Source organism: Chroicocephalus ridibundus, chromosome 2 (assembly GCF_963924245.1).
Source record: "Chroicocephalus ridibundus chromosome 2, bChrRid1.1, whole genome shotgun sequence".
Classification (NCBI taxonomy): Eukaryota; Metazoa; Chordata; class Aves; order Charadriiformes; family Laridae; genus Chroicocephalus; species Chroicocephalus ridibundus.
The window spans coordinates 20,585,206-21,125,319 of record NC_086285.1 but is presented as its reverse complement, the minus strand read 5'-3'; the positions used below and the strand labels follow the sequence as shown (position 1 = coordinate 21,125,319).

Genomic DNA, 540,114 nt, shown 5'->3' with positions numbered 1-540,114 from the left:
TAGGAACTGGGATGGAGACCCAGCTAAATTAATCTCAGATAGAGGGCAGTGAATGTTACCTACATGGAAAAAAAATTTCTCTTAGCTGACTTAATTCTTTCTTTGCTTAGATTCAACCTGATGGTTTGTGAGTGAAAAGGCCCTGTAGCTCATTACACATAACTAGAGGCATACAGCTCCCCTAAACTGCTGATATGAAATCTTTGAGATAGAGGCTTCATTCCTGGAAGTTCCAGTTCATTAAAATCACATTCAGAGCCTTCTCCTCAGTGTGCAGACAAAAATCATTTGGATGTTAGTCTCAGTGCTACAGTGAAGTCTCCCGCCTTATTCTTGAAAGGAAAAATTCTATTAACCAAAATACCAACGCTAAAAATGGAACAGTAAAAACAATAGGAATACCTGCAGTTATATCCAAATGGAGTGGTTTGTCACTATAAAAGCATTCCAATATTTATCATTATTTCAGGACCCTTTTATGAACTTTTATTAGTTTTCTCCACAAGGGAGGAAAATAGTGTCTGAATCACAATCTTCATTTCCACAGCACAGAGCTCTTTGCTCATCAGTTACAACTTTTTTTCCTAGTGCTACTGTAATGAAAAGCAAGTTCTTTGTACAAACCGTCGGGAGATAAAAACCTCCTTCACCCGTGACTGTGAGAAAGCAGTGAAATGTTACTCATCAGTAGTCACTCTTTTTTCTGAGTAGTGATGCAATGGTGAAGTCCAGCAAAGCAAAATACAACAAAATAGCTAAGTCACAGACTAAGAGGGTGTAGACCAAAGACTATGAAGCACAGAAGGGCGAAGACCTTGTGCTCTGGCTAAAGAACAGTTGCCACAAGCATCGGGACTGTAGTAGGTGGTGGACCTCTAGATAGGATCCAGCATTGGTTCCCAACTGGTATGTACTGACAAGTTATAAGTTTTATCCCAAACTTTTAGGCTATTTTATTTACCTCATCCGGTGCATTTTAGGGCTGTTTATCTAGCCTAGACCATTGAAAAGTGGGTGTTTAGCTGAGCAACGCAAATCAGCTACACCTGCAACTAGATTTTTTCAGCATACCTAGAGTGGTCCAAGTGAGAAAGACCTTCCGGGGCAGCAGTGTTATAGCATTACAAGTATGACTGGGTAAAATAGTGATTACTAGAGTTCCGATTTATGTGGATCAATACCATCACCAATTGCATTCTGTTTATTTAAGAGGAAGGTTTTCAGTGCTCCTTTCAGTTCATTTGTATGATGAACGTGAAAATGTGTGCTGCAGGAAAAAAAACATTGATATGTGATATCACACACTGATAGTGAATTTTACCTGAGACAGAAAAGTTTCCAAACACTGTTAAACTAGAAAGTTACCCTTTGTTATTGAAAGTGACTTGAAGACATCTTGAAAGAGGTAACCCATACAGACTTGCTTCTACGGTCATAGGGATCTCTGTTTTACATCTACTTCTTCTAAAAGGTTTCTTGTGAACTTCCTCTGTTCTCTTTCCCATAAAATAGGCTCCTTAAACCCCATCTTATAACCATGTGAGACCTGTTGGAGCCATCAAGTGAACTTCTAAGCATCACAAGAAAGCAAAGGCTTCTGTCTTGCAGCTCACCATGCATTTCCTGGGCTGTACGTAAAAGCTCCAAGAAGGTGTTACTGCCTTCCGTGATCACATGAGGGTATTGTCTTTTCACACAAATTTCTACAAATGGAGTCTGCTCACAACGTTGTGGATGTATGGAGCCCTATTGGACAAAATGGGAGTTCATGTAAGCATTGTGATCTGTCTTTTTCACAGCAAATAATGTGGTTTTCTTTCATTCAGTTGTGGATTCATTTAATTACATTTTGTAAAAAAAAAATGCTGAATGTAGTATGCCTCGATTAGCAGCTGATGCCCCACTTGCAGTGTCATAATTCAGTCATTTTTCTGGAATAAATATGACGATATGTTCTTATACTCTAAAGGACTGTTGTAAAAATAATGCTTTTTATATTTCACTCATTTTTCATACCACATCTGCTCTTTATACAAGTATAAGTATAAAAGGTGGGATCACTAACAGGTTACAGTAAGGTACACAAAATACAATCTTACTGCTGTAACAAGCTCATAAGGTTTGTGTATAAGCTCCAGCAGATAGCAGGTATTACATTTAAGTGGAAGGATGATCTCGCGGTTAAGGCACTGCATTGAGAATTGCAGATGAAGCCTCTGAGCAGTACTGCAATACAGATAAATAATACTGAAAGAGGTTTTGTGAAACTCTGCGGCTGTCCTTAATTATGTAGGAAGGGAAAACATTAAACATATATTGGTTGGCACAGGAGTTGCCAGTCAATTTTTGACCCTTACTGTTTGAGCTTGCATTTAGCCACATAAAAGAAGAAACTGCATAGTTACATTTCAAATAGGAACAATGCAACTTTAATGTGACCTTGTTTAGAGCTACCCGGGGCGCTGTTAGAGAAATGTGCTTTTAAATTCTCTGCTGCAAAAGAGTAATTTATGCTCTTTGTATGCAAGGGTCAGTGGAAGTGTGTTTTCAACTTCAGCTTTAGAAAAGCTAAAACCAAAAGGGAATGTTTTCCTACCAAAACCCAAACAAAACCAGCAATGGTTAGACTTTATTATTTTCTGTAATATGATCCAAGCAACAATCTGCAGTGGAATCTCAATATGCGTTTCCAGAATTAGGCATTCTTTAGCTATTCAGATTAATCTAATAGAGCAAGGAAATACTAGAACAAAAGTGCTTAGTCAATCACCAGCAGTGGTTTCTGTTCTTAGGATCTCCTTTCTTCACTCAAAAAATATGCAAACCGAATACTGCATTCCACAAAGGCTATATGAAAAAGTAATAATGAAGAATCAGCGTGACTATGGAATTGTCTAGAAGAAGGGGCTTTTATTCTCTCAGTATTAAAGTTGCAATGGAATTTTCTATTGCTTTATGCATGGGGTCAGGATTTTCCTTTATTAATGGGTCTTCCAGTATACCTGGCTGATAATTTCTCTTTCAATTATGAAAAGAAAAAAAGGAAAAAAAAATTGCTTTTGTGTTTGACTGAAGGCAAAAGCTAGCTGTAATAAAGCTAAGTAAAAACGGGCTGGTTACTTGGATTATGTTTGGGTTTGTTTGAACCTAGAATAGCTGATTTATGAGCAAAAACCAGATTGAAAACTTCATTCTGGTGCAAATCTTATTACCTCTATGCATGTGTATATATTTCAGAAAAAGCAGCTGGCATCAGTGGAGCATATGCACTCTATAATTCAGGTGCATAAAGCAGGTAGAGTTCTGTGGGTAGCAATACACAGGGTGTTTTGAGAATTTGGCAGTGCATGCTTCAGTGTTAGCATTTTAGCTGGCGTATCCAGAGATGGAGGCAAATGAGCACAACTAGGAAGCTGTAACCATACAGCCAATATTTCATAAATTGTGTCTCCTGTGATTTGGGAGCGTAGAAACAGTCAAGCTGACTTACAGCTCAGTGGCATATTCTAACATCAGAGGTTGGGGTGCCTGTGCGCCCTTCACATTAAAGTTGCATGTGTCTCATTTGAGCGGAACGAGCAATGTAAACAGGTGCAGGCAGAGCACAGCAAGAACGCGTTCCTCACTGCCAGAGCTGCACTGGTCCCAGTGCCTCCCTTCAACCATTCAGTCTCTCATTTCGTTTGCAGACCAAGGTGAGGAATTTGCAGAACCCAAACCAGTGTTCCCACAGAAAGTAGTCTGAGTTCTGGAAGCTTTCAAATGAAATTTCCATATTCAGTGACAGTGCTTAGAAGAAATATACATGATTAGTACCATCTTTTATTCTCTTCTCTCTTACAGTCTCTGTAATTTTTCAATCCAGTTACAGCTCAGAGGATGTTCCAGCCACATAAATGGAGCGAAACGTTTTATTTTATGTATATTGCATTGAATGTGTTGGGAAGTTCTTTACCAGCTGTTTTTCCTCCCTTTCTAGTCAGAATTAGAGATGCCTACCATGTTTTGCAGAAATAGAAACAAATTAGATAGAAATAAGGATTGGTGGAGATAAAAAGTCTGTATACTTTATTTGATAAAGGAATTAATTTGCATGAAAAAGTAATTGATACAGGAATGAAAAGCCATCATCAGAGCTCTTGCGGAAGCTGAGGGAGAAGATTGTCCTCAGTCAACTCTACTACCCTGTGTCAAGAAGCAAAACTAGTTGCTTAATCCCAATCCAAAGAGATTTTCAAAAACTTTACTACCTCAGACAACCAATCCAACACAGTCCAGGCAAAAGGCACTATGCTGGACTGTCATCTGTGGAAGGACAAAATGTTAATTATTCATTCTGGTTTAATAGCTATCACTTTTTATTTGCTGTGTTGAGTAAAAATATAAAGCCACTTGGTTTTGCTTATGAAGATGAAATGGAAATAAAAGATTATTTGTTAATTGTGGGTATTGTTTACTGGCCTATGTTTAGTCTGAGAACAAAATAGGAATTTAGAGATAGAATTAGGGTTCTAAACTGGATTTTCAAATCTAATGAGAGGGTTCTGGTAGCTTTGAATAAAAGGACAACAATGGCATTATTCATACTCTTGTCTATGCAACTACTTTCCCATTATTTCCAGAAATAGTAGTCGAGTAGCTTCCTGCCTAAATAAACACGTAGTTGGAACTTGGTCTATAAAGCTTTTTAAAATAAGGTTTCCTTTTTAAAACTGAACGGCATGGTGAAATACAGGAAGGGTTGGGCTGTGATTGGACCGGATTCTTTAATTTAATGTTTTAAAAGGTTACGTGACCAGTTCAGAGTAACTAAATATGCTTACTCTGTAGATGGCCTGAAAGTATCATAGGGAGTACGCTCCCTCCATTGCCAAAAGAAACACCTTCTTGTAATAAAGATACAGAATCATTAGCGAGCCTGACTCTGGGCTTCAGAGGAAACTTTACTTCCAAGCCTCCTAGCAGGATTTTAAAATTATAGCCTTCACAGTGCAGACCTGTCAAATCTCACACATTGAGTGGGAGCCTCACACCTTTGGCTCCCAACCTACCTCCCCTGCAGCTCGACCTGTATCGCACTCATTTACGACACTGCGCCATGGCTCCTCTCCCGTCCTCTAACCCCAGGTGCCAGGCACAGCTGGATGGCCCCGTCTGCAACCTGCCAAACAGCTGCGGCTACCGTGGGTCATCTCGGAGCGAGAAAGGAGGAGGAGGAGGATATGCAGTCCAGCGTGGCTGTGTTGCTGGAAAGAAGGATGGATTACAGGGGAATTCCTGGAAATATTAGCAAAATCCCTTTCCAGAAAGTAAAAAGTAAAATCTCTTCGTAATTCAACGATACTAGCCTTTTTCCAATTTATGTTACTTTTTAAGTCTTCTGTTTTGGCCAGATACTATGAGCTCCAGTGCTATTAAATTAAATGTTTTAAGCTTTCAAAATTATAATCTATAAATAAACAAATGAAAAAAACCCAGTTCAGGTATGTTACAGGTTTAGGTTAGCAAGACAATGACTGGTGATAGTCTTCTCCCAGTGACAACAACATTGGCTTCTACAGCACCGTTCCTGGTCCCAGGCTTATGGAACATGCCAATAGAATAGGAGACAAGATTAAGGAATACTCACCTTTCTCAACATACTTGGAGATAAAGTGCTAAAATCAAAACAAACAGTAAATATAGCAAAGCCCATCTCACTTGAAGCTCAGCTCAGACACTTTAAGGATGTGGCTGTGAGCTCTGCCTTACACCTGAATTTTTAAGAGCAGAGCTCCAAAGGGTTGAAAGGTTGGGAACAAAAGGCCAAGGCAGAGACCCAGGCCTCACCCTCACCCCCCTATGGATCTCCGGTGACCTGAAGGGCACCATTTGTGCCCTGGTGCACTGCGGCTTTCATCGAAAAATCAGGGATAACAACTCAGAAGCAAAGTCTCCTCTCTCCAACATCTTCCCATGTGTTTTTCCATAGGCTTCTTTACGGGGCCCAGAACAAAGTCTAATTTGAACCGTCTCCCTAAACACAGAACTATTATATAGAGTTATATGAGCCTTGGATGGGGAAATACATAATTTAATCTTCTATTTGTTTAGTTTAAATGAAATATAACTGCATTAGAAAATTAATAATAAATCCATTGCAAGTTTTTTTAAATAGCGTGACTATTTTAACTGATAAAATTATGCTATGAATGCAAATTGTGTTGTACATACAGGGACTTTATAAAATCTGTCATCTCTTTAGTCTGAACATAGTATTTTTATTTATTTCCTCTCTGCAATAGACAACATAGGGAATAGCAGGCTCAATGCTACTGTCATGAAAAAGATACAATTTTCTCTCTTTTCATCAGATCTCTCCACTTGCTTATTAATAAAAAATTAGAAGAGAAGAAACAAAAACATAGTAATTATTCCGCCAAAAATTCATCTGAGTACTCTAGACCTTGAGTAAGATTCTCAGTAATGTTGATTTGGAGGATTTTCTTTTTAGGCACAGTGCAAAGGCATATACAAAACAAAGAGAAACTTTAAGAAGGGTCTACTTAACTTTTTTTCCTTCTAACTTTAGAATTACAGCTAGCACATTAGCTTTAGTCTCAAGAAGTAAATGGAGAGCAACATTTCACATAAATTAAATTTTCTAACATGTAATTGAGGATTTTCAGTGTGAAGTTCTCATTTTTCCCTGACAGCTATCTATGAATTATCTTAAAAGTTATCTTAGAAAAGGCAATTATTATGTGGAGCATTAAGTAGAGCACAAATATTGGTACACTGCAGAGATAACAGTTAATTTTCCTTTGACTACTGAACCATAAAGAAAGGAAAACAGCATTGTTAAATGGTTCTAAAGTTACATTGTGGCAAGCAGTGGTTGTGTTGCGGTGTGAAGGATACGGTTTTGGAATATGCCACAGATGAAATTATTATGAAGTTACATTATACAGAATGTTTCATTTATTTCATTCGCGTAATAAAAGCCCTAATGATTTAGCCATGTCCATGCCTTCCTCTGCTGTACGCTCTAGACCAAATCCTCTGACCATCCGTGTTGGCTTGGCAGCAGAGTACGTTTCACATTACCATGAGAGTGACCTACCTGGTCCATCACGGGGAGGAGGGGACGCTCCAGAGGATTTGGTTTTCAGAGTCCCTGGTGGTGTGACTCATCAGGCAGCAGAGCTACCCAGAGCAGCAGCAGCAATTACACGAGGCAGCGCGTCACAGCCAGCAGCATCCTCATCTCCTGCCACAGAGCAGAGAACTGTCTTATGAAGGATCAGCACTGCAGCCCTGAAATAACCACACCAATCTTTCTAAGAGAGCTTCCCAAATTAACCAGTGTGGCTACAGAACTTGATGTTCCCCAGTTTTCCAGCTCCCTCAAACCAGGCCCTTATTCTGACGCTATTAGCTAGCTACCAACCCACCAGTGGCCATCAACTTGCATCTGCCTCACAACGAGCTACACCCATCTGGCATGAGAGCACGGTGGCATGCCCTGCTGTGTCTGACCATGCACGTTCATCCACCTGATCCTATTTTTTCCTTGGAAGCTCCTGTCTGCTAGGTGGTACAGAGAAACACAGTTCAGAGCCAGCAGATTTTCCAGGATGGCATCGTCTGGGGCAAGCAGGAGGGAATCCTTTTAGCTCTCTTTTCTCCTACCACAACCCAATTTAAATACATTCACTCATCTAGCTTAATTACCCCCCCATCCCTACCACAGGCCCATGGGCACTTCTAACCTAAAAATGGAGCTAGGACAGGATGAGATCCTTGCAGCCACCTGAGCCAGGCTGAACCTGATTTTCTGCCTTCAGTCCCTCTGCTAAGAGACAGCAATAAATAATTACAAATATCAGCTACGACTGTCTCTCTTTTTATGGCAAATCACAAATGAGAAGTAAAGAAGCAAGGCAAGGGCTATAAGGGCCTTGTCTTCTGTTCTGCAAGGGCTCGCAGGATACCTGTTGTGCCAAGGGATGTAGACGTAGAGGCTCAGTGTATCTGGGGACACCAGCCCAAGATTCCCTCCAGAGCAAAGTCTTCAGACCAAAGAAATGTTGACGTAGTTTGCTAGTCTGATTGGGATGGATCCAACACATGTTGAAATCAACTGAAAGACTCAATGCTAACATCCGTGTGTGCTAGATTAGAGTTTAAATACAATAGACTATTTAATTTGCACTAAGGAGGAGGTTCAGCGTAAACAGAAAACAGAGTGGTTGGTTACGTGCTGGCACCACACACCAATTTTAAATATCATATGCTCTTCACAGCAGGGTTTGGTGCAAGCGCACAGGAAGCTACTGAGACATTGTTATGCATAGCTATTATTTTTCTCTTCATCATAGTTAACTCTTCAATGAAAGAGAGGAGGGATTTCTGGGAGCCATTTCAGACGCTATTATACTGAATTAAACTCTAAAACTGTTTATCCATAAAATCCTGATAAATAGGTGTTAACCACTCCAAGTCAGCTTTCAAAGAAGTTCTTGGTAAAAACAAATTTGTCATGCTCACAGAAAGCTTATTAAATAGAACATCACCCTGGAACTTGTAAACTTTTAAACCTGTAACCTGGGAAAACTTTTAAACAAAACATAGAAAAGTAGTAACTTTCCCCACTTTGGTGTTATCGAATTACTTCAAGATGAAAATGTCAACATGACATTTATCTGGTGTAGTAAATACATGCCCCTTCAGTTATCATTCAGAAATGGTGCCTCAGTCCACATACTTCAGACCATGACACGTGCTGTGCCCGGCTCTTCAGAAGCAAAAGAAAAGATTACCATCTTTTCTAGACGTTTTTTGGATCAGTGCTTGGCTGATCCTTTGCTCAGCCTGTATTCCAACTGGGATAAATATTGAGGTCAATGTATAAATATCATTCTGGATAACTGCTCTGTATAAATACAGTACACCTACTCTGCATAAATCCAGTTAAATAAGGCAGGATTGCACTGCAGATCAAATGTTATATTCTATCCGAAAACTTTCCTCATAAGCAAAACTGAAATTGCACTTGTGCCTATCTAAACTGGTGTAGATAGTATGGCCAGCTCGAAAATCAAGATCATCTTCCCACCAAATCAGTCACTTAGTCCATAAGGTATTTTTAACATGCCTTCGTGCTCCCCCTCGTAACTTTTGAGTTCCTTTGCAGTGGGAGAGTGACTGGTATGACGGATCCAGCACATCATTGCTTAATATTATGCAGTCCTACTCAGTAATTACTGAGATCACAGTCCTATTTTTAGAAGAAAAAATAAAATCGCAATTCAAAAGCAAGCATGAAGACAAGAAAAAAAGAAAGAAAAAAGAACAGGAAATCTGTACTCAAAAGTTTATTGCATTTAGTTTGTTTTCAACTCAAGTATGCTCCTCTTACTAGGTATAATTTTTCTAACACTTACAACATTGAAAAGTTCTTCATGATCCCGGGAAGGAAAAAAATATGAAAAATCATTAAGGAAAGAACTCAGTTGCATATGAGTTACAGTTGTAAAGTTAATCCGTTCAACTAATGATAGATCAGAAAACCCACAAGCTGTCAGGTTTTCAAATTATACCAAAATTTGTCAAGTGTATCCTCATAATTACATGTAATAACTGTCATGTGAAATTTCCCTTTATTCTTTTTTGCCATTCTTATGAACTAACCTACAACCTCTTCCAAATGTAAGTCAAGACCTTCTGCTAACCTACCAAACTGCCTGAAACACAAACCACACATTTCTTTTAGGTAACATAATACCCCCCAAAATAATAATAATCAAATGTAACTTATAGAGCTAAAATATACAGCGATATTGTTAATAAAGAATAACAGAAAGTTTGAGCACAAAAGTATGCCTGAAATTAAAACATACTTGTTACAAAATAATGAGAACTAATGCTAACGAGAACTCAGCTGATATCCAGCCCTCACGGCTACAGCAGATTAAGGAAGGTCTAAGCCTGGCAAGTTTTGGGCTGTGTTGCATGGAGCTGGCTGTTCTTATAGCACTGAAAACAGATTATTATTTTTTCCTCTCCTGTCAACAGGTTTTTCTTGGACCAGGACGGAAAAGACCATCAACTTTTTATTTTATTATTAATTAATTAAATCCACGTTAAATATTAACAAAAATTTGTAAGAGTGGGGACAGTAAAGAATTGGAATAAACTGCCTGAGGGGGAGGTGATATAGTCTCTATCTTTGCTGGGCATTAGAAATAGATTAGCCAGTGCTCACATTAGCCCACGTCAGGTGAGAGTCTGAATGAGGTGATCCCCTGAGGTCCCTCCCAACGTAAATTGTTGTATGGTTTTAAATTTCTGTCGAGAACAATACAGATAATGCTGATCCTGCCTTGAGACAAGAACTTTGGGACTGGTCAACCTTTTGAAGTACCCTTCAGCCCGATGATTTAATTAGGCGGTTCCTCCACATTAACTGTGCCTGAACATCCACCCAGCTTTACGTGGGAGGGAATTTCCTTTGCATTTCATGGGCCTTTCTGCTGGGAATGAGCTAGCCATGAGCCTAGACCACACCAGAGGAGAGCCAAGAGCCCCCCCAGTGGGACAAGAGTCTGAAGGGACAGGAAAGAGAAACTGGGCAGAAGCAGGATCCCGCCTTGCAAAATTTACAGTGGCCTTTAACGATTAGCAATTCTGACATTGGAAAAATTAATTTCTGAGGCAAAAAAAGGTCTAAATTGGAATGAAGACTGTGAGTGTCTCTTATCTAATGAACGAGAGAGTTATTTACACTAATATTGTCCTATCTTCAAAAGCTTTCATCTAATTATTTAAGAAGACATCAGTATTTGGCTCTACTAATATAAAGGCAAGTGAAATTCAATCTAAATATTAGAAGAGCCTAAAATACAACTGGTCTGTAAACAAGCCGTACAGAGGTTCAGCCAGATAGCTTCACAATTTTCCAGGTCACTGAAGCAGTGAAGATACCAGTTTTTTTGAAGAGAGAACTTACTGCTGACTTTTTTTTCAGTCCTATATTTTGTTTTATTTTATTTTTTTACTTGTAAGGAGGCAGTGAAAAAGTTACTTAGGTGATTTAAAATGTATATTTACATTTCTGGAAGCTTTGTTAAGTGTAAAGAGACTTTAAAAGTGCATGTCTTCCTGGAAAAGATGAAAACATTTTGTTCAGAGGAAAAAAATACTTTAAATGTTGGGTTTTTCCATTTTAACTATAATGGTTCGTGTTTACAGTACTCCAGCAGCTTCCAGGGTTCACTGAAGATAATGAATGACTGCTTATAATTAAGGGTTTCACAGGATTTTTTTCTATGCGCCATCCAACTTTGAAAATTGCAGGTTTACTACTGCCCAGCACTGCCGCTTCAGTGACAGATTGGAACACTATTACTTAACATCTCAAGGATGGTTAATATTTTTGATTGCTCTTTGACGGAAAACAGAAAGCATTTACCCAAAGGAAATGCTAATAGAAGAGGACATTCATTGAGTATCCTCTCTGGATAAGTAGAAACAGTAGTAATAGCGTTATTCTGCACAGAAGGTCCATAATGGAGCTTGAACGAATTTATTTACCTCCCCAAAATGATGAGTGCTCTCTGCATAAGGCATCCTGAATAACCTGAGAAGGACACATATATTTAAGTTTGCTAAATATTTGCTTAGTAGAAAATGTGTGGCCATTATATTTTACTTACTGATTGATTTTACTGTGATATTTAAAGATCTTTTCCTTAATAAATTAAAGCATTGGTGAAATTCAGGTGAAAGCGAGGGAGGAAATTTTTTTTTCTTTTCTTTTGTCTGCCTGGAAGAAGCATTAGCTTCATCAGTCAGTGCAGAGATCAGAGCAATTTATCTAATATGGAAATGCCTCTGTCTAAAATGCAGTAAACACTACAGACCAGTGTAGGCAAATTAGGGAAAAAAAAAAAAAGCTGACCCTATCCTTTTATTGAACTAGGTTAGTTCTTAAGAACATAACATAACAATACAAAATTTGGGAAAGGGCTTTTTCACAGAAAAATAATAATAAATAAAATGGGTGCAGAAGCAGTTGTTATTCCAAGAATTTGAATTGATCAGCCTGTTATTTGCAATCTAGCAAACACATTTCTCCAGGGATGCAAAATTGCCATGGTACATGCTCCAAACAGAATGCTGAATTGACTGCCCAAAGACAGACTCATAGTGTGATATATCGGTTTCCACTACCATGGTCTCTCATACTTATTGGAAGTCTTTGAAAAAATAATGAGATTTAAATGGCTGCCTTATAGAAACTGTCTTTTAATAATTGTTAAAAATCATTATCTTCTGAATAAATCTATAAGAAAAATTATTATCCTTTTCTTAGTATTTTTTGACACCAGGAAATCTATCTATGTGAGCCTGCAAACTCTGATTGATTTTATAAAAGCTCTGTATCACTGAATGTTTCCATGTAGACTGAATCAGCGATTTGCTAAGAGGAACTGTCACATACGGCACAGAAGCCGTGTTGCAGAATTATCGAGTCTTATAACTGTGAATAGGACTATCTTACTGATACAGTGAGTTGAAGTTGACTACAAGGGGCAGCTGAGCAGCGAGAATCACATTTTTGAGTCTACACGTCAAGGTGATGGTAAATCTGAATAATTCATTAGATCTCAATAATCCTGGGGGGAAGCTTTAAGGATGATGGAAAAGGCCTAGAAAGTTGTAACAGAATAAGATCTCTTCTGAGTATCTCTGTCTCAACAACCAGGACAGAAAAAGAATGGCCAAAGAATGGAAAGGAAGATGGCATCAAGGGTCTTCATACATTAAGAGGGCTGACAAAAACCTGGCAGGGCTTAGATAGCTGCAGACACTTGAATTTTCATGTGGATCTGCAAGTCTTCTGTATTTTCTCTGTAAGTGAAATATAGGTTAGAGGGAAGACAGCACATGCTTACATAACAGCACCTGTGCCGAATCTGCATGTTAATAACTTGCGCTATTGTACATTTTCTGAAGAGTGAAATATAAGCACGGATTTCCAGGGGAGGCTGGAAAGACCTTAGGCCCTGGCTTTGGCTCCATTTCGCCCACCCCACTGTGACACTGGTGGCTCCCATAGAGCACAACAGTATTGCAGCTTCTCCCTGGCTCTTACATGGCCAAAGGGAAGCTACACCGCTATGCTGCAGCCAGGTGAATGTGTGTGTTTGTGTCTTCTTTCCTCTCCTGACTGTTAGTGTCTCTTTCATGTGAGCCAATACGGATGCAGTGGCTCAACGCAGGGGCTCACATCACCCATTCAGGGCTGCATTTGCTCCTGAACGAAAGGGCACATGGTTTCACTAGGACTCTGGTGAGTGCTCAGCAAGGAGTGGGACTGGGAGGGTTAGTGCAAGTTTCAGAGTAATTGGACTAAAACTAATGCAAACGTTTCACTTTTGGTAGCAGCTGCGTGCTTTCAGAATGTCACTGCTAATGCTGGGAGAGCTCTTATGTCAGACACTCCTCCAAAAACCGTGTAACTACAGACACCCAGCCGGTGATACAGCAACTAAATCCTGTCTAGTCCTAACAAATCAGGAATATGTGCACTTAAGGGTCAGGAAGAAGCATTCGCAGTAGCTAACATGTGGAGAGGCAGGGAGGTATTCATCAAGGCTTGACGAGATACTGTTCTGGACAGTTAGTGTAGCTGGACAGCAAGTTATAAAGTGGCTATTAAAGAAGACTTTGTTGGAAAAAAAAAATCCTTTTTCCTAGACTTAAAGCTAAACATGTGTCTTATTCTGGTCTCAGAAATTGTGCAAAACAATCATGATGAATATGAAGAGCCCAAGAAAAGTCCAGTTTAGTAGCCAGCAAGGTTTGCTCATTGCTGATTGCAGACATTCAGGGCTCGTGGCTGTACCCAGGTGCTTGGGCAGGCTGGATCACCTGCCTCAAATACAGACCTTGAAGAGGTCCCAGTTCTCCTCCGGAGATGGCAGGGGCAAGGCGGGTGCTGTGCATGGGCCACTCAGCTTGGCTGAGGAATTTGGGAAGACAGGTGACTTGAAGACGGATATGAATACCGATATGAAAACCATGAAAACACAGAGGCAAAGCCTCTGCAGACACAGGTATTTGGTCAGGAAAGCTGCAGTTAGGGAACTCATCTCTCAGCAGGGATAGAGTTGCGTATATTGAACCCAGAAGGATTGTGGGTGCTTGTTAGTTCCCCATTTTATAGAAGAATTTCTCTGCCTTTGAGAAAAGATCTAAATGCTGCAGACAGTCTGCAAATTTTTTTGAGGGCCAAATAATCTTGAGAATTATAGTTAAAATAAGGATTAGGAAAGTTTGAATAAAAACAAGTCAACAAAACACTGTGGTTTAATTAAGACCGGCAAAGTTCAGAAAATGCACAATCACAAACACGGCACATCACAAGTGGACTACCTCCCCAGATGCTTACATTTGTTACTGTAGTATCTATTCATGCCATTTACTGATCCAGATTCTGTTTTATGAGTTCCTAGACAAATAACAAGTAGAGGACATTCAATTTCATAGACACCTGGCAAAGGACAAGAAGTAGATAAAGACATAAGAGACATAAAAAACTGGAACAAGATGGTGTTGGTAACTGATAATATACACACACACGCACAGAGTAACTTAAGTTCTTAGACATTGCTGTAAAGAACAGTTTAGAAAAGAAAAATTGACCCAGTGAATATGTGAGCTTCATTCCAGCAAGAGAGAAAGAACAAAGAAACTTCATTTGAAAACTTAACAAGTGGCCCCCAGAGACAGTAGATCGATCAGAAGTGCATATACAGTCTAGTAGAAAGGGTAGCATAGGAGTAGACTCTGAAGAACCTGGAGATCAAAGACAAGTTGCTCGTTATGTAGCTCACTAACCAACTACAAGGATTTGCCATTGATGCCTCTCCTCGGATCTTTCAGGGTGGCAGAAGCACTACCCTGCACCCCAGCAGTGCAAAGCTGTCCCAGATCCAGTAAACTACATGACTTGAGCACATTCTTTAAAGCATGAGATTGCCCCTGTTGTTCACTGGCCCATGTCTGAGAGACCTCCATCTAGAAGTGTTTAATAGAACTTGAAGAAAATGCTAATAAATTAATTAGAATTCTTTTAAAAGCATTTCTTTGTTGCCTGAGGTCTACTGATCTACTGAAATACCAGTAACCCATTGATCCAGCAGAGCCTATTACCTAATTCTAACAACTGGCTCCAAGTGAAACTAATTTATTTTTTTTTTAATTGGAGTTCCTAACAGAAATCCAAGATTGTCATTTTTTCTTTAAAGGCAAATGCAGAATATTTTGGAAAGGTGTTTCACCTGCCTTGTCAGGCTTCAGTCCTCTGAATCTCGGGGATCTGCAGGTCGTCACCCAGCTGTGCAGGTCTCTTCCCCAGCAGCAGGCAGAGGGCACGGGAGATTCAGGGCTGGGGAATTCTCACCAAGCCAGGGAAAGCCTCCAAAAGCATGGTAGCCTTCAGAAATTGCTTCAACAGTGTCTCCACAGAGTTGATTCACCATTTTGTGGGGGGAGTTCCCTCTGCTCCCACAGCATCAGCCTCTTTCATCTGATGAGTTCGGTCACCATTTAGCATCCCAGTGAAATTTGTCTGTGGGCTTTAACATTTTCAAGTAAGTGTACTTAAAAATCACATTTGAACAAGCATATGCATCTTTTTCCTACATGCTGAGATACAGGATCTGTATTTCACTTGCAAATGTTGGTAACATTACCATGCCCAGCAGAAGTGGCAGTTCATGATGATATAAAAGTCCAGAAAGAAACAAGATGTTTCTATGAAATATACTTAAACTACTTTTAAACTAAATCAATAGAAAATTAACTTAAGAATCTTAAGGATTTATTCCAAAATTGAATAGTTTCTGCCATAATAAATAATGCATCTAGTGAGGAAAAAAAAGATGTACGTAAGAGATTTCTTTTTTCATCAGTGTTCACTCTAAATTGTTCTGACTGTGAAAAATAGCTGTAAGTGGCAAAGTCGCCCCGACACATGCACATCACTGTGTAGTATGCTTTAAAAACACTAAGGACTATATGTCACTTTAGAATTTAAAGCAGGTGTCTGCACAGAGAAGCACAATATAGCAGAAAGCAGTGATCCACTTCCAAGCCAGCAGCCCTGCTTTCATATTCTTCTCACACATCCTACCCAAAACAGGGACACACGGGAACACCAGTGTGGGGCTACCACTGCAGCCAGGGGACTGTATTCTTCACAGGCTCCTTAAATGCCTCCTCTCCCTGTCCTTGTCTCAGTAAAGTTCTCTCCTTGTCCTGTGTCGGGAGCCAACAGCCCTCGCAAAGGGACTGGGAGTACTGCACATGCCACCTCCGGTCACTAGGCATTGGATTGGGTTGCAGCCATTTGTCACACAGGATAACTGAGATCAAACTAATGAGAAAGAACAGCACTTCCACAACACAAGGCAATTGCTTATAGATAGTTATCAGAAATAACTTATAGATATTTATGGAAAATACTTTAAAAAATCTGAAGTGAAAGGTAATGCTTTTATTCTTAGTAAGAAAGCATTTTTGGGAGTAACGTGCCATTTCACTGATAAGTCTCTTCTTTATTAAATCTCCAGACATTGCAATCCAGAGATTGTAAAACTGCAATAATTTCAATTTGATTTATTTTTAATTTTGTGATTAATTTCTTGTCGTCTAGATTGAATATTTGTATTTTTCAGATTTTATGGGTATCGAAAATAGAAGGTAAAAATAAGTAACTTTTATATTTCCCGTGTATTTCTTCATCTCTGATTCATGACTTCAGAATACTATGAATTCAGCAGTATGGGATAACATCTATATGAATATAATAAATATAACAGAAGGATTGGAATCGAGTATAGAGAAATCTTTTCTATTCTGAACTTATTTTAAATTAACTTTAATTCTAAGTGTTCTTATTGCCACAGAATATACTACTTTTCTACCATTTATGTTTTCATATATGTTTCAAGGCTACCCTTGAAGGCAGACAGTAACTGCAAAGGACATACACAGTACAGAATAAAGATCTGGGAAGCCATGCCGTCAGTTATACGCTGCATGGTATATTTTTTTTCTTTGAAGGCTTTGTAATTGATCATTCAAATAAAGGTGACAAAAGTTAGTGGTATGCTACCATTACCTAGAGGTTATAATAAAGCATGAGTTCAGCCTTGCACATTGTCCCAGTTTACCTTCAATATCAAATTTTGCAGCTTCAGGACCTCATTGATAACAAGATTAGCACATATTAATCCCTTAATCCTTTCTCTAATTGCTATGAAATCTAGAGTCATTAACAACTTCAGTCGTTCCTGACCAGCTTTTTTATCGGACATCAGTTTTTGTCATCTATGCCTAAATTTGCAGGCACAAACACTGCAAAGTGTGATAAAGCCCAGGTGAGAGGACACAGGCACTTCAGACAGACACCATGAGTATTACATGAGTGGAGTGTAGGGATCTGTATAAATACAATCTTTTTTTTCTGAAACAGTTTACTATGAAAAGAAATCACTTCATTCAAGAAGAATCAAGAAAGAAATATTCAAAATTTACTGTGCTTTATAACAAGGTTTTCCAGATACATCCATTTTTATGGGCTTCCTTTTCAAGCTCTTCCTGGTATTGTTTCAACATTCTTCTAAGGCTCTGAGCTTTATGTTGTAACTTTGTTTGGTTTACTACAGATTTTTTTAATTGTTAGATAAGCCAAAAGTAGTTTAACAGCTTTTTACCCTTGAATAAAATGTTTGCACTATTTAAATGCCTGACAAGAAAACTTAATCTAGATCTGAAGATTCTACAACTGGAAGTATAATATAAGTTTTTAAGGAGGAAAATAAATACTTTGAATTGTTGATGTTTCTTTTTCTTTGGAGCGTGGCAGCAGCCTGGAAAATTACTTGGATTCCTACACAAAAGAAAATTATTAAACTAAGCTAAAATTCTTAAATGTTACACAATGTTACACTGACATTTTAATGCATGCTACACAAAAGGCCCAGCATTGTCAACATGGCATGAGATCTGAAGATGCAGAAGATACACAGAAACCATCATTAGAATAGGTGCCTGATTTTTAGATTGTTTGCAGTGAAGAAACTGCCTCGACTCTCTACTGAACAGGGAATGCAAGATGACGTTGAGTAGTGGCGAGGGACGAGTAACCGATGTGCTCATCACAACATAAAGCAGTTTTACCTGGGTGAGCTCTTTCAGACAGGAAAAGCAAAGCTGCAAAGCACTCTGAGGGGGATGATTTAATATACTTAGTTTTGCTACCCCAGCAAGTTCAGTTCAAAGGCAGCTCTTACATCTCTGCATGGTATTGGCATGTACACCGCACTTAAATCATTAGGCCCTGCATCAGCTGATGAGTTCAGGCTCAGAAAAGAGACAGTGCGGTCTGTTTTCTGCTCTAGAGGGTCATAAACCAGCTGGGGGTAATGAGGGAGGCAGGAGGCTTGGAGGTCCAAACCTGTGGGATTAATACTTTTTTGGGACCTATCCAGTGTCTATAAAGCACCTTCAATAGCTGTCCCTAGCAGCATGGATAAATGGCACGTTGTCAAACACTAACTTTGGTTTTAATATACTGTTCAGCTTACTCCTCTTTCAAAATGGCATTTTGAATGACAAAATGCATTAGAATGCATTTTTTATCCAGGTCACAGTGGTTGAGTAAATTCCTACTTACTTATTCTTATTAAGGAAGAAGATTAACTTCATTATAGGGTATCATTGTATAAATGCTTGTAACACATGGAGCAGATAAGAAGCAACCAGGACTTACAAGAAATGAGTCAACCGGTATTGAGTAGATGGGAAGAGGTAAGATATGACCAGAAAGACAAAATCTTCTGCAACCTCCTAGATATTTCTGGACCTATTATGAAAGGCGCAATTAAATTATGTGAGAATCAGCTCTGGCTTTTTGGATACCATTTCATCTCATGATAAATAACAATGCCCATGGCCCGACCATATGAAAGAAAAGTCATTTTCCATTTCTGCAGTGGCTAATTGCTTTCAAGGAAAACGATGTGAAAATTCAAACACAAATGTGTTATCTAAACCAATTAAGTTACAAAAAATGTTAAGACAGTACCTACCCTACAAATATGGAGTATTAACAGAATACCCAATAGACAGTGGTTCCTGAGGTGGGTTTCTAGACTATTTCCTACACAAGTTGACCTGTGAATGGAAGTTTTGACTTGCTTCTAAGCACCAGTGCAGAATTCAATTTATATTTTTTAAAAAATCAGGTAGCAGGCTGTTTTTAAGGGATGTTTGTAAGATCGGTGACACACAGTGGCACATAATAAATGAATGCCATCAAAATTATTGTATGAGTTTCTGTTTGTCCAATATCATTTTCTTAAAAAAAAAGAGGAGGGAAAAAACACCTTTCTTACCAGTGGTCTTAACCAAGAGCACTACCTGTACAATCAATAGCTGTGGCCTGCCTACCACTCCTGGAGGTTTACTGCCAAGATTACTAAAGCTGTGATGTCTTCTACAACCATGGGAGTTCTACTCCAAGTTTGACTTTTAAAATCTTTTTCAGTTACTGTCAGATAATTTATTATATATATATATGTGTGTGTGTATATATATAATTTTTTTTTTTACTCTAAAGCCACATATATACCTGTCCCTGAAGTCAGTAGAAGCCTTTCTTTCATCTTCAATCTGGATAATATCAGACTGATAAAGGAATAATTTCACATATCTATAGATAGAACCAGATTTCCAAATTGTATGTGTTGTCACACAAGAACAAGCTTTTGACTGTGGTAGACGGGAGCAGTTTGAATCATCTCTCCACTGCAGTAGAGCGAGTGCAGGCTTAGCCCATGGAATCCGTCAATAGACATGAATCAGTCAGTAGATACGAATGCCAAAATACTTTGAAAAAAAAAAAATGTTGTCTTGGCAGTTTTTAATGCCAATAAAATCTTCTGCTAAATCTGTATTCTTTATATGATGTACCTCCTGACTGGAAATCAGTGAACAGTCCCAGATCTAGTGATGTCTGGTCTCCCAGAGACGTGTGTCCCGCCTCAGTAGATCCCACTAAAATAATGGTGACCTTTGTGCAGTGCTTCCAGTTCTCCTTCATGCTCTGTAAAACCCCATGTACATTACTTTCATCTTTTTCTCATGTCTGTAAAATACCTGCTAGCCGAGAGGCAGTACTTGTGGTGTCTAAGACACATCCGCAGTGACCGGCCAACCAGTGCATGTGCTGATGGGCTAGACAGCAAACGACACTGAAAAAGTAGCTCTTGAGTTCCCGCTGCAGCCTCTCCAAAGACAGGACAGTCATCAATACTCTATTTTTTTGCCCAGACACTGATTTTCATAACTTTGAGACTTCTTACTTTCCTGTCAGATTTAATTGAATTTAGCCAAGTTCAAAAATTACTGGGTGAAATGATAGAAAGATTGATGGATGGATGGACCGACGGCACACGCACATAAGTCTCTTTATGTTGGGAAACCAAGGTAAACAGGGACAGATTCATAACCTACGGTTATAGGCACTGTCAGCCTATATATGTGTATCATTACCATTTGCTGCCTCCCCTCATCTCTCTGACTGATGTTCATATAATGAGGAAGGCATTTGATATTTTTATCCTTCATCTTTTAATTAGTAAAGCATATTTCTTTCCAGTGATCCACCCAATGCCAGCAATTAATGCAGAGTTACTTGTTTCCTCAAGGCTTTTCTTACACAACTCGCATTTCTTTGTGCCTCGCAAATGTATAATCTCCATTCTGGGATAAGAACATTACAGTTTTGATAGCACAAATGGGTAAAAGGATCTAAATGTCTGTAGATACAGCCTGGTTTGGAGCTGGGGCTGGGATTTCAAGTGAGTACCTCCCGAATTGCAAACCAGTGTGTTGCTCTACAGCACATTGCCTATCTGCCAAAGCTACCACACAGTGACCACCCCCCCAGCACAGCCACGACTGCTCCATCCTGACACAGGCTTGGACACGCACACCTTACCTGGAGGGTGGATGGGTCCAAGGAGCTTGGCCTCACTCTCCCTCCCTGCTTCCCGAGAGGCCATCTGTTCTCGGTGCTGCTTTCCTTCGTGCTTGCACAGAATCGGTCTTAGACAAGATTTGTCATCTTTACCTATTGTTTTTGACACACTGCCATTGTTTTGTTGGCTATGCAACTAAAAAAATCATCATTTCCTTCCTGTCAGGCTTAATCTGTCAGTCAAATCTGAATGGAATTTCATAGGGCAAAGAAAATGCACTTCTCTAGTCACAGGATTTTCTCCCTCACAAATTTCTAAGGGTTTCCGCAAACCAAAACTGTTCATAAATATTCTTTAAACAGATAAAACAGGCAACCTAAATAGAGAGAGCACTGTTCTTAGGCCCATAATAATATTCACAGGAGATTTAATTTGATTCCTTGGAAAGCTTTCACCTGCAGCCACCATCTGGCTCACTGAGACAGAGCTGAAGAGCTTCCCCAGTAGATCCCATTAACCCTATTGACTACCATGGGATGCTTTTGAGGACCTCTTTCTCCTCCTCTCTGCAGTGTTCCTGAAGGCTGACTACATCACACTGAATTCACAATTTGATGTTGGATCTTCTAATGCTGGATCTGATACAGGGCACAGTAGCCTAGCTGTTAAAAATTATCACATTCTGACATCAAGGAGGTTTACTATTTCATAAATCTGATTTCTTCTTTCCCTCCACTGCATACTTGCATTTTGTAAACAGAAGGGGGGGAGGGGTGTGTGAAGAAAACAGAGACTTTAAAATTTTAGCTCTCATTCTAAAATTACAATATTTTTCCTTAAAATGCTCCTGAGGAAAACAGGTTTTGTCTCTTATTTTCACTTTTCTTTAAATAATCAACAGGCTTTAACACTTCTTTTGTATTATTCTTTTGTTATCTTAATAAAATTAATAAATCTTCTTTTACATTACTGAGAGTCCAAGGCTGCTAGGGAAAATGCTGCAGAGGTTAGCACTTACCCTCGTGTGGGTCGGGAGAGTCCTTCCACGACATGCCCGGTTTCCTCTGGCTCCACCTTAGCAGTACATTCGAGATTGCTTGTGAACTCCAGGGCCAGAGTCCAGCTGGACACACATCACATTTACTCCAATTTAATTTCTGTGGCTTCAGAGAGTCTGTTCTTTATTTTCTCTACTCTACAGGAGCAGAATCATACTTCTGGTCTCCTGGGAGTGCTGCTCCTTGTCTTTCCTCTGGCCAGATTCTATTAGGAACTCCTGTAATTGTTTGTTGCTTTATTTTTTGTGCATAAATGTCGGTGGCTCGAACAACTTTCCAGTGTCTTGCAGAAATAAATATATCAAACTAACATGAGAGACCTCAAAGTCTCTGCAAGAAACCTAAGAGAACTAATACCCAGTGTGACAAAATCCTTGTCAAATCTAGTTTTCCCTCTACTTCTTATTCTTCCCCCAAAGTGGAGAAAAATATGTGCAATGATCTATTATCTAAATTCCAGAAGCTGTCCTGTGAGGATACCTATCTGGTGGGGATATCTGTCTGTGGCTCGTACATAGCTCATACTAGTTTTTCCTAACTCTCTTCCAGTCTGCTATGAATGTATTTTGATTGCTACAAAGAATCAGCATTTTTTTAAATAACCGTGCCCCTGAAATTCCTCTTGTCAGTATGGAAATCTCCTTTTATTCACTTATTGCAGATATTTGTTTACCCCTTCCGCAGGCAAGCACGCTGGTAAGATGTGTGTATTGTGTGTGCATACATGAGTTTGTACCTGATTTTGTCATTCTCCTATTTTTAAAATAGTAGTAACTAGAAGAAAAGCAAATTCCTACTTCAACCTGGGATAAAAGGCGATCTACAAGGCACCACTCAAGTGAATTGCTTTTTCACATAATTCTGCATTTTAAATAAAGCAGCAGTCTAAAGGCCTTGCTGTAATGGAAGGTCTCCCTGGATTGCATAACAGTTCACTCAGACAGACAGCCCTTCAGAGGCTGCCGCTGCGATTCAGACAGAAACAGTCCCATCAAAAATACCATCCAGAATAATAAGCTAGCAGCCCCTGGATCTTGAATCCAAAGGAGGCCCACACACACGCTTTCTTTTTTCCCCCCGAGGATGCCCCCAACTGTAGAGCAAAATCAGGGCACCAAAGGGAAAGAAATAGGACTGACTTTGTCTTATTAACATGGCACGCATGCGGCTGGCATTTGCAGAAACCTGCTATGAGCAACTCTAAACTCTACAAATAAGTGTCACTATGGAAACTAATCAAATGAGCAGAAGTATGAGAGAGACGGCCCCAGGAAAATGTCTGTGAGGGATAAATATTACTATAAACAAATTCTTGAGCTTAAGGGGCGTCACTGAAAAGGTTGAAGAAGCTGGGCAGGTGTCTCGGGGCTCTGAAGCAGGTTCACGACTTTTCCTCAACAGGTCAGTGGCATCCGGGAGCATTGTGCGTCTGCGAAGGGAGAACAGAGCCTGCTTCATTCCTATGCGCCCGGGAGCTCTTGGCTCAGAGGAAAACCTTGCTTATATCCTCCAGGAGGATGGCTTCTTGGCAGAGTGGTTTGTCCCTGACAGCTCATGAGGATCAGGATAAATAGCTGGGGAAAGTGGCAACCCAAATACAAATCAGAATTAAATGCTTTGAACATGCTAAGCTTGTTAGACTGGAAGCCAGAAATATGTTTTATTTCAAATAAGTACAAAAGTTACAATACTTTTCTTTTGCAGAATATCTCAGCCACTTCTCTAAAGGAAACACCGCCTTCATTATATCTTTTCTGCAGTTAACATAAGGAACTGTGTGTGCACACCTCAGATTTAGTGGTTTGTGAAATAATGTGTAAGAAATAAATTACAGTTATTCAAAAGCAAATAGAAAAATTCATAGCTTCTATTGACCCAGGGTGTATGTCTTTATATTCAAATATATCCCGTGCCCTATTGTACTTTGTTACGACATTGTGCTGCATTATAAATAGTAAGCCTTTTGAAGCAAAGAAACCAAACCTGGAGTTTGTGTGGAAGCCAGTACATGCTCTTACCCAGACTCAGGGGTAAGAGAGAAAGGTAAACATGCAGTCTCCTGACTTTGATCAAGCAGCACCTTCAGGCAGCTATGACCTGCTACTCCTCAGATCACAGCAGTGGTCTTTAAAGCAGAGTATCCAGCAAATTTTGGAAGAGAACAGAAGGATAGTCAGCGTCTGAGTCTGATCAAAGTCAACATTAGTTGATTAAGACTAAAGAATTAAATAAAATATAATTATGCTGAACTCTACCAATAGCTACTTCTCAATTTTGCCCTTAGAATAATAATTGATTATACAAATATGTTCCAAAGTCATCCACATTTACTACTTATTTAAGATGGGTTTGGTTAGAAGTCACCCACAGGAGACCTGTGACTGGTTCTGAATATTTGGCTCTCGGAATAACTGTGATACGTCACAACATGCAGAAATAATCACTGGCGGCATTTTCTTGTCAATGATGGGTCGGCTCAGGGAAACTCACAGATTGCAGCTTTGAAAGGTTTGTAAATTCTTCGGTTTCCAGTAAAATGACGTGAAGGAAATTATATGTGAATTTTTAAAAGAGATTTAGTCAGTGAGGTGATTAAGATGATAGATTAATTGACAAACATTTTTTTTGTGAATTAGAAAACGTTAGCTCAGTGGGCATTGGTAGGTGGCAACTACCAATCATTCTTTTTAGCTGTGGTTCTCCCAGTCTTTTGGTAAATAGGGCACATGGCATAGAGAGCCCACGCAAGCTTTTTTATGCCACTTCCTTTACTCTCCAAAGCAAATCTCTCACTGACTACTTGTAGCAAGTATGAGTAATACAGACCTCCAGCTATTGGTGGAGAGAAACTGCGACAGCATTAAAGTTAAAAGAACTGGGGCTTGTTCACACATATATTTAACTATGATATTTATTCTCTTTTATGTTAAACAATTAGTTCTGTTTCTCTTTGTTCCACCCAATGTTTTGTGGCTCTAGTTCCACACAATGTGGAAGTAGAGGTCTGGCAGAAAACCTTCCTTTAAAATGCTCTAATCCAACCACTGGTCATAGAATCATAGTATCATTTAGGTTGGAAAAGACCTTTAAGATCATCAAGTGCAACTGTTAACCTAGCACTGCCAAGTCCATCACTAAAGTGTGGGAGTGTAGTGATAGGACATGGGGTAACAGCCTCAAACTGAAAGAGGGTAGGTTTAGATTGGATATCAGGAAGAAATTCTTTACTGTGAGGGTGCTGAGGCACTGGAACAGGTTGCCCCGGGAAGCTGTCAATGCCCCATCCCTGGAAGTGTTCAAGGCCAGGCTGGACGGGGCTTTGAGCAGCCTGGTCTAGTGGGAGGTGTCCCTGCCCACAGCAGGGGGTTGGAACTAGATGATCTTTAAGGTCCCTTCCAACCCGAACCATTCTGTGATTCTGTAAACCATGTCCCTAAGCATGACATCTACACATTTTTTAAATACTTCCAGGGATGGTGAGTCAATCATTTCCCTGGGCAGCCTGTTCCAATGCTTGATAACCCATTCAGTGAAGAAATTTTTCCTAATGTCCAACCTGAACCTCCTCTGGCACAACTTGAGGCTGTTTTCTCTTGTCCTATTGCTTGTTACTTGGGAGAAGAGGCCGACACACACCTCGCTACAACCTCCTTACAGGTATTTGTAGAAGGCGATAAGGTCTCCCCTCAGCCTCCTTTTCTCCAGACTGAACATACCCATTTTCCTCTGCTGCTCCCCATAAGACTTGTTCTCCAGCCCCTCCCCAGCTTTGTTTCCCTTCTCTGGACACACTCCAGCACCTCAATGTCTTTCTTGTAGTGAGGGGCCCAGAACTGAACACAGTATTCGAGGTGAGGCCTCACCAGTGCCGAGTACAGGGGGACAATCACTTCTCTAGTCCTGCTGGCCACACTGTTCCTGATACAAGCCAGGATGCTGTTGGCCTTCTTGGCCACCTGGGCATACTGCTGGCTCATGTTCAGCCAGCAGTCAACCAACACCCCCAGGTCCTTTTCTGCTAGGCAGTTTTCCAGCTACACTTCCCCAGGCCTGTAGCACTGCGTGGGGTTGTTGTGACCCAGGTGTGGGACCTGGCACTTGGCCTTGTTGGACCTCATACCGCTAGCCTCAGACCATCGATCCAGCCTGTCCAGGTCCCTCTGTAGAGCTTTCCTACTCTCAAGCAGGTCGACACTCCCGCCCAACTCTGTGTTGTCTGCAAACTTACTGAGGGTGCACTCGATTCCCTCAAACAGGTCATTGACAAAGATATTAAAGAGAACTGGCCCCAGTACCGAGCCCTGGGGAACACCACTTATGAGCAGCCACAAATTGGATTTAACTCCATTCACCACCGCTCTTTGGGTCTGGCCCTCCAGCCAGTTTTTTACCCAGCCAAGAGTGCGCCCATCCAAGCCATGAGCAGACAGTTTCTCCAGGAGAACACTGTGGGAAGCTGTCTCAAAGGCTTTACTAAAGTCCAGGCAGACAACATCCACAGCCTTTCCCTCATCCACTAAGCGGGTCACCTTGTCATAGAAGGAGATCAGGTTAGTCAAGCAGGACCTGCCTCTCATAAACCCATGCTGACTGGGCCTGATCACCTGATTGTCCTGCATGTGCCACAGGATGGCACTCAAGATGAACTGCTCCATAACTTTCCCCAGCACTGAGGTCAGACTGACAGGCTTGTAGTTCCCCGGATCCTCCTTCTGGCCTTTATTGCAGATAAGAATCACATTTGCTAACTTCCAGTCAAATGAGACTTCCGCGGTTAGCCAGGACTGCTGATGAATGATGGAGAGTAGCTTGGTGAGGACTTCTGCCAGCTCCCTCAGTACCCTTGGGTGGATCCCATCAGAACCAATAGACTTCTGTATGTCTAAGTGCTGTGGCAGCTCACTAACCATTTCTGCTTGGATTATGGTGGCTTCATTCTGCTCCCATTCCCCATCTTCCAGCTCAGGGGGCTGGCTACCTGGAGAACAACTGGTCCCACTACTGAAGACTGAGGCAAAGAAGACATTAAGTACCTCAACTTTTTCCTCATCCTTTGTCGCTATGTTTCCCCTCACATCCAATAAAGGATGGAAAGCTAGTTGACGTAAGTTGCCAGAATTTTGCTCTGAAGCTATTGTAGAGAGCTGTGGTTCGCTGTATGTTGAAGGGTGGTGGGTGGATGTACAAGTCCCAGGCACTGCTGTGCACTGAAGGATGGAGAACAGTGGGGCTGCTCCAGCCACAGTTTTTCCTGTAACTCAATCTCTTCTTTCTTGCCTTGGATGAACATTGTGGGAAGGGAGTAGACATAAGCTGGCTCACACAGGGTGTGAGGGACACAGGGCCTCTCTACAAGATCATCCTTGCAATGAAATGTCTTCCTTTGACTCACAACAGGGAGTTGTGCTGTCAGTGGCATACAAAGTAGCCACGCTGCACAGGAGAACTCAACAAACTTATAATGCCAAGACACAAAATTAAAAAAAAAAATAGAGTTTTAATAACTAGAAAAATTGACCATGTTCTTTGGGGTTTTAGCAGTTCCTTTCTCTTTTTTCTTAACACAGACAATGCAACTATCAGTTCATTACAATGGCCCACCCCCCCTCAGCCCTGTCTTCTTGGTGCTGAATATAACAGAGGAGTCTTCTGCACTTTATAAAAGTACTGAATACATTTGCATATCCATCAGTATGAATATTATTTTTAAAGTGGAAAATTATATCGGGGGTAAATGTAGGTGGAAAGTAGAATAAAGTATCAACTGCTTGATGGAGACGGCACTTAAGAAATGGACTTGTGTAACAGAGCTTCTTTGTGATTTTTTTTGAGGATCTTGCTCCCTTCAGTTTCCTTACAGCAGAACAATTAATTTAGGCCATTCAGGGGGGAAAAAAAAAGAAAAGAAAAAAAAAAGTGTAAAACCAAAAAAGCTTTGTAAATCGTCACACAAATAAGGCATGTCACGGACTAAAACGTGTATCTGAGAACCTGGACTCTGTTCTTAGGAAAAGAGAGAAAACTTTCCTTCTGCGAACTTGAGACATGCAGGCTCCCTCCAAGCAGAGATGATGGCTTCTGCTGAAGAGTGGCACCATCTGGTGGATGCAGCAAGTAGGACCTGCCCGCGGAAAGCCACCTCCGCTCCCACACTTGGGAGCCGCTACTCTTCCTTCAAGGATCGCCTTTATGCAGAAGTCTCCCAGTACCACCATAAGTAGGGCCTTCCGCTGGTGAACTTATCCCCATATTGTTACAGGAATAAGGAGAAATAATGTTAAATCATTCCTCCGGCACCTTTCTGCATCATTCTTAAGTTTATACGGGTGCTATGATGTATGATTTACATCAGTTTGCAAGACTGAGAGCTAAATAGTTTCAAGTTTGTTAAAAATACAGCTTTATGTTGTTAACCTATTTAATTAGAAGGTGATGTTTCTATAGGTGTCTCTCATTGGCATCTCTCTGTAGAACTGCAGAATTACAGGATACTAAATTAAAGGTAGATTATTATTAGCCATATTATAGTTCATGTAGTTCATGTTAACAAATAGGCTAACAAGGAGGGGGGGGAAAGCCTAAAGTAGGATAATTCTACTATTTTAAACTCTTTTTTGTTAATGTTCAGGTCTTATGCCCCTTTTTTTTTCTTTTAATAGTCACAAGCTTTTTTCCTCAATCATTATGTCATAAAACTTTAGACATAAAAAGCTGAGATTCTCACAAGTTATTTGATTCCAGGAAATTTGCATTTCTGAAAAATACCATCTATCCTGGCACCTCATAATAATGCTTCTAATCACATGGAAAACCATTATAGTCAAGAGAAAAAGCCTAAAGAGTTGTGGAGATCTGGCTATATGCATTCAATCCAAAGGAGGGAAATATAAATTCTCACTGTCAGAAAGAGCAATGCTCCTTCTTTTTCTTTTTTTTTTTTTTTCTTTTTCTGTCTGTGCTAGAGGCAACAAAGATTTCCGGACAACTCATCTATACCTAAACTTGTATTCTCTTTAGGCTTTGAGCCAACTGTTTGAAGATTTTAGATGAACGACCTTATGAGTTAAGATATCAGTGCATTTGCCATTTCACTCGTGCAGTCACATGTCTTTTACTTAGCTCTTTCCTCATGTTGATGTGGAAATCAATCCCAGGCCTAAATGAAAACTATAAGCTTCCTTGATGGTTTTATGCTTCAAATATATTTCATTAAAATTATTAAAAAGGCAATTTTAAAATTGCCTCTGGCTAGAGGCAATTTTAGAAGAGACTTTTAGGACTCAGTCTTAGGAAAGTTTTTACAGTCTTTTAGCTTGCATGCTAAGCCTGTCCTGTGCACATGTTTTTGCCTTATGTAAGAAAACAGCTTCTAGTCAACACTGAAACACAATGGTTCATTAAACACATTTGCTGTATGGTTCTCAGACAAGCCCCAAAGTTAATAAGGACAGCATTTATGTGCCACAGTAAAGCACAGTTCAATACTGAAACTGAAATCCAGATCAACCTGATGAAAGACACCTAAGGATAAAATAAAGAAGCAAATTTTCCCAATGTCACTGTAGAATAAACAAATTAAACCATCACTCCACTGTCCACCTGCAGAACAGAAGAGAGGTGGGAGTCACCACCTGCCTTCCTGAAGTTTCAGAGCCATACACTGAGACACTGAAACAGCTGTACATGTTTTCCAGGCCTTGCAAGATTCGGTCTTGCATGCTCTTATTTAAAATCAAAAATGTAGCTTGCCTGCTCCTTACAGCTTTGCTTCTCCCTTTGGCCGCTCTGTCCCACAGTGGCTGTCCCTCACTGCAGGGATGTCTGGCTCTCCAGGGCCCAGGCTGCCCCGAAGTTTGTTTCTTACCTGTCTTTTCCAAACACTAGGCTCAGCCACCTTCTGTCCAGCCACAAGACTCAGCTGAACACTTGACTCTCAGGCTTCCTCTCTGGAGCAGTAAAGAAAACAGTTAGCACTGGGACTGGTTTCCACAGCTGTACCCTGCAGGATCCCACCCATCCAATGGTTTGATTCACTCCAAATGATGAACTGGCTTCAATCGTGACCTTGGTTTCCCCTTACAAGTATTTGATTATGTCCATTATGTTGTGTCACATGTTAATAGTTATTACCTTTTATTGTATGCCTATCATACATTTCTCAACTGGTTAATTACTTTATCCAGACACTAAATGTATAATCAAATTCCAGACATTAGCATCACGCATTCAGTTCATGCCTAAGCCATGTTACTATGGGGGCTGTATTTGGATGTTTCCCAAGCCTCATGCACTCATCATATACGCTGTCCACAACTGGTATCTCACATCATGAGTAGTTCATGCAGAGCTGTCTACTTCTGCCATCCCTTCAAGAATGCCACGCGAGGAAAGAAACACTTGAAATCCAAATGTCAGCAGTTATGACATACATAAAACTATTTAGACACAGAATTTCTGGACATATTTTCCTTTTTTCTCATTGCTTTCACCTGAAGTGTAGTCACTTTTGTAATGTGGTATCTTCCAAGGAGGAGGAAGCCAGAGGGAGGTACAGGGAAACATGGAAAGGGCACTCAATTGCCTTCTCCACCTTGCAAGTGCTCCTGGAGAAGGCTGTAGATAACTAGTCATAGAAGTCCCCCTGACACTGAGGTCGTGGAATCCTGGACGATTCAGTCTGGAAGAGACCTTGGGAGGTCTCTAGTCCAACCCTCTGCTAAAGGCACAGACAGCCCCAATAGAACAGGATGCTCAGGGATTTGTCCAGTGGAGCCTGGGGAAGCTGCTCCGCTGCTTGGTTATCCTCACATGGAAAATATTTTCTATATATTCAGTTTATACAAGGTAGGTCTGCATGGGCAGACAAAAAGCTACACACAGTGTCTTCCTCAAATACAATCCACTGAGCCAGAAGCCATCTAGACAGGAGAGGGATATATTCATAACAATCACCTGCTCGGTCCTGCTGCAACTCTTGCATCCTTGCACACTAAGATAGATACACAAATCTGGCACTGGATCAGGCTTGTGTCCACCTACCGATGGAGACACGTCCAGAGTTGCACAGCAGAGCTGCTGGCTTGGGCGCTTGACAGCCCACCCATCACTGCAGTTGCCAGCGAGTGCTGCAGGGCTTTCTTCCCTCTAGGACAGCAGGGCTGTTAGCAGGATGAGTGAAATCAAAGCAATCTAAATCAACGGGCAGGAACTCTTGATTAAAATTTTGTATTTTAATTTATTTTGAATTTGTGTGGCTGAGTCATTTTCTTTAAGAATACCAACTTTCACTGTTTTGTGAAACACAGATTTGCAACAGATTATAGCTTTCCTACTACAATTGGTATTTCTGTACTTCAGGAGGATAAGCTATACCTTTCATATATTTACTGAAGAAATTGCCCGTTTGTTCATTTAAATATTTGTAGCAAGGGCACTCAATTCTCAGCATTGCTGCTTTTGATCTCTTAAGTGCTTTTTTTTTTTTGGTCTAAAAGAGGAATGATCAAGGGTACAGGAAACTCCTATATCAAGACAGGGAAAAAATTTCCAAAAAATTTTCCTCTGGAAGTATCTTACAAAGAGAATGAAAAAGAGGGAGCAGAAAAAGACGTAGGTTCTGAAGAGTAACACAGAGATGGGATTTCTGGTCTATCCATCATATATAATAGTAAAGGAACATTTGATTACAATTAGAATGGGATACTGCAAAGCAGTAAAATACGTTCCTGTTAAACTATTTGTATAATTAAACTGTGTAACTTGCTGCCACAGGAGGTTAATAAAGAAAGAGCATTATGAAATTCTGGAAGGACTGGATACATATAGGGGTTTGGAAAACCTCCTGAATTATTAGGAATAGAAAACACAGGACCTGAAGTGACCATGTGGATTCATCAGTCCAAACCTATGCTAATACAGGAGCCCGTAAATCCCACCCTTAAATTTATCAAGCTTCATTTTAGCAATAGCTGTCACCATTGCTTCTGGAATGTTGTTCCAAAAACTGATTCTTTTAGCTATTAAACACATTGGCATAACTTCTAGCCTAAGCACGTGTCCACTTGTTCTTACACCAGCAATGTCCTTCAGCTTAGGTACCTCTCCTTCTTTGTTTCCCAGCCATTTCTATAGAGATGATCGTACCCTCTCCCAGGGCATCCATCCACACTGCACATGGTAATGCCGAACAGGTACGCCACCCTCTCAGAGATAACCTAACCACAGCCGTGCAGCTGTGTGGCCACGTTAGCAAGCCTGCCTCTCTCACCAAGGCACTGCATGCACTGGAGCGCACTTGGTCTTTGCCAGCCTGGACGTCTCTGCTTGCAGTCCCAGATTGGTATAGACATACCCTTACAGTGAGTCTCAAAGGCACTTGCAGTGCAATTTGGGTGGAAGTCAAGTACTTCCTAAATGTCTATCCAAAAACTCTGCTGACATGAGGTAAGAAATGCGGTACCTAAGGTACCACAGGTGGTGGGTCATGGGTATGGACATGCGTAGGGAGACTACCCAAGATAGCTCAGCAGCCCAATGTTCGGGAATCCACCCAAGAGGGGGTGGGTGTGGATTTTGGTTGTGGGCAACATGTGCACTTTCTGTTCAGATTCAGACTTCTCTCATAAGAAAATGGGCTTACTGCCTACCAAGTGCTCTAACAACTGGGCTACAGAATAAAGATCCCCTTTTACCATCCCTGAGGACCTCTGATGTGTACTTGTGCCTGTGTTTCACTTACAGTGGTGGACAAGTAAGCAAACAAAGCGTGAGCACCTACAGATGTGGACAGAAAGAACTGGAAATAGCATTGTATGAATCAACACTTGCACTTGAACAGATGTCCTCTGGTCACCTTGCCTCAGAAAAGACACGAGAGCTGCAAAAGGGCTTTAGAGATAGATGGCAAAGGAACAGAAGCACGGGAAAAACTTTCAGAGATTGGGACTGTTTAATTGAGAGAGGGAACAGGAGAAAAATGAAAAATGTACAGAGGAAACAAGCATAATTCTTTTAGTACAAGAGCAAGGAGACAGCCAGTGACAGCAACAAACAGACCTGATGGAAGAAAACACTTCTTTACTCAGAAAAATATGTATTACTATTTTGCAGAATTAATTCACAAGAGCAAGTAAGGTGCTCAGGAGAACTGAAAAAAATGCTTAGGACTACTGCACGTGTTAAATAGGAATCACTCACAAATTAGGAAAGAAAAACTTTATTTAAAAAATGAGGCTATAAACCTTTGTTCTTCAGGGAATTCTACTGATTAGGTTCTACAGGGAACTGAAAGGTAATTGTGCAGCCTCTAATTCTTTCTGTGAAGCTGGCCTCTGCGTATGACATTAAATTGGGCCAGATGAACTTTTAATGTGGCTGCCACCGGCAGCAACTAAATATTTGGCACTTATTTACCTTGGGAAAAGGAAATGGAAGCAGAGAAGAGGAAAGTAAGCAAAATCAGACAGAATAAATGATAAAGTGTAAAGAAAAACAAATAATAAAACTAGAAAAGAAGAACAATAATAAAATTAAGTTCAACATTATACTGGTCAATGTGTCATTGGACTACTAAAGAATCCTCATGAGAGTCATGAGGATACATGTGGCAGGCTCAAATTTTTGTACTGTGATTCGCTGCTTCACAGAAATGTAGGAGGAATGGTCAGTTTTGGAAAATACCAAGACGTATTTCAGCACACTTAAAACCATTTGTAGAAAACGTGTGCACAAAAAAATATTGCCACCTTTTCCCACACCTCAGCTAGTCCCTTGTTTTGGTCTTGTAGCAATTCACAACAATGTGACAAAATAATGCAGCTTTTCTGTAAGGGGAAATCTCACCATTAAGCAGGAAAATTAAAGGAAAAATCTTACCCGGTCATGTTTATAAGTGGATAAACTGAGATTTTAATAAAGGAATCTGGATTCTGAACACTCACAGAGAACAGCATCTCACCATAAATACAAATTAAAGAACCAGGTGTCAAGATATAATAAACAAAGGGGAGGACAGAGTGAGCCATCTGCTTCATCAAAGAAAAATTTCATACCCTGCAAGACTACAAAACATAAACACTGAATGATAAGAGAAAAGTTTGGGATTTTCAAGGTCTTGAAGTTAGAAACTGCACCAGTAGTGGTGGGGTTTGTGCCAGCCAGATAATGAGAAGATCAGCCTAGCCAGAGCTGCTGGCTCTTCCCACCTTATGACCTTCAGATAGAGTATGTCACGCTGGGAACAAGAGTCAATCCATAACTGAGTAATCTGTGAGGTCCTCAATCCCAGCAGACCTTCCCCAGCCGTGCGGGGAGTGAGTACCCCTGCCAGGGCCTGTGGGAACGCTCCCTGCAGTGAGGTCTGCTCGTGCAATTTGGGCTGGGAAAGCCAGCGGGAATGGGAAAAGCAGGCCTGGAAACATCTAACAGCAGAGTCATAAAAGAGGAGAGGAGTGATGCTGAGGGACGAGGCCAGCTGCCCGCAGGTGGGCTGTGTCCAGCCCCGTCAGTGCAAGGTGGCTGGTGGTGAGGCACGACACCAGCACGGACAAGGACAGTTCAGATGGTGGCTGGTGGAGGGGACCAGAATAAGAAGAGAGGACAAACAACATGCGTATGTAAGGCTATACAGGTGAAGGTGGTCATAATTTAAGGAGGCACTTCACTTCAGAAATGAATTTGTAAAAACTGGGAAATCTGTATAACAACGTAACAATTGTTAGACTTCTTTGTCTCTCATTAATTCATCACCTGGCACTGTCTCGGCCAGGTCATACCTACAGTTAGGGTGTCTGTTTTCCAGCTCATTGAGCATGGTCAGCTACATGTCTGGAAACTGCCTGATATATTTGGGGTGTTACTGTGCTATAAATAGTATGAAATCCCAGAGGTAAGCATGGAAAATATCACTAACTGCATTAAAGGGAGAGGATGTCAGGTGTATTAGATTAATTCACTATAACTATACAAAGGATTAGAAAGAAGTTGGTCAGTGCAGTTCCTCGACAAGTGATTGAATGCAGGGCCAGACAAAGCTAACAGTGCTTATATTTAACTTACTAATGCTTACTTACTAATGCGATATTGGGTGCACCACAGGTGACCCCAAGCAATTTAATCAGAACTTAAGCTCTCTTTTAAGGATGAAAAGGAAAATCCAGCCCTCACAGTTGTGAAAATAGCTCCCTGAATGTGAACTACTGTAGTTATATGAATGACCTGCTTAATTCTACTGTCAGCTAGCAATAGAAAAATGCAAAGAAACAAAAAAAACCCTGAGCCTCTTGCTTGTGTCCTTAATTTTCCTTGCCGAATTTCCATGCTCTTTGTCCTTGCACAGTTGCTGGCTGGGCAGACACACGGCATTATACTGCGAGGATGTTCTATTGGCCGGGGATGTCAAAAGAAACAGGCAGTTCAAACATGCCATAAGGACAAGATCATGAACTCTCTTAATAGTCTTCAAGCAAACAGAGACCATATAAACACTGGGTAAAGAGTTGCTACGTAGTGATTAGCGGAAAGCTGGTTTTCACAGCTTCCCATTAAGAACAGTGAATAGCATCATAAGTATTTTCTTCAACTGTGCACCAAAGAGGGTAACAATTTGTCTAGGCATGAGTGGATTTCTGGGAGCAAAACAGCACCCAAAAAAGCAAGGAAGGGAACTTAGAAGTAAGTTAACCTACCCAAACACAGTGCCATTTGAATTGCTTTGTATTTCCAAGACTGCGTGCTTCTGGACTGCAACTGGATACCAGGGAAGATTTTCTACTGCATCTAAAATGACAGCAGCGCCTACGTTTAATTAACTGAATCTTGTCCTCCGTATAGGTTATGTGTGATTAGGTGTGGATAATTCAGTCCTGCCCATCTCTGAGTGCTTTAATTCTGGAACATCCTTTTGTAGCAAAGGTACTTGTTCTCCCAAGAGGGAGCTCACCCTCGTTTCTGTAAAGGTATTACAACATCGATCACTTTTCTGTGCATATCCAATCTAACGCCATAAGGCTGTTATAGTCAAGGGTCTTTCAAAGGAATAGAAAAATTCTATATTTTTCCAGCCATTGTATACTTATTTGCACTTGCCAACGCTGAAGTTAATTCACCATCTTTCTGCATGTTTCTCTAATTGGTTTAAATCTCAATCAGCTTCCTCACAGTTTTCTTTCATAGCAGTTAACCTACATAGCTAGCTTTGTGTTCAAATTCCTCTTTCTCCCTTTGCCTCTTTTCTTTCCAGTTTACAGACAAGTATCGGAAATGGCAGAGGGATTTTGCATGGCATCTTAAAGCATTCTCCTGTTAATTTTACCATGCTGGGAGTTGATTTTTCACTGCACTCCTTGGTTGTTGTCAACAGGCCAATATTAACTGTTGGATGTGTTATGAAATACAGGAAATCCTGATGTAAAAAAGCTCGCCAAAGTAACCAAATCATGCCACAGTACGGATTCTGAACGTTTGTTGGGCTCCCAGCCCAACCTTTACCCCAACTTGTCTGCCTTCTTGAAAAAGGACAGTGTGATCAGCTCAAATTTGCCTGTCCCCTGCCCTCCCTTAACTTTCAGCCAAATTGCAGCTATGCTCCACTCTGTGTGACTTCCCTCAAACCCTGGGATTATGGGCAGGAGTTAAAAGTTCCTTTTAGTCGTTGTCCTTTTGTTCCTGAGTTCATTGTTTTGCAGGGTGGCTCACCAGGAGGTGCCTGCAGGGACAGCAGGGAGCTTACTGCCGAGGTTCAAATGTCTTCAATTCCATTTCCATTCAATCACCACAGTTGACTAACCCAATACCAAAACTTTATATGCATATTTATTACTGCCGAAAGCATCAGAATGTTGCCCTGTCTGGGAACTATTTGTTGTATTTGTTTTTTATTCACTAGCAATTGGAAATTTGGCAGCAATCTCACCATGACTGGTTCCAAGGGACTATTTAAATACAGGAAAGTACTAAGGAAAATTACAGGCTAGAATTTCTCTTCTAAAACAACCACTTAAGAAAGATTCATAAAAATCTTCTATAGTCAGAAAATCTGAGGTAAAAAATTTAGTTTCAAAAAGCATATGAATCATCAAGTTAAAAATAATGCCAACTGAAACATTAGGTGATTGTATTTGTTGGTTTCTGTTATTCCAATATGTTCATCAAGTTAATTAATTCTGAAAGGGGTAAAAAAAAAAAGTTATGAAGTACTAAGATACATCATATCTTGGTATGATCAAGTTGTAATGAGTTTTTAAATGGCAGCAACTGAATTTTGAGATGTGAGTATATTACACTGCGTCACTTGAATTTGTTGTGTACCCCTGAACATGGGCTGCGCTGCTCTCCAGGCATGATCCAAGTACAAGGAGAGGGGGAAAAAAAGAAGTTTGTTCCATTTCAATTTCATTTAAATCGCTTTGCTACGTAACCTTACAGAAGGGATTTAGAATAGTTCTTTTCTGCAAACTTAAAGCCGAACATTTCATTTATAGTCTGGTACTACGTTAAGAACCGGAACAGGTGTAGAATCCTGCTCACATGTCTGGTTGTTTAATGTTTCACAGCGACTGGGCGACAGAGTTAACCCTTCTGCACTTTCAGACCACTAAGAAAAATGCGTGCAGTTTCACTGAATACTCAAACACTCTAAATGTCTGATTCAAAACAATGAACGGAAGGCAAATGAAAGCACAATGAAAGAAAACCCCCAAAAATGGCTGGTCCATAAAGAAGTATTACTCAGTGAGCAATGTGGCGTTGGACTGGCAGTAGGAATTTCTTAGGATGGCAAAAAATTTAGCTTTCTATCATATCAGCAATTTTAAGGAGTAGATAGTATGATCATGTGAATAAAAATGTTTGAGCTTGGTATGCACATATATGTTTACTTCAGTCTTAAAAATCACTGATGGGAGAAAGCTCCTGTAAACAAAGTGTTACAACACCAGAAATGAGCCTTTCATGTGTAAATTTAGGAGTTTCTGGATTATAAATCTGATAGTGTTATGAAGATTTTCCTGTCTAAAATAAGAGTCACACTGTTGCTACAGACAGTTGGCCAAATCCTGCTGACTCCAGCCCCTGCCACATCCATTGAACTCAGAGGTTTCAAATCAAAGAACAAATTTTAGCCCCGGACCTTTTAATCACCCACTCCGACAGTGTGACAAGCGGGAGTTTGTGGTTGCTGTTTTGTCCATCCTGCTTTACTCCGCTTTATGGGTTCAGAAGCCAAGTTGATATCACAAAAGGACTATAAGTCTCGTCTTAAAACCTGATTGAAGTTGTTGGGATGAGGAATTTATTCTGACTGGTGAGACATAATTGGGTATATTCCAGTAGTTTGCATTCAGATGCAAGGAAAAGAGGAGATTAAGTAGATTAACCTCCATCATCTGGAAGATGACATTTCTTGCTGTGTTTGAAGTATTTTGTGAAGGAAAGATGGCACTAATTTTGAAGTTTATATTAATCAAATCTCTTTGATTTTGTTTGATGCAGCAGCTGCAGTGACACACCCTCGCTCTTTGAAAGACTTGAGCTGCAAGGGCCAGGATTGAGAGGAGAGCAGCTATAGCTCAGAAGTGTCACCTTCAGCCTCCAGAGGGAAGGAAAGCACTTGTCTAATTTCTCCTCTTTTCTTCTTAAATTTGCGTCAGAATCAGAAACAAACATGGGTGATCACATCCTGATACAAAGCCCCGACTGGGGAGTGGATTTCTACACCAAAGTAAACTTGAAAATTAACAGAAGGAGGTTACACAACAAAAATGTTCTTTTTTTTTTTTCTAAATAATTATGGCAAGAAGTTTTTAATGCAATGCCCTATTAGCAAGCTCTTCCTGACCTGAGTTTGCCACACAGAAATGTTACTAGTAACGCAACTACAGTGACACAAATTCATTCTGTGATTTCAGTTCATCATATTGAAGTCATATTGGGCTGAAACCCTACAAATATTTTACACGTGTTTCATCTGCTTCAGTACAGCTGCTTTTGGCTTTGTTTCATTTTGTGTTTGTGAGTAGTCCTAAGGTGAAATGAGAGCTTTGAGGGTCTGAATTAAAGAGCATCAACTTCTGTCTGAGCATCACCAAAGGTGAACCATGACAATGGAACAGAACTGAAACATCCTAACACCACATCAAAGGCAAAGATTTGTCTTTAATCAGGTACAAGAATGGTTTTCGTTTGTATGAAAAACCCTTTTCAACAGCTGGATTCACTGGAAACGAATTCCGCGTACCCTGTTACGAGGTACAAGCTGATCTGACTACCAAAGCCTTACTTAGAGAGGCCTTTCTTGGCAGGAGGCAGAAGACACCTCTCCTCACCCCCCCCAGCTGTGGTCCCACCTGCTGGGAAGGGTACAGAGCGCTGCAGGTTTCACCCCACGGTGCCCAAAGGAGCTGCTGGTGCACGTCAGCTACCATCCATCCCAAAATGAGGGACCAGAGACCATTTCCAGATGGAGCCCTCTGCAAGCATAGTCCCACATGGCTCATCCCACCTGGACTCGAGGTGCTTCAGGCTGCTGTGTTTGCCTGGGGGAAAAGAAATCTTCTAAAGGGACGAGGCAGGTAGCACACTTTCCCAGCCACACTCCTGAAAGGAGTGGTGGCTCTCCATGTTCATTATGACTCATATGTTCATTACTGTTTATTACAAGAGGACCAGGGGTGTGAGCTGAGCAAACCTTGGAAAGCAGCCAGCCCTGGAGAGGTGACTCAGAGTGGATTTTGTGTTTTCATTTTATTTTCTTAAAGAAAATCAAAGCCCAGAAAAGGATAAGTTTTGACCTGTTGTTATTTGTTTTGGCAGTGACTGAAAGGGACAAGGCAACTACCTGCTGACAGACCTTGACTACATTTAATTACTGAAAATCAGATTGCAAGCAACTTGAATTGATGGGCAAGTACTTAATGAAACTATTCAGATCAGTAAATTTTCCAGTGAGAGCAAACCAAGGAGGGTAAGCAACCGTTTACTGAAGCTGAACCACTATTGAATCAACACTTAGCTATCAAAATATATTTAATCACAATTTTGGCTGTTCTACTCACAAAGAGTTACTTAGTATCTTAACGGTGCTGGGGTTTTTCTCTCTCTTCTGATCAGCCATCACCCCTAGGAAATCTTTTATTTCCATTTATTTCGCTCTTCGCTTACAAGTCAATCACAATATGCAGTACAAGCCATCAAATATTAACTGAAAGAAGCAATATTACTGTAAAATGGCTAGAAGACATTACTACAAATATCAAGTTTTATTTAACTAGTATAGGACAGTTAAATCTTGGGAGAAATACTGCATGTTTGAGACTCAAATTCAGCATTCATAAAGCTGCTCTCTGGCTGAAACAGTTTCACAGGAGAGATTCTGACTACAGACATGGGCACTGGACCTGCTTTTTACGTAAGGAGAAACAAATGCAAATATCACTGATTATTTTGTTTCAAAAACACATTGAGGTGTAGGCACTATATTTGAGCAATGATTAATACTCATTACCTCAGAATGTAGCTCAGTCTTGTTTATATGGTGTTACCAGAAGTCATTTTGACACAGGTATTATTTAATACAATTTTCAACAAGAATGAGATTGTCTAAAGCAGGAATGCCACATCAGCCACAGGTAAACACTGCCCAAATTTCTGTGAAATCTACTTGGGAATTCACAATTGCAGCTCAAGCCCAGCTCAGTCTTCAGTTTTAACATGACTCCACCAGTTTTCCAGCTAACTATAAAGAAAAATTATTTTTCCCAAAGCGCGGGAAATGTGGTCTTTAACTGAGCACTGGCTCCTTTACCTCCTCTAACTGAAATACTGCCAAAACCTTACTTCTCTCTATTCCTTCCATTTATACGATTCCTCTCCCTCGCAAATAAGGAAGCAGCAAAGGATCAAAAAACAGCTTCAGCAACACGAAAAAGCAGGCAGCAGTTCCCCTCATAAAAACCCAATCCGGAGGATGACACAGCATCTTTTTGACAAGTGATAAAGCTTTGGTAGTTGTACGTATCCAGGCTGTTTCTACTACATGCCTTGACATTTCAGCATATCTGGGACAAAACAGATGTACTTGCAAAGTCTCCAATATCACGTGCGGCCCCTGGGCAGCACCTGGGAGCCCAGCTCCCACCCCACAGCTCTGCCAGATGCGGCACGGTACAAGCAGCGTTCACAGCCTACTGCTAAGGTAAAGGACAAGCAGGAAATACTGAAGAAAATGGCGGTAGGGATGCAGGTCCACTAAAAAGTGACAGCTTTACTAACTTTCTGACAGCTAAGCTTTTAGCCTAAGCTCAAAAAAGAAGGCAAAAGAAGCAGCAGCAATAAGAAAAACAGCCACAGGAATGGCCGGAACAAGACCAGACTGGCCTGAGTGAACACAGGCTATGAAAAAGAAATCAGGCTAAGGGTTAGATCTAGCCTCGCCAAAAACAAGGTGATAGACTGAGTGTATCCACTTTCCATACTTCAATAACACAGCTTTATATTAGCAATTTAACAGCAAGAAGCCCAGCTCTGCCCCGCAGCTGGTTCCTCCAGCCCTGAGCTGCTGCTCAAGTGATGCCCTCTGCCCGCAGGTGCAATGAGGCCCCCCACCCCCACCCACCAGCTGGACACCCCCACACCTGGGAGAGGTCTAGCCCTAACTGGCTGTTTACTCTTACCTGTTAGTGTTTCTTACCACTTAACTTCTGCAAGTTTTCTTAAAAACTTTTAAGAACTTCTGTATTAAGACCATACTCTTTCTGTTATCTAGTATACTAATTATATATATCTTCCATGTGATAGTCATTTAAAATTAATTTATCTTATTTGCTGTATTCTCTCATTCATTCTCCTGGTAAAGTTCTCTCAAAATCAGTTATTTGGAATACTTTGTGGGCTGTTTTTTTCCTGGAACTCATTCGTCAAACTTTTTTGATTAGCAGATCTTAATGGGGAGAAATAGTAGGAAGGAATGGAAAAAATAAAGGAGAATTACAGGATAAGCTGATCGTTCTGCCTGAACTGAAGGTGGTCCTGGCACTTTCTGTTCCAAGACTGTTTTCACTTGAACTTCCAGGCTAAAATTTTCATGCAGAGGGTCTGCCTCTGTCTGACTTACATGTTTTCATGTGAAGGAAAAGAGTTCGGCCATATCCCAAGACAAAAGTGAAGGACAAAACTGGCCCAAAAATCTGGAACTGCTTCAGGAGAGTCCTTGTATTACTGGGTAGGGAACTAGGAACCTGTGAAGGTGGTGGTTATCTAAGTGTCCAGGCTTTGTCCCTTGCTATTCTGGGAAGGGGCAGAAGTGAGGAAACCAATAAAATTATGTTCCTCAAAATTATATTCCTTGGCTGAGCAAGACGCCTGGGTTGAGAAGCCCTAGAGAGGAGCTTCGGAAGGGAACAGGCAGCCTCGCACTGAAATGCGGGTTGGGAGGGGTGAAGTAGATGTGAGACAAGCTGAAGAAAACAAAGCCCAAGCAAAAGGCTCCAGAGCGGAGTGGGGTGCACCGGGCTGCTGCTCCGGCAGCTCTGGGACCCCCCACCACAGCACAGCATCCCCGGGGCAAGGAGGGTGAGAGCCTGCTGCAGCAACCAGTTATTCCGTTACGTCCAGCAGCAGCAATCTGGGCGGTAAATCTACAGGTTTCAGCCTCGCTGGTGACTTGCAAGAAGAGAGAATTGGCGCTGTGGTTAAGACAGTTGGGCGTTTGCCTTTCTGTTCTAGCCCTGCTTCTGCCGCAGACTTCTTCGAGAGCTCGCCTAAAGCAAAGAGTTCACACGCAGCCACTAACCGTAAGTTCCTCTTTTCTGATGAGCTGAACCCATGCCTTGGGGATGGAGAACTCACAGGGGTCCAAACTCTCCCACCCTCAGCCAAAATCCGTCCAGCTCGGCCTCTAATTATAAAAGTTGATCTGTTCTCTGGGTGCTATGAAAGAACGGGTCCCAGAATCTCAAAAAGGTCCCTTTAGTTTTTATGATAATGTTCCTGAGCCACAGCTCTCCAACATTGAGATATAAATAATAATAATAATAAAATCACACATTTGTGTGGTGTAAAGAGAAATCATTTTCATAAAGTGCTGACCCAGTGAGAGTGCCTCAGCAAAGACCTGGACATTTTTTTTGTATTTAGATGACTTTGCACTAAGTTATGTATGGCAAACAGTGAGTGATGAGGAATTAAAGTACAGATTAAGTCTTCCTGCCCTGAGTAAAAGCTCTTCTTTCTGATGGAAAAAATATTAGGTTTTTAGATTTAAAAAAAGGATGTCACAGAACAGGGGCACTGAATCAATGTCCTCTGCAATTCTGCTACATCTTCTCAGTTTAAATCTTTGCTGAATCAAAGAGCTCTGGTTTTCCAGGAAGGGTTACGCAGCTCTAAATCCTGGAGCAACTGCATGTAAAACTGACAAGCAAGTGTTACTAGTACACAATTAATTTCAAAGAGGTTACCACTGGTTACATTAAATAAATACATGCATGTCAAATACTGTAAACCAACATCAGACATATCTGGGATACTACAGATAATTTTAAAATAAAATTTATCTTGTATTCATAGACGCCCTCCCCTCCTCTCTCCTTTCCTTTCCTTTCCTTTCCTTTCCTTTCCTTTCCTTTCCTTTCCTTTCCTTTCCTTTCCTTTCCTTTCCTTTCCTTTCCTTTCCTTTCCTTTCCTTTCCTTTCCTTTCCTTTCCTTTCCTTTCCTTTCCTTTCCTTTCCTTTCCTTTCCTTTCCTTTCCTTTCCTTTCCCCTCTCCTCTCCTCTCCTCTCCTCTCCTCTCCTCTCCTCTCCTCTCCTCTCCTCTCCTCTCCTCTCCTCTCCTCTCCTCTCCTCTCCTCTCCTCTCCTCTCCTCCCTTAGATATCTACACTTAATTGCCGGAATTAAATGTATCATTTCCATTTCCACACTCTGCTGCTTAGAGAAGCACCTACAGAATACAGCAGCATTCACTCAAATACACAAGAATACAGTCTTTATTCTCAAATTTATATGCCTTACATGCTGGAGCATACAGCTAAGATGAAGAAATCCTCTAAAATAAAAAAAAAAAAAAAAAATCAGAACCCTGTCAGCAGACAACAAATTTGGACTTCTTGACACTTTGCAGGACTAGTCCTTGGATTAGCACCGACTCGTCCTCCGTTGCTGGAAAAAACAGATGTGGTTCAAAGAAGTCTTTCAAAGTGGCGGAGGCGCTGGCACCCGGCCAGGCCAGCCTCCAGCCAGCATCAATCAGCCGAGGGATGGGGTCTCCAGCGCCATCCTCCCCGCGTTCCCTGCTCCAAGCCGGGTGGGACCCGCCAGGCAGGCTGCCCACGGCGGGACGGCCGTGTGTCCGGCCTCTCGGCCACCCTGCCCCGACCGAGCCGCCTCTCCCTCGCCTTCTCCCTGCTCCCGGCCGCTTCTGGCCGTGGGAAAGCTGCGTGCTGAGCGAGGGGGTGTTAGTGCAAAACACGGGGCGGGGGGGGGGGGGGCTGTCAGAAGGTGGTTTCATGGAATTTCAAAACTTTAAATCTTAACAGCATTCGTTACACCTGGTGGGTTTTAAATGGGAAAAGAAAAAAGAACAAAAAAAAAAAAGAGAGAGATTTATAGCATTAATATGTTCTAGTATTGGGCTGTCCTTAAAAAAAAATCAGCGAAAGGGTCACCTATGGATAATTCACCGGGTTTAACCCCTGAGATCCAGCTTTAATGCTAGCTTTGCTAGAGGCACATGCTCTGCCAGTCGTACTAATGTTGGCCAGCACTGAGGACTCCACAGGTCATGTGTTGGGGTCAAGCGAGATTGTCAGGGAGTGGTATGCAGCTTTATGTCAAGCGTACATAAGTATATACGTAAATAATGCATATCTGGCCCAGGCTTTGCATGCATTTCCCATCATTCTACCCTGTTTTAAGAAATCTAATTCCTTCTAAGCAGAGTGGCTCTACCTCCCCGTTCAGAGGACCTGCAAGTCTTAATTAAAACACATATCAACCAGAGGGAGAGGGGTTTTCTCTGTACCATATCCCTACGAAGTACTCAATGTATATTGTCCTCGTTAAAAAAAAAAAAAAAAAAAAAAAAAAACACCAAAACCCACTTTGAATAGTGATCTTGGATAAAATTCTGCTTAATTAAAGTCACTGCAATTTTTCCCTTTTGATTTCAGTAAAATCAAGTTTTCATATGTTATCATTTCCCAATTTAAAATTCGGATAACAACAACAATATAAAGCGCCCCACTGGACTAGGATGTATGATTATTCAGTTTTTTCCATCTGTAAATACTAATAAACTTATTCCACAGCCTGGCGGTGGCAATTGCTCTGACTTTCTCTGGCCAAGACTTGCACAGAGTGAAAGTACTCCCAGGATTTTGCAAAAGAAACATCTGGTACAAATCCAGGTTATCACTGCGCAGAGAAATTCTGAAGGTTTTATTCAGTTCTTATGTGGTCCTTTGGTAAAACTTACATCACTAAGCATTCAATGGAAGCAATCAAAGTGGGAGGTTTATTCTTTTTTTTATGAAGTTAATATGCTTCCCTCTTACTGTTAGTACCCTTTCAGCAAGTCTCAAAGCAAAAATACCAGCGTATGAAATGATTCAATAGGAACAAACAGGGGTTTTGCTGCTCTTGCAACACAGTGGTTGTTAACAGTTTGGATCATTGCAGGCCAAATTTAACAAATTAGCAGTGCTTGAAAAATTAAGTATTGTATTTCCATTATTAGTCATTTTCTCTGATTAATCTTCTATTGGTGCAATAGAGCAGCTTCGTGTAGGAAGCAGAGCAGGCATTTGTCACTAGCTCAATCCCAGGGACGCTAAAGAAAACCTTACAGCAAAAAATTAATGTTAATTTTCGCATTTTTTTTAATAATAAGTTGTCATTTTCAAATAAGTTTCAAGTAGTGTCTGTTTTGAGAAAGCCTTCATATGAATTTGCCCCAGCAGAAAACAACCCTGTCTTTAGCAAAAAACATGTGAACTATTTCACCAGTCATACTCTGCTCATAGAAGTGTTAATTGGGCTTTGAAGTTGACGCTATTATAAAGCACAATAATATGAGAAACAAACACTCAGCTGAGGCAAGGCACATTTATTTTTTTTAAAATCCCTTCTTCCCACAAATATCCTTTTCAGGGTGGACTCTGTTCATTCATTCTCCCCAAACAAGATTTCCTGTCACACAGCTGTGTTCACTAGAGCCATCAAAGGAGTTAATAGATTATTAATAGCAGTTAAAGGTTATTACTTGCAATACCCTGTCCGAGAAAGAAATCCCAGAAGGAATCTGAATTCCCATTGGATGCATTTCATATAAATATCTTGAAGAATTGCAGCTATGCCTTGTTCTGCAAGACCAAGCAGACCACTCCTTTCCTAGAGAGACTTCTGCTAAAACAATAGCAAGCCTGCTTTTCTGGGCTTAGTGATAAATTGGGGAACTGAGGATGTACCGTGCATATTGAACAGATCCTTAAGGCATACAAAAGACTTTTATTTAGGTTATACAAAAGACTTATATTAAGGTCAACTCCTAAATATCCAAGAGTCTACTCTGGACTTTCAGGTCAACATGAGTGAAGAGTACAGATGGCAAGAAAATTCAGGTGTAACCCCTTCCAGAATGGTATTTTCCCCAAACTTCCTTGCTGCTTTACAAATTCTGCACATCTGCACCGCCACGGACTAGCAGTTCACAGGGCTCTGTGCTTGGGAAGAGCTGCATTCCTGCACAAGCCCTTGCAAAATCCATGCCAGTAGTCATTCATCATTTGCATCCATCACCTTAATTAAATACCTATTCAAGTGCACATTCTCTGATTCACATACTGCTACATTTTGGTGTGGAGCTGGGTCTTGGTATGGAAAAATCCTTCAGCAATGATTTTTTCTTTGGTCCAAATTTGTTTCAGGATAGGGCTCGACATGGAAGTTCAGAAATACAGATACAGTTTTTCTGAAGCCCTAATATTTCATCCCACTTTCTCACAGTGCACACATGTCTCTGGAATCCTGTGGTGGGCACTGACACCAAGCCACCATGTCCCCTGCTTCAGGTAAAACCAAAATCTCATTTCCAAAAAAAAACAGAGGACTAAGCAGCCAAAAATTGCGTAAAACTATACTCTTGGGTAAAACAGTTCATATGTCTCTATGAATCATTAGACATATTTATTTTTAACGTACAGAAATCCATTCCCCTCCAGAGATTCTATTCCTAAGGCTATTTTATTGTAAGAATTCAACTTACAATAAAGGTAAATGCATATCCTTTCTCACATAGTCGTTGAATTTTCCCCAAATGAGGCTTTTAAACATACAGTTCACAAAAGGCCTAGTTCTTAGACGTTTCCTTGTTTCTACATCAGATCGTTATGTGATCGAAATGTCAAAGTCCAGAAAACCTTCTGTTTTGTCTCTAAAGGTGCTTAACCTTCACTGGGTGCTGTTTTGTAGCACAAGGCATTGAATGAAGCTGGAAAATGGTGCATCCTTATACTACTCTTAACCTGAAGGAACAGGTTCAAATCAAAGGTGATCCTATTTTAAACCTGTTCAATGACCATATAGGTTGCCAAGGATAAGAGATCTTTACCTATTACGAACTGCAAAGTAATAAATAATGAGTTGATGAGGTAATTATTTTCATGCCATTGGGATAAAACTCTGAAGCACGGCTAAGTGCTAAGAGTCGACAAAATCTTCACTACCACAGGCTTTACTTAGGTCCTGAACCAGTTCTGAATTCAAACTCCTACCATTAACTTCCAGTTTTCCAGGGGATTTTGCCAATGAGCAATTCAGGTTTGTTAAATTACAATACTCATTTATACGCAAGTAAAATAAAGGTCACAGAAGCTTTAAGTTTGCTTTCCGCAGCGTCCTGCAGAAACCCAATGTGAACGGTGATAAGCAATGCAACTGATATTAATTCAGAGTTTTCCCTTTAAAAAAGGAAACGGGTCAAAGGATATACCCTCTAGGGTATGCGCTGGGATTACACACCTGTGATTAATCTAACAAACTGCTGGAGATGTGATTGTTTCTTCATAGAACTGCAGCTGAAACAACAGTTCTTTGGCAGTAAAATAAATGTAACCCCTTGTGGTGCCCCTAGACATACAAGATAATTACAACAAAGTACCTTCATAGGAAGTTAGGACACTCCTGCTGCATCATTAAAATAAACGGACCTGCGATAACTGATGCAGCCTTGGAAGTGCCACAGAGGAGCATGGCACTCAAGAGATGAAAGGGATCTGCTCTCCTCCTGGAACGTGCATGTGACTTCCATTAGCTTTAGTGGAAGCTGAGATTTCTAGTCCAAATCTAGCAAGAATAAGAGACAGGTTTTATCCCTGTGAAGTCAACTGCAGTTTTGCCGTGGAGTTCAGTGGGGCAAGACTTCTAAAGTAAAACTTAATTACCCCAGGGCCTTTCAAGGCCACTCCATGCCTCGCGGTGGAGCCTGGTGCAGGGAGATTTAAGCTCGCTCCAATCAAGCCAGCTGCGGGCGCTGAAGCAGCAGAGCCGCGTCTCCTGAGCGCCTTACCCGGGACAGCCATTTGCGTGCGAAGAGGCAGCCCCTTGCCACATTCACACAGTCACGCCGCGGCCAGGACTCCTGCTGAAACCTGCTCAGTGCTGCTGGGGGCCACGGCGCTGGACCAGCACCAGCCTGAGGACCACCACACTGAACCCACCCGTGCACTAGGGGCATTCCCCAGGGGTTTTCCCAACTTTAAATATAGTAAAAAAACACCCTCAAAGGGAAACAGCACTATCATTATACAGTTACATCAATTAAAGGATGTTAGCGTGTATTAATATTAAATAAAGACAAACTTGTCCAGTTTTCACAGGTTGGGTGATGACTTGCTGGACAAAGTAAATGAAAGGGAGAAAGGCAGAAAGGCCTCCCCATGATTTACCACGTCCAGCATCTGACCCGTTTTGATCTGCATGGAACAAACCCATTTTCATTATAAACATCTCAATAACAGTGCTTCAACAGCGTTCTTCAGCTGGTGGTTCCCAAGTTATCACACAATCAAACACATCTGTGAATCAGAACGCAATTCTTCTAGATATCCAGTTCTTATTTTTATTTCAGCAAATTGTCCTGGTTATACTTCATAACAATGCTTGAAGCGCTGCACTTCCTCAGTGCACATACCCAGTTACTCATACGCATATCATTCCGAAGAAGAGCTTTCTAAAGCCCTGCCCTGAAGATTTGCTTCTCACTTCCCAGGATATCGTAAGCGAATGTGTACACTGCTCTCCATCTATATCCAAAACGCTGTGAGGTTGCAAAGATTGCTAACAGACTGCGTTGCAATCATGTTGGAGTACCAGATACCCGCATACGACAGTACAGATAGGGTCATTAGGAGAGCTAATTTATGTTGTGTTTATCGTCATTTAGTGGGAAATAAAACATGTTGAGGCTGCTTTCCTTCATTATTTTTTTTCCTGGGCTGGCAAGCCCGGCAACATCCATTTGTTTGACTCTTGCCTCTTCATCCTTTTCAGTTGAGTAGGTGTGCAGATAATGCTGTAAATCTAAAGGAAAGGGTTAGCCTTCACAGTATACAATATTTTTTCTCTGGAAACAGGAAAAGGCAATGTAGTGGTATATATGTGAAAGTTGTCTTCACCACTTCAAGAATGAAAAATGTGATTTTTATTTTTTAAAAAAGCAGAAATGTACAGGCATAAATTCTGCATAGGTAAATGTTTATGTAGGAAAGTTTACCATGTTACAGATTCCTGTTCTAAAACAACTAGGGCAGTATGACGCTTTAATGTAACTTCTGGCACAGTAAATTCATCTGTATAAATGGGGCCCTGAGCTGGGCGAACACACCAAGTTGTCTGTCTCGTGCCAATGGAAAAAGAGTCTAAAAGCCAGGTTAGAAGGAAACAAGTTCCAGGTTCAAACTGATTTAGAAACACAATGAGAGCAGGCGGGATTAGGTTTTAGGGCAGAAGATCAGGAATATCACTCCATTTCATCCCTGCTAACTGATTGTGTACCTCTTGGCTAGGAGCAGATTCGATTCGCTGTGACGTGAATCGAATGTTGTGGATAAGAAGCAAAATGCAGATAAAAGAGGAGCTTTGTTCTTAGATGTTCTTCTACCCCACCACTAAAAAAATACATGGAATCTAAACACTCCCCTACTGCAAAATTGGCAAAAAGCAGAATTTGAGACTGGTTTAGGGGGCTAATAGCTGAAGAAAATCTTATAATGAGATTTAATTTCTTTCCAATGCATATCACGTATATAAACACTAAAAATTTAGAAGTCTCCTAAAAGAATAAAGTAACTGAAAGTAATAAAAAAAATCCTAATGTCATTAAAAACTGCTGCTTTATATAAGGTTTTAAATAATATAAATGAAAACAACATTTTTCCCTGATGAAGTGCAGTGCTGGGCTGAAAATTCCGAATTTTACGGATGAGCTTGCTTAAAGAAAAATAATTCTACATTTTTACAACAGTACTTCATTTCATATATTATTTTTTCTTTAAAATGTATAGTCACTCCTGTCACAACTTCAGTATTGATATTCGGTACAATCATTCCTGGCATAACCAGTACATTATTGTATTATCTCTGTGAATTCTTCTTTTGAAATAAAAGCCAATTAACCTAAGGTAACATGATGCATAAATGAAATAACTGCACCTTAATAATCTTCATAAAAGATTACTTCTCATGCAACATCATTTTTTAAATGGCTATTTCAGCAAATTCCCTATTTATAGTAATTATCTTTAAATATGAATCTTTTTTGACTTACTAATGTGCAAGAATGCATCCATATGAAAGTAGATGCTTTTCATTTTAATCATATTAACCACAGCTGCCTTCACCATCTCTGTCTAAATAAAGACTTGCTGCCCAATTGCTCAACTGTGTGAAATACCCTTCCTTACCAGGCTGTACAGGTTAAAAGCTGTACAGATTAATAGGATTCTACCAGCTCTATTTTGTAGCTACACTTTTGGCAAATACCTTGCAGATGTTTTCAGCTAGAGACTATCTTCTGTCTCTCTGAGTCTGCATCATTCCTTGGGATTTCTACGTGTCTGCATAATTCAAAGTTCCCATCAGACAAATGGGTTTCAGCTTCTCCGCAGCTCTCCAGGTCTTCAGCCCAGACCAAGTCACCAACTGAGCTGCCCTCCAGGAGTCCCTCCTTTCACAGATGTCTACTTCTGTTTTTATCAAAAAAGGAAGAGCTTTTTGGCCAGATCTTCGCTTCTGGTGCCTCATATCAGTTCTCAGAACTGGACTCTCTGATTGTGGCAAACACCACGTCACTGAAGCTGGGGCACAGGCATCCAGACAAGGCTCTCACCATCCCTGTCTGGAGAACCTCAGGTGACTTGTATTTATTTCCCTACCCAAACATTAAGAAAAATCTCTCCTTTGCATTTCTCTGCCTCATCAGGGAGAAGGATTTTGACCACTGTCACGTCCATTCCCAGGGATATTTTAGGCTTTTGTTTGGGGGTCTCTCTGGTTACTGTCCCTTAGTAAGGAGTGTTTGGGTTAACTTCATTGAACCCTGACTGAAACTATTAATTTCAGTCAATACGTTACTCCAATAATTTCATTGCACATTAAAAAGCTCAACATAATATTTATTTTTAAGTCATGCACAGAGCTTTAGGTATGGGATAGAAAATCTCCAGTAAACACTGTAGATTGCTTCATAAGGCATTTCCCTTAAAAGCTGGAGTCGCAATCTAGTTCAAGCCTCCAGCCAGAATAGATACACCGAAAACCAAAGCTAAGCAGAGGATGACAGGCTCAGCCCACAGTGCCTGCCCAGCCCAAGCAAATTCAGTTTCGCAGTGAGATTCTGTTACCAAAAAGTTGGTTTCACTTGTAATATTTCACCCACCAAGATAACTGATTGAACACACACAGAAAGAAAAGAGAAAATCAAATACTTGCTATGCCAAATTTTATACAATCTCTTTCTCTAGTTATAACATTTTTCTTCACTTGGCAGTCTCTCAAAGAGTATCAAATCTACCTTGTTGGTAAAAATATTTCAATGATAGCTCTCAGCTTTCATTGTAAAGAGTGTAAACGGTTAAAGACCATTTACATCCTTTTATTTTTAGGGTCAAACAAGATAAATAACAAGAAGAAAGGAGAAAAAATTACAAAAGATAGGAAACTGCAGTTCTGTCTTCAATACTCACAGGTCAGTTTATTGAAAACTGCAGACCTTCATTAGCAACATGGCAGATCTTTACCACATCTGGACTGCTCAGGCATCTCTTTTAGCTCAGCACTCTGGGCACAGCAAGAATTACCGAGGCAGATATGTCTCTGACAGCAGCAATGGATTCTTGGTAAATAGAAACACACGCGGGCACACACACAAATGCAGCTGATGGAGAGACACGGGAGGAAGAGCTGAAGTTTTAAGCTTGTCCTCTAAGAGAGGCTCAACACAGAGCAATGATGTCCCGTTTGTGCTCCCTGGCTACTCTGGGAAGAGATCAGGAGTAAGACCACCAAAGGGCGCAATGGCAAGCTCTTGTGAGTGTTGGCGTGTTAAGGCACGGTGTCAGCCTTCGGGGTCGTAATGCTGCTACTGAACGTGACAAGCTGATCTCTCTGAAGTGCTCCGCATCACCTGCCGGCTATCCTTCACAAAATAATTGCCCAGGCAGGACTGCGCTTGTCCCATCAAACTCTGTCCAGTTTGGGAATGGTACCACCATGCAAGGCTGCCCTAGGCACCCACCCTCTGAAGCTGGGCCTCACCATCACCCTTCTCTGCTGTCAGAAACACAGCTTCTAATCACGCACGTGAGCTACCAAGGGCTTGAGATGCTCTCCATGCATGAGATTTCTGGTTATAACTATAGACACTATAGTCTAGAGTATCTCTACAGGGCATCTGCACACAATGGCTTTGTTTTATAAACCACGTTTGACCAGGTTTTCAGTTTCAGAATAAGACAAAAATCCTGTTTTGAGACCCTTCCTCCCCACCCCCTTATCAAGAAGCCTGTTCCAAAGCAAGAAGCTCATATACCATTAAAAAAGGAGTTTTAACATGGCTAAAGCCATTTCCCCCTACCAGATGAACCATTCTGGCTCAAGTTTTCCAAACTAATACAGCACAACCCAGGTTCATGCTACGGGAAATTTCAGTCTAAGCAGATAACAGATGGCAGAGTTATAAACAATTGAGGACTGAGTCTTTTAGTAGAAACTAATAGGAGACCTCAATAAGAGGTCGTGCTAACATGTCTGCTCATAAAACTTAACTTTTACGTGGCATATTCTTATTTCAAAGCAGACGTATGAATAGTTATCATACAATTGTGTACTTTCCTAACTTTATGGTTTTCATCACCTATTTCAATAGCTCTGAGATAGTCCATGCTACGCTTTCATATGGTACGAGCTTATGAAAATAATGATAGAATCTCATACTATAAATCATTTGCAAAGGAAAGGAAGGTGATTTTTTTTTTTTTTGAAGAAAAGAGTCTATAGACCGTGCACGCTCATTTAGATTATTTAAGCATATATAAATGTTTACATTGGCCTTTAGTATTAAAATGCTTGAGCACTATTTAAAATGCAAAAATACAATGATGGGGGAATTCAAGAGAGTACCTTTCAAGGAAGCATGCTCCGATTGTGGGTGCAGGATAACTGCTAAGTGAGGGCTACAGTCCCAAGCAGATAAATTACACACGCAGAAGGCAACCCCACAACGACCTGTGAGTGTGAGCTGAAGCTGCCACTTACGTGCCTTGAAAATGCCAGAAAAGTCACCTCCCATGTGCTTCTGATCTGAGGCATCATTTTTGATCATATAATGCCTAGGACAAGTTGATAGGTCTCAGGATCCTCATGGCATGGATAAGCATGGGCCCATACTGGACAATAATCTAGGGCGCCACGGCCACCCCAAACTCAGGGTGCAAGGACCATTCTTCTGCTAATAACAAGGAGAGTATTTCTGACAAGTGTTTGAGATGCTACCATGCAAACAGTGAAGGACTGAGAAGGGAAAAGCTTCCAAAGCTCTGAAACATATTTTTATAAAAAAGACTGGATTTTGTTTAACATTTCTGAATTGTGGCTTATTGCCCACCAAACAAAATAATAACAAGATAAACTTGTAATTTAAATTACTAGTACTTCCAGGATACTTAGAAATGTATATTCTTTTCATCTAGCCTGATGATTAAAAATGCCTTTGGGATCATGCCTAGAATAATGTTTTACAGTATGGAGGCCAATAAAGAGTCTTTTGCTAAAAACTTGGATCAGATACACTGTTACTGTTCCCACCTCTTAATCAATTAAAAATATATATCTTAACAGCATATGCCTTGTAAGAAGGAAAACACAGAAGTTATTCTCCTCGCCGTGAACACGCGTAACTGTTACTCAGTTTAATGGGACATATATATGTACACCAAATGAAAAATATCTTCCAGAATATGAAGGATTTGTATGTATCTGTAAATTATTACATGGTTAGGTGCAGGTTGGCCTTTCGCCATGCTAGACTCAATGCACCCAGTTTTGCCTCGTCTTGGAAGCTGAACAGTCCCAGGCCTGGCTAGCATTTCAATGCAGAGACCATCTGGGAATTCAGTGTGCCATGGGCACAAGCCAAGGAGTCACAAGGTGGCGAATATTAGGCCATAGAAACTGAATGACTGGAAAGATTTCATTCAGCTCCATCAGCGTTGCCGAACCAATGAATGGGAATTGCCTCTCCCTGCCTTCCCCAGTAAGGAAATATTCAGATTAATTTTAATGGGAAGGATGCTGGAATGATCCGAAGTGAAGGATACAATCCAAAAAATATCTGTAAATGTAACACAAGGTTAGAAATATAGAGAAGAAAATATCGATACTACAAGTGGTGTTTGAACACTCCAAGTCAAGTGGGTGAAATCTGTTTGCAGAAATCTGCATAACTATTTTTTTTAATCGCTCACCTGAGTCTAATGGGAGGTATTTTCTTAAAGTAAACAAGAAGCCCCATGGCTGCACACATCAAACCTGCAGCACTTACACACACGGTGACTGGTACCAAACCAAACAGAAAGGTATTTTTGACTTGCAAGTATAGGTACATGTATGTTGGACCTCTCGGCCGTATTATAAATGACAGGGATGTTCTTGACAGTCAAAACACTTAACATTATGGTATGCTTCTGATTGAAAGATCTAACTAACACCTGATGCTATTGCAGAAAGCACTGGAGAAACCAAAAAAACATTTTGAGCTTTAGCAGGAAGACGGGATGAGGGAACTCCAGCAAGTCTCTTTCTTTGTCTGAGGTTTGACCATGAGGAAGAAGACATCCTCAAGGCATCAGGAGCCTTGGCAATAGCCAAGACATGGTCTTGGGAAATCAGATCTTTTGATCACCTGCGTTTCATTTTGCTTTTCTATATCTTCATCCCACCAAGAACTGCACAATATTTAAACCACAAGCTGTTATTGAAATACAATTAGAGAATGGTTATTGGTACTTACACAGAAAACATTTGATAGCTTAATGATTCTGAGAGTTAATTTTACTTATACCTGAGCAACTTTCTTGTCATTATTTTTTAAGAAAAAAAAATTGAGATTTTTTTTTAATGTCATGGGCATAAGCACAATGAAAAAGGGAAAGAAGAGAAGGACTTATGAAAAACAGATGCTTTGTAAATAAAACAAGCCATTGATGGCAATTTACTAGTCATCATCATGCCAATTATTCTTTCCTGGGCTGACAGCATCTATAAAAATATTCCAGTATGCACCTACTCAGCACTGGAAGGGGAAAAGCTGTCTGAACTACTGATATGGGCAACACTGCTGGAAGCAAGGGTCCCAATTCTGCTCCCAACATTATACTGTAACTATTCAGTTACAGCTATGCAAAATGAACACGTGGATTACTAAACCAGAATAGCGGCATTTGACAACAATTTTACAGGGGTGTAAAATTTCTGTGCTGTGTTCTAGGCAACAAAGAACCACAGGAACTATAATCCGTTATCTGAAACTTCGCTATCTGCAAATGCAGACAGATACAAGCAAATTCTTCATTGCAAACAGCAATGGGCTTGCTGTCATTAATCACTACAAGGAGGCTATTGAAGACAGACTCTGGGATGGATTTCAGCGGCAGCCTGCAACTTTATTAGCTTAACATATCCAAGGATTTAAGTGGATCCAGTGTGGGAGTTACAGGACTCCCACCATACAACTTATAATTCATGGTCGACTGTCCTCAGCCTACCTACAGAAACCAGTTTCAGGCATCTGACATCTTCTCACCTTAAAGAGAAAGAGAGGAGCGTGGAGCGGGGGCTCTCAACCTGCAGAGGCTCTGAGTCTCCTCTTTTATCAGTCTACCAGCAAAACCCCAGGTCTTCACTTCTGGGAGATCAGACTTCGACTCCTATCCATGCTGGATACCAGCTTCAAGTTTCAAAGTAATTATTACACTAAATATTACAAAGGTATAAAATGTACTTAATATTTATAACCACACCCTCTGCCAGATTTATTGTCATAATGACATATGAGTGGAAAACCAGACAAATAAGACATAAAAATACCTGCCCTTTCTCAGTTTTATCCTAATAGGAAAAAATGATATTCTGACATCAAAACAGGCAGCCTATTAAGTCTGCAAGCTCCTGAAAACATGGTTCCTAGATTATAACTACAAGTCAAGAATGAAGGTAAAGTTTAAATTAATCAGAGTTCCTGATTACAGCACACACCATGTCACATAACCTCAGGAAGCACCACCAAGCCTCCAAACCCATGCTCTTCTAATGGTGGGAAACCTCCTTCTAATTTCTACCCAAAACATATTCATTGGCAGCTTATACCACACTTGACCCAACGCTGCCTGTTAGCTTAAATAGCTCTGCTTCCTTCCTGACGTTTGCCTCCAACCCCTTCACCATGTTGATGAAAGGGGGAGAGCAAGGTCCTACCATCTCCTGGCCGGCCAGGGGGAGAAAAAGCCAACAGAAAAAGAAGGGGAAACCCTTTTTCTGTCGTCTCCTGCACTCACTGCCCTCCCTGCTCCTTCTGCAAGCTCTTCACCACCCAGCAGCTGACCAAGGCTCTGACCACATTTCTCATTTCTTCACAGGGCAAAACCACATGTTTATTAGGCATGAAACAAAGAAATCCCCCTCTAGGAATTAACAGGATTTGACAGTAAATAAATCATATTGAATAGACTTTAAGTGATAGTCGAGGCAAAGAGTTTTGGAAAGCTGAAGAAAAATGGGTAAAGGGAATACTAGTATTTTGGGAGCCCTGAGCTGCGAGGAAAATATTGGAAAGCTTTTGTGACCTGGGTGAGGACAAACGTCCCTTTGCCCTGCTATCGATCAGCAGATTGGGTGTGAGCGTTTCAACACGGTGATGTGAGCTGGAGTAACGTAGGCTCTCAAAACAGTCCCGCTCCAAACATATCCAGGAAAGTCAGCAGTGGATGGAGTGGCACAAAGCCATCCACTGATGCACAGAGTGAGTTTCATCTCACCCAGAAAAGACAATAAACATATTCCCTTAATCACAAGGAGGAAGAAACGTCAGCCAAACTGAAAAAGAAATAGAATTTTAAAGATAAGTTACATGATTTCAGACCGTTGGCCAAAGACTGTGTCTGAGGGCACAAATGCCTGTGCTGCCAGCATCCCCTCTTCAGAGACGGAAAACCTGGAGCTGAAGGGCTGGAAACACAAAACAGGGCTACAAACTCGCTGAAGGTTTGTCTTGGCAGTTGTTTTTACAGATTTACAGATGCAGCGAATATTCTGTTTAAAATACACACCCAGCTGCTTTTTATCAGCTTCAGACAATTTAGCACCCACCAGCGTCCCTCTGAGACAGCCGGCGACAAAGCCGGGGGTTGGTCCCTGCCCGATGACAAAGGATGGCAGATAGGCAGCAAGAAGCAGCACCCCGGGCTGTACCGGGGGGCAGAGAGGGGCCGGGAGGAGGGGGCTTGGCAGGAGACTCCGTGGAGGAGAGCCCGGTGTGCTGAGAGGTCTCCATCACCCTTGCTAGAGCAGGTCACAGCCAGCTCAGAGCTCAGCAGGAGGGAGGTGACAACTCCGGGAATGAGGGGCCCAGCTCAGCCGCACAAGAGGCTACTGGAAAGGGGCAGAGCTGCCCAGACCAGCCAGGAGAAGAGCCCAGAGCCGGGCTTGCTGCTGCCTCTGTACCCAGCAGACAGGAGTGGGGGGCAGCACAGCTTCTGCCCGGAGCTGCCGCCCCGCGCCGAGCTGAGCCCCTGTGCCTTTCCTCAGAGAGAGAAACCAGACTGGTCTTCCTGCGTCTTGGCGTAAGAAAGGCAGGTGGCAAATCCGTGACCATTTCACCAGTCTCCAGCAGTTTAATGACCCTGGCAACTGCCTGCTTTCTACAGCCACAGGTCCTGGTCCAGGCTGCTGCTGGAGAATTGGAAGTGTAAAAATAGAAATGCAGTTTCTTTAGAGGCATTGGCTGTTAATTCCCTGCCAGAGGAGGGCTCCTTTGTCAAACCTTTGTGCACTTGAAGAAATAGTGGCTAGTGGAGCAATTACCCATTAGAGAGGGCAGTGGGCCAGAAGCTCCAACCTACAGTGGATGGGTCTGGGGCCAGGTGATGCCCACAGGTCATGCGAGCACTAAGCACAGGCTGTCCAGAGGAAAACCATAGGCAAGGGAATAAAGCTGCTGGCAGACAAGAGCCGCTGCCAGCAACTGCTAGTTTGATCCATGCAAAGAGCTGTACAAACACCTTTGGGCTTGAGGGCATCAGTAGCCAGCACACCACAGTGATAGCTCCAAGATCTGAAATGACTCCAGCTCTTGGACAAATTGACATGCTGGAAGAAAAGCAAGTGTGGACTACACAAATTAAAATAATGGCTATTGCTGAGCACCTGCTGCAGGCAACAGTGGAAATCCCGCTCTTCCTGAACCTGGCGAGATCCATGTTCTTGTGCAAGAACAAGATTGCCGTTCAGCAGAAGTATGTTACAGGCTGAACCAAGGCATGAGCTGTGAACGGGAGCCATCGCTAAGGCTGAGCAGGAGGTGCAGCAAGTGAAAAATCAGACAGTGGAGACAGCATCTCAAAGCCTCTGACAGCAACAGAGGAGAAAAGTGGTGAGGCAGCCTGGCCGGTACAAGTTAGGGATTGACTTAACAGAAGCCTTGGTGGAAGGCAATGAAAGGAAGCAATTAGCACAGCTGCGGTAATGCTGCACCAGTGCATCCTCCAGGAATAAAGGGGAGCTTGTCAAGATATGACCAAGTGCAACATCGGATCACACTGAAACTAAGGAGTGTTCCTGGCAGGCAGTTCCCAGCTTGAATTCCCTGAATATCAGGTATCAGCAAAGCTAAGTGATGTTCTGGAGGTTAGCCTGACTGGACAACATGCCTAACCCTGGACATCCCCACCTGCACACCCTCAAAAGCCCAAAAGAGACACAAAAACATGCATTTGCTGCATGAGACATAATGCACAGGCAGGCCAAACAGATGGATAAAATATCAGGAGCAAGACATTTCAGCAGTTTTAATTTGGATAATCTCAGGTAATGATAGGAGCAAGGGACCAAGGAAATAAACTCCATATTTGGGCTGCTTCAGTCCTTCAGAGTGCCTTCTGAACCTGGAACGAATCAGGCACAATTTAGAGGTACTGGAGGATCTACGGAGTTTTTTAAATTAAAGAACTAAAGAGATTTTAGTTCAGTTCAAAATATCGTTTCTGAGAACTGAAGAAGCCTTCGCATATTTCATAAGACACATTAAGAGTGGCAACAATTTTTAAGCTTTTAAAGGCTTAAACCTCAAGAAACAATTAGCAGCCTGTAAGGCGCTGCATCCTGAGCATACAGTCGGCGAGGACAGGCTCAGAGTTTCAGACCACCACCAGAAAGCATACAAAACCAAAAATACTGGCAAAACCACAGGCTATGTGCACAGAAGACACCACACCTACAAAAGCTTTGAGCACATTATCAGAACTGACAACATCATCTCGTCATTTAAGAAACAAATTATCTAGACAAAGAAAGAAGAAAAGCTGATGAGTAAAACAAAAGAAGGGTTTCCGAGCCATGTTTTGCTCACATTTCCCGATCCACCCCTCAATCTGCAGGAGTTTGCAATGCCCCAAAATTTCCTGGTGAGATCTGAAACTGGTGAGGCTGGTAGGTGCTCTTTGGCGAGTTTCCCACAGATTAAGTGAGGGTTGCTACAGAACTGGAGAGTTCAGTTGTTGTGGAAGTCCTCAAATCCTCTCATTTACGTTTCCTCAATAAGGAATTCAGCATACACAGGCCCACGGCAGCCTGTAGCAACTCCTTATCAAGCACAGCCTAGCAAGACATCCATGGAGATGGATTCACAAACCAGCCAAATAAACATTTGCAGCTCAACAGAAAACAAAAGGAAAATGTGACTGCTGTTTGCAGGGCACAAGTGTGCACAGGCTCCCTCTGGTCTGCCTCCATCCGGCAAGACCGACCTGAGGATCCTGGTTACTTCTTGTGCACAAAAGTGTCTATCACAGGAGACCCCAGTTCAAACATAGCATCAGCAGAGTTCATACAGATTAATTTCAAGGACTGAAAAATACCATCTGGAAATCACCGCTTTCTGGCTGTGTAGGACACTTCTGAAAATACGTAACAGCAGAGCTGCTGGAGCATGAAAAGGAGCTTGAGACTGTTACAGACACGTTGATGAGGTCTGTAATGCTGTGGTTCAGCCCACGGGGCCACATCTATGGTGGTACAGAGAGGGAACCTGATTACCTGTGCCAAAAGCTTAAGGTAATCATATGATCACATACATAGTACAATAGAAGGTGAGCGTGTTACAAGGTGGTTTGTGAAAGGAGTTAAGAGTAATCACCCTACTGGCTTCATGCTCACAGTTCTCATCCAAGAACAACAGGACTATGCTAGGAAGATACTTTCAGCTAATTACAATTAATGAGTCAGAGCTCAGCTATCTGTCTGTCTTCCAGTGGAGCTGGTTTTAACCCCACAAACCCCAGCTGGATTTTCAGACGCGGTGTCCAGCCTCTCTCCTGGTGCGTGAGAGGAAAGGGACCTGTTTCAGTGACTCCAGGGCAACATGGAGCCAGGAGGTAGAAAAGAGCTTGAGGCAGGAGTGAAGGTGCCAGGACGGAGATGGGTGGTGAAAGCAGGTGCCCATCCTGCAGGGAGCAAGGGCAGTGGGTCTGAGCAACAGGAGAATTTGGGAGTGGAAAATCCCAGGCACACATTTCTTCAAAGGGAATGTTACTAATTGGAGAACTAAACAACCTGTGCCTACTGATACAAAAAGCTGATGCATAATACCTTGTAATATGTTAAGAAAAGGTATGCAGATTCAGTGAAAGACTGGAAAAATCAAATACTAAAAGAAAAAAAACAACCCCACAGCAACCCTTCCAGACAGATGCTAAAGGGAATTTGATAATATTCCAGAAGCATCTAATTTCTCCTGAGAGGAGAGAGGACTCATGGCACCCGCGGAGCTGCTCTGGCATATGTGTGGGCCCCTGTGGCCAGCCGGGGGGCAAGGGGCTGGGGGGATCCATGAGCCCTGCCTGCCCCCAGCCACCCCCCCTAGCAGAGCAGCGTCCCCTCCCTGCAGGGCTGGGCAGGCAGGCTGCCATCAGGGACGGGGGGATGGCTGCCCACGCCCCTGCAAGTCACACCAGAGATGTCATTTCTGCAATTTCTTCTAAATTTTGTTAACTTTCGGGGGAAGGCATAACACATTCAGGTTTTCTACCAAGAGTAGAAATCCAGACCCTTGTCTTCTGTGGCATTCAGCTGATCTCTGCTTTTATATTAGTCAATGAAGTTTTTGTCTATTATGCTCCCAAAAGCTCACTGCTTTCTGTGGACAGTTGTAAAAATTTGCTTTTTAAATGCTAGAAAACTAGTGTCAGATTTGAGTCAGTGTGAAAGGAGGAACTTCGCCACTGCTGTTACATCTTCCTTACTCAGACTTCTTTCTTTTTGGAAGTACAACTTGTATGTGGCACAATTAGAGTTTATTCTGCTTTGTTATGTTTAATTTATACATTTGCAGGCAATAATGGAGCAGGAATATACAGAACACCTATTTTTAATTTTAGACAAAACCTGCCAAGGGTTTACAATAAGAAGATCTGGGAAGCAATTTGTCTCTGTAAATTAATTTGTGCAAGCTTCAGCCAAGGACGTTTATCATTTTGCTTTCCACCTTCTCCAGGAAACAGGCAGGGGAAGGCAGAGCAATAAGTAATGCCTTGCAGAACACGCCGTCGGTTAGGCAGGAAGAGGCATCCTTCCTTCCTCTTTGGGCAACATGAACTGCTCCCTTTTAGCCAGCGGGGTTTTTTTTTGTTTTGCTGAATGCTGGCCTCCTTGCTACAGCATCAAGATAAGGATGGAGAATGGTCAAAAATGACAAGACAGCAACAAACATGAGACAAAGACGAGAGACAACAGCTCTGACAGAGCCAATTCCTTTACAGATGTCTATCTCCCTTTGGGTCACAGAACACTCGGTTTCAACGGCATCAAAATTTGACCAAAAAAACCCACTTTCCTCAAGAAAAAAAAAATCCATTTTTAGTCTCTGATACGCATAGGCTATTGTTGCTAAAAATTTGAAAAAAAAAAAAAATTTGTTATCACAAGAGAAGAAATGCCTTTAAAGAGAAAGCTGTAAAAACAGTTTGAGCTCTCAAAGGTTGCATCATAACGGCTACACAGACGGGGGACAAAGAGGGAAGACAGCACAGGAAACGTCACTCTGGCATTTCCTAATTCCTGAGCACTTGACTTCACAACCTCTGCTTATTTTTGTACATAATATCCGAATGGAAATTTCCTTCGTGGAAAGGATAGGCCGCACGCCACAGCCCTTCTCCCCGCAGCCCACCTGGCCCAAAAGCGGGGATGTTCTGAGGTGCTGCCCCGGCCCCTCCAGAGAGCTCAGCCCCATGGCAGCCTCCCAGGTTGGGAGAAACCAGGGCTCCACTCGGGTCAGATCCCTGGGAGACTTGAACAGAAGAGCCCAAACACTCTCAACTGCCCTGAGGATCATGGCTCAACCAAACTCCCACGTGTTTTCCTAGGAGCGGCTAGAAGTGTCTTTGCAAATACTGTTGTTACCCCAAATACTGAATCATAACACCGTTACAGAAAACACTACAGCTTTGCTGTAAGGTTTGGGACTTTTTTAAAATTTTATTCTGTTAACATGAGCCAAACAAAGCAATTTTCTCACTCTTGTTTTTTAGAGAAATCTGAACTCTTTTAGTTGAAACTTTCCATTGCAAGGTCTGCCTCAGGCTCAATATTTCTTTGGAAAGTTTCAGTCCCAGTAGTTAAAGTTTGGCTGAGTTATAAGCATGGCCACATAATGGAAAGAGTCAGAAAGCTTTAGTTATAGGCAGTATTACTAGCTCAACCACTAATACACATATAAATACTCATATATCTGGCTACCTTGCTCAAATTATGGGAAGATATGCAGCTAATTACTGAATTGCCAAATAAATACATGATGTCCAAGACTTACTTACGGGAATAGCCTCTTTAGGGTTATTCGTATCCATGGAGAGTCGGTATATCTAAGTCAAAAGAAATATTTTTTTCAAGCAAGGTTAACTCTCAGGAAAAAAAAAAAGTATTTTGCCTACTTATCTGATTAATATGGTTAGGTTTCTTGATATATGAGACTGCACAAAAGTGGTAGAACATCATAGCACGCTGTCATTTCCTTTTGAAAAGGGAGAGGATTTTTCTCATTTTTTCCACTTTTCAGCATATACAAATTATATAATTGATAGAATAGCAAGGTATAAATAAATATGTGATCTGCTGCTGGGTCTGTTTCGTTTAGCAATGCCAAAACTACACCAACGATAAGCCACGGCCTTCCAGGGCTCCCCCTGCCTCCTTCAGCAATAGGCTGAAGCTGAACCTCCAGCTCATGCCCTGCACCCACCAGCTTTCCAGTGACGGCTTGAGCCCCACCGGAGACCACCATTTTTTCTCCCAGGACATTGAGGCATATGCATGGATTATTATTTTTTTTCTATTCCCCTTTTCAACAGGAAACCTATTGAAACTTCCACTACATTCCTTCACATACCTTGATCCTCCGTCTTCAGCTGGGATAATCCCCAGGCAATACAGCATACGAAGTCAGGGCAAGTGGAAAGACAAATTATCCCAACGAATTGCATCTAATAACCTCTGGGATAAAATCATGTGGCTTTGCATGCAGCTCCACATTTACTTAACTCAGCCTTTTCTGCTATACTGGCAGTGGAACAGTCCTACTGTGAAACAACACTATTTCAGCTTTATGTGCTTATCATTCTTGTTGTTCTCAAATTGACCTAGACAGGTAAGTATTACAGCTCAACTTGTAGATGGATTTTCATGCAGATCCCACTGTGATCAAGTATAGTCAGTTTGATTTTCAACAACCCTGTCAGATGAAAACTTACAGCCCGCCTTGAAACACAGATGAATGGGATGATCTTTGATGTTACAAGCCCGGTAGGAGGGAAAGTAGATAAAAGGTGTTTATATGCCATCTTCTGCTGTTAAAATAATGCACAATGCAAAGTCAAAGTAAGCATTTCAGTTTTAGTAAAATCAGCAGTGGCCTACAGAAATCTGACAGGGATAAGTAGACCTCTTGCAAAGAAAGCATAGAAACAGTCTTCCCTATGTACTTTTCTAAAAAAAAAAATCCACCTAGTGGTAAATTTTCCCATGTAGACACAGACAACAACAATAACATCAGTCCTTTGTCATGACAGAAGTATTAACAACTTTAAAATGAGGATGGAGACCACAAGCAATGAACACCTTGTCAACAGGGCCTTTGAATTTACAAAATTGAATTAAAATATTGATAAACTAAGTGGTTACCCTAGTAATTTTTCTCCAAAACACTTTCCTTTATAAGATACATTTGTAACGTTTTAGGGAACTTACTTATAATACCTTCAACTTGCTTTCAAAAGACTTTTGAAATTTAGCAAGAGGAAAGACCCAGCACCAGCAAAGAGCCTTTTCTCTGTCCTGTGGCTTTGTGCTGTAATTTGGCCAAGGTATAGAGCTGCGAACATTCCTTTCAGTTGCATTCTCAACAAAAATGGTGGCGACACACCAAAAATAACTGAGCGTGTACATTTCAACCGAAGGCCAGGCCAAGGTGTGCCTATGGGAGCAGCTGTAGCACCCACTGCACGGGAGGCTGAGGGCAAGCAGTGAGGGTGAAAGAGGGGAGCAGAGGGGTGCGCGGCCCGCTGCCCGCTCCCAGCATGACCTCGGGAACCCATTCTCCACACCCTAAATAACGCTATTATCCTGGATGGGAGCAGCGCAGTTAATCCTGTAACTCAAGTTGTGGTGCCCGGCTTGAAGGTTCAGGTTTCAGGTCCTGCTAACGAGGAACGCTGCTGCCGTTGCTGGGAATTCCACATTGCAAGTGGGGAGAAGACAGATTATTTTCACCTTTAGAAAACCAAGCCTACAAAGAAAGGTACCGAAGAGTTAGGATGCTGGCGTATAGCTGCTTGTGTGGTTTTAATTTAGTCCCTTTGGTGCACACATTATAAGACAGCCTTTAATTGCACAATCATGTATTATTAGGATTTGTTGGGTTTGGTTTTTTTTTTCCACAAGGCTTGATTCAGTAGTCAATAAACAGCTACAGACATAAAGCATTAATCAAGTTTGTATAATGAATTAGGTTATTTTTAGGGAAATATTTATCTCATTGAGACTCAGTATTAAATACATTTCATTGTCTTTAACTCTGGAGGAGGATTTGGTTGTGGATAGTTAATTCCCAGTTTTTTACCATCCTTAGTTTCCCAAAAGGAGTTTTTTTGAACCCCTGGGGAATACCGGAGCCCAGGTATTACTGGTTCATGTGCTGCATTCACAGCACCGCAGGCGTGGGAGGGTGGGCTTGGGAGGGGCCGCATGTTACCGAACAGAGCAAGGGGGAGGGCGAGGACACCCATCCGCGGGGGGGGGGGCGGCTGGCGGCGGGGCAGGGGGACGGGTTTGACCTGCACCAGCTTCTGCGGGAGAGCCAAACAACTGCGCCCGGGCAGTCACTTCGGAAACCCCGCTGCTGGGCGCCGGACGGGGGATGGGACGGAAAGTCCTCGCTTGGGTATTTTTAAGCGCGTGGGTCAAACCGACGGCGTGGCCCCTCCCGAAGCAGAAGATGCTCTGCAGCTTCCCCGGCCTTTGAACCCGGCGGTTGCGTTTCCAGCCCGGTTTTCCGCAGGAAACGAGCAGAGCGCACCCGCGCTGCCCGCCCGGCTCCCACGCGTGGGCGGCTCCCGCACGGCAAAACGGCACCCGCGACCGTAAAGACACGAAGTTCCTGTAAAAGCCAGACAAAACCCGGGGCTGGGCTGCCCGGGGCAGGGGGAGGCGGTGCCCCCCCCCCCCCGCCCCCCTACACCGCCCCGCGGGGGGCTGAGCAGGGGTCGGGGCAGGGGGGTGGGAATGGAGCTGCCGCTGGACGGGCTCGTAAGGAGCCTGGGCTGGAGAGGGGAAACGTGCGAGGGGGGGGGTCCTGTTGGGACAACCTGTGCTCCCGAATGACGGCTACAGGACCGTGTCCCTGCCTGCTTTGTGCCCGCGTACCCCCGGGAGCCGGAGCGCGGGGATCTCAGCATCCCTCTGGAGCATCCCTCCGGAACGCCGGGCTCCCTCCCAGCCCGGGGGAGATCCCTGCCCGCCCGGGAAACTCCCAAATCTCTTGTAGGCCCTTCCCTTAAGGCATGGTTCATTAATACACAAAGTGACACCAAACAAAGCTTTTTCCCCTGAGCAAACAGCCGACACAGCCAGTGGGCTTTCCCTTCGCACCCCTCTCTCCTTAGAAAAAGGCCACGCTCCTTCCCCTGCCCTCACCCCCGCGGAAGGGGCTGGGGGGCAGGCGAGGCTGAGCTGCTTAACCCTTCCCTGCCTCCTCCGACCCCTGGAAACTTTATTAAAATACCAGGGCCTCTAATTGTCCGCCTGAGTTATATCTCTGAACGAGGAAAAGTCAATTACCTACTCATTGGGGAAGGTTTTCATACTGAGATGCAGAGGGTAAACTCTTGCTCTGAGTTTGTTGTGTTGGTCTGTGTTTATTTGTAACTTGACTGCTTAAATTCGACTATAGAAATGCACGTTGTTAATACCTAAGAGGTTGCATAATATAACAGCACTCATACCTTGCATGCTTCTGAAGAGCATTATTTACAGGATCCTACAAAAACATATTTGGAAAACCAACCACATTTTCCCAGTACTACTTACTTTTGTCCTGGGAACCAAGGGAAAAATTGAGTGACAGCTTCATTAGTTAAAACCAAAGAATAACTAGTTAAGTTATAGCTCCCCCTTTGCAGCTAATAGAGTTAGACATTCGTGTAAACAGCTGTGAATCTTATTGCAGGGATGTTTTCATGGGGCAAAAAAAGGGTTACAAGAAGGAAGCAAAAAGGCTACCTAATGTAAACCAGAAGAGATGCACTTTTTTTCCCCATAGTGCTCATTCAAACATCAGCATGTTTTATTTTGTTAAAAAAAAAAAAAAAAAAAAAAAAAAAGAAGAAGAATATGCCAGTTGCTGTGAGCCCAAGATGTGAGCTGTGAGCTCTAGGGTAGCATTTTGAAACAGAAGATGTCATCAAAATCTGTATATTTGCCTAACACTGGTGCTAAAATTTCACAAGGTGATTTCAGTATGAAGTGCATCAATATATTTCCCTCTCTGTAAAATACCTGCTTTTTAACTATTAACATTTTGAAACAGAAGATTGACCAAGCGCTGTCTGGAGATGTTTTCATTAACATTTTTGTTTGACTAGGCTGAAAAAGGGTTAAAAGTAACTATAGTCTCACAGTCAACAGAAAGCTATTGAAATGTTTGATTATCCCTGCAGCAAAGGAAAGAGGATAGTAATACAACAGCAACCTCTCTTGGGGTAAAGTCAAGATTTAATAACCCAGGACCAAAGCAATTGTTCAAATCAAGCAAAAGGAAGTTCAAAATATTTTCAAGTACAATCTATTTCCTTGTGTTTATTTTGATCAAGATGCCCTCAGATAAATAGCCCTCTTCCACGGAAGGCAATAGAAATGTCACCATTGACTCCAGGGAGATCAGGATTGATGCTTGGACATCATGTGGGAACATTAATTTAATATTCTGCAAAATAGTGCAGTTAAAGAGTCAATATTCGCTGTCCATTCTCTCCCTGTTTTGTCAGATTTTTTTATTATTACTGTTTAATCGAATCACTGCCCTAGAATTCAGTGATGGAAAAGATCTAGCGGATCAAGTGGTCCGTCTTCCTTGAATGCAATGTTTCTTCGTTTTGGTTTTTTTTCCTGATGCCTCATGGAGTGCAGTTTTTAAATGTCCCAGGTGATAAGGGCTCCTTAAAGAGCCTTGCTGCACGTTGTAATGGATCTCTGACTATGATCAAATCCTGCTGTTTCTTGCTATGCAGGAAGTCTTTCCAAATTAGTCTAACACCAGGGCCGAGCACTGTGACTAATAGGCATAACTGCACTGTTCATGCTATCTGTAAGGCAGGTTCAGCAGGGAAAACATCAACACCGAGAATGTGCTTGTTATTCCATGGAGTAAGGGACAAAATCTTAGAGAAAATAGACAAGGGAATGGATTTGAGAGTTTAAACCTAAAGCATAAATAATTATGCAAAGATGCTTTACTCCGGCTGTAATTTGTCAATAACAACTCTAGATAAACTGGAGGAAAATTAAAAACTGCAGGACAGCAGCCCCAGGGGAAGGTACCTGCGCTTCAGGATCTTCACGTGCTTCTTGACCAGTGTCACTGAGTTTGGACTAAGAAGAAGAAGAAGCTGTGACCACCAGTGTTAAATTCTATGAATCTACAAAAACCCCAAGTCCAGAGGAGCAGACACATTTTGTTTAACATCAGCCATGAGATCTCAGCCAATTCACCCAGTATTGTGTCCCATAACTTGTGTCTGACAAAAACATAATTTCCAGGAAGGCTTAAAAGCACCAAATGACAGTGAATTAGCCACTTCCCTGGGCAGTGTCCTACAAATTAGTGCTTTCCTTCACACATGAATTTTTCTGTCTCCAGTTTCCACCTATTTGCTCAGGCTATTCCTTTCCCCACTAGGTTAAAGAAACCTTCTATACATCACATTTCCATCTCTTGAGCATAATTCATGTGGTAATCCAGTCCCTTAAGAAAGGATACGCTCCAAGAACATCTTGTATGATGCTTTTGGATTTCAAAACGTAAGCATGGAAGGGGAAGATCTCTTCTCCATGCTCTTCAAAATTTCAATATCCCTTCAAAACAAAACTGAGACCGTGACAGAGCGTCGTTACCCTGCCTGGATATAAAGTTGAGAGAATGGCTTGTAAAGGAAAGAATGGGAGTAAAAGTATAAACTGAGCAGTTGTGAGAGAGATCCCAGAAGCCACATTTTGGTGTTGGCTGGAGATTAAATTTTATTTTCTTGGGTGCTCACACAGAATTTGCTGTTACCTGTTTGAATCAATATTGCTGCAAAGCTTTCACTTTTTCTTCCTAATACTGTCTGTTGGCCCTCAAGATATAAAGAAAAAAAAAAGTTTTCTTAAAGAACAGAGAAAACATCTGAAAATTCTCTGCAAAAAAAAGTCTGGATTGCTCTGTCCTTTAGTGCTACCCAAAGGAAACCTATTGCAGTCCCTTCTCGTGACGCCTTGTGGAGGGTGGGTGGGAGAGCCGTGGCCAAAGCTCTGCCCAGAGAAGTTCCAAGGGCCAGAGAGTTCCCCAGGGCTGGAGGGGTCCCAAGGGCCTCCAGGAGGTCCTCCATGTCCTGGTGACAGAAGCTGTGGGTTACCCCGCCCAGCAGCACCCAGGTGGTCGGAGCTGCATAGGTGGATCCTTGGAAGGGAAACTGCTCCTGAAAAATGAATGCAAACCTCCTTCCCAGTTTAAACCAGACACTGGTTGCCAACGTGGGGTTCTTATTCAGATTTCGCTGCTGGGAAACTATTAATCTCTACAGTCATGTTCATTTACTGTGACACTTGTTTTAGCCCCGGACAAAGAATGTGTTTGATAAAATGAGGGCAATATCTTTTTCGTTTATAGAGGCAATTAGCTACACACTCTCTGTTGTCAGAGCGACACAGCATCAATCACGGACAGAGATCGGTTTCTTTAAAAGTTAAATTCCCTGCTGTTGGCCCTGCCAGTGTTTTAGTCACATGCATTATGTTTACTTTGGGGAGGAAAATGTGTTTCTTTCTAGCAAGGGGCAAAATGCTTTGGATGAGGGCTCCTTTGTCAAGGGAAGACAGAATATTCTGATGCTTTTAGATAAAAAGGGGAGATAAGGTACCTGATTTGCTGCTGCTGCTTTAATCGCGGTTATTATGGCTTATTGTGACACGGTCCGCTGAAGTCTATGGGATTGCTGCTTTCTCATGGCACAGCTTGCCCCTTCAGGATTTTACAGCCTTCCCCTCAAACATTAGATTAATCAATAAATCGCCGTGTACTATTTGTATTTCTCTTCTGCATGAACCCCGGGGTGAAACGTCGCTTCCCCCCTCCAGCATTTGTGTTTCTTCTGTAATTGGGCAGGGTGCAGATTTTTGTCTACTTTTCTCAGCTTCCAGCTTTACCGCCTACGAAAGCCTGCCAGCAAGCTAAATACATAAATGACGAATTTCGGGGATCTTCTCTGGCCGGCAGAGTCCCGGCGCTAATTTCTTGGCTTCTCCGCAGAAAACTTCAAGCGGAAAACAAAAAACAAGGCGGCGATGCGCGGAGGACATGGCCCTTCCTTCCTCGCCTTGTTTCAGAGCTTCGCTGGGCTATTTCACTTAAAACAGACGGCGAAGGAGGTCGGGGTCCGCTCCGCGCAGCGCCGCGCAGAACCGCGCAGCGCCGCGCCAGCCGGCATAGCTCAGCTCTGTTGCGCGGGGAGGGGGGGCGCAAAAAATGGGGTTGATTTTGAAAACATTTCGCCGTTACTTCGGCCAGCTCGTTGGAGGCGCGGAGCTTGCAGCGAGCGTGAGAGCGCGGACGCTGCGCGGACGCTGCGCGGTGGGGCCGCTCCGCCGCTGCCACCGCCATACGCGGCGCTCGCAAATCACCGCTTAAAAACGCGAGAGGGAAACCTCGCCGTGCTTAATGGCCTGTGGGGAGTACCTCTAACGCAGATTTGTCTTCATTAGTTTCCAGCACCCCCGACCCCCAAAAAACCCCACCATCCCCCGGCTGGAAACATGAGAAATTCGGCCCTGAATTTTCAGAGCAACGATCGCGCTCTTGCGCAAAGGGAGAGGCCTCCCCAGCCCCCGTGTCTGCCTTCTCGGCTTCTTTTTTGAGGGTGAAAGAGGTGCAGATGCGGGTGTCCTTGCCGAGGTTCGCCGGCGTCCATTCGTCCCGCCGCCGCGGCCGCGGCCCCGGCGCTGGGAGCTGCGCGGCCCGGCCGCCCCCGCCGCCGGCACCGGCCCCCTCGGGGGCACAGCGTCGGCGCTTCTCCGGGAGGACCCTCCGTGCTGTCACCGCGACTCATCACTAACCCCAAGAGCCAGAATAAAATCATTACTCGGTGAGGCCGACGGGTGGGGAGCGGACCCACTGCCCCGGGGGGGGTGGGACGGGACGGGGCCGCACGGCCCTTTTCGGGCAGCTGCCAAATACTACGGAGGGGGAAGACTGTCCCCCCTCGCCTTTTTATTTTTTTCTTAATTAACTTTATTTGGTTTGCTCTAGGGACGAGTGGCGCAAGGCAGGGGGAGAATGCTCCACGGCAGTGGTTTGCCTGGGAACGCCTCCGCCGCGCCTCCCCCGAAACGGAGCTGCCACCGGCCCCGTGTGCGCGGCGGGGACACGGGGACGTGGGACACCATCTGCCCCCGCAGCCGGCCGGACCCGTCGCTAAAGCGGCCCGGGGCAGCTTTCCCCGCCACGAAGCTTTCCGCCGGAGCTCTCCCCGCCACGAAGCGAAGCGCGATGAGCCGGGGGTCCCGAGGGCCGAGGGGCGGGCCCCGTGAGCGGCGCCGCGGCCGTCGGAGGGGCCGGTTCGGCCCGGGCAGCCCCACCGGCACATCCCTCAGGGAAGCCCCCGCTGCAGCCGGGGGCAGGGCTGCCCCGGCACCGCCACCCCCGACTATTCCACCCGTGGAAAATCACGCCCGTGGGGAGCACTCCGCGCTTCGCTGACATGCACGGCACAACCAGCGATGCCGGCACCGGGGATCGGGGGTCGAGAACGGAGACGGCGGCAGCTTCGAGGGTATTTCAGGACGCGAAACGCGGCCGGGCCGCGACCGTCGGGAGAGACGCGGGGACTGCCTTGGCCGCCGCCGCTGCCCGCCCGTTCCACCTTAAGAGCTCCTGGCCCTTTAAGGGGCGGGGCCGCCGCCCAGGCGCTGCTGCGCCGCCGCCGCCCTGCAGGGGGCGCTGCCGGCCCGCGTTTGGCGGCGGCGGCGGGGGGGGTGGTGGATCCGGGGGTGGCGGGGCGGCCCCTCCGCCGCGGCCTCCCTGCGCCCGGCACCCGCCGCCGCGGCCGAGCCGGCGCCCCCCGCCCCGCCGCCTTTGTTCCCCCGGCGGCCGGGGGAACGCTGCCCTTCCCCTTTCCCCCCCCCTCCCCGGGGAGCTGCCTCCCCGCCGGGCCCCCGCGCAGGTGCGGGGCCGCCGCCTCCCGGTGGAGCGGAGTGTGCCCCGCCGCCTCCCGCTCCGGGCAGGTTGCCGGGAGGGAATGGGTGGGCTCTCCCCGCCGTGCCCGAGGATGGGCTGGCTGACGGGCGGGAGAGCCGCAGGTTTAACTTCTGCCGGCCGAGCGGCAGTGCCCGCCGGTGGCCGGGGCTCGGCCGGGGTCGGCGGGTGACCGGCGCGGTGCCGCCCGAGCATTTTGTCCCGTTCTTCCCTCCAGGCGGCACCTAAGGAGAACCCGGGGAAAAGCGGGGTCGCTCTTTCCCTGCCCCGGGCTCGGCATTGCGCGTTCCCGGGCGGCGTGTCTTTGTTCAAGCCTCCAATGAGCTAAACTGCCTCTCCCCCCCCCAATTCCTAATATAATTAGACTGATTTTTGCTTAAGAGCCTAAATAAATTAAAATAATCTTAATTTTTAACGTGACGTGACCCCTATTTTTCTGGACAATAATGAGAATAAAGCAGTCATTAATTAAAACCAAGATGTCTCCGTATAAAGATGATATCTAGATGCGCGGAGGCTTCGAGTCATTGGCCGTATTAGTAAATGTATAATTCAACGTTTAGATAATCATCGGGTTTGTTTGTGTGCCTGTGTTTTAACCTGAAAGCACTAAATTTATTTGGCAGGATTGCCGGGGTCCTAATTATTTGTATTTCTGGTCGCCGAATAAATAAACCCGTCCTTGTTTCTATTGTGCAAAGCAATGACTGCGAAGCAACCCTCAGCTTTGAGAACTGATCGAAAATTTGATAGCAGGGCCACCTTCTCTCGCAGCCACATTCATAATGTCACTGGGTCAGGCGCTTCATCCTGCATCAGGGATCCCGCGTGCTTTTATTTCCCTAAAGCTAGGAAAGAGCAATTACAACTATATTTAAAATACTCTGGCCCTGTGCTGGACTGGGGTGTTTCGCTTTCAGGTAGTTTTGAAGACGGGCAAATCGCTGACGGCGGCTGGGGCTGCTCTGCCGGGGGAGGACGAGCACCGGCTCTCGGGGGTTTTGCCCACCCTACTGTTTTATTTTATTTGCTCCCAATCTTGTGAGAAATGGACTTTGTTCAGAGCCAGCCGGTCTTCCAAACAGAATCCCATGGCACCCCTCGCGATTGCCTTTCCTGACTCTCCGGGCTGCTTTGCACACATTTTTTTTCCTCACCCTTTTATTTTCCCCTCCTTTTTTTTTTCCCCTCACGCTTACTTGTCCTTTTCCTGAGGACTTGGGATCTGAAACGCGTAGCAAAGGAAAATGGAATAATAACTAATTAGTTATTCATATCAATCTGTCAAATATCCTTCTTATTAAGTTATTCCCGCACCGTGTGCCTATTCCCATGTCAGCTCGGCGCAAGATCTGCAGGTCCCAGCAATATATATGTCCTCGTCTCCAGTGTTCTGTCGGCGGCAAGATTTTTTAGTTTGTAAAGTTAATTTTCTCCTCTTAAATGCTGCCTAAAATCTTAACGCTATTTCTTACTCTATTAGGGAGCTTTGAGCAATTAAAGGAGCATAAAGGAGTAATTTCTTCCCTCTCTCTTTCTTTTTTCTTAGAATTGGTATTTTCCCACTATAATTTAGAATGAAATAGGATTTTTAAAAGATCCAGAGTTCTAATCTCGGTTGATGTTTTGGTGTATTCACGGTAATGAGTCCTATTCCCTCGGGTCATGAAGCCCCCAAATGTCAATCAACCAAACTGATTCAGAAATGCCATTGTTCGACTCCCACGTCACTCGCCTTCCTCTCATTTTACTTAACAATACCGGAGTTCTCTGATCACTCATTCGGAATATGGGCATTATCTGTGGAAAATGCACAAAGTGTCTTGATCTTTGGCTGGCAGATACTGTTCGAGGGTTTCCGCCGAGCAGACGGTGCGTGTTTATACTTCTGCACCCTGGACTTTATTACAGCTCGGAGGAGCCAATGAATATCTTGAAAGCAAACCGTGCCATAAATCCGTCAAAAATTAATTTGTCTGGAGAGATGTTACATTTCTATTTCCGCGCCCAGAGCCGGCCCCGCCACGGGCTGCGGCTCCGCTCCGCGCTCCGCGCAGACCCCGCGGCAAGGGGCGGGGGGAGGCGCTCCGTCCCGCCGCCGCCGAGCTGCTGGGCGTCCCGCTGCGCCGGCCCGCGGACACGCGTGGGGGCTGCCCCCCCTCTCCCCCGCCTCCCCTCATGGGCATCGGGAAGGGGCTTCTGAGGTCGCGTGTCCCCGTGGGAAACGACACCCGCGGCTCAAGGGGGAGGCGAAACAACCTTCCGCGGGGCAGGTCGTGGAAATGCCCCGTTTGGGATGTTTCTCCCGGGAAGTGCGTGGGGACACTCCCCTCCACCCCCACCTCCCGCCAGCCCGGCCGGTCCCTTCTTTTGAATCGCCGGGTCGGATGAGGCGGGGGCGGCTCACCCTGGAAGCTCGGGGGGGGTGTTTTTGCGGGTCTCCCAGGTCTCGCCCCCGGGAGGATGCGGAGGGCGGACGCGGAGGGCGGCGAGCCCTGCCCGGAGCCTCGCAGCGAGCCCACGGAGGAGAATTAGTGCTATCCCTCACCCAGCCTGAGCACGGGCTCTCCACCGCTTGCAAGGCATGAACGTCGTCTTCATTTAAAATTAGTGGCATAAGCTCCCCAGCCCCCAACCTCACAACCTCAGCATTTAAAGTGCCTTTTGTCTCTTCATTTCACTTAAGCAAGGTTTTTGTTGCCGGTTGCCAAGTTCTATTAATGCAGAATTTAATCGGGAAGCGCTTTTCCCTGGTCCCAGCAAGACGGGAACAGCAGATTCTGAGGCCTGAGACGGTATAAAACAGATCCCTCGGTGATTATTGCTAATACCCTACAATTTAATGTCGTCTCTAGTAAAAACCACTTATGCGGCAGCAACTTTTTGCGCTCAAAGGAAAAACTGGTCTTTTTTTTTTTCTCTCGAGCACGCAGCAATCACGCCCGACGCTGGAATACGAAACCGAAAAGGTTTTTCTCTAAAGAGAAGGGCCTTAATTACTAGATTCCGTGTACAACTAATCCAAAGGCACACTTAAAAGGAAATTTAATAGCGCCAGTTTCTATTTCACTCTGACTCGCATGTGTCCTCCGGCTGGATGCTCCCAACCCGCCTCTCCCAGCGCAGAGCCCGAGGACTTCCCTCTCCATTTTGTTCGGGATCTGTTGGCTTTTCTCAATATCGCCTTCTCCCTGCAGTGGGAATAAATGGAAAGCCTTCCTCGGGATTAAACCCTTAGATTTTCCCCTTTGCTAACCAGTAAAGAGAGAGAGAGGGAAGAGAGGAAATGAAATTGTTATGGAGATTACAGTGTATGTCACCGGCTCTTTGGCCAGTCCTTGGGTTTTGTCGCCGAACGGTTAAGTGCAAACTTGTATTTCCCTTCACAAGAATGGACAATTTTTCTCGCTTGTTTGCAGTTTTCCAAAGTTCTACACACAAATCAGTGAACCTTAAGAGACCCTTTCACTCTTTTATTGTGAATATTTGTCAGTGCTCGGGGGCAGTGATTGCAGTGACAGGTGAATCCAGGGGCCCAGCGATGGCATCCCAACTTCATAGGTTTGGGAATGTAAAAGACTACCGGCCCTTTCACTCGGGATGTGGCAGTCAACAGGTTCGCATTTTCTGGGCTGTAATAATTCCTCTCCCCTGCAGCCGGGCGGGAGCGGAGCAAACCCCAGCCCCCGGCCGCTGCCCTCAGCCCCGGCTACCGCCAACAGCCTTGTGCGGGGCGCCCACCCCCGCACCCCCGGGAGGAGGAGGAGGAGGAAGGAGGAAGGAGTGAGATGGACGGGAGGGTGCGGGGGGGCCCCAGTCAAGCAGCCCCGGACGACGCCCAGCCACCTTCTCCCTCATCCCCAGCGCCCAGGCGGGCTCCCGCAGGGCTCGGAAACGCCTCGCCCCTCCTCTGCCCCCTCTTTAATTTTCATTCTGCCTTTTAATTATTAATTAAAGCCGAGAAGGGCCGTGGCTGGGGGATGGTGGTGCGGGGAAGGAAGGGAAGAGAGGGCTGGGGGCAGCGGTGGGAGCGGAGGGTGGCTGGGGCGCAGCTTTGTGTGCCGTTTTAATTGGCCTGGCTACAAAGGGGCTGCAGGAGGGGGGGCGGCCCGGTGTTTCTCCCCCCCACCCCCAGCGCCGGCACCGGGGCCCGCTCCCGCCGCCGCCGCCGTCCCGGGGCGAGAATCGGCCCCCGCCGCCCGGCCCGGGCCATCCCGGGCTCCCGGTTGCCCCCGGGCAGGAGCCACGGTGCGCAGCCTTGCCCGGAGGGGAGCAGGGGGGCTGCCCCTGTACCGCGCACCGGAGCCGGGCTTGATATTTAATCCGGCTCTCTTCGGACAAAGACCCATCTTTTTACCAGGGAGAAACGCCATTGAGATGCGGCTAACCTTTAGGGTTATATCCCAAACCGGGACCCGAGAGCTTGAAAGATGCTTGCCCGGCCCTCTTCTAACCTGAACAATAAGGAACTAAAAAAAAAAAAAAAAAAAAAAAAAAAAATCGCATTTTTTTCCCTCCCAACAAAGAATTCCTAATCATTTCATCTCGGGGGTGAATTTTTATTCCCGTGTCCACTCAGGGTATTGAAATCGATCGCTGCAATATTTAATATATTACTGACTTAGAGTCCTCTCTCTGTAAGGCTGGGTTTATTTCTTGTCTGATTACGTCCCCTCCTAGAATAGCTCATTCTGTACATTTGTCTGCGGTGTAAAATAACGATAGTCTTCATTAAATACACAGTCATTAAAGGCTGCGGTCAGTTTTCTAATTATCTGAAAAATCAAACGCCGGGTAAATAAAAGTATATTAACAGAATAAACTTCCAATAAATTCACAGGCACTCGATCAACAAACTCAACAAATATCTAAGGGTATAACTACCACATTGGAACTAACTATTTTTTAATTATGTAAGGTTTATGTAATGTACCCTTCATTTTTTGTTTAACTTTCTTATAGTGACCTGTCCCATAACCTTGTAATCCACTGTGGGATATTTCTTTCTGGTCTCTTTCCTTTTGTTATGCCCCCACAGGTTTCCAGCTTAGATGCCTCTTTTTTTTTTTTTTTTCCTCTTGGTAAATGCGTGTTTAAAAAATATTTGACCTGTTTGACTTAGAGACGTGCATAGACATCTGTGGATTGGGTTAGGCTTAGAGTTTCTACGTGATTTCATGACCTTCCTAAAGCAACACCTGAAAATTAAAAATAATGGCCCTTCAGTGTTTGGGAAAATTGCTGCATTAGCAGCGTTTGCAAATGTCGATGAGTCCCGCGTATGAGGTTTTGGTTAATATACATAAATACACAATTTTATGATCTATTTGGGAGCACATCCTCGCTTCTAGAGAACGTCCCGGCATAACCGAGTTTTTGCCACCCCGTCTTGCTACGACTGGAGGTCGTTGGACGTCCCTTGGGAAAACCAGGGAATACGCTGAAGGATCTGCGGCACCTCGATAGAAAGCGTGAGTTAGGGAGCAGGCTCCGTAGCTTTGCTTTTCCCGCTTTCCTGGGAGCGAGAGAGGCTCCTGGAAAACGCTGTCATCCCAGCCGGAGCGAGGGGGAATTAGGCTCCTGCCTTTTATCATAGACCAGCTCTGCTCGCCGGGGAGAAGCCGGTTGTTTTTTCAGGCATGAGCTTTGCAGGTACTGATGAGCAAAGGCATCGCAAAATAAAGATAAAAAAGGGAGCAAGGGTGCTGCTACTTTTTCATAGCCGTCAGCAGAGAGAGAGAGCGAGTCCTGCTGAACTCGGCGGTGCCTACGAGGAACCTCTAAGCACCTTTGCGGGCAGAGCCAGTTAATCTTCAATGGAAAACCCTTTTTTCTTTCAGCACCCAAGCATTTATCTTCAGGAACCTTGGGCTGGTAGAGATGCAGAAATGTTAATCGCTATCATGTCTATGCAAAGCTATTAACGCTATTGATTCTTAACTTTCTCAGCGAAGACAAATTTACCATATGTCGATGTGTAAACACTTTGGAATAAAATTAAAACCAGCTCTGCGCAATTGTCACTGTGCTTGATTCTAATACAAACTATCAGATGTTTATGTAGTTCGTCTTTCTAAATGATCAGACGCCATCGCCGTTGCTAAACCAAATACAAGCAGTAAATTTTGTCTGGAAGGCGGCTTGGGTTTGCAGGTTTTGTGAAGCCAGAGCAGCTCGCACGGAGCCGCGGCAAAACCATCTCGCCATTTGTGCCGGCGGTTGGGGCTGGGAGCCGATGAACCCTCCATTACGCTCCGGAGCTTTTTCCTAAACCCCGTGTCATCCGTGTCCCGCGGAAAACTGGAGGGACAAACGCGGCACCGCAGGCGCTGGCGGAGGACCCGGGCTCCGCGCCGGAGTTTTCACGGAAACCCCTCTCCGCATCTGTGCGCTGGTGTTTACAGAGAGAGAGAGGGAGGGAGGGAGGGAAAGAGGGAGGGAGAGAGAGAGGCCTCGGGAAAGGCAGGAGCCTCTTTTAAGTCCGCTGATGAGGAATTGCTGCCGGGTATCCTCCTTTTTTTTTGCCCCAGGAGCAATGCAAACACGTATTCAAGATTCCCAACTTTCAGGTGTGTTTTTATAGAAAGTTCACCTACTTTCAAGCCTCTTTAAAAAGCTCGCTCTTCCGGGACGGAACAAACACCACCGAGTGCTCTGCTTGGAGGACAGGAGATAGCAGCGATTATCTGGAGAGCCTTTCTATTTATCGGCCTCTACGCAGTTAGATAGGGAAATACAAACGTTCACCGACTTGATGAATGGCAGGGCTTGTGTAGAATTAATACATTTTACAGGCCCCTTTACGGGAGTGGGATACAGAAATCATAATAGAATTAATGAGATTTTACTAGCAAAATTTGTAAACCCCAGGTAACCATTTATAAACTTCCCTTAAAATGTAAGAGGGACTGCGAGATCACAGCCGGGGAGAACTGACATTATTTTATAGCGCGTATTAAACACCATTCTCTCTTTTCTTCTCCCACATCATTTAGCATGAACATCTTTTTCCCTCCGGCGAACTTAACCAGATTTTGACGGGGACGATTATGTCATAGCGGGAAACAACCTGAAAATCCTTCTTCTGGTTATAATGTGCTACTTCAAACATCCGCAGCGGACACTGTAAAGTTTTTCAAATGGTCTGGAAAACTGTACACGGAATAGCACGTTATCGCTATTTACCCTTACGCAAACTGTCATGTCCACGAAAATGGGAATGGTAATTTCCAAAAGCGAGGGATCCTCCTTTTTCTTTTCCCTTTTTTTTTTTTTTTAAATTTTTTTCTCTCTTTTTTTTTTCCATGCAGTTTACTAGATAATATTTCTGGGTTTGCTATTGTCTCGGGCATTTTACCCCTGAATCCCGTGAATACAAAAGCATCGCGGGTAAATATAAAACATATGTTCGCACAGGTTATGTGGCAGTTTTAACACTCGCAGCCCCCTTCACACGCATCTCCGCAAAAGCACAAAGACACTGGAAATCCCAGCAAACGCCGTGCTCGGCCGGGAGGTGCTTCCCGGGGAGCCGGCGGTTTGCTTCGGGAGCAACAACGAGCTAAACCGGGAGGCCGGGGCGGCTTCGCCATCAGCAACGGCTTTTCCAAGGCCCTGTTTGTTTGTTAGTTTATTTATTTTTGCCCGGGACGGTAGAGAAAGGGGAATGACAGGATGAAATATAATACAAAGATGTGAAGTGACCCGAGTGGCAGCTGAAGGCGAGGGTTTAGCCGGGACGTGTTTCCCAGCTAAACTCTCCGCTGCTCTTTGGGGAAAACCAAATGCAGGTTGATGGAAACATCCTGTTTTGAGGGAAATGGTCTGTACAGCCCTATCTAGCTGCTCCGACGCTACTAATCAGCCTGGAAAAGCCCTGCGAGCCCAAGTCCCGAGGAAGAGGGAGCCGTGCATCCGACCCGTTTGCAATTCAATCCCGACCCTGCCGAGGCAGTTTGGGAAACCGCTGGGCTCGGAGGGGCAGGGCCGGGGCTGCGGCGGCCTCTCGGCGGCTCGGCCCCGCCGGGAGACCCGCGGCGTCCCCCCGCCCGCAGCAGGGGCGAGCGGCAGAGGGGAAGCCAACAGATGTGGGCTGTGGAGAAATCCGTGGAACAAGTGCTTTAAACCCAGGGGGATTTCTCCTAATAGCGAAATCAGAGGGGGAGAGATTTCGGGAAAGAGAATAGCCCAATATAAGTTTCTAGAGTGGAATTTACATTTCATCGCGATTTGTATTTTATAATATGCAGGCACGTGCACGCGGGAGGCGTTTGGGTGAAACGGCGTTTAACGCTCCGGCGGCGGGGGAGCCCCCGGTTCCTCCGACCGCCCACAGCAGCGGCGGGTCCCGTGCCGTGTGTCCCCCCCCTCCGCGGCCGAGGGGCCGCCATGGGAGTTTGGGGAAGTTCATCGCGGCTCCCCAATCCCCCCGCCCCTCCGGGACAGGGGCTGGAGGTGCTGCCTCCTCTTTATTTGTCCAAGAGGGACGGCGGCGAGGGAGGCCGAAGGCCCCCGCCCTCTTCGCCGGGCAGAGGTGCCCCTCAGCGGGGCAGGAACACCCGGGGCTGCCGGCCGGGGCCTTGCGGGCAGCGGTGCCGCTAACAAAGGCGGAGAGCGGCCCGTCCACGTGTGCGCTGCCACGGCGGGACCGGCGGTCTCGGCCCGGCGCCGGGAGAGCCGGCGGGGCCGCTCCGCTGCGTGCCGGGAGGGGAGAGAGGGGGGACGGGTCACCCCCATGGCGGGGTCCCGGCGCTCCCCCGCTCCGAGGGGACGAAGCTGCAGCCGTGGCCGGCGCAGGGGGCTGCCTGCGGAGCGTCCATCTTAGCGCGGCCGCCGCACGCCCCGGCCCCCGCCCGGCCCCGCTGGACCGGCCCGGCCTCGCACCCCCGACCCGGCCCGGCCCCGCCGCCCAGAGGTCACCGCGGCTGGTGCCGGCCTTGCGCTACGGGGCCACATTAGCGGAGCGGCCATTTACTGCCCCGGGATTGCAGCGGAGACCGGGTTAGCCCCATAAAGCCATTCACACTCAACAATGGGGATTTTCTCAACAATTAACAAGAAACAACATAATAAAGCCATTTACAAAGCCCTCGCTATTTACTATAAATTAGCCACTCTTTAAGAGACCAGTGCGTAATTTCACACGCTTTACAGCCCCGACTGCATTTTAGCCGCAAGAGCAAACAGCCCCTGTTGCACTTTCGGCGCTGACCTCGCTCCCCGTCCTGGCTCCGCGGGGGCGGAGGGCGGACGGCCCCTGCCGAGCCCCCAGGCCTCCCCCGGAGCCCCAAAACCTCCCCCGGAGCCTCCCCGCGAGCTCCAAGGCCTCCGCCGGGCGCCGAGCCCCGGCGGCGGTTCCCCGGCCTCCTCCCGACCGCGGCCCCGGCCCCTCGCCCAGCAGCTGTCCCGCGGAACCACCGCGGCCTTCCTCCCGTGGCTTTCCCCCCCGCCCCGGCCGCGGTCCCCCGCGCACGGAGAGGGCAGGGAGGGCGGCGGCGAGGCCGGGGCCGCGCCACAGGAGAGGCCGGGAAGATGGACGCCCCAGCGGAGGAGCCGGAGGGGTGGAGCGGGGTGGGAGCCGCGGCCCCGCCGAGAGGCCGCTTTGAAGTGCGGGAGCCCCCGGGGGCCCCGCAGGCCGCTGCGCCGGCCCCGCCCGGCCGCGGAGAGCCGCTCCGGGAGCGGGGGAGCCGGGCCAGGGTGCCAGGGGGGAGGCTGTGTGGCGCCGGGCAAGATGGCGGCCCGAAGCGCGCTGTCCCCCGGGCCCGCCGCGCAGGGGCGGCCCCGCCACCGAGCAGGGCCGCCGCTCGAGGGCCGCCGCTTTTCCAGCGCCCCGGCCCCGATGCCTTCATTTTTTTTTTAATCTCCCTCTCCCTCTTTTTTTTTTTTTAATTTTTTTTTTAATTTAATTTCCAGGCAGTGGCTGGTGAGGCAGCGAAGCGGCGGCCAGCGGAGGCAGTGCGCCGAGCAGAGCAGAGCAGGGCCGGCGGCGGCGGGGCTCCCTCCCGGCCTCCCCCCTGTTTACAAACACAGCTGTTGCCGTATATTTGCAATGCTAAGGATAAAGCCACCAGCAGCGAGGAGCAAACGAGGGATGGTGCGGGAGAGGGGTCCTCGGCATCTGGAAAGGGACAGGGCGCCTTGTTTTTGAAACTGTCAATTCCCTCAACCCCTATTGTGAGCGCTTCATGCAAAACATCTCGGGCCTTTTAAAGCGGGGGCTTGTGAGGCCGCCTCGGAGTGAAAGGGAGAGGGGGAGCGAGAGGGGCCTAGGGCACGGCAAATAATTATATCAGCGCAGTGGAAAAATGCAACGTAGAAGGCCTAAAACCGGTTTATCTGTCCCTTCCCCGAGGGTTTTCGGGCCTCGGCCCCGGCCGCCCCACAGCCAGCGGCCCTGGTGCGGCCCAGCAGCGGGGAGACCCCGCTTTCTCTGGTTGTGGGGGCTAAACACCAGGGGAATGGGGAATGTCTGCAGGCATGACTTGAGCAAGGTAGAACCAGCCCAGTGCCTCCTTCCCTGTTTCTCTAACCAGCGCTTTTCATTTTTCAGGCACTCGCCCTCCTTTTGTACTTCCGAGCTGACCAAGTAGATCCCAGGATGAGCCGTTACATATTCTTTCCAGCAATCCTCTTAACCATAAAAACCACAATTAACAACGTTATCCATGTTTCATGTTCTCTAACATACTGCATATGTAGAATATTTTCCTGCAGATTACCGCCGTGTGTCAAAAATGCCACTTTTTTACCCCCCTCTCTCTCAATCACTCGCACGTGTGAACAGCGACAAACAAAAACGATAGCATTGCTCTCATTTCTGCAGAAAATTTAATTTATTGGCAACTAAATCTGTTAGAGGAAAAAGGATCAGAGACCATGTAAAAAAATCACCAAGTGAATTGATTGAACAGCAAACTTCATACAACAGCTACCACTATTTTGCATTATTGCTAATAGTGGCGTTTTAAATAAACAACCAGTAAAGAGATTATCGCACTGTAGTCAAGTAAGTGTAGGTTATAGAACAATCACTTCTGAAAGTAAATTGTTGTAAACGGCAAGTTACATCTTTTAAGGCAATACACCTCGTTGCTGAAGGCATTACACGTGTTCCCTTTTTAATGCTCTAGGGAATTAAACATAGTCCAAAACTTTCTTTTGTCTTCCATCTGGCAGCAGAAATCTTCCCAATAAATTTACCGATGAACTCTTACTAGTGGCAAATACCTATGGAGTATAGTCCATAAAGTACGCGTGCTTCCCTCGGTTGCTTTTTCCTCTAGAAAATTCTGTTGATTTTTGTGTACACCAGGAATTGGAAAATGGTGGCGATTCATTATTAATGCATTTTAAGTTTTATCCCCTGTAAACATTGCAACAAAATGGTAACCTGTCTCACTAGAAAAACCTTTATTTTTCCTTGTTATGAGAACTTACCTTTACGGGAGAAAATTGGTTATTTATATGTAACTCAATGATACGACTTTACATTGCTAAGGCTGGAATGATAATGAACTCTGTTCGCAATAATAATTACAATGCCATCAGAAACAGTTACCAAACTACCAGAATTGCAAAGAATATCTTTTTTTTCCCCCCCTCTTTTTTTTTTTTTTTCCCCAGTGAGTTATTGTACCTGGCTAATTTCTCCAGCGGTAGTAAAAACACGAACGTCCTTGTTAGTGGCTTTGCACTAAACTGAGGTGTACACGTGTGAAAGTTATTTGGCTGTTTAACTTCTTGCCTTTTGATGTTGCCTGCAGGGAGGGGAGCCCGGGGGTGCTGGGGGTGCCCGGTGGGTGCCAGGCCCGCTCCTGCTCCCAGGCCTGCAGCTCCCGGGCCCCTGGCAGGGCTGGGCGCCATATTTCACGTCCTCAGCTCTGCATAGCCTATTTGGTATAAATTTATGCTTATTCCTCCCCCTCCCCTCTGCCCACCCCCCCCCGGATTATTTCGGGAACCTGAAAAGGCACCTCTGTAATTTACAATTCCTGGCCAAATCAGCATATCTCTAATTGGAAGTAAACAGGGTCAGGGGGACAGAGTTACTTTGAAAGTGATAAGTTGTTTAATTTACAAGGCAAAATTTTAGGTTTCAAGTTTGCATATTGCACCTTTGTAACTTTTGGGTTTGGCTCTCTTTTTTTTTTTCCTTTTTTTCCTTTTTTTTTTTTTTTTTGGTCAAGGGAAGACCTTTGTCAAGCAGACGCGGCTTTCTAACAGAGCAGGGGGTTTTCCTGAGCAGTACATTTTATACGTATTTACAGTTCTCTGGAAATAAGGCTGTAATCTGTGCAGCTCTAAACACACGAATGTAAACATTCATCTCAGAAAAACTTCAGTAAGCAGATTTTTCATGACCATCGTAATTTCAGCAGAGCGGTTAAGTATGCAATGCACCTTTTGCAATTGGCAGTTTGAAGTGATGTGTGTGTGTGTGCGCGCGTGTGTGCATGCAGGGGGGAAGGGTAACTCCACTGAAAGGCAATTGTTTACTCTTTCTAAATATATTTGGCTGCAGGTATTCTTAGACTAGGCCTTTTACAATGAGATGAAAACTACGGTGTGGCTATAGTAAACAGAGCAGAAATCGGCCAGTGACTGCTTGGAATATTTAGAGGCACGAGGGGTTGGGAGAGGGCATCACAAAAGGCAGGAATTAAAAAAAAAAAAAGAAACCCAGGCAGTGGATTGCCATCAGAAATGTTGACTTTGAGTCACACAGTAAACATTACATTGTTGCTTTGTTTTCCTTTTTTTGATTTACGATAAATTATTCTCCCGGGATTGATCGATGAGTGGAATCCTTAAAATTTAATTTGGGAATGATCTAGTATAAATAAAATGCTAATCCAAAGAAAGAAACCAGCAATTATTCATCCTAAACTCTGCTGATTCAGCAACTCAATTATAACTGCCTTTCTCAAGCTGCAAACTTTTCAGGCTGTTTTCAGAGTTGCTGTACCCGTCCTCCCCCCGCCAGAGAGACCTTCCCCCGTCCTCAGCTCTGCCTCCACCTCGGCCTCCGGCCTTTCTCTTTTTTTTTTCTTTCTTTTTTTTTTCTTTCTTTTTTTTTCCCCCCCTTTCTTTTCGAGGGTTTGGGGAGGGGGGGTTGGGGGGGAGGGAGGGAAACAGTTAACGTCCTGAAGCGTATTTCCTCCAAATAAAAACAGTGAACTTACAAACGGAGAGGAAACCACGGATAACTCTGCAATAATTCAAAGTGTATGGAATCAGGAATTTTTTTTTAAACAGTGTTTTTAATTGAAAATAAAGCTAAAGCATGCTTTTCAACAGTGCAAATTTCCATAATTTTGATTTACTGCTTCCATCATCACAATATATTATACCAGCATGTCTTACCGAGGGCTAGACTCTAGAAGTCAGCCTGTTCAACTATTTCGATATTAAGTGCAAATATAGATAATTGCCTCTGATTGTCACGTGCAGTAGAAATGTTTCTGCTACATAAAGAGGATGGCATGGCAAAAAAAAAACAAAAAACAAAAAACAACAAACCCCACGACAACAAATTTCAAGAGATGAGGGTAGAATCGGGAAGTGTAACACGGTTGAAACGCCTGAGTTTTGGTGCCAAAAAAAGCTATGAATAACATGGTCTTCTCGTTTTGTGTATTCTTGCCACTTACGGCCTCTCGTTTCACTTTCTGTGTTGTATTTACTGCTTTGCTATTTCCTCCAGCCAGCGTGAGGGGCTGGACCATAAATTGTGCTGCTAGCCGGGCAAATATTTTAGTTGCTTTGCAAGTTTGTAAGGGGCATGTTCAGACCACAACTTAAGTATGACATTAGTGGGTAACAGTAACCTTATTTAAGACCTCTGGGTGAAACAAAAAGGCTTCCCAATTGCAAAGAGTGGCTGTACAAGTAAAAAGACACCCTTTTACCAAAAATAGAATTCCACATTTATTTACTGGTTTCAGATGAGGCAGCTTTTCCCAGCACTGGGGTCGCAGGCGGACCCCAGCCTTTCCAAACCAGAGAAAAAGGAGTAAGTGCAACTGCTCTTCGAAAAAGACACCCCTGCACCCGAAAACAAAGCTTCCGAAAAGTAGGCTGCTGCCACATTGAATTATAGTGAACCCTTACTGTGCAACCATGTAACTTAACAAACTTTAACTGAATTAACAGTTAGACTTCCATTTTCGAAATCTAGTGCATAAATTTAATGGCTCATTCTAATATTTATTATTCAACCTTTTGACATTTATTTGCAGCAGTTGAATTGAGGTACTGGTGCATTATTAGCATTTAAACAGTAAAGTGTTCCAGCTCTACCATAATAACTGAGTTTAACTTGAGTCTTTAGCCTGAAGTACTCTGTGGAATGTAACCAAAAAAAAAAACAAACCAAAAAACAAAACCCAAATGCAACAGAACCAAAAAAATAAAAAAACCCAAACCAAAACAAAAAACCACTGTCGTAATGGTAAAGAAAATAGTAATCCGGTTTCTGTCTTCACAATGTGATAAAACAGGATTCCAAAAGTGTGTATAGCATTAATGGGCTTGTACAAACCATCCTGCAGAGTTTAAAAAACGTAAGAAAGTTAAAGGTGGTTCAAGAAAATATTTTCCAAACTATTTTATTAATTAAATTTCCTGAATTTGTGGCTAGGTGGAAGAGGTATTGCAGAACCGCCCAGCTGCCATTTCCATACAGGATGGGCCTTGTGAGGTGGTTGGGAATCCTTAGTGGTGTTTAAGGAATAAGCTGGCAACAAATCCCCATCATTGCCAATAATTAGTGATGGTGGACAGGGAAAATTTGCCATGAAATTAAATGGCCTTTTCACTGCTGATGCTACATTGCTGGCTACCCTTTTGCGTCTATTGTTAACTGTAAAATCATCCAGTGTTCCTTCATGTGTCTCGATTTTACCTGTAGGACGTGGGCTTCGAGCTGATTTCAAATTTGGTTTGACTGGAGGAGTCTGCAGTACAGGTCGCTTTCCCAAAACCAGTGTCCTGTAATTTTTTCTCACCCTTGCTCCAAATTTATACTCCCCATCCTCAGGTTTTGGAGTACCTAAAGTGCATGAGAGGACCTGACTCTGAGTCAGCGGGTTTAAGGAAGTGGTTTCTTTCTCAGTGCATGCAGAATCTTCCTTGGCTGTTAATAAAGCGTCCTGGTTATTACTCTCAGTCACACCGTAAAACTCATCCTTAGTATCATTGCACTCACACTTTAGCTTATGTGTTGTAAGGTCAGGCTCATACTCGTCGTTCGCACTGCTGTCCTCTATTTTGATTTTAATGCTGTGCAGGAATGGCAATGTCTTATTGCCTGTATCAGTGCACTGGAGCTCAGCTGCTGCTGCTGCCCCTGGAGAAGCAGCATCCTCCTCAGGATCAGTTTGTAAAGAGGGCAAATCCGTGGCAAATTCAATACAATGAGGGATTTTGGAATCTTTCTCTGAATTTGCTGCCGCTGATGAAAAATCATTATTTAAGAACCTAGCAGCTATTGTATTGTTATCTGCACGGTGTGTAGTAGTTGCTTGAAGGCATTTCCTTGCCTCTCTGAGTATTCTTTGTTGTGGAAATGCATTGTTTGTCTTTGGGCTAGGTGAAGAGGCCCCCTTTGCAACACAGTTAATTGTTAGGTCAGTACTCTTGGCATTATTGGAAAATTCAGAGTGTGGGAATGTGATCTCGGATACCCTATCATCTCTTATCTCCGCGAAGCAGCTCCCCAGGCCGCCGGAGCAGCGCAGCGCCGGGGCGGCGGGAGCCCAGCCGGGGCGGCCCCACTCCTCCGGCAGCTCCGGCTTGACTCCGCCGGCAGCGCCGCGGAGGGCGGGCAGCCCGCCGGGCTCCGCCGGGGCCGGGGCCGGGGGCCGGGGGGCGGCGGCGGCCGCCAGATGGTACAAGAAGTTGGCGTGGACCACGCCGGGCGGGCTGCAGAAGCTGGTGCGCCTGAAGCGGATGCTCTGCACCGAGACCTGGCTGGAGACCGAGCTGGAGTCGGAGTCCGAGGTGCTGTCCTCCTCCTCCTCCTCCTCTTCCTCCTCCTCCTCCTCCTCCTCCTCCTCCGAGCTGCCCTCGCTGGAGTCCGAGGCGCCGCTGCCCTCCTCGTCCTCCTCCTCCTCCTCGTCCTCCTCCTCCGAGCTGCCCTCGCTGGAGCTGGAGAGGCTGGAGCCGCAGTCCGAGTCGTGGGCGGCGCGGCCGGAGCAGCAGCTGGACTCCGAGTCGCTGCTGCCGCTCTCGGGGAAGGCGGGCGGCGGCGGCGGCCCGAAGCCGCGGGGCAGCGGCAGCGGCAGCCGCGGGGCGCCGCGGGGCCGGCAGGGCCTCTGTGCGGCCAGGGGCCGGCGGGCGCCGCCGGGGGGGCCCAGCGGGCCGGCGGCGGCGGCCGCCCCGTGGCGGCGGTGGCGGCGGCGGCAGCGGGCGGGCAGGGGCGGGCGGCCTGCGGCCGGGAGCCGCGGCCGCGCCGCGGCGGCGGGCGGGGGGCGGGCGGCGGGCGGGCGGCGGGAGCGGAGGGGCGCGCAGCCGCCCGCCGCCGGCGCCGTTTCATAGTTTACGGGGGGTTTGCAAGGCGCCCGAGCGATTTCTGGGTAGCTGTGGCCAGTGTATTTACTAAAAATGTGAGGTAGATGAGAGGCCGGTAGCAAGGCTGTGTCCCCCGGACGCAAAGCTTTCCTCCGGATGGGCAGCAGGGGCCGGGGAGAGTCATTCAAACCCAGCCAAAGTTTGTTCTCCTTCCAGAAGCCGGAGAAGGGGTCGGTGGGCGCCAGCTCCGGCCGGAGGTCGGTGGTTGACAGCGCCCGGCTTATTTTCCTCCGTTTCGTCTTAAGGACCCGTTCGGTTTTGCAGGATGTGTAAAGGGCTTCCACGTCCTCTCTGGAGATCAGGGTGCATTTGGCGGCGTGGAAAGCGATGGAGTTGATGGCTTTGAGTTTCCTCAACTCCTCCAGGTCGCAGTGATGCTTTTTTACTTTTAAATGATCCATTCGCTTGTGCACGGTAGTTCGCGGGATGTTTTTGAGCAGGTCTGTAAAAACCTGGGAGAGTGCAAACATTTGCTTTCCTTTAATGATGAGGTAGCCGAGCCTCACGCCATCCACCTCTTCAAAACCCGACTTCAGGTCTCCCATTTCGTGAATTAAATTATTCCCAGCATTTGCAGAGAGAGAGAGAGAGATGAAAAAAAAAAAAAAGAAAAAAAAAAGAAAAAGCCACACACACACAATCCTCAGCCAGATGCTGTATTTGTCTCAAGGCATCCTGCTAATAAAATATAACAAAGGCTGTTATTCCTGGTGAATGAAGTGCCAAACTTTAGACAAAATTAAAAAAATAAATTAAAAAAATACCGTGAGGCTACAATCAATATATAATCTTAAAAATCAGGTTTGCCAAAGTGTTTCTCTAAGTTGCTGCTGAAGATCAGTACCTGTTCCCTTTCATTCCCTGCTTTTCCATTGGAAACTATGATAATGGAATGTGAAGGGAGGAAGAGAAAAGAAATGCAGCTGCTATTCCCGCCGCTGCTTTAGCTACAAATAAAATGACAGAGTGAAGTGAGCTCGTCCGGAGACACCTTCATCAATTAATTCCCCTAAAGCCAACGCTGATTGGACACTCCTGACAGGTGATGCAATAAAAATTGATATTCCACCCCTTCCCCCAAAAAATCTCCCACTAATTAGCATACCCTTATACTGCCACCTCCCCTCCCAAAGTAAATAATACAGTTAGTATATAAATCTTTCTATTAAACAATCCGAGCTCAAACACACTCAGACCTCTCAGACTTCCTCGTCGCTAGCTTCCGAGGGAGGATTTGCATGCTTTTTTCCCTATCGTTTCGTATATTTTTAGCCTGTTTCGGACAAACGTTGCTCTTTTGTGCATGCCGTGAATTTAAAGGACATAAGTCTGATCGTAGCGATGGAAAATCCTCCGGTAACGTAGCCGCTTTAAACTAGCATTTTATTCTGCATTGTGTGGAAAATGAAGCTTAGCGAAAACGTGCAGAACCGCCTGGTATTTCCCTTTCTGAGGCTCCAAAGTTAAACGCTCGGTTGTTAACGAGAGGGAATACTTACATTTTCGAGTTTCTCTTGATTTTCCTCTTCTGCTTAATTAGCTTTTTACAGCCGGGGACTAAGGTTATTTTGCTGCCTGAATATCACGGGTTCCCGCACCGTGATACTGTAACACTTTTTACCGAAATTCTGCCTGTAATATTGCAGGAGGGGGTAGGAGGACGTGGGCTCACGTCAGACCCATAACAAAGCATAGATAAGCCAGAAATGTATACACTTTTCACAATTAACCGTGCTGGATCACTAGCTGGAATGTCCTATAGTCCCAGAGCCCACGTCAGGATTCCTGCGTGCTGATTGCTTCCAGCAGAGAAAGGAGAATGTAAAATATCCAAGGTGCTTCCAAGAGGCTTTACGTAATAACAAAAAAGTGCTGGCACACACAATCTGCGATATTGCAACGGGCTAGGATGCTTCTGGCTCGCAGTTTGCATATTCCGCTCGGAGTAGCCCTGCCGCAGCTTTTGGATGTTCCATTTATAGCAGCCCCTTAAAATCAATTCGAAGAAGCAGCACGAAGGTTTAACCTCTTCTCAGGAACGTTAAATTGTTGGAGTGTCAGGAGCGAGGGTTTCGCAAATGTTGCGATAGCTGCATGCCTCTCCCTTGTCACGTTAAAGTGATGCTGCTTGCGGTTTGCACGTTAGGCGCCGCGAAAAAAAAAATCACCAATCTCTGCCGTGCATCCAGTGTTCCGCTGGATACAAACACGAGCACTTTTATGTATCACTGCACATCCAGAATTAGACATATCCGTGAGATTAATGAGACATCTCATATTTCTGGGACTTGGCAAAAAAAACCAAAAATCGACGGAGGGGCAAAAAAAAAAAAAAATTAAAAAAAATCTTCAATCCCAAACGTCAATATCCACTCCGCGTATTGGCAATATGGTGCGTGGAGTTCGTGTTACCCCGTCAGGTACAGCTAAAATAAAGCGCATAATCACGCTGTAAAAAACGCAGATTTGCACGCCAAGGCGAAATGCAGGCGAGCCCCCAATTTCGCAGGAATTCTAGAGAGAAGTGGGAATTTGGCGAAGTGCATCCGGGAATGGAGGAAGTCTATTCAAGGGAGCCTCTAACTCGGAGGGCTGAGATTTGAAAAGTCAGCCCTGGACTACTGTTGCTCTCAGCGCAGATGTAATCGCCGCTGTTCAACTTAATCCATGTGTGCGCGAACCGCGATGCCTAGTTCTTCCCTTTGAAACCCAGGGATAGTATTCCCATCCGAGCGAGCAGAGCTACGGCAAATTACATTTTGTCCCTCGAATTAAGAAGAGGGGGAAAAAAAAAAAAAAAAAAAGGATCATTGAGTGGATCTCGTGATATTTCAGCCTTTAAACGTAACCGAGAGGCAGCAGTGAACAATGCCTCGGCACAGCTCAGACCATCCGCGGAGTTCGCCTTCCCTCGCCTCGCATCTGGATCCCCCCCATCCTCGCCTTCCTCCCTCTCGCCCGTGCGAGGGGCAGCCTGGGCTGTGCTGAGGCTGGAAGCAAAGTTTCGAGAGAAAACAGCTGCTGGCGCTAAAAAAAAATCATCGCGGTCTTTCTAGAGCTAGAGACAATAAGGTCGTTTAAAAATTCCTCCTGATGTACTTATATGCTGCCAACACCCCCACCCCCTCCCTACTGCTCTCCTCCCCCTGCTTTAAGGTTAAGGCTATGGAGTCAACAGTAAAGGAACAGTAAACTCCGAGAAAGCTGCTCGGAAGATGTTACCAAAAACTGCGATGGGCAGAAAAGTCCTTTATTTGCCAGGTAGTTCAGCTGGGCTGGCTCCCCGTGTAAATCCACGCGTGCCTTCGCACGCAGGGAGCCACGGGCACCCGCGCCCACGTCCTGCCGGTGACAGCCTGGCAGTGGGGATTCGGCAACTTATTTTAAAAAAATGCGTTATTTCTCTTGGTTTGACGCCGCCGCGACCGAACGGTTGAAAGTCGTGGCGGCTTTTCGGCAAAACCTCGATTTCCCCCAAAGGTTGCGGCCATGAGCGCGGGGTCGAGGCAGAGCCAAACGTCGCCGGGGAGAAACCCACCAGGAGCCTCGGGAAATGTCAGACGCCCAAACCTACACATCCCCACCCGCTACTTACACACACTTTCGGCTGCACATCTTTCTCCGCACCTCACACGGAGACCTCTCTCTCTCTACTTCTCCATCGTTTGTTTGGGTTGGGTTGGGGTTTTTTTTTTTTTTTTGGTTGTTTTTGTGTGTGTGCGTGTGTGTGCTTTCCCTTGGCCATCAGCACACGTTGTGTATCCGGGGTCGTCTTCAAGCAGGCTGGGGGGGGAGGTGGGGGGTGGGAGATCCTGATAAAGAGCCGGCGGAGGCCCCTTGCACACGCACACGCACATTAAAGGCAGGGGACTTGAAAATGGATTTGCACGCACACAGGGGATTGCGATCAATAGCCACCAACACTTATGGCTTAGATTGTTAATGGGAAAGCTGGCCAAAAGAATGAAAATGAAAAATTAAAGGTGTCTGGTATCAATTACGTGAAAAGTTATGCAATAATTTACTTACTGGGAGCCGGGGGTGTGTGCCTGCGTGTTGGTGTGTCCGTGTGTATGTCGTGCGTGTGTGTGCAGCCCCAGATGTATATGTAGCCATCTCTCGAAAGCAAGGGAGTTTCTTTGTTAATTTTGTGGACTGTGTCACCCTCGCCGGTGATCAAAGATGAACATGATTAAAGGGATGGCTGTTTGTCTCACATTTCTTACGATAAGGACGCCCGGAGATGCCCGGTTTTGCCAAATACATCTACATGCAAGTAGAGAGAGTTGTGTGTATGGGCGCACACACACACATAGAGACTATCAATCAAACGCACTCCTTTTCACGTTGAGTAGCGTGCAATCTGCAATCTACACTCTATAGGCAGTAGTATTTCAGTCTTGAAGCTGCCTGGCCGAAGGATAAACCTCATTAGAAAAGAAAGAGCAAAATAATATTCATAATACCTCGCTGTAGACCTATTCCCATTTATTGTGAATCGTATACTTTCATTTTTGTAAACTTGCGTTAAAATATATACGCTCGCGGGGAAGTGCTTAACCGCGTCACTCCAGAAAGAAAATGTGTGTAACGTTTAAAATACTCCTTTTACGTGATGTTTTGATTTATTTTCATAGCATGATTATGTTTAAATACCAGTGCAATTCAGCCTGACCTCTTCCTTCTGCAATGAAGTAATGCACACACCATTTACAGTCTTTTAAACGTTTCGCTGGGAAATGCAACAGCGATGTCCACCAGCAGTTGTACTAATGGGGAGAATTCTTTTGAAAATCTTCGGGAAAACCTAAGAGGTCATGTGCATTTTCACACTAGGATTGCCACATTATTAGAGTATTATTATTATTTATTATTATTTGTTAAGTGCTGGACCATGTCTTCAGGTATTGACAAGCATTAAATAAACCTTTTCCTTTCATGATGCTGGGCAGAAATGTGTATTTCAAATGAGAACTTGTTTTCTAACCCTATACCCTGCTTTTAGATATTGCTGGGCATATTTTGCTCAAGGAGGACACAGAAAGAAGCTAGAAGCTATCACAAAGAGTCCAGTAACGTAAATATAATAGGGTCAAAAAACAGTATAATAGGATCCTTCTGCTATTTTAAAGTCAGCCAAATGTGACTGTAATACCTAAAACTTGCCGTAAATTCTAGTATGACAACAAATCACAACGTATAACTAAATCTACTAGGACAAAGAAATGCCAACCATCAGTCTGAAAAGAAAAAATAGTCATAATGTGGCTAACACTCTTATGCCTAGGAGTTTCAGGGTTGGTTTTTTTCTTGATTTTTTTCTTTCTTTTTCTTTTTTTTTCTTTTTTTTAAACAAAGCAGCAATGCAGAGTTCTGCTAAGTGCTTTTTAAGTTGTGGGGTTTTTTTAGTTGGGGGCTGGGGTGTCACTTGCACACTAGAATTTTGTGCAATTTATAATCACCATGGGCTAAGACTATTTCTTGAGTTTCATACTCCTGTTAGTTTTAAAATACTTTTTAGCAGGAGTTTCTGGACACATACTACATGCCATGTTGTTTACTGACCCATAATCAAAATGCAGTGACCTTCTACCCTTTTTTTGCCCCTTGACCCATGCTGAATTCAATGCAGCCTTTATAAATTTGCAAATCCTTGGACGTAAAGGGGATTTGGTGAGGCTTTGTTCTGAAAGGATCCTAAAAGTTTGCATTTTTAATTAGACAAAGGTAAAGCAACAAACATTGGGAAATAAGATCCTCTCCTGCACATAGGTGATTGCTCTTAATTTCTACACTGGGGAACTACATCTTAAAAAACATCCCCTGCAAACTGAAAAGCAGTTGCAAACATAGGAGATCAGGAGGTTATGAATTGCACCAAATTAGCAATGTGGTACAAATCACTTTCATGACGTAAGGGATGGCCAGGCCAGTCTTCCGGCGCTCCTCATCTCCAAGGACCGTGTGGATCCTGGTGACCCGGGGAGAGGGGAGAGCCAGCGATTTCATCTGGAGCTACAGGCGCATTCCCTTATCTCCTTTGCTATCAGTGAGTTTAAAGGACACCGTAATTATGATGGTGATAAAACAATGCCCGCTTATGTGTGCTGAATAAATAAAGAATGTTTACAGCCCCAGAATGTTTCAATTCCAATTAAACACGATCAAAGAAAAGCCCCTCTCTATCTCCTTCCCTCCTTCCCTCTTTCCCTCTCTCTTTCCCTCCCTCCCTCCCTCTCGCCCCACGATTTACCTTGTTGGTTGTAATATGGCCCTATGAAATAAACCCACTTTCCAGTTTGCTATTAAGGCCACATCGGGAGGAGGGGGAGGTGGAGGAGAGTGAGACAACACGAACTCCTGGTCCCACAATTACTTGGGTCGTCTGCATCCTCTTTTTTTTTAAAATGTATTTATTTATTTATTTGTTTGTTTTTCAATTGGCAAAGGTGTGATGATGCGGGGGGGGGAAAAGCACTTAAGGACCCCGCTCCAACCACCGGCCCGAGGGAGTTGGGCTGAATTAATCCATCACCCTTGGGCGCTGGAGGAAGTGGGGGCTGTCGTGTCCCCCCCCCCTCGCAACCCCGGGGAGTGGGGTCTTCCCACCGCTCCTCTCCCCTCTGCGGCGGGGAGCCCTGGAAACGGGAGCTTGAAAACGCATCCCGCACGCTAAGACACAAGGGTCATTTCAAATATTCATTGTATCAGCAAATCTCATCATAATCAGATTAAAGCAAGGTTTGGGGGGGAATTGCCTGTGCAGCTGGGTGCGAAACACCGACTGGACCACAAAGAGAGCAGAAAAAGGGTTCCTCTCTCCTGCCTCGGTCGCACGAGGGGAGAAAACGAAAAGCAGTAATTTTTTCGAGAAAGGGACACTTTAGAGAGCTGTGATTCTCCATTCCACCCTGGGTAGCACGTTCCTCTCAGAGGTTGTTTCCCGTTGAACTTTACGCTTAGTATTTCTATACGATGCTCTTATTTATTTGTTTGCTTTAAACTCCAGACAGAGACGATTCCCGCTGCAGGGCACACTGAGGTAGATTTTCTTCAGGCCGGTTTGCTTTCAGCTTATCTAAGCTGAGGGAACGGCTTTTCTACATTCAGGCTTTAAAATGTATATTTCATTGAGTTGTCCGGGGTGAGATGTTTACATCCACGTTGTGGAAGTGAGTGAGGAGCTGAGTGCGTTTTCAGGTCTGCTAGATAGACGCAGGCCCTTTTCCTTTTGAAAGTTTAGACCTCCAATACCCTCAATTCTACTGGCAGAATTAGGATGGACTTGGAGGGTCCTAAACGTGACCACTCACTAAGGCGGGGGGCTACAGCTTGCAACAACGTGCTCGGCAACTTAATCTTACGCTAAAAAGCGCAGAGAGAAAAAAAGAAGGGAATACAAACTCTCCCGACATTTGTAGTCACTTCCAAGGTGGACCGTGCATTCTACAGCTGATGGGAACGTGTGTGTTTTGGAGCAAAAAGGAGAGAAGGTAAGCGTTTGTCCTTGTCTCCGCCACTTCGGGTAGAAACAATGAAAGAACAAAGGGAACCACTTCTCCGTGTGAACACTTCGCGTTTTCCTCCCCCGTTTGAGTCTCGTTGCAGAGGGCTGGCGGGGGGGACGGGACGGGACGGGACGGGACGACGACTCGCTTAAACTTTACCTTTAGAGGCTGGGCGGCGGCGGCGGGGGTGCGAGGGACAGCGAGAAAGTTGCGGAGCGATTTAAATAACACCCCCCCCCCCCCCCGCCCCGTTCACCGCCGCAGCAGAGAGTCGCCGGTTCCATGGCTCTGAACTCACCGCAGAGCCCCCGCCAGGGCCAGCCGCGGCCAGCGGGAGCGGCAGCGGGGCCAGGGCCGTCCCCGGGCCGGGAGCTGGGTGTGCGGGGAGCCGCGGCGGGAAGGACGGATCTCCCTGGTAACCGGCGAGGCGGCGAGAGAGGAGAGCGGAGGTTAGGAGGCGGCGGCGGCGGAGGAGGTGTGTGGGGGGGAATAAAAGTCTGCAATTATTTGCAAATCAAATAAATTGCATCAAAGAGCAAAGAGCGGGCGGGGGAGGGGGTGTGTGCAAACAAACACCGGCGGCGCGCGCGCGGCCTCGCCACGGACCGTTACAAAGGGCGGCAGGGCCGGGCCAGGCCTTGTCCCGTCCCCCGGCCCCGCCGCCCGCCCGGGACGCACAGCCCCGGTGTTTACAGCCGGGACGGGCGGCAGCCCCGGATTGCTGTGAGGGAAGCGCGGGGCCAAGCCGGGCGCTGTGGCGGTGGGTCCCGCCCGTCCGCCGAGGCGCCGCCCGCCATTGGCGCGGGGGCTCTCGGCCGCTGACCTTTCACCCCGCGCCCCCCCCCCCGCCGCTTCCTTTGCCGCCCGACCACTCTCCTACCCACAATTCCCCGCGCCGGCCGCGCGCGAGCCTCCCCCCTCGTCCCCCTCCGCTTCCCTCCGCCATCCCGGGAAAAACCGGGAGCGGCGGCGCCGCGGGAGTGGGCCGCGTTTGGACGGGGCGGGAGGCGGCTGGAGCTGCGGGGGAATCCCCTCAGGGACCGTCACCTGCGCGGGGGGGGACACACCGAAACCCGCCGGGCACGCGTGGGAGCGGCGGGGAGGAGGGGAGGCGGAGGCCTGGTCGGCAGGGGCGGGGGTGAGGGCCCCACCTGCCCGGGACTGGGGGAAGGCAGGGCGCCGGGAAGGGGATTTGCCTGTTGAATATGGCTGGGGGACGTTAATCTCGTGCTTTAAAGTACCTTGTCAGTGGCTTTAAGGAAATGAAATGTGACATTAATCAAATCGCACAAATGTAAACATTTATAAGTTAAATCCTAATATTATGCAATTATTTAAATCAAGACGTGTTTTTTTTTCCTCGGTGTCGTGCTGTAGCTCCCGCTCTCTTCCTCACGCACTTTTGAGTTTCCCGCTGGATCCTGGCGTCCCCTTTCTCGCCGGATCCCAGTGTCCCTTTTCCTGCTGGATACCAGCGTCCCCTTTCCCGCTGTCTGGTGCTTTTAGTGTGGCAGCCAGGAATGCGCCGTCCTGCTGGACTTTGGCTCGCAGGGGCCAAAGTTGGCAGCACTACCGCTTACGTAGGGTTCAGTCTCCAAACCAAGCCCGTGGAGATTTAAAAAGCAGTATGCTTTGCATCAATTTGAGGACAAAATCCTCAAATAATGCCTGGGGTTGGGACTGTTTGGGTTTGGTGTTTTCTTTCCCCTTCGTGGGTGCGTGAAACATGTGATCCCGCATGGAAACTTGAGGAGGAGGATAAAGTGTGGAGAGATGCCTTCGCAGCCTCGGCGGGGTTTTTAGGCGAGGTGACATGTGGAAGAGCCACTAATGGCGAGTTGGGAGCGAGGGACACGGCCGGGCTAGCAGCAGGTCCAAGGAGCCCGGGCAGATGGGGCACAGCGAGCGGGGCAGGAGGGCTCGCATAGGCAGCCCCAAGCCAGCTCGGGAGGGCTGCAGGTAGCCTGCCAGAGTGGGCTGCCGCCTGGCCACGAGGGCGACTTTCGGGAAAGGCAGCAAAGGCGAGGAGACTCTGTGAGGCTGTTGTCCGCCCCCCCCGCCCCGTCTTCTTCCTCGTCCCTCCCGGTCCTCCCCGTTCGCCTCTCCCGGTGGGGAGAAGGGGGATCCGGGGGTCAGGGAGGAGAACAATGCTTCTATGCGCAGCACCGTCCCCTGAAGGGAAGGAGCGGGCACTGCAGCCCGCGGGTCGGGGCGCCTCTGTAGTGCTGCCTCCTCTCCTGCGGGTAGTGCTCATGGCCTGCGAGGGGACGGACGGACGGACGGACCGACGGACGGGCAGGCGGGCGGGCGGGAGGTCAGGGGCAGCCGGCGGAGGGGTGAGGGGCTACCGTAGGCCGGCCCTTGCCCGCACCGCCGACCCCGGGATAGGGTCGGGAGCGGGAGCTGGCGGCGGGCCAGCCGGGGCAGACCCACTCGCCCCTTCGGCAAAGGCTCTGGCGCCGGGGGCGGGAGAGTTTTGGGGGTGAGCGGCTGAGAGAGAGAGAGAGAGAGAGAGTAAATCCCTGGGTGCCCTCGTCAGCGCGGCGCGGAACGGGCGGGCTTGCCCGGGGGATTCCAAGGGTGAGCGAGGGTCTCCCGGCAGCGGGGGGAGGGGGCTCCGGGCAGGCTGCTGTAGGGAACACGGAGGGGGCCGCGCCGGCCGGGGTGGGAGCCCCCCCGCGGTCCCCGGCCGCAGGGAAGCGGGGCCGGGCGGCGGCGGCGGGGCCGGTGGAAGTTCGTCCGGGGCTCCCGCTCCTCCCGGCGCTCCCCATTGTTCCCTCGCCGCCTCCTTCGCGCCGCTTTCCGCCGGCGGAGCGAGGGAAGAAGGGACGAGCTCCCGCCGAGGGGCTGCGCTCGCCGGGGTGCGCTCGGGGGGCTTCTGCGAGAAAAGGGGCACATAAGTAGAGAGGAGACTTTAGAAGTGCCTTCCACTGAGGGAGCTGCTGGGAGGCTGTAGCTCACGTGTTACATGAAAGGTAAAAAAAAAACCCCAAACCAACCCAAACCCTCCCCCCACCCCCAACAACCCGCTACCGCGGTGGATTTATACATAAAGTAACATCTGTTTGTGGGTGGATTTTAGAACTGGGCTTCCTAAAGAAATCGGGAGAAACTGCTCCGAACCACTGGACTTGGAATAATAAATGTAGCCAAAGAGAATTTTGGAAGGAACTCGTCTTAATGGTCTGTTTATAAAAAATGAAGATTAATCTTATCCTGTTTTTCATATAAGCACCGTGTTGTCTGGATTTTATTTTTTTCCCCAAGTGATTGTTATGTGTTTGTTTGAGATATTTTTAAAGATTGGTTTTGTAGGAAAAGTGTTTGTGTCTCTTTCATTTTCCCCTGAAAATAATTAGAAATTAAATTTTTTTTGGTACGCTATTTCGGACCTGAACTTTCTCATGCATTTACATAGAGGAGAATTGACTAGCTTGATGTTCAAGAAAATTTCCAACAAGTGCCCTTGATCTTATAAGGGAAAAAATATGTCTTTGCACGTTGTGTCTGGAAGATTAAATCAAAACGGGTAGGGGCTCATATTTGTGATGAGGAAAGAATTTCTAGAGAACTAGTTATTTTAAGAAAATCCTTTCTAGGAGAACTGTGATTATTTTTAGCAAGTTATCTCCGAGTACGTGAGAATTTATTTTAAAAGATTAGAAGTGATGTCTAGCTTTATTTTTTATTATCTTATTAAATATATCGCCAAGAAATTACCGTTTTGCACAGATCGTGAGCAGCAAGTAAAAGAAGTTAAAGGACGGTGTTTATGGATATCACCTAGCTGAAAATAATTCTGAAGTGACTTTCCTCCCCCCACGCACACTTGGGAAGTTGCATGCTTGCAGTCATTGTTTAAGATAATACAGTTTGGGACTTTTCTTTCACTCTTTGTAAACTTGCGGGCTTTTGTGGGACTCCTCCAAATAAAAGCTCAATTCAGTTTAGATGGTAAAAAGCATCTATGTTATTCGAAAGCTGAAGATGCAAGTAATATTTAATAGGAAAACATCACCCTGGTAATATCTAAAGGCATTAACTTTAAGATCGAGGAAAGAAAGATTTTTTTTTGTTTTGTTTTGTTTTACTTCTCCTACTTGAGTATTCCGGAGATGGATTTACTCTTGATTGCTGCTTGGCAATTTTTAAAAGGTAACTACAAATTTAGAAAGCGTCATTCAAAAGGACATTTAATGCTCTCGTATTTACTAAAACAATATATTGCTATTTGAAAACTATCTTATTGAAAGGGAAGATTAAAAAAAATGGTCAGAGAGAGACCGTTTGTTGCCATTCTTCATTGCTCTTTATTTTGTATTTGTGCGGAATGTGTTGACGTATTTAATATATTAAGTTTTTTCACAAAGGAGCATTGTTGTTACTTTTAATTGGGAAGTACCACGATATAAAAATTACCCACATTCCCGGCTCTGAAGTACCATAGTAAGATTGACAAAAAGTGATCCGAGGCTTGCGCGCTTAATTCGCCAGGAATGTTAAGCTTCCCAGATACACCCTATGTGGTCAAGTTAGACTTGTGCTCTTAGACAGTTTTTAATGGTCAAAATCGTACCTAGAGGAAATGTATGTATGTATATATATGTGTAATTGAAATTAGATGGTAACTAGCAGTGGGAACGGAGCTCATTGATCGAAAGACTTTTTTTTTTTTATTGCATTTGGCAACCTCTTTCTTTCAGAGACACAATACAATTAATTAACATATTCTGGGGCGTGTTTTTGAGATTGGGAAGTGGTGGCCCCTTGTTGAGAAGAAAACACTTTAAATAAAAAAGTAACATTGTTTTGTCCAAATGGTACTGGGAAAAGCAGAGTAGTATTGCTTATACAGCCCACGGATGCGGTTGATTTACTTCAATTTGCTTTAGCATATAACAAACCAGCTTTTCCTTTCCCACGCCTATATTAGATATATGTGTTTTGTTTATACAAATCCATCTAAAATAGGTCTGTATTTAAGATATTTGATGGGAAATTCAGCATGTAATTTCTCGTATTTAATACGTAGCACAGATACCATTCCTAAATCGAAATCAAATAAATGTGACCTGTGACACAACACAGTATCACACTGCTGATCGCAACACAACGAACATGAAAAAGGGCTATTAATTTATATGGAATGTTAATTTAGCAAATCCTACATAGAGATATGCCCATAGAAGAAAAGTAATGTGAGGCTTGGTTTTGGAGTGATGCTATGTAAATGTATTTAATAAAAATCCAATTAATTAACACATACCTCACAAAAATCCAAACTTTGAAATGAAGTATTCTTCTTTAAAGAAAAGCCCCGTGTTACGTTTAAGTTGCATATAATCTAAATTCCAGAGTTTACTAACACAGCATTTCAGGGCTTAATACAACATTAATATCCAATATGGTTTGCTAGAAGTTTATTTCAGGTTCTTTTGTATTATACTGTAATTATCATTACTTAGACTTGACTCACATAAAAATGTGGTTAACATTTAAATACCTTTTTAATGTAGAGAGTTATAAATTAACTGTCACTTTTAAATCTTTACCTTCTATCACTTAGGGAATGTTAAATCTTTAAAAGGAAATAATCACGGTGCTCAAAAACACCCTGTGCTTGGATTCCTTTATTTAGAATTTTGGGTTGAGATTGTTCATTCAAAGAAAATCCCTTGTTTCATGTTTACTGTAAACCTCAGTCTGAAATTAACATTTAAATGCCAACATTAGTAACGAAAGCAGTACTTGAAAACCACCAATTTTATCCATTGCTGCTAGTTAAGTGGAATTTACCAAAGTCTCCAAAGGTGATAATACAATTAAAAGCAAGAAAATGAATACAATAGTTGGTGGAATTACTTCCCCCTTTCTTTGCAGTCTAAAGAATTACAAAATTTGTAATTACGTTTGCACAATAGAAAATAGCACAACGTATGAAGAGGCATGGTGTCCAGGAGATGCACTGACATGACCTTGGATGCTGCTACCTGTACTTGCATAACATGTAAATACAGAGCACGCAAACTCCTGCCTGAGCTGTGACTACATGTTAAATGTTGAAACTTTTTCATTATTCAATGCATTGCATTTGGATATGTGTTAAAACACAGATTTGAGCAGTATATTAAAGAGTAAGAGGAGAAAGAAAACTTCACTCTTTCCTCGCTATAATTTAAGAGTAAGCATGTAAAGATACATTACCATTTTTAATATGGGTTCTGTAGACATGCTGTATCCTTCATAATTGAACATGGATAGAAATAATTTGTTGGATCTAAGGCAGACTGCCATTTAAAACACACTGCGTGCAAAGGTCAACACACAAGAGTCGCATTTTATTTTGTGTAAAGTGACCATTTTGCTGCTGCCTTCCCACAAATGAAGCAAATACCCACGATTAGAATGTATTTCAGTGAAGACTGTTAATGATTTAAACCCACATAAACAAAAGGCAGACAAGCATCAATGTATTTTAAATGGATAATCAGGAGATGTATTATTCTGCCTATTGAGTATCACTAAGTTATTGTAATTTTCCTGTTTTCAGTTGCATCTGTTTAGCTGCAGCACATGTCCTTTTGCACATAGGTAAAGATCAAAGCTTTCTCAGCAAAGACTCAATCTGAAAATGGAGTAAAAATTGCTGTGAGAAATTTGCTTTCTGGAAAGAAGTGAGTTACCCCACTCTACAGCTCCAAGTTGCAATATCAATTCATGTTTTCTAATATAGTATGCATTTTATATAAAGTCTGTTTTTTCTGTTATTCCTGGAAGACTCTTCTGATGATTATATCCAACTGGTAATGCGGTTTTGTAAATGAAAGACTTTTTCTTGTTCAATGCTTTGTTTCATTCACTAAACGTACCATATGATTTTGCACGTTTTAAGAAAAAAATATAGTGAAATTTAAAGCAAGTACTCCAAAATCTTGGCATCATTGTTAGAACTGATTGATTGGTGGTAAAAATTTAAGGTGAATACCTCTTTATTTTTGTTAATGAAGCTAAAGTGCTATGTGCCAATGTATGTTAACGTTTTTTTGAGGAATTCCTTAAACTTTTAAAAACAATTTGCATTGGAGAGTGTAATTTTCTTTCACTTATGCATTCACTCTATTTGAAAAAGGATATAAAATCTAAAAAAATCTCAAAACATATGATGTCCTTGCATGTTTCTTACAATCTAACTTGTTTAGCTTCTAGGTTTTGTAGATTCCTTTTAAGAGAATTGGATTTTCTCCTTGCATTTATATAAACAATGAAATTATTCATTCTTACTCACTGGATTATATTCCTCTCTAATTATTTTAATCTCTTATATATCACTATAAGAAGGACAGGCTTTTTTTTTTTTTTCAAACAAGAAAATTGGCCTTCTGTGTCATGTCAGTGCTTATTAAATACTACAATCATAAGAACATATATGCTACAAGATTTTATGTTCTGATTCCATAGCTGTTATAGGCTTACTGTTTGCAGTATTTATTCAGTGGTAACGCATTTCTTTTCCTATTTTGCATTTCAAAGGTCTTCTCTAAATGATTGTTTTACAGAACTATCAAAAGGTTATCTAAATTTTTCCATCAAATATTACACAGTACCATAAGGCGGTAGTCACGGAGTTTCTTTCAGTCCACGTACATTCTTTCTGTAGAAAGAATTAAACAGAAATCCATAAAAAAATACAACAAATGTTTCATTAAATAACTGAACATATTGACTGAATTTTGACCAAAGCAAAATTTCAGACTGTTCACTACTGAGCTGGTGTGTTACATGGTGTGAGATTAAAATATTTTTATTTGAAAACTATACAGTAGGCTTTTCACGAATATACTCTTGTTGCTGTCATGCAGCTTTAATCAAGTTGTTGCAAAGTGATTCATTTTTTTGGGGTGATGTTTCTTTAAAAATTGAGCCTTAAAATAGCTAGCATTAAAAAAAAAAAAGACCCGGGAATTGTACTAGTTGCTTTTCAAAGCAGAAATTGCAGGAAGACCTTCTCAATGAATTAAAAAGAAAAAAAGCTCTGAGAAAAATTTACAATTGTTTGTTATAATACAAGTTTTTCTAAATGTATACATTCATCCAACAAATTAAAATATATTTAATATATTTCCATTTTTAAAGGATATTTATTTTAATTTACCTGTCAGGGAAATAAAGGACAGATTTGCTGCTGTACCATGATTTTTTTTTTTTTGTCAGGGTTAACAGAATCATTGAGAATGCTTTTTAAATTAGATGTCATTTTCTTGACAAGAATGAAGAAGGGCTGGGACACTGTATCTATCAGCTTCAAATAATTTGCTTTTTTTTTAAACACCGGGATATATTAATTGCTTTATTTCCTTACAAAGTAATTGCTTGCACCTGCAATTTTCAGGGTTATTTTTACAAGCTTTAAAAGTAATAAAAATAATGTTGTAAGTATGTTTTATAATGTAAATAGTTTTATGTTCAAATTTGTATTCAGTGTTGAGATAGGACATTTGGGTGTGGGGCGTTTTTGAGAGCAATCTCTGAGTGATTTTACACAAACTGAAACATACTACATTCCAGTCCCCCCACCCCCGCTTTTTTTACATGTGCCTTAAAAATTTCTAAACTCTCAAGGACACTGGAACATACATTTACAGATAAATGTTTAGAATGTGTCTCAAATGGCTGTGTTAATCGCGTGTTTGGCTGGGCCCTTCATCTAGGAAGCGACCTTCATCATTCCTTTTTTGCCTGCTCTCCATTCTTCCTCTATCTAAATAATTTTACTTAAAACTTTAAAGGAGAGAAAAGAGCTTGACCTAAGATATCCTGCATAAAACTGCAGGCTCAGATGTCTCTAGGGGGTAGAGAGTTGGGCACATCCCACTTCTCCCTTCCATGTAGCAGTTCGTCATTCTCCCATACACAAGTGCAGATGTTTTACTAGTTAACAATGTATAAAATATAACCTGCATATATATATAGGCCTAGGTAGCAATGTGTCCAGGAATGTACATAATTCAGTAGTGATTTGTACAGATACCATATCAACGAAGCTGCCCTTGCAAAATCATAATGACAAATATAGTCCATGCACAAATTCTGTTTCTCTGCCTTTTAGCATGATAATGAAGATAAATCAACGATACCTCCCTTGGCCAACACGAAATAAATAAATAAACAAATAAATGCTGGCCCTGGGGCAAGTGAGTGAGCAGAATTTTGCAAGGCTGCATTTAATTTCTCTGTGCTCCTAACAATCACCACAATTAGTTCCTTCTGCTACAGGCATACCTGCTTACAATGGAGGATTGAATAGCCTGAGATTTTCCTCTCTGCTGACCACCTCAGATCTCTCTCCCCCCAGGTTTTTTTTTTCTTTTTTTTTTCCCCGCCCTCAATTAAAAGAGACAACAGAACTGTTTTACTAACTACCCCACCCCCTCCAAATCGCCCAACTTCTAGAAAGGCATATCCACCTCTAAGTAAAAGTAGAGAACAGCTGTGTTGAAGAATATGTTTGTTTTTGTGTCTCTGTGGCCTCCCTGGTTTCTCTATTTGTCATATCTTCTCTTCAGCATCACTTTCACTGCTGGGGCGGCAACAGCCCCGCAGCGCTGCATCCGCACGGCGACTTTTGGGGGGAGAAGAAAGAGCGGGATTAATAATGCATTAGTTTCACAGCCCCATCGATGGGAAAATAAACAAAATAGGAAAAGTTGTGGCGAGGGCAGGGAAGTGGCGTAATCGCGAGAATGCATTAGTCCTGCAGGCACACCGAGGGGATATAAACAGGATAATAAAAGTTGGGAGCGGGAATGCATTAGTCCTGCAGTCACATCGGGGGAAAATAAACAAGATAGTAAAAATGATTTCTGCGGGGCGGGATGGGAGGGCGGGAATGGGGCGCGTCCTCCGGCCTTCCTGAAGGGGGCATGAGCGGTGACATCGCGGGTGGGAGCGGGGCGCATGTCTGCCGCCTCCCCCGCCCCCCCCACACACCCAGGGGAGGGGGGCAGCAATAAGCCCGGCTAACGCTCGCCCGGGCTGGGGAAGGCAGGCGGTTCCGCACGGGGCTGTCCCGCCAGGCGCGCCCGGCGGCCCGGCCGTTGGGGTTAGGCCGGCCGGGGGAGGTGGGGAAGGGCGAGCGCCATGGCTCGCCCAGGGGACGGAGAGTGGCAGCAGGCCGAGGTGGGTGCCGGGGCGCCGGGCGGGCCGGGTCGGGCCGGGCCATCAGGTGCCGGTAGCGGCGCTTCCGGGCGGGCGGAGGCGAGGCGAGGGGCGGGCGGGCCTGGCGGGGCCCCGCTGGCCTCGCGCACGCTCTCTCGTGCGCGGCGGTTGGAGCCGTTGCGGGCGCGAGGCGGGGAGGGGGGGGGGCGCGCGCGCTCTCAGCGGCGGCTCACGTTCCCTTGGGCGGCTCGTGAACCATCGCGAGGAGGCCCAGGCCGAGGCCTATCCACCCCCCCCCTCCGCTGGCGGGGCGCACTGCGCCTGCGCGCCGGCCCCGCTCCCTCGCCTGTCTGCCTGCCCTGCCGTGGGGTGTCCTCCTCAGCGCGCCGCCGCCGGGCCGCCCCTGCCTGCCGCCCTCCCTCCCTGACTGATATCAGCCTGGCCGGTTGGTCGGGCGGGGGCGAGAAGAGGCGCTCAGCCAGCGGTCATGGGCCCTAAATCATCGCCGTGGCGGCGGTGGCGGCGGCGGCGGCTGAGTGACTGAGGGGAGACACCGCCGGGGGAGGGAGCAGGCAGGGGGTGAAGCGTGTGTGTGTGTGCGTGTGTGTTGTTGACGACGGTGTTTTTAACCCTTAGATGGTCTCTAGCGAGCCGTTGCTGCTGCCTGTGTCACTGGAGGGCGAGTTCTCCAATAGCATGAAGGAGATGATCGGCGGCTGCTGCGTGTGCTCCGACGAGAGGGGCTGGGCCGAGAACCCGCTTGTCTACTGCGACGGGCACGGCTGCAATGTCGCAGTGCATCAAGGTGAGTAGGCAGGTGAGTGCCAGCTCACCCGTTCTGGCCTCCAGCCTTGCCACTTCCTTCTTGATGCTCCCTGTCCTCTTCCCTTAGGCCTGCTTCCCTCCCTGCCCCCACCTTGTCCGTTTTTTCTCCCCTTATTCTTTCCCTCCCAGCTCCTTCTTGTCACCCATGAAGCCTGTTTCCCTCTTTCTAGGGCCACGTGCTTTCTGGTCTGACCTGTCCTGTCATCTTCTGTCCTTCCAGTCTGTCTGTCTTTTCCCTCGTGTGAGACTTCCTGTATTGTATGACTTCCTATGTTATGGCTACGAGAAAGGAAGAACCCCCCTTCCAGGTTTTTTTTCCTTCCTCCTCGTCTTGTACCTCTTCTGTGTCTATACTTTCCAGTCCGTCTTTGCACCCTGTTAACAACGTCAGCTGCAGCAGTCCAAAGGCTACCTAAAACTCCTTTCCTTCTTTGTGGAACTTCTTACTAATCTCTTTTCTGGCAATTGTTGCTGTATCTCTGTCTTCTTATACGCGATCCCTGTTGTCCCTGCCTTTCCCAAATTAGAAAACATATTTGAGGAGCAGCCAGTAGACGAGGTGGGTTTAGGACTGGAAGAGAGCCGTGTGTAGGAAAGACTTAGCTGTCATGTGATTTCTTCCTCTGCTTGCCTTTCCTTGAATGTCATTTGGCTGATGTTTCCTGGTAGATGAAGAGACTTCCTGTTGTGGTTCTGCAGGGGGAGGATGTTAGTCGGAACGGCCGATGCTGGATTTATTTGGATTAGTGGAGGCTGGTTGGTTGGTTTCCAGCTCAGCTCAGGAGCTGGCATGTTCCCTCTATGTGTGATTGTTTTGTTTCTGTCAGTGGGTTGACCCTGCTTGTGAGAGCAGAGGGAGAGACTGGGTTCTGCTGCATATATTGTAAGAAAGGAAGTTATGATGACTTTTGCTTTACGTTCTGCTGCGTATATTGTAAGAAAGGAAGTTATGATGACTTTTGCTTTACGGTAGCTGAAGTAAGGAATAAGATGGTAGTTTCTCTCTGTCAACTCCCAGGCAGTCATATGAACTTTGACTCCTTCTAGATGGTGAACAAATTGGAGGAGACAAAATCTGAAATCCAGTTCATTAGTCTGAATGCCTAGGACATATGAAAATACTACTAATGTGTGTCTCATGCTTGGTCTTAAGTTGTGTTGAAGGTAATATAGCAACTGTTTGTTTCAGGTATATGCTCCTCTGTAAACTGACAAGAAATAATGAGAAATAGTAATAATTTAAAGAGATCTGCAAAAGACTTTCATTATTCTTGTTGATGTTAGAATGAACGCAGAGGGGCTGACAGGATCTGTGAAATTAGTCTGGTTTTGAATCAGTTTTTTGTTGGCTTAGGGGCCGAGTAATGTTAACCAGTAAGTTAACTGTGCTTTTGTGGAATCTTAGGATCATGAAAAAGAACACTAAAACATGAATACTTTTAGGAGTCATGCCTGAATCAGCTATTACTTCTGTATTATCTTGGGCCTCCTCCTTTGCATCTAGAACCTTGCTAATATTTTCAGTGAAACAATTTGATCATAGTGGCAGCTGGAGCTGAAATAGTGGAAACAAAAAAAGTCTGTTTTAGGAGGTATTCCTAATGTAGAGACATACTTCAGTAAATTTGGTACAAGAACACTGAACTTTTTTTTTTTTTTTTTAAGGTCAGATTGAAATCTGAATTTGAATTTGGTGCAAAGTGTGTAAAAGTACTGCTGCTTCTAAGTCCAGATGCTGTTGTAGAGGTTGTATGAATAGAAGAACTGTATGTTTTGATTTACTATATCATTGATGTTTTACACTTTGGATTTGGTGCATCATATGGAGGTGGTAGGAGAAGCGCATCTGCTCTTTTTGTAGTCCTTCTGTAGTAAAAGTAGTAGTTCTCATGATTAAAGTTGGTAGTCCTTATTTGAAGTTTGGACAGCAGTATTACCTGTGAGACTTTATTAACTGCATTTTTTGTTATGATAATTATTTTTAGTTCAGAGGAAACTGCTTTTCAAGTGTTAAGTCATTGGCAAGTTGTGGAGGACAAAAATCTTTTAATGTGTTTAAAGAACCTTTGAGTAGTCGTGGAAATACAAACCAAAGGAAGTCTTGGAACTCAATAAACAGTATCACAGTGTATCAGAACACAAACCTTTGGTGGTCTTTTTCAGGCTTTAGGTGTACTCTGTTACGTTTGCAGATACAAAAGTACTTCACTTCAACTTTGGTCTTTGCCTGACTGGTGTTGCCTTTGGATCTAATTGCCAGCCCCATCTCTGAGTTGCATTCTGTAATTTGTTTCTTACTCTGCACTGTCTCTTGCTAATTTAAATGTGTGATTGCACATTTAAAGTCTCCCTCTTAATTTCTAAAGAGGAATTCAAAGTCCCCCTCATCTGTGGTTAATATAGATGCAAGGAAAACAAGATGTTTTTTCTTTATTATACGGTAGAAAGGCCTTATTAAGATAGTTTGGTCTGTCAGTACTTGGATAATGTTTTTGAAAATCTGATAACTGATCTTAATATGACTACATGTGTGTATATAATAGGAAATTATTTCATTGACTTTCCTTCATAGATGGAAAGAAATATATATGATCATGAGATATATCTCATCTTTTCTCTTAACTATTAATTTATCATATATATTTCTTTTCTAGTTACACACTTAAACCAGGTTTTCTTATTTATGTAGCATATGATTGTCGGGAATTGAGATATTAAAAGTGTGATGTTGGATTCAAGACTACTTTTTTTGAGGAAGGCTTTTTGATTCTTTGTTAGTAGTTGTTAAACCCATAGAGATACTAGAATATACTCACAGCACTTGTGTTCTTGTATTTTCATTCCCTCAGCAGTTCTTAAGGCTTCTTGATCTGTGCGTTTTGAACGTGAACAGTATCACCAAATTGCTAATCTCTGTTTTCTGTGGGATTTCTTATCAAACTCCTGCGTTGTTTCTATACTATAAAAATACAGGTGACAATCTTGCAGAGAAATCTGCATGTCTCAAAATCTCTTTCCTAAGATTTTTTTTTTTTCTTTTTAACCTGGATATAGTTGCAACAGATCCAAGCCCTGATGCTCAGTTTAGTTTGTATTTGCTCCATATGAATTTTCAGGGGAAAAAATAAGCAAGCTTTGTATCTTTGTTCAGTTTGTTATGGATTTCTTACTTAAGTTATTTTACTTATGAAGTGTAAGAGAACCTGATCGCAATTAAGTGCATGCATGTTTTATGACAAACTTGGATTTGTTAGTTGCTTTTAGTTTTGTCTTAAAAATACTGTAAATGATGTGTTTGTTATTGTGAAGTGTTTTACCTGTTTTGCTAGTAAATAAATAGCAAAACAGATCACATGTGAAACACTGCTGCTTTTGAATGGTTATATTACTTTTCAAGATAGTCAGTATTTTTTTTTATGTAACAAATTTATTTAATGAATTTAGCATAATTTTTTAAGTGGAAGATTATTGTACTTCATTTCTAGTACCATTGTGATAGGATTTCATGTGCAATGTATAGATGTCAATTTGACTTATTAAAATGGTGGGATATCAACTAATACTAAGCTTTTTTTTTGTTTTAATAACAGTCATATTAGTAGTACTGCAGTGCTGCTTATGTTTGCTGAAATATTTTGTCTTGTTCAAAACAGCTTGCTATGGAATTGTTCAAGTACCCACTGGACCTTGGTTTTGCAGGAAGTGTGAATCTCAGGAAAGAGCAGCCAGAGTGGTATGTGCTTTGTTTATTCAGTAATGCTAGTTATAATGCTTGTGTGGATAATATTTACCCAAGTATCCCAGTAATAATAGAAAATAGCTTAGCTTTCTGTCATAATTCCATCTAGATGCCATTCAGAAAGACTTGTTTTCTTTTTTTTTTTCTTTTTTTTTTTTTTAACTATCTCTAAGTATTCTTACAATTTCTGTGTTTGGGGGTTTGTGTTGTTTGTGTGTGTCCTCAACTGTTTCAAAGATTATTTTCTTCTTATCTGTGGTGTGGGTTTTGTGTTATTTTGTCAGTTTAATACTTACATAGTTAGGTTCAGGGAGGAAATAGAATCTGTGTCCAATTTTCTTTTACAGCAACTTTAGACTCCCAGTTGAAAGCTTAACCAATAAGTAGTGTTCTTAATTTGGGAATCTAATGCTTACTTGGAATGTGACACTTCTAACTGAAGAAACATTTTCTTTCTCTGTCTTTTTAATTTTTTATGGTAAATATTGGGGATTCAGATACCACCCCAACACTCTTTTTTTTTTCTTGATTACATAAGTTTTTTTTTTTTTTGATCAGGCTTGTATGTTATTAGATCAAGCTGCATGATATCAGGCCTTTTTAGAAAAAGACAATCAAGTTTCTCGCTACTTGGTGCTTTTTAGTTTGTCTTCCAGCAAAAGATAAAATAAGAGTATTTAGACTCTCAGTAAGAGTGAGAACTCAATAAGACTAAGCTATTCATTTGCCGCTGAAAATGTTTTTCATATATAAATTGGAAGAGAAGGTGGTGCAGCATCTTAGGGCAACGCGTAAACTGTTTCTGACTTTCATATCTAAAGGCAAATGAAGAGCCTGAGACGGAATTTTTGGTTACTGTCAGTGACTGGCAAAGTGTTTACATGAGCTGTTTGCTGTGCCTATTTCCTTTTCTAATATAAAGTACTGTAGAAATAGTAGGATGACTTAATGTTGTGTGAATTTTTGGCACAGAACTGAAGAATCTTGTTCATCCACTTTTTCCCCAACTTGCTTCTAATGTTTTAATGCTCTAGTAGCTTAGACTTTGTTACTCTTTCCAAAGCAGACCTGTTGGTGGGAGCAAGAATGGATTTATTTCTATGTACTTTCCAAATATTTGTCAACAGAAGATCAAAATTGCCACACTTTCTAAAGAAAGGCTGTTTCTTTTCTTGGGAATACCATCAGCAATGTAAAGTTTTAAGAGTACCATTTTTTAATGTTGCTGAGTTTGATGTATACAGGTTCACAGCAAAGTTGAAAATATAGAGGGGGGAAAAGTGAGATGGTGGCCAGAAGGAGGATTTGTCTTGTGCGTGGTAGGGAATTCTCATCAGGATTTAGAATATGATTATTCCTGACTTCTGACATAGGGAATGAAGAAGAATGGTACTGAGTTCTAAAATAATGTTTCACTGTATTCTGATAATTTTGTGAATTTACCAAAGAGAATAGCTTTGATAGGCATTATACTGCTTTTCTTCACCGTTTGAAGTTAAGAAGGAATAGTGATGAACTTAACTGAATTCTCTGCCCGGTGTATTCTATTCTTGTTTCCACCTAACGGGGTCCGTTTATGATACAGTTCAACAAGTTAATTACTGATCTTGTTTTGAAAAAAAAAAAATTAAAAAAGTCTTTCTCATTTGTAATATAGCATAGGTTTAAATGGTTCTTAAGTGAAACTAATTGCGTGTGAGGTAGAACACATTGGCAACAGTTGAAGTTTTACCAACTACTTGTATGTTAGTGAGTTAGAAGCCTGGTGTCTGTCTCTGAGATGTCTTGGAGAAGCCCTTAAAATTCAAAAACTAAACTGAAGCTCTGACTTCAATATGAAAACAGGAACTTTATTGTAACCAGTTTATCAGACTTGGAAGTTGCATCATGCTTACTTGCAAAAGCAAACCTCCATATCATCACTGTAGGAGGCTGAAGCTTAGTTTTTCTGTTGGCCTTTTTGTCTAGAAACAAAACCAGAATTAAATTTACTGTATTACATTGAACATGCTTCTACTTACTTATTTTTAATCTTTAAAAAGACCTGAGTCTTGTACTCAAGACATATTTTTCCCTGCTGATGCTGTCTGCATTGTGTGTTTTTTGGAGTTCTAGTAGACAGCTGGGGTGAAATCATGACAGGGGTGTGTTGTGGATTTTTTCTTTTTTTTTTTTTTTTTTTTTCTTTAAGCTGCAGTAACTGGGCAAATAAATCCATTCTGGTAAGAGACCAGGGTTAATTGCTTGCACTAAAATTAGTCTTGCTTTAACAACTGAAAGAAACTAACTCAGGAGCATGTAACTCAAGTAGGTGGCTCACTAGAGAACTTCTTTTAACAGCAGGTTAGAGTGGTAGGCTTCCCGTATACTTTCAGCTGTTATACACTGGTATCTACTGTATTGCCTTTCTTCTGTGTGCTGCCGCTAAGCTGGTACATACTGCTTGTCAGTGAAAGTGGAGGCTGATTATTAATTTTTTTTTAGCTGCACAAACCACTTTATTTTTGATTGTGAGGTGGTAGCCAGTGTCTTGGGTTTTGAATGGTCAACTACTAGTTAGAAAGCACAGTTCCATACCTGGCAAGTAATACTGACTCTTGCCTCTAGCAGAGTCATGCTTTTGTGTATGTGAGAGAAACTGCGATTTTTGTAAATCCAAACTGTTCAGATAATGGACACATTGGGGTGTCTCGTAATTGTTTGACTTACCTTATAAACATGCATATGTAGTACGTAATAAATAGAAGGCTGTAATCTCAGTGTGTACTTTTTACAATCACTATGTAAGTTTTTAACTATTGCTCAAAAAGTCTTAATTTTTCCTAAATCAGCTAATTTATCTTAGCTGACCTATGGTGAGCTTGGAATGTGAAGCTCTTCACGATGGGTGGCGACTGCTCTCAGCTTTGTCTGTGTCAGCACCAGCTGTTATTACCCTGCATAGCAGGCCCTTTTGATGTCTTCAGATGTACCTGAACTTCTGAATCAAAAAGCAGGGCAGATGCACGTTGATGTAGGAAAAAGTAATATTGGGTTCCATGTGAGGATGTATGTACCTGGAGCAGTACATACTGTCTTGGGAAACTGGATGTTGTCCAGGGACTGATAGTACTGGTATCCAAAGAGAGACTAGAGAAGCTAAGTTTAGGAAATGTAGCACAACTGTTCAAAAAGGCTTTTTTCCCCTATCATCCTATTATGTGTCAAACATCTTTCTTGATGATCTTATTTTAAGAATGATTTAATTACAGTATATAGTGAGGTATAAATAGACAATGTGTTTATGGTTTACTACAAGCTACTACTATTCATGCTTGTCACGAAGAAGCTGGAATAATCCATGTAATAGAGATAACAGGCAGCACAGAGGCATCCAACATTTGTACAAACAGTTAGCTTGGTCAAGCTTATTGGCTACGTGTAGATGCTGGTCCTTGTGAATCCAGAGAATTCAGAGACCAGGAGATCTCAGTACTGAACTTCAGTGTTACGAATTCCAGGAAGTTTTACTGCCTCAAGCACAGCTCAGCTTGTACATGTGAAGTCAGATTGTTTGCAGCATCGCAAGTGAATTAATATGCTATTGATCTGTTTCACTGGAATATGTATATTACAAGCCTGTCACTGTGTCTGGAAGAGTGTTTGGATTTGGTACAGATTATTCTAACATCGTAAAGGTGGTGCTTTTTCCACTTGGCATTTCTCTGTTAGTTTTTCTTTTGATGGGGTGGCTTATGAAGTTGAATGCAGTACTGACCCAGAACATTTGCGTGACAATACAGCTGGTCTAATAAGCCACCTGGATTTTAGTCCTGGGGAATGTGTTGAGGGGGCTGTGACTCCCTGTGGAGCTAGCCACATAAGATTTGAGATAGTATTCATCTGGATCTCAGCTGAATCTAGTGTAACTGGAGTCTCTGCACTTGCACATGTGTTTCTTGGAACTCTGTGTGGAGACCAAAAGACTGTCATTGCAGAGTCAGTTTAGATCATACACTACTTAAAACGTAAGGATTCAGAGCTGTAGAAAAGCAGCTATACTGTTTATCTCCAAAGCCAGTTCAGGTATATTGTGCTCTCATAGTGATAGGTTCCTGCTAATAATCCTGCCAGACCCGAGCTATTCCTGCATCTGTTGCACAGATATCCACTGTCTGAACACTTGATTTTTTTTTATTTTCTTTTTTTTTAATCTTTAATATAACAACGGTTGTAGTTCTCCTCTCCAAGTTCTGTTTTTTTAAAAAATCTTTCATCACATGCATCTCCAAGTTTGTTATTGTGGAGTTGCTCATAAGAGTTGTATGATGTATCCATAGTTTAACACCCCAACCCCAGAATTTGTGTTGTATAAAGTAACTGTAGGTGGAGTATTATTTGCCTTTTGCCTAAGCAGAAGGAGGCAAAGAAAGAGGAAATAGGAATGTAGGCTTTCGATATGCAGATAGGTTTGTGATTGGAGGTCTGACAGCTCTGGCTCAACAGGCTGCCTCTAGGGGAATGGAATCTCTGTGCCTGTGCTTAGAAACAGTTTTGATGTGGTTATTACACCTGTACCTGTAAATTAGAATGCACACTGATAAATATGGTCACAATAGAGACGAACTAAACTTAGTTTTAGAAGAAGAAAACTTGCTGTTTTCTTTTTTTCTTTGATTTGAAATACTGTCCACAAAATCATTCATGACTAATATCCTATGCATTCTCTTTGAAGATATCTCTTGAAATAATTCTTAAGGAAATTTTGAAATGAATGTTTTTTTATTGTGCATCCATAATTTTTTTTTAAAGGACACTTTATATCAGAATATTACCACGATTACTTTAAGAATACTATAACAAGTAGTTTTTGCCACTTTATATTGCTTTAGTTTTGAGCATACAACACAAAAAATCACCTATGTACTTGTGTTATTTGTGTGACTTTTACACAGCAGTAGAATCATAAACTTCTAAATGTAAACTTCTAAATAAGAGAAGAAAAAAACGACTGTAAAATACAAATTGCTAGTAGAGTTTTTTTTATAAATATGAGAAACTGCTACTTATTAACAATATTCTCCTGCTTCCTCCTTCCCCCTCTTCCACAAAAAAAACCCCACACCGACAACACAGTCTGGGCTTTTATGAATGGCTATGGAGTCTGGAAGGCAGTGAATGCTTGTTTGTAGCTGGATAACTGGAATAAAGAGTCTGACTAAAGATACTTAGGCACAGCAAGTTGTTTTGGGTTTGCGTGGCAAGGTTTTTGTAGCGAAGGTGGTATAGGGGGGACTTTCCGTGAGAAGCTGCTAGAAGCTTCCACCATGTCCGATAGAGCCAATGCCAGCTGGCTCCAAGACTTGGCCGAGGCTGAGCCAATCAGCAATGGTGGTAGTGCCTCTGGGATAACATATTTAAGAAGGGGGGAAAAACCCAACTGTGCAATTGCAGCCAGAAGAGAGGAGCGAGAGTATATGAGAACAACTCCTCTGCAGACACTAAGGTCAGTGAAGATGGACGGGGAGGAGGTGCTCCAGGCACCAGAACAGAGATTCTGCTGCAGCCCGTAGTGAAGACCATGGTGAGGCAGGCTGTCCCCCTGCAGCCCACGTAGGTTAATGATGGAGCAGATGTCCACCTGCAGCCTGTAGAGGACCCCACATCGGAGCAGGTGGATGCCTGAAGGAGGCTGTGACCCAGTGGGAAGTCTGTGCTGGAGCAAGCTCCCGGCAGGACCTGTGGCCCTGTGCAGAAAGGAGCCCACACTGGAGCAAATTTGTGGGCAGGACTTGTGATCTCATGGGGGACCCATGCTGGAGCAGGGTGTTCCTGAAGGACTGCACCCTGTGGAAGGGACCCATGCTGGAGGATTTCACGCAGAATGTGGGAAGGACTCATGTTGGAGAAGTTTGTGGAGGACTGTCTCCCATGGGATGGACCTCACAATGGAGCAAGGGAAGTTGAGGAGTCCTCCCCCTGAGGAGGAAGGATTGGCAGAGACAATGTGTGATGAACTGACCGCAACCCCCATTCCCTGTACCCCTGTGCTGCTGGAGGGGGAGGAGTTAGAGAAATTGTGACTAAAGTTAAGCCTGGGAAGAAGGGATGGGTAGAGGGAGAAGGTGTTTTAAGATTTAGTTTTTATTTTCTCATTATCCTACTCTGGTTTGGTAATAAATTAAATTAATTTTCCCCAAGTCAAGTCTGTTTTGCCTGTGATGGTTATTGCTAAATGATCTCTTCCTGTCTTTATTTCGACCTATGAGTCTTTTTGTTATATTTTCTCTCCCCTGTCCAGCTGAGGAGGGGGAGTGAAAGAGCAGCTTTGGTGGGCTGGAGTCCAGCAAGGGTCAACCCCCCACAGTCCTTTTTGGTGCCCAAGAGCAGGGCATGAGAAATTTGAGATAAGGATAGTAATTGGGACAGGTAATGGGCAAAACATGGACTGTACAGAGCTAGAGTGGGAAGAGTGGAATGATCGTAGGGAATTTTTATTCTAATTGTGGTGAAGGTTAAACTACTTCTTTTGTTCTGAAATGGTATGGATTGAGTGATGTGTGTTTCTTGTTTGTTACATTGATGGGTGAGTGTTGTTTGCTTTGCATTTCATGAGTAGGAGAAAATATTTTTACCTGTTCAGATTTTTTTATTTTTGTATACATAGTGATTACAGACACGTAACCTTATTGCACTGCACCACAAAAGATGGCAGAATTGCTTAGGATTGCATAGAGTCTGATCATCAACGTTAGAAGTACAAATGGCAGAAGGTGCTGCAGAAGTGCAGTTATAGTTTCTGTGCATTTTTCACTCCAACTGGTGAATTAAACCTTGTGCACTGTATTGTGTGCTGTGCATATCAAAGTGGGAGTATTAGTGCTATTTCTGATTGTGTTGTATTCATGCCTTTTTTTTTTTTTGTGCACTGCATTTTTCCCTGCCTGTATGCATATTTGCAACTCGGTTTCTAAAGACACAGCTGAGTTCATAAACTTGTTTGAAGCATTTCATTATAGCAGAAAAGGTCTGCAGATTTTTTTTTCCAGCTTTGATTAGCTGCAGTTTATTTGTTTGTGCAGTAACTTATAATTACTTTATGCTAAATATGGATACATAGAGTATTCAGGCTTTAAAACATAGTGTTCCATCACTCAAGTACTACTTGATCAAAAATTTTTTAACACAGGTATCAATATAACAGGTACTCTAGTAAATGCTCTAAAGGTTATGTGGCAAAATTACTAACCAAAGTGAGACTAGAGTGGAACGTTTTCCTTTACAGAGATTGCTTAATTCTTATGCAGATATGTTTTCTGTTCGTTTTGTTGCTAGGCTGTTAAATCACTGGCGGAAGTCACTCTAAAGTAAGCAAGGAGCTCCTCAACTGCAAGGAGCCTTAATTAAAATGCATGCTAGCATTTTATACCTAGGAATTTTTAGGGTACATCTGTGGTATGTTGCAGGAGGACACTGAAGTGAACCATCGCGTACTGTGTTTTCTTCAGCTAGATTGAATCGTGTCAGTAGCATATTTTCAGTCTGATAACAATAGCTTGGGTGGAAATCCAGCCAAACATGACATAGCCTTCTGATGCTTTCCATTAAAGATCAATGTGTGAATCTTAAACTTTGTGTATGTTTATAATTTGGATTCTTGCAACATCTAGCAGGGCTTGCTAGTCTTAAATAGGTAGTGTGAGATTTATGGCTTTGGATTTCTGGAGTAGCCAGATCTTGATACATGCTGTGTGTTGTGACTATGTTACATTGTACTCTATGTTCTCTCTTGTTTAATTACCTTACATGTATTGAGTAAAAGTATGCCTGAATGTCACCTGTAGTACGTACTGACTGGATGGTCTTGGAAGAATGCTGATTTGCATGTTGAGTGCCTCTAATCTTCTTGTCATAGTCTGTAAATTTATTATCTGTAGTAGATGTTTTTGACAGAGCTAACTGAATCTGCATATATTTTTTCTGATGCCTTGATAGAGAGAACTAGGTTGTGTCTCTTTAATTTATCCAGGTGTAAAACCCGAAATGCTTCAGGTAGTCAGTCTGTTTTTTCTTTTACCTGTCAATTGTCTGCTTTAAAAAAAAGTTCTCTCCTCCTGGGACAGATGACTGAATAGAGATGGGGCAGAGATTTGGCAAATTTGTCAGGATCAAGAAATGATTATTTAAAGATGGAGATGACTTAATTTCTTAAGTTGTCAAGTTGCAGAACATAGCACTTTCAAAGAGAAGTACTGACAGTATGCGTTCGTTTGCTCTATTAGTGGTGTCAGCCAGTTGGGGATTCTTGAATGTGGCAGAAGATCTTTTGATTCCTGTTGGTTCTTCATTGTGGCTTATAAATGCTGGAGTCTGGTGTGAACCGTAGGTTGGAAACATTGGAACTTTAGTTTGCTTCTTTTCAGATACCTTGGCTGAAAAAGGGCGTATTTAGCTACTTGCTGACTTCTGCTTCAAATACTTGCAAGCTATCATTTATTAGAGCCATTTAGATCAAAGTAGTGAAAGGGGGGTATTTCGGAGGTTTATAAGTAAGGTCTTAAAATAGTGCAGGTTGAGACTGTTGATAAGGTGTATTACTATCCAGCTGTAGTTTAGAAACTGATAAATAAGAAAATGGGGATTTGGTTTTGTAGATAGCAGTCTCTTCGTTGGCTGGGCCATGTATTCCTATAGAAGCCTTTGGAAAAAGGGTTCAGCAATTCATCCTTTTTGCTGTACTGAACAAATGAAAAATGAACGTTTGACTCTGGCAAGTATTATAAAGCACAGGTGTAAAAGATCAGAAATAAACTCTTAACGAGAATTTTCAAAGTACCCAATGGGTTTTAAGGAAAAAAACACAAAATAAAAGTTTAGTAAAATACCAGAGTAAAAGGATTTGATAGGAACAGATAGCATAAGTTTGGCGTGAGTAGAGGTTCAGTAATTTTGATAGCATCTGGGAATGCTTGTGAATTTTATTGGGCTTTCTGGAGGCTTCAGGGGCTGAGAGGATGATATTTTCTGGTTAGTCTTGTACGTAGTCAGTATAGGTTTTGCTTCACAGAAGACAGCTTGAAGGGGTGAACAGAAAAATTATATGTCACTGGATTCTGAGGGCTGGGGTAAGTTATTGCCAGCAGATGTAGACATGGTCAGTCTGGTACGCATCCTGTTGCTGGGTCTGTTTTTGTACTAACTGCCTGTGAATTCTCATCTATTGATAGAATTTATGCCAAGATCTAAATTTCTAGTATATTGGTTTACACTGCTTTGCAAATATCTGTGGTTTTCCCTTCTTCTGGTTGTCTAATCTTGCAAAAACTGTTTCTTTGTAGGCTCTAAGGCATTTGTTCTTCTGTAGCTACCCTCTGATTAGCTGAATTTGAGTTAGGTTTTCTGTTAAGTACAATCTAGTTGTCTGTGGTGTAATTAGTACACTTCTATGTAAGTATCTTTAGAATATGGCCTCTCTTTATAGAGGGAGCTATGTTTAGTTTGTACATAAAACAAAATAATCACTAAAATGACCCCAGTTTTTTCCAGGTTTATTAGGGGGAAAACAGTGGTTTTTTCTTGTTTTCAGTACAGTGTATGTGTATTATTCTTTTTAAACTTTAACTCATAACTTAAACTTTCAAACTCATTATTGCAATAACTACCCGTATGGATGTCTTTACCCTTCTAAACCAGCTTTTTAACCCATATTAAGATACTTTGTATTATCTGAAGTAATAGTGTATAAGACTATCTAGCATATTCAAGGTCTATAGGATTGGGAAAGATCATCTTAAATATGATAAAGAGTATTAGAGGTGATTTTTATATTTTTCCTTCTGCTAACACCCAAGGGCGAGACAAAATGGGGTGGAATATTGGTGAAGGTGGGTGGAGCTGTACCACAGAACTTGGGACAAGAATACCTGGACGCATTCAGCTGTGCTTCTGCAACTACTGATGAATGGGAGACAAGGTTACTGAGAGCATCAGGGGCTGCCAGTTGGAAAGCCATTGATTAGAAACTAACCTTCTGATCAGCTGCTTTGCTTAAGTTTGTAAATCCACCTTACATTTGTAAACTCTCCCTCTGTGCTTTGGGGGAGTGTGTGAGTTAGTGCATTTTGGTATGTACAGTATGACATGCTGTAAAATAGATGTATTTAGAAGCAAATTCAGAAGTAAAGCAACAAAATGACTACTTCTTGACAACTGACTCCACCGAGGTTAATTTTAAGGAAGTCATAAGAATTTGATGGTGTGCAGGGTTTGTTTTCACTAAAATGTGAACAAAAACTTGCAACAAAACCAAATGGATTTAACCAGTCTGCTGCTTGGTTAACGATTAACAGGAGAAGCAGAATAAAATGTTTTGTATGTCAAGTTTTGACTCCTGTTGATGAAAGGATCGAAAGAGATGAGTATCAGGTTTCAAGCACTGTGATGCTGATTTTGTGTACTTTGCTGTTCTGTTAATTGTAACTCTAAGGGTCATGCATTGCAATATCTTAAAGTTGTTCCTTTCAGTTAAATACTGCTTGTTTGCTGTTGTCAAGCAATATGAAACAGTAATTCTGTGATCAAAATATACTTTGGATAAATTATTCTGGAAACATAGGTGTCATGCTGGATATAGTATAGCTTGGGAGGGAAAATAAGCTTGTATGCTAAACAGTTTGTGTATATGGCTGATGCCGGTTAAAAAACTTGGAATATATGAATGTCAGGGAAATATCAAAACAAAACTGTCCTAATAAATACGTCTGTGTCTGGGCCCAAGAAATATGTCTATATTACTACCGAAATTAAATTAGTCTGTTTCAGGTGTGGTGTGTGGTTTTTGGTTTTGGTTTTTTTTTTTTTTTGAAGGGGGGATGATGTGGGTGGGTGTGGTGATGTTCGTGTGTGTGTGTGGTTTTTTTTTTTTTTTTTCTCTTAAGATCCTTTGGAATTCCATATTCACTTATAGCGAGCATAGATGATGCCACCTCCTGAACAGGGTGGTTGTATCCTTGTCCTACTCCCTACCCATGTTCCTGTTGCATTTTTTAATCTGGCATTGTTGTTTATATGTCCTTATGGAAGGATGGCTCAAAGAAGTGATCTGGCTAAAAACAAAGCATTTTACTTTTAGCTTGCTGACTAGGATTTCCATGTGGTCAAATGAATGCTCTTGCCAGTGCAAGGGAAGCAGTAGAAAGTACACTGTGGGAGATGGCCAGCGATCTTTTGGCAGCAGTGTGCAATTATGTTAGCTTAAAGTGAGCCTGAACTAAAGTCAGCTGGAACTGCAGCCTGATTTCTCAGCTAACTTTTAGGAACTGTGGTCTATTTAATCTGCTGTAGGTCTTCTTGTGTTATTTAGGTTAACAGGTCATATTGAGACACACAGTTTATTGCTTCATTGCAATGCTGGGAATTCGGTCCTGCAAGACTTTACTTGGTTGACAGTCATTATTCAGGTGAATGGTTCCATTGGCCTACCTTGGACCAGACCTCAGTAAATTACTTGCACAAGAATCCTTTAACCTTTGTTTTCTTATAACAAGAGACAGCATATAATGGACGTCTGCAGATGATGCTTTATGAAACTTGCTCCAAATTTACAGAACCCCGAGGGAAGAACAATGCTATATTCCTACTATTATTTTTTTTTCTCCTCTCCCCTCCTACTTGTATAGTCTTGTTCCTATCTTTATGTTCCCTGTCTACTAGGTGTCTCTTGATCTTTCTCTGCATTTCAACATGAATAAGGTAGTCTTGTTAGATTAAATCAGGTTCTCTATGCCTTTCCTCTGTTTCCAACTGAAAAATCGGTAGGGTTAGTTTAACCAAAAAGACTCCAGTAATTAGATTTGTCTAATGTTATCTACTGCTGGTTAAGGTATCTGTTAGTCCTGGTTAAAATGGAAAGGCATATTTATCTAAAATAGGGGGGAAAACTTTATGTCACAATGCAGTGGAGCCAAATGGGACTGTAACTAATTCAGTATAGGAAGATGGGTTTATTTAGTTCTTTCTTTACCTCTCTTATTTTGATCTTCCTGTTATGGAACTTTTTTCTTCTGGATATCTGTAGTGGATACCTCCATTCTTTTTATTATTATTATTTCTTATTTTTATTTTACTGCTCTTTATTTCATCTAGGTTATTACTACTTTTTTAATAATGACAGAAAAAAACTGGTCCTTTCCCCTTCTGCATGGGCCTCCTGTGCTTTTGACCACTTTAGGTCTCTGCTGGGTAACTTTTTAAAGGCTGGGCCCCTCAGTACACCCAGTGGGTTTTTCATGAGACCCAGGCAGTCTCAATTTGTCTGTATGCTAAAATTACAGGATCAGTCGTCTTTCACTTAATTAACTTGCTGCTTATGTAGCTCAGAAGTGAGTTGTGACGGTTGCACTTCAGACTGTTCCAGCTGCACGACTGTGAGATTGGTTTCACTTTAGTTCTCTATAGGAGACCTCATAGTCCAAAGCAATTCCTGTTGAGGGTTCACCTGAATTCTGCTTGGACAGAAGCAGATCTGTGAACTTAGTCTGTTCTACCAAAGAGCTGCAAAAATTAGATGTCCATGTTAAGCTCTGTGTGGACAGGACGGGAAGGGACAATGTCACTTGCTACTTCAGTCTTCCTTCTGCCAGTATTTGTGTCTTTTTCACTCCTCTTCCTCAAATCTAATCTTCTGTACCTATAGCACCACATGCACTGGTGCCTTTCCCTGCTATAGGGCTGGTGCCCTTCCGCACCACCAAAGGATGTCGTTATTCTCTTGTCAGCCTCTTTGGTGTTCACATTTGCACTGTCTAGCCTGATGATGTTTATCTGGACTGTTGATCAGTCATAGGACCTTGCCCTACTTATGCTGTAGTATCTTGTGGGTGTTGTGTCTGCCCCTGCTATCCCTACTGTCCCCCCAGCTTGTCTAGTAGTTCCCCACGGTGTTTTTGAATGCTTAGACAATAAATCTGTGTCAGAAATCCTTTGCTAGAGCTAAGACTTAAAACACACAACTGGAGAAGGTAGCCCTGGCGTGGTCTGTGTGCTCATCTGACCATCCGTACAGAACTCTTTATTCCTTATACTGTGTTGCAGAGACCAAAGCCTTATTCCATCATACAAGTAGTATGTGATGTGCCATTTAGTAGAGAGATTCAGCGTTGCTGTGCACTTAAACTCAAAGCCCCATCCATAAGTAAACTGGAAGAAGGAAACAGTGCATGAACAAAAACATTTAAATAAGAAATTATAAGTAACTGGACTTCTGAGATACATACACACCCAACTGTCTCCTTTCTTTTCTCCTACATCATCCTTTGTAACAACATGCAATCAAGCATTTTGAAAGTACCTCAGTTTTTTTTTTTCCAGTCACTTTGCAAATTCTCAGCTGAAACTACAACTTTTAAACTTTTTTTTTTAAAATGTGATATTGGCGTAAGGTTTTAGAACTAGTAATAAAGTGTTAAAAAAAAAAATAATTCTCTACTAGTTACTTGTCTCAAGGGATGATGCACACTGTTACTACCTGGGAAAGCTACTGGTATTACTATATGGTGCATATTGAAACAAAGTTTCAATATGCAGAAATGGGTGACAGAGGCTGAGGGGGTGGAGGCTGTGAAGGCGTTCGGCTCATAACCTAGAGGGTGAAGTGGAAAGGGTCACTGTGTAGTGTGTTGGTTTACTGGGGTGCTACTTTATTGCAGATTGTAGCCAGAATTCAGGGCACCGGAAGTGCTCTGTGTCATCAGAGTGCAAGTATCTCTGCACAGTTATCCAGCCCCAGGAGAACCAAGTGCAGGTATACTGCTGCCTGCCAGCAAGAGGATACTCTGCAGAACTCCCTGCACTCAAGTTTTCTTCCGCTGTCAAAGCTCCCTTTTTCCACTTCAGTCTTCTGTCTTGTATTGTCTCTGACTTGTTACAGACAGGGCTGCAGAGGAGCAAGGAGGGAAGAGCTAATGGACCTGAGTCCTACTAGAAATACGAGAAAAAGAAATTAGTTGAAACCAGGCTCTGAAGAGACTGAATGTTGCACACTTAACTCTTATACGTAAAGGACTGGTTCAGTTCCTTGCTGCTCAGTGTCCTGTGATAATTTAAATTTTTTTTACTTTGTAGTTTGCTCAAGAAGTTTGTGAATTCTTTAATTATTAACGCTGCAGTGCTGTGGTTCTATGGTTCCCTGCCTTCAGTTTTGCTGATGCAACTGATTGCAGGATTATGCTTAAATCGCATCAGTGATATGACCGGAATTAAAAATGTTAAAAAGAAAAAGTTTATTTCACTCCATTTCACTGATCTGGTTCAAGGGGCAACCCTTCAGATAGTTGGGTCAGCAGCTGAGGGAGTGGTGGAGGGAGAGATTAATAAGGGAGAGGTGGAGATAAGAAGAGAACCTCCACCTCCAAAACTGGTTTTGCCACTAGTGAAAATCTATGTCAAACTTCCACAGGCTTGCAGAGGTAGGGCAGGGTAGACTATGTCAACAGCTTCCCTTTTCTCAGTGGTAGATATATCATGTCTGCTCACTTGCCTTTAAGCTGCCAGCTCACAGCTTTGGGGTGGGAACAAACTTTATGGCACTGTCACCATCAATATATACCAGGCTTCCAGCTTTGAGAATCTGGTTCAGTGTATGGGGAATTCACTGAAATGAACCTACTGCTACTGAGTGTCTCTCGGCACCTAGTCTTTACTGTTTGGAGAGCTGGGGTGTTAAGATACAGCTCGCATGCATTTCGCATATGTAGGATTTTGTTCACAATGAACTGACCAGTTCGTTTCAGTGATAAGGAAGTCTTTATAATCTTGACTTAAAAAATATGGTGTAATGCTCCCAATCTGCAGGCAGCTTATAGAATGTTCAGAAGTTTTCAACAACTTTTATCTCTAAATTTCACCATAGTCAGATCATTTTAGTAGGTGAATGTGAGGGAGGGATGAGTGAAGCAAAAGACAAAAAGCAGCAATCCTAAAGATTCTTCTTCCTGTGTGCAGCTATCTATAACTGAGGTACTGAGCAAAAATAAATTAAGAGCTTTTCTATTCTACCCCTTGTGAAAGTCTCTTTGCTGCTAATATAAATTTTCTTAGAGGTGAAGAGGAATAGACAGTCCTCAAGAATATACTTCAGCTGTGTGAATTTCAGGAATGGAATTTCTCATTCTTCAAATAAGTTTGGACAATCTGTTTCTGAGGCACTTCTAGCACTGTAGGTTCCTTTATCTGCTGACATGCTAGTTAACTGGTAACGGAGAGTAGTACTGTTCAGAGAACACAGAGAAGATCTGTACTAATGCCGGATGTCCCTCTCCATTTGAAGGATGTGGTGTTAAGTTTGCATCTGATGATCAGACTGTTCTTCCATTTCTTTAAGAGCTTGTTAGATTGGTGTACTTTAAGTTGTCCCTAATTAGGGAATATATAAAGGTTTTAATAAGGTGATTCCTAGGTATAGGATCTCCTATAATGGTGCTTCTTTGCATATCCTTTGGAGCAGTTGAAGTGAAATGTGTGTCAAACTTCTTCCATTTCTGTCATCTCTGAACTGATATGGAATTGGTTTACACTGCTCTAGGACACTTAGAGATAAGCTTGATATTAGGAACTCGATAGATGCAGTGATAGCAGAAAGATTGTATTGTTGTGATCCTGGTGTATGTCAGAAGAATGTGATGTCAAACTGCATGTTTCCAGGCATGCAGTCTTGGAGAATTTCAAGGATGAGTCAACTTCTGACCTCCTTTTTTTGAGACGGAAAGTGAGATTGTTTTTGGTCTCTTGGGGTAAGCGGGAATCAGCAGAGACTGTGAAGTCAGCCACAATATGTACACCTGTGCTGATTATATCCATGGCACATCTTTGACTGACCACCTCAGTGAATACAGAGATCCTAGGAGAAGGGAATACAGTAGGGAATCTTTGGATTGTGCTCAATTGTGCCCAAGTTTCTTATCAAGCGAGTCTACCCAGTGCTATAGTTCTTGGAGGCTTCTCTCCAGAATCCCAAGGTGTGGAATCCAGGAATAAAAACTTGGAGGTAGAACTGCGAGTAGCTTTGATATATATCATAGTTCCAAGATCTGGAGAAGAACGCTTTGTTTGTGACAAACTAACATTAATATTCAAGTAAAGGTTAAGGGAAAACACACTCATTCACTTTTAAAGAACGGTTGCTTCCTTAATGTCAGCTAACAGTTTTGATGTGTGTGGTTTCTTTTTCAATGCTCCTATGATCATTCCATTTTTTTATTTTATTTTTGCTTTTTTTCCCTAGAGATGTGAATTATGCCCTCATAAGGATGGTGCTTTAAAGAGAACAGATAATGGGGGTAAGTTTCATTCTTATTTTTTGTGAACTCTCTTGTTTTGTATGAGGGAAATAAGTCTTTGAAAAAAATACTATAGGGATCCTAAACATAAATGAAAACACTTGCTGGTTTGGAAAGAGAGAACTATTTTACAGTAACATTTATTTGTCCAATTGAGGCTGAATATAGTTTGAGAACATTAATCATTATTATTAGATTTATTTTTGGGAAAAAAGTTACAGTGAAGGAGAAACTGCATTTTAAAATTTATCCTTTACCCATTAAAATCATATATTATGTGTATTTAATTGGAATTTGAATGTTTACAGAAAGCGGTTGAAAGTGCCCTGTTCATGGAGGAAAGCGGAATTTTTACGTCTGTAGCCCAGACTGAATGCACCAGTGCATTTTCAAAGGATAGCTCATTCGTGCCTGATTTACTAAAAGGTTCTGTAACAAAGAAGTTAGAGCTGAAAAGTTGCAGTAGTGATTACCTGTCCCTTGCATCTTTCCGGTTTCATCATTCAGGTTATCATCAGTCATTTGAGGTAGAACAGAACCAATTTTCTTTTCAGTAATTTTACTTTTCAGTTAGTCTCTTCTAACTGACTGTACTCTCTGAAATTAATGGTATGTTTTTCATACAATGTCTGCTTCTAGCTGCGATAACGCATGATGTTTGTAGTTAATACTAAGGAATGGTATGCAGAGAGTCTCTTATACTTATTGCTGTAATCAAGGCCAGCTAACTTTGTTATGTACCAACTTGGAGGGCTGGAAGTGAAAGAGCATAAAGGGGTCACACCTGTGGGGAGGAGCAGATGGGACAGGTGACCCAAAACTGAGCAACTGGGTGTTCCATCCCATCTGCCTCATTCTCAGTATAAATGTGAGGGATCAAAGGGGTCAGCCCTCTCTTCCTCAATGGCCAGCGTCCGAGGAGGACTCTGTCCATTTTTCTGTCTTTGATTCCAATCCGTGCTTTCCTGAATGTAGTTCCCATCTGCTGCTGAGTCCAGTCTGGCATTTTCCAAGTGCCTGCCAGTGATGTGATTGTCATCCTGGAAGCTCAATATTGGGTTTCTATATATTTGTATATATTTCATTATTTTCTTACTAATATTATCTTTTATTTTTGTTGTTAATATTTCATTAAAGCTGTTTTAGGTGTTATTTTTTTTTAACCCTTAAGTCTCTTGGAAGAAAGAGGGTCTAATAGAGAATATCTTTCATTCGTTTAGTGGTCAGCCCAGTCTAAACTGTGACATCAGTTCTGCTCCTGCTGAATAGAACTGCTAGAGAAAGTCTCCATGGAATATCCTGTCTTGATTATGTTTATATTAATAGCTGGGTGATATCAGTGAAAAATTTCAATTAACTTTTCAATCACTTCTGTAATTCCTTCTTCTCTCTTTACTGGATGCTTCTAAATTCCTGTCCATCATTTACCTGTAAATAGCCTGGTCATTTTGATCCTGAGCCCTTTCTCTTGTGAGGGGAGAAAGTGTGATCAGGAGTTTGTATTTCATTTGGACAGTCTATGTAGATTGTATTCTGGAGATTTTGTGCTACATATGTAATATTCTAACTAATTTATATCTTAGCTTAGCGTAGTGTTGATGGAGCTTTCCTATTTCTGTTGCAGTTGAGTTGCAGGAATACAGAGCCTGCTTGTGTTTAGGCTGATCTACCCTTTCCCTTGTCTGCGCTTTGGCTGCAACTTACAGTATATGCTCTAGTGTTCACCATTCTAGTGTCTGCTTATCTCAAACATGTTAGTGAGCTTAGTGTTGTTTGTGAGTGTTGGGAGATTGTATTGAGTCTGTGTGTCAGTGAAACTACCATCCTAAAGTGCCAGTCCAGTACTTTAGCCTTAAAACTATTCTTCTCAGACAGGTTGATACACGTCAATGTTGAATTAATTTCTTCAGAAATGACAGGTGGCCACTTGCTTTTTTAGAAAATAAATAATAAGAAAGCCTCAAACTTACTGAAATATACACGAGAATTTGTGAAGTGTGAAGTAACTAGCGTTTTCTGTTCTTAAAGTAGTGTTTGGGAATGCCTTGTTGTTGTGGATGGTAATTTTGAAACTTTTTCATTGCATAAAGTTTCGAGAATATATTTTGACAGTGTGCATCAAACATCTGAGCATCCTATTAGTTATCTCTTATAGCTATTTTAATTGTAGTTATGAGTTCTTGTCTGAAAGTGACTTACTGTGTAATTATTTAAGTTTAAACAGCAGAGATCTTACACTGTACGAACAGTATTGTCCCTACTATAATTTTCATGACCAACTGTTTTCATCAGTGAAAGCTTCATAGTGAAAATTTCATAGCAGAGAAGTCTTAAGAATTTGTACTTCACTTTCTGGAACCATCCCTGCCTCACTAATAGAGCTTATCCATGGTGTTGAACACAGCAAATTCTACCTTATGGGCCAAATGTCCTTTAAATAACAGCTTTACAGAAGGATGTGAACCTTGGAAGAAATGAACTCTGACTGGTGTTGCACTTCAGAAATCTATATTCTTAACCTGAAGCTTTCCTTTCAAAGAGTTGCCTAACAAGGGATTGTACCAGAAGAGTTTCAGACTTAAGGAAATATTGTTGAAGGTCATGTAAGGGTCTTGCCAATTTAAAATTATATTTACAGTAAGTTAACGCTTTGATTTTTTTTTTTTTAATGCTGCTACACCATTTGTTGCAAAGGGATATGATAAAAAGATACAGGTATTCCTGAAGAATCTTTGAAACAAATACTTCTGATAAAACCTCGTAAGGATCCAGGTTTAGAAATTTGTGATTATGGAGTCTTTCTGTAAGTATAGAAATAATTAAATGGTCTTAGCTTTTCAGAACAAGTGAAGAAATTACTGATTTTATGTCAGTGATATAAAGTTATGCTTCTTTCTGCCTTCTGGCAACATGGCCAGCAAACAAATACAGCTTGTGTTTTGAATAGGCAGATAGCTTAGCTCATACATGGTCTGCTGCTCTTGTACATTTTTTTTTTTTTTCTGGCAATCTTCTGGATATTTGCTTTTTTGTAATGTGAAGAAATTTTTTTTGTTCGCATATTGAAGATACTGTATTTTCTTTTATGTCAGGAGTCTTAATGTTTTTTGGTCTAGTGAGCTTTTACTATAGGGTTCCGTGATTTTCTTAACCTGCAGTAAGATGCTGTTACTGCAGGGTGGGTCTTTGCTATGCATTACTTCCTCTTACTTTGTGATGGTACTAGCATTTAAAACTTTGACAGAATAGTCTGGGTATCAAACTTACATTGTTTTTAAGTATTACTGACTGACTAGAAAATAGTGATGGTGGTGGATAGTGTGGTTGTGTTGTGGGTTTTTTTTGGTAGTGTGTTGTGGGTTTTTTTTGTACCCTACCCCCAAGTGGCATGAGATTCCTTTCTGTGCATTTTTCCTCCTTCTGCCTCTCCTTTTACTGGCCTGGTACTGCTTATCTGACTTTCTGGAGATCAGCACTTCTTTAGATTTGCTTTTTAGGTTTCATATTTCTGGTTGGAGACATCTACTGTACCTTAGTCATGATTATCAGTACAGTTGCTGAGGAGTATTGTTGGGTTGTCCAGTGTTCATTTCTGGGCCCCTCTGTACAAGAGGGACATTGAAGTACTGGAGCGTGTCCAGAGGAGAGCTACCAAGCTGGTGAGGGGTCTGGAGACCAAGTCATATGAGGAGAGGCTGAAGGAGCTGGGCATGTTTAGCTTGGAGAAGAGGAGGCTGAGGGGAGACCTCATTGCCCTCTACAACTGCCTGAAAGGAGGTTGTTGAGAGGTGGGTGTTGGCCTCTTCTCCCAGGTGAATAATGACAGGACCAGAGGAAATGGTCTGAAGTTGCAGCAGGGGAGGTTTAGATTAGATATTAGGAAGAACTACTTTACTGAAAGGGTGGTCAGGCACTGGAACAGCCTGCCCAGGGAGGTGGTTGAGTCACCATCCCTAGAGGTATTTAAGAAACGTGTAGATTTGGCACTTCAGGGCATGGTCTAGTGGCAGATATTGTAGGTTGTTTTTTTTTTTGTTTTGTGTTTTTTTTTTTTTGTGTGTGTGTGTATCATTGGACTCAATGATCTCAAAGGTCCTTTCCAACTGTGAAGATCCTATGATTCTGTATCTATGGTAAATACGGAATTACAGTTTTCAGTGATACTATAAATACAGCATTCTTGGACCAGTACTGTCACGGATCTTATACACAACTTGAAAGTGCCAGTTTGAGATAGTAAGAGGAGAGGATCATGTTGTGGAGGCCAAACAACATTTGCCCTGCTCTCTTTATCAGTATGAACTAGATTATTGGGGAAGTTCTTGTACGCCTTCTCACAGTACTTTCCCAACCTATAAGTATTTACACTTTGGAACTTTTTGAACCAGAGATGGTATTTTTGTGTTTAATGGAAGAAGAGTCTATCACACTATTGATGTGTCCACCTCTGTATAAAGGTTTAGTGTCCATAATGTTGTGTGGCAAGGCATTTTGCAGTTGATCGATACAATGTGTTATGATGTGCCGCTGCTTTGTTTTGAACGTGTTACCTCACGATTTTATTTGATGGCACTTGCTAAGTGATAGCAAGTGACAAAGAGCAGGTATTAAATGTTCACCTTTTCAACACCTCTTCTGGCTTTGTAGACCTCTGTCATATTCTTCTTTTTCTCCTTTTCAGGGTGAAGGAGCCCAGACTGATTGGGCATTCCTTGTACAGAAAACTGACCATCCCCTTTCCCCTTCTCTATATGTCTTCCAAATGATACTTAATCCTTAATCTACTGTACATGATGCCATGGAATCTCGAGACTGAAAAACGATTACAGAGTGGTTTAGTGTTACCTAGCACAGACTACTAATGTAATTATTGGTAGCTATTTTTTTGGTAGAAATTTTTCTCATTAGTTGCAGAATATTTTCTATATTCATACTACCTCGAAACTAGGACAGATCCTGAAATTGTAATGAAAGTACTGAGTCTAGCGAGGCTTTTTCCTGGAGGTTGCTCTTAAAATTGAGTGCGCTGTTTTCTGCATGAAAACAGAAGATACGGATAATTTACGTTTTTGAGGCATTAACTATTTTTGCAGCCATAGTTAACTCTTCAGTATTTGGGTTATTGGAGGTGAAGTGGGCTAAGGGAAGTTCAGTTATCCTAGATAATAGCGATGGTACTAGCCCAGTGGTTTCTAGACAGTGTTGTGGAAACACTCCTCTCAGTGTTTGGAACTCATACAGATGGTTCTGTACCAAGCAGCTATTGTGTCTGGATCTGGAAGGACTAAAGAGTCTGTGTGAAGACCCAAGTGGAAATGGAAATGGCGTTTTTAGTTGCTCATAACCTTTTTTGGTACACTGGAGAGTACACAGATGCCTGCCTGTTGTTGGCTTGGTTATGGTGGCTGCTGTCACGGTAATCAGAACTTGTAGTGAGCCCAAAGAGATAATTGTGTCTGGATTTGAGTGAAATGGATTTGAGTCTGCTTCAGCACACCTCCTGTGCTTTCCATTGTTGGAGACCTGAACTGACCCTGAACAGAAGCAGCTAAGGTGTGGTTGCACATGTTTGTTCAGTCTTTTCACACTGTGTGAAAATGGTCATTCTGCTCCTGCACTTGCACAGATCTTGGAAACAATACAGTTGCATTTCGCAGAGTGTACTAATATCCATGGTGGGGCTTATCTGCCAGCGGGTTATCCGTGCTAAGGATTATTAAGAGTTGACTGTATTTAGTTGCACATTTGATTTAGTTAGTTTGTTAACGGTAGTGGGACATTGCATGGTTATGATCAGGGTGACTATCAGAAATTTTAGGAATAAGCTTTTAATACATTTTAATATTTTGGCTGCCTGATATCTGCCTGATATCTGCCTGTGACTGTCTTAAAGCTGTGGTTAAGTTTGTGAGCAAAATGTAGTCTTCCCTATATGTAGACTTTGCATAATTTGTTTTTGCATAAACATCGGAACTTCTTCAGTGTTCAGAGATGTCAGTTCTCTAAATTCAATTAGGTTATTTATTGGGGTTTTATTTAGTTAGTTATTGATTGATTGATACTAAAAGTAGAAAAGTAGGATTGAGACGAAAATGGAACTTTTTACTTTGACTATATTTATTGACAGAATTCCTTGTTAAATTTGATATTTGTGTTCATTTGGGGGCACCACTATGGTTTTAAACACATGACTGAATATAAGAGTTTTTTAAAATACAAAAAACTGATATGTGTGCGGGTTGCTTATTGATTTGCTGTCTTATGTGTAAGAAGGCTATTGAACAAGAAATTAACTTTTCTTTAGCTTTGTACTCTGTGTATTAGTAGTTGGAGAAAACATAAATACATTTTTTTAAAAAACAGAAAAGCAGTAAGTGAGCATTTGTTTGAAGATACTTGAGAACTGTAGGCTGTTTGTCAGTTTTGGGCCTTTTCAATTCAGTAGTGTTTCCTTAACTGTTGCAGTAATTTCCTTTGTGATTTTGACACTCAGTGAGGAGGAAATAAAATCATGACCATTTGAACTGATTATAGCTTTTTGAATCCCAATTCATAGAATCATAGAGTCATAGGGTTGGAAGGGACCTCTGGAAATCATCTAGTCCAACCCCCCTGCCAGAGCAGGGTCACCTAGAGCGGGTTGCACAGGAACGCGTCCAGGCGGGTTTTGAATGTCTCCAGAGTTAGATAATTCTTTTATATTGTCATAATACTGAATATGTGGTCTGTTTTTTAAACAAATTGTTCAGTTGTATCTAATATTGTGCGTCTCCTGTTTTAATAGTTTTCTTACAGTCATCTTTGTCCACAATTTTCTCTAAGCCTAAAGGGCTTGATTTTGCTGTACAAGTTGTTACTTTGAAATCTGATTCCACTGGATGATGATCAGGAATGCTGTGTAACAGCATTCTTTGTGTGACTTTTCACCAAGAATTCTTTCATGCAGCTGCTTGGGAAAAGGCCAGCTAACAATGCGGTGGTTTTATGTCATCGTCCAGTCCCTCTTCCCATCCCCTGGGTTAGATTCGGGATCTCCCAAGTCTATAAAAAAATTGTATACTAGGTTTTCGTATTGCTGTTGTTATTAGAGTCAGCAGCTCTCACCGTCAGGTTTACTATTCTGATGAGTTTTCTTGGTGTTAATGTCTAAGAATGTGGATGGCATAATGTCATATGTACACATTCAGGTGTATGCATTTTCCAAGAAGTGCTTACCTACAAATGTTCTGGTCCTTTTGTGCAGATTTGCAGGAGTTTATATGTATGTGGTGTGGGTTTTTTTTTTTTTTTTAACTGGTAAAGACAGTTAAATTGATAAACAATTTAAAATATTTTTTGAATATAAATGTACATATTTTACCCTATAATCTATATTGTATATTTATTATTTATATTGCTGGTAATCATAATGTATAAATAGGAAAAATTTTTTTAGAGCTTCAGATAAATATTAATGACATTTCCTCCTTTTGTTGTATGAAAAGATTTCTTGAGGGAAGGAGAAGAGACTCATTAATACCATAGCATGGCAGATAGAATTATTAAAGCTATTAGCTTACTTAGTGGACCAGTGGAATATAATCCGTATCCCTTTCAAAAACAAACTATTTGTTGTGCTGCTGAATAATGACCCAAAGTTAATTTTTCTTATGTACCAATTCTTTTAGTTTAGGAAAAAATTTTGATAAATGGAGAGTATGGTGAAATTCCATAGTGGGACTCCATAGAGTGAAGCCTTTTCTTCATAGGCAAGCAGTGTGTGTATATATATATATATATTTTTTTTTTTAATAGATAATCGTCCTTTCATTCTGTGTAACAGTGCTAAAGTTGACTACCAACCACAGTGGTGAGATCTCTAGCACTTAGTGCAAGCACCTTCTTTTTACCCAACTTTGACTAGAGTGGATCAAACAATATAGTGAACAATACTGTATTAACTATAGCAAACTCTAAAACTGTATTTACTAGGGTAAGGAAAACACAGTAACTTAAGCTGACAGATTTCTTTTCTGCAAGTTTTATTGTCTTTACAGGAAACAAAGATCAGGGTCAAAACAAAAGTGTATGGAATGCCTTAGCGAAGACACACTTAGCTAAAGATCTAAAATAGTACTTAATCTTACCCTCTTGCAAATAGTACATCTTTTCTGGATTCACCTTGCAGAGTGGGACAGCTGTGTCTTGAGGTCAGTCAGCAGATCTGATAGTTGTGGAAACTGGGGGTGCAGTGTCATGTAATCTAGGACAGCTGTTGACCTCTGCTGAAAGGAGTGGACTGTGGTTTACCCATGACCGGCTGTTTCTTCACTTGTGGTTTTGTGTCCGGCAATCATACGACCTCAGTACGGATTGCATCAACTTATTACTGATCTTATTGGAGGGTAAACTTTTGTTTTCTGCCAAGTTTAGTAGTTATGTGAATAAAATTTTATCTGCCCTGCTACATGGCAAGCTTATACTACAGGGAGAGAAGGCAGGGATGTACAGTTGAACGTGAAGAGTGAAAGCCCACAGTTGAAATGGATTGAGGAGTATCTTTAAATTACAACCTGGAGCAACCCTAATTAGAAACTAACATTTCAACACTGAAAAGTTCTTCCATGCTAGAAGAATACATGCACTTGATTTAGGAGTGAACTGCAGTTACAAATAAACCAAAAATTCCTTAGTGAGATATAATAGGCTCTTCAAGAATTTACACTGAATGCATAAACAGATTTTACCCTGGAATTGGTGCATGGTTGGGAATTTGTGATGACATCCTAGAGCTCTCTTGTGGCACCAGACTCGCGCTACGTTCTGGATCTCGATGTGACTTCGTGATTCAGGCCTCTACAGCCTGTTTCTGCTTTGCAGCACAGCTTTGACATTGATTGTGGGACTTAGCCCTAGTGTAGTGCCTACTCTGTTTCTGTTAGTTTACAAGTTATAGGTGAGCTTGTCTTAATTTGTATGGTGGCATGGGTTATAAGTCTTATGCTGTTATTTTATTGTGAAGTAAAAGATTATAAAAGCAAGGCTTCAAAATTTGCATTGGAAGATGATTTAAAAGTACTGTGGATTTATTTACAGTGAAAGTGCTTGTGAATCAAGTTTTGATCACTTAAACAGTAGTTGTAAAGGCAAAAATTTAGTTAGATGGATATCATACTGTGTATTATTTATTTTCCTGGATTTTCTTTGTTAATTTTAGATCACTTTGTTAGAATTTGCTTCTAGTTGTAGAGTTCTTTGTTGGCAACAGTCTTTTGCTGATGATGAAATTGTTCTTTGTTGCATTGGAATAACAGATCAACTGTTTCTTTTCAGTTAGTGTTCTGGAGCCTGAAATTTGTTACTCTAAATGTTAATGAATAATGTATATTCAAATTATGCCTGCTAAGTATGTACTGATAGGTTTTCACTGAGTTAAAAATTAGCTAGGCACCTGAAATAAAAATATCAGGAAAATATTGGTAAAATTTGGATAGATTCTGTGCTGGTAATTAAACATTTTGCATGCCAGAACAGGATATAAAATTTGTCAAAAATCGGTAACGTGTCTTTCTGAGGGATAAATCAAAATAAAAAAGAACTCAAGTGAAAAGCAGGAAGTTTCATAAGACTTATTTAAACTTTGAAGGCTTTTCAGCATGAATTTCCAATTTCTGATATTGAAGAAAACTGTTTTCATTATAATTGCTATCAAAGTAGATCTTGGAGTTGGTTTATTTGTGGTTTTGATGTTTTAATGTTGGTTGAAGAAGTTTCCTAAGATCTCTTCAAAGGAAAGTGTCTTAGCTATACTTGTGTGATGTTATCTTAGAAAGCACAGTCGTTTGTGTTTTTTTTTTTTTTTCTTTTCAAAGGTAAGCAGCATTTCCCAAAGTTTTTTGACTTGAAAGCACAGTCGAAGTAAATATTCTTAATTTTCGTTTGGCTGTCACCATTAAGTTGTTTCTAATAAGTAATAACCAAAAACTGACGACATTTTACAATTTCTGGATGGAGGCGTTGATTATTGTAGAATATTGGGTTGTTTAAAGCAAAAGAGGCAGTGAATCTGCCAGCCTATGGTAGCCTGCTGTGTATTTTTTTTCCAGTAGTTTCAGAGAAAGCAGTTCTTATAAGAATGTGCAGAAACACAAAAATCAGGCTGATTTAAATCCCTATATACGTGTATTTATTTTAAAATAAGCAAGCCAGGCATTATCATATAGTAAAAATACTATTATTGAGAAAGCACATATTTAAAATGTACACCTTCTCAAAGATTGAGAAACAGTAAGTCAAATAAGGGGGGTAGTGGGGGAGTGGGAAAGAAAATCCTGAGGATAAGGAAAATTTTAACAACGTTTTGCAAGATGCCAGTACCTGCATTTACAAAAACATTTGTGACTGCCACCCTCCCTGCCTCCAGTTAAAGTTGTCCTGAAAAGGAGATGAAAGTAAATTGAGTATAAGCAATTCAGTGGCAGTAGTAAGAGTTTGTTGGCAATTACTGTAAATTTTATAAGTAAAATTAAAATGAGTAATAAATCTGTGGCCGGTTGTTTGGATGCAAACCACGCACAATCAAAGTGACTGGAAGCTTATCATTCATTTAAATAGTAGAGGATGTGATCTATGCAAATGGTTTTAAAAAACTCATTTGGAACAAAAGTGATCTGAAAAATGGCATGAGTTCCTGGATGAGTTTGGACAACAATTAAGAAAAGTCAGAGTATCATGTTGTTATTTCTGTGTGATGTTTTGAATGAAGAGGAATGACGTTAAAATAATTTCAGTTCCAACAGAAACTAGTGAGTATGTTTTAAATGTTATTGAATGTGTGGAACAGTGCAGCTGGAGATTTTTTAAAAATTCTAGAACATGGGTATACAACATTATTTTTTCCACACATAAACATTAGAAAACCTCAAAAGGACTGGATTTAATGATGTTTTTTTTGGGGGTAAAAAGATAAAGATGAATATTTACTGATGAAGTAGATAGTTGATCAAGGATAATGTGATTTGAATAAGAAGTTTATGGTGCAGTCTTTATAGCTTAGATGGAGTTAATTAAAATATATATATTTTAATGTAGTCTTAAATATCATAAATCTTTTTAGTTGATAAGAGAAGCAAGCATTTGTGTGTACAGTTTGGATGGGTGTTGCTTTAGGATGTTGTATTCTACCTGCAGACAAAGTAGACAGTTGTCATCCAGTCAGAAGCAGCAGACAGAAGCACTCAACTCTGAACCTGGCAATAGGTACTTTATTCTGTTGGGATTCTGAGTGCTGGGCTCTGCCTGAGAGTAGTTCTCGAAAAGAGGAGGAAGTGGCAGCGGAGGATGAGGGAGGCATTTCTTCACTGTGTTGTATGGTCAAGAGCCCTCTCAATTGCAGAAAACATTAAAAGTAAAGTCTGCTTGTACGTTAGTAGCTTGTTCTTCTATCAGTGAGACAGCAGAGAGCTATCACACTTTGTTTGGCTGTAGGTGTCCTTACTTCCATGCTTACTCTTTGTAGCAACAGTGACTAGTCTTTTGACGCTTAGGAAAAAGGTGATGTTTGTTTGCTTCCTTTTCTCTTTTCTTCCGCTACTATATGGTCCTTATATGGTGAAACTGAATCTTCTTGACCTCCCATAAGTTGACAAGTTTGGTGGAGGAGTCTACAATCCTTGAGTTCTTCAAGTGTAGAGATTCCACAGCAAGTTTAGGCAACCAGTTCTTAACCACACTTGTTATGGAAAAATGTCTTCCTTACTCTTTCTTCAGGGAGAGCTGCTGAACCCCTGCCTCTTTTAGTTCTTCCAGATGAGCTAGGTGTTTCTCTCTGACAATTTTATATTTCTTCACAGCTCAAACTTTGGACAAAAGAACATTTAAGCATTTGTTCAGGGGCTCTGAGTCCTAGTGGGAGCTGGCACTGGGCTTAGGCTTCTTTTATGATGTAGGCATTTGAGGCTGGTAACAAAAGAGTTCTGCAACCTCCCCTGTGGTTAAATTATTATTGGACAGGTTGTGATTTTTCAGCAAGGTCAGATTATCTGGGATCTAAAGATGCCAGATGGAAACCAATGGAAGAGCTCCCTTGTCCTCAGTTCTCTGGGTGCTTATTGACCCCTTGTTCAAAAAGTGTATTAGTGCTTTGGTACTTCATTTGTTTCATTATGTAGATACTGGTTTTGTTTTCATGAAAGATGAAAGTGTGTATTGCCCATGGCTATCTTGGATGTGAGCTCTATATTTTGGAAATCAGAACTTATTAAGCTTGTAGGTTTCTGGATATAGTCTTTAATTCTTTTATTATGGTGATGGAGTAGTTTTCAGTTAAAGTTGTTTCTGAAACTGTTTTCTTGTAGTGAAAATTCTTTACTTACCTAAATTTCAGTTGGCTTAGTAAGTGATTTTTTTTTTTTAACATCTCTGGTACAGTTTGTGTATTTACAGAATAATTTTTCATTATAAGTAAATGTAACTGGAGTACAGGCTTAATTACATCTGAAGTAAAAGCTTTAGCCATCTGTTTATGTGTAACTAACTGAAGAAGGATTTTTTCAAAATTTCAGTGTAACTTTTCCACTGGTTTAATGGCTTTATCAGATGAATGGTGTTTCTATTTGAATTAATTTTTGAGAGGAATTTTAAAGATAAATATTCAGCATTAACATCATGTTAACGTTTATTTATCTGTCTTTAGTAAGGTGACTCTCGCTTAGGGTAGTTTGCAAGTCATAGGAAAGTCCTTATAAACACTTATTTCCTGAAGATACTTCAAGTAGAGGAGAGAACAAAAAAAGATTGTGTTTTTTATAGTTTTTTTCAGTCTGTTTGTTAACGATGATTTTAAAATGGTCTGTTGGAACTGTTTTTAAAAGCAGCTCAAGTTGGCAGTTTATACTTTCTTTTCCTTACTCTTTTATTAGCCTCATGCTTTTTCTGTGTGGAATAATACTACAAACTATTTGTGAATAAAATGATGAAGCAGCACAGATAGTGTATGTAGTTGCAGATTAAATACTAGAATGATACGTGTTATGTTGACTGTGAATGTTGACTATAACAGTTGTATAGAAAATGGAAAGCGCGCACAAATTATAACTATCAATTTAGCAAATCGGGAGGGGGGACACCAATTGGTTGGAAGCAACTGGAAAAGATTTGTACTTTAAGAAATGAATAAAAAGCATGTATGCAGTTCCAGATACTAAATGCTTACTACTGTAAGTAAGTACAACTTTATATTTAGCTCAGTTTAATAGTCAAAATATAGCTGAGTGAAGAAATTAAGAACCTTTAGATTCAGTAGAGTAGTTAAAAAGAGAAAATCCAAATGGAAACAAAACTCAAAAAGGTCTGCAGTGAGGCAGTATGGTGGGTTTTGTGTTTTTTGTTGGTTTGGTTTTTTTCCTCCATTATAGGAGGCATTTGCACAATGATAATTTACTTTGTTTACCTAATGTAATAATCTGCTAGGTTATCTAATTATGTAAAACTGTTATTTTGTGTCCTGAATTTTTACATACAAGTAAACCTAGGTAGGAGGAAAGCACAATCATTTTTAAGGTGTACTGAAGATCTTGTGACAAAAGAGTTCAGTTTGCCTGTTGGGGAAGAACAGAATTCATGCTAAATGATTCGCCACAGCAATTTCACTTTCAGATGAGGTAGCTCTGTACTATGTGATATTAATCTTGTAATCCTATTATTAGTGTCAGTATATTAATATGCTGTGTTAGGTATATAGCAGTTTCTGCTAAATTTACAGTTATGGCAAACTGTCCTCCACCGAAACAAACCGACATCTCTCAGGGTCTTAGTATTGAAAAAAGGCCCAAAATTAGTAGGTATCTTTCTGAATTGGTGTTTTCCCCTGCCCCCATCCAACCAAATGTCAGACGATTAGGAATGCTTACTTCTTGAAATGTTGTTAAAGCATAATATGGTAAGTTACTAAGCATTTATCAATGACCCCAAGTTAATGAGTTTGAACAGGACTGGATATAGGAATTGATATTCCTATGAAAAATAAGTTGGCTATACCTGTAAAGAAGTAAAAGAAGTGATTTGATAGAGAGGATGCGGGTGTGTTGGAATGTCTTTCTATAGAAAGAAAATAGGAGTCTAGTCAAATTAGAATGACTTTGCTTAAATAAAAAGTATACACAGAAGTCTTATGTGATGGGAATGCTTGCATGATTACTAGTTTGTTCAGATGGTATCTCCCTGTTGCAGGATTTTGCGTAGCTTTTACGTGATGACTATGTTAATCCAAGAAATTTAAAGAAAGAACCCATTTTTCCATTTGTGTGTCACCGTTTATGTATATCACTAGCATTTGGGTTTCATGGAATATTATTTGTCTGACTTCTCTACTGAATAAACTTAAAAATCTATTATAGCTCATCTAAACTGGATAATACAAAATGAAATGTAAACATGACTTAAGTAACATGTCTGTAATATTCTAAGCAGTTAAAATAGTCTATGGATAAAAGTGTTGTAAAAGGTTTTTTGTACTATAATTGAAATGTCCTTTGAGCTTCTAGAAAACATTAAAATTAAATGCAATTGTAACTTTTTGTAGGTTGGGCTCATGTGGTTTGTGCTCTGTACATTCCCGAGGTGCAGTTTGCAAATGTTTCTACAATGGAACCTATCGTGTTGCAGTCTGTTCCTCATGATCGTTATAATAAGGTATAATTATATGTCTTTTTATCTATATCTAATGTATTTATTTTAAAACTTGTGAGCTTTGCTAATCTAAAACTATACTTCTTAGAATGCACTGTATATAAAATTCATAAAAGTATGCAGTAATGCTGTATGTTTTCTGCTATGACTTTATGATAAATTCAAGAATTAAGAAAGCTATATTATTAAATTAAGCTGTAAGGTTATCTGCCATGTCTCATTATTCTTTTACAGATTAGGGACTGTTTTTTTAATTAAAAATATCATGATCTTTGAATAACAGTTTATTTTGAAAGGAATGTGAAATATTTCCCATAGGTTAAAATATTATTACAGCTTATTTGAAATGTTATTATTAATTACTGCTAAGTCCTACTGTTTTAAGTATTGATATGAACATAAACATGTTCATAAACATTTCTTTTAGGAAGAAAAGCTATGCTAATATATTAAGGCAAAAGCTTGCAGACTTTTGCCTTTGTAAACAGTATTCACTTTAGTGGGATTTTTTGCTTATAGAAGAACTGCTTCTAAATAAGTGTGAGATGGAATATTTTATAAAGTGTGGTGAGACTTTATTAAAAAAAAGGGCAAAAAAAATCAAAGCAATGTAATAGTAACTTATTAATGTTCTATATTGATAGTTACATTTTTCTGCATGTTTCACTTCTGCTACCTCTTTCTCACTAGGCTTAACTATATCATCCTTTGTATTTTTCCTTCTGTAGGCAGCAAACTGTCTGAATTTCTGATTAGTTTTACTGCATATTTTTCCTGTGTCTTTTTAGCTCTAATTTCTTTCTTTTACTTTATTAAAAGGACGGTTTGTGGACACTGGGGTAAAAGAGGAATAGACTGTGTTATAAGAGAAAGAAAAAACAGACATGCATCACCTCTTGTGTTCTTCCTACAGGGAAACCAGTCCTGTTCATGTTGTCTTTGTGACCTTTAATTTTTGTTTTTTCCCCTCAGTTTACATCTCTGATTTATGCGCTTCCCCCCTTGCTGTTTCACTGTCCTTTTTTCATACTTTGGTCTTTTACCTTGCCTATTTCAGATTCTTATGATTGCTGTCAGCATGTCTTGCCCATCTTATTTACCAGCGTATCCAAAGAGTCAGGAGTCAAACTCTAGATTCTTCTCATGCTTTCTCATTACATATTAACTCAGCTTCTCACTATTGGCTTCCTTCTGCTTTGGCAAGAACATGCAACAGTGAGGTTAAGTGCAGAACTAATAAAACTTTTGTGCTTGGACACAAAGCAGTACAGATTTGCTGTAGTGGATGAGTTTATTCTCTCTCTCCCCAACTCTGGGCCAAGACCACATCTGTTTTCTCATTTTTCCTTGAGTAGTAGTCATAATGGGGTTTTCTTGGTAGTGGTTCTTCCCTAATGTACTTCAAAAATATGTGGAACACTTTGGATTTTGTTTTATCTTGCACCGTTTCCATTGATGGTAATTGATATTGCGTGAGTAAATCCTTGTAACTTCAAAAAATGTATGCTGTGTCTTTTAATATTATGTGTTCACAAAGTCCATTGTTAGTTTCTGTCTTTAGTCTTGAATTCCTTTTTGCTACAACTAAAGTTGCTTCTTTCCTGAACTGTTTTTCTTCCAAATATATGATGTATAGTTGGTTTTTACAGCTAAAATTCAGATTTGAAATTTGTTGGTCTGTAGTTACCATGATTTTTTTTGCTTGCTAGATAATTACTAGAGCCATACAGATCATGAGATGGAGTTCCTGATGTTGTCTAGCTCTTAGTTTTCTTCTTTTTTGATGGGTGTTCTGATTTGGGCCTATTTTCCGTGTTAACATTCAGCCTAAAACTACTTTCATACAGGCTACTACAGTATATTGTAAAATATAATAAAAACTATATCAGAAATTTCAGTGTTTAGGGTCACACCCCTAGCCTGCAAATTGTTGGGGTTTTTTTTCTCTTTTTACAGAACTCTGCTTTTGCTGTCTTTATTTGGTCTATTTGGTTCAGGGAGATAGTGGTTGTGGATTTCAGGGGAATCAAAGAAACGCCTGTAGTGCCGTTGCTGCAGCAAATCTCCTGAAACCAATCTAACTTCATGCCAACAGCAGGCTAATTGTAACAGCACAGAATTTAAGAGGCAATCACTGACAGGAGACTCTCCCATCTTTTTTGATAAATCTGTAGCCAGTGCTGAGTTTGGTACTGCTGTGGCTGAACTGTCACCAGTTCCAGAGTAGGCTAGTTTTGAGCAATACCCCCAAAATCAATACAGCTGCTAATTCCTTTGTCAGGTAGCCTGCAATAATTTCACCCCCTGCCTCGCTTGCTATTCAATGTAAATTTGGTTTATTTAAATGATACATTTTTTTAGATCAGAAACTTTGTAAAGCATTTAACTCTGACTTTATCAATTTGGGAGGAAATGGGAAAGAAATGTTTTTTTGAGAAGTAGACTCAGCAAAGAGTTCTTAAAACATTTGTTGCACATTGTGAACAAATGTAAACATGTAATTAGAAAAAAAATTACTCTTTTTAGAGGGGTTTAGTGTTAATTTCGTTCTGTCTGTCAACTCATGTTGGAATAGGATGATTTTGAGAAAGGTTTTGTTTCCTATGAAGTCCTAAATAATTCTGTGTGTGCGGCTGGATACATATAGAATGATAACATATGGAATTGGGGGAAAATAATAGACCAATGAAAATTACCATAAGGGAAAACTTATTCTGTAGTCTTTCAAATGAAGACAAACATCATTAGAGTTTTGCCAGGAGTTAGTAGTTAATTTACACATTTTTTTTTAATGCACTTGTTTCTTTATTGAATACTGCAAAATACACAGTATTACAAAGTACAGTAATCTTAAACGCAAGAAGAAACACAGCAGACGCCAAAGCATGAGGCTTGTCAATGTAAAGACATTTGGCTGCTGTTGCCCTGAAGTTTACCTGCTTCTGGGATAAAAACCATCATGTTACAGAATTAATCCACTGAATGACTTGAATAGTGGGTTAACTAACAGGAAAGCTCTTCTTACACAGTTGCTTCCAAAAAGAAATGGACTAGTAGTTGCTCTCCTATTTAGTAGATGATTGTTATTCCTTGTATAGTTACGGATGGATAGTATCTATTTATTTTATGTTAGCTTTATTTGTCTCTTTCAGGTTCATTTGAAAGTATGTGGTAATTGAATATAATTACTGCTTTTAGGAATCTCTTTTAAGAGGTGATTAAAAAATAAGTGCATTTGGAGTTTCTTGATCTGCCTAGTAGTAAAGACAGCTGTTAGACTTTTATTTCAGTACTTGCTGCAGCAATGAAAAATTTCTTTGATTCTGCAAGCAGGGAATGCTGTTGCATAGTTGTTACAAGTAGAGTAAAGTATTTCTGAAATTACTTTCTGTTTTATAAGGTTTTTCTTGCCTCATCTTCCCTTCTGTCTTTGCTTTTGCAAAGAAAGTTTATGTTTTGAAGCTTTAAGGAAAAATATTGTCAGAAACATAAAGACAGTTTTGCAAAATGTATATTTTGCTATTAAAAAAACTAAGATATTTGTGTGTTTTGACTAAAATTTCCTTCCTGAGTCAAAAGCTTTGTGTAATGTTTTGCTTTTTTTCCAATGACTTTGAGAGAAGTCTAAGTACTCTCTTCTCTTGAAAGCTCTGAAGAGCAGCGCTGCTGTGGGTGATGAGACAGAGTTCTACACGTCCACATGCGAGAGGTTTCAGAGGAGGTGTAGCAATTGCATGGATTGGCAAATGTGTGAAAGCCTTTGGTTTTTCTGCTTTGTGAAAGAAAGAGAAAGGTTCTCAGGCTTCTGGAATCATATGTGTGTCTAAGAGAACGTGGAAGTATGAGAAGTTCAGCTTTAGAGAGAACTTACTGTCCGTGTTGGAACAGGAAGATGAAGATAGCCCCGTTTCATATGGAAGATTAGGAAACAGGTTTTATACTTCTCATGACTATTGTAGAAAGAATAAAAGTTCATTGAGCTTGTTAAAATGGGTAGGCAGTCTACCGTGTGGTGTTTAAACTTGTTCATAAAGTAGCTAGTCGTTTGTTATCATTTTTCAGTCATTTTACTGTAAATTGGTTTAAGTGGTCCTGAAACACAGACCCCAAATGTAGTATGTAGTGTTGGAAAACAGGGCCTACATCCTTACTAAAGGAATGCTTCTATTGCTTTTCTTCCTGAGCTGCAGTGAGGAAGAGTTACAGATCCTAAGGCAAAAGTCTGAAAAAACAGAACAGTAACTGGAGCTTAAGTTTTATGGGATCTGTTGAACTCTCTATTTATAGAGGTACCTTACTTTTGAAGTTACTTACACTTAATATAGTTACTTAGATGAGGTTGATAGATCATGACCTTGTTTTTTCCTAAAATGTAAATGTGTCAGATCATGGTATGGGAAGCTAAAACGCAGCCAGTCTCAGACCCTGTCAAACAACTGAATTATCTGTATGCACTACCTTGATGTACAAAGGGAGCAAGGCAAAGAATTAAGTAGGATTATCACCTTTCTAATCCTCAAACGTTAGGATATAGGGTATGATTTTAGGATATATTAGCTATTGGGTTTAATGCTTTTTAGAAGTCTTGTGGAAACAGTACAAGAATGACTCGCCTTCCCTAGAGTCTTGCATATTAACAAAAACGCTTTAGTTAGCTGAGGTCTCATGTTAAATGTTGTTCTGAACACTTCTGTAAACGGCTGTTCTGATCTGTGAATTTCACTCATTATTATGTCTTTCTAAGTAATACTGGTTTTGCGTTATATCCTTTTTATTTTTTTTATTTTGGTAGTATCTTGGTCCATTTTTCTTAAACTGTATTTTCTACTTCCCCTGGTTGGTGTTCTTTTTATTTTTTATTCTACTGATTCTCTGCCTTACTGAAGGGAGGTTGTGATACAATTGCAATAAGTCAGTTACAGTTTAAATGTAGACAGGTTTTTTTTTGGGGGGGGAAAAAAAGGTTTATCTTTTCTCATCTAAGATTTTGTAATGGGATTTCTACAGAGGTAGCAGTGTGTTGCTGATATTTGTTACCTCAATAAGGTTCTCTCTCATTTAAAAACAGACACTTCACTGCCTCAGTGCTGGAGGATACTTTCATTAAGAATCTATTCTTAAATTGTTAAATTTTACACATAATTGTGATACAATAGAATCTCTAAATGGTATTTCAGTAACTAGGACAGTAAAAAATTGAAGGAGATTTAGTTTTGCCTGATGTTTCTTCCTGGAATGCTGGTGAGAGATTGTAGCGATGTCTAGTATAGTAGTGAGATTCCATACAGCATGTATCTATGTTTATTTGCCACATGTTAAAAAAAAAAAAATCAAATAATGAGAAAGATTTTGGATTCTTTTTGTCTTAATTTTTTTTTCCATTTCACTGAGAATGTTTTTGAAAATATTACAAATTACAATTGAAAATATTGCAAATTACAAATCCCAGTAAAACAAATAAATTGACAGAAATGCTATGGAAAGATTTTCAGACAGATTGTTTTAATTTTAGCTTGTTTTTGAGGTTGAGATGGGTTTAATATACTAATTTAAGCTTTGTTTACAGAAGGTTCTTGCTTGATTAGTTTCTAAGATATTTGTGGGGCTGTCCAAGTCATGCTGAAATTAAAGCAGAGTTCTGTTAAACACCATATTTAATTAAAGGTAACTAAGCATCATATGAATATTGAAGCATGCTATGAGCCTTCTGAAAATTCTTTACACCAAATGTACAAATAAAATTTTAAGTTTGCAGTTCTTCTGTACGTAACGTTGTAGACATATACGTGTATATATCTTGTACCATTAGGCACTCAGTCTAATTTGATGTTTCTGAATGCCACCAATACAGGTAATGTTAAATGAACGTGAAAATGATTGGAACCTAAAAGGACATAAACACAAACTTAAAAGCAAGGAAAATGCTGAAGCCTAGTGCTATTGACCCTTGGCTGTTTAACCATTTGGCTAGTTGAATAGCGATACAGAATTTAAGTAAATTAGTATTTGTATTGCTTTAGTGTTGATGAAGTGTTACACAGATCCCAAGTGTCTACCAGGTGATCTCCTTTTGCAAACAAACATAATTAGACTTTTTATGAAGAAGTTCTTATATAAGCTTAGCTGCAAAATCCAGTAGTTCTCACCATAGAATCTCCTGTGAGTAACAGAATTCATTTGTATGCTTCTTATCATGTTAAGTATTTTCTCTTTGATAGACATGCTATATTTGTGATGAACAAGGCAGAGAAAGTAAAGCAGCCACTGGTGCTTGTATGACATGTAACAAACATGGATGTCGACAAGCTTTTCATGTAACATGGTAAGTATATTTTATTATTTAACATATCTGATGTTCCAAAAAGAATCAATGCACACAATGTAATGAATAAACTCTTTATTTAGTGTATTTCTGAGTAAAGAAGTGAAGTGGTTTTTGTGGAAGTACCTAACTTCATTATAATAGAGTTTACTAACAATATGACAGTGGTAGCATAGACATTGCTGTGAGCTGCAAAAGCTGTCTGAAAATACTCCCTTGGGTTGTATTAAATGCTGTGTGCTACAGTGAATAAGGTTTAGTGGTTTTTTTCTTAGTTTTTCTTAGATGATATTTTATAGGATATGAGAATGTGAAGACATTGTTTGTTTACCTTCTGCTAACTGATTTTATGCGTGCTTTTGGTAAAGCAGTGGGAAAAATTATTGAACTATACATAAAAATGCACTAGACTCACCCCTTCTGGTCCAGATTTCCAAACATTTGGGGGTAATTCACCTCACTGGTTTTATCTAAATGGTACACCTCTATCCTAAACTATTCATTTAGGTTTCATGTATAGCCATTGGAGAAAAACAGCTGTGTCCACCATCTAATTTATTCCACTTTAAGATATTTAGGTTTGCTTGCATTCAGGAGTTGCTTGTCTCACTTTATGGACTTCTAAAAGAGGCTGGATAATTAGATAAAACTACATGTCAACAGCTAGAAGGAGGCAAAAGGAGTTCCACCCCAAAATTTACAGGCACTATTTGTTTTTTCAAATTCAGCTGAAGCTAATTTGCAATAGATAGATAGCAGATTTACATAGATTGTCTAGCTACATAATCTGGATTTACCTGTCTGTTTTATGAGTGCCCCAGTATGCTGCTTCATGACTAACAGAGTCAGGTATTTGCACACCTACTTAAATTACTCAAATATATTTTCTTCAGCGTAATCAAGTGATACTTTGAATGTCTTGTGCAGATCTTAAAGGATATAGTTCTGTAGCTTAGGCGCTGATTTCTTGGCAGCTCTGCTTTTTTTTAATTTATTTTAATTACTTAACTATCTGGCAGGTTTTACTCTTTCATAAGCATCTTAATTTTTCATTGGATGTGATCAATGTCAAGTTTCTTTTTGTGGTGAAAATGGATTGTGTTCCCAAAGCATGCATAACATATAAAGAAGTTACTTACAGATGTGAAAAAATGTATACATCCAAGTGTTTGAATGAAAACGTCTCTCTTCTTTCGAACAATTGGATGCATACAAGAATCCTTTCAGTCTTTTCTTCTTTCTTCCAAAACTCTGTTTTCAGTGAATGCTGTAAAGAACGTGAGAATTAGATCCAAAATGAAAATACTTACCTTGTCATTTTTTAGTATTTTTTGATTCTAAAAAACGCTAGGTATGTACTATAAAATGATATCTAGTCAGAGAGTACTGTGACTGAGGATATTGAGAGAGTTCTGCAATATTTAAAAAATGGAAGAAAAATGTGAAAACTACAGAAGGCAGAGATCCAAGGTGAGGTGTATCAATATTGGCTTATAATGTCTAAGGAAGAATGAGCTTGGGTTCATCCATTTTTGTATGGCAAGCTTAGAACAATAGATTTTTGCTTAAAGAGATCCTGTTAAATGTTTTCTGTAGTTGACATCTGCTGTAGGTGTGCATGTATTTAGGAAGCAGTATTTCTAGATTGCCTAAGAACATAACGTATAAATGGAGGGGAAAGTGATTTTAAAAAGCAATGAAAATAAGCTGCCTTATGTATTGTTCTTTCATTTAAATACTCCCGTGCATCATTCTGACTGTAACATTACATTATTATGCTAATGAAAATGATATAGAAAATGAAGCTGAATATTTGTTTTTTCAATGTCTAAGTTGGTTTTGATAAAGAAAATAAATCAACATTACAAATGGGGAAAAGCAAATTTGATTTGAAAAAATGTAGTAGAATAAGGTAGTAATTAGCCCAGGCAAGGAAAATTGTAAGTCTTGTTCTTTTTAAAAGAAATTAACCTGCCACAGTCTTTTAAACCAATAAATATAGTTTGATTTATTATGTCATTGAAGTATTATTTTAAAAAAAAAAAAGTAATTTTCCTGGCAAAGCACAGAAAGATGTTTGGAACTTGAGAAAAATTTGCTCTTTGGATCTACAGTATGGTTTTGTTAAAAACTGTTCTTTCCATAGGTAATTTTTGGCTTGAATTTGAGCTAAGAATCATTGTAAATTGCTTGATTTGTTTATTTGTTGGAGTAGCTGCATAATAAATGTAGATTTTCAAGCTATAAGCTTGTGTGAATGGCTTAAAGACTATGAAAAAGGCATCAGGCCAAAGTATAAACATGTTTTTCACTGGGCTACAAAGGTTGGTTATGTGCTTGCATGCCACTAGAAGTCACTTGTTTGGAAATCGCTTCTGTTAAATGCAGATGTAAGTATCCATACATTATCTGCTGTAATAGTGTGGTGCAAGTTGATGTAAAATTGCTTTTCTTCAATGTCATTTGGTTTATTTTTAGTGCACAGTTTGCGGGACTTCTTTGTGAAGAAGAAGGCAATGGTGCAGATAACGTCCAATACTGTGGCTACTGTAAATACCATTTTAGTAAACTGGTATGTATTCATTAAATTCTATAAATAAATGTCACTTATTTTTTCACTCTGAATTGCCATTAATACTAGAAATAATATTTTCATGTAGCTCAGAGGGTAGATTCTATTTTGTTGAAACAATGTTTTAATGACAGTTACAGAAATACTGGTTGAAAATGTTTGTATAAGTGGTTACTTTCTAGATGTGTTGGTTTTTACCCTCTGGCAGAAACAGCATGCACATTTAGTGTTTTTTTCATTAGGTTCCTGTACTGTTTTCTTTTGCAATTTGATTAGTTATCTTCTAGGAATTTAGTCCATTTTGGAATAATCTAGAAAATATTACTTGTTATCCTGTATATGAGAGAGTAAATAAGCCCTCCATTTCTTTCTGCCTCTGTTACTTTTTTTTTTGTGTGTGTGTGTGTGTTTTTTCCTTTTGTCCTATCTCTCACTGTGTAGCCAGTGGATATTCCCTGCCTCTAAGTTTTCTGAAACACAACCTCAAGGAAGTGACCTGAGGTTTGATTTCTAAAAAAAACAAACCAAGCAAACAAAAAACTTTGAAATATCTCAGTTATTTCAGTAGGTTTTGGATCACATCTCTGGATTCTTTCCTGTCACTTCTTATCATCAGTTTGACAGATCCAGATACCTGTTTCTGTGTACGTGTGTGTGTGTGTGGACTTGAAGGACTTACTGATATTTAAAAAATGTTTTTTATGAATATTGAATTATGAAAATTAAAATATGTAAACTTGAGTTCAGTACTGCCATGAGTATAGTTAAACTTGATTATTTCTTGTTTTCACTGCTAAAAAAGGTGAATACTTGGGTGACTTTTGAATAGGTTGCAATGAGGTAAAAACACAGGGCAAATGAAGCATTTTAGCTTTCTGGAAGATAAGCTTGGTGAGGTTAGCTCTGTGCTTTTGTGAATATTGATGAGTTTGCTTCATAATGAAGATAAGTCAGGGCTTTCTAGGCCCTTAATAAGCTAAGATTTTATTTTTTTTATTATCTTGAGCTAAGTATACAAAATGACAAAAAATGCTCTATTACTTAGCAGTGAAGGCAAGCTCTTACGCAATTACGCATTTGATTTGTATGTTCCAGTACAGCTATGATTGAGAACACATATGTTTATTTAAAAAGCAAGTTTAATGATAAAGACATAACTCCATATTTGACATGTAATTAGTTAGCTTTCCGTTACGAAACTACAGTGGTAAGAACAGTAAAGACTGGCAAGATCACTTAAGTGTTTTAGTGGTTCTTTAGGATTACTGTGACTGTTTATGCCTGGTAAATACAGGTGTTTAGTATTTACTACTAAATGAAGATGGTGGGTGGGGTATATCTACTATACCACTGAAAACTTTGGTTGGCAAACCACTGACCTGAAGCATCTTTATAAAGCCACCTCAGTTAAGATAAAATAACAAACCTTTTGAACACTGGCCTAACATAAAGTATTTTCAGTCCCAGACTAGGCTCTCAATAATTACAGAAATACAAGCAATTATGTCTGCTGCTTGTAAATGCATACATGACCATAGCTTTTTTTCCTGGTATACATTGGTTAGTCTTGTTCATATTATTAGTGTTAGTAATTTGTCAGTAATTTTTCAGTTACTGAAGTTTTTTTTTTTCTTCAAGCAGTAAGGCATCTTATCAGTTGAAATGCTTTATACTTTTTATTTATTCAAATGGTTCCTTTTCTCTATCCATAAATATATTTTCTCTTTTTAGAAAAAGAGCAAACGGGGATCTAATAGGTCATATGATCAAAGTTTAAGTGATTCTTCCTCTCACTCTCAGGATAAACATCATGAGAAGGAGAAAAAAGTAAGTGGATTTGTCGTTGCTAATTATGTGGCACATCTGCTTAATAGTAGCACTTTCTGATAAATTTAGTTTTTGCTAAAAAGCATGAAGGAAATCTTGTTCCTGAAACACTGAATAATTAATAACACAGATGATAAACAGGAGGTAGGTACTAGGGTCCAATGAGGAAACATCTTCAGGTGCACTGGTACGTGCTCCTTCCTATTCCTGTTTATCATCACTTTTGGGATACACACTGAAATATACCTGTCGGGAAGGCTGTTTCCATACAGTTTCCTTGCATAGTTTTCCATTAGAGATTATTTTGTGTAGCATTTGTGACTAGGTGGGAAAAACATACAGGGGTAGATCTTTTAGCAAGTGTGCTGATAAACACAATTTAACTTTACATATTTGTAAAAAAGAATTTTAAATTTGTAATGATTATTACTTTACGTTTTTATTACTGCTAGATTAATAGTTGCCTATGGGAAATTTGTCATTTAAATCCAACACAGAGTGATAACAGACAGTGGCACAATAATGCAAATTTGCTTTGGCTCTTTTTTAGCCCTCTAATAATAGATGCAAAACTCCTCACTTGCATGCATCCTGTACAACTAACTTAATAGATTTTTTTCTGCAGGTGTGGGGAGACTTAGTTTTGCATTGTTCAAAATCATTACATAAAAAATTGAAATCAAAGAGTGTATTGGCCAAATGTGTATTATATGAAGGAGCTATATTTATAGTGACAGGAAATTGAATAACAAATGTCAGTCTTCAGACCCTTAGCCTCCTTAATATTTGATTTGGTTTTTAAGCTCACTTTGACTTTGAATGGGTGTTGATCTCCATTGTTCTTGGATAATCTTCTAAAAAGTGTCTTTAGGTCTGGTTATTGATGTAGGTGAATAGTTCCATTTTCATCTGGTAATGCAGGGGAGAGACTGTGCATTGCGATGTGGTTGTACTTCTAAATCTGAATTTATGACTAACATAAGAATAGTATGGGATTTTGGAAAATCAATTTTTCTTAGTAACACATTGGTGGAAAAAACAATCTTGAATTATAGACTACAGAATTACCTGCAAGGTAAAACCTTACCCATATTTGCCATATTTTTTTAATCTTAGTTTGCTTAGTTTTTCACCACTGTCATATTTCAGGTCCTGTTTTGTCAAAATGTATTTATGGATTTTTACTCACATTGACAAAACTTTGAAGTTAAATTTGAAGAAACTTTGAAGTATGAGCATGAAGCCTATATTCAGTTTTGTATGTCTGAGCAGTGCAAAAAACCTGTGGTTTGCGGTTTTTGTTGTTGCTTTTTTTAGTGACTTTGGAGATACTATGCTGCTTCAGGTCGTAATACCTGTAAAATCTTCAGGGGGTACTTGGAGGGCCTTTCTAACAGAGTGTGTTCAGCCAATGTATCAGTTATTTTTTTCTGCTAGCTGCTTGCTTCTCCTGCTCTGGAAGTGTTTTGTGGATCTCTAGAAATAGTTAATGTTGTGGCTTGCCTTTACAAGTCCTGACCTATTTCTGTGACTTGAAGTTAGATAGGATATTAAAGTTTTTTCTGCCTTTCATAAACTGAAACATGGTAATCCAGAAGATCTCATGATCTGTAATACCAAGTGAAGCAATGCGGTGTGAAGCACTGACCTATTATTTCACATTGTTTAATTTGCTTTATTTATGTTGTATAATAACAAAACACTATTCTAGTTAAAACCACAAAGTGGTGAAAAAAGTTGCAATTTCCTAAAGCTGTTAATCGCCTAACTTTTTGTGGCTACTGATTTTTTTGTTTGGCTTTTTTAATCTTATGTGTTCTGTAGCTAAAGAATGACCTGTGCTTTGCAAAATGCTAATCTTCAGTCAATGAACCGTATGTGGTACGGAGGCTCATTTTCTTGGTAAATTTGATTACCTTCTGCATGTGATGTCTTATTTGATATAGTGAATCAAATACACAGTGTATCTTGGAGGAGTAGGGTCATTTTTTAGGGTGACTTTCCTTATTTCCCTCTTCTATAAATCCGTTTGGAATCTAGATATTACAGCAAATATGTATACCTTTCTTCCCAGATACAGTGGTGTCTCCCCCTCCCCTCCCAGGAAGGGCACACTAGTTTCTACTTTATCTTTCATCTTGTTCTTAGGAAATTTGGATAATCTGATTTTTAGACATCCTTAAAGCTTTCCCTTTTGCCAAGCAGAAGCTGTGTGAGTTGAGGATTGGAACCATTTTTATTGCTCAGACCTCAAAAGCAATCCATTTGCATATAAAATATTATTCTGCAATAAGAAGAGGTTGGTCTGAAAATGCTGATGTGGATAGCTGTTGTTTTTGTAAACAGACACTGAGTTGAAAGCATGTATTTTCCTTCATAATATGTTTTTAGTCTCTTCTGGGCACTGTGCTTACAAAATCAATAGCAAATATATAAGGGTATAATAATTAAGAAAAACCAAACCCAAACTAAACCTTTGGTATGATTTAATTTTAATGAGGTATTTGAATCTACAGAATAAGTAGCTTAATTATATTCTGATTACTGCTGCACTAAGTATTGTTAGTTTCTATGGCAGAGATGTTATTTAGAAATGATTAGAGATGAGGCTATGTGCCTCATAAGTAGGGTTGGTAGTATATTGCTTGGCATCACATTGTAATATCTCTTTTTTTCAGGGCTGAGGTGTTTACCTCAAGCTTTTTAGGGAAAAACTTAGGCCACCATGAGGCTGTGTAAGGATACCTTGCTTTGCTAATGTCCCTGGCAGCCTTATCTTTGGAAGGGGCTAAAGAAGGAACTAAACATGTCTGGGATATGACCTTTGTGTAAAGGAAGTGTTTCTTGCCACTTATGTGAAAATTAGGCAAGCTTACTAGCATCATATGTTTAAGACTTCTGAAAAATGTGTATTTACCACATAGTGAGTAAGTACTATATAGCAGCTGAATTACACAAATTCCTTTTCTACTAGAAGTGCTTTGGTCTGGACTGAGCTGGAAGGGGAAATTTATAACTCTTTGCTATGATGACTCATATGATGCAAAATAAATAATAACGGGCTTGTGACTGAAGACCAAAAATGTGTAAGAAGTGGTGATTAAAGAGGGGAAAAAGAGCAAAGTAGTGACAAGGAGCCCCAGGGCACTGTTACAGAAGTTGGATGGTGTCACTCTGAGGAGAACCTAAAATGCAGGAGCCAGGACAGGTGTTCTAAACGCTGAGCTGCGGGCTAAAGAGAATTCATTGTGGGCCTCTCCTTGCTGCTTGTCCTGTTCTTTGTCCTGGTTTGAGTGACAGAGGACTAACTTCTCTTCTAATGCTTGGGAAAACTGCACTTTTAGATGTCTCTAGTGTCTGAATTCATGAAAATATTTACTTTCTAGCCAGCTAGGCTATGTGGGATTCAAGGTCTTGGTGTTTTTGAGCCTTGCCAGGTGCATGGATAAGGAGGAGCGAGGCCCGGCCTGGCCAACAGGATTATTTTATACGGTGAACATCACATTCAGTATAAATTAGAGTGTTTGCTGCGTAGTTCTCTCTGTCCCTTGATGGTGGCGGTCCAGAGAACTCCTTGCCCCGGTGCCGGACCCCTGAGCCCTTCCCTTCCTCCCGAAGCCTCAGCGCTCGCAGTGTCTGACATTTGCTGTCCACTGCTGGGAGTGCACAGCTTCCTGCTGATAGAATTGGCTGAGTATAATCCTTGTATGTTTTACATTGGTATCGGGATCAATACTGGTTCTTTAGTATTATTGTTAATGATTTAGTGTTACCGTATTAAATCTATTTATATTTCAGCCCTTGTGTTTCCTTGTTTTCCCCAGTTCCCTTTCCTGGGGTGGGGGAGGGGTCATTGGATGATAGAATGATTGTCTAAAAGACAATAAATTGTTATGGGTTTCTCAAACTGTAACATCTTTAGGAAACATTACACCTTCTCTGATTATGAGGGGAGAAACTTGAACATCTAAGAAGAGTTTGAGACAGTGTGTGACATTCAGCATGTTATGCTGAAGCCATGAGTTTGGTTGTTAGGCCCACAGGAAGGGAAAATTTAAAACACACGTTTACTGACTGAAAGTTTCCATGGGCTAGCTGTGTGTTCGTTTGTGAACTGCATTCTGAACTGCCCAAACTTTCCCAATATGTTGTGAGGGAGCCTACATTCGTATGTCAGGGCTATGAATTTCATTTGGGAGAAAGGCACTCGATGCTTTTTTAATGTATTTTAATGGTCTGTGTGGGTTGTTACAAATCAAGCCCTAAACACTCGGCTCAAGTGTTCATTCACTATCTGAGTAACTGACTGTGAGAAGAGAAAATTGACCTGCCATGCATCAGTAAGATTCTGTGGCAAAAATAGGAACAGACTGCAGTTCTTTGGGTTACCATTCAGCTGCATGAGCAGTAATTTCCGTTTTTTCCCTTTAAAAAAAATAGTGTTCTGATTTAGTCCTGAAGAGTCAATTTAAAGTACTGTATAAAGTAGAGTGTTGCAAAGGCAATTCTAATTATGTCACTGCTCTGCTAATTGCCTTATTTCATAAACTTAATAATGTTATTTGAACATTGTGATTTTTTGTGTAACTTTTTAGGGAAAAAAGCTCCAGACTCCCCTCAGTAATGCAGTATCCCACTGCATTTTTTCTATGATTCTATGGTTTTTATTTATTTTTAAAGTTTTCTTAATTGTTTTAATAGATGTGACTGTCTAATACTTCTAAGTGTTCTTGACATATGAAGCAAAATTGTAAGAATGCTAAAGATAACGAGAAGAAAAGTGTTTTGCAAACACCATTAAATTACTTCAATTATTGAAGTAATGCTAGATAAATATTATTTAAATGAGAATTGTGTGATATGGATGCTAATGGTGATTCTTATCTGTTACTTGTTTCAAATTCTGTTAAGTCAGAGGGAAAGAAGAATGCCTCTAAAACACGTCTAAAAACTGGTCAATAAGTACATAACATATGTTGCTCAGTGTATAGATGGTCTTTAATCTATCTATGAGCTGCAGAACCTGGTTCCTGTTTCCTAAGAGTGAGTTTTTGTGTGGGTTCCCTGGTGTTCAAAAAGGGTTGACTTCATGCAGCAGTCTGTTACTTTTGGTGCTGACGAATAGTATTTCTGTTTCTGGGCACCTGTCCTTTACTGACTGTAGGAGTGTAATTTTTTCTTTTTTAACATACCTCTTCATGTCAACTTGTGTTGAAAGTCTATTTATTTGGGAAGACTGACAGAGTGTGACTGTGTAAATAAAATTTCATTAGAAAGTTACTCTACCTGAGTGTATTCAGTAACATGTATCTTTAAAGTCTGCAGGATAAAGAGCAAAGGTGGCATCTTGTTGCTTGATTTGTTGCCTGCTGAAGTTCTGTGTTAACTTCTGCTGTATTCTGTGTCAGCCTGATAATCAACTTCGTGTAATCTACTGGACCTGACACCAGTTGGTATAGATGGCAAAGCAAAATGATCTGTTGTGGAGGTCAGGAAGAACTATATAAACAGATAAATTTGTTTTAATTTAAATTTTCTTTTATTTTAGTAAGAGAAAAAGTAGGAACTTCTGTTTCAGTTATCATGCTTATCATGGAATTACTGATTTGACTACCTCATATTTTTCTAACCTTACAGTAACACATTATATGTATTATGGGAAAAAGAGTAATGCTTTTAGTGTACGTTAGCATAACAAACACCTCATAATAGTATCAAGCTTGGCACCTGGGATTAGTTAATTATTGTACAATCAAAATGACAAACACACCACCTCAGGTATACTTAAAAACTGCTCTGTAAGATGTAGCGTTTTGTAAGGCTGCATTAACTGCAGCTGTCCCTTTTACCTCAAAGTACACATTTTAGTCTTCTGCTTTTCACCGTGAAAGAAAACAAACTCAAAACCAGACCCCTGCAGAACCTGTGCACGAAATAATGGTGATTGGTAGCAGTGATAATTGTCTCTGTATACCGTAAAACTGAAATTCCACAGGTGGCAAAATCCTAAAACATTTGTATGAAGAAATTCTGTTATTTATTTGTTCCTTTCATGGAGCTACTACTTCATCGTGGTTTTTATAGGCATCTCTAGAGCAATGCTGTGAGAGATTTTTGAGTAGATCTCTACTATAGTAAGTTTGCACTGTGCTCATCAAACAAGAGTTGTGGTTTTTTAAAGAAAAACCACATTGTTAGTCTGGATGTCTTCCTTAATCTGCAACAATCAACCAAAAAACTTTCTGTTTCATTGAAAAATTGCTATGATATATTTGAGGTATTATTAGGTGTTACTCTTACTTATTTTATTTATTATTTATGCTATTATTACATATTAGTTACTTCAGTTTCATTAATATGTTCACAAAATTTTAAGAAAAGATTTTTTGTCTGATTATGATTTTGATTTTTCTACAAGTTCAGTGTGTAGTAGCATAATTTATGTAACTCATTAATGTTTGTGCTCTGACACATTATAAGATAGATGAGAGTAACTTTTGAATAACTGGGGTAAAAAGTAAGCTGAACTTTGAAGAGACGTGAACGTTTCTTGCTTGAGAAAATCATGCAATATTGTTTGTATTAATTTGTAAACCAAATGACACCTGAGCATTAAAAATAGGTCATTAAGGTTACTTCTTGATTTTTTTTGTTTCTGTTTGAGAAATGTATCTTCCTATACTTCAACTCTGTAGCTATAACTGTGAGAGATGTATAAGAAAAAGGTGCTTTGAGATATTATTGTTCCTTGCTTTGGATCCTAGATTAATACAAGGTTATTAGTACTTTATGTTGACTTCATAGCAGTCTCTAGAAGGTCATCTTGATACTGTTCTATAAAGTTGCATGTATATGCTCTTCACCAGGTACAATGTTTTGTGTGCTGGTAGACCATATGCAGTTAAAGGTGATCTGCAATGTTAAGCTTATTGAGCCAGAAAAATTAAATATACTCCTTTTGCTTGCCATTCTATTCACCTATTTCTTGACATATACTTGATGGGTATCCTTAAGTTACCTTGCAGACAGTGGAGCATTTCACAGTGTGTAACACGATACATATTTTAAAGTTTTAAATACTTGCAATTTATATAGTTGCCTTGATTTAGTTAATCTTGCACCATTTTTGAAGTTATAAAGTGCTACTTGAGTGTTTAGCACTGAGTATCTATCACTAACGGTTAATATTAAACTGTGTAAATAACAGAAAAAGTGTATTTTAATGTTAAATATCAAAAGAAGAGTAGCTTATTCTGATTGAGTTGTGCACCTAAGAGAAGCTTTGACTGGCATTCTTATCATCGATTCTTGAGTCTTTTTACCATTGGCAGTTAAAATTCTGACCATTATCCCTGTATTGAAGTGAAGTTTTTGAGTCTTTTAATTAATTGTATCAAAGATTAGTACTTAAGAACAAGTTACATTCTTAGAGCTAAATATGTATGTATTTGAATAATGCTGCTTGCTGGTTTTGACTGGGGTAGAGTTTTTTCTTCATAGTAACTAGTATAGGCCTATGTTTTGGATTTGTGCTGAAAACAGTGTTGATAATGCAGAGAAGTTTTCAATATTACTGAGCAGTGCTTACACAGAGTAAGGCCTTTTCTGCTTCTCACCCCACCCCACCAGTGAACAGGCTGGGGGTGCACAAGAGCTTGGGAGAGGACAGAGCTGGGACAGCTGACCCCAACTGACCAAAGGGATGTCACATGCCATATGATGTCATGATTGGTTTGTAAAGCTGGGGCAAGAGGGAGGAAGGGGGTGATGTTTGGAATGATGGCATTTGTCTTCCCAAGTAACCATTACATGTGATGGAGCCCTGCTTTCCTGGAGATGGCTGAACCACCTGCCCGTGGATGGGAAGCAGTGAATGAATTTCTTGTTTTGCTTTGCTTGCGTGCGTGGCTTTTGCTTTACCTATTAAACTACGCTTATCTCAACCCATGAGTTTTCCCCTCACCTTTACTCTTCTGATTCCCTGGGGGGAGCGAGCGAGGGGCTATGTGGTACTTAGTTGCTGGCTGAGGTTAAACTATGACATACTGGCAGTAGTGTTCTACCTCTCCCTATCCTGTGCCTATATCCTTCTATTGCTGTGACTGCAGCAACACTGCCACTGCATTTAATTTTCCTGCTGTGGTTTATACCGTATAAAATGATAGATAGATGAATGCCTGAGCTAGGGCTGTTCCTGTCAAAACAAGATAAATTTGGATTTGAATTTGAAACTTGTGGACCATAGGCATCTTTCATTCTGGAATTGTTATGCCTATATTACTAACAGCTAGTAGTCACAAATAAAAGGCCAAGCAGTTCTTGTATTAGGGATTAGCAAGAACTATATGCAGCTTTTTATTAGAGACGTTAGTTGTGATGGTGGCAGCTCTGTATTTACAAGCTTCAGTGATGGAAAGATAGCGCAGAAAATCCATAAATGACAAAAGCACCAATCTGAGTACTCTGTGCTAATACAACATTCTGATATGTTGGAATTATTTGGAGGAGTCAAAAACTGAAAAATGATTCAGATATTCAGATGATTTTGCTTACAAGAATAACTAAGGAAAATAGATTTTAAAATGTTGTGGTTGTGAACAACCAAATGTGGTGGTGGTTATGATTTTTGTAAAGAGAGGCGGATAAAAATGGAATAATTCAGGATCAGCCCAAGCAAGTTTGTCTGAAGGGCCAAGCACTGGTACTTGCTGATAGCGTGCATGTGTTTTAATTCTTTCAAAATAGAAGTTAGTCTCCTCTTCCCTGGGCAGGTGAGCTCTTGCTCCTCTGTTTTGTGTCTATCTCTTTGTGTCCCTGTTAGTGTTCGTCGCTCACACTCTTTCGCTGAACTAACCTAGCTCACTAAACCAGCAGAAAACTATCCACTTTGGTTTTTGTCGCTGCTGTTATAGCAGTTTGAATTGGCACACAGAAGGTCTGACAGGTTAATGAAATGAAGTACTGTGGAAACCTCTTTGGAGAAGGCTGTGCATTCCTGAGACAGAAATGAATTGCAAATAAGTGTAAACACCTTCAACAAGTTAAATGATACTTCCATGTGGAAATGTTATGAATTAATAATGCCATTAGAGAAAAGCTGTACTCGTCCATTCCATCTGTACTGGAAAAGTTATCATTCACTTGCATTATTCAGTCTTCTCAGACAGTGAGGTCCAAACTGTGAAGGATAGATTTGTTAACATTTATTTTGTTGGTAACAGATCAGAGTTAAGATATAATTATATGTGTATCCTTAATTTGATATTTTGATGAGGTGATATTTTCATTCAGTAGTGTGATGTTTCCTCTGAAAGTACTTTAAAGAAAATGAATGAGCAAGTGCTGATCTTTAGAGTGATCCAATGTGTAAATGAACTTGTCCTAGTTTTGGCTGGGATAGAGTTAACTTTCTTACTAGCAGCTAGTATACTGCTATGTTTTGGATTTAGGATGAGAATAATGTTGATAACACACTGATGTTTTTATTTGTTGCTAAGCAGTCAAGGACTTCTTCAGCTTCCTAAAGGGAAGAGGGAATATAGACAGGAGAACTGACCCAAGCTGGCCAAAGGAATATTCCATACCAAACTGTATTTGTGAAATCATATTTTGTAGATTGAATATTTGTGGAAGAAACAGAAGCAATGAAAATGTGCTTTTTTTCCCTTTTCCTCTCCCCTGCCCCACAAGAGGGCAATGTACAGAAAGTGCTGTAGAATTCCAGAAATCTTGCACCATATTAGTTTTCTTATCTTGCAGCATGTAACGATTGGAATTAAGACGGTATTACATAATTTTTTAGATAAGAAACAAAAGCCAAAAAAGAGATCCCTAGTGATAAATGAAGCTTTCTGATTAATCATGACATATGAACTCTAGGTATTTTGTATTGGTATTTAGCTACATCATAAATCAGGGCTCTTCAAGTTCTAGGATGAATAATGTTACAGCTGCTTACCCAGTGGCTGCATGGCAATCGCGCCTTATTTTTCTTACAGTAAGAAAGGTTTCAGGAGCTGCCTGAATCCGGTCTGTTGAGCTACCCTATTTGTGAACCGAGACTGAAGGTTGCTTTGTCAGTTTTGTAATTGGCCCTGTATAGTTTTAAACGTATTCTTCCTTGGAATGTTTCTTCGGCTAAATCCAGTTTTTACAGAATGTAGCATTGCATTTATCAGCTCTGCAACTATCTTATACAGGTGTTTGGAACATCTGAACTCATGCCTATGAATCTTTAAAAAATTGAAGTCTGAGTATATAAATGGGATACATGGGTTCTGCCTGGCCTTGGAGCTCCCTTAGCTTTTGCTTATCATCAATATTGTTTTCAGTCCTTGTTAAGAGTAATTTCTGCCTTTTCTTTCCTTACGGTAAAGCTTGTAAAAGGTCAGACATTTGATATCATTACCTTCCCTAGAATGGTGGGTTTCCATGTGGCTTTCTGGATGGATGTTTATCTTAGTGAGGTTCTGCTACGGGATTTTTGGTGGTTGGTTTTTTTTTTTTTTTTTTTTAGCTGTGGCTGATCAGAGGAGGTCTTAAAAAAGCGAAGCATGCAGTGAGTTTTCCATGAATGGCCAACTGTTTGTTTGCTTGTTCGTTTGTTTTCTGGCGGCAGGGAAGATGGCTAGTTTGTGTGTCCTTTGATACAGACTCGATTGAAAGCTGTCATATTTGTTAAATATTGTGGGAATTAACGTCCCTCTGTTATTCCTTTTTTGGATCCAAAAGTGGGTATTTCAGAACTTATGCTTTGTATGTGTTGAGGGGTATTAGTTGTTAAGCATAAATAAGTAAGTTTGAATTAGAATAAATTACTTATGGTGTGATTTGTGCTGTCTGCCTAGTTTTACCCAGCATGAGTAGCTAGATTTGCTGAAGCCTTTAGGTTGCGATAGAGTTATTTTTCTTCGTAATTTTCCCAGGAGCTGGTACAGTGCTGTGTTTAATCTTTTAGTATGGGAAAGATGATGATATCACAATGATGTTTTGGTAGTGTTTTTCCCAAGTCTGTGTCAGTTCTTCGTGTTCTGCCAGTGAGTTCAGGTGCACAAGGAGTATAAACCAGAAGACAAGACCCTCGTCTGAAACTGCAAATCAACAAGTTAAGAGCCTGCCTGCCCGGACACAGGAAAAGAATCCAATAGAAGACCCCAGTCCAAAAATCACCATTGGACTAAAAGACACGTGGACAGAGTGTGAAGAATGCATGAGGGGCGGGTGTAGAGATCGCAAGGGTATAATTGCCCAAGGATTTCTTTGTTCAGGGTCCCTCTCTTTGGAGGCTCCCAGCCCAGGCTGTCCTTGCTGCTGTACCTTTCAGTTAAATTAATTACTTTGTAAAATACGATGCCAGAGGCTCTGCTGCGGGAAACCTAGGGTCAACCCTGAAGAAGGAGGAAGCGTGCCCTAGAGTGTGTGTGTGCATGTGACACCATGAATGGTGTGTGAATGCTCGGGCAGTGGCTTCTCATTTAACAGTATGCAACTTTATAGTGAGAAAAGGGTGCAACTGCAAGGAGTTGCTTTGTGGGAGCTAAGCCTCTTCATCTCAGCAGGTTGTTGCTGAAATTTTTATTCTTATCAATGTAAAACCTGAGCATTCCTTTCAAAGGTTTTCCTGCAATGAAATGTTCTCCATTTCTTTGATGTTATTTGCATCTGGAGTCAATTCACATTCAGAAGTGAGACTTCTGAACTTTCCTTAAGAAGAAAAGAGAAAAGAAAAGGGAAAAAAAAAAAAAAAAGAGGAGGGATTGTTAGAGGAGGTATAACCTAAAAGGAGGAGGGAATGTAGAGTTAAGGACAGCAGTCGTCCTGTGGATGAGATCTTTGTATGCAAAAGGCCTTTGGGTGGGGTACCCCTCAGTGGCCTTGAGTGGTAAGCTGTAACCTTGGTAAGGTGTTCTGGCAAACTTTGCGTTGATATTTTGGATCTAGTAGAGGAATTTGATGTGGTTGTTGATGCTGCACTTTACAGAACTTAAAGCAAATTCTTTCCAGGCTCTTAAGTTGTTTATGCCTCCTGCCTTCCCCTGTTCTTGTATCCGTCTTTCCTCCTTCTTGACACGTACTTTTCTGTTGAGATGGCTATCAAAGTGATTTCAGTACATTTCAGAGTGTAATTTGAAGTCCTTCTGACTGTTCCTTTGATCAGAATTCTGTGTTCCTTTGCCTTTCAGACAAAATTAACACTGGAAGTAAAAGAGCTTGTAAACCATGTTAATTTAAACGTTTCCTGTTGTTTACTGATATTACAGTGAAGTTTCATCTTAAAGCGTATTAAAGTCCTTGCCTCTTGGCTACAAAATGATAAATAAAAAAATTTCTTGAGGGTGATTTGAATTTCCAAGTAAAATGATGAAAGCTAAAGAAACTCGGGCAGTGGCTTGGATTTCCATTTCTTAACTTCCTTCTTGAGGAGGCTTGTTTGGGATTCAGTGAAATTGTTACTCAAGTTTATCTAAACATGTACACTGACGATACAGTAAGCAGGGTAACTAGCACTGATGAAAGGCTTTTGGATCAACAGATTTGACGGATAATATGGCAGTCGGTGTAGATGCTTCTGTTTTCTCTTGATCCCTGCTTGTTTTCTGGCACTATGGGGAGCATTTTTGGCACTGTTGCATTTGAGAAACTATTGAAAAGACACTGCATTTGAATCCCTCATGTCCCTTTTTTTTCTTTTTTTCAAATGTGTATTTTCCATGTCTAAAAAGACCTAAACAAACAATCCCCCCTCCAAACAAAAACCCCCAAAGAAAACAAAAATAGACTCCCCGATCTAAAACTCCCCCAACAAGCCTATATTAGGTTTTAAACAATTGAAATCCTACTTTATAGTGTACATTATTGTAATTATGACACCTGCACACTTTGTTATGAAAGAGAAAACTCCATATTTATATCCAAGCAGCACACCGGGAAAAAATACGAAGTTCACTTCAGCATATGAAAAAAACAAACCTAGAAATCCCCATCAACCTTTTAAAGAGTTCTTTTGGGCCTTCCTTTGAGGATTAAGAAGTGTTCAAGAATCAAATGACTTAACATATTGTATTCTAGAAAGTATATTTGTGCATGAAATTATGGTGAAGATAGCTTTGGTACTTTATTTATGAATTTTCTTGGCTAAACTGTATTTTCTTCCTGGCAAAATTAGGTTATAAGTTTAGTTAAATGGATTTGGGGCTGGTTAGAGACAAGGTGATCTCTAAGTCAGCTGGTATTTCTTGTTCATAAAGGCAGAGATAAATGTATTTTGCTTTCAGCTTTGCATCTAGATTGTCAATTAACTGATTTTACTTTATCAGAGAATTTGAGAACCTATTTTCTTATTCTCTCAGACTGATTCCATGGTATAAGTTTCTGATGTTTCTTCTCTTGTGACTGAAATAGAAAATTGATGCTTGGTGATACCTGAATAGAGTATGCACATATTACATCTTGTCATGGTGCTTGGTGAGAGTGGTTGTGCAGTTGCTGTTGAACAAATTACATTTTCTTTTGAGGGTCTGGATAGTCATTTTGGTAGTTAGAGAAAGATCAGCATGGATCATTTTTAAGAGTCAAAACAGTTACTGAGTTTTCATATGGCTATTCAGACTTACAGATTTTAAATTGTCTTCCTCATCCTTTCAAGCTACTCAATGAGAGTTTTAAACCCCTTGTGTCACAAATATTGAACTCCTCCTGTATTCTAAGTCGAATTGTTAATTTTGTTAAACTTGGGGGGGTTTGTGTGTGTGTATTTGTCTGAATTATTTAAACAAGCACAGTTTGTGTCTTATTCTGTAATCCTCTAAGAATTGACTTCTACCAGTATGGGAAGACTTCTGTAGTCTATGTAGACTTATGCTCTAAAGGCTCTGGGTTAAGAAATTATTTTCTCTCTGTTTGCACAATTTCATTCACATTGCCAATGCTTCATGTTATGTTTAAAAAAATATATAAAAAATTAAATTTTCAGCCTCCTTAGAAAGCACACTTGATTTGTATCACTTTTGATATTCTGTTCAGTTTAACATGGAAGATACTTACTTAGTATGTAAACTGTATGCACCTCTTTGGGAGTGAAATCTAAATCAAACTTCACATTCTTATGCATGAAGATGTCAGTAGGGGAGCCAAAGCTGAAACCTTGCATTAATTTACAGTAATATCCCAACAAAAAATACTGTGCAGGTGCAGAAATGCAGGAAGACAGAAATCTTCGGTGAGAAATGCAGGAAGACCTCTGAAGCAGCAGCCACGTCTCTGTTTTTAATCCAGTTTCTTTTGTTGATTGATTATTGGGAAGATGGATAATATTAACAGTAGTGTATTCATAAATGCTGTCTATAATTGAAGAATTTAAGTTTGTGTGTTTTGAAAGCAAATATAGATACTTGATTTGCTTTTATAACATTATATTATAAAAATTTCAAAACATTAATGTTGTTTCCATTAAAATAGCACAGGACATTATTACCATCTCTCTTAAATTCTGATAACGCTTGATGCTACGTAAAATGGGTTATGTTAAAGATGAAGCTGAACTTAGGTCATATTCTCTTTTGTAACTTCTAGAAATATAAAGAGAAAGATAAACACAAGCAAAAATACAAGAAGCAGTCGGAGTCCTCACCATCCTTGGTTCCATCTCTTACTGTAACTACAGAGAAAGTAAGTCAATGTGTTTTTCCTCCTCTTCCACTTCAATTACTTATGTTGAAATTTCATGATGTAATCATTCCAGTATATATACTGGAATGATTCTATATATATAATGGCTTTATAATGGCATAGATTCTATAATAGTCTTGGTGTTTTTTCCTATAATGTAAAATCCTAAAATACTTTGAGGTTTCTAATATGAAGAAAGGCTTAGATTTTTGTAATTGAATAGTGAGTAATTAAGTGACTCCAATCAGGTGCCACTGATACTACAGTAAGTTTTATTTCATTAACTTATGTTTAATAATTTGAGAAGTTTTAGAAAATCTTTCCTTTGAAATTCACTTGTGTGTGCTGAGCTGTCGCTGAACCTCTAAGCATTTAAGTCGGTAATTATGAAACTATCATAGAATAGTTTGGGTTGGAAGGGACCTTTAAACGTCATCTAGTCCAACCTCCCCTGCAGTGAGCAGGGACATCTTCAAGTAGATCAGGTTGCTTAGAGCCCCATCCAACCTGACCTTGAATATTTCCAGTGGTGGGGCATCAACCACCTCTCTGGGCAACCTGGGCCGGTGTTTCAGCACACATGTAAAAATTTTCTTCTTTCTGTCTAGTCAAAATCTTCCCTTTTTTAGTTTGAAGCCATTACCCTTTCTTCTATCACAACAGGCCTTGCTCATGTTTCGTATGCCTGTAATACCACGTTGCCTTTTTAGCAGCCTGCTTCATTAAGTTCTGTGGTCTTTCCTTCCTGTTAAGGTGCTAGCAAATGCCTAACTCAGGGGACAACGTAGAGGGTTAAATGATGACAGTTCTCATTGTACTCTACAAGAATCGCTTGCACTATCCACAAAAAAAAGTGACACTAATGATGGTATTACAGAGTGGGCAGCAGTATTGAGAAATGGGTTTTCTGCCTTCAGAGTTGGAAAACATTTGTCCCATTCATGTTTGACATCTGAGTCTGGGAATCGTGGTTTGAATTAATTAGCCATCAGTATGTCAAGCACTGTTTTTTAGCAAAGATGCTGAAGTTTGTTTTAACTGTATGTAGTTTGGCTCCTGATATGCAGTATTCAACAAATATGTCTCTTTGCATATGGTACACCAAGACCTTGTCAGGACAGGGTGAAACAATTGAAGTACCAACTTTCTCTAGTCCCTGGAAGTATTCCCTTATCTAGTGGTATCAACTTCAAGAAACATCACCAAGAAAGTTAGGTTTTTAGTATGCTTTGGATATTTCTTTATTTTCAATAGTAGGATTATTAACTTGAGGATGTGTACCTGTTAACATCCCATTATTTGTGACTCACGCTTCTGATAAGTCTTGTTTCTGGTTCTGCTGTAATCTTTTTGACACTATTGTGTATAGTGAAACTTACTGTTCAGTGGTTTTCTGAAACTCCCAATAACTCTTTATTAAAAAAGAGAGGGTAGACTCAATTTACTTCTTTGCTGTTTTGATTTAAGAGAGATTAGGCATTGCAATCAGTGGGTGTGACAGGTTTTATTGAAATTAAGTTGTAAAACTCTTTGAATAGTACTGACTGGTTCATGTGATTTCTTATTTCATTTTATTAATTTGTCCTGAACATATTCCTCTTAAGTTTGAAAGAACTTGTAAATGAGGCTTCTTGTGTGGGATCTTCCTTTAAACTCCACAATTTTTGTTTGTGTTTTGTGCTATGTATAATCCTATCTTTCTTGAATTACATCCATTTTGTACTTTTTCTAATCATCATAAGTTTTAACAAAAAGTGATACTGCTGTATATTTGTGTAAAAGTGAAAGAAAATATATTGAAATATTGGTTATTTTTGAGTTCTACCTATTGAAATATGCTTTTAATGCTGAGGACACAGTTGGGTTCTGTTATTCTGCTGACCTCTTGCTTTGTTCTCCCTTGTCTTTTCCTAATTACAAGGTTTACGACTCAATGGTGTACATTTCAGTAAGGTGAACAAGAGTAAGATCCCATTTTTAGCAGACCTCTATTTAATCCAAGTAAAGAATGAAAATCTTGCTGAGTTGTTAGCCATAGTGTTAAGCAAGATTGTACTAAATATGTACGTATAGCAAGACAAATGTATTTTTGTAGTTATGTCTATAGGATTTATAATAGAAACATTTTTAATATTTTTATGTTCTTTTGAATACCTGATCCTCGTCTCTTTATAGTCTTAAAAATCATAAAATAGATGGATGATAAAAAACTGTTGCAAATCCTATGGCAAGGTAGAGCTAGAGCAAATACTACAGAGAACAGACACTCTCTATAATTCTAGAACTTAAATTATAACTGAATTGAACTAAAACAGAAATATTCATTGTGGAATTTAAGTATCAACATGTGTCCTTTTAGTTTTCTTTTTTTAACCTTTTGCATTCTGTAATTTTTTTCTATTAAGCTATCTGCTTTGTTTTCTACATTCTTTGTATAATGCTTCAGATCATCAGAAAAATTGGTGTTCGTTGTTTTTAAATGAAGTTACTAAGTGTGATTGTGTTTTTTTAAAAAGTGTCTGCTGGATATTTGGAAGTGATTTTTTTGTGGCTAGTTCCTTCAGTTGTCTTTTAATTTTTTTTCTAAGTCCTTTTGACACCATTTTCATGCATTTGCTTTTGTAGGTTATAAATTCATAGTGAGTTCCTCAAAAATTTGAAATTTTAATAATGTAGCAAGATTTGTTTTCTTCGGAGATAAATATTTGGTTCAGAACATTGTATTACTTTTTGCATCCTTTTACATAGAGTTGTCAGAATTGATTTGGACTTGATGTCCTTTTCATAGCAGTCTGTCTTTGCAGTGAATACATTATTTTATCATGGTATATAATCACCTCTGCTACCACACTGGGGGGAACTGGAATTTGAAATTAATTTTTTTTTCCTTTTTAAAGAAGTTAAATCCATTGTGGTACAGTGGTAATGACCATTTGTGCAGGTGATGCCTTAAAGCATGTTTTTATCTGAATGAGTGGTTTCTTAAGATAGATTCCTGAAAGGCTGCAGAATAAGCTGTGGATTTACATTATGTGAGTTAGTATACTTGATTTCCCTGTTTGTTCTGCAAAATTTAATTCCAAGAAATTTTACTGAGGTTCCAGTCCAAATGCTGTGTTGAGTTATGAGTATGCTTTTTTAAAGGCATTTTTGTGCATCCCTGTACTGTCTCAGCAAACACTGCTTAGTCTGGGTCAGTTAAGTTTGAAAAGTTCTGAAATAAGAAATTCTTAACTACTCTTGATTAATGCACAAACAAATTTTTCACTTTTCTCTTGGGGCATAGATACAGAATGTTTTAAAAAAGACTAGAATAACTTAGGAATTTGAATTCTCTCTCTGCCTCTTCATATGAGGTTTTCTTCTGGCCATCATCTTAGTTGTGAAGGGCCATCAGCCCTTCATTTAGTCCTGGTAAAAGCTTTTGTCTCTGGTTTTGAGCTTTGGCTTGTATTGAGAGTTTAAAAATGTGTATGGTTTAACAGATACAGAAAAATACATATTTTTTTTTTGTGGGGTGGGGAGGAGTGTTACTAATTAAAACAAACCTCCAAAACATTGATGTACATAGATGCACAAGACAGTGTATCTGTATTCCAATTGTATCCAGTAACTAAATACAAGATATTGCAAACAAAAAGTACAGCTGACTAAAGTTTATCTGTAATAGTAGAGATGACAATGATAACCCTCTGCAGTTCACCTTGACTATCAGCCCAGCCTGGTTCTCAAGGGAGGCACTCTGATTGTACCACAGTGGGATACGGAAGAGAATTAAAAGAGTTAGGGAAATCTCTGTTCGATATGACTGAACATCATTATCCCACAGCGGTGTGGTGTTTGTAGGCTATGGGACATGTGTGTGCATGTGTGTTGGGTTTTTTTTTGGTTGGTTGTTTTTTTCTTGGACCATGCGCTTACCATCTGTCATTCTTGTGGAGAATTACCTGCCATGGTCCTTCCCTTCTCTGTGCAGAGTACTACCCTATACGTCTGTATTAGGGCTAAAGGCTTCTCAAGCCTTGGGACGTACTGTGTACAGCAGGAATTATTATTATGCCTTTACCACAAATCTAAAGCTTTTCCAGAAGTTTTAAGACTTGCTACAGGTGGATGGTACAACTCTTCAGGGCACACAGAGTAATATATGGGGGGGTGTAAAAATGACAGTAGCTATCTGTGCACCAAGTTGGCAATGTAAAAGTGCGCTTTTCGGGGAACAAAACTTGCTAAGTGGTTTATGGGAAGCATAAAGGAACCCTGATACACACAAAGTTAACTTGATAACTTCATGAAATAGTCAAGTCCTCCCAAATAAACCAAGGAATGGAGTTGGGTGAGAGCATCAGGGGAATCTCCTGTTTGGAGGATGTCTGTACTGAAATGAAGGAAAAAGACTGACTGCAGGGTGAGCAGTGAAGGGAGGAGCCTCGAGTAGTGTATTCCATTTAAAAGCATGTGCTGGGAGGGGACAGCATTGTAACCTGGGGGGGCGGTGGGCTGCAGAGACAGAAGCCAGTCAGTAAATAACCAACTGTGTTCTGCCTCTGTCCTCAGATCCTTGCTCCCTGCTCCACTCACTCTCCTGACCTCAAAAAAACCCCAAAGCAAAAAATGCTATAACTTTGCCGTGGCATATTAAGGTTTTTCTGAGACATTTCTGTTAGGCCTTTGTCTTTTAGAACCAGCATTTTAGAAAAGCAGTTTGTTTAGTGGTATGTAGGTTATTTTATGAACCAAGTAGCTTAATAATCTAAAGCTTGTGCTGCAGTTTTACCTTACATCCTACTGCATATCTTGTGGGTTCTCAGAGAGATTGATGTATGTGTATATGGTTTAGGGCACTTTGTTGTGATTAGCTCCTTAAAGTAAGGAATATAATCTGTGGAAAAAAACCACCACAACTGACCAAATGATACCAATTTTACTTTGCTTAGGGTGTATAGCATCATATTATCATTCAAGGTAATCTAAGTAAGCATGTAGGTTTCGGTACACTTTACAGCACCTTCCAAAACAGAAATATCTGTTGGAGCAAAATTTTCAAAAGCAGAACTGGGAAGTGCATGCATGTTTCCAGGAAATCTGCTAAGAACAGGATTCAGGCATGCTATCAAACCAAGTCTCCGCACAGTATATGCAAATTAATGCCTACTTGTCATTGTGTAGCCCTGTCCAGTCTGTAGACCTATGTTAAACTCTTTATTTCCCTTTAAAACAAATACATAAATAAATAAAATCCCTGCCATAATGGAGAAGAGGTACTAGATAACATCAAACTATGGTTATTGATACCTATAGAGAATTATCCTTGCAATTAATGTTCCACTGAGTGGATAGGAGGTAAGAATTAGGAAAGGAAGGAACTGGATAAGAGGAGAAATCCTGGATCCTAGAAAAAGCCTGACTTTTAGTTTGGGTTATTGCATGTCTGAAAACCCTTTGTTCAAATGACCGAAATTTGAACCACTGCTTCTTAGCTCAGGTCAAGTGAAACGTCAGTTTCAGGAAAATTGAGCATACTTGTGTACTTTGTAATAGTTCAAAAAGTTAACTACTAAATTTACCTGAGAATTGACTCCATCTTCATTAGAAACAGTGTCCTGTTTGAGCAACGCGGGACTGACTTCTCTTCTAATGCTTGGGAAAACTGCACTTTTAGATGTCTCTAGTGTCTGAATTCATGAAAATATTTACTTTCTAGCCAGCTAGGCTATGTGGGATTCAAGGTCTCGGTGTTTTCGAGCCTTGCCAGGTGCATGGATGAGGAGGAGCGAGGCCTGGCCTGGCCAACAGGATTATTTTATACGGTGAACGTCACATTCGGTATAAATTAGAGTGTTTGCTGCGTAGTTCTCTCTGTCCCTTGATGGTGGCAGTCCAGAGAACTCCTTGCCCCGGTGCCGGACCCCTGAGCCCTTCCCTTCCTCCCGAAGCCTCAGCGCTCGCAGTGTCTGACATTTGCTGTCCACTGCTGGGAGTGCACAGCTTCCTGCTGATAGAATTGGCTGAGTATAATCCTTGTATGTTTTACATTGGTATCGGGATCAATACTGGTTCTTTAGTGTTATCGTTAATGATTTAGTCTTACAGTCTTTAGGCTATAGTCTTAGTCTTTAGTCCTATTAAATCTATTTGTATTTCAGCCCTTGTGTTTCCTTGTTTTCTCGGATTCCCCTTCCCAGGTGGAGAGGGGTCATTGGATGATAGAATGATTGTCTAAAAGACAATAAATTGTTATGGGTTGGTAACAAACAGTTACCAGTATAGTAATATGAATTTGAGGTAAATTATTTTTAACATTGTACTTTAACAGACTTACACTGATTTTTCTTCACTGTTATTCAGAAAATCCATAATATGTTTTTATTGCAGTTCATAATAATTCGTACAGGGCAGTAGGCAAATAGAGTAAAATTTTCATCTTCCTCAAAGCTTGCATATTTAGTTGTCTTCTGTCATTTCTAACTGAAGACAACTTAAGTTGTTGTTCTATGTAAATTAAGTTTTATATAAAAATTAAGTTCTATGTAAATGCCTTAGCTGTTCTACTAAAAATATGGAAAACTTTTTCTACCAGCTATACAAAGGTGAGGAAATGTTTTGCTGTAGTCCTAAATTCAGCATGCACCCCAGTCATGGAAAATGTGTGTATATGCTCAATTTTAAGAGGCATGTGTTTGTGTAGTCTCTAATGGAGATCAACTTAGATACTATTTTAGACTCTCTTCTATAAAGAACTGGAAAACAAACTAAACTTGCTTTGAACAGATGAGTAGCTTCTAGGTTTGATTCATATTCTTTTGATGAAGAAGCTTTATGCAGCCAAAAGGCTACTTTACTAGCCGGTTTGAGTATAAACATCATCAGAATAGTATTTCCTTTTTCCTAATTTTGCTTTAATTTTCTTTCTTCTGATATTAAACTTCTGCTATTAGAACTCCTTTTTTTGATTTTATTATGAAAACAGTTATATTCCTTTGTGTGGTTTCCTGATGCTGTGCCCACAGTTTCCCTGCCCACCTAATTGCTTTCTGTGAATCTATTTTGACTATATGTAGTTCGCCAATATGAACAATTCTGACAAAATTTAACATAAGAATAACAGGCCTAAAGATAAAATTTTTGAAAGCCATTTGTCCAAAGGGCAGCTGGGCTTGTTGGAATTGATTTTGGTTTGGTGTTGAGACTATAAAGTCTTAAAAATGCAAGTTCTTAGGTTTTGAAGCCTTCACATCAGTTCCACTGCTGATGGAGCAATGTTTCCAGTTTGACAAAAAAAACTGCATAAAAATTGTATTTTCAGAAAAGCATTTAAAGACTCACTTTTTCTTTTTTCTTTTTTAATTTTAAGCAGTAAAATAACAATATCCTGTTAAATAGAATGTAAAGACTGTGTAACCACAGATTTGAAATTAATCCTTTGACCTCAGTGAAGTAAAAATTTCAACCAAAGCCGACGTTATTTTTGTGCATTTTTCCCACGAAATGAAGTTTTACGGTCTTGAATTGTTTGCTGGAAATGTTAACAATTCAGTTTATGTAACTCCTGCTGTTGGCAGTTACCTTAGTATTTGAACGTTTCTAAGTTTAATTGCAAGAATGAGTTCTTTTAAGCAGTTCTTTCGTTACAGTTTTTTGTGTGACCTAACTATTTCTTTTCTTACTTCTTTTCTCTTATCAAAATGCTAGACATACACAAGCACTAGCAACAACTCCATGTCAGGCTCCTTGAAGCGGTTGGAAGATACTACAGCTCGATTTACAAATGCAAATTTCCAGGAAGTTTCTACACACGTTTCAAGTGGAAAAGATTCTTCAGAGGCTAGAGGGTCAGAGAGCAAAGGGAAGAAATCTGCAGGTCACAGCTCAGGTCAGAGGGGAAGAAAGCCTGGTGCTGGAAGAAATCCAGGAACAACTGTGACTGCAGCTAGCCCTTTTCAGCAAGGTATTAATTGTTACACTGTAACACGACTTCTGCTTTGACATGAATTAGAAATCTTACATATTTAAAACTTGAAAAGCAGCTCATCCGTTATCCTCAATAAAGAGGATGTTGTTTCACTTTGAAGAGAAAATAACTTTTTTTTTCAGGGAAAAAATATTCATTGTGATAACATGAAAAAAGAAGGTTGCGCATCTTTAAAGGGCAAAACTGGTGCTTTTCTTTAGACTCTTAAAGTATTCTCTTTAACTGCTAAAAACAGAAGTTTCTTTATGTTCTGAAAAGTTAATCTGAAAAGTTAGTAAAATATAACATATGAATCTGAGTATAGAGGTCTTCCTTAGCTCTTTAAGAAAATACTACTTCGGATTTTTAGTTAGTGCTTAGTAGAATGAAACTGGACTACCTAATGTGTAGGATGTGGTGTCCCCTAAATAAATTTTCAACATGCGGACATTTAAAATATACCATTTGCTTCAAAGTGGAAGACCTTTTTACTTTTATTTTTTTGTAATTGAAATACATAAGCAGGAGATAATTACGTGACAAGTATATATGGTTTATTTACCTTATGTAATAAAAAAGTTTGACATTTTGAACATGCTAAAACCCACGAAATGCACTGTTGACACTTCTAAAAAGCAAATTTTATTATGGCATCTTTGTCAGAGTTGAAGAAAGATTAAAAAAAATTAAACCTCTGGTTTTTTATTACTTATCTAATAAAACATGTTATTTTGAAACACAGCAAATTAGACGTTCTAGAAAATAATTGTTTTTCCTTAATTTTCACTGTGGCATGTAGGTGCTGTCTGTCCTTTCTGCTTTATGATGTTGCTCTTTCTTTGAGTTTGTTTATGCAGTCAGCACTTTTAAATTTGTCTAGAACTCTTTCGGTATTTCAGGCTTTTTTTACTTGAAAAACAGAAGTGTTTTATTTTGTTTAAATTTTCAAAACTTTGAAAAATACCTTCTGGAATCCTGCATTTAAGGAAAAATGTTGCTCACTGCAGATGGCAAAATAGATCTTTACTATGTGCACGTATTTTCTTTAAAGCTGCATTAAATGAAGTTGATGTTAAGTTATTTAAAATACAAAGCAACAATGTTTTTATTATTCTTAAATTGCTGTATTAATGTAAATTGTATCTTAAATGGCATTCCTAATAATGTTAATGGAGTACTAATGATAAAATAGTAAGTTTTAAAGGACTTTTTTTATTCCTAATGTCATATTTAGGAGTGTTTTCTTGACGGGATAGTCATCATCAGTCTGAGTTCTACAAAACAGTATCCACATGCAGGCAACCATATAAAGCTAATGAATTTCAGTGAAAGTAGATGTTTGTATTTCCTAAGCGTGCTTCATTTTCTGCCTTGCATGTGCTAACACAGTGATGAAATGACCGCATTCCAAATATTACAGAAGGAATGTAATTCTGTTACACAAAAGATCTTTATGATTCTCTGTTAGTGCTATAGAAGTCTTAAAATGCCAATTTTATACGCTTTTCTCCACTTCCTCTCATGTCCTTTTGAAAAATACCTCTTCTGTGAAACACCTCCTCAGCCAGGGTAAATTAAGTGCAATTGCTGTTCCCTTGACCTGTGTCAGACCCTTGATTTAGGTAGAATGGTAAGGAAGATTGCAGGCATAGTGTAGATGTGATCATAGCACGTTTTTATCAGCCGCCTTCTTTCTATGTATGTGCATGGTTAGAAAAAACGGCTCTGACTTGCACCAAGTGTTTGTTGTGTCTTCAAAACATGAGGGATGTCCAAGTTGCCTAAGCAGCAAAGTTGTTATTCTCCTTTTACTCCTTTTCACCTTGTTTGTGCCCTAAATTCAAATCTGAATCTCAGATAGGAATCTGAGAATCTGATCCAGCAGAGCGAAGATCAGCAGGAGAAGCAATGAGTTACCTTAAAAATAAATTCTTTAGCTCTTGGTAATACTTTCCATAAAGTCCTTGCACTCTAAAGTTGTGTATTCTAAGATATTAACCTTCCCCAGGAATTTTCGTCAACTATAGTAAAAAAATAATTGTACTTCTTCTTTTCTTTCTTTTTCAGGAAGCTTTATGGGCACTCCTGGGAGCATGAAGTCATCTTCTGGAAGTTCAGTTCAGTCTCCCCAGGATTTTTTGAGTTTTACAGACACAGATCTGCGAAGTGACAGTTTCACACATTCTCAACAGTCTTCGTCAACCAAAGATGTACATAAAGGAGAGACTGGGAGTCAAGAGGGGGCTGTCAATTGTTTCACTTCCTTAATTGGTCTCCCTTCATCATCAGCTGTTTCCCAATCTAAAAACTTTGACAGCTCACCTGGAGACATAGGTAATTCAAGCCTTACTTCTACAGCATATAAGCGAGCTCAAACTTCTGGAATGGAAGAAGAAACTGTAACAGAGAAGAAACGGAAAGGAAATAAGCAAAGTAAACATGGGCCTGGTAGACCCAAAGGAAATAAAGGTCAAGAAAGTATTTCCCATCTTTCAGTTTCTTCTGCTTCCCCAACTTCATCTGTGGCATCTGCTGCAGGAAGTGTGACAAGCTCTGGTCTTCAGAAATCTCCAACTTTGCTCAGGAATGGAAGTTTACAAAGTCTTAGTGTTGGTTCATCTCCAGTGGGTTCAGGTAGGCATTTATTGTATTTGTTTTCTTACCTCAAAATATGTCTTTATTATTAGGGCATAATTCTCAGTATGCTTTTCAAGAACAGAGTACCATTTAAAATATCTTGACAGTTGCATTGGGAAAACCAGTAAAAATTAGAATATACTGTTGGAAGAGTAAGTTTTGTTCATTTAAGGCGCCACTATGGTGTAGGTGGCTGTAGTAGATTGACCTGTGTATTGACCTATATTCTATATAAATGCAGGTTTTGATGCTGTAGGAGGAAAAATAAGTTGCATGAAAATAGGTTCTTTGGAAATTACACGTGACAATTTTAGCTAAAATAAGTGATACTTTATACAGACTATATCGTCTGTATGTTCTGTTACATAGAGCAAACAAAATCAGTACTCAAGCATGTCAGCTGTGCTGAGTATGTCCCTCAATTATTTTTTCCCAATTTATCATAATTAACAATCAAAATGTCTATATGGAGAATTATAAGTTTAAAAACATAAAAGGATATTGAATCTGGACCCCTGTGCAGCCAGATAATGTTTTCTTGTGTGTTTTTTTAGCAATTGAAATTGGATGGTTTGTTCTTCCTCTGTTCTAAGTGTGATGTGCATTTGGGGCTGTGAGAGGCTTCCTGTTCCCAGTAAATCTGTGTGTGGAATGACCTTGCAGAATACTGTAGCTACCAAAGTCTCTGTTGCTTTGAAGTTTCTTTCAAGGCCTTTGTGTTTGGATAAAAAAATAGCAAACTCTCTGATACCTCATTTTTGTAACTTTGAAATTTTGTCCTTTTTGTTGTTCTAGCGGATTTTTTGCTTAAGTTTTCCATTTTTGGGGGAAAGAGGAATGGAACTTGAATATTTTGTAGCGGGCAGGGTTTTATGCTTTCATATTGTATGTTTTCACTGTATAAGTAAGAGATGCTTTAAAAATATACATGCTTCAAGAAATAAAAAACTTCATGTTTGTTTCAGAACAAGACAGGTACTTAAACACTTCATGTCAAAACCACATTGTTTTAAATCTTTGTTAGAGATAGATGAATGATGATTATTACGGGTATGATGATTATGATGATTATTACGGGTATTAATGGCAGTAGCAGTGGCAACTATATTAGAAAATATTTTTCTTGCAGAAATGGTATGTGGCAAAACTTCTTAGTTGATTATCCATCTTTTTTATTAAAATGCAGTTTTAAAAACATCCTGTCTGTTACGGACTGAGATCATCCAACAGATTTAGATCACTGTTCTGATTATTTTAGTATGAACTTTCTTATTCCTTTATAAACTCTTTGAGGTGGATTATGTATTGTTGTAGTTGTGGTAACAGATGGAAGTACAAGACCTTAGTTTGAAGTGAATGACTTGTATTTCCCACCTTATATTTTTCTTAGAATGTTCTGGTTTTATCAGCTTCTAGAACAGGCCTTTCCCTGGCCAGGTCCATCCTTGCTTCCTTTGTCCTCTTTATTACACCTCACTCTTCCATCTATAAAATGCCAGTGGTAATGTTAAACTCCCTTTATAAAAAGGCTTTGGAATACATGGATGGAAATACCAAGTAGGTTTTATTACTTTTATCATGATATACAGCCTATAATTTCAACTCTGTTAAGCATACTTAGACTCTTGCAAGCCAGCATTAGGCCTATCCTCTAAAATAGGGATAATTTCTGAAGGTGCCAAAGAATATAAATGAAAAACAAAAAAAAAAAACCAACCAAACAAAAACCATCACAAAATCATCTCAACAAAAGCCTGAAAACCCAAAGAAACAAAACCAGATGGATTGCCTTTGCCTTCGAGCACGAGCTCTAAATTCATTCACAAAATTCTGCTTGACTCTGAGCATATTGTTTTAATGTGCCCTTTTCCCTGATTTCCCTTCTTTCTTATGGTCGTAGTCCTGCTTTCCTCACTTCATCATAAGCATTTTCTGGGTTTAGCAGTCCATTTACAACTTGGTTACAATGGGGAAGGGCATATGAGTATTATCAGTATTATCAGAAACATACATTTTCTCAGGTATGATATGCTGATGTTTCTCTTTGAAATGTCTCTATGTTATCCAGTAACAAAATATGACATGTGAATCTAAACGATTTGACCCAACCCCCCAGATAAGATTTTGTGCATGTAAATGTAGTGAGAGAAAATACAGGGGAAGTCAAGCCAAAAAAGTTTTTACTGACTCTTACTTGGAATTGCCTCATTACTTCAAAGAAACAGAATTGGGAATAAGTTAGACCATATTAAACAAAAGCTTTCGAGGCACTTTTTCAAGAATCTCCTCCTCTTTTTTCTTTTTTCTTTTTTTTAAAATAACCTTCTTAACTGCAGCTATCTTAAGCTACCATTCTTTCTCCACTTTCTGAAGTGTACTTGTTGAGATCCATAAAAATTGTGAAAATCATTACTTCACAGACGTGTGATAATCCTGTTCACAGTTAATGTTCTAATTAAATATGAAATACCTTTTAAGGGGTGATGCTGATTCATTATGTGCTATTTATAAATTAAATGTCGTCCATAAAACTTTTATTCAGAGCAAGTACATCCAGCACATTTTGTGAAAATATGTGTCCTCTCCAAACTTTTTTCCAGTCCACAGAACTTCTGTTTTCCTGCTTAATAAGAACAGAGATGTAGCATGAGTACTACGAGGCCACGTATTAAAAGCTGTTACAATACGTACACTCAGGTTGTATTACAGTTGGCAAGCAACTGATCTGATGCTATCAAAATTTTGGGCACTTGAATGTTCAATCTTAATGCTCTTTATAATTTTTACTGAAATGTATTTATATTATGATAGGAAACATTGTATGCGCTACTTTACCAATGTACTCAAAGGAATGAAAATTAATTTTAAAAAAAGAAATAAAATGTAGTTGGTAGGGTGATAAGGACTTTTTCTTTCACATTAACATTTTTCTACTATATCTGTTCCTATTGGGGGAAAAAAAAAGCTTCTTAGCCAATAACAGCTTATTTACAAACCATACTTACCTTTCTGCTGGAAATTCACAGGCACTGTAAGTTTGTTGTTTAAGAAGACATAAGTCAGTTGTCAGCAGGAGTGATATAAAGCTGATACCGGTTCCCCCAAAATCCCACTGGTCTTTGGAGTGATTTCAGGATCCAAATTTTTTTAATAGGGGAGGGTTTCATCTGAAGTCTACAATTTATGGAGCTGTTTAACTTTTTTAAAGTCACACTATTTGTATTCTCAGGATTAAGTTAATTCTTAGCATCCTTCTAGGCAATAATACTTAAAGATTTCTAGTCTGAAGTATTGTAAAGCAGTGATCCCTTCTGCTGAAGATTTTTATTTTTTTCTTTTCACAACAATGGTGATTAAAGAAGAGAAAACCTTCATCCAGGGAATGAAAGAGATGAGTAGCATCTTGTCCCAGTGCTTACCTCTGCTGGTGGTGGATTCCAAGATCAAATGTTTCTTTTACCATACTCGCACATATGTGCAGAAACTAATAAGGTGGTGGGGAGAAGAAAAAAAAATACAGTTATGATAAATAACTGTCATACATTCTGTATTTTTCTGTCAAGCAGTTTGTGCAGGCTCTGGCTTCTCTTTCTTTGGAGTACACTCCAGTGTGTGAAGAACTTTTTAAGAACTCGTGTCCCACACCAATAGAGGGGAAAAAAGCATTTTGTGTGACATACAGTACCTTTTGACTTTTGTGGAATAATGCAGCAAGGTAAAATGAAGAGCAATCAAGTGTCAGAAGTAAACTGAAATTTCTGTTTTATGGTAGATAAAGTTCTTGCACAGTTATCTTCAAGTTCTATGTGGATACCTTCTGCTGGAAGAATTACAATGCTTCAAGTGTACAGAGATGCTTCTCTGTCTTTCTCAATTCCATCCTTGATTTCAAGTAAACAACAAATCGTATAATATCAACTTTAGTTCCTGTGGGGATCAGGAGATCATTTGCTTCAATATTTTAATTTTTGCATAATTGATTTTATGCCCGTAGGAGTACTGTAAACCCTACAAGAGCTTATAAAGCAATTCTTTTATATTTTTTTTTTCCTAAGAAGACTGGAGAAGGTTAAATTCCAAATTGGGCCTTGAAATAGTTAGCCTGTTCTTTCAGCACCACCTGTGCCCATCTTCTGAAATTCCTTTGTCACAATTGAGGCAATCTTATAATTTGTCTTCCTACATTATCTCTACATCATATATGGTCTACCCTTGACCAGTCTTCAGTATGCTCTGGTTGGTAATACTAGACAGTTTTTGGAAGAAAGTACGTATCCAAACCCAGTATTGTACTTTAATACAGCAATATTTCAAACTCTGATTTAGAAACAGGTAATGTTTTTTGGCACAGGTTCCTCTAGGTTGATCTTATGTCTTATGCAGTCAAATTTCAGCTTTATACAAGAGTTTACTAAGTGCTTCAGCTTAGTCTGTGTATTTTATTCTCTTTTCTCATCTGATTCAAGAAGTGATGAAACCTCTGCTAAGTGTTAACACTTCTGTGCAAGGAGGTATCTTACTGTTAGGCTCATTGTCATACTGGTGATGTAAGAGAACTCTGAGCTTCAAAGTAGATGAGTAACTTGAAATCTTTCTCATTGAGATACCAAGTCCCTCAGAGCGTATATTAAATCTTTATGATGATATGTTTAAACTCCTCTGTAGTCTTTGACTTACTAGCTAAATCTAGAACCTAATTCTGTGCTGTATTATCCTTACATCAGTTTGGCATGTGAAATAGACTGTAACTGAGCAAATAATGCATTTCAAAATACAGTAGTTAGTAGGAAATTGTCAGGCAGTTTTTTATTCCCAACATGCAGAAATTATTCCTAACATGGTATGTTCTATGCTTTTATCAAAGATTGGGAAGAAATTAAGAAATCATTACTGCTTGCTCTGGTGGTTCACGGTGATTTCCAAAAACATATGTTGTAAGAAATATACTCAGGTGTAATGAATAATAATTCTGTGATTAAGAAAGTTTTGTACAAAAACTACTGAACAATGAACCTTGTAACAGAGATGTATTTTGAAAACAATTATGAAAAACATCTGAATGATGATGGAGAGCTGAACATTATCTCATATTGAGATGCTTTAGGACAAAAAGACTATTGTCATCCCTGTGGTACTTATTTCAAGAAAGGATGGAAAAGTTTTATCACTTGAAATTGCTCCACAGATATTGCAGGCAGCAGAATACTATATTTAATTCTGATATTACTTTCATCCCAAAATACGAATATATGAAAGTTAAGAAGACGCATACAATTATCAAGATTTTAAAAAAATAGCCTTTTCAGAGAGTCTTAAACTCTTTGTTAGAATGAAGTATCTTTGATTTGAGAATATTTCTGTTTACAAAAATGGCTAAAAGCGTGATCATAATAGTTATAAAGGAAGAATTAATATTCCTGGTCAAGAATTTTTTTCATTCATAATTGCATACTTCATACTGGTAATCGCGCCATTTTCTGTGTTTCGTTTTTGTATTTTAAAGTTGACAGAAAAGTACAGACCTATAGTGCTTAATTAGATGAGCTGCTGAAAACAAGAAATGTTCAGCCTTTCCACCTTTGAAGTCTCAAGGCTGCCTGACTTTCCATGGAAGCAGTGGTTTGTGCATTAGATACAAATCAACTCACCTGTGAATGTCACAAGACTAGAGACTCTTGAAGCATTGCATTGAAAAAAAAAAAACTTGATTCAAAACAAAAGAAAGTTTTCCTTTCTCAAAAAATTGTAGATTCTTTTTTTTTCTCTTGAGTGAAAACAGATGTGAGGGTGTTCTTGAAGTGGAAAAATGTCCCAGGGAAGGGAAGGTAAGTTCTAATAATGAGGGTATAGCTTGCATGTCGAGCTGTTTAGGCCTGCTTATATCAAAGATCTTGGCAGCTGTGGAAATGAGATTTTACCTCACTAGTTAATTGTTGTATGAGAATGTAAGTGTCAAGTTAAAGTAGAAATTTTGAAGATGATATACTTGAAAGTAGATTAACAAATTGTGATGTGACTCTGGGCATTACTTTCTAAATATATCATAATATTTCAAAATATATCATAATTTATTTATTTATTATGCACTGATAGTCAACAGAAAATAATAAGTTTAAATTATGAACTTGTAATACATCTCAGATTTTCCTGAGTTCCTTTTAGGTCTTTTATTTAAAAATAACGTAAAGAAGATTTTGGTAGTTATTAATTTCAAGAGAAAGACGTAATACTTTTAGACAGCTGAGTGAAAAAATGTGATTATTTATAAACTGTTTGAAATCTTGTTTTTGTTCAAGCTTTGCAAATCTTGTACCCAAATATGAATTTAGTAATGAATAAAATAAATTCTTTAGGTCTAGATTTTTGCCCATACAGAGTTATTTGCAGAATAGGCATCTAAATATGGTCTTTTGGAAACATAATTAATACCTGTATGAATATGTTGGCTTTTTGATAGTTGTATCTATATTGGCAGAGAAGAAAATGGACTGGGGGAGCTTAAAGGCTACTTAAGTTACTGTACTTACTACTTTTCAAATGTAGCTATAAATCTTTCATGTTTGGTGAGGGAAGGTGTTCAAAGAAGTCTATGAGCTTTTTGTAAACTGTTTGCTTTGAGATTATGTTAGACCTATAAGCTTATGAAGTGCCTTGTATATATTTGGTGTTAGGTTTGAATTCCTAATAAAAACTCACTTATTTTAGGCCTAGGTAACTGAGACTGTATCGATGAGGTCTAGCTGACAGCTTTGCTATTACTGTTCCCTGCATAGTGAACAAAATGAACTGCCTGCTTTTCCAGGAGTTGATTATGCAGATATATGGACTAAAAGTATGTGGTATTATCTCTATTGTATTTAATTTAAAAAAAAAAGGCATAAAGAGAAAATGTATTGAAACTTCCAGTTTTGTGCTTGGATTATGTTAGTTCTTTAGCTCTTTTTATAAAACTAAAAATTAGAATTTAAACTAGAACAGGGGAACAAGGAGGCGCTCTGAAGCAATTAAGATTTCTATCCTATCGTATGTCTTTGTTGCAGAACTTGGTATTTGCTTTAGAGGTGTATCCCTTTTCTGAAGATCAAGGAAATATTCCTTAAATGAAATTCTATCGCTGCATGGAAACTGAAGTGAGATACAGGTGTTGTTTGCTTACTTGCAACTGTTTAGCTCACAGGATCTCCTTTAAAAATTAGACTTACCCCCCCCCCTTCATTTGATATCACTTTGTATATATATATTTTTAAATTAAAATATACATCTTTTTGAGTGTGAACATTTTTCAGCATCTGGAGTCAATTTACTAGAGTACGGCATTCCTTGTAAGTCAAATGCAAGATAGCAATCAGTCTTTTAACTCCATAAAATCTGTTAAAGGTGACATGGGAACATAAAAAAAAGTGTGTGTGGGGTGAGGGCAAAGAAACTTTACTATAAAAGGAGCAGAAGGGTTTTTTTACCCCTCCTTGAAAATTGTACTTTTCAGATCTTACAGACTTTCAAGTCTTTCATAATTCAAATATAGCTGAAAAATGTGATGTGTATGTGTTGATAGTATTTGCAGCATTTTTGTCACTCTGAAGACTTGTCCAATTTATATGGTAAAATTCTTTTTTTGTTGTAGTTGTTGTCAGTCAGAGGTGATAGCACTACAGTCAGGTTTTTAAAATCAGAAGGAAATGTACTTTGCATTTAAATTTTCCATTTATTTGATGTGAAGAGCTGCAGTATCAGAAGTTAAACTGAAAGTTGTTTGAGGGTTATGATTAAGGTGACTAACTTCTATATAAGAAGAAGGTCTGATGTCTAGAGCTGCTGTTGATTATCGTAATAATTTCTGAGATTTCCCTGTAAAGTTTTAAAAAGGAAACAAGACATTTAAGTAGAAATACTAACACAATGTAGTGGTATAAGGAAGATTAGTTACCTTAAAATAATTGATCTTTTAACTGAAAGCTGTTGCTCGGGGACAAATCCATCAAGACTTATAGTGGACATATTCCTGTGTTGAGGTATAGGAACTATACTGTCTCTATACTATGCTCTTTTTAAACAGAGTCTTTTTAAACTCTTTTTAAATATAATCAGACCAAGCGTCTGATTATCAACTCCACATTTCTCTATGCTTTCTTTTTACTCCAGTAATTTATTTTACTTTCTTAAACAGGTTGCACGGAGGTGATAGGACTAAGATCAGTGGCTTTCTGAAGCTCCGGGTAGCCTGTGGTGTGGTGTCACTTGGTATGACACTGGGGCACGTGCCCCACAGCAATTCTTGTTTTGTAGCAAAGTGTTTGAAGTCAGGCAGTCCACAGGTAGCTCCATTTGCTGTGGTTGATGACAATCCAAACACCTACCTCTACTTAAATTGACAGGAACCAATTGGGGTAGCTTTACAGACACAATTGAAGATTTCAATAGCTTTTGTATTTAAGAACACTTTAAAAAAGGGAAACAGTGTCTGTCTGGATGCAAAGATGTGTCTTCGCTTCCCTAAATGACAATACATCCCAGTGCCTTTTCACTGTGCGGCAGTTCCTGATACTACAAAGGTTACCCATGCTAGTTGCTTAAACCCTTCAAGATCTTTGTGTTGATCCACCTGGATATGACCTCATTTTAACAAATCTCCTCAGCATAAATAAAATGCAAAAAGTTGTCACAGATAAGCTAACACCATATTTCCAGAAGATTACTCAAATAAACCTGTCTTTCAGCATAACTGAAAAAGTTTTGTAGCAGTTGGGTATATAGGTATGCCATACGCGCAAAGTGTGCTGTCAAAATACTTAGCAAAATAATTCTTCTTAAGGCTTTTGTGGTGGCTTTGGACCAGTGTAGCTCTAGAAACTTGAGTTGAGAAGAGATTCATGGAAGCTGTAAACAGAGCTGAAGAATACAAACATGCGTCTGGAGTTTATGCATGAGTAATCCTATCAGATCCTTAGTACTTGGCTTGGTTTTGAATCTATTTCCCATCGTTTATTTGTTTAGAACATTAATGAGAAGGATTTCCTGATAAGAATGACTAGAGGTTCCAAGTAAATTAAAAAAACCCAAAAAAACAACAACCCCAAACCCCCATTCCCACATTCCCCCAAACAAATGAAAAAGCAACTCATGAGCCATTAATATAGTTGGCTTTCATGTAAGATTCTCAAATGCAGATTATTTATTTTTTTTAAAAAGTGTGATAACAGTCATGGACTAATTCCTCATCTGAAGGATTAATGGTTGGTTACAGCAAATAGCATCCTTTCAGGGGCCAAAGTCACTAGGCCTCTTTTCTGCTGTGGGAGTACTGGTAAGCTTATAATTCAACTCTGGGTTTTGTGCGCATAACCAATTAGCTTAAAAACAGGTAATGAACAGTAAAAGCATGGTGACTTGGATGTAGGTATTAATACGTAATCAATTCTGAGATATTTTGAATCTAATTGAAATAAATGAGCTGGAAATAACAAAGTCTTCCTGAGCAGCATTGATTTTAAGGAAAACTAATTGGTAAGGTTTTAAAGCAAGCAATAGCAGCTACCATAAGGATTAGATGAAGAGAGAAAGGATTCAGGCAAGACTGAAAGCGCATAAGGCAGCAGAGATGGAAAATAAAGGAAAACAATGAATGTGATTTCCAGCTATTACAATGTATAGTTTTTTGGCATATGTGATTACTGCTCACCATCGCTAACCTTTCTTGACACCTTAGCACGTTGGAGTTCAATGGCTTAGCTGTACGTTGTAGGAGAAAACTGGGTGGCTGGGAGGGTACTTCAGCGCAGGAAAAGTCAGGAAAGAGGTAGCTGCCAATAGAGGCAGTTATACCAGGAACCCAGACAGTAGCTCTTTTTTCCTTCCAGAATAAAACACCTTTTTTCATCTGCCTTCTGCTAATTTATGGGGTGTGGAAGGGAATAGTGGTAAGGGGAACAGTTCTCCTTCTGTTCTGTGTTGAGGCTTGAGGGGAGTCTTGAGTTAGCTCCATCAGTCACAAGGAGAGCTGATCTACTGTTGGCCCTTCATCATGTAACCGGATGAGGTCTGTGTTAGAACAGTTTGTTTCAAAGGAATTGGGTTAAACAGGACGTTTTCTTGCTTGCATCTCATCCCAAGGTTGGATATCTGTAGCTATTGATCTCTTCCATGAATCGGTCACTTCCATGAATTTGTCTAATAATTTTTGAACCAATTTATGCTGTAAATATCTGAAATGTGAGAAGTGAGTTTTGTATCTTATGCATTGTAAAAGGTTGTACTTTGTTCACAGCTGTTGCTGATCATGTTTTGACCTTCCCCTAAAACCAGTGAATAGTCATTAAAAATATTCAGCATCTTTACAGTATTCATAATTGAGACATTTCTGTCATTTACCCCGTTATCTTTTTTTAGACCTGGATATCTTAATACCTTCTTGTCATTCATACTCTATCTTTCTTACGCATTCCAGATCTTTTTTAGTGCTACTATAGTCTTTTTGGAAGCATAGGTAATATTTGAAATATAGGTGCAACGTGAATTTTTAAAGTGGCATAACTTTGCTTTTTGTTTTGTTCTCTGTTCCTTTCTGATAATTCATAACACTATATTTGTCTCTTTTGATCATTGTGTGACAGTCTCTTTACTTCCTATCGGGAATCTTAAGAATTCCAAAAAAAGAGACTTTCAAAGTGCAAATCCTTTTCTCATATAATTATTTTATAGTAGCATATGCTTATTGTGAAAAGTTAATTCTGATAAGCACAGTAGCAGACTATTAAAAATTAATTCATGTGTCCTGGAATTGGCACTGTTCTCTTAAGGACTGTGTATACCATGAATGTTAAAAAGGCTTTTTTCCACATCCAGTAGCTGCAGTTGGAAGGTGTTCTACTGAAATTTGTTTCTCTGTTTGTTTTCATGTATGTTCTTGAGTTGCCAGCTAACTACTTGTTTTAATCCCATGTTGCTGACTAGGTCTACTGAATTGTTTTGTCAGCTCTTTAACTGCATCTCTTCTTCATTTGTCTATTATATTGTCATACAGCGCATGTGATGGTTTGGGTTAATGGTAGCTCCTGTGTGGTACAGTTTTAAAGAAACAAAAGCGAAAATTCAGGCAATCTGGGGCTGAGCTTGTTTAAAAAAACCAGTATCACCCCAAGCCCTCTGAAAAAACCTACCCAACGGTTCCTTAAATTTGAAAGGGGCTTTCCTTAATATCGAAAGCAGTGGTGGATCAAAATGGCTGCTATTTCTTGTGCACAAAAATTTAGCATAAGTGGAACGAACTGATATAATTATAATCAAATAAAGGCTGTGAAGAGTACGTGTGGGTAAAATGATTCTGCTCTTAAGGGTGTCAGACCGCAGTTGCATCATGTTCTCTGCACCTGAGGCAGAATTTGTCCCAATAGTGTAACGTATATGATCCCAGACATACTAACTCTGTGTGTTTCAGTGATTTTTTTTTTTCCTGCCTTGTAAAGTAATACTTTTGATTATAAGTGTATTTTTGTACATTGTTGTTGGTTCTCTGAAAACTACTGAGAAGGTTAATTAAAATTATCAGTTTCATTTTTATCAGATTAATCCACTTCTATCAAGAATCATCCAGGATTTTGTATATTGTGAGGTTTTTTTCTCTACCACAAAATTTAAAAAAACATTAGTTTTTTTTTTTTTTACATTACAGACTTGATGTTTTTATAAGTAAATTTTTTAAAAAATTAAAATATTCTAAATTTTAAAAGTTTTTTCCATGGAAGTAACTTTCATCAATTATTCATGTTCAGGCAGTAGGTAAAAAGCAAGGATTTTTTTTTTTTAATGACTTCTAAATTAGTTTTGTAACGTTCTAGTATCAATGACTAAAGTTTAAATTGTCTTTATTATTAATTCATTTTTTTTGAATCCTGATGTTCAGAAGAGCCTGGCAGTTAAAAATGGCTCACATCAGTGTTTATTAATTGCCAATTGTGGGAAGAATAAAAAAGAGAAAAATAAAGCATAAAAGACAGTCACCCTGTTGGAACATGAACAGTTATTACAATTAGACCTCAGAGGCTGATGCAGGTAGAAAAATTACCCATGGAAATGTGGCAGAGGTGCTCACTACACTCTTGCCTGCAAAATCATTCATCTGATTGTCTTGTCAAACCAGACTCGTAAGCTGAGGGCTTTGTTCATTAGTAGTGTGAAAGAGTGAACTACTAAATGGAAACTAAAATCATTTTGTAGTCTCATGACTACGTTATCCTAAGGTTGAGTAGAGTGGTGGCATAAGTTGAAGAGGTGGGCCATCTGCGTGAGTGCCATCACTCAGCAACTGGGCATAAAAGTGTTGTGTTGCTGTGGAGGCTGAGTTACAGGGACTTCCAGCTACCCAGCAGAGGATGTGGGTGTATTCTGGCACTTCATGGTCAGAGATCAATATTCCCTAAAAACCCCAACACTTAAAGAAAAAGAAGTTCAGGTGAACATCTCCTTTGGTGTACCACTACTTGGACGTTCTTTCTCTCTACGCATTTGAGTTGTTCTTCAACTGAGCTCCCTAAAATCCACGAGACACAACTGTTTTCTGTTAAACTTCTTGTTTGCATGAGTTAGTCTCAGTCTATCAGTGCAGCAAAAAAGATGCGTCATGATTAAAATTAGCAAGGCAGCTTCAGTTTAAGGTTCTAAATTTGATGTGGACAATGAAATTAAAATCAGTCTTTTGTTGTGAAGACTGATAGTTGCTGGAAATTATTTGACTTCTTATTTGTAATAGTAGCTTTAGAATGCAGCTAATTGGCATGTGCTGGAATGTTCTTACACTTGACATTTAAAAGCCAACAAACACTGAGAAAAGAAATATAAGTAAAAAATTATAGAGGATAGAAATAAATCCATTTTACAATTTGAGCTACTGTAAATGATCAGAGCTCTAATACAAGAAAGATGTATTCAGGTATATTATTGTTCGCTGAAATTCCTGTCTATACATATATTCTTTTGTGCGTCTGTTAAACATGATCTTAACATGAAGCCCTTTTTCTCCTAACTCAAAAGCTTTCTCGAAGTTGATGAATACCATACATAATGGTAAGTTATATTAGAATCTTTTTCAGAGGTTCATTTATCACAAAGGGTAGCCTTTTGTCGAAAAGCCTGATTGAAGGTCTGCATATTCTATGGATTGAGTGAAATACAGGTCTGCAGTGAGTCAATTGTTCAGTACTTGAGTGAAAACTTTGTAGATTGTCTGCAGGAGCCTGATAGGTCAATAGTTCCACAGTTCTCTTTTTATGATCTTTTTGTATGTGCACAGTAAAATGATAACAGTTTTATTCCAGTTCTGAGATTCTTTTCTTTAATTTTGTGAATAGTGTTTCTAGTTGTTCTTCTGTGCTCCATTCATAGGTGTGTTATAGTGGTGTCTACCTCAGGCATTCTTCCACTTGCCTTCCCGACTACTTAAATTACTACAAGTAATGCATGTGAAGGTAGCCTTGTTTTGTCCACTCTTTGTTCTGACAGCCCAAGGCTGCCCATTTGTCACTGCTAACGGTACTATCAATTTCAGCGGGAGCAATATTGAATCTTTAATGTATCTAATTGCTGTTTCCCTTTAGTATTCAGTGTTGGCTTTGTATACCTAGTTCTGTATTCACTTGTAGCCAGTGAAAATGAAATATATCTTATTAAATTAGAACTTTAATTACTTTTTACAAGACTTTCTTTTTTTCATTTGTAGGAAACAGTCATAGCTATATTCACAAGTTACTGAAAGATTTAGGAAGGAATATTTATAGTTAAAACCTTCTCATGAGGCTAGTTTTGAAGATGATCAAATTTATTTCTCAGTGTTACACTTAATTGATGTCAGGCGATCTGTTAATAAAAATTGGAATTTTTAGTCCATTGGTGTCAGACAAATAGAATGATTTTCTTACTGCTGTACATGTATGTTGGAAGAGTAGTGCTGTATGCATTGCAAATTGTATTGATCAGCGTATGCAAAATAACTTAAATGCTTAAACTTTGCGTGGTGAAGTTCTTTGCATTTTAAGCTAGCAATCATTAAGGTTTTATAGGACTTTTGCTTTTCACACTGTCGGAACCACGAATTACATCTGTTAGGCAGATGTCTGTAGTGGTGGGTCTCTTAATGTAATATTAGATTTTTTTATTATTTAAATTTCTATTTTGTAGTCTACATGTGGTGAGAAATATTGAAATCTCTCTAGATTTGCTTTGCTTTAGTAAAATAGGTTTAGTTTTTTCCTTTTGATATAGGGTTTCCCTCTCACTCTCCCAGGTATACAGTGCTCTGAACCAGCTTTGAGATGAAGGAAAGCAAGCTCACCATTTTTCTGAACAAAAATAAAACATCTGAAGGGTATCTGACAAAGTGTGCTCAATTTGGACGTGGTGAGTTTCTGCTGTTTTATAAGCAGAGCCTTTCTGCTGTTTAATGTTGAAGAGGTACAGGTTCACAACACAGTGCAGAATAGAAATTGATGGAATGCCATTTGTGATGACTTCTTTCCAGATTGCACTTCTAAAAAAACCTGATTGTGTCTTCCTAACTCCAGTATAGAAGTTGGAAGGGCATAGAGGAAAGTCGTTACTTAATGTTGTATGTTTTCTTGTCAAGCAGTAATAATGCTTTGTATGACTTATTATTGTTGGGCAGCATTATGTTACCTACGTGTTTGTTTTAGAACAGTGTTTGGACAGGATTTATTACCTAATCTGCGCCTTTTTTTTTTTTTTTTGGGTGTGGTGTGTGTTTTATCTACCTTCCCATGTTTCTATAAGTAAGATTTTAAAGTTGGTTGGTTTCTCCCCCCATCTTGCAGGGTTGGTTTTTTTTTTTTGCATACTCTTGGTTTGGCAGAAGTGTATATATGTAGGTGAATCAATGAGGGTAGGTAGAAATTTTAATAATATGAACAGCAAGGAAAGGTCTTGCCATGTGTGTATAGGACAAAAAGAAAGTATTCAAACTTCAGATAAATATTTAAATATAGAAATATAGTTTACTCCAACAGCACATTCAGATTATGAGTCAGATGATGCTGAGGACTGTAAGAGTCATTGTCTGTAAGAGTTTTGATGGAGACAGCGTATCAGGAGCTTGTTTTTTCATTGGACTGAGTTTAAGTTTGCTTCATATCAGCAAAAAAGTACCAAAAAGAAAAAAAACCGGGAGTTTTGGTTTGAGTGGAGACAAATAAAAGTTTGTATCAGAGAAGTTCATTCGGTAGTTATGCTAGTATAAAGGCCTGTTAGTTGAATTTGGTGCTGACAAAGTGTAACGGAGGAAAGATGATAGCTAAGGACTTGAACACATTTGAAAGGGACAATTGAAAAAGAAAACATAATCATGCAAACTGTATGTTTCTGTAAAGATACCTATCTTAATAGAAAGGAGTCAAGACACTTCCAGGCAGAAGTGTCACACTGCAGTTTTGCCAGCAATTTAGTAACTCAGCACCATGTTTCTCATTTTTATGGTCAGTTTTTTATATTTTTCATGCTCTTTTAAAAACTTATTTAAAAAACCCTGAAAAATTGCAGTTGAGAGTTGTAAAGTTTTCACTGCTGTTTGCTGTGTGATAACTTTGTGCTTTGTCCTTATCAGTTTTACTCTGGACCTTACAAACTTTTTTGACTTGACCTTGAAGTCTCATCTCTTCTGCATCATTTTTATGGGCCTACCACTGGAAAGCAGAAGGAGGGGGTCCAGGCATACACATCTGTTGGGACTTTTAGTGCATACTTTAAAAAAAGACTATGGGGAGTGACGACCTGAATGTAGTAATTTTATGTTAGAGCTAGCTCTGAATTGTGATGTTTCGTTGTAGCCTTTCTGTGGCTACTTCTGTTCTTGCTCGTTCTGTCTCCCGTCTGCTTTTTTTCTTACTCTGTTCCTGTTTTAGGTTTGTGTATTTGCTTGTTCTGTTTTATGCTAATCTGTGAGCTGCAGTGAGGAGAGTTGTAGCACAGAAGAGACATCCATCGTGCCAGTCCTAGCACTGTGATAGACTTCAGAAAACAGTATGTTTCCAAAGAAAGTTTTCAGTTCTGTAGCCTTGGCCTCCACATCAGTGCAGGCAAAATTTAATGTATATGATAATTTTTTTTTTAACAAGGTAATCTAAACTAAGCATGAATGAGCTAAAATTTTTGCATCTAGCCCAACTTGGGCAGACTTTTACAGTGTTTATAAAAAGATATCTGCCTATACTGAAGCATGAGGACAGTAGCGCTCAGCTAAACCATATAAATGTAAAAAAGGAAGAATGAGAGAAGGGCAAATTACAAAGTCACCCTGAAATAGTTCCTTTATGCCCATTTTTTTCAGAGAATTGAATAATGGAGTTTATTGTCCAGTTATCAAATATTACAATCTTAAGTATAACTACCTGTCCATTCATTTCTAGAATACCACTTTAAAGCTTTAGTTGTTGCTAATGACAGCTATGTGTAGTCTTTCAGCAGTTCAGGCAACAGCTGTTTCTCCACCACCAGAAATAACTAATCACAATGGAATTGCCATTGTTAGTTAGCCTCTCTAATGGTCCTCTTTTTGAAAATTCTGGTTCAGTAAAGCATCCTGAAGCATGCCTTCAAAGACACCAACTTCAGATCACTGAAATACAAAAGAGAGGAAACTTTTGAAGTAGAAACTCCTGTAAAAGACTATATGAAGTTATCAGTGAAGGGGAATGTAGTGCTTCCAGTTACTCACCATTTCACTCACTGAGATAGATTACTGTCAGAATGGTTTGAAGCTATGGTAGGTTTTCAGAGACCTTAAGCAAACACATTAAGTTCTCCCTGGAAATCATTAAGAAACATAGACCACAAGTGTCTTGTTCCTACTCAGGAATACTTGTTTAGTGATCCTAAAACCTCTTTGGTTTTAGTATGTCATATTAAAGTAACTTAGGCTTGTATGTCTTGCCTTGCCATGACAAAAGTGAAAGTTTAAATAAAAGCTAAGATCTTTATTTATTAATTGTTCTTCCATATCTAACTTTTTCTTCTTGCAAAGATCTTTCTGTGCTGTGACACACTTGAACTAGGGGTCTTTCATATAGTTCTGAGCATATGTGTCACGTGATCATGGAGCTCTTTATCTTATTGCTCTTATTCTAAAAGAGTACTTCAAAACTTGTTGAGTCTGACTAGAATAAGCATGACATTTTTAACATGTCTTCTTTCATAAAGCAGAATTAATTATATATGTGAACCTTAAACAGACAGTTATAAAGCATCTCGAAGATTTATTGTGGGAAATCTTCTGGAGGAAACAAATGAAAGGAGGTTTTTCCCTGTGTTGCCCCTGTCTTCCACTCCCACCCCCCCAAAAAAAGACCACATGGTTTAATTGAGGTTTAACTTTGGCATGGGACGTGGTATGAAAAGTTACAACTGTTGAGAAAGGATTGGAAGAAATTCATTGGGGTAGAGTTGGAAGCAAATTTAAGGCTAATAATTACAAAGATAATTCCTCAAGCTCAAAATTCATAAGTTATGGATTTCTAGGGGCTGAGAGAATATTTGAGAGAAGTATTACTTCATGCTCGCCTTTTCCTTGTGCAGCTGCTGTTGATCACTGTTAGAGATGGATATAGTGGGCTAGAAGAATGATATAGTTCTCCCTCTGTTCCTAGTTGTCCTGGTTTGAGATAGAAGAGAACCAATTTCTTTTCTTTTGAGTTAAGTCTCTTCTAACTCTCTGAAATTAATGGCATATTTTTCAGACAGTGTCTGCTTCTAGCAGCGATAATGCCTGATGTTTACAGTTAATACCAAGGAATGGTATGCAGAGGGGCTCTTGCTTATATTTATTGCTATAACAACCAAAATCAGATAACTTTGTTATAGAATCGTAGAATGGTTTGGGTTGGAAGGGACCTTAAAGATCATCTAGTCCAACCCCAACTTGGAAGGCTGGAAGTGAAAGAACGTGGACCTGTTGGAACGGGTCCAGCGGAGGGCCACAAAGATGATCCGAGGGCTGGAGCACCTATGCTGTGAGGACAGGCTGAGAGTTGGCGTTGTTCAGCCTGGAGAAGAGAAGGCTCCGAGGAGACCTTATAGCAGCCTTCCAGTACCTAAAGGGGGCCTGAAGGAAAGATGGGGAAGGACTCTTTATCAGGGAATGTTATGACAGGACATGGGGCAATGGCTTCAAACTGAAAGAAGGTAGATTTAGATTGGATATCAGGAAGAAATTCTTCACTATAAGGGTGGTGAGGCACTGGAACAGGTTGCTCAGGGAAGTTGTGGATGCCCCATCCCTAGAAGTGTTCAAGGCCAGGCTGGATGAGGCTTTGAGCAGCCTGGTCTAGTGGGAGGTGTCCCTGTCCATGGCAGGGGGTTGGAACTAGATGATCTTTAAGGTCACTTCCAACCTGAATCATTCTGTGTAACATATAGGGGTTCTATATGCGGGGAGAAGTGAACAGGACAGGTGACAAAAATGATCAACCAGGTGTTCCATCCCATCTGCATCATGCTCAGTGTAAATCTGAGGGATCAAAGGGGTCAGCCCTCTCTTCCTCAATGGCAGGCGTCCGAGGAGGACTCTGTCCATTTTCCTGCCTTTGATCCCAATCCGTGTGTTCCTGAATGCAGTTCCCATCTGCTGCTGAGTCCAGTCTGCTGAGTCCTAGCACCTGCTGGCAATGTGATCATCATCCTGGGAGCTTGATATTGGTTTTGTATATATTTGTATATATTTTATTATTTTCTTATTAATATTATTGTCTTTTATTTTTGTTGTTAATATTTCATTAAAGCTGTTTTAGTTGTTTTTTTACCAACCTGTAAGTCTCTCTCCCTTCCTCTTCTGAGAAGGGAGAGGGGCTAATAGAGAGCATCTGTCATTCATTTGGTGGCCAGCCCAGCCTAAACCGTAACACTAGTCCAGTGTGTCATTCATCTGTTTCCTTGTGTTGTGTTCAAACCTCTCAGAGAGCAAATTCACCTTGGCTGGGCTATGAAAACATGGGTTTGAGCCCTTCTGCAGTGGAGGGCTGTAGTGTAAGACCTGCATCAGCTTGCATTAATTCAAGCTGAAATAAAAGTCTAATTGAGGACCGTATAGTGACAGAGCTTGGTTTAAGCAACTCATATGTGTTGTTTCATGTTAGTTAGCTGGTATATATGTTCCTTACTGTTACAGTTTATTGAAGAGTGAGTTCTGTAACACTGCTGTGGTCATTAATGAATGTGGGATCAAGTATAAAATAACATTCTTCACTATAGCAGGATCATTTCTGATCCTTCACCTCCCACCCCATTGTTAAATAAATTTCTGAGTGACTGTAGATAGCTGTACAGTCAGGATCATGAACATAGAAATGGGGACAGGAAGAAGAGATTGACTAAACGTGTGTTGCTTGCTGAGCTGTCAAGGATTTGGGGTTAATTTTAATGCAGTTTGATAGCAGACTTCAGATGTTATGACCTTGTTCTTAGATCACTGAGGCAGTCTGTCTTCTGTGAATAGGTATGAAACTAGAATAGTTGTTCCAATTTGAAAACGCCTATACCTGTATTTTGTATCTTCCTTCCTCCCCTCCACTGCCAGCAGTATGTATTGTTTGGGTACTTTGAGTCTGGGAGCTTTTTTAACTTCTGCCTTGTCATGGAGAGGGCACAGAATGCCCTTCTTAAAAGGAGGGCGTTGACTGTTGATCGGCACAGAGGTTGCAGTCACTGAATGGGACAGAAATGCAGGCTTGTTTTCAGGCTGCAGATCAGTAACTATCATTTCCACGCATTCTAGAACTGTTATTGCAGAATCTTATAGAAACCTATCCCAAAGTGAACTCTACCACTGCTCAGCAGCAGCAAAACAGCTTGATTCTTAGATTTCAAATTTCTTGATGAAGGGAACAGGTTGGCCCTAGCATCCAAGCTATAGTTTCATTATCTCAGATGAATTGAAATGAAATATTGTTGGTGGCTTGGCAGTTTCAAACACAACTTTCTTCTCTTTTTAGGCAACTGTGTCACAATAACCTGTTTTTATTTGCTTGTGTTTAGCATTAGATTCACTTTATCTTATGTTCATGTTACAAAATAACAAATACTGGGAAGTTTCTTCCACTGTTAACATTCTGCTGGAATAGGCCATGTTCTTTCTTGTGTAACTAAACTTAGTCAATTTTTCTACATGTTTAGGTACTAATTAATGGACTGCTTCATTCAAAGGCACCATTTCGTTTTGATCTGTATAGAAAGTTGTCATAGCTTTAGGGGAGACTTCTTGAAATCACTAGAGGAGGTGAAGGTACTGGAAACGTGTACATAGCTTCAGGTTTTGTAAAGAAGTACTTGTTCTATATAGCTCAAAATTTCCTTTTATTTCTGTGAATTCTACTACAAGTCCCTTTAAGGTTGTTGTCCCTGGCCCCCTGTCCTGTCTGTCTGTCCTCCCCCGAGTAGAAAGGTTCTGTAGTTCTGTGTAACATATGTGGAGTTGCAATTTTACATTTTTAAAAAAACCTCTTTGACCAGATTCTGCTTATTCCTTAAGTTCTGGCAAAATGCTAGGATCTGCAACCTATGACAGATATCTCAAATAACTTCTCTTTTCATAATTGTTGCAAGAATTTCAAGTTACTGACTTAAAAAAGAAAATACAGCTTTATGCTAGGGAGAACATTTTCCTGGCTTCATAAGGAAGCAGTATACATGTTGTCTCTCTTGATTTTGGCCGACAGTAAGCTTTGAACCTGTTGTCCAATTTCAAGCAAACTTGATAAAGGAGTGTAAAATATGTAAGTTCTTGTAATAGGGATGGACAGTGTATGTCTACAAAAGTTACCACGGACTGGTTTTGTCTCTTGCTGAACTAGACAATCACTAGCATAGGGAGGGGGTGTAAGGGAGCTGAATAACATAGGGGGCTGTAGCACTAGAAAATAAAAAGAATTGAGGATTTTGTAGCTACATACAGAAATTGTGGTGGGAAAGCTTAGTGTATTGATGTCAGCTGTGAGATGCAACACTGTTGAAAGCCAGAATTTAATCTGTTTTGTTAATTCTTCTGCTCATGGAACTACTTATTTTTGAGATTTTGAATAAAATCACTAAAATTGTTCTGCGTGCCACTTGGTATATGTTGCTGTGTAGCTAGTTCTGACTTGAGGCTATTTTGTTTTTCACTGTTCTTGAATTTCTTTTATTTCCTCTATTATCTATTTCATCACTGATTGTCAGCAAAAAGAATACAGATTTTTCCAACCTGCATCATCTGATGTGTTCCCTGCTCTATAGTACTACCCTTCTGTGCTAAATAGGCAATTATTTGTTGTCCAGTGATGCTTTTTTTTGGCACTTGCCTTGTTGTGAAACCTTTCACCCCAGCAGTGCAGGCTATACATGCGTTTTGTCTGTCAGAACTTGAAAACATGTTCTGTAGCTGTTTTAGCAGTTTAAGCACAGTCAGACTTTACCTGAACAGTGTCCGTTTCCACCTGCGATTGAAGAACTGTGTTCTGTTTAAAATGTTGAAGATTGTATTTAACCATGCTGTTTATGCCTCTGGCAAATTACACAGTGCTGTTCATCACATGCTGTAGCTATTTCGCTTTTCAGTAATATGGTAAGGACTTCAAGGTGGTTTGTTTGTTTTAAACTTTAATGTGGTTTATAGTGATTTGTTCAGGCTTTTGCTATTATTCCGTCCTGATCCAGAAAGTGATTTGTCTCTCCCCAAACTCCAAAAGGACAACTTGATATGTTTGAGACATTTAAAATAAGTACTTTCTTGGCTTTCTAATATGATATGCACATAGTTTTTATACAGGTATTTTTGAAATGGTGTGAAAATTAAGGATTTATTTATGGGTTCAGCATACAGTTCTTATTCGAGTGCTTGCATGGAGTGATATCTTGGTTGCATGACTAGTTCCAGAAGGTGCATGTACTTTACATATTAAGTAAGGTATTGCTAAATGGAAATACTTAGCCCAAACATGGTGTGCAGATAGGTCATATTTGTCCTGTATTTTGCAATAGCAACAAATAGTGAGTGTTTTTAATACTACTACTACAACTACCATTACTAGCAACAAATAATAGCTTTCCTCATTCCACTGGCAAACTAGTTTATTGTTTGTCTTTCTTTTGGAGTAGTTTTATGCCCGTGATTTTACAACTATATGCTTGTGTTCCAGAATTTTAATTTTAAGAGGAAGAATAAACCTTATCATTAAAATAGAAGCAGCAGAAACTCTGCAGTTATTAAATAAGTAAGATTTTGAAAAATTAAGAAAAAAAATCTACAATAGCTTTAAATTTTTTTTTGTTTGTTTTGTTTTGTTTTACCATTCTGGCAAAATATCTTTCACTTTTACTACTTGACTCTCAGCAAAAAATTTTGTTTTCTCCACTCATTATCATTGACGTTTTATGAGAGTGATAACATTTGTGGTGATGCACTCATGCGATTTGATCATAAGTGGTGTGATATTTCATTATTTTTACCCTTGAAATTCATGATTCCTGGAGCCAGGTAATTGCATGAGAATCTCATATTTTTCAATAATTTTTGTATGCTCAGTTATTTTAATGCATTCAAAATACAAAGGGTCAAAAATCTCATCCTTTTTTCTTAATTTGAAATCTCTGCTTGAAAGCAGATTTAAAAAAAATCTTTTGAGGACCTGGAATTTATTTCAGTTTTTGTGGCTGTAATTATATCACATTTAAGAGTAGACTCAATAGCAAAGCTGTTTGTTAGTCTTGTTAATTTTGGTGGTGTGTCGGGAGAAATCTAGAGCCAGGATCCCTAGAATTTACTGTCTAGTTAGATGACGCAGACATAACTGGAGAAAGGTCATAACAAAGTGAACGCTTCAAGGATCTTAACTGCTCATAATGCCATAACGGTAGATTTTTGGGATGGTGACCAAAAAAAAAGGAGGCGAAGATGACCCAGGAAGGTATGCTAAATGTGAAAAGATGCTAAGGTCAGTAGAAAAGTAGAGCAGTAATGGAATTGCGCTATGATGAAGAAACTGGGGACAAAATGACAAGAAGTCACTAACCCTCAGTTAGGCAGGAAAAAAAGTGTTGTTGGAATGTGTCCTCAGCTGTTTTTCACATCTTCTTTCTCCACTGGGTCTGGCTGGTTTTCTCTTCCATTTTTCTTGACAGTTAATAGGGGCAAAGAATTTAAGATGCATCAGTGTTTGCATATTATGTGTGGGTTTGGATGATGTTAGTCTCCCTTGACTGCCTGCGCTCAGAGGGATTGCTGGGTGGCGAGTGGTGTTTTGACATTGCGTATCTTCTTATTGTCACTGCCTTCTTCAAATCATTATTTGTATGAGTGACAAACTAGCTCCACCCTTTGCCTTCTAACTGGCATTTCAGTTCTGTTGCTTTTTTTGATCTAACCATGTTCATTCTACTTCTGTTTACTCCCTGTGGCACTCTTCCTCTAACTGCAGTTCAGTGCTACCATGCTTGATATTCCTTGGCCAGCTGACAGCTCACTTATCTAATGCACGTGGAGCCTAACAGTTTCATAGACAGGTACTACTTCTTGTCCTGGGCTTCTGGTCAGTAGGGTTTTTCCCCAACCTATATAATGAACTTTACCCTGCATGTAGATGAACGGAAGTAATGGATGGCTTCACAGAGGGGTATGAACTCTTCCTATTTAAATTGCTAACATACAAATCTGACTAATGTTAACGTGTTTAGTCATTTACTTGTTGGCTATTCTAGCAGAAATGTTAGTCAAGCATTCTTAGATCACGGATGGAGTTTTAGTTGGTGAATAAACGAAATACCACCAGATCTACCAGCAAAGCTGAGTACTTTGTCCTCAGACTTGCTGTCAATATTTTTTTGAAACTACACAAGCAATCCTTAGTTGCCAAAATTACAGTTTTGGACAAATGTATGTTGTTCAGAAACATTTTACTTTAAAGTTAAAAAGTATTTTTTCCATTTGTATTGTGTATGTTCAGTTATATAGCCCAATACTTCATTCTTTATCTACTTTAACTTTTACAGTAATTTATTGAAAGAACAAACTCTGATAGCAGACTCAGTTGAAGGCAGGCATTTCAGCCAAAAATTCTGCTACTCTTAATATTTGAGCAGTTTGTAATGCACATAAATATTTGATTTATCACACATGTTTTACAAAAACTTAGAACTGAATCAATCTGTGTTCCCTGAACTGTAGAATGTCAAATGACAAGAACGATTTTATCAATCAGCATGGTTAGAATTTCGACACAGAAACTTTCTGCATTATGTATTAAGTGATCTTGTTTGTCTTGATTAATTTTCTACTGCATATTTACGTGGTTACTAGAAAACAGAGGGAGGGGAAGAGAGAGATGCATATAATCGTTTTTGTAATTTTTTTCAGGTATTTTTAGCAGCAATGATGTAGCAGTATCATTTCCAAATGCAGTCTCTGGCTCAGGATCTAGCACTCCCGTTTCCAGTTCTCATTTACCTCAGCAGGCTTCAGGCCACTTGCAGCAAGTGGGAGCTCTGTCACCTTCAACTGCGCCTTCTGTAACTACTGTTGTTGCTGCAACTCAGGTAAACTATCACAAGAGTTTAAGATAGCAAACCATGTTATCGACCTGCTTTTTTTTCAATGTTAAAAGAAACAATGATTTGTTTGGAAAATAGGTTAATAAACATTGTATTTGTTGTGAAAATGTTATAGTGGCTAGAAGTTCCCCATAATACTACATAGTTCCATCTTCTTAGAGCACGTAGATTTTTAAAAATGGTCTGTGGAAGTGTGTGGTAATAATGACTGTGTTATGACTAGGAGCATACATGCTGCTGCTTACAATTCATCAGTGCTCTAACCAGTGTCTCTTATCAGAACAGTGTTTTAAGAAAGGATTTAAAAGAGGAAAACACATGAAGTTTTGCACATTTAATGCAAAAATCCTGGTATCAGTTAAAGAACACAGGGTTTTATTTGGGAGATTTGACAAACAGAAAACTAAGGCTAGCCCTGGCAAAGAGGTGGCCAAGACTGACATCGTGGTAGCAAATTAAAGTTGACATGTATGGTACAGTTTTGTATTGGAAAGATCATACAAATGAAGATACGTAATTCATGTTTCATGATGAAGGGATAAAGGGGGACACTGGAGGAGTGCAGAAAGGTGACATAGTCAAAGTAATGAACGAGAAAAAATATCTTTATGGTAGTATTCTATATATGAGTTTAAGTTGGGCAAGATTGCATTTATCAAAGCAAGAGAGTACAAAGTTATAGTTGTAGTGAGCCACCATGATTAGAGTATAAGTATGAAGGAATACTGTAACTGGACATGATGTTTTTATACTTTGTGTTTCTTGTATTTTATGTTTTCTGATGGATATCTGTTTTACAATGAATATATCAAATACATGTTTTCTGTGCATATAAACCATCAACTTTTGTAAAGTTTACAGTGATTCAAGATAGTGGATATAAACCTGAAGAATTAAAATCGAGCTTAATACATACATACTTATGTGTGTGTGTATAGTACATGTATAGCAGAAATACTATGTGCAGGCCAACATAGAATACATTTCACTATCAAATAACACTCTGTTGTTATAGGTGGCAGTTTGTATTTTTATGTAATCCTTCTGGACTGGTTTCCTAAAGAAATAAGGCTTGTGTTATGCCAGTGTGTCTGTGTGACTTCTGTCTTGTAACTTTGGAACGTGTTGGCCAGTTTCACACAAAATTGGGTGGCATCTTTGTTGCACGAATTGTTAGAAACTGCTGTAAAGAAATGAAATAACAATATGATGCTTTGGTGAAAAGCCAGTGTAGCTTTTGTGAAGGGAAATCACAACCAATTGGATTTTTAATTTTTTTTTTTATTTTTAACATTCCCAAAGAGTATTACACAACATAACTCACTGAAGACACTTAAATTGAGCAGTCTGGAGATAAGGGGAGAGGTTGTGTCATAGTTTAGTAGCAGGTTAAAAGATTTGAAAAAACCCAAACAAATAGATGCTCAGTTTTCACAGTGGAGAGGTTTAGAGTCTTGGAATGATCAGTGTTGTAGTCTTTTGTACAGCTCAACGTATTCTTAAATGACCTAGGAAAAGGAGGAGAAACAGAAGCCAATTTTGCTGATTATGCCAGGTTAAGCAATGAGCTATTACAAAGATCAGCTGTCACAAACTGCTGAAAAACCTTACCAGCCTGTGTTGACAAGGTAGTAAGAGGGCAAATGAAATTCATGTTAAAGGGAAAAGGCAGTTTCTATTCAAAACAGATACAGTAGATATCGAAAGAGGTACAAGAAGGGCCAGGTATTGAACAATGGCATGGAACAGCATGTTTATAAGGAGAGTAAATAGCGTAGGACTCTTGGCCTGAAAAAGAGACACTGAGATGGGATAAGACAAAGGTCTCTAAAATCATGAACGACATGGAAAAGTTAAATAAGCAAGAATTGTGCACCATCGCTTCTATTTGTTAAACTCTATTGGAGGATAAACGGATTTAAAAAGCAATGGGACAGTGCCCATATTTAACAGACAGGAAAAGAAATACCATAGAATATTTTTTCCTTGTGTTGTCACAAAAAGGTGAAGTATACCCTAGGAGGTACACTTTTTCTTAGTGTTTAGCTGAACTAGAGAGCCCTCCATAGGTTAAGTGCTTAAAATTCCTGTCTTTCCTTTGGCTCCTTTTTTTGGGAGATGTGTTGGGGTGGTTTATTTTATTCGTTGGGTTTTTTTTTCCCCCAGAGGAGTCACGTATCTTATCTTAGTACCAGTACCTAACTTGTTTTCAAGTGGTCATAGATTTACTTGTCGGGATCTTAATCACAGCTACTACTATTTAAAGAATCTTTTGGTTCTGAACTGTAAAGGGGAGTTCAAATGGTGAGAAGTTTTGGTTGACAGCCTTAAAAGGGAACTCCTGTGTTTGCACAGAGAATTAATGAAGTTGTATGCTGCTTCAGTGATTCTAGGACTATATTTTGGTAGCTCGTGTCTGCCAGTTGGAAATTGGTAAAGGCACAGTCTTTGTTTTTTCTTGTATCAGTGGTGTCAATGCACAAATTTGAACTTGGTTCTTCCATCATCTGAACCATTATGCAGGCATTGATATTTAAACTAAACATCGTGCCTCAGATAAGCTGTGTGGCATGATGTGTCTTTAAGTTATGCTCTACAAGCAAGGCACCTATGTTTATTGTCCCAAACTTTTTTCCTTTCTGTATTCCCTGTCTTCACCATTTGCAGTTAGACTGTCGCTTTTCCTTTTTGTCTGGCATCCAGTAATATCCAAAAGGTAGGCAGTGGACATTTTCAGTTGAGGCTAAATTGCTTTAACTGTCACCTTTCTGGGTTTTTTTGTTTGTTTGTTTGTTTTGGGGTGGGTGTTTTGTGGTTTTTGGTTTTTGGTTTTATTTTTTATTTTTTTTACCCTGCTGATCTATCAGTTTTGAGAGAAACTTTCTACAAAGAAGCTGTAGTGGCAAGAGGTGAACAGTCAGTTGGCTTTAAGGTCCATGGACACAGTTCTTCCTGATTCATGGGGAAAATGAGTTTACAGACTACTTTCTAACATGGAGGAGAAAGAAGATGGATGTCTATTGTGAATTTTCAAATATTAAGTGCTTTCATGTCCCGGTTGAGGTTTAGAATGGGTGCTACTTCTGTCATGGCACCAGACAGATTAGATGCTTTTTCCCAGCTTTCAAGACTTGAAAATACCAAGCAGATCTTCCCGCTGGAAGTGTCTTTGATTCACACTACATCATGACAACCACCTGTAATGTGCCTTTGTTTTTCCTGGGCTCTGGGAGTCTTTTTCAGTTCATGAGGTCCTTACTACTGCTCAAAGAGACTCAATTGAGAGCGCCTATTTTACCATGTAGTTGTTCTCCAATTCAAGAGAACCTTTTTTTTTTTTCATGCAGTTATCATAAATCACTGATTGTAGTTCAAGGGTTAGGGTTTACCTACTTAGTTCTGCAAAATTGCATCAGAGTGCTGTGTCTGCTTACTGGACTCTTGGGGATGTATTCTCAGTGTTTACCCACCTCTTGACCATGAAAGTCTTCAAATAACGGTGTGCTAATGTGTTTCTTGTGTAGTGTTCTAATTACAATAAAATCAACCAAGATCCTAGGTGTACATACAATGGTTATAAGTCAAGGTAAGCTTGTGCCTCTACAGCAGATAAGAAGTAATAAGTAAAAAAAGTAGGTTTTACTTAAACTATTGGTTAAGAGAACAAGCATGCCCCAACCTTTGTTGCTCAGCTCTTTGTTCAGAATGGCAGGTATGCAACTGGAATAGTATTAAAAATTGGAATAGCCTCAAAGATGCGCTGCTAGGGTGTACTCCTCTAATAAGTCAGCTGTTAAATTTTCTTAGATATCTATCACGCATTTCTAATTATGATTTTGGGGACATCATAAATTTGTAAATTTTTGATGGATCTTTTGCATCTTTTTTAAAACAAAGGTGTTAAGAAATTCTAAAGAGAAGGTCTTGGAAAAAAATATATTTTCTATAGAATTAGTCTCAAAATTGGCTGAACTATTTTGATTAAGAGGTTATGGTAGACATCTAATACAGAAAATTTTGTTCACAGTATTAAGAAAACTTGCAAGCAATCAAAAGCAACTGTTCTGAAGTGAGAAAATTAGGTAATACTACTGTGCCTTTTGTTATTTTTTAATAACTGCTATGCCCACATAAAACTTCAGTGATTGAAACCCCTAAGTGCTGCTTTTTCCTTCAACAACTAAACAGCACTGTTTTCAAAGCTTAAAAAACCCCAACAACTTGATAATCCTGGATTTAGACTCTTTCATTCTATTGTCTAGTATGATAGTTCCCATACTGTGGGTTTTGTTTGTTTGGTTTTAAGACGAAAACACAGTATGGGCCTTGTTGCAATCACCTTTTCTTTTGTGTCTCATTTTCTTCTCCCTCATGCCACTCATAATTTTTATTCCAATCTAATAAATCCAGAAGAGATTATTAGCTTGTGTTCCATGCTGTGACATAACTGAATTTAAATGCTGGTGTTCCTCACCAGGTGGGAAACAACAGTCTAGTAAAAATGTCACATGCTGGAAATGCAGACTTTTTTTCATCCTATTTCTCTTTTTTATGTGTCTTGAGCATAGCCTCAGATAGGTTACGCTGCTTAATTCAGTGAGGCCTTATTAGTGTAACAATGCATTTAACAATTGCAAGAATAGAGGAAAAAAGGGATACAGGAAAGAAGGTATAGCTCACACAAATATTTGCTCCTGGTTTTCTGTGAATTAGTGCTCTTGACGTGTTTGTAGGTACTGCCTGTTTTGCATGTAACAGCAAATTACTATATCTCAAACTACTGTCATTTGTCTTAGAAGCATGCCTTTAACTTTTGCATGAATATTAATTTGTGCTCTGTTGAGAAAAATCACTTTCTTGCATGCATTTGGAATAGTGTCTGTCTTTTTCCCTGTTAAGCTAAGTCACAAGTTGCACCATTCTGAGGTCCTATGCTCGGTTTTTATCTCAAAGATTTCCTTGTGTTTCATAATTATAGCAGAAATGTTTGTCAGCCTGTTGTGTTGTTTTGTAACAGTTTGCTGTATTGCTCTTTCTGACAAGTTATTCTTAGTGATTAATATATGTTCATAAAAAAAGCAGTGACCTGGGTGCCTCAGTACCATTTGGTATTGTACAGCAGGATTTGTTTTCTGCTTTTTTGGGAAGTGGTGGTTGTTAGATTAACTTTTATTTTATTTTATTTATAATTTTGATTTAGTAGATGTAGTGTTTTCTAATGAAATGTTTGCTGCTTTGGTTGAGATTGAAAGTGGTCGAATCTGTCTATTCTTTTTGATGGTTTAAATGAGAGAAATCACCCTACTAGTGTTCTGTGGTCATTTGTTTCTGGTGTCTCTGTGTTCAGAATACAGGATCAAACTGCAGAAACGGAAGTAAGGGGTTTTGACTGGTTTTTCTTCCAGTCATTGATTATTAAAGCCATCTTTCAGACTGTGTTCCTTTTAAGAAAAAAATGCGTTTGAATATCTTGTCATCTCATTTCAATAGTATTTTTAGTGGGATTTGAAATGGCATGTAGTGGTTTCTTTAAGATATACAGCCTTTTATTGTAAACATTTGTAGCTCGTCGGCTTTTTGGTGCTGATATTTTATGATTCAGTAATGTATGATCTTCACATTATAGTAATCTCAGTTTATTCAGAAATTTTCAGGATTTATTCTTATTCTGGAAATTTAATATGATCAAATTGTGACTTTTTTTCCTTCTCCCATGTTATGGTATCTGTGCTCTTAGTGACTGTAATAAGCACAACTGTGAGGCAATTTCAAGCGATATTGCACATACTTGTCACTAACCTGTTTTACAGATAAAATGCAAAAGATTATTTTGTCTTTCTTAGGACAGAGAGAAAAATGTTTTTTTGCTAGTGGATTCTTTCTTTTTTAAGCTGTTTTTCTTCCTCTGCAGCTTCTGTTTTATTTTCTTCCTAAGTTCCCATCTCTTACTTTATGGGCTGTGTTTCCTTTGCCCCAGAAGCAGCTCATAAAGGGAAGGAAAAGGACAAGAAGCGTCTGTAACAGCAGTCCTTGTGGCTTGCACAAAGATAGGGAAACTGAATCGTTCCTGTTTGTTTCTTTTTTTTAGGCCAGAATTTATTTGTGACGGCATGATAGATAGGTCCACTTCAACATGGTGTAATGAACTATTGCCTCCGTGGTGGAGATGTGATAATTGGGAAGGTGCTGCTACTCAGTTGCAATTCTAAGTGAAATAAGTTTGCTTTAATCACTTCCATTATCCCTTCTGAAGTTCGTTTGGCTTCACTCCCCTTAGGAGCAGTAGAAAAACAGCAGGGTTTTCTTTAGCATTCGTATAGTGGTGGTTATCCTCCTTTGTCTGATCCAGCTTTTAGAGGGAGATAAGGCTTATTTTTTTTTCAATAGATCTGGAGTTATTTGTTAACAATAGAGGAATGTTGAAAGCTCAGGAATCCTGAGATCTTTTCAGATTCTGAATGTAGGGCATCTGATGTTTCCGATGCTTCTGTCCTGCGGTTTTTATTTTCTCACTTTCTGAATTAGTCTAGTCCCTAATTTTGTATCTCTGTAGTCCCCTGCTCTTTCTCTACATTACTAGTTTACACTATTTTTGGCTTCCTGTTTTAGTGGTTTTTTTCTTGCCATAGTTTAAGTCTGCTCATCATTTTGCATGCTATCAAGGGAACTTTCTCCTCCTTTTTCTTTTCTATTCTGGCACCCGTGGGAAAATGAGTGAAAATACAGGAAAAAGGAACTCTATTCTTAGTTCTTGTCCCTGTCAACAGAGAAGTTGGGAGCACTTTTGGGAACAATCTTATTTTTCCCTTCCAAAACAGGGATGGAATTAAGAGGGAAATTAAGAGTACATCTTCAACGAGTGGTCCTTGATGAAAATTCAAGTTGAGAGGGCTTTTTGCAAGCCTTCAGAAGGGGTATTTGGGCATTTTCATAGAACAGTAAAATGCCTGATTGGTATTGCTGCTGAATTTGCAGTTGTAGCTTCAAATTATGGATGTCATATTCTCAAAGTCAATGTGGCTGAGGAATATACTCCTCCGTCCACTTCTGCTTCCCTTCTGTCTTGCTCAGAGAAACATAACCTGTTTCCTGCTGTGCTTTTTATTTTTGTAAGTTAAGTATTCAGCTCAAAGGAAACATGACGAAGGGAGGAAAGTTTCAGGTTAAGCACCTGAAGTTTACTAGAGCTGGGCAAGTGGAAGTGTAAGTCCATTTAAGGGAAGTTTCTGGGGCATCCTCTCTGTGGGTACTCTAGAAAATGGCAGGTCTATTAGCTGTCAGTGTTTAATGAACTTTTCTTTGGGGAGTAGAATGAATACATGGAAAAAGACAAATTGCCCTCAGTTCTAGGACATTGGGATGTGACAGATGTGACAACCTCAGACTTCAAGTAACCTGCACTAAATGGTTGGCTGCCTAAGTGAGCTTCCTGCTTTGCTTCCAAAGGTACACATTGCAACCATGTGTAATGGCTAAAGTTAAGAATTTAGTGTAATAGTCTTGCAGACACCTTTGGATCACAACCTCTTAAGGCTTAAAGCTAGAGACTTTGAGATGATCTCAACAAACTTATTTAAGCAGCAGTCCTTTCTTGCAATGCAAAGGAACTTGTCCTAATTATGGTAAATTACATTAGATATCTAATCAGAGATGATTTCCATAACTTATGAAGACCCTTAAGCTCTTTTCACATTTTTTCAGGCTAATTCCTGAAGTAAGTTTCTTAATATAGAAATAGTTGAGACGCAGAGTGCCAGCATAGCTCTTAAGAAGTCCAGAGCGCAGATAGTATAGATTTCTACTGCTTATCTGCAAAGCTAGTAATGGGTGGGTGCCTTGTAGTGAAACTCTCACCACTTAGAAATCAGCCATTTATGTAAAGCATTGACAGCGCCTATTACAGTATGTTAATGTATTGCTAAATTTCTCCAAAATATGCTTCTTCTGGTGATCATGACATCAGGTTGTTCCAGTCTTTTCCTTTCACTGATACTAATTCATTTGATGTAATCTAGAGTTAAGTGATCTTTCCTGCAGATAAACAGTATGTTTTGTAAGTTCTATTAGTTCATTTTTTAAAGTTCAATTTATACATTTCCATACAGTGCGTGGTGTGTTGGTGGAGGGTTTTTTTTCCCTTTTTTTTTTTTTTTTTTTTAAAGATCCAACATAAAAGTAGCAGGTTTTACAAATCTATGGTCAGTTTGGTTGTATTTTCTGCATTTGTCTTTCAAAAGATGATTTGTATTACCTTTAATATGAGTGGTAATTAAAAAGAGAATAATAAAACATCTGGAGATCATGACATTGCATGGTTTAAGTAGCATGCTTCCAGAAAAAGGAAATAATTTCCTTACCGAGATACTAGATTTCTCTAATCAATAGAAATTGTGGATACATGAAAACCAATTAATGTATTTTCTGTGACAATCAAAACACCTTTTGATGATAAGATCTCTCTAAAGAGGGTTCCTACCCACTGGATCAAAGGTAAAAATATCAATATGGATCACACACTCTTTGGATGTTGGATGCTGAAATTACTCTGTTCTTCTTATCTCATAACTTAAGAAAAAGATATGAACGGAAAAGGCAGCACATCCAGAACGAAAAGAAATCATTCTCAATAGAATATGTTGGTCATCCTTGGGACTCATTGCCACAGGAAATTGCCAGTGCTGGTAGATTTAGAAACTGTGCTAAATGTGTCCCTTGGTATGTTGTAGGCAGAGAGGGGTTTGGGATTGTGGTGTAAGACGCCAATGCAAAATTGTGACTTTCCTTCCAAAACCACTAAACTGTCTTTGTGTCACAGGCATTTAAATTTAAGAGTCTTGCAAAATTAAAAATGTAAAAGAACCATGCTAATAGAGGTTTTTCCATCTAAATTTTCTTGTTTGTTACTTAAAAGCTGTTTTAATTCCTTTTTACTTCTAGGCAAAATGGGTAAAAATCTAATTTTCTTCTCATTCAGTCTAACTGAGGATTTTTGGGGTGGGGGTGGTGGAGAGTGGCAAGGAGGAAGAATTTACAGCCAGAGGGAAAATTCCTTCTAACATGTGACTCAACTAGAAGAACAAAGGAATCATAGTTGCAAGTAATCTAGCATTTAGCCCAATTAAAATCTTTACTTTTTGTATTTTTCTCTTGCCTTCAGTAAGATTGTCTTCATGTAGACTCAAGCAATATACAGGTATTCTGAAAGGCAGTTGCATGATTTTGTGCAGTGCTGCATGCTGAGACAACTGCATCAATGTTTCAGTCTAGCAATAAATGTTTTCTGCCTTCAAGCTGAAGCTTATTTAGCTTGGCTTATCTGGTGCTGCTGTAGCAACCATCAGTCTCCAGGCAACTGAGGCACATTGACCTCTTCGTTGAACTGAGTGTAGCACTACTTCAATTTAGCTGCCTGAGACAATAGTAATGGTGTTGAATGTGAAAAATGTGAAATTTTCTAGTCTGTATGCAATGGCAAGAATAAATAAAAATATTTAGGTGAAAGCAGATGTTTAGGTTTGATTCGAAAAAGGTTTCAAGTTTGCGTGGTGTATGCTTTGTTACAAGCTGCAAAGTTCGTTGCTGAGGCAGTGTCTTTATAGGCCTTGTATAAAATGTTGAGAATCTTGCAAGCATTTTTACACAGCAGTAATTGTGCTACTGTAGGTGCTTGTTTCATCACTTAAATAGCAAAGACTATTGAGGCTTATTTAGAAAGTTAAAATGTCAATGTTTATGATTCTTTGTTATTACTATTTTTGAAATTATAGATGATCTTGAAAGTAGTTACTTTTCTCTCAGATCCATTATTTGCCATATTATGAGAGTCTGGCTTTCTTTGGAATACTCATGTGAAGAAAATAGATTACTATATGGGTATTCTGGGTTTGTTTCCTAATCAAGTCAGTCTTTCTGCTAGGCAATATGAGAGTGAAATTGTGATTTCTGATATATAGGTTAATGTTCTTAAGGAAAACAGATTATTGGGTAAGATATTGCTTCTGTTGTCTATGTAGAGCACATGCAGGTTAAGTGCTATGAAGACAGAGGTAGATGGAAAGGATGGAGGAACAAACTTGAGGTAGAAGGGATTTGTGTTGAAATGATAGCTCAGTTTTCAGTTAGGTTTGTGGGGGAGGTGGAGGAATCTCCGGGTCTTATCTCTGTAAAGCCTCCTTTTTAAAAAACAAAAACAAACAAACAAAGAAGGTAGCATTCTAGTAAGCTTTTGTACAAGTCTCATTTTGTGTCTAGTTTATAAATAAATAGATTTTAATTGTTTAATGTGGAGGAGATGAGTGAACTGATAGTACAGTTGAGGTTATAGCTTTTTCACATTATTGGAAGATAGGCCTTCTACCCATGTGGTTTTTAATGACTTGATGTGCCCTTGTTGTACACTGGGCAGAGGTATAAATTAGTTTCTGTAGGTGTGCCATTAATTTTTCATTTTGCCTTTCAAATCCCACTGTGTTTCCCAGTTGCATTCATTCATGCCCTTCTTGGAAGATATTTGAGTACTGCTGTTTGAAGGTTAGATGGTTTCATTTAATTGAAGGATTTATTTGTACATTTAATCAAAACAATTGATTCTCAAAGACAGTATTTGATTATTTGCTTGTTCATAAGCAAGAGTCTTCATTACAGCTAGAAGTTCAAGGTATTTATTTTTGCTCGCAACATAAAAAGTACTAATGATGTGAATAATGTATCCATAAGATGATTTTACATGTCATGTATACAGTTTTCCTGACAGATTTTAATTATAATAATTTGTACATTTGTAATTAATGCTCTTCCTGATTGAAAAGTTGCCTTTTTCTTCTAAGATATCACAAACCCTTTTCTGATTTCATTTTAACTTTCCCAGCCTCCTAATTAAGCTTTTCAGTTAATTCTTTTATTTCAGCCAGTTAGTGAAAACATTTATTGTAAAATTGCACCTTGATTATCTGTTTTAAAAAAAAGAAACCCAAACTTTAAGGACTTCAAAGTGCTTGGATGGTAATGGTGGCAGTATGGGATGGGGTATCTTTTCAATCCCAGTATTGCTTTCATAGAATGAATGAGTAAAAGGCTACAGTGGATGTTTGGGGCTGATTCACATTGGTGGTATGTGTATGATAGCAGGTGAGGTGAGGTTAGCTGTAAAAGGTACACTTGCTGCTTTCAGTCATCAATAGTGCTATAGGCTGTTTTAGTCAAGAAGTCGATATAGTTTGCTTGAAAATGAATTATGTTCAATTTATAACTATGAAAGCCAAAATGCAAATTTAAAAGGTGTAAATGAAAGTATCAGTTTAGTTAAAATACATAAATACTGTTTATCATGCTGAATTTTAATATTATTTTGTGTTGTGCTGGTTGTTTTGAAAAGTCATATGATGATATTGAGAAGAAATGTTGAAACAGTATTTTATTAAGAATTTTCGCTGTTGTCCTCAATTTCATCTGTATTTCTTGGCATATAGGAAAGTAGACAGGAATTTGGGAGTTGTTTTCGTTGGAAACAAGGTCTAGATAAGATTTGTAAGCGAATTCCATATTTGTGGTGAAAATATTCAAGAGTTGAGTTGCAGCAAGTGATGCATGAAAAGCTGTTGATGTGGCAGGTCTTCCTCTTGAGCTTCCTAGAAATTTTGTTGTATTGCTACAGTTAAATGCAGTCTGGCCACCCTTCTGTGAGTGTATATTGCCATCCCAGATGAAGAGCTAACAGAATTTAGAGAAGGCAAGTAATGATGTGTAGCAGTAGTTCCCCCACATCTCCTAAATGAAGTTAAAGATGGTACCAGAAGTACTGAAAGAATAAAAGGAAGCAATAGCACATTCTTTCCATTGCACAGAATACCGAGGAAAAGCTGACTGTTATATGCTTCCCATAGTGTAACTGGCCTTAAAAATTCTAGGGATGAAAAGTCACTTTTCTTCATTTGTCCAGGTTAATCTAGGAAACATAAGTCCAGGTTGCTTTTGCTGCTATCGCTTGAATAGGCAGCTGGTTTTGCTTCTCAAGAAGAGCAATTGATTTATATATATGTATATTATCAACTTTTGATTATCATTATGTACATAGAATTAATGTTTGAATATCTAAGCTCATTTAATTGCAATGCAGGTTTTAATCTTTATGTTATTTTCAATAGTACATTGTTCAGATAAACGTTGCTTGCCATTGACCAAAATACATCAGCTTAAGATAACTCCTTGATGAAGTAAGCTGATGTTAGTATTGGTTTAGTGCTTGAATTTCCTTCCATGTTCCATGAAGCTAGACAATTGCATGGAAAGCATTAGTAACACCTTCTCAGAAGTGTAGCAGAATAGCTTGAAGAAAATATAGCTTGAAACTTCATCTGCATCAAAATTTTTTAGACTGTTTTCAGTAGTAGTTGACCATAATAAGTATTTGTTGGCGCTATCTAGGGCTTTTGATTTCTTTATTTCACGTTAATAGGAACAAGGGGTAGTTTTGCGCTTTCTATCACAGCATCGTGCTGTGATGGAGAACCAGTATGATTGGTAAATGGTATGACCCCAACCACGTTAATCTAGTATTCATACTTCAAGGGATAGAGACAGTGCAGGAGGAATGATATGTTTCTACTTTAAACAAGAAATTAAAACACCCTTTGAAATTATAGTTGACAAATAGATATTGGCTGAAGTAGGTAATTAGGTGATCTGTCACAAGTTGTAAAGCATCATCATAATATAACTCAAACCTACAATATAGCAATGACTATTTTTAAAGCAGAGGGGGAAAGAAATGTTGATTGGATATAAACTGATTAAGAAGCCGTCTCAGAATTGGTTGTTCCGGCCATCCTTGTTGTCCTATCATGAAAGGAGGAGAGTTCAGTAATGGTTTAACTACAATTAAATCCCTCCCCTTTCTTTATGGAAACTCAACTGTAGGCATTTCAGCATTAGCCTAAACAATGGTTTTGAATATGTTAAGCCCCTAACAATTAGGGAGCAGTTTGGGGCATTGAATAATGTGGAATGATGCAATTGAACCTGACAGCTTCAACAGTCAGCCTACTCATGGGACCCGAAAGTTGTTCACACTTGGTTTCATCTCTCATCACACGCCGAGTATTAAAACCTTACTGGTGTGGAGCTGAGACAGAAATGAGGCCTGTTATCAGAAAATATTTCATAGCATAAAACTTGAAAGGAACAGGGGAATAGGCATGCTCAAAGGTTCTCAAATTTTTGAGATCTAATCTAATTGCGTACAGTTAAGTATTGTCTCATTTTTCTCCCTTTTGGTTTTTTTGCTTAAAGAACATGTAACTTTTGAAATGAAGAAACTGTTTTCCCTGGAAATTTAGGTAAATATCCAGTTATGAATGCAAGTAGTTGCCAACTTGGGGAACTTTATAGTCATACTGTTACAGTAAAATACCATTTTGGAGTGATGCACACAAATATAAAACTATTTTAAATATTTCAGAGGATATTTATATATAGGAGTAAAATCTAGTTAACTTGCAAGTCTTCTTTAATTAGAAGACTATACTTGCACTTTCTTACTGTAGAGGAAGTGTTTTTAAGCATCAATCAAATATCAATCATTTATTCCTATTGCACTCGGGCACTCTGTGAATTACGGTGTATCTTCCTTCTGTGCTGCTCTGCTGCTTATTGCTTTACTGATTTATTGAACATGCCATAAATGAAAGCAGTGTATTATATACCTCTAGATGGGCTTAAATCCATCTGCTGAAATCTTTTCAGGAAAATTTGCTGCCTTTTCAAAATAAATACTTAGCAGTCTCTTTATTTTATTAGTTCCTACATTTTGATCATGTATTGCGTTATTTAAATAGAATCAGTTGAAATAAAGAATACTACAGCTTTAAAAGTTCTGCCTTTTAGAACATGTTTCAGTCCTGTGACCTTAATATGTATTGACAGGATGATTGTGCATTTTTAATAAATGCTTGCTACAGCTTGTTTCAACTGTGAGTGAAACATGAAGCTCCTGTTTCACCTTTAAATGATGTAGCACTCTTCCACCTCCTCTACTTTCCTGTCAGATGAAGTCGTCACATATGTAATAAAGCTTCGCAAATCGTTATTCTTGTCATTTTACATTGACATTTAAAAAAAGTATTTTAGAACTTTTTAGTTACCTCCAGCTTGCTCGAACAATTTAATAATGTGATTTTTTTTTTCCTTTGAGAGTTGCAAAGGATACATTATGGCACTAGAACTTAAGTTGTTCCAACTTGTTGTAGGACACCTTTACTATTATTTTAAAGTATAAACAGGCATTAAGTTTAGGGTGGACCACCACTTCTGAAAAAACTCAAGATCTTAGATACTGGGTTTTTTTGCTAAGTTTTTTGATCTATCAATCCACTTAGCAAACATTGTTTAATTCCTTTGATGTCTTTTCTTTTGTGATGTGATGGTTACTCAACAGACTTTAGCAACTACTTTCGAGATACTTAGATACTTTTAGAAAGTTCTTAAAGCTATTTGGGCGTGTTACAGTCAAATAAACATATATTCTCCTTGCTGATTGTAGTTGCCCTGCCATGATAAATTAATATATAGTTGCTATTGCACAGTTTTAAGCAGCCTTTCAGTGAATTACACAGAGTAAGTATAGCAGCTTCTGTGTAAAACATGAGCAGTACATTTACTAGAATTAAGAGAAATCTTTTATAGAAATATTCTAAAATGAAACAAAAATAAGACCTCATGTTTGTAGTTTTTAAAAAAAAGGCACAAACTGTATTAGTAGAATTCATACCCTCAGCCAATTTATTTAAATAACGTATATATCGATTTTTATTTTGCTAGTCTTTTCTCCTAGATATAGAAGCAAATAACAGTTGAATCTTGTAATATTCCATTCTGTAAGGTTGCTTCAGTGAAAGGATTTGACAAAAAATCTACATGGTTTTTGAAGTTTGTTTTATTTTGAGAGGAAAACAGCTGGAGGTTGGTTGCTAGTGAGCAGTAATAGTTCAGTTGGAATCATGCTATAGGTGTTTTAGCAGGAGCTGCGCAGTATTGCCGCCTTCATCAGTAAATGTCACAGTCATGTCTAAAGAACAAAGTTAAAAGTTTATCAAGAAGTTTCAGTTGGGACATGGTTGAGACATCTAGGAATGTACCTAACCTTGAATAGGATGTGAAACAAAACAAGATGTCTTAGGTGTTCTTTTGCAGTTGCTGACTTAGACACAATATAGCAAAAAATGTAACTTCTGGACTACAGTCGAGCCAGGAATGTATCCCAAACTAACTTTGGGTAATTATAATGCTAAAACACACACCTCTCTGAGAATAATGAGCATGCTAGTAAGGTACCTCCCAAAATGTTTTAGATGAGAGCTTAGATGCATATGTATAGTCAGGAGCAGTGAGTGGATCAGCTGTATTTTATTGTTGTAAATACCGGGCAGTTGGAAACGTGTGGCGTGCTGGCTGTGGTTAAATGGCCAGCACCTGATTCTGCAGAATTGAAATAAAACCAAATATCTCGACTCAGTGTGTTGATTGGCTCTTGCACGCTGGTAAAGAACCCTTATTTAGGGATAACATTTTTGGCGCCCCAGATGGGACAGCCATAAGGCTTTGCTCAGATCGTCTTGGCGTCCTTGGCAGTGGGAGAATTGGATCGGACAGGACTCCAGTGTGCACTGACCAGTTGGTCGGGAACTCCTGCGAATCTCCTCTGGTGTTGGAGCGGTGGGCGACTCAAAGGTGCAACACTTACAAGATATTTGTGTCAAGGGTGAAAGGGGGCCAAATTCCTGGATTGGTGTGTATTAAATTTAATTACTTCCATGGAAGATTATAAAGTTCTACATAGACACTTGGTAACAGGGGAAAAGGTTACCCTTGCTGACAAATAGAAGTTAGAGCTGAGTGAACACAGAAGAAACATTGGTTTAGGTATAAGTAAGTGTAAGCACAATATGGGATCAAGCCAATCCACAGTCCCTCCCTGTAGCCCTTTGGGTTGTATTTAAAAAAAATTGGAACAAATTCAGAGGAGATCTGATGACTTATGAGAAAATGAAAAGACATTGTAGTCAATGGTGGCCAAATTATAAATTGGAGAATGATGAGCAATGGCTGAAAAATGGAACTTTGCAATTTAATCCTATATTGCAATTGACGCTATTTTGTCGTCAACTGGGAAAGTGGGATGAAGTGCCTTATGTTGATGCTTTTATGACTTTGTATAGAGATCCAAATACTCAGAAAAAGTGTGGAGTAGGAGGAGATATGTTAATGCCGTGTATTGAGGAGAAGGAAAAAAAGCGAGTGTCTGTGTGTTGTGCAGGGAATGAACAGGAGGATGTTCAGTTACTGGTTCCCTCTTCCCCATCTCCCTTTAACCGTGAGCTAGGGACAGAACGTGAACAGGGAAGTTCGGGAGGGGATCAAGAAAAAGGGCAAGAAGGGAAATGAAAGCTTTAGCCTCATTTCAGGCAGAATTTAGGGACACTCCCAACCAGCAATACAGGTGCCCTTGAGACAATTGGTAGGGGTAGACAGTATTCCAGTTTTTGTACATGTCCCGTTTACTGTCTCTGACCTGTTAAATTGAAAACAATCTGTTGGATCATACGAAGAAAACCCTGAAGGAATGTATCAGCTTTTAGAAACTATTATGTTGACTCACAACCTTAACTGGGGAGGTTTGCAGGCTTTATTGAATACCTTTTTGATTGCAGAGGAAAGGAGAAGGGTATTAGATAAGGAGAAAGAAGAGGGAAGAAAAAGGTGTAGGCAGGAGGATCCTAGTCAGTGCCTGCCTTTGGGGGAAGATTCAGAATGGGATCCAAATGCTTGGCTGGGAGGGGCTGAACTGAAGCAATGTCAGCAGCTGGTGCTGTGTGGAATACAGTATGGGGTCCCAAACCCAAAAAAACTGTCTAAAACATATGAAGTTAGACGAGAGTCTGAAGAAAGCCTGTCAGCTTTTTATGAGAGATTATGTGAGGTGGCTAAGAGGTGGACTGACTTGGATCCAGAGGAGGAGGCAGGTCGGGGAATGTTTGGCATGTTGTTTGTGGGCCAGTTGTTGCAGGATTTAGGAAGGGAGTTGTGGAGGGTGGATGGAGCAGGAGGAATGTCTATTTCTTAGCTGGTTGAAATTGTTTATAAGGTATGTGATGATGGAGAGGTGGGGAGGGAAAAGAGGGAACGAAGAAGGATGGGGCTGTGGGCCTCTCTCTTGGCTGCAGCGATTGTGGATAGGAGAGGGGGACGGGAGGAAGGGGAAGGGGGGGAGGTCATGGGGAAAAAGGCAGAGGGAGTCCTGGGACAAGACCCAATACAGGATACAAAGAGGCCCTCCTTTGGGTTTAAATCAGTGTGCTGCTTGTAAACAGGAAGGGCACCAGAAAAATGAATGTCCCTGTAGGGAAGAGAAAGAGAGAATGAATCAATCAGGGGATGCCCATCCTGTCATGTTAGAGGATTCAGATAATTCTCAACTAGTGGACGAGAAGATACAAGGATTTAAGGATTTGGCCTCAAGATTCAATGAAAGTGAAGAAGTAGATTTCCCTTGGTTAACATCATGTTTACCTAACTTGAACTGGTTAAAACAATTATTCCTAATAGTTGTCCTGATAGTGATAATCTTAATTTTAAGTGGTTGTGTGACCTGATGTTTACTGTTTTGTTTCAATTGAGGCAAGCAAGTAATCAAGAATAAAAATCAACAGCAAATACTAATGACTAAAATAGATGATGATTCTTCTAGGGAAATTATAAGACAAAGGAAAATGAAAGGGAGGATTACTGGGAGACTATAAAAAAGCCAAAGAGTGAGACTCAATGGGATTGTAAGAGAACAGGACCATAAGTCTCAAAGGGGGGGATTTAATGTCTAAGGAACAAGGTTAAAGGTTTATCAAGAAGTTTCAGTTGGGACATGGTTGAGACATCAAGGAATGTACCTAACCTTGAATAGGATGTGAAATGAAACAAGATGTCTTAGGTGTTCTTTTGCAGTTGCTGACTTAGACACAATATAGCAAAAAATGTAACTTCTGGACTACAGTCGAGCCAGGAATGTATCCCAAACTAACTTTGGGTAATTATAATGCTAAAACACACACCTCTCTGAGAATAATGAGCACGCTAGCAAGGTACCTCCCAAAATGTTTTAGATGAGAGCTTAGATGCATATGTATAGTCAGGAGCAGTGAGTGGATCAGCTGTATTTTATTGTTGTAAATACCGGGCAGTTGGAAACGTGTGGCGTGCTGGCTGTGGTTAAATGGCCAGCACCTGATTCTGCAGAATTGAAATAAAACCAAATATCTCGACTCAGTGTGTTGATTGGCTCTTGCACGCTGGTAAAGAACCGTTATTTAAGGACAACAGTACTAATACGTACTGTGTTTCTGGAAGCTGTTATACCTGGGTAGGTAGAAATGCCTGCATCATTTTTTTAGACTTACAGCTAATTCAGATTAATTCTACTAAAGACATGCAATTCTTTAAAAAAAAAAAAAAAAAAAAAAAAAAAAAAAACCACAACCAAAAACAAAACACCAGAAAAACAACCAGATTTGAAGTGATACCGTGTTTCCATGTCTAGCAATCTTGCACAGACCTTTAAACTGAAGAGCGAAAAAATTCTGATCATTTTAAGTAATTACTTGTGGCTTTTTCTAACTTGGTGACAGTAGAAGAATGTAAGTATCAGGCACAATTTCTCACCAATATATAGTAAATAAAGCATCATTGAAAACAGTTGTGTGAATTCATAAAAGTCCATTCATCAAGTTTAATATGTTGGCTGAAAGCCAAAACTTAATGGTAGTGTGTGATTCTTTCCAGAGACATAGTTTATACTCTGTAATATTTTGCTGTAATAACCAGTATGTTTCCCCCATCTCTTGTGTGCAGTTATACATGTCAAAATGTCCCACAAATTGAGTTCCTTACTGTTCACCTTCTTTTTTCATTTTTCAAAGTTTCCTTTGTAAAGCTTGTTTACATTTTCTTAAAAGATTCATTTTAAAACCAGTGATCACACAGGTTGTGTATCTTTGATTCCCCCTGCCCCCCCCCCCGTCCCCCCCAGCATTGCAATCTTTTCTTTGTTCTGAAATAATTTTTTATCAGGTAGGAAAATGCCTTCTTAATAAGCAGCCATGCCTTTTTTTTCTTTGATTGCCTGTCTCTGCAACTCAGCATTTGACACAAATCTTTTCTTCGAAAGGAAAAAAGCATAAGCAGCCAAGGAAGAAGGTATTTTTATTGCGTTGGATTATGCAAGATTTTGGCCAGCCTCCTTAGCTTCATCTGTTTAAGGGTTCATTTTCGCTTGTTTGGCACAAGTCCCAGCAGAGACCTTCAGAATTGTGGTTAGCAACATGAATGAACACAAACTTTGGGAGCTCTTCAATAAGTAGAGCTGGCCAACTGCCAAAGATACAGTTCCTTATATGGGGTCAGGGCAAAGCTGTGATTCGGCGAGCCCCCTATTGTATAGAAAACATACTTGTAATGGCTGTTTGCGTTCTTTAAAATAAAAACAAAACAAAACAAAAAAACACCAGGCTTCCAAGTCTATCAAAATAGGAAGTAGCAAAATAGTGTGCAGGTTTTACTAATGATGGAGTTGAGCAAAGGAAATATGGCTCTGTGTAGTTAAACTATAGAGCTGAAAGTTGGACCTTTTGACCTCCACAGCCGGCTTGTGATGTAAGGAACCCAAGCATTTGTGAGACATCTGTTGTCTACCTGCCCTTATTTTGTAAATGGTTTAATAAGATTAAATAATTAGTAGGATAACCACATGGTCACCATGCTACTAAGTCCTAGCATCGAGTGCATACTTCAGGATTGCAAGGAAGTTTACCCATCCTGCTACACTGTGGTTGTTTTAAAATGCAATTTAGGTATTTTTAATATTTGCTACAGTAATTTTTTTATTAGACTTTTTTTTATTAACAGATCTTGCCAACGACAAGTAAACCACACTTTAAAACCTGATATATTTTCAAAGTACTGCATACTATTTCTGTACTCACAAATGGAAAATAGTATTTTTTCTTTTAAATACAGTTTTTTAAAAAAAATTCAACTTCAAAAAAATTAATAATTGTGCATTAAGAAGGCTTTTAAAAAATATATTTAGCATTTCTCTCTGTTTCAAAAAAAAAAAAAAAAAAAAAAAAAGGATTCAAGTTTTAATTGGTTTCTTGCAGGCAAACACCCTACCTGGATCTTCTCTCAGTCTGCCTCCATCCCACATGTACGGCAATAGGCTGAATCCCAATTCAGCAATGGCAGCACTTATAGCTCAGTCGGAAAACAGCCAAGCAGGTAAGCTTCCCGCCGCTGGTGACAAATGGGCAACTTTACAGACTGAAGTATTTTTAAAAAGGTTGTTAAATTTTATTTTTGAACTCTGCTCAGCGTTTGGTTATTAAATGTCTGTATAAAGTTGTTGGGTGTTGGAAGTAAATTCTCAGTTGTCCTGCAGGACAGCGCGGTTTTTCTCTTCCCCCCTCCACACACCCCCTTTTTTTCTCTCTCTCTCTTTTTTTTTTTTTTTTGGTGTCTGAAATGTAAATGTTTAAGCAGAGCCATCAGCAGGCAGGAATGCAACAATGTCTCCTGTGACTTCTGTGATTGATGTGTTCAGTTCGGAGCTCTTTGCAACGAGAGTAACACAGCTCTGGGTTTTGTCGTGAATAGTTTAAACCTTGATTTGCATAATTCATGAAATTGCATTACATCCAACTTCGTGTGAAAGAGATCCCGTTAGAGAACTTGTGCGGCGTTTAATAATCTTGTGAATATTTACCGATTGGCGTTTTGTTACCCTTGGCTCTCCTCGCCGGTTTTAATGAGCCGCTGCCTCGGCTTTGTTTCCTTCCCTCCGTCCGGGTTTGTTGACATGTCGTAGCGGTCCCGGCTCTTTGGGGGAAGGGAAGGAGTTTAGCAGTTTACCAAGAATGGATCAGTCATGTCTCTGCCCTCCGAGAGGTCGGAGGTCGCTTGACTCAGAATAGGGGGAGGGTAACCTTGAAGGGGGCAGATAGGGTTATTTTATTGAGAGGCCATAGGGAAAATAACCCTTTTGAGTCCTTCCAAGCAAAACGTTTTCGTATACTTAATGAGGCCTTTTTTGTTTGTTTTACTGCCTTTTTAGCAAGGGACTTTCCTGTGCTCCTGCTTATAAATAGGAATTAGTGAATTATACGCTTACATAAAGTTTTCAGTAAATTTGCAGAATAATGTGTGCTTGTTAGACGACAGCGGTAAGTTTAATACCTTACGTATTTTATGAGTTGTTTTGGGATGCAAAGTGTTAAAAAAATACAGAGCATCAGGATTTGCTGTGATAAGCATACAGATTAGCTGTCCACAGCTGTGATTCATTACTTTCACCGTAGAAATTAAAAGTGGCTGAGGGGAGGGTACTGCAAATGCAAACCACGCTTCTGTGCTGTAAAACTGAAAGGAATGAAAGAAGTGAACACAATCCATGGCCTGGTACAGCCTCAGAAATGTGTAAGGACGACACCTTACATGCTACAGTTCAGCAATCTTAAACTAGTTACGTATTCACTCTTCAGCAGTAGCTGCAGATAGAAGTTGAGATTTAAGGTATTTTTAAAATATCTACATCAGCTTTAAAACTCTTATCTAAGAAGAGTCGATTTATCAGCTGTGAAATATTTACACTGCAGATCAAGATCTCGGAGATAATAGCCGCAGCCTTGTTGGCAGAGGAGGTTCACCCAGAGGAAGTCTCTCACCACGGTAAGCATTATTTATATTGGAGAGTGCAGGCAGAGAAAATGTTTTAAGATTTGGAAACTTCACTGTCTTTTTACTAGTAATACGGAAGTGTTTTAAAAGCCTATGTATGTATATATAAACACAGATGTATGCATACATTTATTTTTATATTGATATATCTATCTAAAAAAAACCCCTAAAATGTCCAGATAGCTAAAATGTGCTGAAATTTACTTTTATATCAACTGAAATTAGGTTTACAAATGAAGGACTTTACTTAAGAAATGGAGTCTTACTTCAGAGGGATGTATCTATCATTTAATCCACACGTACTACTTATCTCCTCAGGTTTGTTACCATAATCATATCTTTAGTCATATTTGCAAAAATTCCAAAATCCCTTAGACTTAAAGATGACAACAGTTACAGGAATAAGGTGGTCTGAGAAGTTAAATATCAGTAAAAATTTCAAAACAAATGTTTTCTTCCCTTTCCCTCTCCACTTAGAAATACGCAACAATTCTCTGTGAAAAGTACTTTTTTTTGTTGTGGTGCTGTTCATCTCTACTGAAGTTTGACATAAGAATTCTGCTGGAATTGTATCATGTTATTTTGTTTTAAAATACTTGCTGTTAAAATTTCAATATTGCACTTCAAATACTTCAGTAGTGTTTTCTTTGTATTTTAAGTGAATCTTTGTTTCTAAAGGGCTTTATTTTCCATACTGGATACCATATGAATTAGATTTTATAGCGTTATTACTGTATTTTTTCCTTAGAGATTAACCATGGGAATTTTATCTTGAAAAGAATTTTAGGATAGCTAAAAAATGGTAGTTACACAGATATAGTGTTGTAACAATGAATATAATTGTTACAGCATGTTTATTACAGGAATTTGTAATAAATATCTCCAAATTAGATAATTTAATGTACATGACTGGTGTTGTTTATCTTGTGCTATATTCCTTAATTAATCAAATGACTTCTTGTCGAATGGGGTGAGAATATCCATTATAATAGTTAGGTGGTATTACCTAGTCTTGAACAGGCTTTTCAGCTTTCCAATACATGTTGCTTCTAAAACAATAAGTAGAAAATTTATAAATTAGTTTAGACTGTATTCTTGGTACAGTACATATATTTACATAAATACATATATTTACATAAGCATATAAATCTTTATATGAATAAAGAACATGTCTGTATAACAGACAAGTAAGTTAAGAGAATTTTGCAAAGGGAAGTGCTCAACAATTAAGAAATTTCAGAACTTTTGATTATATATTAAGTAGTCCTCTCATGGTGTGGTAATGACAAGTTTTAATTCCTTCTTAGTTAATATGCAAAGGCCTGATCTTTGTACAATTTGGAATAGGTCATAGTTGTGTTCAGGCTGGCTTTAGATAGAATATTTGAGAAGCTAAACTTCTTAAATATGACGCTTCTATGCAGTGTATGTTCCGGGTATATACAGTCCAGCACTTACAGTGTGGTCAAATTTCAGCTGGTTTTCACGGGGATGGCAAAGGAGAGCTGTGTAATACAACGGCCACCGCACTCCACTGTTGCAGAGCTTCCTTGAGCGTATGGAAGCTGTATCGCTTCCCAAAGAGCAGATAGCTCTTGATTGGCAGTAGAGTTGTTCAAAAACAAGCCAAAAGGGGGAGGGGAACAAGGGGGAAGGGAATGGAGAAATGACTGCTGTAGTTCCAAAATTGAAAGATGGAAAAACTTATTCCGAAATACCTATCATGGAAAAAATTTAGAAAACTTAACCATTCAATTAAATTCAGTAGTCAGCAAATTTCACCACTAGTTTGTGCAATAAGAAAGATCACATGTATGTCGACATTTCTAAAATGTGTAGGTAGCTCTGCACCTTCCCCTGTTAAATAAATAAGTCTGATTATTTAAAATATGGTTTATAGTGAATAAAAAGCTAACTTCAAAAATCTGCTATCTGAAAACTTTGCAACTCTGAATGTTACCTGCTTTATCTATTAAAATTATTTTTCTGCAAGTTCTGACTCTCTTCCCTTTGAAGCTTATGAGATTCATAAATAACACACTTCTCTGAAAGAACCACGTAATTTTCAAATAGTTGCTTAAACCAAAAACACTTGCAGAAACAATTGTTTGCTGTTGATGACGCAGACGATTGCAGCTCGTATGTGAACGTATGTGACTCATGAGCTGTATGGGCATTTCAAATTCATATTGTTATATCTTTGTACCCCTATATAACCACAGTGTTTGATGTTTAAGCTGTCATATTTAAAATTTTAATATATTTGAGAAATATAAATATACCTGATATATGTGAGCTGTTTCTGTTTTGCAAAGGAATTGCTGCTTTTCCCAAGGTACCACTTAAACTTTTTTACCCTATATTTAACCTTATATTTAAAAATGTGTTATGTAATACCTGCATTGAAATATGTATGTAATGCCTATATCTAAATGTGGTATTGCTTACAACTGATGTTGTAAGAGTATGAATAACTGTACCCCAAACTTAAACAAAAAACAGTTGTGAACGTAAGCAAGGTATGAAACGTTGAGGCAAGGGATTCCCATCTCAGTGACAGCAATGGACCTGCACATACTGCACATTTATAATCCTATTGGAAACTATGATCAAATACTATTTGGAATAAGGATTCAACCCTAGTGTGCAGGAACCGTATCATGTCTAATGGATGAGGTGGGGGTTCAGCTGGAAGAGGATGGATTGACTAATGTTGCGATACAGGAAAATCTAGATTTTACGTTTTTTTTCTCATTCTGTACAGGCTTTGAGTGAAGGATTGCAGAGGTTATATAGTCATGTGTTGCTTTTTTTCTGCCTTTGTGAAATTGATAGGAAACAGTCCTTAGCCCAACAAGAATTTTGTTGGTGATTTATAATTCAAATGGTGCAATCTGTTAGAGTAGCGTTATGCGCCCTTCAAAAGCATTCATACAGAGAAAGAAGTTGCTGGGGGGGTTGTGTGGTGGGTTTCCGTATTTGTTTGCTGTTTGGGTTTTTTTGGTGTGGTTTTTTTTTTTAAAGTGCGTTGTTTGTATGGAGTGTAGTACATCTGTTCAGAATGTTTCTGCATAAACCTTTCTTCTTATCTCTTCAGCACATCATGTAAACAACTAGTTTTAAGGCCGTTTTTTCCATGACTGTGCTGAACTGTTAAATGCTGTTGAGTTGTCATCTCTTGTCAAAAACACTACCTTGGTTACCCATTCATCAGGGCTTTTTGTTTTAACAAGTGTTGTTCTTCTTTCATCCTGTATGCAAAAGAGGAATTATTTATAAATACTTAGAGTTCTTAAGTCACCTACTTAAAACCTTTTCTCGTTAAAATAGCTTTGCTCTGGTGCCTACAAAATGCTTGACAGTCATTAGGTAGCTAATGTACTGTGACCACTGCTTATTACGCTAATCATAATTAACACACTGATTTCCTGAGCTCTATATGTTGTCCTGTGCTGGGACTATGGTGGTCTTGTTGGTAAGTTTGCAGTACGTGTAAAACAGTGTGGCTGTGATCCTGTGATGGCACCAATAGTTGTTACTGTAACATATAAGAATCTGAATCTGAGCTCACTGGAGATGATTTAAAAAAAAACAGCAAAACCACAACAAAACAAACAAATAAAACCACCAGCCAACATTTAGTGGGCTTTGGTGTTAGTCCTGTATGAGGAATGGGACCATGCGTACGTGAGGCCAGAATCCTGAGTCAGAAATACACCGAGCATCTAATTTTGCTCACAGGTTAAATTTTGCCTCATCCAGTGCAAAAGAAGCCTTCTCATAGGGCAGGAGGGGTACCCAGCTTTCTTAGTGGCTGTGTGCTGAATATTTAATTTTCTCCTGAATGAGAAAAAGCATGTGGCAAAGGGATTATTCCTTGAACTATGTGCAATCAGAAGTAAAAAAAGAAGTATATTAAGTGTGCACAGGACGGGCAGAGTATAACTTCAACTTCTGTTGCGTCCCTTCTGAAAGAATATTTTTACATAGTCCCATCAAAAATCTGGTTTTACATGATTCTTCTTAGAACAAGTTAGGCAGTGGAATTATATCTGGCCTTTCTGTGTGGAAGTACCGTTACTGTGCTGATTTTAATGAATTGTTTTTATTTTCCCAGTTTTCTCTGGGAAAGGTTTGGAGATATTTTTTTTTTCTTTAAAGACAGGTACTCTATATATCCATATATAATTGTTTCCTGCTGTAGAAGTATGTGTTGTATAATTTAATACAATGCTGTTTGTCAGTTAGGTATATATTAGTCTGTATGCAAGAAGAGGTTATGTGCTTTCGCAGTATAAATTCTCACGCTGTGAAATACTACATCTTTGTTTTATTAAAGCCTTGGCAGTGAGAACCAGGACTTCTTAGTGATTTTGATGAATTAACTTAGCCTTGGAAGTGTAAGATATGTAGGTGATAAGGGCTGACATAAGGAAAGAAACTTCAACATCATTTTACTAATACATTTCCTTCCATCCTTTTCTTTAAACAATAAATTGCAATATTTTCAACAGATCCCCTGTAAGCAGCTTGCAGATTCGCTATGATCAATCAGGGAACAGCTGTGGAGAAAATTTGCCCCCAGTAGCAGCCAGCATAGAACAGCTTCTGGAGAGGCAATGGAGTGAAGGACAACAGTTTTTATTAGAGCAAGGCACCCCTAGTGACAGTAAGTACTCACATTGTGTTTATTACCGCTTTTGTTAACTGTGTTATTCAGAACTGCCATTCAGTGCTTGTCCAAGAGTTTGAAAAAAAAACTTATATTCTGCTGTGAATAGAAATATAACTGTGGTATATAATTGTAATGTAGTTCTTAATGCAGCACATGGCTTCAGTAGATTACAAAAGACTTCTCTATAATTATCTACATTTTTATGGATGGGGAAATTGTGTCATGTAAGAGGAAGTGACTTGTAGATCCATCTGGTCAGTTGCAGAGTTTGGAAATGAATTCTGGACTCTTAGATTCACTACTGTAAATAGTATAGAATAGTTCCCTAGTTTGCTTTATATTGTGTGATGTAAATCGGCATAATAATTTTTTATTGTTATATTTTTCTTTTTTTTAAATCTAAACTGCCTACTTCTGTTGCTGTTTTAAAAAAATATTTACAAATGTTAGGGAGGCGTCCTACTGGGCTTTCCTATCTTTTTTATGCGCTGTGTTTCTTGTGAAATTCTCAAAGCAAGCAAATAATTATTTTCTCAAGTTATGTTTAATAGAGTAGAATAGTCCAAGAATGAATACGTTAAAAGCGTAAGTGATGAGTAGATAACTTGGATCTCCATACTCAACAATCTATCAGTATCAAAGACAATGACTGAATACATTTACTTTTTTTTTTTTTTTTAATACACGGTTGGGGTTTGTGTTATATTTTATTGAGCATATTCTTCTTGTTGGTAGTATAAAGTGGTATCTAGTATTTGGTATTTTTATGAATGGTATCCTGACAAAAATGCTAATTGTGAGGAAATTCATGCAGGGATAATCCTTTAAACATGATAGCTGGAGGACAGGTTTAGCTAAGTCTTATTGCATCTCATTTGGGCTCACTGAGGGTTCCTTTGTATGTTCTTGAAGAGGAGGGATAAAAGCTAAATCCTTGGGAAATGACCAGATGTGCCTATACCAGTAGACTTATGTCTGTAGTAGGCCCAGAGGTCATGTTAAACAAATACAGTTTAGAATTTAAAAAAAAAAAAAAAAAGGCTATCCCTGTGGCTTTACAGTCACACTCTAGTACTAGTTGGGAAATCCAAGTTCTGAAACCAAATTGGAGTTTGAGAAAATTCTGCTTGGTAAAAATCAGGTTAGTAGAGAAGATGATGCCCTTTTTCTGCAAAAAAAGGGGTGGCAACTGCAGTGCTCACACAGTGCTCCCTGCTGGGTGATTTGTAGATCGCCGCTCAAAGCAAACGAGAGCTCCTGCTCCCAACAAGGTGTGTCATGATAACTTCACGTTGGGTGACTTTTTTTTCATTGTTTCTGTAAGTTTGTGACTCGCTCTACAGGGCATTAAAGCAGAAAAGCTCCCTTTTCACAAACTTGCTTGTTTTTACGTAAATGATGTTGGTTGGCTGTATTGTTAGTTGAACCCATATTTGCTAAACTTTTTCTGGTATGCAATTACCCTGTGCAACCAAAATAGTACTGTTTTTATATTCTGGTTTGGGGATAAGTTATCATATACTGCTGTTTGCTTAAAATGAACATCATCCCTAATGATGTGACTTTATCTGTATTTAAGCCGGGATGTAGATATATTGCAAAGTTACTATCACATGCTATGTACTTTTTTCTGCACTTCAAATTACACAAAATTGATCCTAAACCTTTCCACTTAAAGTCAAATTTCTCTAACATATCTCTCAGTAATAATTTTATTTATATTTTCACATATGACTTAATGCTAGTCTTAAACTGTAACGCAGAAATTAAAAAAAAATGAAGATGGTATTTATTCTTTGAATGTGGTTGTGGAAGATAACATACACATTTTTACCTTAGTTTTAGGAATGCTTAAATCGTTACACCAACTTCAGGTTGAAAATAGGCGGTTAGAAGAACAGATAAAGAATCTGACTGCTAAGAAGGAGCGGCTTCAGCTACTCAATGCACAGCTCTCAGTGCCCTTTCCAACAATAACTTCAAATCCTAGCCCTTCTCATCAAGTACATGCCTTTCCAGTACAAGCAGGTAAGTAGAGGAGAGTATTAAAATGTCAAATTAATTTGAACATGTATTTATATGAAATACTTATTTCATCCACACATGCCATTGATGGGGGATGCATACACATGCAGGATAAATATAGACTAAGAATTTGTTGGTGTGTGTAAATGCTTAAAAGTCAATTAGAAGATTTATGTGAAGCATTACTATTTGTTTCAGCACAGTTTCTTTTTTACTTCAGTCTGGAGCATATCTGTTTGAATCTATTGATTCACCAATTATTTAGTTAATATTTTACTATTCAGCAATGATTTTAAGGTTGACTTTACATTTTCTGTTTACCTTTGACATTATTTTGAAATAAGTATTCTGTATCTTTTTACATGTTACAGAAATTTAATTACTATGTGTTTTTTGAAATAATTATTTTAGCACCTAGCAGTGATTCTTTGAACAGCAGTAAAAGCCCTCATCTGGGAAACAGTTTTTTACCGGACAATTCTCTTCCTGTATTAAATCAGGTAATTTTTATTTGCTGCTTCTAAACTTAAACTTGTTACAAGTTAACTCATCATAGTCCTTGCATTGTGGTGTTGGGTGAAATTTTGTGCAGCTGAGGGGGTTTTGTTGTTTGTTTTTACACCAGGAGATAACCTCCAGCGGACAAAGCACCAGCAGTTCATCAGCTCTTTCCACTCCACCACCTGCTGGGCAGAGTCCAGCTCAGCAAGGCTCAGGAGTCACAGGAGTTCAACAGGTCAATGGTGTGACAGTGGGGGCACTAGCTAGTGGTATGCAGACTGTAACCTCCACCATTCCTGCAGTGCCTGGTGTGGGTGGAATAATTGGAGCGCTGCCAGCCAGCCAGCTGGCAATCAATGGAATTGTAGGGGCTTTAAATGGGGTAATTCAGACCCCAGCAACAATATCACAGAACCCTTCTCCTCTCACTCATGCAACCGTGCCACCCAATGCAACACATCCTCTGCCAACCACGTTAAATAACAGGTAAGAATTTGCTGATTTTATGTTTTTCCGGATAGTGCCTGCAGTTCTTCAGTTTAGCTGTATTTTTTTAAACTGTCTTAGTCAAAAGGTAATGTTTCTTCCTTAGCCTGTAATTGTCAAACCAGGTTCTGCTCCTGATCTTTGAATGAAAGTAAGAAGGTATTTAATGGAACCATGAATAGTCAAGTTAAAGGAAGGATGTTTTCTGTTTAGCTTTTGGGAATCCCAGTGTCCATTTATTCCTGTTCTTCCTGTTTCCATTTATTCCCAAACAAATACAATCATGTAAATATGCTCCAGCTCTTTTTCTAGTTCAGAAAACAATATTCTTTGTCCTGACAATTGTTCTTGCAGGATTAAAGGGGCACTGGAAAAGCTACCATTTGTTGCAGTACGAAGGGGGGAGGGGAAGGAGGAGAACTGTATACGGTCATGTAATTAAACATGTAATAGGCATAACTAACCAGAGTAGTAATACCATTGCACGGTGTTTTCAGTTCTCTGCATCCGAGTCTAAAGACAACAAAATCAGTTTTTCAAGTGGGTGTTCCTAAGGATTTTTAAATGCATAAAAAGATCCGTGCTTCAGGATTTGTAACAGCCCTTCCCCAAACCCAGGTATCCTCAGTAGCATAAAGTGCTGCTGCTTGAGCTGCAAGGCAAATGGGTAACAAAAGGAGACAGCTGCTTTCCGGGAAGGGGAATGGGCTGCTTGGTCTGGAAGTATTTCGGGATAGAGCAGAGCCTGGGCTAACTCATTTTCCTCATTCCCCTTCCCCCCACCCCTTATATTGTCCATCACTTGGGAAGGAGAACCGTGGTTCTGCGTAGAAAGAAATGCCTGCAAATATGCAGTGGATTACTTGTCGTTAAGTAGAGTTTATTTTTGGAGATTATGGTGGATTACCCACCAAAAAAGGCGTATGTGATTGGAATGATGCAAGGGTTCCCTAGTTTTGTAGCTTGTTTTTCCAGTTTCTTTCCTCACTGTTCGTTTGGCAGCTCCTGAATATTCGTGCACCGCATCACTGTGTGGTATTGCTTCAATAGGCTCATAAAATCTGATACTTGCAAGTGTATCCTGTTGATTTGCTGTGCTATTATATTTTTACTGAGGAGGTTATATTTTTCATAGTTTATATCATATATGAACATAACATTTCATAGGTTAAACAAAAGACATTTTGTTAATGAAAAGTTATCTTCTTTCTTGAGTATCAGAGGTCTGCTGAAAACACAAGAATTTTGTGTTACTCTCCCCAAAAGCATGAGGGGAAGTGAGAAACACTAGAGAAAGTCAATAATATTGACCAGTTGTATGATGCTTTCCACTTTCAAGTAATGTCAAAATATACAGGTCATGCTTCTGTTTCTCATATGATTTTGTTAATGCACAGATTACTTATTTCAGACTCTTTCTATTGCAGAATTTCTTCTGTCTCTTTTTTAAATATCCATCTTAACTGCTGTAACTCCTGAGTGTGTAGTTTAGTTGTAGTCTACCCCAGTTCATGCAGAATACTGCAACTACTATCCTGTTCATAAGCTCGCTCTCTAACTTTTAGCGTAGTCTGGAATACTCCAGTGATTCCTTGTTTTCTGCTACAACAAGCTTATGGTGTACAACTCTGCCAGCATTTCTGTTTCTCTGTTTCTATTCTTGCATGATCTCTTTCTACGCTGCTTCCTCAGTAATACTAATTTAGTGTTTATATTAAATTTAAAAGTACACTTTTTACACAATTCTCTGCTGGGCCCCCTTCCCTTTGAGGTGTTTCACAATTGCCCCCATTTTCTGTGAGTTTTCAGTATTTCTAGTTGTATATTTAGAGGGAAAAAGTTCAGGCCGAGCAAGCACTAATACTAATTAGTGCTAATAAGATTTTAGTAATGACACGTACATTCCTCATTCCCATTTCTTCTGTTACAAATGCTTCAGTGAAAATATGAAGAATCTTTTCTGTTACTGGAACTATGTTATGAAGAGGCTCTGGGATGATTTTGAATGAAGAAAGAAAAGGAAAAAAAAAATCTAAAAATATTTTCCACTGGTTGAAATTATTGGTTCTGAAATTATATGGGACACCTGCCACTCTTAAGTTCAATGCTGTTTCAGTGGCAACTAGTTGACTGTTTCCTTAATGTTAAGTTCCTCTAGGTATCACTACGGTTTGAAGCTCTTAATTGTGAGGGTTAAATGGCAACAAGCACAGGCAGGGATGGAGGGTTGCTGCCATGCTGGTGCGAGCTTTCCAAACCTGGTTAGATCGCACGGTGGTGGTCAGCTTTGGAGGTGGTTTAAATTAGTGTTTGCAAGACGGCAGAAAGCCACATAAGAACTCAGCCCTACTTCCTAACCTTGGTGTATTGTTCTGTAATTAAAAGACTTCCCAGATATTCCTGTAAGTCGCTATTTACAGTAACTTCCCAAGCTTCAGAATCTGTTTGGACATTTTCAGGTGACAAATAGCTAGATTACTCAACGTTCTTTATGCATATTGTCCTTACTCATGTGAGCTCTTTAACTGTGGGACACAAGGAGGTGAGAAAACACTGATTTGCACAGTGCTGTTTGAGAGAGTTTCAAATTGTAGATAAAAGAGCCTGCATTCATTTGGGAGAGAAAAATACTCTATCCTTTTCTGGGAGAAAGATGGCTTAATACAGATTGTGAGCAACCGGGAGATTAAGTGATTTAAGGAAAAAGATAGGATTGTTTCTTTACATTCTCGCAACCAGAGAAGATGGAGAGTTTCAGACTGATCATATACCTTTTAATGAGAAGCTAAAAAGGATTAAATTTACATTCCAAGCTGATGCGGTTTAGAGAAAGCTCTGTGGTGAAATCCAGTGAACTGCCTCTTCTGGGAAGCTCGGGAACTGCAGTGTTTTGTCGTCTGTAGTTAGGTTTTGTTTCTAGACACTTAGATTTCAGCTGCTGGCTGAGGATATTTTCTTTCAAGTGCCAATGCAGAGCAAGAGAGGAAGGCAGAGAGGATAAAGAGACGGGAGAACAGCAGCAGAAAAAAGAAGTGCAAAGGTAAAATATGATATAGGAAAAAAGAAAGAAAGAGATAAAAGAATGAAAAAAAATGGAGAAGATTCATTCCAGTATAGAAGAATACAGAAAAAGTGAGGTAAAAAGAGAAGGAAACAATGGTAATATTAGTCAGACTGAAGGTACTTATTTTTTGCAGTTGTTACAAATGTTTTTGATACAATTGAATTTAAAACTGTTTGAAGGAATTTCAATTAATCGATGAATGTCATCATTTGAAAGTCAAACACATGCACAGTTCTAGCTTATGTTAGGTCTGAGTTTTGCTGTTGCAGCTCAGGAGGAAAATTTAGGAGTTTCCTTGGAGTGTCATCTTTGCTCTCCTCAACAGTCAAACAAACATTGCTAGCAGTTATTGGGGAATAAATAGAATGGTGTTATCCATTTTGTGTTCTATCACATTAATCCCCTGGTGTGTGTGTGTCTGGAATATTATGTGCAGTTCTGATTATACAGTTTCAGACAAGGATATAATACAAGGGAAAAAAAAAAAGAGTACAGCAAGCATAATCAGAGGCAAAGTGGCTTGCACAGGACAAGGTCAGTAGAATTAACTTGTTGACTAGAGAAAAAATACATTGACAAGAGATTTGAAAACCAGGGAAGTGGCAGAAGTGATAGTAACGATTTTGTGAAGTTTATGGGATATCATAGAATCATAGAATTATTTAGGCTGGAAAAAGACGTTTAAGAACATTGAGTTGAACTGTAAACCTAACACTGCCAAGTCCACCACTAAACCACGTTTCTACCACATCTACATGTCTTAAATACCTCCAGGGATGGGGACTCAACCTAGCAATGTTTGGCATCCTGTCCCAATGCTTGATAACCCATTCAGTGTGGAAATTTTTCCTAATATCCATCCTAAACCTCCCCTGGCACAACTTGAGGCCATTTCCTCTTGTCCTATCGCTTGTTATTTGGGAGAAGAGACTGACCCCCACCTCGCTACAACCTCCTTTCAGGTAGTTGTAGAGGGCCATAAGGTCTCCCCTCAGCTGCCTCCAGACTGAACATAGCCATTTCCTCCAGCTACTCCCCATAAGACTTGTTCTCCAGCCCCTCCCCAGCTTTGTTGCCCTTCTCTGGACACACTCCAGCACCTCAATGTCTTTCTTGTAGTGAGGGGCCCAGAACTGAACACAGCACTCGAGGTGAGGCCTCACCAGTGCCGAGTACAGGGGGACAATCACTTCCCTAGTCCTGCTGGCCACACTATTTCTGATACAAGCCAGGATACTGTTGGCTGTCTTGGCCACCTGGGCACACTGCTGGCTCCTAGTCAGCTGGCTGTTGACCAACATCCCCAGGTTCTTTTCCTCCAGGCAGCTCTCCAGCTACTCCTCCCCAAGCCTGTAGCGCTGCCTGGGGTTGTTGTGACCCAGGTGTGGGACCTGGCACTTGGCCTTGTTGGACCTCATACTGCTAGCCTCAGACCATCGATCCAGCCTGTCCAAATCCCTCTGTAGAGCTTTCCTACTCTCAAGCAGGTCGACACTCCCGCCCAACTCTGTGTTGTCTGCAAACTTACTGAGGGTGCACTCGATTCCCTCAAACAGGTCATTGACAAAGATATTAAAGAGAACTGGCCCCAGTACCGAGCCCTGGGGAACACCACTTATGAGCAGCCACAAATTGGATTTAACTCCATTCACCACCGCTCTTTGGGTCTGGCCCTCCAGCCAGTTTTTTACCCAGCCAAGAGTGCGCCCATCCAAGCCATGAGCAGACAGTTTCTCCAGGAGAACACTGTGGGAAGCTGTCTCAAAGGCTTTACTAAAGTCCAGGCAGACAACATCCACAGCCTTTCCCTCATCCACTAAGCGGGTCACCATGTCATAGAAGGAGATCAGGTTAGTCAAGCAGGACCTGCCTCTCATAAACCCATGCTGACTGGGCCTGATCACCTGGTTGTCCTGCATGTGCCACAGGATGGCACTCAAGATGATCTGCTCCATAACCTTCCCCAGCACCAAGGTCAGGCGGACAGGCCTGTAGTTCCCTGGATGCTCCTTCTGGCTCTTCTTGTGGATGGGCGTCACATTTGCTAATTTCCAGACAACTGGGACCTCCCTGGTTGGCCAGGACTGCTGATAAACGATGGGAAGTGGCTTGGTGAGCACTTCTGCCAGCTCCCTCAGTACCCTTGGGTGGATCCCATCCAGCCCCATAGACATCCCATAGATGCAGACTTCACATACCCCAATAGGGAATAGTAAGTTCAGCCCAGCATGTGTTTCCCATAGCATTGTGGGCATCCAGTGAAGTATGAATCAAAGTCTGTGGGTTGCTTGCCCTGTCCCAGCAGTAGAGAATGGCGATGCTCTGGGTATTTTCATACTGCCTGGTTAATACAAAGTAAATGTCAAAGTGATCACGGAGCTGGGCTACAGCATGCTAGCTACTGTAGAAAGGCAAGATAAATATTTTGTCCTGAAGAGCTAAATGATTGTAGCCTAACTGTGCAGATTAGTTGCTGATTTAACTTAATTCCTTACTAGCAATCCTGTCGTCCTGCGCACACCTTCTTGCTGATACTGGTGCTTGTGCATTCACACAAAAACCTCATCAACATTAATAGATAATCTTTCAGTGTGTTTGGTACTAGCTTTGGTTTCAGCTCAGTTCCCGCGAGACGCAGCTCATTGTACAAGAGCTAGTGCAAGGGGAGGGGACAGAAATGTGCTTAACCTTTCAGTAGCAGGGTAAACCTATCATGAAACTACACCTTAATAATTCAATGGGTGTTTTAAACTAGTAAAGCTAACACTGGTACGGAAAGAGTAAATCCAGCTGTCTTCCTGGTCTCCTGTTCCAAACCCACCCTCGTTCATGCTGTTGGTCTAGCAGTGAACTGGCAGAGCTGGAGAAACCCTTTATTTCCAGTTGTCAGATGGATCAGTTCCCTGCCCAATTGCCTAAATAGCTGCAGAAAATTTTATGTAGGCATGAAAGCAGGGACTGGGAGCTACGTGGCAGGCAAGTGCAGGGGCAGCTTGCTTCATCCTGTGGCAGCATTGGATGGCCAGCTTCAGTGCTCAGCGTGTTTGCTAAGTTACAGACAAGGTATAGGCAATAGTGGTAATCTGAACATAGCAAAAGATGAGAATTAGAAGGAAACCAAGACAAAGTAAATGCTAGTTAACTAAGTATGAAAGGTTGGCAAGAGCTGTCTTATCATATAAAATCTGGCCTTTCCATATAAAGTATTTGAAAAAAATGTAGAAATGGTAATTATTTTCTGAGCTTAAAATAATGTGCACATAGTAGACTTCCATTACAGGCAAGATGTTGCTGTTGCTCAGCATAACTGAGACTGGGGGCGGTGGTGGTAATGTCTAGGTATGTATCAAAAAAATGCAACTGGACAGACAGACTATTTAATATTTGACAGTATGCAATCAAAATGCTAAACAGGAACTGTCTATTTATATACAGCTTTTATTTATTTCAATGGAAAGCTGAAGTTCCCGTACTTTCATATAAACTCAGTATTTCCCTGTCAAACCCCACAGTGCCTCTGGACTAGGATTGCTTCCTGACCAACAGAGACAACTTCTACTCCATCAACAGCACCAGCAATTTCAGCAATTACTAAGTACCCAGCAACTCACATCAGTAAGTTTTACAGTTAATTATGATTTATTCCTCTATGGTATTCTAAGGCATGGATAAACTCCTCAGCCTAATAAAAATGTTAGACATGTGTTTAACTTGATATTACAGGTTTTGATAATCTTCTAGTTTTTCAGTTGCTTCAACCTTTTTGGATGACAGTCATGCTAAACTACAAGATACTATTGGGCTCTGTGTAGCCCTAGAATTGTTCCCTAGTGCCTTCAGTCCCATTTAGTCCCGTGTGGACATGGTGGCTTGTCTCTTGGCATCAGCTGTGGGCAGCACAGTTTGGGACCATGTCTGGATTCTAACAATATCCTAAACTATTCTCTGACTCCACCAGGACTCTAGCAAAATATTTTTGGGTATCATCTCATGAGCCGTCTTTATTCTGCCTTGCAGTATTCATATATGCCATTAGGTAACTGGTTTAACTACTTGTATTGTTAATTGTGTAGTTTTAGTACTTTGACAAACATGGCTTGATATTCTTCTCAGGTATGTTTGTTCTGATGGAGGCGTGACGAAGCCATCAGGCTTAGCTGAACTTCTGCTGAGCTACTGATTTCAGGAAATTTTATAGGCGCTTTCTTCCCCTTCCCACAATCTTATGGAATTTCATCCGTGTAACCTAGATTAGCTGGGATTAGGTTAAGAGTTGCATTGATTGATGATTTGGATAAGCAAGAACCCAGGGAGGAGCTTTTTTTCAGTAACTAATTCTTGATTAATTTTTTTTTTCTCCTTCCTTTCCTCATACTGCTCAAGGAACAACATCAGGCCCTTTTGTATCAATTAGTACAGCAACAACATCACCACCACCAACACCACCAGTCCGAAGTACAGCAATTACAGATTACTGGAGGAGCACAGATACCCATAAACAACTTGCTTTCAGGCACACAGGCCTCACCACTTAATGCAGCTACCACCAACCCATTCCTTACAATTCATGGAGATAATGCAGCTCAGAAGGTGACAGTAAGTATATTTCTCACCTCATTTTCAATGTAGTACCTCCATGAGGCAACTAAAAGATACAGAGCAAGTTACGTGCATGTATCCACAACTCAAGGATGGTCGAGTTTTTCTTTATTTTCCTTATTTTCTTTTTCTTGTGCCTTGGGCTGCACTTACTGAAGTTCAGAACTCAGAGAACTTGTAGTCACTTACACCTAACCTGGCTGCTGCACGCTCCTGCTTCCCTGGATCAGGACACCAGGCCAGCGACCCATGCCTTCCTCTTGTAATTACAACTGCAGCCCTAGTCCTCCTCACCCCACCTTCTTCCCCAGCTTTGTGTCCACTATTTTGTAGATCATTCCTTTTAACGCCTTACTTGAAGAGCTTGTCCTGGCCAGGCCTCAGGCACTGTGAAGCTGCAGAGATTAGTCAATGACTTGAGAGATGAGGAGCCCATTGCTGGAAAGGTGAAATATGTCCCAGGAGAACGGGCTGTCTGAATCTTGGTTCTGGCGTGGGAAGGCTGAGTGACTCCTTTGCTTGGTAGGGTAATACAACTTTCCCTAGACAGATAAGGAAACAAGACACATTTTTCTGGCAAAGATGTTCCATTGTCTTCAGCATTTGCCCGTAAACTCCATCCCCGAGACAGGAATCCTTTCTTCAAGGAGTCGGAGAATAGACTTCATTCTCTAAGGGTCATACAATACAACAAAGGATGAAGGGAAGGAGCGTGTGGAACTTGTAAAAACAAAGGATGAGTAGAGCAGGAAGAAAAAGTTCCAGTATTCCTTGGAGAAGACCTCAAGTGGCAGTGGTCGTGAAAAAAGGGAAACTTGTTTGCAATAGCAGGAAGGAAGAGTTTGGGGCTAGATGTCGGTCCTCTCTCTGCACCCACCCCCAGCTACTTTAGGGGCACAGTGGTGGAGGACGACTCGGGCAGCTGAGCTTTTGTGGTACTTCCTGAACATAAGGTGAGACACAAAACATAAAGGATGAATTTTCAAGACAGTTTTCCTGGAAACAGCTCCCTTCCATTCAGAAATACGAGTGAGTGCTTTTATTAAGCCTTGCGCGTGGTCGTTGTCGCTCTCCAGTTTGGTCCGTTGTTGTCATGTTGCAGCCATACTGCAAACTGCCGGACTCCAGTCAGATCACGTCCTTTCCCAGTCCCCGGCTGTCAGAGCAGAAGCGCTCTGTCCCAGGGGTTTGCCCAACGCCTTGCCTTCATTTAGAAATGTTCACAATTTGTTCTTGTGTGTTTAAAATTTATCTCCCCTCATTTTCTAAAAATGACTAGTGAATGGAATTGAGATCCTATATTTGGTTTGCATCAGAACAAACTATTCTATATGTGACCTTATTTTGAATTTTTGAAATGACTATTACTAGGTTTGGACAGCGTGACCGGGCAGAACTAGTATATTTTACAAATACGCAGTTACAATTTTAGTTTTGTTCTTGTAACAGTTAGCTGTAAACAATTCCAGGAAATCTCAGAACATCTTTTGAACAAAACCCTCAGAAATAAATTTCTTTTGAAATTGCCTTTTTTTTAAAAAAAAAAAAGGTTAGAATTGAGATGGATAACATGGGATTGTCTGAACTATTTTAATCCAAAATGAATTTTTAACAAATTCTCCATTTGCCAAAAGTTTCAATATTTGAATCTCAATTCGAATTGGAGCAGCTTTTCAAGTGTTTCTGAATGCTCAGTGAATGAGATGAGGTTTCTGCTCAGTCCTGGTCAATATTTGCAGGAAATGTCTTTGTAGCAATTTATGAGAGAAGGATAATCGTGATGGGGCAAAATGGGAATTGTATTTCTGTTCTGATGGAGAAGTGTAGATTTCAGCCCTCTCCGGTGGGTAAAGCGTAGCAGAGCTCACCTGGTGTTTGTCTTGACCATCGTGTGGTTCTAAGGAGAGACCAACAGCCAGGAACAGCAAGTCTTGTTGTTGAAAGTATGAAATTGTTGAAAGTTGAATGAAAGTAGAAGCAAAACTGATGCTTTCTAACGGCAGCTGCAATGACCTTCATATGAGTTGCTTCAATGTAGGACTACTTTAATTATTCTTTCCCACTTTTTATTCTACAATAGATGATTTTTCTTTGCAATGCAGAAGTTACTATTTAGATAGCTCTGGTAAAGGTACTGCTTTGTCATTTGTACGAATTTAACTTTACTTAACTCTGTATTTTATAATCTGATTTTTAGAAGTATTTTCTCTTACACAGAGGCTCAACGATAAAACTGGACCAGTTGCGTCAGAGAAGAGTTGACATTTGAATGACACTTGAGAACTGCACGTCCTGCTGTTATAGCACTTCGTCTGGCTGCAAACTGCAGTTTGCCTTTCTGCAGATTGAAGAAATGCAACAAGGAACTCTTACTGCACAGCAAAAGGTTAATAATTTTCACAAGGATATTTTTGGTAGGCTTTCATTTGCTTTCTTGTTGCACTAAAATGGATGTACTTTTTAACGTTTCAGACTGTGAAGTAGATAAAACTGCAAACCGCGATTATTTTGTCAATGTGATGGTACTAAGTACAAATTCAACGACAGAAAAACACATATTTGACTTTTCAGTCCTAATCTTATAAATGTAAAGGCTGCTGAACTGCCCGTGGTCCCACGCTGCTTTGGTTTCAGAGCAGTAGTTTTAAAAAGCAGCGGGAGCCCAGCCAGTCTGACCTTCTGCTGCAGTTGCAATACACCGTTAGACTACGCTTGTAACGGCAGCCTGGACTTGCTGTTTGTCGTTTCTTTTTTACCCCCCTGTTTTGAAACCCGACTCATAAGGGAATCTGCTTCTGAAACTTTTTTATTCTTTTAAATTCCTGTTGTTATATAGTGGGAGTTTTTCCTGAGTAAGAATTACAGTATGGAATCCGAAGTTTATTAATTTTGGTGTAGGTTTTAGAGTTCTGAGGTTTTTAAAGGAACCGGTTTGGTTCCGGTGACAAAAGTTTTCTTACCAGATGAGAAGGCCACACTGGAAGAAGTTGGTGTCGTGTCTGGCCTAAACCAAGTGCCTGTTGCTACCTCCGCTTTGTTGAAATGGCTGCAAACAGCTGATCATGCACTAGACGTGTCCTCGTTAGCAGCGGGAATATTCTGTGTTGCACCAGCAGCCGCCTTGTTCTGCCTTTCCTAGAGGTGTTTATACCACTGTAGATAGCTCAGGCAGATTGTTACCTGGGTCACTTTTCACTAATAAATTACCAAAAAAAAGTGAGTTAATATTTCCCACTAAAAATTTACCAGTGGTTGAAACGGGTGAACTTGCGTTACCAACACTTCCGACAGTAGCTGATTTCACGGCGCGAGTCTATGCAGTACGGTGAAGGACAGTTTAAACGGGGTTAATGACCACTAATCAACATTACGGTGGGAATTATTAGAGGAAAAAGACCCAGCTGTAATTAGACCTCCACTGTGTACTTATTTGGAAGAACATGTTAATTCTGCAATATGTTTCTTAGTTAAACATTGCACAGTTCTTACCTCATTTCTGTAAATAAAGTTTTGTGAATCTGTTTTGTATTGTGAAGAATTCATAAGAAAACATGGATATTTTGATTTGTAATATTTCTAATTGGTAGATTTAATTGAAAAAGTAAAAATAATTTATTTTTATATGTTCTGGGGAATTTTTTAAAAATGTCACAAATCACTTTTGTAGATACTTTACAAAAGTAAACCAGTGGTTTATTTTGCTTACTCAACCCACTGGTGGATATTCTGTAACAATTTGTACAAAAGGTAAGATGGAAATGTGCTGTTATTTTGACTAGATGTAAAATTCCAAGTGTATGAAAAGATATGTACAAAGCTTTTGTTAATAAACTTTAATAATGTTTATAGTTGTGTACTGCTTGCGTGAATGCGAGTCTCCTAGAAGAATGGAATATTTTTATTAACATCACATGACAGGAATGATGTCCGTTGCACCTGGCCACTACAGTTTATTACGATAAGGTTTTTAAAATGTAATTTTTTGTTTTCAAGAGACACGGCTGCAGCTGCAAAACTGTCCAGGGCCATTTTTGCTTCCTGGATGTAAGTGTCCAGTTGCACCCGCGTGCCATAGTCGGATGTCAGAGTGTGTTCCCTTCATCCTTCAGAGAGTGTGAACTTGCAGGAGGAGGAGGAGGGAGCTCTTGCTCCAATGGCCCCGGTTCCTTTTGAAATAACTTGGGGAGAGCCCTGCTGAGATGGGACGAGTTCTTTACGCAGTGCCCGTGTTAAGGTCATCGAGGCCTTTAGTTGTTGCTGTAATTTTTGTATTGTGTTTTCTGTAAAACCAGCTCAATGCTTTTTTTTCCAGGAATTTTGCTTATCGTCCATGGAGGGGCTGGTACACACAGCCGAACTCCTGGTCTTTCATTTCCCAGGTGGCAGGGAGGAACTTAACCCTTCCCCTACTGTCACTTGAAGACGGTCAGTTTTTGGCAGATGGGGACGCGTTATGGCTCCCCTGTGATTTTTAGCCCCTTGCTAGTCTGGTGCAGCCTCCGGCTGAGCCTGGCTTTTGGAACAAGCAGCAGGAAGATGGCATTGCCATAGGCCTCTGCCATTTGTATTTCCATCTGCTCAAGTCTTGAGGACTGAATATTTGTGGGTTTTTTTTCCAATGGGGAAAAGTGGAGTCCTGAAAGAAGATAAAGGTCAATGAGGAAGCTCAGAACTAACAGGAGGGGAATGTGAAACATCATCTGGCACAGCCTGGGGCATCACCCTCCCACCTGCTGAACGGTGCCTCAACCATCAGGGCTAGAAGAAATTCCCAACATTCTCCAGGTAGTCACTGAATGTTTTATGCTATAAGGCAAAGAGGCGCAAAGACTAGTTGAACAGAAGGCATTTCTACTGCTTAAACCTATGCACCATCTAGACAAGCTCTACAACCGGGTCCTGTCTGTCTTCTGGCTGTTTGGGCAGTGACAGTTTGTTAGCTAATGCTACGAAGGGAGAGCATATAGCACGTGTATGCTGGGCCACTAGATTTGTACTTCATACTGCCAGACCTGTAGGTGAGGGGGAAGAAAAGCCCCATATGTCCACCAGCATGAGGTCTCCAGGGACTCCCGAGTGTCCCTTCTACTGGAGTCATGGACTGGAGGGTTACGTTACTGCTGCTTTATTCAGGGACCCAAAACTCTCCCTCGTAGACTAGAAGCACCAGTAACGTCACCTCGCTCCTATTGGAGCAGCACCATAGGAACCAGTAAGAGGGGTAAGTCCTGCTTTTCCTTTGTTTCTTTCATTGGGGCGGGACTGCCTAAACTCTGGTATTGGTCTCCTGGTAAGACACAGAGAAACATGAAAGGGGCAAAGTTGGAAAGACTAGTAAGATTGTCAAATTCAGGGCATTCTCAGAATCTCAACTTGTTAGAGATCGGGGCCAGAAGCCCAAGATAGCAATGGAGTGTTACAGTACTCGTGGTCCTGATGGGCCAACAATCAGCAGCAGGGAAATAACGAAAAGGACAGTTCTGACATCTAAACAGAAATCCAGTTCACCCGCCCTTTAAAGAAAGAGACCACATCAAAGCCAAGTTCACGTGAGGGCCAGATGCAGCCAAACCAACCTTGTTTCAATGATTTTGCAAATCCTGACATCAAAGATGATGGTCTGTGGCTGATTTGGAACCAGTTCAGTAGACGCCGATACTGCTGTTCCTGTGGAATGCCTCTGATGCCAGAGCAGCCCAAGCTGCTACGCAGGTCCCCGGCAGCCAAGTCACTGGTAACCGAGCTGCGCTCCAACGTGGCGGGAACCGCTCAGGGCTCAGTGTCACGAGAGCAGCGCAGACTAAATGCGCTGCATCGCACAAGGGTTTCATGTTAGCAGGCCTTTGAACTTCTTTTACCAAAATCCAGCTGTCTTGACAACAATGACAACACACCTTATGGCTTACAGGAGCCGACTAATTCACTAATTCTGGACAGCCTATGACATCCCAAGTCCTGGTTTTATCAACTTCATCCATTCGAGCTGTGTTAGCAGGAGCTACTCTCAGCCGTGTGATTGTGGGACATTTCACTGACTGGTTTTCTGGTGCCTGGTTTTCATAAGCTGCGCTAAAATCTCGCTGCTGGTTGTGCCTGAAGGAGAGCTCTTCCAAAGTCAAACACTCAGTGTTTCTATTGTTTTCAGACTCTGTCATCTCATAGAGGTCACATTAAAAAAAAAAAAAAAAAAATTGTTTCAAGGAAGATTTTGCAATTAGTTCCTACATTGTCAGCTGTAAAGTTGAGAATAATATAGTGCAAACGTTCAGATCTACAGGACACTGCAGAACTGCCGCTGTTAGTCTTTGAGAACTAACCTAACCTAAATGAGAGCACTATTAAACTTTACAGCATCTCAGTCATATTCTGCTCATTCACTTGTCTATGGTTGTGAGGCTATTATTTTACAAAATCCTGGTGCTTTAGCTTTGCATTTGGACTGTATCCTCAGCGTGGCACGGTGACACTGCCCTCCCTGGCTGGCCTGCCCCATTCCATAGAGCCTTGTCTGTCCCAGCAACGGAGCCACGCAAAGATGCTCAAAACAGACAGCCCTGGCTCATTTCGGGTGCAAGTCCCAGTACAGAGGCTACAGCACAGACCCTCTAAGACAGAAAGCTTTTTGTGCCCAAAATTATAGTGCAAAAGGCACTTTGAGGTACAGTTCGAAACTATCCAGAAAACGAAAAATATTTTGCTTGCAGGCAAATATTAACATTACTTGAAAAAACTCTGCATCCTTTGCTAGAAATGAAATTGGAAATTGTTTAAATCTCAAGCCTAGAGTCACCTCGATTTTCATGGACAGGAAGTTTTAGAAAAACTATAGCTTTAGTGGCGGATACCAGGACCACGAGAAAACAAAGCCTGGGTGGTTTTATGGAGACTGGCTACAGTTTAGCCCTGCTGTAAAGGGCATCATGTCACACCTCAGTGATCACAGACTCCAGCCCCTGCCAAAAGGGCCCACGACCCCAGGAGAGGACCCTGAGAGGGCCTGGAGATCGTGGACTCTTACCCACACCACCTTCCTCCCCACAGCCAAACACAAAAGCTAATGCTTAGGCTGGGACAACTCCTTTGGCCCTTGAGGAACAAAATGTGAAGGTAAGAGTGGATGGGGCCTGGACAGCTGGCACTACATGAAGGATCCCTCCTAGATGGGTATCGCCAAGCATCTAGTTGCAGATCCACTGGCGCTGGACACTGACTCACGTTCCTCACCCCAAGACCTACCCTGCCAGAGTACTCAGTGTGAAACACCCTCCAGTGCCAAATGACCACCAGCACATTGCAAAACCTTTCCAGTTCTTGACGATGAGGCAGTTCGTCCTGCCACCAGTTCATGGTGCATTTTCACTGCAGAAGAGGCCAATGCATTTCCCTTACACGGCCAGCTCGCCTCTGCTCTCTGGCAGCTTGATTCTTCACGCAGTAAGGATGCACCCCATCCATTCACTTCCATCCAGGCATGAGCAGCACCTGTGTTCAGGCGCTGACATCCCTCGCTTCAGGGACTCGACCTGACAAGTGTGACACAATGGCAGATACAATCCTTGCCCAGCCTTAAGGATCCTCCTTCAGATAAATGGTATTTGTCAGGAGCCACTGCTTTAAGCTTCTCAACTGAACATTCTCTGAATTTTCTTGCAAATAAACAAGGAAAAATAAAAGTTTCTTACCAGTAATTGGTGCTCATCCTTCTTCCTTAGACCCCGCAAAGACAGTCTGGGGTGGAGAGATGGGGAAGGTGTTGGCAGGCAGCGTGTAATTATTGCCACACACACACAGCAGTGATATGGGCAAGTCTTGAGCAGATACTCTTAACGTGTTTTTAACGATTTCCAATGATAAAGGTGTCGAAGTCCTCCCAAGTCTTTATTACATTTGCCACTGGCTTTTTTGTCCCAATATCTAACTAAACTATTTCTCGTTCCAAAGTGAGCCCGTTCTTATTCTTCATAGCCACAACAGACACGTAACAGTTCTGTATTAATTACATCACAGAGACACAGAGATGGCGCAAGTGCAAAGCTCCCCCCTATAGACTTGAAGATTTCTCTCTGCCTCTCTAGTGTAGAGCAAACACCAACAATTCCTCTGTCCCTCCCAGCAAACCAGGCTTTGTAGACTCTGGATCTTTCTCTTTGCTCTCTTCTGCAGGGTCTGCGTCTTCTGTGAAGCGTGACACCAAACAGGCACAGCATTCCAGGTGAAGACTTGTAAACCCAGAGCGGAACCCCTCCCCTCAGGGGCTGTACTCTCCCATGACTTGGTTTTGTTGATTTGTTTGTTTTTTGAACAGTGAGACATTACCAGCTTATTGCATTATAGCGAATTACAAATTCACTATATATTCACAAATATAGTGAAACACAAATCCTCTTCTCGAAGATCTGCTACTTCTCCAGTTACTTGGCAGCTACTGTCAGTACAGCTGATTATTCCTGTTTGCCCTTCTTTTTACTGAACACACCCCCTCTCGTCTGAGGGATTCATCCTCTGACCATTAAAGAGGTTCTCTCCAAGAGACACACCAAGGTACAGCTTTACTCCATTTTTGAAGGTATACAGGCTGGTGGTGCGTTTTGAAAAAGATACCCTAGGCCTTAGGGTAAGAACATAGTATTTCAAATTCTGATCTTCATTTTAAAAATGACTCACAAGAAAATATTTTTACAGTAAAATCAAACATAGAATACCCTTCCGGAGCAGCTAAGCGTAACCGGGATGAGAATCGGATCTTCCATTCAAAGAAACTGAACAGGGACGCAAGAACATGCCCCAGAATGAACGGTCCCTGAGGCCAGCCCTCAAGTTACACGTAACCAGAGCTGCCACCACAGTAAACTGCTCAAGCTCCCTTTTACCATTCATTGCCCTTCATATTCCACTTCTCTGCCTGTTTGCAGAAGGCCGTTTCAGAGCCTCACTACTTAGAGCAGAAATATTCCATCCACCAGTTTATTTTTTTCATGAACAAATACGTCTCCGTTCGCTCGTGTTCTTCTACCCCAGCCCTCTCAACGCTCTGCCAAGTTAATTTTCACCAATTCACCCAACCATTTTACCAGCTTTTCTTTGTAGCCATTTCAACTATCTGGCATTGAAGCTATAGTCATCTTAGAGCGTTCTGGATGATTAATACCTTTTTAACGTTAAGATTTCCTGGTATCTCTTGAAGACATCTCACTCTTCCTTCATAGGTGCATTAGTAGCACAGAATTACTATTTCATTAATTAGCACACACAGATCATAGTACAGCTTCTAGGTATGTTTAGTTTCCAATGCAGTCAACCTGTGAAGTTCTCTGTGAAAGAAAATTTAGATGCATTATTTTCTGTCTACTAAATACTCCGCAGTATCCTTATTTCTACCAACTGAAATTACTTTTTCATATATGACCAAAACCAATCATAAACCTTCCACTTGGTAAGGAACAAATACAGAACACTGTCATCTTCCCTAACTACTTCTCCGTTAAAGTTTTATGGGAATGAGATGAAGTTTGTGCAGTTCTGATCTGTCAAAAGCAACACAATTGGCAAACAATTACTGGAGAAAATCGAGAGTGTAAATGGCACAAAGTTAACGGAGATTTTCAGGCCACTAAGCTCCAATTTTGAGTTCAGATATATGGTCCTCTGATTTTTTCAGTTTAATTTTGAACTAAAACTCAAAAGCTTATTAGAATCCTGGTATTAAATCAGAATTTAAGTGGTAAATAATTCTTTAGAAAAGTCCTTAATGTTTCTTGCAAAAGACTATAATCACCGCTCTGATTTATTGATATCATTTACAGCCTAATAAGTACCCATTACTCCAGCATTTTATGGTTTGTAAAACTTTTCCAAAATTATGAAAAACAAAATAGCAAGCCATGAATAACCCTTATTACCTATTCTTCAAATATAAAATCAAACTATATTGAATCCAGCATATACAAAACCCCCCAGATATGAGAAGTCTTAGCACAATAATGTTAGCTTTTAAGTCCTACTCTGTACTTAAAATCCAGTCATGAAGTATATGCCTTGCATACCTTAATTAGGGGCCTTTAGTGTTCTTACCCATTTCAACTTTACCAAACAGCAGCACAGTGTATTAGTCTGCAGGGTTCATAAAAAACGAATTATATTGCAGGTGCGTATAAATGTATGTGGAAGTTACGATTAGAAATACTGCTTATTTCCAAATACTGTTAGAATGAATAGGCACTTCGTGTAGCAGCAGACACACCTGTAAGCACATTGTCTGCTATTTACAGCTGCAAGAAAGAAAAAAATATTTTGAGTGCAGAGTTCCAATACTCTCATCCTTGCTTAACAGTTGCAGATCAATTCTTTCTCTTAAAACAACATTTAAAAATTGTTTATATTCTGTATATTCATTACCTGTAACCCACCGGTTCCAGTATGCAATTATCAGTGTGGGTTTTCCTGAAGGTTCACTAATTTCTAAAACTTTGTTATCACGCATCTGCATAAGCAGCTCTCCAACACAAAAACACACCTTCATTCTTCAACACACAAAATAGGTAAGATGGTATAAGATTTATTGATATTTTACTAAGGCACATGACGTATAGAAATACTGAGGTACAAAAATGCAGTTTCCTGCGTATGAGATTTAAAACCCCATTTTGACAAAGAGGAGCTACATCTCTTCTGCTCAGAACATTCAGCTTTTAGCCATTTTTTTCTTTTGTACCAGTTCAACAAGCAACTTGTATCTTGCTATACACTCCTCCTAAAAGGAAAAACAAAAGCATTAATTAAAAGTTTGATACTTTAGTATTGCTTTAACTCTATACAGGCTACCTCATTCTAGAAGAGCGAGATTCTGGGGGTTGTGTGGAGTTTTGGGGGGAGTTTTTTTGGTTTTGGTGGTGGATTTTTGCTTGTTTGTTTTTTAAAGTTGCACAAAAGGAGAATCTACATCTAGCGAAGAGTGGATTAGATAAATGAACTTGTAATTTATGTTTCTTAGTGGATAATTTCTCTCTTTGAAGAGCACACAAACTCAAAAAAGCAGTTGCCCATTCTTGACAATGGCTGTAAATGCAATTATTAGAGAGTTGTATTGCAAAATCTATTTCAGAGCAGTTATTCTGGTACGAGCCACGCTGCAGATAGGTTAAGACAAGCCTTTACAGTCACTAACGCCTACTGACACCAGATACTATTGAACCGTTTCAGAGCCAGGGACCTACACAAATCCCCCCCACGTTTCCTGCTCTCTCACACTGCGTTTGGCACAAATAACATCAGGATTTTCTGCAGCTACAATGACTGAAGCAAGCAAACTAAGCTATCAATCACAACTATTATGGAATCTAGTACAGACAAACTATATCAATGACAATGAACGCTATTTTAAAAAGATTATACTTACAAAAAGAACATTAGATAGATTACTGAGCGTTTAACGCAGCTGGATTACTTATTTTGTTTGTTCATTGAGATGGGTTGAGAAAGGTACTGTAAAAGTGTAAGCAACGCGGCTCACCAGCTTTTGGTTACTAACTTTGAATCAAAATTTGTTTTAAAATCTAATTTGTCCTGCAATTGAAGATCTGAAAGGCAGAGGAGAGGTAGGTATTTTAAATGAAACAGGAGGTATTCCAACATTTTCTGTAATAGATCAAACAAACGGAATTAAATGAAACTATATACTAAATAAAATCAACAAACATGGCAGTAACGCTCTTTAGGTTGATTATACCCGGACCAATAGGCTAAGTAAAGACCTCACCTTTCTGCATGGACCCTCAGTTCTTAAGGTAGTCATAAATCGGTAGAAAATGTGTTTCCCCCCAAATTTATACTATAGGTCAAACAAAACTACGCATACCTTGCTTTTTCCAGGAACACATTTTGCTATTTTATCCCAGCGATCCGACGTTCCCTTTGGATACTGCTGCAAGGCCATTTCAAGAAGTTTCTGTTGGTTTTGAGTCCACAGTTCTTCCGGGGCACGGCTTTTCTCTCTTTTTCTGCTCTCATCATCACTCTCTTCCTCCTGCTCTGTGTTATCAAAATCTTTCTGGCGTCTTCCTCTGCCCTTCTCTTCTGGTACCTCTTTCGTTGCTGGTACAGTCACTTCAGGTGCTTTGACAATTTTTCGTTTGCGGTGTCTAGTTTCACTTACAATGGTCTCCTTTTGGTCTATTTGGACATCCATCTGCTCTGGGATATGATCGTAGTTCCCTTCTTCCTCCTCTTCCTCTTCCTCCTCCCTTTCTCGCTGGGTGATTATGTGGTCTGGCAAATTCACGTTGACTTTGACATTCTTGGAATTCTGGGCCAGCGTTTTAAGCTCGGAGAGTCTAATGATACCTGTTACAAGTATGGTTGTTACACTTCTAAAAAATAGAAGAAACCACAAACAAGCAGGGAACAGCCCGCAAATAAAAGGTACCCAGAATAGTGCATAGAGGAGAAAAAGCTCTTTTGGATTATGAGCTTAAGGAAAATGCTTATCGAGAAATCAAGGTATTTGTTACGAAGCAAAGAACTTTGACAAATATGAGCTTATCTGGTATATGTGAAGTAGCAGTAAATTACCACACTGCTATAAACAAACATAACAGAACAGCCTGAACAAACGAACAAAACCCACAAAAAAAACGAATAAGAAAGGCTGGGAGGATGTAGCTGAAGGGAAACATTCCCTCAGAATACCCATCGGTTCTCTTTGCTCAAAGCAAGGCAAGGTTGCAAAATTCTCTTTGCAAAGCCTACCCTGAAAGGCACAGCACGCACCGTGTTTGCAAAGCTATAATCCAAATATACCGCTTTCTATAAGCATCAGTGAGGACCCAGCAGCACACACCTGGTGTATACATAACAGAATCCTTCAGTTGTTTGGCTTTCATGGTAACCTGCATGAAAACAACAACAACAAAAAAGGACTGTTAAAAAAATTACGTTATTGAGGCTATTGAATAATTCATTAGCAACTTCCTGCAAAATACCAACATTGAACATACATTAAATATGGCAAGGCTGATGGTGTTCTGCTGGCTTTGTTCACATATGGATCCCAAACTGGCAAAAAGTAACTTCCTAGACTTTTTGCTTTCTAAAACATTCCTAGCTTATTAAAATAAAGTAAGCAATGCTACACATTTCTATTACTATCATCACAGTACGTCACAGTTGATAGTAAAATTTTATTTTTCTTTCATTGTTAAGTCCCAGTTCTCTAAACCTAAAAATACCACAAGGAGAGGGGGGAAAAGGAAACAAGTGAGTTATCTTCTATATATTAGTTTCTCAATACTGAACAAAAGAATGAAATAACCCATGTAGGTCCGGATGATGAAGCACACTAACAGACAGGCCTGCAGTCCTGTTTATTACTGAGAATCCAAAAGATGGAGAGCTGCCGGCTTCAACCTCTCCGTGGATACCAAAATCTGTGTCCTAGGAGAAAAGTAACTTAAGTAAAAATGAAAATGCTAAATCTGGTGGAGGGAAACAAACAAGGCTTTCTCCCCACCCAGAACAAGGGGCTTCCCCATCCCAAATTTCTAGACCCTGCTATAGATAACACAGAAGACAGGCTTCATTTAAAATTAAGATCCTTTTAATCACTTAGCATCTGTGTTATATCAAATGATCCAGAGTCCAAAATTCAAGTGCCACATAAAAGCATCTCAAAATGTAGCACACAAAGAAATATACACACTTTTTAATTACAGAAATTATTTTATGAATACCAGATTTCAACTTCAGTTTTTTTGAATATGAGGTCTTTGTGAAAAAGCTGGAAATTGAAATCAAGTAGCCTGAGCCATGCAAACAAAACTTAAAATGTAAACAGGCAACACAGGGAATCAGAACCGGTACTACCTGGGACGGGCATTCTGTGTTTCCTGCTGTTGGAACCTGGGATTTCAGATATTAGCATCCGTTCAGTGTAAGGCACTTGCCAGTGTGCCGCCCAGGGCAAAAATAAAAAAACCACATCACCTACAAAGTCAAAAATTCCTCCACGTGGGATCATATTTACCCACAATATGAGTCATTAAGACCTTCAGAGCCACAGCACAGACCTCTGCTGTTTTAGCTAATGCTAACAATTATCCTCTATATAGAGCAGCCAGGGGGTTATACAGCTATTTGCTGAAAGAAGAAGAAGAAAATATAAAGATTCAGGATTTTTGTTCCATGACAAGATTCATAAGTGAGTACTTCAATAGTTAAAATACTTTGGTACTGTCTGCTTCTAGTCTAGTCTGTTCGGTTCCTCCCACTCACCCTTTCACCCATGAAATTGCAGGACTTTGCTTTAAAAACAGGCAAGTGCATCTCCTTAACGAAATGACAGCAAGACTTAACAAGGCAAAGTGGTCTATTTTCCCTACAAATTAAGCCTCATTTTCTGGGATGATTAAGTTTAGATGAAAACTCCATGAACAAAAAAATCCCAACTCTAATTAACCAAAACCTTTACCCAGATGTAGACATCTGGCATAGGAAAACTGCAGTTTCTACTGTTGCAGTATGATAAAGTTTTAATTGTTCAAAGAGAAATCTCAGAATACTAATATATGAACAGATAATTTCAAGCAGCACTAACAGTTCTGTCTGTGATTTGCATGATCCTGATTTTGAAACAACAGGATGGATCCTCCTTGAAACAGGTGTTCCACTAATAGAAATTGTCTTCTTTGAAGAGTTTATAGTCTAAAATAATCCAAGTTAAAATGTTCATGTTCCATTTTTGTTATTAGCAGAGTGTCTCTATAGGGCCAATGCTTCAACAGACTGAGCGGAGGGGAATTCACTCTTAACTGCTGAACAGAACGGATCCTTAGTGGTGCTCTGCTATCCATCTATTAAGTAGAAATTATGTTATATAAACTGGATGATAATAGATTATTTTGAAAAGAGTGAGAAGAACTTGTCATGCAAACAAGTAGCTGATCCTTCAGAGCTTACTGCAATGATGCAGTGGATTCACTGCAGTTATAAGAAGGCATTATCCATGTTCATGTGTTCCAGAAAACTGTTTCTAAACCATTTTTCTATTTTTAAGTACTTCTTTCAAAGATTTACAGCCTACTCATAAGGCCAAGGAGGCAGGAAAAAGAGAGAAGAAAAGATTCCTTGAACAAAATAGAGCAGCATAAACTGCAAGCAAAGACAGAGACAGGTATTCCAAGCTGCCACCTCAATGCCAATGTTTGGTGTTCTCCATGGTGAACCTCTGATGTTTCCAGAGGTTGGCAATTATCATCTTATCTTTCAAACTGAGACTACACATGCAACATAAACTTTGCATTTGAAGTGGTGCGAATCAGTAAGGTGGACTGAAGTTTCCTTTACAAGACAGACCTTCCCAAATTAGGTTAGTGTAGGTATCCCGGAATAGATATAAATTTTGCTGCATATTACATCTAATCGAACTAGCATCTAAACCTGCCTTCTCCACTAGAACAGCAAAGGATTTTGGTTTATTCCTAGATCCTACTGGCATTTCACATTTCCTCCATGAGTTTCCCCTAAAGAATTCAGAAGTAACAGTTTTGCCATAGGTTATCTTATTTTTAATAACTTCAGCCATAATAACTTGGTGACCCAGATGTAGCATTTGTAGAAAGTTACTTCATTTATCACATCTACTATTTCCTCTTTTGAAGGCATTCTATCTGTCCATATTTTGATGGAGTTTCAATTTGAACATTCACCAGGTAAGCTGGAAATAACAACTGCCTGTATGGTTTAGATACTGAAAATCTACAATTTCAAACACTAAACAAGTACCTTCAGTTGACATAAATTTGACAACTCATCACACTTCTTACTCGCAGCTTTACTATCATTCACAGGTTACATGAGAAGATTATTTGCCTTTTATTCTCTTTTTTTCGGTCAGCTTTCTTCTTCATACGGATGATTTTGCAAGTCCTTTACCCGGTGCTATGTACAGTTCATGTTTACTCCAGCTCTTTTCATTTGGAGTTCAGGTATCACTTATTTAGACTTAAGATTTATTTGTCCATCAGCTTCAACTGTCATTGCTATTAAAGATGCTGACACAGGGCAAGAATCATAACATGTCAGTATTAAACTACTAAGGATTATTAAGAATCCAACCTATGGAACATATGAAATCGTATTTCAATTTGATCTGTTTGAGTTTAATATTTGCTCTTGCCACTCAAATTTGCAGACTCTTCTGTTGCCAGTTCCTCCATACTTTCCGACATCCTTAAAATAAATTTAAGTTTCATCTCCAGTGGTGAGTAGTGTTATCTACTTAGCTAGTTCTTAACAGTGATTTTTAAAAAAAAAAATGCAACTTAAGTTGCTCCATTGCTTTCTCTACTCAATTTCTTATCATAACTCGCTTCTATTACTACTTTTTCATTAGGTAACAGACAACGTACTTGGAAATACTGTTATTCAAAGTATGAAGCAGTTGAGAATTACTCTTCTAGTTATTATTGCTGATTGTTCCTGCATAATGCTTTGAAATTGCAGTTTTAACGTATACTAAATTATGAGTTTTTATCATGACTGTGAAAAGTTGTGCTAAAAGCCTGCTGTTACTGACAACGGCTTTCACCAGAGTATTAGACAGCCCTTAAGAAACTCTGGGTCTGGGGACACCTTCAATAATAAGGATCAAGACTGTGAAATTGATTTAAAACAGAAGAGGGCAGATCTCATATTCCTGCAAGTGTTTGTACTACTGAACAGACACACTGTGTCTGTTCCCTTTCCCATTATTTTATGGGAATCAACTTTAAATGTTGCTGTTTCTATGCCCAAAAAAACCTAGGCGTCCCTGTAGTCCCCAGGGATAACAGAAGTCACAAATAAAGTCAGGTAATCACATGCACAGTGAAACAGATTTTCATAGACAGAGCAAGATGACGAAAAAAAGAGAAAAAGTTGGATGCAAGCAACCAAAGTAGAAGTAGGAATCAAACCATCATACAGAAAGAAGCCACAGGAACAGTTTGCTTCTGGGAACTCCCTTCTGAATTCAGTTTCAATAGCTTTTCAGCTACAAAAAGATTTTATTGAAAGCAAGTGGGATTAGTGGGATGATTTTATGCGATGAAAGCCAGGCAGAGCTGGTTTCCTCCTCTACGGCTGACAATTAGTCCAGATCACAAGACTAGCTACTACTCGACAAGGCACCTAGCAGTAAAAACATTCCTCACTGTGACCATCCAGATGTTCAATCTCTTGTTATCCCAGACACCTGCCACCTCTTTCAGATGGGACAGGAGAAAAAAAAAATTATTTAGAGTCAGCTTAAAAGACTCTCAGTAGCACAAGCAAAAGGAAATTTTGCTGTCACGTGAATGAGAGGCTGCTTTTCATCCTGCAGGGAAGGCAGGCATAAAAAAGGCACGGAACTGTGACAGACCTGGAAGGAGAACCCTGTAAAACCAGGTACAGTGATCCCACTGATGCTAAACAGAGAGAAACAGCCCTTTTGCAGAAGATGAAGGGCAACTCCCCATTTCCACAGCAGCAGCCACCTGCCCATCACTTCAGTTGACCCTTCCCGGCACCAAGACCAGCCCAGCTTCGCAGGGCACACACCAACGGGGCTTTCAAGCCTTTGCCATTTTGCTGTCTCCTGGCAATATCCTGTGGGCAACAATCTACCTTCCTTCTCTGAATAGGATTCCTTCTCTGAATAGGATTTCTATTAGGGTTACACCAGATACTTACAAAAGTACAAATCTCTCAGGTTCTGACAACATTCTGAGAAAATAATGTGGGGTTTGTAGAGGAAGAAATAACCCTTGTCTCTCGGCTTCCCAAGTGTATATAACCTTCTTGCAAGGAAGGATGAGGTTACTGTGCTACTGAAAACTGGAGCTTCTGATAAAATTTTTTACTATTCTTAGCATCTTCCTGAGCAGGAGTTCTCTAAATATTTGCTAAAGCTGACAACTTCTCACCATCAACTGTCAGAAATTTGCTGTCCCAGCAGCAGTGCTCTGTTCACCCAGTTGTTACCTTCCTGTATCCATCTAGCTATGTCCTGCAAAAACACCAAGATCTGTGGAATTATGGAGAAAAAAAAAAACCAATGTGGAGACAGCCTGTGAGTAGTTGAGGCTAATACGCAGCAATGAGAAATTTCTTGACTCTTTGGGGCTAATCTGAGTTATGATCACATTTTTCTGATAAAGGAAAGACAGATACAGAAGGATTTTAATGCCTTCCTGTCTTTGTCAAAGTAGTAGGGTTTTGCAGATCTAACCTTCCAGAAGAGCACAGAATAAATTGCCACATTTGAAGTTCTCCCCTTATAACGAAAATACCACCTGCTGCACTGAGTTGTTCTTCCAGTCTAGCTCTAAATAGCTTTATCATAGCAACCACAATTGTATCAAGGACTGTTTGACCCAAGTCAGACAACAATAACAACCCATTTCTTTATCTTCATGTGACAGACTCAAAATTTGTTGCTTTATCAACTGCCTTCCCTTACATACACTAAAAGGGCTGCTAAAATTATCTTCAGGTTTTTACAGATTGGCAAAACTTCAAATACTGAAGCATCAAGCCGAATCATACTCCATTTCTGCAAGTGCCCTAATTTGCAACTTGCCAGATCTCTTGAAATGAAATATTTCAGATCAGATGATGTACCTTTGTTTTGGCACTGCTTATAACAGTTTGCTTAGTAGATTGTTACATTCCCAAAAGTACGTAACATAACTAGTCTTTATCCATGGTGTAAATTACATGTTGGATTTAATGCTAACATAGCAAATGAGTATTTTAAGGACAACATGCTTTTATCCTTGAAAGAACTATGTTATGAATTTCACTGCATTTGCTCAGACCAACCAGACGCAGCCAGCAACGGCACTGTTTTTCTTATGGTTATGGACTTTGAAGCCCTGTGTGATTCTGAACTTAGCCCACAGCAGATGGAGAAGAGGTAGCTACCTCAACAGAAATTCCCTCAACTGTGAGTTTAATTATGAGGCAATTTAAGATGTGGCCTGCAAAAAAGGCAAACCTAGCCTATATCACCAGATGTAGAATACCAGCATCTCTCTAGTTTAAGTGCCCAAGTAGTTAATTTAAAGCATCAGAAGAATTACTCCTTTTTTCCAGGCCACAGAAAGAGGAAGAACTCAGCAACTAGAATAGTCATGATGCTGGAGACTTCATACTGGGCTTTCTTTTTTTTTTTTTTTTTTTTTTTTTTTTTTTTGTCAGTTAAAATCCACGTTTGAGAGTCTTCAGTCAATACTGTTGGTACTCACATAAGAGAGGAGTTTAGCTCAAATGCTCATTGCAACAACTGCTTGGACATCTTACTTTGAGACTGTTGATGCAAAATGCATCACCTTTCCTGAGAGTCAGAAAATTTGAATTCTGCAATGGAATTCAAACCCAGCTCACCAAGATGTACATGGGACATTACATTAATTCAAGCCACCCTGAAAAGTTGCAGCAGCACTGGTTTGACCACCCCACAAACATCTGTTTGAATTAAAAGTTGGTCTCCCGCTGCCTTCTGTAAAAAACTTTCTCCTTTAAGTGAGAAGAATGTTTTATGAGAAGGAAATCAATCCATTTTGCATTTGGGTGTAAGATGTATTTGCTGCCCAATTCTGCAAAAACTGTAGGGGCAACTGTAGGACTGCACAGAATAAAACTTTGTGCAATGAGGGAATTGTAAACAGCAGCCACCTTTTCCTCCCCTCCAAGTATCAACAGAGACCTTCTGGTGTGTCTGTGGGATTAGACAGGTGTTTTGAAGATTTCACTCTCAGATTGAGGGATCTACATGACCTACATACAATCTAAATCCCATCTTAGATATTCATAACCTCTTTTGGACCTCAATCCAGAGCTAGGTCTTTATACTTCAATAAGCAACTGGAAAAAGTATTGATTACATAAATATATGCAAGCTGCTAAGGGTGAATGTTTCAGAATATCCGCACAATAACTGAGTTAACACAGACATGGTATACAAAATGAAAAGTAAAACAGACTTAGGAAAACACTTAATCCCCAGAAGCAAAAAAACTAATAAATTCATGAACTTTTACATATGGCTCATTTCTCATCCAGATGTTTTCTTGCTGGCAAGGTAATGAGCTTGCATTTGTCAAAAATATGAAATTATTTTAGAATGGCATATAAAGTACAATGAGTATGAACTCACGCAGTCAGACTTAAAGGATGAAACTGTTGCTTGGACATACGAGAGACACCACAAAATATGCACCCCCCGAAACCTTATGCTTTTGGGTTTCGTGATGATTCAGAATGTCTGCTTAAATATATCCACGTGTCTATTGTTTTGCTGTCTACCTTAGTGTTTTTCTATACAAGCAGCAAATCCCAATCAGTCTGGTTTTGGAACACAAATGCATGAGATTAGTGACTGCAGGAGCAAACAGAATCAGTTTAAATCCTGTAAGACACGTGAATGATATTACTTCACAAGTATGAAATCTGAGATCTCTTTGCCTTTAATTTAAAAAACCTGTACCTAATAATCACATTAAAGTCTGTTTGGCATGCCAGACAGCTTTTACTTCCTCTGTTATTTTTACAATTTGAACATCCTTTGTAGTTACTGAAATTAATTTATGCCTTTCAGCAAATATTTTTTTTTAACTCTTTATCTATAAGGGTAGGTATTGTCAAGTACAATATACTTCTACAATTTCACATGTAAGTGCTTTTTCTCAGTTTTTGAATTCAGCAAAAGCTGACAATCATTATAAATCTTCATAAGGCTTAGCATTTGTCAAATCAAACAATATAATTTTTTCAGAAATAGTAGTCTTGAAACACCATTCCATTCACTATTTATACTAAGTTATAGGGTGTTCACAGTGCATAGGAAATTCAAGCACAACTTTTTTATTTTGTTTTAAAAGGTCAATTATTTCCTTAAGTATCGGAGGACAGGAATGAGAACTAACCCTGGAGCAACAAATTCAGCAAGGAAAATGGGTCAAAGAACAGATGTTTAGAGGATGACAGAGAGCAGTGGCACAGGTAACCAGGTCAGCAGGCAGGAACCTTGATTAGAGTCAACTGAACTCCATTTCCCCTTCATAATCAAAATACTCGAAAATCTAATTTATAACACCAGCCAATTGCAATAAAAGTGACTTAAAAAGCTGTAGAAGCTTTCGGTTGTGAAAGCAATAAGATTTCATTATACTAAGCCAGTTGAAAATCATCTTTATGGGAAAAGATTGCTAAATTCCCAATATGCACATATTAAAATGACAATTAGCAATTTAAATAATTGAACATACTGATAAAATGAGCACAACTTAACCTCCTCTATTTTGGCTTGATTATTCATTGGCTGTTAGAAGATGTCTTCCTGAAGAGAGACACGATAAACATATTCTATATTTAACATGACAAAAGTTAAAGGATAAGCCTTCTTTCAGTATGTCTGCACCACGGTTGGAAGCTTAACCTAGCTCTGAGCTGAAAAGCATAGGAATATGTTGCAAAGATATTTATGCTGGTATCACATGAGGCAGCACAAATAGAAACAGTAGAGCTGAATGAGCTCAGGGGCACTACAGCATGGAGAAAGCTGTTTATTGTTGGATTTTGGCTGACATTTTTCCATTGGCCTGCATGTCACTCACATCGTGTGGATGTACCTGTTTGGACGGCAAATCTAGTAGACGTAACCATATAACGGGCCTTATAGTAATCCATATTTGTGCAGTATTTTGGGAAATAACACAAATGACAAACCTGAATGTATACAACCCCCAATTTGAATATTAGTAGAAAAAAACCACACCTGTAAGAACAGTTTGTTAGGAACTACTGAATTTAAGAACAGTCAAGCTAAGGCACAGGCAGTGATTACTAACCAACTACGGTGACTATCTGGCTTTAATTTTACATTTTTTAAAATGGGTTCACACGTGCTTCCAATTGTAGGGACGGTTTTGTTTCCTCTCCCTTTCCTCCCAGATAGCTTGCACTTGCTAGTCTAATCACAGACCATATGAAGAGAAGGACTAACCTCAGGCAGAATCACTACATTGATGTTGTTTCTCCCAGATGTCGTCTAACCTGTTCTTAAAGGCCCACAAACGTGGAGACTTCACAGCAGCTTATTCCACAGCTTTATCATCTCCATTGTAATTCTTTGCCCCTCGATGCCTAACTCTGCAGCCTGTGATAAAATTTGGGGTAATTACTTTTTGCCTTATAAAAGCGATGCATTCCTCTTTACAGCTCTCCTTTTATGTAGTTGAATACTTACATTCTCAGTTCATATTTTCTTTCACTTCAACAACATGAATTCCTTTACAATCTTTCCTTGTCGGTAACACTTTAGAGACCTATTATTCTCTTTATTCTCATCTGGACTCTTTATATTGAATCGCGTGTTTGAGTGCAGTACTGAAAACCAGGCACAAACTCAGGATGTAGATGCAGGTTTACCATCCCCCTGTTGGTATATTCTCAGGAAGACGCTTGCCTTTTTCGTAACAGCTCACTATTTGTTGACTTGTGTCTAGCTCATTATCTCCACATTCCTCCTGCTTTTTAAGCTACCCCTACCCAGTTGGTTGGCATCTTTTATTTGTGAACCTGATCAGCATTTTGCTGTGTGGCCTTGCATATACTGTCTTTTTAATTTCACCTTATTTTTTGCATCTAATTTTTCTAATTTGTCCTGACCTTTCTGAATTCTACTAATCTTCCAATATACTTTCAGTTCCTCTTGGCTTTCTAAGATTTACATGTGCTCACCAGGTTCTGGCGTATCAAAGTCATGTTCTAGCAAAATCAAGGAAGATTTTTCCAAGCTGAATAAATCTCTCTGGGGACACAAACTTTTTGGGCCTTCTTCATATGAGAAAAAGCAGTATTAAAGCTCCAAGCATGAGAAACTTGGCTTCTTACTGTTCGAAAACTCATTAACATAATGCCAGGATGAAAATTCATAAAAATATTAAAAAAACCTCCAAAACAAATGAACTCACAAAACTAAGTTAAAACAACACCATAAAGCTGAAAAGTTCACAAAAGCCAAGAACACTCTTCTCAAGTCACTTCATCCTGCTTAAAAACTGCCAGTGGAAATGAATATAGTTTGATGTAGAACTATAAAAAGAAGGAAGAAGTTAAAGACAAATTAAAATGGAAATTTTTTGGGGTGATTAGAGGGAGTGAATTTCACTGATGCTCTTCTGCTATATATGAATTGTTTCAGCTTATTCTTCAAAAAGTATTGAAATATTTTTCTAAGCTTTTTTTTTTGCTGAGGAAGAAGGCTTTGAGACAGAAGCAACAACAGAGAGATCATTTTGGACTGGATTATTCTGAACTGTTTTTACTAACAGCTATTTAGCTAACCTACTATTAAGAAGGGCTTGAACGCTTAAAGTCACATGGAAACAAGCACATCGTACCTTGTCAATCTTTTCTACTATAGTTCTCTAGCTGTGAAAGGAAAACCAAGCCTTACTGCTTTTGGTACTTTACAGGAGAAGAAGCAAGCAGCAAGTGGTCTCAAGTTTTTAAGAAGTATTTGCTGTCACAGAAAATGTTGGAAAAAAATATTCAAATTTACCCTTCAATGTTTTTGTTTTTTAATATCTAGTGCATTTGCCAGATAACAGACACTTCAAACTATCTCTGGCTTGACTAAAGTTAAAGCAAGGGATTCCCAAACTGCTACACAAGCTATTTCAAAACGGCACCTCATACACCAAAACTTATCCTCCTGCACTCCTCCCAGTGGAAACAGGGACCAGTTGTTTGGGTGGCGAACCCTGCCTGCAATGCAAACACCTCTTTTTCTGTGCACAAAGTTGAACAAAACGACAAGTTTTTCCTGCAGCTTTAGCGTAACATTTCTTATTCAACTATGCTGATCCCCAAGTAAAATAAGAATCCTTGCTGTAAATTTAGATGCTATTCTATGTCACCTTCAACAAATACAAAGGATATGCTATACATCTTGTTCAATAGCTGAATAGATATATCTGAAGTAGTTCTCAGTTTCAACATTCCTGATGCTGATGCAATAACAGTTTTGAGATTCAGTGAAGTTTCCAGGAAGCTTTAGCTTAAGTGTTTCCTTTTAAAACCTAACCAGTGTAACTCTGTGCATGCAATGATAAAAGTAGCAGAAACTCTAATAAGCCGCCTGTGTCAGGAAAGATGACCTAGCATTATCAGCAGTGGGAAATTTTTGGAGAAGCAAAAACTCGTGTGGAAAACATATACATTAAATCACATTCTTGGAAGTCATTGAAGTAAAAAGGATTACACTCAGAACTTTCTCTACACATAAACATCCCTGAAAATTCCTTTTTTCATACAAGAAAGTGACAGCTCTTAGAATATATGCCTTTTTTTCATTTCTCTGTCCAATCCACTCTCTGTCCAATTCCAACATCCAAGAGCATGTTGCTCAGGACTTCTTGCTAAGGGAAGAAGCAAACAAGCTTCATTTTTTCCTTCCAGTACCGGATGTAGGCAAGTATGGTGGCCCAATATACTATGCAAAGGATTCTTAATAAGCAATGTTTTTACACCTGCTTCAAGGAATAAAGCAGAAAATGGGTGCAAAAGGCAGCGTTAAGATAGCGTTAGTTTTGTGATGGGTATATGTGGAAGCATTCCGCATGTTTGTATGATCAGTAACAAGCAAATTAATCATTTTCTCCAAAAGATCTTTCCCATGGACACTGCATACTACCAAGCCATGTGAAATATTTTTGCTATTAATATCTGCTCAGTAAAATGTAGCCTCTTTTTAATAAAGTCCCTCCACTTCAGTAGTATGAATACATCAGGATTATGACAAACAACACTGAACAGAATAAACAAGGACAGTTTCATTTGCTTAGCAGGTTAGTAACTTCTTGTTTACATCCACTTATTTGCAAATAATGTGTTGTTCTAAAATGGTAAGAATGCAAATGGCTTACTTTCTAGTATATGTGAGTAACAGAACTGTATCGATGCATTAAATCTTTAAAAATAACTTCTAAAAATATCTTTTTGTGATTATATCAACAGGGAAAAAAACCACTTAAGTACGCAAATTACCCAGAAGGCTATAAGGGGTCACATTTCACTTTAGCCAGAGGGTTTGTTTCTCATTATTTAATATAATTCCTGAAATATAATAAATAAAGACCATCTAATCTCAAAATGTACATCAACAGATTTAAACATTATTCTCATTAACCCCTCCAGAGCCTATAAAATAGGGTCAGCTGAAAAGGCTTTCAAATGGTCCTCAGCAGACACTACATCATGTTCTGGTGATCTACTGCTTGAAAAGGAAAAGTCTTTTACAGCCTAGCCCCTAAGGGTTTTAAGACCATAACACTTAAAAACCGTAAGTACAAGCTTTCTTTGATATCTGGTACAATACTATAAAATATGAATTAACAAGGATGTTAATCATTTTACACAGTATCATTATTAACCACGCTATAATCCAGAAAAGGGGACTGAAACAGTATCATATGTATAACTCGTTTTAAAGTTTGCAAAGATATTTCAGCTTAATTAATGGAAACCACCTGTCTAAACACCATTAGCTCATCTACATTTTTTAAGGACTGGCTTGAAACAGAAACGTAATCTTTAACCAAGTCACACAAGCATTCGCTTAGCAGTGAAAGGAGGTTGCTACAAAACTCGAAGTGCATTGTTTTTCTGTTATTGGGTTACGGTAGCTCAAGTCTGCAAGCACCAGAATCCCCCACCCAGCTGATCAGTTACAGCTGTTAATTGCGGAGGGAGAGAGTGGCTGACATCTGCTTCTTGCATAGTTAGTTAATGGTTCACTTCCAGGTCCTAAAAGGATTGTAGCCTCTCTCAAAAGACAATGTCGGCCCCCATATACGTCTGCCTTCTACACTGCCTGTCTTGTTCTGGTTTGTCACTCTCTATACAATGCAAATCTGAGTGAACTCACATCTGCCACTGATCGACCCAATTCGTGAGCAATCTTTTCCCATCGACCTGGGGTCCCCCCTGGGAACTTAACCATACTTCTTGTCAGCTGGCCGAGGTCCTCCTCTGTCCATTCGGGTGCCTGTAAAACATTTGTAAAACATTCATTACACTCTGGGATATTGGACATATTTTTGTGAGGTAATATACTTGAAAAAAAAAAAAAAAACCTTCAAATGAATTAATCAAATCATGTAAACCAAAAACTTAATAGCTTCAAGTATCTGGGTACCATCTCCCTCTGCTGTTGCTGAAAGCAGATAAAAACAATAGAGCAATAGTAAGATATTAAAAATCCTTAATGCTCAGAAAACCACATTTTGTATATTATATACACTAACACATTTAATTTCTATCAACATTTATACAATATACATAACACTATGAAATGCAGTAAAGATAAAAAACAGCAAAACTTAAAGATTAAATCACAGTTTAAAATGGGAAGTTTCAGACATTTATTTAATTGCACATGTAAGATTTTTTCAGCAAAGACAAAGAAAATATCCTCATTTTCAGATTTTTTACAACTTAAAAAAAGGCTCTAAATAGAACAGTAATTTCGGCTTTTGTTACTGTAATCATCCTATGTTTTAGCATTCTGGGATGATTCAGGAATGAAATCTGTTGATTCTAATATTCCATTAAGACTATTAAAGAACACCCCTTCCGCCCACAAAACACTGTTATGCCACAAAACCAAACCGGATGTTTCTACCACCCAATAACCAAAAGCTATAAAAAATGTTTGCTCTAGCTACGTAAGACAATCTGTTAAAAATAACTGTCTTCATAACAGCCAAATAAAAGCGAACAAAGCAAGGAGCACACAATTAGAGCAGTTTAAGGCACAAAATTTTGCTTGCCTTGGAAGGCAAGACGCAGTAACCGCCTTCGACATTTGCAGCATCTTTGGCAACGACTGCAGAGCCAAATCTTTGTTACCATCAGCAGTTTGCCGTTTTACTTATTTTTAAGGAATTCTTTATGACATACCTCTTCTAATCACCATTTCCGATAATGAACAGGCGCGTATCAAGCAGTTTGCATTACAGAGCCATCAGCAGAGAACAACAGTCAGAGGTGAGTGACCCCAGGGACCATCTCCACAACTACAGCAAAGCTTCTCCCTGACACTAATCCTGGCTGTCATTCTCCCACTGTGCTCTAACCACACTGACATCCGCCTGCCGCACCGCCAGCTTCACGGGGCCCTGCCTGACTTTTTACTGTCTCCCCCAATCAATGGTTCAAGCGTGCTCTTTTCACCATGTCCAAATGGCAGCTTCACTCATAATCAAAGTGCAGTGCTCCTGTTAAAGGGCTTCCCGAAAGGCTCCACCATTTGCATTCATTTGCAAAGCAAACTACTTTTATTCACTTTGTTCTGCTATCAAGAGTGTTCCCTGAAGCAGATAAATTGGCATAAATACAACCTGCCACTTAAAAGACAGTAAATAATAGCCAATAGTAGCAAGGATTTCATCAATCGTCCTGGTTTGGATCCATGTAGTCCTTTATTCAATGCTGAAAGCCCCAGACATTCATATTCGGATAGTTTTTTCATACAAGTAAAAAATGAATTATCTATGATGACTCAAACGCAAGATGCTTAAATAATGTGTGTGTGTATATGAGAAATCTCACAGATATATTACATGCATTATCATACAATTACACTCTGGCCTACAGAAGAAATGATAAATACTTAGAAAAAACTCCACATTGCACAATAACCTTATTACTTTTACTGCATTAAACAAGTTAATCCACTCCACTTATCTATTTATTGTATTATACTCCACAGATATGTTTTATACTGAAATATCTCTCGGAGATTTTTGAAGGGAAGATTTGGGGTACTTGATTTCTACTTATAAAAATTTTCATCACTGTAATTTAAATAATGAATTCTTCTAAGATTTTTGGTTAAAACCCTTTTGTTCAAAAACTAGTCAAATTTCATATTTCAAAATTAGCCTTAATATACAGTGTACTGTGATTTTCTATTTAATTTGTATTAAAACTTTGTGGGTTTTTTTTTGCTGTTTGGGGGGTGTTGGTGTTGTTTCGTGGGGGTTTTTTGGGTTTGTTTTTGTTTTTTTTTTTTAAAGTGAATTCACAGCTATTCTGTCTTACCATACCCCAAAGCATATCTAAGCAATTACACACGGAAATCAAGATGATCTTTGCAGTGATGTACACTCATCAGAAGCTTTCTGGTTAAGTTTTGTTTTCAGACTTTGCTTTTCCTATGTGCTCGAAACTTTACTAACCATTTGTAAATATTACAGAAGTCCTAAGGTTATCTTCCTAAGTAATAGACAAAACTATAATCATTCTGTAGATCTGTAGCTAATTATATAGTTAATTCACAGCACAAGAATTAATTAGCTATATTAAAATATCAACTTGTTAATCTTATTTCAAGCTGACAGTAATTTTAGAAGGCGAAGATCTAAAACATTTACAAATTTGGAAAATCTTTGAAAAAGCTTTTAGAAAAACCACTCTCGACTGCTGCAGCTGTAAAGAGCTTTTGTGAATTTGCAATTCCTCAGCAACAGTTAATTGTGTCTTTAGATGCAACAGCGCCTACTGTGATCCAACTACTACAAGCAGCTATGAGGGTGGTCATGGTGTGAATGTATTCTCCCTGTTCTAATCTGTAGCCAACTGTAACTGTGAGAGTCAAATGAATGCATAAACATACTGCTTTGTCACCTAAAACCATGTGTGTCCAATATTACTGAAACACTGCGCCAAAAATTCATCTCTACAGTAAAGCAATGGAAGACACCACATGGTGAGGGGACAGCTGTTGTTACTACGCAAGCATTCAGATTTTGCATCAAAAAAGCCCCGTTCTGAGATTAACTCCCCAGACTGAATACAAAATTAAAAGTACAGAGTTACAGTCTACAGTCTTTAAAATGAAAATAAACTGTAAGTGTTGATACGAAAAATTCATAGCATTCCCACAAATAATAATCCTTTAACCTGGTTTATCATACATAGCTGGTAATATTGAAGACTTAGTTCACCCAAACCACTATGCACCTTCTATAGAAAAGAAATATTAATGTGGTTTATTGCTTATCATCACTCTTACATGTGTATCTGCACTTAGCTACTCCATACCACCCTTTTCAGCATGACAGTTTTACACTATTAGGATGTTTTTAAATATGAGCTGCTCTATTTTCAATTACATTAAAAGCAAATTTTTAGACAATAAAGCATGTATTTTCAAAAAAACAGTCTTACTTGTTTAGACCTGTTAACATTAATAAGTATAAAACTATATACCCCTTTATTGATAAAATTGGGAAGTGGCTAGTATTTTGAGAGTTTATACAGAAACTTTAAAAGTTATTTATATTGATTTGACAATATAAGATAATTGCATTTTTTTAGATTAAATTTTAGCTTTAGACCATTTCTTCCTGTCATCAATATACTGTAGATTCAATTAAAATCACTGTTGTATGGAAGTTTGGATAATGTTTTTAATCTGGCTAGGACTCTGTGCTATGCTAATTTTGTTGATTCACTGATTTGAGCATGTCTAGTCCATGATCTTGCAAATAAACCATGAGGCAGCGTCTATTTAAAAATACCTGTGCAAACGTTTGCAGAACAAGGGTCCTAGCAAAATCCCAGAGAGTTTTGCCATTCAGGATACATTTACTTTATGAGAAGGTGGTGTTTCTATCCAGTAACTGTAAGACCAGAATGTAAAAGTATTCCTGATTTAATGTCTTGCCCATACTGTTGGGCATTATTCTTCCATATTCTTATAATTTCTTGGTTTACCTACAGGAAGTCTGAAGTCAGTCTTGTTTTATCAAGTCTAAATACACATCTGGCATTGTCATCCAGCTGTGGGTGAACACTAAGGATCTGCTACAGTTCTAAAGATCTCTTGTGAAGCTCTAAAGACCTGCTAAGGGGTATTAAGGATCTGAACTCAGATTCAAAGCCACAACGTGTTCATGCAACCCTTTGCTCCTTCAAATCCTGTTTCCACCAGTACAATTTTTTATTAATTGAGCCAACAAAACCATTAGGGCAGCAATACTGTTTCAGACCAATGGTCAAGGTAGGCCAGCAAGGTCATCATTTGTGCTCAGGGAGTGCAGCTGCAGAAAACTTTACCGCATGCTTTGTGATAACAAGAAGGACTATATTTATCATTCATCCTTTCCAGTCCCACTCTGCTTTGAAAAAACAGGGGCCGCATGCAGATACTAAGAGGAAGGCAAGCATATAGGTTACCTATATTTCCCCTAATATTTTCCCTAAATCCAATTATTTTCAGCTCAAGGAATTTCTGTATGCCGGTATATTTTATCTATTTAGTAATCCTCAATGAGTCTCTCTTTCAACGTTTTGTCCAGACTCCCCGAAACTATGTAAACTTTCTGGATTTGCAACATCATCTTCCTGAGGAGTTGCACACATCTGCTACCTGTTATACAAGGAATCGCCTTATTTTGTCTGTTTTGAACCTGGCTCCTGCTGGCTTTGCTGACACCTAGCTCTTCGTTTTGAGTGACGAACCATCAAATAGTCTACATCTACTGACTTCCATGTCATTTACAACTTTGTTCAAAATATCCTCCTACAGTATTCCCTCATAAATTGTCTCTTCCTGGCTAAAAAGTCCTAGTCTAGTCGACAGCTTTCTTATGTAAAAGCTATTTTATGCATAATACTGTCCATGATGCCCTTTTCCAAACCACCTGCAATTCCATTGTAACCAACATCTTTGAAACAAGGTACCAAACTGCACGCAGCAGGATCAATCATAAGTTTATACAGTGGCATAAGGATTCTTCTGTTTTGCTCTCTATTTCTTTCTTCACAATTTCTAACATTTGCGTTGTTTTTTGAATGATACTGAGCTGATGTTTTCAATGAAGCTAGCATTGATACCTCCTAAGATCTCACTCCTCATGTATCATGGCCAGCTCAGAGCTCAGCAGCTTGTGGGTGAAGTTAGGACAGTCATGCAGTATATCACCATTTGCATCACTTCATATTTACATACTGGGAAGTTTTTCTGCCTTTTTTATTGCCCAAGCAAACAAACTTGTAAGATCACTCTGCAGTTCTTCAGTGTCTGTTTTCATCTTCATTATTCCAAATACTACTATCATTGATAAAACTCTCTCACCTTACAGCTCACCTTTTTACCATATTATCATGTACTACATGAACACACTGAGCAGCACGATTCCTAGCAGAAACCCAGCCAAACTCCACTGCTACCCTTGCTCTACTGAAAGAGCTATTTATTTCTACCCTCCATTTCCCAACCTTTAACTAATTATTTACCTGGGAAAAGATCCTTCCTCTTATCGCATGACTGCTTTCTTTCCTCAAAAGCCTACAAGCCTTGTTAAACCCTTCTGGAAAATCAAGCAGACTTTATCAATCAGACCACCTTCTCCCTGCATATTTGTTAATCCTTCAAAGACGTCCAGAGGGTTTAAGGCAGGACTTCCCTTTATAGAAGCAATGTTCAGGACTCCATGCAGGTTGTATTTACCTGGTGCTTATTAATTCTATTCTTTATTTCAGTTTTTGATAGTTTTCCCTAAAGAGATGTCAGATTTACAGGCCTGCAAAGGTCCCTGAATTCCACTGACAACTTAATAAATAAATAGAATGGCAGCCAAGAAAATAAACAGTTAATTGAATTATTTAATCCTTAAATTTTCTTTGAATTCTTTGTTGCATATCCTCTGGTCCCGGTAACTTAAATGATTTAATCTTAAACAATATATTACATAGGTCTAAAGGAACATTAGAGATTAATTTTAGAATTTTTCAAAGAAATGACATGTAAATATGAAGATACAACTAATTACCTTCATTTACATCACAAGTGTGTCAAGATAATAACCTAACCATAGTCGTTTTTGTTTATACGATTCCTCACACAGGAATGCCTTCAGCATTAAAAGCATTAAAATATTAAACAATATACATAACGCAAGTAGACAACAGCTCTTAGAGAAGAGTGAGAACCTAAGAAGAGAAGCAGGAAGTTTCCCCTTTCTCAGTATCAGGTTTTCTACCACCTGCAGCAGCAAATGTTCCAGGACAGAGATTCTTTTCCCCACAGCTGCCCCCAAACCTGGATCAAGCATTTCCAAGCATGAAGCTGAATCCATTTCTGTTACAAAACCGATGATGAAATTGTCCGTTCTCCTCATCCCATTTTTGCTCTTGAATCAACATTTTAAGCTTCTTACACACATTCAGTTTCTCACTCACCATACCCTGCTGCCTTTTCATTTCTCTGTCCGATATATTTTCAGCCCTGCTCTACAGCTCTGCACATAGTATAGGAGGGAGAAAGTGAAAAATAAACCAACCCACCAAACACTATCAGTAAGCAGTGTGGTTTCTTTAGTCTCTAAACACACGGTTGAAGACATCTTTTCTGCAGTAGGAGAGTCCATAGGAAAAGATAGGACCCCTCAGGAGAGATTTTTCTAGACCTTGCCCGTTTCAGAATGGGGATTTCACAGACATTTTAAATTAGTGCTGCCCTGAATAATTCTGCAGCCCCCCCCTTGCAATTCACCACACCATACACCATTTCCAGTACTGAACAGATCCTTGCAGTTATTCGTGAAACTCCTCTAGTGACATTTTGCAATAACAAAAATTTATGTTTCCTGTTCTTTAACTAAGCATTACTCTGAAGATCTTCCCTTTCATCTTATCATTACTTTGTCTCTGTAAGAAGTCTTGCTGACAGAACCTGTCAAAAGCTTTATAAAAATCCAAGTACACTGTAAAGCTCTAATAATAAGGCATAACTTTTCTTTAAATTCACACTGACTTTTTATTATTATTTTAAATTCAGCGCATCTAATAGTATCATTCATTTAATAATTTCAAAAAAATTACCCGGTATGGAATTCATGCTAACCAGTCTGTATTTCCCAGAATCCCCAATAAAGCTCAAAAATTGGTACCCTATTTCCATCTCTCATTTCAAGGCTCATTTAAGTAATTGCTAAAATATTAACAGCAGTATTAAATGGATTTAATATTAGATTTCTTTTTAGGTCAACTAATGGTGAGGACCATTGTACCAAGCAATTTTTTATTTATGAACTTCAGGTGAATGCTTCAATCTAAAACACTCCCTTCCCACTTGCCTTCAGTACATGATGTCCAAAAGTCCCTGAACTCCTTTGCAGTAAAGTGGGTGAAAAGGACTTTTAGCCAGAGCATCTTCTTGAAACTGCTCTATATTTTGATCCTCCAGTACTTCAACAAAACCCTTGGCAGTGGTCTTTCACCTATTTTCTATGAAAAAAGTAACAATTTTTTTTGTTCTGGGGCTTACCTTTTTTTGGATTTGCATTTGACTTGCAAATCTTATGCTCTTTTGCATAAGCCTTTCCCTTTCTGAAGCTTTTTTCCCCCCAATTAAGCAGATATCTTCACTTTTTTGTCTGAAACAAGAATAACTTAATTCCAGTAAAATGGGTATATTTGAGATTCTTCTACTGGCTACCATATTGATTATTCATGATTTTGACTTTTTTTTTTTTTAAATTTATTCAGAAACATCTACACAACTAAAAGCTTTATTTACAAGTACGTTTCACAGCTAATGCAGGTCCAAAAGGAATCATTATTCAGCTTTCTCATTCCTAAGCTGCGCATCTATATGTACCTATATATATATCTATATATATATATTGCTTACTTAACCTCAGCAGGAAGCCTGAGTGAATAATAGACTCTCCCACCACCAATTTTAGCAGCATTACATGGTGCTGCTAGGCTATTCCTAGACTTATAATAAGCCATATCTTAAGAATGAAAAATTTGTGTTCTAACAGACAGACAAAAAGCGGGGGAGGAGGATGAGAAGTAAATATAAATCAAGTTAAGAACCAGCTACGTGAAGCAGTAAGACCATTTTTTAAAGTTATGACTATATTCAGAAAGTTGAAGATACTCGAAAAACAGTAGCAATCAGTCACCTAGCAGAAAAGGTGGCAAATGGTGACTTAAAAATGAAGCGCTGGATGAGCTATATACTCACAAGATGATTGCTATTATACTACGTTCATTCCAACGTTTCTGGCTTTCGCTTCTAGACACTGGCCCTTCTGTGTCTTCCTCCCAGCCTGAGAGGCCCTTTTATAACAAGTATTTTCTCCCATCAAGGCATCTGCTAAGTTAAAAGGTCACTCTCCAAGTACCCATAGATATAATTTCCAACTCTTGAGTAATTTCTACAATTTTCTTTATGTCTATTTTCCACCTTTTTTCATGGAAATCCCCAAATTACAAAAAGTTGCTCAGAGCTGATCTTTCCTCCCCTTTCCTACTCATTATTTATTCCTGCTTCGAGAATTCAGAGCCAAGAACAGTTTCTAATACTTTCTTTGAAAGTGGTCCAGTTCTTCATAAAGAATCTATAGGGGGAAGCAATGCTGAACAGTAATTTCCAGGTTTTGCAAGAACAAGAACACCTCAAAAAACATCTCTAAATTACTTTAATAGAAATATTTTCTTGTCAATAGAGCTGAAATTGCTCTAAAATAATAACTTGTTAATGACTAGTCATTGATATGAATGATCATCTAGTTAAAGCTACATCATCTGGAAAAAGAGGGAGTGCGAGAGTGACTGGGTGGGCACCTGGCAGCCAGCCACAGTAAAGGCACCAAAGAATTACGAAATAAATTACAACATCCTGGTTTGTATCTAGGAGAAGTTTTGGGGAAGAATCCTTTGGTGATCTCCCCTCAAAACTACAGGAGTAGAAGATTACCGGCATCTATGATTGCTGTTGTTGGTTAAAACAGCACAAATACCAGATTTAAAGTAAAGCTCTGCTAGCAATACAGTTGTCTGCAAATCTACCTCTGCAATAAATAAATTAAAAAAAAATTGTTATCTATTGAGTATAACAAAACTAATTTGTTGGAATTCCTACAATAATCAATTATAATTTTAGGTAGAAGTTACTGATTTCTCATCAAAATTACTCCCTCAGTGATTTAAGCACTTCTGAAAAATGTATTAATATTTTTTCTTTTTTTGACTAGCTTATAAAAAAGGAAAATCTTCCATGGATGTCTACATTCTAAAGATGTTATTGTCATATAACAGCAGCATGTATTGGTTGCCTTCACTGAAATACCAAAGCCCTTTCATGATCACAAAGGTTCAAAGAGATCACAGATAAAACAGACAATTCCATAAAACACAGATAAAATGAGCATATATGAAAAGGAAACAAAACCAAGAGCAAAGTTATTAGAGCGTAAATGTCTTAATTTAAAGCTAGAGAATAATGACTCCCTATACAGTCCTCAAATAGTATCAGAAGCCTAAATTAACTAATGAACTTCCTACCCCGGCTTTCTTTAATAGGAGGTGTTTTGAAGAATCATTCCTATTTCAGTTTTCCTTGACCAGCAAAGATATAACTTATATTTGATGAATAAGATGTTTCTCTCACAATTCTTTTAGTCAATTAAAATGGAAATTACCCTTGCGTTCTTTGAGAATGGAGTTGAAGTCAATGAGTAAATGCGTACCACTTAACAGTACAGAATCACAGAATGGTTGAGGTTGGAAAGGACCTCTGGGGGTCATCTGGTCCAACACTTTGCTCAAGCAGGGCCACCTAGAGCCAGTTGCTGAGGACCATGACCAGAGAGCTTTTGAATACCTATCTCCAAGAAGGGAGACTCCACAACCTTCCTGGGCAACCTGTGTCAGCGCTCTGTCGCTTTCACAGTAAAAAAGTATTTCCTGATGTTTAGAGGGACACTCACATTTGTGCCCATTCTTGTATCCTAAATCACAAAGCCCTATTAAAACAATTAAAAATTTTGAGTGAAGGTATAAGTAATTTATTGGTTAGGAAATCATTAACAAAAATAAAAGGTTTTTCAAAGTTACGTTTCTTAAAATTCTACATGGCTTGAGGGGGAAAAAAAAGTATCTATCCAAGTCAGTGTAGAAATGCATCCAAAATCCCACAAATCCTCCATGCAGTCACAATATATACACGGAGGCACAACTTCTACTATCTGCTGTTGCACTTCTAGTAAATTTGAGTTTTGTTTTCAGAGGCCATCCTTCCTCAGGCATGAGGGATGACATTTCAGGAGCTACAGTTCTCCTAGTACATCTCTCAGTACATACTCATCACATAATTTATTGCCATCCTTCTCCTGCTAGCCCACTCACATCAAACTTCGAAAACCCCAGAACAAAAAGTGTATTTGTTCTTACATTATATGCTTCATCCTTTCTTAAGTGGATCCACCAGTCATGCTGACACTGCTGTATCAATGAAGACACTAAGTTATGAGGACGGGACAGGAACTGAAAGACTATTCTGTGATAACTTCTCCAGCAATAGTCTAATTAAGAGATACTAAGAACCCTTCTTGGCAGTGAAGCTGCTGTCTCCTCACCAAAATGAGATACATTCAGCATGTAATTAAGGCACAGGTCATTATAAGACCTGAACTTGTTTAACAAGAGGAAACACAACTAGATTTCTCAAGGTTCATTCCAGCCCTAAGATATAAATTTTCATGAAACAAACAGCTCTTGTTGTATAACATCAGGGTTCGATACCAGAAAAAAAATATTTTAAAATTCTGGTTCTCGGCAAGGATCCTAGAACTCTATGAATCTGGGAATACAAATGGAATGGCATTAAATAAAGTTCACGAGCCCTTCAATTTATACATAAGCTGGAAGCTCATCCACCGGAAGTGACATAAAAAGAGCCAGGTTTACTGGCAGAAGGGTGACTATAAACTTCCAGTGTTATTCAGAGATCAAAAAAGCAAGAGATACCAAATGGATGAAATAAGGTCCATCCACAGACACAGAGATCCAGCTTTAGAAAATAAAATGAACAAACAAGCTTTTTAGGCCAGGTTTTGTTTTGTTTAATCTAGAATGGTTTTCTGATGCTGTTCACATCCCTACGCCCAGTTACACAAACATAACAGACTAACACATTACAGAAGTGGGACATGAGCACTCAGGTGTTAATTTACCATAAGATTAGGCTGGAAGTTAGAGAATGCTTCAAATGAAGTGATTTTCCACATGCTAAAAGAACTTGGAGGGAGTTGGGTTCAGAGGGGATGAGAAAATCCTCATCCATTCCAATATGGAGCTTGTTCCATAGCAAGATCCCTCTAGTATTAACACAAAAATATGTTAGCTAGTTATTTGCAATGCATCAACTCAAATGACATTTTCTTTTTTAAAAAAAAGGAGATAAAGCCAAAATGTAGTAAAGCATCTGTCTCTAGCAATACATACCTGAAAAAGGCCGCTGCTCTATAATCGATGTTTTCACACTGCAGGTTCTACCAGGCTTTGATTCGCGACTTAATACAAAGCTTTCTTTAACCCATAGCTGTTAACATGACCAAATACATGCAGGAATGTTCCAAACCCCTACCTACATTACCCTAAAGCAACCTGAATATTCCTCCTATGAAGTAGATAGTTTTCAAAAACATGAAAAATAATTCAAACGACGACATATTTTTATGGCTTTTGAAATGAAATTGTTCTGTCATATTTACACAAAGATCAGCTAATTTTGTCTTTTTCTGTTTGTCATTACAGAAAACCATGAGGGGAAAAAAGGTTATTTCTTGCTGCATGCTCAAAATCAAGTCTACTTTTCCATCATGCAAGCCAGAGGAAAAACGTCACAATTAAATGGTTCATAAATATAACGCTAAAATTACTATTTAAGTCAATGTAATTGAACAGAAATTAAAATGTAGTTTTTAATTGCATATTACAACTTAAACGGTAGCACTTAGCAGAAAGTGTTAACTCATTTATTTTTTAATTGTTAGCTGCTTCAAGGCAATTGTTTTAATGCAGAAAAAAGCAAGAAGCTCTTCAGTAAATTTGATTGTAGGACACTCAGGCATGCAGATCAAATAAACTATAGGTCGAATAGGTAATTAGTTTTGCCCTGTGATACATTAATATGGAGACAAATTTCCAAAGAAAAGGAATAGATGTTTTTCGTTTAATTCTCTCTCAAAACACCACTCTAGTTGGATATTTTAATGTAGCTTAAAAAGTATTTCCATTTGATAGAGAACATGAAATGCCAAGTCTTCAAGAGCATATAGATCAATATGTTCTTCAGGAAAAGAATTTTGTAACTTTCATGAGCTTCAATAAGTAAGTGCATAGGGTAGTAAGTCTTCAACAGACTGCAGGTGGCAATTTTTTTCATTATTACTTGATACATTAAAAATCTTCGGCCATGCTGTTAAATTCGATAGAGAAGATGAGCCCAAAGGCATGCAGATACATTAAAGCATATGATTAGTATTTATTAGTAAGGAGTATTTTTACTTGCAAGGTTATTTGTCTCATGAAATACTAAGCAGACTAAGCAAGTGTCAAATATTTAACAGCATTGGGCTGTTACATATTGGGCTGTATACTCTTCTTTAATCCACTTCAGTATAATCAGCTATGTTACGGGTATTTTTCAAACATTAACATATGGTATTAAAAAACATTCAATACACTAAACCATCCTCAGTCTCACAGATTGTGTCATAATGAACAAGATATTATGACACTGATAATCCTGCTGACTGACTGCTCTGCGGTGCTGTCCTCTTCGGTCCTTCATCCAGCTTTTGTCTTACGTCCTGGCACGCTTTAGAGCAAGATCAGATGTCTATCTCAAAACCTTTTGGATTTGGTTTTTTGTTTAGTTTTGTGGTTTTTTTTTTTTCCCTTGGTCTGTTGCTGGCAACCTGTTTCTCCTGTCTTCATTTACCTTAAATAGCTTATCCAAAACCAGTTTTTCTTTTGCTGTCATAGAATCATAGAATTGTTGAGGTTGGAAGGGACCTTTAAGATCATCGAGTCCAACCTTTAGCCTACCCTGACAAGAGCCACTTCTAAACCATGTCCCTCAGTGCCCCATCTACCCTTTTTTTAAACACCTCCAGAGATGGTGAATCCACCACCTCCCTGGGCAGCCTATTCCAATGTTTAATAACCCTTTCAGTGAAAAAATGTCTCCTAATATCTAATCTAAACCTCCCCTGACGTAACTTGAACCCGTTTCCCCTCGTCCTATCACTTGTCACCGGGGAGAAGAGGTCAGCCCCCATCTCTCTACAACCTCCTTTCAGGTAGTTGTAGAGGGTGATAAGGTCTCCCCTCAGCCTCCTCTTCTCCAGGCTAAACAACCCCAGCGCCCTCAGTCGTTCTTCATAAGGTTTGTCCTTTGCCTTCATAACATAGTTTCAACTGTCTCCATCAGAATCGTTTTAACTGTCTCCATCAGAATTATTTCAACACCACAGTTAATGTCTAAATAACATTCCTCCTTCCACATCAAATGCGACTCAATTATTTCACTGGCAATGCTATCTTGCTTTGCCAGTAATCAGTTATTCCCTAAAACAAAAACAGCCTGGATATTCTGATCTCTTCATTTTTAACTCAAATACAGGAGGTAAGTTGCAACCCAACATACTGCACAATTACAGAGCAATTATCTCCACCAATGATGTTCAAACATTTATTCTATACTATGTATGGCTCATCAACTTGGGTCTATCAGTACGGTAAAACCCAAAGGAAAAATGCAGCACCGTTCTTCAAACGGACAAGATGTCCAAAGATGATAACCAAAACTTAGCAATTTGGTTTTGATATACAAGTGCTCTTTGGTAGAGAACAAAAATTGAGAATGGTATCTAGCCTACAACCTAACAGATATTTTGACATGGCTCAAGGCAGCTGTGAATTTTGACCAAGAAGCCGGGGGGAAGAAAGAAAAGAAAAGAAAAGAAAAGAAAAAAAAAAAAAAAAGAAAATCTACCATCCCACCAGAATATGCCTGCAAGAATCAGAAACAATATGCATTTAGGACCCTAAATGGGCTACCTGGAAAATGTTATGAACATGGCCCATACTAAAGTAAATTTTCAGTTCTGTTTTCCAACAGTCCAAGTAGTCATGTAATAACATTGGGGAGGGGGGGAAGGCAGAATCTGAGAAGTTAATCATCGTGAAATAGTATATGTGTAATTGAAAATAAGGGCAACACTACTTAAACTGCTTAACATATAAACATTGAATCTGCCTGTCAAATTCCCAAATATAACCACAAAGTCTGTGCTAATTAAAAATCAAAGTTAGCTTTCACTTTTCTCTTACACATAGCTTTCCCTTCCCATAATTTGCGGCCATTTGAAAATGTACAGTTAACGTCAGTCTCATTCCTCCAGTGCTCACTTTCTTGTTACTGGGCAAGTCTTCCAAACAAGGACTATAAAGAAAAAGCCCAAGGCAGCAAAATATTGCTGATACTGGAAGATATCCAGTTGAGACCAGCATAGTTAAAAAAACCAAAAACCAAACACACACACACTAGAAGTTACTAACTTACTACCTAGATTCTTTGCTGACATTATTCTTTTTAGAGCTGTTCTGATCCATATTTCCAATGTGAATTACAAGTATCACCTAGTAAATAATAAACATTGAAGTATTATATTTTCTGTGTTCATTTGTGCGTGTTTTAACAAAACAAAAAATCCAGGCACCCAGTTTCTCATGATTATAAAGAGAACACCACTAGGAGAGCTTTGGATGGTCAGAATGCCAACATTCCCTAAAGAGGTCTATGTAAAAAATCTGCTGCTGTACAACACATGAAACCTGCTACTTTTGCAAATAAATGCATGCTGTAAATGAATATTTACTTTGTGAAAGTCTGAAGGCTGCAGCAAAACACAGATTTTCCACAGTACTCAAATGCAAATGATGTGAGAACTTCCACTCCTTCACAATTTGCATCTCAAGGATAGTCACTGTATTTAAGAAATTCTGCCTTTTGGAAATTATGGGAAGTGCCATCACCAATATGACAAACAAATCTCAACTGCAATGTACCATTTCTCATATTGTGCCATCATTAAGAGTGCTCTCCTCTGTTGCAGGTCTGGGTAAGTAATATATTATACAGTAGCATTTTGTAAAGAATGTTTCAGGCGAAATAATTTGCATCCCAATTCAAAGTGTACTTAATTTCAAATATGGACACAACTCCTATTCATTTAAATGGAACGCAATTGCATGCTCAAGTGTGCTGAACTAAGGGGTTTGAAGACTAAAAGGGTGATCATTTCAAGACTGCATCCTGCCTGTCAAAAACTACACAGAAAATAGCTAATGACTAGATTGAGATTCTCTGAAAATTCCTAAGTGGCAAAATGCTTATGTCAGTAGTACTAAATCATTCCTTGGCAAGGCAGGGTTACATATTTATCTTTACTGGGAAAACAAAAACCAAACATCTCTCACGTTGCTCAGTTTCTTTTTAGTTGCTGGAGTTTACCCTAGATTATAGTTTCTGGACAATTTCTATAAATAAATTTGACCAAACCCCACTATAGTGACGGCCTCAGGAAGAAACGAAAAGCAGCAGCACTGTGCATTGTGAAACAAGGTAAGATGCTGAACCTAACCAGATTTTAACTGGTTTGTCTGCAAAATACAATATAGAAACATCAACATTTATTTACATTTATAAATTAAAATTAGATTTATTTGACCTTAACTTCATTCTCCAATTTAAAGATAGCTAAACTCATACCAAGAAAAGTAACTACTCTGCAACAGTCCGCACTTTTCAAATTCACGTTAAAAAGCCAAAAAGAGCAGCAGGGAATTGCACTACAGAAGCTGGCACCACAGCCTGCAAGTTCTTCCTGATCCCTAAGTTGTGGATCCTGTGAAAATCCCATTTCAGGGATATTTATCATCCTTGCTTCTCATTTATTGGCAAAATTCTGAGGATACGCTGTCAACACTGGACTGCTTTCTCTCCCTTCTGTCGGATGGGCAGCGAGTAAGTGGGGCAAGGCCACAGCAATTAACCAGCTTTCACACCTTACTCCAGCTTCTACCCCTGACACATGCGACTACAGTTTCCTCCTTCTATTTCTCTACTCCTCCTTTTGTAGTTGAGACAGTTGAGACTTTGTTTTGGGAGGTGACAGGGAGGGAAAACTGACAAGAAAAACGATTTCCACCACCCCCTGGCCCCAGCTGAGCTAAATCGAAGCAGTCCCATCAGATGTTTTGCTACATCTCTCCCAGGCTGTGACAAAACCAGTGCAATGAAGACTAATATTTACAAATGCAGCGCACACCTTCTTCCAAATTGATGTAAAATGGATATCAGCTTCAGGACAGAAGAGACTCCCAATGAAGAGAGTCAGATTTTCAACAGTTGACTGGCAAAGACTGAACTCCTGTTTCTCCTCACAGGTTTCTCTTATGTCAACTCCCATGTCTTTCTGCGATAGACAACCATCATGTCAATCTCAGAAATGAAACTCGAGACTCGAGACCTGAGGTAAATTAAGAAGCCCAACCTGAGTTATAAAAGTTAATATAACATAAGCTATATAGCCCTAGTTTGGACCCAGGCCGGTGTCTAAACAGAGGTTATAGAGTTGCCCAGTGCAGAAACAGAGATGTATTTTAAAAACCCTGTGTGTTTGTCCACACAGATTAACACTTCGCACAATTATCTTGAGCTCTTGGGTAGTTTTCAACCGACAGACTCAAAAAACTGAGGACTATATATGGAAAACACACTTGTAAAACTAGTCAGACTGAATTATGGCAGCAAGTCACATCAATCACTTCTTCTGGAATACAAGTTCAGTTGAAAAACTACTGAAAGCTAGAATTTGACACCACAGCATCTATCGCGTGGTGTTGAAATCAGTGTATTATTCTTCTTGTCTGCACAAGACAAGAACCTATGCTACTATATTTAATTAGACAGGAAGTTTAAAAACTCAATCAAGATCAGGAAATATCAGGCAAATGTCAACTGTATGGCCTTAATTCAATACATATGCATGGCTGATTTTTTTAAACTAGTGTATAAGTGTTTATATAACATATTGTTACTATCTTTAGGAAATGTCCTTAGAGAAACATATATTTTGGCTGTTTGTTTCCCTTGCAATCTAGAGTCAATTTTGGTTGTGCTGTGAAACATGCCGTTTCCAAAAAACTTTTTCCCTGGCTGTCATATCAAATCATTTCTCTATATCATTTAGATGCTTTTTAATATTCTCCTTAAAGGCTCAGAGCATGACTTTCCTGCTTGTCTAGATTACAACACCTCTCCACCCAAACTAGTTCTAGCCAGCCTAAGCATGGTGCATTTGAGAGCAGAATATTATTGAATTACATATTCTATAAACACACCATTACTTCCTATAAATACAAGTATAAATAAAGAAATAGAGTTTCCTATGCTTTGTTAACCTATCCAACCTAACTAACTAATAGATTGAAGAGAGAAAGGCAGAAAAGGAAATACATAAATTCCACATTCTTACATAGCAGTTGTTCAGTTTGTGTTTATTCACAGTCTTTATATATTCCTGACCTATTTCAGGCAAAACTCCATAATTCTTGGTTCAATGCTTACTACTTCTGGCATTTGTCCCAGTCATAACAACAATTTTCTATGAATCCACCACTAGGAGAATTTATTGTCTTCACTTTGTCTTTACCAATATAATTTGTTCTTTGAATGTATATCTGCCATAACACCGAAAACCCCAATTTGAGATGCTAATTTAAGAATATAACATCATCATCCTATAATTTTATTCTTTCTTAAGAAAAGCTGAGGATTAAAAGCATTGCATATTTAATACTGCAGATGAAATTAGATTTCTGACCCTAATAATTTGATATTCACAGCTCAAAAGCAGAGACATCTTATTCTAGATTTAAATATGTGGGTCATTCTCTCCATGGAAAACTCAATAATTAAAAATATTTTTTTAAAAGTCACATTTATTCTCTCCTTAAAGCTACTCAAGTCCAAAGTAAAATCCATAGAGACTTAAATATTTAAGACAGAAGCCTGAAAAGAAGGTTAACCTCTGCATTTAAGGAAAGATGATTTAAAGAGTACAGAAATCTATTGTTTCTAAACAAAATAAAAAAACCTCCAATTGGCTAGAAATATGCTAAATACACTAATTTGCTACAAATAGAGTGTTCTGGTTCAAGTCATATAAAGAAGCATAAGATTAGCCATAAAACCAACAAAAACATTGGCTGTTAAGTATGATGCTTGAAAAATTAAGTTCTTCTAGTTTTCTTTTACTCGTTAGGCTAACTGACTTGGTGGCCACCAAAGAGGAAGAGAGAGGGGAACAGAATCACTAATACATATGTACAGGACAAAAAAATTATGCAAACATTTTAGAATAACCAAGGTGCCTGTCTATTGTTTTGGTAAATCAGGTCCTATTCCCTACTTCATAAACACAGTATGTAACAAACGGTTGCCTTCTCCACACTTTCCCAAATGTTATCATTAATATTTTATCAACATCATTCTGCTGCACAGAAGAAACATGTATACATTGTTCTGTACCTGTTCACTGACCTCAGGCAGGAGCCCAAGTATATTACATAGGTAGACTTAAACACCTATTTTAAAAAGTATGTGTATAGGATAAAAGTAGTTTTTTCATTAACACTAATAACTCTAATGTAAATATGATAACTGTAGGAGTTACCTATAGGACATAAACTGTAGATTTATTTTAAAATGCAAACCCCGATATTCTACTCGGGCTGACTGCACAACATTTGCAGTGACACAAAGCATAATAAACCAAAGGAAAGCCTGAAGTCTTCTGGCTTAACGCTTTCGGTATCACTGTAATACAGATTTTTGTGTGTTTTTTTTTAAATGAAGTCTCTTTTCAGTGACACTACATTGCTTAAGAGTTTGGTAATAGAATACTGAGATTTTCACCTCAGGGTTACTGAATTCAATATGGCCCAGATCAATAGTGACTCAAAGTCATCACCATTTGATGAGAGTTTGTAGCCCAGGTTAAAATGTATTATGAGCTAAGACTAGCTCCTAGTGAATAGCTTCATAACTGACACTAACAGGTATGGTTGCTGGCAGTCTGTCTCAATATAGAGCCTTACATTCAATGGGCACACGGAGTGATTTGCTTTCTCGACCTACAGCAATCCCTCTGGGTCAGGGTCGAGGCACACTAGCAGGACACCATGAAGAAATCTCGGACTGCTAGTTGCTTACTTGTACCTGTCCCAGGAATAAAAAAAAATTTAGAATACAGACACACTTTTCAGATACCACATTTGTTTCACTGCTTAGAAAAAGAAAATTAAGTTATTTCAAAACTAGATGACCTCAGGTAGCACACTAAAACAGAATAACCCCTCCCCTTGCAGACCAATTTATTAAAACATCTGGTTTACACAGCACCTTAATCCTGCTAAGATACAAGCTGCTTGCTTAAGGAATTAACATTTTTTAAAAGCCTGGAAACTGTATTCAGGTAATCCGTCATATGACGTCTGATTAGAACAAGCACCATGTTATTTGCTACTAAAGAAAAAGCATGCTCAGATTTCAAAGCAGCACAGATGTGGGAAGATTCAAGGCAGAAGAGAGCAGGTGGCAGGCTAGCTGGCAATTATGAAATGTGCAAGATTATAAAAAGACTAAGATTTAATTGTCAAAACTATATTTTTTAAACTAACCAAATAACAATTTAGCATGTGTATAGCATTTTGCCTTTTAATGTTATAAAGCAGAGAGACCTCCTTTACACATTTAAAGTTAAGTTATTTTATATCACTGTTCCACAGGCAGCTTTCAAATAAAACCTTCATGATTAAAAAGCTCACTCAGTTACCAATATCCTATCTATGAAACACAGTGCTTTGATGACCCAGGCTGAGAAAAATAAAAACACAAACTGCATTTTAACCAGAAAAAGAGTTCAGTACAAGATGAGCACAGCCTAGAGCCTAACAATTGGAAAACATGGTAACTACTATGTTTCCAGCGTCTACCAATAAATTGTGTAAAAACAATGCTTATGGATACTTTTGTTTCACGGTATTTTTAATAATCCTAATTTAAGGTTAAAAAGTAAAGTGTAGCAAATACAGGAGATCCACGCTATCTGAACTTCCCAAGTTCTGTGCACAAAAATAGTTTTTACTACTCTTACTTTAGTAAAATCAAGCCAGGTGCAATATCAAACATACCCAAATGCCAAGAAGTGCCGCAGGATAACATGAAAAACAAAAATAATGAGAAACATGATTTTCTATCTATACATCTGGTCCAGCTGGAAGGGATCAGGCACTGTCTTTCTCCACCTTTATCTCCCCTGTACAGAGCAAGCACATATCAAAAGGTCAAAAGTATTCACTCCTCATTGAGGTAGAACTTGGAACCCTATCCTCAGAGACAAATGAGTCAAATAATGATACGGAATGAAGAGGAGATTCCAGTGGAAGAAGATGAGCAATCTGTAAACCAAAAAGAATTATAATCCTGGTCCCACTGAAGACAATGATAAATCTCCCATTGATTTCTCAAGGGCCAAGATTTTAATGCAACAACAACATTATTCACATAAACAATGAACTCTCATGAAAACAACGTGTGTTACAAATCATGTAAAATGAAATCAAAACAAAGAATATGAGAGAAATCCCACTGGGAGAGAAATTACTTGGCAATGTTTCATCAATAGAATGATTCCAGAAATGCTATACATATATTCTTGCACGAATATTTGCAGAAAGGACAGAACAAGATCAGATGTAACAAAAAACGTCCTCTAATAAGTTGCTGGGTTTTTTTCCAGATCCACGTAATAGGTTGTCCAGCAGGAAAGGAAAGGGTTAAAGGGCTCCAAAGTAACCCAATAGTGACTTAACAACATATGCAGGCCACAAAATAATGCAACCTAGAAAGAAGCCCATGGTAATATTCCCTTCTAAATTTCCCTTAATCCCTAACAAGCATACATAGAACACTTTTTCCAGTCAATTTTTGTCAACAGATAAAGAAAAAAAAATAATCAGAGGCTTGAGCTAAGTAAATTAAGCTACTTGTCTCCTCTTAACAACCTGAAAGCATTTCTAATCTGGGACTACAAACATTCAGTGACAAAACAAAAATAATTTTAGAAACAAACTTTTTCAGTACTTGCTTTAAAGAGTTTTGTTATCAGTATGAGAATGAGCTTTTAGTAATTCCTCTCAGCTTTGTCTGCAGTTCGCATGAATAGTGTAAACAGTGCTACATGAATATGCAAGTTAGTGCTAGGTAGGTATATGATTTCCTATATTGAAACAAAACCCCTCAAGAGTCTCATTACTTCATTTCCATGCTCTCAAATACAATTGAGTCTGCTCACACTGTTTTCAACAGATGGGGTTTCAGAACAGAATAGATGGTCAAAGAAAGGTTACATAAATGGTGTAGGTAACGTGCTCTAGTTATGCGTCTCCCTCTACACATGTTCCCAAATACAAATTTAAACATCCTGGCTGCAAATTAAATTCAATATTTCTTTCTCTCCAAACTTATGAAAGGTAGTAAGTAATGATAAATGATTATCACTTTACCTAAAACAGCCCGGAATGGACTGGAAAAATGATGCATCCAGTTCCCCAACAGCTTCCCTCTTCTGGTATAAAACTCTATCTCTTTAACCTTTCCTCATAAATATGACTTTCTAAATTTCTTTTTATTGCTGATCTAGTCTTGCTGTTAATTTTTCTTTCTTTCTGAAAAGTGCAATGATCAAAACTATACAAAGAGTCCTAAAGGTGGATGGATCACTGCTGCAGAAAAATGCAGAAAAACTACCTCAATTCTGTAATACTGAATATATTATCTGAATATCTCCCAATAACTTACTTTCTTTTAATAGTCATCTCTAAGTAGAGAGTAACAACATAGCAAGACAAGCCCCTTAAGAACATAAACTTAGCATGATCTCAAACTAAGACAGAAGAATAACTTTACTATGTTATAAGCACATTTTCAGCCAGCTATGTAACCTCACGAAAAACTAGAAAACACTCCTCTTTCTACATCCCTCGGGAGATCATTTTACTTTGCCTAAGGAGGAAGCTGGTTTTTTTCTCTATAGCCTATTCCTTATCTACTTCAATACTTAAACCCTATGGAAACAGTAATGAAACAGTAATCAACAGCACTTTAATAGCTTCCATATCCTATTCAGACACCAGACAAAAAAACCCCAAATGTTTTTAAACAACTATCAATAAAAATTAGTAGACCATCCAAAACCAGACTCACACTCCAAATTGCATTTTATATTATTTTCCATGTACTTTTACATTGCTGCTATTTCATTTGCACCTGACAGTTAGGTCACTTAAGTAGGGTGACAGTGGCATATATTTTTTTCCTTCTTAAAAAGGACAAAGTCTGCTCTTCAGTAAGGACGATACTTTAAATGAATTCTGGGGCACGGACTAGCCTACAAAGTCTTCTGGATTTGAGATTAAAACTTCACCTCCCCATTAGAGATGGTAATTTTCATTTCCAAGCAATTTTCATTAGCCTTTACTTTCAAGATCATCTTCAATAAACACTGAAGCAAAGTATTCATTTTATTCCAAAGCTATCCACAGATCACGATTAATCTTACTTGCAGCCTCTCTGCCCAGTTCCTCTTGACCTATTTCTTTACATCAACATTTGTTTTTTTCTTCTATTAAGTTGCCATATCCAACAGCTTAACTTTTGTCAAGTTGCACTTTATTCCTATACCTCCTGACCTATCAAACATATTGAAAAGATCAGCAAAAACTTACGTCTTTCTAGGCTACTTTTGGAAGCCCAGGATACTGGCCTCTGAAACCACCAATTTAAATCCATCAAACCCTTACCAGAGACACATATATCCTTTTTTCTTTACAAATACAGAATTCCAGTTATTGTCAATAACTAGTAATATTTATTTTATGAAGAAAATTGTTATTCTATTTTTCTGCAGTGCCAAAGCCACACTCTTGCTCTACAAATAAAATGTAGAGCTCTTATGTAAGCTTAATGAAACAATGGTAAGTCAGATACTTCTGAAAGCCATTATCTTCTCTATGTTGGCAAATCTATTGTACAGAGCTATTTAGTCTATGACAATGTTACCTCCTAGATTAGTATCTGTCAGAAAAATACCCAAATTCCTGCTGCAGACGGAACAATAAAAAAAAAAAATCTTAATTTTTCTTTTATACAGCTTTGATGCATCCAAGTTCATAACCTTAGACTTCGAAATTCCAAAAAGCTTCCAAAAAGCGCAAGTGTACTCTTCCAAATTGGGAGAAACATTAATGAACAGCTTACAGGACTGTAGCCCATGAGCCAGTAAACCAACTTTCAAAAAAACAAACCCAAAAATGAAAGGAACCTAAGCATTCAAATATCATCATGTATTAAAAAAATCACAGGGACTCCCTTCAATTTACACCTGAACATAATCTAAATTTTTATCAAACTGGACACTCTGCAAGGTACAGCACTTACCCAGATAGTACACCTGCAAATTGCCTGCTTGTCCCTAAAATGTTAACCCCATTTGTAACAGAATATAATTCAAAAAATAAACTCATGAATCAAAGCCGTGAAATGCAATACTGAATCTCTAGGTGTAAGCACAGAAAAATTACTTACCTTTTAATAACAGTTCTTTGATACGTTTTAGTTTCTGTGACTCCTGTTTGTGAAAGAATGTACCTAACAACTTGTTCTCTTAGCAGTGACTCTGAAGACACAACTTCTACATACTCTGTGTAGGAGGTGCAAAATCATAGATGGAATAGGCCCAGCCTTATTTGATTCCTTCATTTCCATGGAAATCCAAAGACAGGCTCAATTTCCATCAGAGGGGAAGGTGATTTTGGGGATCTAGATAGTCAAGCATGCAACCAACCCAAGCTACTGTAAACAAACATACATCTTTTCCCCTTTAATCGTTTGCCTGCGCAGCCTGATAAGCAAAGATGGTTCACAGAGATGAAACTAACAGGAATCCAACCCACAGGCACTTCTTGTCTTAAGGTAAACAAAGCAATGACTGTAAATATGCTCTTAAGTCCCAGGCAACTCATCTATAGAATTATGGACCTGAGCTCTTACTTTCTCAAAGTGTGTGAAAATGTGCTCCAGTGTTTAAGAATTCAGAAGCTAAGAAGAAGTCAAAAGCTAAGCATATTTGCAGAATAGATTTGTTACAGAAATATAAAAGTAAACATAAAGCAGATATACTAAATAATACAGAAAGATAAAAATAACAGCAAGATAAAATTGGCATCTGGGAAGTCACGAAGCTTAGGAATCCAATAGTAGTAGATGATTAAACTGGTTATGCAATATTCAAATTATTCAGTAAAATTTTTAGGTCTGGCTAAAAATGGGAGAGGGTATTTTTCACAGGCTTGAAAACAACTAAGGAGTAAGCAAATCTGCAGCAGAGAGAAATCAAACAAATGACAGCAGGAACTTTTTTTTGCTATTGTGATGCTGAAGTCAATGTGTTGTCTTAACTCCACTCCAAACACACCACTCTCCTCATCTCAGTCTTCCAGGCAAGGCAGATTTTCAAGTCAGGAGACCAATTGATAACATTTCTTCTGTCAGCTGTGTATCTCAGTTCTAAGATGAAAACTATACCTTTTCAAGCCAGTACGCTTTAATAAAATTTACCAGAAGATAATTACACTAACTAGCACTAAGATCCCCTATCTTTAAGTAGCAAGAACCTTAACAATAGGTCTAAGTCGAATTGTTAGGACTTTTCCGTAAGTCAGATGAAATGCACAAAGTACATAAGCAGTTCCATAATCAAAACATACTAAACCTGGATATTAAGAAGCAAAGGTTTCTTCTTTCTTTTTCCTTTGCCTTTTTTTTTTAAATAGAGAAGAATCTATTCTTGCAAGCAAAATGTTATTAACTGCAATTATGAGAAAGAACCAAGCCTCATATAACTTGACAGCATTATGTTCTACTAATTTCTAGTGAACAAGAATAGTATTTATATTAGAAACTATAGAGAGCTTTCATACATTTTAATCAACGACATCCTGTTATAACAACATTTCCAGTATCATTACACAAATTACATTGAACATCAATATAATCTTTTCCATTGTGTCTCTGCCTGACAATTAATACTTCTCCAGACTTCAATGGTATATGAATATTGTGCTGGTATACATACATTATTCCTTTTCTTAAGAAGCAAGCAAATGAATCAACATTTAAAATATGTAACAACATGAAAGATTTTGAACTTACCTTCTTTTTTGGTGTTCTGTTCCTGCCTCCCAACCAATCATCCATCTGCTCCTCAATCTCTTCAATTGAAGCTCCATGATCATATGATGGAATATATGCACTGGACTCCAGAACCGTGTATACAGGGAATTCTGATTTTGGTTTCTTGACTTTAGGCTTCTTCTCCTCTATACAAAAGTAAAAAAGAAGAAAAAGTAACGCTACTAATACTGTAGAGAAGTATAATTCAGAAGCAGGCTTAGCTCCTGTCCTGGTTCCGGTGGGGATAGGGTTAATTTTCCCTGGTATTCCATGCCATGTGAGCCACGCCCACCCTGAGCTGCCGGGGGAGGGGACAGGAAGTTGCTGCTTAAAAGCGGGCTGGGGCGTCCCGGGGCCGGCCGGTCGGGAGCGGCGGGGAGTGGCGGTTCCGTAATCGCGTTTGTATATTCCCCTACCCGTGTTGTTGTTGTTGTTTGCCTGTTCCCTCTGCTGTTCTGTTAAACTGCCTTTGTCCCAAACCAAGAGTCTTGCCTTTTCTTACGATCCTTCCTCTATTAGGAAGGCACGTGCGAGCGGCACGTGGTTCTTTGTTGCCATCTGAGGCTAAACCACGACAGTCCTTTTTGGCGCCCAACGTGGGGCACGAAGGGTTGAGATAACGACAGAATCCAACTAGAACGTGGAAAAAACGGTTTTGGTTTTTTTTTTTTTTTCTTCTTGTATGCATTTATTTTATTAGGTAAATAGTCACTGGTCATCATGTTGCTTGGTTTGTTCTCATGGCTGTGTTACATAAATTCCTATATGGCTTATGTACTCCCTGCGATGCTGTTTACCATGTCTGGAAGAGGGATGAGGATTATCATTCTGCTGTCCTGTGCGATATCTGTTTATGATATGATAACATCACTGTTCAGACGGCTGTTTTGGGGTGTTTATGTGGTTTTGTTGTCCTGTCCGTACATTGGACACTGTCTCTCAGAATTTGTTAATAGTTTCCCCAGCCCTTTTGCCTCCCTTTTCTCCTTCGGGTCAGGTATGACAGCTTTTGAGAATCTTGAATATCCTTGGGATACTCAAACCAGCGTGTTCCTAGTGTTATGTCTCCTGAATACGTTCCAGGTCTTGTTTAGGGTTAAGCAACTATTTAAGACTACCACCCGGAGATCTGCTCCGAGGCTGGATAGTCAGGGGTGGCATGGCATGTGGGAGAGCATGGGCAGGTACCTAGAGAACTATTCACCTCCAATGGTCTGGGACTTCACCCCTGAACAATTACAGGACCCTGATAAAGTGGTAGAATATTTGAAGGGAAAATGCTGTGGCTATTCTAGAGAGGCACAACTCACCGCGCTGTGCTGGGCCCTGGCCAGTATCTACCAGGCACTGCTCAGAATTATGCAGCACCCTCAAGGGGAAGAGATGGAAACCAGACTGGCGGCCCCTGCGGCTACTGCAGCCCCTGCGGCGGCCCCTGCGGCTACTGCAGCCCCTGCGGCGGCCCCTGCGGCTACTGCAGCCCCTGCGGCGGCCCCTGCGGCTACTGCAGCCCCTGCGGCGGACACTGCGGCTACTGCAGCCCCTGCGGCGGACACTGCGGCTACTGCAGCCCCTGCGGCGGACACTGCGGCTACTGCAGCCCCTGCGGCGGACACTGCGGCTACTGCAACCCCTGCGGCAGACACTGCGGCTACTGCAACCCCTGCGGCAGACACTGCGGCTACTGCAACCCCCGTGGTAGCCACTGCCACTGAACCAGGAAACCAACCCGTGCCGGTATCAGTTGCCCCCATACAGAAGAAGAAGTACACAAAGAAATCAGTTCGCTTAGTAAGAGATGATGATGAACCAGGGCCATCACGAGAGCAGGAGGAAGAGGCAGAACCAGAGATAATTACTCGATCCCTATCCTTGAGTGAGCTGCGGGATATGCGAAAAGATTTCAGCCGACTTTCAGGCGAGCACATTGTCACCTGGCTGCTCCGGTGCTGGGATAATGGGGCCAGTAGCCTGGAATTAGAGGGTAGGGAGGCCAGGCAGCTGGGATCCCTGTCTAGGGAAGGCGGCATTGACAAGGCGATTGGGAAAAAGACCCAAGCCCTCAGCCTCTGGAAACGACTCCTGTCAGGCGTGAGGGAGAGGTACCCCTTCAGTGAGGATGTTGTATGTCAGCCAAGCAAGTGGACTACCATGGAAAGAGGTATCCAGTACCTGAGAGAATTAGCCGTGCGGGAGATGATTTATTATGACTTGGACAATGCCGACTTACCCACAGACCCTGATGAGGTGCGATGCACAAGGCCCATGTGGCGGAAGTTTGTACGGAGCGCACCATCGTCATATGCCAACTCCCTGGCAGTAATGGAATGGAAAGGTGAAGAGGGACCAACAGTGGATGAGGTAGCTGGCCGGCTCCGGCGATATGAAGAAAGTCTCTCTTCCCCCCTTGTCTCAGCTGTGGAGAAATTGTCGCGGAAGGTCCAGCAACTTGAAGAGAATATGTTCTATTCCCCACCTGCACGGGCCAGCATCTCAGCTATTAGAAGCAGGCATTTCCCCACTCAAGAGAGAGAGTACAAAGGGTACACACCACGAGGCACCCTGTGGTTCTACCTGCAGGACCACGGAGAGGACATGAGGAAGTGGGATGGACGACCTACTTCGATCCTGCGGACACGGGTACAGGAGTTGCAAGGAAGGACAACCACAAAAGGGGATCCCTCCAGGAAAAGTGCCGCCCCAGTTTCCAGTGGGCCGTTCCCCAGACAAAGCAGAAGGCCTGATCTTGCTTCTGATCCTCTTGAAGGAACTTCCAAGTCATTTCTGCAAGAAGTGAGTAATGGATACTATGACGAGTATTAGGGGGGCCCTGCCTCCGGCCAGGTGGAGGAAAGGGACAACCGGGTTTATTGGACGGTGTGGATTCGATGGCCTGGCACATCAGACCCACAGGAGTATAAGGCTCTAGTGGACACGGGTGCGCAGTGTACTTTAATACCATCAAGCTATAGAGGGGCAGAACCCATTTGTATTTCTGGGGTGACAGGGGGATCCCAAGAGTTGACTGTACTGGAGGCAGAAGTGAGCCTAACTGGGAATGAGTGGCAAAAGCATCCCATTGTGACTGGCCCAGAGGCTCCATGCATCCTTGGTATAGATTACCTCAGGAGAGGGTATTTTAAGGACCCAAAAGGGTACCGCTGGGCCTTTGGCATAGCTGCTTTGGAGACAGAGGAAGTTAAACAGTTGTCTGCCTTGCCTGGTCTCTCGGAGGATTCTTCTGTTGTGGGGTTATTGAGGGTCAAAGAACAACAGGTGCCGATTGCTACCACAACGGTGCATCGGCGACAGTATCGCACTAACCGAGACTCTCTGATTCCCATCCATGAGCTGATTCGTCAACTAGAGGTTCAAGGAGTGATCAGCAAGACTCACTCCCCCTTTAACAGTCCCATATGGCCGGTGCGAAAATCTAATGGAGAGTGGAGGCTAACTGTAGACTATCGTGGTCTGAATGAAGTCACGCCACCGCTGAGTGCTGCCGTGCCGGACATGCTAGAACTGCAGTACGAACTGGAGTCCAAGGCAGCCAAGTGGTATGCCACGATTGATATAGCGAATGCATTCTTCTCAATCCCTTTGGCAGCAGAGTGCAGGCCACAGTTTGCTTTCACTTGGAGGGGCGTCCAATACACCTGGAATCGACTGCCCCAGGGGTGGAAACACAGTCCCACCATTTGCCATGGACTGATCCAGACTGCACTGGAACAGGGTGAAGCTCCAGAACATCTGCAGTACATTGATGACATCATTGTATGGGGAAACACAGCAGAAGAAGTTTTTGAGAAAGGGAGTAAAATAGTCCAAATCCTTCTGAACGCTGGTTTTGCTATAAAGCGAAGTAAGGTCAAGGGACCTGCGCAGGAGATCCAGTTTTTAGGAATAAAATGGCAAGATGGACGCCGTCAGATTCCAATGGATGTGATCAACAAAATAGCAGCTATGTCTCCACCAACTAGTAAAAAGGAAACACAGGCTTTCTTAGGTATTGTGGGTTTTTGGAGAATGCATATCCCAGATTACAGTCAAATTGTAAGCCCTCTGTATCAAGTAACCCGGAAGAAGAATGATTTTAAATGGGGTCCTGAGCAACGACAAGCTTTTGAACAAATCAAACAGGAAATAGTCCATGCAGTGGCCCTGGGGCCAGTCCGGGCAGGACAAGATGTTAAAAATGTGCTCTATACCGCAGCCGGGGAGAACGGCCCTACCTGGAGCCTCTGGCAGAAAGCACCAGGGGAGACTCGAGGTCGACCCCTAGGGTTTTGGAGTCGTGGATATAGAGGATCCGAAGCCCGCTACACTCCAACAGAAAAAGAGATATTGGCAGCATATGAAGGGGTTCGAGCTGCTTCGGAAGTAGTTGGTACAGAAGCACAGCTCCTCTTAGCACCTCGACTGCCGGTGCTGGGTTGGATGTTCAAAGAAAGGGTCCCCACCACACATCATGCAACCGATGCTACATGGAGTAAGTGGATTGCATTGATCACACAGCGAACTCGAATGGGAAACCCCAGTCGCCCAGGAATTCTGGAAGTGATCATGGACTGGCCAGAAGGCAAGGATTTCGGAATGTCACCAGAGGAGGAGGTGACGCGTGCAGAAGAGGCCCCACCATATAATAAACTGCCAGAAAATGAGAAGAAATATGCCCTGTTCACTGATGGGTCCTGCCGTATTGTGGGAAAGCATCGAAAGTGGAAGGCTGCTGTGTGGAGTCCTACACGACGGGTTGCAGAAGCCAGTGAGGGACAGGGTGAATCGAGCCAGTTTGCAGAGGTGAAGGCTATTCAGCTGGCTTTGGACATTGCTGAGCGAGAAAAATGGCCAGTACTTTATCTCTACACTGACTCATGGATGGTGGCAAATGCTCTGTGGGGGTGGTTACAGCAGTGGAAGCAAGGCAATTGGCAGCGCAGAGGCAAACCCATCTGGGCTGCTGACCTATGGCAAGATATTGCTGCCCGGATAGAGAATCTGGTTGTGAAAGTACGCCATGTAGACGCCCACGTACCGAAGAATCGGGCCACGGAGGAACATCAGAACAACCAGCAGGTGGATCGGGCCGCCAGGATTGAAGTGGCTCAGGTGGATCTGGACTGGCAACGTAAGGGTGAACTATTCATAGCTCGGTGGGCCCATGACTCCTCAGGCCATCAAGGGAGAGATGCAACATATAGATGGGCTCGTGACCGAGGGGTGGACTTGACCATGGACGCTATTGCACAAGTCATCCATGAATGTGAGACATGGCGCTGCGATCAAACAAGCCAAGCGTTTGAAGCCTCTTTGGTATGGAGGGCGATGGCTGAAATACAAATATGGGGAGGCCTGGCAGATTGATTATATCACACTGCCACAAACCCGTCAAGGCAAGCGCTATGTGCTCACAATGGTGGAAGCAACCACTGGATGGCTGGAAACATACCCTGTGCCCCACGCCACTGCCCGGAACACTATCCTGGGCCTTGAAAAGCAAGTCCTGTGGCGACATGGTACCCCAGAGAGAATTGAGTCGGACAACGGGACTCATTTCCGAAACAGCCTCATAGACACCTGGGCCAAAGAGCATGGTATCGAGTGGGTGTATCACATCCCCTATCATGCCCCAGCCTCTGGGAAGATAGAACGATACAATGGACTGTTAAAAACTACACTGAGAGCAATGGGTGGTGGGACTTTCAAACACTGGGATACACATTTAGCAAAAGCTACCTGGCTAGTTAACACCAGGGGATCTAACAATCGGGCTGGCCCTGCCCAATCAAAACTTCCACGTACTGTAGAAGGGGATAAAGTCCCCGTAGTGCACATGAAGAATATGCTAGGGAAGACAGTCTGGGTTACTCCTGCCTCAGGCAAAGGCAAACCCATCCGTGGGATTGCTTTTGCCCAAGGACCTGGGTGCACTTGGTGGGTGATGCGGCAGGATGGGGAAGTCCGATGTGTACCTTATGGGGATCTGATTTTGGGCGAGAATAGCCAATGAATCAGATTGTGTGCTGTTAATTGCTAAGTAACACTGTCATTGTATGTCCTCATTGCTATAATTACTATCAGTTGTACTACAAGTAAGGCACAGGGATGATGGGATAAGAACTGATCTCAACAGCTGGCGCCCAGCAGTTTCCTCAAGATCTACATCTTCAGCCCACGGACCGCGTGCATGAGCCACACCGGGTGCACCAGTCACAAGCTCCGAAAAATACAGCATGCAACAGACCAGCACCACCCAGCATCTCACCTGCCCTGAGAGACTGTTCTAACAGATGGAGCCCAAAGCCGTGGATTAAAAGAACTCAACGGACACTTTGGAGGGATGACCCATAAACTAAGGGCATTATATGTGTGTATATATATATATATATATATATAACAGGGGAAAGTGGTGGCAATTCATTGGAACCTGCTGGGCATGGCATAGATGGTATGGAATAAGGGGTGGATAATGTCCTGGTTCCGGTGGGGATAGGGTTAATTTTCCCTGGTATTCCATGCCATGTGAGCCACGCCCACCCTGAGCTGCCGGGGGAGGGGACAGGAAGTTGCTGCTTAAAAGCGGGCTGGGGCGTCCCGGGGCCGGCCGGTCGGGAGCGGTGGGGAGCGGCGGTTCCGTAATCGCGTTTGTATATTCCCCTACCCGTGTTGTTGTTGTTGTTTGCCTGTTCCCTCTGCTGTTCTGTTAAACTGCCTTTGTCCCAAACCAAGAGTCTTGCCTTTTCTTACGATCCTTCCTCTATTAGGAAGGCACGTGCGAGCGGCACGTGGTTCTTTGTTGCCATCTGAGGCTAAACCACGACAGCTCCTCAAGTCTTAATGCTACATTAAAATTTCCACTGAGGAAGGGGGTTCCGTTTCTTTGTTAAAAACATAATTCAGAGTTTCACATAATAATTTTACTTTTTATGAAAAGTAAATAGCAATGCACACACTTATCCCCTCTTCTATCTTAATTATGCCTTAAAAGGGCCAAATGAGGAGCCCCTCAAAAACACAGTTAGCTCTTGTCACTACTACACCACCTAGCAATTAAGATTAGTACAGGCAAAAGCACAGAGAGCTGCTAAAAGATTTCAAAAGTCCAGACGGCTTCAAAGAAACTGGCAAAGGTAGAGAGGCGAGTGGACAATTTTGTATTGCTTTATGGTCAGCTGTGCTGAGTAAAAGCTTCTGAGTGAATAGGTAGCTCCTCTGTTCTCAGATTTCTGTAACTACAAATAGCTCTGTTCTAGCACTTACACATTTAGGAAGACTTAAATATTGGACCTCATTTCTCAAACTGATCACTGTTTTCTGCTCTCTCTGTCCTTCAAACAGTATTAAATGGGAGCAGCAAACTTAGGGGACAGGAAAGAGGGACAATAACAACAACCTAAACCCCAGCAACTGAAAACATATCCACTATATAAGGTGATCTCAAAAGAAAGAATTAAGATTGATTGAAAACTGCCAAAACTTTAGGAAAGACAAGAGGATGAGGATCAGAAAAAGAAGCTTGAACACTCAGAAAGCACCCAGAAACTTCAGGTATGCCAAGTGGGACTCCTTTTTCTCCCCCCCCATTTTAAAAATATGCTATATTCACTATAACTGGATGCTCCTAAACTGAAAAAGCTGATCTAACGGCTGGCTGCAGCCAAAAGAGGAAACTTCTACTGTGCCTCCACCTTTCCACTCTCCACTGTTTGCTTATGTGCTCGTCTCTTTTCCATTTGTGCTTCGACAGTCATCCAACCACTTAGCAAACTAATTCAATTCACTAATCTAGTAGAAAACTACTCTTCTACACTCAAACGAAAAGAAAGAATCCAAGCTGTTTAAAGGTGGTGGGCAAGGAGAGGGAGAACTACACTTCTCAGCAGCAGCGGGACTTTGGATCAGCTTATCTGTCTTTGCAATCATGCCCAAAAAAATACTTTTCTGAGCACCAGAGGAGAAATATCTGTTTTTCATGAAAACCTTCTTAAAAAAAAAACATCCTAAAGAGGACAGAAGGACTGTTCCCTACAGACACTGATGCCGAACTCCTTTTCCTAATAGTATATGTGCAGGAGCAGAACAGGGAAAAGACTCCACAGACTCGACAAACTCCTAGGAACTGAATACTTAAGAAAGCAATAAATGGAGAGAGAACTGTTTCATGGCTTTTTTCAGAAGTCCAAAAAGAACAGGAAATTCATACAGATGCTGAAAGTTAAAAGTTTAAAAGATCATTACTCATTCTGTTAAATGTATGTTGTTCAAAGACCTCTTTTTGTGAAAAATCTCTATTTTTGCTTGTAATTGTAAAATTAATCTCAATAAATGAAACATTAAGTAAAAACTTCAATTTGGATCTTTTTTAACATCCCTCTGTAGGTATACATAGTAAATATAATTAAATTACATATATTCCCCGAAAAAAACAAAACTAAAAGAAAGCCCAGAAGTGTTAACCAGTGTTTCTGTCATTGTTCAGATGTTATTCAAGACAATACTGTTGCAAAATTATTTTTTTCTATTTTAGAAGGTAATTTTTATAACCAAATCACATATATTAACCATTATCGCATTTTTCTCCAAAGTTGCCACATGTAATAGCTTCTGGAGTCAGAGTTAAGATTTGCAAGGGCAAGTAACAATGGTTTCACCAGCTCTTTACTGGAAACACATATACTGGCAAGAATATTCTAGGAAGTTACCCTGAATGACAATTTACACTACCGTATTTCAAACCTGCAAAATAACCAAGCACACTGCGTGTGTTCACTTGGAACTATTTAACAGTGGAGACAGACCAAGACAGTTGGATTTACCTGTATCTTGCACCCCATCAGCTTCTCTTTGCTGATTTTCCCTCTCAAAATATGCAAGTAGTTAGAGCCTGAATGCATCTAACATTTAAAAATGAAAAGCCTAGCCTACAAATAGGTCATCTACGCTCTTCCTGTAGTTTTAGAACTAATTCTGTAACAGTATTTCCAGAAGGCACTGCACCCAACTTTAAAATGAGGTATCAAAGACAGCATCTAGGCTTTCTTCAGTTAGGTGAGAGAGGAAGACCTAACATAGATAAGACACCCCGCTGTTTGCTGACTATCAAAGGAACAAGAAATCCCATCTAGAGAAGATGGCTGCACAACCTCAAACAAGCACTCAACCAGAATTAAAAAACCTGTCTCTACTGTCTCCCATGCATATACAAAAAGATGAAGGAGTTCAGCATATCCCTTACACACCACAATAGCTGTCATATTGAATTTGGAAAAATAAATAGAATTGAAGTCACAGCACCTTTGCCACAGGGCTCCCAATAACCCACTGAAAGCAGTTTCACCTCAGAATTTTCAGAAGCCACTTTTTAGAATAGGAAAGCACATAAAAGTTGTTTAACGGTAACATCACAAAGGATTTTAGATAGGGGAAGTACAGAAGTTATGTTCAGAGGTAGTGATATACACTTGAGATCTCCTTTTCTTTCAATACTGTTCATTTACCTATGTAACTATGAAAGTCAACCAAAGCATTTACAGCATTGAAATTTGTTTAAAACATGACAGAGAAAAATGCACTTGTATATATAGCAACACAGTCAGATAGAAAACAATAGACTCAAAAGTCTGGAAAAAAAACTTGTACTGAGGTTTTGACAGTCTACTGAAAAAAACAGAGCAAACTATATTTAATATTAATACAAATATGGGGAAAATACTCATATGTTTAAAAAATACACATTCCTGTACTCATAATAAAGCCAATGGGATTATATGAATACATCACAAGTTACAGACAGGTATATACGTCTGCTGTACTGAGACCTAGAAGCTAGTTTATTTTTGAGCAAACGGACTAAAAACATGCTTAGTGATGAATACATCCTCAACTACAAAAAACATCTCACAAGGTGTACAGTTTGATGTCTTTCACCTCTTTCTCTGAGTATCTACCCTTCCCAAAACTTCCTATTCCCCCAAAATACCTCATCCCCATAATATAAAGGGGTTAGAAATAAACCTCCAATATTTGAGAGATAATTTGCCTTTCAACAAACATATAATGTTTGTCGACAAACAAAAATAAAATGAAACACACATGCCTCTTTCAAATGAACCTCATGACACTGTATGTTAGTGGAATATTTTCCTTAAAATCTGAAGCAAATTTTGTAAGGAGAGGCATCCGATAGCCTAGTTGAAACAAATGGAAAAAGCACACAAGCTTGCAAGTTCAAAATCCTTTCAGCAGGCCTGCCAAAACAATCAGTGAAATGGATGATACTTAGTTTGCCATAATTAGGCTTCAGAGGTAACAATTAAGTGATCAGAACATTCACACCCATGCCGACCAAAAAAAAGCGTGCATTATATGAATTAATTTTCTCTGAACCTGCCTGTCAGCAAATCATTACTGAGCAGGCATGTGAACACTGCATTTTGGCAGGGATTAATACTAAACACAATTATCCAAGATATTTGTCAATTATTTGGAAGTAAACGTAAAGTCACCTTCAGCATACTGCTAGATCACATAAATTTGGTCAAAATGGTCTTCAGTGAAAAGGAAAGTAGAAGAAGAAGTAGGAACATAGACTAGCTGGTAGTCTGGAACCAATCCTATCAATAGTATTTTTGAAAATTACACTATTAAGGACCTTATGCCGTATCCGCACTTCTGAGGGACTGTGTGCAAGGAACCTTTGATGTAAGAGCTTGGAGTTATGGTGGACAAGCAACCTGAAATGAGCTATCAGACCAATGGGAACTAAGGATTTTGTAATGAGAAGATGACAAATGTTAGAAAACTAGACACAAACTCAGGGTCCAATAGTTAGAACTACATTGGAAAAATAGATAGAATACAGAAAATCTATTGAAATTAAGGGCTAAAGAAATGCTTTACATAGAGAAAACCTGCAGACAAATAAAACTTCTTTTTAAACACAGAAAAGTGCTCACAATGAACAACTGAAAGCTAAAGCTAGAGAAATCCATACTGAAGTTAAGATATAACTATATAACAGTAAAATTTATTGTCTGAACAAACCATAAAGAACAGAAGGTATCTCAACATTTTCTGATCAATCTTGTATCTTGCATAATAAGGTGCTAAAAGCTGAAGTGCATCACTGGTCACGGTCAAGACAAGTCATGAGAATCAGTATTTTTCACTGATTTTTGCCTGTAAGGGCCTGAAATAAACACATTATACTAAATGATCTAGTGATGTCTTCTGTGCCTAACTTTCAGGAAACAATATAAAAAGCTACCCAAGCAACATACTATATTCCAAGCTGAGTGGAAACGGAGAACAACCAAGCCTAACCAAACTCAACCAGATGTATTAACAGTTTCACTACCGGTCTGGATTTTTTACAGCAGACACTCAGGTAAGATATGTCTTACTATAAAGCCCTATAAAGAGATATAAATACCACTATAGATATCATCATAAAGCCCCAATACAGAAAGAAGGCTAGTAATGCAGCCGTAGGGCTAGTAACTTTGTATTTCAGTTAAAGCTTGAATGATGGGAGTGAGGAAAAAAACCAAAACCCTAAGTAATATTCAACATGGTTTACATTAGAAACAAAACAGTTTCTTGCCATGGACTGTTTCAGATGCCTTGTGCATCAGGGCAAGAATTCTGGATTTACAATGCACATATGTTTGGTAACTAGGATGCCAGCAAAGAGTTCACCTGCAGGTGAACATATAGCAGGTGCTATTTCTTTAAAAAGGCATATTTTAAAACTAAATTCAAGTCTCCATATTGAAGGTCAGGGAAAACAAACAAAAGAAGAATGGAAAGTAAGAGAATTACCAAGGCTAAGTATAAAGAAATAAAAACAGATGTGTCTTCTCCAAAAATGGATGTGGTTGAAAGAAGTACTCCATGCAAGAAAAGGACAAGTAGAGCTGCTAGAATTTGTCTTGATAACTACTTAAACCTTGCAATTTAAGTTTAAAAAGTGGCAGAGTCGTCTGTCCTGACAACGTATGCCTAAGTCTTCTCAGTTTAATGATTACTCAGTTCAGTTAATACATACTGAATTTTACACCCCATGATTATGTAGAACAGGGCTATCTATTGTTATAGAATCATTCCCCAATGCAGGGATCATACGCATATGTGACACTACAAGAGAGGGAGAAGTTAAGAGGAAGTTTATTAATTAAAGCACTTTCATTTTAAAATAAATCTTGTGTTCCGTTATCTAAATGTGAAAAGGGCATCAGAAAATATAAGGCAAACCATTTTTATTTTTGTACATAAAACACCCAGTTATCTGGAAGTGGAAAGTGTCCCCGCCCATGGCAGGGGATTTGAACTAGATGATCTTTAAGATCACTTCCAAGCCAAATCATTCCATTATTCCATGATCTGTAATTCCATACAAAACCACATTTCCAAGAAACATAACGTCTGTATTGTAAGCTGCTGTATTTTTGTAACATAAAGTTGTAAAGTTGCTATATTTTACTAAGGTAGTAATGACAGTTTTGAATGGATTGAGAAGTGATAAGAAACACTGCAAAAGTGCCAGAAAAATAAATCAAAATTGTGCATAATATTGACTTACCAAGAAATTACTTTTTCACACTCCTTACCAAATATAGCACTTTAATGACATCTCAGTACTGTCCTCTCTTTCCTACTTGGCAAATTATATTTTCCTCCTCCAGTACCCTTCTCTGGTTTTAGTTCAAGCCGCCTACAGAATACCGCACAATTTCAGCAGGAAGGCAGATAGACATGGGGGTAAACTAGCAATTAGTTCATGAAAAAACAAGCACTGTAAAACAGCTACTGCTAATCTGCATGAGATACATTTACTCAATTAGTTACATAGAACTGTTATTATGAAATCGCAATCCACGGATGGTCTCTAAAATTAAGAAGAATGGGGGCAAATAAAAGGCACATTTTTTAATTGTGAAGTGACAACGCAGAACAATTTAAGGAAATAAGCAAATTTAACATATGCTTTGCATGAAAGCTTCAGGAAAAAGTTTTTTTTGCCCACAGTAACATAGATGCACCCTCTTGTTCCTCTCTTGGGAGTCTTATTTCTTTTTTAGAAAGCTCTTCCTGCTGCCCAGCGATAGCACTGCTATGGCTGAGCAAATGAATTCCATGCCCAAATTTTAAACTCTGCGTATTCCAGGTGGTGACTCAATCCTTCTTCTCACTCCCTGCCAGCAAGCCTACCAAGGGAGGGCAAGAAGCCAGACAGTGAGACGGGTGAGGACTGGACCCTGCTCACGCAAGTGACATTGGGTCACCTGGCAGACATGGGGGTCACACGCCATGTCGCACCCAGCAGCATGACACGGGACAAGATGGTGCTTCCATCAGGGGCGACCTGGAGGGAGGGGGAAGAGTGCCAAACCCACACCTCTCACGTGTGGGCACTGACATTGGAGGTAACAAAAGAAAGTGACTCTCACATGACACCTGGCAGAGGAGAAACGCTGAAAAGTTCACACGTGGTCTTTCAGTGAAACACAGGAACATGCATGCTACAATTTTAATGACTTTACACTTTCACTTCCACTTCCTTTTTAAAAAACTAGTCTTTTTAAAACAGTAGTTCACAGATTTCAATGAAGAATGTATGCCAGCTATTTTGAACAATGGCGATACGTTACTATCTGACAATTTAACAAGTTTTTAATAACCCAAGTCAAGACCCTTTTCAAGGGCCCATTTTGTGGTAGGTATCTCAAACATAATGGCAGGCCTCCTAACAAGCATTAAATGCACTATTTTGCTAGATTTGGCCTGGGTCCACGATGCTCGCTGAGGTGCTGAATGTTATCCATTTTCTCAAAATAGATTCAGCTACAGATAAGTTAGGAATTATCGCTGAAACTGGACCTCTTTGCTGATTTTACAAAATTAAGCTATTTTGTAAATATAAATAATGCAGCTGTATTTTAAGTGCCTAAAGGCTTATGCATACTCAAAGCTAGTAAATTATTATAGGGCACTCAATGCACTTGTCAGAATAAAGGAACTTAAAAGCATACACTTAAGTAGAGTAAATAAAGCAAGCAAGCATGCACGTACAAACAGACAAAAAAACAACTCTAAAAATTGTCTTCAGAAGAGGGTAGGTTTAATCACTGGCAAAAGCAAATAACGGAAAGAAGAAAAGGAAAAGTCACCTATAATTATTCTGAATACTTTATTAAGGGAAATGCTAATTGCCTTCTCTGGTCTTTTATAAGAGTGTAAAGACTTTAAGGCATTTATTTCAACAATAGCGTTAATCCATCTCCAAAGTCTGCATCCATGCTTTTGGAAATTCAAATTATGTTCAATTTCTATCACAAAAATCAATTCAATATGCACAAAAGAATTATTAAACATGTTATTTTAAAAATATTTACAGGAAAAAGAGAACACAAAAATGCTTTAAATGCAAGAGGTCACTTCTGAAAAATGTATACTTTGAGATCTATACATGTGAGATTTCCCTCTCCTGTAAAGCAACGTTTCTAGCAAAGCATCCTTTTGTTGCTACTACATAACTATCACCTGAGCTTTATGCTTCTACAGGAACAAACAAGCAGCCTGCCGCAAAATTAGTCACAAAATTAAAAGCTTATTTAAATATAACAGCAGTACAGAAATATATAAAGCACATATTTTAGAAGATTATAAAAATGTTGGTTCATATACATCCTGTGTAGTGGGTATATCATATTAAATCTTTGTTTATTAAGACAGTGGTAAAAACTCACTCTGAAGTGTTTCAAGTTCAGCCTTAGCCAGGGCATCTTCTTTCGCCTTCATTTTTGTTTCTTTATATTCTACATATAATTGTCTGGCATCCTTTAAGAAAATGTTGCAATGGCATTAGCATCCTTATACAAACAAGTTATTGCAATGGCTCTGTTTTAAGTTCTCAATTAACCTCACAAAAAAATTTAAGGTAAGTTCGTCTCCTTGAGTTACAGTAATTTTCAGTATAGAAAGTATTTGTTTAGAATGTAGAATTTCTGCATAATACAGGTTCAAATGTAATAGCATTGATATTATAGACTATGATGCTCATCAACAACCTGAAAAGCAAAATGGTTAGAAAAAACATTTCTGATCACTACCCACAGCTTTGTAAGAGGCCGGGTACCCACTCCGCTCACATCAGCAATCCGGAAGTTCAAGGAAGAAAGAAAAGTTTTTAATTAGAGTAGAGTGTGCAGGGACAAACAAAGGCAATTGCTAGGCAGCAGTCGTCTTAGTGTGAACTCATTACGGTAACGCTAACTGCATGTTCCAAAACTCAATTTGTTCACCACTCCACTTTTTCTCTTAAACCAACTTCTACATCGCTATTAGTGTTGAAAAAATATATTAAGTTTTTTATCCAAGGATTAAATTAGATTCTAATTTGAAATCTATTTGGCAAATTTACACATAAAACTAGAAGGTCTTGTCACAAATCTCACAATAAGTTACATATGTCCAAAATCTGATTAATTAGTAATTATAGATTTGTGTTGAAGGCTTTCCAATACGAACAACCAGATTGCTGAAGTAAGAGGTATGGAGAGTTTTCTTACTCTCACTTATCAGTTTAAGAGATTTCTATACTCATGCGAAAACAATGATTCTATAATAGAAATGCTGAAACAGAAAAATTATTATTTATCATTTCCAAGCAAGCAGAACATCTATTGCATTAAATCAAAATTAATTATAGTATTAGATAAACTTATTTTTAGTTGTTTATAGCCAAAAATATTTTTATTCTTGTTATTACATTAACAGTCCTGCTTTTTACACATATAAAGGGTGATTTAAATTTTAATGTAGAATGTATTGTAAAACATCAGTAAATACTTTTATAATTTCAACTATAATTGCATAAACTTGAACAAAACCTCGTCTCACTAAAAATGAAATAAGACATCTTAATAAATTTTGAAAATAAAAACTGAGTTAAGCAATCATTATTGCTGCCTCTAATGGCAGAAGTCATCCAAAACCATTGCTTCCTGCAAAGATACTACGACACAAGAGTCGTTCTTTGCCTTATACTGGCCTCTACCCCTTCAAAGATACTTGACAGAGGTGGGACAACACAGGACAGAATCATGATCCAGCTCTGAGCAGAAATTTGTAATGTTTCTTTGGAGACATCTCACTAACACAAGTCAGCGCGCCTGAAGAAAAATCTGACAAATCCCACAAGAGATCAGTAAGGTTTCATCTCCTTCCAAAATATCTCTTCTTACTCTCTATTTGTCTTTACATTTGGGTACGGGAAATGGGAAGTTAGATCTCTCTGCCAGGTTTACATAGCACATGGCATGCAGAAGAAATTTTAAATACATAATTTTTTGTTGCTGGAACATAGCAGATAAGAGCATTTCACATAGCTACAGTTTTGGTTTTGGGGATGGGGTAAGAGGGTTTTTTTGATGGTTCTAGTAGAATTGGGGATAAAAAACACATGTAGGTACAGAAGGACTACCATTAACAGACAATATGAAAGCTTTGAGGAAACATATGCAGTTTCTATCTTATAACATTGAATGACAAAATTAGAACCAGCATTGGTTCTCTCTTCAGTTTACCTGAAATATGAATTCCCTACCACAGATGGAAAATTTCCTTGTACTCTCCAGATTTGGACTATTTGCATCATTAAAAAACAAAACCAGCCATAAATGTAATGACTAACTTCTATGAGTTTGAGATGTTTGTGTTGCATGGCATCCACAGGAATCACACCTACTGATACCCAAAAAATGCTTTTGTTTAAGGCTATGATTTCAAAATGGCTACAATTAACTGGCATTTAAATTTAACCCATTTGACACTGAAAGCCAATATTTGATGCTAAATTCTGGTGTAAAATCCATTATTGCTTGTGGGATCTCCAGACAGCAGGCACTAGGGGGTAACTGTCAATCTCTCCAGCATGTCAATCATGAAACAATTGGAAATGTGGCTCAGATGAAAATGAGACACAATAGCTGAACAACAAAGAAAACTAGTCAGAAGCACGTAAATGAAATTTAGTACTATTGTTGCTTTATGGATATAAAATGGATTATCACTGCAAATGGAGTAACATCCAGGTAGCAAAGGCAACATTAGCTTTTTATCTTATTAATCACAGTTTATTATGGCTGATGCCATAACCACAAAAAAAGGGGAGACTGCACATTTTGAAGCGCACATAAAAATGTATACATATAAAGTAAAGCAAAGAAAAAAACAACCAAAAAATTTAATAAAAATAGATTTTGAAGATTTGAAAATCAAATCCTTCCCACAAAAGCTTAAGAAATGGCTCTACAGGTTGTAAAGTGAAATTAAAAGACATACCTGAGTAAAGATGTTAGCCACAGACACACACTATATGGGTATTAGACCTTGTAAGTCAAAACGAAAGAAACACTGGAAAATGATTTAAAATAGGAAGTTCTTTGAAGAAAACTTCTGCCTTAACATAAATAAGCACATTTCAATTTAGTCCTCATTAGTTGCCAACAGTATCCATCGAAATGGGAATATTCGTTTTCAAGCATATTCAGTTTTGGTAGTAAGAGTATTTCAAAATAGATTTGCATTCAGATTTTTTACTTTTCCAAAGTGATACAGTTAAGCAGTCATTTTGCCTCAATATAAACATTTTAGGGCCCTAAAAACACTGGCAATATAGATACAACCTCTTCCAATCTAATGTTCCTTCACCAAGATTCCATAGTGATTTTTCTTTAAAAGGATCTTTTCCCAAACAGCTCAAAACATGCACAACATCAGCATTTTATACCTGATGTATACTTTACCTTTAACTGGTAATAAACATAAGAAATACAACATTTTTGTCCTTCTGTGGGTTGAAAGGGATAGAGGAAAGAGAAACACAAATACAAAGCTTGGAACTGTTCTAACTAAAAGCTCCAGCTAACCCAATCAGAAATATTTTGTTCTCATTTGCAGGAGTTTGAGAAGTTTTCAAAAAAGAACATCAAGGCAAATACATTGCTTTTCTTCACCATCAAAGCAGTAATATGCATGTAGTTAAACAAAAAGAATAATGAAGAGGGCTAATATATGCTGCTATATCATACTACGATCTCAAACATACACTTCCCAAAAATGAACAGAATGAAAAAAAGAGAGTATTAGAAACACAAAATTCTGTTATTAGTATTTCTAAATAATATTTCAACTGCCATGTATAGGAAGTTCCTGTCTTTACACCAAAAATTTCAAAAAGCGTTGCGGAAGAAAAATAAAATTGACAGTGAAACGCTTCATTAACATATTTTCAATATTTTAACCACAATTAAGAACCAAGAATATTGAAAAATTCCTGTATTTTAGTTCCTTTTTACATCAATATTGTCTCACGTCAATACATTTGAGATTGCCAAGACAAAGCTGCATTTGAGTTACGCAAAAATAGAGAAATTCTTCATACCGGACTTTTAAGGGCTTTTTTCTTTGTTTGTTTGGGGGTTTTGGTTGGTTTCTTTTTTCTGTGGGGGTTTTGGTTGTTGGGTTTTTTGGTGGGGGTTTTGGTTGTTGGGTTTTTTGGTGGGGGGGTTTTGGTTGGGATTTTGGGGGGGGGTGTGGTTTTTTTTATTTTGTTTTGCTTTGCTTGTTGTTTTTAAATCAACAGATACAGTATTTATTCAGACTACTAATTCTGGAACTAAAAACTTCAGTTCTGAGTAAGACTCAGCCACTCCAGCCTCTCCTTGATGTTTAGGAAGGGTGATGAGGTTTTGTTGGGTTGTTTGCTTTGTGGGGTTTTTTTATTTTACCCTCCAGTTAATCTTCCCGGCTTTCTGGTCTACCACAGAAAGACCAGAGATTACAAGAATTAAGGCAAACACTGGAAACAACTTACTGTATTGGCCATGTGTGAACCTTCATTACAGATTTTTGATAGAATCAGCTTCACAACTTACTTCTCTGGGTGAGGGAATGATACAACAAACAAAATGCATCCCCTCAGAATTCACAGTTAACTGGAAACTTTCTCACAAGCATACTTAAAATCAGTATATTGAAATACTTTTCTTTACATTAATTCTTATTAAGTCTATCTATAGACTTAAAGAGAAATATTTGTATTAATTTCTTGAACTATTTTTTGTCTTTTTGAGTGCAGTGTTCTTGTACAATTTGTACAAAAAACAGAGAGAGAAAAAGGAGTCAAATTAAAATTACTGCAACATCCAACCTTCAATTTGCTATTTCTGTGCAATAAAAACGCCAGCCATTATATCACAGCAAAACCACTCTTGATGGGTTTACAACCTAGTAATATCAACATGTTACTGTAGGAAATAATATTTTTTTAAAAAAGTTAAACATTATGATTTATATTTCTCTATGGCATTTTTACATATTTACTCAAAGTCAAACTAGTAAATAAATAGGAATTGCATTACTTCCTCCTTTATAATCAGCAAATGGTGCTTTGACCTTGGAATAATAGCAGGCATGGCCGGGCTCCTCAGCTGTGTAGAGCCTGTGGGCAGTTGAAGCGTGGTCCCCAGCCCCTGGATGCACTGGGTGACCAGCAGCCCACTGTGCTAACGCAGCAGCTGCTGGGTATTTCCACATCCACACTGGTGAAACAAAGGCAGGCAGAAGGGAGAACTGAGGCCAACGCTGCAAAGCCTCCCTGGCACCCTGTGAAGCCTCATACCACAACAGAATAGTACCATTAATTGTGAGCCACTATCACCTCGTACACCTGACCTACTCTTGGTGCTACACTCCTTTAACTTGTGTGCTGGGATATGCAGACATACAGTAAGTTATTTGAAGGAGCAGAACAAAATTGGCTGCCACAGAGCAACAGGCAATTAAAGGGAAATTTCTTTAGTGTCTTACGTTTACTTAAAGTTTTCACTATGCAGGAAAACACATTTTGTCTCCAGAGCCTCAGACAGTACCCTGTTAGACGCAAATTATTTTTGCTCACTTGCATATACCCAGAATACCATCCACTCTCCTCTGACCTGCTTCTAAGCTTCTAATTGACCTCAGGGTCAAGAGCTTCATCCCTACTTTGGTTCTCCCAACAGCTGCAAAATAGCAAGAAACAGACCAAATGGACAATCACTCGTGCCACACATCCTGCAATTGCTCACTCGCCACAACTTGTATCAACACTGGTGCTGTACAGTAGGTCGGAACACATCAAAACCCTGTAAAACTGAGAATTAAGGAGGTATTTAACCTTACTGACTTGAATAAATCCCTTCAAAAAAACCCGCCTTTTTTTTTTAAGGCATATGTTATTAAATGCAATAAATTTTATTTTAATCACACAGGATGATTTTATATAAAGTCATACACGAAGACAAAAACAACGCACACAAATGTTTGCTGACATAATCAAATCTTGTTTAAAAGCTAACTTTGCCAAAGGACATGCCCTGCTGGCAAAGCCTCTTGAGTTTAATGACACATTGCCAATCCTTTTAAGGCCAAAGCTGAACCATCTCTAAACAGGTGTTGAAATGTAATCATGGATTAAAAGAAAACCTGAGGAAAAAATGCCAAGAAATTAAACACCTCTGGGTCACTAGTTTGAATCCATTCCAGGCTACTAAATCAGCTACAGTAATTACCATCTGGTAGTCTACATAAAAATAAATTACTGGCCTTTTTGTTTTAATTCATTTCGTGCTACACAAAGGTCTTTATAAACAAAAGTTTCAATTGTAACGGAAAGCTTTGTTGATAATCTCTCTAGGTTATACCCAGTGCAACTACGTATGGAGCTTGAACTGCCTTCTCATTACTGGTGAGCCACCAGTCTTTCCACCAGTTGGCTGCTAGGGTGTATGCACTACACCTACACTGTTGTAGAGAAAAGATAATAGAAAGCTTTATTTTCTTAACAAAAATCCATTTCTGTCTGAAACAACCAAAAATGCTTTCTGCTCCATTACACTCAGGACAACAGCAGGCTAATAAAACATTTCCTAGTGCTGACTGGCATTAATGAAGTTGGTCTAAAAATAAAGACATTCATTGCCAAGCTTCACCACATCAAGGTGGAGGAAAAGTACTTGACAGGAACACTCACAAACACTCCTATCTTCGGTTTTCTAAAGGAAATATTTTGTGAAGAATAATTAATGACATTTAAAGAAAGATGACTTTTCTTAAGTTGTATGTCTGCGCATCCAAAGAAAAAACTCTAGTCAGCTGTTTTGGGAATAACCTGCAATTTACATATAACTGTTCTCCCACAAAAGAAAAGTATGCTTAACACAACTGTCTTTTCTGTGTTACATTGACCATTTGAACTGAAATTCTTCCCACTATATTTAGCTGGTTTGCTTCTTTGTAAGAATAATTTTCAGTTCCATTAAGGCATTTTAATTGAGTTTTGTTTCTTTTTTTTTTTTTTTTTTTTTTTTAAAGATACAGCCTTCTTCCTGGGTATTCTCATGAAAGAGTAAACTATAAATTACCTGAGAAACAATTTGTGTTCTTTTTCTTGAGCCTACATTATAAGAATTAAACTTGGTAATAGTCAATGTAATTTACACTCCACTTAATGTTTCTTTCACACCACAGATATTTGATTGATGATACATTTTATGTATTCTTTTCCCTTCACTTGTTCAAACAAGCTTAAAGATGCTGTTTTCACACCAAATTTAGTTAAACTAAATTTGTGGATATAAAAGCCTACGTAGTCTCTCTCAAAATACGATTGTCAACAGCTTAAAAAACCAATCATTTTTTAGTTTCTCTCTTCCTCCTCTCACCCATTTTTCTTCCAGTTTCTTGACATAAAATGCAGACTACGATAAAATGGCATAGGCCATCATGAGGGCATACAAACAAAGCATTTTTCTTTAGTAAAGGCCCACCTTAATTATTTTAAGTGCCTCCTTCTGAAATCTGACATTTTGAAGGAGGAGGGGAAGTAGGAGAAAGACACTCAATTGGATAAATGAGAGCCAGGCATGGGCAGAAGCTCAGCAACCTGAATCAGAGCTGTTGTAAGTAGAATATTCACATTAACTAATGGGGGAAGAGATAGATGTTAGGTTAAATGAATCAATGCAAGAAGTGGCAAAAAGTTTAAACTGACATCTCCTTGTGGTTTTTGTTTTGTTGGTTTGGTTTTGTGGGTTTGTTATTGTTTTTTATAAAGTTTTGTTTGAGGAAGAACTTGTGTATACAGCCGGGTGGTTTTGTTTCCTTGCGGAAGCAATTCAGCTATTTCACTCACAGAGCTTTGAAAGACTCAGTGGCAGAAACAACATTTAATTTAAAGCATTGCTAATTTTTACCCTTTTCTGTCCCAAATGGGGTTCATTTAAATCTGGATGCATTTTTAGAAGTTAATCTACAATTGCATTAGTTACAGATGAACAACAGACAACTTTCAAAATAACTTGTTGGTTCTTAAATGACTGAAATAATTTAGATTAACTCAATAAACAACTAAAATCCATAGCAGACATCCTTATGTCAACCACTGTAATACCTTGCTAAATAATTTGCAGGTGTAACTAGCACATATAACACTACTCAGTATCTGTTGCGGTCTTGTCTTCCAGGCAAGTTGCCCTAGTGATTTTACTAAAAGCCTGAAATACTCTGAAATCTCTAGCCTATGTTAGTGTGTTATTGAAGAGAAAAGCACTTATATTCAAAACAGCATCTCTGTACCAGGGTATAATCATGTAAGTATAGCTACTTTTTCGCTGTATGTTGGCAATTGCAGCTAAGGCCGAATTTGCTAAAACCTTAAATACAACTCAAAAAGAGCCCAGAGGTGACTCTGTTCCAGCTACTTACAACATACAAGGTATCTTTTTACTCTCAGTTCAGAAAAGATCTCCAATATTAGGTCACTGGTACTCTTATGCTCTTCAGAAGAGATAATACTTCTTTAAGTATTGTTAACTAATAAGCTACAGTAATTAATTTCAGGTACCTTAAGTCCTGAATATTATTAATAGTGAAGATTACTTATATTTTATTTCATTTTAACTTGCATAATCAGCAGGTCATCTTAAACTACAACAAAACAAACCCTGGAGTTAAGCAGTAGTGTAACTTACACATGAGCCAATTTACTCCAGAACCCCATCCCTTTGCTTCCTCCTTGCTCTAAAGCCTTTCAGCTCCCAATTCCTCTACATCCTACTTCCCCAGCGACCAAATCCCTGCTTGCTAGTCTCCAATTTTCCATACGTTATTGGATAGCTTTTTTCCCCCACTACCATTAATTTAATGAATTTAAAAATCCACAGCAAGAGGTATTGTCTAGATGTCTACAGAGCGCAAAACATCACTTTTGTCGTATCCATCTTTTCTGCCTATTCTGGCAGACATAGGAGCTGCTTTTTGAAGAGAAAATCTGAAACCTGTTAGACAGGCTTCTTAACAGACTATCTTAAAATCGTAAAAATGAGAAAACAACATCTTAGAAAGATTATAAGAAGTCCTAATTTAGAATTTTTCATGAACCTTACTATATTCTATAATATTTTAAATATTTTCCAATTAAGGCAGAAGAGAAAGCATTATAATTATGAAGAGAGTTTTAAAAATGCAGAAACAGCAGTTGCTGAACTTAATTCTTTTCTATCTGACTCACCTCAATGAGGGACGAACATCAATTTAATTTGGACACAACAGTTGACTTAATTAAGCATCATTATTTTTGCTTTTAAAACTTGCAAAAAGAAGTTTCTTTAATAAAACAGGCACACAGCTCTGACGAAAGTTAAGAGGAAAAGATGTTAACTTTTGCATCTCTTTGTAGGAAAGGTTAAAGACTATAAAAATGGATGCTGAAAGACCAGACTTAGTTTCATTTATAACTTTTATATAATAACAATTATAACTTAACTGTTAGCCTTTTGCTAACAGATTAGGAATTATGAATTATATGCTTTTTCCAGCCTGAAGACAGACAGAAATTGAACACTGATGCCATTTATACTATTTATACTTCAGAATTAATACTCAGTATTTCCATAAACCACAGTAAAATCCACTCTGCATTCCCTGATCCACATTCATTACCAGTGACAAAGGTATTAAAAACAAATGGGTATATTCAAGGGAAATGAAAAGAAAGGACATGTGATATTAAAAAGTTATTGTTAGCTGATATTCATCCAGTACTGTCAGAGCAGTTAAGTTTTACAGTTTATAGTATTAGATTAAAAAAACACAAGTGTCAGCAAGTCTGCCACATTTACGTTTATAAATGACAACCATACCTTTGCTACTTTACCTTAGTAATTTCAGGTATCATTTTATATTATTATCCAGTAACTCAAAAAAGCTCACTCAATCAGAAAAAGTAATTTCACTGTTACCCCAAATTTAAATTATATATTAATATTTGCTATGAAAACATAGCATTTGCCTACTTGAGATAAAAATACTTTTGTTAACAGACTGCTTAAAAGACGTTGCTATTCCTAATTAGATGTATTTATTCTTGTAGTTTTGCCTAGCAGGAACTGCTGTTGAATTCCCTAGCACATTAAGATTAATATTGATTTAAAATATTCATATTTTGATGAATTTATATTAAATTTGCCTCCAAAGAGTAATTTTTTAATATATATATATACGGTATGTGCTTGAGACAGAAAATTCATAAGAACAAGTGCTACACATCTGATTATGCATAATAGCAGCATCAAGAAAAATAAAGTAATATACCTTAAAATCTTTACTATTACCTGGAATAGCTGAGGTAAAGCTTTCACAGTGAGACAGAACCATATTCCCAGCTTGCATGGAAGTAAGTCATGCCATTGTGGTTTGTCCAGCACCCTGCAGTCAAATAAAACTGTAAGTTGTTTATTACTGCCACACAAAGTCAGAACTTTCCCATTATCCTTTAAGATGATTAGCACTTGTCAACTCCTACAAAAATGTGTAACTACATAATCTTAAAGATACATTTTGATTATTTAATTCAAAACACATAACAGCTAACTTCTAATCACTGCTGTAATCTCTTAAAAAGGGCTTTTCCTCAATAAATTTGTAAGCCATGTAATCACTTCAGTTGGAAAAAAAAAACAAAACCTGAAAACTGAAAAAACTCAAGTCTCAACCAAGTGTTCACAAGTGCTGACAACCAGATATGAAGACTGTAGCATAAACAAAACAATACATAAAAATTAATGTCATTTGCAGTTCACTGGAGCATTACTCACTGATGTCATCAGGAAAGACGACAGGCAGAATGGTCTCTGATCTCCATCCCGCATTGATCCAGTTCATGCCCCTGCTGTGTGAACTATTTAAACCCTTTATTTCTTTCTATGAATCAATAGAAGAAATGGTGGTATCTTTTGGAGTGTCCTGAAAGTCACTATTTCACTACGTGTTTCTTAAACAATGGTGTTAGAAGCCTTTACCAACAGGCTTGTTTTTAAGTTAATCAGATAAAAAGCATTAAATCAGACAAGCATTAAAAATCCATAAAAACTCCTTGCTTGGCATGGTAATAAACTGAAGGTTAAATAAATTGTAATTTGTTAATTGTAATCAAGGGCAAAAATCTTCAAAGATGGAAAAAGCTGTAAAATCTTCTAAAAATCAACTTGTAGAAATAATACCTTTCTATAAGCCAGATACCATTAATTCAGCCTTAATCTTTCCATTATTGTTGATCTGCTGAATAAACACCACATATTTATTTACAAATCAAAACCTGAAAATAAATCTACACCAGCACACTTTATAATCAGCAATGGCTGTTACTACAAATACAGTTATTTTCCTTATAAAATATTTCAAAGATGCAAGGAAAAAACGATAGAACTAAACCATTAGCTGATAAAATGTTTTAAAAACGTGGAAAACAAGAGAGTTCATTCCCACCTTTCATTTTTGTCTAGAGCAGCAAGTTTGGCTTCATCTGTACTCCTGCCGCCTGTTTTTTTCTTCTTCTCCCTCTTTTTTCTGCTAAGCAGTTCATCCTTGATGTAGAAAGAACTACGGTTACAGGTTATCATTAACATGTAAACCATAAATGTTACTGGGACTCTTCTGTGAAGGGTAAACAGTAGAGTAGCATTTATGCAAATGGATCTAGGGGTCCTACATGATTAAGTAAAATGATCTATCTTAACAATAACTGTTGCCATGGTATCCAGTCTTTAAACACACATGAAGTCCAGTTCTGTCACTCATGTGTATCTCCATAGCAATCAAAGTTTTCTAAGAAGAGAAAGCATTCAACTTGCCTCCTTTCTCATTCATCAACTTCAATAATGCAGTGGAAAATAAAAAAAAAGTAAATAGATGCTAATGTATGAATATTTTTCAAGTTATGCTTAGGCTTTTTTCTAGTCTACTAAGTGCAACAGATTTTTATGACAAAAAATAAAATAATAACAAATAATGTGTTTTGTTCTGCTTACCGATGCCTATCCTGTTAACAAAAAGCCAAAACCAAAAAAAAAGCGTTTAGCTAAGAACAAAGGCAAAGGAAGTATGACTTTTAAATGAAGAAAACCTGATTATTTTTAAAAAACATTTAGGAAAAATCATAGACATGACTACAGTAGCATATAATTCTGCATCAATAGATGAAACGAGTTTTTATTCCTCTTCTTCCTTCCAGTTAAAAAACAAAGAACCATCTCTTGCTATTTATTACCAATTCCAGAAAAATTAAGTAGTTTTTAGTTTATTATTTCTGATATGTTGAATGCCTCATTCTACAATTATCACCATTTTAAATATAATCCTTTTAAAATATGAACAATACAAATTCAAAACAGGGGAAGTGGTAGAGATCCCTATAATATGCAAACTTCTGGAGGAAATTCAATACTAATAATTGAAGCAAGTTTGATTTATTACCAATACTTACCAGCTGTTTTTCCAGGTAGATTGACCAAACCACAGCATAATGACCCACTGTGAGTATAATGAACAAGAGTAATGCCAGCTCAGCATTGCTCATTTTTCTCACTCGCCTGTAGTAGAATACAGGCTGTCGCCAATCTGGTAGTCCATTGATCAGAATATCATCATACCTACAGTAGCAAATATAACAGGCTTTCATGGAGAGCTAAAAATGAAATAAGCCAAACCATCCAATTATAAAACAAAACAAATGATAATTCACAGACCGCCTGAATAATACACACACAAAGGATCATTTAGTAATTTATATATTTTTTTTAATAGAGAAATGCCTTGTTTTGTCAGCTGCTAGGCTTGCATCTGTAAACAAACAGAATCCAGAACCAAAGGCTGGGGAAATGTATCTAGTCTTTTGCAAACAAACAACAATAAAACAAACAAACAAAAAAAGTAATCTGATTGTTCCTGCAACACCACCACTACCACCACCACCCCCAGTTCATTCCCTTCTGAAATAACAGACTTCTAGGAATGTAGATGTCTTCTACCTGCCCAGTAGTCAGTGGGCAGGTCTCCATGACAGAATTAAATAACAAACCACAAACCACTTAAATATGTGGCAAAGAACAAATATCTCAAACCCTGGAAACCTTTTTTTATTTTCCTTTTACAAACTAAAAGCACAAGTGTTGGGGGGAGGGGAGAGGTATCTTTGCTTTTGCTTTGTCCTTCAGTAGCGCGATATCCATTAGGTAAAAATGCTGCCAGACTTAACATCCACCCTGTGTCAGATACGAATTTCAGTTAAAGGTTTGATTTTGATGTTAGAAAACAAAGTTCACCACAGATAGACGATTTTGATTTTCTATTTGAAAAGCTGTCTCCAAAATCAATCTATTTTAAAACCATTTAATTTTACTAACGCTACTGACTGTACAGAAACCATTTTATGACAATTTGTCAGTTTTTCTTCACACAAATGACTTGAAATATCTTAGTATGTCTGGGGTCTTCCATTTACAGTATGTTATCAATTTAAAAATAAACAAACTACAGACACGCAAAACAGATTTTTCTATTTGTTAACTTTTCAGAGTAAAGTTTCAAACAAAAAATCTCTACAGTTAACTCAAAAACCTGTATGTTCAAGATGCACAACCTGTTAATCTTAAATTGAACACAACTCATTACATATTCTAATCACACCGTTTCCAGAATTAAATCTGCACTGAAAGGCCTAATTTGGTGCAACACATTGACCAAAATATTTTAATTAAAAATATTCTGAGTTAGTCGCAGGCCTAATTACAGGAATAGAAATAGGGCCTATATTGTCATGCAGGTCAGTAGAACTCAGTAGTAGGTTTTTCTCAAGTAAATTGACCGATCCAGGAATAATAGCGCAGCTGCTAAACTGCCAGTCTTGACATGTAAATCAATTTAAATGCAACAACTGCAGTAGCTACTTTGATAGTTATTAAATTGATACCTTGGAGATGTACTAAAAAAAAAAAAAATAATTCCACAAGCAAAATTCATTTTTTTAAGCAGAAAAAGAGGCAATGGTTTTCAATTAAAAAATATACTTTAATTCAGTGCAGCTAGAAAATCTGACTTCTGATAAAACATTTGTTCAAGTTGGCACTGTTATTTCTGTGCAAAAGATTTAACACCTCAGGATTCTGCAGTGTTCTGAATGCTAGCAGAAGTAAAATTCGTATTACAAAATTCTGTCTTCCAGGACAATTATGAGAATACTAAGATTTATATCCATTATTATAAATTTGGAGTCATAACTTTTTTCCTTTCCCAGTAAGTCAGAACAAATTAACTACTGATGCCTTAACACAAACTCTCTTCAGAAAAATTGCTTAGGATGTTATTTCAAAATTAAAACTTCTACTTAACTTTTTGTTTAAGAATTAAGTAGAAGTTTTAGTATTTAAAAAAATAATAATGCATTTGCTGAACATTTTACTGTTAGAATACAAAAAAAATATTTTAGAAACAAAACCATTTTTAAAACAAATTAGGTTGATAACAAGATATCACAAAAGATGCTCTTCCTTTGAAAGATTCAGAGAAATATATGTAGAAACAAGAAATAATTTTTTAATACTACTATAAATTTAGTAAGCGTTTGCCTTTCTTATACACTAAGGCTTGTTAACTGATGTACTGAAAATGTGGCTACTGATTAAGTAAGGTACATATATGCTAATGGTTACAATATAGTAATACGTAAAAGAAGATTGCAAACTAACATTTGGCAACCATGTTCTATTATAAATTATCTGTTAAGAAAAAATAAATTAAGACAGCAGAGTCTCTTGCATGAAATAGCACTCCGTATTTACTAGGCTATGTCCGCTGTTCTGAACAACAGTCTCCAAGGATTAAGTCTCAGAATCAATGCTCTATTGATTTTACTATCAATGAGCATTATGGCTCACACGACTGGCCATTTTAAGGGAAGATGGCTTCTATTATAACCCACTTTTTAGAATATATACTGTTAAAAGATAAATCACTGCTTTCAATAGTAATTAAGCTCTGTATTTGAAAAATAAAGATATCAATGATTTTTAGGGTTTCAACTGGAAAACTATCCTACTGAAACTCAGAAGCTTCCCATAATTTTTAAATCTTGATTTCCAAATTTAGAATGTAGTTTAATTGAAAGCCAGTTTCTCATTAAAGAATTTATTTATAGAAACCTATATTAACTATGAAAGATAGTTAATCCATGTGCATCAAGAACTACAGTCAAAATTTAATGACAAAGCATTCTTCTTTTGGCAACCTATATTAATTGTTCTTCTATATAAGAAAAAAAAATCAAGCTGAAAAGGGAAAATACATCTGCAGTATTTTTCCCTCAGACATACATACATAGAATGCAGCAAATCTTTATATGAGTATGCCTGCCGTTGTCTCTGAAAGGTAGCAGTTAGCAAGCTACAAAACCCCAAAGCACCAGTTCAGAAAAAAAAGACAAAAAAAATCCCCATTTATAACTTAATTTGAATCTTTATTTTAAAAACTCAGGATTATAGGCAAGACTTCGTCTTGTACTAACAAGTAACCAATTGCAACATTATTAAAATTTCATTCTTCTGTAAAGTTTCATGAAATAGTGTTTAGAGCTCTCTGTAGAATCAATTACATTGCAAGAAAAAAATCCATTAACTGTAGTAGCTAATTACAGTATCATCTATTTTAATATAATTATCATTTACTTTTCCCTTGAAGAGACCCATCGCATTTCATATTTCAAATAATTTCAGAGATCTGATGTAGTTTATATACTATAACCTTGAATTAATGAGATCTATTTTGAAATACGGGAAGACTGCACTGGCTTTTTTTATTTTGGAGGCTTTTTTCACTCAAGCTGTCAAAGACATCCAGTGCAACATCAGCCAGAACAATTTATACCTATGAATACAGACATTTAATTATAATGAGAGCTAAGATAAACACCTTTCTTACTCTAAACAAGCGTATCTTGATTCCTTTGCAAATGCTTCCTGTAATCAAGTCCACATTGTTATAGGATAGACCTGGTAGGTAAAAAAAGCTCCTTAAAATGGTAACAAACAATGAAACTAAAATTTAAGATATTTTTTTTTGCCTAATTACAATTAATAGAAGTGCATGAAGCTATCTACTTTTTCATAAATTAAAAATAATCAAAGGCTAATAAAATTTATCATCATCAAGTTGATTTACCAATAAATGCCCTAAAGTAAAGTGGATTTCAGGAAATGCACCTATCTCTACATACCCTAAAGATAAACTTTTCTGTAGAATTTCACATAGTCTGCAGTGTGTATACAAAACATAAAATATTATATTCTGATGCATGTATGTTTAATTTAACGTTAAACACTGCTACATTAAACAAATGCTGCACGTATGTTTAATGTTAGAATATTAGAAAGTTTTGATTATGCATCAGTGTGTAAGAGAAAAATACTAACACAGTAATATTACTATATTCTGTAGTACTAATATAAGATCTGTACACTTCGCAAGCAACTATATAACTTTCTTCAACAAGCAAACCACATTTTAATTATAAAGCTCTGTATTATAATTGCCAGTAGAGGAACTATAATATTTTAAGAAAGGCTTCTGCCATCAGATTAAGTAAAAATTTACTGATAAATATAAAAATACAAAGGTTTTAGAAAAATATTTACATGCAGCTGGCCAACAGATCTGCCGTTTTAGAACGCTGTTTGTGTACATGCACACAAACAATTAACACCTCTGGCATTCACCAAGACATGGAGAAAGGGTGTAATTAGATGCAGTTTTATTGTTTCAAAATGAGTTAATCACTCAATCTCATACAGTGCAGGATCTTATTCCTGCCTTTACTTTTTCTACTCCCTGTACGTGCACCAGGACTGATGGTGGATTACACCACTCGAGATGAACAGCAAGAGGCATGTATGGCTGACTCCATGGTACAGAAGCAGAAGCCTGCAGCTCACTCTTCTCCAGGTGGTGTAATCCTGCACCCCAAACCATTTAGGTGTCCAGTTGTGAAGGGATTCCCAGCTAAACTGCCAGAATTCCTAACTACTTTGTAAGAAAAGGAACTAATTTCCATCTCATCCCATTAGGTCTCTGAGTTACTTTAGAAATAAGAACTACCACGCTGTCATGGGGGAGGGAGAAAATTAAAAATTTAAAAAGAAAAAGGAAAAAAAAAAAAAAAAGGAAGTCTGGCTTTGTTACAGCAGACCCAAATAAGTATCTCTGGAATCAGGATAAAACTGAGTTGATGAGCCCTGAGAGACAAAGGGTGCAGCATAGTTTCTCCCTGGTGCATGGGCACGACAATAAACTTTTGAGCCTCTTCCACTAGGTTCATCACCTCACAGAATGCATAGCCAATTATCAACATCTAAAGTAGGAAGATCCCAAAAAGCAACAACTCTCTCCTTTCCTTTGCCATACGGTTGCAAGAAACCCGTGAGTTACCTTATAACAGAAACAACATTGCAGGGGAGAGCAGCTCCTAGCACACTTACTTAAGACTTGTTTTAAAGACATGCTACAACTACGCTTTACGGGGTACAGGACAGACCACCCTCCATTTACAAGCTCAACTGAGAGTTTACCATTAGACCGTGTAATAAATCTGATCAGTAAAGGTTTTCTCAAAGCAATGAAACCACATAGCTTTGCTACTCTACAGGTTATTTCTAAACTCTGCATAGTGTTTCCAGAAAATTTTCTAAAGGTAAACACAATTTAATCCACTACACTTATATTTAATCAACTATAAAGCAACACCAACCATACATCCACACCGTGCAAGAAAAATACAACATTGTCTATGTACAAAATAAGTTATTGACAATGAAATCAATCTAAGCTAGAACAATCTACTGCTGCTTTAACTTCTCATTTGTAATCACTGTGCTCCACTAATTAACAATATTCTCAAAAAGAAGTTGGTTAGTTAGAAGTTAGTCATTTTGGGGATAAATCACTTCTCAAGTGGTCCGAAGCCACTTAACTAACAATTTTTTTAAACTTTCCTTGAGTAGAACTTCACAATGAAATTCTCTTGTAAGACGTGAAATAAAAAAAATGCAAATTTCCAAAAGTACTTTTATGAAGTACATTTTCATGACACTTCAAGAGAGGGTTATCAAAAAGTAGATAATCTGTACTATAAAACCTGGACTCCTGCCAAGATGTCTACAAAGCCAAAAATCCTTCAAGAAATATCTCATGAAGCCCTATTTAAAGACTTGTAAGCCAAAAGATGATTTACTAAAACTCCAATCCAAAAGAAAAACTCTTACAGTGTCCTAATTTTCCTGATAATCATTAGTGTAAACAGTCATCTGCTTAAAAGAAAGAAAAAGTTCAAAATAGTCTTCCAGAAAGCAGACCAACCCCAGGTTTTCAGTTCTTAATCCTATCTACTTCAGATACTGCTGGACCTGCTCCCTGAAGCAGCAAGGACAACTATCATTTATATAAAAAAATTATGCTATGTATATCAAAGTTTACAGTATTATAGATAATATATCTGAAAGAAAAAGCAATGAACTAAGCAACAGAAAACAACGTTGAAGACGACATGCACTGGCAATAACACTTAAATACGCAACAAACCTTTTATTGATATAGTGAAATACGACTGACAGTTGAGTCAGTGGCCTATATTTGCAACCACAGCTTTAATAAAATAAGCAATGATAATTGACAGAACTCAACAAAAATGGATATGATTAAGTGTTAAAAAAATTGCTCCAAATAAGAACCAGCTTTTAAAGTTTTTTCAAATACTAGTTTAAAGGAGAATAACCAGTATATCATACAAAAATACATACTAGCTTCCCCTTTAAGCCACAGACGATCTTTAATTAAACAGCTACACAGGAATTACAAACTGAAGTTATGTAAAAAACATCGTAAGAGTTACAATTAAGTCAAATAGGACTTCAATATATCACTGGCATGAATGCTTTAAGAACCTGTGAAAATTAACTCACCTCTGTCTTCTTTCTTCATCCTTTAAAACCTCATAAATGGCCACTAACTAAAACAAAAACAGGAAAAAAAAAAACAACACACAAAAGAGTTTACTTTAGGATTGAGTTTATAGAGTTTGAATAGAAGCATCATATTTTACATTTGCCAACTAATGATCTTTGCTAGTTTTTACTTTTCCCTACAACACTAAGAAGCAAACTCAGTATGCAAAAGAAACAGTAACATATTCACATACAAAATGTCATCAGGTACACAAACAAGCCACTCCTATAAAAGACTTTTTTTCCCCTCCTCACATCTGTCAAACTGAGTTACACCTTAAAAATAGAAGGTATCAGTTGTTTCATCCTAAAGATCTTACTGAAATTAAGTAGCCTGTATTTAGTCATCAGGAGTGTTTTTTTAAAGGTAGAGCTAATTATAACAGTCTCACGGTTTCACTCTGTAAAGATTCAAAAGGAAAAAATTCAAAAATTGAAGTGAATTCTTTCCATTAAATTATGCCTATGTATGACTTGAGAACTGATCAGAAATTTTCCCTACTGCTTTTGAAAATACTACTTATAAACAATCTTACATAAAGTGCAAAACATATTTTCCTCCTAAGAGTATAAATATTATGTTCAAATTATTTGTAATATACAGGTAAATACTAAATCTGAGTTATTTGACAAGTTAATTCTGAAAAAGTGCACCTGTTTTTAATCTAACTACATCAGAAAAAACGTAATTCAATGTTCAACTTAGTCATTTCAAAGGTGTACCCTTGTTCTAAAACTACATCATCATAAAAAATTCTGATTCTATTTTCCCTAAAGCTTTTATTGCCACACATTGCACTTACTTGCCTAAACTGTGTTTCTGCATTTTCATCTTTATTCTTGTCTGGGTGTAAAATTAGTGAAAGCTTGCGATATGCTTTACGAATGTCTGCAGACGAAGCATCCTGAAAAAGGAAAACAAAGCAAACTGTCAGAAACTAACTCCCTGAACTTAGTTCAGACATGAAGGGAGCCAACCAAGTGCAGGAACTAAAGGCAACGTAATTTGAGACAGCTAACAACCAAACCATGCAACTAGCCCAGCCTAAATGGCTGAACAGTCATTCAGTCCAATTCATCTTTCATCTTAACTTCCTTCATTACCATACATCCATTACAACGATATTTGCCAGAACTTCCAAACACTTTGTTGCTCAAAAACTAAATCTGGGCATCTTCTGCACCATTTAAAAGCTCAAATAAAAACCAAAAATTATTGTGTCTGCATATCTTCCAGGCAGACATCATTTCAGCAAATTATCACGCTCAGTTTCCCAAACTCAGGACTTGCTATGAACTCTTTCCTTATTAATATTTACATGTAATTCACCACTAATAGGATTTCCATTCAACTTCAGCTTCACCATGTCTAAAGAATTGTATTTTTCTAAGGTAGCTTCAAATTGCAGTCTTGAAACTATACTGTAACGCTGACATCAATCTATACCTTAATCGTTATAAGAATTGCACACATTTTGGGAGGAAAAATAAAACTCAGAATATAAAATGTATCAATAATGTACCAACTTAGATGCACGATGCACAAATTTCTGAATTAATGATTGCTATTTAGTACATGCTATAAAGATATCCAGAAATGGAAGATTTAAAGAGTTGTATATCCACAAAGCATCACATTTAAACAGAACTACTTGCATCCTATTACTAACATGTCCAAGGCAATGTTTTAGAAACCAACTGTTTATCTGTCAGTTTATTTCTTGATTTTATATATATTGTTCCCCAGTATATTCTCTCTCTCAAAATTACAGTGTCAATGGGGATTAAAAAACACCAAAACCCAGATCTGAATTAGCTGTGAGAGGAACAGAGCTGAAATAAGATAATAATTAATGCAATACTGTAATTAGTCTGTCAGGCTTTTTATTATAAATCATTATTTTCATTTTAAAAATTTCAGTTTTATAAGATGAGGCTATAATAATTCTGTATACAAGTTTGGGCCAGGAGTGAATATTAGAGTAAGACTGGAGGAGAGGAAGGGGAAAAGGATAAATCAGGGGGAAAGGCAGAATTTGAGGAAATTCAGCTTTGAAATTATATTTTAAGGAAGCTGGTATTATGCCCTAATGCAAGATCAAAGTTTCCATAGTCTCTTGTCTGTCAAAGGAAGGTGCTTTTATTACTCACAGGGAAGATCTCTCCTGAAAGGACTGCATATGCATCTTTTAATTTTTAAGTTTTCCAACAGCTACTTCTAAGGCATGTGCACACCAAAGCAGAATTCCTCTGGTTAAGTACCAGCTTGATTACTGCCAGTGAGTTCTTTCATATTGCCATTGTTTTATAGGTTTATTTTTAAGTCTTTGTTAAGGGGAAGGAAGAGACAGTGACTAAATATCTATTATAAGCACAAAGAAACATTAAATTCTTGAGATGCACACTTAATAGAATTATATGAAATAAATGCAAAAATGCAAAGTAAATAAATGTTTTAAAAATTAGGGAGACCATGATAACCTCAAGAAATGAGTACCTCCAAACCCTGTATTTGGGATAAACCACAGCTTATCTCTTCTCTACCACACATTTAGATGTGCTTAGTATTATTTTAGGAACACTCCTGACTAACACTTAAAAAACTGATAAAAGCACAATAAAGAGTTGTCCCACAGTATTCTTCTAATTACTTAAAAAAACCCACAGCCCCAAACAACAAAAAAAACCCACCACCAACAAAAAAAAAACAAGAAAAAAAAGTTTGTGTTTTCAGTTTTATCCAAACAATTTAAACTTTTGTTTCCTTTGGGAGCAGCATGATTATTTGTGTAAAAGATTAAGTCAAAATGTAGTTTATCTGTTTCATGCTTAAGCAAAGCACGAGATCCCAAGTCAAGTCTGAAAGAATAAAGTTGCTGAAATATTTATGTTGCTTCACCTTGAGAAGTTGAAATAAAAATTTATAAATTTACAAAACCAGATAGTTCATCTTAGTTAGCAGAAATAGTTTAGAGATTGTTTTGTTTCCCCTCAACTACCAACCTAATAGCCCACCTCATAAACAACATGGGCTTGTCTTCAAAACAAAATATAATATTTCAACACTACTATAGCAAATAGAAATCAGGAAATAGTTTACTGGCCATGGTTTTAGCTAAACCATGAAAGTGATCTTTATGAACATATCAACTAATGGTAATTAAGCCCCTAAAAGGTTGTAAAGGGGACAATAATACCAATAAGTAATTTAATATGGGATGCTGCTGTAAATGATATAATTACAACTGGGCCATATAAACTTCTAAAGCGACAGTCTGCCTGCTAACCCATTCTTCACCACACTGTCAAACACAAAACAGGAAAATGTCATATGTTCCAAACATTTTGCTAATTAATGCTACCTATGGGTAATGTTAGGTATCTTCAGGAAAGGTTCCATATCCTCTAGGAGCTGCCCTGAGCAAAAGTGGTTGGCTTTTGGGAAAAGCCTCTCATCACTACAGAACTTCCTAGCATTGTATGACCCTAAATAAGCTACAAAGACTGATTACTTTCAAACTAATAAAGAAACATCTACCATACTGAAGTCAGCTCTTCTAAAAGACTTTCATTCACAGCTAACTGACTCTGATGGCCGCCTTCAGTAACATCTCCATCAAGGCTGAGCAACAAAACACCAAGTTAAGAGTCATGTTTTCTACAGACTAAGATACTATTTTACATATTAGGGCTGAAGTCCAAAGATTAGAGACAGAAAGCCATGACCACCCTATGGTTTTGTTTGTTTTAAAGAAAAAGCTCAGAAGACGTGTTGTATTGTTTTGTTTACAATTTAGAAGTCTCAATCTCAGTTACATCTAAGGAGGCATATACATCTGTATAGGCATATCAGTTAATAGCAGAAGGAGCTGGTAATGTTACAGACAGCTAGTGCATTCAGTGACTTCTCTGACACTGTGCTTCAGGTTAGCAAGTTTTGCCACCAATTAAGGCAAATGAGCCTGTCACATTGTCTCCCTCATGTGGATACAAACATCAAAAGCATCACCCTATTTCTTGATAACTACCTTTTTAAAGCAGTATTGTCCCATCACACTTCCAAGGTTGAACATCTCTTTATACACCTGTTTTCAGTTAATGGATCTTACAAGTTGAGAACTACTCTCACTACAACAACAGCACACACTTCCCCGTGCAGCATCTAAGTCCACTTTCATGTGAGTCACTGCTGTTCAGAAGGAAAAAAGGCAATACTCCATCACATATATTTTGAAAAACAAAGTATAATATAACCACTTGTATTAAAAGATAACGCAAAATGAATGTTCTAAGCAAAAAATAAAAACTGTTCAGCTGTCAGCCGCATAGCTGGAAAAAATGCACATCGTAGACAAGTCAATGGAGGAAAAGGTGTTTTGTGCTAGAATTAGTTCTCAGAAATACCAAACTGCAAATCTACATTTAGGTAGGCCATAGTTTGGCCTCTTATGCATGCAAATATGCAAGCATTCATGTGGGAATTTTTAATTGCTAACTTTATTGAACAAGCAGAGTGTCCATGTGTCTAGTTACGCGACCTCTAGGAAGAAGTTAAAAGTTCAACCTTTTACACTTTTTTGCATAATCCCTTACACTACAAACAAGTATTTTAGCACACACAAAAAACTACCATTTGAAGAAATCAACAGTATGTCAAAAGTTAAACTCATTTCTGAAGGTACTCTGCTGGAATTTCTAATTTTTGTCTAAAGGGTGATACACATCAGATTCCCAGGGTAGGGAAGAAGAGGAAATGTTTTTCCCACTATTTGTGTTGTTTACTCTTGGCAGCTTATTCAATTAAGACAATGAAAAACACCTTACTAATTTTATTTTACTCAGCATCATTTTCAAATTCTCTAGCATTACCAAGAAAAGTTCTATCATTAGACTACAAATGCATAAAGAAAAGAAAGAAAGGATTTTTTCACAACATATAAAAAAATAAATAACCTAAATAGGCATTTACCTTCCATTTTTTTTAAATTAAACTCTTGCTGAGAATGCACAAAGATTCAAATCTGGTCTCCTCATCTGTCTATACAAATTCAGACTTCCACCTACAGAGTTCACTTCCCCCTTTTACAATAAATAGAAAAACTGGTGTAGTACAGTACAAGTATATTACTCTATTGCCTTCTATTCCTAATGTAACAATGATTACTAATGAAGCTAAAAAAAAGCCTCATTGTGGTCCCAAGACAATTCTTGGTGAACACATAACATATCAGATATTGCCATAGGCAAACAGTGATTAGGTCAAGGGGAAAAAATAATCAATGTCTACATAGTTTTCACTTACCAACATATACAATTCAAAACCTAAATTGTTCCCTTGAGTGCAATGCAGTTATACAACAAGACTTAGTTACTTACAATTTAGCAACTGCTTCTAACGTCGTAAATGTGCTCAATTCATCTTGGGTTTTAAATATGCCTGCCAATGTCTTCAAATAGGTGGCATTATCTTTATTAGTAACGGGAAGGCACGTGGTCCAGAGGACCAAGTACATGGATAGAAATCACGTTTCTATTCACTTGCTGTTTGTCACTCATTAATAGGCGAAAAGAGAATGACATCAGTATATCTAGTTCATTGCAGTGCTGCTGAATAAACGTGTAGAATTTTCTACAGCATGTGTTACTGAAGCTATATGGCAACCAAAAGCGGCAATTGTATAGAGCAGCAGCTGACTGTATTTCAAATGTGAAGCTCACATCTGTAAATAACCTCAACGTCGACAGGCCATCATGAGGCCTTTTTCAGCCTTCCCAAATTATAAATCAGGCTTGTATAACTCTTGTGTTTGGTTTGTTTTCTTTTTTATTCAAGGGCAATTCAAATGTATATGGTTTCTTCAACAAAATACTGCATTCAGAATTTTTGTGTAGAAGAAGGTGTCTAAGTCACTACTTTCCTTTCGGCAACCTTCAGGTATACAAGTTAAAGCAGAATGGTACAGAAAAAGAAACAAAAAGTGAGCTTTGTAAATTCACAATCACATACGTTTCTTCTGTGATTTGAAACTGCAGAAAGCAAAGGCTCACCCTGCCTTCGGTCCAGCATAGGCTGACACGGACCTCTTCAACCTGCTTGAAGGCCATTCTGACTCTGGAAGCTTACTACCTAAACTGTACAATTCAATGGCTTGCATTTGCTCTAGACTTTGTACCTTTTAAAAAAAAAAAAAACGAACAAAAAAGAACCAAAACCACATTAAAAAGATAAATGAGACTCTTAGAAACAAACAAAAAAATTCCCAGCATCAGTACCAATAGCCTTAAATGTCACAATACATATGTCCTGTGCACAATCATAAGCACCCCTGTTTCCTCAGTTTTTTCAGAATGTAATTTCTCTTTAACAAATAATATTAATTAAGTAAAATTAAAAAAAAAAAATCACCCCTGCATGCTGTTCCTACACACAAAAATTGCTCAGTAGCAACAGCTACATAAAGCAGACATACTCACACCTAATGTGGTTGCTCCTCTAACAGCAGCAACAGCACGAGACTAGGAAATAAATGAATCTTCACCCATATCAAACTTGATTAAAATGCCACTCCCATACTTGCTTCGCGTGCATCCACTGCAACCTGGTCCTAATTTAAGCTCCCATGACCAGATTAGTTCCAAGAAGTACACCTGAGTTTGCCAAGTTTGCACTTGGAAAAACATCTATGAGGGAAACAGAATCTCGTAGCAAATTCCAGAAGTGGGATGGACCTGCTGGCAATCCTGAAGAACATAACTCTAGGAAAGAAAGGCGAGTATCTCCCAGAAGACCAAGCACTATCTGTGAACTTTGGTAGTTAACAGCTGCCAGCTGAGTTTTGGCTTAAATTTCTTGCTTCATAACTTTTGCTCAATTCACCCTATATTTTTATTGAACTTCTTTCTAAGACACTCATCTTTTTCAAGGATGTAAAATGAGTTAAACTCAAATTTGCTGCTTCTCTACAGATGAATGCTCCAAGTATATACCACGGCAGGAGAGATCTGCTCTGCTGCAAACCAAGCCATGTGTCTCACAACATTCCGTTGATTTAAACTGAATAACAGCACAGCAGGGAAATACATAGGAACTAAAAATAATGCTAAAAAGGTGTTTTAATGCTTTTTTATGTTGCTAAATTTTAAAGCAATTCATGAAATGAAAATGAATACAAACCAGCACAATGTATTCCTGTGAGCTTCTGATAACTGGCACAATCCCTTCACTGGCATGTTTGTTTCCAGGGGAGTGTGTCAAATGAAAGAAGACTCTGTTTTCAGCCTAGCGTGCCAAATGAATGAAAATTCTGCTGCCTCATGCTTGAGAAACCAAAAAAAGTGTTCTCCTCAGCACATGTGCGCAATTACATGGGCTTAGGTTTTCTCGATCAATTTAAACAACAGTATTTATATGTAATTTTTTTCTTCTGTTGAAACTACTTTAGCCTTTTACTTTTTTTACTTAGATTTCCAGAAACTGATTATTTCGGAAAAATTAGATTGCCCAAGAGAACACTGTCACATATAACCATAAGTTATGATTTAACATGAGCTTTGTCTCTGAGATGCAGAGAACACTCACCAACTCTCGACATTTTTAGAGCTACTCTTAAAATTCAAAATGGAAGGGTAGGAAGGCTCTACAGAGGGAGCTGGACAGGCTGGATCGATGGGCCAAAGCCAATTGTATGAGTTTAATATGGCCAAGTGCTGGGTCCTGCATTTCGGTCACAACAACCCCAAGCAACGCTACAGACTTGGGGCAGAGTGGCTGGAAAGCTGCCCAGCAGAAAACGACCTGGGGGTGCTGGTGGACGGCCAGCTTAACATGAACGAGCAGTGTGCCCAGGTGGCCAAGAAGGCCAACAGCATTCTGGCTTGTATCAGGAATAGCGTGGCCAGCAGGAGCAGGGAAGTGATCATCCCCCTGTACTCGGCACTGGTGAGGCCTCACCTCGAGTGCTGTGTTCAGTTCTGGGCCCCTCTGTACAAGAGGGACATTGAAGTGCTGGAGCGTGTCCAGAGGAGAGCTACCAAGCTGGTGAGGGGTCTGGAGACCAAGTCATATGAGGAGAGGCTGAAGGAGCTGGGCATGTTTAGCTTGGAGAAGAGGAGGCTGAGGGGAGACCTCATTGCCCTCTACAGCTACCTGAAAGGAGGTTGGAGAGAGGTGGGTGTTGGCCTCTTCTCCCAGGTGAATAATGACAGGACCAGAGGAAATGGTCTGAAGTTGTGGCAGGGGAGGTTTAGATTAGATATTAGGAAGAACTACTTTACTGAAAGAGTGGTTAGGCACTGGAACAGCCTGCCCAGGGAGGTGGTTGAGTCACCATCCCTAGAGGTGTTTAAGAAACATGTAGATTTGGCACTTCAGGGCATGCTCTAGTGGCAGAGAGTATAGGGGGTTTTTTTGTGTGTATATGGTTGGACTCGATCTCAAAGGTCCTTTCCAACCATGAAGATTCTATGATTCTATCAAACAACAACTGAGGACATTATTCAAGCCAATACATGATAATTCAAAACCCTACCTATGGTTCTAGTTTATTTCCATTTAGTTTTTCATTCTGATAGTTTGAAAGGAAGGAATGAGTAGGTATCCTTTATTTATTTCACATGTGTTTCCAGGAATGCTATCACATATTTATTTTTATTCCATTTTATATATTACATTTATTGTTTACATATTTATATAATATGCGTTATAATTTTTTTTATAACATAGATAGTTGTACATATTTATATATACCTGTGTGTATTCCCCTATAGGCTAAAGGAAGTTGTTTCTAGGGAGTTCTCTTGAAAATCAGAGATTTCCAGTTTACAGCTCTCAGACAAAAATATTACCTACAAAATTCCTGATCCTGCAACACACTCACAGGACCTGAATTGCTACAAAGCAAAGACCACCGCTTTTACAGTCCACGTTGGCAAGGAAAGCAAAATGTGATGTCTCCTGCAGTGCATTTCTTGCTCAATGCCTTTGCCCCTAGATAGCAGAGCCCCGTGATTTACAAGAAAGGTGACACTACACCCAAGGACAGCTGAATGCAGTCCACCCCCACCACCGTGGAGCATCAGTTTAAGGCGGCAAAGATTTTTGGGGTGTTGGATCTGATGAGTTCCAGCCCCTCCTACAACGTACTGCCCAAAATATGCTGCTATTTTATTGTTTATATAGTTTTCTTGCTACATTTCAGCTTTAGTATGTTTCCAACTTCTTTCCAGAGGGTAAAGAAATAAAGCATATTACAGAATCAGCAAGGCTACATCCATACCAGGCCTTTACCTCCTCTTCCTCTTGCTTACCCTGTTCTCATTACACCCTTCCACCCGAACTGACATTACTGACCCATACGCTCCTACACACCAAGCCTGTCTTTTCAAATAACTGCTTCCCAAATTGTAAGTGTTATTTTTTGGAGGGAGATTACTAATGACCACAGACTTAAGTCTTAGAGAAAACCAAAGACCAAAATAAATAAAAAATAAAAAAATACCCTCAAAAATAAAAACTACTGAGCTTCTGTGTCATCTGAATCATTGCTGTCACTTTTGTGACTGTATCTTTAATTGACTTTTAAGCTCTAAATCTTTTCATATTTTTGAAAGCTGTTTATTACCCTCCCTTCTGATGTCCAAAAAATGAGGAAACAGCATACAAGACACAGCATATAGGATGTATGGCTGAAAAGAAAATATTATAAAGCCATACAAGAAGCCAGAGAACAATTATCTCCAACACAGAAGTTTTCAAAAATCTACCCATTATCTTATGCATCAACACACCATTTACAGGGTGAATAATCCCCACAGGCATCAACTTTCAGAATAAATATTAACTGTGTATTAGCAAATTCCTCAGCCCAATCAGCAGTGAAGGACGCCAATTTATATGCCCATAAACCCACACATCTCCATCATATATATTTTCACACACACACACTAATATAAAAATACATGTAAACAAGTGTACCTCCCCAGCAGTCCTTAATGCAAATACGATGCTATAATTTATATTTGTAATTGTTGCTCAACTTCACAAAGTATTTTAAGAACACAATCAAATAAAAGCTGTTACATAAGCTTGGAATGAATAGACAGTGATCAATTTCATATCTTATGTAATGTTCTAATGCACAATGTTTTAAATAAATGACAAATACATGGGTATCATAAAGCTTCTCTTGCAGGTGCAAAATAAACTGGAAAGAAAATAAATCACACTTTGAATAGTTAAAGGATCTAGCTGTCAAAAGTGAAAAGGTATATCAAACGTGATTTTATGAGATCTGTCCCAGTTCCACTGATACTCCGTATTTTAACCAGCAAGTTGAATTACAGAATCACTGTTAACCTGGTAGGAAAAACCTACAAAGATGCTGTCAAATAGAAGTAGAATTTTAAAAGATCTGGACAAATTGGAGAATTGCTCTAAAAAAATATGACATTATTTCCTAAGTGGAAGACTAATAGTCTACATCTGGACAGAATTCATCAACTGCACAAACACGGGGCAGAAAAAAGCAGTTAGGCAGAAATGATCAATGAATCACAAGCTGAACATGAGTCACTGGCATGATGCTGCCTTTCTGTGCAGCACAGCCCACCGTGACACAAGCCGTACGGCAACCAGCAACTGTGCCATTTCACACAGCAATTGTTAAGACCTCAGCAGATTGCTGTGTCCAGTTCAAACAATGCGGTTAAAGAAAGCTATAAGCCTGTTCAAAAGATAAGCAAAAAAATCTGTATAGTAAGAGGTCTAGGAGCAAAAAAAATAGTGACTTGTTCAGAGAAACTGAAGAACAAGAGTGACTTAAGCCTAAAGAAAAGGCAGCTGACACAAGGAAATAACATCTTCAAATATCTAAAAGGTAGCTGTAAAGAAAAATGGAATAACTGCCTTGTGTGATCTATCAGGGCTAAGCAGTAGCAGTCAGACAACAATGCAGGAAGATTCAAGTTAGGTACCAGGAAAACTTCCTAGAAGCATCACTAGCATATCACTGGAATAGACTGCTGAAGTCTCCTTTACAAGCAGGTCTTGCATACATTCATCAGGCGTGACTTAGATTTAACTGGTTCTGTCACAGCAGGGTATAGTAGGTCACTAACAGTCCTATATTTTCAAATTTAAATATCCTTTTGATGATCAATTTAATAATTACTCTGAAAATATTCCAACTGGATTTACTGCATCTGTTTATGCAGTTTAAAAGGTCCTGGCTGAAAGACAGTATTCTTGTCACACTGAAGGTGACAGATGCTCATGCCGGAAGAGAGTCAATGAGATTTTCACAAAACCTAAAAGGGCTTCGGAAAGAGTGGCAAGTATCAAGAGGCGGCAGGAAACACTTCTTTGCTATGAATTTGAAGTACCATGGGGCCCTGCTCCGTGACTTGGACTGCTAGGTATTAGGCTTATTTTTCATGTTACACAGCAGTCACTCTGAGCTACTAAGAAAGTCATCCTGTAGTGGATGATCACTAGTAAGTTATCCACACAATTTGAGTTTAGAATGCTTTCTCCATCTGTTATCTGCTTTAGCCTTGAAAGATAATATGGAACAGATATGATCAGCAAGGTTGCTTGAGAATGTCAGATGAAAATAAGGACTAAACTTGAACAAGTAGAGCAAGCAGGAATTTCTACAGATATAATTGAAACATTTTTTAAATCAAACTATTCCTTTTAAAATGTTCTGTATTTTGTTTATTATAAATACATACTTAATTCTTGCAACAAAAACACCTAAATAAGGATATGCTAAAGCTGCTGTAGTAAACCATATCCAGGCACAGCAGTTATAATTTCTTCACTTATGACTGAAAGCAGGAGCACCTCTCTAAAAATCGTATCTATACTTATTATATGTTTACAATCTATTTATATATTTTTATAAATATAATTATTTAATATATTTTATATTTGCTTCCACCTTCCTCTTCCTGTTGTTTACCTAGATTCTGTACCATGCCATAATATTTCAAAAGGACTCATTTTGTAGAAGCAATGTTATTTTTCTTAGTTTAAAGACTCTTAAAAATAGCCCTGTCCACTGGATTTGAGCTTTGAGATCTAGGTGTACCTGCGTCTGCAGTCTTTCTTTGTTTTTTGAGGTTTTTTTGTCCTTCTAGAGCCTGGAAGAAAACATAAAGCATTTACTGAGATCAAAAAGTTTTTCACCTCACTGCTACAAAATACATGTTGTTCAGTTTGGATAAATCCTTAATATTTTTCTCCAAAAAATAACCATAGTTAAATGAAAGGTATAAAAAAAAGAAGATCTCATGTGTGAGGTGGTTATGTTTTCCATGAACAAAATCATATTAAGGGAACATTACTCCCCTCCTCTCTTAAGGAGAAATTGTTCCACCATTTATTTTTGGCATATAGAACACAAAATGTTTACAAATCTTGAAATCTTAAAAAAAAATAATTAAGAAATTGGGGGGGGGGGGCAGTCCTTTTGTGTTTTGTTTTTTTTTTTTTTTAAACTTCAAATCCAGATGATCAGAAGTGGCAAAATGCTGCATATTTTTAACCAAAGAGGCTTCATTACAGACTATGTTAACGTAACTTTGAGATTTACATAGGGTACTAATACCTCCAAAAGCCCTAAAATACATTTACAAACCCATATTAATTTATTCAAAATGTGTTTCTATGAGTGTTTTTTCCAATGCATTGCTTTAAATAGCTAGGTTTATAAAGAACTACCAGCAGCATTTATCGAACTCCTTCCTTCTTTATTTAGAATACTTTCTACTGAACTAGTTAGCCCTACCCGTTATGTAGGAGAGTCGCATAATGATCCCTTTATACTCATTAACTACCATTTTAATGAGCTATTACTACCTCGGGACTCAGAAGACCTCAGGGAGGTTGTAACATGCCACTACCTATATAGTAATTCACTGCTGAGTTAGTACATAGCCTCCTTGAAAGAATATAGGAATGCCCTCCATCACTCTCTGTAGCACTGAAGCCAGCGTCAGCAAAATTTCTGTAAGACACTTCCCAGCCTAAAACTTTAAAAACATCTCAGTTAAACTCCAATAAACTTAACAGATTACGTATTACTATGGCCTACCACTTTGCTGAAAGTTATCACACTCCTAAGAGTGAGCTAAAAGCATGAGCGCTGCCTGACCACTTCAACACACAGGTTGATGGCATAACACGTGGCAAATTCTATAAAGGGCCAGGGCAGAAGGCAGGGGACACTAACATCCCAAAAAAATATTCGCAAAACCTGTCAGAGTCTGTATGAGCCATATATTAGCCAGCCGATGTTCAAAGGTACCTGGGTAAAGAAATCAAGTTTAGCATTAGGAACCATAAATTAAAATTCACACAGAAAACTAATTTATAAACAACTGAAAGCTAAATTAAATTTTAAAAAATTGTGCCCATATTAAAAAGCCACATGTATGCAATGACTTGTGATGGAACTGACTTGAAGACAGCCCCTCTCATTCACTACCAATTTTGTGTGGAAAACTGGTATTACAGTCACTAAAAATGCTTATCTGACATTATTTTTAGTAAGAATGAGCCAAATAATCCTTAAGAAAGTTAATTACCTCTCAAGATTTATGGCAGCTGCGGGCAGACACCGTTACACACAGTAGCATGCTGTTCCCCGAATTGCCCTCTATGCTTTTCAAATCAAAACGTTTGAACTGAAGCACACATGCCCAAGTGAGAGGCAGAAAGATGACTTCCCTGCTTTTCATAAAGCCATTCCCTGCAAGCAGTTACTGCTCTTCTTTTCCAGCACTACCTTGGAGGCATTGTTTGCATCAGGGAAGGAGGGGACTAATTCACACTGATCCATAAACTGCCTCCCTCTTGGCCTGCAAGAGCCAGAAGAAGAGCAGAAGACAGGCTGTACCCAAACTGGGAGACCCTCACAACGGGGCATTCCCCTACAGAAGCAGCCTAGGGACCAGCTGGTAGAGGCAGCATGTGCTGAGCTTCTGCTCTCACAGAAATATCCACAGCAAGGCTGCAGCTGAACCAGATGCTCTGAAAACCCAGACAAGTCTAGAAGAGACGGGGCAGCTCTGCACAAGGAGGAAAAGCTGAGAAGATGAGCGCGAAGCAAGCACTTCTCCTGAGCTACTACAAGCGTTCGTCAGTTAGGTGAGCACAACACCCAACCACCTCATCACTACAAAAGGCGGTGGGTATCAAACATGTGTATGTGCCTGTGTCTCTCCTTAGACAGACATAAAAATAATTCAGCAAAAACAAGCCTTTTTTGCTGTGAAGCTAAATAGCCTGTCACCACCATCAGAGGGCTGAGAGAGGCAAAATAATAGCTCTTACCCAATACTCCCTCTGAAGTCACAAGTGAAACAGATTGGGAAATGCTCCCTGCTCCTGAGGGAAAAATAAGTAAAGGGGCAAATGTAAGGTCAGTTTTTCAGCCACTGATATTAAAAGGTAGCAGTTGTGTGGAGCATATTTGCCTCCCATTATCTCTCATCCACCCATAGAGTCCTATTCTCAAGTCACAACAGCACAGTCGGAACTGTACAGCTGAAAAGAACAGATCTCTTGCTTCCTCCATCCCCACTTTCATTTCCCCACCATCACAAGCAGAAGTAACAGAAAAGAGGAATTTTCTTCTGACACCTGTATTTTAAGGATAGCTCCTCAGTCTGGAAGCAGTACAGAGCAGGACAGACAGCAATAGCCAACTGCAGGAACTGTAAAGTTGGGTGAGCAAAGCTGGTAGCAAGACAAATGCTGCAAAAGGAGAAAAGACCAAAATAAAGGCGGAAAGCATGCCTTTTTCTATGCCTGTGAAAAAGAAGAATCAGCAGTTGAGTGAGCAGCAATAAAAACTTGGCACAGGTTACGTGCCATTAACTATGCTACCAGAAATCTGTTCCAGCCAACTGCAGAAGATAGCGGCTATTACCAATTCATTTACTTGCCTCTCAACACAGGATTACAGGATTATCAGCATCAAAGATAACAGTGAAAGTCGGAAGATAAAACTGTGGTCCTACTGCCTCAAGTAGAAACCCTGACAAATGTAGAATATTTCAAATGCAAAAGCTACAGGAGAAGTTCTGTGATCACAGGACTTAAATGAAGCCAAGATAAATCCTAACGCAAGTTCTCTCCCGAGTTTTCAAGTTAAAAAGTCAAGACTAAAAGAAAGATCAACTGACAAGCAAGAATATATCCAGTAGGTAACTTTTGACCAAAAGTTACACAAGTGGAGAGGAAAGGACGGAAACTGCAAGTCCACAAGCTACTACAAGGAAAAAAGCATTCTGTTACTGACAATCCTACAAATATCAATAACAGGCCAAAGCTGCATGTCCCTCTGTCTCACAACCCCAGCCATGCAATCAAATCCATGAAATGAAAAAGGATTCCATCAGATGCAATTTCTTCCTCTCATAACTTGTCTTTTTTGGAAGTAAAAAAACCCAAACACAAAACAGTGGTGTCAGAAATACTGCAAAACTTTCTGAAAAAAAATCAGTCACAGTAAGTACCACTGGCCAAAATAAAAGAAATATTTACTGCTGGGTGAAGAAACTGAGGAAGGGGACTAAAATTAGTCCGTTTCCATGTCTAGCTCCCTCTTCCAATTAATCCCACACAAATCCTGAGCCAACTTCAGGCAGATGCCAGCAGTGGAAGCTGTATACCCTGTGGCAATGTCAACAAAAAGCACACTGTTGGCAAACAGACCAAAAAGATAATTTTTGGTCAAGTTCTATTTCTGTTCTTTGAACCAAGAGAGAGGATGGTACACTTTTTTCTTTTTTTTTTTTAAAGTATCAAGAGAAGCTACTGTTAAAAAAAATAATGAGATTTTTAAAAGGTAAGATTTGAGTTTAATTAAATCTCAAATATAAACTTACAGTTTAAAAGTTAAAGGATAACAGAAATATGATAAAGATAATACATGGTACATGCAATAATGAGTATTCTAAACAGGTAAAGGAGATTTGGGAAGAAGTTGGTGGTTCCCCAAAAAGGAACTACAATCTGTCGTCATTGCTCCTGCCACTCTGTCTTTATGCAACGTACAGAAGATGACTGCTTACCCAGTGAGCAGCTATTCAGTATTTTTCTCCACACATTTGTTCATGTGTGGCCTCATCTGCTCTTAGCTGCATGCTGTTCAAACACGTTTGGAAGCCGTGGTTATTTGTTTTGAAGCCCATCACAACAGCATCGGAGTTCATCAATAATATTATTCACCATTGTAATATCTTGAGACAAGCGTGCATTACTTTCCCTTTTTTCTTCCCCCCGCCCCCCCCCCCCCCCCCCCCCCCCGATTGCAAAATGAGGCACAGATTAAAGTAAAATCTTCAGTAATCTCAGGTGCTAATTTTATCTCATATATGATTTTTCCAAGAGCTCGGTATCAAACAACATTCCATACATTCAGGGCACAGACTTTAATTGACTTCAGCTGCAGCTGCAAACCCTCAGCATTTCTGCGTATAAGCCCCTAGTACCTCAAATTATGCAACCAGAATTGCAGAGCACTCAAATCAATTAGTCACCACTTGGGAAAAGTTTCGTTTAAACGACTTGCCTAGCATCACATAGGAATTCTGTGGCAGAGAGAGGAACAGAATCCAATCCTCAAGGGCACTTTTCGTCTGACTAGCTTACCCATGAAACCATTTTTTTTTCCCCTGCAATCTTCTCCCCCACTCTTTACATACCCTCAACATCTACAGGTTAAACAGTTTTTACAGACAACAGTCTCTTTCAATACATAAGCCTGAAGCTGCACTGGGGCCAGATCTCTCCCTGAGCCTGAATAAGTAAAGACCCTGTAGAATATAACGTAGTGAATTAAAAATCATCACAATGAACAAGCATAAAGAAACCAAATTAAGATTTGAGACATTCCAAAAACTGACATTCCCTGTTTTTACAGTATGCAGTCCCAGAAATTTGTTACTAGTCTTTGAAAGCGATATTAACATACATGGCTGTTGTACAAAGAGAGATGGAGAAACAAGCAGATTCAAAAAAGAAAAAAAAATTTGCATAAGCAATGCAGACCTGCTTCATAATACTAACTCATAAGCAGCGGTTCCACCCCCCTAAATAAACCCCAGCTCTCTGAAGAATCATTTTGATTCTAACAGGCTCCACTAAATTGCAGAATGATCTGGCTAGTTATCAGCTTGCCTATTTCAAATTGCAAGTCTTAAGACAAATATAACATAAAATGGATTATTCCTTAAAACAGTAAAAGTGTAACATTTCTAAAAGATCTGCAGTAGTAGACTGGTATCTGTGCAGAACTAAAAACCAGCATATGTGATACGATTTTAGAAGGGCAGGGAGAAATCAGTAAACCGAGTGCATCAATTAGGAAGGGGAAGGAGACCACACGTATTACAAGCAGATGAGCCCAGGTGTAGACGGACAGTTCTGAAACACACAGTGTCCAGGCAACTGATGATTCTCTTACAGAAAAGTGTACCTTTTGGCTCAAAAGGCCCAGAAGTATTTACCAAGCTCTTTCTGCTAAGGCACATGTATTTTTATCATCTAAGACAAAGAATCATGAGACCCAGCAACCTTGCAAAATCTCTCAAGTATCATGAAAGTAATGAGATTCTAAAAATAATGGCAGCCACATGAGAAACTGGCTAAGCGTTTTAATTACCAATTCTGTTACGGTACAACAAAGTTATTCCTTAATAATTCAGTAGAACTTCTCTACACATGAGGGTCCTCCACAAGCACAAATGGAGATGTCTACTTGCAGACCACAAATGACTGCAACCATTTTTTATCCAAATTACTTGGAATCTTGTTGAAATATGATTTGTGATGCACATTTTCAGAAGTTATAAATAATCCAGAACTGTTGTGCTTATATGAATAGCATTGTTAGCTTTTATCAATACAGGACATACTTGCAATACTTTTGTATCATCTCCATCTCATTTTATCACCACATTTAATGTAAAACATTTGACTAAGAATTAAAAAGCCTTCTATACCCTGGAAGACAAACTCCATCAAGCTGAATAAACATGAATAATCCAATTCTTTTCTTTAAAAAAAACCAAAAAACAAAAGAACAAGAATCTAAGTAATTATAGTCACATTATTGAAACAATATTTAATGTATTTTATGTTTGATATAGTTTTCCTGCAGTAGGTAAGAATAGAAGAATAACTTAAAATAAAGAACTATACTATTCCCACATAGGGCAATCAAAAATTGCATGCAATTAAAACATTATTTGAAAGACTGAAATTCCAACCCTGCAAGTTTCCAGGAATCCTAGGACTCATGCATATATTTACATGGGAATCAAATATGACTGCTGCCTAAACACTGGTAGAATTATGCTTCCAAACAAGCTGACAGGCATGCTAAGCTTTTATTCAATAATATTTATAGATCTATATTCAGACTTAAATATCCATGAACTGAAAAATTACAGGCACCTTTACAAGCAAGACAACTTTACATATGGAGAACAGTTTATCTTACCCAAGAAAACCTTTCTGTTTATATTGATCTAGAGTTGCATGAAAGAGTCTCGTTTATAAAGGATTCTTAGCATAGCAAGCGTTCCTTGAAAAACAGAAATGAGGGTAACTTTCACAATCATCTTAATTTAGGCAGACTTTACACACACACACAGAGGTTATAATCTATATGCATACATACTTTATGTAATGTTCTTCACCTGAAAGACTTTAACAAAATTTTTTTAAGAGTCTTCACTACCACTCACCTCTCTTCAACTAATAATGTTAGGTAAGACCAAGTGGGTTTCTAAAGGAGAGAAGCAACTCTCAAAAATGAGGAAATGACAAAAGGAAATTGGGATATGGTCCACCAAGATACAACTATGATTAGTTTCCATATATATAATTAGTTTCCATATTTCTATATCAATTTTTGTACCAAAAAGTGAAAAACAAACTAGTTTTAAAAAACAAGGCAAGGATATTTGTTCAGTTAATCATTATTAACAGGAGGTACAAATAAAACCAGATACAAGAAGTAAAAAAAGCTTTTGTGCTAAAACAACAAAAAAGGAAATTTTTTTTTTTTGCTTTCTTTACTGAATGAGTCTCCAGAAATCCTTAATTGGGTCTGAAATTTAGGTGAATATCGAATAAAGGCACACAAACAAAAACTTTGCTGCTCACTGCATTATTGACTTGCAACACAATGAAATTCAAATTCTGAAAGGCTCTCTTGTGGCAAAATAAAACAAAAACATGAAGAGTTAATTCTATAAGCAATCTTAATTTCTTCATACTTATTTATTCTGCTGTCACTAAACATTACAACAAGAAACGCTAATCATTACACAGTTTTATATGATCAGTTTTATCAGCTTTTTTTCTATTTATCAGCTTTTTTAATCTATCATTTAGAAGATCTCTCCGCAGAAGGGGAACTTCTGATTATTTTCACCAATTCAGTAGTTTTAATTGGTGTATCTCTTCCATCATGGTTAAAAAGTAAGCCAAGGTAAAAACTAACTCCACAATAGCATCAAGTCTCCAGTTCCGGTAGAACATTTTTACTTTTAAATGACAAAGCTAAGTATTGCCTACAGATACAGAATTAATTCTTTGTTCAAAATACACATCAGTAGTGAATCCAGTAATATTCAAGGAAATTTACTCCATATATTGGTTGCTAATTTGTGCAATTGTATGCTTTTTCCAAGAATTCACTTGCTTCTTCAACCCAAACAGTTTGAGATTTGCTCAGTGGTCAAATAAAAATGCCACCAACATTTTTTTTAATGACAAAGAAACTCAAAATTTTAATGATAAATTTAATATAAAGATATAACTAAGAGACAATTTCGGGACAAAAATTACCCCAAGTTTTAGCACAGTAAAAGAACAAAGCCAAAGGATTTTTAAAAGATCAATATGAATTTACCAACTTTAACAAAGATGAAACATAGAAACTGAAACCATTACTATTATCTGCAACTCTTAAACAGAGAAGGAGAAATAAAAATAACACATTGCTTCTGAAGAATTGCTAATATTGCACTGATTAACATGGAAACTATTTAGAACAAACTAGTTACCCTCCAGGAAGTGCAAGAGCTGCATTACATCCACAGCCTTTTTTGCCCCCCTCCTTTTATAAAAAGGTATTTCTTGAACACAAGATTTAACAATTGTATGCAGTCATATAACATAAATCCCTGAATGAATAAATTGCCCATCAGCGAGCTAAGTTTACTTCTCTGGCAAAAAAAACCAATCAAACAAACAAACAACAAAAACCACCCAAACCAGATTATTTTTAAAGTTACATTTGCTAAAATTCTTGACAATCACCTAGGAGAATACAATTTATTTTGCATAAATGTATGTATTCATTTTTCCCATATCTGATTTTTGGCAATTATGCTGTTCAGCCTGGCAAGCATACAGAGCAAGATTAACGCTAACTTCCTAAAACAAATTGATTTCATGTTCCAAATGCTGTGATAATTTTCTTTGTACCTTTCAAATTTCAAATTTCCGTAAATTGAATAGTAGCAGCTGAAAAGGCTTGCACTAGGTTGTCTAAAAATTGTATTGCACCATAGTAGCTAAGATTTTCTACTGATATTAAAATAAATGCAGCCAATCCATATCACGTAATGAAGTAAAACTTCATTGTTTTCTAACAAATCTTACTCCAAACAGCATTGACAAGAAACTCATTTCAATACCCTTTTACACCACACAATGAACTAATGCTATAGATGAAGAAATGCTACAATCTCACAAGGGCATTTCCAGCAAATAAGTCTCTGCTGGCTGAAACAATCATTCTAAATACTGCACTGTCTTCAACCGTGTCTCCTAACCCTTTCTTTTGACCACTGGACAGACTATGTATTTGATACTTATTTGATAAGATAAACTTAAATTTTGCCCCAAAAGTATGCTCTGCCTGTTGTTATATTAAACCAGCAACAGCAATCCTTCAATTAGGCTAACAGATGCCAGATTACACTAGAAATAATGCGCTTGAATGCTTTTTAAAAATAAAAACACTTTTTAAAAAATAAGAACGGTGTCTGAAAACAAAGTAAATATTTTATAACTCCACTAAATTTTCTCTTATTTTTAACTGTGAGTTTACGTAGTACTGTCTATTATAGAACTAGAAAAATACTGCTAATGATTAAGATATATAATAATTATGCAAACTTATCCTTTGGTTTTCGATATTTTCTAAAATTAGTAACAGGCTGTACTTTCACAAAACTTAACAAGCCAAGTTCTTTCTTTAGTATTCAATCAAAAACATAACTGCAAAATATTAGCTATGTGTATTTTTAACAAACAAGTTCAATCAAGTTGCTATCATCTGCATGGATGTTTTCGATACTCATTCAAAATCACTTACATGTCAAAGACACTGCATGAAATTGAAACCTTTACTAATGCCAAGGTTTGACCCAGGATCCAAAATAAATCTGCATGTACAGACCCTTGTACCTACACAAAGCACCAATTACTTCAAATAAGGTTTTGTCTGTGCGCTAGAGTCCACCCATGTGGAGCCAATTACTATAGCAGGGCCATTATATGGTTCATTTCCCCATACCAGCTTGGCAAGAGGTGTACATGGGTGTAGGAAGTGCAAAAGAACCTTCACTAATAAAGCGCCTCAAACACACGTCCATGCATTGTAATATTTAATGTTATAACAAACACTTCTTCGCTGGGACTAGACCATGCAAAACAGTAAATGCTGCAGGGCAGTTTCCAATTTGAACAGTATTTTTCAAGCTTCCCTTTTTGGTCCACCAGTAAAATCCAATTATCTTTTTTTAAAAAAGCTTGAATAATTATGCTGATCCTTAATCTACATCACACATTTCTAACAATATCTGGAAATTCCTAAGAATGTTGAAATGCTGTAGGATTTGAAGAGAAGGTGTGAGAAAAATGTCAGAATTGCATGCTCTTCAGAAAGTATAGTATGCTTATAACATCAGAAGCACTGATAATACTTATTGATTATGTCTGGTATCATTCCATTCTTAATGGGGAAGTTGTTGTTAGAAATAATTATTATAAATAGGAGCAAACCACTTGAGTATAAAAATCTCTCCCCCATTGGAAGTACTGAAGCTCCATCTAGAGGCTTTTCTTCCTCTACTGTCATTTGTGGTATATGTAATATCACCTAGAAATGTGAACAATATTAAATGTCAGAGGCTTCCTTTGTACCTCCTCTTTTGTTATTCATAATGGGTTCTTGCCCTGAACCTTTGCCTGGCAACACTAGCTCCTTCACTGCCATCAAGTGGTAAGAAACCAAAACTGAACTTAAAAATGTAAAATCTCAATAATCGGATTAAACGATCAGTACAGTATAGAGACAACTATAAATACTGAATACCAAAAATCTTTATGGTTCTTTGCATCGAAGTTCTGGTATATCTACTCCAGAGCACTACAGAGCCTCAGACAATAAATTAAGTAATGGTTTCAAATCTCTTTTGTAAGGTTCATTTTTACTTCAAATTGCACAGGATAAAAATCTACATCCATATTCCCCAACATTATATTTAGAACAAAAAGACATCACAATAAAAGAATTTTTAAGCAATAATATATGTAATGCTTAACACTTCAAAAATACCGAATTTGGCAATTAGGGGGAATACCATAACATAATTAGAAGGAACGGCATAAAGGTCTCCTCAGACTTAGTGTTGCCTATTGGCAGTATCTCAAAAGAAAGGGCGAAACAGCAGCCCATCTCTTCGTCAGTGTCTAATGCAGCAAGTATGCAGCTATGTCAGTCTCTCCCTTTGTGCTCCACAGCTGTAATCAACTGTGGACATTTGTTATGTCAGGAGAAGCCTTAATGCTCTACAATCAAAAGTGACCTATGGGGAAACAGGCACAAAACACACCAAAAAAAAAGTGAGGGTTTGTCTAGATCAAATAAATAGGAAAAACAACTAATAAAGTAACAGCAGAATGGAGCCAGGCTGCAAGACCTTGATTACTTCAATTCCAAACCCTTGAGTGACTTACAGTACCATTAGTCCCACAGCTGCCCATCACTCCCACGTACAATGCTTCGAATTACAGAAATCCTATCAGGTCTTCACCATGACTAGGAACACCTCTAAAATAAACCTCCTAGCATACACACAGTCAAATTGCACTAACTGCTTCTATCTGCTCTTCCATGAGCACAACCTTACTTCACTATATTTTCTCTTCAGCAGTTATTCCAATTGGGTGTTTTGTCCATGGCAGAAGGTAAAGTACAAAGACATATTGGTGTTGACCTGTTAGACAGAATAGTGACTAGCACATGTTGTGGACCTTAAGAATTCAACTTCTGTTACAGAAATTTAAAAATGGAGAAAGGAATAGTTATCATAATAAAACAAACAAACAAAAAAATATTTTCTATACCAGAAATATTTTATGCCTTATCAATACTTCATTGGTAAGGAAAGAACTATTGAACTATTTCTGTCAAGTCCTGGGTCTACCTGTCCACAGATTAAATCTGTACAGTGTAAGTAGTAGGTGGCCACTTACCTACTTCTAACCATGCAGAGCCAGCTCTCTGCTGAAAGGCTCACACAAAGCAGTCTGCTAAAACTTTGCCATTGGGAAAGCAACTGCCAGAGCGCCAGACTGTCTCTCTGGAAAAGGCCAGTCTGAAAGACCTGACTTCTGTGTTTGCTTGGCCCTGGAACCCAGCCTGCTTGTCCAAAGACACTTTGTTTCTAGACCAGCAATTTTCAAACACCGTTGTGAAAAATCCTCTTTCAAAATAATCATTGGTCTAACACCTAGATACTGAAATTGAGACCACATCAAATATTTGTTCGAGAATGACTGGAAAAAGCCACAAAAAATAAAAGTATACATTATGAAACTTAGGACAGTTGTTTCTTCTGCAATGCTGGGAAAGAGAAAATAGGACTCATACCGACATGCATAGGTGAAAATGGATCTTCAGAAACAACACGCATAAGAAGAGACCAAAAACTGAACAGAAAGGGCCTAGAAATCAGTGAACAAGCAAAGGGGGGGAGGGGAACAACCAACAAACACCCACCAACAATTAAAGTATGTGAGGATTAAAAAAAAAAATGTGCAAGAATTAAAAAGGGAATATACAGAGGGCTATAACATGCAGCCTAAAGCCACATGCAGCTTTAAGCTCGTGGCAACACTAACTGCCTGTTGCTTGGCAATTCAATCTTGAGGTCCAACTGAAAAGCCAAAACCAATTTTAGACAGTCATTTTAGTCACAGAAAGCATAGGGATTAGACAAAGAGGCTGTTCCTGAAGTAATTGAAATGTAAGTTAACCAGGGTGCATACAACCACTTTAGCTCCTGAACTGAAAGAAAGGACTGAATTTATGATGAGCAGTGAAAGCCGCAGTAAAATTTGATGGCAGCAGGAATACATTTAAAAACAAACAAACAAAACACACAATAAAGCGTAAAAATGACCTCCAAGATTAAGAGTGACAAACAGAAGTAGAAGACGTTGGAGATTAAAAAAAAAAAAAAAACCCAAAAAAACCAACACCCTAATTTTTCTTCCTGAACATGATTACATGTAGTTCAAGCTGATTGCAGATCTCTCAAAAGGATGTATCAAATACACTGATAAGAAAAAGTAACCAGAGAAAGGGTGCTTTAAAAGGTACAGATAGCCCTGTATAGTATCCCTGATTGATAACTATAGTTCTTAATGAGGGGACAAAAAATGGAAAGAGAGGACTCAGAAGACAAAGTACAGTATATACTTGAGCAGGACAGAGAGGACTGTCAGATTGTTCGCTCTTTCAGCCTCTGAAAATTAGAACAGAAAAAAAAATAGCACAAAAGCCATGGAAAGGTTCATCAAAGAAGAGAGAAAAATTATTAGCTCCAGGGGCTGCACGGACAATCACTGTGAGCTGCAATGCAGAAGGTTCCTAAGATGTATTTACAAAGCCCTAACAATACTTGAGCATCACCGTCAGCACTTCTCAGCTGCGGCCACCAGGGACCCTATATACTGCCCTCATTAAAGAGAAACACTCCGTGCAGTCCCAGCAACAATGCTGTCTTGGTGAAAAATAAAGCTTTAGGTGTAGCAAAGAACAAGAAGCCATTTAGGTAACTGTCTCATTCTCCATCATTATTCTACGATTGACAGTTTGAAGACAGAAATTTAGTTTGGAGGGAAGGCAGCAAGAAAAAAAAAATAAATCTCCATGATGCCCAGTGAGCTAATGGGTAGTGAAAACTTTAAACCTGTTGCCAAATATTAATCTAGAAAATGAAGCCCTGGTAGGCAGGTCTAAACAGATCTGCTATGAAGTCTGGAGAGGAATGAAGAAACTGAAGGGGGGGGGGGGGGGGGGGAAATCAGCATAGGTCAGTCATTTTGAGGATTTGTTTGCATCTTTTCGGGGTAAAGGAGACAACAAAGAGCAACTAAAACAAAATATGCATGAAGTCTATGGCAAGCATCTGCTTCCTTTCTTGGGCTACAGGTGTTTATTCCAGTAGTAGCTGGAAGGAAACCTGCCTTTGCCCTCCTTTGTCAAGATGGGAATGTCACTGGGACTCTAGAAAGACGACTATGGCCTAGAAATTAAAGATCAACTCATCTGATCCATTGTCTGCACCCAGCTTTGTCAGAAAACAGGGTAGGCTTTCACACTTTATCCAAATAAAACTACCAAAGTCCAATTTAAAACAGAAATCAAAGGACAGCATAATAAGCAAGATGCAACTTAAAACGTCATCAAAAGATCAGCAATGATTCTTTTGAAGATTGGCTCCTTTCCTTGGGCTGTATTAGCAACTGCAGTACATTTTCCAGATTACCAGTGCTTGAAACAGAACAGAATTTTAGAACATTTATACCAGAGCACACGCAATAATTCTTCCTAAAATCACCAATTCAATATTTACCTTAAAATTTTAATACAGAAGAGCTCGAGCCTGTTGGGCAATTGGCAGGAGTAGGGCAATAAGAAACTTCCCTGGAGTAACCTGCCATTCCAAGCACACGCTGGCTCCACAAGATTCTCCGGCTTTCCTTCCTCTTGCCAGCATGTTGGGACTGAGCAAAGTGCTATCCCACACTCTATCTCACTTGACGAAGTGACAAATTTTACACTAGTAGAACTCATCTAGACTATTTTTTCACCTCTTGTGATGATGTTTTTCCTTAACCTAGTCATTACAAGACAGATCGTTGTGAAAATGATTCCTGTTTTCAAGGTGCCTCCTTGCCAGTGTATGAATCTGTTATTACTGATATTCAATAGATACCAGAGCTTAAGCATTGGGCTGAGAGTCAGAATAGCATTTTCTAGGCTGAACAATTATCTCAAATACTCTTGCCATAACCTAGCACAGAAATGAGCGGCTTTTATATTAATTTAGTCACACAAAAAAAACAGCAAATGTTGAGGGGTGGGAAACCAATTCATTCCCACATTTCACAACACACTGTTTTTCTTTCATGTTTTATTCTTAGGGTATCTGAGCGATCAATATCCTTCAGGGAGTCTTTCCTTCCTCTTTTGACCACCACTTCAGGACTCCTACCATCTCATCTTTACATGGCATGATGGTTTCATTATGTAATAGGACAAAAGGCCAAGGTTTTACCATAAGAGTTTAAGCACTATTTTCCAGCTTTGCAAACTTACACCAGATACCATCCCTTTAGGCATTCTTACCTTCATGCCTAAATCCATTAATAGAAATTTTTTTGGGGGGGTGACATTTTTTTTTTGTGTGTGGATTTTTTTTTTATCCACCCACCCCCTGGCAGTGGAGAGTCCAAAAGGCACCTCTGCTTGAACAATCTACCCCTTAAGAATAAGCAAAATAATTATCTTACTAAAGTGTCCTGTGACTCTGATACTTGGGTGAGGAATGGAAATGACTGCAATATATGTACTTCTTTAAGGCTTGCAGCCAAACAGTCTGGGACTCCACAAGCAACCCTTGTGCAAGTCGAGGGGCGGGGGGGGGGTGTTGGTGTTGGGTTTTATGCTAACAAGTTGTACTCTTGCACCTGGAATGGGAAATACTCTGTATATTTGTCTTAGCTGGACTGCAAAATATTGAATACCTGATCAAGATACAATTCTATCTTGACTGGGAAATCAATTTCGGAAACCAGCCTAGTCCAGTATGGGCTTTCCTCACCATAGTATCAATCTGATCATGTCTAACCAGCTGTCATGTAAGGCTCTCATATCTCATGACAGCAGACAGGATAACCAATACCCTGATAATAACGGAATACCGTTAATTCAATGACAGTGCCTTCAAGTTAATCTGTTAGAAAAGAGCACAGAAGCTATGGGAATGCATCTTACATATTCCAGAAGTGAAGAAACTCGAGTTTTACAGCCTTCTGCTTTCTTTAGGTCAGAAATTTAAGAAGATACCAAGCCCCTGTTCAGTTCTCTAAATACCAGAGAAAGTTTCTTTTTAAAAAATATTTTTTTTGTTAAAAATCTGTTTGCCTTCCTCAAAGTTCAGAAGACAAATGAAATTATATCTTAGAAAGAAAATATGGATATCCATATTCAATGTTAAGCAGTTTATTTTCACAAATATATTTACAAGAGAAGTCGACGTTCTGCAACGCAAGATGTCAATCTATGCAAGAGCACTTTTTAAACAAAAATGGCATCCCCTCTAGGCTTCAAATACTACAAAGTGAATGCAAACAAATGTTCTGTACTGAAAACTTGAAAACATCATGATTTAAAATAGGAAGTGTAATATTAAGATTAAAGTTCTCTATTGTTAGGGTGTGATTTTTACTTTGAGTGCTCTCTCTATCCCTTCTATAGGGAGAATACAGCATTACATAAACATTTTGTATTTAAATACAGTCTACTCAAACTTACACAGACTGATATAATTAAACATTATGGTTTTACCCAAAAATCAAGATAAAGCTAAGACGTGTGATAAAAGTCAGCTGCAACACTAAATAATGCTTAATTGCACCTATATATTGCAATTTGCTGTTGCACTATAACAAAATGGAGCCTAGATGGGACAATTCTAGGTCCAACTTAAGTTGGACAGGTCAAATAGGAAATATTCACCACCAACACCTCTCCTATGAAACTGTCCATCTGAATTCTGCACCCAATACATCATATCTACAAAACTAGACTTCCCAGAAAATGCAGCCTGATTTAGTCTTTCATTGCCCCCTACTTTTTTCTACTTATTGTTTCTTTGGGTTCTCAAACTTGATTTCTCAATGCATCACTTCAGCAATGTAGATGTTAGCAAAGAGCAAAGTCTACCCTAAATTCACATCTGTTGACATTAGTCAAGGCGCATGCACAGCATAGAAGCAACGGACAGAATTATATAGAGGGTTTAATTACTTTAGATAGTACCTAGAAGCATGATTTTACAATAAACTAAACAATAAACAGATCAGCTCTACTTAGCAGAAAAAGAAAATTGAATGTACACTAAAGAACTGTACTAAAACCTTGAAATTCAATAAATTTTATTCAATACAACCTTTAGGTTTAATACGTTTGCTTAAAGTTTCTGCCTTTCAAACAAGTTCCTTGCCACAAAATTTATTTTGGCAAGTTTCTATCTTTTAAAAACTTCTAGAAACAGGGGGATTTCATAAGGTCCTGTCACGTCTTTCTCCTCACAACGTTAGCATTCGATAGAAAATAAAAAAATTGAAGTTTTCACAGTGATTTATATAACTAAAACAAAGCAATACCAAAATCTTGCTTAAACCAATAGGAGTGCGCAAAGACAATGCTAGTAAGTGGTAACATCAAATTTAGGATGACTAACTATGAGTAAAATAATCTCATTGTTTCCAAACAATTTAAGTATATCACAGTAAGAACTTTGCTGGGGAATTAATAAATCCACAAAATTACTATGGTATAAAGGTACGATAAGTAAGAAGTGCAGTGGGGGTGGGAAGGCACATACCAAGTCTGCCTAAGTCTTAACGTAAGTAGTAATACAAACCCAAGCCTTCCATTTTACCTTCTGAAGAGAGAACTATTGTCCAAGACTGAGGTGTTACAGAGTTAATGTTAGTTACTAAAGCAAAGTGACCAGAAGCAGATGATATATTCCTGAACCCCTTCTGGATATCTCAGTTAAAAGCCTCAGCTCCTAAGAAAATGCGTTTAATCATACATGCATAGAAGTTAGAACAGGAAAACTGCATAACAGCAGTTATTCTTACGTCTAACGATCAATAACTAAAACAGCAACGTGGTGGATTTTCTGCCAGTTCCAGTAGAATTTGTGGAATGTATAGCTTAAAAAACCATGTTGACTAGCTCTTTCTAACTTGTTATTACAGACTTTTGTATTTGTCCAAGCACACTAGAGTGGAAATTTATTTGATTTTCAAAATCCTTGTGTTTCTTTAAATGTAATCAAAACCAGGATGCTAGCTACAGATTGCTTGATGATGAAACTATGAAAAGTTTAATTCAGGAATAGAGCTACAGCTGTGCAATTTAATAATTTATTTAATGAGTCTTCCCTGTTGGAGATGTTCAAGAGATTCCCACACCAGCACTTTTCTTTGCAGTAGACAGGTCAAGAGAAGCTAATTCAACTTGAAATAGACAAGAAAGACATATTAGCGCAAACACACAAATTAGATACCAGGAAGTTGCCAGGACCATGGCTTTCACCTGAGACTGATAAATGAAATTTATACACAAAGCTGCAGACCTGCTGGTGAGGAAGGTAACCCAGTACTGCACAAAACTGCCACCAGGGAGCTGGCAGGCTGCCACTGTGATTCCCATACACACACACACACAAAATAAGGAGAAGAAAAAAAAAAAGCTACACACAAAAAACCCCCAATAACCAAAGCCAAAACTACAGAGGAGATGATGGGAACTACAGATCAGAAAGGTTGTCATCCATCCTTACTAAAGGCAGTAGGGGCTATAAAAATAAAGTCACTGTAGACAGGAATAAACGTGGTATGTTGGAAAAGATGTTGCATGCCTTCTGCAAAGAGAAACCCTGCCTCACCAACCCACCTCAGTCATCGGAGTGCATTAGTAAAGACAGAGAGAGGAGCTCCAGCAGACACAGTACAGTCCAATTTTGAAAAGAGCTTTTGACAAGGTTCCACACCAAAGGCTATCAAAGAAACTAAGTTGCCACAGGATGGGAGGAAAGAGTCTTACAAATAGAAAATTAATGAACAGGATACAAAAAGCAAGGTTTAATGGGCAGTTTTCAGGGCAGAGAATAGGCAGCTGAAAGGTCTCCTGCTGGGGGATTGGTGCTGGGACTGGCTTTATTCAGCACTTTCAATGACAACCTGAAGAGTAGGGCACGCAGTGAAATCTCACAGTTCATAGCTGACACTATACATTTTGGGTAGATACCAGACAGTAGCGAGGGAATGCCAAACAAAGTGATCTGGCAAAAAAGTGAGAGAGAAGATTAAGCGTAGGTAAGACTGTCGCCTTAAACTAAACCATGCCTACACAGAGCAGAGCTTGAGGTTGGCATTTACAAATCATTAAGCGATCCAAGACACATTGCTGACAGTTCTCCAAGCCCACTGTACAGCACCAGCTGACTGAAAAACACCACCAGGAATCCACCTTTTGACATTACTGATCAAAAATTGTGGAAGCCAAGAGGTACAGGGAACAAATGGACTACAAAACATGGCTAGGTTCACATGTTCTCCCCAAGTACTCCCCATCTACTGCCACTAGCTTTATTATTTTTATTTAAGAAAGAAGTGCAAGGATTATACAGAAGTATATAAATAATAAGAGACCAGGGTAGAAAACAGCCAGAGCATATTGACAGCATCCAGCACTCCTTGAAGGCATCAAAGGAGCTTGTGGGTGACATGGAGGGTTGCCCTAACTGGAGGCCAAGAAGACTAGAGAATGGAAACAGGCCCTCACAGGCACTAGAATCCATTGCTTGAGACAAAATACTAGACTATTATTAAACATTTGCAACCAAGACAAGGCAAAGGTGTTTAATATTCTCAATTGCAAATAACATTAAAAAAAATCACATTATTTCTTAACTGATACATGTTTATCCAAAAAATCAATCCTCTTCAGAAGCCATACTGCATGACACCACTGAGGAAAAAGTAACAATTTAAAAAGAAAAAGGAAGTAGGTATCTCCAGTGACCAAAAGAATATCTAACTGCACAGCCAATGATCAAAAGAATATCTAACTACACATAGATAGATAGTGGTTTTCAACCAATGAATCACAGGGCCCTGGAAGCCAGTAAGCTACTGACCTACTTCAGCTATTGTCCTTAAATCTAAGCTCACTAGCCAGTGGTCTGCACCTCCACCACAAATTAAGGTGTCTCTAAATCATACCCATTTGTAGATAAGACAGGAAAGTATAAGTGTGTGAAAAGCATAAATCATCATGATTCAGGAAATCAGCAAGTCAGTAACTCCCATTGATAGGTTAGTTTATCTGTCCAGCAGAGAACTGGATTCCTCCCCCTGGCAAATTAACACAGCTTTCTGGTTAAGCGCCTAGTATTACTCAATCAGAAAACACATAGACCAAAAAGATATACTAGATGGACTACTGGTGCACTCCAGCATAGGAACTTTGTACTAAGTAACTGAACATAAATCATAACTTTTGTGCAAAAGAGGTTTGTTCTTTCACCACTGTAAGCTGCAAGAGACAACTGACTGGCTGATACCCTCAATCTGTATTTCAATTGTTGAAATACTATTCTCAGCAGATACAGTCCAACATTCAAATTCACTATATTGCTTTGAATGTTGCTGGATTAGCTTGTAGCGTTGAAAAGCTACGGAAGCAGAAAGTGGAAAATATTCAATAGAACAGAAACTACAAACCACACAGGTTACAAATTGACAGAAGAAATGCTTTCTATTCAACAGATAGGTATACTCAGGTTGTAAAAAAAATTTATTTCAAATTTTTAATCAACTTAAAGAAGTGCTTGAATTGAATAAGACTTCCTTTCCATTGAATAAGATTTTAAATAATTCCCCATAGGAAATGGGAAGAGGCTTCCATAGAGGATGAAATTTTACAGACTTTCTTTTTCCTACTGTAACACTGTAGTAGCCACTGTTAGACACAACGTCCAGTAAAGCAATTACCAATATCATTGTAAACTGTTGCAAAATTACATGGCACACAGCTCTTCCACTCTCCCATCACAGCATTTATATCCCATAAAAGAACACTATAGGAATCACTGACTATGGAATGGTGATTATTAAATATAACAGCTAGTCTAAATTAGTCTGAAATTTAATAAAACAGACTACAGAATCATTTACAATATTTTTAGAAGTTGGTAAAAACAATTGTTGCGCCTTACAGGAGCTATTCACCCCAAATCGGTGCAGTAAGGCTACTTGTCAGCTTTCTCATGCCCTCATCAGCACTCAATGCTTCCTTCAACGAGCAAAAGAACTTTACAGTGTTGGAGACAGCAGCATTTCAGACTTACAGCCCATGTCCAAAAGCAAGACTCCCCTCATTCTTCCTTCTCTCTTTAGTCAGAGAAAGATTGCAGAGTGACATTATTTCAACAGCTCCTATGCATCTTCTGGTTTTCTCCGCAAGTTTTCCAGACTAACACTGAGAAGGAAGAATTTCAGGTGTAGCAGAGATGAGGGACGGCTTATGAAGTCTCTTCTCATTCCACTGCTTATTTATTTGACATCAAGAACAGTTTGTAAGGCCTGCGAGCCAGGTCATTAGAGAAATTTGCGCTTAAGCAATCCATCAGATGAGAGCCTGGTAATACACAACCCTGCTTTAAAGTGTTAGATTCAAACTATGTTATTATTTGCATAACTAACATACACCACATGTACAACACATTGCCACATATATAAGATGGTTTACAAATCACTTTTATACACAGCTTGTAACATCCAAACAAGGCTGATGGACAAGGAAATAAGAAGCAAAAGAAACCCAGAAACCCCAAATCTCCTCATAATTTACAGAAACACAACAGTTTTAGGCTGCAGGGGGAAAAAAAAAAAAACAAAAAAACCACACAACACAAAAACAACAAACCTACTGTTTAGGAACCCAAAAATTGAGAGAAGGAAACTTAACGGGTACAGCATACAGCTAAGGAAAAGCATGAACATTAACAACCAAATCAAAAGCAAAACTACAAGTTTTCATATGCCGGTTGAATTTCGTTAGCCCACTAGGATGCTGTGGAAAACCAAAACATTTCAGACATTAACATGAATAAAAGGAGGAAATTAATGTATATCAGACCTACCCATATAGGTGAAAAACGCTTTGTTATCTCTTATACTCTCCTTCTCACTGGCTCAGATGCGCAACAACACCCCAGGCTCTTTGTTACTGGCTCTGCTGAGAACACAAGGAGCACCAAACCAACCAAGGAACATTTTATTTGCTAAATGTTCATTTTATTTTTTTAGTTTTACCAAGTACTTAAAGTTAAAATAGCACCACAGATACCTCCAAATATCTCCCTTAAAGCTATAGATTTATCTAGATCTGATTACAAACTCATGTTAATCTTAATGGTACAATGAGTCAAGATATCATTCAACAGAATGAAATAAATGCTGCCTCTAAGATTTTTTCTTTACACAACTTTACAGACAAACATGATGACCACAACCCACAGCAGTCAAGTAGTAAAAAGCCCACTGGAAGTCATTTACAAAACTGTAATGTTGGATTAATTATGTGGCTGGTTTAGATACCAACATAGGCACGTACATAAGAACTTCAACAAAGGAGAGGAGTTTGAAACAAGCATAAAACAAGCAGCCTTGTGTAAGCACCAGAGACCACCAGCACAGGTTACCTACCATTCCTCACCAAGAAACTGGTCACTCCCTTCAGTGAACTACAGGTCAAACATAGAACTTCTAGGAAGAAGAATAGCTCGGTTTTTATTTCTGCAATTTGAAGATCAAGCTATTATGGATATATCCTTAAAGGATTAGTGAAGCGGGAAGTATAGAGAGGAAGAGATGAAATGTTATTGCTGCTGCAGAGAGGAAAAAAGCCAATTCAAGACTCCTTGTTTAACCCTTTTCACAGCACTTTGCATACTGCTAGTTCCCTTGGGTACCCAAACATAGTCATTTCCTATTGCTACATGTCCTTCTACACAGCAATAAAGAAGGATAATATAATCTGAAAGAAATCAAGAAAGTATTATATGAATGAATTGTCAAGGAAAGTTGACAGTAAATGTCTTTAAAACTACTTATAATGGTAGATTCTGAAACACTTTTGTGTCTTTAAGAAAGGAGCAAACAGTGAAAGCAAAAAAAAACCACCTGGATTTCCTTGGACAACATCCAAGCAGAAATTTAATAGGAAACAATACAGAAAACCATTTTTATAGAAAATACAAGTTTTACAAGTGTCCTGATCATTTTTAAATGTAGCAACTGTGAACAAAAACATCAGGGAACATTATGCATACAGGATACATGTCAGGGCACTTCCAGAATGGATTACATTACCTATCAGCAACTTACCTGGAAGTTCTGCACTGTTGAAAAAGGCAAAACAAAACCAAAACACACAAAACCCCCCATATCCTGCACCCTCCTCACTTACAAATCTGAGCAGTTATCATAAGTGCTTCTCTATGGTGACTCTTACGAGAAACTAAACTACTCTATAGTTCAAAACAACTTTGTTCTATAGGATCCAAGTGAATAATCTCAACAATGACTTCACACAATTTTAATAATTTACATTTTTTACAAAAAGCAGAGTTTCCAGAACTGCTGGAAATCTCACTTCCAGGCATAACTTATAAGTAATAGACTCTAATATGAAGTTTAAAACCATGAAGGTTCACAGAGTTATGTCTCAATAATATACTGAGAAAAAGTACACAATTACTTTTATGGAATGAACTGGGATTACAGCTAAAGCCACTAGAAACAAATCTGGATTTTCTAATGCTATTTTTATTTGAACTAGTGCAATGGAGTCTATTACTGCCTCAATGTTGACAGTATATTCAGGGGCTTTGGGGGGCTATTTTCACTGTAACTGCCATAACAGGAGCCAAAGCAGCCTCCTTAAAGTAAAAAAAAAACAAAACAAAAAACCCACCCCAATTTTGAAGAACCCCACCCTCATCCATCACTTAAAAGAAATGTACACCTTCAAGAATTACTAAGATCTGTCACTGTCTGAATAAAGATCTGCTACTACTATCACCTAGTTGTGTGTTACAGAAGTTAATTATTTTTGACAGTTTGGAGCAAGAAAGTTGAAACATATTTCATCTTTCCAACTGAGAACTCTGATGTTGCAATTAACAGTGCATTAAAATCTAATGTCTTCCAAAACTACTAGACCTGCTTAACATACATTTTGAACAAGTAGAAGAAAACAATCTTGAAACTGGCTTAGACATGATGTTTAATCACAATCCCAACAATTTTGATTCCTCAAAAACAAGAAACTGAGGTATCAAGCTGCTATGTGGCTCTGTGTTACTTCACAGCACAAGACTTTCAAAGATCACAGTGAATATCCTATTTGTGATGCAAAGACAAAATAATCTTACAAAACAAAGCAAGAAAAGCCTACAGCTCATAGTTTTGACACAATCACCTGAAAAAGTGATGTCATAATTGCATGTGTGTGAAGCTCTATCAAATACTTCCAAAGCTTGGAAGACTGAAGCAGTATTACTAACCTAGATTTTCTCTAAAACATTTGCAGATGATGCATTATCCACCCACATATGTTAACCTTAAATAGCAGCAGGGAGGAGAAGAGCCTTATAGTGTTAGAAGAGCAAGCAAAAGAAGTCTTTGGGGTGTGATCCAGTTTGTAACTGGGAAGAAGAAACAAACTGCTCAGTTTCTAGGCTATTCCTCATTTCCCATTCCTTGTCCTCCTTATGTGCACCTTGCCCGCCAAGGGAGACAGAAGACCTGTATGAGTACACGTAGGCTGTTCTTCCTGAGGACTTGAGAGCATTCCTTGAATAGATACAGCTCTCCCTCACATGCCTCTTCACACCTAAGGGAACCACCCTGCGTACTCAAAGTTCCCAAAAAGCTCTAAAGCAAAAATAGTTTTATCTAGATTTTTTTTTTTTCTGGACAGTGACCCATTCAAAGCCGGGACTATAGCAATGCCAGGTGACGCAACACTGACAGCTTTTGAGACTGACATTCTTTCTGAAAGATAAACTGAAACAGACTACACAAAAAAAACCTATTACTGAGAATTTTCTTAAGTCTCCCATAATGCCTCATAATACCATAAAAACCACACAATTTGTCATGGCGTTCATTCCTGGTAAGCTTCTTACAGAGAAATGCCAAGAGGTAAAATTCAGTGTCAGCCATTTACTATAAACTATATAGTCTTAAAGATGCATCGAACTCAATTTTTTAGTACAGATCAGGAGTGCACATGTAAAGCAAACTTCCATATTGTACCCACTGACTGTGTATCACAAAGCTGTCCTGGAGTGGACAGTGGATTTCTTTTGGATGGAACTGAACTGTAAGATGTAATACCAGGAGCACAAATAATAGCATACTTCAACACAAACAGGCATTGAGTCCACACAGCCAGCCTGGAATTAGTTCAACAAAAACAAACAAACAAACAAAAAATCCCTGAAATGCAAACAGTATGGACACCAATTCCTCAGCACCAAATATTGCGTTCTACAGACGCAACCCTGTCAGACCCTGCTACTTGCCAGGGTACACACAGCTCCTCTGTTCCAGCGTTCATGAAAGGATTCTATTAGCCCAATACACCCGGCTCATCTAGAGGGGTTGTGGCTTCCCGCAGCCAAAGAAATCTGAGTCCTTGGTTTTCACGTCTTGCACTTTCTTGGAGTTGCTGCCATACCAGTGTCTCACAAGCTGTAGGATCAAAATCAGGTTCTGTACACGCAGTCCTGACTTTATGCCGCAGCACAAATCTAGCAAACCCATCGTCTAGCAGTGACATGGATACAGTGCTCTTAGTTCTCTACAGTAAAGCCACATGAATGGACTAGAACCTGGTTCAAAATAAATATCATGTGCCACAAGGAAGGCATAAGCCAATAATGAAGAAAATATCTCTCTCAACATTTTTTGGGGGTTATATATTTATCCACAGTGTTGGCCAGCAAGTCCCACCCGTGTGTTAACTCTCCCTCAGGAACCTGAGCTCCCGGGGCCTCTTCTGCTACCTCAAAGAGAACTTGGAAAAACCTTGTGTTTGCTTTCATACACTCAACAGGCCTAGCAGAACTTTCAATACAAACCTGTTCCCTTATCTGATTACCAGTAGAAGCCAAAGCCTTATTCAGAAATTCCTTAGTCCTACCTGATACATAACATACTGCTCTGCACAGGCCAATTCTAGCAACACAGCTCATGCATTTTAACACATCTTCACAAACAAACATTTCCTAAAAACTTCTTGATCAGATCCCTTATCTCCAAGAACCATATCACAAAGTTTCAAAAGACATTCAGAGGCCTGCAGTGCCTTCCTTACTGGAAGCCAAAAAGAGTAGAGGAACAGGTAATTCCCTCGTAGCCATATACACAGTTATAATCAAAAGCATCTTTTGGCAAGTAGATTCACAGGTTCAATTGATGCCAAGTTGATTCATCCAGAGCATATCATATTTATGCAGGCATCAGCTATTGAAAGCTGCAAGACAATAAAATTAACTTGATCAGTTCATCTGTCCACCATACAGGCTTGTAGCTTCCCAGATCTTCCTGGAATTCTTCCAGAAACTTGACATCACATTTGCATGTTCTTATTCTCAGGTAACAGGGTAATTCTATTACTGAGCCTGCATAGCTTCTGGTTTAATTCTGCTGCTTCATCTGAGTTTTTAGATGAATACTCTTTGGTCCGGATCCCTTTGTCAGTTTGAAACTGGCTATAGTGAAGTGATTACTGAAATGATTATGACATCTGATCTGTCAAGAGTTTATGATTCTATTTTCTTCATTTGGACACAGCTTCAGTAACCACTTGGGGGATGTGGAAATGTAATTTTTTCTCAAGCCAAAGATTATCTTATCTCCCCATTCTGTTAGGTCAAACTTCTTGAGAGCAGTTTTAGATGAGCAATTCAAGTTAATCACATCATCAATTTAAGAACAATCAAAGAAACGGCATGGTGGAGCAATTCACAAATTGTCCAGAATAGCAACACTAACAACATAACAATGCAAAACTTCTTACACATGCTACCTTACTGTTAGATACAATGGATTAACAAATAGATAGATTGTGTCCTTGTATAAATAACAGATACTTTGTAATCTAGGTGCTCAGCCCTAACACTTGGTGGTTGGACAAAATTATTTCCAGAGGTCATCCTTCCAACCTCAACCATTCTGTGAGCATCTCTAGATTTCTCAGGCAACCCCTCCTTGAAGTCAAGCACTAAGGACAGTTACGCTAACAGCAAGACAGCCACAATCTCACTCGTCTGTCGTTCCACGTTCACAACAAAAATGGCCCACATTAGACCATCTTCTATCTCAGTCTCAGATCCTGGAAAATACTACAGCAGCTTCAGACCTAACACCTTGCAAGTGCTGCATGACTGTTACCAGACAATGCCAGGAGGCTTCCACCAGGCCCTCAAAAAGACAAAACACAAAACCCTCACTCCTGCAAGCACAGACTAGCAACAAAACCCATCATTTCTCTCCAATCTCAGTGAAAAAATTCAACAGCCAGAGGCTTCATCAAAGCATGCTACAGAGCTACAGGACTTCCCACAATGCCTTCTGCACCTTGTCAGCTGAGGTCAACATCAGCTTCTGACATTGCATATGAGGTTCAACAGGCAGCTAGTAAGTACCACAATTCTCCCATCAAAACCCAAGCTGCTTTAATGCCTTAAGGAAGCATTGGAGTCATTCCCTACATGTTTTCAAAACACAAGATGACATGTTTAGAAAAAAATCTGGCAGCCCTTATATACTACTGTTAACAAACATGGTTGAGCATCTGTATCTCAGATGCAGAAGTTGCATCCTGCACAAGGGAGATGTACACGAAGGATGAAGGGATTATCAGGACATGACACAAGGCAATCAACACCAAGATGAATATGGAAGGAGGGGAGGAGGGGAAAACAAATTTTGATGGACAAAAGATTATGAAACAATCCAAAGGCATGGCCACAAAGGCTACTGTCACCCACATTCTATCCGTCTTGTGCTAAAATGCCAAAAAAACCACCTGAGCACAGGGAATAAAACCACTATCACCAGAACTACAAAAAGTTAATCACAGCATTCTAGTCAAAGGCATCCCAACTAGAATAACAGCAACATACAAAATGACCAGTAAGCCCCATTAAGCCATAGTTTTAAAAAAATCACAGAAAACCTGAAGAAACATGCATACAGCACATAGAGACATTATGGTAAAAGGCAGCTTTGTGTTAAGGCATCCCAGGTAGGACACAGCACACCTGAGATTTTTGCACTTCCCTTGACCCCATTAAAAGACCAGTTACCCTTCTCACACAGTCACTTAAAACGGCTGCAGCTACCTAGTGAGTCACTGCAAGTCAGAACCCTACTTCAGCATCTTGTTTGAAGTTTCAGGTACAGGTCAGAGCTGGAGAAGCAAGCAGCAGGAACAAAGGATACAGTGTGGAAGAACCTGTAAACCTACACAGCATCTTCCAATGCTTACAAATTTCTACTGAAGCTCAACTTCAATATTGTATACTCTATTACTGTACTCACAGGTATACTCTGCTGCATGTGCAAAGCATCTAATACTATTTACACTTCAATTCACAGCTATAATGACATTACATGTGACTAGCATATACTTGTAACTAACAAAACTTCCTTTCACTTGTGTTGCACTTTCACCAATTTTTTCCTGTTCACACGTTGTAAGTGATTGAAGTTGTCCATTAAGATAAGAAGTGCGAACTAGCAGAATATTTGTTTGCTAAAAGTAAAATTACATTTTGCTAAACTTCTTGTGCAAGGTACAGATTCATCCCTAGAAAAAAGGGCTGTGGAAGATATTAACAGAGTTGCATATCAGATCTGAACATCGCTAATTGAAACAAACAAAATTTTGTATCCCTACATTATCTAACAGTAAAATTGCTTTTGAGGAGTTAAAACCTATATTTTTAGGCTCATGAAAGTGAAACTTGGGTAACAGTGTTTGCCGTGCTGTACATATGATGGTATTCCACAGTATTTGGATGCTTAAGAAACAGATGAAACTGACTCAGAATCCCCTAATTATCATTAACAACGCAACCGGTAGTTTCCAAAACAGGACGCTTACATATTGCAGACACCTCCCCTCTCTTTGTAGGCATGGCCCTAATTAAATGCACCTGAAAATACAGCTATTATTCTCAAAAACTACAAGAACTACATCAGAATAAACTTTAAGGTTGTCAGGGAGGCCATTTGAATAGTGGGATCACCCACCAGAATGTCGAGGTGCTAGGAGACGAGCAAAGAACAAAATGTTTTTTGAGGACTCTGGGTCAATTAACCGATTATAAAGAACTGCATATTTAATTATTGAGGAGAGGAATACTGACTGGAAGAAAGACAAAAAGAAGATTGCCAAGATGCATGAAGAGAGATCAAGCAAAATCACACACACAGCAGAGCATCTAGAGATGAGGAAGGCCATCAAGTGGGAGCCAGGACGAGTGATACAAGCTGAAGATGCCAAATGGCAGCGAAACCAGCAACCACATCTAAAATATACGCAAGAAAGATGGGATAAAAGCATTTGGAACTTGACTACATGTGCATGAAAATTAACTGAAGGTGCATAATAAATGCTTTAAGATAATCTTAAGTGTTACCTAGCAAACAGAGGTGAAAACCAGGCACAATAACCAAGATACATGGAAAGTAAACAAATAATCTACAAGCCATTACCATGGCAAAGGGTCACAGTCTACCACATGCCATGTGTGAGAGAAAACAGGAGCTGCAACACATGGCAAGGCACAGTCTCAAGAAGATAAGGAACAAGCAGCTACGCAGAATGAGGGAAAGATGAGAACAGCCGAACCCAGGATATATATGGGAAGTGGGAGAAGCCCACAAGCTACTTTTGTCTAGTGTAGATGCGTTTGGAGAAAGAGAGACACATTCAAAAAAGCAACAGGCAGTAGGAACACACAAAGGTACAGTGGCAGAGGGAGGGCTGATTTACGGTGGGGCCAGAAGGACAAAAAAAAAATAGAACTTGACGGAGAGAGGAGCCTCTGCGGAGGGAATGAGGAGGAGGCTGGGGAAGGGACAGGAGCCGGGGCACGGCGGGGCGGGCCCGGACTCCGGCGACAGAGCGGGGCAGCGGCAGGCGTGCCAGGGCTGGCGGCGGATGACAGCGCCAGGCCAGAAGGCAAGGGGCCGGCGGCGTGCCCGGCGCCCGTGTGCCGCGGGGAGCAGGCGGGCGGCGGCAGCGCGGGGGGGCGGAGGAGGGAGGGAGCCAGACAGCCATGTTCGGCGGAGGCAGGGACGGCGGTAACAGGCGAGGCCCGTGCCCGCGGGCAAGGACCGGGGCAGGGGGCGGCGGAGCGGGCGCGCCTCAAGGCGGGCGGCGGCGCCCGGCCCCTCGCTCACCTGCTGCACCCCCAGGAAGTCGTAGAAGTTCCGCGGCACCTCCTCCACCAGGTCGAAGAGCTCCAGGTCGCCGCTGTCCCAGGCGCGGGCGCGGGGTGCCACCAGCGCCAGCAGCGCCAGGAGCAGCGGCTGCAGCAGCCGGAGGCGCGGCGGGGCCCGCGGCCGGCCCATGACCCCCGCCCCGGCGGCGGCGGCGGCGGCAGCAGCAGCAGCTGCAGCTGCAGCAGCGAGGACGTGGCCGGGGAGGTACCGCTAAGGCCGCGCACACCCCGGCGACGGCTCCGCACTGAGGGGAAAGGAGACAGGCCCGGCCCCGCCGGCAGCCGGTCCCAGGGAGGAGGGGGCGGGGGGAGCGCTCTCCGCATTGGCCAATCGCCGCCTCCGCAGCTGTGACGTCAGGTACCCCGGCAACCGCCGGCGCTCGCGCAGTCGAGGGGCCGCGGGGGGGAAGGGCGAAGGCGGGGGTGTCCTCGCGGGCTGGGTGTGCGCGGGGCAGTGGCGCGAGCTCTCTGCCTCCGCCGCCAGCGGCCGCCCCTCAGCCCGGAGCGGCGGGTGCTGAGGGGCCGCGGCCGCTGCCCCGGGCCCCGTCGGTCGCCGAGACCGGCCGTCTCGGGGCCGTGGCGGGAGGGGGGTTGGGGCGGGGTTTGTTAGCCCTGCGGCTGGCAAGGCCGATGCCCGCGGAAGGAAAAGGCTGGCGGTCGGACGAGACGGATCCCCTCAGGTGCCCCGCTGCCCCCGGTGCCCCCCGCGCGCTGGATTTCTCTTCAGAAATGTGTTGAATTTATTAATTCCTTAAGGAAGGGTTTGGTAACTGTAACCTGTGCTACCCTAAAGTCACTCCAGCGCATTGTCAATCTGAACTTGATTTTTAGGCTGGTTTTCTCTGGATCGTTCATTCTTTCCTTGCTTAAATTAATGTTAAGCATGAATACTAGATGAAAAATTAGATGGAGACTTAATGGCTCAGCAGTACAAATTATCAACATTAAATCACTTTTCTCTGGTACGGTCAGACTCCTTGGAAGAGCCCGTCTGTTCCATCACTCCTGAAGCCAGGCCTGGTTAATAACCCGCCACGAGAATCATCTCTTTAAGAAAACGCAGTTTCACTCATCCCCAAAGTATCCATGAACTGAATCAAGTTCAGAAAATAGTTTTTTCCAATTAAAAAAAAAAATCCCAAACGCCAGTCTTACATGCGCCTAAATTCACCTAAGAGGAGACAGGCAACATTTACAAAACCCCTGTACAGCAGAGCACTGCTGTGGATATCCTATGGGAATAGCAAGATGTGGCTTTAAAATACTCTCTGCTTAATTCAGAAGGACTTGAACTGACATAACCATTATCAATTTTCCAACTCATGAAGTATAGAGTAGTCTTAGGTATGCTCTTCTATTGAAATTGTTCCCTTTTGTATAAACTATTTAAATATTCATTAGATTGATATTTAAACTCATGTTTCCATGTCCCATATGCATGCCCACTGGGCTGTTAGTATCATGATTCTGCCTCTGGCTCTGTTTTTTGAAAAGACACCTAAACCCATTTGCCAGGAAATGATAATTTACCCAGCAGTGTCTGTTGTAGACTCTTTTTAATTCACCCTTCTCAAAAAAGAACACTTAGCTATTCATTCCGATCATCTTAAAAAATGCTTCACCTGCTTGATCACAGAATCAAGCCCAAAAAAATAATCCTTTTCCAGAGAATGGCAAAGTAAAGAGAAAGTCATGGGCTAGTTAATTTTTCGGCTGCTTTTTTTTGCCGGAGTAACTGAACCTGGTATAGATCAGTTTCTTCCCTCTTCCTTATTTTCTTAATCTGTTCTGTTTCGCACACCAGTATTCATAGCATCAATTCCCTTTGTTGCCAGGTGTATCTACATTCTCCTTGCTTTCAAGCCTTAAGCCTTATTGCACAAAAATATCATCTTTGGATTCAAAAAGTTACCTACTCATAATGTTGTAGAAAAAGTTTAAAGATGCAAAGTACCCTCAGAAACCAGGGGCAAATGAAGAGTTCAATAAAGTACAAAAACATCATATTATGTTTAAACCAGGTTAAAGATTTTTTAAAATGTGAAATTAACAATACTCCATTCCCTGTAATAGATGCATTCCAAATTCTCTTTCCCTTCTGACTGGTTCTGTGTTTTCCGTGTCTACTTCATCTTGCCTCATTAGCTCCTAAGCCTCCTTAGCTAAGTTGATCTAGTGCAATGATCAACCTTGAAGAGAAGCATTTGTTATTTTGATCTTGATTTTCATCATTCAGAATTTGTTAGGAAGAATGATCCCTTTCAAACAGCTCTGCCTGCTTTTGCTGAAACTGTTAAAACAGCCTTCAAAAAACCTGATAAAAGCAGATGATTGATTCCATTCCACTGAGACTAGGAAAAACTGTCCTAACACTGACCATCGATTGCAGGTAGCTTGACTTCAGTCCTTTTGAGAACAGCAGCAGATGATAGCTATTTTCAAAGAAACATCTCAGAATTCTTCAGAGAAATTATGATTTCTTTCAGTCAAAAGGAATGTGAATTTAGAAGGAATAATGGGAGAAAAAATGCACTAATGTTAATGGGATTATGATTATTTGAAATACATATTTAAGAGATATTCTACATTTAAGTTAGCATACTTAAATTATTCCAACTGGTTTTAACAATGTGAGAAATCTGAATAACTCATTTTTATTCTGCTCCTTAAACCACTAGAAGAGAAGGCCTGATACTGCACGTAATGTTTCTAAAAAAGGGTTTTTTTTTAAATTCGAGGCTGTGAGATTAGTTTAAATGTTTCTGTTAAAATCATTCTGTACCCCAAGAATAAATACTGGAATTTTGGGAAGAAAATGCTAAAAATGCTATTAAAATTCTATAAGCATCACCATAATAATGACACATTTTTATCTTCTCATTCTTCTGTTTTCCTCTTTAAAGTCATGAGAAGTTATTTTTTCTTGGTAAGCCATTAGAATCCTTCCCCTTTCTCCAACACTTCAATTAATCCAGGTCACGGGAGGCTTCCACAATATAAAATAAATCAGTTAAAAGTCAGTTTTCTCTCCTGGTTTCAGGGAAAGCCTTAACATACAAACCAAGCATCATCAAATTCAGCTTTGCTCGCGTTTGCTATGAGCCTACAATGATGTACGTGAGAAATTTCCGGTGACACGTGCAATGACTGGTGAGTTGGGTGACCAGCGATGAAGATTTAAATCTTACTACTGCCAACTCTGACACAAATGTCAAGGAGAAGGTAGAGGATTACACATGGCTTTTGCATTACAGTCTAAAAATGCTCATGTTGGGAGGTATTAGTATTTTTTTCTGTGACTCAGGCATGACATTTAAATGGCTAGAGGATCAGAGAAAGGTTTTTAATTCTGCGTGTAGTCTCTGCAGCTGAGCAGCTCCTTCACTTTAAGAATATGGAGAGATATGAAGGCAAGGATGGCATTTTCTTTCTCTGCCCTGAGTTTGTCTGCACAGGCAGGCAGGTATCACTGAATCAGGTACGCTAGGTCACAAAGCTCTCCTCTGCAAACCGTCAGGGAAAGAAGCATATACAGAAATAATTTGTTTAAATAAATCTCTATTCTGAAGCTAATTGACAGTAGCACCCAAGGCCTGAGGCATGAACCAGTTATTATTAGCGTTTTTAACAGCACTGAAAGACCAACATGCTTCATAAGCCCAGTAGGATTCACACGGTCGTATTCTGAATAGCTAAACAGCCTGTGATTTTGATGTCTCGATGAATAGAAGACGTCTAGGGGAAAAAGCTTATTAAGGGACCACCCCTTTTCTTCCTAAAGATAAAGCTTTATCTCCAGCAATTTGAGAGCCTGACTGCTCTGCAGTCTACTCCAGTTTTCTATCCCGGCTGTTTAGTTTAGGTTTTGTACATGGTCTTGTATAGTAACAGTAGTTTTCTCTGTTAACAAAGCTGGCTTAAGAGTTTCCTGCGCCCTCCCCCCAGCCCAAGCGCTTGTTCCCACCTCTGTGCCACTGCTCACTGCCTCCTCAGCTGCGCTAATTCAACTCTTTGTGGGCCACATTATAAATCAAATGACTGAAATGATTCAGGTTTCTTTTTTTTTTTTAAAAAAAAAAAGCTGTTCGCACACACATATATACACATACGCACACAAACCCCTCAGATTTATTTCAGTGATCCAATTTACAACACAACCCACAAAACAGCTGCATCGGCACAATCAAGGGGACAGCGAACTGTGATGAAGGGGCAAGAACAAGAGGGCAGGAAACTGCCTGGCTTAAACTGGCTTTCCCATTGGAAAAAAAAAAACCTTTGTATAACTACACCCACAGAGCTGAAAGCAAGCTGTTCCCCAAACAGGGAGGCTGAGCAGAGCGGAGGGAGGAATTCTGTTTCACAGCTGGCAGGAACGTCAGAGGACTTGCACCGGAAGAGAGGGTTCTCCTGCAAAAGCGGCGAGCGAGACGGCAGTAACCTTCCTCTGAGAGGTCCCGTACTGCTCCATCCCGACAGGCAAGCGCTCTGGTTATTGCCTTTTTAAGGGATTTTTTTTTTTTTTTTTTTTTTTGAGCCAGATCATTTTGCAAATGCAGTTTATAGCGTAGCCATGCAAACAGACGAATGGAGCAGAGACCGAGAGAAGGTAACATCCAGCGTGGCAGTGGGAAAAGAAAGAGGGACAGCGTCACTTTATAGCAACCCTGCCTGCTGAAAGATTTGTAAGGAATATGCCATTTGTGTAGACCAGCTGCTACCTTAGGCCAGACGTAAGTCAAAATAATGAGAAAGAAATGTGGGAATGGAAAGAGAAGCAAAAGCAACAGAGCTAAAACCAGAAAGCTATTACAGTCCATCAGACATGAAAGAATATTATTTAGGAAATAGCTAATTTGTGCCTGGTCTGGGCAGCTCAGTCCTCTCTTTTAGCTATGTTTTTACTCCTTTTTTTTTTTCTTTTTCCTCATGTTACATCATGAGTGCCAGAACCCAAACAACCCCTGCCTACTGAGCATGCCATATCCCGTGATGCTATTTTCCAAACCAAAAGCTACCTGAAGACACATTAACATCACACAAGATGACTCACAGACTGTGGGATAGGAAAAAAGGCTTCATTTTCAGAATATCGGCCATATCCTAATAGTATAAAGCCAACATATAGAAGCCTTGATTGTTATAAATGGCCTCTTTCCAGCATAAATGCATAATGTTTTGCTGCATGACATGACGATAGTCTGTCATTATATTTTAATATGTATTTTCCCAAAGAAGAAAATCAACATGGGGAAGCACTGTCTTATGCAGAAGTTCAGGAGGCACAAGAATTAAAAGACAAAACAAAATCAGTGATTAGAAGGCTGATGGCATCTTTTTAAACAATGTATTCTTGACACCTTTCAAAATGATCTGTGGCTTAAGCTGCAAGTGGATGACTTCCAATGTCAATTTTATTATTACTATTCCAAGAACGACCATCCTGGTACTCTCTTCGCATATGGAGACACTCAGCTTACGCAAGCTGAAAACCTCTAGACAACTTTTAGAGATATGTACAGCTCTTGTAAAATTTTCATCCAGGGAATGTTATTCTAGTTTCCCAGAATGAGAGCTCTCACTGTCTGGATGGCATTACTGATTTCTGGTGAGCCACTTATCTAAAGATGCTGTGCAGATGAATATAATTCCCATAGTCCATAATGTAAGAACACTGGAAATGAGGGATTCTTAAGACTGCACTATCTTGTCAAGACGTTTGTGTTAACCTCCCCCCAAAAAAGCAAAATAAGAAACAGGATTTTGAAATGTTGAAGGTCTCATACAGTTTTCAAATGGTGATGTTGATTCCTTTTGTTCTATTCTTCAGTGACTATCAAAGATTGAGGGAGCTTGTTCGTAACAGAATTTTCGTTAATTGTATTTGACATATTAAGTATTGTTTAGCAGTTTACTTTTACTTGTGTCCACTGAAGCAATTAGTATCTCTTTTTAATTTCAAGTAAATGTTCCTAAAAGTGTTTTGTAATATTTTTCAAAATTAATTCACCACCAGGGGGCAAAGAACTATTTCTCCGGAGAGAAGGTCCTTTTCTATTTCACAGTAATTGCAGATGTGATTAAAAAAAAAAAAAAAAAAAGGTGTGCAGACCTACAAATACACCAGAGGGACATCTTTTCCATTTTTCTCCAACTTTGACTGCTCTAACATTAAGGCAATAGCTGGGAGAGCAAACTGGAGGACATGAAGAGGTGGTACAAGATGGCTGCTGCGTGAGAGCTGCTTCAGTCCTCTTTGTGTGCGTGGTTTTACCATGCCTCCGTCAGGTCTCACGCTATGCTGTGTCTTGTGCAGGAAAAATGAGAACCACCTAGGCACTAAATAAGGTAAAAATAGTAATTCAGTGATACCTGCAACCAGTACCTTCACGCTTATATTCTATTTCAGTTGATTTTAATTCCCTGCACAATTCTTTCAGTGCTGTTTTTCTCCTGCTTGGTCCCTCCTTGTATTCTTTGCTTTACTACGGAGGAGCTGATATTAGGAATAATAATAATAAAAAAAATCATTTGGTAAATGAAAAGAATGAGTTCAAATATCATCAGAGAATTTGCTTATTGTTATGAAGATATAAAATCTCAGATGATACAATTCCATTTGTCAGTACATAACACTCATCTCCCATTTATTAAAATGGTAGCTATGTATGTTTGTGACATTTGCTACAGTACGCTCTCAAGAAATGAAGATACTAGCACCACAAAATGTTGGAGAAGAGAAAAAGTCAAGTCCAAAACCAAAAATACATCACCATAAAATAAATTTGTACGTGTAACTATGACCATGCACAGAAATACTGTGCAATCAGAAGCACAGCATGCCAACAGAACAAGGGAAGAGCTTGTTACAGCGAATGTATGTAGGAGTTAATCATGGACAGCATTTGAGTTTTGAGATACCACTTTGATAAAAGGAGTCCACTCAGAGTGAATTGAAAGCTATGAGAGAGGAGCATAAACTATAATATTTACTCAAGACTGATGTTTCTGTACCATAGAACTTGTTTGTAGCAAATTGCTATCCAGCTCAAAATTAAGGATAATACTTTGAAATTTGCTCAGGATGTTCAAAATGTTTTCTTCATAAAATAAAGTTAAATGTCAAGTGATATAATTTTCATATTTCAGGCTTGCATTAATAAATTTGGCAGACTTGTTATACAGTGCAAAACCAGCAGAACTAACTAAGCATATGAAGACCATCAACATAATGTATGTCTACATGTGTCTTTCTAAGAAAGATCCTATAACAACTCTTCAAATTCCATGTTACATATAAAGGTGCACGTAATTGTTACTGGAAAAAAAAATAATCCATTGATGCCAGTGGAATTCCTGTCTATGCAGATACCAAAAAGAAATTCCTAGCAAAGCCAGTCTGGATTGGATAATCACAATTACACACAGAGCAGAAAAGTACATTGCTAGAAACCAATATAAGGAAATAAGTCTGGATTATTCTATGATTATATTTACCAAAAGGACACCTTTGACGTTCTACCCACAGCTACATATGCAAACACGTATCTACTAAAATAAGCATTGTAAGGACTGATGCAGCTTTTCTTACATTCATATGATGTCGAGTAGAGATATATTTACTTCTTGCAGTCAGTAAAAGTTCAGTGTTAAACATATCACGGCATCTTGCTGCTGGTAGATTATATTTGAGTTTTCTTCAAATGATAACATAAATGTCCAAAATCCTTCATCTACCTGTACAGTTGTGACTTCCATTTGCTCTCGGGGAGTATGTTTCAGAAAACAGGGCAGGATATGTTTCTTTCATTACAAGCACAAAACGTTATTTTCAGAAAAGCAAATTGCTTACTATCCAAAGTACTTTCTTTGCCAAAATTCTGCAATGTAATTTCTCACAAAATCCCATTAGCCAGTACAATTTCTCCATAACTAACCTCTCCAGTAAGTAGTCTTTAACACAGCTTTAAACGTGGGGTTTTGTTGTTGTTATCAGATTTTGAGGTGATACGAATTTCACTCACTACATCACGGACTACAACTATAGAAAAGTAAAAATAAAGATTTCTCCTACTAAGAACCCATCACTGAAGATAAAACGTGCCCTAAACACGAAGAACCCAAATGTTCTAGGTCTTAGAGAAGTGGATCACCTCTGGAGTTCTCCTGAAGCAATGTATTTTTAGACAAAGCATGTCTGCTATGAAGAGTCCTTTACAGTCCTCCTTAACTATTATTTGTTACTTAAGATATTTAACTTTTAAATTCTAAAATCCAAATATCTGAGCTTGTCTTGCTGCTTACTTTTCTCAGAATCACTGTAGTCATGTAGAAATATTTCATGTTCTGTCTACGCCCTTTAATCACTTTTTCTTCCTCCTGTATTTGCATTCTCTCTCACCTCCCCTGTCTCTACTGTGTTGTGCTACCAAATAAATATTAAATATGTTGTACTCATTTAGTTCTTCTTAACCAGGCATTCAATTCACATAACAAATACTTCTTCTGTGGGCAAATATTAGACAAGGAATATGTAATACAGAACATTATTTAGCAAAATATATTTAATGAATTCTATCAAGTGTGAGGTATAAATATTGACTTCTCCTCCATGCAGCATGTACAGGAAGAAATCACTTAGTGGATGCTCCTGATCTGTATCCTTGGTCACTGGCAGGCTGAGAAGGTAGCACGGAGTCGGAACATGCACAGTGCCATTATCTGGATACACTTTTATGACAGTACTAACGAGTCATACTTTCAGCACAGAATATCAGAAAGTTGCAAGACAAAAAATACTATATTTAATAGCTTGTCAATAGCATGGCAATCCTCCCAAAATCAAAACTGTCTGTGAAAACTGGGAAAAGCAACCACCTTTAATAGCTGTGCTAATGGATGCGATGGTTAAATTACAGATCCACTAATTCATTTCACTTGTGTTGCAGAGGCCAAACAAATATTCTCTTCTTTTTTGACCCCTCGTGCAAGCTCCAAAACTCTCATTTCCTGCAAATATTAAGGAGTTTGATGTCAAATTCCCTTGCATGCCTTTAGGATATCCTTGAATACAAACACTGATGTTAAAGAACAGCCCTCTTGTCTATTTAAAGAACGGCTGTCTTGTCCTTATTCCATTTATCCCAGATTTGCTTTTATAGTCAAATTCCATTTTCAACTTTATTTTTGTTATAAAATATTTATTTTGAAACAGTAAACAAACATCAGACTAACACAGTTTTAATCAGTGCTAGATCAAAGTGCTGTTATCTCTGCCTACAGGCCAGCGAAGGACCCCGTTATATCACTTAAGCACCATTTAGAGCTGAGTAGGTGATTTATTCTTGCAGCCTGTGAGAGGAAAGGGCAGAAGGAATTCTCTCTGCAGTACCTCCTGCTGGGTACAGGCTGCCCTCCCACAACTCGCAAGTCAGTGACAGATAATTTATGTGCCACAAGCCATCGGTGATTGCGGTCCTATCAAACACAGGGGCTGGAGATCGTAAGTGTAAAGCCAGGACGGTCTCAGTTAACTGCATTGCACATGCCCACTTCTGTGCATCCACAGCAGATCATACACGTGGCAGGTGAAGCAGATAAACAGCACATCCAAATGAGCTGCAGTTATGAGGCTAATTGCTACCAATGTACAGGAGAGCTTGTGTCCTACATGACCATCATACAAGATGCAGAACTTTCATTCTGGATGCTCTGCGTTACAAGGGGTGTCTGTCAATCCCAGCTAAGGAAAGGCATCCTGGCCTTTATCAGGAATAGCGTGGCCAGCAGGACTAGGGAAGTGATTGTCCCCCTGTACTCAGCACCGGTGAGGCCCCACCTCGACTACTGTTTTGGGCCCCTCACTACAAGAAAGACATTGAGGTGCTGAAGCATGTCCGGGGGAGGGCAACGAAGCTGGTGAAGGGTCTATAGCACAAGTCTTATGAGGAGCATGTGGGGGAACTGGGGTTGTTTAGCCTGGAGAAAAGGAGACTGAGGGGAGACCTTATCGCTCTCCACAACTACCTGAAAGGAGGTTGTAGCGAGGTGGGGGTCAGTCTCTTCTCCCAAGTACAAGCAACAGGACAAGAGGAAATGGCCTCAAGTTACGCTAGGGGAGGTTTAGGCTGGATATTAGGAAAAATTTCTACACCAAAAGAGTTATCAAGCATTGGGACAGGCTGCCCAGGGAAGTGGTGGAATCGTCATCCCTGGAGGTATTTAAAAGACAGGCGGATGTAGTGCTTAGTGATATGGTTTAGCGATGGTTTTTGTCAATGTTAGGTTGGTGGTTGGACTCGATGACCTGAAAGGTCCCTTCCAACCCAGGCAATTCTATGATTCTATGATACCTGCTCTTCCCTGCCCTGTGTGGTGTGCAGTTTGCCTGCGGGGAGCCCCTGGTAGCATGGGAACTGCCATCCTGCTCACCCTCCAGCTTCAGAGACCACCGGCAGCTCCCCGCAGCCCTGCTCCCCCTTCCTGGCACCTTCCCCTGCTGCTTTGCACGGCCCCCTCTCCCTCCCACTCCCCATCTGCCCCAGCCCCTCCGTGTTCCCCAGCTGCCCACTCAGCCCAGCACCCACCCCAGCCTCAGCCACGGCTGTGGAGAAGGGACCTGGGCGCATTTGTCCTCTCTTGGCACATCCACTTGCAGGGCAGCACCTGGACATGGAGTCTCTCTTGCTCTCTCCTGATACATGCCAACAGCCACCCCTGCTGACTTTTCTGGGACAAAAAAAAACTGATTTGAGCCACGCAGCTTGGAAATGAGTGTTTGGTAACCTTCCAAAGGCTAGACAAAAGTCCTACACTACCATCCAACTTTCCTTTAACAAGGTAGCTTTTCCTTTTAGGTGACCGGACTTTGAGGCAAACCCACCCTGTTCTGTCAGCAGGTCCAGCTGAGAATGGGTCAAGTACTCTGGCCATGAAAAAGAAGCCAACACAGGTGAGTGGAGCAGGAGATGCGTCTGTGACCACCTGCCCTCTGCACAGCTGACAGAGACAACGAAGAGCCCTCCGGGTGCTGTAGCTGATGGCAGGTATTGGAACAATCCTGTCCCAGTGTTTTGCTGAAGTTTTATGTTGAAGACTGTGGTACATTCAAACACAGGAGGTAAAAAACAATGAGGTTTTCTGCTTAAAAGATTAACTGTGGTTTTTCGGTCTCTGTTTTGATTTTGAATGATTTTTACTTATCCCTTGGGTACATATGTGACTGTTAGTGTTGTCTGGTTTCCCAGGAGTATTAAAAAATGTAGCATAGGCCTTTCTGCAATGAAAACAAGGTAACCTGTCACAGCTGCGCCCCGTGGGCCAGGTAGCTGACTCTGCCCCCACTCTCCACACGACTTTTCCTGTTCCCAGTGGGCACAGGACTAAAATTCACTGAAATAGTGGCACTTCCATAACTACGGTGCTTCCTGTCTGCACCAAAATATCGTCCCCTCTGTGGACTTTTTAGAGTACAGGAATATTGAAAATAAAACCAATTTGGAGAGAGGCATGGATGCGGCAATGGGTCCCTCCTAAGCTAGAATTTCTGTGTGTCTTTATAGAAAATGTTAAATACGGTTGTAGTCAGCTTTCTAAAATTTGACTCCATGGCTCACTGCTGAAGATAATAGTTTACATTAAAAAGTATATTTGCCTAATGGAAAAGAATATTCAGTGAACATTTTACAATAGTACACACAGGACAACTAGACATACCGTCTCCCCCATATTAAGAACTATACAAAATAGCAATGGCAGTCAAAATAAACTCTAAATGGTGGTCACGATACTCTTCTGGCTATCATTTAAATACACCTCGGTTATCATATGGTTGATTCTGTCACTCTTAACCGTATTTTTGAAGGCTGTCTCCCGAAACTGCACCTCACTCCAGAAAATCTTAGATATTCCAGCAATCTATGTGCCTGTTGATAAAGTGATCTTGACCTAAAAGGAGAGAAATCAAACTGGTCAGTTTAAATGTCTAAATTGCCTTTAGCCATTAGCTCTCTCAGCCAGAGAGCTGTAATTACCATGAAACACCTGGGGAGGCACTTACCATTGTTGCTTTCTTTTTGTACTTCTCTGCTGTATTTGGAGTTATGACAGATTATACTACAGTTACTATAAAGTAATATTTCCCAAGTGAAAAGGCTCTTCGCAAACCATTGTCTTTCTTCCTGTTTTCATTTTCGCCAGCAAGTCACCAAAACATTGGTTCAAAGGAGGGAGAAGCAGCATAAAGATTTATTTTGGAAAAAAAGATTTTGCAGCTGAGGAATGAGCAAATTGGATCTTATTGTTTTATGGTTACGTTTTGCCTTTTTCCTGAACAATAAGTGAAACAAAATCGTGGTTTCTCAGCTATGATGATTTTAGAAATATAGGATTTAATTAAATCTTTTTTTTTATAGCAAAGTATTGTACCTGTACTCTTTTTGCTTCTTGTAGATCTGAGGCTTGACAAATTTCAGTCAATTAGAAGGAGATCAGTCATTCCAGAACTGAAAGCAGTTTTCTGGAATATCTCCATTAAAAACAACATTGAATAACTTAACTGAATGTAAGAATTTCTAAATAGTAAGGGATTAAAAACCTTGGTCTTTTCCATTTCATGCGTAAATATACCATTTCATTCCTTTCTCATTTAACTTCAGAGACAGTTTTAAGTACATAACACCTATGAACATTAAATAACACTCATGGTAAAAGGCACATTAAGAAGCATTTTGGTTTGAAGTAGTTCTAGCTACACTCAGTGTTATCCACCTGATGGAGCAGAACACACAGATCTTTCCCCTGCGTTAGTTTCTCTTTAGTTATAATGATGATTTATTGTACTTCTTCACTGCCACCTCAGAAGACGATGTAGTACCAGCAACAGAATAGATACACAAGTAGAAGAAAAGATAGCGAGGCGTCCTGGTTTCAGCTGGGGTAGAGTTAATTTTCTTTCTATTATCTGCTGTGCTCTGGACTTAGTATGAGAATAACATTGATAACACATATTGGTTTAGTTGTTGCTAAGTAATGTTTACATTAGTCAAGAACTTTTCCAGCTTCCTGTATAAGCGGGAAGAGAGCATGGGCAGGACAAGCTGGCCAAAGGAATGTTCCATACCATAGTTGTCCCATACCGTACCATGCTCACTATATAAATGGGGATTGGCCGGGGGGCAGGAATCTGTCATCCCTGCTCGGGACGGTCTGGGCAACCGATCATTGAGTGGTGAGAGCAACTTGTGTTGCATCACTTTATTTTGTATATTCTTTTACCATTATTTTTTTTCCTCTTCTGTTACCGTTTTTATCTCCTCTTCCGTAACTGTCTTTATCTCAACCCATGAGGGTTTTTTTCCCTCTCATTTTCTCCCTCCTCTCCCTACCCTACTCGAGGGAGGGGGGAGTGAGCAAGTGGCTGGGGTTAAACCACGACACAAGTAAAGGATATCTTAGAGAAACCAGGAATGACTACACTACGTCTCTAACTTTTCAGAAATATACTAGAAAATTGAAGCAAAGCAGAGCAAGAATTCTTTCTGTTCCTGAGAAGGTTAAAAAGTGGCCTAAAAAGTACTGCTGGTCAGGTGTACCAGATCAGACAAATAGCCTGTGTGCAGGTGAGAAAGAATGAGACAGCTGTTACACAGCACTAAAGAAATGAAGAGTATTCTTCAGTTACAGGAAGGTAAAATTGAAGAGGTACCAGTTTCTTATAAGAAATCAAAAAGGAGATGTGTGATGCTTTATATGTATTAAACTGTAAATCCATAAAGAGATGCAATTGCAAAACAAAACTGAAGATTCTATAGAGAAGCCCACAAAATACAATCAGAATGGATTTCCAGGAAGTCACACAAAAGATTGCACAAAGGTTTGAAATAAAATATAGACCGAAGCAGCCTTTGGGCAAATCCATTATGTTTGTAAGAAGTAAAAACAATGCTGCAAAAATCTGCAGATGAGAGCTGAAGGGAAGCAAAGAAGAGCTAGAAAGAATAAATCATAGCAGAAATTTTGCAAGACTGCCACATGCGAAGACTGGATTATCACTTTGAATATGAAAAGACTGCATATTATTTACAGTTGGACACAACACACAAGTAATACTATATGTGAAGTTACAGCAAGACTTTTGAAATTAAAATCTAATTGTGTTGAATAGAAACAAGAAAAGCTCATCTCACAGGAGTCATTCTGTAGTAAATGTGAACTGCAAGCCAAGGCAAGACAAAAAAAAAAAGTTAACATTTACAGCTATTTAAAAAATGAAGCACTGTATCTTCTTTAGGACTGGCTATGTCAGAGACTAGATGAGAAAGCAAATGCTGAAGAAAAACACAAGTCCAGAAAGCAAAGATACTAAGAGAGTGCAGAACATAATGAAATGGATAATTGAACAGAGAAGTAACATAGGAAAGGTAGCTTATCTGTAACTCTTTTTTTGAGATATGTGGTTGAATGTCACTCATACTGTCAGCGTAACTATATCCAAGCACAGTTAGACAGATAATTTTTGTCTTGGTGCAAGAGAAACAGTATCAAAGGTATGCCAGACAGCTCAGTCCTGGAGGCATGTAGCTTAGGAACAGCTGATAGAAGTCACTCACAACTAAGAGAGAATTCTGACACTAATTAGGAAGGTATTTAGGATGAGTATAAAGGGTAAGCTCTAAAAGAGGTAGTATACAGGAACCTGTTTATAAAGGCTACCATCTCCTTTTACTCTCCTGACTGAAAAAAACTTCAAGGTTGATTTCACTGAGAAATGAAGAATGGAACAAGATTTGGAAAATGTCCTACCAAAGACATAAAGACAAGCTTGCAAGGCAATGGGGACAAAGTCCCTGATGGGAAGAAACTCTGGTGAGTTTCAAAAACATTAATTGAACCCCAGAGGAAAACTCTCCACTTGTTGACACAATGTGGGTATGACTGTCAGGGGCATTTCAAATAAGCTGATCAAAAAGTCCTGTCCTATAAATCATTGTGGTACATCAGCGCACTTGCTGCACGTGCCCGCTGAAATCTTTGCTGTTGTTTACCAGGGTATCACCAACCAGGCTAAAAAGGTAAAGCGTAATCCAGAGAGCCATTTCCTACCGCTGACTGGAGGCGAGCTCAGCACTAGGAGGTCTTGTCACTGAACAGCAATGTTTTTGGGAACTGTACCAAAAGCTTAGCAGTACTGGAGAAAAACCTGCCTTAGGCCATGGAAGAATCACTACAGTCATACATTGTCTTACCTAATGGATGACTATGGTCACGAAAGAAATTTCTGGGAAGGCATACTCCTCTAACTGAAAAATCAAGAACCCATCTAACAAGAACTGTAGAGACCAACCAGCACTAGGGCAGAAAGTCTGGTACTTCCTGTGGACATCAAAGCCACAGGGAACAACCTCAGGCTGTTGGCAGAGGATATTCACCAAGTTGATTCAGTGGACTTCTTAAAGGGACATAAAGTATCCTTATTAATCAAAGGAACACTTTAAACGATGGATTTAATGACAGATTGAAGGGGCTTGGTCTGTACAAGGAACAAGTCAAATTAAGTCCACACAATATTCCTGTGGCCATGTTAGGGTGGAGGAGCAATGTGATAACACAGGTCCCTAATTGGAAAAATGAGTCGGAGGCTTTCAGTCTGCTCTCATCTCTTGAAGAACACTGTGGAAGCAGAACCCACTGAAATAACCTCCTTCCCTTACTCTGTTCTGTTTCAGAAGGACAGGTCAGTGCATCAGGAGCCCATGATCTTTGCCTTGTGCTCTTGCTTGTGGAGTTGGGATTTCCTGCAGGAATATTTAAGAAAAGAGACAAAAACCTTCTTGACTCCCAGGGAAGATGAGGAAGAGCTCTTGTGTTGTGTCCTCTGATTTCTCTTCTGAAGGACTTTCAGTGTAAATGAATGCTCAAGTTATAATGGTAAATGCTGTCAAATCAACAGCCAAGTCGCTTAATGATACAAAGGAAGCTGGGCACAAACAGAAGCTGTTTGAAGAGAGAGTCAATTTTGCGTACAAGGACCTCCTTATAAATGAGTCTGGAAGGAATTACCATTGTGGATCTCAGCAATGTGAGAGTCACGGCTGTTCTGGAGAGTCTCGTGAGTTGCTGTTCCAAACCAGGAGGTCTTGGAAGACATGGTCTGAGCTAAAGGTGAAGAACCAGCCTTCCTAGACCTACATCTGACTAAACCACATCTTAAGAGCCAGCAGTCTCTTTGTCAAAAGCTTGTTTCTTCTTTCTGGATGTAGAGACATGAGCCAATCCAAGAGCTCTCAGCTGGACAGTTTGTTCTCCAGGCTGTTTTACCTTGTGCCCTCTGATTTCCTCATTAAGTGTTCTCACAGATAATAGCAGTGATTCCCACATGTCCAGGACTTGAATCCAACTTTGAACCAGGGATGTGCACTTCCCCAGGGCAGTTAAGACAACAGCAGCCATCAGAAGTGGAAAAACAGGTTCCCCAGGGGAAAGTCCAGCAGCCCATGCCAAGTAGGGGAAGCAGGTAACTTCAAGACAGCTGGTGAAGTTTCGGCCAAAAGGAAGCTGAAGAATTGAGCAAAGTTTGTATCTATCTATATTTACGTTGATACATAATCTAAAACTCTATACTTCATATTATTTACATATGCATTATGCATACATACATGTATGCATATATGTTGGTATATATATTATACAGAGAAGCTATTTTTAGAAATTGATATGTACAGAACTTAAAACAAGGATCTGGAGTTTTGCTGCAAATCAGACAGGCTGCTAAGTTGAGGCCACAAAATCCTTCAACATTGAATGCCTAGAATGAGGTCGGGGCTGGGTTTGTGCATCTCCCACCTGGATAATTTTGCTTCCTCATCGGTACATAACATGTGAAGACGTATGTAGACAGGTACTCAAAAGAGAAAGCCAAATTCACAGCAAATTGACAAAAAGCATAGGCATAATAAGAACATAAAATTACTGGTAAAGCTTGCCAAGGAAAAAGGGAGGGAAAGACCAGAACCTGGTGCTGGAAACCAAAATTTTGAGCATAGCATTTTCACAGTGTAATCCCCATTGATTAGAAAATTGTATCAAAATTGTTATAAGGTGGTTGAAAAATAATACTTGGAGTTGCAACCTCTATTTAGCTCAACTAAATTACAGACCAGAATTCTTGAAACTGAGATTGTCATCTGCTGAAATATCTAATAGAAATCAACAGGACCACCCAGTTATTTAACCGTCTCTGTTAAAACCTGTGGAAATGCAAGTTCTTTATAAATATCATAAAATCACTATGATAAAGTATATTTAAGCAACCACAAGACAGCACATTATATCTGTATATATAAATACATAACAGCAAAATAGAGGCTCAAAAGGCAGTATTGTCTTCATACAGATGGCCTTTGTCACAGACTGCAGAAGGCTAGGAGATATCCACAGCTTCTGATGGAAAAGAAGGAGGAAAATGAACTGGGCCCCCCAGTTCAAGAAGGACAGGGAAATACTGGAGAGAGTCCATTGGAGGGCTACAAAGGTGATCAAGGGCATGGAGCACCTCTCTTATGAGGAAAGGCTGAGAGACCTGGGTCCGTTCAGCCTGGAGAAGAGAAGACTAAGCGGGGATCTCATCAATGCTTATAAATATCTACAGGGCGAGTGTCAAGGGGATGGGACCAGACTCCTCTCAGTGGTGCCTGGCAACAGGACAAGGGGCAACAGGCACAAACTGGAACACGGGAAATTCCATTTCACATGAGGAAAAACTTCTTTATTTTAAGGGGAACAGAGCACTGAACAGGCTGCCCAGAGAGGTTGTGGTGTTTCCTTCTCTGGAGATAGTCAACACCTGGATGCATTCCTGTGCAACCTGCTCTAGGTGAACCTGCTCTGGCAAGGGGGTTGGACTAGATGATCTCCAAAGGTCCCTTCCAACCCCTACGATTCCTTGAATAGGGTTCTGAATTTGTAAATTCCGAAGCAAAAGAGACTGTAAAGAAGCCAAAGGATTATCAGCTAGTAAATTTGAGAAGACTACGTGCAGAACAACACACAAAGTAAAACCAGATGGATGCTTCCTTGCTCTACAAGAATTCAAGCGCAGGTTCTGTAAGACAGAGAAGACCAAACTGACATTGACTGAGAACTGTTGAAATACACATTCTTCTTTCAGAGGGGGAAGACGTACGGGTGGCTGGCCTTTTAAAGCTTTCAGCATCCAGCTTTCAAACAACGCCTGTTAGGGTCACTAATCATTAGCTGCCTGACAGAATGGGGGTCTTTCTCTCTCCCTTGCAAATTTCTCCCTCCTTTATGTGACAGTTTAATTTTTACTTGCAATAAGAATTCAATTCTGAGTTCTTTTTCACTAGCACTGAAGGATATGGATTAAGTTGCAAAATTTAATACACCCAAAAGATGAAAATGTTAGTCTTAGCTTTCATATTTCTTTTTGCTTAGCTGTAAAATGGGGATAGTAAATTTAACAATGCAGCTCATATGAGTCATTAGACTTCATTAAGATTTCTACAGATTATATTTTTTTAGCTACCGAGTGTTATTATTTTTATCTCTCTCCTCTGATGAAGGAATTTAGAATGTCTTTCAACATATTTCTTATCACATTTGCCTTTTTTTTTAACTCAGACATTCAGAATCCTGTTTCTTGAAAGCTCTATATAATATCTGGGTTGATAACACATCTCGGGACTCTCCTAAGATAGGCCCAAGTGTTTTACGCGTGAACTAAAATTAACATTCTTTGGTTTAAATTACAATACAACCCAAAACCCTACCTCCGTGGCTGAGAACCGCAAATGCATGCGCGTGTTCTTGTGATCTGGAGGAGCCTGCAATTTATGAGTCTGATCATCCAAATTCACGTTATGCAAAAAGCTGTATTTAAAGAACATTGTTAAGGTTGTGATGATAAATTTTCAAAAGTTAAATATCAGAATTAAGACCAACTCTGGAACAACTTACTACCCATTCATCTATTCCCACTTTGACATTAATTTCTAGATACAAAAGTAAGAGTTCTGCACTGGGCGCCTCAAAGTTTCTCTGTAGGACTTGCTCACCTGAACATCGCTGTACCTTCTTGTGTCAGCAGAATTTTTTCAATTCTTTGTGAACTGCACTTCTGCATAATTCAACACACACACTCCAGTTCGCGAATGCCATGACAAGCCCTCTGTACTCCCTACACATGCCTTTTCTCAAGTAATTGAGTTTATTGTTTTGATGCCAAAATGAAAAGGTACTCTGGAATTTATGCAGTGTATTTTTCTTTCGTGCACAATAATATTCTAGACTATGCCGACAATTTTAGGGCTTTAAGTCACCAGAAGAACAACTAACAACTCTTTATGATACCACAAAATGGCTGTATTGTATTCTGACTGTAAAAGGCTGATGTGAAAATTATAGCTGAGGTTTTACCTCTGGGGTTTTTTTTCCATTTCATTTGTCTGTTTTCGGGCTACTTACAGATGGATTTTCACCACGACATAACAAGCAGTGGCAGCGGTTGAACAGAATCTTTCTTTACAATGAAAGTTAATATCCTTCAGCTTTGGCTAATTTTGAACTCAAGGAGGTTCCTTTGCAAAATAAAAATCACAAAATTGTTTATTAAAACAAGTAAAAAAATAATAAATAAACATCTTATTAAATATTTTGAGCTCCTTTTCCTGCTAGCACTGTTTTCTTTGCAAATTTTGATCTAGTGAAAGCTTGCATGAAGGAATTCCTAACGAGTTACAGGGATAAAATATTTCTCCTACTTACTGGTTTCCCAGTCAGCACTGGGCTGCGTTATGTCACAGCTTCTCCTCCCTCACTTTTTTTGAACCCTAAAATTCTCCCATTACAGAGCACCCAGTGATGTTCTATGAGCCACTCATATTCCCAGTTAAGCTCTACTTTGCATACCTTAATGGGTCTTAAATGCCATACAGATGCTAGCTTGACCTTTTTTAGCCCATTATGCAGGTGTGGGGGCACTGGGTGGATGGATTGTTAAAAAAAACACAAGGCCCCACAGCGCGGAGAACCTGCCTCGCGCTTCCTCCCCAGCTGTGGCAGGAGGACCCGCTCCCTGTCTACTGCCTTGGCATCCTACCAAAGGCACAAGGAATGGGAAAGTAAGGATTTATCAAATGCCTTCTTTAAATGCATGATCCAAGATGAAAGTTGGAAGCTGACATTCAAATCTATATGCCTTTTTTTGGGGGGTGGGGTGTGGGAATCAGATTGCCCACATCTGGATTGCTGAGTAAAAGCACCTTTTTGGCAATCTTGAATTAAGATGAGATTTTTTTCAAAATGCTGTTTTCCATCCCTAAATCTATGGGGCAAACTAGATACTTCATTTAGATGAGCAGCTTTTGGGCATGAATGACAACAACTGTTCATATGGATTTTTATTATGCAGATTAAATACTCTCTAATTACACATAGTGGAATACTTCATAACAGTCTGCTGTGTTATGTCAATAATCCATTATGATATGAATAGATGCTTGGTAAAACTTCTGCTGAAAGCAAATGAGCGCTTATAATCTTGTTGGAGAAAGCACAACAACACTCCTATTGGCAAGAGCCCGGTGTAATTGCAGAGATACAGTCTCATGAACTGCTCTTGAAATACAGAGGAAGGTCCTGTGGTGCTAAAGAAACGTAAATACTAATGAAAGCCCAGAATTTCAAAATGAAACTTAACTTTTTTCAGATTCATTCCTCATGTCAGTAGGAGCAGCCCCACTAAACTCCATGCTACTTTATCCCTTCTTCCCACAAATAAGTTTTGACCTAATTTTCAGTGTTTTTTCAGATCTAGAACAAGGGCGGTTTGAGAGGGGAACTAATTTTGGAAGAGATTGGAGTGTATTGAAAGATACCCATGTCGTCTTCCACTATTTGCTGTCTCCAGTGCCTGCTCCTGCCCCTGCTCTGGCACTGAGTCAAGCAGGCCGGGGCAGGAAGACTAAAAACTTTAGTTAAAGACTAAAGACTTTAGTTAAACAGGGACAGGAAGACTAAAAGCAGAAAGGATGGGGGATGTTCAAAAACCATGATAAGCAGAAACAGACATTTTAGAACATTGCCCTGACCTGAATCCTAACCACATACAAAACAAGCTTTAATCAAATATAAACTTACTTGTAGTTTATATTGTCTCACCCAAGATCATCAAGAGGTATTAGCTTAAGCCAATAAGATCATCAACTGCTAATATCGCTATCCTGTAGTTATGGAGGCATGGCAGAGTCACTCTACCGCACACTCTTCTGTGCCTCCCCACCACCCTCCTTGTCCACCCAAAAAGGACAATTCCTTGGGAAAAATTTCACAGAGTAGCTTAGTGTGCTACAGGGTTAAGGATCATGGGATGTATCCCAAGAAATATTATTGCCATAAATAGTTCTCTTGGTACTGGCGCAGGCACAGCACTCCAGATGAAATTTTACACTCCAGCCACTGTTGCTTGAATTTGCATAACCCGGGATGAGCAGCTTCAATAATCTGAGTTAACTACGTTGTAAAAGGTTGTGAATACACCCAACGGTGATCTTGAACCAGATGGTTTCCATGAGGCAGCTCACAGGGTGGCCCTGTGAATTCACGCCTTGGCAGGAATAGATGCCTGGGGACAAGGAAGCAGGGGGAACAGCCAGGGCAGGGGGACATTCTTAAGGGAGATTTGTTTAGGTTTTCAAGTATGTTTGCCTTTCATGAAACTCTACATCTAGGAACTGAACGGATCTCCAAAACCCGATCATTCACTTTGCTAACAGAGTACACTACATCTAGCTCCTGCATGACTACAACATCCATGTGCCACCCCCACTGCGCTGCAAAGTTTTCTCCTTTGCTTCCAGAAACCTCAGTGACTGCCCTGTGCGCTTGCTGTCCCTGGAGCATCTAAGCACACTTTTTCCAACCAAATTCAGGCAGGTGAAGTTGTACTTTCCCAGCAATAATTGCTCTGAACAGGTAGAGAGAAAAAGTAGGATGTCATTCCAGTGTTTGCGGTGTCTTACATTGCCTTCACACAAGGTGCAAGAGGATGGAGCCACTTGAATGAGAGCAGAGAGAGGCGGTGACTGGTGAAACTGGGACAGGCCGGACAAGAAAGCTGGGAGCAGAGAGTGATGACAAATGGGGAGGGGGGAGGCAGGAGAGACTGGATTTAGAGACTAGTTGGCTTTAGACTGCGGGGAACACCCTGGTATTTGATGAAGAGCTACGTGAAGAGGAGTGACCAAGTGCTGCATATGGCTGTTCAGTAAAAAGTATAACATATAGCACCAATTAAAGACTGTATCAATAACACTTGTGAAGTGAGATTTGCAGTCACAGGTAGTATCTTTTATGAAATCAAATTATACTGGTTGGAGAAAAAGGGTTTGGACAGACAAACTCTTCTTTAGACCAATCTTCAACATTAGGTGAAAGTGCTAAGATTTACTAGCCATGTAACTTAGATACAAGCCCATGGAAGACTGGAGTTACACAAAACCTCAATTGTGGCACTTCCTAATGTTGGGGTGCTTGATTCTGCAGCCTCAGTAGTGCTGTCATTATTTATATGTGTGTTACATACCTGTATGATCCCCAGAACAGATCAGAGCGAATGCTGAAAGGATACCCCAAAGTTTCAAAGGAGTAAATTTGTGGTAATTCTTGGAAAAAACCCTTCTTGTTCTTTGATAAAATCACTGAGTATGTCATGCAAAAATAACAGTGGGAAAAATGATCCATCATTTATTGGGTTCCTTACACACAGCTGGTAATACATGTCGATCGTGTTTTATTAGTTGGAAACACACAGCAGTTGGGTGGACCTTTTCACTGGCATTAAGGTAGATTACATTTTCGCTCTTACCTCATTAACCTTTATTGCTAGTGCTTTAGTTTACTGAGATAGAGTTTGTCACTCTGCAATCCTCTGTTAAATTAAATAGAATGCTTCATATGTTGTCTCATTTCACTGTATTCCCTTCTTTAACTCGGTATTGTAGATTGTTACTCATTTTGAATAAAGCAGTCTCCAGATGAAACAAATAAAGTTTATTTACAGTCTAATAGCAATAAAAGTCTACACAAACAAAAATTTACAGGTTGCTTTTATTTGTCTTTTGATTTCTAAGTCTTTAGAGCATACACGAACATGTTTTGTAGCATTGTTCTGCAGGCAGGGACTTACTTCAATTTAATTAAAGTTGGAATTCTTCCTGTAATCATATGAATTTAAGAGTTGGGGCTTTAAAAAGAAATACTAAATATTCTCAGACTCTCAGCTGAATCATGAGTTATTAACACTCAGCTGCAGAGCTGCATGATTCACTGTGAAATTGATTTTTTCACATGGTTCCACAATGCATCCTACGTTTTTTTTCAGTTTTTTCCATACATTTTTAATACATTGCCAGTTCTTTGGGTACAAATTCCTTTCCCTTCAGCAAATTCCAACTTTCTAAACACCTGAGCAGTTTCAAACACCTGAAATTTAATTTTCATCAGCCTTCCAGGGAAATATCTTATCCCTCCTAGATGTGGATATTTTTCTGCTAAAAATATACACTTCTGAGGTACACTATTCAATCTCGAAATATGAGTAGCTGAAGGGCTAAAAATTAGATCTCTATCATGATAAAAAAGAAAGAGATATCATTTCCCTATTAGCCTCAATGCTTGCTTCTGTCCCTGGTAGGTCAGTAACAGGTATCCACCATTTAAATATTCACACTTTCATTAATAGAAGAACCATCCAAAGTTATTTTAGAATTGGTTTGCCTTCAAGCAGCTCAAACTCAACCAAAGATCTTAAGTGCGTCTTTTCAGGCACATTGATTCTATTGACACCAGTGTAATTCCATGCTGCAAATTCCATGCTTAAATATTTTGCAGAATCATAGTGCTACAAACATGGCCCTATAGATGGAGAATCCCGAAACATCTTAACTCTAGTACAGCTAAAATTTTATTTTTAAAAAAGTAAATGTGATTCCAGATATTTATATATATGTATATATGTGTGTGTTTATAGATACACATGAACATCATATGACAAATAAGTTTTTATTGTTACTTGCTTGGAAGGATATATACATATATATATAGCTCCTTGGTAGCAGACACACACATATATATGTATATATATACACACATACACATTACTAGCTGAGTTTTGTAGAGGCTATACCTATTGTCCAACAATACAGCTGCCAAAACACAATTATTTTTCAATGAGCAGAATAACCACACTCCCTCTTTACTTAGGTAATTGGCTAAATGACATAACTCAGCTTCGTATTTTAAAAGATGAGGGGTCTATATTAAATAATTTGAGATAAATCATGGACCTCTTGAAGGACTGTAAACAATTAATAATGATAAATAGGCTGCAATTTGTTGAAATAGATGCAAAGAGGTATCTAGGGAGATGCTGAAGAAGTCAGTGTTGAAACAAATTTACTATAACCATAAATGTTCTAAAAGGGGCAGTTGATTAAATGAGTATACGATATTTTTAAAAATTTAAAGTGTAAGCAAATACGGGAGGGGGAAGAACCGTGATAATCGAAAGGAGCAACATGAGGTTACTTCAACTGAAAAGTAAGATAATAATATGAGAAAGAGTAATGACAATCATAATTATCTTCCCCTCACCCCTCACACAATTCTCTTCAGAGATAGTTATGGTGTAAAATACGTTCAAGAACTTAAGACACTGTTGGCATCAGGAGCCTGATACACAGTCCATTACAACGAAAGGGAGCTTTTCTCTTACTGTCAGCAACTTTGGATCCAGCCTTTCAAGAATTTCTGGATTTGGGATGGAGTTAATGTAGAGAGTAATAGAAACTGAAATATGTTAAGGAATACAGAATAAAGATAAGGTAACCAAATAATGGCAAATTCTCCCTGTAGCGACACAATAAGAGTATAATTATAATTAAGTCATGTCAGTGTTTGTGGACACAGGTTAGGGTAAGATGTTTAGAGTAAAGTTAATATTGCTTAGCCTTTTCCTTCCAGCATAGCATGAGCGTGCACAGATCAGTGACAGTTCTGAGTTTATTATTTAACATGCAGACTTAAGAAAATGGTCATTTGTTCTTTATGGATTTTCTTCATGTTGGAGGACAGGGCTATAGGAAGTCAAGCAGCCAGAGAAAGGTCTACATTAAAATATGAACGTATGAAATCTAATTTTCAAATAATATAATCTTCCTGAGTCTGATGTGCTAAGCATAATAAATGAACAAGCACACAGTACTTTATGCATAAGCAAAAATAAATCAGCGCAAAGCCCCTGCAATTCATCTGGTCAAGAAGACTTATTAGACAAGGTCAAATTATATGAAAATCAATCTTCATAGATTGAATCCGATTTGCATTAGTAGATAAATGTTTACCATAATTCCAAATCAAGAACAAGACTATACAGTAATTCCTTCATCCACGCTCATGGTCCGTCATACCTAGGGACGTACCGTTACTTACATAGGCGTGCTCGTGCTCGGCTCAGCTCAGGGGAGCTGCTCCAAAATACTGCTCTAAGCAGAGATACGTGAATCATTTTTGTCTAGCTTTGGAAAAAAACTGTCCTGACTTAACCTGAAGCTATTTTTTAATCAATTAAAACCAAGTCTAATAGAATGTATTCTTTCCCTTTGCCCTCCCTTATATCTCCAGCAGGGAGGAGAGCTGCCCTCCAGTCCTTATTCTCACTTGACCAGATGAGGAATTCCACCTGATCTCCCACTTCAGAGGACTGTCCTAGATGTGGACTTCAGCTTGTCACCCTGCAGTAGACCTCCTCTTCCTCAGCTATGTGAGGTGCTCTCAGGTGTGCCTATGAATCTAGTTTGAAAAAGCTTTAGGAAATGGTTTAAGAAATGCCAAACTGATCTATTATTTTTTTTGGTCATTTGTGTGTTTATATATATATATATATATACACTCTCTCTCTCTCTCTCTATATATATATATATATATAATCCGAAGCTATTTGTCAAATTCAACTTATGCTTGCAAATAACTTTGGTTGTCTTTTGGTGGATGAATAAATAGTTACAAATCCTGAATCCCTATCTTAGGTCTAAACATATATTTGGAGTTTTTTCCCCCTTCAGTCCTGTTCTAGGTAAAGGCCAAAACAGCTCGTAGTATAATTGTAGCATAACACTAAGATCCCGCTTCCTAAACTGCTCTAAATTGTGCTGCGGCGGAAGGCAGAACACTGCTTCAAGTGTTAATTTGCAGTTCACTGAGAGGTAGAAAAGCGTTTGTTGAGAGATATTCGCATGCGGAAACCCTTAGGTAATTTTTTAAGACAGCTTCAGTGCCCAAAGCAGCCAGACACCAGGTCCGGAATAAAACTTCCACATCTCAAGTGGAACTTGAATAAGACTTATGACCTCTTCACACTTTCTAGTGAATTTTTCTAGGTTGGACTCGATTCTGATTTTTCCTACTGTGGCTTTACAGGGATTTAACTCTCCTGGTGGGAAATAGAGTTGCTCTGGGTTTCACCTGGCATCAGACCTCTCTGAATATGATGCTCTGTCAACAGCTGTGACACAGTCCCGGCTCACGGGCAGTCCCCTACCCTCATCAAGCACTAATAGGAGTTCAGGAAGAGGAGTCGTTAAGTTTAACCTGTCATACGACGTTAGTGCTAGGAATGACCGCATGCTCTCTCTCAGAGGAGCTGGGGGACGCGGAGGGTGCTCATCACCCTCAAAGGATGAGAACCGCAGGTTGCTGTAAACATCCACCTGCTGAACATCCACCTTCCAAGCCCTGGCTGGATTCAGCAGTAAGAGCTATGCTGAATTTTCTGTCCTAACCTTTTACTAATTAAAAAGCTCTAAAACCTGAATTGTGACTCCATATTTCTCAGTTAAATTCAAATAGCAAGGCTTTTTAACATTCAGGCCAACCTCTAATGCAAGCTGTCTGGCTGTGACACAAATAGTGGACCCGCGCCAGCAAGAAGAGGCGTGTGTCGTGCTGCAGTCCGAGTGGTCTTCTTGGGAGGTTGTGAAAGCCTGCAACAGCTGTCTTGTTTTAATTTATTTACTCTTTACAGAGTTTTTACAATGCCACCACTACTTTCTGATCTATGAAAAACATGATAAATAGTTAAAGCCTACTTTAAAAATTAACCAAAAGATGTAACACGGTTTTCCAGACGCCGGCAAACTGAAGCTGGAGAGCCCAGCCCACTGCAGGAGCGCAGATATCAACCTGATCAGTGCTTCCTTGCCACCTTTCCCCTTTTTTCCTCCTTTTCTCTCTCCCTCCCTCTTTATTCTTTTCTTCTCCGTGCTAAAAAATAAGTAAAGACTTGCTAATCTGACTGGCACATGTGACTCGCCTCCCGGTCTTGCTCACCTCCCAGATCAATGTCCAGACAGCCCCTGGGATGGGCTGTCACACTGAACAGAGACACCTCCTCGTGGTCTGGGGAGGACTCCCTCTCCACCTCTGTCTCCACCTCCATGTCCATCTCCATCTCTGACTGACACTCCACGCAACACTATTAGATTAGAGGTTTGTAATTAATGGAGCTAGAAATTGCTTGAGAAAAGACAGTTCTCACCTATGCCCTGCAAAGTACGCTTGTCCTGGTCTCAACTGGGATAGAATTAACTTTTTTATTAGCAGCTGATGTAGTGCTATGTTTTAGATTTGGGATGAGAAATACTTTTGATAGTGCCCTGGTGTTTTTAGTTGTTGCTAAGCTCTCGAGGCCTTTTCTGCTCCTCACACCGCCCCGCCAGTGAGAAGGCTGGAGGGGGCTGGAAGCTGGAAGGGGACACAGCTGGGACAGCTGGCCCCAACTTACTAAAGGGATGTTCCATGCCGTATGACATCATGCTCAGCATATAAAGCGGGGGAAGAAGAAGGAAGGGGGGGATTTTTGGAATGATGGCGTTTGTCTTCCTCAGTAACCGTTACGTGTGATGGAGCCCTGCTTTCCTGGAGATGGCTGAACACCTGCCTGCCGATGGCAAGCAGTGAATGAATTCCTTGTTTTGCTTTTCTGTGTTTGCAGCTTTTGCTTTACCTATTAAACTGCTTTTATCTCAACCCAAGAGTTTTTTCTCACTTTTACTCTTCTGATTCTCTCCCCCATCCAAATTGGAGGGAGTGAGGGAGCGGCTGCATGGTGCTAGCTGCCAGCTGGGGTTAAATCATGACAATGCCCTATAGAATTACCTCTTTGTAATTAACAGCGTCCTTTGTTAGTTGTCTAAAAGACCTTTCCCAAAGCAGGGGAATCAATACATTTTCACCTGTAAAAACAGCACCGCATGTGAGAAATAAGAAGTCTGGCATGGAAGCTTAAGAATATGGGGCATCCATGCTTTTCTGTGCCTCCTCTTCCCCGTCCCACAGGAGAGGATTGGGATGGGCAGTGTTAGAACAGAAAAATGAAAAAAGCCATTGGCGGGGTTAATAACGGTGACCCACCCACTTTCTGATGAATACAGTCGTCCTGGCTACATGCAGGGTGTTCAGAAACTGCAGCTGCATTCAGACTTAGGCATGCCGAGCCAAACAGCAAAGATCAGGTGCCTGCAAAACATCACCTCAAGTTGTCTTTGCTTTACTCTGGTTGTATCCACACTATATTTTGTCAGGACCAATCCTGGGCTTAGCAGTGAATACACTTTTGTGTCACCTCTGCTGCTCATACCATTTCGAAAGCATTGCCAAAGCTGTTCTGGGGTAGCTAGAAAAGGCCGAACCAGCAGAAGGTGGGGTATGGCTTAACAGCCCATCTCTGTAAAATCCTCACAACATGGAATATGCTCCGTCTACTCCAAGAGGACTATGCCAGGTCCTGGACAATCTAGGAGACCAATTCAGGGTTTTTATTTTATATTTCTACTGGTCAAAAAAACTTTGAAGACCATATCTGTCATGAACAATAAGACTTCATGGTTTTGTTCACACAAGTCCTGCAAAGAACCTTCTAGTCGGTGACAGAGACTTTCATCTCCTCCACCTTGCAGATTCCCACCTTCTGGACAGCCAACACAAGCTCCAGAAAAGAGAGGGAAGAGATGTAATCCACCAGCTGGTGGACTTAGTAGTGAGATGCTGAGGACAGGGCAAGTCGGTAGGTGGGCGTCAAGACTGAGTACAGGAGCATTAAGGATATATCCAGAGCCCAGCACCAGGGTGGCCCAGGTGAGCCAAGCCCTGGGAAGCTGGATCTAGTCTGTAACAGCTGTGCCCTGGTCATATTCAGTCCATGACTGAGTTTCTTGACCAGAAATCCCCTGGGTTTGTTCTGCCCCAGGGCCGGACTGAAAACCAGGATCCAGGCACTGTGTCAGTACAACTCGCTGTATTTCAGATGTTCTTTTTCCAGATCCTCAGTTCCTTCACCAAAAGTTGAAATAAATAAGTGTTGAGAGGATCCAGTACCATACAGGACTGTGTCCTTAAATTTAAATCATTAACTACTCCATCCAGATAGAAGCAGATCAGATCTCCTAACACTGTCCATGCCCACTTCTTTCCTCACCCCCGCCACTGCTTTCCAGTTAATTTACATGGGAGGGAAGACCCTTGGGAACTGGCCTTTAATACTGCAGCTGTAATCTGCTCTGAGGCCAGGACAGAGAATCCTGCTCAGGGATTTGAGGTCTGCAGAGCTGTGTCGTAGTCCTGTCTGGTTTTATATTGTCTTTATAATTTTTTAAATTGTTTTATATTGTCCTTCTCTTATCATTAAAAAAAAAAAACTAAAAATTAAAAAGTAGGGAAGTGTTTTTTCAAATAAAGAATAAAATTTACATATAGATAATTATTTGTCTAAATAAGAGATCATTACAAATTAATAGATTCAATTTCTGATGCATATAAAAAAAAAAAAGATGATGATTCATTTGCTTCAAACTAGAAGACAGGAGAGTTACTGACAAATTAAAAAATGGAATTGATGATTTCCTCTTGTTCCTAAGGTATCAGAGCACAGGAAGAAATCAAGGAATTTTTCTCAGACTTAAACATTTGAAAGACTGGAATTGCATTGCTGAAACATTTACTGTTCATCCCCACTGCTTCCGCTCTGTAACAGAGTGAATGAGCCCACCATTAAATGTTTCAGACAGAAATACTTTATCTTTTTTTTTTCTTCTTTTTTAGCTAGTCAGGATCATTCTGATTGAAACCCCATGTACCTCCCTAACAGTAAAAGTTCTGTTCAGATGTCTTGAGCTTCTGCCATCTCCTCCAGATTTTCTGCACGGCTTGAGTGGTGGGCTGTATATCCAAACCATGTACAACAATATTTCTTACAGATGTCAAACATATGCAGTGGGAAAATGAACTGTATGGCAGGCTTAGCGACTGTGTAAAAGTGACTTTTGTGTAAAAGTTACTTTTCTGTTAAAGGAATTCCCTTTTTACAGGGAATAGAAAGGGCTAGTAAAGGGCTTGGACCTACAGACAAAAGTACGGTTCTTTGCTGTCACATTTCTGCTGTGTTCAGGGATCAGGACTGTCCGTGCACAGCCTCTGAAAAGAATCAGAATGGCATCAAAGAATTACCCAATTCCATCAGCAATTTCTTATTACAACAAAATACTCTTGTGAGGCTGATTTTTGGTTAACCACTCAGGTCAAGCACAGGAGTAACTCTTTTTTTGGCTCTTGTCTTATTAGATGCCAAGATGTGTTGCCGGATTGCTCCCTTTGACCATGAGTAAGGGCTTTTTTCTTTCCTTCCTTTGGTGATAAACGGGTATGATTACATTTCTTCACATTCACATGAGATGAGGGAAGTCTGGAAGCAGCTGGCTGGGGAGGCACAGCGTGCTTTTACCTTTTTATACCTCTGACGGCTGCGAAGGTGGTGGCCTTGCGTCCTTCTTGAGACGTGGGAACAGCAACCTTGGCCAGGCACTCCCCTCAAGTCTGGTGCTTGTTGGAACAACCAGTCAGAACATCACTCAAAAAAAAAGGACAACCAGCACCATACAGGCTTTCGAGAGTGACCGCAGCAACTTTAAACCAAAACTTGTGGATTAAGAGGTGGAGCAGAGCTGAACAAATTAGTGTGATGTGTTTCCACAAGTAGATAAAGGTATTGCTAATGTTTTTTCCATAGATTCTGAGTCACGGTAGCTCGCTCTTTCTGTCTTTGAACCTTGTGTGTGGTCCAGCTTTTGTTGGCCGTTCAGGTTAATCCTCAGTTTTCTACACACACCTTAGAATGTATTATGAATTATGTGCCCTGCTTTATAAGGGCCTCCTCTTGCTCCGGTTCTGGCCCTTCGTCACTTCGTAATAAAAAAAGGGTCTGTATTCAGCCTTGCAGTTCACTGCTGCGTTTCCAAACTGCACAACTTTTGCACTGTACAATGGAATTTCCTTGCAAATTCCTAGCCTGTTAGTATTTTTTAAATAATCGATTCAAAGTGAAAGAGAAACACAATTTTTGCAGTATAATATGATTTGTATGCATACATGTAGACCCTGTTGCATGTCTTTCGTGTGCTAACATGAAGACTGTAGCTCAACTATGGTCTTATTCTTACACGAGAGCAGATGGACAACTGAGTGCTACATACTTGTGCATTTCTCTAATAAGTGATTGCCTACAGTACATGACTGACACCTATTTCATTCATACTGATGCATAATTAATATTCCACTGCTTGTTTGTACTGAAAGTTTGTCTGCTGAAGATTCATTTTAGAAGATTTCTCCTGAAAATGTGGTGCTTGCTGTGACAGAGTGTGCAGGAAGGCAGTGCTGCTGGCATCTGCGCTTCTGCCCTAAGTATCTCAGTTCTCATTCAGCCAAGGAACAGAAACAACAAAACCTTAATCGCAAGACCCTACACGATCGCACCTAATCAAGATGACACAACTCCCAAGCACGGATTATGGAATACTTACAGAGAACTCTCAAGTCACTTCATAGCGATTACACAAGTTACGCAAATACAGGGGAAAATGAGAAATTTATCAACATGTTTGAAAAAAATGGAGCAGCTCCCATGAGTGCAATGAAAAGGCCAGATCAAAGCAGCAGCTCATGAGTCAGAGCTGGCTGCCAGGACTGTCTCAGCTGGCATATTACCTCCTCGAGCACCTCCCCATGCCCAAACACTTACTCTGTAAACTGTCAGCCCACCTGTGTCGGAGGAGAACCCTGCTCTGATGGAGCTCCAGAGATCGGCTTACAGAGGTGCCCCAAAGCTGACATTTGGCTCACAGCACTGAAAAGGCTAAGCCAGCCTAGGCTGGATTTTCATAAATGACTGGCTTACTTTCTGCACCTCTTTGTCACCTCCAAATCAAGAATTACTATAATCTTTAAAGATTATTTATTATTAGTGCAACCAGAACTCCTGTTTAGAGACCAAGGCCACCTGGCACTAACACAAAACAAAAGGCAGTCCCGACTCCAAAAGTTTACGAGTGAAGCATATTCCCTGTAAATGGTCTTCTAATTGAATGAATATCAACAAGCTGACTTGCCTTTCTCCGTGTAAATCCCATGCTCCAAAAAGAAGAAAAAGGGACGCAAAAATTATCTGTATTTTGCTGTCTGTCAGTGGTGGAATTCTGCAACCTGCAATGCAACAGAGAGCAGACTCAGGACCTGCTGCAAGAGTGTTGTACTTATGGAAGAACCAGGAAATATTAAAAATGCACAACCTGGCCAACAGTTTTTGCATATTTATGCTCTTCAGATCTTTATTTCTCTGAGGTGGCAAAGGACATATGGTGAATTGACATAAAATTTAGCTCTTTATGTGCAAACCATTCATTTTTTATTTCCTTTTGCCAATTCAGTTGGAGCAGAATGTTTTATACAGTCACAGCTGATAGCAAGTGAGTCAGTTTGGTCTGATGCTTGTAAATCTGTCAGAATCTCACTAACAGTTATATATTTTATCCCAGCATTATCCTTGGACAAAAAACAGTTAAGCATTTTATTCTTCCCAGTCTCTTTTCCTCTCTCCTCTGACCCCATCCCTACTCTACTGGCTACTACAGTCTGCAGTGAGCTGCTCTGTCCTCCTCTTCTCTACTTAGTCCTGACATCCTCTTCTATCAACTCTTCTTTCTCAGTTTCTCTCCCTTGTGGGGAGCCCTTCTCACTCTCCTTAAAAGTGTGAGAGTTCTTAGACCGCAACTAAGTTGATCGAGATGCTTTCATAACTTGCCATCAATAGGAAATATACCTTTGCTTTTTAGACTCTAATGAGATATGGGTAAATAAGGTATTTGCATTATTTTATCTTAGGGCTCAGGCTTTTCTGACGTTTTCATTTCCTAACAATTGTTCTCTCAGTATGCTATAAACAGAAAGCTATTACTTTGGGACTGTGACATTATCTGTACATCAGTAGACTATATGACTCCAGCACGAAACAATAGAGACTCTGGTGATAGTGTTAAGTTAAAATAAGTTGCAAACCAGACTGACAGCTTTCAAATATATGTCTTGTTTTATATTTTTATCCTGTCATCCAATGGCTGATAGCACTGAAAAAAACCAAAAATATTCCATGCAATTGTATGAATTTATTTCCATCCTTCAGCTGGATATTCTGACACCTCCTATTGCAAGCAATTCACATTCTATTTTCACCAGAACTAATGTTTAGACTTATGTACAGGTCTTAAATTTGATTGTAGATAAAGTTATAAAGCAAAAAGTTGTTCAAATGGAAAAACAATTTTAACTTTGAAGAGAGCTACCCTGACTCTAAATATGTTTTAAGTTTCTGACTTTTATCTGAAATTCAGCTGCATCTCAAGTTCTAAAGGGGCAAAATTGTCCCCATAGCCAAATGAATATTCAGTTATTTGTATTCTTCATACAGTAATTCAACAACAGTGACCAGGAAAGTGGTACTGAAAGGCTCCTCAGCTGTAGCTCTGGCCATGCAATTGAGTACGGAAGAGATGTGCTCCAGGGATGCCCTCAGAAAGAACTGCTGCTGACCTAGCATATGTTCTCCATAGCCTACATCAAGGGAGCAAGAGCTCTATCATCCTAACCAGGAAAATAATATAATCAATACAGGAAAGATCTGTATTTTCTCAATATTAAATTAAAGGTATATATCTGTATTTTCAGCTGCCAACATGCCAATGGTAACTGAAAACAGCATCAGAAGCTAACAGAGTGGAAGCTGAAAGTCACCTTTTGAACTGGAGGTCATTACTATGACAGAGAGAGAACTGATAGGCAATGACATCTAGTAAAAGCTCATGGTTTGAATATTTTGCTAAAATGCTCAGGTGCTGTAATAGTTAATACAAATGCAGCTGTCATAATTAAGTTTCAGATTTTAGCATTCTGCTGAGATGAAAGGTCCCTATTTTCACACCATCTGCAGGCTTAGGAAGAAAACGCAGCGACTCCACTCTCTGCCGGTGTTTTGAAGGTTTCCCTCCCAAGAGCATGGAGATAACATCCAGCTCTATAGGTGCACCACGAGTGACAACAGCCAGCACCGTCACAAAGCTTTGTTGAAATTTGTTGAATGTTCATCTGCGGGTAGGCAGAGAAAAATGCCGGAGACGTTTGCAACCATACCTCAGGTATTATACCTCCTCTGATTAACATACCACCGTTAGCCATAAGGCTGCAGCTATCAGTGCTCCTCTGCTCCTTCTTGAAGCTGTATGAGGAATGGATTAAAGCAGGGAGAAAGAGAGTGATAATTAAGGGAGCCTCAATTCCTTCATGAGCCTTGATCCCTTCTATTATGGTGCTGGAGCCACTTGTGATGCTGTAGCAGGAACAAGTGCTACCTGCTACCATCTCTTTCTCTGCAAGGAAGACCATCTCTGCCCCATGCCCCTATATGTGATGATGCTCATGATAGGGCTGATCCTCTGCCACTGGGGAAACCCCACAATGGCCAGCGTGGAGCTAAGGGTCAGGGCTGTACTCCCTAGGAAGCGACAGAGAAACATGTTGCTTGTGCTAGGTAGGTTACAGAGTGTGTAGACAGAAACAGTGGTCATGGCGTAATAACACAAATTGAGCAAAAGGGATTACAAACTACAGGTTTTTTTCTCAAATTAGACTTCAAAAGATGATGCAAAGTTCTGTAGCACTATTGGATTCTGCAGTCAGAGTCCCTGAATACTTAGGGAATGCTTAATATCGTCCCCGCCTACCAAGACTCCTGACTGACAACAAAGATACCGCTTGCCCACCCGTAAGGAAAGATTTATCCACTGTGTATAATCCTCCTCTCAAGCAGAGACACATAAACTGCATCACTGTATGCGCAGGGAGGTTCCCAGCAAACCGCTTCATTTACAGGAGGCAACGTCCCTCCCTCCTGTCAGGCTGGGCACTAGTGACCAGGGCTCGGCAGCTGGCGCTTGCTCAAGCCTTTCTAATGAGATGGGAGAGGCAGAGCAAATCTATGAAATAAAAATTATGGCAATTTTATCCCATAGCTTTTCAGAGTGCCTTGCACTGTGATATCAGCATGTGCAGCCTGTGCTCACAGTCTCTGATTTAAAGCTTCCTTGGCCAGAACACTCCCTCCAGCCCCAACCTTCTTTCTCCCCTCCAAGCCCTTTTTTCTCTCTTGGTCCAATTCAAGGACCCATCCCTCAGTGTTTGTCATCCTCTCCATCCTGTATCCCTCTGTGCCTTCAGGGTGTCTTCTTTTTTCTCTGTTCCAGTAGCTCCAAGGTCATTCACTGTTCCTAAGGGAACCTGGCTTTTTCTTCAGTCCCCAGACATCAGACATCTCTGGACCCCTCTGTCTATTCCTCTGTCTATCTTCCTTCATGGTTCTCTCTTTCAATTTGCAAAACCTTCACTCTATCAAGTTTTAAGCAACAATATTTCAAGGGAATGGACAGGAAATTCCCATGCCCATAATTAAATTTCACATGTAGGGCTGTGCGTGCCTTAGTGCCCACACTGACAAATACTTCTCATAATGAGCCACAGCTAGTACAAATCAAGTGACACAAAACCTGAAACGATTGGAAAGAAAAGAATGTGACTCAAATACGTAGGACCTTTCTTTTAGCACAGAGAGCTTTTCATTGTTAAAAATATGCTTGAATACAGCATTCAAAACCTGAACAAACTGATTAACCAGGGACCAAGTCAGTAAAGGAGCGGCAGCGCTCTGTGTTATCATGTGAGAGGCCCCGGTTTGGGAATGACAGAGGCTGATGATAAATGGCTGCATCATGGCCACGATGCCACAAGTCTCTGTGGAACAATACTGGTTTCGCTGCCCTTACTTGACAGCTGCACTCAAATCTCTGCAAACAAGAATTACTCCAGAAGACCGTTTGCTCTTCTTCTGTTGAAAAAGTTGTCTGGGGAATACACACGGTCTACACACGGTCACTAGCTGTGTGGGTACACTGAAGGCACCTCTGGTGCATGTGGCTTCACTGTGTATTCCTGCTTAAGGACATCTCTAGCAGGGAATGGGCACAGAGACATTACTTTGTCACTGGAAAATGTGTCTGCCAGGTGATTTAGAAAGCAGACAGTTTGGTTGCGCCAACAAAGGCAATGCGTCTCCTAATACCTCCCCTTAAGAAAAGGAAAGGTCATGATGATCAGCCACAGTGTTGGAAGTGAAAAGCCAAAATATTATTCAGACCAATGAATTTTTCCATTTTATATTCCCCTGAGTAATATTTTGTGTTTGATTTCTTTGTAAGTGGAGACAAGAGAAGGATTGAAGTCCACAGCCATCCATGTGCCATACCATCTGTACGTTTCATGAATTCCAACCTAAGGAGCTGGCTAGAAACAATGCCTTGTTTAAAAAAAATAATAATTGTGTTACGAACGTTTCTCTTTTCAAGTTTTAAGAAGTTTTCTCTTTTCTCCCCCTCCTCTGCCCTTGTTTTAAATAAAAGAAAATTATTTTATAAAACAAAAGGAATTTTAGATGTGTCCTGGACCCTCCAGTGTCTCAGCAGAGGGATATTGTTCAACCAACCACTGGTTTTGCTCCCTTTACAGATTAACACGCTCGGGACCAGCTCTCTGTCCCAGCCCCTGTATTATCAAATGACAGCCTCAACTACACCTCAATAAGAACATATTTTCCACTCTTTTAAGTTCTATCTTGAGAAGTACACAGCGCCTTATATAGGGATTAAATTGGTTTTTTTAGACATAGCCAGTGATTAAGGTGGGCATTTATGACCTTCTTAGTGTCAGGAGCCAATCTGTGGAAAAGCAATCTGCAACACCAGCCCTACAGACAAGGCAAGGTACGATGCTGTAAACCAAACCCCATTCTGTTGTTGTGTTATTCAAGGAGCCCCATCAAATTATTATTGTTATTTACACCCTAATAAAACGTAGAGGTCTCATTCAGGTTTCAGGTTCCATGGTGCCTGATACCTTCCACACACACAATGAAACACCGCTCTAAAGCTGATGGTAAAATGAAAACAGTTGGGAGAATTTAACAGAATTCATAATGAATTATTTTCAGGCATACACTTGTTTTAAATATTTTCTCATAGCTGCTTGTATGGCAGAAAAAAAAAGACATGAAACCAACCAGGAATTCCATTATCTTTAAGTAAACATGACATAAATCCAATTTTGATAATTCCAGATTACAGTGGTGGCAGTAGCACTGGTCCGATCCCAGACCGTCTCTTCCAGTCCCAAGGTGGGGACAAGACATTTCCTTCCTCCAACAAAACGGGATGGAGGATGGATGTCCCAACCACGGTACTGGCCGTGCGTGCCCTGAGGTTTTACACATATGGCAACACTTTGTACAGGTGCTTGTAAACGTGATACAATTTACTACTGTTTCTCTTTCACAGTAAAATAGAATCAGAACTCTCATTTTCAGACAAAAGTCCTTTTTCCTAACAGCTGCAACACTTTAAATATTTAACTGTAAGCTTTTTTTCTTCTGATTTCCAGAACTGAAATGAGCCCAAAAGTAAAGACATGCACTCCTCTTTTCATATACCTATGCTTATGTATATGTGAAGGATCTATTCTGATTTCTTGTTTTGCTAAAGAATGTACTAGAAATCTCCTGTGTTGAATAGCAGCTTTCTCTTAACAAAGAAGCAAAGACTTCTCCTAAAAAATCCTAAGGGAATTGGAGTTATATAAGTATTGATAATTAAACATCATCATTTTATAATGTTTACAATCTTGATTAGAAATAAACAGGGAGACAAATCTTATTAAAAAAACCAAATATCACGAACACAGTTAATGCCTTTTTCAAGCATCATGGAAAAAAAAATACAGTCCTTGGGTTTTTTTCCTTTTGCATGTTATTTTAAATGCTTAATGGTAAATCTTTATCTACAATTAATGCTGACTTAATAGGTAGGTTACAAAAATATATTCAGGGATTTAGCTTGGTTTTGGAATATGAAGAAAATTTAAGGAAAGCATGGGGAAAATATTTGAAAATATGAGGGAGTGGGTCAGATAGAGGTAGCTCCAGTGTCCACATCGCACCCTCTGGTTGATACAGCTCTCCACCAGTATCCCAAGAGGTCTTGCATCTTTGCACAGTGTGACACATCCTCCAGCCACTTTAGAGTTTAATTGAGACACCATGAATAGAGGATGAGATACAAGAGAGAGGTTATGGAGATTGTTATCAAAAAATAAGGCTAGCAATCCAAAGAGCCACATTTGGATTACCTGCCCTTATGTTAGGTCCGACTGGCACAGTGCTGAGCAGGAGCTTAGACAGCAAAGGACCCCAGAGTCCTGGTCCCCAAACCTAGGAACCACACTTCTATCTGGGCGCTGCTGCCAGGTGTCTCAGGTACAACAGAAAGCCATACCATAGCAGCATGGCTTTTTCTGCCTACAGCAGGAGACGAGCTGGAGTAAATTTTAAATCCAAAGTATATAAAGGTCCAGGCTTCAAACCTTAAAGGTGTTCAGCATATATGTCCCTCCCATGCCAACCTGCACTGTACCTTCAGCCACATATCCACCAAGTTCTCCTTCATGGATTTGAGACAAGGGCTCCACGCGGCCCAGAGGCCGGGCTCCACGCGGCCCAGAGGCCAGGCTCCATCTCAGACTCATCAGTAAGCAAGATAAGGGTTCAGAAAAGGGTCACACCATCACCCATACTTATCAGAAACCACTAGTGGCACCACCTGAAGGGAACACTGGCACAGAGTGGAAGCCCAGTTTCCATGAATGTCTTGGTTTGGGTTCACTCATTGGAAGAGCAAAAGAGAAGACCATGACCATCTCTGCTTATGAGATGCTCTATATTGCAGTCAGCAGCTTCTGGCAGACAAGCACCACACAGGTACAGTGTTCAGAAGCTAGGGCTGGCTTCCAGAGCTGGACAACCCTGCTTCACTCTGCTGCATGCTGTTTACACACAAGAAGAATAGTGAGCAGCGTATTGGAGAGCATGTCATATTCCGACTTTGATAACCAGCTGGAAAACATTTCCACTTCGTAGGCTCTTTAGGTTGCCTTGCCTGAGGTTGGTCCACGATAAATTAAAAAAATAGTATGCAAGATGCTACTGAATAAAAATGGTCCTGACTAGGATCAAAATATGACCGCACACTGGGTCACCACTACCACCAGACTCACCACATGCAACAGATGACATGGCTCCACATGCAAAATTACTCTGAATACACTAGGAATATATTTCCTTATGAGGTGAGCGTGTGACCAGTGCAGATGATGCGACAGCCTGCAAGGATGGCATTGCAGACTTTAGCCACCGGTGTATTAATGGTGGAGCTACGTTAAACTGGTTGCCCAGCACTGATCTTGAATGTTTTCCTATTTGGAACATTCCTGGATTGAAACAGTATACGAGAACACTTGGGTCTATTAAAACATAAAACCCAGTAAGTAAACTGAATTGCTTCTACAGCCTTGTGTACTATGCATGTTTATCTTAGTATAGCCAGGTATGAAACCTACGTCAGATGGTGTAAGAGGGGACTATAGAACTGACTGAGAGTGCTGATTACTATACTACAACAGATTTTACTGCCTTCCCAGGAATAAAAGATAAGCAATATTCTCTACAAGTACCTGAGCTGCTATCCTAGCAGATACAATTTGCAAGCAATAGATGTGTAGGAGAGTGCAGCAGATGAGCTAAAGCTTTCTGGCTTTGATGCAGAACACTACTTTGACATTCGCAGTCTTTTCTACACTCCGCCTGTCCAAGGAAATAAGCCAGTCCCTTAGACAGCTCCTCAGACCATGAGTTTCCCATGCAGGGGCCTTGCTGTCCTAAGTTTATGAGGAGAACTTAATTTCTCAAGAATATGCCTGGGAACCAGCTAAATAAACAAACTAAAACATAATACATTGCTGCCTGAAAATATGCTACAGTTAATGCTTGCACAGGACAATTCTTACATACAGCAAATATTTTAGGAATTTCTGACTATCTCCACTTGCTGCAGCAGTTGTATCCTCCTGGTATTGCATCACCCTGCTGTTGGAATATTACTGGCAGTGGTAACCTGCACTGGAGTTTTATTCAATTTCTCTGGGCCAGTCCTTTCATCTTTCTTCTTTTTTTTTTCCTTTTTTTTATTTTCACTTGAAGGTTATTTATGCAAGTGTGACATGCAGTTACAGTAAAGTTCCTTGCAATGAATGGAGTGCAGGGCAGTGGTAAATTCCATTCCAAAATCATTTTGAATTCTAAAGGCTCCATTTAAGGGATAATGATGGGAGCAAAGGGCATTTCTCCAGGATTACTCACTGGCTGGGTGAGATGATAGCCCAAGGCAAAGCCACGGGCCATTAACCCCTGCAGGTCACCTTATCCCTACAGGAAATGCACCGGGTCAAGTTCACTGTTGCTATTATAAACTCTTATTGGAGAAAGAGGTTACACTTCTGTGTTTATATACGTCTTCCATTCCCATGTTTGTAATGATAGTGGATCGCTTTTGGCAATGCCTCTATATTGTACCACGGAGAGATGTAAAAACAAGTTCTATTGTTATATTTGATGCCAAAGACACAAGTGGATTTTTACTGTTTACAGGGAAGCATTTAAGATTCTTGGTAAAAGAATGAAAAATGAAATAACAGAAAAATACCACATAAAAAAGACCCAAGGAAATGACATTAGAAAGACAGACCCTCTCTTTAGCTGGAGTAAATCATCACATCTCCTGTAAAGCCAAAGGAGCTACATGAATCCACACCAGATGAAGAACTCAGCCAGAAGTTGAGGTTGAAACACACTGAAGTATACACTTTAGGCCTGTATCATATACCATCACATAGGGAAGATCACATAAAGTAGCAGTTTGGCAAAAATACTGCTAAACAGGATCCATGTGCTGACAAAAACAGGATTTTTAACGAGTGCCCAAATCGTCTATTATTTAAATAGCTCCCAGACTACAAACTGTAGTCAGGTCCAATAGTTTCCGGTCAGGACACCAAGCAAAGGTTTTCCAAGCAACCTATTGCAAGGGGAAAAGTTACCAGTGTAGCTATGTGGGGTGGAGCTGCAGAAAATTTGCTTACTGTGAAGTTTTTCTTGCGCTGACATGAATGGTAGCCCCAGAGTTCAAACTTGGATCCAGAATGAGACCGTGCAAAAGCTCCAGGGTATACAAATTTGAAGATCCTCCTGAACAAAAAGAAAGGGAGAACAGTGAAGGTCAAACCAGAGCTGCGTTTGCGCACTTCATGCCTGTCTTCCAAGCCTCTCTTGAAACATATAAAAGAATTTCAACTTTCATTGAAGAGCAAACAGTCCTTAGCCCCCTGCTAGAGAAGTACACTGTGGACATGAGCACTTCTTCAGCCTCACTGCTCGTGGTGGCTGCTTGCTTCTCTTGGGGCTGCGGTGAGTACCTGTATCCATTTGGGATGCACAGCCCGAAACTCTCTCTCTCTACCTCCAGCCTCTCTTTCCAGAAGTGGTGCAGGGATCACTGTTTTTATGATGCCCCTGCAGTTAGCAGCAGTAATCCCTTCTATAAAATCGTTTCCTGATTGAGGACTTGCACAGGAACAGCAGATTTAGGCTACTTCTCCACAGACTGAAGGGAGTTCAAATGCTCTGAGCTCCCATCTACAGGGCAAATCTGGTTTGGAGCATTTAACCCCTTCATTTTGAAGGTGTGCTGAAGTTCAGCAAAGAAGTGAAGATCCACTGAGGCATAGAAAGTGGCCAAGAGCACATCTCCACGCCTAGCAGTGGAGGTGATGCCTGAGATAGGGAGCCCTTGAGTCCAGCAGCTACTCCTCCAACAATTCCTACATTTATCCAGTTACGATCGCATGTACAATGCATAAGCAGCCTTGTAGCAGCAGGGATGTTATCCTCTCCCTGAAGTTAACAGAAATTTCACTGCAGTACGGAACTGTGGAGTTTTCCCCATTAATATGCCTTTCTCTCAGAGACTTTCCCGATGTCTCTCTCCCCTGGGGAAAGGTGCATAAATCAGAAAGGCTGCTTATGGCAGGCTGCAGGTCCCACACACACCAAGGAAGCTCCTTCCTGACCGCAGTCAGGTGCTTCACTTCTGGAGGGAGCTGAAATTTCAGATGGAGCCCTGTCTCCCCCAATTCATGAGTGTAGGTGGCTCCCAGACCATCACATGGGTTTGTTTATACCCCATTTGGAGGCGCCTGCTTTCCTCACACGCTGTATACAGCATCCAGACAGCTGACACACAGTTCTGATTTCCCTAAAGAGTTTTAAAGTTGCACAGGAAAGCATACTTCCATCATTTCCTCATTTCAGAATACTACACTTCACAGCTTTAATGTTCTCTTAATGAAGTTTTTAGGTGTAATGCAAACATACAAACATTTTAAACATATGGTAATAAACTGCAAAGTAAATATAATTACAGTAGCTCTCACCAAATTTAAAGCTTTTTATTTTACTGTTAATTGATTAAATGGATTTGCAGATGCTGAAAAGAAAACTTTGGCATCAATACCTAATAATATACAGCAACAAGACACGAATCATCTTATGGGATCAAGTAGCTAGGTTTTAGATCATATGATATATGATCCGGAGTACAACTGCTGATGCCAGTTGCTCTCTGATTAAAACCTAAACCAACATTAAAATAACATAAAGGGCCTGTGTTAGACCCGAAAGAAAAGCTGTTATTTCCATCCAGTTTCTTTACACATTATTGTGAAGAAAGACCCAGTGTGTGAGTGAAAAACAATTGTTCCTCATGGCCCTGACCCCTGTGAAGATGGAGGCGGGTGTAAGGCAGACTCCAAAAGGAAAACCCTGGCAATCTCCTTGGCAGGGAGAGCCGGGAGGAGCAGTGTCAGGCTGCCTGCTACCTTCACGTGCTGGAGCAGGCAGCGGGCATGGGGAGTTTTCCACCACTTGAACTCCCATGGGGAACGCGCAGTCAATTCAGGGCACCAACCCCTCCAAAGCAGGTAGAAATGAAGTAAATGAGGTACCAGATGTGATCTCTCCTCCTTCCCTCACCTTCCCACTTGCTTAGGGAGACCAAGGGAAAATTCTTGCAGAACAGGAACAGAAAATGACCATAACGGCTAAACCTGGGCCACCTCCAGCACATGATCCAGCAGAGGAGAGAAGGCAGTGAGAGGACCAGGCAGGTCTCGCTCTCAGGACTGCTCACAGGTACCACAGGTAGCATCAGGCCCCAGGGATTTTAAATGCTGCCATGTCATGTGTCTGTTCAACTCCACACTCGCTGATTACCAAGAAGTAGTCAAATCTCACCCTTCAGAGTTGCACATACGATAAGCGGTGCCGTTGCAACGTGTTCCCTGCTCTGTTGTACCCACCTGTCCCCTTGCCTACGTTCTTGTATTTGTCAGCTTTCTGGAAGAGATTGTCTTTGTGTTATATGGAAACAGTAGCTCTCAATTTCCAGTCTCTAATGCCTCAGCACTGCTGCAGTACATGGTAATCATTATCATAACAGAAATCATTATGTTTGCAAGGTGAAAAAGAGGCTTAGAAAAAAATATCTTTTAGTCTTAAATACTATAAAAGTTAATTAAAAAAAAATGAGACATGGAATACAGTCTGTTGCATATTTGTATGGCCAATACTTGGAATGCTCACTCCAATTACTCATCTTCTGCAGAGTTTTTCCACGTATATGTGTATTTTTTTGATATATAGATATATTGCTAGCAGTTTTTCATCTGACTGTTGAAAAGTGAAAAATGATCACATTTTTCATCTTAAATACAAACTTCTACCAAAAAATAATCTGGTGGGTAATTTTCTTTCACATCTGTGATGGGAGATGTGTTATTGAAGTTTGAGCCAGGGGTTTCTCTTGCAATTTTCTTTTTGGCTCAGAAGACCCAGCAAATAAGAATGGTTCGTTTTACTGCTTTGCAGTTTTAAAAAATGAAATGGGTTGGACCATTGTAAAAAGCTGAATAGTTTGATCTTTCTGTGCTTTGGCTAGTACTGCTACAGCTAGAGGAATTCAAATCTCTCCACAAATAGTGCTCTAATGACAGGGTACCACAGCCTAGCCCCAGTGGCAGGGGAGCTCTACTTCAGCCCTTACTCACTCTGACATTTTTAATCCAGGCTATAATTCTTTCAGGAATAAGATTAGGAACTATGCAAATCTGAATCTCTGCCCCATTGCACCAGATTTATACTGATTTAACTGTGTTAGACTTACATATGTTGCATCACACTACAGGGATGGCGGGTCAGGATCAACTCCTTTTTTTGTCTGCCTCCATTTTATGCCATGTTTGTTTATCCTGCAAGTCCAGGCCACATTCAGAAAGCCAGTTCATAATATCCATCGCGTTTTCAGTTTTATTGATCGACTATTTTAATTTGCAATGAATACAACAAGGAATGTCATCTATATATTCAAGCACCAAGGGATGGGACAGTCATCCTGTCAAGAACAGTCATCACCAGTTATAGCATATGCAATAGCTTTGGACACTTGAACCAGAAGGAATTTCCTCCCCTCTCTTGTAGGACATCCAAATCCTTCATTAAAGCGTTTGGGCCCCATCCTCCCCTCACGCCCACTGGTACAATCTCATGAAGGTCAGTGGAAGTCAGGCCAATTTAAACCAGCCCAGAATCTGAAAATGAGAAATGGTTTTCTTTTATACCATAAACAATAGTTTAGACACAAAAACTGTAGATAACCATTTACATAATAAGCTAAACTAAAATAAAAATAATCCCCTTAAATGGAATGCTTGTGTGTTGCTTTTTACATTACTTATTGCATTGTCAGATGATGTTAAACTGAAATAGCTCCAAATATATTTGTTTGATAAATATTTTCTGTCCTTCCTTTATGACTTCTTATTCTCAAACAGGTAGTGGACTTGTTTTACCTAGTGAAGTAGTATGATAGATCTGATGCAAGAGAATATTATAGCACACACTAAAGGCATTCTGCTGCTCGTCAATGATGCTTCTAGGTGATCAATAGCTTTGTCTTTAAGGTGTTCAAGAAAAAAGACAACAGTAATAAAGAATCGCATTTACATCACTGTATTTAAGTTTATATTCCTATTCACAAACAATGGGGACTTTGTGTCTTAAAACAGTAGCACACTTTATGATGTGAGCCAAATATATACTTTACCTAGAGTTACTACATAAAAATATTATAGATCATCCAACAATATGAGAAAATGTCACTGCATTCATTTAAAATAGCTATTTGTGAAATTTGTGTTACCGTATTTTGCTTGGGGCAATATATTTCCATGCTTCATGAAATTATTAATTCTCATTAAATTCTAATGATCCTGTCTGAAAAGAGCAGAACTAATTAACTGCGCCATTAAAGTTATTACTTACTCCTGATGAGGCCTGTAAATGTTTCTACTTTGTTAGGCCAGTGAAAGTTTTCTGAACTGCAACTCCTAGCATCTTCCCCCACCAGCAGCTTATTCCATAACAGTAGAATCACCAGGTCCTAACAACACTCATGTAGCCTTTGAGACTTAAGTCTTGTGCCCTGAAACAAGATTTTTCCTCCTTTTACAAAGAAAAAGAAAAATGAAGGTCATGCCGGTGGGAAGGATCTTCAGAACCTGCATCAGAAGGTGATGTCCAGCTGCGGCTGGCACCGGCCGAGCAGCAGCCCCGTTGTCCTTTCCCACTGAGGACAGACCTTGCACAGGATCCCTCCGGGTTAGCGGGGGGGGTTGTAGTGTCCCATCAAAGCTTTTGGGGGTGTGGCTCTGTCATCTCTTACAGCTGGCAGTGTACCAAGAACCCATTCCCAGGGCTGGACTGGCAGTTTGGCAGCCTGTGTGGGACCTGGTGGACCAGGACTCAGGTTCCTATTCATGCCTATATGGAAAGTAGTTATTGAAATATCTCTGGGGATTTGGACTGCAGTGGCTCTGTACCTCTGTGGTCACCTGTAAAACTGAAATAGCTTTGCTATGTCACTAGAAGGTTGTGAAAAATTACGGCAACCGTGAGGTACTTGCATGCTGTGTTTGTTGGGGTTTCATCCATGTCCTTCAGGACAGATGGCAGCGCTGTGAGCAGCAGCCATGCCGGCAGAGCGGCATCGTCCCCACAGTGTCTGCACACTGGGCTCAGGGGCTCAGCATAAACTGATAGTTTTGAAAGGTTACACCGTCACCTCTATAATCAGAAATGGTATCTGCTTGAAGATCACCACAGCTGCAAGAAGTGAGTTCCCCAACACACGCAAACAACAGGTAAAATCCCGTCGGCAGCTCTCACTAGCTGGGGGGGGGAATCCAAGATCACTGAGACTCAATGAGGCACCGACTTATCCCCAGTGAAAATGAATGAAGAAAAGCCTTGAGCAGAACTGCTAAGAAAAGAAACTGCTAAGAAAATCTTGCTGACTTACACAGCAAGCAAAATGCGACAGTTGTGCTCTCAACAAAGTAATGCTGAACAAATAATGTACAACTATTCATATGTGAGAGAGATTTTAAATCTACACATGTAAAAATCTCCCATGATATGCCTGTACGCTAATCTGACCACAGAACCGGAACAGAGTTTATTATTGCTACTACAACTCTGACCGAGAGCTACTCAAGACAAGTATCAAATGTTTTAATCCATCAGATAATAATTAAAATATAGAGACATTAGTTAAAGAAATTGAAAAATGTATTACTTTTGTGAGCTGACATCACAGTTACTACATTATTTACATACACTGATTAAATTATTTTCAAAATTATTTGCTCAGCTTCATTATTAAAATATTTTTCAAAGCCTAAGCGTTTGGGATTTCTTTGCAGGGTTTGCTTTTTTCTATGTAAGGGCTGAATTTTTTGAAATAGATTTTTCTTGAATTTTAATTCAACTGAATTTGAAATGGAATATTTCTTAATAATGCTCCCCAGATAGCAAACACAATTTTTTTTAAGCATTCAACTCCTATTACTCCCCAAGAAACACCTCAGTTTGTGTAGGCTTCTGCCACAAAAACATTTTTTCTAGTGGTCATTGATATGTTGGAAAGGATCAGAAGTTAGATTTGCAGCCTATATTGGCAAATATACACCATATTTCTACTCATTATATGCCAATAACAGACATTTAAGCATTGAGGATTGGCTGAGAGTTTTGGATGCTGCTCTATAATAAACTAATATAATCTGAAATATGGATTACTCTGGAAATACCAACACTTTTTCTTTTCCTATGTCATCCCTTTCAGTTGCCGCTAATAACTGGAGATCAATTCTTAAAATTAGCTCCTCATTCCAGCCCCTTGGAAAAGATAGCACAGGCTTTCCTCAAACATCTCACTCTTCTCCACTTTATTCTAGCCTCCACACATACTGGGCACCCCTAGGAAGGCAATAACTCATTTGTTTGAGACACCCCCAAGGTTAATGGTCAAATGCACTGCATTCAGTGACGTGCAGGAGGGACAGTATTTTGGGCCTTGAGGCTCAAGGAAGCTTCTATAAGGGAGGAAACACCAAATGATTTGAATTTTCTCAGCAGCAGGAGCAGTAATAGGAGGTAAAACACACTCACGTCCATGGAGCTGGACTCTGCTGTGCAGCCAAGCACCAGGCACAGTCCTGGGCCCAGCTGCTTCCTGGTGGAGGCATCGTCATTCCTGGGGAGGACCTGGCTCCATCACCCACACCAGTGTGACATTTCCACCACCCACATACTCCCCAGATAGCTGTGCCATTTGCTGAGAGCTTCCAAAATAGCAACTTCCCCATCCATAATGTTTAAAGTTTTTGAAAACATTTGCAACCAATTTTATAGTTAATTAAACCCAGATTTGCTCTATTCAGCCATTTGTTCTATAACTTTTAAATCATTTTCTGTTTAAAATTTTAGGGTTTTTTTCTAAGTCATGTGTAAGCTTTAACTGTAAATAGGTTAATCGCAGCTCTGATCTTCCTCCATCACCTGCCAGTGAAGAACATCAATTTTCAAATACCAAGGCCTAACGTGGATCACAACATTTCAAGGTAGGACCAGTCCTGTGGCACTGCCAGCAGAGAACCCCATGCCAAATCATACAGCTAGTAAATAGTATGGCATCAATTCCCCAAAAATTTCCATAGCAAGAGTTTAAGGAAGAAAGCCAAATACCCCACCAGTAAATCTCGCCGAGTAGGTGATATATTTACAGTCGCCAGACATTTCAAATGGCCTTTCTCTCACATATGGTTACACCCTACAAATCCAAAAGTTACACAAACTAGATATGCCACCAAGTTTGAAGCTATCCTTTCTCCTCTGTTCAGAACAAATGTAGAAAAATTGTATGACACAAAATCATCACTCTTTTTTTTTCTCAACAAGACAATAAATCATCATTCATACTTTTCTTTAAAAGTCAATATCTCTACCAAGAAAGAGAAATAACTTGTCATAAGAAAAACTGTCTATCTTGAGTTTCAAGCCAGGCTTCTCCTAACTTTGGAGCACAGTCTTCCCAACAATATCCGTTTCTCTGGCTCTCAAGCAGCATCTCTTATGGCTCTTACCTTGGGCATGCAAACAAGGAAATCTCAGTTAAAATTAAGCTCCTGCTCACCAGGGACCAATTATTGATTTTCTTCCTTCCTTTACTCTATGAATAGAACAGAGAGGATTTCAAAAACGTTTGGGAAAAAAATAAAAACTGACCTGTTAAAAACAGCTACAGTGAATTGTAAATATCAACACCAAAAAGATAGCTTCATCTTGCCTCCATTTCTTGTGACTACTATAATTTTGTTGAGAAATGGGTGGTTTACATTCACTGAATGAGATCACAGAAACACCACAGTGCCTTGAGGCACTGGGATCACAGACATCCTTGGCAGCTACAGGCACCTACACTCAGCACTAGCCCTGGACGAATGAATTTGTCCTACAAAACCAGAGGTAACCAACTGCATAACATGCTGGTACGTCCCAGAGGCAGGCAGCAGGTGCTACAGGAGCTGTGGCCTGTCCTTTGGAGAAAATAATGGCCGTTTTACCTAAAATGAGAATTTAAACCTGCCCTATATCAACCTGTGAGATGTGAATTTATGTCCAGTAAGCTGAAAAACCATCACGTGAACTCCAATTTAATTGTCTATCTGGTCTTGAAAGCAAGCAGTGATTCATATATTACTACAACAGATACTAGCAAAACCTGTTTATGCATTACAATTACCTCAGTGCCTAAAACTGACCTTCAGAAAAGCTTTCCTAGGCAGAACACAGTGAAGTGAACTGTTGGAAATTTCATGTCTGACATACAGAAAGCATTCTGGTCTCCAGTACCTCCAAATTGTTGTTAAATATTATTATAATTCTTAAAAAAAAAAAAACAACCACTCTGCAATTTCTTGAAACAAGGCTATCAGTATCATTTACCATCATCTGCTGCTGCTGGTAGGAGAGGGTGTGTAGGGAGTGCAGATGCCAATGAGCGGCTGTCTCAGAGGCCAGAGCACAATCCAGACAGTCCTGCCCCTAACAACAACCAGGGTGAGATTTCCCAGACCACATCCAAGCACTTGGGATCAGAGATCACTTGTCAATCATTACGCACATCGGACAAAATGCCCGCTCTCTGAAAGCACTGTTGCATTCTAGCAGTTTTCTTTCTTCGATAGCACATCCTAACAGCTGCTTGTTTTTTCAATAGTTGCTGTCTGTGTTCTGCAAAAAATGCCTTGTCTCTTTTAGGCAAACCGGCACCACAGACTAATAGACCAGAGGTATTAGCTTGATAAAGTCACATCAAGCCGAGTAAGTCTAACTGCATATACAGCAGCATATATACCAAATCCACAGCATTCAAAAATATCACCACAATCTTGATATAAATCAAGATCCATGACTCTGTGCCATATATGCATAAGTCTTCAGCTTAAATAAGTCTGGGATGAGACTTGCAAATTCGCCTTCTTCCTCTCATTTGAAGAAGTGTGCAGGGCTAGATATAAGAAAGTCATAAGGAGGGAAGTTTAACCTGAGTTTAAAAAAAACACGTGAAGGAAATCTGCAGATCTTGTATCCAGAATAAATATATTATGCCATTCTCATAAATATTGACTTTTTGAACCTGTTCCAAAATTCACCAGAACTCATACTAGGGTTTTTTTGAGTTTAGACAGTGTGTTTAAAGGCTTGTAGAATAGTTACCCAAGGAATTTAGTAAAATCCCATTGTTTTAAATTGTAAAGTTAGATTTGACTCGTCACTGGACTCTAACTGCAACCCTTTTAACCTAGGATTAAAAGTTAATAGAAAAGCCAGTGGGCATTTAACATATATTATTTCTCTGCTTTCTACAAGGACAACCCACAGCATGCCTGCCAGTTCAGACCCTTGATCTCCAGGAGAAGCACTGTTTCCCCAGGTGCCCTTCCTGTGTGGTATGCCCCTGGCACAAGCAGTTGTCCATCTCCCATCTGTAGTTGATTTTCAAGGCTGGTTGCTTTCTGCATCAGTAAGACTCATGACCTCACATATGACCACTTTCCTCTCCGACGTTTTGACATCGTCGTTTAAAGGCTGGTGTTATTGTGACAGGTTCTTTAAAGATGGAACAAAGAAACAGTATGGTTTTACTTCTTAGGAACAACATTTACTAAACATCCTGCAATGGGTCAGCTGTTTAATGTCTTTATCAATGACATGGACTGTGGGATTGAGTGCACCCTCAGCAAGTTTGCAGATGACACCAAGCTGAGTGGTGCAGTTGACATGCCTGAGGGACGGAATGCCATCCAGAGGGACCTGGAGAGGCTCAAGAATTGGGCCTGTATGAACCTCAAGAGGTTCAACAAGGCCAAGTGCAGGGTCCTGCACCTGGGTCGGGGCAACCCCCAGTATCAATGCAGGCTGAGGGATGAAGGGATTGAGAGCAGCCCTGACAAGAAGAATTTGGGGGTACCAGTGGATGAAAAGCTGGACATGAGCTGACAATGAGGACAGGCTGAGAGAGCTGGGGTTGTTCAGCCTGGACAAGAGAAGGCTCTGGGGACACCTTATTGTGGCCTTCCAGTACTTAAAGGGGGCTTATAAGAAAGATGGGGACAAATGATTTATCAGGGCCTGTTGCAATAGGACAAGGAGTAATGGCTTTAAACTAAAAGAGGGAAGATTTAGACTAAACAGAAGGAAGAAATTTTTAACACTGAGTGTGGTGAAACACTGGCCCAGGTTGCCCAGAGAGGCAGTAGATGCCCCATCACTGGAAATATTCGAGGTCAGTTTGGACGGGCTCTGAGCAACCTGATCTAGTTGAAGATGTCCCTGCTTATTGCAGGGGGTTGGACTAGATGACCTTGAAAGATCCCTTCCAACCCAAACTATTATATGATTCTACGATTTTATGATTCTAACTCCTAATCTGTGTAAACCAACAGTTTGTGTTCTGGGGAAAGTGGAGGATTTGTGGCCAGTTACCGTACAAATAAAGGAGAAGGAAAAGGCATATAGAGCTTGTCTCTGAAACACCAGTGATTGCAATTAAAGGTGAATGAAGGCAGTGATATAAATCAAGAATCACCAAAGAATGAAGTATCAGGTAAATAGAGAGGTAAAATGTGCCTTTTTCTTGAAGGGAAAAAAAAAAGGCTGCTCACTAAGATGCCCCTATACAAAGATTATATATACTGAAACCAATAGAGTGGGTAACACAAATCTTAAAAAATAAATACCACACAAACAGGCAAGCTCCCTTACACATACACTCATCTACACAACAGACTGAGTAATCAAGATCAATCACCTCTTCGCTTCAGCTGTTGCTGAAGTACAGAAGAAGTAACCCATGGTCCTGCCACAGCTCATGCAAGCTCCAAAGATGCAGCTGTGAAGGTTTTGGAAAGTGGACAGCATCCACAGGCTCTGAACGAAGGCCTAGGAGGACACCACTGCCTCCTTCCAAGCATGGACCTCCCAGACCCTCTCCTTGCTTCACAGGAATCTGATGGGAGGCAGCTGGCTACATTTTAACCAGGAAATCCTGGTACCTTGATTTTTTGTTCTGAGAACGGCCAGAACTGCTGCTGCCCAGTGACGGCAGCTGAAGCACCAAGGGCTGGTGCCTGCCTCAACCTTGAGTTTCCTGTAGCGGGCATATTACTGCTGGGTACCAGCTGCACTGAATTCAGCATAAAATATTGCAGCAACAGCTATTTCCAGTAAAAACTGGGATGAAGTGCCTCTCATGAAATAACCCTAAGATTTTGAGAGTTCCTCATTTTTTTGACAGACTCCAGCCCTAGCAGTATCACTAGAAAGTAAAAGAGGCAAGTTCAGATGATGCTGATCCTTAGAGGATTCAAACCAGTGTCCCAGGAGAACACCCTAATCATTATCCTATATACTGGTCTAGAGTGGTTTGCTCTTGCAAGAAGCCTTTCTTAAAGCTCTTAAAGAGCTTCAAGGAGTATCACGTCATCAGAGATGTGCTCAGGAGCTGCAGCTCATCTGTGAACCATGGACTCAACTCCATGGATCTGGACGTGAGGCTTCATGTCTTCAATTACAATTCCACATTTAATTAGCATCTGCTGGAGTTCTCTGGTTTAGTCCGGTGAAGACAGTGGCTCAAAAACATAAAGAAGGATGTGATAACTTATTTTAACTGCTTTAATTTCTGTTTAATGAATAAGAATTCTACCATTCTTCAAACATAGCTTTAGTCTCTGAGTCTATCTCCTATATTATTTTTAGTCTATTTTTAATTTATGACATTTTATTATCGTTATTATTTTTTATTATTTATTTATATAAATTATTACCTTTTGAAAAATTATTAACAGTTTTAATGAGGCATGCAGCATAAAGTACTGTTTCCTGTTAATTCAGACTATTTTTTTCAGTTTCATTTTTTGTCAAAATATTAACAACTTCTATTAAGCAGAGACATGCAGGACTCAAGTTGCTGAGCTAATTTTAAAAACGTTATTTTAAAATTGTGCAATTTACCTTTCTATGAATTTGATTTGCCAGGAAAACATGATAAAAGGAGATTTTCTACAAAGTATCTCCAGGAATTCTGGCTCTTTCAGGTGTGTTTTTAATGCTAATAAGTGTAAGCTATTATGGCCTAATTTAAATTTAACCAAGCACAGGCTTGCTAAAATTAACATCAAGAGTTCTTATGAAAACATCAACTTTATTATTTTTTTAAAAAAATTGTATTTTTAAATTTCAAAGTTACATTTAAAAGCACAAGAAGTCCAAACTGTAGACAGCATGCAAAACCATATTCATTCCCAAATATGTTTATTCTAACAAGAATGGATAGCATAATTCTATAATGGTATTTTGAGGTTATCTTTGAGCAAGCATCCCTGCCTTTAAGACCAAAACTGTGTCTGCAAAAATTTATTACTTATTTATGTTGACATTAGTAATTAAAACATTTTCATGGAAATGTTATTTGTCACATTGTTTTCAGGCACTCTGATGCTAAAATAAAGATTAAAATCTAGTGAAAACGACTGCTTATTCTATTGCTCCTCAGTATGTTTAACAACCGCACTTCTGAGTGCTGTCATATAGTCAGACATACAGGAGCTATGAAATGCACTTACAATTTATTGCCTATAATTAATTACACTCACAATCGTTTACAAGGAAAAAATTGTACCAATAAAATGGAGACCTTTTAAAAAGAACTACATATTACTTCGAAATGACAGGCTTCTCTAGCAGTTTCACTACCACACTTTGGCTAAAAACTTTCTTGTTCAAATAGCAAATTCTCTGCCTGGGCCCGTCCCAGAGCTCTGACTTCAGAATTGCTGTGAAAGCTGCATTCTTCAGCAGTGTAGTGTTAGCAACACCCAGGATTTTGTTGCGAGCCTTGGTATAGCTGTGGTCTTGTGATTTATTTTTTTTAAAGCTTCAGAGCTTGGAATGAACAGATTACATGAAAAATTCAGCTTCCTTTTAACAAAATTAATTTCCAGATTCACTGGAGAAATGGTTGAAAAATGATTTTTGTAAAATATTAGGGATGCACAAGGCAAATAAAACCAAGTTGGTTTACAGCAGAGATTTTCGAGCCTCATATGTTGGGTTTGTGTCCTGTTTCTTATTTTTAATGATCAACATTTATTATATTAATAGTGGGATTTTATATCAAATGTTAAACACCGCAAAAGAGCAGTCACTCGTCAGAACTAGGAGAACCTTTACAGGTTGGTAGAGCTGAGTTCCTCCTCCATCCCTATTAATAACTGGCTACAAAATCCATTGCTTCTCTAAATCGTTGTGAAACGGGGAGGGGATTAAGCATAGTGAGGGCTTTGTTCTGGTGGACTTGTTCAGTGGAAAGCAAAATGGTAGTTAGTATCAAACCCACTTATTAAGAGAGTCAATTGGCACAACAGAAATCCCCCAAAGCAGGAAATGCGTTTCCCGAAGAATTTTTTCTTTTTTTTCTTTTTTTTTTTTAAATTTTTTCTTTTTGTTTTGTTTTTTTAGTCTAAGGTTATAATTTATTTAAAAATGTGATTCCTAACTTCCCTACTGCAAACTCTGGGCAATGTCGAGCGCGCTGTTGTCCTCTTGAGTCTGTAAACACACAGAATTAAACAATAGCATCGCTAAGTGCGAACTTTCTCCATTCATCTTAATGGACTGTTAATTATGACCACTTAAATGCCCACAGTGTTAACCATTTCACCGCTGACTGCATTTCACCCAAAAGGGCAGTTTATAGATGATTTATCCACAGGCAGGTAGATGTAAAACTCACAATCGATGTACAGTTAAGTGGACTAAACGATTAATAAAGTTGTGAATATAGATTATGCAGCCAGCTGAAAAATCTAATAAACGTCTCCTGAAGTTTATTCTTTTCAAGGACTGGAGCAAAACGATGCTTTCAGAGTCAACACCGCAGTGTTACTGCTTGAGGATTGTAGAGATTCAAATAGGTTTCAATCTATTCAAATAGGTTTTGTGGTGCATTTTCATGTATCAGAAAGGCTGGCAAAGCGTAGGTAACTGATCGGCATTGCACATCCTAAGTGATGTAGGAATATGTAATGTCAAGATATAATAAGGCTAGTTGACTTTTTTTTTAAGTTCAGAAATTGCTACAAAGCTATATGAGACATGAAAGATAATGTGTTTTAAAAAGCCAGGTAAATTTTGCAAAAATTTCTCAATTATTCCAGCTTATATGTTGATGCTACTAATGGAATTAACAGATATTACAAATTGAATCACTTTTTTGGACATAGATATTATAGACGCATTTGTTTGGGGGGAGAAAAAACCCAACACAACCAAAAATCCCAGTAATTTTGAAAAATTTAACAGAACAGACAATATTTGGAGTACAGTCCTGACAGGAATTACATTTCTAATATCATATGTACTGCATAACTAATAATTACCACAACTATTTGAATCAAATTAATTTTGTACTACTAATTTAAGCTCTTCACAAGTTCTAGGGCTAGTTTCTTTTCTCTTGAGCAAATGAATCTGGTACAATAAAGACAGCTTTAGATTTCATTAAGTCTCCCTGGTTCCCCGTATTCCCACTGGCATCACTGGCTATTTAAGGAAAGTCTTAACAGCCAAAAGGGACCATGTCCGTATTTTCTGTCCACATCGCAGACTTTTCAGTGGTTCCTTCTGTCAGATGCTATAGTTGTTTCATGCTTGCACAAATCCCAAATGTGGCCAAGTAGATATATTATCAACCCAAGGCTTGCCTACAATTTTAACACCTACTTTAAAGCAGCCACCCGGGTGTATGTGGTAGGCTGGCTATCACGGGGAAAAGCAAGAGTTCACAACATTCACACCATGCAAACCTGTCTTACGTACTTTCTCAGTCTGTGCTGGTGGTTACAACCACCGCTACTGCACTGCTACTCGCCGCCCTTGCAATGTGAGTACTCATTTTTGGACCGTAACTCACATTTCCAGAGAACATGAAACAGCCAACACACCACTCCACAACGGTTAGAAAACAACGACAGATCTGCCAAGTAAAGCAGCTCTGAACATAGAAACTATTTTCCAAAATGCTGAGAACCCAACAACTATTTGTACTCAAGTGTGTGGTCCATTTTACCCGTTTAAGCACCTTAGGTACCAATATTTTTTTAAAATAAGAAGTAGTTGTAAATGAGCAATCAGGCCCATGTGGTCAGCATGTAACAGTGGCATGAACGACGGTATGTGGGCCGGTGCATTGGGTCTACCACCACTCTCGAGACCCCCCTGATAGTTACCATAGAGATAGTAGGAGCCACAAAGAGCTTCGATCACATTACTGGCTGGGAGGGGGTCAATTTGTATGCGCGAGCCCTGCTGGGATTGAAAGAATGCAGAGGAGGACAGGAAAGATAATAGAGAGAAAAATAAGTGAAGGGAGAATACAAGAAATGGGAAAAATGAAAGAAAGAAAGAAAGGAAAGGGGGGGGAGAGAGGGATGAGTGGAGATGGGGGGACCAAAGGGAGTGAGGGATCTCAGAAGCAAAAAAGCCAGCAGAGAGACCACGGGGAAATGAAGGAAGAAGGAGAGAGAAAGTGAGAGAGAAAATTCATCTTGCGCAGACAGCGCTCGTGTCGCTGCCCGACAGGAACTGCTGCTCCAGAGGAGCTAAGCTAGCGGCGCAGCCAGCCGTGGGGCAGCGGGGGTGGATGGATGGATGGATGGATGGATGGATGGATGGACGGACAAATGCCTGCAGCACCTGAACCACACCACAAAAACTGCTCCAAACATGCAGCTGAGCAAGGAGATGAGATCGCAGAGAAGAGAGGGGGGTTTGCTTTCATATGCCCACGGGTGAACAGCCTGAACGTGATGCAACAGAGCCAGCACCACAAAAGCAAACAGGTTTCTTTCTTCTTTGGACTCTTCGACCCAGGGCACTGAGGGCTTGGGGCTGGACAGGTTTTGTCTCTGAGAGCTATGACTGCCTGGGGCTGGTGGGGCTGAAGCTTCAGCAGCTGCTCTGGGTCTCCGGGAGAGCCACGGCAGCCTCTGCAGCCCTGGCTGCGGCGTGCTCACTCTGTTGGATTGCTGTATATGCCTTCAAAAACCCTGGCAGACCTTTCTAAACTAATACGACACCTAGGTCCGTGTTCCAAAAAGGCTAAGGAGAACGCTTTGAATGACTATCTAAATCAGCAGAATGTCCAAAATACCAAACCCTGGAAATAATCCCTTACAGATGTCTGCGTGACTGCTGTATCATTGCAAAAATCTGTTGTTCCTCTGCAGGTTAGTAATGGCACAGCCAAAGTCTGCTTATCCTTCAAGAGGAATCTCAGCAAAGTCAGAGAGAGAGAGGTAATAGGATTCAATGCATAACCCATAACAATTAAAGAAAAAAGTCTTGTTTGGTGGCATGTTCATCAGCCTTGTACCTCCCAAAAGGTAGGGATAACAAAGAATGTCCTGCTTTGGTGGTCACATCAATATTGTAGCATCACTTTGTGCTGCAGCATCTCACCTTGCAGGTCTTCCCAGGACACACACAGCTTCATAGCCTTGTGCTGGTACTCAGCTTCGATACTGGCATTTTCGTATGTCCACAGGTCTCCTCCTGGTGCTATGAGGAATGCTCCAAAGGCTGGCAGAGCAGCAGGATGCTGCTGCATAGCATAGCCTCACAGCTGAGTGATAAAAGAATTTTTTCTGGAGATTATGATGGTCTGCTGAGTTTTCCTAAAACACACCTTTTCTTCGTAGCAGGAGCATCACAGTACTCCTTGCCCCCAGGGCCAGCCCTTTCAGCCCTATGAGACTAAGACAACATCCCCTAAATTTTCTTAGAGAGAAACAGATTTAATTATGTTCAGTGAAGATCAGCACAGATTTCAAAGCAACATACTCCACAATTGCCAATAGCACCCACTGGTCTGGCTGCAGTATCATGTGCTCATGATACTATATAGACCAGATTAGAACGGATTATGAAGGTTTGTTGTGGTTTTTTAAATGAATTACTATTATTTTTGTATTATTCCACTTTTGACGCCAACTGTCAAACTGACCATAAATTAGATTTCTCCCTCGCATATTACCACCAAAGTCGAGTTACCCCTGAAATCAACAATGTTGCCTGTGAGTTAAAAGCACACAGATGTCTGAGAAACAGTAAAATTACTGAAGTATGTAAAAGCCTCTAGAAATGCTGTAAAGCAGCTTTTCCATATATAGCAATGTCACCATTTTAAGTCAAATACTCTGCGATTTTAGCTTAAAAAGCCCTCCAACGCAACACAAACTAAATTGAAAACACTTTCGGTTCAGAGGAATATACTCTTCACATAGAGCTGTAGACTATAGCATGAAAATGACATGTATAAAATGGTAAAGTGCCTTTGTAGGAAAACCCAAAGAGTTTTATGCACAGGCTTCCAAACTGTCCTATGCATTAGAACTACTCTTTTCTTTTTTTTTTTTCCCATGCAATTTATAATACAGAATATTTTTTAAAAGGGACGGTGTCGGCACTGCAATGGGTATCCTTAAAGATTTCAAAGCTTGCTTCCAGCTCTTTGCTTTCCCTTATCACCACTGCACATGAAGGGAGGGGTTGCTCCAGTCAGCCAGTCCAGTAGTTTCCATCCAAGCCCAGCCCAGCCCAGCCCCAACAGCCTCATCTCAGGCTGCTGAAGTCATTAAGCTTTTTATGAACAACTACTAGCCAGATGAGTCCTCATTTCCAAATCCCTTACAATTTTTTCCACTACAAGAAAATTTTCCAAAAGCTGGGTAATAGGCCCCAAATGGTTCTTTCGGCTCTCATGTGAACTGGAAACTAAAAAACCATCCAGCAGGTAATTTGTACAAGGCTCTTAAATCTTGAAAATGAGGCTATTCATTTTCTAATAATAAATCTTTACTGCAGCTAATCTTATCTTCTTTCCATAATAAACTCCTAATTATTACCTTTCCAGCCAGCATATCTGTGATTTTAAAAGTGTGTGACAGCAGTAAAAGCAAGCGCTGGATCTTAGGACTGAAAAAAGGAAATACTTAGGTTAGGCATACAGAAGATCCTTGTTTTTTAAGCTCTGAACAACATGATATAACGGAACAAGTTACAGTCTGGGAGAGAACTATTTCTACTAGAGAAGTCAAGGACAGTCACCACTGCTCCTGCGCCTGACAGCTCTCGGGAAGCCTCACCTTCTGCTTGAGGAGACCTGCACTGCCCAAATGAAAATGAAAGAGGAAAAGTACTTTTTTTTTCTTTCTTCATTTTAACTTAGACCCGGTCAAACCCAGAATCCATTACTAAACACTAAAGGCAAATGAATAAAACATTTTTGCAAATATTTGTCTAAACTCAGAACTTTGCACTTCATTAATTATGAGTTTTATCTCTCATTTATACTGGAAGTACCTCAGGGCCAGCAACCCTGTGAGGCCCAACAGTACCAAGCACAGTGTGTGTAATGGCACAGACCTTTTCTGTATCACTTTCACTCCGCTGAGGCTAAGCAAATTACACAGAGTATCCGCGAAGCTAATTGTTGATTTTCAGAATATTTATATCAGCCAAGAAAAAAACAATGTCAGATAAACTGTGTCCTCAAATAAAATCGCAGATCTGAATTTTGAATAGCAGCTACTTGTCACTGCCTATTCTCATTCAAGCTATAGAAGAAGAACCATTTGGAGAAGTGATCTGAACAACACATCTGTCTGAGAAAACCAGGAATGTTTGTGGAGAGTCTGTGAAACGAAAAGGAGACCAAAGGAGACCTCGAGTTTTTCTGCCATTTCACTGCACCACTTTACAATCACTTCTTAAACAGTACAACAGATTTAACTGCACTGATTTTTAAACAGATATATTTACAAACAGCACCCAGCTTGTTAAACCAATTATTCCTTACCGGTATATGCACTACTCTAATAAGCACTTAATAGTTGTTTGCAGAGCCTGGTGTGGCAATGACCCAATAAGAAAACAAAATAACCAGTATATCCTGTCCATTCAGAGTGAAATATAAAATCACTGGTCCCCTTGGCCTCAGCTATTTGGAAGTTGCCAGGTATTCCTCGCCCTTCTGGAAATTTGGGATAGAAGTATTCCCACATCTTTCCCTGCCTGTTCACCTAATTAAGGGGCAATCTAGCTCCCAGGTTTTGTCACCAAAGCTATGATGATGATAAAGGAATATAATGATTAACAGAAAAAAAAATCTGAGCCCATCTCATGTAACAATGCTTTAGGTATATTAGGGCAAATGAACTTTGTGAGTAAAAGCTTTATTCTTTACAGGAAAAATAGGATACTGTTGTTTCTCTTTTCCTGTGAATACATTTCTTTCAGGTAAAATATGTGGTTTGAGTCATAATTTAAAAGACATTTTTAAACTTCTCTGCTTTGGCAAGCAGATAAGTCAAAATCATTTATTTCTTCTATTTATTTCTACAAAATTTCTTTGTCCTTCACATTTGATGGTCAAAATACAGAGGTATATTTTCTTAGTCCTTCTTTGCACCCTATTTCCTCTCTGGAATCCTACATACCTTTCCCACATAAATCTGAGTTTCGTGACATTTAAATGCATTTTCTTAAGCTTTCAACAAATTTGATACAGCTTTCATCTCTGGGCCCTATAGCAGTCCCCAAACTCCCAGTATTATTCAATCTAGTTGAAATCTTCCTGTTTCTTAGATAACACTAACAATTTGAGCTGAGTGTTGCTTTCATTTTCAGAATCAGACCTGCCCATTAAGAAGCCAGGGCCTGCTTTTCTAGGTTATTGTTTCAATCTATGCTTTTATTTTTTTCTCACAAACACAAGTTTGTAGTTTTAGCCTCTGATAGAACTTGTCATTTGCATTTGAGGAATTTTGCTCAATCTGCTTTTCACAAATACTATTCTTTTGAGATTCCTATGTGCTCCAATTGTAAAAAATTATGAAGAAGCTGCTTGACTTCGTAGTGTTTTTTGATCCAAATAGTCTCAAGAAATGCTGTAGAAACATCAGGATGCCTATGACACAGATGCTAAATATATTTTAATGTATCAATCCATGGGGGAAAGTATAGCACTGAGAAATTAAAGCAAAAATGTTCGGATACAGAAAGGGAAGCTGTAGCAAGGTACTGAAATAATCAGAAGCTGCATATGCAGCACCTCAAAATTTCCTTGAAAAATTAGAAACTTTAATAAGAACAATACACTTCCCAACAGGAACCTTATCCTTAGCAATTAGGATGAGAAATGCTGCCCAAATTGACATTAAAGAAATCAGTAAGTGAATAAAATCAAGCAGTTATGCCTTGAAAACCTACTCTTTAATCTTCAGACAATGCTCTCCATCCATTCCTGCACTATTTTTATTAGCTGTCTTTGGCTTTTTTAAGTGCGCTGTTTCTGCTGAGTTTATCTGCAAAGGAGTAGGTCCAAAGTAAGCAAACAGCAACGAGGAAATAAATAAATAAATAAATAATCCCAGGGAATGAGCCTTTCTGAGCCTGTGTAGCTGAACCACTGACTTATTGTCTCTGCTCTCACCACACCCCCCTTCAGTCGGTTGTTCCTTTTTTAAAAAAAAATAATTTATTTTTTAAATTTCGGAAGGCCTAACTAGCATTAATAGCCTTACAATTCTTAGTAAAAAATGGAAATATTTTTTGCTGTTATATGAAAACAAAAAGCATCTGTGAGCAGTGTGTTGTTTTTGTTTTCATCATCAGTTTGAGGGGGAAAAAAAACAGAAAGGGAAAAAAAAAGAAAGAAAGAAAAAATAAAGACAGCTGTTAATCCATTTTAGTAAAAGTGGAAAAAATCCTGGGGACTTTCTAAGCCTAATTTCAGCCTAGAGTGATTTTTATGGCCAAACAATGAATCCTTAGAATAATTGGTTCATATCATGAATACACAACAAACTCTGAACCTAGGGCCTGATCCAATTTCCAGGGTAATGGGTAGGAATACCTCCTTTGACTTCAGTGACGGTAACAATGTGTAGTATCATTAAAAATAAAAAATCTTTACAAATGTGTTCTGGGTGAATACAGACCGATTGTTTGTTTATGTTGAATGAGCTCTAAAAGTGTTTTTGCAGCATTACTTGTGACTTATATTGATGCAAACAAATCAATATAAATCGTGGGTAAAAAAAAAAAGCACCATCACTTAGAGAGGTACTAAATTTCCAGACCACAGTATTCAGATTATGATTATTTATTGCCATTGTATGTAGATGAAAGGCTGTGGCGTTCCTTCCAGTTTCATTGCTTCGTGCCAGCTGAATTCTGCGAGAGGGATGGTGTTAGAAATGGAAGGCTACAGTAATGTTAACTATGCTGTTTCCCTCCAACATCCATTTTGTTCCAAAGAAACACTTGCCAGAGATTAAAATATTCAAGATGGCTGTTTTCTGCACCCTTTCTGCGAGCTCTACAGTTTTCCACGTTTCAAATATTTCGGCTCCCCGTCTTTATAAAGACAATTCATATTTTATTCCCTATCGTATCTGCCTCCCCAGTCATTAAATATTGGCGAAAGTTCAAAAGGGGTTGCTTAAAAACTGCTTTATTTCCCGCCCGGACACCGACGCAGCCCTCCGGACGCCGTTTCGGTCGGATGCCTCCCGTGTACCCCCGCTCGCCGGCCAAGGATGCGCGGCCGTCCCCGCAGCCCCCCGCGGCGGGACACGGCGGGTAGAGCGGACCGGCCCGGCCCTGCGCCGCCGCCGCCGCGGGAGGCGGGCCGGGGGGGCTCCGCGGCGGCTCCGCGCCCCGCACCTTGACTTCCGCGGGGGCCCCCGCCGTCCCCTCCCGGGCTGCCACTGAGCAGCTGCGGGGCGGGGCGGCCGATGGCAGCGCCGGGGGGGCCGGGGGGGTGGCGGGGGCGGTGGTTCCGCTGCCGCCGGCAGCTTCGCTGCGGGGAAGGGGCGGGGAGGGGGGGTCCCGGCTCCGCGCCGCCCCGCCCGCTGGCAGGAGGCAGCGGGAAGCCCCGGGGAGGGGGCGGCGCGGGTCCCCACGACTCCCACGCACAGGCCACCTCTCCCCTGGGGTTTCCCGTGGCGGGGGCAGGGTGGTCTTTTGTCCCCGCGTGTCCTCCCCCCCCCCAGAGTAAAGGCGGGGGCCGGGCGCACCAGCAGTAGGGTGCTCCCCCCAGCCCTCCATCCCGCCGGGCCGCCCGCGGCGGCGCCCCCCCAGCCCCCCATCCGCGATGTGCGGAGCCCCCGGAGCTGCCCCCGGCGGCTGCCCGGCCCGCAGCTCCGTGTCCCCGTCCCCGTCCCGTCGCCGGGCGAACAAAGAGCCGCGGCGCCTTGCGGGTTATTGGGATGGACCCTCTGCTTCGGGGCTCTCCCGGGCGTTTCGACGGGGTCTCTACCCCAGCTGCGTTAGAAATTGGTCGGTCGGCACAGATAAACATTAACGCTAGGATTTAAGTCGGTATTTGTTAAGAGGCCACTTGGAATGTGCCAAGTCTTTTCCCCAAAAGTACCAGATGATGCAGTCCCTTATTATACTGAGAACAGCGTTTATCCTAAACTGCGTATAGATAAATGGATTAACGTAAGAAACGGATGGTTTATCTGGGCACATTACACAGCTATGAGAAGCTTTTTTCATGGCTGAGAACTGAAAGCTTTGCTGACCTCGAAAAAATTTTTACTTCATGCAAAGAAAGCTTCGATTCCCTATCTTCTCCCAAAAATGTATCAGGTTTCCCGTTTTCCACAACCTTAATTGTAATTAGTTAGTGAGCAGATGGGATGAGGCACTTTCCATGCACGAGCATTCCACTTGTGCAAAATGAGTTTATCAAGCACTGTCTAAACGTCGCTTTATATTATTGAGCCTATGATGTGCATTTGAAGGAGCGTCCTCCTGCACACGGATCTCGGGAACACCGTATGGATGCTCACACGCCGCTTCTATTTTATCAGGTTTCCTGGCGTACTTTTGCAGACCGGCGTGCAACAACTGGAAGGTGCGTTAACAAACCTCCTAGGTCAGCAATAATCACCTCTATAAAACGCATCTGTGACTTGCTAAGGACAACAAGACTTGCTTTATGGGAACAGGACTTCTTGTCCGTCCTCCTGAAGTATCAGTTTGGTGAAGTGTAGCTTCTAAATTGTTACTGCCTTTCCAGCTATTGCTGCTTTACACTGACATGATCAATTTTTGTTGTTGATTCCTGTAAGCTCCTGATGCCTGCCTGGTAGCGAGGCAATCCCAGCACTGACAAACACAGATTTTACATTTTCTGTCCCCTGTGACGCTTTTGCTGGCTGCAGCGAATGCAGTGCCACCGGGCTGTATTCGTCCTTCCGCTGCAAACAACATGGAAACACCAAGAAAGGGGGATTTATCTAAATGACTCTAGTTAAAATAAAATTCTAGTGATCAGTAGGAGGTATTTATGGGTTAAGTGTTGCTAACGATAATAGGTGGGTGCTGCAGCGAGCTACACCTACCCTGATGCTAAGCACACGGCTGCCAGTTTTTTCAAAATGTTTTACCGAAATGTAAAAGATGCGGGTAATAGAACAAACAAAAAAAAATGCCAGGGAGCTGCTGCAGATACAGCACATCAACGATTTAGGGTTTATTACTTTCAAAAGATTCTTCGGTGTTTCTAAATACGCGTCTTTTCTGCGGTATCTTAGCTAGCGAGGGCCGTATCTTGTCGTCAATGGTAAATCAATGGCATAGCCTGACCTTTAAGAGGGCTATATCCTTTATTCGAAACAGGCGAGTTGAAAAGGAAGATGTGTGAAATGCAGCTTCACTGGGGAAAGAGGCATTTTTAATATGAATTCTGTTTTCTGTGAACTGTAAATAGATCCTCGCAGACTTCGCAGAAGTTGGTCTGGAAGGCAGCCGTGTCTCACACGACCGTGGCTCATTGGAACCAGCTCACGGGCTCAGATACTGCCAAGGTGCCAACTCCTAATTGATACGTTTAGGCGAAGGTCCCAACGTAATTGCTTTTAACATTCATTTATGCAAAGCGGCTTCGGGCGGGCAGGGCGAGCCCGGAGACGCAGCGCTGCCTGCCAGCGGGACCCGGGCCTGGAGACACCGCCTGCCCCGCGCCGGAGGGGCCGCGGTCCTGCCCGGCGGCGGCGCGGGGGGGAAACCCCGGGACAGGCTTCTGCCGGGTGCGAGCGCCGGGAAACCGCGCTGCCTTCCTCCTTCGGGGAGAGGAGCTGCCCTCTGTGCGCGTTGGCTCCTGCGCTCACGAGCAGTGGCGATAGCGGCGACAGTCGTACACAACAGTAATTATAATCGCACTTCTCGCAAATGGCATTTTCCTCCCCCCCGCGCTTCGGCTCCAGCCCCGGTTGTCCGATGGAGATACTGGAGTGCCGTAAAGGCAGAGCTTCCTGAAGCACTCCCTGATCGCTCGGCATCATCGCTAAATATCAGCACGCAGCTCAAATAAGGTGTTTTGCTCTATACCCTCACCGCGGGAACACGGGGTAAAGAAACTCCCGCAGACTCTCGACCCCGCCAGTGACGGCGGCCCCTTCTCTCCCGCCGACAACAGCGCTCGGGGTACTCGCACCGGCGCTGTGAGGAGAAGGACCCGCGGAGGGTGCCGCGCCCCTCCCCGGGGCTGGCGCGCAGGGACACGGCCCCGAGGCCTCCTCTCCTGACAGCCGCTGTGAGCGGCGCAGGCGTTCGCTGCCCGGGCGGGACCCTCCGGTGGTCCCCGCCAGGGCCCCGCTGCCCCCGGAGCGCATCCGCCCTCTCCGCGCAGGCACAAAACGACGGCGGGCCCGCGGGGAGAGGGAAGGCGGCCAAAAGGAAACCCGTCCCTGGGTGGGCTCGAACCACCAACCTTTCGGTTAACAGCCGAACGCGCTAACCGATTGCGCCACAGAGACTGCCGCGGTAAAGCAGCTGCTGCGGCATGTCTGGTTTGTTGTCTCCTCGCCCGCGTCCTGGCGACCTGCGGGCCACCGCGTACCAGAACTGAGCGTGTAAAACCCGGCCCCTGAACCATGAGCCTTGCGGAATGCTAAAAGAGGACCGAAAGAACAGTGAAAACGGCGGGTTTTCTTTTTCTAGCCAATATGAAAGACTAATTCCCAAAATCATTGCTCACAGCAGTGTTCTTTTCCTGGGGAATAAATTAACGAATCGGAATTAAAACAGCTTTTTCTCAGCTGCTGCTAATTTATCCATTACACATGCAAGCTACAATGTAATTCACAAATATCATTGCAAAATTGTCCTATTAATATTTTTAAAAGGTAATTTTAAGGGACTGCAGAGAACAGTTGGACTGTTTAAAACAGGCAGCACCCCTCTCCATGTATGTAGGTAAATTATATCTACCTTTCTAAGTGGCTGAAAACAACAGTGAAGAAAAGCTAACCTTCCTATTATCACTTTATCGAAACTTGCATCCCACATTACCTTACAATAAATTTACACCTATGGCTCCGCCAAGTACAAAATTTTCACGTCCAAACCTGAGCAAATGCTTTTCCCCTTTTCTTTCACAGACTGATACTGTTTGAACCTCTTTGCAGTCTTACAATATCAGTTGCTTCATGTTCTCCCTGTGGCCCCATGAATATCTGCCCCGACGGCCCTTCTGTCTGCTGGAAGCCATTGGAGTCGAGCAGGCACATGCTACCCACCACGCAAGGATGGGCGCTAGCTCCTTTCCAGGCAGATGCTGGGCACCTCCTGGTCGCTGCCCACTCAAGATCAAGAAGTCCCAGCTCACTCCTGAAACCAGAGATTCTGCAGCAGCAGGAGTAAGAGCTGTTACTCCAGCTCTCATGTTTTGCAGAAGACCTTGCTCTTAACACTCTAAGACATCATTCCTCAGCCCAGTGAGTAACTTTAAGCTGGCCATTTATTGTCCACAGCTCAGCTTTTCCATTTTTTCCAATACTTTGAAGAGAGCTACATAAATGTCAGCATTACCACAGTACTGCTCATTTTTTCCGTTGCATATTGTTGGTACCTTACTGACCAACATCTTTTAAAACGTGGAGGAGAAAGACAAGATATGCAAGCCCTCAACAGTAATTAAAATAATTATTTTAAAGATTGCTTTTGGGGCATCATGCCCACTGCGGCATGCTTTCCACCCAGACCCATTCTCAGTGTCAGAAGAATCAGTTCTCGGACTGGACCACTTCTATTTTCTCTGTGCAGGAGGACAAGCAAACAGTCCTATGATTTTATGCACAAACAAATGGGTATTTAGTGTAAACAGCAAGATTCCAGTCTGAACAAAGGCCTAAGCCATAGACCGGTACTGACGAACATTTGGGCATGGATTTTGGGCCCTGCAATGCTTTACTTTATACACAGAATATTGTCATTAGTTTTAATGAATGTAAACTTGACTATTTTCAAAATCGGTGTCTAGAGGCCAGATCTAAAAAGGGACTTCGCTATGCTGATGCTGAGCACAAGCTCTGACTTAGAGGTGTCTGAGAGAAACACAGGACCTGGCACTAGACATCCAAGGCCACCTATTCAACACGTCGGGCCAGTGAGAGTGCAGCAGGTGAGGTTACAGAGTCGCTTGGCACCTTTCCTCTAAGCATTCCTCCTCACTGAATCTCAGAGTCTTTCATTTAAAGTCTTACAATGTAAAAAAAATAATAAAAAGAACATACACAACAGGGAATGCTACCTCTTCAGCTTGAAACCCACAGATCAAAAGATCAGAACATGGATGACTTCTGCTGGCTGCTGAAGCACTAACCAGTGAGCCATCACACAGGAGAGCAACATTGTCCGTCACTACTCCATAAATGGAAAAGATTAGCTGTTTACCCTTAGGAGAAGGTTTCTGACTGGATCTTCAGAAGAAAGGAAAGGCCAAATGCTGTTTAAGGTGTTCAGAAACCAGAAGGGGATGCTACTTCAGATTAATCGTCCTCCCTATCAGTGTTTTGTTCTTTATTTCCGGACAGCTCTCTTCCTCAATATGCTGTTTCCTGTGGACTGTATCTGGAGCTGCTTAATTTTTTCCCAATATCTAGGGTATATAATTTAAATACCACTGTTGGATTCACTGATTATGGGTTATATTTTATTTTATATTTTTATAAAAACATAAATGTATTATATATTAAAATATTGTACTATGTAATATATGATTTAAATATTAGAGAATATTTAAATATTTTATAACATTATTTTATTGTTATTGTGGGATCCATGAACTTAAACGTTCATTGCCATGACATCTGTGACCTTCTTCAGATATATCCTGAATGTCAGAGAAACTTAATATAGGACAGAGCGGGAAAATGGGTATTCTTTATGAGTTTTATAATGAACCATATATTCATCCTCTGTTCAGAAAAATAATTCTAGTTATTCGCCCAGAACTGTTCCTAAAATCAATCCACTAGGATACAGCAGAAACAAAAGAGTCTTCCCACTTATATCACAGAATTACCTATTAACTACTCTATTTCTACAGTTTCTCACAGGAAAGGACCGTTTACCCCCCAACAAGCACATGCGCCTACATTATTTATTATTCTATGGTCAACTATTTGTCAACTCTCGAGTTACAATTCAGCCCAAACTACAAAAATTCGTAGTCACAAAAAATTACAGAACAGCTGCGCAGTTTCTGCCCAAATGTATTTCCGGTTGCTTACTTTGTAACAGAAGCCTGTAAGTGCACAGCTTACCACGCAAAGATTTTGTCGTGTTTTACTCTGAAATACGATTCTGGTCCTTACCAGAACCAGGACATTAAAATAAATGGACAGCTAATATAATTCAACATTGCTATTGAAATTATTAAAAGCAGAGAATAAGATTTCTGTGAGAAAAATCTTTTCTTTATGAAGCTGCAAGCACCAAACCATGCAAAGTATTATTCCTGAAGAAGGATTCAAAATGTTGGAAGAAGCAGGTATAGACAGTTTTTCTTGATTAGTTACATGACTTTTGTTCTTTTCATTCTTCAAATAAAATGCATTTGGACATTTTTTTATTAAGTTGTTTGTATAGAGATTTGCTATTTTTTGGATACAAAAGTGGTCTACCATATTTTTTAAAGACTTTATGAACTAAACACTTCTATTCTTGGGTCTGTCAGTAAAATCAGAAGAGTGTTATAAGAGAAAGGACCTCCCTGCAAATAGGATCAATTTACCTTAAAGGCAAAGAACAAGACTGAACAATAGTATTTTATTGACCTCTCCAGTTCACTTAGCTCTGGCTTCTCTTAAAATGCAAGTCACACAAAAGAAGGCTGTACCTAGATGGGAAAATCCAGACATCTTGGGATGCTGCTAATTGCAGACTGCTGGGTAACCTAATGTCAACCTTTCTCCCAACTTCCATAACCATGTTTACCCAAACGGAAATGACGTAGGCTGCCTGGTTCTGCATCAGGAAACATATAGGTGCACTTACCTCATGTTCAGGAGAGACAAAAAGTTGTTTTGGTGTGACTTGTGACAAAATTATAGAACAGCCATTCCTATTATCAGTAATTTGGAATATAGTCTGCAGCTGTGGAAAAAGAAACCAAAAACAAATAGAGAGGGCTACATTCAGAAATGATCTTCAGATCTCACCTGACATACCATAAAGGGAATTTTGCATTGCAAATTCCTGCAATCTTTCTGTTCTGAGTGGCTATGGAAAAGAGTGCAATCATTATGGCAGTCAGTTTAATACTTTCCACACACACACACACACAAATAATCTTAAGATACTGCTTCAAAAAAGTGAAAAGAAGAAAATTTTGCTGGTATAAAAAGTGAGCATAACACCGAGGACAGTAATAATGATGCTTCTCACATAGCACTTATTTCTCTCAAGCACTTCTTATTGTCATGGTAAGAAAGGGAGAAATTTCCTGGCCTTGCAGGTTTTTTGAACTGCACCTACTAAGAATGCTTAAGAGTTCTTAAAATAATAGTGAATACCATGAAAATAAGAATGATTCTTATGCAAATGAACTTTAATGTTGTCCCTACAGAACACATGGGAAAGCAGAGGAATTGCCAGCCTGTGTTTTCAGGAGGAGCAACCTATTTTAGCATTTTCTGGAGTCCAGGATTCAGATTTAAGTTCTAAACATAGGCCTTAGTTCAGGAAACCAACTGTATTCAGAGCAATATGAAAGCATGTGTTAACTTCAAGTGCAATCAGATTACTACCAAGGTATAGAAGTATTTTCTTAAATAGGTTAAGTTTAAGGAAAAAAGTGAAGGGCAAATTTTAGAGAGGCTCAAAACTACTGTTTGTTGAAAAATGAGAAGAACACTAATTTAGTATCCTTGCAATGCTTAGGAAAACAGATGTTCCTTGAAATATTCTTACCAGAAAGCATCTACCTCAGTTCTAAAAGTTATTTTGCAGGTGATCACACAAGTCAGCTTTACATCTGTCCAATTGCTATAATTCAGCCAGAACACTAAAGTTTGAGGGAAAGGCAGTGAGAAAGGAAGACGCGGGTAAGCTCTGTGGATCCACTCCAGATATTTCCAAACAGGAATCCGACATGCTCGGCCAGGCAGTAATCTCAGGAAACCTGTGCTGACAGGTTGTATGGGCAACACCACTTCTGGAGGCCTTTTCTTAATCAGACTGTTTCAAAGAGATCAGGCATCAAATTCAGGTATCAGTGCTCTTTTCAGGATGCATTTACAGGCTCAAAATGTTCTTGCATTGCCTTCTAGAAGAGGTTGGTATGAAAGACGACACAGGGGGTCCAAAGAACCATTATATTTTAGTTTCTCCAGCTATATGTATTACCAGCTGTCAAAAGATTAGCAGAGGCTTCTAATCCTAGAACTCTATTGCCAAAATGGAGGGAGGTTATGATATCCCACCATGAAAACAAAACTTGAATTCCTATGCTTATGGTTAGCTCCGGCAGAATTCTAATTCTCTCAAACACCTCTGGTGCAAGGAAGCTTCTTCTAATGCTGTTCCCCTGCTGCTCCTTGCGATGTGAGTGGCTTCCTGCAGGACCCCAGAATATCAAACACGTTGGTGGCCTGAACCTGCAATAAAAACCCTCTTTCTTGGAGTTATAAAAGGAGTGGTATACAAGAGGTTCATCTTGTTCCTTATAAGGATTATGTAAGAGATATTTAGAATATTCTTGGTAACACACAGCAGAGAGAAACTAAAGGATACTTCCCTCTCTCTCTCTCTCATAACCAATCCCTTTTCTTCATACGGTCTCAGACATGCACAGATGTTACGGTAACGGAGCCTAGATCAAAAACTAAAAGCAAAACTAAAGCTAGATCTCACTCTCCTACAACTGAGTGGGAGAGACAAAAATTGAGGAGGTTTATACTTACCTTGGTTGAAATAAGGAACACTCTATTTCCATTGTTCTATGAAATTTTATGATCACTTAGCATAGACAGGAATTTATGTGGGTGCTGGAATATTTAAAGAATCATTAAAAAAAAAAAAGAGCCTTTAAACCCCCAAATTAAATATACCTATCCTAATGCCAAGTCTTGAAAAGTATGAGGTAGAGGAAGATAAGAGTATGGAGAGTAAAGAAGGGAGAGACAGATTAGGGAGTAAAAAAAGAGAACAAAAAGGAGTGGGAGGGAAATAAAAGGATAAAAAATCAGAAAAGTGAAAGAAAGTCTGAATTATTTCATTTTTCAGACAGGCCATATTCCTGCTGCTTTCAGAGATTTTACAGTGGAAAGGAACCAACACATTTTTGCAGCTTCAACAGCTTGCAGTGAGACTGAAGGCAAAAGGAGGACGCAGAGGGAACTGACCTCTCTCCAGTTGCTCCTGTCCTAATGGATGGTATAATCTCCACTACAGCAAAGGAACAGAGAAGGCACTTAGTGAGTTACTCACAGCTCCCTGTCCCCTCCTCCTCCTCTTGGCCCCCAGCTTCTCAGATCTTTCTATTAAACTTTTAATAGTGGGGACCCCCTCACTCAGGGCAGCACTGCAGTCATTCATTAGTGTCCACCTAGGGAACAAATAACTCTTTAGCTGCACTGTAGGTGTCCAGCTTGCTTTGTGCCTGGAGGGGGATTTGTAATCGAAACAGGGAAGTGCAGGAGCAAAGAGAAAAAATGGGCAATAATAACCCGTGAACTCTCCTTTCATTCAGGTAACACACAAGACACATGTTAATGATTTCAGCTTAAGCACCAGGCAGAGAACTAACTGTACACTAACCAGGCAGAAACCACCTGCATGTGCCAATGTAGCTAAGCAGGGACTTCTTGGAGAAGGGACAGAGAGAAGCAACTTGCTGAATTTGCAGGGAATTGCTTTGTTGTGTACTTTACTGTTCTTCATTTGCAAAGTCCCTTTTCAGATTTCACCCGAATGGATCAACAAGTTAAAATTTTTCTCAGGTCTTGTCTTTTAGCCCATCTGCACAGAGTATTTCTATAACTGGATTAGGAGAACCTATGAATATCAAGACAGAATTCGCTGGGATTTCAGCAGCTATGTTGTCTAATGGGACAGAATATCAACTAGTTATGTGCTATGTTTGGCAGGAGTGTTTCGGACCTCATGGCCTAGATTGTATGGACCATTAAAATAATTTTTAAATACAAATTAATCTCAATGTAAACAAATAGGAAATGAGTTTTTCTTCCTATAATTTCTGTCCAAATGCATGTGTGTGCAAAACCAATCAAGCAATCTCTACCTAAGCACTCTCCTTCATTTGCCTCTTTCAGCTTTTTGGTGACGACCAGCCACAGTAGTGTGACACAGCCATTTGCCCCTCTTGCCAGTACCCTTGGATGAACACAACAGCCTGCAGCATATAATAGGTAGAAGACAGCCAGAGAAATACAAGAGAAGAAAGATCTCTTTAACAGAGAGGAGAGGACTGCAAATACCTTCGAGGACAGTGTTTCCTTTTTCATCCCTAAATATTTGCCATCAATAAAGATTCAGTATTTTGCAAGCTAATCAATAATGCAGTGACAGCGAAAGAGATGTGAGGGTCTTTTTAGTGTCTACAAACTGGCAATGATGCTTTGATGGCTCCTTCTGAGGATTTATCATTTCTTGGATAATCTCCTGCAGAACACTGTGGGGTCTGAGAGTTTAATATACAATATGGCTATAGGAAGGAAACTGGACAGATGACTGCACTTTATCTTAATTCCCTATAACATCACATGCCAAGGAAATGCAAGGTAAAAAAAAAGCATGATACATATCTAAAAGTATGAATACAGTGTACAAAGACTGTTATTTGGACGTTTATTAAAGCTAAGCTGCTCCATAAAAGGTTAGACAAGCCAAGGGTGTTATGAGGAGCCACAATCCTGTTTTGTCATTGTCCTTGCCATGATGCGCTTTAGAGGGACTTTATTATTAACTATTATTATCAGACTATATTATAAACTATTTCAGAGACACACACAAGCTAAATCTCTCTCCCTTTTCGCACACATGCAATTCACTAACTTCAAGAGGGCTGTTTCTGGGAATAAAATGAGAACAATTTGCCCCTAAATAAAGAATCACATGCAGCACTTAATAAACAGACAGAAGAGGTTGTGACTATGAAGTTTAACACATTTTGGTCAAAATGCAGACCTTAACCACTGGCTCAAGTGACCTGAACATTTACAGAGATATGCCAGCTCTCGTGGAAGGCATCTTCCATTCAGACATCTCTACCGCTACACAGGACACTGCCACTCACACACAGCACGATCCTCCCAGGAAAAGGAAATACAGGCTGTGCACAGCAGCACATTCTGACAATACCAAAGTCCTCCTTCTTCTCCTTGAGGCTGTGATGTAGGGGCCTAATAATAAGCCCAAGAGCAGCCAGATAACATGTAAAATCTCATCATTTCACCTGCCCAGGAACCCTCTAGGCCTGAAAGGACTAAAATTATTCCTATCCATTCTCCTTTCTGATTTTGCTTTCCTTACATAAAAGCCTTTCTAGATTTCCTGGAGTTTGTATTGCAATTATTTACTACCTCCAAATAATTGTTATACATATATGAAATTCTACTTTAAGAAAAAATGGTATATTAATAAATACGCACTGCAACATATCCCAATTGCTACTGAAGAGACTCCTGATCATCCTGCATTACAACATATTACAACTACGCATTTTTGTAAATAAAAAATATGAAAAACATATGATTGGCTACAGCATATTTTTAAGTCTTATAGCCCTTCCTAGTCTTATCATTACAACATTAACTAGCTTTAAAAAATTCTGCTAACACTCAGGGCACTTTAACAATTGCTTTCCTAACATATTCATGTAATTAGCATTTCCAGATTCTCAGAGGTTTAACCTTTTCTCCTTTGCAGTATATAAAAAAAAACCCAGCAAGACGACAACACCCAAAATGCCCAAAACAGGTGTGCATGTATCAGTCAATGAACCTGGAAATTGTCAATCTTTTCAAAAAAATTAAGATAATCAACAATATTTTTTTTACTGTTAAAATCAGTGAATTCTCAATTAAATTGCCAACTAACCTTGAAACAGCTCATTTTCTGAAGTTCTTTCATTTGCTTTTAAGTTGGCATTTTTTAAAGCTTGTTAAAATATTATGCCAAAACCATCAAGCTAAAACATGTCAAGACGAATGATGGTATTAACAACAAAAATTATATTTATGGTCTTTTACAAATCACAGTATCAAGCTCAGTGACACATAAGCAGATTTATAACAAAACTAGTCTCACAAGACTAGAGAACCCTTTAAAAGCACCATTTCTTCCATCTTCAACAGGATTTTGCAGCTTGATAGGTACAGATAATTTGTATTTCATACAGCAAATGGTCATTAAAGACCCCCCCATTCTCTTAAATTGCATAAATTGGAAAATTGTTCATTTCCTCTTCCTTCAGCTCTGTTTTCACGTATGATGAATTTAGGTGTTTTGCTGAAAATGGGCCAGAGATTATGCTACATACAGATATGCCTGCTGAAAACAATTCCATGAATTAAAAATAACCTCAGACTGCAACTGACCTTTTGTATAAACCATGTATCTCTATATTTTTGACATGCCTTAATGATTATTAGAGTTCGGCTCAATGAAAGCAACTGAAGAAATATTTAGCATTTGCTTTATATTATTTACTATTTCAGTGTTCTATTTGCAGAGGTCTGTGATCCCCATCCTGGAAATCTTATTCAGCTGAATAATCCAATCTCGTTACATATTCTGAATGAGAGAGGCAGGAACTGACTTTTCATTCTGATATAAACACAAAATAAACGGGTAGACAACCTCTATAGATCAATTTAGGTAGTGGATGCCTCCTTACTGGAGACACTGTGTTTGCTATCTGTACAGGGTTTTTTAGGCAGATGAGCACAGCAATGTTGAATCCAAAATCTTGACAAGCTCCAAGAGCTCTGCAGTACTTCTGATGGAAACGTATTATAATCAGCTCTACACTGCATGTACCTGCTCCTCCCTCAAGACAAAAAATTCACTATCTCCAGCATCACTGTGTGCATAAATACATTTTTCAATATTATGCTTCAAATGTTAATTCTAGTTAATATGAAGATCACAGCCTAGGATGTATTAAATATGGGTTTAACTCTATGAGGAAAAGGGATCAATGTAACATAATTTCCATCCTAAACTCAGTTTTTAACTAAAATTGCATGAAAATGTATGTTTTGTTCATTTTGATATTAAACAAATGGATAATCACAACTGTGAAAAATACTTCTGTGGCTAGTGACATTTTTAGTTTTGAAAATTAAATTCTGTAAATACATATCAATATATTATTCATAAGGATTTTAAAATAAAAAACACCCTTAACAACACATGGAATAAGTATACATATAAAAATGTGTTAGAAATTATACACATTTCTAGTTCAGAGTAGATGCAACTATTGCCAACATCTTCCTCACTGATACTTTTTCTTTTCAGTTCAAAAGTTTGCATACAAGGTTTGTAGGCACGGATTTTCTGACATTTTCAGGATCTGGCCTTAAAAAAGCTCAAGTAACTTTCTCCAGAGGTATAGCCCAGCTCTGCCCCAAAGCTTCTCATCTTAGTCAAGCTGTTAACACATTTGCAGAATGAAGCCCTCAGTATAGACACAGATATACGTAGCTAAATGAGATTTGGCTACCAATTTCACAATGTGGCATTCTGTATCAGACAAAGCAACAAAGGAAAGGTGGCTTGTTCTCCTGGTTGAGCTGTAAATACCAACCATCACACCACTTAATAGGTTTATTTTATTAATAGCATATATTTAAACTCTTCAATGCAAGTTTTCTTTTGAAGGGTGAAAGGCTGGTAAATTCTTAAAACATAATAATCAGCAGTGCAGCAGTTCTTTGATGGTCTGTAATTACCCAACTGTCCACTATTTGAAAGACAGCAGCAAACTACCACTCACCATTAGTTTATTTTTATTTATAACTTGTACTTGAGGTAAGAATCCATTAATTACAAGCAAAACAAATTGCTTACTCAAAACACTTCCCACAGAGGCTTGTTTTTTTACATGCATTAATCCAGCTGAGATATACATGACATTTTAAATGGAGGTTAAACTGATGTAAATAAATGCAATTATTTGAAAGCAAACAGGATTCAGTCACATTTATTTCTGCATGGGATTACTGTATGTTTTCCCCTGGCGTGTGTCATGAACATACTCTGAACCACAGGAATTCTAGAAGGCTGTGGATTTTAAAACTTCCTACCAACGTGAAATTTGACGATATGGCACTGTACCCTTTCTTTTAATTTTATATGATTTGCCTGAGGTTACACCTTGTGTAATTGTTCTTAAATAATTACCCATAGAACTGCTTAAGCTGGAGGAATGGCAAAAGGTTTGAATTTCACAGACTTTTTTCCTGTGCTAATATAAAGCTACAGATGAACCACACACACGCCTGGGTCCCACACGCAGGAGCACTGCCGATCCTGACATGGCAGCAGGGCCATGTCAACCTTCCCGCATGGGACTGTGCCCTGATGGCCACCATTTTGGGCCTCCCCTGGGGAAAATGCTTTCCTGTCACCCCCAGGCCAGCCTGCAGTGCCTACCAGCACCCTCCCTACCAGACCTTTGCCCCTTTCCAGGGAACTCTGCCCTCAGCCAGCTCCAGGAGCCCGCCATGGCCCTTGGCCGCCTCAACGGCCGCCGCAGTGGCAGTGCTCCTTCCTGCTCTTCTCCACAGGCACTGTGTGGCATCACCCATCCCACCACTGCCCTTCCCTGCCTCACACCCACCTCCTGCCTCAGGGCCAGCCGCTCTCCAGCTCTGCCAGTGGTTTTGTCCAGCTTCTTTGCTTCTTTCCTCGAAGTATCACCTCCACCTGAGAACAACCACCTTGTCCTCTGCCCCAGCACCTGCCAGCTGCCATGTTGCTGCAGCTCCTCCACCTCAGGTCCCGCAGGAGAGGTGGTGGTGGACAGCCTCTTCCTCACTCTCCTCCTCTTCGACAGCCCCTCACGCTGAGCAGTGGCCTCTCGCGGCAGCCCGTTCCCGCCATCACAGTCCCCAGGGGCTGGGCGGGCCTCGGGCCTCCATGGTGGGGAAAAGATGGCTGCTGCCTGGAGACTCTGAGAGGCACAGCATGTCCTGCTGCCACAGCCCCAAAATCACCGGCTCATGAGGTGAAAGTAAGTATTGTGTACACATATATGTGCATATATGCACACTACATCTGTGCAGTACTGTTTCTTTGCATCTTTCTTACAAAAATTTATCAATTTATGTGTAAGCAAAGCCTGTCTGTCACCAAGTAATACAAAACAAAGCTACCCTGATCTAAGGCCAGAGCCACTTCAAAAGCAATTATTAACAGAAAGGACACGCCAAAATTAATAGCTGTAATCTCACAACCTTTTATAAAGGATTTAAATTTCAAAAGTGAAGGTTATTTGTAAAGTTTTTGTATGTTTTTCTCATGGTCTGTGCTGCTTTAGTTTTACTATTGCACAGCACAGCGACTCAGGTCTTTGAAATAAAGAAGAGTGAAAAATCATCATACTCCAGAAGCGACGCTGAGGAGCCGACAAATTTCCATGGTGTAGGCATTGGGCAGCCCAATCCTGCTTTTGCCAAAGAAAAAAGCATTTTGCCACCAGTGTCACTGGCAACAAGATCAAGCTGCCTGTAGCAGCAAGGTTTTGCAAGCCAGCTAAGCGGTGTGATAAAGACTCTGGGACACAGTGATCAAATTTAATGTACCAAACAATTTCAGCCACTACTTTTTGCCTTTTGCTGTCACACAGGTCTTCAGGAAATTATTTAAAAGCATATATAAATATGGAATTCAAAACGCTAATTTTACATCCTGCTGATTTCAGCTAAAATTCTACATAAGGAACAAAAAAAGAACAACATAAAATCTAATCAATAATATCAAAATACACAGTCAAATAATTAACCTGCTACATGCTGACCAATAGGCACGACGATGGTTGTTTCAAACAAAACAAGTTAGGAGAAATTGCAAAAGGAACAATCTTTCGCTAATCAAACCAATGCGGGGACATTGTTGGCTTACAGCACCTTTAGGGAGGCATTGCCTCTACTTCCTACTTCTGTATAAATGTGGAGGCATACGCATGACCCTGTCTTACTCTGGCTCCACTGGAGAGGTTACCCAGACGGTAGGGGTGCTGAGCTCCCAGAAGCAGTTTCCTATGAGACTGGATCTCACATGCATTTGCAGCAGTGTTACTGCGTAAGGGCCAGTCACAGTCACAGTCTGGCCCACATAATCCATTAACCCAACCAGAGATCAATTCCTGGGAGAAGTCTATCCCATTTTTTAAGAATGACTTTGTCGCCAGCATTGTAAATCTAGCAATAAACTGTTGCGAAACTCTATCCGCTCTCGCATTTAAAAGAGCTTTGCAGAAAATGGATCTTGGGCGATAGGGAGACGCAGGGATATCTGTCTACAAATATTTCAAAAAGTAGCTTTTCTACCTGGGACTAAGAACACATTTTTGTATTTTTGAATATTTCTGTAACTCGTATATTTTTCAAATGTTATTTTTATCATTATTTCAATAAACCATAGCTTTGTATGGTCACTTCCAAAAAATATAGGCAGGAATATATTTGTCATAGTTACATATTGTCATCAGACATACATATTTATAACTCTCCATTTCCTTGAATGCTCCACATAAATAGATGCTCAGTGCTTGTCATGTTACATGTCTTGCAGATAGTGAGAACAAAAGAAAAACAAGAAAGAAACAATAACAAAAATAATTTTTAAAAATCTAAGCTGAAAACATAAAAGATAAATGTTCAGGCATTCACTGGTATCAACAACAAATTTGAAGGCAGTGAGACTGAACTATGTTTTGCTTTCCTCATGCTGAAGAATACACTATGATAGATGTCATGTGAATGGTGAGAAAATTATTTAAATCTAATATTATTCTTTGTGTAAGTGTATTTTATATTGGTAGACTAATTGAAAAAAAAAAAAACAACCAACAAACAAAACAAAACAAAAAACCAGCCCAAAACCCACAGTCCCCTTTACCTTTATAATAAAGTTCTAGCATGCAGGAGCTCTAGTGAGAAACTAACCTTAATTTCTTCGCTCCAGTCACATGAACCTGGTCAGGGTCACAAACAGTTACATATACCCTGTCATATGGTACAAGGGTCAGTATCTACTAATTCCAGTGGCTACTGTTACAATATTCAACCACCAAAAGTTTCAGATCAGAAGTTGAAAGTTTGAGACATTTATGAGTGAGAACAGAGGCTCCTAATTTAAAACGTGTGTGACCTTAATATAGCATTTGGGGGTTCAGAATGTTCTTATGTACTTTGCCTAATACTGTAGTTTTACAATACTCCCTCACTTCCAGTCATAAAATTATGGATTGATTTACCTTATCTGCAAATTATGAAGAATAGATCTCTGAAAAAAATCAAATTTCCGTGACTATTTGAACCAGTAACAGGCAAAATAGTTTTCCTTAATGCAAAAGCAGAACAAAAAGAACTGCATCTAACCCTTCATTCCAGCCATGAGTTAGCATTTTTCACAGGTGCATATATTTTTCAGAAAGTACTATAAATCAGAATGATTCTGTACTTGTCAATGATAACTCTATTTATGTAAAATAATCTTATAACAGGACACCAGAAGAATCTATCTTAATCAAAGACAGATTTATATCCGTTAGGTCCAGTTATTCACAGACTGTAACAAAACATAAAAATGTAGACCTGACATCATTGTAAGCCTTGCATATACAATTGCCTTCTTCGTGTGTGATATAACAATGAAAAACTATCACCTACTCCTGCTGCTGTTGAAATCAGGGACACATTCCCATTTACATCACTTGCAATTGGATGGGAGATCAAAACTAGTGTCCAGCTTTTGAAAACTCCTTAAAAACAGGTATCATATGTATTTGATAAACTCTGACTCCTCAAATCAAGACAGTTACTGGAAATATCACTTTTTGCTTCATTATTAGCCCAAGAAATTAAGGCAAAACTCAGAAAAGTATGGACATGTACAGTATTTTCCATAATTTCCATAATTCCATCCATAAGTTTTTCCATAGTTACAGCTTAGAGTAAAAGAATCCAACTCAGAAACCTGGCACATCTAACAATATTCATTAGGAAAATAATAAATGGCAGTAAGAAATAGAAATGGAAGACCCGTACTCTGTGATATATTTCATTTTCTCTAGTGGGAATCAGTACCTCACCGATGAGCGATATTTGGAGCAAAATCTTTATTTAATCATGTGTACTCTTTCTGAAGCCAAAACTCAGTGCACCTACAATAATATAACTACAAAAACTGTGTGATCAAATATAACCAAACTTTCAGTCCTTATACAGCCAAAATACCCATTATTTACATGATGATTTTGCCTATGGCGCTCTCTCGTAATGTTTCAGCAGCTCTTTTGATAGGAGCAATATTAATAAATGAACTGACAATTAAATCATTAAAGAAACAAAGTAATGTATTTTTAATAGTCTGCAAAAGTTTAATGTGGATAACTTAGTTACCTAGCTATGTTTTTGTATCAATGTCAATGAAATTTTTGAATATTAAGGTAAAGTCAAGAGCAACTTGAATTCTTTATATGGATTCTGCTTCAGATAAAAGCAGTCACATTTTATTCAAAGTATAGAAAACAACAATAAAGTTTTAGTGAGACAGAACAGTGCAATAGCTCAAGAAAATTAATGCCATGAGCAGTTTTTCCTCTCTTTTTGACTGCAATGGTCGACAAAATAAATGAACAACAACAAGAGAGAATCAATGCAAAGGCCTAGAGAGTAACTCCCATTTTTTAAACTATTAATTTTGTGCTTGGTGTCAAAGGCAATGACAGTAAGCACTGAATAAATACAAAACTTCTTTGGGATTGCTGTTTTTTTCAAGATGAAAAATGCGCTGGCTTGGAATGTTTATTTGAACCAGCTGTATGGTATTACTATAGAGAGTCAGGAAGTTAATATATTCTTTGGAAGTCCAGTATCATAATAAGTTATTCTAGCAGCCATAGTAAATGAACAGAGGACATGCAATGTGATTTGGCAGCCCAAGTACAGACACTGCATATGCTCCTAAATTCAAGCTACACGGCAGCTACAAGATACCAGCACTGGGTCTTGCTCATAATCAGAAGAGCGACTGGTAGAAAGAGGGCAGAATCAGAATTAATATTAACATTTACTAGTACATGTGATGGGACTGATCCTCTGAAATTAACAGAACAAAATCTTCTGACTGAAATCTCTCACGTGACAGGATCAGGCTCATCACGTACTACACCCCTTTTTGTTCATTATCTTTTTTTTTCCTGGGCATCTGTCTCCTGTGATTTATGGAACCATGTCCTCATTTCTATAGTGTTGGTGATACAGCAACATGTTGTGATACGAAGCACTGGAAAATCAAAGGAATCTCAATTTTGATAGAAGTCTCCATGGCAAGCTGATGTGCATGTGTTGTAGAGAAGGAAGGGTACATATTCAGATATTCCAGTTAAGAACAGCCATGAAATCTGTTTATATTCTGAATCTCCCTCATCAAACTATTAATGGCGAAATCCTTCATACCACTACAATCAATCTCTCTGTAACTATTTAATAGCTATGCTGAGGCAAATCAAATTATTCTCATAATCAGGGATAAAATACAACACATTTTGCAATCTGTCAAGTAGAAGATCAGTTACTTGTACTATTAGTGTCTAAAGATGAACCGCCATGCTTCAGTAATAATAATTTTATTATATGAAGTTTAAAGCAAATTAATTTAAAGTTAGTGCTGAATTTCAAGGCTAGATATATATTTTTATGGCAAGACAATGCAGGAATGTAAGTTATGACACTGCAACATCTAGGAATAATAGGGTAAGTTAAAGTTACCATAACAGATGTTTTGATTTTAAGTCTGCATTCCCTTACTCTGGCTAATGTTGTCACAATCTTCTGGTTGCCTAAATATGGATTATTGTTATCAGCCATATCCCATCATCCTTAGGCAACTTTCCCAAAAAGGGAGAGGGGAATTTTCTTTGACTGACAGATGCAGAATAGTGACAGATGCAGAATTTGCCAATTTTTATCCTTTGTCTGCCATGTAAACACAACGTGGAACAGTTCTGGAACACCTATTCTTTGTAGACAAGGACAAAAGCTTCTTCCAGAAAATACCAGAAAATACTCTTCCAGAAAATTTTACCTAAATATTTTTGCCTTCCTTGAGCAATATGATGTTAAAAATTAAGTGAAATCTTAGAATGTGTAAAGAATTTGTCCAAATCTATTTATGCTTAAAAATGGTTTACGTTATAAGCTACTATATTTTCACTTTCTTTAAATTGCATAAACAATTTATTTTCCAAAACATGATCAGAGGCATATCACAGTTTAGTTAATTTAAGTAGTCTATCCATTCAATATAGAAAAACACAAAACTAAGTTATTCGATGGTGTAATTGGCACAGCTACATAGATCCCAACAGGGCTTTACCAGCTTGTGCTAGGAGATACCTTGGCCCATGGTATTAGTCTAATACATAGTCCTGGAAATAATAGATTAAGTGAACATGTACTCTGGTACGTGCTTAGATTTTAAAGCGCATATGATCTACTTGATATAACAACCCTTTTTAAGTTAAATGTATATTTTACTATCCTCACAGACTATTTAAAAGCTGCACTAGATAACACTCTTTTGGATTCAGTACAGGATAGTCTAAACTCTGCGCTTTTTTTTCCCTAAAGGACTGTAATGTAATGATCATATATCAACTTAAATAATTAAATTGATTACTGCCATAAAATGCATGCGTGACTCCATTTCTATATGCAAAATACTTATGTCATTTTTCCAGTAGAATGTGGCACGGTGATCCTAGTGATGCAAGTGGATGGTGGGAAGCACAAAGCAGGACTTTACCTCCAAGCCTGAGCAGCATGACTCACCCAGCCTTATCAGCTCCACAACTTCCATGGCAACTTCCAGTGAACAACTTTCAGCATTGGGAAGTCCCAACGGTAGCACAACTAACAGGCTGCTCAACAGCAGCATTGTTCCTTTCTCCTCTGACTCCTGTTCTTGATAGCCACATTCAAGAAATCTTGGACTTTCTGCCAAATGACGGTCTCCAGTTTTACCCTGCCCCAAGAGATGCAGGGGAAATCAGACCAATCCTACTATTAACTGGGGGTTTTTTGCACTTAGAGTCAGGCCAGTGTCTGGGAAATGAAGGTCACAGTGAAACAGGGCAGAGCAAAAAGGTTCCTGACACTTTTCCCTGACACTGGGAGAACTCCACAGATGAATGCACTCTTTTCAGTCCCATCATACAGCACAAGAAAGAAAATCCTACCATAGAACTTCCCAGGGTTTCCAGCCTCTCAGATGGGCTTTGCCTCAGAGAAGATGCCCTGACAGGAACAGATGTGATAACAAATGACCTTTAGAATTGCACCCTGAGAGCTGCTGACCGTTTTTCTGAAAGCTGTTCATCCTCCTGAGCTCCTGGCTTTAGTTTGGAAACCTTGAGGTCCTGGCATACAACTGAAAAGGGTCAAAACCAAGAAAAATAGAGCATAAGACTTAGAATCAAAAGAACATGGGGGCAAAACCAGAGTACATACTTGTTTTTAGAGTCTTCCTCTGCTTTTAAAGATAAAAATCGCAAATCTAAATGCAATGTCAAAACTCAGTATTATCTTCATCCCCAAATGAAGGAAAAAATTCTGAGATGAACAAAGGCTATCAAATGATAATACAAAAAAAAAAGGGTTCAAAGCTATTTAATTTTAATTCCAATCCCAATTACACCAGATGCATAATATTAGATAACATAATATTTGTATATTCTTGTAAGAGTGCTCAGATTTGCTGTGCAGCATAGAAAGTTGTCTTTCCCAATGACAGTGTGCAGGGTAAGCGGTGCTGAGAGAAAGCAGTGCACCTAGGGAGGTCCAGAGGAGAGGCTGCGGACACAGACACGTGTCCACAGGCGTGAGAGAGGAAGATGGGAGATTGTTTATTTGTTCCTCTTGGGCTTCACCAACTACAATGAAAACTTTCTCAGCAGTGACTTCTTGCAAAGCTCCTTGAAATCAAGACTATGACCATATCCCATGACTAGCATGGAGCAAAAGTCACATTTCACCCATATGCTCACTTAGGTTTATGTTGATGACTTCAGGCTGTCTCAACTAAGTCTTCTCGGAAAAAAAAATGGCTGAAAGAATAACAACATGCTCACTGGCATTCCATTTTTAAGGCAAGTTTGGGAAAAAAACCTGGCCCTGCTAATACAGTGATATGCTACATCTCATTCGTTGCCTGTGAGAGGCAGAGAAGAGAAAAAGGGGAGGGGGAAGCAGGAGACGGAAGGAGACAGAAAGCAGAAGCAGAAACAAAGATGCGGTATCTGCAGACAAAACGAAAGGAGGGATGACATCAGGGAATGTGCAAAAAGATCCCTCTTCCTACATTTGTTAAAACTAAACATGCACACAAACTGTTTACAAACTGTAAAGCTGAAATGAAAAGCACAGGCAGGCTTATTTGGTTTTATCCTTTCAAGCAGTGAAATAATATTCTCTATGATTTTTCCCCTGTCAATTCCTGTCCTTTCCTTGCAATGCCTTCTGCTTTCTCGCTTGTCTTTTCTCCTTTTTCTTTTCAAAGCCATCTTGCTTTGTTCCTTTTTCTTTGGTTCTGTCTGCTTCTTTCTTCCTCTTCCTTTCTTCTCTTGCTCTCCCTTGTCTTTTTTGTCTTGCTCTTGCTCTCCCATGTGTTCCCTGAGCACATGAACAACATGAGCACAAATACTGGAAAAGCATTTTTTTTTCCCTGATGCTCCTTTTCTATCCCCATGTGGTTTTGACTGCTGTAGCTCTGTTAGGTTTTAAATACACATGGGGAAGCCACTTGTACTCCCATGTGTTTTAGAACTATCTACAGTAGCACACTGCAGGAAAAACATGTGGGAAGGGAATGTGTCGGAAAAGTTGCTGGTACTCCCTCCAACACGTGGGCCACATTTAACAAGGTCAAGGGACAAGTGTGGCTCACAGGCATTAGTTTGACCGGCACTATAAAAAGGATCATGCATTCTTCTTTCTTTTACCTGCACACACTCTGCAGTTAATCACTCGCCCGAATACAGCTTACGGAGTTTCAATTGATCTACTTTTATTTTTAGGCTAGACGATCAGTTTAACATATTTTAGGAACAGATTATCATATCTTTTTTCCCGATTTGACAATTCCAAGATAACAAAGGATATAAACCTAACAAGAGGAAGCCTTGTTTTTTTTCTTTTCTTTCCCCTTTGTCTTCCCTCCTGTGTGAGAGCATCCCGCACGCTGTGATTGAGCAGACAAGGGTACGCCTGTTAAGCTGGCTGGCTGTTCCTACGGCAGATACTTTCTGCTGAGGGTTCCTTCTGAACTTTCCTGCAACAAGACCAAATTCACACAAAATGTCAGTGAACTGTTGGTTCGTGTCATGCACATTTTGACACCTTTCAGCTGGCTTTCACAGATTTTTCAAAGCACCTGTTCCAATACAACCTGTCTTTTTGGCAGCAACCGGTACCAGTAAAGCCCCTAATTTTCTTTCCTCCTTCACTCAACCATTTCTAACAATATATGTGTCAAAAAATATAATGAAGTGAAAGGAGGCAAATGCTGTCCAGCTCTCCTAGATATCGGACCACGCTTCCTGCTGAAAAAAAAAATTGTTTGCATTGTTACACAGAGTAACTAAACTGTTCTTGCCTGTCACTCATTTCTTAGGGGAAAGGTCCAGCTGACTTGCAAGTGGGCTCTTTGCCATGTGAACAGATGGGCACAGGGTTCGACAGCCAAGAAATGATGGATCAAATTTTGAAATTTGTTGCTCACTCTCCACTCCAATAGTTCCTAATTGGCCTCAATGGAACTTTATTGCTGTAGAAAGGGTATAATGGCAACAACATTTGAGTGAACAAATACACATCCCATCTAGGTGCTGCAAGGAGGTTTCCTGGCTGGAATGATGCTGTCAGGGAATGCCTGTTACAAGCTGACAAAACTCTCTAAGCTTAACGTGTCCCTCTGTGAGCATACAGTGGAGCTGAAGGGGAGTATCTAATGCTTATTTTGAATGGTGGTCTAAGAGAAAGTCTTTTGTCTGAAAAGATCCTTTTAATAAACATAACCATTTAAACAACAAATAGGTTCACCTATGTCTTATAATATGCATAAAGCAAGAGGAGGTAAGAGGTTTTTTCAGTGATGCACTATTTATCATATATTGTCAAAAATTGTTATCACCTATATAACAAATATTATTCATGATTTAACATAGTAAATTTACCAAAATCAAATTATATTTGACTGCTAATAATAGACCAAGAAAATAAACCTTCTTGTAGAAGAAAAGTTTCCCATCTTTCTAAGTGCTGCTGTGGCAGTACACATTCGCCTCAAATTCCTGTGTATTCAGTGAAAATATAGGATGTGAAAACAATATATATTTATCCTTACATCTCATTGATGCACTTTTTTAGTCCTGGGTTTGTATCACCAGCAATTTGAATTATTACTGAAGAAAAAGGGTTCACTTTACCCACAAAATACGGGCTTCTTACACTTCTTCATATTGGTTGTACATAGCTTTGTGATTTTAACTCTGTCTTTCTGTTATCATTTTTACTATATCAACATTATAGTATGTTAACTAATACCAGCAGTTGCAAGCCAGGATTTTAACAGATTGTTTATACTGTAATGGGAATTTCCTGCCTTGTGCCTCTTTCTTGTATACTTATGCCTCTTTCTTTGACAGGTTACTGATGCATTTGCAAAAATAGTTGAGGAGTTCTGTGAGTGCACTAATAAGTGATGACAATCATAATTAGTGTTACCTTTAGAAATACATCGTATTTTTTAAAAAATTGCACAAACAGTAAAAATAGATAAAATATTTTTACAAGTATCTACACAACACATATCTCAGGGAAAAAAAAGCAATTTCACAGGGTCTCTTCCAATTTTTCTCCACCACCTCAGGCCCAGTGCTATTTGGTACGGGCAGATTAGGGTAGCTGATGATTCCTATTGATTTAAATGTCGTGCTAGGAAGCCTAAATCCCCAAGAGCAATAGAATCTCCCCTATCACTATCCTACTGCTTATTGACCTAATTCACTAACCAACCATCAGGGTTTTCTCTCACAACAAATAAATCTTGCATGAAACAGACAGTACATGGACACTCGTAGTTTTCAGTGGTGTTGCCAATGAAATAAATTTAGTCACTAAAGCATTCCTCTTTGTTGGCTCAAACCAGCCATAATGTCATTTGCCATTTAAAAATGGGCACAACTGTATTTTTATACCAAAACTGTCTCTGTGTCTACAAGATGAAATAAACTTGGCGTCATATAAACAATGCAGACTGTTCAGCACGTGTAAAATTCCCTGTATTTCAATGCTCTGATTTGCCCGTAAGTTATTGCTGGAACGGCTGCTGAACAGGTCTAATGGTTGCAGCATTATAACCACTAATTGAGATACTACTTAGAGCCAGTGTGTTTACTGCTCAAAATTCTGATAATTAGTAAACTTCCTCTTTCATTAATTGAGCCAAACACATGAAGAATGAGCCGGGGGTTGTTGTGTTATTCTGAGTCTCACAGGGCAGTCTTTTCAACTAAAACTTTTAACTTGGACCCTGCAGATGCCTGCATCTGAATTTCACTCTCAGTGATTTTACTGGGTTGAGTAAGAGGCTTGTTTATATGTTAAAGTCACTTAGTAGCTCTATAAAATGCGGTAGTCACTAGATGTGAAATATATTCACCAAAACAGAATACCAAAAATACAGTACATTAAAAAAAACAAACTCCATGCTATTTTGATAGGCAGATCTGTTTCAGAGAAGAGGCCTAATTCTGCTCCCAGAAAAGTTAATTAGAGCAACAGCAAGGTCCTAAATTATTAGTCCTCTCATCGATATCAAGTTAAGCTTTTATCAATGTAATTTGAAGCAGTATTAAAAGCGATAAATGCTAATTTATAATTGTTGATATTATCAAAGCAAGATCATTTGCAACCATACGTAAATGTGCCAGATTTTTATCACATTATAAAGGTTAACATAAGTGTTACAAGAAACATCAATGAGCTACGCACACTACGTTTGCTTTCGGTTAGATAAGTATGCTTTGTAGTAGTTGATATTCCCTCTAGATAATGGATATGGGCCAGAATCTCTGCTGACACAAAGCAATATAAGTAATTTGAAGGCAGATATGCTGATTCACACTAACTGCAGATCTAGCCCTAATATCTTTAGATGCAACAAACCATCTTAAGTCTGTTTCCTAACTATTACTCAGCCATTCCTTACGGGTGCCAAAAGGGAACTGTGAACGCCAAGGGCTGCAGGATTTTATTTATCAGAGCTTCTTTTAAGGCATCTATCATTTTGGCACGCAAACCTTGCCTTGTGATCAGCATCAAACGTTTTCACGAAACAGCAGGATTAATTCTAGCAAAAAATGTCGCGTAGTCTTCATCCTTGCTGTAATATCTGTTCCAACTATTTTTGTAACGAAAACTGCATATTATGTTAGTAGATTTAGATACTTTTGCTGCTTTGTACTGCTGAACTGTATAAAGAGAATTAAAAATGTTATACCATGCATCTCTCTAAAATCTGGATTACTGATAACTCATTGTTTGTATTTCTGTATTTATCTACCTTGATAAGAAGCTAAGTGCAGAGCTAAGAAAATCACATTTCTGTTTGTTATACAAATACAGAATTATTTTACCAATTAGGTGCTATGCTAAACAACATTTTAGTGTCCTGACATTAAACATCTGGAGACAAATAGTGCCTAAAACATACAGCCTAATTTTCCTTTGAGGTTTATCTATTTTTACTTACATTTGCTGGATGTCAGCTTATAATAATTACTCTTCTATACACATCTCCAGCACTAATGTGACAGACTGTGAATGCTTCTTGACAATAGAGCATAATATCCTCCTTACAGGCTTCCAACAGCAAGGCTACAGTCTTACCATCGAGTGTATAAACATGCAAAAAGGCTTACTTAAAACATTGACAAATTTCAAATGTATTTGGTGTACTGTTTGAAAGCACGTACAGATTAGACATTTCTCAATAAAGCTAAAATATAAGGCTAAATGTAAAGAACTTTGGGTACGATGTGTGACGGCTGTATCCGAGCGCTGCCTGAGCAGCACGAACAGTAGGTACAACTTTGAAGTATCTGTAAATGATGTCAGGTCATTTGAAAAGTAGCAAAAATTTCCATTTAAAATCTCCTACCAATAAATGTTGCTTACAAAGAGAGAATAACAACATAATCACTAAAAAGCATTTCCTAGCATTTTTGTGAGTATGGCAAACTATGTTCATCTGTGACACAGGACTAGACATGGAATTACAGTAGCAGTTCCACGAAAGCAGCAGGAATCTTTGTATTTCTCCATCCGACATTAAAGGCAGCGTCTTTTATGTAGGCCTCATTTATAAATCCCCACGAATTTAGCCAAAGACACTAGAGTTTAACCTTAAGAAAGAGCAAACGCATTAAGAACTACATAGTTTGATTTCTCTGTGAGAGAAAGAGAACGACTGAAAATTCAGTAAATACAGCACTTTCACTTAATTCGAAGGACTTTAAAATATGTTAAAACACACAAAAAGACAAAGCTGCTGTCCTGGAGGATGAACTGCCTAGTACATCTCGGTGACGCTTGCTCACATGCCTAAATCCTTACATCTTTTTATTACTCAGGTTTTTGTGTGAACTTAGACATAAAGTGTACAAATTCTCCCTGTGAATTTTTTTTAATTTGACAGGAAATAACAAAATATAAATTCAAATAAAATTTTTTTACAGTTTTGATCTGATGTATGTTTTAGTAAAATAAGGGGAAAATGGAACTTTTACAATATGTAAGATTTTCCTGATTGTTAGAAATCAGAGGATTGATGATGTTTTAAACAAGTGGTACTTCTCTGGTTGCCTCTATTCCTGAGTACTTAAATAAGGATTGAAATATAAAGAGCTTAAAAGCGTATATTTTAAAAGCTCAAAGTTTTGGTGGTTTTCTTTTTTTACAGCCTAAGAACATGTGGCTCTGACCGTATATGAGGGGAAAATCAGAAGATTTTAAGTTTTGACAAATAGAAGCTAAAACCAAGTCAGAATAAAGCTATCCAAAAGGTAAATAGGTAAGTCCTTCTGCTTTTTTAATAAATTAATGTAATTTAATTCCAAAAATGCTATCTAGTAGCAAAAATATTTTTCAAGTTAAACCTAGAATAAAAAATATTAAATACCTGATCAAAAATGTATTCAGCTACTATAGGTTTTACCTCACTGAAATAAATCTGGTGCTTTCACATATTTAATTAAAAAGCTAATTTCCTTAACTGTTAATCAGAACTATTTGTGAGCAAACTAAGTATTTTTTACGGAATAATCCTTGTCTGTAGCCAAACAATACATTTATTGACATTAAAACATACCAAAAAAATTTGGAAGTATAAAATATTTTTTAAAATATGTGGCAAGTACTGCGCTTTGACCAGATTTGAGGACTGTCTACAGCAATCGTGCCAAATAAATAATCCACATAATGGCTTGGTTCAAGGCAGTATTTTATTTACTGTCTTGCACTTTTGTGCCTGTAACATGAGAGAAATTTTCCTGGGCCTTTCAGGGTGTATAAACTCCTTTTCTTTCATGCTATGATCACGTCAGTGACTGATACATGACTATTACCTTATTTTTTCAGATATGAATCCAGCAATAAATAATTTTTGTAGAAAGTAGTTACTTATTCTTTACTGTTCTTATCTGCTTAAAACATTTGATTCGGTAAAATATATATTATAATAAAGAAGATTTGATACTGAATTCAAAGAAAAGTTCTAGGGGCATTCCATTATTGTGTGAGTGAAACTCTTGGAATTCAGTAATAATTTTGCAGAAAATTGACACTAGAATATCATCTTAAATTACTATCTTTTAAGTCTGTGAAGAGCAATACACAGGGAAAAAATGCTAATCTGAGTCTGTTGGGAAATACTTATGCCAACTCTTGAATTTTATGAATTAGTCCTCTGGACACGCTAAGTGATTTCCCTTCATTTTGAACAGTTGCATTATTTTGTTTTGACTAGAAAAGCTCAAGCTGTAAAAAATACTTGCCTGCATGGACTGAGGTAGTTTGTTTCCCTGACTAATTAATATTCAAGTATTCATGCATTTCCTTCATCATTTCTTTATTCATTATAGAGTTTAGCTTCCTCTTGGAAATTGTAATGAACAGCATTCTAAAATGTGTATAAACTATGCACAAGTAGTAAAATCTGACAGCAATCCGGCAGTCTGAACGCATCTCGTGTCCCTTTTGGAGGGGAAAAGAGAGAAAGAAAATAGGTCAGGCTGAGAGCTTGGGTGAGGGAAATGAAAATATGAATTTTGTGATGAAAACGAGGTAAACTTACATGTACCACATAATCTTGCAATGAATCTTTAGCAGTTGTTTTGCCTTTAAAGCTAGATTTTAATTTCTAGATTTCAATATGCTATGAACAATAAGAGGGTGCTGAGGAATAAATTTCTGTAATGTGCTATCGTGCCATATGTGTACATTTCTAACTTTTGGGCGGTGACTATTCTTTTTTACAGCCTTGGTCTCTTTAACTTTGTAATTCCACAGATCAGAGCTTTGTCCTCTCCTCCATTTTATGCTTTTTCTTCTCCTCCATTTTATGCTGTCTTTTCTTAGGTATCGTGTCTATGTTTGACAACCATACCAAAAGACAGAGAAAGCCTTATTTTCTCAACCCACCTGCCTGTTGCCATGCCTTTCTTATTTCTGGCAAAATAAATATCACCAGGAGTTCTGTCAGTCAGAGCTCTGAAGCCCAGAGTTCATTGATTCAGTGGTATTAATTTTTATGCCAAAATATCAGGCCAGTGACATTACTTCAGGTCGCACCCCAAAACTCTAAATGTTCGTTCTTCACGGCATTACCAGGCCTAATATTGTACAAACTGAGCCTATTAGAACAAAGGGCCTGATCCTGCAGTCAGTATGATTTTCCTTTTGAGCTCAATTTAGGCGTAATTGAGACCCAAAACCACAAATGTGTGTTTTTACGACACGGTGACTGGATAACCCACAGTGCCAGGAAGATGAGAAGGTAGAGTCACCTTGTCACCCGCGCTCCGTGTCGCTGCTGAAGGGATGCCGACTGGGCAGCTGGGTTTGGAGAAATGAACTATATTCATATCACAAAAAGGAAAAAAGGAAAAAAATATAATCAAGTGGTGATCTCAAATGTGGTGTGATTCCAATAAACATAAAATGTGGTGAGGTGTGTAAAGCCTAAGATTACTGCGACAAAACTTGGACTGGCCTCCAAAGCCGGCCAGAGCTCTTTGATTGTAATTAGCGCGAGCTACGCATCCAGACGCAAAATCCTAACGGCTTTTTTTGACGAGATCACAATTTAATCAATTTCATAGCTGAGATGACGCCGAACGTGCTTGCTGCTAGCGAGAAGCCCGGGTTCTCCGACAGCACCGCCGACCTCCAACGGGCTGCGGCACCTATAAGAGCAGACTATACTCGCTATTTTGTATTAAATAGTGGTGGAAAATGGACTGTGTTTTTTTATGTTATATCGGCGTTATTTGAAAAATCGGGAATCTGGCAGAGGCCTTTAGCTTTTATTCAATTTTTTTTAAGGCTGAGCGGGTTTTAATATTGAATTAGGGCAAGACACCGGGGGAGGGAAGGCGGGGGGGGGGACGGGAGGAGGCGCCGGTCGCCGCGGGCTCCGCGACCGCGGAGCCCGCGGCGACCGGCGCCTCCTCCCGCCCCCCACCCCCACCCCGCCCCGCGCGCGTCGGCTCCGCCTCGTGGCGGCGATCAGCTGCGCGCGCGTCACGTGGGCGCGTGTCGAAGGTCACAATGGAGCTGTCGGCGTACGCGCAGGGCGGGTGGCGGCTGCTGGGCGACCCCCGCCGCTTCCCCCGTCGCCCTTACGCCGCTCTCCTCCGCGCCGCTTTCCACAGCCTCCTCCATCACCCCCACGCCGGGTTGGGTAAGGCGGGGGGGGGGTGGTGGTGGTGGGGTGGGGGGATTGCGCGGAGCGGGCCGCGCTGCTCCGCGGAGCAGCGCGGCCGCGCGTATAAGACACGCGTGTCCGTGGCGCGTTGGCCGGCGTCCACCCGCCCCTTACTCGCTGCCACCCGTGGGCGGCTCCAGGGTGCCGCTGCGCGGGGTGTCACCGCTAATGCGCGCCGGCTTCATTAAAGCTTAAACCCACCCAAAATAGTGTGTGTGCGTGGGGGGGGGTGTCCCCCGCGCGTTCGTGTCGGCGTGGCGAGGCAAGGAAAGGTTTTTCTGTCGCGACCGTGTTTTTTTTCCGCGCGTGGGCGCTTCCTACGGTAACCCCGGCGCGAGATTATACGGCTGTGTAATTATTTTCGTAGTGTTAATGACCGCCGCCGCCTCCGCGCACGGAGGGAGCTGCCGGTGCCGGCCGGGGCGGCTTGTAGCCCCCGTCCCCCGCCCGGCCGGGGCTCCGGCTCCGCTCCTCGCCCTTGGCGACAGGCTGCTGAGGAGCGCGAACGGGGGTCGGAGAGGAAATTGAGGTTTTCCTTTTTTTTTTTTCTTTTTTTTTTTTTTCTTCTTTTATTTATTTTTTTTTAATGGGAAGGAGATGTCGAGGCGGCGGGCGTGCGTCGCCGGACAGCCCCGCCTGGCACCGCTTGCACCAGCCGGTGCTTCAGCCTCTCTCTTCCTCCTCCTCCTCACACCTTGCCTGCTTGCTCCGTCCTTTCACTCAAAAACACCAAATGTGTCTCATTTCGAAGTTTTTGTGGGGAAAGATACCGTTCAAAGGGGGAGCAGCAGCGCTTGGTACCGTGTGCTGGGGTTTGGCAAATAGGTATGTCATCAGTAATTCATTTATTTTAGACGATCCCGACCTGAAAGATATTGACCCTACGGTCTTAAAACATTGCCATGCTGCGGCTGCGACGTGTATTCTGGAGGCAGGAAAGCAGAAAGCCGACATATCTGCTATAAGGTACTAATACTTTGAAGCTCCCCCATCTTTCTGGTGGATGTTACTTTAAACTGTACTGCTAAGTTAATGTCAACAGAAAACTAAAAAATTCTTTTTCCGTGTAGCACATGTCTTGAGGACTGTAAACTGGACAGAGAGAGAATAGAACAATTTTGCACCGAATATCAGGTTTTTAAACCAATTTTAACATATTTATGTTTTCTTTCTCTCATAGGAATTTATTGAATCTAGCAAATTTTTTTTTGTTTTTTTTTTTTTTTTTCTCCAGAAAAACAAGGATGCATTGGAAATCCTATTGGGAAGGTAGGTCAATTGGTCAGCACAGATATATAGTTTTAATCACAGCTACTTTGCAACTGTCCTGGAAAATACCTTTGCATACCTAAGATGATTAAAGTAAGAAATATTGTTCCATTTTAAGAAAAAGTACATTTTAAACAAACTTTAGAAAACAGCTGTTGAAACTTATCTTCCTCACTTCGGAATTCTGCTCTTAAGAACTTTTTGAACTTTTCAAGAAGCATTACAAGGATCATGACAAAGTTCTTTATTGATGGACAGCTTGAGAAAATGATGCTTTCTTTTAGTGTAGGGAACTTGTAACTGTTGTGTCTTTCAGCATAGGCAGATCTCCTCTCCATATAACTGATGTGTCTTGGCGCTTGGAATATCAGATCAAGGTAATTTTAACACATCAAGGTGCTTCTTTACTCTGTTTCAGTGCCGAGACCTGACTTTTCTCTGTGCTCCTTGTTTTTAATTTAGAGCAATCAACTTCATAAAACTTACCAGCCTTCCTACTTGGTGACCTTAAACGTAGAGGTACTGTACTCCCAGCACCCTCAGAGGAAAAAATGCAATTTCATAATATTTTTTTTCTTCTAAAACAGGCATTGTTGTGGTTTGTTGTTTTTTTTTTTCTTCAGAACAGTGATTCAGGATCACACCCAGATGTTAGTTTTAGTTGCACGATGGAGCAATTACAGGTACTTCTTCATCATTGTTTCTGTGCTTGGCTCCAGCTGCCGATGTAAATGTTTTTAACAACTTGCCAATCAAAATGAAATCACATGTACTATTATAAAAAAAAAATAATAAGCCAGGAGTGGGAGGGTAGTGGAGAATCTCTTCTAAAAATTATCTGAGTGTGGTTTTCTTCTCTTCTGAAATAAAGTTGCAAATTAACTGATTTTAGTTGCATGGGGAGTGGTTTACATACATGCATAAATATTTTGTCTGTTTGAAGAGGAAATACGTCATTTTTCTGGAACTCTGATTTCCCGTGCTTTAAAAAAAAATATTGAAGAAGCTGGTTCAATGACTTAAATGTGTCATGATTAAAAATAGGGAACGAACTGAAGGCTCTTCAGTGGTGTTAATGACATGTAAGAAATGTACTGAAACAAACGTTGATCTTTGTTTAGCGATTTAAATGTGTAACTGAACAATAGAGGTATTGTAATGCTTGGAAGTGACCAAACTGTGGAGGATTGGGAAGAGGGGTTGGGGGGAAGAGGAAAAGCAAGATATTAAAACTTCAGGTTTACACCTCTGCTTTTTTAATGTGTGTTTCAAAAGTCATCCTTTTCTTAGTAATTGAGGGGTTTTAATTGGTCTGCTGACTTACTTAAATCTGATGTGCTTCGGATGGAGAAAGGTCCTAGTACAAAACCGCACTCAAAATATTTTCAGTATTTTAGAAATGTTCAAAACCTAGAGCAAATGTCAGCGTTCCCTATCGTAACGATACTAATAAAATCTACGTGTTAAGAGTAGTGATCTATTTTAGTAGATAATCTATATTAAAAGGTATTTTCCTTCAGTTCCCACTTTTCTTACTGTGTTGTAAAATAGGGAGCTATTTAATTACTTGCTGGCATTGTTCATCAGTTGCAACATTTATTTGTGCTATAAGGTACTGGTTTCCCTTCCCTCTCTGTATGAAAAAAAAAAAATTATGTTCCTCTAGCTGACCTTTTAAAAAATATGCTTATTCTAAGACAGTATTTCATCTCTTAGGATTTAGTTGGAAAACTAAAAGATGCTGCAAAAAGTCTAGAAAGAGCGACTCAGATGTGATTGAAGGAAGGTGTCAGCCTGCTGAGCTGAAGTACTCTCATTCCTAAGAGTGTCTTCTAAATGACAAATGTCTTTCACCTCTTGATGCAAACTGGTGTTTTTGGTTTTTTTTTTTGTAAGTCCTTGGATGCGAATTAAGTGAAATAACTGTTTTTTTATGATGGCACTTGGTACTCCTTGCTCGTGTCATTTTTTTTTTAATTAACTCCTGTTAAATATTTGCTTAACTGTCCTGTCTTCAAAGCATTCCTTCTCTTTAATTTTGCGTATTTTTAGAATTGTCACCGATTATTTTTCCCTGGGATCTAATAAAGTTTATTCGCTCCTGTTCTGCACTTTCTGCGGGTGAATTAGCCGTACCTAAAAGTCAGATGCTGAGCCCGAGAGCGGCTCTGTGAGGCGAAAATCCCTCCCGCGCCGCGGCTGCGGCGCGTTTGCTCAGTTGCCCGCCGCCGCTTTGTTATTTCGCTCCGACTGATCTTACATCTCCTGTAGGAGGGAAGGTTGGTCCCCGGCGCGGGGGGCAAGGAGGGGATCGGTGTAATTTTACGGAGCCGGGGCGCCTCGGGGAGAGCGGGCGCTGCGCGGGGCTGAGCGGAGCCGTCCGACGGCTCGACGGCGTCTCCCTCCGTTGCGGTGCCGCTCCGCGCCTGGCGGCGGGGCGGCTGCTCTACCCTCCCGCTCGCCCTGGGTCGCTCCGGCTCCGGTGGCCGCCGCGGAGCCCGCTCCTCGCCCCGCAGCGCCCGCCCGCACCTGCCGGCGGGGGAAGAACGGCCCCGCGGAGGATGCGCGGCGGCGGACGGGTGCTTCCCTCCCCGCTTCCTCCGCGCACGGACTGCGGGCGGCGGCGAGGGTTTCCCCGCTTCCCTCCCGCCCGCTGCGGCAGCGCCCGGCGCTCCCCCGTCCCTTCGGCGGGGCGCGAGGAGACACGGCGGGTCCCCGCGACACCGGCTCCCGCCGCCGCTCGGGGGGCGCCGGGGCGGGCTACGGCCGGCGGCCGCCGCTCTGGGCGGGAAAGCGTCGGCGCGGCCCCCGAGGGGACCGTACCGTGTCGCCCCCCGAGGCCGGTGGCCCCGGTCGGGGGCGAAGGGGGGGGGGAGCGTCCGGCGGCGGCGGCGCGGAGGGCACGAGGCGGCGGGGGCGCGAGGCGGCGGGACGGGGCGTGCGGGGCGGCGGCGGGGAGCGCGCAACAAGTGCGGGGAGGGAGGTCGGGCGTGCGGGAAGGGGCGGGGGACACACACACACGCACACGCACCTCGAGGCGGCGGGGAAGGAGGGATGGAGGGACGGGGCCACAGCGGGCGGGAGCCGCGAGGCCGGGGGTCGGGGGCGGGCGGGCGGCGCGGCGGGGAAAAGGAGGCATGGGCGGCGCGGGAGAGCGCGTGCAGGGCCGGGGGGGAGGGGGGCGGCGGGCGGGGGAGGGGAGGGCGGCGGAGAGGATGGGGTGGGGGGGGGATAGCGGGGGGGGGAGGGGGGCGGGGGCGGAGGCGGCCGGGTTGCGGGATTGGGTCACGGGGAGGCGGCCGGGCCCCGGCGGCAGCGCCGCTAATTCCCAGGCCGCCCTTAAGGAATGAGGCGCCCCACGTGACGCTGGCGGGGCGGGCGAACTCCGAGCCATTTTGGGGACGGTGTCAGTTTCCACCGTGTGCCTTCAGCGTTGCATTCTTCCCTCCTCCGCCCTCCTCCCGCCCGCCCGCCCTCCTCTCCCTCCCTCCCCGCGGCCCCCCCCGCCACCAACTATGAAATAACAACAACAATAATACTCGTAATAATAACAACAGCGGCGACAATAAAACGCGGGGGGCGAGCGAGGCGGCGAGGCGGAGCGGGGGGCAGAGGGAGAGACAATGGGCTGGTGGAGAGAGGACCCATCCGGAGCGGGGAGACTTTGCGCTCCCAGCGCCTGAGCCGCCGGGGCGGCCGACGCGGAGGGCGAGCCCAGGGGAGCGAGAAGGGCCGGTGGACGCGAGGAGGAGGAGGAGGAGGAGGAGAGGAGGAGGAGGAGGAGGAGGAGGACCGGGTGTTTTGTAACTAAAATGAGCGGAGCGCAGCGGCGGCGGCGGCAATAAGCTTATTGCAATTGACAGCGTCTGCAGTTCATTTCAAGATGGCCGCTTGGCTCACATTCATTTTCTGCTGAACGACTTTTAACTTTCATTGTCTTTTTTGGCCGCTCCGATCGTCACCCACCGGCTCCGTTTTCCGGGTACGTATGAAGCGAGGTGTCGCCTTGCCACGGGCGGGGGGCGAAGGGGGCTCGGCGGCGGTTTTCGGCCGGTTTGGGGGCTGCAAAGGGGAGCCTAGGTGTCCCCCGAGCTCTCCGTATGGGAAAAGCGCTGACAGGCTGCTCCAGCCACACACACACAGACAGGCACGCAGCAGCAGCCTCGGCACTCGCTCGCGTTACGCACCCACATTTGCAAATTTTAGTTCCTTTCTTCCTCCAGACGCCCCCTAAAACCTTTCTGTGCACATGGCCCCCGAGGAGAATATTTATATTTCCAGACCCTGCTGCCAGCCCGGCCTGAGCGCCCTTTGTTTAAAGGCAGATTTTGATTAAACAGGGACGTTCGTGAAATCTCGAGCTGCCTGGGTCAAGTGATTTCAGTCCTCCCCGAAAAAAACGTGTCTGGGGGAGGTTAAAATGTCAGATAACGCACCCATTTTATAGAGATAGAGCCGGCGGGGGGTAGCGATCGTCCTGGAGGGGTTGTTAGGCGTCGGGGCACCCAGCAGAAAATGTTATTAACTTAAGTTGGACAAGTACTTGTGTGAAATTGGATGGGTTGTAAGATGGCGGTTCCCAGTTGTTTCCAATGTCTCCTCTTACATTTCTGCTCTAAATGCGAAAGTTTGGGGGTTTGCGGCTGCTGGCAGAAGAAAGGGGTGACCAACACCGGGAAATAACTTTTTTGGGGGGGTAAGGATAGCAGTTTGGCTGCGATTTCGGGGAGCTGGGGCGTGCGGTTTGCAGGAGCCTTCGGAGCAAAGGTGATGTGTCTGTGGGACGCAGGGGTTTGGTTTGGTTTTTTTTTTAATTTCTTTTCTCTCCCTGGTATTTTTTTCCCCTCTCCTGAGCCCGGGAAGGGTAAATTTACATGAAATCCTTTGTCAGATCTTAAAGGTGTCCCGAGTGGGCTCCTCGTGCTGCGTATGGGCAGCACTGGAAAGTTGCTGGCGTGTGTTTTTGTGATTGTATGGCCTTGGCAGTATATAACGCGGATGTTTCACGGTGTTTACTGTAAATATTTGCAAATAATCAGGTAAAAATCGGCAGAAAAATCGCATTTCTGTAAGACTGAGATAGTCACTTTTCAGCCTCTAGAAACTTTGATTCACTCCTCCAGTCTCCAGAAAAGTCGAGGGAAACCTGGGCGTGTGTGCCCATTTGCAGGCTTGGCGTTAAAAGTTTGGGGTTGTTTTTTTGTTGGTTATTTTTTGTTTGGTTGGTTTGGTTGTTTTTTTTTTTTTTGCGTCGTCTGTAGTGTTCAGAGTAACTTATTTTATGGGACTGCCCCAAAGACCAGGGAGATTCTGGAAATGCAGTCCAGTAAAACTACTTTGAGGGACTCTGTGCAGTGCGTCTTGGAAACTGAGAGACTTGTGTTGCAGTTTGCCAGAGTCGCGAAGGCTTGACCTACCTGATCGCTTAGGTAGTACAAAATTAACATCTTAGTGTATTTTTTAAGTAGACAGATCGTCTCCTTCACCTAGTTTCAGGGAGGCGATTTAAAGGATTGGGGTCCTTTTGCACTCTGTTGCCAATATTGAGGTCTTTCCTCGCTGCGGCGGGGTTGGGCAGAGATATTTGAGCCCCGTGTGCCTTCCCTGAAAGAAGCGCCGTCCCTCCTTTAAAACATACGTGGCCATTCTTAAGAGAAAGAGTAATAACAGGCTCGATAGTAAAAGTGGCTCTGACTGATAATAGGTGAAGATGCAGAATGACGGCTGCTTTATTCCTGATGAGAGGGTTTTCCGAGAGGAGATGGGTGCAAAGTACACAAACCTACCCGAGCGGTGCTTCTATGTTTTGTGTATGTATTTTCTGTTAGAGACCCGTCGAGCAAGGTTTGATAGCTTATTGCCTTTATAGATTTTTAATAATGGAGCTGATTCTTAGCAGGAGAATGCACTTCTGTTTTTTTTCATTTTGACATAACCCGTTTAAGGCCTCTAAATAATCAGTTGGCTGTCAGTGTTTACTTCTAGCGGGTATTATCTCCGTATATTTTACGTTTAGTTGTTCCGTGTGTCAATATGTAAATATATATTGTCCTGGTTAAGAGGCTGTTCGTATTGACTGTGTGAAGTGCTGGTATTCGCCGTGCCATCAGCACGGGCAGGAAAAAAAAAAGTCTGAAAGGGTTTCCCTCGTACCAAAATATTAAGCTCAGGCTGCTGTAGTAAAATGTGCTGCGTTCGTGTTACACACCCGCAGGCACAGACACGCGTGTGCGGGTGCCTGTGCGGGTGGCTTTTTGGGGAGAAGTTAAGCGCCTGGTTCAGCTCGACGGGGAAAATCACTGATTTCAGAGACAGCACGTTGAAAATGTGCTAATTTTGGGCAATAAATAATCCGCGTTTAGGGGTTGCTTCGACAAAACAGGTTTCACGGTTGAATTTAAACCCCCTCCCTTTAGGAAGGGGCTACGCCTGCGTGAAATAAACGCGTTAATGTCTTGAAAGGTCTGTCCCAGTCTATCAGGACTGGGAAGGAATTCTCGGTCAGCCGACTTGCGTGACCTCGGTCACTGCTGGGTTTTTCGGTTCAGATATTTATGAATTATAAGGTAGTGACTTAAGCAAATAAAACAGAACCGTGAAAGCAGCCTGTCCATGTTTAAGTACCTAAAGGGACCTCAGAGTCGCCGGCTTCAGGGCGCCGGGCTCTGCAGAGAGCGGTGCAGAAGCCCGGGCTCTGCCTTTTCTGGGAAAAGCAAACCCTCGGTATCAGTTTGAAAGTAAGAAGCGGAGGGTCAGGGACCCTGGAAGCGACATTTAAACCGCAGTACGATGCAGCGGGGGGTCTTGCTTTCCCGCACGGGGCTAGGAACAGCTTTGGGGACCTGGTCTGGCTCGGTGCTTCTTGCGCTTGGCTGTTCTGTGTGCTGGCCGGCTGTGGTTTGATGCTGGGGATTTTTATCTGCTGCTCACTCAAGGGTTCTCCTGCAGCAGCAGAAGTTTCCTGGCTAGGGTCGCTCGTTGGCGCTGTGCACGCTGCTTGAGGAATATTGTACCCCTGTCCTGGGCAGTTTGGCTGAAATTCAAAGCTTTTAAAAAGCTTGGTGTGTTGTCTTTTTTTTTTCTTTTTTTTTTTTTCTTTTTTTTTTTTTTTTTTTTCCGCCGCCTAACATCGAAGTTTGCGAGTGGCCGGGGGGAACCTCGCATCTTGAGACTTCTGCAGCTCGCACGGTGCTGCAGTGAGAGGTGGCTCGCAAGCTCTGTCTCGGGAAGAGTGGGGACCAAGGATAGGAGCTGGTGTGCTGGGAGCACTGACATGGGGAAATGGATAGTTTGCATTGGAGCAACGCTGTTACGTTACATTTTTCAGGATTTGGTTGACAGAAAATAATTTACTTTGCAATTGACGTGGCTGACGGGTTTTTTTCCCCCGGTGTACTTTCCCCTTTACCTCTTATTCCCTCTCATTGTAAATAGTATGCGTGCATCTAACGTTGGTGCCAGTGCATCCGATGGGGGTTTATGGGTTTCAGACTGTGAAAATGACATTTGTTTTTCACTCTTGTCGCTGCATTGTGTTGACAAGGTGTTGATTTAGCTTTAGGAATGATCTGGTCACATGGTCCTTTGCATGTTGTCACTAATGTACCGTTTAAAGTCGGTTTGGGCTTTTTTCCCCCCTCCTCGGTGTGCTTTATTGCTGAAAAGGGGGTTTGTCTAAGCATCCGGAGACTTTGTTTTCCCCCGTCCAAACACCTTACCCTAGTTCTGCAAATCTTTTTCCACCTCTTGCAAAACTTTTGCACCGCGCTCGCTTCGTCCGCGGGAGGCTTTTCAAACGAGAGTCAAAAGAGGGGGGGGAAGGAGAGAAAGAAAGAGTTGGGAGAGGGGAGGGGGAGAAAGGAAGGAAGGAGAGAAAGGAGGAAAGGGGAGAAGGGGGGAGAGGGGATGCCGGCGGCGCGGAGCGGGAGCTGGGGCTCGGCACCCCGCCGGCGGTGCGGGGGGCTCGGTCCCCGGGAGCGCGGCGCGGCTCTACTCGGCTCGGCGGAGGGAGGGAGGGAGCGGAGGGGGAGAGAAGCGATCTCAGACCAGCTCCTCGCACCGAGTCGACGTGGAGAGAGGCCCCTGAGAGGATCCGAAATGGCCGAGGCTCGGGAGGAGCCTCTGGCGCTCGCCTCCGCCAGGCTGAGACCCCGAAGCCCGGCTCAGCTCCGCCGCCCGGGGCCGCCCCCGCCGCCCGGGCTGCCCCGGCACCCTCCGGGCTGCGGCACCCCGCCCCCGCCCGGGCCGACCCCCCCCCCGCCCCTCGACTCCCGCCCTCCCCTTCCCCTCCCCACTGGGCTCACAGACCCCCGCGGGCTCCTTGGCTCCTCCACCCCCTCCGCCAGCCCCCGGGCCCCGCGTCCCACCCCCTGGCCCGGCTCGGCTCGGCCCGGCCCGCCCCCCCCCCCCCCCCCCCCAATCACACCCCCCCTCCCTGGCCGCCCCCCCGCCCGGCTCTCGTGTGTTCCCAGCGGTGGCAGGATGCCAAGTGTAAGTGTAAGTTGCTATAGCAACCCCCTCGGAGAGCGGAGCAGATCCGGATCGGCACCGAGCAGCAGCGGCAGCCGCCCGGACCCCCACCCCGCGGCGGGCCGGCCCCGCCGCCCCGGTGCCCGGCCTCGCTCCGAGGTGCGTGTCCCCCCCCCCCCCCGTCCCTCCCCCCGCCGCCCCTCCCCGCTCTCCGGAAATGCCAGGGCAGCCGCACCGGGAGGCGCTGGTTCCCCTTTGTGCTGCTCGCCGGCAGCCCGGTGCCCGGCCGGCCCCCCCATTACGGAGCTCCCCTCCGCCCCGCCGCATCGCCGCCGAGCCGCCCGGGCAGCCCGAGCCGGCCGGTGCCCCCGCCGCGCCACGGGGAGAGTCGGGGAGCGGCGCGGTGGGTACCGCGAAGCCGACCGCGCCTCCTCCGCGGGGCTGCGCCCGGGCCGGCGCGGTGCGGGGCGGTGCGGGGACGCCCCGCCGGCCTCGGCACCGGCCCTCGCCCGCCGCCCGGCCCCGCGCCGCCGCCGCCGCCTTCCGCGCTTTATCTTGCCCTGCGCCGGGGGATGCGGCTGCACGGGGGAAGGGGACGCGCCGGATCTCGGCACCTGGGACGCCGCCGCCGCGCTCGTCCCCGCTGATGGGTCCTCTGTGTCTGTGTGTCTTTCAGAGCCGCCCCCTCGCCACGCCAAAATGCACCGAACAACCAGAATCAAAATAACCGAGCTAAACCCCCATCTCATGTGCGTGCTCTGCGGCGGGTACTTCATTGATGCAACAACCATCATAGAGTGCCTCCACTCCTGTAAGTACCATCGGGCGCTTCGCGTTGTTCCCCCGACGCTTCCCACCTTTCCCGGCATCCCGGGAACACACACAAAAAAACCCCAAACAAACAAAAAAAAAAGCCCAAACTTCTCCCCCCCGCCCCCGCCTCCCTCCCCCCACGAGATGCTCGGGACCGCCGCCCCTCCGCCTCCCCGACGGGCTGGGAAATAGGTGGCCCGGCCGCCGTGCAGTTTTTCTGACGACGGCCCTACGGTCTTTGTTAAAGTAATAATATATGTTCTCTAAGCGTCTCCTTTTCATGGTAATCGCAGCTTATTTGGGTATTTGTTTAGCTTAAGCAGCGCGCTGTTAACAATGGACGATTTGCCCTAGCTTGCATAGTTTAGAAAATCGCACCTCGATCTATGCATATCTGAGCGTCACCTACCGCCATCACTAAAAGGCTTTCGTGTTTGACTTGCAGTCTGTAAGACCTGTATCGTGCGTTACTTGGAGACCAGCAAGTATTGTCCTATCTGTGATGTCCAAGTTCACAAAACTCGACCGCTTTTGAATATAAGGTAGGAGAAAGATGCAGTCCGCGCCCTGCATCTCTTATTTTGCTTTATATGGGGAGACCAGCAGTAGTCGTGTCGATGTTATCTCTTCGCATGCGATTTAAATCTGAAAGGACTTGTCAATTTACAAGCTAACTCGTGTGTATGCTGTCTCTTTGGAGTTTTGTCATTGATTGAAATTGAAGATTTCTCTGGATGTGAGACAGAAAGTTTTTGTTGGACTTTTTTTTTTTGCATACGCCGACCATTCAGGCAATGCCTCTTCCCTCTCCCCCGTTCTCACACATCCCATCCCGACAGTTTTTACCCCCAATTTCTGTATCTCCCAGACATGCTTCATGAAAACTCTTGCTGGAACTTTCCAAGCTAAGAGGCAAAAGGCTTTAAAGCATGCTTCTCCTTCCAGAAATATTTTTCTTGTCAGTGTTACCCTTTGCTCTCTCTGTTTTCTAGGGAGGACATGTAGTTTTTAAGGCCTTCCTTCAGTCCCAGAGAATTATTTTTCACTTGAGGTAGCACACATGAGTTTTGTTTTATAGCGGTATTTAGAGCAGTGTTAGTTTGATTACAAGGTCTTGTAAGTTAACTTTTTATGGCTAGCCTCACACTTTGTAGAAGGTGCCTCATTGTTGTGAAAGATTATAAATGAGAAGCTGCTGCTTGAATTCAAATATTGCTTTATCTGCTTAATTTTATGTTTTGGGGATGTTCTTTTTTCAGGTCAGATAAAACTCTCCAAGATATTGTATACAAGCTAGTACCAGGCCTTTTCAAAAGTAAGTAGTTAAATAGTTTGGTGGGGTTTTTTCTGAAGAGTAGAAAAACAAAACCAGAACTGCTATCCTATATCAATCCCAGGAGTTACAGAGTATATACTAAAAGAAAAATATATGCTTTTCCATCTAGATGAAATGAAAAGAAGAAGGGATTTTTATGCTGCTCATCCGTCGGCTGATGGTAAAAGCTTCTCGTTCGCAACTTTAATAAATGTAGCATTGACCTAGGTGCTTTAGTGTTGCCTTTTTTTTAACTTACAAATTATGTATTACCGTGACAGAATTTTAAGTAGTAAATTCAGCGTAATAAAACTTTATTGTTTTAACAGTTAGGTAGCTTTAATTCATAATCTTACTATGGAGATTTTTTTTTCTTGTTACTGAGAATTGCCGTTCTTCCTGATTTGAATTTCAAAATGTAAATTATTGTGGAAATTTCTGCGCAGCTGCCAATGGCTCTAATGAAGACAGGGGCGAAGTGGCTGATGAAGACAAAAGAATTATAACAGACGACGAGATAATAAGCTTGTCCATTGAATTCTTTGACCAGAATAGGCAAGTTCCAGAATGGCAATATTTTATGTTTACCTGACTGATAGCAGCTATATTTATTACTTGTGGTAATTGTTTCATTTCTTCTTGCAGACTGGAACGAAAAGGAAATAAGGAGAAAGAAAAATCAAAGGAAGAGGTAAATAACTTTTCCTTACTCCAGAGGAAATGTAACACACAAAAACATCTTTGGGGCAGGTTTGTAGTTGTGAAAAAAAAACATAGGTATGTGTATCTTGAACAAAAGAAGCACACCTATTATGGCACTAGGTGTGGAAGTGGTTAAACATCTTCATACAGCTGCATACGTAAACAACTTTGTAAAATAAAAAATACCCACAGTGTTACTTTTAAAGCGGAATCTGATTTTTTTGTCAGATTGTACAATAATTTATTTATTTAATTAATTTTTAAAATCAATATGTAATACATGCATATTCTAAAAAGACATTTACCTTGAGATAAAAATCTTCATGTATATGATTAGTTGCATTTTTAATTACTTATTCTGGTGCTGTAATTTACCACTTGTTTATGCTGTTCCTTATAAGGCATCAGAAATTGTTATATTATCATTCATAATTGATTAAAGTGCATTTTTTAAAAATTAACATAAAATGTTAGAATACAACTTGGTGGGACTAATTGCTTGTTCTCAGTAGACTGATTTTCTTTACTGTGCCATCAGGTGAATGACAAAAGATACTTGCGCTGCCCAGCAGCAATGACAGTGATGCATCTAAGAAAATTCCTGAGGAGTAAAATGGATATACCTAACACTTTCCAGGTACCTATGGGGAAAGAGTTTGGGTTTTTTTAATCAGTCTTGCTATTCTAAGCCTGCTAATGCTGGTTGGCACTCATTTTCTCATGACAGCCCGTTCCAGCAAGGGCTAACTACCAAGTGTTTCTGGTGTGTGCAATATGCTGATGGGATTACGAACGTTATTTTTAACAATATCTATCCAGAGAGTCTGGTGACGGTCTGTAATTTTTTAATGCTGTAAATACCGAGCTATCAAGAAATTGCTCCTTAACATATTTAAAACATCTCTAATAGATATGGAAATTCCCTGTTCCCTGCAGGGTTTGGTATAGCATTTTTCCAGTTTTCTGATATGTATGGCAGCGGGGCTGCTTTCACTCCAGAGCAAACGTGCGCTGAGGGGTAAATGCCTGGATGCTCCTTAATGCAGGGATTCATATTTTGAACAGATCGATGTGATGTATGAAGAGGAGCCCCTGAAGGACTACTACACCCTCATGGACATTGCCTACATCTACACCTGGAGGCGGGTGAGTCTGGCGTGGGTGTCTCCCCCCCGGGGGGTGGGGTGCGGGTCGTGGCCAGGAGGGCACTGACCAGGTTGTCCGCTTTGCCTTGCAGAACGGGCCTCTCCCCCTGAAATACCGGGTCCGACCTACTTGCAAGAGGATGAAGATCAGTCACCAGAGGGAAGGCTTGAATAACAGCGGGGAGCTGGAAAGTGACTCTGGGAGCGACAAGGCGAGCAGCCCGGCGGGAGGCATCCCCTCCACCTCCTCCTGTTTGCCCAGCCCCAGCACGCCGGTCCAGTCTCCTCACCCCCAGTTCCCCCACATCTCCAGCACCATGAACGGCACCAGCAGCAGCCCCAGCAGTAACCACCAGTCCTCCTTTACCAACAGAGCGCGGAAAACGTCGATAAACGGCTCCTCGGCCACTTCATCTGGTTGACGTGCCAACCAGGCTACCACCCCGCCCCTCCTTTATATAGATCTCTCCATGCCATTACAGCTTTATAGATGCTAATCCATGTGACTATCGTCCAAATTGCTTTCTTTTGTAGTGACACTGAACTTGGCTATAAAAGGCGGACTAGGTGACATTCAGGATGGACGTTAATGGAAACGCAAGATTGAAATGTAAATTGTTTTCAGAGGACTGGGAAGCAAACAAAAGTTACACCTTCACCTGTTCCGAGTGATGCGGAGTTGTTTCCGTCCCCATCATCTGGACTTGGGAGTCTCCAGAAGTCGACACAAATCCCGGGAAGTAGTTTGTTAATCCAGACTAACTCCTCCATTGCGTTCTCTTCAATTGTTATTGTTCTTATGCTGTTTTGTGAACCTGTAGAAAGCAAGTGCTTTTTCATCTTGAAATCCAACAAAACGGAAAGAATATGCATAGAATAATGCATATATGTAGCCATGTCACTGTGAATAACAATTTTTGCGTATTAGCCATTTTGATTCTTATGTTGCATCTTTTACTTCTCTGTTGCTGCGCAGAACCGATCAAAAGAAAAGTAAACTTCAGTTTTACAATCTGTATGCCTAAAAGCGGGTATTACCGTTTTATTTACTGACTTGTTTAAATGATTCGCTTTTGTAAGAATCAGATGGCATTATGCTTATTGTACAATGCCATATTGGTATATGACATAACAGGAAACAGTATTGTATGATATATTTATAAATACTATAAAGAAAATATTGTGTTTCATGCACTCATGATATGGTTGTTAAATTTCTAAACTGGTTCGACCCTTGCAGATGCCGCCTGTTTGAGCTTTGCTCATACTGCAAGAAACACTTTGCGTGTGAGAGCTACAGTATTGGGAAAGCACATTCGAGTCTCTGATAACCTGGAGGCAATTGGCAATCTTAAAAGGATTTTACCGGCTTTGTCTTTTTTTCCAAGTGATATATTTTTACTTTACCAAATGTTGAAGTGATGCAGTGAAAAAAAAAAAAAAAAAAAGGTAAAAAAAAAAAAAAGTTAAGGGACATGGAAGTCTTTGACCGGTTTGATTACCTTTTTATTATTTGGTGTGGTGGGATTGTGTTTTTAAAAGCACATGGAATCATTATAGAAGCCATAAACTATTTGGTATAAATTTTAAGGAACCAGCAAGTCGCTGGATGAAGGCATTTTATCTAAATTTGTTTTAATATATATGTATATGGTACAGTACTAACTTCATTAAAATTTAACAGGTACTTTAATATTTCCAATAAATTGTGGAGAATGCCTCCTCTTTAATGGCCTGCAAATAGGTGCATTTTATTAGAGGCTTCTAAGGGTGTTATTTTTTTCAGTAGAAGGAACTTTTCCACCATAAAATATGAACAGCCCAGAACACTTTTCAGTTTGTGCTTTGCTTTGGTCGAACTTCGTGTGTGTTCATCACCCATCAGTTATACATTTGTGAGGGTGTTTATTCTATATGGATATTGTTTCATGTTTGTACGGGAAAATTGTAGTTAAACATTTCATTGTCTCCAGTCTGCAAAAGAAGCACAATTCTATTGCTTTGTCTTGCTTATAGTCATTAAATCATTACTTTTGCATATAAATTGCTGTTATTTGTCCTGCTTGTTTTTATAGACCAGGTGATTGCAAATCCTCCACAAGGTTATTGCTTATTGATGTATAATGTCTTGTTAAACAAGAGTTGATATTTTTTCCTGTAGTAAACATGTACAGTTCAATTTCAACAGTAAAAAACTTCAGTTTTATATACACGAATAACTTTCCATTTATAGCTGATCAAAGAAATAAACAAATAAAAGGGATAATTCATTGAAAAATAGCAAATGACCTCTGTTGATAATGTGGTGTTAAAGGACAAACATCTTGTTCTCATTGCAAGTCTTTCTGGGTGTACAAAAGGTTTTTTAGCGAGCAGAACAGCTGAGTACTAAAATAACAAAAAAAAAAAAAAAATGCCTGGAAGTCGCCGGGATGTTTTGGTTGCCTGCCTCGAAAACAGTTGCTGTTCTTTCTTTGACCCCCCGGATTATTCTTGAAAATAAGCAAATGGTGTATTCTCACATCCCAGCCAGGCACAGGTTTTACCTCCTGTCTGTTCAGTCTCAGCCCGCGTTAAACTGCACTGCCTAGGAAGGGGAGAACAGGAATTTGGTGGTGGCCAGTGCCAGGTTCCGCCTGTGCTGCTCCGGATTGCTTTTTAAAGCCTCAGTGGAACTAAATGCGTTTTAATGTAAAGATATATCCCTCCATGCGACCGAGTGTCTGTCTTGGCACGATTCCCTCAGCTATATGAGTTAATCACACTGTGCTGGTTGAATTAATTCACCCACAGACCAGCACTGAACCTGCGGCAGAGGGTTGTACGTTAGCGCACTCATCAAATTGCGCTAATTTATACTGGAAGTAGCTCACAATGATAACTTTTAGCATCAAACCGGAACTATTCTCGGTCTTCGTAGACTGTCCGTGAGGGCTAAAGCAATGAAACGGGAGCTGGATAATTCTCTCCGGGGTTTATTAAGCTCTTACAGCACTTTCGACATCTCCCAATTTGACATCCCCCGTCTGAAAAAGAACAAACGTTGTCAGTAGCTCTCTTGCCGAGCTGCAGAAGCCGCCGAAGATGTTCGTGCTGCCATGTGAAACTTTTGTTTTGCTGCTGGCCCTGGGCAGATGGCACTGCGATGCGTATATATTGCTAAGCACAATTGGGAGGACGATCAAAGATAGCATCTTGATGTTCTACCTGCGGAGCTGCTGTGTCAACCGCCCCGGTTTCACAATATTTTTCTTTGCAGCTACATAGCGACCGGGTTCCCTTACAAATGTACCTAAACCCTGCCTATTTGGAAAGAAATCTCAGCTCGGTGTATGTAAGAAGAATCTTTTAATTATCCGACGTTGCATTTATACAGATCGAGGGATAAAGCCCAGGTCCGCTGTGTTTTTCCGAGCTTGTTCAGCAAGCGATCAGATCAAAGGCAGAGGCAGGGGCGGTCGGTGCCCGCTGGAAAATTATGGTTTTCTGTCTTCGTCCGACAAAATTTTCCGCCCTGGTTCAGCTGCCTGCAGTTCCAAGCAGCGCTTTTGTGCCCGGCCGGAACGGGGAATAGACGGTAACGATCCAACCCCGGGGAAAGCGAGGGAGAGGGGGCACGAAGAGCTCCGCGGGCTGCTGGAGAGGACAGGCAGAAAGAGGGAGAAGGGATGCAGGAACAGGCAGGAAGAGAAAAGCACGACCGTCCTCCAGCACAGACCATTGCTCAAAACAACCTGCGCCGCTGCCTTTCAGCAGGCCGGTGCCGGCGGGCGGGCACCGACCGAGGAGCTCCCGAAAATCGGTGGCGACCGGTGGGTACGGGAGGAGAGAGCACGGCAGCGGCGGCGGGGGCCCGGACGGCACCGGAGGGAGCTACGGGGAAACGCCGCTCCAAAGCGACGTTCTCCGCTTTTCTGATAAGGCACGGGGGCACTGAAACCCGAAGGCGGCGGCAGAGCAAGCGGCGGGCGTCCCTCCGGCCGAAGCGATGCTCCCGGTCCTTCTGCCCCCACGGCTGCCGAGGACCCGCCACCCCCTCCGCCCTACAGCTGCCCAAAGATCCACCCGTTTCGCTGGCGACTTTCAAAAAGGCGGCCAAAGCAAGTCCCTCCGGGGCCGGTACCGGGGCGAAGGCTCCTCCCGTCCACCTCCGCCTTCCCTGCCGCCTCTTCTCTCCTCCGCCGCGGCCGCGGACCGCTCGTCCCTTCGCCGCGGGGGCGGAGAGCCGCGCTCCTGCCTCCCAAACATCACTTCTGGACTCCTCATCTCTCACCGCGCAGGAACTCCTGCAGTTCCGATCTTTGCCACCAAACCGGTTCGCGAGGATCGGGTTGTCTGGCCGTGCCCGGCTCCGGTTGCCAGCCCCGGAGCGGGGCGGGCGGCGGCGGCGGCCCCCGCCGCAGGTACACGGCGGGCGGCGGGTGGCCGCGGCCCCGGCGAGCACCTTGCGCCCTCCCAATTTTAATAGGGTGAAATTCTGAGACAGTGTTTACTCAGATAAGTGTTTCCTGTTTCCGCTGTTAATTTTTAACGTTCTTGCTTCTACTCTGGGTACTTGAAACGGATTTCCTTTATTTTACTATAAACAGTTTCTTTTTCATGTCCTCTGCCTGTCTCCTACCAAGAGGACGCCTTGAGAAGAACCCGCTCTCCCGTCCGAAGGGCTGCGGATCTCCGCTTCCCTCGGTCCAAAGTCGTTGCCCGGCTCGGAGAGCTCCAAGCCACGGCTGCTTTGTGCTTTATTAACTCAAGAACTGCAAGAGGATTCTGGCAGCGAGGATTTTTTTTTTCCCCAGCTCCGTCTCCTCTGCTCCCTTTGCCCGCGACTAACGGAGGAGTCCCATCAGGACAACGGGAAAAAACTGCCAAAGCCCGGTGGGGACCGGGACAACTTTCGGTCTCACCGTCTTTGGGGATGGGATATTTGTATTTATTTAACAGCGGTGATGTGGGCTAAAAAAAAATAATAAAGACAGAGTCGGTGACGGGTAAAGCGCGAAGGACACGTAATTCCCACGGCAAACGGGGGGTTCTCCCAGCCGGGGGTGGGCAGGGAGAGGGGCTGCCATCCCCGGGGGCTGCCGCCGAGACGCGGGCGGGACAGCGGCGGCCGCGGAAAGGCCGCCGGGGGCGGGCACCGCCTGGGGGGTGCGCGGAGCCCGCGGGCCTCCCGGCTGCCGGGCCGTGCGGCCGCCGGCGGCCCCGGAGGCCAGCGGGGAGCTGCGGTAGGGACCGCGCTTCGCTCCGCGCCGCCTCCGCCAGCGCGGGGAAGCCGTTCCCGGGGCCGGCCGCGCTCGGCCCCGCCGGTGCCACGGAGGAGGCCTGACCCTCCCCACCGCCGGCCGCCCCGCACCGCCGGGCCGGGCCGGCTCCGCGCCCCCCGCCGCCGCCCGGGCAGAGGCCATCTTGCGCCTGCGCAGCTCTCCCGCCTCACGCCCGCGGAACTTCCCCCGCGCGCCGCCAGATTCGAACGGGGCGCGCGGGGACCCCCCCCGGACCCCTCCCGGGACGCTCCGCGCTGCCCCGCGCAGCGCCGCTCAGACCCCGAAGAGCAGCGCCCGCTCAGCCTCCGCCGGCGCGGGCGGCCGCGGAGGGATGCGGAGCCCCGCTTCGCCGCCGGGCCGGGCAGGGGGCGAGCGGGCGCGCTCGGCAGACAGCGCACCCGCGGCCGCCCTCCGCCGAGGCGTAGCGGTGCGGCCGCTGCCCCCGCACAGCCCTGCGGCCCCGCCTGCCCTCCCCCCACCCGCTCCCGCCCTGCCCTTGGGGTGCTCCAGCGGGCCCCGGTATTTGGGGATGTGCGTGCCGGGAAGGGGGCTCCGGGACGCGGCTTTCCGGCATCCCCCGGGAGGCTGCGGGGCGCCGCGGTCCCGGGTTCCCGTCCGCCCTGCCGCGGGCACCCGGCCTCCCTCCGAGGCCGGGCGGCCCCAGCCCTCCCCGGGGCAAGGAGAGTCCCCGGGGCGCCCCGACCTCCCCCGGAGAGGGGAGGGGGCCGCGGTAGCCATTTGGCGCCTGTATTTTCATGGCACGCAGCTGAATATCGCACCTCGTCTAGGGAGACAAAGGGCGATATGTTCCCCATCGCCAGGGAAAGGCAGATGCTTTCCTCGCTCCCCGCGCCGATGCTGTCAACAGTGTGGCGGGGGGATATTCCCCGGGGAGCGGCCGGGTGAGATCTCCCCGGTGGCAGGGAGGCACTTTTCCAATAGCAGAGGCGGCCAGCAGCCCTTCCCCCTCCGCGCCCGCCGCCGGGCTCCGCGCCGCCGGTGTCCCTCGCACGCCGCATCCCCGGTGGAGGAGGCCGAGGCCGGGAGGAGCCGCCCCGCATCCCGGGGCCTCCGCTGAGCGGGGACCTCCCGGGCACCTCTGCCAGCACCGGCACTTCTCACTCTTCCCTCCGCATGTGCTGGGGATGCTCGAGAGGCGTCTCTTCAACGAGGCACTTTCTGATCTGTGAGACAACATCGTGCCAAAGATTCTGAGGAGGGTGGAGGCCTCTGAAATGGGCTGATCATTAAAAAAAAAGGGAAAGAAAAAAAATAAAATAAAACCAAACCAAAAAGCAACAACCCCAAAACAGCCCCGCATACACAACCCCAAAAACTTTAAATGAGAAATGCGAAAAAATACCCTCCATCAACGCCAAAGCCAAAAAAACCCAACCAAAACCAAAACCAAAAAATCCCAAAAGCAACGTGAAAACGGTGTTGGCAGGGAAGGTGTTGGCACGGCGGAGGTGCAGGGATGCTGTGTGAGTGATGCCCCTGCGAGGCATCTGTCGCTGCGCGGGGTGCGGACCCTACGCGCACCCTCCGCGGGTTCCCGGCGCCGGCAGTCCGCGTACGGGAGCTGGGCTGCGCGGGGCGCGGAGCCGCGTGTCCGCCCGGCCACCGGGTGCTCCGGCGCAGCCAGTCGGGACGTGTCCCACCCGGAGGGACGGGAATTTGATTTCCAGGCTGGGTGCGGAGGGCGAAGGGCTGCGGATGGAGCCCCGGGGGACACGGCGCTGCTGCTCACCGGGGTTGGGGCGCTGCCCCCGGGAGGGAGGGCGCGCAGGGACAGTCCCCGGGCAGCGAGGAGCTGGCAGCGGGGGGGACTGGCGGAGGCGAGGCAGGCGCTTAGCGCCGAGAGGGATGCCTACAAGCCAGGAGCTGCCATTTTGTCTCTTTTAAGTGGGTTGCCTTTCCCCTCTCCTGGAGCGCAGTGCGCGGCTGTGGCAGCGGTGGCTCCCCTTGCCCTGCCCCTCCTCGGCCGCCCTCCGGGGAGGCAGCCCGGGGCTGCAGGGGAGGCCCCTCGGGAAAGCGCCCACCAGCCCCAGCCTCCCCAGCCCTGGCGTTTTCCTTGCCACCTCCGCCCTAGGTGCTCGGGGTTTGCAGGCTGTTCAGCTGATTTGTTGCTAATAGCAACCACACGACAGCGATTTGCAGCCTTTTCTGCTGCTGGTGCCTCTCGTTACACCTTCTTCTGCAGACCGGGATAACGTCGTCTGGCTGCTGCGTGTCCCCACCCCTCTAACCACAGCAGCCGGGGACAATGATGGGGCTGGGGGACGGGGCGGCCGCAGGCTCCGCCGGGCATCGCGCAAATTTTGTCCTTCCAGATGAAGAGCGAAATACTGGCCAGCCCCTCGCCGCCGCAGCCGCGCAGGCTCCGCGTATTTGGCATTGTCTGGCAGCATTGTTGTGAGCTGCCAGCGCCCGCAATCCTACCGGCACGGGGAGGGGGGGCAGCGCGGCTGGGTTTACATATGTAGATGCGGGCAGCGTTCAGAGCCAAATCGACACACACCCTCCCCCGGAGCAACAGACACAAAGGAAGACCTCGTTCCTTTCAAGTCCCCAGAATAAATTAAGCTACGGCTTTCAGTTTTGGAAGGTCCCAAAAATATTTGTCTTTTTTTTTTTTTTTTTTTTTTAAATGACACTGCACAAGCGCGGACGGTTCCGCAGGAAACCAGAGGTATAACCATATGCACGTGGTAAAAAGGGCTCAGCCCTACCAGCTATTTCCTGGTCCCATCCAGTAAGTCAACCTGAGATGTTGTGCCCTTTCCCAGTTTATTTATCCCTTATAATTTCTGTTCCGTCTTTGCCTAGTGCAATGGCGACGCACAAATCTCCACCAGCCAAGTCTATACCGTTTATATGTTCGCGGTTACAAACGTCTGCTCAAATGCCAGCGTCGTCCTCTTAGGTGAAGGAAAAGAAGTCCTCTCCTCAGTGCGTTTGAAGTGCCTCGACGTTTCTCTCTTCACCGCACAGAACTAACGTGCTCTACAGGAATGTCTCACAAACTAAACTCACTACCAAAAATCCGGGGAGGGCACCCCAGAATATTGTGAGTTGCTGGAGCCCCGAGCCAAAGCTCAGGGAAAAAGAGAGGGAACTCTCTACTGCTCCAGTCCCTCTGACAGAGTTTTTGCTAAAATCAGGTAAATGGCAAAGCCCAATTTAAATTTGAAAATGAAATTATTCAAGGATTCAAATATTATATTTTAGTAGAGGCTATAGACGGAGATCCCTCACCCGGCACACTCCCTTCGAGAGAGCGCTTCAGCTCCCTACATCCCACTCACTCCCACCAACATTTCTACGCTTAACCTCCCCTCTTCCAAAAGCCCAGCCCTGTCAACTCCGCTCCGCGGGAGCGCGCGGAGGAGTATGCGCGTTGCCCTTCCCACCAAGCGCTGCTCAGTCGTCCAAGCGCGGGATTAAAAAACTAATTTCTCTAACCCTGCAAACAATCTGCTCAAAGCCTCGAACAATTTGCCAGGCGTGTGGCAAGCGGAGGAGACCCTCCAGAGGCATCCCGGGCGACCCAGCGCGGTGCCTAGGGGCGCGGGGGGCGGCCGGGGGGGCGGCTCCGTCTCCAGCCCTGCAGTCCCGCAGCCCCGGAGGGCTGTCCCGGGGGGCATCCCGCGGCCGGTGGGAAAGCCGCCGCACCAAGACGCGGGAAGATCTCACCTTTTAATGAGCGTCGCGGAATTTGAAGCCGCGGAGGAGCAGCCACGGCTCGGTCAGCCGCCGCACGGCGGGGCGTGAGCCGTCGAGGGGCAGCGAGCCCGTCCCTGGAGCTGCCGCCAGCGCCCTGCCAGCCGGGGGGTCCTGCGGGGGACACGGCTCCTTCCGTGCGGGGGCTGAGCCACCTGTTGCCCCGCACCCGCGGGGACGGGACCGAGCAGGGAAAACCCGTGGGAAGCCCCCCCAGCACCCCTCACCCCCCCAAAAAAACCTCCAGGACTAACTTCGCCCTTCACCGGCTTGGGGAAAATGATGCTTCCGCGCCCCGTTACGGGCGTATTTCCGAGTGAATCAAAGGCTGAGATTAAAGGACACCCGCCAGAAAGCGAATGCACGTTATTCATTTAGATAATTGTTGACTGTTCCCCTGGTCTCCGGTTTATTTCATAAGCTGACGTGTGCGGTAACGCGGTCGTTACTAACACCACCCGCCTAAGGATACAGGTTTCCTACTAATGGGTACCCCAGCAGCAGGCAATGAAGTCTCACAACTACGTCATTTCCATAAATGATTTTCCGTCTTCAGTACTTTTGCGAGAACTGGTGACATTTCCGTAGACCGCATTTGCATGGTGTTTATTCCTCATTATTATTGTTACCCATGTGAACAGACTCTCAGTATCAAGCAACGAAATGTAACAGCAAGTTTTGGAGGTACTCAGGGTGCGTTTTGTTGTTTCGCTTACCCGAACATTAGACTTAATTAGACAGATAAATCAATTTATCTGTAATCGACACATCTGCTTTTTAAAAAAACCCAAACCTCTGGAAGTAATTCATCACCGTTTGTTTATTTTTTTTTATTTAACTTAAGAACAGAAATAAGTATAAAGAAATGTGTTTAACAGCTGTTCCCTTCTCAAGTACACATGGTGACGATTTCCCAAAATATTTTCTGTGGCAAACGACCTTCTCACCAATCTGATTTAATTTCTCTCATTTATTTGTAAAGAACAGCACATCGCCTGTTTTGTTTGTTTGCTTAAAGAAAGATTTTTTTCGCATTAAATACTCCTGGAAACCCGTGGCTCATTTTAGACCATGATACTGTTTACGTTAGCTCACATCTTTTTAGTTGAGCAAACCCAGACATGATTTATTAAAATTAGAAGTGTTTCTTACACTTTTTCAAACTTTTAAAATGCGGCTGAAGCAACTTCAGCCTTTCAACTTTAAGGTGTGAGACAAAACTTTACACTACCTACCAAATAATATATTTGTGTAGTGTCAGTCATCTGATTTTCTACATTTAGATCTTTGCAGAACAAAATACCAGCCTATGAAATCCTGAAGCCACTGTGCGTTAGAGAGTGGCTACAGAAAAGGGCATATTTTATTGAATGATTTGGCTCTGATTTTCTGCTGTGGATCACGATTTCACTTGGAGCAGCCTGATCGATAGCAGAGCTAACTAGCAACTTCATTCACAAATATCCAGCGTCTTAGGAATCGCCCTCAAAAGATACCGGAGGAGATGCAGAGTCTATTTCCATTCAAATCCTGATACCCCTGATTTCATTTTGCAGCCCCACCGTTTGCGTTAGTTGCTGTAAAGCCCCCCACGGCTGTGTTTACTCATGGATGCGACCATGCTCTGGCCGACCGGTTATGAAGAGAATTATTCGTAAATAGCCTTTACCGCCGGAGACACCGAGATGAGAAAAGTGGAAGGCAGTCACCAGGTTGTCTACCGGAATGATAGGCTGTTGAAAAAAATATATTAAAAAAATACTGTTATGGGGCAGAGGAATAACTGGTACCTGTGCCTGGCAAAGCCAGAGGGCTGCTGTAGGACCGTGCCCCCCCCGTGCCCCTTCTGCGCCGCTCCCCCCTGCGCGGAGAGAGCGAAAGCTGCCCCCCAGCACAAGCCGCCGGCGCTGCGCGGGTGGGTACCCTCGGGCTGATCGCGGACCCTGCGCGGCTGTAAGGAGCGCGCAAAGCCTTCCGCTCCCGCGGGGACGGCGCTGTCCCCCGCGGCACCACCCGCCCGGCTCCCGGCAGAGGCGGTGGCTGCAGCCCACGGGCTCGCCCCTGCCCGCACCGCGGAAGAACCGCCGTGCTCCGCGCCCGCGGCCGTGGGGGCGGGGGGGCTCCGCGGCCCTGCGCGGCGTGCGTTTATTCCCCGTGCGGCGCGAAAAACCCCGGCGTGGGCCGTCTCGGAGGCGTCAGGCACTCGCGGAGATCCCCGAGAAGGAATCCCAGTAGTGGTAAGAAAGTTAAAAAAAAAAAAAAAAGAAAAAATGAAAATAAAAGAACTTTGAAGAAGAATAAAGGCGCGGCGGGGTGCGGCAGGGGCAGCTCCGGGGGCGCCGCGGCTGCCCTTATTTTTGTTTTTTTTCTTTCTTTTTATTTCTCCCGCACCCGGGGAGCGGAGGGGGAGCGGGAGCCCGGCAGGGGCTCCCCGCAGGAGCTGTCGGGCCATGGCCGGGGCTCAGCCGGGGCTCCCCGCCCGCCGGTCCCTCGGCAGGCTGCGCGGCGGCGGAGCGGGACAAGGCAGCGGAGCGCCAGCACCGCGCCTGCCACCGCTATGGCCCGCGCAAGAGCCGCGGGCGCTGCCCGTCCCCCGCCATCCGTCCCCGGCGCTCCCGAGGGCAACAGCCCCCGGTGTAGAGCCGAGCGTACGGAGCTCCTATAGACACTCTCACGTAACTTCGTCGTCATATACATCCCCGCGCCGCTGTGTGTGTATTTGTGGTATAGATATAGAGGCGTCACGTCCTCCCTCCGCAGACCGGCATGTCCGTACGCCCCCGCGCATCTGCGCAGGTGCCTATACCTGTACCTGTACCTATACCCACACCCGTACCTACACTCACACCTATACATTTAACACACGTGCACAACACGCCGCCACAAGGGGCACAGCCCTCCCGGGCTGTGTCTCGTCCCCGCCCGCACGCGGCCCCCCGCTGGCACACACCGCGGGCGCGGGGCCGGGGGGCGCGGAGCGCAGCAGGGCGCTGCGCGGGTGCGGCGGGCGGGCGCGCTGACGTCACTGGCGGTGTTGGCGCGGCCCCGCCCCGCCTCCCCCCCTCCCCCCTCCTCCGGCGGCGCGGCTTCCGCCCGGTTGCCAGGGCGACGGGTACACAGTGCGGCCCTGCGCGGGCGCGCAGCCCGTTGCGCCGCCGCCATGAGCCAGAGGCAGGTTTTGCAAGGTAGGCCGGGGCGGCCGGGGCCGGGGCCGGGGCCGGGGCCGGGGCCGGGGCCGGGGTGGGAGGCCGGCCGGCCGCTAACCCCTGGCCGCTAACCCGGTGCCCCGGCGCTGCCGCCCGCAGTTTTCGAGCAGTACCAGCGCGCCCGGACGCAGTTCGTGCAGGCGGTGGCCGAGCTCGCCGCCCGGCCGCAGAACATCGAGACCCTCCAAAACGCAGGTACGCGCCCGCCCCCCTTCCGCCAAGCCGTAGCCGCTCGGGACGAGAGGGGCTTCCGCGGGGGCTTCCGCGCCCCGGCGCCGCTGCGCTGGGCGGGCGGCGGCGGGGAAGGGGGAGCCGGGGGGGGACAGGGCCCGCGGGGTTGCCAGCGCGCTTTTCTCTCCCTACACCCCGCAACCCCCAGGTTGGCCGCTGTTTTCCAAGGATTTTGTTCCCGGTAGGGATCGGCTTTGCCCCCCCGGCCCCGCGGTGCGAGGACGGGCTTGGCGACCCCCCCGCGGCGCGGTGGGGGTGTGGATGGGGCTCGTCAGCCGCGGCCGCCGGTCGCCCTGCTGGTCCGCGGGGCTATTCCTGTGGTTGCTTTGAGGTAGACGTCTCTGGCTGTGATCTCGTAACTTATTTTTATTTCAGGGGAAAATTTCTCAGTGTAACCCGCTTCTTCATTTACTTCCTCATGCTTCCGATATAGCTTTATGTAAAGTATAGAAAACAGAATTCCCAGTGAAAGCCAGCGCTGACTTGCCAAGGAAAACCGACTTTAGAAGTAACTATTTTTATACTGGCTTTACAAGTTGTTCCTAAATTCTTCAATGCTTTTTGCCAGCAGATTTGCTCAGCTTAGGAGGGATTCGCTTTTGTTATATTGCTGTCGTGGGATGTCGTGAACCAAATTGAGCATTTTTAGAAACGGGAGCTGCGGGAACACTTCTACCAGCTGTTGTGCTGCTGGCATCTGGCAGACCCACTCCGCTCGTCCAGAGTTCCTGAGCTTAAAAGAGGAAAAAGTAGTGCTCAGTAATTGATCACCTGAAAGGCACATTGAAAAAGTGCTATAAATCCATAGTTGGTTTACCATATGGTATTCATGAATTGATTATGTTTTGGTTTGTCTTTATTTTGTTTTTAATACTTGTTTCCCAAATCTAGTAAAGCTGTCAATCTTTTCTGAGACACAATGGAAACAAACTAACAAACAAAAAAGAAAACCAATCACGCAAAATACTTTCAGCTTTCGGTTGTTATATTTACAACTGTCTATTAAAATGGTTTTGTTGAAAACCTATCACTTAAATTCTTGTTACGAAAACAGTTGCTTTGATTTTTGAGAGTGACACATTGACACTGGCCTTTTGTATTGCCTTGCTGTGCTTCTTAATTTTTATTTTTTTTCCCCGTCTTTCAGTGAGTTAATGCCACTGGTTTAGTTTATACAAATGATTTCTATTTACCAAAGTGACATCTCGGCCATGGGAATAATTTATGTCTTATTTGTAAGAAGAGGTCCCTCTATGTCCATTTACAGTTCTGATTTTTAGCTGTTCACAGACAGAGATCCCATTCAGGCAGCATTTCTATTTTAAGAAAGCAAACAAAGTGCCAAGCTAGCTTTAATTACGTTGTATTTCTTGTTCGTAAAATAATTATTTGATGCAATGTGGTTGGTAGCTTTACCTCGGAACTGCTTTGTTACTCGTGCAAAAGAAATAATCAGTTCAGAGGCCTGACACTTTCTTCTGCGCACAGCCGCCGTTGGTCTGAAGGTTAGCTTTGCAAGGATCAAGCTCTGGGCTAGTAATGTGAAAATGTGCATTTGTGTGGGTTATTGCCCTTTTTGTCTCACTCTGGTACTGCATTGCTTTTTCATAGGCTTTAGTTTTTTTAGATGCAAGAAAGGAGAGAAATGTCTGCAAATACAGTGTTTCTTATTACAATTTATTGGAAGGGCTGAGGCCTACAAATATTTTACCCTCTTCCCCAACCCGTGCCTTTAAGTCTAATTTGCAGTTCTATAACTAAAATGATAGCTGTTATTTTTGACCTTCTCTGGATGTGCTAGATACAGGTTTTAAAACCTTCTCCTGAAAGAAATGTGATTAAGTGTTCTTTAAAACCTCCCCCCAAATAAAATGTAATTTTGTCGTTTTTTAAAGCACTTATACAAATATTCTGAGACATAGCTGTCTAGCAGATAACTGGTGTACCTTTTATGGTCTGGATCTAGTGAGCTCTGTAGCACTGATTTGAGAAAGATAGATGTCCGTCTATACATGGATCTCTGTATAAATCCATATATAAAAGGATTGGGGGCTTGTTTCTTGGAGGTGATTGTTTTAAGATGACGTGGAAAGTCTTTGCCTGTTGTCATTTTCCATTACCTTTAGGAGTCGGGGGCACCTTGCAGGGTTCTTGGTCTGGATCTCAAACGTTGTCGGGGTTTACTCTATTTCCAGCTAAAGCAGAAGGCAAGATGACAGTGACTTGAATTTGAACAAAATTGAGCACTTAAAATGTACTGTAGTGTACTCTTGTATTATTGGCCTTGGTTTATATTCCTGGAATATCTATCATTCAGACTAGCAGCAGTGAAAGATCGGTGCTCGAGGAATAAAGCCTTTGGTCCCACTTTTAGAAGTCCTTTTGATAAATACTTAGTATCTTAGAAGGAAAATAAATACTAGTTTGAGACCTTGTTCTTTGTGGAGGTGTCCCTGGACACCATGATAACATCATGAAAGATGGAGGTATGTTTAAAAAAATAATTCTTGACTGCACTATAAGCCCTGGTCCTGTGGTGTTAAACCAGGTACAAACAGTGGTAGCGTTGCAGAGTAGGAGATGGCAGACTGCAGCATGGAGGGGAGCAAGCGGCCAGGATCAGAGGTGGGAGTTCTGTCACTGGCTTGGCTCTTGAGAAACCTTAAGGTACCGTTATTGTGGAGGCTTCTATGCGTGACCTGCAAGGAAAACTAGTGGGCACTGGCAAGCTGGAGAGAAGGTCAGAGAGGGCCAACGGGAAACCCACCTTTTCCCTGGGCATCTGTCTTCTGAGGCTTCTGTATCTCATCAAGCTCTGGAGCTGCCTTTCCCACTGAGCAGAGATCCCAAAGGTGGTTGTAACTGGGGAACTGGAATCTGGCCCTGGACTTTGACACATTTATGCGGCACTGGCTCTGTCGTGGTCAGGAGTGTCCTGGAGGGTTAGTGCCCGGGAGCTCAGCAGCTTTCTGGTGGCAGGGAAGTGCAAGGAATGATCAGAGAAATTCCTTTGTCAGAACTCATTCCTGAATGTTTTCTAACTCTGTGGTTGGCTTTGATAAGGTTGTTCCTTATGACTAAATGTTACCATGAATAATAATTGCAGGATTTGTCCTTTGAATGTTTAATTAATGGACACTTGGGAAAAAAAAAAAAGTCTCCAAAACTCCTAAACTTTTCCCGTTTAGTAAATATATGCTTGGAACAATGACAGACAATTAATTTATCAAATCTAGTTTCTGGAGGGCTGCTGACTAGTGGGAGAAGCTACTTTGATAGTAGCAGTTTTAAACATGTTATTTGAAAATAAACCTATTAATTTGGCAGCTACAGCTCGTGAAGTTTGGTACTAGAATGCATTATTGAGCCCCATACCCCCTCGTCCTTCTGAAATTTAAAATCCTAGAAATAGACTATTTTCAATTATAAGGCCAGATGAACTTGAGCTCTCTTTCTTGCACTGGGATTTAGGCAGCTTTCTGTCTTTTAATAAATTTAGGAGAAGAAATGAACTGGTTCTAGTACATTTCTAAGAGTGGTAGTCACTGAGGGCCTAATTCTTCTTTCTTCATCTGCCTTGTGAAGTGCAGCACTCTGTAAATAAATAGTCACTTTGAAATAGCGTTTTTGTTCTTTTTTTAAGAGGCATTTAGAATTCAGCATTAATAAATGTATCAGAATAACACTTGAATTACTTCTGGGTGTTCATTTTTGTATTCTCTCAGAGTACGAAGTAAATTTTTATTTATTTATTTTGCATTAGAGCTGGTGGTGATGGGATCATTGCTTTTAATTTGTGAGTTATTTAAGGATATCATTAGAACTAAGTTTAGTCTAGCAACTAATAACTTTAAGGTTATTACAAGATCAGCTCTTTAACCTCTTTCTTGGGGCTGATCACATTCTTGAGCATGATGGCTGTGGGAATCGTAGAGAAAGCTGCCTGTAACATGGAAAAAGAAATTTGAAGCTGTGTGGTCTAGCAGCCTGTGTGTTGCCATGGGACTGTGTGCTGGGACTCTGCACACCTGGGCTCCCTTCTCGTTGCTGCTGGGGTATTTTTATCATCTCAGGGAGATAACTTCAACTTCTGTCACTCTGCCTTACCTACTTGCTGGCCAGTCTGCAGGGTTCCAGGAGCCAAGTTCCAAAATGCCAGTGTAAAAGAAGACCCTCTCCCATTCTCCCACTCCACCAGCCCACAACTCCTCACCCCTTGTGGGGACACAAGGACAGAAGGTCCCTGCCTTGTGTCTCCTTTTGATTCTGCCCAGTATCAAGATACTTCTGAGTTTCTGAGTCCTTGCAATCCAGCATACAAGCTATACTCACCTGCAGGCCTGAGTCCTCTCCTCCCCTGTTACTTATGGGCATCTTCTCCTGTATCTGTTCCTCACAATCTGTGTTCGCAAGAGGCTGTAGCTTGGGGGCAGGGCTTGTCTGCATCTAACTTGGGCTCCATCACAAACAGTTGTGGCATGGCAGATTTTCTCCTACTTCATGGTCTGTTCTTATGCAGGTGAAGGATGATGTCATGAGTGTTGGTTCCCTCCTGGCTCCAGGGCTATTCCACTAGCGATAGGTTTCAAAAAGCTGTATTTCCAAATCTTTAGAGTGGTTTTAGGAATCTTTATTTTTGAGAAAAGGCTGTTCAAATGTATTTCGCTCATCCAATTATATTGAGTCTTTTTGCCCATGCTTTTCTCAACCTCTTTTCCTAGTGTCCATGTTTTAAATGTACCTATTTTAAACGCAACAGTTGGACACTTCGCCCTTTGTAAGGAGGATCAGAATCTGGGAAGGGATTTCAAGACGTAGTTCCAGATTTTAAATAATATTAAAGAATGTGGTCTGTCAGTGCAGCGCTTTGTCAAAAGCCTTCTGGGAGCATAGGGTGTTGTAGGGAGGGTGGCTGTCGAGTCAGTTGGGCAGGAAAAGAGCTGCTCCCTTAAAGCACCTGTGTTCTTGCTCTACCTGGATCTTCCAAGTGGATACACATGGACAGATTCCAGTGCTCCTGTGTAGCCAGTTTCAACATTTGAGTTTATGTTGTGAGGAATGCACTTACTTTTTTTTTATTATTTTTATTTTGAGTTAAAAGCTTTGCTGAACTAAGTGGGAGAGAAGTATGCGATGTGGCACGAAAGGCGAAAGGTTATCTTTGGAGCTGTAGTAGATCAAGTGAGGAGAGCGGCTTTCCCTGAGGCTTGACGATGTGGTAGTGCCTGATGAAGGGAAGAAGGAGGCTGTGTATTAAGGAAAGTACCAGCGAGATGGCAGAGAAGGAGAAAGTGAATGTAGCTGAAGCTGGAGGACTGGCTTTTTCTGTAACTCAATCAACTGAGAGCTCAATTGCTCCAGGATTCCTCCTCTTCTCAGCCTCCCAGCCTGTTTCGGGGAGATCTGCAAGTAGAAATTTCAAAACCAGGATTTACTGGGAACTTCTGTCTCATCTTAGCGAGTGGCCATTAAAAAGAAGGAGCTCCTTGTGACCACCTTGTGTTTTGTGTGTCTGTGAAGGATTGAGTGGTGGCCACTAACTAGCTCCATGAGGGGCATTTTCAGAAACTCAGTCCTTTTCGAACAGGATTAGTTCTGCTCCATTAATGCAGAAGCAGGGTCTGGAAAATGATCAGCCAGATCAGCTTTTAAGAGGCAGAAACTTGCTGCTCCTCGATCCTTCAGAAATCTCCAGCCCTGCTGTCAAACTGAATCTGCATTATGTCCCACACCATCTGGTAACTGCTCTATGAATTACCTGATTACGTAGAGTCTCTGTTACCGAACTGTATTTATGTTCCTTTTGATATTTGAAGGATTGTAGTTGTGTTGTGCATGGACCCGTCACAGTGAGGAGCCCTCTCTTGGGGTGAGCCACACTTGAGGAATGTGTACTTGAGATGTGTGTACCACATTGTCTCGGAAAGAGGACGTGTCAAGACGAGCAAGTGTGAAAGTTCTCTCTCTCAGTGTTCTTCTGGGAAATTTGCTTTAAGTCTCCTACTTAAAACTTGGTGCTATGCTGCTTCTAGGAAAGGGTAGTTGAAGATAGGGAGCTGGGCTGGGGCAGAAATAAATTACCATTTTATTTCCTTGTTCAATCAGCTGAATTTGACATCAGGAGCCCTGAAAAATCAGGTGATCAATTTATTTTAAAAATTGATCGATTAAGGGCTAATGTTTGCTCAGTGAATCTTCTTAGTGTAACAGGTAACGCACAAAAATTAGAAGACAACGTTATATTTGATCCAAAGCATAAATTAAAGGACAGCATCTTCAAGATAAGAGTGTATGCAGGGACAACACTAGCGTAGAATGACTTTTTCTCCACATTTAGATTTTAAAATGGAAACAAATTTTGTTTTTTAAGGAAGGAGAATAGGATAGGAGTGGTCGTCTTCAGGTGCAGAAATGCAGAGAATTTGAGATGTAGAGTGGTGTTTATCTGACTTGTGACTATTCAAGTTTGACAAAGGTTTGTCAGGGGTGGGAGGATGATTTTCCCCAAGAAATCAAAATGACCAAACGAAGATTGTGATCTCCAGAACAGTGACTGTCTGGCTACAGAAACTTGGAATGAAAGAACTTCGAACCTGCAGCTGTCCTGAGTGGGTTTTTTGTTTTGTTTTGTTTGGTGGTTTTTTTTTTTTTTTCCCCCAGATAGGCATGAGCCAGCACTTGCTTGCTAAAAGAAAGTGCATCAGGCCAGGGCACGACAGCTCCACTTGAGAAGTGCGTATAAGGGTGATTCAGCTTCTAAAGTGTGTCATTCTTTGAAACAAATCTGAGTGGGAAACTGAGGATAGAAAGGGGAATCGTTCCTTGCCCAAGGTCAGTCAGGGTTCTGTGGTGCAAGAGAGAATATTTGGCAGTAATTCTTTGTTACACTGTTTCTGAGTTGCTAGTGGGAACTCTTCCAAAACAAATCTAGTCCAATGGTCTAAATGCCTTATTTTGTAGTTTACTTTCTGTGTTGCTGCCTTTGAATTAGAGTTAATGAATTTCCTACTTCTGTCACAAGAGACTTATTTAGAAGACCACCAAAGAGTTCTCCTAAAGATTTTGGCAGCAAGACACTGCTACTCCCTGCTCTGTATGGCCATGTTCACTTGAGTGAATGGTAGAGGTAAAAGGGAGTTGTTGGAAGGTTCTTACTTATTTTCCTGCCTTAAGATAATGTTAAAGAAATTTGAATGTAATTTAAAATGCCAATAGGAATCCTGGCTTGGGCCTCTTTGGAGAAGAGGGGTAGACTTTGCTGTAGACAGGACAGTCAAAAGAAATGAAGAGATCAAATAGAGGAGCTCACCAAATACAACCATCTCTGGGAGGCAGAGCTGGGTTGGACAGGAAGGCCTCCTCCAGTGTCAGGCACACCTAGCACTGTCTTGAAAAGTCACAGAAGGAGAGGTGGGCATCTTGGTTTTCCTATATACATTTTCGGGAAGACTATATAATCTCTATATAGCTGTTCACGTTCTCATAATTAATTGTTTAGTTTTCTAAGTGAGAAATTATTCTAAGAGAGAATTACTCAGTTTGCTGAAGGTGTAAAAATGACAATGGTGAAAACTCAAGCAGTTTGTCTTGGAGGGGAATCAGAGATGATGGATAGGATCTCAGTGCAGAGAAAGAAACTGGTTTTGGAGAAGGTAGGAAGTAGAGATAGAAGCTTTTAATTATGTTCAATGCAAAGGCATAATCAGGCCTATACGCTTGTCTCAGTTCTCAATTAATTTGATGTCAATATTGTACAGCAACAGGAATTGATTTTTCTTTTTCTTGTTCCACCAAAGCTCTTGTCATGGTAATTATTTGTTCATTGTCTTTTCTCACATGCAGACGTCACTTTAGGAAAATATATTTTCCTTGAGGATCAGCACAGTTTCTATTATTTCTAAACCTTTTCCATCCCTTCACTGCTTTTTAAACCGTGTTTTAGCATCTTGTGTATTCAAATGGTAACTTTCATTTCACTTTTCATCTCTTTCCTCACCTTCAGTTTCATCAGCTAAAATAATTTACGATAGAAAGTTTTGTGCTGACGCTTACATGTTACCAAGTTTTACACAGTTTATACCAGAATGAAATGAATGGTATCGGTCATGGGGAGCCATGCTGCTTGGAAGTACTTTCAGGCTCAAGGCTTTTCCACCTGTTCTAGAAGCGAAGTCTGTATCAGCTAATCTTGAAAATACAAATAATAAAAATCTCGTATTTGGGACAACTCAAAGCATATGTATGGGTAAACTTTCTTAAATGTGTTTTTACATTTTGTGGTGTCTAGGTACGTTGTGCAGGCCAGAAACATGTTACGTGGTCTGGATCTAGGTCATGGGCTCCTCCTGGGTAAAGTGATTCTAGTCTGTTTAAATTTCACTGGATTTTGAGATCATCACCAGAATTGAACTGTCTGCCACATCCTGCTTGAATGTCCCATCCATCAGGCTCTTGGCTTTTCTAGAGTTAGGAACGCTGCATACAAAGGCAGTCTTCCTTTTCCCCTCAACCACTTCTAACAGTATCTTTTATATCAATAAAACTTTGTTTTAAATTGTTTTTTTTTCTTCTTTTCTTTCCTTTTTCTTGTTTCTCTTTCTTAAATAATCTGGTTTTCATATTGTTTCAACTTAAGGCATCAAATGTAATATCTGTACACTAAATACAAGTGTACTACTTCTAACTGTTCCTGCTCTTTACCTTCAGTGTAAAGAGTCAGAAGATCATGAGGTCCCCTTAGGAATCAAACAGCAGCTGTTTGACCGCGCAACTGCTGTCAGAGGGAAGTACAAGAAAATGCTCTCCCATAGAGGGTCCAGGTGACTTGCTAGAAGATAGGTCAATATAGACGATACAGGGGGTTGGCACCAATTTGCGTGGCTTTCTATTTTTACTTTTAATTTGTCGTATAAAGTACTTGGTGCATTTTGGTGTGAAGTGTAACTTGCTAATGACACCATACCTGCTATTTGTGAGAGTTTGTGAGAAGATGTCGATATGATGACCACATTCCGAAGTAGTGATTTCTGCAAAGTGCTAAATGAATTCACATTGATCTTACAAAACTGAAGGATCTAGCTTTTGTCTCTTAGTGTGCAGGAGGCCTCTTTCAGATCCCAGTGGCTTTGATAGAAGGGTGAGCAGGTCCCAGCTATAATACAGACCTATTTCCGTAGGTTCTACATGTACATGTTCAATTAATGCATGTTACAGAGCCATTTTTGGTGGTTATGTCATGCTATTCAGACATTGCAATTTCATTTTACTTTTCTCCTTTTACTATGTTACCCCCCTGAGACCTGTGTTATTTTGACTTGTGAACATCCTGGGAGGCTGTACCTCTCATGGCAGTGTAGCCTCTGTCTGGAGTATTGACCTTCCCAGAACAAATTCATTAGTGGTCAGCACGGCCTCCATGGTTAGTTTTACCCCCCTACCACTCTTTCAGAGCCATCTATAGATTATTAGGCTATTTTCTTCTTCCTGGGATCAATTTGGTTTTAATTTAAAATAAATGTTCTCTGTGAGAATTACACTGCTGCTCAACTTTTTTCTTTTCAGGATGCCCTTCTATACAGAAGTATGCCATGGGTGTAACTTGTTATAGCCTGCATCTCTTTGGACTATTTCTTGCTCTAAGGCCCTCGGCTTTCCCTTGCCATGGTGTGTCTGTTCAAAAACTGGGTGTCATCTGCCATTAGGCAGATGATCCTACTGTTGTGGGACTGTTGCACAAAAAGACATTTGTTAGGTGCTTATAACCGCACGAGTCCTAGGGAAAAGAAGTCTTGTTTTCTTCCACAGTCACCCAGCTAAATCTTTACCTTTGTTAGCAAAGAAATGCAGTGGAAAGAACTGAGACAGTTGATACAGAGATTTCTGACTGTAGCCTGGAGTGTTTGGTGTTCTGCTGTAGCACTTTTCCATCTTCAGAGAGCATTGCCTTCTGGCTGAGGTATAAAGCTTAGAAGTATTAATCTGTGCAGCTGGCTGGTACAGGGACAACACTTTTGAAGAATCGCAATACAAGTAATTTTCCCTTCCCAGACCGTACAAATCATATTTTTTTATGTAACCTTGTGGATCTCATTTATATCCCTATTGAAGAATCGTAGATTAACTGTAGGAAGAGCTTTGACATACAGATCATCATCTTTGATTATCCTTGTTGCCTTTCACTGAATCTTTTACCATTCTATTTTAGGGGAGGGTATTAAATGCAGGATAGATTTGTACAGTAACATAGTGATGGTCTCTGCTTTGGCCACTATTCCTTTCCAAATAATCCTGAGCACTCTGTATACTTCTGTGGGTAAAGCTTCTTTTCTGCTACTGAGCAATGAGCTGGTATCTCCATGGAAGTGTCTGTTCTAACATCGAGATCTTTCTCCTGGGTGGTAGTGATCTCTTTGGGGTCCATCACTGCATATGCAAGGTTGGAATTGGCTTTCCCATATACGTTCCATTTCACTTGGCATTTTGTTACCCAGTCATTCAGTCTCTAGTTCTGTACAGTTTCCCTCCTTGGTACTACCTGGAGTAACTGTGAGTCATCAGCAAAGTCTCACCTCACTGTTCACGCCCTGTTCCAGATCATAGATGAATAGTGAATGGCACTGCACTGTGACCTCCTCCCTCCTGCTACAAGAATGGAAAGTTTAGTCCTCCGACTTCCTTTTTTGTAGCCAAATGTTTATCTATGTAAGGACTTTCTTAAGCTGTCACAGCTGCCTTCCTTACCTATAATTTCAAGTGTATATTTTAAGAGTACCCTAGAGAATGGACTTTTGTATTATTTCACGTTTAACTCATACACTCTGGACTTATCAGTGAAATATATCATAAATAATAACATGATAAGGAAGTCTTCAACTCGTCTATCTGGAGCGTAATAGATAATGGATATTGTCCCCAAATCAATCATTGCTTATAATAGATGGAATGTAATTTGGTATAATTCAACGTAGATGTTCTGCTGAGATGGTGAGTGACATGCCAATGTCAGCTCACCAGGACCTTCAGATGGAGTTTCCTGTGCATACTTTAACACATGCATTTTATATATGTTTGGATATATCTTATTTTCTTGTTTATGCTTTCACACATGTATTTTATAGATGTTTGAAGAAGCTTATTTCTACATTTAACATTTTTTTTATATTTCAGAAGTGTTTTGTACCTATGCAAAGTGGGCAGAAACATTGCTATGCATCAGCAGTGCTATCCAAGTGCCGACTTCGTTTCAGAGGAACACCTGGATTTCCTACAAGTTCTTAGTACCTGGAAGAGTAATTTAATAGGTTTTTATGAATTAAGGCAAATATTTAGAAAAATTCCTGCTTACCAAGTGGGCTTTTCTCTTCCTGGTGTAACTCAGGTGTACTGTCTTTGCTGAGACCTCTTTTGCTGGATGTCGTCCCAACTATTCAACAGACTGCTGCTTTGGCTCTTGGGAGACTTGCCAATTATAACGATGCCCTGGCAGAGGCAGTCGTGAAGGGAAACATTCTTCCACATCTCGTGTGTTCATTGTCTGAGCAGAATGTAAGGCATCATTGTTTTCTTAAGTAATTTTTTTTTTAACTATTGCACAGGGAAAGAGAAATCTTTCTCTATCAGCTATCTGCTGTTATTCTAATATCGCAATAAACGTACTGAAGTCAGAGACAGTATGTATGTTTGAACTCCTGAGAGATCAATGCGTACTGTGTGCCTAAGTTTGACTTTAAAATATCATCTTACCTTTTAGTGCACTGTAGAAAATAATCTGTCTGTGGCGCTGCTATGTTTTTGAACTGTTGAGTGATCCTTTATAAAAGGTCCCTCTTTAAACATAAGACTATTTGAAAGCTGTAGTGATAATTGACTAGGATTTGTCAATAATACCAAACAATTGTAAAATACATATTAAAACTTGAACTTGTGCAATGAAATATTTAATATCTACAAATGTAGCCTTTTGGAAATTTGTAGCATGAGAAATATCAAACCACTGACACAGGAAAATACACCAAAGGATTTTCATCTTGATATTTGTCAAAAAAAACAACAACAAAAATTGTTTTCACAATTGCAATGCAAATAAATCTGGTGGTCTCTTTTTCTCCCCTCTTGCAATTTTTCTTCAGGTTTTGCATGTATTCCAGCTTTGATATTCCAGTGATCCTAACCTAGATTAACAGAAATGCTTTCAAATAAGTTCCTAATAACCAGAAAAAGAAAGAGACATCTGAGAGTTAAGTGCATTGATATTGCAGCCATACTTAGGTTGCAGTTTTGATTTATTAGATTTAGGGGAAGTAGGATTTCAATGGAAATATAATTTGGAAAACTATATGTTTTCATTTTCAATCTTTTGAGGAAAACATAGATGTAAGTCCTCATTGCAGATTTTTTGTGTGCATATCTGGTCATTGCCTATATCATTAATCTTTAGAAAAAAAAAAAAGCCAAAGAAAAACCTAGATGTCAAGATACTGCTATAGCATGGAAAGAAAGTTAAGGTTTTAGTTAGACAAATTTATAACCATTTTGGTCCTTTTATTTCTATTTTTGAGGGAAGAAGGGGAATGAAACTCTTCATCCTCTATTTTTGAATTGGAAACCGCCCCCTTGCTACAACTCAAAGCCCTCACTAAATTAGCTTGAGTACCCTGATTTATCTCTTCCATGTTACTGCCCGTGCTGTCGTTACATCGAGATGGCTGTAATTCAGAATCACTTGGGCAGCAGCAAGATTAGTGTGAGGTCATGGAAAGCCTACTATGCCTTGGTGACTGAGGGCAAGTGAAGGAAACTCATTATCCAGTTCATGCAGAGTTTAGCAATGCATGCAGTTTGTTACTTCCCATAGCACACACCCCCCCCGCCCCGGTTTCCATTCCACTCCCTCTTTGTGTATCAACATCTATATTTAAGGAGGAGATTCTTTGAGCACACCATAAATACTGGTTCTCCTGATTTATGGAGAACAGTTACAGGGTCACATCCCTGATCAATGTTTTGTCAATTAAATGGAGCAAAATTCAATTTTACAGTGTGTTCTGACTGTGCCTGTGAATACAGTTTGTTTGTAAATAAATATGTTTTGAATCATAAAAACAAATAAGTGGTTTTCTTTGCCAGGAGCATAATTACTTAACAGAAATAACATACCTATATTTGCACAGAGATATACACAACTATAGCTCCACTGAGTTCAGCAAAACTTGCATTAGCTAGGGATTTGACTGTTTGTCTGTACTGTTTCCCTTAACTTTTGTTCCCCCTAAATGATGTTTAATGCTTTGCTTGTAAATTATGTTTAATGTACCTGCTTGTAGGCCTTAACTTAGAACACTCGGGTTTTTGGCATTAAGGAGTTATATCAGTACTGGTAAGCTAGGGAGGGTCAGGGCATGTGTTTGAGCACTGGAAGATGACTGTGCTCTTTAATTGTTAATGTGCTCTCTGATGTGGTTTTAGCCAAAGCCGACCATCAAACTACTTGTCAATGCCTGGACATGGTCCAGGGGGTAGCACAAGGCAGGGACAGTTTCCAGTAGTATGGATGAGGCCATGGTGCGTTGAGGGAAGAGGATGGACGTGGTGTGCCCTGTCACTTCCCCTCAGGGCCAGGAAGTGTGCCCAGGTCCGTTTCACTTTTTGTGGAGCCGTTGCAGATATTCCTCTGTTGCCATACCTTAGTGTTTTAGATCAGACTTTTGAAGATGTTTGGGCACCTCACAGGATGCACAAAAGCACTCACGTGGTTCTTTGTTTCTCTGGACTCGATCCAAAAGGGATGTGGGCTTTCTATTGTTGAAGTTTTGGGTACACTGATGGTAGGAATCTGTCAGCATGAAATGCCTAGGCTCCCTGTGCAGAGCAGGGGAGAATCAAGCATCTTGGAATGAGATTAAAGCCAGCTGGCACATAGAGGGAGAGCCTTCTAAAGCTTGTCCATAGGGATGATTTGTCAACTTCCAGGCTGGAGAGCATACTCCGGGCAAGTGGATGTAGCAGTAGATTGCTTGTGTCCCAATGAATCTTGCACTCATTGCTGCACAGTGGCTTCATGAGGGAGGGGAACTGCCTTTTCTCCCAACACAGTTGCCTCTGGCCAGAGTGCTTTAACTGGGCTCTGGATTTTGAAACCGTGTAAGGCAGGGGAAGAAATTTAATCTTCAGTTTCCACATCCCAATGATAATTATGAAACTGCAGGAAGAGACTCAAATGTGACTTTTGAGGGGAACATCGTGTGCTTTTAGGAGAAGCTACAACCACCATTAGTGTTTACACGGGACCCCATGATGTGTGGAGCATCATACGTTACATATATGCTCAAAACATGTATTTGGCCCAACGCTGAGGGAGATGAGTAGAACTGAGACAAGTGCTTGGATTTTGCTTGAATTTATGACAGAGGTGCCAAGGTGCTTAGTCCTGTTGCAAGTGAGCTGTTTCTGGACACGGGCAGGAGTAAAATTGCAGGCTGCCTGGTCAAAACCGAGGGTCATCCAGTGTTGGGTGTTTGGTGGGATGGGTTTTCAGGAACTTAGCTGTGGTCTTAGGCAGTATTTAGGCATTTCAGGATTCAGATCCTAAACCCTTTTGTTAGATCTAATTCTCTGTGTCTCAGTTTCCTGTTTGTAAATGTAAACAATGTTTTCTCATAGAGATGTTGCGAGGGTATATACATTAGAAATTGTGAAACCTTGCAAGTGTCACAGATGGGTAGAATTATTTTAGGACCTTGCCCTGCATAACCTGTGTAATCTGGTTAAATATGTTAAGAGCTATTGTTTTTGCAGCTCTTATCGTTCACTACTCACTTAAACAAACAGATTTATCTAGACTATTATCTTTTCCCCATATCCTCTTAGCCCTCTCATTTTTTCTGTTTGTTTATGCACTTACTGCAAATTTTAGATCATGAGCTGTCTCAAAGAAGGACTGTAAGTTCATTGTTTTTGTGACGTCTGGTGGTCCTGATTTGGATCTGTATGAGATATTGCTGCTATTAAAACAGTCTAATTTATGCATGTCTGTACTGTATTATGCTTTGAACTACTTAATGTTAGTAAAAGCTTTTTTTTTTCTTCTCCCTAATTTGTATAGCGTTTCTACAAGAAAGCAGCTGCATTTGTGCTGAGAGCAGTTGGTAAACATTCTCCACAGCTAGCTCAGGCAATAGTTCAGTGTGGAGCACTGGAAATGCTTGTGATTTGTTTGGAAGATTTTGACCCTGGAGTCAAAGAAGCTGCATCTTGGGCACTAGGGTATATTGCCCAGCACAATTCAGGTAACAGGTTTCACATGTGTTATCTTTCAGCTTAATGCTATGTGAGAGTTATAATGAATTGCATTATTGTAATGTTCATAAATAGAACAAGATGCTTTTTCTTTGATATTGTTATCAAATCTTAAATTTGGATAAAAACCTGCTCTATAGCAGTCCGATAGCGCTATACCTTTAGTGGGAAACTGGCATATCCGACACCAGCAGTGCCCAGTTATGAGAGGTGCTCTAAGAGGAGATGCATTGGGCCTGTGGCCAGGAAACAACACTCTTGTTTTATTCTCCTTCATGAAGAAATTTCAGAATCTTTATGTATTGCATAACTGTTACTGTGGAACAAAGTTTCTTTTGCTCGACATTAGTTGTTATTTTATACACGTAGTAAAATGGAGAGGCCTAGGCAGAACCAAGTTTCATTCAGCTGATAGCAATGCCTGCGGGATAAATGTGCCAAATGCATTGCACTGACTCTATTATCATGAGCCAGTAGACCACACTCGTCTCCGAGGGTCAGGAATAGATCCTAGGTATCCGATATCGAGCAGTTCACTGCTGTCTCACAAGCAGTTGTATAACTCACTGGCAGTGTCATGTTCCTATTTAAAAGCTGATCCATGTGTCTGGTAATTCTTTTACCCGCTATTTATATAGTTCAAGTAAAAGTTTAGAGCTATGAACCAAAGAACAGAGGGAAGAGACTGCTGTATGGAAAGGGTGGGAAAAATGGCTTGTGTTCATATTGTTTAAAGTTAAAATTTTTCTAGGATCACAACATTAACACATGCATTTATATTCAGTTTTGGCTTTAAAATGTACATAGACTGAATTTGGAAGTTATTTCCTTTTTTCTTTTTTTAATATGTGGAGTGCCGGAGTGTGGAAATCATGGGGGATTTCCTCTTGCCGCTTAGAGAGAGGGTTAACTTACCGGGACAGACTCCGAAGTCGTCAGCACCTTCCTAACACTACTTTTTCTGGGGAACAGATTAATTTTGGGGGCACCTTTACGTACTGAAGATCTTTTATCGTTTGGTCATCGGGTCTGAGTCCCACCTTTGGTTGAAAATAATTGTTGCTTCCATCTGAAAGATATTTGCTTAAGTGTCATTTGAAAGTGTTCCTTTGTATAAATGTGTGCGGTGTAAGTGTGTGTCTGTCTGTGTTACTCTTAACATAAACATTTCTGTAGTTTTGTTATGTCAGTAAATCAATATTGACTCACCTCAATTGCCCTTCGTGCTATTCATTGCGTGAACGCTGGCTGATCTTTAGGGTGATCCAGTTCACTCTGTGATGACATTGTCTGCAAAGATAGAGATGATGTGGGGGTATTGAAGACAACAAACTCCTTGTACAAATTTTTATTCCACAATCAAGAATTATTTATTTGAACGGCATTTTCAGAAACTAGGTTGAGATTGCAAGTGCTACCAAGCTGCAAGCATCAGGGTGTAGGCAGATCACTAGATGTAATCAATTTAAAAAAACCAAACAAAACAACAAACCAGCAAGCAAAATAAAACCCAAAAAATCCCTGAAAAAAAATCGTTCTTCCTCTGCCCAGTTATGGCTAATTTGGGGGATTTACCTTCCTCTATAGCACAGCCACAGGAAGTCTCTAAAATGATTACTGAAAGTAGAGGAGTTATACTGAAGAAAGATCACTCTGTGCATGGTGTGTTTCTTACACTCCTACAAGCATGCCTTTGCAACAGGATATTGTTGGAGATGGGATACAAAGATAGATGGACCTTTTCTTATCAACATCTGGTGTTCACTGTTCAAGAAACTCTGGATTAGACTCACACGATAAAATTTGGCAGTTGTGATTTTCTGTCATTGACTGCATGTGCACACATATTGCAGCTTAAACTCTATTTTTAGAGTTGGGTGTGAAAGGGTTTTCCCCACCCACAAAAGGTTTTTCAGTTTCAAAAATTGTTTCGGTTCCAAACTGGGACAACATTAAGACAAGATTTTTTTTCTGTCCTGAAAAGACTGGGAGGTAGGGAGGCTTATTTGCCCCCAGCAAGAATGGTTCAATAATTAGGGCATATGTCTGGGATGTATGTGGGAGACAGATTAAAGTCCTGATCTGTCTTAGGCAGGATGTGAACCTCTGTTTCCCTGAATACAAGCAAAGGCTCCCAGCATTAGGCGATAACTGTTTGCAATGGGAGGGTCTGTCTGCTTTTAATCAGAAATTCCATCCATGACCTGGTAAAGCTGCTCTCTAGGAACCGTGGTGCATGTTCCCATGAAAAGACTTCAATTTTGAGAAATCAAGACTTCATTTTTTTCCTGATGAACACATTTTCTGGTTAGCAAGTTTACTACTGTCTTCATACAACAGTCTCTTAAAATGCAGTTCTTCTGTGAACAGATGTTTCCAGAAGGCCTGTGAGATTTTAGATCAAGACGGATATCTCATGAGATTTCAAGACACTAGAAATCTCACCAGGTCAAACTCCAAAATTTAGGAACAGCTCTTGCAGTTCTGCTCTCTCTTGAAGATCCCTTTGAGCTGAATTTCAGACACTGATCTTAAAGTATACAGATCAGTATGCTGTAATTTTGCCATTCATTATTTCTACTGTATTACTTCTACTATTTGTGTTTGAAGTATGAAGTGTTTCAAATACCATCAAGATACCTTCAAGTCCATTAAAATTATTTTGTAAATTTTTACTTATACCATATTCAGTTACTTTTAAAATGCAAAATTCTTATGTTTGAGATATGCAGATAACTTAGCTTTCCCTTTGCTTTGCCTACATAAAAGGTGTAATTTATTAGTTGTCTCATACCTGCTTCAGCATATTGTAAATTGGTAGGAAAACAAAAATAAACAGCACTATTTCTACTTAAGCGTATTACTGAGAGTGGAGGTACACTCATTTTCTGTCATACAGTGGTGCTCTTAGGATCATAGGATGGCTCAGCTCAGAAAGGACCTCGGGAGGTCTCTAGTCAAGCTTCCTGCTCAAAGGCTAGGCCAGGTTGCTCAGATCTTCAGTGATTTGAGTCTAGCAGTAACTTTTTCTTATTCCGGGATCTAAGCTTGTCCCATGCTTAATGACCCAGGTCATTAAGTATGATGAAAGCTTTTCTCACTGGTTACCGTGACATCTTTAGTGCTGTGGTCGTAGTGGTCTGTGTAAACTTGGGATTTTGAAGTGCAGCCTTTGGACTACTTGTGGGGATTAGAGTCTTCCTATGTGTCCAATTGTGTCCATTAAATGATCACACAGTCCTCAGAAAAATACAGTATTGGTGGCTGTTTTGGTCAAAACCTGTTATTTCCTGCGGACACACCTGCCACCACAGCTGGGTCTGTTTGAGAACCCTGGTCTGGACTGAAACTTGCATTTGCTTCCAAGCAAAGAAGGTTTTGCTGCTGCCTTCCACTATGTGAATATGGCATTTGTTCCCAAGTGATTTTCCTTCTCTTGGGACTACCCTGCATATTCACTTTCTCACCTTCATCTTTTCTCCCTAATCTTTTTATCTATACTATTATTGCCAATATGTTAATGTTGTTATGGATTTTTTTTTTTTTTGTGTAACACTTTAGGCCCCTTTAGATCAATCATATAAGACTTCCTATTGATTTCAGTGGGTATGTAGTCAGGATCTTATTGACTCCTCTTCGTTCACTTTCCACTCTTCTTGATCACATAAACTCATGACTAGGCCTCAACTTACTTTAAATTAATTTCTTAGTCCCTGATGAATACTTTTGTGTTGAGACAAATCAGTGCAACTCTGGTACAACTACTAGTTGTACTAGCAACTTCTTAAGCTCCAAAGTCTTTCTTTATCAGTCTTTCTTTTACCTCCATGTGAGTCTGTCTTCATGTCTGCCGTATCTCCCTCTGCTAAAATCTTCCTCACGTTGTTCTGGACCAAAGCAACTAATTTATGGTGGGTTTTGGGTCCTAGTTCTCTTGCCTCTGAAAGTAGAATAACATTTCCTACTTTCCCTCATGTCAGGAGAAGTCTTACTTTATCATCATGTAGTTGGGCAGGTTCCTTGCTTCGTAACCCAAACAGAAGTTCCAAGCCCAGGGTTTTCAAAACTTTCTATGGACTTACATGAGATTTATAAAGTAGTTTTTCTCTGCTTTCTCCTCTTTGACTATTGATCTTGTCTTTGCCCAGATAACACAGTCTTGGCACTGTGTTCAGAAAAGTATTTTTGTAATTTGTTCCATCCTTTTTAATTTCTTTGACTGAATATTTTTTTAAAAAAAATTTCTTCTTGACAACTGTGTTTTCTCTTTTAATTCTTTCTCAGCCTTTTTTTTTTTCACTTCTGTCTGTGTTTTGTAATTGGACAGCAAAATTTCATTAATTCTTTGGTGTATCGTCTGAATTAAAGACGTTCTACCAAGTGGGAAGGTTAATTGAGCCTCTTTTTGAGAAAAAAAGAACTGCAATTATCATAGAATCAATTCTTAAAGTCATAGTTTTGGGCTGAGTTTGCAGGGGAATGTAATGGGAAGATGTAAATTTTCTTTTGTCCTTGTTTCGACTTCCCTGTTTTTCTGAAAGTCCATTTACTGCTTGACTGTCTTTTGACACATGGTCCAGCCCTCCATGTGGTAAGTTATTAGCCATGAACCTTATAAACACCACTGGAAGAACAACCATTTAATTAACCATGACAAACAGCAAACATCAGTATTTAAATGATATCAGACTTCTAACAGCAAGAGCTGATCTAAATTGAATCAGATTTAGTTTGCTCTTTTAAAATAACTTTTGTGGTTACTTTTGCATGCCTGGGCACAGCTGTGACCTTAAAGTATTTCTCTTTCTCTCCCTACTTGAACTTCATGATTTCAGCTCATAAGGCATCAAAGAAACCCATTCTTCTAGTTCTGTTCTGTACCTCTTGACATGATTTTCCTGATACTAGCATCTCCTTGGCAGACTGTAGGCAATTGAGTTGAGGCTCTGAAGTTGCTTTTGAGGCACATTCAGATGGTTTAATCTGGACCGTTGGTCAGTAGTTCATGATGTATTCCACTTGGTCAGTGTACAGCATCAAAATACAATTTGAAGAATACAAGTGTGGCTTCTTCCATGAAAACCCGAATGTAGCTTATATTGATTGGCTAGTTTTCAGGTTTTGTTTCAGATATGTTTCAGGTACATTTCACTTCAAATTCGTAAAATTGCAGATATAGCATTTGGCAGCATTTCAGCATTTTGTTGACATCTTATTATTTGTGTGTATTTGGAGGGTGCACACTCTGCATTTTCAGTCAAATAGTTATTTGAAAAGTGAACCTTGAAGGGTTAATTTTGTATTAGTTTAAAAATTACCGCATTATTTATTATAATTTTGTGAGGTAATATTTATAATTTGTTTAAAATATATCATAAAATAACATACAGTGTAAATATTTGACTTATCACATGTATTGGAGTGTGTGGCTATAATTCACTAATTGAAAACAAATCTGGTCAGGGACATTATTTGGATATTAACAACGTAATGATGACATGACTTACAGATTTCATGAAAAACTATATTAGTCTATGTATATTTAATGAAGTATGCTATATTTTTCTTAGTATGAAAATCTCTTCATGGATGGACTATAAATCAAAAGCTAAGTTAGAGTCTTGAAATACAACAGCCATATGTTGCCATGGTACTGTAAGTCAAGATAAATGTTAAAGATAATAATGGATATGCATAATAAGGTGTAGCAAAACTGAACTAGGAATCTAATAGATTATTGAATCCCCCATGATTTTTACCACTTTTTCAATACTATTTTAAAATAGCACAGCTTGGTTATAGTATAAATTTTGCTTCTGATATCCAGTAATTCTTATTTCAGGATTGTGATTAATGCTACGTACACAGAGAGAACTAATGAATTTCTAATAGTGTAACTTTTGTCCGTGTCAGCTAATCATATGCTCAGATTATTATTTTTTTTCTTTTTTATTTAAGGTGCAGTTAGTTAATGATATTGTACTGATCTCAGACACACAATATCCCACTGATGATATTTCTCATTTGTGTAATTGTGTATGATAACATTTTCACGTCATTAAAGTATAAATTCTGTCTTGTCCCATGTATAGTAGCAAAACGTAGTTTCGATCAGCAAGTTCCATTTTTCCAGTCTTTTATGTAAGATAAATCTTTTCTGTATGTTTTTTGTATTTCTGTTTTTGGCATTTGATCTATGCTAATATCTGCTTATCATTTAAAGAGGGTAAAATGCTCTCTAATTAGGTGGTTGGTAAAATTTTGGTACTTTGGCTTTCTGTGTTGTTGTTAGCCATGCATAAAATGCTTTCCTATTGATCAGCGTAGAATAGCCGGGGTTTAAACAGCTGACATCTGCTTACTTTAAAAAAAGAAAAAGAAAACAGAATAACAAACCATTTCAGCCTAATCTACCTCAAATGTGTGCATGTAAATGGGGGTCCATCTATTGACCTGCATTCTTTTCAGTTGTGGATTGGTCCACACGGTTTATGAAACCAGGAGGGCTGATTTGAAATGCAGATGTCGAGACAGTGAACTACACCCTCCCCTTTTTCCTTTGCTGTATCTGTCAGGGTGAAAAATGGCTTGCACAAGGGTCAGTCACCCATACTCACTTAATTACTTTCCTTGGACCTACAGAACTGTCACAAGCTGTGGTGGATGCAGGAGCTGTTCCTCTTTTAGTGCTCTGTATCCAGGAGCCAGAAATTGCTTTGAAAAGGATTGCTGCTTCAACTCTCAGTGATATTTCAAAGCATTCTCCAGAGTTAGCACAGACAGTAGTGGATGCAGGAGCTATCGCTCACTTAGCTCAGATGATCCTGAACCCTGATGCTAAACTGAAGGTACATTTAAAAATTATTTTTAAAATCTCCATTATACCAGTCATTACTTGATATTGAAGCAAAGACACTGATGTGCATATTTATTTAGGAAGCTCTTGTTTTAGGCGTTAACAAAATGTAACTACCTAGTTAGTGACGAAGAGTTCTGAACATATTCACAGATTTAGCTACTGGATAAAAACTGCCGCTCTGTGAGGAACAGCTAAACTAATACTTAAAGTGAATCGTATACATTTTTTTTTAGAATTAAATAGCGTACGAAGAATACAACAGATATTTTTCATAGATAAAATTTGCACCATTCAGTTACAAAAAAGGTTTTGCATACTTAAGATTATACTATAAACTGGTTAATATTAAATGTATTATTGTATTTTAGAATGTACTATCTGATGTGAGTAGATGTTGTCGAAGGTTTAATCGCTAGAGTTTAATGGACAAAAAAATTGTTTCTTAATCCAATTGATTTTTTAGTCTTACTCTAACAGAAACAGAAGACAACGTAAAAATGCCACTTCAAACAAATAGATAAAAATTCTTTAATATAAGGTCTGACAGACCAAATTTATGCAACTAAAGATACTTTCTGTAGTTTTCAATAAATTTAAAATTATAGTTTTAAATGGTGTATATGTATTTTCTTTTTTAATACATAGCAAGCTTGAATGGGATAAAACAAAGGAGAAACTTTTATTCAGGAACCAGCGAATGTTCTGTGCCATTATATTCGTGCATGAATTGACTCAGTGAATTGTAAAATAGCTGTAATTGTTTTCCCTATCCTGCTTTGTTTTCCTTGGTGCAATAGATTTTTGTGTGCAGGAGGAGCGTGTGTTGTGGGATGTTTGTATACTATTGATTTTATAACAATTTTTATTTACTAGCGTCAGGTGCTGTCAGCTCTAAGCCAAATAGCAAAGCATTCCGTGGATCTTGCAGAGTTGGTGGTTGAAGCAGAAATTTTCCCAGTTGTGCTCACATGCCTGAAGGACTCAGATGAATATGTCAAGAAAAATGGTGCAACTTTAATTAGAGAGATAGCAAAGCATACGCCTGAGGTAAAACCTTGAAAATGCAAATACAAGGTCATATCATTAGATTTTACACTTTAAATAAAATACAGGATTATTCTGTCATTTGCTTTTCGAAAGGGAGGGCAAATAGCTGTTTGGCATGTTCATTGGAAAAATATGGAAATGCTTGCTGATATTATGAGATGTGTATTGAATATGAATTGGGTTAGGAAACTGGGAATCATATAATGTATACCTAGCTACTTCATTCCATAAAATATCTGCACAGAGAAAGAGTTTTAGGCTGACGGTATTGTCAGTCCTAGATACTAAAAATATCATGAGAAAAGCCTCACAGAAGTCATGATACCAGCTAATAAATGACAAGATCATCCTATAACAATAAGAGATGGCGTGTCTTTTAAAAAGATCTTCTGGAGTGCTGGGATCACATTTTAATTATTTTTCCAATGCCAGTGAAGGTCAAAAATTCTCTTATTGTATTATTAAACTGATGGTAGTTTCTTTTATTAGCTTGAGCTTGTAATTTGAGTCTCAGCATTTGCAGTGTTTTTGCCAATAATTGACGCAGGAAGGTGGGGATGTTTGGCAAAGTCAATACAAAATAAATAGAAAAACCAAATAATTATAACTAGGTTAATCTGTCAGACCATACAGATAATTAAAAGTTTCTAAATATGATTCTGTAATTAAATACAAGCAATGTATTTGTGGAACACTCTAATGCTGAGCGCAGCCATTTCAAAATCATGATACTAGCTTAACAACTGAGAAGTGTTTAAACATGAATATTGTGCTGTTTCTTCAGCCCGCTAATCTTGAAGCTGCTGGTGATTAGAGGTTGCAGGCTTGCGACATTTCCTGCTTTCTCTCTGCACCTAATGAGCAATGCAACTTCACTTTCTCCAAAAAGTGAAGAAATCATCATCAAAGCGGGGGGCACTAGAGTTGGAAGCCAAAGGCCAAACTCGCAAGCCTGCAGGTTCAGTCAGAAGAGCTGAGAGCACAGGACCCTCCACACAAGGGGAATTGGCCAGTCTAGCAGCTCTCCAGAGGAGCTGTAGGAAGTATCTGGGTGACTCCCAGTGGGAAGTCACAGTCCACATTCGACTTCAGAGTGACAGTGATCTCTGTCCATCTCTGAGCAACTCTATTCAAGCAACACGTGTTGCAGCAGAGACAGATCGGCCAACGCTATTTCTAGAGGAGTTGGCTGTGTCAGTCAGGTGAGCGTTGTGGCTTTTGGATCTCAGCTCTCTATCTGCATATGCAGTAAAATTCATGTGAAGGTCAGGATCTGGGGGACTTGCAGCGGGGCCTGAGGCTCACAGCACGGGGGAGTGTGTCTGTGCAGGAGCTCTGTGTACGTGGCTCTGCCCAGGCGTAGGACTTGGTCATCACTGACTGCAGTTCCCAATCATGTGGACAGTTTTTCCTGGGTAATAACTTTACATTTCGTCTAGCTGTTTAACGAAAAAAACCATCCCCTTTCAAAGGCTCTAAGGCAACAGTGGATTTTATGTTTATATAAATCAACTGGACTGGAAATCCACATGCATTGGTTTTGTTCCTTTGATTTCGACTTTTAAGAACATGTTTCTTTTTGCTTTGGAATCTTTGGGACAAATGTGATATACCTAACAAGACAGAAGAAAACAATCATAATATGAAATTATTTGAATTTCCACGCACTGTTGATATCATACATATACTACTGCTGTCCCTCAAGTGATGTGAGAAGTGATACCTTTTGGAAAGAAAGATGTTACATTGCTTGAGACACACAGCAAACATCATACACTGTGGACATGATTATCATTTATAAGCAAGGCTGTATTATTTGACATTCTGGGGCAAACTCCATTGTCCATCCAGTGTGTTCCCTGGACACTTCCCTCAGAATACCCTAACTTGGCAGGACAATGTAGTCCAAGTTGGTTTTGTGCATCCGTGACAGCTGTCTTTGGCTTCGTGCCTCAGCAGGGGGATCCACAAAGGCTTTTATGCCGCAGAGTTATCTAGAATGCAGGTGAGAGGAGGAGTGGGCCTTTCCTGCTCTCCTTGTGCAGAACATACCATGTTGGCTTGGTAATGAGTGGGCACTAGTATGAAAGAATATCTGGCTCAGTAGGTGTGTCTTCAGGGGCATTCATGTATTAGGCGGTCATTTGCATGATTCTTCAGTGTACTAAAGGAATTGAGAATGTGTCATTCCATGCTATAAAGCGTCAAGAATCCAGAGTCCTGATTTCCTTGCAGTAAAGTAAATCAACAACAGAGTAGCAAACCAGCTTCATTCCTGAGAACTTCATGCTGCCCTTAGCGCCCAATAGTCTGTATGGTACATCACTCTTATTCCAGCTTTATTTATAAATCAGGAGCAATATGTTTAAAGACTTTTCTAATGTAGTGCTTTATGCCTGTTGATACTATACAGTATCTGATCTCTTCTGTTTATCTTTTCAGCTTTCACAGCTTATAGTAAATGCAGGTGGAGTTGCTGCTGTGATTGATTGTATTGGCAGCTGCAGAGGGACTGTCAGACTGCCTGGCATCATGATGCTTGGTTACGTAGCAGCTCATTCGGAGAACCTGTCAATGGCAGTGATTGTCTCCAAGGTTAGCTATCACTTTGCCGTCTTCCTATAATTCTTCAGTGGTATTCTGAGAAAGAGATACAGATTAACATAGGCAGAGAATGTATTTGGTGACAGAATTATATACTTGCTGTTGACAAATGCACTTTCTCCTAACATTGCTGCTTGCTGTGGCTGAAATTATGTGGTAACCTGATCAAAGTGTGTCTTTATGAAGTTGAACCTTTGATAAAATGTCCTGGATTAGTTTGTGAACATCGATTTGTATTATGGTACATGATTTTTCTATGTTGCAATTGCACGGGTACAGAAAATAAGTCAGTGAATTTCTATGGTCTGTTTCCTCTTAAAACACATATTTGTGGCTACATCAAAACTCTTTTTGAAACAAGAATGTTTAATGGCACATTCTTCATTGCACTATCATGATTCTGCTAGTACTGCTAGAGCAGTCTGGCAACAGAAATCTTCAGACTTGAAAAGACCTCCGTTCCTAATGTAGTATAGTTTGATTGAGTTGTGCAAGTGACGTTTCAAATGAGATAAGCTATACATTTTCAGGTTTAAATAAATTCTGCTGGGCAATGATATAGAAGGGAGAGAATTTGCAATAGGTGAAATTAGTGCCTGACATAATATTCTGATGTGAATAATGCTAACTAATGACAGGAAGAAGAAAGTAATTTCACTGAGCATTTTTGGCCCATTTTCACACTCATTTAAAATATACCGTATGAGTGGAAACAATGAAACAATAAAAAGAGAGGAACAGAAATATCTTCTAGTAGGAATACAAGTTAAAAATGGAAATTGCTACAACAGAACATCAGTAAGTGTGCAGGGAAGGTAGGAGCGATCAAAAAAAATGCTCTTCTGTGTTTGAAAACTAGAGAAATAGACACTTTTTCCTTGCCTTCTCCAGAGGCCCTTCTTCTCTGGATGCATCTCTGTCTCTCCACTTTCAGGGATGCCTCGAGCAAATATGCTCTTGCTGTTGAGTGCTTGACATTAAGTGGGATGAATCCAGGATTAAGTTTATGTGGAAGCACCTAAGCAATAAATTTTTGAAGAGTTGCTACCATATGGTTGCTACCCTCACTGGATGGGAGCACAATGAGAGATTTCATAGGGAACTGTGCAAACTCACTCAAAATAAAATATTTTAATGAATGATCTACAAAAGAAACGCAATAAACCCATAACCCATGTAAAAAAAAAAAAAATTGCTTCAGGGGAGACTAAGCTTGTGGAATGGTACATAGTGCTGAGGGACCTGGTGTGGTATACTGGAACCATTTGAAAGAAATGCACTGTGGCATAACCACATGCAGTTACATATGTACGATGTTATGATGTAAAGTGATAACTCCATTCTGCGGTACTGTATCCTGGAAAGGATGAATTTTGAAAAATTATTTTTGGGGTCATACTGGACAAACACTTCATTGTGGTCTTCTGCTGCAGTGCAGTGGCAAAAATAGAAAAAAAGACAATTCAGTCCTTTGCAGTATTAAAGAGTGGAAGATGAAGCGTTATTGGGAAAAAGAAGGAAAAAGCAGCTCATCGATCTGTAGTACGAGTGCATATAGTTCTGTTCTCTGTATTTGAAAAAAATCTTGAGAAACCCCCGAAGAGTGTGCAGAAAAGGCAAAAAAGATCCATGGGATGGAGAAAAAGGTTTTCTAGTTAGAAGTTTAGTAGCCTTGCCTTACCTAAAGTAGCATGAAATGATTCCTATTGAAGTATCCTGGCATAAAATACAAGCTACTAAGTAGCTCCATAGTCCTGTGGAGAAAGAATAAAGACTGTGACCCTGAACCACAAGAACTTCAGTAACAGCTGGATGTGAGTAAGGTATTTTCCATCTCTTGATGTCTTCAAATCAAGAGTTGAAATCTTTCTGGAAGTGATTGGATGAGTCAAACATGAATTACTGGACTCCAGAAGAGATTGATAAATTGAAATTTAGTGTTGTGGATTAAAAAAAAAAAAAAAGAATGACTGAGCTCTTCTGTTCTTAAACTGATTTCATAGACTCATAAACACTCAAATTCTTTTATTTTCAGCCTGACAAAACTGAAGCCTTTACTCTTAGTACAGCCTGAATTGTGTCATGTATTCCTTTTATCCCTTAAATTTGTGTTAGTTCAAACTGCCTTCTGATTTAGAACACTGAATCTGTTTCTCTCTTTCTTTAACTAGATTTATTAAGATTTATTCAAAATTCTTGCTAGTCATGATGTTGTAAAAATATGACACCACTAGCATGTGTTCTCTTATAGCTTATTTTAGAAAAAGAATCTAAACAGAGAAACATTTTCTAACAATCTGTATCAATTTCAAGTTTTCCTTCCCTGGTATAGATTTGTAAAGGTTGTGCTTTTGATTGATGCTGTAGGGAATACCACCACTGTGTGCCTGTTTGATAGAAGAACACGAAGATCATATTAAGGCAGCAGCTGCTTGGGCCTTGGGACAGGTTGGAAGACATACTCCTGAGCACGCACGGGCTGTTGCAGTAGCAAACGTGCTACCTACGCTCCTTGCTATGTATATGGACACACGCAGTTCAGAAGATCTTCAAATGAAAGCAAGTATTTTTGTAGTATCTGCAGTGTGAGATATTTATTGTAATCAACAGGTATAAGCGCTTAAAAACTACTGAATGGTATGTGCTTTTATTGATGTTCATTGAGTCACAGATTTCCCGGATGTAGGCTGTTCAAAGGCTGCATGTCTTTTATTAGGACTGGCTGGTCCTAACGGGTGTGTGTATGGTGCATACCACATCATATGGTACAGACGCAGCAATCTAGTCCCTTATTTTCTTCCCATTTTAGATCAGAGTTGCATACACTCATAAATACTGTAATTTCTTGTGAATGACTAATTTCTAATTGTCTACTTTTTTTTTTGAAGTATAAGCTCTTGTACAAAATGTTATAGTCCTTGTAGTAGATTTGCTTACATGTTGTTATTATAATAAAACTGTAACAAATACTCAAAACTCTGCAAACATGCAGGTCTTCATATTTAGGGCCTTCCTTATGTGGGAGCTAGTAGAGCTGCAGTTTGGTAAAGTGTATTTTTGGGCGACAGTAAGTGAACCAACTGAAGAGTACAATGTGACAGGATACAGTCTCCCATGTTGTACTATGTTTCTGGACATTCCACTAAAGTATAACATTCCAGGTCTGTAAAATACCTTCTGTACAGCCATTTTGAGTGGTCGCCAAAATATCCAGGCCAAATTAGCTGTACCTGTAATCCTACCCAAGAAGGTCATTACTGCTCGTAAACAGTCACCATTGAGTCTGTTTTCAGAAACTAAGCACCGATGTACAACTGTTTCACTCTCTTTTCCACCCTGACTGGATGGTAGTGCACTTTGCTCTCCCAGACCAGCAGACTGTCCTAGTAAGCCACTTCTAAAATACAGTATTTTAAAATATGTTTTGATTTAGCTTTCATATTGTATTACAGGACTTCAATTTACTTAAAGGGTCTGCTCCTGCTTCCATTGTAGTCAAAGGAAAATTGCCATTACTTTGACAGTAGATAACATAATAATATGATGCACTGTAGGTTTGGAGGCTTAATAAATCTAAGTAGAAAATTGATTCTTCATTAGGTGACCTGATAGACATAATAGTTTTTATTCAGAAAATGGTCTTTCAGAATTCTGATCAATTTGCTTCTTTGATCAGACTTCAGTGATATGTAACATGAATTCTTGTTGTTTTCATTGATGTCTTACCGGAGAAATTTTATTTTGCATTTCAATAGACCAAAAGAGCCTTAAAGAGCATCCTTCAGAAATGCACGTATCTCCCAGCACTTGAACCATTGCTGCATGATGCCCCTCCCAATATTATGAAACATATTGTTGGGCAGTTTAGTAAGGTAAGAAAAGGCACTCTTGATGAGTAACACGTTAATTGTTTTCCATTTAGCAAGGAAGCTATCTTTCCAAAGATGAAGTCTCTCTCAAGGTCTCAGTCATTTTCTCAGGATCCTCAAGCATCCCATGCAGAAGCAGTTTGGAGCATCCTGTTCTTTTGCCTGATAAAGCTGGATACTGCTTCATCTGGAACCTGCCATAATTCATCCTAAAACTGGGAAAACGGTTGCTTATAAGCAAGGTGTTTTTTTCTTCCTTGCCTCTTGAGATTAAGTGCAATATTAACTCATGTGCAAATATTTTCACTGAGCCAATGTATCACATAAATCCCGGTCGCATCTGTTTTAGATAAAGTACAAGCTGTCTGTACAGGAGTGACTTAAATCAGGTATTTTACATAGAGTATATAGAGTATAAAGGCTTCACCACTTTTAGCCTCATTAATTTTCAGTCTCAATTAAATAAGTGCAAAAATCCCAAATCTTTTCTCATCCCTCTCAAAATTTGAAAGTGTTTGTTGTTAATTACCTTTTTGATTTGAGCACAGCATGTAAGAAGTGACACAATTTAATCAAAATATTTCAAATTATTTAAGTAATTGCTAACTATTCAGGAGATTTCCAGTGTCTGCAATGTTCACCAGCTGTTGGGAATCCTGCTCAACTATAGACTCTCTTTTGTGTAATACCCTGCAGTGTAATCTGCTAGCAGGGGGTACCAGGCTGTTTTGGCGAGATGTTCTTTCTGGAAATGGCCAAGTAAAACACTCTTGGTATTCAGTTCTGATTATCACAGGTCTGGAAGCACTACTATTTGTAGTGCAGATTCGTGATTACATTGCCACACTTAGGTTTGTCCTGTCTTCTTGCTAAGTCTGTACAAAGATTGGAGATTTGCACAGCATCCAGTGCCGTTTGCTTCTGTGTGCTGACTGGAGCTATTAATGAGCTGAATGCATAGTAATTGGTTACCCAGTGTATAGATTTGAATGTTGTTTGCTGTTGAAGTGGTTTTTTACCCTTCATATCAGCTGATCTTTTGTTTTGTTTTGTTTTTCTTCTTTTCCAACGTTGTATAAAACTATACTTGTCTGGCATTTGCTCTTCTGAAGTATACATTTAAAATTAAGTTCTCTGCAGTAAAAGCATTTCTCTCTCCTGTACCATAGCCTGGGAATTTCCTATTCTTAGAGCTGTGGCATATTACTTCTGTGGGCTTATTTATAGCACAGTAAAAGCCTTATTTCTGAGCTGTGCTTCAGAGTGGGATGCTATCCGTTCTTGGTGCTGGACTCTGTCGTTTTAGCATTCTCCTTTTCAGGGTCTGTGCAATTCTGTGCTGTCTAGGTTTGAACTGGGGGAAGGGAGTGTGTCTCAGAGGTGCTGTCTGTCGTCAAGGCCTCTTCCAAGAGAGTTTTCTGCTGTCTTATCCAGCCTGGGAGTCACAGTGTGGAGGAGAAAGGCAGGGAAAGGGCCATATCCTGTCTCCTTGCTAGTTCCTACTTGGCAGTTCTTATTGTGGGAGATACATGGAAACAGCCGTCTTTGCAGTTCCCACAACGAAACAATCACAGTTGTTCCTGGCGCTTCTATGGAGCATATAATAGGGAGAAGCCTCTCTGCTCCCCTGTTTTTTCCTTACCTGTCTATTGATTTTGTACAGCCTAGAGGGACCAGAGAAATGAAGGCTGTTTGCCTATGTGCATGGCAGAAATCTCATCCTTCTTTTCCTTCATCCTTTTAGGCAATCCCTTCCTCCTCCGAGGCTCTTGTTTTACACTGAGATACAGTCAAATTTATGGCTTGATTTGTCTGACCAGTGTGAAGGCTTACAAAATGCTTCTGCCCCCATAGTATGAAACTCCCAGAGTTGGTTTTAAACCCATCTGGTTTTGTTATAGATGCAGCAAGACGTCTTGCATTATCTCCCCCTGCCCCCAACCTTTTTTTTTTTTTTTTTTTTTAAATATTATTGCAGCCCTGTGGGCCTATGGACTACATGCTGTCATTCTGCCTCGCCTGGCCCAGCCCCCCCGTCCCCCCCTCCTTTCCCCCCCCTCGTCCTCTGGACAGAGCTGCATATTGGCATCACTCAGGGAGCGATGTATTGTCTGATCATTTCTGCTTCTCATCCCCCTTGGCTGCAGAAACTTCACATTTTTGCTTTGTGTGTGTGTTCGTGTGTGTGTGTGTTTGTTAAAGGCTTTCATGGCTACACAGTGTGTTGTAGGATTTTAATATCTAGGAATTTAATAGTAGCATGTAATGCTTCAAGGCTGCATTGTTCACTTGCAAAAATTCTCAGTATTGTTTTCGTGCACTAATCTATACTAGATCATTATAGCGATATAAAATTCTGCTCTACAATTAAACTGTGGGAATTGACATAAAAGACCTGAATAACTTGGTTTAAGTGGAACAGATGCTGCTGTTATTCCATGCTAGTGTTCTGTTTTTATTATCTATTTAATCTCCACAATCTTATTGTCTCCATAGGAATAATTCAAGAAATATTATTTACGTAAAGATAAATATTAAATTCATTATTTTTATATATGTTATATATTAACATACATGTTAAATTATCTTATAACCATAAAAGGCTGGTTTATGATTTTTTTCCTGTACAACTGGGTGTTAAACTACAGTAGTCATTACAGATGTTGCACCTCTGATGTTCCATTATATCTGTCCTCTGAATTAAAAACAGATAAGCAATATTCGAGCCTAGTAGCATAGAGATTCCTTTAAAAGAAAATCTTTTTTTTAATGTACTTTTCTGTGTAGGTGTTACCACATGACAGTAAAGCACGTCGTCTCTTTGTAACAACTGGCGGACTTAAAAAGGTCCAAGAAATAAAAGCAGAACCTGGGTCACTTCTTCAGGAATATATCAACACTATTAACAGTTGCTATCCAGAGGAAATAGTAAGGTAGGGAAAATGAAATTTTAAATATTCATACTTACAACATTGTTAGATGTTTTTCATAGGAACAACACAAAAAAAGGATTTAAAATACTAATTTAACTTCTACATGAATTTTGGTTTTAATAAAACAGCATAACTTTGGTTAACTGCCCCAGTGGTAACACAACTGCTAGACATACTTTTGAACACTTTCTCTTTTCTTATTGCTTTTGGAATCAAATTTCTTTGTCTGTAAACTAAGGCCAAATAATCAGGCTCTTGCAGGAAACTGGGAAGCAAAGTCAGTCCTGCACTACCCAGACAGACTCTGAGGTTTTGGCACAACCGCTCTCATATTAATGAACGTCTGTGGGAAATGTAGTTTATCTTGGTAACTTATTTATGGATTACTCAGGCTCCAAAATACAGGTATTGGTGAATCTTTTGTTGCATCCTTCACTTCCCTAAGAGCCTGTCTGAACTAGTGTATTCAGAGGCTCCTTTGAAACTTCCTCTGATGTACAGAGGGTCCAGAGGCTCTCCTGCACAGTTGCTCTGCCCACAGCTGCCCTTCCTCCCCCAGCCTCATCACGAGGCTTAAGTGTTATATAAAAGGACCATACACCAGCTGTCTGCACCAAGTTGAACTTTGCCCTTAATGAATACAGAAACACTATTAAATAGCTTACAGTCAAAATGTCACCATCCTAAATTGTAATAATGAGAGAAATGCCCTCCTAGATTCTAGATATCCATTTACCAGTCCTTCACTCCATCAACACATCAAAAGGATGTTGTACTCGTGCACTCCCTCTACAGGCTCTGAAAATCTGCATCATCAATTTTAATTATAGCAACAGAGTTCTTCAGCTAATAGTAGCTGCAAACTAAGTCACGCAAAATGAAGCCCTGTTTGTCTCCACAAGGAAAAGCCAGTGGCTGTCAAATGGGTAAAAGCAAAATCATAAAGACACTTTATTCTGCAGCAAATACTTCAGAGGGAAAAAGGACATTTGCTTGCGCTTTTCTGGATATAATTAATGTTTCTTTGTTACAGCTTCCCCCCCCCCCCCCCCCCCCGTAAATGAAACAAGGTTAGTCATGTAGGCTGGGATGTAATAAAGAAAAGGGCCCCTTCGAGCATCTCCTGCTTGCCTCTTTGTGCTACTGCCTGATGTTGGTGGTGCTGCCTGAGGCACAGCTGCTATAATAGACTCCAGCTCTGGGTTTGTCCTGGAGACCTGTTATTTTAGGTTGTTTGCAGACTGAATATAATAATGCATTGAAAAGTTAGCTTTACAATCAGAGAACTAATGTGAGTTTTAAAAAGGGTTACATTATGCAGGAATCATCCAGAAAATGAAAATCAACAAGGTAAATGGATCTTCCTTCAGTGTGAAAACATTGGGGATTTTTACTTGAATATATTTTAGTCATGCATTACATGGAAGTATGTTCCTCTCTCTTTGTAGTTGCAGCTTCCAGGGCTCAGAGATGACAATTTACATGCTTGCAAAACCAGAAATGTACCAAGATGTATGTTTTTAGAGTAACACAGTAACAATTTTCAGATACTCTTAACACGGAAAACAAGAACTAAGTGCAGCTTTGGTGATGCTTGCATATTGGAAGCATGTAGTTGGTCCATTGTGGAAAACCAACTGAATGACAGCAGGACAATAATGGCACCATAGAGTCCTACTCTAATGAAAACCTATTGGATAATCTCCGTCCTTGAGTTGGCATAAGAGACAGAAGGTCATTGTGATAAATTTTTTTGTTCCAGAATCAATGTCTCTCGCATTGATGTAGACTTCACTTTAGCTTTGGGGTGGATGCTTATGTTTGACGAACAGCAGTAGACTATTGTCGTCTGGCAGCCTATGGTTCTGTGTAAACTCATGCTTTTTTATTAAAGGCCTTAATTTCAAAAGAAGTTAACATCTACATTTCTCAGTAGAGACAATGCTTATAGCTGCTGAACCTACCTGAAAACTAGTCTTTTACCTATGCCCTAAAAGAAGCTAAACATATTTTTGAAAAACTGACTTCCGAGTAGAAATGATAATGTAAGTTGAAAAGCAGGCTCTTAAAACATTGTAGGGGAATAACCGTAGAATTTCTTGACCAGTGTTTAATGCTAGGATTTTTTCCTGATCAGTAGAAATATGAATAGTGTTTCATTACTTAGCACAGAACATGCCTTGTAGTCTAATGCACAAACAAAATGTTTCTTTTTCAGGTATTATTCCCCTGGATATTCTGAGATACTTCTGGAAAGGGTGGAAAATTACCATCCAGTTTTATAAACTTCAATTTTTTATTAGAGCTGTATTTCACATTTATGCCTTTATGACTGCAATACAAATACAGCTGTTGAAACTCTTGATTCTGAAATCTCCTTCTACTGATTGAGCTACTGAAAGAACTCAGCAATTCCAGCAAGCTGTATTTTGTTCTTTATAAACTTGTTTGTTGATAAGTTTTTGTTCCTTTTTGTTTTTCTCTAACATTACTACCAGATATTGCAGCATATATGAATGGAATTTCATGCAGGGGTGATGATTTATCACAGAGGCTTTTTTAGAATCAGTCATTTCCTTTTCCTTCCACAAGAAAGGTCTGTTGTTATCTCATTCAAATTTTAGCCTTCACAGTACTGTAACCATTTTCCCCTTTTGCCTTTGCATATTGTTTAGAGCTTCCCAAGCTTGATGAGGGGGAAAAATCTGGCCCCTGTGCTTTTTCTAATTATGAAATCCATTCTGCACTGAGATATCTCCTACTGCTACCTTTCAGAAAGTAATGCAATGTGATTTTTGCATCTCCAAAGATGTGAGTAGCTGCTAAATAAAGAAATAATCAGATTTGATGATGATAAAAGGTCTGAATTCTGCATGATAGTGTGGTGGTCCTGGTGTGGTAGATAATACATCTTCTGCAAAAGTCCTCCTAATTAAGGCAGGATTTTCTGTGGAGGGAAGGAGCAACACACTGTTCGGTGTATGCATCGTTGTTCCTCTTGGAAAGAACGGAGTGAACGTAGAACTTCCACAAGCACAAAGGGAAGGACCCTGGGAGGTTCGGCTCCATTTGGGTCAGCAGCAAATTTGTGTGGCTCAGAAGAGGGGAGAATTGCTTGGCTGCAGGAACACTGTTAGCAAAGTTCTGAGCACATTCAGAGAAAACCCGAGGATACTTAAGTCCCACTGGTTTGAGTGATGGGACTAAGGCTGCTCAGTATTTATTCTTGAAGAGCTGAAATTGCTGCAGAATTGAGTTGAAACACACTTGGAACTTAGTCTTGAAGTTGCAGATCGCATTGATGTGGAGGTTATTGGAGATATGAGCTCTTGCCTGTCTGTCGATTATCCTGGAAATATTTTTGCCTTCTTATGTAAAGTAAAAAGACTTTTACATTCTGCTTGCTCCTCTGGTGTACTGTAGCAGCAGGGAGCAGCGTACAACCTGTTAGTATCCCCTAATAGGTAACTGTCATTTACCATTTTTTGTTCTTCTAACCTTTTTTCTTTTCCTTGTATGCAGCAGTTTTGTGTGGTGTGTTTTTTTCTTTTTTTTCTTTTTTTTTTTTTTTTCCCCAAAGAGTAATAAACAGTGTTTCTGGAACGGGATGTTGAAATACTGGCAGCCACAAGGAAAGACAATATTTGAAAACCCCCGCAGGAGAGAAACTTGTCTACTTTCTTAAACATATTAACTGAATGAGTTTATAAAACAGGGATAGTCTCTTCTATTACTCGTAAAACAGGAGCAAAGACTTATTGCAGTTGGAAATGATTTAGAGTGGCTTTTCTCTGCCAAATTCCAAAAGACTATTTGCTTTTGTTCTTGTCAGCATATTTTTCAACAGTTCACAAAAACATTGATGGGCTATCTCGTGTTAAGGTTTAATTCTACAGAGGGCTGTGCTCCTGCTGTGAGGTACTTGGTGCTCTCAGACTCTGCTCTTCAGGAGGAGCAGGGAATGCACGGTGCCTTGCTGTAGGGCGCCTAACTGAGATGGAAACTGTTGGTGTCATGAATGCTGGTATGGAAAACACACCAGCTGGGTTCTTTCCTTAGCCCACATCAGAGTGAAAAGCCTTGGAACAGACTAACTTCTACCAAATGCCTTTTTGTTATTGGTGTTTGTATTCTGACATTATTAATGCTAGGAAACTAGTGGAAAAACATTAGGTCTATTAAAAAGATTGATGTAATACTCAATAATTTTCTCACATGCTTTATGGGTATTTAAAAATCAAATCTTGTATAATCTCTAAAAGAAGATGTAGCGGAAGGGCTTCCGGACAGTCTTGAAGGAGCTGAAGCCTTTATTTTCCCTAATGGAACAGAAATGGTGCAGAGGGCTGAACGCGGTTGCAGTGCAGATGAGAGGCAGGGTAGGCATGGAGCTGCATACCCATAGCTGCATCATGTGCTCGGGAGCACACCCACACCACACAATGCTGATGTATATGTTTTGTGCGGAGAGAGCAAAGAGGCTTCAGTCCCCTGACAAATGTGCTCCTGCTGTGTCACACTGTGCTACACTGTAAGGATTCCACAGGGTTAAATTTCAATGCCTAAACAATTTGTTCACAGTCTTTTCACAGTCTTTTTCTGATTCCTGACAAAGGAAATGATTGCACAAGGCAAACCTTCAAAGAGATCTGATTGTGCAGAGCACAATCTAAATCAGACCTAGCATAAATACAGCTAGGCAGTTCTGTCCTAGGCCAGGGGCTGCTCGGCCTCTTGTCACAGGACTCTCCTGGACGGTGCCACATCCCATTAGGCTGTGGCAGTGCAAAGTCTTCTCCCACGTACTTTGAGACCCCCTCAGCTCTCCTTTGCTGGCAGGCTGCTTCCCTGCATTGTACGTACACCTTGTGGCTGGAGGCTTCCCTGGAGGTGAGTACCTGCACAAGGCAGATCTAGCCCTTTACAGCAGAATTATTGCTAATTTGTATTTTAGGTTTACATTACTAGGGCAAGAGTTTCTTTTCACTTGCTGTGTTTCACAAGCTCTGACGTACAGAGCTCTCATTTGGCTTAAGTCATCATCTAAAACTATATTAATGTTTGCAATTGCTACTCTGGCAGGCTTCAAGTGTGTATCGTTTGTCTCAATTTCATAGAATAAAATGTAGATTTGCATTTTAATTCATTGTGTAAATGCTATTTTCATGCTAGTTTGTGACTGTGATGCTAGAGAAGATGAAGAACAGGCTCATTTTGCAGCTTGAGCCTGACACCACCTTTGGATATTTGTCTCAGTTTACCACTCAACAGTGCCTACTTCTGAGCTTAGGACATACAAGCATTTCAAGTAAGAGTCCCTCTCACGGAGGTGGCTTATTAAGACACACAAAGAAAATTAAGCCAGTGCTTTGGCAGAAATGAATGTAAGCGGAGACAGCCCTTAAATCATTTTGCCAGTTCCTTTGACTGCAGCATTGGGACTTTTCAAACCAAGTTTTTAAAGATCTTCTCTGGGGGCCCGAGCCGTGATTTTTGTCTACATTACTACAGCCATTATTACATCTACAGATGTAAACCAGGGACTTGAAAGAACATGTGGATGTGTAAAACTTTACCATATTTCATTCAGTGGATGGATTAACTGGCCTACAAAAGCTCCATTCTTTATCTGAATGACTGGAAACCAAGAGGATCTGAAAAGGGGAAATTCAAGGAGTTCAACTCTTGTGCATATAATATGTTCTGCATTTCCAGAGGGATTTACCAAGGGATTGCTTTGTCTCATCTGAAGTGATCAATCTGCTGGAGATCTGCATCTTAACAAACAAATGAACAAAATGTTGAAGGAGCTGAATGGGACTGGTGAAGGAAGAAAGAATCTCATTTTGTGAAGTAAAGCATAAAGTTACTGTAATTAGGAAGTGGATGGACTGTGTGTAGATCCTCATTGTTCTTGATTTGGTGTACGAGGTTATGAATTGGTTTGGCCAAAAGGGAGTTTTAAGGCATGGAGGATGCCATGGGATAGCCTTTAGCTTCTGGTGTAAATTGGAGTCCTCTGATTTCTGGGCGTTAGGGGTGGCTGACTATTGTCCCTTCAGGTGGGGAATCTGTGAAAGCATACTTGCCTCAGTGTCTTCCTTAATGGCTGCTTGGTGTCCAGTACCTCGGTTGTTATGAGTTTTAGATCTCACTGTGTGACTAGGCTAGAAAGGAAATATGGGGTAGCACTAGATTGTTCCACTTCTTGCACTGACATAGGAAAGGACCATTTTTATGGTCTTGGATAATTATTACAAATCCCTATGTATCATCATCTTCAGCTGTGAAGTATCTGTTACGCTCCTCTGTTAACTTGCAGAAGTGCTGGGAAAATTAAATTCATATGAGAGGCTGTTGCAGCAGAACTTAAGTTCTTTATAACTAATACCATATTCACCTAAGAAATCTTTGAGATGCTGATTTTTAGAATCTGAGTTGAACTAAAAACTAGTGGATTTTGTGAGTTGCCTCATCTGACACAATTTGAAGGGATCTTAGAGAAACAGCAAATTACAATGTCTCTCATGACTATACTAAAACTATTGATGTCATTTTTGTATAATACTTAACTGTTAATATTGATGCTACTATGCTGTATTCTGCAGTCAGCTCTATAATTTAGCTAGTGAAAATACTAATTACGTTATTACCACTGTACTGTATTTCTAGATACTGCACAAAAGATTGAATTAGAAAATACATATAAGCAATACTAAAGCATATTTTGATGATGAGAATGCCTTTTAAACCAGGAAATGGTATTGTGCTGCCTTTCACAAGAAGTTACTCTTGTGAAAGAGTAGTTTGTGTTCCCTCCCACCCAGAGGTCCGGTCACGAGGCTCGCCCAGTGCTCAGTGAAGTGCTGAGGACCATGACTGCTGAGGAGGCTCAGTGAAGTGCTGAGGACCATGGTCTACTGTCTGTAGCAGAAACCGGTTGTGTTCACTATCGTGCATCAGCAAGCTATGGAGGGGAACAATGCGAGTGTCTTCTTAAAAATATGCTTGTTCCTACTAGCTCCTACCTCCAAACTGAGTTAAAGAATAGGTACCCAGATTAACTTTAGCTGTTCTGTATTTTGTTCCTTTTATAACAAAAGTTAAATGTTGAAAGGGGGGAAAGTGTGTTCATGTCTTTCTTTAAAACAGTTCTTGCTTATTTTTTGTGTCGAAATCAGCAACAAAACATAATCTTGTGGCAAGATCTGTGCCCTTTGCTCTCAAGGAAAATTTTGTCTTCACTGGTACAGACTAGCGATGTGTTTTATACTTGTCCTATTTATAATTAGGTCTGATGGCCTCTCTACATGTTTACCTTTCAATATTTGGTCACTGTTAAAGCCATTATCAACCTAAAAGGTCGTATTACTACCAAGATTCAGCCTTTGTTGCCCCATAGTGCTATAAATTATATTACAATCTATTCTTAAAAATTAATAATATGCAACATAGAGGTCTGATGGATTCATGTTAATGAGAACACTGAAGCTTCATTGACTTGCAATATCATTAGAGCTCTGAGACAGGTTTATAGCCTTGTGCAAAGTATATTTGTGTTGGTTTAGACACAGTATTTATTTGGTCACACCCACCCAAATGTTTCCTTACTAAATTAAAATAAATGCTGGTTAGTTCAATGAGCTACAAAGATATATAGCGTAATTTCAGGTTCTCAAGTCACAGAAAATAAGCCTCAACAATGGAAATCAGTAGAGGATCAAAAATGATGGATATACTAGAGTGAACATGAACAAAGAGGGAAGGGAGTTTAGTGACTTGGGTGAAGTTAATTTTTTATAACTCAAGCAATGTATAAAATTTGGAAAGAACAGCTCCCATTTGCAGTCTGCTCAGATCTTTATGTAACCCCTTCCTCTATACACATACATGCACACTTGCAAGCATGGTCAACCAAAAATGTAATTGTAATGATTTCTGTCTTTGCTTTCACAAGGCTTGCCTCTGTAAAGCATCTTTAGTGGCTGGAGGAGAGCAGGTCGTTAGCAGGTCCCCTGCTCACTAATGCCAGCTTTATGGTACTAATTTCTATTAGCTTAAGGTCAGCAGCACCAACCTGATTTCCATTGCAGTGAGAATCCGGCACTGGATCTGCCTCACCTGTACTCCTTTGTGCTCTGAACAGCTCTGCTTCTTGCTGGAAACAAAGCAGAAGTGATAAAATGACTTTCTTTTGTTCTTCCCCAACGGTGCTTCAAATGAGGGAATGGCAGGAAAATCTTTCAGGAGCTTTTGGGGAATGGCTCGTGCTCTGTGTTGGAGACTGAATCCCCAGCTGTGCAGGGCATGAAATAGAAAGGGAGATGAGAAGAATCGGTAACATACTGGTGTTGCAGCTATTGCCTGCTTTTGGAAATGAATATGTAAGGGAGCTTCAAGTTTTCTATCTCCTTTCATGAGTAATACCTCCTTGCTGTAGCCATCTCCGAGTTTGGTCTTGGGGCTTGTTGTCTCTGCCTCCTGCTTTGGAGCCAGGCGGATGCATCAGTCGGTGGCACAGTGGCAGTGCTGCTTGTGCCAGCCTAGCTGTGGATCATGATTCCTATGGACATTTTTGTTTTATGGGAACGGAGAGGAGGATAACTCCAGTGATTCTATAAACAGTTTGTCAATAGGAAACTTCCTTGCTTTCAGTCACTCCAAAGCAAATCCTACGCCAGCTTACCTGTGAAGACTACAAGGACTTGGAGCACACCGGAGACAAGGAAATTTGGCAGAGGGAGGCTGGGCAGGGTTCAAGGAGAGCAGGCCTTGTGCCTCCGCTGCTTGCACGACATCACAGTCAGAGAGATGGAGCTGAAATCAGTCTGTCCTTAATTGCATGTTTTAAGATGCCACTCTGCCCTGGAAAATGCCCTAGAAAAGGTGAAGTACAGCATATACCCATAGGGCTGAGGGGAATTATAGATTCCTCTCCCTTCCTCCATCCCATGTCCATCTGGCAGCAGTGCACCGGCCTTACCTGGCTGGGCCTGGCACAGGGAGGGCTTCCACCTCCTCAGGATACCCCAGGGGTGTCCTTCGTTAGTGCTCTGAAGTTGAAAACTGCTACGAGTGCAAAGTGTTACTACTGTTTACTGATGTGATCAATGCGTGGCTGACCTTACCTCATTTTCTTGTGGTAATTCCCTTGGTTAAAGTGGAGAAAATGAACTGTTTTGATGACAGTGTTTTAAGAAGCTGCCATTTCAGAAGCTGCAGCTATGCCTGTGATGCATCGCCCTGTCCGACGGCAAGGGTGGAAACTTGGCTTCCTCTCTGAGGTGCAGAGCTCCAGTTTGGACCATGTCCCCATATTTATTTATCTTTTTATATCAGAAATGGCCCACTAGTAACAAAATCTGTTAAAATTTTTGCCACTGACTCGAATTATGATGAGGCCACGAATCATTATTTTAGGCCTAGCCCTTCCCCCTCCAAGTGTTTTTTAAAATCCTGATTTTGTGTTTATGCTAATGTAGTTGTGCAATGGGAATGTTTGGTAAAATTGCTGTTTAATTTATAATAGAAGAGTACTTTTGCAGCTGTTTTATAGCAGTTTAACTACTCTGACCTAAATGACTGTTCTTAAGAGATTGAAAAGTAATTGAAAAGGTGAAAAAGTCCAGGACTGTCCTCTCTTATTTTTTTTTGCATTTTGTGTATTTCTTTTTTATTACATCTTTGAAACAACTTTATAAACAATTTGAGTTCCTCTGCATAATTCAGATCAGAGAGGAAAGAATGCCAGTTTACTGGGACTTGTTTGCTGACCACCTGAGAAAAATGAGTTTTTCATCCTCTTGAATATCATCTGGAGTTATAATAAAATGTGCTTTCAGCTGGATTCCTTCTGTATGAAAATAGACAGAGCTACATCACTGCACACCTAAAGGAAGGACACAGGACTACAAAAGCAATCTGAAATCTGGATTTTTTCCTGCTCCTCAGAGACCACAAGTAATTTTCTGTAATCTTAATGGAAATTATTTGAATCTTGAAGGAGAGATATACCCCTCCCTTCCCCTCAACCTGGGTAGTTCTGAGCTAGAGATCCTTTTAATACACAGCTAAGTTGCCTGTCGGGATCATTATGTGAAACCGCCTAGCAATAGCTATTGAAGGAACTGCAAAAATTCACAAAACTGAAAGGTAATTTGGAAAAATTCACTAGTAAACTAGTAAGCAACTAAAACTTCAGCTGAGCGTTCATTCCAATCTGTTGCAGATGAATGAAATGTGGTGCTAGTGTGTTGGAGTCCTGGGGTGACAGACACATGAAGAATACATAAAAGATGGATATTACTTAACCAGTGCTGCAGACAGGCCGTCCTGCTTGTCTGGGGAGCTCATCCTGAAAACCCTTAGCCAGGCAAAAGCTTTTGTTGATTTGAGGGTGACTGTGCACTGAAGGAAGGTTCCCGGGCCCGGGCATATGGCAGTCAGATGACAGCGGCGCAGCTCCCGAGTTGTGCTCTGGACTGGTGGAATGGTTAGATGACAAAACTCTGCAACTTCACACAAGCACGCTGTAATTTGAAGCCGTTCTGCAGGGAAACCGTAGGCAGCAAGTACAATTTCTAAGCCTGATATAAATTCCATCCTGTTTAACTGCCATCAGTTCTACTGCTGCAGATTAGCAAACCAAGTGAAAGAACAAAGCAATGGGGAGATTTGATCTGGCTTCATAATGCAGTTGAAGAACTCCTCATTAGGAGAGCAGTTCCATAGCCTCAAAAGCACAGCACTGAGGTCTTCGCTGTCTTCTGTTGCCGTATCGTTGTGTCCCGAGCGGGCAGCCCGTCCATTTCTTTCCTTCATTTTTTCCTGCTGAATGAAATAGTGGTTCAGTCACTTTCTTCTGGAATTCCTACATCTTGTCTCTGTGTCTTTTTGTTTTATAATTCATTCATTTGCTTTAACTGAAATTCACTGATGCACGTATCTCATACGTGACTTTATCTGTGGAAGAAATGCAAGAATTTCTCCTTTAACTCCTTCCGATGCTTTTCCAGGCCTCAGGTACTCCCTCTGTCCCTTGCTTCCAGGTTGTCATGCGCTCAAGTAATTCGTCCTGTGTTTTTGTTTATTTGTCTAATTACTCTTCACATCTCCTTTAGCCCTTCTAAATTACCACTCCACACATTGCTTGTCATAGTTCACACTCCTTTTGTTTGACTTCACTTTTTCCAAGGGTAGTTGCTGAGTCTTGGCAGAATTGCTGTGTCTCACCAACAGCTGTTTTTTGCTGTGACAATAGGCTGATGTATGCCTCAAAAGCGAACACACAGGCATGCATATTAAATGCTTACAGTGTGGTGACAAGCACAACCAATTTTTTAAAACCCTTTAAAAAAAATTAAGGTGGAGATTAAAAATGTGAAATAATTGAAAAGAAACATTCCCAAACTGAGGAGCAGGCATGCTTGACATGAGCCACACAGTATCAGCTGTGAGGAAGATCTCGAGGAAGATCTCTTGCAGTGAGAGACTTCAAGGGGAGAGAAAAACACCATGGCCCCCACGATGTCCTGCATGTAGGTAATGTAGCATCTGGGTGCCTGCACAATTTCTGCTGGGTTGTATCCCAGTAAAGGGATCACGGAGCAAATGCAGCTCTACTCACCCAGCAAGACAGGGTGTTCTTATTTTACAGAATTAATTTATTGCTTCAAATAAACTGATTTACCAGACAACTATGTCATGATCACTCTGAGCATGTATGTTAACAACAGGTTTGTTTCAAAGCTGCGTGGAGTTTGCTACTGCCTTCATCCTTCTATCTTCTCTCTGTATCTTTCCTCCACCTTTCCATTACTTTTTCCCGTTAATGCGTGATGCGTGCTATAAGGTATGCCTGTTGGTGAGTATTACTTTCACCAGCTTTTCTTTGCAGTAGGACATCTATAAATGGCAGACAGCATCATTCCTAATTACATGTTGCCCCCAGATGCTCCATGGGCGATGCTGATGGATTGCTGTGTGGGTGGTGTTGAAGGGGCTGGGGGAGGAGGAGCTGGGATGCAGCTCCTCTAAGTGGTAGCAGAGGTCTCTCTTTGGCCTGGGATCATCAGTCCTCCCTCAGCAAAGGGAGCTCATGAGATCCTGCATCTGGGCATTGGAAAAGGGGACGTAATGCAGGGCAGGCTTCGGGGTACAACCCAAACAAACGGGGAAGCAGGAGGAGCTGGGAGAGACAGAGAATTTACCCCTTACCTATCGCTGCAGAAACCACACAGCACGGAGGGCTGACAGGCTGCACAAGCTGCTAGGTCATGCTTTCTTGATTTCAGTTCCCCCCAGCCCCTGGTTCTGTGCCGGGGGGTGTCAGCGCTGTGAGACAGAGCTGCGCCGCAGCGGTTGGAGGGCATCTGCCCTGCGGCTGCGGGGGCTCAGATCCATTTCCTTAATGGTATTCCTGACAGTGACCTTCTGCGTGGATTAAGATATCCCTGTCGTGGCTGAGGGCAGACTGTGCTTTGGAACTGAATCAGGCCATTTTTGGCTACCAAAAGGGTGGCTGTGGAGCTGGCAGACCGAGCCACTGACTTCCACCAGCTGCCTGCTCCAAGGAGGTGGGTAGAGCAGAGGCAGGAGCCAGCACCATCAGACCCTGCCTTTAAAAGAGACAGCACGTCCAGCACAGGGAGGGACACGCCTGCACCAGCAGACTGAGGAGGAAGAATGGAAAGCTGAGTGATCCCGGACCTTAAAAGGATGCTCTTCAAACCCCAGAGAAATCCAAGGAAAGACGAGGAGGTGAAAGCAGGGATTTCCAGTCAAGTGTTTGTCATTTTTGCGCAGACTTTTACTCTTCAAGGGCTGCTAATGGAGAAGGAGGAAGTGAGAGAGTGCACGTGTGCGAAAGCGCATCTGCAAATTCTGTTTCCTTCTCTCTTTAACTGTCCTGCGGTCCTTGAAGAGTTTTATATTTAGCATGCCTAGCAGGTGAGCTACTAGGAAGGCATGGAGGGAGGCAGGCAGTACTGGTTTTGGGGGCTGAAGCAGTTGGACTCCATGGGTTTTTACATCGCAAGCTTAGTGCCAGGCTGGGAATCCACCCCGTCAGAGTGTGCACTGGAACTAGGAAGTGTCTTGGGACGGTGCGCAGAAGGGTATTTAAGAACGTAAGACATTAACTGCTGCATCAGCCCAATCGTACAGCCAGACCAGAGTCTGTCGCCAGCGGTGGCAGGAGGCAGTGCTGCCTACAGAGAGCGGGTGAGCCTGGTCACGTCCTGCCACCCGTCTGCTCTGTACTCCCCCAGCAGCCCCAGCTGTTGGATTTGCATGTTAGAGACTCATCACTGCCTAACCCTTCTAGTCTCCGCTTACCGAGCCAGTGCCCACTCACGCAATTTTGTGAAGTCCTTCTAGGGTTATTCGCCTGAAAGAGCTTAGGGTCACATACAAATTTGAGGACTTCATTGGCTGCTCCCCTCTTCAGGTACTCACTGAAAATGCTGAGTAAAGCCAGTTCCACCATCAATCCCACAACAGGGAGACCTTGCTGATGCCTGTTCTCCACCCTTAAAAGCCTTTTCCTTTTCTTCATGTTCCGTGTCAAATTTTCCACCCGTAAGAACCTTTCCTCCCGCCGTGTGGCAAGTTAGTTTCTCTGATACCCTTTGGTGTGGAACCTCATCAAAAGTTTTTTCAAAATTGGACTGTTCTGTGTCTGCTGGAGCTGCTCTCCATCTTTACCAGTGCACTCCAAGGACGGCGGTGGGTTGGTGAGGCAGGGTTTCTCTCTGCAGAATCCATGCTGCCTTGTTCCCAACAGACCATGTTTATCCCTGTCTACAGTGACTTTGTTTTTTTTAGGCCCTAAGGCCATTAGCAAGGATGGATGTCAAACTTCCTGGTCTGCAATTACCAGGATCCCTTCTAAAGTCCTTTTTGTGGCCGGGAGCTGCAATGGCAGCTTGCCAGCCCTCTGGCAGCCCGGTGCTTGCCATGCTGGGTTACCCTCCCTGTCCCGCACAGCCCGAGCCTGAGCGGGGAGGATGAACGGTAGTCAGGGACAGAGTGGAACTTTGCTCAGGAGTGGAAACCACCATCCAGAGGAATGTCAGTAACTAATTTTTTTTCCCTTCAAAACACATTTGCTCAGCTTCTGAAGTGAGTACTTAGGTGGCAGTGATACTTTCCTGCTCTTCCCTCCATAGGGACAAGGCATTTTACACGGTTTCTCGTACAGTGGTCTGCAAAATACAGAGAAGATGTATAGAGATTAGGTGTTAATAAAATTTCTGTCATAGGTCTCATACCTGCTATCGATATATAATTGGTAATTGGTGAGCTTTTCCCTGTGATGTGATGGGAATATCTGCATTGGCAGTTTATTGGAGTAAAGGGGGAGAGAGAGACTGTAATGCTACACTGCAATCTCACAGATTAGGATTTTACAGAAGAAATGAGCATGAAACTGAAGAACATAGCTAAATATAGGGCTATTAAATTTGGGCTAGAGAAACACCACAATGAAAAGTTTTTGGCCCGGCTATTAAACACAGATATTTCTTACATGTCATCTGATAAGGGACAAAAACTGCTAAGGAGATTCTGAGAGGAGCCAGCTGTGGAAAGACGCTGGAAGGCAGTGAAGCCTTTTCTTGTGCCTGAATGAGTTTTGCAGGTAATGCTCTTTACTGATCATCATCAGGATGGGGGGAAAGGAAAATACAAAAGCAAAAAAGAAATTGTGAACAGTAAATAAAATCACAGGAGGCAGCAGTAAAAGATGTCAGTTTTTTGTTGGGCTCGAAGCAGCTGAGGAGCTTTGTTCTGGGAAGAGAAAGTGCCGCAGCAGGACGGGAACACTTGGCTTGGGCGGGTTGTCATATCTGTCATCATTAGAAGCATGGACAGATGATGATGATCTCTCCATTCTGTTTCTGGTTTTTCTCAGTCTCCAGAGATGCTCATCCAGCTGTTTTCACCATAAAATTTATTCAGCTAATTTGTCCACTTTCCTCTCTTGTTTTCTTACAGCGCTTCTTACCTTCATCAAGCTGGTGGCATCTTCTCCATGCCCACTGCTACTTTCAGCCTTCCCTGTTCCCGGAGATGCTGACTACTTTCCAGTCCCCGGTGGTGTGTTACTGTCTACTTCCTGCACTGCTTTTCAGGTCGTCTTTCCCACACAATGTGGCATTCCACACCACACGAGGCAGGGGCAAAGCAGGGGGAGAAATGCAGGCAGGGACTGGGGGCTCTCTACGTGGGTCACTTCTCATAGACACAGGCTCCCGCCTCCCCTCTTATGGCTCCCTCTCTGTAGCCATCCCTCGGGTACTGACCCCACGTTTATTTTCTAGCCCGCAGCAGCAGTGTGCCTAAAGCCAGGCAGCTGACAGCACAACAGCTCGGTCAACTACTGCTGTAAGATTTTGAAGACAAGCAGGTTTCACAAGGCTGCGGCTGGAGGGAAAGACTTTCTAGAAGCCCGTTCCTCTCCAGAGTTTTCTGAGGTGTGTATGATCACTGATGCTCCCCAGTCTCGATTTTTGGTAACTGAGTTGAAGAAAGGTAGTCTAAGTCCATTTTTTTCCCCCCAAATGATAACTAGGACAGAGCAATGTTACCTAGTTATGTAGCTCTCTGCACCCTGAGCTTGTCACAGCCTGTGTCTGAGGAGGACCGCTCCGAATGAGATTTATATGTGGGCATTTGGTATAATTTGAAACTGACTGAAGCTTAGTGTCAGGGCATTTCATGACACGCAGAGCCTTAAAGTTATGATGGAAGTCACCTGGGGACCTGCACCGGCAGCGTGCGACCCTTCTTGCCGGAGTCGTTCCTACCTGCTCACCGCAGCCCGCAAAGCAAACAGCCACCCATGCAATTGCAGTGCCGAGAAAACGCCGCTGTGATGGATGATGTCCAGGTGTGACCTTTCACCTGCTACGGTAGCCAAAAATCTTTGTGGGAAGAGCACACGATCGAAGATTATGGGATAATAAAAAAAAAAAAGAAAAAAAAAGATCAATCAGGTGAAGGATTCTGTTGTTAAGAAAGTATTAACTATTTTTTAAATACACAACCATCTGACAGGCCAGGCCACACCTAAAAGGGCTAATGATAAAGCCAGGGTTGGCTGGAGTGGTTCAGTCCAAAGGGCAGCCTGGTTTTTTGGCGAATGCAGAGCGTGTCTTCAGTGCGCTGCCACGGCGGATGCAAGAAACTGAGCACAAAATCTATTATCAAATGTATGGTGGAAACTTCACATTTTGGCAATATAATACACTTGTTTTTCCAGCGGCATGAGACTAATATACTCCTTTTCTGCACTTGACGCAGCGTCATTCACATTTGAGCAAAATAAATGGGGAAGAAGATGATTTTGCTGTTTATTCTTGGCATTGCTAATTTTAGTGCCGCTAAGAAGAGGGATTTTTTTTTTTTTTTTTTTAAAGAAAATGTAACAAAGCACATGAGTCTTAGAATAAAAATAACTGTAAAGGGCAACATCACTGCTGTTTCTTTGATAGTCGTACTTCAATAGCTGCTGTACATCCCTTATGTTGTCTGGAACGAAAAGCAGCCATCAAACTCTGACACTGTATTGTTATGAAATCTTTCCGGCTGCTCTGAACCCCAAAAGCAAACTAGGGTTTGTGTAGCTGAAATAAATAGAGAATGACCGTGAATGAAGGCTTCTTAATTCAGCCCCATCAGTACGAAAGATGACTTATCTCGTCTAATTTCTACGCTGCGTGCAAGAGGTTTTGCATTCCAATTTTGGAATCAGCCACCTCTTTCCCTTTTTGTAACACCTCCTTCTACCTTTGTGGTAGTTCGTAACATGCAGGTCTGCATATCGAAGAAAAATAGTGGAGAAAGGCTTGGCTTGTGATTTCTTTTTCTTTTTTTTCTTTTCCTTCCAGTCCTGCCTTCTCTGACATGCGTGCAGACATATTTATTTCCTCTATGATATAGCTCCTATTATGTGCTTTGCAGCTTTAAATGTGCGAAGCATCGTGTCTGCCTGGCAGGACCCTGATATTCAAGATGGAAGAGAGACAGGCTTTGTTTTCTCTCTCACGGAGATTTTGCATTCAATCTTCCTTTACCGTTACGTTGGCTTGTGGTCAGTAAACGACCCTGTCCTGTTTCCCAGTTTCTTTACATTTTTCTGTACACAAAGAGCAAAATGCACATTTTTCCCCCTGCACGGGGAAATGCCAGGAAAGGAAAATGTGCAAAACCTCAGCGCGGGGAAGCAGCGTCTCCTCCGCTGCAGAGCCTTCTCGCAGCAGACAGGCAGGCTGAACGCTCGCGTTCGAAACTGCAAAACAAAGAAAATAAACTAGCAGGCACGCATTCTTGAGTGCCTAAGGACTATTCCTGTTCCTCACCAACCCGTGGGCAGCTAGGACAGCAACGAAGGGGCGCTGCTGCGTGGAGGCCCCATGCAAACAGCTGCATTTTTGCAGATTAGGCATTTGCCATCGCATTTTCAGATTGTTTCATTTTTCTACCTGGGTCACCCATATTCTACAGTACAAGAAAAGTAAGAATACTACGAAGGTCGTTCTTCACCTGTGGTAGGTCACTGGTTAAGTTGGTTAAGCAGTGATGTGATTTTGTAACCTGTTCCACACAGGCAAGCGAAGGGGCCGGAGCCAGCAGGGAGCGAGGCGAGGCTGTGTCCGATGGGGGTGGCTTCCCTGCGGGGCAACGAGTTTGGAGCCCTGAGTTTTTCAGGGATAAGTTTCCTTTTCCCCACTCTTCGCACGGGCTTCAGCAGCTGTGTGGCGGCTGCTTTCTGAGAGGAGGTGAGTCTAAGGCAAGCCAAAGAGAGTGAAGCCACATTAGTATTTGGGTTTGTTTGTATGGTCAGAGGCTTACCCACGCTGTCAGTTCTGATGAGTTCATGAAGAAGTTATGGCAATTTGTGGGGAGGCCTCCAGGCTTTCGGGTGAGGTGTGGACTGACTGTGGTTGGAGCTGCGTTCTTTTTCCCCCCTATACAAGTGACCTCCTTGGAAAAAAACCCCAGGACTTGTGTCAGAACAGTATTCCGCTTTCATTAAACAGAGATTCAGCTGCTGTGTGCGTAGATGTGTGTGTGCATGGAATAGCAGTGTTCGTACCAACATCCTCCCTCAAGAATCCTGTTGCGGGAGGACAGTTATTTATAACTCTTTGGCCACTATAATTGTTCTGCCAGTACAAGCTGCCAGAGAAATACATTGACTCAGCACATGCCTGAACAAGCTCCTTTCCCAGGCAGCACCTCCCACCGTACAAACGTCCCCGCAAAGCCGTGTAGGTGCCTGGTGGGGCAGCGAGCCCCATCTGGCTGATGCTGCTGCAGGCTGGCATAAGCCAGGGCCGAATCAAAATGAATGTTTGTGAAATATATACTGCAGATAAAGCACTGCTTAGGCACTAGTTAGTATTTTTTCAGTACCCCCAGTTATAATTCTAACCGCAGGTGCCCTTCCCTGCAGCGGTACTCTGGGGGTTTCTCGGGGGGAAATGGGTGTTCTCCTTCTGCCACTTGCACGGAGCCACGCTGCTCTTTACCGAGCCAGGTAAAATGATCTTGTATGTGTTCACTGACAAGTGGAACAAAACTGTCCCCTGTGCTAATGTTCTTACTGTCTGCTGCTACAGTGGTTTTTATGCTTCTTCTGTCTGCCACAGTCTTACCAAAGAAAACTCCCTGGCCCCGGACCAGGTAGGAGGCTACAGTCCAATTTTTTGCTGCTGTTCCTGTAAGGATATTAATTATTTTTTTTTTTTTAATAATTACATGGGAGATTCTTTTTCTTATTTTAAAAACTACCTTAAAAATAATAATTAGGAACCTGCCATTATTCTTTTTTCAGAGCAGGTCCTACATGGGAGAAAGAACATAGAGATGTGATTTGCTTTTTATCACTTGAAGCACCAAAATGGCTGTAAATGAATTTGGATGTAATTTTCTTGAGAAAATCATTCCTCTGTTATACAGACCTTATTTGCTATACTTCTCAGGGCCTGTTTTACTTGTGCAGCCTGAAATTATTCAGAAAAAAATCTGCCTTTTTTGTTTGTACAAATCTCAGTTCTGCCTTTTTATTCTGCTAATTCGGTCTCTGAGACTGCTTTTTCTACTATTATTAATTCCTACAAGTAATTGTAAAAGACTTATATCTTCAGAATATCACTCTCTAACTTTCCAAGAACCTATCTGAACATACACAGTATGTTCCCTTAACTCCATGGCTGCATTTAAACCAGTACAATTGCTTGGTAAATATATATGTATACTAGTGTGCTATCCTTACACTGATGTATCTCTTTCCTGAAATGGTGATGGCATATCATAAATTAATGTATCACACCTTTCTATGAGTAAAATTGCATGTGTAGTAAATGTTTTACCACTATAACTGCTTTGGTAAAATAAAATTATACCCTGCCTAATTATAATGAAAGAAAACCAGGGCGTAGACCAAGACTCACTTGTTAATTCTTTATTATAGCATGTTTCCAGCTGCAACAGAATTTAAATATCATGTTTTCCCTTGTGGGTTGTTTTAATTTTTTGCCATAATGTCACAGATTTATTACTTCTAAATGCAGTGACGACATCAGTTACAATGGGAACATTTTTATCTTTGCCCTGTGTTCCATAGAGACAAACCTCTAGAAGTCAAACAGTGCGCTTTCAAAAATGAGCTTATCTCTGAGGTTAAACAAGGTGTGGCAACCCTGACATGGGTCTCCTGCATCAAGAAAATGTCATTTTCCAGCCCCTAATGGTGATCTTCATTCTGTAATGTGGATATAGTTTTATAGCTGCGTATTTACATATTTTTAGCACGGTCATATACTTTGTTTTCAATGGAGATGTTATATTTAGAAGTTTCTCAAAATGTGGAGCATGTGTTAAATTTCTTTTGCGTAATCCATCAAGACTAATTTGATTTGAGACCGGGGCCTTTTTTTTTCCCCCCATCTGTTTGGAAAAGTGCAGTTGTAGAGACATCAGTCATGTAACACTTTCTGTGAAACAGCTTTACTGACAGTTGGGAGTTGTCAGTAACCATGTGGATTTCAAGCGCTCAGTCTGTCTACGACGAGAAAAACCCTCTGACACATAATTTCCACAGAGCCACAGAATTTAAGGACAGAGAGACCCAGTGTGATTATCTAGCTGACCTCCTGCCTAGCCAGCCCAGGGATAAGTCATGTTCCAAGCCTAATAGCTGCAGAAAACACCAGCTTTTGGGACAAACATACATTCAATTTAGCAGCATTCGCTTACCAGTCACCAGTAATTTATTTCAATAGTTAACGACTGTTATTTAGTTCATATATATGTTATCTACATAACTATGGCTTGTTTTCTGTTTCAACTGATCCAGCTTCAACTTCCAGTCTTTGGGACAGCTTTAAGAGATGCCGAATCTGTGTTCCTTGTCTAAATACGCAGAGGCCACAGCCCGTGTTGGGTGAGGGTAGAGCAGCCAGATGCCCCAGGTGGCAAATTGCTGGAAGCAGCAAAACAGATCTGCAGAGGGAAAACCATGTCCCTGCTGCCCATGCCCACAGCCCCACTTTGAGTT

General features: G+C 40.5%; 6 protein-coding genes, 1 long non-coding RNA gene and 1 other non-coding gene across 15 annotated transcripts; 4 read left to right on the top strand and 4 right to left on the bottom strand.

Moving 5' to 3' along the window:
* Positions 1 to 86,395: 86,395 nt before the first annotated feature.
* On the bottom strand, positions 86,396 to 93,170 carry SKIDA1 (SKI/DACH domain containing 1). The gene has a single exon (XM_063324683.1). The coding sequence runs from the start codon at positions 90,018 to 90,020 to the stop codon at positions 87,516 to 87,518; it is 2,505 nt and encodes an 834-aa protein (XP_063180753.1). The 5' UTR covers positions 90,021 to 93,170; the 3' UTR covers positions 86,396 to 87,515.
* A 4,096-nt stretch (positions 93,171 to 97,266) lies between these two features.
* MLLT10 (MLLT10 histone lysine methyltransferase DOT1L cofactor) lies at positions 97,267 to 245,444 on the top strand. 4 transcript variants are annotated; one of them, XM_063324681.1, is made up of 21 exons: positions 97,267 to 97,458; positions 107,775 to 107,943; positions 111,617 to 111,696; positions 127,961 to 128,015; positions 142,576 to 142,685; positions 148,901 to 149,004; positions 151,483 to 151,576; positions 153,308 to 153,403; positions 167,975 to 168,070; positions 175,763 to 176,018; positions 178,089 to 178,655; positions 203,035 to 203,213; positions 223,430 to 223,547; positions 224,921 to 224,993; positions 229,517 to 229,671; positions 231,517 to 231,705; positions 232,114 to 232,202; positions 232,328 to 232,689; positions 239,266 to 239,368; positions 240,137 to 240,349; positions 242,553 to 245,443. In XM_063324681.1, the coding sequence occupies exons 2-21, from the start codon at positions 107,775 to 107,777 to the stop codon at positions 242,619 to 242,621; spliced, it is 3,177 nt and encodes a 1,058-aa protein (XP_063180751.1). In that variant the 5' UTR covers positions 97,267 to 97,458; the 3' UTR covers positions 242,622 to 245,443. The 4 variants fall into 4 exon arrangements, with proteins under 4 accessions (XP_063180751.1, XP_063180749.1, XP_063180750.1 ...); XM_063324679.1 differs by lacking the exon at positions 97,267 to 97,458 and adding an exon at positions 107,066 to 107,159; XM_063324680.1 differs by lacking the exon at positions 97,267 to 97,458 and having other exon boundaries at positions 242,570 to 244,827.
* Positions 100,997 to 107,498, bottom strand: LOC134511149 (uncharacterized). Of its 2 annotated transcripts, XR_010069809.1 has the most exons (4): positions 107,372 to 107,498; positions 106,448 to 106,602; positions 104,588 to 104,634; positions 100,997 to 103,608 (listed from the first exon to the last, which is right to left on the bottom strand). It is a non-coding gene; the product is annotated as an uncharacterized LOC134511149 (long non-coding RNA). The 2 variants fall into 2 exon arrangements; XR_010069808.1 differs by having other exon boundaries at positions 100,997 to 104,634.
* A 5,435-nt stretch (positions 245,445 to 250,879) lies between the features above and the next one.
* Positions 250,880 to 367,051, bottom strand: DNAJC1 (DnaJ heat shock protein family (Hsp40) member C1). The gene is made up of 12 exons (XM_063324678.1): positions 366,705 to 367,051; positions 325,834 to 325,935; positions 324,989 to 325,035; positions 318,469 to 318,634; positions 317,472 to 317,569; positions 316,319 to 316,412; positions 306,350 to 306,440; positions 291,582 to 291,748; positions 266,298 to 266,417; positions 253,188 to 253,236; positions 252,207 to 252,691; positions 250,880 to 251,102 (listed from the first exon to the last, which is right to left on the bottom strand). The coding sequence occupies exons 1-12, from the start codon at positions 366,873 to 366,875 to the stop codon at positions 251,034 to 251,036; spliced, it is 1,659 nt and encodes a 552-aa protein (XP_063180748.1). The 5' UTR covers positions 366,876 to 367,051; the 3' UTR covers positions 250,880 to 251,033.
* A 65,914-nt stretch (positions 367,052 to 432,965) lies between these two features.
* On the bottom strand, positions 432,966 to 433,039 carry TRNAN-GUU (transfer RNA asparagine (anticodon GUU)). Its single transcript has one exon. It is a non-coding gene; the product is annotated as a tRNA-Asn (tRNA).
* Positions 433,040 to 460,618: 27,579 nt separating this feature from the next.
* On the top strand, positions 460,619 to 464,184 carry COMMD3 (COMM domain containing 3). Its single transcript, XM_063324676.1, has 8 exons — positions 460,619 to 460,784; positions 461,663 to 461,774; positions 461,879 to 461,942; positions 462,043 to 462,077; positions 462,394 to 462,454; positions 462,540 to 462,596; positions 462,701 to 462,760; positions 463,794 to 464,184. The coding sequence occupies exons 1-8, from the start codon at positions 460,652 to 460,654 to the stop codon at positions 463,851 to 463,853; spliced, it is 582 nt and encodes a 193-aa protein (XP_063180746.1). The 5' UTR covers positions 460,619 to 460,651; the 3' UTR covers positions 463,854 to 464,184.
* Positions 464,185 to 465,543: 1,359 nt separating this feature from the next.
* On the top strand, positions 465,544 to 476,738 carry BMI1 (BMI1 proto-oncogene, polycomb ring finger). The gene is made up of 10 exons (XM_063324675.1): positions 465,544 to 466,059; positions 471,223 to 471,357; positions 471,805 to 471,901; positions 472,619 to 472,674; positions 472,805 to 472,855; positions 473,121 to 473,229; positions 473,320 to 473,365; positions 473,915 to 474,013; positions 474,442 to 474,522; positions 474,614 to 476,738. The coding sequence occupies exons 2-10, from the start codon at positions 471,246 to 471,248 to the stop codon at positions 474,941 to 474,943; spliced, it is 981 nt and encodes a 326-aa protein (XP_063180745.1). The 5' UTR covers positions 465,544 to 466,059; positions 471,223 to 471,245; the 3' UTR covers positions 474,944 to 476,738.
* Positions 476,739 to 486,600: 9,862 nt separating this feature from the next.
* Positions 486,601 to 536,327, top strand: SPAG6 (sperm associated antigen 6). 4 transcript variants are annotated; one of them, XR_010069807.1, is made up of 12 exons: positions 486,601 to 486,693; positions 486,814 to 486,909; positions 498,323 to 498,489; positions 502,046 to 502,229; positions 508,882 to 509,087; positions 509,972 to 510,145; positions 512,588 to 512,740; positions 515,117 to 515,308; positions 516,505 to 516,621; positions 519,406 to 519,551; positions 521,770 to 523,015; positions 534,546 to 536,327. XR_010069807.1 is itself a non-coding variant. In XM_063324673.1 (12 exons), the coding sequence occupies exons 3-12, from the start codon at positions 498,152 to 498,154 to the stop codon at positions 521,834 to 521,836; spliced, it is 1,488 nt and encodes a 495-aa protein (XP_063180743.1). In that variant the 5' UTR covers positions 486,661 to 486,693; positions 486,814 to 486,909; positions 498,112 to 498,151; the 3' UTR covers positions 521,837 to 534,539. The 4 variants fall into 4 exon arrangements, 3 of the variants coding, with proteins under 3 accessions (XP_063180742.1, XP_063180744.1, XP_063180743.1); XM_063324673.1 differs by lacking the exon at positions 534,546 to 536,327 and adding an exon at positions 498,112 to 498,233 and having other exon boundaries at positions 486,661 to 486,693; positions 521,770 to 534,539; XM_063324672.1 differs by lacking the exon at positions 534,546 to 536,327 and having other exon boundaries at positions 521,770 to 534,539.
* The last annotated feature ends 3,787 nt before the right edge of the window (positions 536,328 to 540,114 follow it).

Coding starts and splice junctions, on each gene's coding strand:
- SPAG6 (XM_063324672.1), top strand. CDS start 486,669: ATGAGCCAGAGGCAGGTTTTGCAAG. Junction 510,146..512,587: donor TAGCAAAGCATACGCCTGAG/GTAAAACCTTGA, acceptor TTATCTTTTCAG/CTTTCACAGCTTATAGTAAA. Junction 516,622..519,405: donor TTGTTGGGCAGTTTAGTAAG/GTAAGAAAAGGC, acceptor TTTTCTGTGTAG/GTGTTACCACATGACAGTAA.
- SKIDA1 (XM_063324683.1), bottom strand. CDS start 90,020: ATGGGAGACCTGAAGTCGGGTTTTGAAGAGGTGGATGGCGTGAGGCTC.
- BMI1 (XM_063324675.1), top strand. CDS start 471,246: ATGCACCGAACAACCAGAATCAAAATAACCGAGCTAAACCCCCATCTC. Junction 471,902..472,618: donor CGACCGCTTTTGAATATAAG/GTAGGAGAAAGA, acceptor TTCTTTTTTCAG/GTCAGATAAAACTCTCCAAG. Junction 472,856..473,120: donor TGCTCATCCGTCGGCTGATG/GTAAAAGCTTCT, acceptor ATTTCTGCGCAG/CTGCCAATGGCTCTAATGAA.
- COMMD3 (XM_063324676.1), top strand. CDS start 460,652: ATGGAGCTGTCGGCGTACGCGCAGGGCGGGTGGCGGCTGCTGGGCGAC. Junction 460,785..461,662: donor TCACCCCCACGCCGGGTTGG/GTAAGGCGGGGG, acceptor CATTTATTTTAG/ACGATCCCGACCTGAAAGAT. Junction 462,455..462,539: donor GCTTGGAATATCAGATCAAG/GTAATTTTAACA, acceptor TTTTTAATTTAG/AGCAATCAACTTCATAAAAC.
- DNAJC1 (XM_063324678.1), bottom strand. CDS start 366,875: ATGGGCCGGCCGCGGGCCCCGCCGCGCCTCCGGCTGCTGCAGCCGCTG. Junction 325,936..366,704: donor ACTTCCTGGGGGTGCAGCAG/GTGAGCGAGGGG, acceptor TTCCTTTTTCAG/GATGCTTCGTCTGCAGACAT. Junction 325,036..325,833: donor CAGAAACACAGTTTAGGCAA/GTAAGTGCAATG, acceptor TTTTTGTTTTAG/TTAGTGGCCATTTATGAGGT.
- MLLT10 (XM_063324679.1), top strand. CDS start 107,121: ATGGCTCGCCCAGGGGACGGAGAGTGGCAGCAGGCCGAG. Junction 128,016..142,575: donor AAAGAGAACAGATAATGGGG/GTAAGTTTCATT, acceptor AACTTTTTGTAG/GTTGGGCTCATGTGGTTTGT. Junction 232,203..232,327: donor CTCTTCCTGTATTAAATCAG/GTAATTTTTATT, acceptor TTTTTACACCAG/GAGATAACCTCCAGCGGACA.